This window comes from Folsomia candida, unplaced genomic scaffold, assembly GCF_002217175.1.
Source record: "Folsomia candida strain VU population unplaced genomic scaffold, ASM221717v1 Fcan01_Sc002, whole genome shotgun sequence".
Taxonomy (NCBI): Eukaryota; Metazoa; Arthropoda; class Collembola; order Entomobryomorpha; family Isotomidae; genus Folsomia; species Folsomia candida.
In genome coordinates, this window is record NW_019091194.1 from 7,469,243 (window position 1) to 8,021,196 (window position 551,954).

Sequence of the window (551,954 nt, forward strand, 5' to 3'; positions counted from 1 at the left end):
TTTATTTATCTACGATATCGACGATATTTAGATGATGATCCAATTCCTGTGATTGTGATTTACACTGTTGATCTGATTTATACATTTCTTTTCATCTTGGCAAACATATACCATAAACGTACGTGCATACGTATACGTAGCTATGTACATATTCAGGATTTATGGTACACATACGTAAGTGCACACTTTTCAAACTTAATCTTTCTCAAGTTCAACCTTTTTTGTCCAAAAATCATTACATAAAATATCTTGACACCATCCTAAATAGTATATTTACTTAATACTAATTAGAACCAATAATTAAGATTAATTGAATGGGAATTAATTTTTAACGATTTATAACTCTAAAACGAAAATAAATCTAAAAATTCAGTTTGTCACATAAAATAACCAAATTGCATATATAATCATCACGTACCCTTTGAATTATAACAATGTCTCTATTTTATACCGTAATTAATTTTAGCCATTGTAAATATCCAGGAATTTAAGAACCATGCAAAAAGCGGATAAACCAATGGAAAAGAATATAGATAGCATGCAAAGAGAACCTTCTTGTGTTGTTTACATGCACAAATTTAGTGAATGTTCCATTTTTTATGAGAATCACAACAATGGAAAAGACAATGGATGAAAAGGGCTTTCTTCCTTTATGAAGTATATTGCACCAAATTCATCGCATGATTTTATTTCTGACCAACAATTTAGTTCATACGATATACGAGGATTATATTAATTTTTTGAGCAGGAAGTATATATATCGTCTTCTTTCCAACAGTTCCAACAGGTACAAACACAATTGACAATTGACTAATAAGCTGGCAAGATCACTTGGCTCCACATTTTATGGAACAATTCATAAAGTCAAATAAAGAATCGCCAGCAGTCAAACATCGTTCAATCAGCATTTAAAAAATCAAATTAAGTTGCATGCAACCAAAGATGCACAAAACCACATGTACATAATTCTGCAATGCAGAATCTGCATTACACATATTCGTGTCCAATAAACAACCAATAATTATAAATAGTTATTACAGAGAAAAGAGCCAACAATGGGATGAGAAGATTAACTAAAACGTGCAACTACCTTGTTCAATATCTGACATTGAATAAAATTAAAACGGCAGAATTATTACAGTATAAATACGTATACATACATAATTATTGTACATTTTGTTCAATTAGATTTATGAAGCTTTAATGAGTTACGTTCATCATTTTGAACTTTTTATTGCTTTTTCTAATTGATTGATCTTTAAACGTTGAAATTAAACATTCTTTACGATTTTATGGTTATATTTTAGCTAACTTAATACATCCTAACCAAATATTTTCCGAGAGACAATTTTGTTCTAGTTCGCTTAGGAGTTTGTGATGGATACATATTCATACATAATTGGCATAAATATGTATGTATTTATTAGTCATAACTAATACAGAACCCCTTAGAACCTAGGTTTTAAGGTGTCCATGGAGGAAGCGTTGGTGTGCCATTGATTTTTCATCCCATCTATCCGTGGGCAATGTCTTTAAATGGAAATTTCTAAAATCGATTCAAGTTCAAGAATCTTTAGATAAATGGAACCTTTTTAAAATTTAAATGTAAGGTTAATTTTTGGTACTACAAAATTATCGTTTTTTTAATCCCTAATTCATTTGGCATTTTTCTACAATAAAGTTCTTCAAAACTTTTTTTTTATTGACTAACGGGGTAGGGTGAGATGAAAAATCAGTGGAAGATCAACGAGTCACCCAAGGAGACCTTAAGATTTTATGTTCAGCATTAGGTAATTTTTATGACCTGTCTCAAATTATGATAAGCACACGATACCCGAGTGTGCGCACAAACTATGTAAGTATTATATTTAGGGTTGTCTAATTACCTGAGTCAGACAGTTAGATTTAAACATAAAATAAATATATGCATATTAATTACGTAAATATAACAACACTTGATTTGCTGAATCATGGTTGACTTGTCAAATTTAGATCGTACTAATAATTATTAATGTTCGCCTGAAATACATACATAGATAATCAACGCTGAGCATGTGCCAAAGCATGTAATGTTGAAATATTAAATACAATCGTTTCTTACAATAACGAAGCCCAGAGAAAGGTTTCATGCCTGCACTATCTGTATTACGTGATTTAATCAACAATTTGCTAGGATTTGTTTCGTTCTGCATTACATCTGTGCTTCAAGGCATGATCTCGAGCATTCATTTAATGACAACTAAAACTTTACGCATTTTCTTCGCGTATGTATGCATATGTATGCATAATAATTGTGTCTGTAACGAAGTCTCAACATCACGCAGATTGTGCACTATTAAGTTTATAATTAAGATTGAAAGTTTCCGATTGGATGTGTGTATCATCTTCTGCATAATGAACAAATCCTTAAAAAGTAGTACAATTTGCTTGTAGGGTGACGTACTATTTATGAGACTGATTTTCGTGGAAGCTCTGCGGGGTAGCTGCATGACAATATGAATGGTTAATTAAGTTCAAGGTTGTCATCTAGAGTATAATAGTTCATGGATAATAATAGAAAACCGTCTAATCAATAAATTAAAAACCGTGTTTTCAAAATCTGTATCACTATTAAATCAGGCTCATCATTGAGAACCTAGGCCCATAACCCATCAGCAAGTAGCTGACTAAAATTTCATACGTACATATTCTTACGTACATACTTACATAGTCGATTCACATCGCATAGCGTATGTATAAAACTCTAGATGAGGCTAAATTGGTAGTAAATTATTAAATTATGCAAATCATAATTCCAGTCATGGTGCTATGCATTATTTTTGTTTCTTTGTTGCCACCCACCCACCGGCAGTCACATTTTTGAGTTCATTCATCCTCATAGGTATGCAGGCAAAGTATGACTGTAATGTGCGTCGGATAGATATGGAACTGGGTCAAAATCACTCTCTAACCTAATTTTAATTTAAGATGACGCTTTGTTAGGCTGCAATCAGTCTCTAATCGAATTCATTTTTGCTTTTAGTTGGTTGGTCATTTGAGACGGTGGATGTTAACCTAAGGAAGGTTGGTATATTAGCTTAATTGACAGTGATATGTACAAGTAATTATTGATAAGTTAATGGATGACCTTAAATTAAACAAGAGGATGAATGATGGAATTATCATTAGGTAAAGTTAAAGTTACTTAAATAATTATGGATATTTTTACATGAAAGACGCGTATAAAATTAGCCACATTCAGATGAATATTTATATATTTAATTGTTTTCTTACGTTGAAAATATAAAATCTTGGAAAGAACGACATTTGCATCTTTAATCATCTTTTAAGTATCAGAAAAATCCAAATTCATAAAAGTGATGATGATCGATCGTCCTTGATTACAAATCAACCAATTAAATGAAACGATAAAGTTAATGTCAAATCAATTAGGGGACATGTCTACTTTACAAAATTGCTGGGTTGTCAGCCGCGTTTAGTTCTCAAATGGTGAGCTCAAACAGGAGGTATTCATTAAATTGACGGCCTTCCACAAATTGGCAGAGCAAAAGAAGAAGATATGCATACATAAAAGTACGTTGAAGAACAGCAGCTGCATTCTGTATGTGATGTATGCATGCACATCTTCCTTCGTTTTAATTTGGATACACTCAAAATTTATTACAAAGTTGCGTTAATAAGTACATTTATTTTATTACTTAAATCAAACCTCCCCAAAAGGGAAAGCATGTACACGTTAGGTCACCACATAGCACAACCACGCACATATTAATGTGTGAATGATGTGTAATGACAAGGATTAGAAGAAGCGAAATTATTGTCATTCTTGTTGCTTTACTTACAATACCATCGCCAAAGGTAAAGGGTTAATTGTCACCTTCACTGTTCACTCTACAACAACACATGAACCACGACCGGCGTGATCTTGTCATCTATTTCAATCACATGAATTTACCAATTTATTTTACTCAACGATTTTATTTTATGTCAGCATCATGCGATTGGGTGGAAGGATGCTATGTTTAAGGGTTGACCCTATTATTTTCAACGTGCATATGTCAGAAATAAAAAAAATCATCATAAAAGTCTCTCATTTTGTATATATAGTAGTAAAACATTCTAGAAAATACCATCTTGTTATGAGTGATATTATGCAACCGGAACATTGATGCATTGATGCACTTCGCGTGGGGCCATGTGATATGTTTTATTCTGCTTGCAACACAATATTGAACCTTGTATTTTGAGTTTATTAGTTTATTTCCTCATTCATCATCTTGATTAATTTGGTCATATAAATGTGGATGAGTGACATGCGTGGATTGGATCCTGATCTGGTTCTCATTGAAAAGAAGATCTCTCTGTAAACCAGATGCCAATTTTGTCATTAGTTGACACACCACAACGCCACTTAAAAGGGAAGATGCACGCCTAACTCAATGTTATGGCCATTTGATTACGTTCTTGATCTTATTTTTTGTGCCCGCAATCTAAATGATAGCCAATAATATGTGGAAGATGCTCTATCTCTGCGAATGTGACTTGGCATGACATGAGTGCAGGTGTATGTATGCATGATGCCATAATCAATAATGGCCCATACCAATTACAACAAGAAATACAGGACTAGGCTAATTTATATTCCAGCCTTATCATGACTTTGGCGCTGGGCTGACATATGTGTACTATCGCATTTTTGGGCGGATCTTGTAGAACAATTGAAGGGATTTCTACCCCCCAAACATTTCATAGTGAATGAATGAATGAATAAAGGCTGCAAATAGGAATGCGCCCCATTATATGGCTTTTAATTTCCAGTTATCAAAATTTAGCTCTATATAAAAGGTCCAGCCAAGCACAAGGGAATAGTATCACTAAAGTGTCCACTCCAACAAGTAACTACAAATATGTGCTCCCTTAAGGTAAATAATCCCCCTTTATGCAGTTTTGTGGTTCGTTCCGTTTTCTAAGAAGTCTTGCGCTTTTTTGGATCGTTTTTACAAATAATATTGTGACGTTTTGTGTGACTATTAACGATTTCTGAGTCTATAGTAGAAAAAAGTGCTGCATACATAGATTATTTTTAGATTAATGTATATTTGGAAATTTATAGGCCGTGACCTTTTTCCTCCTCGTGGGGACTGCTGTTGCTCAGTACAACTACCAGAAGCCAGAGCCTCCAAAGAACACTTATCTCCCTCCAAAACCAGAGTCTGAAGCCAATGTAGCTGCCGAAGGACTTGCCCCAGAGGTAAGAAATTTATGATTATAAATATAATTGTTTGAATATTTATATACTTTTAATCAATTTCCAAGATTCGTATGTATTTAAATAAATTGCTTTTTCTTACCAGGCTGCTCACGAACCAGGAATGCCCTTTGATTTTTCTTACAAGGTGGAAATCTATTGTAGAAAACATAATTAAACGAGTTTACCCTGAAAGCATAGAGTTTATCAAATCTTTTACTCTCAAGGTCCAAGAGGAAGATATTGATAACACTCATCAAGCCCAATCTGACGGAGATGTTGTGAAAGGTGAATACCGAACGCTCCTTCCCGACGGCAGGACCCAGATCGTCCGCTACACTGCCGATTGGAAAAATGGCTACAACGCTGAGGTTTGTGAATTGTGAATCCATTTACATCAACACTGGTTATAATATCGGACCTAATTAATCAACTGATCAATAGGTGATTTACGAGGGAACTGCATCATACCCAGAGCCCAAGCCAAAAGCGAGAAATCCTTATGAAAATCAAAGCAACATCGACTCTGCTGGAATTCGACCAACTCCTGGGTAAGTCTCCTAAGCTGTTACTCAATGTTATATAATTGTGTTGAAGTTGGTTTTAATAGATGTCACATGTCTTTAATATTAGATACAGCTACCAACCCCCAGCTCCAGCTCCAACCACTCGACGACCAGCCCCAACAACCAGACCACCACCCCCACCACCACCAAAGAATCTTTATGACACACCAAACCAATCTTTTGGAGTTAGAAACAACCCCAAATTCGGACATGGAAAGTGAAAGCAGTGAAAGTCGTGTATCTGCATAAATACATAATTAGTGAAATGTGATTTTTATTATCCGGACTGACCACGATTGGCATCCATCTAATTTGGTTTTAAAAATTCCTACTTTAATTTTACATTTATCGGAAATCAAAATCAAGAAGGTCAACCCAGCACTACAATAACGTCCGAGACGTACTTTATAACTAACTTACACGTACATATACTTGTACACATACACAACATATTACGAATAATTTTATATTTACATTTTTGTGTAAAAATAATAAATACGACGACTTAGAGTTACTACGACCTCTACTTTTCCCCATTATAAGCGCTTATACATATCGACACATTTCACGATTTTCCAGTCAATCATGAAATTTAGAATAAGACGTAGAAAATTTTAAGCATCTGCAACGCAAGAGTTATCTGTTTAATTCTCGTCATCCAGGATCTAGTTCTCCTTAAGAAATCTACAATAAAATTTATCACAATGTGACACATTATTGACATTGCAGACATAAGACGAAAGCAAGTCGTCAATGGTCATCTTCACCTCCTGACAATAAATATAACTAGTTATGATGGACTTTGATACATATCCTGTTATATGGATATGCAAACTATAATTATATTACATGCACCTGCAAATCGTCACTTGGCTAGGTATTGTGGGCATGCATAGACACATTATCCATGCGTACATAAGTACAGGGAAGCCAATTCCAACAATTTACCTGTGGTAAGCTTTTGGATGGCGTCGTTATCATTGCATAATATGCATTGCTATTATTCGCGAAGATGAGCAAAGGCACAGCCAAGATGTATAATACAATAATAAGAGAAGGGATTTCTGCCCCCTTCAGAATTATCATTGCACGTTCTTGTGATGTGACCACTCAAACTCTGAGTTGCAGGAGCATCTTCTTTTTTTACGACTTGGTTTTTGGCCACCTTAAGGCTCTATATAAAAGGTCCATCCGAGCACAAGAATTTATTTCAGTTTTCATCTCGTGCCTAATACGCCAACACGATGTATTCATTAAAGGTAACTTATTGATCCTATTTTTTCATTTTTTGGTGCAATCGTACAGGGCTAAATTTTGTGATTCCTGAAAAATTCAATAAAGTGGTGACATTGTACAGTGATTTTGAGAGTAGCATAAATTTCTCTGATTATGCAAGCCAAGTGTGCAGAAAGGACTGTGTTTTGAGAGGAGCTTGAAGATTTTCATTGGTAATTTTCTTAATTCTTTTTAAACTAAAATTTAATTTTTGGTTCCAGGCTCTGTCCTTGCTCCTTCTGGTGGGAGCGGTCGCTGCGCAGTACAACTACCAGAAACCTGAGGCTCCAAAAAATACCTACCTGCCACCCACCACGACCAAGCCTATCCTCTCCCAGGAACAAATCAATGCTGAAGGACTTAACCCCGATGTGAGTGCATCATTTAAATATTTTTCTTTTATTTGCATGACCATGAAAATAAATTTTAGCATTTCTCATAATTGGAGAATGGGTCAGTAGAATCCCATTTTACCAAAACTTTATCTCTTTTCAAATTTATTTAATTTAGGAATCTATTAAATTCCTCTTTACACCAAAAACAAAGTGATCGTAGATTCAGACGACTCATTCACACATTAATTCATTTGTCTAGTAAACCACTTTGTAAATATGCACATACTTCGCACGACTAGCTAACAAGCTAAGGATAAGTGGTACAAGAAACAATGGAAATTATTAAGGCTTACCTACACCACGCTCATCCCCAGTGATAGTGCCATTATTAATCGTCATCATCCCATTTATACCCATGTGACGAATTTATTCACAAAAATTAATTACAAGATTGGTCAAGATAGAAGTTGGACACCATCCGTCCTGTTACGCAATGCACAGAATTTTGCATGGTACATTTTTAAACAGGAAATTGAGAATAGATGAATGAAACCAATTATGATTCTATTAAAAGAACTCGTCTTCCTCTTCAGTAAAATTCAATTCATTCAATTGCATTTCGTTGATTTCATTACGATCAAATTTTCAACCATGTAAATTAATTTCAGTTGAAGAGGATGTAAATTGATACCCGTCGTGGTTGCTAAAAGGCACGACTTTTTGGCTGTCAGTCAGCTCTAATTGGTTATAGAAAACACTATGATAAAATCAGCTCCAATCACTTTCACTATCGTTTCTTTACTTGAGAGTCGGAGAGAACATTAGGTTCTCCGTATTCAGATGCGGATGAGGGAAATTACATTTATATACAAATTGTCAAACCATTCTTATAACTGTTACGTCCATGACACAACAAAACGAAAAACGCATTATTATAAAAAGATTACAAATAGTTAGTGGTGGTCCATCCTTTTTTACTTATCATATATACTAATGAGTGAATCCTATATTTGAGCACAAAATTCCCTTTCAACTTGGCATAGAATGCATATAACGGAGTTAGTACCAATGATAAACAGATATCTGGAAGCGTAACTACATATATAGGGCAATATAATAAAGTAGGCACTTATTTTAGCACAATATTCTACAGATTTATAAGATATGCTTCATTATCATTAAATTCAAATTAGCGTCTCAAAATGCATTACAAGAAGTAAAAAATTGTAATATGGTTTGCATAAAAATACTTCACATGGACAAGGGTATTGACAAAATGTGCTAAACAAGACTTCTGTTTTATCTTCCCACACACATATTTATAAAATAGTTTGTTTTAATCTTGAATGACAAAAATGTCGTCACTGCATGATGAGGCAGGAAGGAAAAAAGGGAGTCAAAGTGCAAGCAAGAAAATTAATTATACCAACTCTGGTGCTGTGGTGTTCTTGATATTTGTGCAAATAGTTCTTGAAACAACGATATCTTCGCGTTGCACCTCTTCCTTCCTTCCTCTTTATTTATTTTGTTTGCAATGGGCATCATCTTCAATGTATAAAAGCCATTGAGCAGAAGCAAAACACATGTCGAATTTCTAGTGACTTGTGGAAAATGCAGCAGTTTATGGTTGGGCAGATAACGAAAGGCAGTTGACCATGATACCTGATCTTCCATGCAGGCATAATATTCATATGTACATCTTTTACTTTACAATAGTTAGCGTGTCACCCAAAGTCGAATTATTAGTTTGGTTGTGCAAAGTAAAAGCACGCAAAAGAATGCGACACATGATTACCTTGACTTTTGAGAATCTTCTTCAGCATAATTGCAATAATTGTGCTCATCATTATGCATATCGTCTTGGATTGAATTTCTTGGTCTGTGCATCATTAGCATGATGCATTAATTCGACGACTATCACATTTTTAGGGCAAAATTTGCTTTAGAATAAATCCAAAACTTGCAAAATTAGAGCAGTTCAACCCAATCGATAATTGCAGGGTGGTTTATGCATCGACATGTGTTCACACTTGTAGATGAGAACAAGCTAAAAATGGCATGTGTGTGGTGATTGCCAAGTAATTAGTATCCCTTTGAAGTTTGTTGAAGGCTATGGATAGAGTTACAAAACAAATTTTGAATGAAGGTAGCTAATTCTAGTGGGTAGGTATACGTACATTCTATGATGTCATCTTCTTGTCTTTTCGTTCGTGTATTAGTCAAGCACAAAGTATATAAATTTTTGTGCGTGGACATTAATTTTCTTTCAAATTATATGAATGAGAGGATGAGCTTAAGCTGATGAAATGATAATTAGTTGGGTTGGTAAGACTTAAGCCAATGACACAAAATTAAGAAGCCTTTGAAAATATATCGACTTAACGAGGGATTATTGCCATTCTCTTCTTTATGGTTTATCCCCTCGGAGTAGGTAAATATCAGTTTGATTGCATTTCGAATGTTGACACTTTGTCATAAATAATGTACCTTAAGTCATGACTCACACTTTTCAACAAATTGTGTCTCCCAATTCTAAGCCAAGGTCTTAATATCAAAGCCAGGTTGTTCCCTTAGATGGTATTACGTATGCAAGTGAAGTAAGGCGACGGCTCATTTGCATCAGTTTTTTGAATGGGAGTAAGGGTAGTGGTCTTTCCCTAATTAGTGCATATTTTTCTCGTTGAGGTTCATTAGGCATTTGGTAACAGGCCTAAATTTAGCAAGGGGAATGATTAACCTAATGATGCACCTTGTCCATAAAAAGTGTGGAGTATAATTAGGGCGTTGAAAAAGCCAGCACAGAAGATGATGAGAACGAATCTTTGCAAATGATCGTTATCTGCCATTCATTAACTAAAGTTTAATATTCATATATTCAATAATTATGTAAGTACTGATAAATGTACAAGTGTGCTGCATTCATATTCCACCTTATCATGATGGCACCCTTTGACTCGTTGACCTTTTCCTGCATTCTCAGGAGGCGAAAATGGAAGATGACCACTCAGAGCTCTCCATACATAACGTTGCGCGTGCAGTTTTGATTTCAATAATAATAATATGTCATGCGTCGCCTGCTGCAAATATTCAAGATTAATGTTCTCTTATTACCAACCAATAGATTAATCAATAGGATAATATGATCTTATTACTGAAGAGTTTTCCATACTCTGCAATCTGCAAGTATAAATTATTTACTTATTTACCTAAATTTGGCCCTCATTTGGACCCAGCGAACCACCCACCATCATTATAACATAGTCTCTCTCAACTAATCTCATAACACAGATTAGCGAATTCTCTCACCGTACAAAAGAGATTTTTTTTTCAAGAACGGTACAAATCACGAAATGTCCTCGAACCGTCGTCGTGTTCATCTTCCTCTCAGTCGGAGGTACATAATTCTGTTCTCTGACCACTCACCCTTTTTCTTTAAGGTTGCAACATTAGTTGAGCAGATTTGTTGGTATGAATATATAACCATAAAATCAATTATTATTAGCTTATGCCCACAGACAAAACAGGCTTATGTGATCCATCCCATTGCGTCAGAGATGCGTTAAAAGAAGTTAAAATTAGACAACTTATGTACACTTTTGCGTCTTTGTGATGAAAAATCAGTTTACAATAATTTCTCGATCTTTTAGATATTTTTTATTATTTATTATTGCAAAAATTGCATTGGAATTGCATCCATCTTTATGTTAAGTAGTGACAGACTGGGCATTACTGCAAGTTGCGACATAAATGTTGTTTGTGCAGAATTTAAATTCATTCATTGAAGGCAATATGTGTAAGCAGTAATAAGTAAGGTGAGGTATTTAACACTTCATGAAGAAGACATGACGCATCTTCACCGTTTTCTTCTCCTGTTTATTCTATATACATCAGTGGCCAAATTATTTAATCGTTGCAAAGTAGTCATTCGTGTGTCGCAAGCGGCTGTGTAGCTGACGATTAATAGTCAAGAAGAGGTAAATTAAGTATTTTTTTTTCAATTGATGACTAACTTATGTATGTCTACAACAATTGCAATTCAAATAGTAGAAAAAAAGTTGCATTACTGCTACAATGAATAACTGCTAAGGATTCACTTTATAAAAAATTCACGTTTTTTGGCACAATGCCGTTTGTTATTTTCAACTGGTGTACCATTTATGGCCAATTTGTAAGATTTTTAATTGACTCGTTTACAAATTCAGATTCTGTATAAAGGGCAAGTTTACAAATTGAATTGAACAATAAATTTGGTGTCGAGTTATTCAAGTGCAGTAGAACGTCCCACCATTAAACGATTACGTGCAACATAAATATGCAAAAATGTGAAATTTAGCAAGTAAGACAAGATCCATATTATTTTTCAGCTTATGTAAGACATGCAAAGGTCTTTGTCTCAACTGGGCTCAGGTTTCTTCTTTGTCTCTCGATTGGAGTCCACTCTAAAATTAACAATTCACCAAGTCGAAATCCATGAATATTCAGTAGAAGAGGAGTGATAACATCATAAAGGCACGAATTTGGGAGAAGGAGAGGAAACAGAAATTTTCCCATTAATTTGGTCAGTGTCAGACGACAGAGCTAGAAGTAGCAATGACCAGCCCAAACATGAACAATTGCATAATCATCATGTATGTATATAGATTTTGTTTGGTAAAATAGGACTTTAACTTTGTTTCATCTTGTGTAAATTATATAATAAAGAAATTCATCCGATTACAACAAACGTAGACAGATTGGCACGAATTCTATGCCCAATTATAGAAACTGCATCATCCATCGTGATTCCACATAATTGACACATTATTTATTTGCGAATTCGACATGATACCAACACAAGCATGAAATTACAATTATTATTTAATTCTTGCAAGGTCAAAGTCAGTGACTTGTGCATACTCTAATTCACGAATTAATGGTACATACATACATAACTTTACATATATGCCATGCAGAACGTATGCAATTTTTACTAATAAGTTAAAATGTTTTCTTGTTACAGGGAGAACATGAGCCTGGAATGCCATTTGACTTCACGTTCGTAAAATAATACAATATAATGCTCAAACAGTGTCTAATTAATTTTGACCTACATATAACAGCTATGCGGTTAAGGAAGATGACGGCAACGACTTTTCCCATCAGGCTCAATCTGATGGAGACGTCGTGAAAGGTGAATATCGAATCCTTTTGCCTGACGGCAGAACGCAGGTCGTCAAGTACACTGCGGATTGGAAAAACGGATACAACGCTGAGGTCACATTCGAAGGCGAAGCTGGTAAAGGGGATACCTTGAAATTCTTTAATAATCTTGCAAAGTATACGCACAAACAGATATTGACCTTAATTCTTCTGATTTACAGTCTACCCAGAACCTGCCCCAACTCGTCCTCCTGCCCCACGCCCTCCACCAACGACTAGACCACCCCCACCACGACCAGTCCCCACGACCCGTCCACCACCTCCCCCAAGGCCACAGCCAACTACCAGACCACCTCCACCACCAAGGCCAACCCAGACGACTCGAAATCCTTATGAAAACCAGGTTAAACACTCAACCAGTCTTTATGTAAATAAGCATGACCAAAAAATTGACAATATTTATTTTCTCTGTAAATCAGGAGGATAACGATTCCCAAGGCCTTCGACCAACTCCTACAACTGGGTATGCAATTATGCATACATAAATCTTATTACGTGATTTGCCAATGCAAATTAATTCTTACATGATACACGTGTACATACATAAATTGGTTTATAACACATTTTCTTATCACTAAATAGATACAACTACCAACCTCCAACCACGAGACGTCCACCACCTCCCCCACCAACTACTAGACGTCCACCACCCCCACCACCAACTACCAGACGAGCACCACCCCCACCTCCACCAACCACGACCAGACGGCCTGCTCCACCCACGACCAGACCACCCCCTCCACCCCCTCCAGTCGGCTTGTACGGCACCCCCGATCAACCATTCGGCGTCAGGAACAACCCTAAATTCGGATACAGCAAGTAAAAAACTTGCCTAAACACTCTGCTGCAGAGCAGTGAAATGTGATTTAACTTGGACCCACCATTAAACAATTGGATTTCAACGACATGTTTCGAGCTTCACAATAACACAAAATTCGAATCAACACACAAGGTCCACATTACTCCTACTCTAACTACTGTACACTCAACACTACATTACTTACACATGCACATAACACATAGAAACATGCCATCATCGGATTAAATAAGCTATTGTCAAATAGGCTCTTCTATTTTGTACCCTACATTGTAAGAATAAGACTTATTTACTTGTTGTTTTTATACAACCATGTCCAGAGATCTTCTTCTTCCTTTGCTCGCTTATTATTCATCTATTGTCATTTCTCATCTAATAGATCCTACTCTACTAAATATAATATTCCGCATAATCACCTACACAACTACTAAATTCTAGTCTGCTATATATTCCTTTTCAATCTTCGCTCATGAATCCGGTTACTAACATTCCCTTCTCCAATCCCTCAGATTTTCATGTCATTTCAATACCTCCCTTTCCAAACGCTTATCAATTGTCCAACAACAACTCAATTTACACTTGCACACAATCATAATACATACATATATTAAGATGATATTATATCTTATTACATAGCAATTGAACAATAAAGATTTTATAAATTGTAATTGTATCATATTTATTCACATATTTATTAATCATTATGCGTATGTAAAGAGCAACCATATCCAACAGGATCCTCCGAATAAATCACTAACTGGTTCGCTTTTATTTTGTCAATGCCATTATATAAAGTTGTATATCTGATTACATAATAAATAATCTCAGAATATGTACCAGAGCAGGGAAGCATAAATTTGATCTGGAATTAGGCAGGGCGCATAAACTTTTTGTTGTCCGTGGTTTCTCTTAAGGGGGTGATGCAGGGATGAGCATTTTTTCTAAAAAATTAAAAAATTAAAAGTTCGGGAATTGCATGCAATTTTCCCATGAATTTGGTTGTCAACCACATATTAGAAATGAAATAAGTAAATCTTATCTTGTTCTTCATCTCTGAAGATGAGGAATAAAGTTCCGCGATTGATAAGATCCGTCAAATGGATGACCAGTGGGGGCCATATGGGTCGGGTGAAGCCCGTGGTGCAGAATATTATCCTTTGTAAAATTTGCTTGACAACCACATTCATGGGAAAATTGCATGCAATTCCCGAACTTTTAATTTTTTAATTTTTTAGAAAAAATGCTCATCCCTGCATCACCCCCTTAAGAGAAACCACGGACAACAAAAAGTTTATGCGCCCTGGGAATTAGGATTGGTACTTATTAGGTACCATATGATACGTAATTTGCCTTGCGAATTTTTCTGTATTTACAAAATAAATTGCAGATGAACATGTACCCCACTACCCCATTTTTACAAACGTTGTACATACTGACGTGTTTAACCTGCACAAGAACGTTGAACATTTACTTGTTACCATAAACCCATTAATAAAGCAATTCCTCATCCGCATATTTCACTTAATTGCTTCATCAAACAGCTCATCTTCTTTGTCTTGGTGTTGTTTGTGGTCAACTCATCCTCAACTTTTTGCCACCTTATTTGTCTCGTCGTCTGCAATAACTCGTTCGTCCATCCATCTAAATGACCAAAAGTTGCAAAACTAAATTTATTTAACCATTGTAACCATTGTCTCTTTCCTATATATTCTCATAGGAATAAATAAATAAAGTAGAATGAAGGCGCACTTGACTTCACTTAGGTTTGCAAGGTGAAGTTTGCCCAGCAGCAGGCCAAACTACATTCGCCATATCGCCACAAGAATCTCAATCAAATTAAAGACAATTGTTGTAGTTGTATTTATAAAGGATAATAATATTATGCTAATTCGGACTACTCGTAATGCGAATATGATAATGGAGCAATAAAAGAAGGGACATTATGTGAGATAGATAATTGAAACCTGAAGACGACACCACTACATTGTAGTAACTACAATGCATAAATTCTGCACTTGATCATCACTACCAAAGCCACATCTCTTGATTCGAGGTTCCCTTTGTTATTTTATTTTGATTTCCTCTTTGTTGTTCTTCAACTTGACTTTGCAAACACTTTACTTTTAATTGATGCCAAATTACAATGAACGTAACACTAATCCAACTCATTATTGATCGTAGTCCAGCTAGCCACAAAAAGTCAAAAGTACATAAATACATATGCACATGCACATGACGTAATGCTTATATGTAGAATTACAGATAAATATTGTATTTATTTCTGATTTAAATTGAGTCAAAATTATCAAGTGAACAAATTCATGATACAATTTCATACAAAACATAACTAAAACTAAAATATTTTGACATTTTTAGAACTAGCGTATTAGTTTAAAATCAATACGAGATATCCAGCAAAATTTTGACGTGAAAGGATTGATTTGTGCTACACTATTTTTGAAATCGTACTCCGTATAAACCAACGCTTGATCTTCAGTATTTCCTCCAAAGGAGCAGACACACATGGGATGGATTGCTTTTCGAATCTGAATCATATTTGGAAAACCTCGTTTAGATTTTACATATCAAGCCATGTGTCACACACTGGAAGTCAAAACCTCGCTAGAAATTGATATCGCCAAAAAGTGACAGGTTTTTGATTTACTTAATTTCTTTAACTCAATTTTTTTGTAGATGGAAACCTTTTTTATAAATTCACAAGTACGTCATATTTTTAGTGACAATTAATAATAATTGTTATACATGTGACTTCCAGTGTTGCAACATGGAAAATGTTATTTCGGCTTAAAATTGTTTTTACATTCGGTGCACAGTCAAATCCTTTCTTAATAAGCTGCATTTCTACAAATAATTTTTCAGTCTCCAACTGATCTGGTTTCTCGTCTCCTTTCATAGGCATCGCAATAATATTGGAATAGATAATATTATCCCTGATACTAATTTGTTCCAGAAATATTTGGTCATCATACTTCCAAAATGCTAAAGGAATGTCACCGTCTGCAAAATTAATTTGAATTAATTCCAAAAACTAGGACTCGTTGTATCCCGTTATTTTTTTTTACCAAACTGAAGGGATTCCTCGTGAGAGCAGTACTGTCCTGAGTTATATTCAGAAATACCATGACCGTTCCTGAGATGGATTTCAATATCTTGAAAAGAGTGCGATTTTGTGCTTTCATATAAACTGCACTGGCAAATGTCATTCATGAATTTGCACATCACCTGTCTAATAAATAGATTCAACTATGTATTTATGATTTCGGTACATGTGTACACAAAACGTGAGACTGTAATTGTTAGATATAAATATGTGAATTTCACCGGATGTTTTGTTACCTATGCGGACACAATTCCAAGTGAGTTTCGAACTGGTCCCCTCTCACCAGCGTTTGACAACCATAATCTTTGTTGCAACAAAAGAACAAGGCGTGGTTATAGACGACTTCCAAGCCACGATTTCTCAATCCCGGTGGCATCCTTCCCCTACAAACGGGACACTTGTTTTTCAGTTTTGGACGACACGTTTGGCACACGTTGTGACCTTCCACACATTGAAAAATCGGAGGCTTTCGCAACTCCAGGCACACAGGACATTGTAGCAGTTCTACCAGATCTAGACTTATGTCAAGGGAAGCTACCTCAATGGGTGTGGTTGATACGGGAATTGTTTGCAATCCCATTTTTCCATTTGTGACTAAGGCGAGTCAATAAAATAAAATCAAAAGTGGCACGATTTCATTTAACGTTATATATAACTCAATTTCACTGTACAATTTTCCACGTACAACGCAATGTAAAAAGAGTCACCAAATACTAGCTAGTGAGTAAGTAAATTGCGATCTGATCCGTCTTACGTCAGCCAATTTATAGTCTATGAATGCTCATGAATGCCCATTGCGTTCCAAACTACAACTTTCCGGACTTTAAGACCAATATTTTTTGTATCAACCAATATGGGTTTGTACATATTAAGTACTATTCAGTCTTTAGGTGACAATTTTGACTAACGGACGTGATGAGTTGTCTAATCTATATTTTTTAATTATCTGATAAGGACGTGTTTCTATTATTCGTCGCTTTTGTCACTAGTATTTATGTAAATATTTTAACTAACCCGAAAACGGATTAGCTAGCCTATAAATTATAGTCTTCCTGCTTGCTAATTGGTATATACTATTGAAAAATGTATTCATCTTCCTGATCTCAATTAATGAATAATTTATTTAAATATAAACCTGACGGAATACGAACATGTTTATTTCTCTATTACACTTAAATACTCAATAAGGCAATGTTCCCGTATGTCGATTAGGTAAGGTTAATCTCCTCAGTTAGATAGCTTTCATGACGGAAGACGCACAACAAAACGTCACAACTGACAAATTTTTATGAACGGCACGGCACATACATTATCTAGACATTAATATATTATTTTCAGAGTTGATAAGCAGTGGTATTTTTGCATGCGGTCCACTAACACTATCAGTATGATATTGACCCCAAAAACACAGATTACAGCATGAAAAATTGGAAAGCCTGGAAAATTGAAGTGAGATGACGAATAATGTAATTCGTAATTAGTGAAGCAAACCAAAATTAACATGCGTACGATATTCACGATATTCATTCTCTGATCATTATTGCAAGAACAATTAAACTTATATGCTAATCGTATAAAAAGTCTCGCTGCTTTTGAATTTGTATGGTAGCTTCACTTCACTTTATAGCTTCATCCACAATCTCTGTCTCCATTTACTGCAATCATAGTTAGTAATGTAGTTAGTTAGTTGTCCAATTATCTCCGTAGATGGTGGTCCATGTTCACGAAGTAAAAATAAATAAATAAAATCTCATCTCGTCTGACTATATGGTGCTCATGTCTCCCACTGCACGTTAGTTAAAATTTTTGAGTGACTCTGGCTCGTCATCATCAATATATCCTCCAGAGAAGAAAATTATTAAAACTATCATTATTAATATTTGTTAAAACTTGAACACTTAACTATATAGTTCTTCATCTTTTCGCTTCAATCAAATCAAGGGTGGATTTAGTTTTTGGGTCTTTTGTTAAAAATCAAAAAGTTCGACAGGATCCTGTCAAAACGGAACTGACAACTGGGACAAGTCATCTCTATAATTTTCTCCTGGACAAAAACAACATTAAAAATTTAACTGAGGATTAAACAATTTATTCTTTGGTGAAAATGCATTATTTACTAAATTATTCAGTCATAAGTAAACAAGTTACCACACATCAATATTGATTTATGTTAAATAACTAAACATAATTGTACAAATTATAGAAAACGTGTTCATACTTTTTGGAAATACTAAAATACAAAATATAAAAAAGGTTTAAAAAAAATTAATATTTAAAAACTTTACTGTATAGTACAAAGTCTACCTACTAATGCATAATAATTCCAAAGGCAGCAAATTTGAAACTGGCAAGCAAAGTGCAACTTCAAAAATTTAACAAATCAATAAATCAATAAATTATAAATTATCTGGTATTTCAACTAGATTTTCCAATTCAGTCAGTGCCAAACTAAGAATTTGTGTGCCTTTTACAAATACTGCAGGACAAACGCTTGACGGACTTTATTTTATGGATTATGAAATGGATTATTATTGGTGTACTTAATAATGATGTTTACAACATAGCTAATTGAATTACTAATTCATGCGGTATCTATTGCTTAAAATTTAAAAGTACGGCAGCTTGTTGATGGTTAAGAATACGCCTAATAAATCCGATGCCGTCCAAAAATGTGCCAATCTGTTACTTAATGCAAAATACAAAAGATAAATCTAAATCTTATTTTATAATTTGTGAGTTTTGAAATGTGAGCCATTAGTAGCATTCATTTAGTTTAAATGGTGCCAGATTGAATTTGCGGAGATCTTTTCGCTTTGTTTGGAAGCAGTGTCAGCTGTGCGTTGACATTGGGGGACAAACAGGTGGGTGCGATTTAATTTTTCTTAAAATGTGTAATGTATCAATATTTGCTGTAAACTTTTGTTACAAAGTATCACGTCACACAATTGTGCAGCCACTAAAATATAACTTTTTTTGTTAGTTGACAAGTATTCTTTCATTCTGAAATAGATGGACTCCTCGGCAATTTGGCGTCAGCGGGCTGTGATTATCCACCGGGACGAAAATTTTAGCTACGGTCTTACCGTCTTTGGCGATAATCCAGTGTCCGTTCAAACCATCAAAAAAGGTTAATTTTATAATTTTAACAAACGTATGGTATTTTTCTTTCATCATCTACATGTACATACACATATTAAGTCATTGCATTGATATCTAAATCGTGTAATTTTACTCAAGATTATCAATTTATTAGATTGCCAGCTATGTTAAACAACTTCACTTTCTTATTTGACATATTCTTGAATGTGCAAGACAGTTTTTAAATTAGTTCTAAAAGTATCAAGCGTATTTCTAAGTTGAACCCCGGTTTTGTAAGAATGAGCTTGGTAATTCTTATTTCTTAATGTACTCCCATTGCATGTACTTCTTTAACGAATTAAGTATCCCCATAAATCCTCATCAAATGACATCGTAGACAGATTAGTAGTTTATAGTTGGTTAGGTCATTCAAGAATAATAGTGTTTGTTTACAATCAAACAAGTTGTTTTAAGTAGATCCACACTTATAAATGAGGGAAAATGTTATGAAAGTGCAGAAATGATCACTCCCAAAATATGTATGCTGTAATTCATCCACTCCACACGGTGGCGTAAAAAATCGGTCACCAAAAGCAAACTGCTAAGAAAATATTATATTGGCTTGGTTTGTGACACGAATTTGTCTAAACGTAAATGACATCATCGCAAAATCATGAATCTCACTCGTAACTTGTAGGCATGCAAGAAGAAGTACAAAGTACAATGCATACAAACCATGATTAGGTAGAAGACCTTATTTGCAAAATACTCTTATGGATAGGGCGATGATACAATGGTACGAACGCATAATACATAGTTTATTTAAAAAAGAGAAGTAATTGAAGTTCCTGCTTAATTGCTACCGTGTGCCGTTTAGCTACAGGTACTGATATTTACCACCAGTTCCCTTGTATTGACCCACTGCGACAGTGCTGAAATTTTTTAAATGCCATGAAAATAGAAACCAGCACGTGTTTTTAGCGTGGCATATGAATTCTAATTGCACAAGAAGGGAGAGAGATCAATAGGAAGGGCTGGATCCACCTGTTGCGCTTTTGAGAGTAGAACTAGTATTGGATTATTCTCATCCCCAAACAACACCCGGTTGCTGGCTCAACCACTGCACGAAACTTGCAAGAGGAAGTTGATGCATGGCGTCGGAATCTACCGAGAAAAAATGTCCCGGTACTGGTGTTTTGTTCGTTCGTAGCAGGTTTAACAACATTCGTTTAATAACTTTGTGTTTGCCTTGATTACGAAATTTATTCAGTAAGTAGCACCGAGTACTGAATTAGTAAGTTGTTTGTAAAAAGGTGTGTTAATGGTAAAGTTTGTTTCACAGTGAAGTGAATTAATTGTGCAGCTAATGGTTTATATTTATTTCCATGCACAAAAGGCATCAACTCGAAACCAAGGTTTAGTAATTGAATACATGGCTCAATTCTCGATTAATATGAGAGCTATCCATCCTTCCAACAATATTTAAGCTGGTAGGATTAACGTTAGTTTGGTTAACTTTTACTTTTGATTGTGACGATGGTGGAATTTTAGTCGAGGAGGTGGTTATATATGTCCATGAATATTTATGCTTCGCTGGTTAGCACTTATCCCACGCTGACAATCGTGTCGTAGTATAAGTAAGTATGTATGTAGTACGTATGTATAGCTGAGTTAAGCATTCTTTACATAATAAAGATGTTGAAAGTGCAGAATATATTTGTAGTCGAAAGTACATGCAAAGTGCAAATTTTATGTTGCCATTTTTGCTCTCATACACACACCTTGCTCTATACCATAAAATTCTTGCTTGCTGAAAATGGTGGTTGAGAAGTGTGCAAAATTTTATTTATGGTGGATTATTCTGCATAGGTTTCGCCTTCCTTGGGTCCATCTAAAGAAGTTTTAGGAAACTCACTCACTTCATTTAGTCGTGTGACTGATCCATGATGTGCGTTCACAAGAATGCATTTGGTTATACAATTCAGCGTCATAAACTTGTTTTAATTGTAATTTAAACATAATATTATGTTTTAGAAGTAAAATATGAAATAGGTAGCAAAATTGTAGACATTCATTGATTTGATAAGAGAACAAATGTTTTTTTTTGGGAGGTATGCATTTGTAATTACAATTTTATGAATCCAGTCAGTGTTTTCCAACTACTATTTTATTTCTTGAAATGTGTCAAACTATTTTTAATGATTAATCTTGTAGATCGACTTGTGCAGCAACATAGCATATGTATGTATGTATATGTATGTATTTATTTGGGCAGCATCAGCATCAAAACGATTACTTATTTATTTATCCTACCATCGAAAGATAAGATACGAATGGATTTTATTAATCTGCTTTTGCTAAATTACACTGGAATTCTTTCACGTATGGAAATTGTATGGAATGCAGTTGTTTATTTATTGCGAAAATAAGAGTATAAAGTCAGTAGGAGTATCTACCCTGGAAATAATGGGGGCATTATAACTCAATTTATTTGTGATTTTTGTCTATATGCTACTCAACTTATTATGTATTGAAAACAGTAAAGTTGGTATAAAAGTTGCATAACCTACATAAATTTAAGATTGGCTAAGCGAATATGCATACGCAGGCAGGCAGAGGTGATTCATAGAGTGGCGGTGGCATAACAGAAGCATTGAATAGTTTTATGTGTTATGCTCTGTGCAATTTTATTACTTTTACTGCGTTATGAATGCGACATTTCTCATGTCGAGAGTTCTTCACGCCACCCTGCTCGAGTTAGAGATGTGCATAGGGCAGGGTATACCCGAAAAAACCCTACCCTGCCCTACCCTATAGGGCTTTGGGCGGGCGGGCTTTTATTACCCTGAATTTTTAAGGGTAGGGTAGGGTAGGGCTTTTTTAAGTAGGGTATAGGGCCGGGCGGGCTTTTTTGTATGTACACCAATATGCTGTAGGGCAGGGTAGGGCTTTTCTGCTTTACTATAACGCAGTCAACCATCGAGCAGGCCATTAGAAATGAGACGCGGGACTATTTTCGTCATCTTTCTGCTGTATTAATTCACGTGTGTTACAAGTACTTAAAATTGATTATACTATGGAGATTGACTACTCCATGTTGACATTTGTTACTGGTGTGGCGACACAAAATTTGGAAAGTTGCAAAAAGTTTCTTGCGCCACATCCCATAGATATAAGAATTGTTCAACCACAGGAGTACAAGAGCCAAGAACTTCATTTTTATCAGGTGGAAACGTAACGAAATTAACTTTGATTTACAAAATTACTAGACTATTTTTAAAGTTTTAATGTCATTATAATTTTTTTGATCGTCATAATTGCGAACTAATAATATATTAATATTATTAGTTGCTTTAAATGATTTGCATGAACAATTATGAATAGGGCCTGGGCCCAAAGCCCTATAGGGTAGGGTAGGGTTTTTATTGATAAAGAAAATCTAGGGTAGGGCTAGGGCGGGCTTTATTTTTCCAGGGTAGGGCAGGGCCGGGTTTCAATTTTACCCTACCCTATAGGGTAGGGTAGGGCAGGGCTGGGCTAAGTAGGGTATAGGGTAGGGCGGGCAATGAAAAATGCCTGCCCTGCACATCTCTAGCTCGAGTTCAAAATTATTCTATCCACATGGCCGGATTGCGTTATACATATTCTTTCAATGCTACCAAAAACATTCTGAGGATGGATGTCGGGTTAAATATTCTTAGGGAAATATTAACCCAGAAGTTGAACGTTTGGAAATGCAAACCATCGATTTAAAATAAAATTTCTTGGACTTTTAAAATCGCAACATCGTATTAGTGCCATGCACGAATCTGGTTCCGAACTTCCGACATTTGCGAATTCGAATATTCATATTAGATTAGACATGAATATGGTTTATGGGATTATGGTACATGCTCTGCTCACGTCTTTCGGATATCGTTCGAAAATTTTGATTCGTACGAAACACTAATCGTGCGTAATGAAATGAGATCAAAAATATTTTAGTATGTAAACAACTTTAATTGGTGCAATTGCTGTTTAGTCACATTAAAATTGCAGTTGATTGTTCATGTTTTTACCAGCACATCAATTAAAAAGCAAACACTTACCTACCCCAGTAATTTTCTCGATTTCACTACTGCCGTTAAGCCTAAATAACCCACTTGGTGGTAATTCACAATTCAATGTTACTTCCTCCAAAACGAGATGGATAGAACAGAACAGAGACACAAATGTGGTAATTATCTGTACTTGTGATTGTGAGCAATTCGTACAAGACACATATTTGTTCTGACTATTAGCTGTGAGATGCAAATTGTTCTTTATCTCTGCGAAGGCAAGGGTTACGCAGCAAAATTAAAGTGAAGTTTATGTAAAAGGAAATTGCAAATTTTAAATTGGAATTTTCAAAATGTGTTTGTAAGTGCGGTTGGTGGTGGATTTTTTCAAGGATATTTGCAAAAACCTTGAAAAGATGAGATGTTAATAATTGAGAAATCTTACACTTACTTGGTCAGTTGGTCACCAAGAAAAACCATGTCTAGTTTTTGCGACTTCAAATTATAATAAAACTAGTGATGATACTCATGATATCTGAATAAAATGCATTTACAATTAGTCAAATTGGAGGACATTCAAGATTTCATACATTGAGCGTACTCTTCACTAACTTACAGCACATGATAATTTTTTGAAAACAATACAAATCAATTTTGTTCAATTAGCAGTATGATTGTGTTGTTCATTTATTTATACAAATTTGTATAAATATATGCATAATGCAGAGCGCTTGTTAATTTTATTTGTAATTGGTATACCTGACTTGCTGCGTGGAAAACTAAACGAAATTTGTCAAGTGGTTTATAGTGATCTGTAAATACTTGGAAATACTTCCTGAAACTATGTTCTAAATATGGTTCCTCAGCCGATAAGTCAATAATAAATATAATATACTTATCGGAAATTTAGGTAATATTTGCATCTTATCATCAATTCAGGAGAATGTCACTGTCAACCATACTAAGCTAGCTGACGTACTTCTTGTAAAACCTTACTTCATATTTCAATTTGTTTGCTTTATGATTAATCGTTGTGTATGCGAGTGAGCTATACAGAAAGTAATAACACTGGTAATAAGTAATCTTTAATAATTACTTACAGACACACATAGTATAGTTTCATATCCTAATTGATAGAAATATCTAACACGATGTTGCAAGCATCGAAACTGTGCCAGGTGAAAAAAGTGAGGCTGCCTATTACTGTCGTATCGGCCATATATTCTTCGTGAGAAAGTTTACTTTACTCGTTTCTCATTAATTTAACTCTTTCAAACGGAGATTTCAAGTTCATTAGTGCAATGACTGATTAGGACACACCAAAAGAAAAGGCCTTTCGATAATGTTCGCATATCATAATTTCAACCCTTGTTAATAATGGGAGACGGTGCTGTCGTCTATGTACTCACAAGAAGTACTATACAAATTTAGCATTCTCTGAACGGCATGAATTTTACTTATCAAATCATGTTCACATTTTGTATTTTTTTTTAGCAATAGAATTAAAATTGTTGAATTATATTAATACTTTCGATATTTCATTTACAGGTGGAGCTGCTGAACTTGCAGGGATTCGAGAAGGCGATCTAATCTTAAAAGTAAGTTTAATACCTATGTTTACAATTTATAACAACTATAAACTTACTTGCACTATCTATTGGAATACGTTACAATTAAATGTAATGCCATAATATATTCATACATTTACTTCGTTCTATTCTACAATATAAAAGACGCCGTTTATAAATACACATTTTTCATGATTTCCTGCAAAATATATGTACGTTGTATACGTGTAACTGTTTACTTTCTCTCCACAGGTCAACGGAACCGTGGTGGAGCACATGACGCATGTTGAAGTAGTAAATCTTATCAAATGTAAGCTATGTAACCACTACTTTATCATAAGCATATTGTACAGCACCACCCATCCTCCTCATCAGAGGATACGGCATCCCTAAGTAAACAGCCAGACTCACACCACGGAAGGCGACTTGAATGACATGATCAATGATAACATTCTCAGTTCCGTGATTTTGTCACAATTATTTATTAGCACCATTTTGCCAGCTATGGATAATATGGTGCTGATGCTGGTGATATTTTCCGAAAAATCTTACGCTCTTAAGTTCGCTTGAGGCCATCTACATTGTAATGCTAAATATGCACATGCATCAAAATTAAAATTCTATCAAGTAAACCTAGATATACCATAAAATATCTAACCAGAACCGAGGAGTTAATTCATTTATGTATTAGAGAAAAAAAGAAAATACGTACACTATGCATGCGCACATATATATATATTATTTTCACAAAGAATCTGTTAACCAATTATGCATTTCACTATTTATACCTATTTTTTGAGTGAAAGTGACTTTTCACTATGCTCTTTACTAGGCTTCATTTTGTTTTTCATTTGCGAGTAAATCACAAGATGTAGCATCTAGTGCGATATGATATAAAATCGTATTCATTATTGACAACAAACAAACCATTTCCAAAGTATTGTTATATTAGGTTCACACAGTAAGAAAGCTGCAAGTTCGACATGAAACTTCACATTTTTAGTGGAACCATACCAAACATATATTCACTCGATTATTTCCAGTGTTATCATAAATTTTACTTGAGAGTGTCATTCGCTTCTCAAACCCATTGTTGCGAATGTATGTACGGCATACGTATTTAGTAATAAAATTGTTCAACTTCCTAATTGATTTGATGCACGAGTAATTACAAATCAATCGAAAAAGAACACGATCAGTCGAAAAGGGTTACTTTTCAATGTTAGCTTGATATGTATGCAAGTTTGTAAGCCTGAGATGAGATATGGGGTACAGGGATGTTCCATCGGTAGTACTCTAGAGCATTGTTGGTTATTATTACAGTTGTGAGTAAGAAGCAATAACAATCGCCACAATTGAATATATCGTTAAATTCAATAAGCCTGGAATGCATACGGATTTATATGATCCATTATGTACGTGTGTGCGTAAATACTCGCTTCAAAGGGGTCGAATTTTCCGAAGGTTGCATAAGCTTGGATTTATGTGCAATTATAATTGAAGGAATATCAAGGATGAAAATAAATAAATTCTTCTAATATGTAGAAAGTAAAAATGAAGTCTGGCTATTGTTAGTGTTAACTCTCCTCACCTAATTAAATTAGCAGTTTAGCATGACAAAACTTATTAGCAAGCTAGGAAGACTGATGTTTCCGACAAAGAACAAAATCACTTCAAAATCGAAAAGTACGAATTAAAATGTTTATTAAATCTGTCTAGTCTTTCTTATGCTCAAATTTGAAGAACCCCTGCACTGTGCTGAAGAGACGACGATACAATAAATATGCATTAACTCAATATTATGGTATCATCTTTTATTTGCAATGGTGGGTGACAGAAGTTAAATTAAATTATGGTTTAATAACCAAGCGGTCTTTCATTTTGAAATCATTTAAATCATCATTTGATTATGAAATGTTTGATAATGAGAGAGAGAGAGAGGATGATCATGACTGTTATTAGAATTCGGGCTGAATAAATGGGCGATGTCGGTGCGCACTCAATAAAAGTATTTTTTATCAAGTGTGCCATCCCGGAAAATGTACATTTTGCAATTCATAAAAAATCCGGTATGCAACTTAATACATATAACGGGTTGCAAGGGGTTTATCTGTTCTATACTGTTAACTTTTGGTGCGTAAAAGTGGGTATAATTAGTACGGTAGTAATGTTGCAACTTCGCTCGGGAGGACAGAAGGGTGTCCCTTATTTCTTTCAGGCAGTTTCAGGAATACTTGAACTTTATGCACTCTCGCACTCTGCATCTTTCCATATGCACACGTACTCTAGTTAATCTTCCCAGGCAAGCAACCCTCATTATATTGTTAGGCCTTTTTATTATTATGCTAGCTAAATATCTAGTATGTTCGATTGGCCCTAGTGTCTCTATATATGTACTTGTACCTTGGTGATATTGTGAGTTGTGGAGATATTGTGAAATCCGGATATGAAGGGAGGAAACCTGGGGGGATGCAGTGAATAAGGGATCCGCAGTTCCTCGTCTGCTAAACGGATACTGTAATTTTAAAGGGTCGAATAGAATGAAAGGCTGTGAACGAGATACAACAGTTTTCTTGTTGTAACCTGTGGCATGAACTTGAATCTTGTGGGTTATATGAACATAATGTCCACATATTTATAAGACCGCCTAGCAGACACAGTTTTTGATTCCACCTTTATTTTTTTCCTTTTCGAAATTACGACCATCTATGCTTAGAACCTAGACTGTAAACCTTTGTCCACCCATCGTCATCTATGGACGTCTTCTTCCAGGATTGAAAGTCGCCCTACAGATTCGAATGCTAACCATTCACCAACCACCAGAAGACCATCCGAGACCCTCACATTCATTTAAAATCTGTGAATCGGCTGTTTCATGTGCATGTATACCCGAGTCTAACCAAAAACCAAATGGCTCATCTCTTTCATTTTTGGTGGCCCTACGAATGCTGGATGTACAGCAGATATTAAAGGGAGCATTATGGAATGGAACTACGTACTGATATCGTGGTACAGATATAAATATATGGGAGCCATAATATATACAATGCAATGCCTAAGTATCAGCCTGTTTCTTTCTGAATGAACTGAATTTTCAAATTTCTACTCCACACACAGATGTCCAAGTTTATTTTCAATCACCGCCTTCATCATCCAGAGCAGTAGTAGTTGCTTCGGTTTGGTTGGACTTGGAAGTTTAAGTACTGTCTAAATCGGAAACTAAACTAACATCCACATCCTGTCGTCTCCATCACATACATAATAATCTGCCTTGTTATTTCTTCTCCTACCGTTCATTTTGTTGGTTTGCTATTAACTCTGCGCGAGAAGGCTTGATATTGACAATGCCTTCAAGAACACTGCTACTGACCATTTAAATCTTGACATGAACGAGTTTCACCCATGCATGCACGCCTGGGAAGAAGAAGAGGTGGGTGAACTTGTATACATTTAGACAAATGTACACAGATATTCCTCCTCGTCTCTACTCTGGAACTTGTTGTAGATAGTTTGAGCATCGTCACCTTCGCTCTTTGTTTAGAAAATACGTGGTTTTTAGCTTTAAAGGAAACTGCAATCCTATCAGCCGAGATTAGCAAGTTATAAATAAATAATAAACACATAGACACAGTTAACAGTGAGAATTATATGTGTAGGCGAAACCTCGGTTATAAATCTAATATATGTCTAAAGTTTTGTGAAAGTTCATGTTTATGAAATTAATATCGTCGCAATTTGAAATTGTTGCTGGATCCCGGATCAAGACAACTTAAAGATTATTGTAAGTCGTTCACAAGTTTTTCTTAAAATGAGGATGAGATTTACAATTCATTAGAAAAATTGTTAACAAAGTACCCCATCTTTCATTGCTTTGGGAAAATAGCTGGGTCATGGTCAAATATTTATGATACCCTCCAACAGTGAAGGAGTTATTTAGTGAGATTCATCATTCGGTCTTTCTTTTCCTTCTTCATCCCAAGCCAAAGATTTCCCATGCCCGTCATCAGGCAATCATTGTAAATGATTATGCAACTCCATGTACACTTAATACAAATCAGATAAATTACTCAGCACATTTGCCTCGCCATGCTACCACAGAGAATCTTGTGTATAAAATTCGTGGTAGATTATTTCAAAATAATGTTAATTACCATACTCCGGGCTGGATCAGATTATGATTATTTGACGAATTTGTATGTACAGGGTGGTTAAAATGTCACGCTACAATGGAAAATTTTTCGATGGGAAAAATCCATAAATTTCCATTAGTTACCGAAATTTTGTCTCTAAAATGCAACATTTTAAGAATTTTGTCATCAGTTTTGATAATAATTTATAAAAATCTCAATCCAAAATCTTGTAACTAATGGAGATTTAGGGACTTTTCCCATTGAAAAATTTTCCATTGTGGCGTGACATTTTAACCACCCTGTATTTCAATGGTAAAACTCAGGAAATTATAAATGGAGTGGATGGTAGTTCTTCTTTGCTAGTTTTTGTGACTGTCATAAAAACAGATTTGCCTTTTCATGAAGATGCGAAGACCGAATTGGAAAAAAGATTTTGTAGGTTGGTTGTGTTTCTTTCTATTCATTATGCATAGCTAGCTGCTCTAGTGCTCTTCTACTGCCTAAAGGAATAAGACGAGCAAACTGATGGTATTGGTTGGTTGTGGTCGTAATACGACCGTCGTATCCAGCAAACTATTAAGCGTTAAAATGTCCAAAGTTGAAAAAGTGATGAGATGTTGGAGTGTAGACAGGAAACCTACATGCAGTCGGCTCTTGTGTATGTATGTACTTTCTTACTTTTTTTTGCTATTCTTCGCAGAAAATGAAAAGTTATTATGCAACGCAGCATAAAAGCGACTCGTGTGTTTTATCTCTTAATTTCTTATCTTTTGCGTATCACTGTGATGATTAACAGATGAAATTGTGTTTGTGCTTTGTTTAATCTTTTATTAAATTAGCCAAGTATGTAGATAAAATAAAGTCTTTGGGTGTCGAACGAATATAACGGCATGCAATTTAGGTTTGATGAAATCTTGCGTCGTTTCATCGTTGAAGAACAAAATCAAAACTAGTGTTTTTATTATCATGTACAGATTTGTACAAAAATTCGAATGAATGAGCTAGCAGGGACTAGGGACAAGATAATCTTGACTTTTTTGTACAGATTTTTGCTACGCTCACGATGGTGGGATGAAGATGAGGTTGAGAGGAAGAGTTGAGAGCTGAAAGAAAGGATTCACTAGTTGTAGGAGGTATTACCCCTGGTGCTTGTGTGGGGCTTAGGCTTGGTCGCTGCTGGTCAGGTTACTTTTATTTTATTGCTGAGTGTGAACGTAGTATCGTTGAAAATGTGGGCAATAAAATGCAAACAGGAAAGGTATTCAGCAGAAAAGACAAGAAAGACGCACATACGAGAACGTGTGAGGTGGTTCATTGAATCCTTAGCCTGGAGGTATCATACATTATCACCACGTACGTACTACCTTGCTGCACTAACTAACTGCATCCAAGAATCGTATGCATATTATACTTGAAGAAATGGATGAAGTAAAACGAAAGGAAGGTGTTTCTTCTTGCTGGTTTAGCCTGACTGGCTTCGATGAGGAATTCGAATCGAACTGCAAAGGTTGTAATGCAATGCAATAATACCCCTGCACATGCTTGTTGGTGCGACAAGATATTTCGTTTATGTCGACGGATTTTCAATTTGTCGTCAAAACATGAACTCCAGGTTTTGTATGTAGTTGTGTGTATGCATTTGTGTGAGAACTTTTGCACATGTAATAGTTTGATCAATTCAAATCCTAATGCGGGGTGCGCACATCACCTCTTTTGCAATTAGTGTACTTATAGAACCCTGAATTTGCAACAAGCAGTATTCTTTTCAATCATGGCACAGCTTAATGTTCGCCCCTAAGTTATGACAATGACTACGTGAATAGTTACATACAGGCAAAGCCAGTTGAGTCCATCCTAGTAGTTTCAAAGGGTTGTTCTTGTTATTTGTTGTTAGATGTGGGATATATTCAAAGCCAGTTTTATTATTTCACTCTCTTCTCTGCGGTTCAGTTCACTTGATTTTACTCTCAAGTGCGGAAGTATCTTGTTGTGGGCTGCATAAATAAAACTAGTATTTCCTTTCGTGCTTAATACTGGTGGAAATATATTTGTACAACAAACTCTGATCAATTCGGTTTCTTACCTTCAAATTTTAACTGAAAATACTGTACTACTCGCCGGGAATTGAATAGTTTAATAAGGACGCAACGCTACAATATTACAAGCCGGTCCAACATTGCATATGGAGAAGTGCGAGGATATCTGTGGTTTGCCCTCTCTCGTACCAACTTTTTGGAGCAAGTGATTCATTAGGAGCCTTAATTGTGCAGATCTTCTCCACTCTTGTACATTTTTCCAACCAAGAGTCAAATGAGTGCATAATGGGAATGTTTTAGATGATTCAAAAGATTGTCGTCAGAAAGTGAAAAGTGGATTTAACCGTAAAGGAAGTGAGGTTGTTGGAACACGTATGTGCATTAGAGATCCTTTTTCGCGATGAAACGATAAGTGTTGCTGCTCATCAGTGCTGCGTTGTCAGAATAAGAGTGATATAATGCTTAATATCTTCCTCCTGTCATTCTTCGTCCTATGTGTCGTTTAATTTTGGCTGGTGGAGGAGGATTGTTGGCTAACCGTCGCCTGACTGCATTATGTTATTTACTTAATAGACCATCATGAGCTTGAGTTTGTGAGAGTAGAAGTGCATATGCAAATGTTGATTCGAATTCTGCTAAATAAGAACTTGTTAATGTGAAAATACAACAAACTTCGTATACATACACGTATAGACAAGAGTGAATTGGTGAGATTAAGTCAGTTGTATTGAATATACATGCATATGTTGCTCATCGTAATCTTAAAGGGCTTTATGTAATTCGGAGTGAAATTAGCTAATCTAAGTCAAAGTATTAAATTATTACCATACAAAACTCGGAAATTGCTCAGTAACTACCTTCCCAAGGCTGCAAGAAAGGATTTACGCTTCTTATTAGTACTGCTGAACGAGGACATAAATACATACATACTTCTGAATGTGCATTGCATTTGCTGTTGCACCAAGAATTGAAAGATTTTCACAGATTTTGGCCAAGTTCCCATTTGTTTGCAACTATCATTTGCATTTGTGCCGATGTTATGTATTTTGCTGTTAGCTATATAAGTTGTCTCTGACAGAGAGTGGGTTCTTCCGAGTGTCATATTTATTTTTAAGCTGTTTCTCACTAAATGGGGAGAGAAGAAGAGAGACGACGGAAGACGAGTTCTCGGGAAATTTTGTGTCGTTGTTTTAGTTGAAACAAGCAAGCTTATGTATCTACCAGTTGAAGTTATATATCGCCATCACGAAGAATATCGGTCTCGACAAAGTTTATTCATCAAATTATGTTTATGGACATGAAATCTGCATCTTCAGATGATTGTAAAAATTCTTCAAGCAATATATAAGCACTCAAGACAAGATTTCAACTGGAATCTTAAAGGTGCAATAAGTGGTGGAAGAAATAAAGTTAGCGAAGTGCACCCAAAACTAGATTGAAAAGAGAAATTTTGTAGTAATCTCGGTTCTCCAACAAAGAAAAGGTTGAATTCGACTAATATTCCCCAAAAATTATCTGAAAAAATGTGCATACAGTGAACAGGTTATCAAATTAAATTTTTCGTGTTAAGTGTTGTCCATATTGTTTGTCCATCTAACGTTTGCATTTTTAAAAAATTTGTACGCGTGGGAGATAAATTTGGTGATGGCCCAGTTCAACTCTCTCCATGAAAAGATTTTAAACGTTTCGGCTTGATAGAGACTTTTTTGAAGACTACGAGTATGTTATGCAAGATTAGCATAGCACAAGTAACAGGACAATATATTGCAAGAAGGGATTTGAGTCCATATAAATATACATATATGCAAACAAAATATTCCTCCGAGTTCATGCAATATTAATAATAATACTAGTGACTAGTATTATACTACACACAGTACGGATGTGTGGGCAAACATAAAACAAAGTCCATTGTAATTTTGTGAAGAATCGATAAAATACATAAAACAAACAAACATTGTTGTTTTTGTTGGGTACCTTGAATAATGTATAATCTTCTGGTGAGGTGAAGGTGTCAGTGTAGCGAAACAACGAAACCGTACAGAGAAAACAATGCAACTCATAAGAAAGAGGCAAGACAATGATATCAATTGAATGATGACATGAGTTGACTCGCAGAATCGATGGGGAGTCGCAAAGAAGATAAGTCAAAGTCGAAAAGTAAAGGGGGTAGCAAGAAAAAAGGTACATATGCACACTGATTGTTTGATACTTGTAGTAGTAATCGATTCCAATTATCCACAGTTTTGGACAATAATTCTAGACCGTTCCACTACGCTTTAATTTTAGAAAAATATGTGACAACTTTATGATTATGACTCAATCTAAATCAGTTTTACCTATGTATCTTAAGATGGACATGGTTTCATGTTATAAATATGAAATCCAAACTCCTAATAATGATATAAATGAAATCAAACCAAATTACTGCCAGATTATAAATGAAGCGGACCATTGTGGCTCAAGTTCTACATGCTAAAAAATATTTTTTTTCGAAATAGAATATCATTTTACTAATATCAGATTGTAGGAATACGTCATTATCGTCGTATCATTCTCCATGCTCTTCACATCATATTACTTATTTTTTGTCTGGATGTTGCCCTAACACAGACATTGGCGTTGGTCTTATTTAGCTAATCAAGATTTATGAGTATTTGACGTTCAGTGAACAGTCTACATGAAACCTCAAAAATGAGGCAATTATTTTAGGAAGTAGCAAGGAATAAATATAAAACTGACACGATACGTAGTTGACAGACAATACATAATGAGCTCCTTGGTGTTGAGAGAGTTTCGTACTGGTGTTGATTTATTAGCTGTTATTGGGTTAATACAAATTGTGTTGATTAAGTTGAGCTCATATTAATATGGTTGCGTCATATATTGTGGGATACGAGTTGAGCTGAAAGAGAAAGTCAAATCACAGGACGGTTAAATGTATTGCTATCTTTTCATACCTAGGTGTTATGAAATGAAATGTTGACTTGACCTGGTATAGTTGGAAAATCTTGGAGGATTCATGATGCTGATTAAAAATGTGTGTGGTAAATTATTATTGGAACGCAATAAAAATGCAATTTCTAAGAAAATGAGTATGTGGTGCTCATAACACATACACAAAGAGACGCGTATTTATGTATGTACAGTTTACGGACACTATGCATACGAGTTGGTCGATATTTTAAAAGTTGAGATTTGTTATTTAGACTTGAGTTGTGAACAGATATGTAAATGTATCATTGAAAAGTACTAAATTAGTTTAGAAAGATTTCCAGTATAATGTTTACATTTTGAAATTGGAGCAGAGTTACTAAATGGGAAAAGGCTTGTCCATCAACGTATTATGATTAATATTTTCAGCGTACTTATGTTTAGCCTGGTGGCATATGCACATTTTTCCTTGCAGATGCCTGTTTTTCTGTAGTTTGGCTCAATCACTCATTGATTCCATACCATCACAAAATACAAGATAAATATGTGTGGAGGTAGATTTAGGAGCCAAAGGAATGCGATCAATCGACTCTGGCTTGAGAAAAATAGCTGGATTGATATCTTAATTGCAATTTTATACCAATATTATATAGATCTGATTATAGTGCAAAATTGATTTGGGAGGATTTTGTTGTAGCATTTGACAGTTTTGCTAATACGGATAGATGCATTCTGGGATTTAACAGTTAATAAAGTCTTCTACATTCTTGTTCTTTGATCACTATATGACAAGGGAGAAACTTGTTTGAAATTCAGATTTTAAGTCCTGAGTAGACGTGTAATTGCAAACCGCAGGCCCAAACACTGCCGAAGACTAGACTACATACTGTACTCAATACTCATTCAGAAGAATAAATTATTTGTTATGTTACTAAAGAATTACAGAGGATTAGATGATGACCAGTTGGTGGATGGTTGGTTAATTGAATTATACATATGCCAATGTTCAGTTGTCCATTACTTTTAGTAGAAGAGGAAATGTCGTAAATCCAACATTCATACGAATTTCATCTGCGTCCTTACATATTTACATATGACACATTTTGTTCAATTAGACTATTAGACTACTGACTTTCTTTCTAGGATAGGATTAAAAATTTAGTTTAATCAGAAACTATCAAACTAAAGGATACATTGCATACCCGATACCTTATAAACGCTATATAGCATTTGTTCGGTATTCTTACGCATGTGAAATATGTGTAAGTTGCTCGTCAAATATAACAGAGTAAGTGAAATTAATGGGCAATTAACCCAATATTTTAGAGTGTTTTGGGCTGACATGTATGTATTGTTTAACTGAAGGAGAGACGTGACCTGTGTGGTTTGACTTCTCTTAATTACTGATAGTTAATGGACTAATAATTAAAAACTTTTTACGATTAAAAACGGGAAACTTTTCTATTCTTCAATTTGTCCGATTAATAACGGTAGGATCTTGTATGTTATGAATTATTTAAGAATATCCAGCTTAAGGACTAACTACAATTAAATATTAAAAACTCGTAACATATTTTCAATTAAATTGTTCGATGGAACAAGCTGCACTTTTGCATCAAAATGATGGGATCGTTTACCCCAGCTTCGTCACCAACCTCTCACTGTCATCATTTATGACAGCGTTGTACATGAAAAATCTGTTGAACCTCGTCTGATTTATGGAGAATTTTGTGGAAACTCTGTATGCATATATTGATCTATATACATAAAAACATGCATATGTATGAATTCTGGTCTAGCAGTAGGATAGATGGTTCCGTTTTGTATCCATGTAATAATTGCTCCTCCTTGCATAATAATGTTGATACTTGATCTCACCATGTTTGATGTCGACCTCACGTCTCCTAGTCTGGTTTTGCATGGAATGTGGATGCAGGATGAGTGAAGAATTGGCAGTTGATGGCAAAATCGGTTCTCCACTTTTTTGCACAACAGCTTAGTTTGTTTGCCTAAAAAATTGGTCTAATAAACGAGGATGAAGCCAAGAAGCAATAGATAAATAAAGTGTGTGTCCATTTATACCGTACCATGTCAGTCAACGACGCCATATGGTTTTGCTTTTAATAGTTCTGGTTGCTGCTTTTGTGCTCTGCCATTTTACTTATTCAAATAGAGTCAAGTTACTTCACTTGCCTTTGGTTCCGAGCCTAATTAGGTAGAAGAGTACGAGAATATGCACGTGAAAAGCTTGGAAGTTAGTCTAAACATTTGGCTCACTTCCTTACTCATCCTCAGCTCATCCTCAGCAGTTGTTTAACACTCGAGTGCAAAAAAGTAATTAACTTCAAAATGTAACTAGGTGAAGTTGAAGTCTGAACCATATTTTACAAGGTGAAGGTCGCAAAATGTGAAGAGATAGAGAGAAATATTCAGGTAGCTAGTGGTACCTTTCTTACCGAAGTATCTGCGACCTGTATGCGAAATTGAATACCACAACAAATTATGCGTAACAATGATTCGATGTACAATTTATTGTAATTAGATTAAGACTTTAAGCCCAAACGAGCTGGGTGAAAGTTACTTTTATAAAGTTTCTCATCTTTCTTTTGATTTGGACGGAAATATCCATAGGTTGTATAGAACTTTGTAAAAATGAATAAAAAGTACTTCGTATTTTCAAAGTCTTAGGTATATTCCAAATTAATCTTAAAGTTTTACTATGCATACTATGTGAGTTATTATTATAAGAGGTGCATTAAAGAATTATTTATACACACGAGATAAATATGTATGTATAATGGATGGTTAAATTGTGCCACAATATGTTGTAGGATGATTATCATGCATTGACGAATATGCCATATCCGACTTGGGGTTTTTATTTATTTATGGCTTTGATGATGCGCAGACGGAGATAAGTCCATAATTAAGCCAAAATAAAAATAAATATAAACATCTTTTGTTTTGTCTCGTTCGTGTCTGCGAAAAAAGGGTTGTCCATTTGCTTGCAATATTCCTTTTGACTAGTTACTGATTGATCAGAGATCGATGATCGATTACTTGGATAGAAAGAAACGTACCATAATGTTTTCGTGACGTGATTGACAAGGAGAAGAAGATGAGAAAATGATTGAGGTTGCATATTTGTTGGTGGTGGCTGTATTATACGTAAGTACCTACACTTTTGTAATCCCGTGCATCGTTGGGCTGTTCATATTGGGAGTGGCATTCCGTTAACCCCTGAGACGGGAAGAATGAGTAACTGTGACTCTGCACGACATTATCAAAAATAGTCAACATCTTTGGCGATATGAATATCGATTAGATCACGTCAAAGAGTTAGTCCGTCTTTTCTCACAGACACGACGAAAACGATGAGATGATCTGAGTGAAAGAAAGAATTGACAACTAAAAAATCAGAATAAACCAAGTCGGTAACTGTTTTCATGTTAGGAGAGTTGTGCACAATTTCTTTCGTTACCCGAAGGTGGCACAGGTACTCGTGATTTAATGATAACGTCATCAAATGTTTTATGGGTTTGGAATTATTGGATATGTGGGCCTGCATCGTCTATCGTTTTCTGTCATTATTTCTTGTCAAGTGGTGTATGATTGGCTGCAAGATTTATAAGGTGATTTGCACTTAACGAATTTGATTTTATTGAGAAGTCGATATAAATATGTGAATGTATGTATGACGTTGAAAATCTACAAGGTTGCAACCAGTGCACAGTGCACAGCCTTTTGAAGTATTTTATAATAATACTTCATTTTACACTTTGAATGAAGTTTATAATTTTGAGTAATAATAAAGCTGAGTTCCACTAGTTGCCAGTATCTCAGAATTTTAAAAAGAATGTCTAAGAACAATGGGCCAAGTGCGAAAAGAACCGTGATCGTGACCACCATTCAAATGCGCCAATTAATACATTAATAATAATAATGAATACACATTGTTTAATAATCCCGTTTGATGGAATCTAACAACATTTTTGTTTTGACCCTTGCAGCTGCTGGGGCATATGTGACGCTCACGTTGAGATCGGACTCAGATCCAGCGACATCATCAGGTTACATTTTAAAAAGAGCAAAAATAGTCATGCAGTACTTATTTTTTGTAACGTTTTACAGTACGCAACAGTCTCACAGGGAAACCTCCTGGGGGAGACTTGTACCCTCCGTCCCCAAACATGCCAAGTGTGGGGTTCTTAGGGGGGAATGGTGGTCGGCCACATCATCACCTCTCCACCGATTATGTCACCGCGCCGCTCCCAGTCAACGTAAGTGCATCATGTACAAATGAAGCATTGTTTTTGGGCCAGCATTTATTCTACAGAAGATTGGTATCGTCCCTACATACTTATTTACACAATTAATTAGTCAAATGAATGCACACAAAAAGTTCGTAACTCACCAACATAGTTGTAGAACTGAGAATGTGCACAAAGTGAATTTGTCTTTGTGGAGGGCCTTCTCTTTTAAAAAATGGAGAGTGGGTATCAGAATTATAACGGGAAACTTACTAAAGACACATTAATCAAAATGGTTCAAAATATAATGGTTCGTGTAAATAAGGTTGCAAAACTTATCGATTGCAGCAAGATGTCCAATTGCAAATGCAAGGATGCAAACTCCGCACTCTTCAAGCAATGCGAGACAAGGTAAAATTATGGTTCATGAATTAAAGACTAAATCTTTTTGTATTCCTCTCCAACTTTACAAGATTTGTATTTCTATTTTTCATATGAAAATTTATTGGATAACATACACGATGTCAATACTACGTGATTATACTTATGCATTATTTGTAGGCGTCTACAGACGTGGAGAAACTGTGGAAAAAGTACGAAGCCAGTGGTCATCCTCAAGATCAGGCAGAGTTTGAGAAAGCTCAGCAAGGTCTCAAAAAGATTGAAAGTCAGATGAAAACATTTCGACAAAGTTCACCAAATTTGCAGGTAATTCTTAGTAATTTTATTTCCGTGTACATATATGTACGTGGCATGTTGTTGATGAAATGCACCACTTTAATATTTTGGCCGAATGTAGCTTTTTCTGAATCAATTCTATAGTACGTAGCGATTCTTCCTATTATTGAATCTATTTGTCTCTTGTTTAAATGGAAAGCCTACATGCTTTAACATTTCCTTAGTCTTGTTTTTTTCTTTCATGAAGGGTTACAATGAAATTGACAATGACATATATGACTAATTATTGCTTTGGAATGGCTGGAAATGTGATTGATGAATTAGTTTTTGTGCCTTTGTGCTACTATGTGTGATCTACTATCGTGCACGACATTAAAGCCATATAACCAGAGATGCTGGGAAGGAAGGGGGTTGGTTGTAAATGCTGATCAAACCAGTAAAAACTAATCCACAGCACTTCATTAAATTACTTACACCATGACACGTGTATACTTGTCGCACATTCTAGCAAAACACAAGGATTTTATGTATGCTACGTTATTTATGCTGGTTGTTTTATTATATCCAGCTATGCACCATTTTTTAGATGGTAGTTTTGTATTAAAACAAAACTGGATTTCAAATCGGATAGCAATGAAAGTCAATGAAACGACGATATTACAGTGCCATGACTTTCAGGGCGGAATAAAGAGACAGGGCATCAATCCAGATATTTTCCGTCAATTCAAGAGGGGGACCTCGCATATATAAATGTACCAGTGTTAAACTCCGTAAATGATAGATAGTAGAGTTGGATTGTGAAATTCAATTGTGGTATTGAAATCGACTTGCATATTCCTTTCCATAATTTCTTAAATTGAAGGTTACGTAGAGATAACAAGTTATAAATGCATGACGTCACTCATTAAAAAATCGTATGCACATTATATTTCCTTTGTTATTTGCATTTGTACAGTTTGGTGTATAGTAAGCAACTATATGAATTTTATTTTAATTTAATTTGATGGAATAGAAATTTGTTTTATCATGGAATTATGTTGGAATATCCAACATATATAAATATGTAGGTAAGTACATATGCCGTACGCACATACATACATACATATGAAGTTCATATTATGAACTGCCCTTAGCTGTTGAATTCTAAGAATTTCCTTGGGCAGTAGTCGGAAGTGTGGTGACACTTTTGCTATACACATATCCTGTTAATATGAATTTGACAAGATATTCCATTACTCAAATTATTATATGACTCACATATATCACTAAAGATTTAGCAGTCAGTTTAGCTGGTTAATTAAACTGGAGAGTAATAATAATTAGTACTGTCTCAGAGTGAAAGACAGTTTTGTTTGGTTATATGCATGCAGTTTGTTTCTCATCTTAACTTGTGTCAAATTAACGGTTTCCTATAAATATTCTGTAATGCAAATTTATCTAATCCTAATTAACGTAGGATTTTAATTGTAGAAATTTTTCCTGGCTTGTCTTTTAACGGTCGTGACGGTGTTGGTTGACTTACAAAGTTTTCAATGGTTTTGGGTTTGATTTAATTCAATAGCTACAAGCTCCAGTACCATTTGGCCAATTTTCTGGAGGTCACCAATCTGTGCCTTTTCAACCGCCGCCACGCCACAGGAACCCACTCGCTGGTCCTGCAATGTCGACAGCGCCCACCTACCAAAACTTAAATTGGATCTGTTCTGATAACGATATGGACCAACCACCCCCTCCGCTCCCACCAAGGACCCATCATTATCCTAATTTGGACACTTCTAACCACCATCTAAATAACCACAATCAAGGGCACAAGCATTTCAACAATACTAACCAGGATGTAAGTTTGGTCCACCACGAATAACTAAGATTGTAAAATAGTTATTAAGTATATTATACGCGATCACTTAATTCCGAGCTACATGCGTGCATTTGACAATTTCTTCATTTCTCTGTTTTCACTAAGGTTAAATTTAGATTATATTTTAATTTGGTTTTGTGAGAAATTCATATGGCACTTGTCATACTGGGTGTGATGACTTAAATTTGAGTTGATTTATTTGACGTGAATGTGCATTGGACTGATGACACAAAATAATGGAATCTATCCATGGAACAGATAGAACTCCGCAATATGATGTAAAACTAAACGTTTTCCATTCTAATTTTATTTACTGTATGACATTACTCTTTTCAGCTACTAACCAAGCAAAACTCTTTCGGATCAAGTCCCAACAATAATGGCCAAAGTAATGCACAACAGCAGCAGACGCATCATCGTGCAAAGTCAAGCCCAGATCCGGTGTCGATGCAAAAGGCTTTGAATTCGGAAGGTATGCAATATTTACGAGACGAAAAGCGTCACTAGAAACGTCACTACTTTAAGCTGTTTGGAATTTATGAAGCAATTTGACAATATTTTGCAGTATAAGTATCCTGACACAAAGAATGGGATATAATGTTGCCACACTGTTTGTTACAATTAATAGCATTGAATAAGTATACTTATAATAGCAACACTATTTTAATCACTGTTTCAATTTCTCAGCAATCTGATACCTACATTCATGCACAAAATATATTTGTACACATGTACATATACTAACAACGATCGAACAAGAAGCGTGTTATATCACCTCCCAATCGTATTAGATCAATTCATGACTTGCTAATATTTCCATTTCTACAAACACTTATTACATTGGTGGTATTAACGCTTGTTTAACTATCGGTATCCCTCGATGTTGACAAGGATATTAAAATGAAATCAGCAATTGTATTCCAAATACATAATATCTCCGCCCCTTTACTATTAAGCGAACTATTCGATTATTCTCGTCTTAGAGTATTATTACTATACGGCTGGTGGAAAGATTGAGTCTGAATTGCTTAATTTTTGTCGCAACAGCATATATAACTTGGGCATATTACTAATTGTAAAGTAGAGTATAATTCCTATTTACTGTATATTTTCAATAGTTTCAAGTATGGTTGTACTTCTAGGTTCAAAGCGATCTGACTCTTTTAACGACTTGAGTAATAATTCTTCCTCATCATCCAAGAAAAATTCAAGATCGCGAAGTGCTTGGGATTCTGTTGATTCGAACCACCTGAGCCCCCCTGGCAGTCCTCCTCCGCCATATCTCAACAAGTTCAACAACTCCTCGTCCGCTGACCATGAAAGCAGTTCCAACAATGAATATCAAAATAATAGCAATGTAAGCAAATAATGTCCTTACTCGCTGTGTGTTTTTACGATAACCCGTGAACTAACTGGCGTATTGGCAGATTCTTCTGGCGCTTTTGATAGTTTTGTTAAATCGAAATTAAATTTAAAGAAATTTGTGCCCTACCTCTCTACACAAATTGGTGCGGTACATGCATATGTACATTCTTCTAGGAAAACCTTGTAAACATTAAACAAAACAGTCTATCTTGGGTTACGTGTTTGTTTTCATTCTGGTGTTCTTTGTTTTCTGTTCCTGCAGGTGAGCTTATCATCACTAGAACGTGGGCTATCTGGTGCTCTGCCAAATAGATCCAGTCAGTTTTCAGCGGTCGATATAATCGGTAAGAAAAAGGCAAAATTGCCACATTTTATTACAAATATTTAGGATCATCTCCATCTTCCTCCTCATTGTCATCATCCAAATCGAATCCAAACGAGTCTACCGTTGTTGAGGGTGAAGAAGTTGGTCCAGATGGGGAGAAAGGAACAGTTGGTTGAAGGAGGTGTGGTGGGATTAGTTTCTGGATAAAGATATGGTGCATGAAAAGCATGCGAACAACATGAATTATTTACTTTCACTCACATGAGCAACAAGTTCTGACACAAATTCTCTGGTCAAATCGTCCACATTGTTCCCACTCCGATGTAGGTGGATTTCATGAGATGTGGGTGGCTCGTAATCCCAATCAATTGGATGTATCACTGCATAAGTAGTGAAAGTGAGATTTAATAAAGTTGATCATGAAATGTGCAAATTTTACCATTTTTCATTCCATCCGTTTCACGAACACATTCTACCCTTGACCTGTCCACAAACACCTCAACAAATCTCAATCCATCGTTCTCGTGTGACTTGCGAGCTTCTTGTCGATCCTGCATAATGAGACATTAATTGCATTTATGTACATGCACACCATTCATAATGATGAGTATTAGTTTACTTTCTCCAGAGGGGCAACGATGCTAATAATAGTAATGAATCCCTCAGAAGTGAATAATTTCGCTGCCTCACTCGCTAAATGGACAAATGTCGACCGGGCGTCGTCGTCATAAAAGTCGAGTTTACTGCAGAGTCCTGCTCTGAGCAACTTTCCATCCAATTCTTTCACTTGAATCCTTTCCTGTTTCAAAATGGTGGAGAGTTTGCTTGAAAGTTTCGTCTTTCCTGCTTTAGCTAATCCTATACATTCAAATAATAATAAACATTTCCAGTAATACTAATAATTGGTAAACATTATGTACCTGTCAAAAGTAGTGTGCATCCTTTGTTGGTCTCTCCTCCGCTTTCCAATCGTCTCCTCTTCATGGGTGGAGAAACAAAGCTTTCACTGGTTGGGGAAAGTGCAATTTTGCTTGATGAGGGAGTGGGTGTGGCCATTATGTATTAAACAACAGTGAGTAGAATAATGCAAGTCACTTTGACACAGAAAAGCCGATGAGATTATCTTCCCACCTGCATATCATTAATTTATGAATGGAGTTGCAATATACCTCAATAAACGTTTGACTACAATACAAGGAACAATGTCTAATTTTTAATTAACATATTTTTTGTTTCCAAGCGATGGAGGAGGACGACGCGGTCCTATGGCCTAATGAGCCGATCGTCCCTGTACGTGTTGTCTGACTTGCAGTATTCTAAAATGTCATTTATTTTCATGGTTGTTAGATATTTTGTTGTTGTTTTTCAGACAATTACGGGTTTTCATGGGCCTTACTCCAGTCTTTCAAGGCTTTTGGAACATAACGCACATTTAGCTGGTAAGGTTTGAATTATTAACTTAATTAATAATTATTATTAATTCGTTTACAATGGTTTATTATTAACTGTTTTATTTTGTTGGTTCACAGTATTTATTAATTATGTGATAGACAATAGAAAAGATCCAAGTAGTTTAGTAAGTTACAAATTCTTTAAATGATAAATTTCTATTTGGATGACATTTAAACATTTTTGTGTTCTTTTTATAGCTTTTTTACTTAATAACCGCATTAGACATTGAAGAAGGAGGTACGAAAGAAATGAAGAGGTGGGGATATGAAATTCATTCCACATTTAGTGCTCCCGGCGCTGTAAGAACTCAGTCAAATGATTATGATATCTGAATAAGACCTTTGTATTACAAAAATTTTAAATGCGTAAATTTATTTTCAGCCCTTACTAGTTCCAAATGTGGATGAGAACATTGCAGCTGAAATTGATGACAGCTTACTACACGGTAAGTAGACAATGGTATTATTTCCATGCAAAATGCGAATGATGCGCTTTCAACCGATTCTGCATATACTTTTACACCGTTTGATAAAACTTTTATTTTTACTTTATTTTTCAGAAGTCGACAAAGAGGAAATGATGAGAAGGGTACGATATCGTAATGCTATAACATTCGAGGATTAATTGCAGAACTGAGATAAAATTAATGTGCAAATTTTCAGGTCTTCCGGAAAGCTCGAAATAAGGCAAAGGAAGAAATAAATAAGCAGCTGGAAGAATTTTGCAATAAACGAACAGCTGGACTTGGAAGGTTAGATTCGATTACGTTATCATGTTAGAACATGTCTGACCATGCTGCTTTTAAACCTTTTTCCAGTATGTATGGACCTCCTGACAACCAACTGGACGAAAGTCTTCATGACAAGAACAAGGAACTACGGATTGTAGAAACTTATCTTGTCCCTAGAGTCGAACAGTTCAGGTCTGTACAATGGACTGAATATTTCATAGTTTCATTAATTACTAATTTTAGGAAATAAATTTCATGATTATTTGTCGTTTACTAATTCTGTTTGTTTTGTTTTTATTTTATACTACAGCTCTGAAGTTGATAAAAACAATGAGGGTCGTACATTTGCCATAATGATTGCAGGTAATTGCAATAAACCAATTGAACAATCCACTTAATTTATACTATTATACAAATTATGACGACCGTCTTTTTTGTTATACTATATTTTTAATTTCCTTTTTATGTTCTTCTGAAATCAACTTTATTCGGTGGATGCAGTCGCAACAGTTATAGTCAAGTTATTTGGGTTGAGAAATCATCCAAATTTAAACCTCATTTTGGAACGACATGGTAGTTTTATGTCCAAAGACAAGTCAATGAAGTCTAGGTTCATTAGCAAGCCAAAGAAGGTTAGTGGGATTTAAATCATACGATGCGAATTTTATCGTATTCACTTCTTTGGTAGCTCCCATCGCCTTTGATTCATATATAAAATGTTTTATTTATGTATTTTCTAGGTTGCCCACAATGGTCATCACTTTGTGTTGCAATGTTACTCTTCCTACACAGAATGCAACATTTGTTCAAAATTACTGTGGGGCATTGGGCCTCAAGGACAGCAATGTGTTGGTACGACTAGGAATCTGAGAAAAAAATATAAGAATTGATTTAAGTTGGCTTAGCCTATGATTTCGTATTATAATTTCAGATTGTAATCTCAACATTCATAAAAGTGTTGATACGTACAGAACGCACAACTGCATAAACGATATTCATGACGTTTGTCTTGGAACAAACAATCAAAAAAATAAAGCCAACGATAAGTTTAGACGGTTTCGGGATAGAATTCGCCCGGAGAAAGACCCAAAGAAACGAATCAGTAAGCAGTTTTCTTAGCTTTATGGAATGAATATATGCATGTAGAAATATATTTGTTATTCACTAAATTCTAAAAATGACAGTAGAAATAGCGAAAGTTATTTTTTTTACAAAAATGCGTTTGCTCAATTACAACTTAATTTTCCCTCGGTAATGACGTTTATACTTTTCAGGTAAGAAGCTCCCGGATGAAACTAGTTTGTGGGGATCATTCGGAGAATCTGACACAGGTAAGCAACATTCTTTCACTCTTTTTGTTCCAGATCATGTTTTGGCAAGTTGCATCACAGCTAATTTATTAGTGATTATTAAAATTCCATTTCAGTAATTACTATTTTTAATCTACTAAAAGTTTAATAATTCATTGATCTATGGATGGATATTTACATAACTATATATACCCGGAAATGTCCAAATGTGCACAAGTTATTGTCTTGGAATAATAATAACTGGCTGACAGAATGTACGTAATATATACTATCCTATCCAAGCTGGAATTCTATTAAGTATTAAAATTTTATGCTGGCCTGGCGTGGTTTGGCATTTATTCACCGTGATTTATTTCTTAGATCTAGTCTACATAGCTGACCTATTTAGTTCACCGTATATCTGGCGATCACATTACACCAATTTAGGTACATGTTTGAACTCCAAGAGAAGAGAGAAGTGACGCAAGCAGCATAAAACATTTTCCCAACCTAGTATGCAGGGCCTGATTACACCAAAGATTCAGGTGTAATTTTATATGCAGGAGCCACGCAATTCTTGTTTTGTCTGATTGTCTATAAAAATATGACACGGCTGTTGCATGATTATCGACTATGTTTAATACTCGATGCCTCAAGGAGTATCATTTTTGCAGTTCTATAAGGTAGAGATGTATGATGTATTTTTAATTAAATCAGTTTAAGCCATGCATTTTAAAATAAAATTACTTATTTTGGGACACTTGAGTGTCACGTATTTTTCTATGTGCTAAGCAAAAAACTGGGGATAGACGGAAATATGTATCCATACATATATCAAGTTATACTGATGTACCACTTTCGCTGTGGCTTGTGGATTATCGTGGATCTGCTTATCCAATCCACTAACAAGCAGATAAAGGAAAAGTTTACCTCTCAGCTTAACCAGGGTATGTTTGCTCTGTGTTACCCTAAATATACAAGGAAGGTACGTGACAGCATCAACCGACAGCAATCTATTACGTAAATAAATGCCCCTAAACTAAAATTTCAATACTTTTATCTTGTATTACTCCTTCTTTGGTGGACTGATATGAGTATATGCATGTATTTTATTGGACGTAAACAAAATGAGACATGGCATATGTTATTTGTTAGGCAAATCCATCTATCCTTAAGGATGAAGATATAAACTGAACTGATGAAATATTACTAAGATATCGTAGCGCACGGTGACATTTAGAAATAATTGATCCTATCCTGCGAAACCAATTTAGTCTGATTTCAATTTGATTTGGCTGAATTCAATCCAATAAGTTCCGATTTTACTCAACTCTCAGCCCGTATTCCCTCGAGTGAAAGCCTGGTTTGCTCTGAAATGTTTTGGATGAGTTGAGAAAGGAAGAGGTAGAATTAGCTTGTCCGTTTTTCTGCTCAATTTTGATTTGGATTGAAATGATAGTAATCTTATTATTTTTATGAATTCATTATTTTTCGTCATACGCGTGTCTCATTATGAATGTAATGTTATGTTATGTAGTAATACGTATATGCTTAACTATTATTGTTTGTTCCTTGCTTAATTTGGAATATGGAGAAGCATGCAGTAGAATTACGCCAACAAGGAAAAAAATATCTTTTCCCAATATCCCAAATCACACTTTTATTATTGTGTGTCTGCAGAGTTATACAGCGTCTGGTTTAGTTGTGATTGTGATTTGTCGTTTTATCTGGCTGACCTGTTATTGAACGAATATATGTAATGCCTCAATTTGTGGCCAAAAGGTAACGAAGACGTCATTCATTATACATAGTAGAGTTCAGGCTAATTAAGCTAAATATGTATATATTCATGCGTATTGGTTCATAAGACAGCTAATTGAGAAAATGATATGCTTTGCATTTTAGTTGCATAAAGGTGTAACCATTCGTTTGGTAAAAGTGTTGAGTGTTCATTTTGGTCTCTGTTCCCTTTCCTCGGGTAGTTTTCTTTTGTTGGAATTGTAGTAAAAGTTTCCGACTCTTTCTCCCCTGCTTGGGACATCAAGAGGGAGATTTCTTAACTTACCTTTCCCAAGGCAGCATATACTTGTGTACGTTGGTACGAGGAAAACAACCCGACCGTCTTTGGTGCTTTTCTGGCACTGATGTATCTTGCCGGCTGGATCGAAGTTGAAACTACTACTGGCGCTTGTGCACCCAACTTTGTGTTTTCCTTCCCTCACCCTCTCTATTTCTCTCTGCTGCTGATGGGGAAAGTTTTCGTCAGGAGGAAGAGTGAAACTTGTCGGTAGAAGGAAAGCAGAGGATCATCACGGAAGTATGGAGAAAAGTTGTGGCAAACTGCAGTCAGTTACCTCCCGGCGTACGAAATCTGTTCACGAGCTTTATTTTATTAAACAGTCTGATTCATCATCTCGACTCGTTTGGAATTTAAAGTTTGCAAGGTGTTAACAAGATCCCAGTTTTTTGTTCAATATTCAAAACATTCTGCTATCAAGTGTACGTACACGGCAAGTTTATACATTGCGTTGCGTGATGAATAAACTCGATACTTTACATATGGAATCGTCTTAAATTACAATCTAATTTACTAACCACGAACAAACAGTAAATCCATCAAAATCATTCAATCGCTTATTTAGTGCATTATTTTAATAATTAAAACATCACAGTGAACACACACATACATATGTTCTTCTCGTATTGAACACACGATATGCATTCATAGTTCATACATAGACTGAATCTCATCACTTTGAATGAGTGGTGCTGAGCTGAGCCGATGAATATATTTCATTGAAATATTCTGTATCCATCTTCATCACGTTCTCAGTTTAATATATTCCACCAACTGAACCAAATATCAATCCAAGGTTGACTTTTGTACAAATATATATGGATTTTGTGAAAATCTTGCAATTTTTAAACCATGAAACATCAACCATCCTATCCAAGGTTGAATTTATACTTCTGACCATCCGTCCGCTAGCTACAGTAGCATGTCTACAGTTTCATCTGTACATTTACGGCGTGTTGTGGAAATAAATCGGCGGTGTTAGGATTTTATTGTTTTACAATCTGCCGAGAAAACAGAAGTGCAAATGTGGATGTAGAGGAGATATAGAATTTGTTTGTTCATTGTGGTGAGTTTCTGCCATACAAGACACCAGAACATAAAACCAGAAAACTATGGTATTGACGGAAAACAGGAAATAAAGAAAAACACACAGCCCCGTTTATATGTAAGTAATGCATTAAATGTGTGCCGGAAAAGAAGGGAAGACAAGGCAATAAGACCCGGGTATTGGTTTACATTACTCGATACGTACACACGTAGCGTTACTTTCCGAGGAGACAAAGGCGAGGAGCAAGGATTCAAATAAACATAGCAAACGCTGTTCTTCTGACTGCTTCAAAGTCTGTTGTTCGTACACACTGTTTAAACTTCACCTTGAAAATTAGCCAACTTTTGGCCTCTGATGAACCTCCGACCTAAATGACGCGTACTTTACTGTGTACTACTGTCTGCTGGGTTTCTTCATATACTTAACAGACAAAAAATATATATATAGATATATATATACCAAAAATGTTGTATAAATACGAGGACAACTCATCTGGGAAAACATTCTTTTGAAGCGAATTAATAAGTATTTGTTGTATCAATACAAAGTACAGTCGAGTAGCACATTGAGATGTGACTACGAAAACAGATCAGAGTGCGAAACTCATACTCGTATGTTTGTGTTGGCAATTGCATTGTTAATTGTGTAATAAACTTTGCTTGATTATTTAAATTGTTGTCTGAATTTGTACAAGACAATTGAAGAAAGCGGAGAAAGTTTGACATTGAACATCAAATAATCACAATTGCATACAAGTATAGTGATAAATGTGACATAATAGTTGACAGTGGTGGATTTAAAGAGTGACCTAGCAAAATAAATAACTAGTCGTGTATGGAATCGGATGGGCGTGTGGATGGAGGGGCAGTCGACAACTGATGGCCGGGGGTCGTTGAAGCGCAGCTCTTCTTTTAAAAAACTTCTCAAACTCCCGTTGTGGGGAAATAACAATACGTCCACGGGTAAGGAAATTAAAATATTAGGTGTTTACTATAATTCATACATAAGTATGCATATTCATGTTCAAGTCAGTGTAGGCTTGACTTTCTCTGAGACAAATTGAGAGTCTCAATTTGAGACCCATTTGCTACCAAACAAATGAGTTTTTGGGTTCAACCTGCAAAGAAATTAATTAATTCCATCTAGACGTTTTTGTTGTCGTCATTTATTTGAACAACAATAATAAAAGAACAGTTACATACTGAGATTGTTGTTGTTCGTTCCACCTACAGGAAAATGAAGGAACAATTGAGAATTACGGGGCACACGATGACACACTGAAATTGCTGAGCAATTGTGATTATCACTGTTCTGCATCTTGCGTTAGATCGGCGATTTCCGGTGAATAAATTTGCCCAACCTGCTTATGTCCTCTGCATTTATTATTTACTTATTATTATACAAATCTTGATTGAATACTGCTGTCTTTTTTATTATCCTGGTGACTTTTAAGTTTCACAAGACTTTTATAAATTACGTATGCACACCTCAAGTAAATTGAGATTGAAGAGTGCGTGATTTGGCGATGACAAATTTGTTCAGTTGACTGAATTTTGCTTACAATGACAACAAACGGTGTACTCGTGATCACCGTCTTAATAACAAGGAATGTGCATATAAAGGGAGGGTTTGACGAGAGAGAGGGAAACCTATTATTTACATATTTTCATATTTCTTGCTGTGCATTAAAGGTTAATCTTCTTGAGGCTTCTTATTCTTGACAACAATTCTCAGCGTTTTAAAGTTGTACACAGTTTTATAAAGATAAATACTTTATCTTGTTTTGTATCAATGCAAGAAAATAAAAACCAAAAAAGTCTCATACTCTAAAGTATATATGTGTACATAAAAGTTGTGCATTTACTTCACACGTGTGCATCTTGTAACCTGCTGCCACATTTCGAAATCCTTACGAGAATCTCTCTATTCGCTTCATTTGACTTTTTGTAGTAAATCTTGCATAAATAATGAGACGGATAGAAAACCAGGAGGTGATGTGACGATGAACTAGCAGACCGAGTACCATTATTGCTTCCAGTAAATAACGCTGTGTGTATCAGTGAGTGCAGCAGTCATGCTATGTCATGTGAAATAACCGATTTCGAAAAGCTTTCTAACTCCTTTTCCTTCAGACTGTCAGTTATGCAAGGTGGATTTTGTATATTTTGATTGTAGCACGATGCATATGTACGTAGATGTATGTTGAGACGGTTGTCTCTCTCTAGGTTAGGTCTCTCTGCTTGTTTTGCTGGATGTAATAGGGTACTTCTTCAATGCAACACTGAAATGATTAGGTACGTGGTTGGAACATTACCTACAAGGCAGAAGGTTTCGTTGGTTGAGATACATGCAACTAGTTTTTAGATGTGTTTTTTTTGCGAGGAGGAGTAACAAGGAACGGATATCGTATATGCATATTGTACGAAAAACGAAGGTAGGGTGAAGGTTTGAAAGTATATATTATATGTTCATCTTTCAAAGTGAGGCAGTTGCCTCAAGACTGCATGGAGAACCCTTCTTTTTTTCCTGAGCTTACAGCTCCCACGGAGTTATTTTGTGACTTGTCTCGCATTATTCTCACGAAGAAACGAATGTAATCCTTTTACTCATCCACAAAACCACTCTCACTTCCACTTGTTACTCCATCAGCTCGGCTAAGAGATGTTATTTACTGTAGTTCCTCCTACACATATGCCAGAGGGTCATGATCAAGTGAAAGATGGATGGAATAAGAGCCAACAACTTTATAATTTTGAAAATGTTATTACTCCATATGTGGCTTTCGCTTGGCTGGACATTCAAGACGCTAGGATACACAGTCTCATGTATATCATGTTCAATTGAATAGTTAGTTGGAGAAGTTAGTCAGCACTTTCCGGTAAAAATAAACCTTTGATATCCGTCGTGAGGAAGAAGGAAGGTTACGTGTTGTCCAGCAGGTGCTGCTTCAGATATCTGATATAAACTAATGGTTGGCTAGGAGTGCTCCTGATGACTGCTATTAAGAATAAAAACAAGTTTTAAAATGCTAAGGCCATAAAAAAATGGTAAGTTGCAGGTGTAACCACTCCTGGGCTTTTACATACTGATATTTTGAAAACAGGGCGACAATTTAGCTGAGGTAGATGGATAAGTAGACCAGAGAATATTGCAACATTACAATATTTTCTTTACGAAAGTAAATCTGTATAACGTTTCTCACCAGATGAAACGTTTACAAATTTCATGATTTAAAAATTAGGGATCACATCACCAGCAATGCACGGGCAGCAAGACCGAATGATAAATCATGGACAGACATCTCGAGAAAAAGGACATGCTTTTGAATCACGGTCTGCCAGTGATGCCTTCAGCCAGTCATAAGCGTATCATGAATTCAGTGTGCATGTATCTATAAGCTGGATTGAGCTTTATATAAACGTTCAACTTCTTCCTAAAGAGATACCGAGATACATACATAAGAACATCCGAGTCCAGTCCAGTAGAATATTAACTTGACTTCATTTAACTCTCTGGACTCGACAATTCTGTTTCCCAAACCGTCTCTTACTTATACATAATATGTATAAGTATGCTGCGCACTCTTATTGTGTAACTCGTTGTAATAATGCTGCAAGCCCTGGAGGTTTTCCCTTACGTTTCTTATAAATCCGATTTATCACCTATCACAAGTAGTAACATTTGTTGTTGCACCAAGTGCTATTGAGAGAGATGAGAAACGAGTGGAAGAAAATAATGATAAACTAAAAGAGGTTGTTACATATATGCACATATTATAATACCAGAAATCTCGTCTTGTATTTTATTCAGTAAAGATTAATACACAAGGCAGTGGTTGGTTAGTTGCATGCATGCGGTCCTGTACGTTTCAAGTACCCGAGGACATTGCGTATACTTAATATAACGTCCGCAACAACACAGTTTTAAAGGGAACAGCTGCCCTTTCTTTTTCATAGCCGGCCTTAATAGGTTCCCTTGCCTTGTTACTGCCAGACTAACCTCTCCTTCTATAATAATACCTCCAAAACCGACCAAAAAACCTTGATGGAAGAATAGGAATATTATTTGGTTAGATGTTCTTCTACCATAATGCGTCCACCAACAACACATACTGCATGCAGGATGAGAGATGAGATGATACTTGTTCAGCCCTCAGTTTAGTTTAGTTTTGGTCCAGGGAGAGCATTTCCGCTCTTGGACCGGCCTGTCCATTTTAGTGTTGGTTTGTATAATAGGCCAAACGTCGATTTGATTATTGTGGGATTCAATATATGCACTATAAGATTTACAGTAAATTTAAATTCCTCAATTGACTTTGATGGTTTACTAAAGTGTTTAGACTTGAAGGAAATCATAATATTTATCCAGCAGCAGATTCCAAAACTCGTTGTTATTATTCAGTGTGTACACAGACATACGTTTTAAATCAAAGTGGTGCAAAGTTGGTGAATACAATTTTTACATGGCTTATCTCTAGCCTCACGACTGCACGCATTTTGCCTCTTTCTTGGTATTGTAAAATGTACATGTATATACTATGTGCATATATCCTTCCTGGTCGTATGGGTTGCGTGGATAAGGTCGTCCCTAATCTTAATCGTGAAACTTTAAAAAGTAGTAGTGCATGGTGAATGCCATTAGAATGAGTCAGTCATAAAATAAAGGTAAATAGAATTTTTAACTCGAGATGCATTTGGTGACTGATGTGAAGTGAGTGATGCAATGCATAAAAGACGAGAGACGCATTCCTCTCGTCAAGTTCATTTTGGAAGGAAGTGTGTGGTTGAGATACATGTTACTTGACGATGCTATCAAACTAAACTTGTGTTTTGTTGCTAAAGAATCCAATTTATCTCGAGTCCCTGACGACGACTCTGGTGAGGACTATGGCTGGTGGCTGAAATTGAATTGTTGGAAATGTGGTTGGGATAAGGAAAACGGAATTTTTCGTTGTGTGCTGTGGTCAGTGTATAATGGAGTGAAAAATGTGAAGCAGTTTTCGTGTCGTCGTCAGAAACATGCAGCAAGAGAGAAACATTTGGATTTTCTTCGACTATAATTCAGGAGACTTGTGTGTAAATTAATATTTCTCTTGAATAAAACTCATTTCACGTCTGTGTCGAGCAACCTGTTGAATAAATTGTAACTTTGCTCGCATAGAATTCGCAACCCATTAAAATTCCGCTCCCAGCAGTTGGACAAATAAAAGTAAACGTGACTTTCCCGTTGTGGGTGGTTGTAGAATATTAAACCTTAGAAAGAAAATTATGTTGTGGTAGAATTTTTTATGGAAGTAAAAGCAACCTGATATGAAATGTGGAGGGCAGAGATGCATAATATTCGCACAATCCTTACAAAAGTGTGGAAAGAACGATAGAAATTTTTTTTGTGGTTTACCTTGGTTCCTCATCTTCTCCAAGTGAATATCACGTTGGGTGCACTGTGCTGTGAATCTAAATAAATTTGATATTTAATATTTATATAAATCCATCCATCCAAAAGTTTAAGATATCCAATGTCCTACATATGATAAACGTCTACAATCTATATAAGGAAATATTTTCTTTAAAGTCAGTAATTCAATAGTGCTCCTTATAATTTTAATAACTAAGATGCTAAAAGATTAATTTCAAATAAGACTTGTTCCCTGTATAATACTTTATTAAACTTTATTTGAAATAATAGTAAAATTTGGCTATGAATTTATGGGCAAAGACACTCATTCTTCTCATGAACTGGATATGATAGAAACAAACAGCAATGCATCTACGTATTTATGACTCTACTCATGTAACTATATTTAGTTATAGAATATTTTGCATTGTGTTTTTTAGCAAATCATGATTGAACAGCAAAAAGAATTACTCCGTGAATAAGAAGACATAAAACTTTGTCTGCCTGGCTAGAAATTAATGACTGGCCTCTTTATATTTATGGGCGTAAAGTAAACAAAAGTAGAAATATCAAGTATCATCACTGAATCCCATGTCGCACAGTAAATATTGTGCTTACTACTATGGGACAGACTAATGTTTGCCATTTAATGTGATAATGTCTTGTGTATTGAATGTGTCATTTATCCGGCCAACTATGGATGTGGTGTCTGTTAAATTGGAAGAAGAGTTTTAACAGTTGGGGTGTTATATTGCATGGAGTTATTTAAACGAGTGTCATATTATCACCAAGTTTTTTATATACACGAATGAATGGGAGGAAGTGTGAAAACTTCTGAGAATTTTTGATATGCTGGTCGATGGTTATTAGTGGTTTGTGCTATAGAGCCGTCTTGTTAGCCACTCTCTCATTACTTACTAGTGCCATTCCATGAATTGAAGCAGTGAGACTCTAAGCAAAAATGTCATTTCAACTTCACTCAAGGTTTAATACGGATTGGTGTTTTAAATGTGCAAAATTATAATAGGAAAAGTTCAATTTAGACAGCAGTTTTGTGATGTTAAAATTAACTACAGTACAAATTATTAGTTTGAAAATATTTAAAACAAAAATGTGACAAACAGTGAGTGATGCGGTTCCTCCTTGACACTGGAGCCTCGTCATCATTATCATCATCTGAAATGCATAATCTAAAAACGAGAATAAAAAGGGGTAAAAACTCACCCAAAAAGGGTTCAACTGAAGAATGTGTCGACGATTGGCAGTTTGTGAATTTTAACCCCTTCATCTTTAATGCCAATCCTGGAGCTGCTGGAAACCGAAGATCCCTTGCGTTTGGGGAAATTCCATGCTCATCATCAAACTCTGTTGAGCATCAGAATTTATCTGGTGCCCCATTTATATCAGGAGGTCGGGAAGATTTTTACGAGTTTCCGACTAGCACAAAGTTTAACTTAAAGCGTAATAGTCACGATGAAGCGTTACATCAACAGCAAAAGCCAAAGGAGAAAGATGACTTGCTCAAAAATTTACAAAGGAGAAGTTTGCAAAACGTTCCTGCCGATCTTTTTCCCCCGACTCCCCCCTCTCCCCCACACCAATCTCAAAATCTTCTCTCTTTTGAAGACGTGGGACCGTCTTCTTCTTCTCCGCCGAAACCACCTCGCCCTCCACTCCCACTCCCGATAATGGTTTCAGCCCCACTTCCACTGCCACCCTCACTGAAAAAATCCAACTCTGTATTGTCCACGTCTTCTTCCTCTGGATCCTCATCGCTCTCTTCTCCCTCCAATTCAAACCCTGTGTCACGGTCATCCAGTCGAGGAAAGGATGAGTCCTTGTCCCGATCAACCTTCTACGTTCCACCTGCACTACCTCCGAAGGGTGGCAGGTTACGAACTTCTGCCCTGAGCTTAGCTCTCAGTCCTCCAGAAACGCAGCTAAGGGCACAGAAAAAGGGTCCACCGCCCCCTCCACCTCAATCTCACGATGATTTTATGGACTTTGATGAACTAGATCTGATATCTGCGCTGAATACGTCCATCGTTCCGGCACCACCTCCACCACCGCCCTATCCAAAAGAAGGACTAGGTCGGTTAATTCAAAGCAATAACTTGTCCAAAGCTGGGGCTCGTCCCCTGTCATGGGACTTAAACTTGAAAGCTGGAACAATGACATTGTTGGATGGAGGGACAGAATGTGATCTTAGTGCTGAACTTGATAATAATCATGGTGCCAAAAAGAGCAAGCGGCCACCTTTTTACCATGTCCATCTTCACGGGCGAAAGAAGGATAAGGGAGTAATTGGTGCAGTTGTGGCATCGTCACCTCCCAAACCCGGCCTGTCCTCGTCGTCAAACCCAAACAGTGGTCCACCACTCCCACTCAAACCGAGACAAAGCCAGGGCCATACACATCACCACCCTAACCACCTGTACTCTACTCATTACACGAATAAGGCTGGAAATGGTGGAGGAGTGGCAAATCTTTGTCTAAATCTCACAACAATAAGTATGTTACAGTAAATATGTATACATGTATAATTTGAGATTGTCACCGTGCTAGAGTTTGGTATTGCTTGTGGAGCTATTGCATCAGACAGTAGCTCACTTTAATTAAAATTTAATTATATTTAGATTGATGAACTTTGTTAGAGGGCATAATCCAAGAGCTTGAATGGATGATTAGAAATGAAAATCTCTTGTTGTAGCTGCTAGAGTCAACGTCTAGGGTTTGCCCGTCTCCACATAATTTACTTTGTGGACCAAGTTTTTGGCTGGATGATGTAGATTTAGTAGAGTTAAATGAATTTGAAAGTGGTTAAGCTGGATGGAAGCACGTTGGCTCTCTAAATATACAGTATTCTCGTGCAAAAAGTGGTTTCCTAGAGTATGTATAATGATGACCGTATATATGTAGTGGTGAAGTGATGGACGATATTTAGTGCAGCCGGAGACAACTGAGGAGACAAGGCTTAATTATTCACATCAGCGTTTACCAATAAAGTTGCATTGTTCTCACTCAAGAATCAACCCTACTCGATCCCGTCCACTTTCACCAGAATTCTCGTGTCAGCAAAACAGTAGCTCTATTTATCCTTAGTTGGATTCAGATACCCAGAAATATTCTAGCACTTATTAACGTATGTGCATACCCTACAGCCGAAATGTACGTTATATAGGTTTGTATGCATTAAAGATTCTTTCTCTCTTGTTTACGTACTTATGCCAGTTAGTTGCTCAGTCTCAAAGGTTAGTTCAATTAGTTTTATTTATTTTTCACTTTTATAATTCATCCGTGTGACGCGTATGTACTTCTGCATGTATGTAGTTTGTTTCCGTCTAAATGGAAGAGTGAACAGGACACTTTCATTAATTCACCTGAACATTCACAACAAAGTGTACGTCCTTACTGGAACTGGAAACTAAAATAGTTTTGCTAAATACCAAAGGTCAATGAATATGTAACTTGAATATGTGTATATGTATAGGAAGTTTAAGAATTTAAGAGTTTAAGAGAGAGTTTAAGAGTTTAAGAAGAATAAGCAGATGTTGAATCAGACCAAAATCACATAAAATCAGGAATGAATCACGTGGAAATCATGTGTATTTGTCTTGCAATTCTTTCGCAAATAAAAGCTAGGAAGTGTGTGCTCATGTATTGTTTGCTCTTTTCTCGTGTCTTGTCTTAAACATTGTATTGGAGTAGGTTTTACATTGTTGAGTTGTGACTCACACGTTGCCCTTAAGAATATTGCCGGCTTCTGAAGAAATAGACATCCAAGTTGTGCAGGCTGCTTTCTTTTCTCATCAGTATCTGCATACATACGTACATAGTGCATCCTCTGACTTTATGTACTTTGTTTTACGTCCTCTGAGCTGAGGATCGAGTTTAGCTCTACCAGTTTAGACTCAAAAAATAGAGTTAAGCTGAGAGAAGTAGGATGAATTGTCTTCATTGTGTTTGCTATTGTTACATTTTTCTTTGCATAGTAGAATGTTCCTTGCACACAGCCATAGTAAGTTTATTATTACTTGCAGCACGGTTAAATATCTAAGATACTTGTTGTATAGTTATACCCATTGTTTTTAATTGTATCAAAATATCAATGTTTGTCGCATTATAATTGCCCCATTTAAAAATCAGATACATCTTTTTGATAATCATGGTCGTATTTATGTCATGTAAAACACACTGTTTTGTCTACGCACGTATAAACCCCGGGGTTTATACATGTGGGGTTTTACTTATATGCAGCAACGTCTTCACTTGTATTTAAGGGATCAACATACCTGGAATTCTTTGACTCCAAGAGAGACATCATTTTTCGCGTACATATGAGTGAATACCTCACGATGACAAGAAGAGACTGATTTGATGGATGGTTGGTAAAGTCTCTCCAATGATTCCAACATATTTATTTCTTGCGGTCTTCGTAGGAACGTTCATGTTCATAAGATCAGATTTCTGTCCCTGGAATAGAAAAATGGATGGAGAAACATAAAGGAGTTGTCTTTGCCTCAAATTCCTGCTGGGTGGCCTCCTTTGGCTCCTTTTGCGGCGTTACTTTCAAGTGAGCAGCTCGACAGGGGGATCTTTTTCAAGTCTTCTTATCATTTATTTTATGACTCTTAGTTTTTAGTCGTTCCATTTTCCCCTCCAATTTCAATCCATTAGTCGTATATCAGGATATTCTACATGCGTTGTTATAATTGCTTGGCATAAGGTATATGTACGTACATAGCACCCATCTTGATGTTGCAAGTTACTTGAGGTAACGTCTTTGCGCTCATTACCTGAACCGAATTTCTGATGTTGATCTAAAGAAATGCATACTATTCATACGTACTTATAACACTTTTGCATTTCGAGTTTGTTTTTTTGTAGAAATGTTTAATATATTTACAGTCTTATTTACTTAAATCCGTATTTATAAACTGTATAAACCCTCGACGTAAGTATTCTTCGGCCGGGAAAGAATGTGTTAACAAGTGATAATTCTTTAGCGGTTGTTTTTGTGAGAGGCATCAGGTATCTCGGTAAATAACTATCTATGATTAAACAATTAAGTCATAAAAATACTGTAATAGTATTGTGTATACTATTACGGATGCAACTTGTCAAAATGAAAAATAACATATGATGTGATGATATGTGACACGTTTGAAATTGTGTATAATTTTCAGCAGAGAAACCGTTAGGAGGAAGCGGAAGTAGTTTGAAAGGAGATAGACGACCAGATACCCTCTCAGAAGAAAGGATAGCTCCAGACGGATTCACCTTTGAAGATGGCGACAGCGAACGGTGAGTAAAATTTCTGATAATTGAAATTAATATGCGTCCTAAAATACTTTTTAATTACACAAGTTTCTGGTGTATTATTACGAGGGGAATTTTCCAGAAGCACATGATCTTGTTGAATTCTCAGTAATTTTGGCATGCGTAAGATTAGTCGCACGAACTAATAATTCTTCGCATTGTATGTAATTAGAAATTATTATGAACGTAATCATTGAATACATACATGCATATGTAAATATGTATGTATGTAGGTAGAAAAGATATTCATACAAAAAATTGTAAATGCTACCCAAGCTTCCTTCCCCTCCCGTTTCCTGCCACATTTAGTCACTTTTCCTCCAAAAACTTTGGCAATTGAGGCGGACTAAAGTTTCTTTATAACCACACTCATCTGATGAAATTGGTCACCCTCGTCGTCTTATTTACATACTTAATAGTAGGGTTTCATACATAAAGAGTGGCACTAGCCTTTTGGTTTCATTTATCGTCAAATTGTGGTAATCAAACTTTGTGACGGAATTGGCATATTAGGGTAATATTGGCCAAATTGTGTAGTGATACAGAAGTGTAATACTTTTTTGGTGAATTTAGTTATTCATAAGCTTTCAGGGTTTGTTTAATTCAGAAACACTAATGTGGAGGGCATACGTTGGTCCGAGAGGGCAACTTGTTAGATCCGAAAGTATTTTATGCAATCATCACGCTTTATGTTTAAAGTATGGCCTAATTTGCCAAGATTCTTTTAGGTAATTTAGTTAAAAAAAATTCCTCAATGAAAGTAGTTACGAATGTGAACGTGTTCAATATAATAATAATCTTTTCGACTTGTAGTGTTCATGACGAGCCGAAAAAACCGTCTACAGCTGTTGGCAGATCCGAAAGCTGCAAAGAACGTGTACAGCGGGTAAGACATCTTGCTACGTAATGTAGATCTGAGATCAAAAATAATTATTTATGTGGGTAATCTCATTACTGTTCTGTCTTAATGAAAGACAATTTGTTGAACCCTATGTGCATACGTGTATTTATATGGAATCCAATTACTTCATTTACTAAACTCCTATGTGCTTTCGTTATTGTAGAAGCAGACAAGAGAGCGCAGGAAACACAGTGATCCCAATTTATCTAAGTCAAAGTAAGTTGCACTTTTCTTGTTTTCTGTCGTTAATTGGCCACGTCGTCTCTGTCGTCCGTTCGTATGTATTTAATACTCCATTTACAGACAAAAAAATCTGTAAATTTACAGTCAAAAAAGATTATTGTCCTTATCGTATAAACCAGGAACGAAAAAAATCTTTGTTTATTTTGCTATTGACGCTACATTACCGCTGAAAATTCCTATGCCGGAATACGTAAGACAGTCGTTAGTAGTACTTTTTCATAGGTTTCAACCTTCAGGATTTTAATTCCATTCGGGGAATTAATGTTGATTAGCCCCAGATGTGTGCCCTTGGGATGAATCTTGTTTATTGATAAGCTGTTAATTGACTAACGGGGAAAGCTGACAAACTCAACATGCTTTTGATCCATGAAACACGACAGAATCCTTGAACATTTTGAATCAGTTGAACATGCAGCATCACAAGACAATTGCACTTCGCCGCATTAAGACAATGAAACGTAATAAAATAGCTTAATAAACTAAACGAGCTGCAGTCAGGATAAAGGTGCGATTCACTTCACGATTATGGCTCTATATTGCCAGCCACGAACATCTTGTTACGCCAATTAAGGTCATTATAAGTTAGATGCTAAAGTGGAGTGAGCTTTTTCCCGTGCTGAGGAGGCAGGCTTTACAATTTAAAAATCATCTTCCCAGTTTCCACCCTATCCCCCCCACTTGGTTAAGAGTGCATATACGTTGAAAAAGTCTCATAACTAAAAGACAGAGACGACTGTTGCGTCTCCTTGTGTGCTGAGAGACTTTTTTTTAATGAGGGGGGGCGGGGCGAAGAGAGCAGCTGATTTTCATGTAAACAATGCAGGCAGTTGCATGTAAAAAGTTGCTTTGGGTTTTGACAGTGACCGTTCCCACACTGAAAACGGGGCATCGCGAACCAGAAAAGGAGAAAAATTTCGACTAAAACTTCTAATTTGCAGCTAATACAAAATGGATTGATTTCGTTTTGGTGGCAATAAATTCCCAAGTTTGTGCTTTACAATTGCCATGTTGCATAAATTCTATAATAAATCTCAGAGAAAAGTATTGAACTGAAACATGGACTCATATCATGTTTCAGTCCAATACTTTTCACCGAGATTTATTATGGACTTTATGCAACATAGCAATTGTAAATCACAAACTTGGGAATTTATTGCCACCAAAACGAAATCAATCCATTTTGTATTAGCTGCAAATTAGAAGTTTTAATGACAAAAATCATTTACATTACTGGTAAGTGGCGAGGAGAAAAAGTCAACTCGCTCACTAGGATGCACAGAGTGTACCCGAACTTAAACTTTAATTTAAGGCGAAGGTACAGTTTTTTTTAGATAACTATGGGCCTGCCTCCTCAACACGGGAAAACACTAACTTCACTATACCTGTAACGAGAGGATATGTATAAAGAAACGACTGACGTCCTTTTAAAACGGATCACCTGTCCCAAATGATTTGATTCAGGTTGACATTTCATAATAGTATGAATGACGCCAACGAGTCGGGGATAGCAAAAATATGCCGTCATTGTGCATTCTATTTTATGATTATGATAATTTTATTGCTCTTATTACTTTCTTTTTGACAAATATAATACAAAAGTATATTGTAACTATAATGTCCTCAATATTTAATAGTAGATTTACTCTCTGATAATTTTCTTGTTATCAGTTTGTTTAGTGTCAAGTTGTAGCTTCATTGTTTCAGGCCATGTTTTTGTATCAATGTGAACCAACCGATAAAAGTTTGTACATAAAAGTGTGAAGAGGAAGGAAGAAATTGCTGCTGCTCAAATTCCCTGAAGCAACGACGACGCAAGGAAAGTAGATCTCTGCTGTTTCAAGGGTTTATTTGTTTTATAAATTGAGAAGCAGACAGGCTGCTAATTGAGTGGCGAGTTACTTTTTTAGGGAAACGCGAGTAATGTATAGCAGTAGTTGGCACTGGGACAAAGGTCATTCATGTAATTAGTTTATTTTGTAAAGATGAACAGCGCAAAATAAAATGGTCTTCTCTACGTCGTCCATGTGTGGATAGTAAGCAAAGATGTGTGTGTTTTATGGGCTACTCATCATACATACATGGTGTCGATAACTGACAGATAGCCAAAAGTGCGTTGTCTGGAGTTGTGGTGGACGTGGTGGAACCAAAACAATGAAAAAATGGGGAATATTTTGGCAGAAAGTAGAGAGTTAGCTAATGGATAACCTACATTTTCTTCCTGGTACGCAGTAACTGGTTGTAAGTCGTTGCTGCACAAAATGTGTGCCCTAGTTTAGCTTGCTCGGATTGATGATTACGACCATGATGATGTGGAAAGGTTGCTTGGTTTGAGTAGGGTTACCTCTGGCGTTATCCTGCTTCTGTGACATCGGCGCCAACTCTTACTCGTCGTCCGTCTCTTTTCCCTTTGACCTTACCAACCAACCAAGAAATATCCTGTCGACAGAGTGAGGGAAATATTACGAAAGGGAAGCATGTACGGCTGATGTTACTTTTCACTCACTTGTTCGCTCGCATGCTATTACTTGAGCAAGATAAGCATTACTGCACCATGTAAGTAGTTCATACAATGATAGAATCAGTCATATAGTCAGGTCTTTTAAATCGCAGTCTGCATTTTGATCAATGCAAAAATGTATAACTCGTCTTGAGAGAAGTTATTCCATGACAAGGTTTCCTAAGGCGGGTTCGACATGTGCAGACGAAAAGAAAGAACGGAAATGTCAATTTTTTTCAAAAAGGACACCGAAGGACCAGTTTATTAGCTTGACTGATCTGGTAGCATTCGGTACATATATGCAGAAAGGTGTTGGGCTTTTCACATTGCATGCTGTACTACAACCATTTGTCATTTTGGCCGACTGAATACTGAAGCCAGAATTTCCATATCCCTTTCTCAGATTTTGAGCAATCCAAGCAAGGAGAAGGAAATTGCAACCGGTTGTAGCTGTCCTGGCAGTTCCATTAGAAAGGGAAAATGTCATTCCTTCACGCGTATTATTGTTACCCGGTCTATATTTTAAGGTGTTATAGCCTTTCGCAGGAGACGAGTGTAAGCCAACAAGAATGAATGTCCAAACATTTCACTTCACTGCTTACCTCTAATTCTAAGAAAGAAAGGGATGAAGACGCCAAAACCGAATTGCTGAGCCTTGTGACATTTGAACGGAAATGAAAATATGTATGTACTATGCGTAGGCTTGGCTTATGGCTCAACGTGATGGTGGTGATACATAGTGCTAGTGGGATCAGGTGTCTCAGCTTTCTTGGGAAGTTTGCCTAAGAAAATTGTATACTTTATCTAAACCATGCAATACAGTGTAGGCGATGAGTAACACAACGTGTCCTCTTTGCGAGTAAAATATGTATATATGCCATCATTTCCTTCGAGTTTCATCCAAAGTGCAACGAAAGGGGTTGACAGATGTGCAACTTGGGAACGAGGACCTTGATATTCATTTTGATAATTCAATAGAATGATCGAGGACAGGGCCAGGGACACGTGTGCGGAGCAGTAAAGAATGTTAGATATTTTTCTAACGCAATATCATTACACATAATACTCTCTTTTCGTACACTTGGAGTTGCTCACCTTGGTGGCCATTCATATTCATTCCTTTCACCAAGAGGGATTTACTTGACTAATAATGCATGAGTAAAAGTTAGAAAAGAGCTATCGATGATTCCTCCAAGATGAATTTCTCGTGTTTGTTCATGAACCTCGTCTTTATGAAGTGCATACATAATTTATGCACACAGACACAACTGATTGTCTCTTTATTACCTCTTTATTTATGTCTCTCTTCCTTATTTATGATGTGATGCCTGTTATTTACTGTTAAGTGTACCAGAGGTAGAGAAAACAATTGGTTTTTCTATATACCTTCTGGTTCACTTATTGTTTCAGAGTGAAAGCAGAGAGTGACAGTATGACTAGTGTGACTTAACGATAGGATGGATAAATAAATTCAATACCCAATCCATGCATACATCTCTTTGTGTTATCTACGTTATTCCAGATTTGTGGACATTTCATTATATATGTACTATAGTCTCCTTATAGGGTTCCTATTTGTAGTCGGGTGGCGTACAGACCCAGGGTTAATCATGAGACCTTGTACAAAGTTGTTAGCGGTTGATGGTCATAAATTAATACTAGCACACTTGACTACGTACATTTTCAACGTTATGGCATTTGTTCCTCAGGTTTGAGAAGAGGGGGAGATTTATGGTTAAAATGAAATTGGAAGAGTAGTGCAAATATCGCGTGTGGCGTCTCTTGTACGTTTGTGCCCCAATGCATAATCCCCGCAATATAAATATGAGATTGTTGTGGTACATGAATGATCTCTTATTCCTTGTCCCATTATAACAATTCTTCCAACTTGGTTTTGGAAAATTAGTTGTCTGCTCTCGTGTCGGGTCTATTTGTCACACGGCATGTTAATGTTAATCGGATCTACTAACTCACTTAGTCTACTAGCTGGTGAAAAACTTATCCACGGAACTAGAGTCAGGCTGAAATTAACTTGTTCAAATATTTCTCTCATTTACTTGCTTAACTCAGCGCAGCGACGCCAAGAGTGAACGAAATTAATTGGTTTATTACGCCACACACTAATCCTAAATACGTACATATGTACATGCGAACACTCATACATACATACACCAGATTCCATGTGATTCTGATTCCGGATTTAATGTAACTTTAACACTGCCTAGCTGTTAATAATTCCACGGCTTAATTTGAACGACAACATAATAATGCATATATACTTACATTTAATGGAGAAAGTATACTGCTAATAATAAGATTGAGGTGAGCGTGATAAATCCTTCTGAAATCAGCAACTGGTTAAGACATTTAACTCATTTAATTTGATAGGCATGCAAAAAAGTGACTGAATATGCAGAATGCTATTACTGTTTGATTTATGATGAGATATTTAGATTATTGCCATTGCGTTGTTCGAAATCCTGTGACGTATATGTACGTGTATTGATTTCCTGAACCCATTCAGTTCTTTTGGTTCATTCATAACTTGGAAGTATATGCGGAAGGTGACCTAATCTAGATTATCGTAACAATTACCGTCGTTGGATGGTGGTTTATTATAGGTGATTTTGTGTCTCCAGCAAGTCGGGTGATAATAATACCTGACGACGAGGCCGTTGATGATAAGTCAGTGTAACATGCATAGCTCTTGGTTGACATTACTCACGACCACCAAAAGAACCACACCAGAGATTATGATGTAATTGGGTAATCCTATCCGAGTGAAGAAGGAACGGAAGGAAGAAGGATTTGTGCTAATAGGAACCGAATCCGCTTATCCATGTGCAGAAACACCAACCCAGGTTGGTTGGCTTGTGGTCTGTATATATGGTCCAATGTTCTTGTCTCTGGCCTGGCGCCGGGATTCCCACCCAGCCAACAAAACAACGATATGATATCCTGCGAAAAGAATTTGGCACACTTTTCTATCCACCCGTTTTGTCGTGCATATGTGTGAAGCATATTTCATTACATTACGTCCTTTATAGTGAAGATAAGTCAATGTTATGCTATGTTAGCTGGTCCATTATCTCTTATTATGTGATGCGCGCATGGTTTCTTCTTCATAAAGTGTAAAAGGTCGGTTGTCTTTCTTTCTGCATGCATTAGGAGATGAAATTGGCGAGGTTCTTTGTGGCGCCTGCATTTCATTCTCAATGAAGACTTTTTACTCGCCTCGGAACATTTAGCTTTGCAGGAATATTTTGCTATTCAGGATTTTCCAATACTCTGTCCCTTTGTTAGTCTTGGTCTATGCATGCAGCAGTAGGAAATGTCATCTGGCTTTACCTTTTTCCCAAGATGACATTATTTTATGTGTAGCTGTGCCCATGTAAAAATATGCATAAATCTTGTAGTTTGAAAAACACGCTGACTCATTTGCGTGATTTCTCGGACAACTACAATACGAGGTTTCAGCGAGGAAACTCTTCAAAAAATATTTGAAAACTGGTTGAATCATTGTTGCAGTTTGAAATTTCTAGTTCTAAGCATTTTTGCAAAAAGGTTCAGAGGATTTTCTAAAATTTCAGGTTCTGGGGGAATTTGGCTCTGGTATTGATTAGGTTAAGTTAAGCATGGTAGTATACCGTAGTACTTTACGGCAACGACATAGTCATCATCGTCATGCATCCTTTCTCGTAATATGGTGCAGAGAGTAATAGAGAGTAGGCGAGATCCGCTTTCTTTCCCACCGAGGCAAAGCAAGTATCAAAGACACACTCACTCTGCGACTAACTATCTCTACTCCCCGTTTTTGTCTTGCCTGCCAGCAGTCAAGTTTCGCTTACTTGGGTTCACACGTTCTCGAGGGAAACACTTGATTCGGAGAAATTCTCTCCCTCATTGGAGCTAGACTTTCTCGAAACGTGCACTTGATTTGATTCCAGTGGTGATGGTGGTTTTCTCAAGTTTGATGGTGATAATCCCCATCTCGTCGTTTTTCTCCATATCTTGTACTCCTTTTGTGATAAGCATAGTTCCAGTTAAGAAAAGTGCTAAATAACTTAACAAACTTGAAGATAGACCTTTCTTGTTACCAGTTCTCCTGCTGCTGGATATTCAAGCAGTCTTCTAGTTGTTGAAAATGTTTGCTCCATGAACTGAGTTCGCTTTGGAGAAAGCCAACTTTCCTTTTGAAATTAAATTACACGATGAGATTGCGTGATTGTGAGATTGAGTGATTGCACCTGTAACGCAGCTCTTGAGAATAAATCTTGTCCGTGTGCTGCAGTTTGAGGATTTGCTGTGATTCATTTCATTGTCCGACTTCCGAGGCAATGAAAGAAAATTAATGTTGTTTATTTGAAATTGTAGGATATATTGTGATAATAACTAGACGATAACATTTTGAGATTTTGGTAGGGAAATTGAACTATCGCTAATTGTGAATGCATATGGGTCGGCGTGTCAAGATGGAAAGTTTGGCTGCCACTGCCCAGGTGGATGATGATTTGTGTGATGCCCGTCGTTCATACTCTGAAGGGTACGTCACAAAAATGTGAGATTCCTTATAAAATTATAAATTGATTAGTTTTCACAGTTTTGAAAGTTTCTGGCAAATGTCAAATATGAGAATATTGCTCCCATTGCGCTTTCCAAGGACGTATTTCCTATTATGTACTTTGAGTGTTTTGTGCATATGGACGAAATTTTCTCTGCTTCAGTGAGAAAGTATTGAGAGCCCTTTTGTTATCATCCCTCCTTGGCAAACATCGTCATGTTCATGCATGCAAACACCAACACATGCCAAATATGCGTCGTAGCTGAAACAAGACTTAATTTTATCCGTTGCATCAAATAGGTACTCACTCATAATGGTATCGTTGATGGCGTCATATTAATGCCACATGTGTGACTGAAAAACTTTTATTGACATTTCTCTTGTTGGTTTACCTTCTTCACTTTGTAAAAGATAAAAATATATGAATGAGCAGGGAAAAACGTGGTGGGTAGCGAAAAGTTGACATGAAATGGGCTTTGACAGATGCACGATTTTTTGTTCAAACGATCGTGTAACATCTGAAGAATAAAATTGAAATGCCCTGAAATAAAGTAAAATTTTGAACCTTGAAATGAATGAACGCTCTCTTTCTTTATTTCTTGTGGGTGCAGTACATCAACAGTCATTCCATTTACTTCAGTTTTACTTCAGTTCAGTTTTACTTCAGTTTCAGTTTTACTTCAGTTTACTCTAGTGCCAATAATTTCCCCATTTATGAAAATTTAGATGTGCTGTCAATTAGTTCAAGAAAGTAAAGTAAACTCGTTCTTCTGACGATCAAGATGGGTTTGGTTGGTGCCTATGCACATGTGTATGTTAGTAGACTATAGTTTTCGCTTCAGGTCTCGGTCACCTGATCCATTTATTTCTTTGTTTCAGCAGCAAACGGAACACTACTGAAACCCAATCTCTATTGAATTTGGTAAAATAAATAAATAAAGTTGGGCACATACGTACGTATGTCTATCCGCCCATTATTTCCAGCTGCTCCCCGCAGTCAAGAAAATTCGTTTTCTCACTTTATTCGATTTTATCTCGTGTTCTTTCTTGGGTCTATATGTATGTAGAGCTCAAGTTTTATACCCACGTATGTGAGTTCAATGCTTGAAGGTAATGGAAATAAAGTCAAAAACTTTGTGTTAGTAAATGTGTGGGATTTGAAAATAAGTTTTGGTTTGAATTGAATGAAATTGGAAATTTCATTGTCTGTAAGAATAATGCCAGGAGCGACATGCATTGATATCTGCAAATATCAAGTGAAAATAGGTAGGCACATACATGTATACAGGATCTGTAGGTGTTTTGGTAGGAGAATTTATATCAATGAAAAAGTTTCCTTTTGGTAACACATGAAATTGAAATAGATTCACGGCTGTGTTGAAAACAAGTGAAAAAATAAACTGTGGCGTCATTCGTTCCAATTTCATTCATAACAATTTCATGTGAAGCTAAATTGGCGACAACAACTTTCTGTCGCTGTACATACTTGTTGTGCCGTGCTGGTGAGTCAAATCGAGTAACAAGAAGTAATGATGACGTAGAAATTCAAAACTCCTCTCTCTGTATTGCCCACTATTATTGTACGTATGCCGCACTTGGACTGCTCAAGGCAATGATGATGACACTAGTTTAATCGTGCGGAATCTCGGAAATTTGCGTGGGTTTTTTCGAATACAAATATGGCATCCAACTCACAACAACATGCCCTTGTTTTGATTGCATAATGTGTTATGCGAGATGTTGAAAAATAAACTGGAATCAAATTGAAAATTTATTCAAAGAGCTGGAATAAATCCGATTTTTACCTGTCATTATTCGTATTCCACGTGTGTGTATATCGGTTGCAAACAACGTATTTCATTTTTGGTGTCGTTGCGGGGCATATCTTGATCTTGTTTTTTTCGGTTTATAGATGAGAAGGGCATATCCGAACATGTTTTGTTTGACAAAAGACGAAGAGAAACTGAGCTATTTTTGTACCCGATTTGTTTTTCTTCAAAGCATTGCATTGAATTTGATGTAGGATATCTGTGGTCTAGTGGTTGGAGCTCACAAACTGTGCATGTATATTCTAGCTGGAAGTTTATTATATATCAGATTATCTTCTTAAAAGCTGGACATGTGTTTGCGTGGGTGGGAAGGAGTATGTTTGCTGGCCAATGGGCATTCTTAATGTCCATATGATATCTTCTTTAAATATGCACCCGTGCCTCTATTCAATTCAGCAGTATGTTCATTCAGTGTAAAGCATGATTGCGTGGGCTTGTGGAGGAGGAGGAGAGGTAAATAAATAGCTTGGCTGCTTTCTCCGAAGTCGAGTAATATGCTTTTCCTCCGAGATCTCACCCCCTCGCCTTTTCTTTATTTTCTTTACCCGGTAAAAATCATACGAATGCGGGCTTAACTAAATTATTAAGACGAATCTTTGTATGCTTAATAAATTTATTTTACACAAGATAACTATTTCACTTATCATGTCATATCTGAACGTGTTATCACAAATGAACTAACCAAAGAAATACGTACATATAACATTCCACGAGGGCAAAGAAACGAAACGCTGCATATGTGAAATTAGAATATTAGAATGTTAGATTTCTTACTCCTATTTGTATGTATGCATAAGAAACTTATGCACTGCTGTGCACAAATTATATAGGCGATGTGTGCCGTCCTTGGAGAGAATGGAGAATGGGGAAAGTGTTAGCGTAAAACTGGGAAGGAGAGGATTTTTAGGTGAAGCAGGAACCACTTTGTTTTATCGCCTCACTTTCCCCTTGGAAAATGATCTGGTTGGTTGGAGGGTTGGAAAGAGCTTCAACAAAGCAATCTGGGAATGTAAATGAAGAATGTGATGAGTGTGCATGTTGAAAATATTTTATTTTGTATAATAAGATAATAGGTAACACTATTATCGGTGGCCTTGTGGTTGTATGTAGTTGCAGTTCATTGTTGGTTTCAGTACTCTGAAGAAAGTGCACATTTTAAGAAAATATTGGCCTGCAATTTCAAACTTGCAATATTTCGCATTCGTCATCACTATAACTTTGAGAAAGTATCATTGGAAATAATAGGTGCACTTGATGTGAGGCCTTTCTCGTGAAGAAAGACATTATTTCCTGGCTTTTTCTGCAAAACCCTAGTCCTTGGTTGGCCGAAATGAAGAAGGAAAGTGAGAAATGCATACTCTGCAGGAAATTTCATGTTTGCCCTTTCATCCGATCCTCAAAGGTTGAAAGTATGGTAGATTGGATTGCATAGAGCAACACACAAGTTAAAATGATATTGCTTTCCAAGGAAGTGATGGAGAATTTGTTGCGTCGTAATTTTTGCTAACTAGCATTTTTTTTATCTTTCCATATCCAAACGATTTAAATTAACGCTGGGTATTTGTTCATTTTCGCAATGCCCTTAAGTACGAAGTATTCTAAACATGAACTGTCGACGTCACTCAGGTTAATAATACGAACGTTAGCATTTCAGGATGTGTTTACCTGGTACAAAGCAGGTTTAATCATATTGTACAAACAATTACTGAGACATGGTGTTGTTAGTTGTTGTCTTGTTGACTTTTAATCTAATTTAAACCAAGCTGTAATTAAAGCTTCAAATCTTCTAAGTATTTCGAGAGAACTAGAAGAATGAAGATACTGCTGGATAGTTTGACTACTTTAGTATTTATGCCGTTCTGTGTTAATAGTTGTTTTATTTTTCTGCTAATGTCATGTGAAAGAACCTTTCTCCGTTTCAATTTTCGTGTGGATTCCAATGCTCCGCTTTCGTCACAATCTTAATAATGACTCACAACTCCACCCAAAAAGCTATTGTTGTACACACAGAGATTGTCCTCCTAAATATATACGCATATCATGTGGTGAAATAAATCTCCTTCCGCGTCCAAAAAATATCCTAAATATCTGTGTCTGGTTTTGGAGATGAATCACATCAGAGTGAGACATGACTTCTACATTTGCGAAATTAAATTGCAATGCTGAGAATTTGTCTGCTTTGTCTCGTTTGCAGTGGTAATTCTGAAAGGACCGAATTTGTATTTGCCCACTTTGCCCCACATTTCTGTGAAATCATTAGTTGTTATTATTGTATCTATTGAAGTACATACGTACTATCCTCATCATCCTGCAGGGTCATGGTGCAATGCTCACTCCATCGCCTCTAGTATGCATCTGAGGCACAGAAGCAGCGTGTATACATAATGACCTGATGGATTAAACGTAAATAGATTGCATCTGGTTTGTCCTTCTGCCAATAAAATTCAGTAAACTGGTTAATGTATGCGGGTGAAAGTAAAGTGAGGGCAACGGACATATGACCATCCCATAATCTCAAAACATAAGGATTCATGATGAGTAACAGAGAACGAAAAAGAATGAACAACAAACGTCCAAGTCCAGTGTCAGTCCTAGTTCACTAGGAACTCCTGCCATAAAAACTATCTTCATGTTCATGTTGTATTGGTCCTGTTTGATAAGTCCTGCTTAAGTCGCTTCTACTTCAGCATCACGTTGCTCACTCCTCCACTTGTTATTGTTCTTTTGCAGGGTGAAACTCCCCAATTCTGTTTTATTCGACGGATAGGCTATTGTCTGAGGCGTATATATAGTTGTAGTACGGACAGCAAATTCAGGACCTCCTCACCGAAAACGTCTGAGTTTGACAGGCTTTCTCCGCGTGAAACTGAAATGAAACGGCTTTCCCAAATTCCCTTCATTTTACTGGTTTACTGCCTGATTTCTCTTCAAATGTCAGCAGCGTGCTGGTTGCGGATAGCAGTTTGAGGTTCTACTCAATTCTCTTGTTCAACCCCATGTTTATACTGCATGTAATTTGGTGTTCCTTGTTTTCGACGTAGACCTCTTATTAAATTTTTGTTGGGGTTTGTTGGTGAAAATTGAAAAAGTTAGATATCCAAATAGATTGGATTTAGCAAGGATGTATATACGTATTATATCTGTTCATGTGTACGTATAGTGTACACTACAGCAGGGACGATGCCGTAGAGTAGAAGTTAGTTTTTCTCCTTTTTCTGATGGCATCAAGAATCAAGTACAACTATTTGATAGAAATTTGGAAGATAGTAGCAGCCCGTCGTGATGGTCATAAAATTGCATGAATTATTCATGCGAATAAATGATCCGGAACCACAAACGAATCTCTCTCTTCTTCTTCTTCTTTCTTCCTACCACACCAAGGATGTAGGTGAAAGGAGGAAGAGGAAGCATGGCGCGATGTGATCTGATGATCATCGTCATCATTGTATATTTAGCAGCATCATGTCACAATACAACGTACGTACGAACAATATTAAAGTCAGGAACGAAATAAACATGATAATGACGACGACAACAACAACGACGACGACCCTGTTACGTGATACAATATGACGAAAGAGTACAGTCAAGTAATTCAGTTTGTTTCTCCTTTCAGTGATGTAGATCTCGATAATCAGCGTCAGCTTTCCGACGCCAACAATTCTGGGTCTTCCTCCAATTCCAGTTTATCTTTATTAAGGTACTTTAAAATTTCTCCACGTTGCGTAATCTTTCCAACAAAATAGGCCTTAATTTATTATGTATGCTTACAATAATATTGAGCGAAATACTGTAGTAATTTGGTCAATGTTGTGAATTCATGTAGAAGTCTTGAGAGTCCCAGCACCTCCCTCGAGCTGGTAGCTCCATCAAACAACTCTTCATCTTCACTTCGGGAAAGAAGTTCTGGTGAGTTTTGTCAAGAAATAAGTAGTAGCCTTATGATTAAACTGGATTGTTATTTAGCACCTGCTGACCACAGACCAATTTAAATTAATCGATCTTATCTCATTGCAGAAACCCCAGAGACTACCGTTGGGAATTCCTCTGAACCATTTAAACCGTCGCCTGGGTGGGATGGAGATTCGGACATTGAAATTGACCAGGACCCTCCAGATTGGACAAAAAATGTACCCGAAGAAACACTTTCCTCGTGCGTATAAAACAATTTTATTACAATTAAATATCTTGTTAAATGTGCTATCTAACCAAGTCCATGAAACTCATTGCCATTGTGTGTTTGGTGTACTATTATCATTCATTATTTGTCTTTCGATAGATTGGATCGGTTGGAGAAAAATCGACAAGAAGTTCTCAATGGTAAAATGATAATATGTTAATATTGAAATGTTTTGCTCTTAATATTTATACTTATTTATTTATCTCTGTTTAGAACTATTCCACACTGAAAGATCCCACGTACGCAATCTGAAAGTAGTCGACCGACTTTTCCACCGTCCCATCAGACAACAACAACTTCTCCCGGAGAACTTAATTCAAATGTTATTTGGTTAGTAAATAGTAACTTCTTTATCTCATGACTAAATATATTAAACTGTATAATCTATTTGGAAGACGAGTATAATGAATATCAGCAAAGAATCATTTTCTGTATTCAGATAATTGTACTGCACCCGGAGTATTTTATTTACAGAATTCTCATACATTTTTCATAAAAATGTTTATATACTTTCAGCTAATTTGGATGAAATGCTTGAAATTCATGGCCGCTTCAACTCTGCTCTTAAAAAGTTGAGAATGGAAGCTCCCTTAATCGGTGATATTGGTCCTGTGCTCCTTGAGATGGTAAGGTTTCCTAAGGTTTCTTTAACATGACAAGTATAGTGCACGCAGGGAATCACGCCAGAAAAATAGGCATCCATGCCTAAAAATGAGTTTGTTTTGCGGTATGTATGACCTTTTCAGTGTGATTTCCTGTGGGTACAAGTAATGTACTACTTAGCTTATGTATATTAACTTATTTCTTCATTATTGTATATTTTATAAACATTTATGTTTATTTACAGTTTGACGGTGAAAGTGGGGATAACTTTAAACGGGCTGCTGCCACTTTTTGTGCCAAGCAACAAATTGGTTTAGAGAACCTGAGAGATAAGCGAAGAAAAGATGCAAGATTCAATTCATTTCTCACCGAGTCCGAGTTAGATTCGGTGTGCCGGCGTTTGGGAATTAAAGACATGATTCCAATGGCAATGCAGCGACTCACAAAGTATGACAATTGTTAACCTTTTTATATAAATAATAATTACAACTACGTACATATTTATATATGTTCTTAAGGTGTAGTCTTACTAATAACATAAATTTTCAGATATCCCCTTCTATTCGAAAACTTGTGCAATTGCACAGCATCAGATTCTGAAGAGTACAAACACATTCAACGAGCTGTGGAACTAAGTAAAGATATTCTTACGCACGTCAACAGCGCCAAGAAGGAAGCGGAAGATCAAGAAAGACTGATTGAAATTCAGGTACATGATCACATAATCCTATTAAAGCCATCATAGTACATACATAATAATAACAATATTATTCATAAAAGTACATATTGACAACTTAACAAATAATTATATTTACCTTACTTACAGAGAAAGTTGGACAAACCTTCTTTTGAAAAGGGTATTGACAAAACAGATCCTTCCATCAGTGAAATTCGGGTAAGACGATTTTGAACTATTATTTAAACAGACTTGACTTATTATTTAACCTAACTCTAGAATCTGGATTTCACCAAACATCGGCTAATCTACGAAGGTAAGGGTGTTCCACGTTAACTCAAAGCAATATTTCCTTTAAAGCTTTCAATTCATTTAAAATAATTCTTTCAAATTTTGTTTTATAATCTTATTATTATCAAAACTAAGTTATGTCTTTTAATACCTATCAACCAATATTCTCCACAGGACCTTTGATGTGGCGAATGACCAAGTCTACCAGACAAAAGTCAGATTTACAAGAGGTGCAAGCTGTCCTTTTAGGTACGTGTTATGCGAGTTATATACTTCGTATTCATAAAGATTTCCATATGAATATGCGCTGATGTACTTGTATGTATCGCCTTTCTCAGATTCCTTGATTGTGATCCTGTTAAAGCAAGACGATCGATATGTTCTCAAAATACATAATATATTTCCTGGCAAATCGGACAGGATGATGGCGAAGCCTATTATCAAGCTAAATAATTTGCATCATCGCCCTGTCGCCACAGGTAAATATTCAACACTTAATATGTTCTTATAACTACTACTACGTAGATGTGTGCGTTTGATTTTAATTTGATAATTATTCATTTTCAGATAAACGGGCTTTTTTCCTCATTTCCACTACATCTTCAAATATGTATGAACTGGTATGTTCTACAGCTGAAGAACGCAACGTGTAAGTTTTCCGTCTTTAGTCTTATTTGTTATTTTTCTGGAAATTATTGAGACGATAGCTATGCTGATCTCACCAAATAATGCATAGATTCATCTGGTTACTCGTCATAAGAAAATTAAGTAGACTTTGATTGACGTCAATAGGTCTTTGTCTCTTCAATTTTTACTTGACACGTTTTGGAGACAAGTTGGCTCTATGTACATATTTCTCACCTACACTTCTGTATACATATATTCATGCTCCCAACAGTTCTCAACTCAATATTTTACATATAGCCATTCTCATGCATGCGCTTTGATTCGAACCTATGTTTAATACCTATGTGGTTCATCCCATGCAAAATATAAGAAAATATATTTGAAGCCAAACTGTAATTCATAATATGCTTGATCACGCTGCCAATAAAAGTACGAGTTTCAGTCAACCCTGTCTGAGCTATTATTATTTTGTGGCAGTGTGTGGTCTATAATAAGTACACCGTTTGACTAATTACAACTTTGAGAACTCTCCTTCTTGTCCAAAAAATGATGATGAGCTCTTCTCTTTTAAAGGCCACCGAAATCGAGAGAGAGGAGAAAATGACTCATCCTCTGTTTACGTTTCTCCAATGGTTTTTAACCAGTGATCAGGCTTACCTTGCGTGATTAGCGAATGATGTATGATGATGAGGCAAGCAAGTTTCAATATTTTTAAATATTTCTGGAAATGCCAAACAGTGTTTAAATGCATCATTTCAAGTGCCGAGACAAAACTCGAAATTGTTCTTAATTGTTGTAAGTGTACATAATTCTTTAAGATCTATAGTTTTTACCCTTTTGGTTTGATGATGATGAATATTGAAATAAGTATTGAAGTTATCATATATAACGTCTGGCTGTTGGTTGGGAATTCCCGTTGACATATAATCCTTCCTTATTAGCGTATTCATGCTTTACTTGTGCTGAAAAAACGGATTGCACATTGATGCATGAACTCACTGTTCGTACGCTAAGAAACTACAGTAAAACTCTTACAGTTGGGGAACCAGAAGCATTCTAATTATATCTCCCAAATGCACAGTTGTTGTTACTTTAAGGTTTGTAGTGTAAAATGCATAGCTAATGTGGCTTGCCTGGTCCTGTCAAAAGACTGGTTTCCGTTTCGACCCAAGAAAAGCCCAAGCAGACGCTGAGTAAATCAAATAAATTGATTTTGGCATTTAAATGAGAAAGAGATCTGAAATATTGTGTGACAAAATATGTAACGTTCAGGATTTTTTTGCAAGTTTGGTCGCCTCCTGAATCTCGCAAAGGTTGGGAAATACTGACCTCACTACAACAACAACCCATGTATAAGCTATAGGCAAAGTGCATACAAACTTGGTGGATGACACCATCAACGTGTATTTTGGCAAAGTAACATATTGAAATCCTCTCCCGTCTCGGATTTTTAGTTGAGTTTAGTTTTACCTCCCGAGTATAAATGTTTAAAAAGTCAGTGTGTGGAGAAAAATGAAGTCTACTTGCTTCTTGGCTTATCATGTTCTGTTCTTTTTTTGACTCGTCATCGTCCTTTTTCTTTAGTATTTTCTAGTGTAGCGTGCGCTGTAAACTTCTGACAAATCTTGTTGGCAAATTCTGCATATGTAGCTCTTCCGCCACTCTCAGAGAATGAAATTCCTCAAGAGTTTCAACTCCACATTTTTCAGACAAAGAGAATAGGTAGACACCCAGGAGCAGGATAACTACTGCTACTGACGTGAGATATTTATAAGTAGTGTGAGACATGCCTAATTGCACGCTATTAAATTATTGCAACAAGTAAAGTTTGACAGTTATTCGTCATCAGATCAGATTGGTGGTGTGGAGAAAGTGGTCTAGTTTTTTTTCAAATTTTGAACCTTACAAGAATTGGATTCCTAATGAGAATGGCAGGGAATAATAATCACAACCCTTTAAAAAATGTCTTTAACGGTGTTCAGAACCAAGCATCCAGGTATTATCTATCATCCTCTGTCCTCGTAGAAGTTCTACGGTAAAACCGTGAAACATTTTAATGTGATTTAGAACTCGTACATATGCGATGAATCAATTTATATACAATTGTAGTATAATTACTTTAGGTTTAATTTATACTGGTTTTATTTGTATGTTATGCTTAACATTTGATTTTTTGGAATATTTCCAGATGGTTTCACCATATTACGAAGGCAGCGGACGATTATAAGAACCGACAGGAGACAAGGCGGTCGGAGAATTTGCAGAATTCAAATTCAAACAGTATCAGCAGTACCACAGCCGCTACCAACATTCCATCCTCTTTAGCATCATCTGACGTACAAGGAAAAGAGTAAGCATTATTTCAAAAGTTATTGTTCTTCTTTATCCCTGCTGGCGTGGGAGTCTGGTTCAAGATGTTTGCATAAGGTCTCATGATGTTACACATCATGAGACCTTACGTCGTCGTCGTTCGTTAATACAACACAAATCTTGCATGCTCTTCGTAAAAATAGTAAAATACTTTTAATTTTCATCAGGGTGAATGTTTGCAAATAAATCTAAACTAATCCCCAAAGTAGATAGTATTAGGTGAAGCAAAAGATAGTGTAATTAAGAAGATATAAGTATTTTGTCCCTGTGAATTATATTGCGTCTTTATCGATGCGCCATATGGTTCACGACCTAAAATTGAACTTCAGGATACTGATTCTGACGCGAAATGACCGGATCATGTCGATTTGTTGTATCATCATAACTTCACCTAAGAATAAACGTTGTAGAGAGTTTTAGAGCTGTGATTCAGAACTTTCATAAATATCTGTAAAGCTTAATCTATTCGTACATTTATGCAAAACATGTGTGGGTGGGCGTTAAAAGTTGATCCAATCTCTGGTGGGTAAACATTTCTTTGTGCAGATTTGGTTTCTTTGAGAGCTCAAAATTTGCCGAAATCCGAAATTCATTCCCAGATTCCCTTGTACTTTTACCTCCCTTCGGTATTGCACGTAGCTTGGGCATACTTATATAACAGATTGGACTATTTATTAGGGTTGCCGCGGGTAACGGGTCGGGTACCCGTTACCCGCATACCCGCACGATTCTTGCGGGTACCCGTTATCTGCGGGTAGCGAGGACTACCCGCACGGGTAACGGGTAGTTTAGTTTTTTATTTAATTTTCAACGTAAATCAGTTCACAAAGAAAGTTAGCAGCAAGTTAGTCCATTTACGCACAAAAGCGTCAATTTATTATTTTTCCATTTCAAAATTTGTCATTTGCCAGCAACAAGCGTTTATAACCAGCGTATCTTTAAGGAAACCACAGAAGCCTATGCCGGCCTCAAATACTTTTCACGTTCAGAAAATGCGGAATAATTACATATTGTTTCTCAAGCATAGTTTGCCTGCTCTAAGATATCAGTAATAATGTGACCTGTATTTGTGTGTATTTGTTTATGTAAGACTGCCGAGGTTTTAATTTGTTCTTTGAGGATGAAAAACTTGAATCCGATTGAAAGCAAAAAATGTATTTGTAGACAATTTTTTGAATGAAAACTTCAGTTAAATCAAAATTTGAAAAAATCCAACAAAAAATTGAACCTTTTTCAAGCTAAACCAAAATTGCACAGCGAGTATATTTTTATCAAAAACTCAAGCCAAAAATTAGGAATCACGTGATACTTATCTTTCCTTTAAATGGCCTCTTCGAAGAATAACATTGGCTGTAAAGTTTAATTTTTAAGGAAATGTTCTGTATCGTTTTCCTGCAATGGACAAAAACCATGGTGGACTTTGAACTCTGCCCCCGCAATAGTTTCCTTTAAACTGTTCATTCAATGGACAAATTAGTGCAATGTAATTCCTATTTGTTGGTTTAATTTTTTGATATGCATAAATCGCTAAGAAATACCAACATAACTTGAAAAACGATCCAATTGTAAGCCAAAAGGCATGCGTTACTTGCATAGCACTATCTCAAAGTACATATCAACTCAAATGAACAAATAATTGATCAAATCCAACTTATTCTCAAGCGTGGCTAGTTTTTAACCTAATTCTCATAACGGGTAGCGGGTAACGGGTACCCGTGCGGGTACGGGTAGTTGTGCTGCGGGTAACGGGTAGCATTTTCGCTACCCGCGGCAACCCTACTATTTATTCCTCATTTTTTGAAGGAAGTACATTCATAAACCTCCTCTTATTTAGAGTAGAGTCAAGGTGGGATGAGTGTAAATGGAAATGTAGTAAAAAAATCCTTGTATTTTTTAAATTTTAGTGTGGGAGCAGATGGGGACGGTGAAAAAGATTCATCCGGGCAATTGTTTCCTCCGATGGCGACACCAAGCGTTTCTAAAGAACCAAGCCCTGCACCAGAGTCTACATGTTCTGATCCTATTCAGAGTCCAGGTTCTCCCGAAAAATCAGGTACGATTTAACTAAAATTTATTTAAATAGTTTTGTGGGCAAGGTTCTTTGAATTCTTGAATCCCCTTTGGTTGGTATGTGGTGCTATCTAATATTGCTACACACTTCTGCCAATCAAATACGCTTGGGGCTTACCAAACGATTTGGAATTTACCCCGAAATTTCCAGCCTTAACGTGTACAAAAATAGCATTTGACTGATTGCGATGGGATTGCTTGTACAGGTGATGGGAGTGGTCGTCTACAAGTTCAAGGGACAAAAGTGAGCCGTTCCGCAAGTATGGGTGGTCGGCCAAAAGAAGGCGAATTCTTACAAATAACGCAGAGTTCGCCACTTGTTGATCCCTCCGAAGTTGTCGTAACATCTCGTGACATTCAATTCGCACAAGCCGTTCTTTCGCCTCATGGTACTTTTGCATCACTTATTCAACACTCTCTAATATATAAATATTTTTTATCCATATTTTGTGGGGTTTCAGTTTTTCACTTTGCTTTTCTTCTTTTCTTTGATTCGAGGGGGGTGGTTATGCAGTTAGATTTTTTATCCAGCTTAAACATTTTCTTCAATTTCTTATGGATATCCCTTCCGGTTTAATTTTTTCAAATTGTCCAGGTTAAGTTATTATTAAATTGTGAAAATGAAAATTTATTGTAGAGGAACTAAGACGCGCAGATTTGCAAGTGCAGAAGGCTTTAGAAGAAAAGCTGCGAATTGCCAGTAAACTATTTCACATTCCTCCCACGCCCACCCTCGACGACTCGTCGGTAAATATTCTGTGCGACTCGAAAGATGCCAAGGAAGTTATAGTCAAATGTATAAATAATGGTGAGTTTAGTTGAGGTTCAATATTTTTTTAAATATAATAATATTAATAATGGATACCTATTTTAAAACCTAAAAAATCTAAATATTTTTTTTTCTATGCCTTCACAGTTGACAGGCTAATAGGAATAGTTAGTAATCAAAAGTCCACAAAAGAGTATTCAGAATCAAATCGGGAGCAGCAGATTATTCATGCAAATCTCAACAAAATGTTGACGCACATATTAGTAAGTGACGATGTACATATATATCGTATTGATTTTTTTCTGGTTAAATGATTACTATATTTATGAATAACTTTTATCTATTTTATAGAGCGAATTTGAAAGGAAAGAAGAAGAATTAGAACTACGAAGACAGGTAAACTAGAATCTACATATGTAATTAATAAATTGCAATAATATTACAGTCATGTTGTAACCAATGTTGTATTGTGTGAATAGGAATTGCACAGAGTCCGTGAGCAGAACCATGGGTATCAAGATCGTCTCCAAAATTTGAGTGTTTCATCCGTCGCTAGTCCGTCACATTCCCGTCCGTCCAGTTTAATTACTGACCATCATTCGCATGACGAAGGTAAATTTAATTATTTTAAATGCAATTTTTCAAAGTTTGGAGAGTGCCCGAGGAGTTTTCACTGCTATTGATTTTTTATTGTATATGTAATGTGTGACATGTTTTTACTCGTTTTACCCTTTGACTTTTAATGCATTTACAAACTATTGTGATGTGATTCTCTATATGGATTGTATAATGAGTACAGAAGAGTAAGTAAATATGTTTGCAGTGTGAGTTTTTTTGTGTTATTGATTTGATAGGTTGATTTTTAAGTTACAGATTTATAGACTAGATTAAAACATTCCATAGTTAGTAAACCATGCATGCGCATCCATATATAAATATAGATTTTCCTTTGTTCCCTTGCTTTCTGCATGATGATTTAATGATAGTTCACTGTTTTTGTAAATGCATTAGCTTAGCAAGTGATGGAATCCAATTTATTACATTGATTCCAATAAGTGTTTAATCGTTTGTGTTTTGTGCTATGTTATCAGAGGATGCGAAGACAGTTCCCTTTCCCTCGAAGCCGCTATCTTCAGATCTTGTAGCTACCTCCAATTCTGAAGAGGAAAGTGGTGCAACATTAATATGTAACCCTACTCTGCAGTCTTGTGACTCGGCACAAAATGTGAGTTTGGTTTAATGCATGATGTGTTTAACATAAGTAACAATTTTTATAGAGTTGATGTAATTAATTACGTCAATTGTCAAATATATATGTAGATACATACTTCAACTTGTATTGATTTTCAATGATTCATGGTTTATCTATCCCTGCAGTTTGCTGACGCTACAAGCAGCGAGTCGAGGTTGTTAAAACGAGACTCGGACGCTGAAGGAGGTGAAGTCGAAAAGAATCGAGATTGTCCAGAGACAGAAGTTTTAATTGTGACTACCGCTGCTGAACCACAGCTTGAAGCTTATCAGGACGATTCGTCCTCCAGTAGTAGCAAACCTGCAGTTACCGTACCTGACGATAAACCTCTACAGCAACAGCAAGAAAATGAAGATGAAAAATCGAATGGCGATCTACTACTAGTGACGACAAATGGGCACAATGGCGAAAGCACAAGCGATAGTGATCAAGCCGAGGTTAAATCTGCTATTTCATCAAAAAAATCTGACTGCAACGTGCTTCCCGAAAATGATTCTTCTACAGATTTGCAAGGAGAAGCAAAAGAAACCGCCTGAAAACTTTTGCTGAGGTTTTAGTAGCTTATGCCCATTACTCACTGAACCCAATTATAAAACTGATCCATTTTCTCAGTGGTAAAAATAGATCAGTATCAGTATTGAATTTATTAGTATACAAACAAACAAAATAGTAGCCAACAAACAGTCAGGTGTAAATTTTGTCACTCACCTGCTGTGTTTCTCCACTTGCGAGCTTTTAGTGAAAAAATCTTACGACTATGTAGATACATAAATATGTACGACTTATGAACTTGGGACTCTCTTCTGGGTCTTATTTGCTGTATAACAATCCAACCAATATCAGATCGCACTAATTATTGACCATGATCTTAGAAAATTAACACACGTGTACACGTACGTTGTACAACTTGTACTTGTACAATTAATTGACTGTTCGTCCGTTCCAAACTAGAAGAGATTTTTGGCGACTTTCTACGCTCCCTATCAAAATGTGTTGTTTTTGTCCGTGACATCCCTACGTACATATATACTCTGTGTGTACAACCTTGTGAAGAGGCAACCGCTTTAACGCATATATAAACTAGTATATTTAAATATGTAAGTATTCTAATAAAATATACCGAAATATACCTCTATTACTTCCTTTTCCCTAATCGTAATATTTGTACTTATATTTAAGTTAACTATTTACTTTAGTGCTGAAATTAAAGTGATGAATTTTTGCATGAAATATGAGATTATATTGTACTCGAGGTGAATACCGTACACATTAGACACACACCCACAAGATATAATTTTGTTTGTTGAACTCGCAGAATCAAGTGTAATAATTTAATATAAATAAATAAATGTGTAACGCTATTCATGGATGATGTAGAATTTATTTACGAAATGAATAAAGCAAAGTATTGAAATTACATGTAATATGTTACAGTCTTTCTTGCATACATTTATCTAAACTTAAAAATTTATTTCCTGCACCTTAAATATTATTGTTCACTGGATGGATTCTGGTTCTTCCACATAGAAAGGTCCACGCGTGGTATCACAACCTGGTCGAAACAATCCACGAGTTGGTTGAAACTCGAAGGTTTTTGAAATGCCAAAGGTTGAATTTCATGGATATCTTTACTATTGTCACAGTAAACTCGAGCTGCACTAGCCCTCCTTACTTGTTGAAGTTGGTCTGGAACGTTATATAAAATTTGACAGTTATATGTATTATTAGGTATACTTATGTACATATGAATTGTTAGCAAATTAAAAAATACATATAAACATGTAAATATTTAACCTGTTGATAATGAGTTGGACAATTGTCCATGTGTATAATGGAACCTGTCCCCAAACTTTGCTCTAGAAAACTGGTCTCCAATAATGCATGCGAATGTTGGGCCAACGATTCCACCCGGCGTAGCCTCCTCCATTAGCCCTCCGATGAATAAATCCACATCGTCAAAGTGGTCGTACACTTCCTGAAGCTGCCTCACCTTCTCAAGGCTAATGGACAGGGCTTGAAAGTCCTTGAAACTAAAGATGGGTGGGAGGTCACAATATGATGAGAGTGCGTTTACGACCTGGGCATAGCTTGGAAGCCCATGGTCTCTCCCTCGCTGAATGTCCATGGAAAATAAGTCCATCCCAAAAAGCGATGAGGGTGGTTTATACAATTTACTGGAAACCTGTAGAGCAACATTTTGTAGGGAACACAACTACTTGAAATAAACGGATTTAGTTAGCGTGTATGTATGTATTTACCTCTTGGATAACCGTTTGATCTACGTTGTTCATTGACATTCTACTCATTCCTCGAATGACACTGTCGGGGATTTCGTCACCCATTATTTTCAGTGGGTGTTCTATCGAATCTTTCATCCCAATCGTGGATATAGTTTTCTTGTCTGAAATTATTTTCAGAAAATCTGGAATGGTGGAGTGCCCCATGCGAAATGCTGCCGTTGTATGTTCATTCGACACAGAAGCGTCAACCTCCGAGTTGTATTCTGTGTAGCCCTCGAATTTTGGGAGAAGATTGAATCGTTTGGAATATTTTGAGCCTAGACCATAAAAGAGAATGCGTTTAGGTAAAATACCAATTGTAATTCTTTTCAGTATGAATTTGTGTACCAAGAACAAAAGGAAGGAATTCATTGTATGTGATGTGTTGATACTCGGCAATTACGATACGCCTGGCTTCATGGAATAAGATCTCATCACTCCATGTAGGGTTGAAAGTGGTTAAAATATTGGCAACTCGATTGTGTTCTCTTCGCCAAAGAGTGTGCAACATGGTCAAATATAAATTGTTGTTAGCTCGTGAGTCACCTGTGATGATGACATGAGAAATTTTTAGATTAATCTAGTCCATGAAATATGAGTACGTAATATAAACAATTTTGCAAGTCCATAACACATGTAAAATGCAAGGTTAATTGATATTCTTTGCAAACCTGTTCGAAATCCACATTTCCCAGAGTGTAGAGCTAAATTGCATGACGGATCAATTGTTAGGTAGTCATTCCCTTGATACTCGAATGTTCTCAAGCGTCCGGCTTTGAATTCTCTCAAGTAGTTAGAAACACGATCCAAGGAACCATAAATTTGAGATAAATCCAACCAGTGAGTTACCTACGGAATAGGATTTAAAGCATCTTACAATTGGAACATAAACTTTTAGTCCAGCATTTCACTCTTTTACTGTTATAATTTATACTTGATTGATTTGTTGGGCAGCCCCTATGGCGCACTGCTTTGAGGACACCATGGACCTTACAAATTTTATGCAATATAAAATTATGGGATTCGACATAAACAACTAAATATAAAACGTTTTGCAGCATATCCACATACTCATTAAATCATAAACTACGAGGCAAGGTTGACCCCCACCAGTGAGATTTACATAAAATAAACTGGGGCAGTATGTATTAACAGACGCATGAACATATTACCTTACAAATGGTAAACACTGTACTCCAAAGGTGGAATAAAATGGATCATCCGCTTGGACGTCAATATTCAAACAAAGTGGGTGTTGCTCTGCAGGTTTGTCAAGATACTTTCCTTCTTTGGTACAGCATTTAATCTTTGTATCTTGACCTAAATCATAGCTCACTATTTGGGACAGGTCGTTCCCAACAAATTGACCATGCTCTGCAAACCCAAACGTGAATTGAGAAGAAGGACGTTTGACACCCAAGGAGATGACTGACACAATTTTTCGTGGTGACGGAAGATCTGTGCAGAATGAAAATATATGTAGTTCTATGTACATACTAATTAATTAACATATGTATTTTCAATTTAATCATGGTATGTTAAAATAAATAACTCATCTAGCCCTATTTCCACCGCTCCCGATATACGAGGAAGACTTTCTAGGAGAGAAAATGCCATCCTCGTATGCAGACGATGTGATTCTGACCAAGGGTTCGAAAATTTGTCCTACAGTAATGGCATTCATGTTATTGCAGGATCCGTCAAAAGTACGGTAACGAAGAGTCGTTTGAGGACAAGAAGTTTTTAGTGTATCTTCGAGTAATGGACAGAATATGCGACTTGTAAAAGTTCCCACCACTGAGGCTGCGGGTACTTGTTTGATAAGGCTGGAACTACCAGTCAACCTAATAAAATAAAGTTAAAAATAGTTAGATTTGACCTATGTAAATATGTACGTAGTATTATGTAAATATGGTTACTTTTCAGCTATGGCTTTCGTAACTTCCACAAGGCCGAGTCCTCCATCACCAACATCTCTCGATTCTAGTAGAACATCATCCAAAATTGTCGACATATGTTGAGAATTTCCAGCCAGCTTCATTTCCTCCTGAGAAAGATACAGTTTCTTGATTGTCTCCATTGCTACCTGGGTCCCGTTGGACAAAACTCGATGAAAACGTGGGTTGACGGGTTTAATGGTTCGAGATGAAATATTTAGTAGGAAATTCAGAGGAGTAATGTTCCCGAGGTTCGGAAATATTGATTCTATAGAGCAAACGTAGAATAATTCAGAATAATAAATCAGAATAAATCAAGGATTTGAGATTAGGATTATAAATATTAAGTAGCAATACCCATAGGACAGCAAACGCCCATCGATGATTTTTTTCCTACTGAAGTAGCAGTAGTATCACCTCTTTCGCAAATGTCGACATCCTGACCCCTTCCCGTGTTAAATATATGACTTCCACAAACAACGAGAGGGACGCATAGTCTAGCGTTTTGCTGATTTAGACTGACTTCATTTTTAAAATCGAATATCTGCCAGGGGTATAAAATTGAAGATATATCCCTTCCAGCAGTACAAGTCGCCAATGGCTTTATTGTCGTAATATATTTGGCTGGGTCGGCATCAAAATCGACAGCTTCAGACGATGATTGAGCTTCTTCAACAGTACTTTTTGAATCTTTAATATTTCCACCGTCACCGTCTGCAGTGTTGGGGCCCAACTTTTTAAATATATTCAAAGGACTGTTAAATAAGGCAGATTTTCCAAAATCTTTCAACATCGAAGTTCCCCGATCCATCAAATGTCCTCGAACAAGTTCCTGAATCAGGTCGTTGATATCAGGAGATGCATGAGACTCGGTTTTTGGCATGAGGATTAGATTAATAGTTAAGAGTATAAACGAGCTAAAATTGACTAGTTTCATTATTTAAATTATTGAGCTAAATTTTGATTTAGTAAAAAATAAAAACTACAACTTGATGGATTTGCTCCATAAAATTAAAATGCACTGGTGACTGGGACGACGTAAAATAAGATGTAAGATGAAGCCTGGAATATGTACATACATACTTATACATACACAAGTAAATAAAATAATTTCGCAAGCCAAGACTTATTTTCATATCTCTGTTTGCCTCTAGCATGCAAATTATTAGGTCTTTAGGCAAACTATTTAGTTCTTGCCATGCAAATTAACCCAACAATGCATTGCTGCGTATATCGACGTATTGTGGATCTGAATCAATTCTAGCAACTGAGAATAATAAGAACAGTAACAATAACTTTATTTATTTAGAATTGAATTGCTAAATATTCTTGGTTGAACTGTACAAAACCTGACAAAAATTAAATTTTATGGTATGTCGACTCTCGCCTTCTTAGGGGCTGATTCGTCGTCCGAGTCATCGCTACTTGTGCAACTGCTATCCAGGTCTTCATCCATCCTATTTATTACAAAACATTGATATGTAAAAAGCATACTCTATATTGTAAAAAAAATATTGTTTGAATTATAAGGTTCTTACATTGTTTTCTTAAACACTTTTTTCTTTGCTGGGGGTTGTGCATCGACGGAAGATGAAGTAATTGGTACCGATGTTGATGCCGATGGCGTTGAAACGTCCGTTGGATCTTTCTCTTTCGTTCCATCACTTGAAGACTCATCTGAGGAAGAAGATGTGGCGACAGCAGTTACTGTTGAGCTTGTGCCCGGTTTATTGATATGATCGAATCCTAAAATATCACAGCATTGCATATATTAAAACTGACCTCAGAGTAAACGGCATACATGCATTTGACCAAACCTTTATCGACCGCTTCATACACGGAATCCGCCATCTCTGCCCGTTGCTTATTATACTCTGGATCTTCAATCTTTGGCAAGGGTGGACCTTCGGTAAAAGTCTTTAACTTTTCCAATTTTCGTTTCTTGGCTTCAATTTTTTCCTCTTCTCGCTCCTTCTGTTTGGAAAACCATCTTTTCAACCGTTGCTCTTCATTTATGTCGCGTAATCTACGTCCAGATAAATCACGACAAGCGTCACGATTTGTTGTCTTTTCAATTTGTGCCCCAATCGCTCGTAGCATAGATCCGAAACCTGAACACCACACAAATATTTACATACATACAAATATACAATATCAAATGACAAATTAATCTCGCCAGTTATTGAACGTACCTCCTTTTCCTCCAAGCACTCTGAGATGTACAAGGATACTTTCACATTGCAAAACATGTTGGTCGCAATTGACCAATTTCTCATTGTTTTGTTGTGTTAAATACAATTCATGTGTGGTCACTCCCTACAATACAAATTATTACAAAAATCTTAATACGGAAACTTATAATATGGTTAATTGCATAGAACAAACTTCAAACTTACCAATCGTTTTGCAATCGAATCCTTTAGTTGCGCAAAATTTCTAAATTCTTCATCATTTTCGTCCCGTTGGATCGAAATTGTTCCATTTCTCAGCAGCGATACTTTCATTTTTAACAACTTTTATTACCTGACACTAATTAAAAAGTACACTCACCCAACTCCAGGTGTAACTATTTAAAAAATAATATTTGTCGTTTCTGGCTGGAGTGACGTAAGTCGTGAAATGCGAACAGAAGAGAGATTTTGCGAATTTTGGTGGGGGTGATGTGAACCAAAAACTTGTGGTTACCTTGAATTGAAGGAAAGATAGAAAATTGCCGAGTCAAGTCATGTATGTTGTACCGCCCGCCATCTACCATCTACCCTATGCTACCGTACAGCATCTACTTTTTTATCATCTACCTTTTTTTTCATCATCTACCTTTCTAAAAATCTCAAATTCCCCAAAAATGTTAAAGTGCCCCAAATCTCTGGCATTTATAAATCCACCCCCACAATTTTTATGGGGCAACGTGAGATACATTGGGGCAACGTGAGATTTTATTTCATATTGGGGTATCGTTCGTTTTTTAGCGAGCGAAGCGAGCAGGTTAGGTTAGATCTACTAGGTACGGGAAAAGTGTGAAATGTTTAGTTAGCCAACCTAACTAGCTAGGCTAGTTACAACCTAGCTAGCTAGGATAGATACAACCTAGGTAGCTGTGCTAGCTAGCTAGCTAGGCTAGGTAGCTGTGCTAGCTAGGCTAGGTAGCTGTGCTAGCTAGATAGGCTAGGTAGCTCTGCTAGCTAGCTAGCTAGATTAGCTAGCTAAGCATTTCACACTTTTCCCGTAACTAGTAAATCTAACCTAACCTAATAATTAAGGAATAATGAGTGAAAAAGTCCATTCCAAATGAATCTAACCTAACCTAACCTGCTCGCTTCGCTCGCTAAAAAACGAACGATACCCCAATATGAAATAAAATCTCACGTTGCCCCAATGTATCTCACGTTGCCCCATAAAAATTGTGGGGGTGGATTTATAAATACCGAAGATTTGGGGCACTTTAACATTTTTGGGGAATTTGAGATTTTTAGAAAGGTAGATGATAAAAAAGTAGATGCCGTACGGTAGCATAGGGTAGATGGTAGATGGTGGGCGGTACAACATAAGTCATGTTGGTTGGTCGGCTTCTATTTCAGAAAAGTTGCACCATTGTTGCTAAAGGTAATGAAACCAGTCCAATTTAAACTTCAGCAATTGGAAAAAACAATATTATTATTATTATTAAATACTCTAAGGAAAAAACTACTAATTAATTATTTGCTTAAATTATTTTGCCTGTTTTTAGAAGCGAGTATAAACTTTGGACACCTACAAGTTTTGAACAAGTTCAAGCCTATCAGCAAAAATTCAGTTACATTCTCAAACTTGAGAAATTATTCATTTTCAAAGATGGACGGTGATAAGCACAGCAAGAAGAAAACGTTGGAGAATGCTAACTGGAAAATTCTAGTTTTGCCAGCCGCCCAAGATAACTTGATGTACTTGGTAATAAAGAATTAATAAACCATTAGTTTCTAATTAATGCCGTTGTGATTCACAACTTGTGAATTAATTTTCATTATATATAATTATGATATATAGTAATATGAGTTTTTATATTTTTTGAAGATTGTGGACAAGGGAAGCAAGGAAGCATTTGCGGTGAGTTAATTTTGACATTTTCGTTTTGTATAAAATTATATTAATTCATTTCATTATAGGTCGATCCTTTGGATCCCGAGTATATGCTGAAAGAAGCCAAGGATCAGAAGGCAACGTTGACTGGGATTCTTACGACTCATCATCATGCGTATACCCAATTATTATTTCACGATTTTTGCATCGGCAAAAATAACTCATAACTAATTAATAACTTTTAGTGATCACGCTGGAGGAAACAAGAAACTGGTGGAACTTGTTGCAAGTGAAGGAGGAAAGCTTGCCGTTTATGGTGGTGACGATAGAATTGATGCACTGACAAATAAGGTAATCTAGTATATTGTATATACATGGTGTACAACGTTTTCCCCTATTTCTTTTCATCATTAGCATTTTGTAGCTGTAGCATGGGAGCCTAATATTTCTCCTCTTAACTCCTAATTCTTTAATAATAAATAATGTTTATTTGGCAATTTGGTATTGATGGGTTTTTGTATGTTTTAAAGGTGGGACAAGACGATAAAATTACTTTGGGATCATTGGAGTTCGACTGCCTTTTCACACCTTGTCATACATCCGGTCATATCTGCTATTATCTGAAAACTGCAAATCCTGTAGTTCAGAAGCCTGCTGTTTTCACTGGCGACACATTGTTCATCGCTGGATGTGGACGCTTCTTTGAGGGAACCGCGGAACAAATGCATGACGCCTTGATTGAGAAGCTGGGAAATTTGCCGAACGAGACCAACGTTCTATGCGGGCACGAGTACACTATAGGCAACTTGAAGTTTGCCCTAAGCGTGGAGCCGGACAATGAGTACATGCAGGATAAAATATCCTGGGCTCGGGACCAAAGGACAGAGCTAAATGTCACCGTTCCATCCACGATTGGCGAAGAGAAGAGGATCAATCCATTTATGCGATGCATTGCTCCAGAAGTTCAAAAGAAACTTGGAATTTCTGATCCTGTTACTTTGTTGGGAAAACTTCGTGAAATGAAGGACAACTATAAACCTTAATGTGTGACGAAGAAGCAAACAATCCAACCCAAATCATAAATTCCAAAACATGCATTCTATAAATTATAAGAACAACAGTACTATATAATTACTTTGTTGTCTAAGATGTTTCGCTTCTAAAAATTTCTGTTAGCTTTAATTTCTTGTAATCAGAACTTAGGTATAATTGTCCTATCCATTTGGTGCTTGGTAAATCACTAATCCTTTATTTTCTGTTAATCGGTAATAAAGTATGATATTTTTGTTGGATTGAAGTGCATATGGAATAGCTTGTTGAGAGAGTACCTGGTTTATTTATTATGCATTCACCAAACTATATCCCGTTTCTTTAAGAGGGAGTGGACATTTTAAGCATAACCATTGGTTGAGAACTGGTCAGGAATATGGTTCAGGTAATATGATAACCAGTGCGAAGAGCTTCAATTTCAAGGCAAACCTCTTTAAACCCGATGACAAACATGATCCAGCAACCTCACCAGCCAGACTTTTCATGGTGCGCAGTGTCACACTGATTTATGAAGATGAACCAGTGGGACCACTTTTTGTATTAAATCTCATTGACATGGCTTCGTAGGACCAGGACCATAAAGTCAGTCAGTAAGTACTTGGTTATTGGGTTAACAGCATCAACCACTTTTCTCCCTGAGTGAATGTGTCACTGATTCAACAAATAACGCGATGTACGTGCAAGAAGGAGATCTCAAGGTTACAAGATACTCACGATATTATGCATACATGACCATTCGAATTTTTCACAATTTCCAAATAATTTGCTCAGTATTTATCTGGATTCGGATCTGAATTCTCGAGCGAGGACCCACGTTGCCCAAATTCACTTCCAAAAGGTCAAAATAATCCACAAAAATGTCCCTATAACTTGTACTCCGAGCAACTCTCGGGGACGGCTTTTACAGGTGATACATATGTATATATAACCAACTAATCCTAAGTTAATTAATGAAAATCACTTTTGAGGATTTCCCAACCAATTAATATCTCCACTAATAAACCGGAATTCATCTGTGTGTAGCACCACGGGAGTCAAACCGACGGAGTTGGTTGTACCGGATTAGACCATCAGTTCTCCACGTTCCGTTCAAGCCTCTGACCAGTGTTAATTCTGACAAAATCTTGGCAAATTTTGCCACCCTTCCGGCCGAACCGAATCAGGTTGTACAAAAACTCATCAATATAATTAATTCAAAAAAGTATAAATGGTTACGTAAATGTTTGAAGGCAACAACAAAATTCATTTCAGATGCGATGGTTTCCATTCGAAGCTCCAAAACCAGACGATGGCTTAGATTTTGTGTCTGGTCTCAAGGTAAAATTTATTTTACCTTGAAAAAAGAAACGCAGTAATTATATCCTTAGAATACGTAGACTGTTTGTGGCGCTGGAGACGTCATAACGAGAAATGGCGTCGGAATTTATGTGTATGGATGCAATTTGTCGATGGAAAATTCTGCGTTCTACTCTGCTGATGGAGATTTCCTTATTGGTATGTGTAGAATATAAATATTGCATCTATTGGAGTATATGTGTATGTACTTATGAATGTACGTACATATAATTGTGATGAGTAAATGAGCTACTGTGTTTTTATAGTTCCTGAACTCGGAACTTTGAAAATTACGACAGAGTTCGGAAAGATGGTGGTATCGCCAGGAGAAATATGCGTTATCCAGGTTAGCATAATATTTTTAAAAGATACATTGGTACAACTACCCTCCAGGACATATATAGACATATAACACATACGGATAACGCAAACGATGGCCTGTAAATTTGTGTTTTCCTGGCAAAATAATTATGATAATGAAGAACATGTCGATAAAATTATGTCATGAAAGGTAGATACATATTTCTGTAGAATAACGGTAATTGCTTGCAGTTAATGGATAGAGAGTTTCAGAAAGTCATGAATGAAGCTTTATGAGACGTGTGATAACAGGAGACAATAATAACTTTTACGACAAGAATACATAATCGAGTGCAGATTTTTCGGTATAATTAACGGTTGTGAAAGAAAAGTGGTGCGTCTATTCACTATTGAGCGAAGGTTTAATATTTTGAGATGCACATACATACACGTATATTAAAATTCCTTAAATAACTAGAATAATTAAGTTGAATGTACATTTCCGTGTCTCCAAATTGTGATATTTATGTATGTACGTACATCTATTAATTTAAACAACCTTTACAATGTCTTTAACGGGAATAAATTACTTGTTATTTTTATGTTAGCAAGGAATGCGTTTTGCTGTTTGTGTCGATGGACCAACACGTGGATATGCTCTCGAGGTTTTTGGAACTCACTTCGTTTTGCCAGTTTTAGGACCTATCGGTAAACAGCTTTACACAATTGTAATTATAATGGATTAGCATCAATAAGTAATATGCAAGAAAAAATCACCATGAGGAAGGGAACTGCAATTTGAGGCACATTGAGACACAGTAACATACTTAGGGGCCGTCCATAAATTACGTAACGCAAAAATCGTCATTTTTTAGACCCCCCCTCCCCCCTCGTAACGGCATCGTAACGCTTCTCGACTACCCCCCTCCCCTCCCCCTTCGTAACGTAACATAAATTTGATTTCACCGCAGGTGATTTACTTAGCACTCGCAATGCATTGTGGGGAATTTTGGGGCGGCACCGATGAAAGGAAAGGGGGGTATCGCTCATTCTGTTACCACAAAATAGAGCCAAAAATCCAGTTTATTTTTACTTATACAACCAGATCATTTCGGTTACTCCATTTTGAGATATTTAAGGTCAAAGTTTGACCGCAAACTTTTTTGCATTGAGTTAGAAAATTTGTAACAACTTTGCACTTAAATATTTCAAAATGAAGCAAATGAATTGATCTGGATGTACATATCTATGTAAAAATAAACTAGATTTTTTGGTATATTTCTTGGTAACAGAATGAACGATGGACTCGTTACCCCCCCTTCCTTGACCGGTTCCGCCCTAAAATTCCCCACTGTAATGCAACCTTTTCTCAATTTACACCTGGAAAACTAATGAAAAATGTATATTTACATGCGTACACTGAAACCTTTTGGATGACATGAATTCAATATGCTCGGCGTATCATATTTGGCGAATTTTAGTCGAGTTTATAAAATGTGTTACGTAACAAACTTTTTATACCCCCCACCCCCTTCATAACAATTCGTAACGCACTTCCCATGACCCCCCCTCCCCCCTCTTGCGTTACGTAATTTATGGAAGGCCCCTTATGAGTATGTATGTATATCATGATCAAGTGTAGATTAGCACACCTAAAACAATATATGCATCGGATCAGCATATATTTAAAATGTTTTGCCCCTTTTCAGGCCTTTTCCAGGCACTTAAATGGTGCATATGTGTGTGTCATATGTACGATATCAGTACCACACAACTCCGACACCTTTAAATTCAATATGTAGCTATGACCCATGGCAAGTCGAATTGTTTCCTATTCGGTATTTCATGTATGTATGCACAGGACCTGTCTCGGCCCTGTACCGGTGACAATAAATATATACCGTTTGCCCGAAAATGGGCAAAACGGAACAAAACCGGTACCGGCATTTGGTTATCCGGGACACGAATAATTATGTTTGTACATATGTCTATATGCCTTTGTTGCTTGTGTGCATATGTATGTACATAAAACGGCTCTTCCTCCACTGACTTTTTATGACTAATGATATTTATTGATTCTTAATTTGCATTTGATATCCTGTATGAAATGTAATGCAATGGGAACTAATGCAGGTAGAAATAAATCTAATTTTGCATAAACTTGTATTTATTTGCAGGAGCAAATGGACTCGCAAATCCTCGGTATGAACAATTTCATTAATGTGTAACAACTTAATAGAAAGCCCAATTCGTGTCATACAGGGATTTCCTGCACCCTACAGCATGCTATGACGATAAGGTCGGGGAATACAAAATTGTTGCAAAATTCCAGGGAAAATTGTTCTCCGCCGTGCAAAACCATTGCCCATTTGATGTGGTATTATGTCAAAATGATTGACAAAATCATACAATTGGCGTATGTATATGACGCCAATTGTTCTATTTACTTGTTTGCCTATTCCCAATAGTTCTATTTTAATAAATATACTTTGTGAAGGTCGCCTGGCACGGAAATTATACTCCCTACAAATATAACTTGACCTCCTTCATGACCATCAACACTGTTTCATTTGATCATTGCGTATGATTAGAAATAAATTATAATAAAATTATAAAACTATTTGAAAAACATATTTACATAACTGAGTTACTTCCCAGGATCCTTCAATCTTCACCGTGCTGACAGCCCCATCCGTAAAACCTGGGGTTGCTATTGCAGATTTTGTCATATTTCCTCCACGGTATGCACAAAGAGTGAAGTTGTAAGAGAAGTTCTCTTAGAGAACTCATTAATTAATATCATTTCGTATGTATTTTCCAGATGGTCCGTTGCAGAACATACCTTTCGTCCCCCGTACTATCATCGTAATCGCACTCAATTTCTAGAGTTTCTTGATGGGTTAATTTATAAAATAATTTCGTATTTTCTTGTAGGAAACTGCATGTCAGAGTTCATGGGACTTATCAAAGGGTCGTATGAAGCCAAAGAGGAAGGATTTCGTCCTGGTGGTGCCACGCTTCATCAGGTGAGTGAGAGGTTTCGTTAAATTGTTTATAGGGGAAAATTGATACAAATAAGTACAATTAAATAAAAATAATAACAAACAGATCATGACCCCACATGGCCCAGACGCCCAGTGTTTCGAGGGTGCGAGCAATGCAAACCTGAGCCCTGTTCGAGTTGCAGACGGAACCATGGTATGCATGCATAGACCAATTTTTCACGACACAGCTTTATTTATATTCGTGTTCGTAACTCTTTATCAATTACATGATTTCTACTTAGGCTTTCATGTTTGAATCGTCTTTCAACCTAGCAGTTCTTCCATGGGCACTTGAAACTGCGAATCGCGACCTGAAATATCACGAGTGCTGGGCTGGACTCAAGTCGCATTTTAATGAACAAGAACAATGAATCAATGAATGTACATTTTGAATATACTTTAAATGAATAAAGTTGAATTGACATATCTTCACGGGTGAACTGGTTTGAACCAGCTCTGGCTAACAAGATTCAGATAATTCAGTTAATCTTGTTGACACGATACGTAATTTTAAACAAAATTTTAGTTTAACATTATAATTTTCAATGATTTGATGTTTTGATTGCCTATAATGATACATTTTTGAGGTGACTCGCAGGAATTATTGTGCAATGCAATAAACACAATCAATGCCTTTATAATTATAATTCCACATCTGCAGAAAATTTATTATACATAATACACTCTAAGAGTTCATTTAAACGATGCATAGGCCTAAAATCATATCAGAGGCAAAAGAATAGTCATCGCATTGTCGGTCATTGCTACGTACGATGTTTTCTATTGTTTTGAGCAGTTATTACGTAGCGGTCACCCTCTTGACATTGAGGAAGGGCTCTGTTCCATACCAGCAAACGAACGTAAGAAAAAGTGCTTGAAACCTAAAAATAATCAGCTACATAGAAGGTAAATACATATAATCTAATTTACGACTTGTATATTTATTAAAGGATCACGTCGAATCAATTGTCCAACTTTTAAACCAACAAGGCCCTCATCACAAAGAAGCTGAACTGTTGTGGAAGGGGATACAATTCCCGACAAAAAATACAACACAGCCCTCCAATCTTTTTTTGAATCACTGGTTTCAAGAAATCCTCCACAAGTCCAGCCTAATAATAAGCAATGAAATCAAAGATCCTACTGAGAGTCGACGAGTAAGTTCCAGTTTCTCAAAAGAATTGTCAAAATTCGTACATTCGTCTGTAGAACTAGAGAACAAAGCTGAATGCTACTCTAGCATTTTGAGGAATCTAAAATCTAGAAATAATTATAATGATGATGTAGTTTTCTCTGTGGCGAAATTTGTAATGTTTGACAGCGGACAATTCGATAAACCTGAAGATAAAGCTGAATTGAATGAATTGTTTGGCCCAGTTGTGTGGCCAATCATGGAAGGTAGGAATATTACCTTGAAAAATTCTAGATTTGGATATTATCTGTATATTGGCGAAATTCCAACGCGAGCTAACAAACAAAAGGAGGTTTGTAATATAATACATATATGTACAAGAAGAGTATATGGTATCAGGTCACTAATTTATTTTTAACTTAATTAATATGCGCAGGTCCTTTTGTGGAAAAGCTCCCAATTTGTAAATCAAGCTCAAGCTATTTTTAATTTTCAACTGAGTGGACTACTGAAGGAAGAAGCATCTCAATCAAAGTTCAGATTGCTGCACAAAGTCCCAGCGACAATTGGAAACAAGAACGAGTTGGCATTTACACTTGGACCAACTAAAAATTCCTCCAATATATCAGGAACAACAATGTCATCGGTGACATTGGCAGCAAAACCTCCTTCTCCAGATTCCAGACAGTTGTGGGAAGTTGAGTTAGCCAAAGATGGACAATCAGTGTTAATAATAATTCAAAGTGACAAAGCATCCTCTGGAATTAGCAAATATGTCGTGTGTGCACCACCAGGACCAGAGTTTGAAGTTGATGAGTTGCGACGTAGAGCTGGAATACTGGAATTTCCAGCTAATGTCGAACCAAATCTTGAATGCGAGTGGAGTGTTATTTTAGCATAATTAAAGCACTCACATATGCAATTTTGTAGTTATAATTTGTTGCACTTTTTCTTAAAATCCAAATTCAGCAGTACAAAATTTATTCTGTGTTTTTACCAATAAATTAATTAATTAATATATAAAATTGTTATTCGTCAAAAGTATTTAGCATCACGATATTTCTTTATGATCATCAGTATGTTTCGTCTATATCAACTTCATCATCCTCACTGGATATTACCTCGTTCGCAAAATCTAGAATTTCGGAGGAGTGGATTTTCCGTTTTGAATCGACATCGCTTTTCTCGACAAACAATACTTTTTTGCCCTTGGTAACTTTTTCCTTTTTTGGTACCAATTCTTCTTCCGAAGTGGTGGATCTGGTTATAGCTCTACGTTTGTCTACTGGAGGGGGAGCAGTTGTTGTTAAAGTGTCCAACGGAACAGTTTCAGTCGTGGACTTTGAATGGTGAACTCTCATAGAGCGTCCTTGCACAGCATGGCGACGAACTGATGACAAAATTCCATAATCAGGTTCTTCCGTCGTTGCCTTCCTTCTTTTTCTTCTCATAGATCTTCCCGAAGCCACACCGGGCGCAGGTGTCGTAGAATCAGCATTGACGGTGGTATTAGAGCCGCTTGGTGGGGGAGCGGGGGTGGTAGCAGTTTCGTTACCAGCGGCGGGTGCGACTGTGGTGGACGTTTCATTGCTAGCAGGCGCAGCGGAAGTAGCATTGGACGGAGGTGCAACTGTCGAATTTGCGGCAGGAATTGTCTCGTTCCCGGCAGGAATTGTTGCATTTCCGGCGGGAACTGTTGTGTTTCTGGCAGGAATTGTTTCGTTGCCGGCGGGAATTGTGGCGTCGCCGGCAGGAACTGTTGCGTTTCCGGCAGGAATTGTGGCGTTGCCGGCAGGAACTGTTGCGTTTCCGGCAGGAATTGTTGCGTTGCCGGACGCTGGTGGGGTTGTGGTCGCAGAAGGATCTGTCGCTGGCATAGGTGAACTCGCGGTTGAAGTGCATGAGGGGTCAGAGGCTGCGTCCGCATCGCCAGTATTTTTGCAAATAAAATACATTTTCATATCACAGGGATAATCGTTGAAATAATGACTTTCTTGTCTGCCCGTAGCATTCCCTGCTTTCTGCTCGTCTTCTAAAAGGCATTCAAGGTGTAAGTGAGAGTTTCTTAAATAAATCTACATGATTGCATATACATATGTATAAATGTTTCTATGATATGGTTGTACTATTTATCGTGGTCTGGAGTGATAAATTGGACTACTATGATAATAATAATAAATAAACATTACTGTGATAAACTGGGAACCCAGCACAGTGCTCTGCCGATTTCGTTGTGATGTGATCTGGCTGTAGGATAATTAGCATTTGCACAATAAGTATTATACTTTTTGTAGAAAATTGATTTCCAAATAGAGTCTGATAGTAAACGGAATAACCTGTTTAGGATACCACCTGTATGATGCCACGTTGGACACTGGTGTACCTTCGACTTTGGGTTTTTTCATCCACACCCACTCCCCCTCCTTCTTTTCGTCTGTGAGTCCAAACCAGTATCTGCATGAATTGTTTTTAAAATTTCCCTAATTTTAATATTCCTGTCATTTTTTACGATAAACCATGTAAATTCCCATCTTGCTTAATCAGTACAATAAAAAATTATGAAAACAATCATGGACACAAAGCCAGCCTACATTTGAAGGATTAAACTAATAGTGATTCACCTTCGATCCAGTCCAAATTCATGAGGCTCCTTCCCAGTATCATAGGCTTCACTGAATACGGAAATTTTGTAAATGAGGTCCTTTACTTTATTTGCTTCGGCTGCGGTTTCGAAAGTGGCCATGCTACCCAAACATTTTGAACAAAACTCTAGCGACTCTGCATAAGTAAGCTGGAATTTAAAAAAATGAGGCATACACACAATTTAAACAATTCAATGCCACGTTCTAAACTTACTTTCTTCTGGTAAATCCGATAGTCTTTATCGAGATCAACATATTTTAGCGATCCACTTGTGTCGTCTGTCATTGTAATGATAGTTCAGATTTTTGTCGGGCATGAAATTATTTGATTTATGCTTTATTATGTCTCTCACCCTTCAATCCACTACTATCCGTAGTTATGATATGCTCGGATAATGATATTAAAGTTAACACAGAAATATAGCACAACCTCATTTTTCCTCGTTGAATATATTACGAGTAATATTTAGGGACATATTTGAACATGTAGTTTAAAGAGCTTTAGGCTACTCCACACTGTTTAGAGGAATTATAGTTATTAAATATAAGCTACTTTCTCCTTATTCAATAACTTGAATTGTGCTTGCACGATAAAACATAAGTAACTCGTTAATCTAATTTAGTAAAAGCATTTCCATTTCATTCCGCACATTTGTTGACATATTTGTATCGCACTCTCCAATTCATTCTCAGTGGGCAAATACAAAAGGCGTTAGGACATGGTTTTGACGAATTCATGCCTTAATTGCGGGATGGATTTTAGTCATAGAGATTTCTAACTTTTTTTATCTGAAAGCCCATGTCTCAAACTATAGGTAAGCTTATCTGGCTTCCGACTTTGTGTACTCTGCGAAATGAGGCAAGGTCAAATTTGGAGAGGTGTCCTTTTTTAGTTTTCCAAACCAGTGTTGTTATAAAATGGCGTTGAACAAAATATTTTTTTCTGAGGTCCTGATGCAAAAATAGTTTTTGCGACTATTTTTAAGGGACTTAGCATGCTTTTCACTATATAAAACCACTTTTGCCTCATGCTTATCTTTTAAGTCCGTTTTACAGTCTAATTTCATACTTGTCCTAATGAAATGCGCTCTTTAACGCAACTCTTCCACTTTTAAGGCCCCCACATTTTACGACTTTGATGCTAAAAATCCCTTACGTGGTTTTTATTCAAGGTACATATAGTATATTGCACTGTAAGTACTTTTGACAAAATTTTGATAAGTGGTTACACCCCACGGACTAAGTTTTCATCAGACCTTATAAACTTTTTGGAAAAGTTCCCGTCGTTTTCGATGTCGAACTTCAGAAATAATTTAACTAACCAAAACGCAATAATTTTATTATTTTGTCACTTGTACCTTGTAGATAAAATAGTTCTGCAGCAGGGGACACCAAAAGATTATTAAAATTTATTTTCGAAAAAATTTGACCATTAATTTTCCAAATAAGTTCACGAGTTTTTTAGGATTCTGCGACAGCTGATTAGCTCGGGTCCTTCTATAAAACTGTTTACACAAAATCTTGACTGTTTGTTTTAATATTACTTAGGACACTTCCAGCTTTACCCTCAAGCTGCATTTGACCCGGTGGGTCAACTTTCAAGGTCAGCAGGTTAATTTTTCCGCGCACGGTCTGATTTATCATTTTTTGGGCAAACTATCCGCGATGATGGAAGGCCCACGTTGTGTGATTCATTACGGATTCTTTTATTATTACATGCAATGATTATCTAGGGTTATTATATTAACAATCATTCACCTCTGACCTCTTTGGTTATCATGCTATATAAGCAATTAAGTTTGGAAAGTGTTTTTTTGGCTTCTACCAACTCCGGGGGCACTGTAGGGTGCATTTGTGAAGCTATCACCCTAAAATTTTAAAGATATCTTTTTGAGAGTATTATCTTGCAACCTACCAAAAATCAGTTCAAAATTCAACTCCCCGCAAAAGATATTCACCCGAGAATTCGTCAAAACCATCACCTAACGCCTTTTGTAATGCTTGGAGCAATTTAGTGAAGAACAATTGATATGCACAATTAACAAGTAACAACAAGTTAAGAATGCTTAATTAAATTTAATCATTACTGGCATTTGCAACTGGCAAGTCAATAGATTGATTAATTAATCTAACATAACCGACAATTTCTAAAATCATTGGCCAAATTTATTTCCTGTTCAGGAAATGAACTTCGTACTTCACAGTACGAAAGTAGTTCATCGCAATGGATGGTTCGTTAAGTTTATTTTCGTTCTTAGCAACGCTGGCTGGAGAAAAAGTCAAATTTTGGTTTTTCTCGTTTACTTATTTCGTGAGCTACCAATATTATTTGACACTTTATCATTCTATGGGGCACCGCCCATAGAAACGATGTCAGTTAATCGTGGTGAGCTACCTCTTCTTGTCCAATATTATTTGACACTTTATCATTCTATGGGGCACCGCCCATAGAAACGATGTCAGTTAATCGTGGTGAGCTACCTCTTCTTGTCCAAAATTATTTGACACTTTATCAGTCTATAAGGTTACGACAAATGGCCGAGTTATAAAATAAATTTTCATTTTTATTAGCCCGAATCAGGGCTTATGGAACCGTCATGTTCGTCCTTCCGTCCGTAAACACGATAGTAAAAACGACTGAACCGATTGACTTAAAATTTTTACCATGTACATATTGGACAAGTTATGTAGGAAACGAGTTCGAAGGCGGACGAAATCGGTCAAGTGGCCGACCGGTGGGGGTCATGTGAGTAGGATAAAATTTCGAAATTTCAAAATTGTCGTAGAAAACCGAAATTTTGTACAGAGGTAGCTAATGACTTCTACTAGAAAAAAAATGAAATTAAGTTGGAAAAATTTTCATCTTGAGGGACCCTATGGATTGACCCATACCGGTTTTTCAAAATGGTCATATCGGACTGAAATTTGGTAGACAGGTTGCTTATTGGTCCTAACGGAAGAATATGAAATGACATTGGTAGAATTTTTATCTTGAGGGACCTTGGGATGACTCACGCCGATTAGAAATTGCTTTAAAAACATGAAATCCGGCACCGTGATGCTTTATGGCTTCTCATTAAAGAATATGGAGTTAGAATGCCAAATAATAGAAAATACTTAATAAACATTTAACCATCCACACCACGGAGGTTGGTAATATTATTTTGTCGGTGAGTTCGATAAAAATAGAAGTGAGCTCGGAGTCAGGGACAGAATCCCTGACTCGGACCAAATGGAGTCTGCACTGTAGATTTCAAAAAATAAAAGTTGATAAAAATATATGTAATACATGAGTTATATTACAATGGGAATCTAATTTTTAGGCCTTTTCACATGTGCTTATAGATTTTTCAAGATGCCTGTCTGTGCGCACGATAACTCTCTTTAAACACAAGCTAGCGCCCTGAAATTTTGCGAAGTTCAAAAGTAAGGATGGGTTCAAAGATGTCTTTTAAGTGGTTAGGGGTTGACTAAAAAAATATTAAATGCCATAGAAAAGTCCCAAATTTGTCGTAGGAAGTTGAAATTTTGACAACGGGTGAGACCGTAAGGCCTAATCCATGCAGATTTTTCAAAAATATGCCACTCCACCAGTCAATGGTCGTTTTGACCGACAACCGCAACGCCTGACTCGGGCTAAATAAAGGCAGCATATAGGAAATTTCAAGTTTACTATTAGACATAATACCCTCGAGATTTTTAGCTTAAAAAATCAATCTAAAAATTACGATGATTTCATCTTTCAGAATTAAATCTCTATGTTTGCCCATTCAAAAGTTATTAAAGGTCAAAGTAGTTGGTGTCTGTGCGATGGACTTCAGACACCAATGATTTTAAAAATAATTATTTTATTTGCAACTCGACCATTTGTCGCAACCGTTAACCTTATAAAAACTAATTAATTTTGACCTGGATACCATTTAAAAACGGAATTTAAAATGGTTTCTATTGCTCTTTACTTTCTGGGGTGCAAAATACCATTGAGACCGAGTAGTGGGGCGGTGATAAAATCAGTTGGGGACTGAATTAATGCAAACCGATTTTGAATATTCTGCTTATGCAGTTTTGATTTATTACGAACCAAGAACTGATTCGCGAACAATAATTAGAACATTATACACTTTTTGAACATGAAATTTCAATTATAAATCAACAATATAACTGAGCCAAATGGCACACACTATAAATTTTTGACATGACAGTGGGATTTGATTTTCATAGTAGTACAACAATTAACTAAACGAACAGTAAATCATCATCATTGATGACATTACTATCATGATTTTGGGATGCATTATATATTTCAAACAAGTTATTGTAATCGTAACGTGGTGAATTTTGTCCAGTGTTCTGTGACTCGTTGCGATCCGCTAGTGGCACTACTTGCTGCGATACCTGCTGCTGCGATAACTGCAACTATTTGTGAATACACTACATAAATTCTCAGCAAAGATAAATAGCATGTTCTCGACTTACCATTTCGTCATGATAAAATTTGAAACAGTTGAAGACGCTGCTACCAATGCACAAACGTTTCTCGCAAGCAAGGCACTTGAACTGCATAATCGTCCTCTTCCCCAATTTTGTTTTGCAGTGGAAACAATCGGATTTGCTTGGGTAACCGTTTTCTTTCATAACTCGTTCTAATTATTTTCTTATTCGCTAAGGGTACTGAGACACGGCTTTGGGAAGGTCTTCCTCTTGGCTTCCGTGCTACGGGGAACTTCGTGAGAATGTTGTGGATTATTGATTTGACGAACGCTTCGTAATTAAGACGGCGGAATCCAACTTGATCGTTTTGGGTCGTATTGTACATAATCATTGAATTATATACCGAGAGCTCGACCAAATAAAATGCGACCTTTTTATACCACTTGTATGACTTGCGGAGACTTTGGTTGGGTTTTATCGTTTTGTCGACATTGTCCACCCCACCCATAGTCTTGTTGTAGAGTAAAACTGTATCTGGCTTCATTCGTTGGTTGTTGGGGTTGGTGGAGGGCCATTCCGTCATTCCATGGGGCATGAAAGTGTTGAGGATAAGCACTTCCCGCCTGTCCTGCCATCTTGTATGTACAAAGAGGTTCTAAATTTTTGAAAAAAAACAATAAATAGAAATATTTCACCAACCTTTCTATCAAAACGTCTCCATCACTAAAGGTTTCAACCTCTCCTTTTCTGAGTTTTCGAGTCATCCTTGCACCTCTTGGAATTCCTTTCCGTCTTTTTTGTACAGTCCCCAAAACATACGTGAGACGATCTTTCAACATCCTTGCTAATTTGAGGCTGTGGAACCAGTTATCGATTATGATGCGACGACCAGCATCTAAGTATGGCTGCAAAAGAGTCAGAACGGCGGCTCCCCCGAATCCAACAAGAGAAATCCACGAGCGGTCAGTTATCTGCGTGCTCTTGCCTTGATATGGAAGAACATCGAGAACAAATTGCATTGCGCTATTCACGACGAGGAACAACTTCACTCCAAATCTTGACCTTTTTTTCGGGTTATATTGTTTAAAGGATAACCTGCCTTTAAATGGAATTAAACTTTCGTCTATACATAGAACTTTTCCGGCATGAATTGCGCGTTGAAAATTCATCAGCAGGTCGGTCATAAAACTTCCGAGTTTAATGAAGCGATCTTGGTTGGTTTGTGGCACGGTTTCATTATTTACGAAGTGGAGAGCTCTCAAAATGGATATAAATCTAGTACAGAATGAAAAATGTGTGATAAATGCATATATTGATATGTACATATTTATAGAAGATTACCTATCTCGACTCATGACAGAAGGAAAAAATGTGGTCGAAACTAAGGGGTCTGTGGACCAGTATTCTTTATAAGATGATTTTTTAACAAGCGTCATGGCCAAAATAAGAGATAGAAAGCGCCAGATATCAGCAGCAGTGACTGGGGTCCAACCAATAAATGCACGGGGAGAGGTTCGCTTCACTTGCTCAGCGTATCTGTTCGACTCCACAGCTATCTTTTCGACCATGGAGTCATCAATGAGTTTTCTGAGAATGTCTAGAGATGTTCCAAAGTGGTGGCGAAAATCATCCTTTATTTGATCATCTGGACCTTGGAAATTATGCACGGGTGGACGAAATTCTTCATCCCAGTTTATGGTTTCATCCTAATAAGTAGAGCAAGGTCATAATCCGAGGAATGGTCACAAACGAAAAGAATATTAAACCTCGTCAATATCGCTGTCAGACTCGTCCTCAGCTTCAAAATCATCTTCTGAAGCAGCGTCGTAGTAGAGGTCGTCGTCATCACCTTCCGATATTTGCATAGCCATGATTTCCAAAAGTTGAGAGTACCTGTTGAAACGTGAAATAAATTTGAGTCGATATTCGAGGAATATTTAACATTTATGCACATACATATTACAACAAAATATACAACACTTACTGGATATTTTCCTATCTTTTCTGGAATTTTGGCTGGCTGTATGTTCAGCAATTACTCCCCCAATTACAGCTCTCCCCTCAAAAATTGCAGTTCAAGCGTGAAGAAAGTCCAACGATAAATAAGGAGGAAAGAATGGAGCAGCTGAGAAAATTTTCTCCGTCACTTTATTTTTATTTTTTTCCTACACCTTATTGATGTAGCCCGGTCTCAACGGAATTTTGTAACCATACACCTTATTGGTGGAATCCGTCGTCAACGAGAAAAAGTTGGCCTACACCTTATTGGTGTAGTCCGTCACCAAGAGATCGAAATCGCCCTCCACCTTATTGGTGGAATCCGTTTTTAAAAGGTTAAGGGAGACGCGTTACCTAGATACTTAAAGTCAAGCAATCGTGCTTCTTGTCGCTACATCTTTTCTTAAGTGGTGTTTATGCTTCACGTCACCGTCACGATCTCCTCCAAATCCGATTTTTTGATTGGTTAAAATTTTTAATTGTCATAGTGATAATTTCGCTCAGCCAATCAAAAAATCGGATTTGGAGGAGATCGTGACGATAGCGTGAAGCATAAACGCACCTTTAGAAATTTTATTACCGTCTACCAACCATGTCGGAATTAAAAAGCTCAGTTTTCACCGTAAAACAACCCTTGGCGAAGGTTCGGAAACTAAAGTACAAGTTGAACTCATTGGATGACTTTATGTTTTCGCATTATCATTTCCTATTGGAAATTTGTAAGTACTTATTTAGATACTTGTGTATATAATGCATTTATGTATGTATGTCTATACTGTAAATTGTGCAATATTTTGTAAATGTTGGTCAGCTTTTACTAAATAATTTACGTACATATGGAGAATTTAGATTTTGATCACATCGAATTATTGATCCCTCACTGGCAGGACAAGATCCGGTCCATGTTCCAGAAATTTGAGGAGGTGGGGAAGTCAAAAGATCATCTACAAAAGATCGAGCTCCCATCGGACACGGATATCGCGAAAGCTGAGCGACTTAGCATTAATCAAAAAAGTGGTGAATATACATAAATATGCACCTTCATTGTCACATTTCTTACTATATAGCTTAGTTTATACTAATAGATAAGTGCATATGTAATACTATAGGTTGGTCGGGTGGGAAACGTCCCCTACAAAAGAAAAAAATGAAGGTAGCCGCTGTTCTTCGGGAGAAGGCTTACTATGAAAAAATTGTGTGCAGCACAGAAGACTGGATTTTGAAAGCTTCCAAGCAGAAAGCCATGATTGAAAAGCTGAAAGTGTAAGTCAAAATAATAAACCAATACTAAAATACGTATATTTGAAATTGTCTTGTCTAACACAAATCTACATAAATAAATTTGTTTGCAGAAAAATAAGATTAATAAAGCGGATAATGTGCACGCTACACCATAAAAACGGTGTTCGCTTCGACGAAGAGCCGCTCAAGGGAGTTTTTCCAGACGGCATTCCCGAAGAGAGCAACGCCGAAGCTTCTGATGTTACCAGCAGCAAAGATGATGACACCGAATACGATGGATCCTCTTCAAGCGAGGATTTTGAAGACGAGAGTGAATTTGACAGCAGCACGGACCATGAGTCCGAGCCAGGTAAAAATGGGTCGTCATCCGTTGACCAAAGTATAGTTCCACCCAAAGCGTTGGTTTCCAGTAAAACAAGTCAACAACAAGGAAGTGGCTCAAATGCTAAAATGTGTGTAGGACTTATTTGATATTCAAACCCGAATGCTAAATGTTACCTTTTTGATTGATTTGTATATTTTACATGTACGATATAGGACGCCCCATCATCAGAACGTTCCCCATGAAATCCACACAATCAGTGTTGCAAATAAAGATAGATCACCAGGGGAAAGTTTAGATTCTGGGTACAATATTGCAAGTACCGTTGCAGAATTTGTTAAAGATCGAGCATGCCAGACAGAATTTGTAGATGTTGATAATGATCTTGAATTTTACGACGGTAAGCTAACATTGTTTTCTGGAAAACTGTAATGAGTTTTTGTATTTATTAGTAGATGAAGACGTGGAATTGTGTCAAGTCATTGATTTCCAGTAGCAAAACTTTTCTGACAAAAGAAAAGTTAAATACTTAGTAGGATTATAAGTATTTTATTGTATTATCGTCACTTATTGTGCGCATAATTTATACTAATTATTGGGCATATTCTGCCTTAAATTTTGAGTATATAAAATGAAACATTAAAAACATGAATGTTGTCTAGATTTTTACCCAAGTAATTTGCAGTTTTATTTTTACAAGTATAAGCCTTGCATATGTATATATGTAAGTATATATACATAAGTATATAAATACTTCAATATTTTCAAACCTTTACAAAACTTTTGAAAATAGACCGTGATATTTTTCTGCATCATGTCGTATGTAGGACAGCGGTGGTGGCGGCAAGTCGTTGGTTTCTGGTCGTTTCTGGCTTGTGTGTCAACCATTATTGTAAGAAATTAGTAAAGTGGCTGTGACAGGTGACATAGAGAAAGAAGAGCTTGGCTTGGAAAGCTTGGTTTCTGTCCCCAGAGACGACCTGCGTCACATCACTTTCCCCAGTCCACAGTTTCAGCCGTGGTGCTGGAAGTAATGGACCAGAAGACGCAGATAATCCAGACCGTACTACTGCAACTCATGTTTTAATAATACATCGGGTTGATGGATACATCTCAATTATCACTAGATCGCATTTTATATTTATTACACATGCATTTTTCCTGTTTCTCTAATTTTAAAGCACTTGAAGCCTCATTTGATAAGAACTTTGAAGTTCTTTGACCATGGCCATACTACTGAACAGTAGTATGGCCATGGTCTGACCAGAGAAACTCTGTCATCATTTTCATCTCTACCAATAATGCCACACGAGAGCGCGAGAAAAGGTTTCATCTGCATAAACTCTGCTGAACAAAAAACTGGATGAGGCTACTACTGTTAAGAACCTTTAAATTTATTTTTCACGTACTTTAAAATATAATTATATGTATTTATCACTAATTCATGATGAATTAATACGATTCTAGAAATATAAATACATTCATACAAGTGGAAAAACTTATTTACTACGCAATATATTTGCTACGCAATAAACATGAGAACCTTTTTAAATACCTGTGCTGCGTTTATTATAGTTTATTGGTGCTCGTTTTGTCCTTCGACATTAGAAAATTCGATGCAAATTTGAGATGACAGTCCATTAGCCCTCCTTGATTCTGTTGCTTTCTGCGGTTATCTATGTAGCTATCACCCACCTTTAGCAGGAGGATGGTTGAAAAAGAAGCTTTATATAAAGAGCAAGCAGGGAGAGCAGGCAGGTAAGAAACTGGACTGACATTCATTTGTCCCTGTCCTTCCTGATTATCTCAAATTCACCAACTTCTTGTTTTCTGACATTTTCGAAATGGCTCTCCCGTGCAAGATGATAATGTGAAAGACACCCAAATTGTTTCTTGTTGTTTCGTGGCGTTAGTTTAGCGTTACAAGTTACATACATTTACACTGTCAGACTTGGGAAGGAGTGAAAGTGCTAAATTACTCGAGTAGTAAATATATAAAATATTGAGTAGTTTCAAAGTATGTACACCATACAAAAGAGTGCTGCACTGTTGCTCGAGTTTGTTTGTCATACGGGACAAGTAAAACTAAATATGCGTAGTAGTACCAGGTAAAACAATAGAATCGTTCTATACGTTTTCCAGTACATAGGACTTAATTTGATCTACAAGTATGTATTTATTAAGCAATGATTATCAATGCTAACGATACAAACATTTATTCAATTTTAATTTCTAGTTTTTAGCCCGAGTCAGGGCTTATGGAACCGTCATGTCCGTCCGTCTGTCTGTCTGTCTGTCTGTCTGTCTGTCCGGCACGATAGAGCCAAAACGGCTGAACCGATTGACTTGAAATTTTTACCATATGCATATTGGACAAAGTTAGGAAACGAGTTCGAAGATGGGCGAAATCGGTCCAGTGGTTGACCGGTGGGGGTCATCGGAGTGGGTGGGGTCTTATGCACCAAAATTTCAAAATTGTTGTAGAGAGCTGAAATTTGGTACAGAGGTTGCTAATGGCTCCTAATAGAAAAAAATAACTTCAGGTTGGAAAAATTTTCATCATGAGTGACCCTATGGGGTGACCCATACCGATTTTTCAAAACCATCATATCGAACTGAAATTTGGTGGAGAGGTTGCTTATGGGTCTTAATAAAAGAATATGATATGATATTGGTAAAATTTTTATCTGGAACGCCCCTATGGGGTGACCCATACCGATTTTTAGAAATTGTTTTAAAAAGATGAAATCCGGCACAATGATACTTAATGACTGCTAATTAAAGAATATGAAGTTAAAAGTGAACAAAGTGCAACCAGACCAAAGTGACCAGAGTGCAATCAGTATGGGGTGACCCATACTGATTTTTAAAAATCGTTATATCGAGCTGAAATTTGATTTGGAGGCTGAATAGCACATACATACAGCTTAGAACTTCAGGTTGTTAAAGAAGCCACTGGTCATGGTGGTCAAGGCACATGATTTGTAACTAATTCAAAAATTTGGTACCAAATAATAGAAACTATCTAACAAACTTTTAACCATCCACAACACGGAAGTTGGTGATATTATGTCGGTCAGTTCGGAAAAGAATTTAGAAGCGGGCTCTGACTTATTAAGTCAGGGACTATGTCCCTGACTCGGGCTATATGGAGTCTGCACTGTAGGTTTTTGTATTTGAATTTCTAAATAAGTAAATAATTTCTAAATAAATAAATATATATCACTTAATTCCTCCAAACAAACCTTGAGACTGTCATTTCTAATAAAATACTGCTCCAAGAATTTTATCATTTGCATAGTCAACACCACTCCATGAAAAAGTGCTCCTTCATTTACCTTCTCCTTTTCATTCTTTCCTTGAATGTTTCCATGATGGCTGCACGCAGCGAGACCAGCGGAAGACCAGCCAATCCAACCAAAATGCTGTAAGAGTCAAAGAGTAGGAGAAAGAGAGAGAAAGTTGTGTAATAAACCAGGAAGGATTTCAAGATGGAAATTGAATTTGATTTAATTAGATGACTCCAACTGGGTATAGAATAAGTGTTCGTCGTTTATCATTAAATTAAGCCTATTAACCCTTTGCTACCACCCCACCTCTCACCCCAACGCTCCTCCTCAACTCCAAACTGTATGTGGACATGCATACGAGTACCACCTGGTCTGCCCACCAGGCCCAGAGATGGATGTGACCTCTTCCTCTCTCTCTCTCTCTACGTATGACGACGTCCACGCCACGCTGTTATTTTATTTGACGCCACAGGAGAGATGGGAAAGCATGGCAAGGAGACAAGGTAAATGAAATCAGGGAGACTTTCTTTCTTCATTACTGCGAATGAACAACAACACATCACGTTATTTATTTTTATTGGTTTTTTAATAGACAAAATCTGATGGCAGAATATCTACAGAGAGCGAATATCCGCTAAAGGAGGAGATATTCCGATGTCAGAAATTTATTGATTAGCTGCAAGATATGTATATGCAACAATATTGGTAGAAAGATGCGTGACTTCTTCCCTCTGGGACTGTGATGATGGCGAAGAAAAGTCAGCAAAATTTAATGAAGAAAACCAAAAACCTGGAATAACTTAAAACTCTGGAGACGTGGTTCAGTGTCGGATGTAAATTTATGATTAATGTATTCACCCAGTAATGAGCTTCCCATGTTTAGTCACTCACTCACATATATCCATGCATAATAATAACGGTGGCATCTATAGCAGCATGGGTAGTAGCAATGTGAGGAGAAAGCGTCTTCATCATCTTGGGCTCGCTGCTCCCTTGTCTCCTTGCCTTTAATCTTGACAACTTTAATGGAATGTGATACAGTAAATAAGGTGAGACGAGGAAGAGTTTGCTCCCCAAAGGTCTAAGATCATCTGCCCGCTTCCAACTTCATCAAACCAAACCAATGCTACGAAACGTGTTGATTAATAAATTCACCCTGAGCCTGAAATGAGCTTAATTAATCCCAAGCTAAAATAAACTAGAGATTAACAGCGTAAGCTGGTTTCCTTTTCAATCGCCTTAACTTAATAAATAAGGATTATGCTTGTGTACGCACATACACGAATGCCAAAAAGAGGCCCAACAGACGAGCGATTGTATGATTACATAAACAGTTCGGACACAATTATAGTATGGAGATAAACAGTTGTCAAAAGTTAAAAGTAATCAAGCCTATATTTTTGTCCTGGGCTATGTCTATCCATATTGAGTAAGTAATCATACAAAGAGGTCTAAAGGCAGGTAGAAGAATACATACCTACATAATCGGAAAGATATATTATTATTAGGTTTGGAAAATAGTCGTGGTACTTTAATGCTTACTATTTGGTACTTAATGTCAATCCAAGACATTTAGAAGTTGTCAAGAGTCTTCTAAATGTCAAGATTATGCTCCTTTTATGACATCCTTCTCTTTGTCTCAACTTTATGACCATGTCATTCACTTCCTGGGCCCATTAACTCTTCCCCCATCCACAAGAAGACAAAACCCATGGCAAGGAATCCATCTCCTCTTGCAAACCTCTCCCATGAACAAAACACTTTCTTCTCCACCTTGGAATTTATTTACCTGCCTCACATCCTACACTTTGAGCTTGTGTATCACTACGAATTTGAGTTTTACTATAAGCTTACATACATACATCCATTAAGAATATATGTCTCCATTAATATACTACCACTAATTTTAGGGAATCGTTTCCCTAACTTTCACCCCAGATACATGCACATGCAGGTATGTACGTACATACGTGCATACATTTACTTACATGCATGAATCCTACTCCTTGAACAAGAAAACTTTATGGAGAACGACTTTGGTAGTAAAAGGTTATAAACTCCGTTTTGTTACTCATGGTGTCATTCTGATTGCAAAGTTCTCTACCAATTTCAGTGCACTAGAAAAGTAAAACTTGAAAATTTAGAGAAATTTTTTGACAAATATAAATGTCTGCTTTCTATTTTACCTCGTATACATACTTACTTACATATATACCTACGGAAAGAGATATGCCGCTTATTATTTATTCCTCTATTTTCATTTAAAGTGATAAATGTCTGCTTTGAAGTGAACAATGTTCGTATAGTATGCAAACAATACGGTGCACAGAGTTGTACAATGGGATGCTCTGGTGGTGTGGTCGTGGCGTATAATGTATACCAGCTGCCTGCAATGTGTATTTGTTTGCGGTGGTGACGAGGGGGATTAAATGGGGCCATTCATTACATTACTTGTGTGTATCTAATGCCTCCAACCCTGCCGCGTATCTCCGACTGTCGCAGAAACCAGTCACGCCACGAATTACTCCCAATTTTTCATTGGACAAGTAACAAATAACTCGAGGTCCAAATCTCGGGCGTTTGTTTGTGGAGAGAGAACGATATGTCATCCTTCACATCAATACATCCTCCAAGCACAATGGAGACCGCGGAGCAGGAGTCGATACATGCACAACAATGCGAGGAAAGAAAGGAGGCGGCGGCGGCGGAGGTGGAAGACAAGTAAGTGTTCAATAAAGTGGAGAGAGAGAGGAGTAAAGTGCAAAAGAGGGGACAAAGAGAGGAGAAAGAGTGCGAGAGGGGGTGATAAATAGCGCAGAAAGAGAACCAGAAATTTCACAATGGGATCACACCAAGATTGGAAAATTACTCTTACTCTTGGCCTTGCATGTTCCAACGCGAGGAGATCTTAAGAGGTTTGCTCAATAGGGTTCCCGCGATGGGGTCGGAAGGAGAGTGGGGTAAAATAATGCGAGATGGATTAAAAAGTTTGAAATTTTTGAGTATGATGAAAATTATTCTTTAAATGCATTTATCACTCGAGTGAATTTTGCTTCGGGAGGATTGATCCATATGCTTATTTTGGTGTGCTTACATTTTGAGGGATGTTCGTACTGGAATTTTCAGACAGAATGTTTAAGTGGACTCGCTTGTAGTTGTCATTACTTTGCATGCATGATAGAGGAAAAAATAATAAATTGAAGTTTCAACAATATTGAACTTGAGTGATTCAATGGCATCACCTTAATCCATTTATCAATGGTTGAACCTATTTTTAGCTAAAAGTGAGGAAATAATCGCACCACTAAAATTTTATAATTAATATTTTCGACCTTTATAATAGCAAAGTAAATCATTCTCAGAATTTCTTTAGTTCGTAACGTGGAGCGCAAAGTTGAATTGTGTTGACTGCAGAAGAGGAATTCCGGAAATTGGTTGCTTTTTGAATGCACACCAAGTGATTAATGATTCTTTCACTGCCAGGGCCAGCTCTAATCTGACTTGGAAACAGTCACTCTCATAATTGCATTACAACATCGGCCACCACAGTTACGGCTTATGAAACACTAACCACACACACACTGACCTAACCTCACTCTGCTTTCTGTCGTCTGCGGTGCGTGTGCCTGAAGAGGAATGAAGTTGACTGGACAAAATTTAATCAATTTAATTCTTTTGGGCCCAACACACGACAAATTCGTAAAATATGTACTGTCATTCTGATTTTAGAACACTTGGAGCAATATGAAAACGAGACGAGTAAAAAAAAACATAAAAAATATTAATGAAGACTTTGTTTAAAAGTTCATTCTATTTTTGGAATTGCTGACTTTTTCTAAAGCGAAACCAAGAAGACCCAAGGAGCGAATATGTGCATGGAGGTTTACAATTGTTGATTTAAATTGGCTCCAAACACTGCATCACATGGAAGGTCGGGCCAAGTTAACTTATTGTGGAAAGTAGTACAGATATATTGAGAGTGCGATAGGAATGAGTAATGGAAGTGAAAGAAATGAGTAAGTGTTAGGGAAAAAATGGAGAAAATCATTCATCATGATGAAACATTGTTCTTTCACGCGTGATTTGGGTGCCAACTATCCAACATGTTCTTTTTTCAGCACTTACTACAGTTATGATACAACCGAGAAGTATGATGTAGTGGGAGAAAGCTAAAATCTTTTATACTTATTCGTAGTACTATTTACTTTTATATAAGATAGGCTACGTACCTACGTAGTATGTGTGCATACTGTGTAATCCTGTACTCAATATGTGTGTGTATGTATGTACAGAGTCGCTTAATACAAACTCTGTAGCTCTTTATTTTCTTCATTTCTTCCGATAAAAATAACAACTTATGGCAAGTAGACTGGCTTCTCGACCCAGCAATTTGATTTCACTTTGGATAACATACGACATGCTATTAAATGGGGGAATATTACTCAATTACGTAACATTTCATTTAACAACTCAATTGTTTTTTCCCTTAATCGTCACTCAAGATTTGAAGTAAAAACTAAAAGGTAAGATAACAAGAGGAGTTAATTGGCGGTTTGTTAAGAACCAGAAGTAATCTTGAAGGGTGTTGTGGGAGTGTGATATAGCATTTGTTTCCGTAAATGTGGTTTTCAGAAAATATAGATATCCAATGTTTTACAGTATTCTGCAAAAACCAACATAAAGTAGCATATTCCTGATGGATATTTAGAGTACGTTTGGAGCTAAGGAAATAGTGGATATTATGCATTGATTCTTGTTCGGTGGAGTGCGCAAGGACTAAATTTATTGCTAATTAATACGGAATAATAGTAGTCGCAGTAGCATATATGTGGGGGACACCGATGAGCCAAGTAAGCAAAATTGACCCCCAAATAAGTCTGCTTCCATTGTCGCTAATAAACATACATCACATTCATAATATGTATCTACTGTAATATTTAGCCTCTCGGCCGAGTCTCGACCTTTTCACCGAATAAACTGAATTTTCTTTTATGCATTGCATAGTAAATATATCCATCCACACAACAACATGCATGCATTCTTTCTATCGTTGCTTTCAAATTATCAGGGTGCAGTCAATCAATCAATAATTAATGGAGATTGTGATGCAGCTGTCAATCAGAAGCAGAAAAATTTCATGGCACCCTTGCTTCACGACGTTCTTTCTCTGTCTTCCATAAAAACCCGTATGTTTGGCTTAAACCTCACCCACTTATCCATCTCGTCATTATTTATGTAGTTGAAGAAAGTACTGTAACTGTACATCTGATTGATTTAACTGGTAGGACGTTATCAGCCTGCTGTTACATAAATGTATTTATATACTATACATGGTTTACAAAGAATGCATAGTACTCTGTGTTGCATGATTAGTAGAAGTAATCAGAACGGTGTAAGTATCGATATTTCTTCCCAATTTGGATAGGAAAGTGAGTAATATTTTACCTTAACCATGAGACTGGATAACAATGCGAGTCCACACCTTCCTCGAAATATGAAAGAATATATGAATGCATGCGTGTGTTATGGGCACTACAGTTCTTAGATCAATAAGCGACATCAAAGTGAGTAGCTTTCTTTATTCTTCTTGTTCTGGGGAGAAATCCGGCTTTCAACTCTGGCCTGTGTGTCGTCGTCGACGTCGTCGTCGTCGTCGTCCTCATACGTACTGTGATGTGACCTTAGCCCATTCTTTTGTATTGCCAATATCAATGGAAAGTGTGGATGTAGAGGAGCTGCTGAAAAGCGACAACACCTTCATTTCATTGGACACCATCACCCCATCAGCTAAACCAAATGGATTCCCTTATACTCCGTATATAGGCGGACATTGTGGCAGTTCCTTATTCATACATACATATCTGTGGTATAATGCCTTTGATGTTTATTTTTTGCAAAGAGGTTCTCTCAGAGGTGCAATATTATGTGGGATCTCTCGGATTTGCTTTCTACATCGCATTTTATCCCCAAATATCTCTTCATTGAATATATATTTTTAGTATCGGAGTACTCCGACTGTTTAACACACTGGATTTCTGTTCTTGAAAAAATTTAGAATTAATAAAATTAATACTTCGATAATTGGGTGAAGATGTATATGCAGCATTTTATTCTTTAGCTTATGCTACAAATATCAAAATTTGATTGTATTTACATGTATAGTGTGATAATACATAATTATTAAAGCATAATGGAAGCTGTGACTTTTATTGATGAGTAAGTATTGACTACATTGAGTCATTATTTAACCTACGGCAAGTATGTAGCACGACCTTCTGTACGACTAAATAAGCAGACCATTACAACTCGACACAATAAATGCAAGTCAAAGAATGGAAAGCAGTGACGAATAATAAGACGAGCACAAAGTGAAAGTGAGGCGAATTGAGCCCCGTTTTAGTAATGCAATGAACTATCATCCCTTTAAATAATAGTATACGCAGTATATTATTACCGACCAGCACATGTGCAATTTTACCAAAAATGTACGTCTATGCCCTGCTGACGTTACATTCACACGAACCCACCCACACAAATAAGAATGTATGTGCATTCATATACGGAAAGAGGGAGACGACAAGCTCGAGCCCTTATCATAAACATCACGTTTCATCTCTCTCGTACATAGGACGAGTGTGTCGTAATGCATGTGGAAGTGGATGGTGCTTATGGATTTAGGAGAAATCTTTGTTCTTTCAGTTTTTTGTCACACTCTGGTTGAGTGAGTGAGTTAGTTGTGAAATTGTGAATGGAACACAAGTGGAATTATTATTGTCTCTTTTTTCGATTGTCCATGTCCTGCTCGGTTCTCTGTCGATGTGTGCTGCATTCGTTATTTTCCTTCTTCAAAGTGAGAGCAAAGTCTGTAACTGCATTGAATGTACAGCTTTGACAGGATGGAACACTTTTCAGTTGACTTTCACCAAAAACCAATTCAATTCTTTGTTCTTTACTGGAACGAGCTGGCTGGCCGGGTAGTTTCGTGGTCCTCTTGAAACAATGCCACTCTTCCATGGAGTTTGTGGTCTCCCACTACTCGAGCCAACGAGGCTACCGAGGGAAGCAATATAGTCCCTGCGCCACTAAGGCCAGAATAATAATGAATTGTTTTAACATGCCTCGTTTATGAAGTTTGAGTTAAAGTTATGACAATGATGTGTACAGACACCGATTATTCTGTATATTTTCCAATAAATCCCCATTTTTTCGGTGGTTAAGCTTGGCATATTCTTTGTAATAAGCAAGTTCTTCTATGTATGTGTTAAACTAAAAGTGTATGCATGCATGCGTATACACCTTTCCTTTGTCGAATTAAGTATCTTTAAGAGTTATTTGATTTATTGCATAATCAAACTTTATTCATATTTATTCTTAATTTGTGTCCCAACGACGAAAAGATAGAATACATATGTATGTATGTACGTATTACACCTCCAGAGTGAATACTAAATTCATATAGACATAAGGCAATGCATTGAATACCTATTAGCCATTATGCATTAGTATCTCTCTTTCTTATGGTCCATAATGTACTAAATACATATATGTGCACACGTCTTTGTAGACCTGACCTAGGGAATTGAGATTAATATGTCATTATTCCCAACTTACAGAAGCAATAAATTGAAATGGCACTTCAAGCAAGCAAGTTTATGCCACATCTCAAAATTATTTGTTTCAAGTCACGTTCTAGTCAGTCAGTCAATCACTCTAACTTGAACCTTTTCTCTGAAGAATGTGCATAGAGTTAGTATATATATCCAACAGAAAAGTGTATGGTTTTAGAGGCAGAACAATTACAAAATCTTGATACTGTTATTAAACAAGCACCTACTTTTTTATGCCTTGGTTCATATTACTCCAGAGTTGTTTTAAAGATTTGAATAATAACTTTCGCATAATTATAATTGACCGGTTAAAATTTGGCTTACAATTAGATAATGAAAGATGTGTAAGTTGGAAAAAATTCTAGGCTTTTGAACCCTGTCCATCCATATCCAACATGGGATGGCTAACGTATGTAATGAGTAAGCGTTTATCATAATCTTATCAGTTAACTGGAGAGAAATTAAATCCAACAAATCCCTCTTGAAGTGAAATTATGGCTTTTGTGTAATAATCGCTTGTGTTATTCCACTGTTCATAATTTGCTTAAACAAATCACAAACGACCACCATTTAGGTATTATTAACATCATATGTATAATGGCCATGCGTGTTGTGATGTATTTGTAATGAGTTTAGCAGTTCCAATAATTCCATTGTTATGTTCGGATGAATTAACGAGGTCTACAAAAGCTCGCTGAACGTAGCATGTCAAGCTGTAAGTAGAAGCATTTAAAAATTTGCAAATTCAGAAGAATTGATTCGTGAGCTACAATTTTTATGGAACCAATAAATACATTATCTGTGCCATTCCAGGGTTGTTGGTTATTATTTTGATCACGTACATACATATTACACTTGAAAACTAGTTCATAACAAATAATTGCATAATTCTTAAACTCACTCGACTCCGACTCGATATTTTAGCTTGCAAATTAAAAAAATGTTTGATATCTTTTAAAAATATGGTTCATTTTGAGTTCAAAATATAATGAAGGATACCAACTGCGTAAAAAATCTTTCGAATTGTTCGTGAATTCAATTATACAACCAACGTGATTTGCAATTGAAATCAAGTGGTATGTTCATCATTTGTCTGAAGTTGTAAAGTTATAAGCTACATTGTACCCGCTTCTGTCATTCAGTACTCAGGAATATAATAATAATAATATACAATCAGTGATTTGGTGATTACACGATATAGCGGCATTACATTTACTGAATAATTAACTATTTTTCTGCCAGAAGAATAAATCATACTATAAATCCGGTCATATCTTAATCCAATTACCACAGAATATCAAATGCATACGTGCATACGGAATATATAAACATATAGAGATTGTACATATGTACAAATGCGAGTGTATTTATCTAACCTGCTGCTACATATACATTTTACTACCACCATTAATGCTTATAAACACATAATTATCATTCACTTTAGTTGGTGAGGGGATGTTGGAGGTGAAGGACATTTTGGAAGTGATTTAATGGCTAATCTGAAGTCTGAATTTGATGCATCGATTTGCTCAAACAAGTCTAGTCCCGATTAGGCTCGTGGTTGTGGGGGTGAGAACTTTTATGCATTAATATCACCTACATATTATTCTATCAGTGGGATTCTGGATTCTTGTATCCGGTCCGGTCAGACTCGATATTTTTAATATTAACTATATGAATTAATCAATTAATTAATGTTGCAGGTGGTACTTGCAATCGTTGTAGTCGTGATCTACTGGATATACAGAAAACAAAGAGACGAGTTAGAACCTGCTCGTAGAAATTCTGTGAAAGGTACGTGTGCTCCTGTTACATAATTCATATCCTTGTATATCTACATATTTTCAGAATTGATTATTTCCCCTACATATGTATTTCTTCCCTTCATTTTGTACAGGTTTGAAATTTGATTTTTATTTTATCTTTGTGTATAGTTCCGAGGAGACCATCAATTTACGTGTTGCCAATCGTCAAACCACAACCCTGGGATATTTACAGGAGCTCTCGAACATGCAAACCAACGCCTGGTAAAGCTGTGCCAATTGGATTCATTGCAATCGATCAAGATCAAACCCTGAAACAATATCACTGGAAGTACGAACCTAGTGGGAAGGAAGAATTTTAAAATGTTTTCCACAAATTATATTTAGTTTCATAAAAATTATTAACTAGACTTAAATGCATACTGAACTACAAAAATTCACAACTATACGCGAAAAATTTCTTGTTATGGGTCTGTAAACCTTTCTAAAAAATTAGTATCAATACTGTGCAAAAAATCAATGGCGCGTTTAATATGTATTCGTTGTGTGGCGTCAACCAACCGTCCCTTCTTACCGTCCTTATACTCCTTTCCCCAAGAAACCCAACGTTGCGCACCGGATATAAAATGAAATAAAATGCGACACAATTTTCCAGTTCATCAACTCCATTACCTGGTTTCCTTCCTTTCTCTGGATTGATCGCCCTTCGTCAATTCAGAGCAAACAAACTTTGGTTTCCTTTCTTTAGGGTTGATTGAGCTTCTAGGTCACTTTTTCAATTTATCACCTAAATTAGGAAATAAATAAATAAAGAGGTAAATAAGTGGTGGGCTGTGATTTATGGGGTCCATCAAGTTGACGCAGCATACATACGTACATATATAGCGACTGGATAATACATATTTTTGCGCACATATGTACGTAGAGCTACATTGCCGTCACTTTAAAAGTTAAACAACGTCATCCAGTCTCAATTTTCTACATCCCCTTCCTCGTGCTTGTCTTCTCCGAAAATCAAAATCGGGTTTATCTCTGTAAAAGGAAAAAGAAAGTAGGCTAAGCTCGAAGCTAAATATGGGAGAAAATAAATAAGCTACTTTACGTATCATGAATATGCACAGGAACCAGCAAAACAATATGAGGTTTGAACAAAGTATGAAAGAGATACTTTCCATTAAACATAGGTTGACATCAAAGGAGAAAAGGTGTTCCTTTAATGCAAACAAATTACACTGAGATTTCCCACTTTATATTGTACTACAATTTAACGGGAAAGCAGTTAATCCATGTCAAAAATACTAATCAGCCTTGATCTGCTGAGGAAAGTATGTACAAGGTGAAGTCGAAACAATGTATGTACATTCAGAGAACGGTGTGCACATAAGTGGATTGTACATGGTGGTTTGTCCTTCACTTTATTATAGACTTCCGTCCGATAAGAAATAACCACCTTATCTGCAGTGTCATCCCCTTCTGTTTTCCTTTGTGTCGAGCGGATGTCGAAGTTTCCAAGATGAATCAAAGACCTACCTGGAGACAAAAGAAGCCCGTCGCGATATTTCACGCTGTGGCACAAACAGAAGAAAGGCACATTTCCTACATCATGAGACACATCCGAGAGAGTGCACTTAGAGAGGTTGGCAAGAAACAGCAGTTGACAGTGAAAATTAATAATGTTACACTTAATGAGGGTAGGACAAAAGATGCATTCCTTCCGTGGGATGATCAATCTCATATCTTTCACTGTAGTCATAAATGAATGAATAATACCCGCAGTAAGTAAGTACATAAGTAGATGGATTGCTGACACTATCAAAGACATCAAAGTTTTCAAAGCTAAATTAGAAAATGTAAAATGGTTTCCGTTCCTTCTTATCTTAATAAGTGCACGCGTGGTCGGCACCACCATCGTGAAATTACACACCAAGTTGCACATGCGAAAGCAATTTACGTCAGTTACATAGGTACATGACGTCATTTTTTATTCTTTGTCCTGTTTAGAGTTTATCGCGTCCCAATGTCCTTCATTCACATACATACATATGCATTTTATATAACGTGTTTACAAAAGCCAAACTACGCAGTTATGTAATTTTACAAGGTATTCAGTCATGCCGTGAAAATCATCACAGGATCAAAATTCAAAGCTCAGCATTGGTGAAACAAGAAAGAAACGGTGATAAAATACAGAAATGATTAGGTAGGGGTTGATTTTGAGATTTGCATGAATCTGGTTCATGTGTATTCTCAGCGTAGCAAAGAATCTCAAGTTTCTACATAATCATGCCCGTTTTTTAAAATTTAATTATTTTCACATGTATCTTTTCAAATTAGTAAAATATACTTTTATTTATGCATTTTTTGGTTGATTGTTTTCTGAAAATATATGCATGTCGTGCATAGCATATAAATATATAAGATTTAACAAATTGTTAATGCTTCCAACACCATTCCCAATTGGTTTACCTTCATTTCGTGTGTGCATCAGAGACTTTACAAAAATGCATTGCATTCCATCTTCATGTATTTCTCTCCCCTTGTTTAATGTTTGATCATTCCGAGTTAAAGTTCCGTTCCGTTTATTCTCTTCCAGTGCTTGGACTGACTTTCTTTTTTTTCTGACTTTTTGGACCAAGAATTTTTTGCTGGGGGAACGATTTGGTTTGCCATCACATATCATTGCATCGCATCGTTGTATCTTTAAGACGACTTATTATTGTGCTGGTGCATTGGAAAGGGAGAAAGTGAAATTCGTGGTGGTGGTGGTGCAGTGTTGGCGGAGGGAGTGTAACAAGTGTGCAATTCTCAAGAGATTCTTCACGCTCCGTCAATCATTCCTCTCCTTTCATTTTTCTCATTAATTATTCAGAAAGGATCCCTTCACTTCTCAGCAAGCCGACAAAACCAACTACAAAATTCAAAACAAGTTCAAATTCTAAAGAACCGTGCGACCATGGTCTGCATTTCGCACAAGATTTTATGGCTCAACGCGTTTCTGGGGTGTAGGACAAGACAGCAAAAAATATCGTGCATGCATGAATTTTATGCATACACGGAACCTTAAACATTTCATTCAATTTTCACCATCTTAATTTTAATTTGCGATGCGAAGCTGCCTATTTGAACAATGTTTTCCCAACCTTTCAGCTTCTTAAAATCTTTCCAACCAAATTGCTAAAGATGATGAGAAATGAGGCTTCTTCCCCAATAAAACTCGCACTTGATCACTTTATCTATTAAGCCATCTGCTGACGGAAGGAGGTGAGGTGCAGGATCAGCAAGATGATGTGGAAGAGGAAGCAAAATCCAAAAATACGAGACGGAGCAATTATTAGTTTATCTCGTTATTGCATCACTTTGTACTCGCAACGTAACTGGCTCACACACCCGAAACGCTACCTTTCTCCACCAGCCATCCCATTCATATTAAGCATCGTACATATAATTTTTACGCCAAGCTTATATGCACATATCCTCCTTCGCTACAAGGAAAATCTGCTGCAGCAGAAAAAGTTGCTGCTTACACGTAAGCACGCGGTATCACTCACTTGGAACTTTCCTCACCGTGGAAAGGTTGGAGTTTGAGGGAAATATGCCAATGAAGCAAAAACCGTTATACAATATTATTTACTTTGACTTCTGAAGTAGGAAAAATGTCTGAATTGGAAATGCAGCTCCGGATGAGTGAGATAAGTAATAAGATGGAAAGTGAAAGTAAGACAAATGAGGGTAAAGTTTTTAGGGTTCGTTACGTAGGTCCCCATTGAGCTTGGGATTGTAATATGTACAGCAAAGATATACGTAGGATACACTTACTTGTGTATGGATGGATGTATGTACATGCAGCAGAAGTTTTGCTGTGCAGGGATTCCGGAAGAGAGAGGGGCAGATAATAATTTGAATAAAAATGTCCCGGCGCACTCTTCACTCCCAAGTGCATTCAATTTCGAATTTGGGAGGAAACTTTGAAGGAAATTGAGAACAGCGTGTTATTTGTCCAACTAGTAAGCCGATTATCCCCATCTCTTATGCCCGTAACTCATTTGTTATCATCAACCTGGATGAAATTTGAGGAGAGTGTGATAGGGTAAAAACTTTAGAGCTAAAGAGCAAAACGACCAAAGACGATGGACCCCATGTACATATTCGCTGCTGAAACTTTTAAAGTTGGAAAAACAACAGGAATTTTCTGCGACAAAATGTTATGCAAAATATGGAAGCAATTTATATGTGCTATCCAAACACAGCTTTCGGGAGTCCTGAGAATGGAGATTGGCTAATGCTTTTCCTTCAATCAGTCCATGTGCATATAGTTAAATATGTACCATCATGGTATCATGTTTATATTGCTTGTATTGTGCTGAGAAATGCGGTTGTGATGCTATTTAGGAGAGCTTGTTGATGAGGTCGGTGATTATTTGAGTTCCAATCTCATCAGGGTGGTTCTCAATTATTCAAATGACTTCACCCTATAGCCACTACACGCACCCGTTTCAATTGATGGCGGTTAGAAGTTATAGCAGTTTGAATATTATCTCTGGAATCGAAACATTCCATCCGCATCATAGTTGTATGAACGTACGTATTTATATCTAATCCGGTGTGACCCGAGCATGAATTCATCCACATCCTTCTATTTGCTGATGGATGTTAGAAATATGTAAACTAAATTCAGATCAGTAGAGTAGAATATATTGCTTCTTGTGACAAAATGGTATTAAACTGATGAAGAAGGTGAAGGAGACAAGTCTGATCTTGGATCTTGAGATAATGAAAGTCTAGACTGTTAAATGGAACTTGTCTTATTATTCATGTTGAATAATTGCATGGATAAAAGGACAAATCCTGGCTAATCAATTTTGTTTCTACGTGTTATAGATATGTATGTACGTATGTACGTACATGCGCCGGTCTACAGATACACATACCAGTATCTAATAGTAAATAAGTATACACACAATTACATAAGCGTGGGTATTTAATGTAGCTTAAACATCCATTTCCACAATTAATTCCCTGAATGCAAATTGATATGTATGTATGATGTAACTGTATGTGAAAAAATAATTTTTTTGAGGCTGAACATTTTCGCAAGGAAAATAAATAATTCTCACGACATTCTACGTGGTATTTGTGATTCACATTTTTCTTACCCTCTTATTATAGTGTCGGAGCTCAATAAAAATTAATTCCTAGTAGACTACTCCAATTTAAACTACATAAGTAGTACAAATTTGCATGAAATTCATACATTAAATTATTTGTGTTCACTGGAATTCAAAATAAGTACCTTTCAGCTTTGCTTTGGTTTCTTGGTTCAGCAATATTTAGCAGTAAGCAGTTTGTACGAAAGTATGTACCTATGCACTATCGACAACTGACATGCAAATACAACATTATAATACTAATGAATAATAATGAAGAGTTGTTTACTAATTTTATGATATCTCAAAATGCAATGACCACGAATGATTTATTATTTGAATAAATATTAACTGCATTCAAACCCAAGTCCAGAGCGAAATTTTGCAACTTTGAAATTACAAAACATCATGTTTCCAAAAATTGTAAAGGTGAATAAAATTCGATTTAAATAAACAATTCGGCATTTATGTAGTTTGCGCAGTAATGCAAAATGGCATTCACGCGTAGGTTGGCAGTTTAGTTGGGTTGAGGCCGCCATTACTACATTAGTTAAATACATTCCAACTTTCATCAATATCTCACCTCAGGCAGTTATTAATGTGTCCTTGTGTTAATGAGTTGCTCTGCTTCTGTAATAATAAGCACGAACTCTCTCGGATGAATTCATATTCATAAATTGTCCACTAGGCTAAATCAACACGGCAAACACTTCCTTTTGTTGGGCTGCCTCGTCCGCATACGTTCCTCTCGTTCCTGCTTTCTCCCTGCAAAATCCACTCACGGATTATTATTGTTAATGGTGGTGGTGGTGGTGCGGTAACGGGCCAGCGGCATTATTCCTCTGAGGGAAAGCTAAACCTGACTAACTTGTTGGACCTGTTTTGTAATTGTAATAATATGCTTTGTGTGACTGCTTGCCTTCAAATGGTTGTTCGGATGGATGGATGAGTTTGTGTGTCAGACAGAGCCCTCAGCAAATGCGTACTAATTGTAATCCCTGCATAGTCGATGATTATTTCTCAAACAATAATATAAATCAGGTGTGTAAATTAATTATTTCGCATTGCATTTATAAAAAAATATAGAAATTTTTCAAATCCGTTAAGAATTCATAAAATTATTGTACATATTTAGAACCTGTTTGAATACACTCTATTCCAATATTGCATATTTATAGGAAAGACTGCCAATCATTAAGCGTATAATTAAATAATCGGTGGGTAGTCACAACCTGTAATTTTATTTCTCTCTCTCTCTTCAGCCTTCTTCAGTAAATGCATTAAGTTTTGGATTACAAAAGCTATTTCCGGGAAAGGAAACAGCAAGTCGGTCTTTTCGCGTTTTCAGTTTCATATCTTTTCATCACACATGTTAAGCTTAAGGAGAAAAAAGAAGTCGTTAATTACTCAATTCTGGTTTAAGGTAAAATAATAAAATTTAATGTAATGTGTATACTTTACGATATACAGCAACTAATAATTGTAATTTCTTGACCGACACAGCAAAACTGGGAGGTATGCAGGACGGGTGAATTTACGATTGTTGATTATTGTTTAAGCCGTTTTGCAATACATTTTCAAAATTATAATATCTGGAAGATACCAAACTGCCCTGATTATAATCTCAGGTATTTACCTATTTATAACCAGAGTTGATTATCGTACAAGAAAAACTATTTGTGTTTTTAGAAGACAAAAACATGATCAAAATTGAAAGGCGTACTATTTATATTTTATTTGTGCATATTGAAAGAGAAAGTACTTTCTCTCACTTTTTCTCTGATTTTAACTCATTTCTACATACGACCAAAATGCAGGGAGAAGTCAGAGTTTGCAACTCTCACTCACAGAGTGGTTTCTGCTGGACTTTTGGAACGAGGCAGAAGAAGGGCGACCAGGCACCTGCCAACACCAACGGGAAAAAAGAAGGGAAGGGAAAGTTGAGGGAGAAAAGTGCTCAGTTTCTCCTCGACTTTGGTCTGACGTCCACGCATTACAACACAACCACAAGTCTAACGTAGGCGTCTCCAATTGCCCCCGCATAAAGCAACTGCTTCTGTGCATAGGTTATTCCATTAATTAGAAACGCTATAAAACTTAATAATAAAATACATGTAGAACAAGTCCTAAAAAGCAAGCTGACGTATAAAAGTATTTAGAATAGTATTATTAAAGTGACAAAGTTTTTTTTATATTTTCTGAAAATTGCCGTCCATGACTGGATAAAAACTGAATCAGAAGCATAGAAATTCAATTAATAGGCACGCTTTTGTCCACTGATATGCATACATCCTCTGACACTGATCATCTGTAGTCGAGCCACCTTGAACTCTGCTCTCACATACGCGACAACTAAATATATTGTGAAATCATTTCCTCTCTTCATTAGCGTGGCATTTTTTTCAAAGTCAAGCTCACTACATATTGCAGTAGGAGTTACTCACTGATAACCCTTGGTTGACTCGACAATCTCTCTACTGAATGGTACATAAACTAAAACTAAAACTCCACGAATTTGTAAGTGTCTCACGATCCGTTTATTGCTAAAAATTGCAAAACAAATTAAGCACTTTGACTCAATAAGAGTTAACAACTCTATAAATCCGAAATAAAGAAAGTGAACAAATTAATTGTGCATTCGCTGCTTGTTGTTTGCAGTAAAGTGCAGTGATTCAACTTGTTGGGTTCTGTGATCCGGATTGTGTGAAAGGAAACATACCGTTGTCGGTGGTGCCTAGGGCGTGTTTTCCTTGTTGAATGTTAGCAGATGATGAAATGAATTGAATGATGAAGTCAATTAAGGAGTTGGGGATTATCCTCTTCATTATTGGATCAGGTAAGGCCAAGAAATCAAAGAAACGCTAAAGTGAAAAGGCTAACAAAGAGGAGAAAAGAACAGACCATGCTCCTCACAAGTCTCTGTCAGCATATATACGCTTTCGTTAATCAAAAGGCTCTAGGGAAATCCCGTAGATGTTCATTTTCTCCTTTGTTTCTGAAAAAAGTGGGCGGAAGGGGGGGATATGGAAACCTTGATTTTTTTGTAAAATATCCACAACGATTTTTACAGGAAAGTTACCGTAATGTAGGCAAGGTTGTATCGCTCACCTATGTAGGAATCTGTATTTGGTTGTGGTTGCTGGGCGAGTGAATGAAATAAAAATTGGCCACTTGGACAGAGTAGCAAAAGTGGTGGTTACAGGGCTTTGGAAGAAGAGGGAGTGGATTTTTGACTGAGGAGATCCAAGTCCCGATAGAATTCCAACAAGTGAAGGGAGTGAGCCAAGAGATTCCTGATAAAATATGAATTTGATGGATCTCTCCTTTTACGGCCGTCCTTATAATAGACCTGTTCTCGGCCTTTTCGACCACTTATCTCCTCTAACACGCCAAGCAAGGAGCGGGTAGCAGCCCATCAAATTCATATCCTCAACCACTGCACATACTGATATTAGTCCTTCTACGACTAACTGTGCCTACTTACCTCTCTCTCTCCCACCTGAATACTTAATGCATAACTAATGGAATCAAATCCCCGAGAAAATTCACAGAATTCGTCTCACCCACTTACTCTCCTTACCTACAATCCTTATTCAAAAAGGGCTTAATTGCATTGCGGAATTGGATAAGATCAGATGATTTTTAAATTGCTTCCTTCATCTTGAAAGAGCAAAAGATTACTTCAAGTGAAAAAGAACGTGCGTAAAAAAGGGCTCCGTCCATCAAAGTTCTGTTGTCAGCCCTATTTACGTACATACGTTCTAGAATTTCTCTACCATATAGATTCAAAAAACTACAATATGCTAACAACTCATGCTGCATTGCATAGTAAAACATATTAAGACTGTGATTTTTTCTTACTTAGTATAACAAACTATTTGCATAGGAGAGGATATTTATGTAAATATATAAGCAGAGTGAATAAAGTCCTGGTCCATGCTTAGATATTATACATACGTGCGTATATACGTAATTCTTAGACGTTGAGAATATTTAACAAGTCTAGTTTAAAGTTTGAGGACTTTATCCCGCAAAACCTTTACTGGGCTGGCTGCATTTGCAAATAGAAAATATTTACATACAAACTGCCAGCCCAGCTTTTGGTGTAAACTCCTTTCTTCCTTTATTCAGTTTGGTTGATAATAATAACCCAGCAAAGCACACGCACTCTGTACTTTGCACCACCGTGTTAAATCCGTTTTGTGGTTTGTTTGTGGAATTCTCGCTGCCTCCGCCTTTGTTTTGTGAGTATCGAAAGTGGTGAAAGTGTTTGGACTAATTAAACAGCGGGAGGAGGAGAAGGGGTGTCAAGAATGCATGCGAGTTTTAAAGAAGGATTGCAATAATTCAGTCAGGAATTTAAACTTTGCCACGCACATAATGTGCTCCACCAAACCAAAAATGTTATTAGCATGTCATCAATATCAATCATTTGGAGAAAGTGGGCTGAATTTACATACACACATTTTAAAAGGAAACGTGCTATATGGATTCTTCTGGCTGTTCATTCCCATGCTATAGAATTTAATTGCATTATTTTGTTTTGCGAGGATATATTATAAACTGCAAAGTTTCATATACACACAGTTTCAACATTTATTTGACCGGTTAAAAAAACTGAATCGTTCGCTGTTGGGACTGTGCTTTTTACCAGAGTCAAAATTGGGCTGAGACGAATGAAGAAGAAAATGTGTCGGGTGCCAGGGGCATTTTAATCCCTTGCCTCGCCCTGTCGTCTTCTTTTACTCGTTTGGCTTGTTGTGTCAGCCCTTTGAAACCTCGTTTTGTATTTTCTTTGTTGTCTAACTGCGAAAATTTGCAAAGTTCACAAAGTTGAAGCCAGTTGAGTTGACACTTCAGAGGGAAAGAGGACGAGAAGAAAGCAAAGTTTATTTCCGGAGAATGCACTAAAGTCTTTGGTCAGATCAAAGAGTGTACAATTTAAAGGATTTAAATTATTTATGAGCGGATAAATGAAGGCTATAATCAAACAGCCAGTTGCAGTAGTAGAAAAGCGGGTGTATCACATTCCTTCCAAAAATTCAGGGAAATTTAATTAGATATTTGTAACTGTATAACCAACACTGAAATAATTGTTTTATTATCAATTTTATGATTATGATCAGTTTATCGCTTGATAATTTTGGAACATTTTGCGTACGGCCAATAAACCACACACAATTTTAGTATTTATTGCACCATATAAACACAAATTCATGCAGATATATACACACACAAGAAATACCATGTACATAATACGTGTTCTAGATATGTATACATTTGTGCATGCAATGGTTCTTCATGCATCATCTTTTTATTGCATCATAACAATTCCTCGTAAAATTTATTATCAGTGACAACAAATATTACACACATATTTATTCTTCCCTTCCAATACGCATGCAACGCTGGAACAACCATTTGAAGCGAGAAGAGAAATATTATGTATGATCAAGGTTTACGAATATACATACATCTACAGTGTCGCAAGTGCCTTTCACTGAAGCCTATTTAATATGTCAATGAATTTCAATGAAATACGAAAAGGGAGAAACGTAATTTAATTAAAACTTGTATCTTCTTTTTGTATTTTGCAGTCGTGGGGAAGCTTCGTCTATCAAGGTATGTTTTTCTTATTGAACGTATATAATGAGTGTTCTGTTGTGTATTTTATTTTGTATATAATAGTTATTCAGGTAAGTAAATGTCCTGTAAAGTTTACAATTATGTAGTTTCACAATAATGGTTAGTTAATAAGTATGCAAACTATAGATATATACAGAAAACTGTAGAAATGTCCACTTGACGCGCATTAATAGAAACAATTTTCCAACAGAGTGATGGTCCCCCCGTTTAAGATGAAGAATGAAAATGCTACCCTCGAGTGGTAAGTTGGTAAAGTTTTCTTATCATATTGCACAAAACTAATAATAATGACATGACACACGGGACCTTCTCTAATCCAATAATAAGAATGAAACAAACGACCATATGTAGTTGCAGATATGTTCTCCTTCCTGCTATTATTATTATTGAACTGTGTACGCCTTGCTGACTTATGAAATGGCATGAATGGACATAAAGAGGGGAGTTGACCTGGTAGGTGAATACTGGCCTTTCACATGATATCTTATTGACTAACGAAATCAAACATGTGGCCAAGATCCGAAACACGTACACTTTTCTGTACTTCGAAAATAACGCTTTATCATGTCCATTCATTAGCGACTAAAATTAGCTCCCTGTCGATGTCCTCAAATTATACTACGAGATAGGATGAGATGTCTAATTATTTTTGTCATATGCATTTATATGAGCGCTACTAGTGGATCAAAAAGTTCCTAAAATACAGACTTATCCAATTCGCAATATTACAAGTCATTGATCAAGTACTAACAAGTATAATTAATTTGTGCAATCTATAACACACTTTCGTTTGCTTTATTTCAGTCCATTCGAGCTAGGAACGGACAGACTTTATGCTATCAAGTGGTACAAAGATAACGAAGAATTTTTCAGATATGTTCCTCGCTATAGGCCTCCCATACACACTCATCACCTGGCAGGCGTCTCAGTTTCCGTAAGTCACACAATTATTAAAGTCTTGAAATTCACGCAATTACGCATGTCTACAATACATTAAGACGTTTCAAAGAGTCGTGTGTAAAAAATCCTAGGTCCAATATGAATATGCAAAGCTTTGTTGATGTGCTTTTGCTCAAAATGATTTCCAACATGATTTATGGTCTTATACTCTGGTTGAACTTGGTGAAAGTACAAAGGGTGAAAGTGCAAACTTTTTAAGGCGAGTGATAAAGAATTTCTAACCTGCTGCATCCAACACTATGTACTTTCGGGTGCATTGAATTCTGGTTGTCACACTGTTTACGTGGTAGATATTTTTTAAATTATGTAAAGTAGTTGCAAATAGGAGTGGCATGGATATTATTGAGATCTACTAGAGTACATGCATATCTATCTAAACATGTATGTCTGCATCCACGAAGGGGATAAAATTTGATGAAAGCGAGGAAGGGAATCCAGCCCAAATTATAAATTAAACCCCGCACCGTTGACAAGTTGGTTATCGATTGTCACAAATCATTAGATGAAGTGTGGGAAGCCGGGATGGTGAGCTGGGTATTTTCGCCGTCTTCGTTCTTTCATTAAGTGCGTCCTCCCTCTCTCTTCCTCGCACCCGTCAAACACGAGGCTGGATCCCACACCAGAGTCAATGAGAAAAGGGCACGGATTCCACGACGAGGACGATATTCATGTACAAGAGCTAAAAGAAAGAAACTGATTGGGGAGGAGAAGGCGTCGACGTGAAAGTGGTGAATTCCTGGAGAGGAATCTCCATAGGAGTCAAAGCATAGTTTTGGACACGAAGGGTTTCGCCACTTTCACTTTCAAAGTTTTTGGAAGAAACGGAGCACGTGCGACTGTCACCCAAACCGAACTGGGAGGAAGCAAGGGCAAGTAAAGCCCAGCTTGATTCTTGCGCTTTAATAAAAATTAATAAGATTTACCCTCCAGTTACATTACAAGTAGGTACACGCTGGCAGAGTTTACTTACTTTGCTAAGTTGTGAGTGCAACTAAACTTGTCTCCATCTCTTTGACAGGGAATTAGCCTCAAAGTTTTCTAGTCTGACTGGATCGTGCTCACTCACTCAGGGAGAGAGCGAGAGTCGGGCGGTCGGTTGGTTGGTTGTTAGTTAACTAATACAATTTCAAGTCTTTAAACACTTGGAATTAAATATTGAGCAAAATAAACAGAAAAAGTAAACACAGCGCTGAAACTTGTGATCGAGTCACATACAAATATGCTCAAAAATGTTTGGTTGTAATGTGCGTTGCAGAATTGTGGATGGTTTACTTAAAATATTTGAGACTCCGAAGGGAAAAAGTGGGCAGCAGCAGTTGTTAAATCTTACCTGAACTTCTCACGTCCTTCATTTTTACAAGTTTTGGGATATTTTCTTATTTATTCAGTCTAATTTTTATATGGAATAGGCTTTGCTCATTTGGTTGTCATTGCATATATGTACACATTACAAGTTACATATGAAACGCTATTTACGTACATACTTGTTACATCAGGTGTGGTTTAGTATCATGAAGGCTCTTCTAGTTTAAATTAACCCTTTGCTTGGTGTCCAACTTATTTGGTCAAATATCTCAGGTTTTATTTCGTCGTTGTACAGATTTAGCATTTGTGAATAAGCTTGAGCAGTTCAATAATAATATTTCATTGTTCTCTCATTTCCACCCACTCGCACACTCGCACTCTGCATTTTTCGAAGGAAATTATTCCATAGAAAAAAAAATTCAGATTACAACTGGTGCGAAACCGACTGTTGGATATATTTTAATCTGTAATATCTGCATACATGAGCCATATCAAAATGAATGAACCACTTGAGGACCACCATACTCGGTACACAAACTTAGCCTTTAATCATAATAATTGTATGCGAGACTTTTATGAAATAGGAAAATCCTCTACAAACGACTAGAATCACTACACACACACAATATCTAACGATACGACGAAAATTCTCATTACCCGAAACCGAGAAATTCTGATGAGAATATGCGAAATGGAGAATAAAAAGTCTCAACTTTTTTTCCACCACACTTGAGTTTACTTCATGCGTGGTTGTCTTTATATAATTTTTAGTCGTGCTTGCTGGTTATATTTCAATGAACGTAATGCGACGAAGTTGTAATTGAGATGATATTTTGTGGATGCAATTTGGCATAAATTAATTTGAAATCTGTGTATGTATCTATTTAACTGTTAATAATGTAATATTTGGTTTTATTAACATACATTAGATTCGAAGTTATGAAAGTTTTGTAAAATTATTTAAATGCATCAGTTGGTTTATTAAATGTAATGTGTGAAGTCATTTTAAAAACCTGGCTCTATTTTCTCATGACCTCGTCAACCTTACCTTCTGAAGTATAGATGCAATGATTTAAGAAAAATACGTCATAATTATTGAATTTTCTCCCAATTTGGAAGAAATAAGTTGTTTCATGGAGCATAAATGCCACCCGGTTCAACCACTTGTGTCAACTTATGTATGCCCGTCAGTTGGAAAACATGATGCACTCGGGCTTGTGATCCATTCATCCCATTTAATCTCACATGGCTTAAATTGCATTCCATTTTCTCCTTGGTGGCTGTGGTCATCCTCGTAAAACCTTTATTTACCTCCCTTCTAATGCAGCTATAAACCCCTAGAATTACGTGGCTAAGTTTCATTTAATGGATTATGTAAATCATGCATTTTGAGATTAAAATGTGCAATAAAATGATTTCGATATTACTTGTTTCATATTTAATGAGATTTTGTACAAGTGAACTGATTCGTCCTTTTAGTGAATTATGGTGAAAGTGCGGTATTGACATTTTCACGTATACAATACTTTGCCAGGCTACCTCAATTTTTTCTTACAAATACAACAAAGCGGATTTTATTCGTCCGCATATACCTACCCGCCCGCATTTCTGTACTCTGTCTGTCTGTATCCTTATTCCTTCCGTATGGATGAAAATAAGGGTTTTTACATTTTTTGGTAAATTTCTCCATTCAAGTGAGCTGGATTCTATTTCCATAAGCACACAAGCGCTACTACCACCACCACATTTCGACCACCACCACCACCAGACCGACTCCCACAGGGTTTACCGAATTCAATGGAGAATCATGAGATTTTCGATGAGCTTCAACAGATTTCAGATTGAACATTGAACCTGCTCGTTTATTTTTTTCCCTTTTACTACTTAGCTCTGGTCCATCTATAAATGCCCATACACACAGACACACTTGTACATGTGGCGTATATGTATAGAGCACAATGAGCACTGGTGAATAGTTGAGCTTGTGTTAAAGTTAATGGAGTGAATAATAATAATACCAACATTGGATGCATTTACATTTTGCCACATGATTTTATATTTTACGTATTAAAATTTTGTGAAATCATAACCTGAAAAGATTGAGTCTGAATGAAACTCAATCTTTGGGTCGTTGGAGGGATTTTCTACTTTCTTTTCCTTCTCCAATCGAGGGCGAGAAAAAGTGAAAGCAGTTTATGCTCCAAGCTAATGGTTTGTTTGGTTGAGTTTAGTTTGTACCTCTCTTGCACACACACGAGGCACCTACATCGCAGGCACAGGAATCCGAGAAAGGAAGAAGAAGATGCACAATAAATGGTCGCAATCCACAGACACACACAATCATGCGAGTGGGATGACTACCACTAACTCAGGCTGGAGAAAGCGGTAGGGAGAGGAAGGAATGTTTCCAGCCAGTCACCCAGTTGACTGGCACATACATCTTTGTCAGAAAAGATTAAAATTGTGATTTGAACTTGTAAAGCAAAGCGAAGCAAAGTACTTATGCATGCATACACGGCTAAAAAAAGTAGAGTGTTACGTAATTTTTGAAGCTCCTCGTTTGGTCTGTAAACATGAGCTTCTATGCCCAATAATGCAGACAAAGGACTTATTTATATTACACACAAGTGCATATTGCTCGCTTGAACTAATATTGCAAAACAGTGTGCATTTTGCACATTTGCAAATATACAAAAATAGATTACTGATGTATTCAAAAGACTCCTTGTCTGTGTTACAACAAACACATTACAAAATCACCCTTTTGATAGGGGTAGACGGAGCAAGGAAGCATGCATACATTAACCCACGCAAAATATTTCCGTCGCTTTAAATTTTACGCAACAGATTTAGGCCACTTCCAGACAGAAAACACGTTCTAGCTCTGTTGAGGAATGGCTTGTTGCAAAATGTTGGACACGAGAAAGTGTAAGCATGTGAGGATGAACATTGCAACAAATCTGGATAACCAAGCCAACGAAAGAAGACAATGTTCACAATCTAGCTTCGCCGTTCTGAACCTGGTAGAAAGGAATGTGAATCACATGGTTGTATTATTTTGGAAAGTGGATGGAAAGCAGGAAGGGAAAAGCTTTAACCACAAACTGGAAGAAGAAGCACATGCAGCAGACATTGGAAAGCAAGCGATATATTCATCCACCACGAAACCAAACCACCACCAGGAGTACTACATACTTTCTCTCTCTGCAAGTTGGCATCACAAGAAGTACATCACATAAGTACCTATACTCGAATGAACCTCCAAACCAAACCAAACCAGGTGTACTTCACTTTCACTCGTTAAATTGCACTTGGGCCAGTAACAGGGTGTCCATGTTCGATCAAAACGTGGTTAAAATATTTCTTTCTCAAAGTTATTGGGCGGTCGGTGGGATGATTCAATTGCATCCCAGAAATTTCCGCACTTGGCGGAAGGAGGAACCAACGTGCATACGTGTGAACACAATTTTGTACATCTCTGCATATGTGCGTACGAATACGTCTCTTAAAAATCACAATGTTCCTGTTTGAGAACCCTAACCTCTGCTTGTTCCAGAGAAATTTTTGCCTTGTTAGACATCCCCCCAGAAACGAGACCATTATCACGATTGAGTTGGGCGGGCTGTTAGGGTCATGAAAAAAATGGTGAAATGGAATTGAACTGACCCGTCAAAAGCACGACAATATTCCGCCTTATCTCCTTGCGCTGGCTTTTTGTCTCTCTCTTTCTCTCTCTCCTCTAACCACTGTAATGACTCGTGCGTCTTCGTTCCCCCCTTTGTGGCCCTGTTGCTTTCTTTTCTCGCATGCAATTGGAACTCTCGCAGGAATTGGGCTCCATTTTGAATGACCTGATTAAGGTTAAATTCTGATGTCGTGGTGCTTGGGAAATTAACCTCGTTAGAAGTTCAGAGTTGGTTTCACCCACACAAACACGTATGCATATGTACGATCGAGTAGACATACCGTTGTCTTGCCTCACCTGAATGAATCCATTCCAAGTTCACATCATTTATCTGTTCGTATAGTTGTCACCTAAAGTGGAAGAATAGGTGAAAGCTGGTGTACTAAACTTTTGAGTGGAGGGTATGCATGTAGTAATATGAGTTGATTCCGCAGGAAAGTTAACCATTTTTACAACTCTGCAATGCCTTCTGAGATTGGTTTGCATTTTATATTGGATTCGGAATCTGATGCGGAAGGAAGAGGAATCATTTATTGGAATGAATTTGAACTGAAAAAAAACCTTAACAGCGAACGATACGAAATCTTATTTAGACTATATTATGGGGTTGAAAAGTTTAAGGTGAATGTGGCAAAGTCATTTTGTCAAACGAATAATATATCAAAGATGTACATGCATACTTAGATATGTACGGATAATAAATATTCGTACATAAGTGTGTATCTAGATCTTGCAAATTCGACATGTAGTATTATATTATTTAGAGTTTTGAAACATGTTTCTTGTCCAGGTATTAATCAGTAGTATCGTGTGCCATTTGTCCAAACGCGCTAGGGATCCAAAAAAGAATTAGCCAAATCTGCCCTTCGCCGTTTTCTTTTGCCCGATAGATTACATAAATATAGCAGAACTCTGCCGGATTGTTAGTTATGCAAATTTGAAAACCCAATCCGACTCTGTCTTCAAAAGTTGTTGACATGAATTGAGGTAAGTGGATCAGTGCGGATTCTTGATTCTTATGTTCCTTTGGTTTATCCAATCCATTTTACCAAGACTGCTGTACTTTCCACTTTTACAGCTCTACTGTACTGGCAAATTCTATCAACTCTGAACTCCTATAAATCGTACTGGTAGTTACTGTATATAATGCTGATAAGAGCTTTCGTATATCACACAAAAGTAGGCATCCAGTCAATAATTGAGGCTTTTCAGTTCAAAATTTTAAAATATAAATAAACTTGAAATACATATATTTACTTACCTCAAGTTATTTTCCATTATTCGAAAGAAGTTTGTAAAAATGCTTTACAATTTTGTATTCTAAAATAAGAAACCTGAAATGTGAAGGAAATGAAATTCTTGCCGTAGTGTATAAAAAGAGGAGAATATCACACAGAAATTCGGGTTTTCACATGGGTTTCTGCTCATTTTTCTCTCATCTACCGTAATCCATAATGCATACGAAGCCATCAAATAAATATCAAGAAGGGTCATAAACTCATCTTTAAATGGAGTGCTAGCTACCACACTGGACGGCGCCTACATATGTATGTACATACATAAATATATATACACACACCGCTGCAATCCAACAGTTTATGCTCAATAGTCGACCTAAACTCACTCACTAACAAACTAAATGTTTTCACTCTTAAATTTTAAATGGATAACTAGCCCAGTTTGTGTATAGCTACTTACACGCATTGATATTTATGTGTCCGGTGCAGTGATGCTGCTTAATGTATAATAAATATAACAAATATCGATTTGGGAATTTGTAATCTTACTCTTCACAAGTGCAGTGGTTAATAATTTAACATGGATTTAGGAATGATTGTGAACCTTGAACTATGTAATTACTGTACAATTTTTTAAGTAAAATATCTACCACATGCATATATCGGGTTAAGGAGAAATCTGACACTACAGCATGTGCATACCTACATATGCACATACGAGACATAGGTGTCTGAGGAGACGATACATATAGGAAGAACTGTCTTGATAAGTGACCAACTGGGCGTCCCATTGGCCACTTATTCACGAAATCCTCGGCGGAGAAAGGTAATGGGCGTCGGGGGACGTGGTCGCAGTAGTGATCGTGGGATGTGTCATGTAGTAACGGGGTGAGTGAGTGGAAAGTAACCCAAGACAAGATGCTACCTTGTAGCTGCAGATTACATTCCATTTCATGATGGGGAATGTTCACGGAAAATGTGTTAAAAATTAAATATACAACTCCTTTCACATTTCACCTCTCAGCTCGGAACAGAAAAAGTGCATTAACAATTTTTATCCATGTGCCACTGTACACGTAATCAATGTGCAGGACTCGAGCAGTTCAACTCGTTCAAATGTCGTTACCAACATTGCGATCTCAATCCACATCAATCTTTTAAATTGGTCCAGAGCATCATAAAATGAAGTTTTTTTGTCTCCTTGTGTAACCACGCACAAAAAACTTGTTGTGTGCAGAGTATATCGACCAAGCTATTCAAACCTTAAATTGAATTTGTTTTATGCAGCAGGTGAAGAAACAATATAAAACCGTTTTTTTGCATGTGTACAGATGGAGGGCTCTGACCAGAAATTCGTTACCTTGCGTCACCTAGATTTACGATCGACAGGAACATATCGATGTGAGGTGTCTGCAGAAGGTGAGAAAATCTTACATCGGACGGTTGACATAAGTTTTTGGCCAATAATTCATTCAAAAATTGATTCAATTTTTATAAATATGTAGGACCCTCATTTGCGTCAGTTTCGGGAGAAGGAAAAATGACGGTTATCCGTAAGTTTTTAAACCTACTGAAACTAGTTTTAAGTTAACAAGACAACACAAATGCATGTACAAAGAAGAGGTATGTTGAGCTCGGAACGTGTGTGGTGTCGCTCCTTAATTTGCAATGTTTCTAACCAACCAGTAAGTTAAACCAGAGATTTGAATGCATGTAGAGCATGCACGGTCTGTGCAGAAGACCATAACAATTTAGAATAGGAAAGTGTTCATTATTCCGAGGTGGGGTGGAGATGATGAGACAATTAACGTGAGGTGAGGTTTAAGGCTAATGTTTTTCCTCCTACTTTTGCTAGATTTACCGGAGCATGGACCTCAGATAACGGGAAAGATTCAGGAAGAGTATGAAAACGGAGATAATCTAGTTTTAAACTGCTCCTCCGCAAAATCCTTCCCACCCGCTAGATTGTCCTGGTTCATCAACGACCAAATGGTAATTAAACCCATACTTACTTATTTTTCCATCTCACGTCTTCTTTGTCTTCTTCAACGTACTCTCGGAATGCGGAAATGTTTTTTTTTGCAACTTTATACAAAAAATGACTGAAACATTTATCTTGACAAATCTTAAAGACAAAAATAATCTTGCAATAACTTTTAAGGTGGAGAAAGGTGTAGAACAACTGAAGCCGAAGAGGGCAAATGTTCCCCTAACCCAATTGGGAATGCAATCCACCATGTCCACCCTAAATGGTAAAATATGCGTATGATCATTGTCCAAAATATGATACAAATTTACATACAACAAAAATAATCTGTATTCCATGACAAAAGTGTCGTTAGAGCCTTCACACTTTTCCGAGGATGGGGAAGCCAAGGTCCGCTGTCTTGCTACAATTTCAACACTTTTCTGGCAGGATGGGGATGAACGAATTGTGGGTAGTTCAAGAAAATTACCTGATTTGCGATCCATCAATCTTTCGCCTGTTTTCCAAGGTATGTTTTTACGTTATTCCTTATGAAAAATTATTCGTTGCATGCCTAGTTGTTATATATTTATCTACATGCATCGTTTCATTATTGTACACGCCCTCAGATGATCGGGAAGCTTCTTTACTTGGTAAGTAGTTCTTATTTGCCTGAAATATATACATAGTTATTTAAATCACCATCCCAAATAAATATGTAGTTATCCTGTAAATTATGACTAATTAATTTGTTTCAGTTCGTGGAGGTGTCTCAAAATTGACGATATGTCCACTCCTCCAACTTTTGACTATCATCTGCATCTGCACAACTTACCTGCTCTCATAGCACCCATATCCATGTTTGTATGCCACAGAAATAGCAAACTCTATAAGTCATCATGATAAATCCTCATACATAAATACCTACATATTCAGGTTAAATCAATATAGAAAGCCATAGGGTATTATCAAGTAAGTAAATATTAATACTTTTATGTAGTTCTTATCTAACTGGTACTACATATACATATACATACATAATGTGTCGATAGAGTTAATATAGTTGTTGTAGATTATACTGTAGAATTTAAAAATAGTAGCAAGGTTGTTGGGCTGTATACAAGAAATGTGCATGCATGTATGATGTATAAAGCACACAAAGTCACTGTTTAAACCCAACCTTGTTACATAAAATTAGAGCGTCGTGAAACAGAAGACGAGGGAAAGAACTACTTAGTCCTTAGTCCAACTTTTAGAGGTTAACTTATTTGAACGAGAAGAGAAAGAAATCCCAAAAATTGAAATGTTTTCATTTTTCTCCATCATCAACTCACTTCCACCGATTTTCTACCTATCTACTTATGTACTTCTCGGCTGCACTCACTTTATACTTTACTCACTCAACTACCACCAACCATTCCATTATGAATTCAGCCTTTAAACTCTTATGAATTATTGATGAGCGGAGCAGAGCCAGAGAGAGAGGAGGGGAGTGGACGGTTAGATGGATAAACTGGTGAAAGCAAAAAAAAAGAGAGAAAGAGAAATGAAATAAAGACATGGTTTTATTGTTAGTTTCAAAATGCCCCACTGGATTTTTTTTTCATTTCGCGATAAAATATCAATTAAACCTAAAAACCTACTTTTGAAATTCTTTAAATTGAAATTGAAATAAGTGTGTTATCAGAAAATGTGTCACTGTAATTTGTGTTATTTGAATGCGTATATTATGTATAATGTTTTAAGAAAATTTAGTTATTTACAACCTCACATTTTTCACACAAATATGTATGTAACTTTGCACATTCATATTGTTGGATAGCAAAATAATGTATGTGAACGTTATAAGGTCAGATAATATTGCGTTAAATGTTTAGAATTCGCAATTACGTGATAAACAATATACTTATGAAATTGAGCTGAACGGATTACATAAAATAAATGAATTTTCTGTTAATTTACGAGTGCTCATGTAACACACTTACGCGACTGAGAAAATCTGCATCCATTTATTTAATCCTGCATCCAATTCATCAATGCAATCATGTGTAAAATTGAAATGTGCATGTTCCATCACAATCCCTTTCCCTACATTTCAGCTTCTGTGGTTTCACTATCTTCCACTACTCATTCATTCCAGGTTTATTAGTTGTCTCTCAAAAAGCTGGTAAATCCGTAAAGATTAAACATCCACAAAATACCTTCATTATATCATCTTCACAGATATTTATAATTTTTCGAGTGGATAATAATAGAAAATAAGGTATTTTCCGCCGAGTTACCTCTTCTTAGAAAATATCAATGACGCAAACGGGGCTCATGGTACATACACCATTCCCAAAATAATATGGCATGTCAAGAGTGAGAACAAGCAAGCTTCACAACGACTCAGCACCATCCATGCCTGTTAAATACCGTAGGTTACGCAGTGTCCAGTCCAGTGGGTGTGCATGCGTTAATACTTCATCTAAGCTGTAGTTGATGTGGGCGGATTACTCGGATATTTTCAATTCAATTGACTTGGTGAAAACAAACCCACTTGGAATACATTTCTGCCTTTATTACGTACTGACATGTGCTTGTGCTGGAGAGTTGATGTGATGATAAGGTGATGAAAGGGTGCTTCCCACCATTTCCCCATACCTACTTGACATTTGTTTGCCCAAGCGTCCAGAGAATAGCTTCACTGCAAATGACACACAGCAAATAATGCTTTGACAATGTGTGACATGGTGGATCGGAACTTCCGTCCAACTTGAGTTGACATCCATTCTATTCAAAACAGGTAAATAAATGGGCCAAAGCATAAATCAACAAGATTGAACCACTTTATAAATCGTTGCATATCTACTTTTATTCATATACGAACGAACTTTAGGAGCCCGTGCCGTGTCTAGATTAGGACTTTGTAATCGACTTCATGATTAGCAGCAGTTTACTTATGTACAAGTGTCCAATGTGTTCAATGCAGACATATCAATAAATTTTGAAACAGAAACTTTTAAATATAATTAATGGACTGACAATTTGCAACTTGTACTCATAATCTCATCGATCTAGAACAGAACATGTGTATTCACATATTTCCATGTGTATGTATGGTGTAAATACAAGATGCTTGGTATAATTTCATTTTTTACAAGTACCAATAGTCTGATGTCTATGTCTTTGCTCAAGGACTCGGTCTGTTCGTTTTATATAATATGCAAACTGTCATCATTTCAACATTTACATAATATGTAGTTTTGACTCGTCTGGTGTAAAGCAGAACGAATAATTCTTCAACTGAAAGTCAAGGGCGCAAATCAAAGTAATTTATTCAATCAACGCAGTGACCTCCTCCTGCCTGCCTCATTTTACGGATCCTATTATTATGCCACAACACAAGTCTGCATTACAAAAACTGACAAATGCTGACATTCAGCATAAAATATTGTCATGAAGTCTTTTGAAATTTTACTAAGTTCATTTCTAACTTTTAACTTATTTAGCTTTTACTCTGTGCGTAAGTTAAAAAGTGAAATACATTAGTTTTCAATAAGAACGTAGACAGACTAAATTCAAACCGATTGCACTTTTTCGTAGATGGAAGTAAAGCTGAAAAGCAGCTTATTCAACATTTGCTCAACGATTTGGAACCTCAAGAACGACCTGTTGAAAATCACAATGATACCGTCACGGTCACAATTGGTCTCTATATTTTGAGGATAGACGAAGTGGTACACATGTAATTTAACTTACATGCGTCATACACAGAATTATTTTACCTAACATTTAATATTTACTAAGGTTGCCGATATGCACCATGTCGATTTAACAGCATGGCTAAATCTGGTATATATCAGTAATAATTAGAATTTAAAATACCAATTTGAGAACTTATTTAATAGGCGAGTACTAATTTCAGGGATGGCAGGCACATAACTTACGCTGGGAACCTTCAGAATTCGAAAACATTGATAGCCTAAGACTTGACCCTTATAAAATTTGGATTCCTGACATTTACAGCTATACTCAGTATGCAAGGCTCAATTCTTTTCTAAAAAATCATTAACTTTATTTAAATTGTATCCCTTGCAGTATAGGTATTGACAAAGATCCGTTTCACAAAACTAATGTCGTCGTAAAAAATACCGGAAAGGTGCGATACATTCCACCCGCCCAGATAACAAATCCTTGTCATTTAAACGGAAGCAGTTATCCGTTTGAGAAATTAAGATGCGCAATCAAGTTTGGCTCTTGGACTTGGGACGGAAGCCATGTAAGTAAATTAGTGAATACAAATTAGTCCAAAGTGACAAAAGTGTAATGGGTATTTAAAGTCTGATTGATAAAGGTTGATCTCCAGTTGGAGTATAATGCAAGTAGTGCGGACATAAACTCCATTGTCCAATCGCCAGAGTGGAACGTTCTTGGTTGTTCAATATATAAATCTTAATGCATCATTTGTTTGAATATTGTTTGTCACGATAATAATCGTCATATTATCTCAGAATGTCCTGCAATCCGAACGGAACAATATTATTCCTGTTGCACTGCGCCTTATCTGGATGTCCAGTTTGTATTGCTACTACAACGGCGTGGCCAAGCAATTTTGGACGAGGCAAAATCTTTCAGTTATTTCGCCTTAGGATTGCTCTTTATGAGCTGTTTATTGGCCCCCTCAAGTGCTTTCACAATTATTCTGGGTACTCAATTCTGCATTTTTTCATTAATGTTATTCAACGTATATTTTAACTGAACCTAAAATACTTGCATATTATTACATATTTGAGCAGTATTGCTCTCAATGTTACTCAGCATTCATTGTTCGATGAGATTCGACCCAAAGTTGGGAAGCACAGAACCCACAGATCTTGGTAAAATAAATTCATATTGCAATGAAAGCCGTCCGGAGTGAAACGTTATCTGATATTTATCTGTAAATATCATAAAATTTTATGATTTTGTAGCAAAATATTTTGTGAGACTGTCGTATCTGGGATTTCTAATTCTATTCACAAACATTATTTCATATCATATTTATTATAAAACAGGATCTCTCCCTTTAAAGGTGATTATATGAAATGTGGCATATTTTTTTTATTGCAATTAATATTAATATCAATTTGTTTTTAATTTAAGGTGAAACAGATGTTAGATAAACGTCCTCAAGTCGGATCACTTCGAATCCGATTATCACCTGAAAATCTGTCTCAATCGGACATCCAGCACAATTACAACGACTTACAAGAACTCACGTTGGCCGACAATCGACCAAAAATATACCAGCAACCCAGAGATTTTGGCGAATGGCAACAATTTGCTTTGTTAGCACACAAATTTTTATTTGTTATTTGGACTCTAGTTCTAATTATTTTTGATTTCTCTGCCTTTCCAACATACGAAACTTGAAATAAAAAGTAACATTTATTCAAGGTGAACCCCACAATTAATTTTGCAAGTGATTGAGAGGTATGGCATCTGACTTTAAGTATAAAAATTTTTATGTATGACATAAACCTTCAGACAGAGTAAACTTTCAACTCGTCAGATAGTACATATTCCAACAAATGTCAATAATTTTTGACATAATTGTACATTAACAAAGGAGCTGTGACAATTCGTTGGTCGTCCATCAATACATATACGCATATTAAGCCTGCAAACTACCCAAACTACTCTGTCCGTTCCATACCATCAGGAGAAAGCATGGCAAATCAATTTTCTCCTCGTTTCTTCGTTGACATTACAACTTATCCGTTTAAATTGCAGTTAAACTGTTTATTTCCAAGTCCATCCATCCGTCCACTCAAGCAACCAATAACCAACCATGACATACGCCAGTGTACAAACAAGCCTGACGGTATTAGACGACATATACGTAGGTATATATCGACCTCTGGATAAACAAAGGATTTTCACTCGCCTTTATCTCTCGCTTTCTCCCTGCTTACCTACATATTTGGCTCTGCTAAAACCTCTACGAGTACAAGTGAAGGCTATCCAGTGTCCACCCGGTTACTTTCCTGCTCACTGGGTGTTGTGTGCAGTGTAAACAAATGGAAATAAAAAATTCATGATCGCCAAACTGAGCACAAAGGAAGGGAGGAAAAGTTGACTCGATGGGTGGACATCAGAATTCACAGGGATGTATAGTCAATGTCTCTTTCGTCATACCGGACCCTGTTTGATCTACACTTAACGGGAACGAAAGTGGAAATAGTGAAATAGTGGGGGCAAATAATGTGACGACATTATCCCGTTTCGAAAACTCTGTAAAAGAAAAATTGTTCATCTAAGTATTTATGGAATACATTAAATGCATTAAATATGGCTGGCATCCTTAGTTTATACTTTCATACGATACATATTTCTCTCCTCAAACAATGCATTATTATTTTTTAGTTTCATTGTATGTAAGCTTCCACATGAATACGAGTTTCGAAGAAAACGGGAACATACATGCAGTAGCGAAGAGACCAAGAAGTTATTCTTTCCCTTGCGAAAAATAAAAACAAGAACATGAAGACTTCATAGTTCATACGGAGTGGAAGGAGGGCGTTTTATTCTTCCCATGTTTTTCCGTATTCTTCTTATAGTTTTTCGTTATAATTATAACTACCTGTTGGTAAAAGAAAGTTACTCATGTTCCTTATCTTTTAAATAATTAATCGTCACACGAAAGTCAATTTTAACTACTGTTCTTGTGCGAGTACAGTTAAGATGAGTTTTCCAAAATCTCACTATTGCCTTATTATAAGTACACTTGTATCCATTTGACTGAATTCAATTTATTTGCACTGGCAATTTTAAAATAGCCATGCGCATAATGATGAACATTCCATTCTAACGACTGTGCATTCTACGCATTTATTTGCTCCGTTGATTGCAAGAAGTGCAAACGGAAATGTACCGATAATGACAGATCACATTGTGATCATCACAATAAGAGATTGGACAAAGAGGAGAATCACTACAGGAATATGTGCATACACATAACGTGACTCGTAACGGGTGAGGAAAAAGTGAAAGAAGGTGTGGCTGCTGGGAAAAGGTGAGACAGAATAGATTTCTGAGATGGACGGATATTAAGCAAATCCTCTTATGCTTTTGTTGTATTGTGTAGTCAAGTCAAGTCTCAAGAGGAAAGATTGGGTGTGATATGCTCTTCCCTCTCTCGAAATGAAACTGAAAGCACCACTTCTAAATACCTGATAACAGATAATGGTCTCGATAATCCTTTCTTTCTTAAAATCACCAACTCAAATGATAATGCGAGTCGCGCACGATGGCAAAAATGGTTTCTTTCTTTTACTTATTTGGGACAGCATAAAACTTTTCCATCATTCTACTACACAGCACGACATTTCTAATTCCAAGAGTAGGAAAAGTAGGGTAAAAAAGCAGAGAAAATATTACAATAAGTAAGTCAAGCTGGGAAGAATTCTATAATTTTAAACTTTTTCCTGTAATTTTCTATTTGGCTGTATTGATTAAAGTGGGTTACCCAAACATATCTAATCCTAAGATAATTATGTATACGCTTATAAGTTTGTGTACATCTACGCTACGTCATTTGAACAACATGAACGCAATAGTACATACATACATAAGCATTCATCTATGCGGTTACGGTCAACCGAGGAAAGGAGATCGCAAAAAAATCCTATTATTTTTTTACCTAAAATTTCACTACTGAATTGCAACCACTAAATATATCAAGTCGAGAACAAGTGCTCCATACCACTACACACATCTTGTAAATAAATCCAGTTGTTAATCTAGATCCGTCAGGACAAAGTAACAAACGTTTGCTGTGCCTTCTTCACTTCACTTACTGACTTTTTACTTTCACCATGTCGCAGGCATATGCAGCATCGTGGTAGGAGAAGAGCGAGCTCAATGGCAGAGAAATAAGTTGTCCGTCGCTTTCCTCGCAGACAGTTTGTGCTCCACGACGACGAAGGCGAAGGCCAGAGGAGGAAAAGAGAGAGAGTTGTGAGCCCACCGAGACATTGTCCCCGAAGGAGAGGAGGAAACCTGTTACTAAAATGAGATCCTGAGAATCCTGACATCTTGACGGACGCGAGAGAGAGAAACTGTTGAGCTTTGGAGAGGACTTGCTCCATTTCTTCATCTCATCTCCCCACCAGGAAACCCCATCAAATCAACCGGATAACCCCCACTTCTCACCTCACTTACTTATTTATTTACTTAGCCACCCACCACTTCAAACTCTTGTCAGATTACAACCAACACAAAATTATCCCAAAATGCTAGAATAACGACACGAGTCGCCCTTACTTTCGTAAAGGTACAGGAATCATCAAGAGCGTTAATTTGTGGCTATTTGTTGTGCATGAAACTTTCACTTTCCTTATGAAAATGACTATAAATACATATGCATATTCATTCATTTAAAGTGATTTTCAAAGTAAAAGAAATAAAAGCATATGGTAAATGTGAATGATTTTTCCATTTATTTCCGCATTTGCATATTGCATCTCAGGAAAGGTTAAAAAAAACTCAACTTTGCACTGTGACGTGAGATTGATGGTGAAGGTGAGTTCTTGAAATAGTACATTAATCAAAACCAAACTCCAACCAAGCAAAGTTTTTCCTCTTTGAGTGAAAATGAAAACAAAAAACTGAACCGGAAAACTGAAAGGATGCATTTATTTATTCAAGCAGAGAAAAGGAGAGAATAATGTCACCTTCACCTTTACACTGCTCTTTCAGCGTCAACCGAAGCACACTATAGAAAGTGGGAATAAGAGCCGTTATCTGGAGTGCGAAGGCTGTGCATATCCTGGAGTTTTTTAAGTACTGTGCACGGCATGATGAGTAAGCCTTTTATTTTATTTTCGGCCCCGTGTTTACTGCTGCATCTGCGTGGGTGCTTTCTATTTCAACTTTTTTTTACTCATTCCAAATAATAATGCGTAAATCAGCATTATGAGTAATTAAGAAGAATAGATGAGGGTTCCAGATGAAAATGCGCCCTCTTAAAGGTTAGATGCATCAGATGATACAAAACTACCAAGTTAATGCATTTTCTCATGCATACATATATATGTAATTATGTAGCAAGCCTAACAATATAAATGGTACGTTTTTCAGCCAAGTTTATTTATGTAGTTGGATAAACTAGTAATTTTTCATTCATCCTAAATTTCAATCAATAAATGCAGGGGTTTTAGTCCCTATATTTTCCAAATGTCAGCCTGTCTATAATTCTGACCCTATTGTCGTGAAGTTCATCGTGTGAAAGATTGTTGTCGATGTGACCCCCTCCAGTTCATCCATCCATCCCTTGTACTGCTTTCAGTACTTTCTAAACACATCTCTCCACCACCACCCACCCACCCTAATCCTGATCCCGTTTCACTCACTCACTTCTAATTAGTTTCGTCCCAAAATCATCCAGCAGCAATATTTTTTCCTTCTCGCTACGACTTCTGCTTGCTCCAAACATAGAAACAATGCACAACAGGAATATACACTCTAAACGTATACATTTTCATTTTCACTTCATTGGGCGTAGTGGCAAATGTTCATCAATGTTCTATGTCACGTCATTGGAAAGTGAGTCATCATCAAATGTGCAATCAAAAATAATTTATTTAAGTACTAACGTATCTCGTAAAACAATGTATCTTTCTATGAAGCTTTTAAGTGTAAGTGTAGATTTATTGTATAATTTAAAAATTGATTCTTTGCACTCGAAATGACCAAGTTATTATGGAGGAATTATTCCTGTGAGCCGCTCACTTAAATTCCACAGCTCCACAGAATCCTCTTCCTTCAACCGAATTCTGTCTTTGGGGTCCCAGGCGGCGCAATGTTGGTACATTAAACCACTTTCATTGATGAGATCCCGGCTAAGAGCACAATACATTGTTGTCCAACAGCCCTGTTTGGATTTCAAAACCGTGCACATTGTATATCCCCCAAGAATAAATTTGGAGTGTCAATAATTTATGATCGTAACAATTTACTTATTATTATTTCACAATCGCTGCTTTACCTGCTCTGGAGTTTTGAGGAGGTACCTTAGAATAACTTTTATTGGGATGTACAAAAACTTTGGAATATCCAACGAGTCTGCCAACCCTGTGTTGACAATTCCTGGACATAATGCGTATGTTCTGAAAAATCAGAAGCGAAATTGAGACTTATTTCCTTTAAAATTAAATACTTGAATATAAGGAAATTTCAAGTTTAGTTAAAACCTCACCTCACCCCACTACCTTCCAGGCGTCTTGCTAATTCTAATGAAAACAGTGCATTTGCCAGCTTAGAATCAGAATACGGTTTATTTCCTGGGCCAATTTTCTTTAAAAATAGTCTATCCACAAAACTGTAAGTGTATTTCGGCTGCTCTCCGGACGCAGTTGTTTTTCCCATTCCAAGAATTCTGTTCACTGAACCAACATTGTGGGCAAGTGCGCTCACAGTTACAATTCTAACATAATAAGACAATGAGACTAACATATTTATATGCAAAAATAATCGAAAGTTTTAATTGTCCTGAAACCTGCTAGGAGCTGCAGCTTTAAGTTTCTCCAGTAGCAACTTCGTGAGAAGAAAATGGCCCAAATGATTCACCCCAAAATGAATCTCATAGCCGTCTGTGGTTTTCAAATGTGAATCAGGATTTAACATTACTGCACCGTTGTTCACCAAAATGTCAAGTTTTTCGTATTTCCTGTTAAACTCTGTCGCAAATTTTCGCACAGATTCAAAGCAACCCAAATCCAGTTGCATTACCACCTAAGTACACATTCATACATACATTTACGCTTATTTTTTAAGGCCCCTCAATCGTAAATTATGACAAATTTTTACCAGTTGGCCATTTGTGGTCTGCTCCCGAATATATTTGATTGCTTCATTTGCTCTGGATATGTCTCTGCAGGCTAAAATAACATGAGCATCTCTTTTTGCAAACTCCAATGTCGTGGATCTTCCTACCCCTCTGAAAAATATTACAATTATTACTTGCAAATTATTTATGTAGTATGGAGAAAATTACAATGACGATTCTTACGCATTTGCCCCAGTAACAATGACAATTTTTCCTTTTGCGCTAATCTCATTGTTTGGGTCAACGGTTCCGTATAGCTTGTTGAGAAAAAGTCGAAGGAGGACGAGGCCACCACCCACCAGAATTAAAATTGTTCCCAACATTTCACCAGCTCATTAAAGTAACTCGATTCTCGAGTAATTAAATTAAATATAAACTTTTTCTAGTGCGATGACAAAGCTAAACTTGGGAATAAGTATGAAGTTTGGTATCTCAGCATCGGTTTTATGGAGGACTCATGAGAATGATGTTGCATATGTCTGACCAAGGTCAACAATAAATGAGATTCATTTCTACATAGGTACATGTTTTGCATTACATGTTTATCTCTAAATAATCAATTTATATATAATATACATAAATTGATTATTTTACATATACGACTACATTGTATATGTAAAGTTCCAAAAATAGCATTGAACTTATTAAATCGTTGCATTCCATCAGAATAATAATTACATTGTCGTTTGCCCACTCATTGCACAATAAACCGTCGATATAAATTAAGGTGGAGCAGAATTTGTAGTTCTATCATGATAAGTCAACTTTTGCTAATTTGTCTATTTTTTTTCTATTACACTAGCATACAGCAATCTATGTATGTCATATTGATCCATTGGATGATAAGAATAATTAAGTATGTCTTTATAATAGGAGCTATTTCCGATTGAATTATGTATGTGTCTGTATGTTTGTTACATGCACGGGTAAATATTTACAGGCGAATCTTTGGTCTTATTTCAAATCTGCCCTTTTCTCTCTATAAATGTTATGCAGATAATAATCAATCGTAACAAACTTCTCACTTTGGTTATATGTACATATTAGCCTATTGATCCTGAAATCAAATGTTAATCAGATATGACGATTTCCCCTGGAATCCAAAATATGTAGATGTAAGTAGTTGTCCAATGCAGAACTTGGCATGGCAGATAGATTCTTTATAGGTGCATGCTTTTGCAATATCATTGTAAAAAATCAAGAGCTTCAACGTCTTAATAGATCGTACCCGATCGAATAAAACAAGATTGTTGTACGTCGTGCTCTTCCCGATTCCGTCTCCTCAGATGGACAATGCATATATTTACGGAAAGGGGTTGAGTTCATAAAGAATAAGCCTGTCTCGCACTCAAAACTTTTTGTTTTTGATATACGAGTAAACGTGCAGGAAATACGGAATAAATCCAACTTTTTTGAAGTGCACTAAAGCAAAACAAGAAGGAGGAGAAGAGATCATCTCGAATTCATCATGGAACACACACACGCTCATCCTCCCACTTGGCCGTTGTTGGGCTGTCAATGGCTTCAGTTACGTTCGCGTACCCCTGCCGCCCATGTTCTCGCTCTCGTACTCGGTCTCATGTATGTCTGCCTGTTGTTTGTCATCTCAACAGCCTCTCTAATGCATTGTCTCAAATTTCTTACCAAATGCTGAAAAACGAAATGTGCCAAACATTTTTAGGATGGAATATCACAAGCAGATACATACATACTACGTATACATATACATACATAGCAGCCATTTTATAGCGTGCACAATTTTTAGACGCAGTTTAAAAATTCTCTAAAAAGTATTCAAAGTTTGCATGTAATTTGCAATAATGGAAGTTTTTAGTGTAAACTTGACCACCTTTGTAATCAGAATTATTATTTTTCTGACTTATTGTCTCCACAATGGAGCCGGTAGTGAGAGTTTGGCTGGAGCTGACAAGTTTCGTGGGGTTCGGAGCTGGAGAAAGAACACAAACTTTGAGAATGCAGATAATTGGGAGGGTTTGGTGGATGCGAATTGTTCCTCAAATATTTTTTCATTTCCGGGATGGATGGACACGACCGTGGTGTCTTGGCCAACGTTCTTTATTGGGAAACAAATCATTTTGCCGTTGACCGGGCATTTTGTATTCCAACCAGGAGTCACCACTTTATCTGATAAGGGGAAAAGTGATGGGAGTTGTCAACGAGCTCGAGGTAAGGACGACGGAAAGAAAGTATGGAAAGATAAGATCAACCACCACACTTCATTCTTAATTTGTTTCAACGGCAAACTCGTCATCATTTCCAATAAGTTTTGAGAAAATGGGAACGGAATTCTGGAAATTTACAAAAAAATCGATACCACGTTGTAAACATCTGTACGTATATATTGGAAATGCTGTCTTAGCATATAGCTTTCGAACCAAATACCGTCAATTGAATTTTAATTGCAAGACGAAAGCTACACATTCGATAAAGTGGGTTGTTCCATGTAATTGGAAACCACTTTCACAGTAGAAATTGAAAGTCCTTGGTGACTCCTGTTTCTGAAGGATTTTTGACGACTGCAAAACCACACAATTTGTCAATTTTCTCAAATCGTACGTTAACCACAAACCTGTGAATGAACGAAATAGAGGTAGGATTATTTCCGCCCACTCGTGTGTGTAAGTACTTGAATATGTACATACGTATGTACATGCATACACAAGCTCGTCTTCAGCACTTACAATATGTCATTTTGACACACATAGTGCACCAAATAGATAATGCTACACATACTGCATGTATATTTCCGTTTTTGACATCGAGTTTCAACAATTTCAATTGAATGTTTCAATCTTTGACAGAGGTAAAATTTCGCCGGACATCAAAATCAGATTGGTTCGATCCCCGCAATTGGGATGTGACCAGTACTGAACTCGCATGGGGTCAAAATGCAATTCCACACGTGGAGAGAGTGCCGTGCCAATTCGATGTTGCTAAATTCTCCCCAAATTCGACATTTAGCATTACCATACCTCAAAATGTCTCTGTTGGGAAGTTTTTATTAGGGGAAAAGGTGCAGTTGAATACTTCTTTTTTCATTTAACAACGTAATCATATGTACACAACTTATCCTTTAATGCGATATTGATATATACATGTTTCTTAGGTCATTTCATACACGGATATCGCAATTATGATGACATCACAAATGGGAAAACTTCAATGGAAAAAAGAGACCGAGGTTGATTTCAACCTGACCAATTTAGATTGCAAAGATGATGATGATTCCTGCATTTGCAATAATTACCAGTCTACAGTAAAGCAAAGGGTAGCATAGACAGTAGATACAAATTCAAGAAAGGGGGAATTCTTTACAACTTCCCCGTTAATGCCAAAATTGCTGTTAATGAAAATAAGTAAATCAATTTATTTTCCAGATTTGTTCCCTTGCTCAAGCAGAATGTTTAAATCTTGACGAGGAGCACGAAGGAGGATGTACAAACCCACTCACCCCTCACGGATTCTGCTGCCCAATTTGCGGTAAGTTGTGGTCTATATACAAAAATTGAATTAAGGTTCCGTTCTACAAATTTTAGGCCCCGTTTGAACTTTTGAATAAACATCCAAGGCCTGTACACATATAATCATCCTTTCATCAAAAATATGCATATACATCTGTACAGGTGGACTTTGTGAGATGGAGGTGAAAGCATAGGGTGAAAGTGTGCAATATCTGCCTTGCTCTTGCTCGCTTTTGGTTGAGGAAGAGTTCGTGTGTTGTTTTTGGAGAGAAATGCATTAGAGAAATTAGATTGTCCTCTTGACAAGCCGCAGAACAGAAGCTCACCTTCATATTCAGCAGAAGCAGCAGCAACCTGTTTTGTACCATATTTCTTTCCTCATCTTGGGAATACACACATAAATACATAGACGATCTCCAGACCAGTTTTGCTCTTCCTCATCTACCGTATCACCACCACCACCAAACCAACGAACCACTAATAATAATGGATTTGGGGTTTGGTACACGTTTACTTATCATCCCGGATGATGATCAAGATGATGATAAGGGATTATTCAATCCACTTTACCAAATAGTTATGTTGGATTTGAATGAGGGGTGAGAATTGTGGTCACTTACCTTTCTCAATAGTTAAATAGCTGTATAAAAGCAAGCACTGGAGAAAGTTGTGATTGTTTGAGTAATTTCTTGGTTAAATACTGTGACAGAGTGTACACATAAATCTATCGATGATAACACATGGACAACAGAGTAATCAAATCTATACTAATCTTAAGCCAGAATAAAGATTGTGGTTCTACTACAAGTACGAAAGATGGAGAAAGTCCAGCGAGAGTGGTAGGAATACGTACAGATTCTCATATTCAGAGGAAAATCCGCATTAACCTTTCCAGCACTCTTGTTATATATATTTGGGTAAATATTTATTTATTGGTTTTTTTGAAACGACATGTAGGATTTCATATTAAAATCAAACATACTGGATCACTGCAACTTGGAGCAATTGACTCTCAATTGAAATCCATCAGGCCGACCCCCTCATCTCAAGTGGACTATTTTGTGTCAAGGTTCAGTCGGAGAAATGCCCACGTTATTCTTGTGCCCGCTACAAAAGATGCGACCGAATCTGCACTTAACATGTTGGGCCGAATCGTAATATTTCTAAAGTCTCGTAAGTTAAAGATACACAATTTTTTGTAACAAATAAATTTTCAAGATGAAATGAAAGTATTTATGTAAGTTGCTAAATTTTGAGCTAGGAGACTAATAGGCAACAGTGCATATTCATTTATGATTTTCTCACATTTTCTTTGTTATTACAATTGTTCGGGAAAACAAAGGGCCCCAAATAGTGAGTAAATACTTCAATTGTTTCTAATGACGGAGACAAATGAGCTGGATCCCCATGAAGCACGTAGAAGAGAACGTGAGATTCTATACTCGACTAGAGAGAAAGAGAAAGCCTACAGAGGGCCGTGAATAATTAGCCCATAAACAGTTGATGTCGATTGATATCTATTCCGTTGTACTGTATTACAGAATATTCTATTGTCTCCCCATTATTTACCTTGCACTTTCATTGTTATACTTTTTGACGCAGAGCCACAGGTCGAAGAAGTGACTTGGATAGGGTCTTGGAATCACGGACCTTCTGATGTAGACAAATGGACTTCAGAAGGGCTCGGTGGGGGAACAATTACTTTCTTGGTCCTCCTGGCGATCACTGCCCTTCTTGCCGTCTTTTGTTTCATCTACTACAGGCAAAACGGAAGGTACCAGATTTCCCCAATTTTTGTAAACGTTATGAATACATGCATACAATTTTAGTGTCCATTTTTAAGTTGCAAAAGGAAATATGTAAGATGCACAAGTAAATAATTCTAAAGATAAGTATTCAGCCAGCTTATACATACAGTACATACGCACAAGTGCCTCAATGTACATATTTAGTATTAAGAGAGTCAAAGTTAAAGCCAGAAAAGTGAAAGTGAGTCGAAACTTTCAATCTCCTCTCGTTTTGTGAGATTTCAAAGTGAAGTTGTATCATCAGTTGGACATAAACGAAAGCAAAGTGGTTGTGCTTTGACCGTCCATTTATTTACGATTCGCGAATCCTTGTATCTTCTCTTTCCTCGAACAAGTTTAATCAATTCTAGCTAATCCAATTTGGAAATCGAAGGATCCGCTTAATGGAACTCCGAAATCCCGATTGGAGTACATTACTTATTGCATTATGCCGCCCACTTGAATATGATCCTTTGAGTGAAAGAAGAAGAAAGCAGTGAAAGCATTAAATTTGCAGATGTGAGCTCAATTGTCTCTTTGCTAACCGATCTAACATTATTACAAGAAAGAGAAAGTGCAACTCTATGCTATTACTCACTCTGTTGCAGACGAATGTATGAAAAACATATATGTACGTATAAACGTAGGAAAAGATTAATATTGTCCCAAATTTAGCTAAACCTCATGCGCTGCACTCAATTATTTCTGGAATTTCCTTTCAAGAAAGATATATGTATATGAACACATAAGTACATAAAGGTTCATTGCCTTTACTTGTTCCGCTGTTTTATAAATAAAACAATCTTTCGTCCCAACAGCTATCCACGCCTGACACTCCCAACAATCTCCAACCTTATCCCATCAAATCTCTCCATGCCCACGATTCGCGTTCCCAGTATGCAGATGCCCAACATCAACATTAGTTTTCCAGGAAGGAGGGGCAGCACGCAGGCGGGTGGGAGGACGTTTGGCTTTGCGAGATTTAGCAATGAGCGCGTCTCGACCGTAAATATTGAGAGGAGCGCCGCAGAAACACCTGCGGATGCCACCGTTGAAAGGGGAGAACTTGTTGACGACGCGATTCAACGAATCGATTCTGCTTCATTTCTTGAAGAAAAGGTCACTCAAGTTTCCCCAGACTCTGGATTCACGAATGTCACGTACGACCTGGTGGGTGTCCACGAGGGTACCAATGAACCAGTGCAATCTGGAATGATGGAATTGGTTGGTGCCAGTGGGAGTGGGTCGCTGGGCGCCTTTGACGTTGAAGCCTCGCCACCCCCACCAAAACCAATCAGGATTGGCACTGGAATCTTGGAATTGAGGGAGCTGAGTGGGGTTTCAGCACTGGTTGAGCCTGTGTACAGTGAAGTGGTGGATGTGAGACTGAATTAAATGACAAATTGTGTACACCATTATTATTTCATTCTGTACTTTTATTGAATTTTGTAATATGCAGGCACTCCATGTTGATGTCCCACAGAAATCTGGCAAAACCGAAGAGTAGGAGCAAATTTTTACAGTTTCTACTTTTCGCTAAAATGTAAGTATGTAAGTGTGAAAAATAAATAATGTTATTAAATCAATTGATTTGGAGTAATTTAATTAACGTCATGTAAATTCATTTGTATGTTAGGGTGAAAATGTAACAATATAAACCACTATTGCTATTTATTTATGAGAACTTTCTTTTAAATTTCGGATTGGTTTTTTCCATTCTGTTTGACTACGGAAAAAATTGGTGAGTAAGATTGCACCATTATTTGCATTAGTACATGACAGGCGAAAGACATGAAAATACATAGATATTAAAGCCGAGGTTTTTTGTAGCCTAAGAATCTACGGCCTTTTTTCCAGATTCATTTAGTTCATCTGCAGGTATGGACCGTTTGTAATCGTCTTTACTCCATCCCGAGCAATAGTTGATGATGGCAGGTTGGTAGTAGGCATTCACATCGCAGGATGGGTAATAGATGACCGGAACTTGACCGTTAATTGCACCTGGAAGATTTGCAAAGAAGCTGGGAGTTTTTCTGTCTTCTTCTTTCGGCGTTTTGTGATCATTTCGAGCGAAAGGCCAGTTGGGATGGGGGACTGAGTAGGAATTCCACGTTCCAGATGCCCAGTGGTTCATTGGTGGTGTGGGATTGTTGTTGCCAAATCCTGAACTAGCAAGTTTTTCAACAAATTTTGAAATGGGACATTTATCGCAGCAATTGCATTCTCCAGGACAGTCAGGACCTGCATTATCAGATTTGTTTTGTTTAGTTTCACTCTTTGCGTGAGAGACGGAAGGGATACTTTAAAACATCATTTTCTTACCAGGAGTTGTCGTTGTAGAAGATGACGATGACCAGCCTCCTGTTGTCGTTGTTGGTGGCTCGGTGGTTGGCGGTTCTGTGGGTGGTTCAGTGGTAGGTTCTTCTGTTGTGGTGTTGCATGGAGGAGCGGATGTAGTAGTCGTCGTAGTTGGTGTCGTCGTAGATGACCATCCCCAGCCAGTCGAAGTAGTTGGTGTCGTCGTAGTTGACCATCCCCAGCCAGTAGTGGTCGAAGGGACTGTGGTTGACCAACCCCATCCAGGCGTGGGGGATGGAACAGTCGTGGTCGTCGTCGTTGTAGGTGGTGGCTTCCATCCCCAAGTCGTCGTGGTCGGTGTAGTGGAAGACCAACCCCATCCACCACTTGCAGCAGCAGAAGCTTCTGCTTCGGCGGAAGCAGAAGCAACGCCACCCAAGGAAATTTCTGCCTCTGCTTCTGCCTCCGCGCTTGCCGACACAGTACCACCGCTCCCGACGGACACTTGGGCTGCAGATTCTGCTTCGCTCGAAACGGATGCCCACCCACTTGATGAAGGTTGAGCTGTTGATGAGCTAGTCCACCCACTGGTCCACCCACTTGTGGTCGACGGAGGTTGAGTAGTTGTACTGGTCCACCCAGGAGTAACTGGGTCTTTCTTATGACCACCAATATTTGTTGACATTCCGAAAGCTAAGTTGGCCGAATTAGAGGTCAATGCCGCTTCTGCAGATCCATGCGAAGTGAGATTGAAGGAATAAACACTTTGTTTCCCACCATTGCCCCAAGGAAGCCAAGGAACTGCAACAAAGATGAGCAAGAAATTGTTACACATCGTGCCTGCACTACACAAGGGGACAAAATGAGACTCATTATCGTCATCAACTTACATTTTGGTAAACTCCATCCTGTTGGCCCAATTGTGCTTCCTGGAGAACAGACGCCCTGAACATTGCACGGGGTTGGAAAACACATCTCAGACATGTGGACCTTTTGACTTCTCGTTAGTCCAGGAAGTCCAGCGGGGGATGGGAAAACGACCTCGACGGCTTTATGAGGAAAGATGAACTTCTTCTTTCCCGTCGCGTCCACAAAGTAGTAAACCCGTTTCACGTCCCCGTTCGCATACTTGGTCCCAGAACATCCAGTGAGGATTTTTTGTGGGGAGAGAAACTCGTAGCTAAATGTGTGACCGGGATCGTCTTGGTTGTCGTTTGCTTGATCACTACTTGACCCGAAGGAGAAAAGTCCTTTGGTATCCGCTTGTTCTGATGATTGCTCTGGCTGAGCGGATGTCCACCGGAAGTTTGTGGCGACTGCAAGAAGCAGACACACAAAGACCTGTTTTTCTCCCATTTCTGGAGCAAACAAAGAACGAAGGTAATTTGAACTTAATTTAATTTAATACATAATGTGTAATATGATGCTGATAAATTAGTATGTGCGATTTACCTTTTGTATAATCAGCTCTTCTACGTTCTGTTATAAATGCAGATCAAAACTGAGGTAAATTTGATCTCAGAGCCCTTTTATAAGGGCAATGTTATAGAAATATCCCCTTTGCAGCACAAAAATAGGACAAATCCAGTTACGAAAGAAGTTCATAAAAGTTAACGGTGCTCATGAATTTCATTGTCAAAGCACGTAAGCAGCAGATACAAACATGTACATACATATTTACAGTAAAGGTGTCTTGATTCCTCAACACTTTTGACTGGACAGGTGCACCTTTTCCCTCATTCACTTGCACTTTCTGTACATAATTCCGTAGGGATTGTGTCCAAATTTTTCGGGCTGTTTCCTAAACGGGTAAAATCCCGTTTCATGTAACTGTTCTGCCATATTTCGTCATTTGCATACCCTTGAAATGAACTGCACAATTCAAATAATTATCCAATGACGGGCTTGAAATTCTCAAGTTCAAGGGTTTCGAGATGCGTACAAAACTTCCTTTTAGAACCAATGCGAGGATGGAAAAGGTTTCATGTAACGGTCATAAATCACAGGCGCATTTAAGTATACGCACATATGTATATATATTCATTTGTAAGAATGCGTTTACAAAGTATTGCTCATGTCAGATAATAAAATGATTTGGTGGATTATAAGACAAGTTCAAAAAGTTACGTGTAATTTTTTGCAAACCATTTATTTATTACGCTACGTAAGATGTGACTACAATTTTAATATTTCTCTGGTTGAGTAATGAAGTTAACTTATGATCCATTGTTATATATACATAATAAGTAATTGTAGTTGGAGATAGGACTCCGCTGTATTTAAGCATTAGATTCAGCACAATCTTTGAAATCACCGTCATTTGGGAGGTCTTAATAAAATATACAATTAGATATATTAGGTATTATTTAGTTGGCACTAGTCAGAAAACATTTTTTAAATTTTAAACTCACCATTATCAGAAGCATCCATTTCCACTGTTACCTCATTGACAGTAATCTCATCTTGATGGTCATCTTTCTCAAGCTCGACATTCTCCACGATTTTGGGAAGATTTTCAGGCTTTTCTTCGAAATTTGTATTGTTGATCACCGTCTTCTAGACAAAGCATTTTTTTAAATTTATGACTAATAATAGAGGATCGAGTTGACGATCAAATTGAGTTGACATTTAGTTCTTCAACTTATACCTCGATTTTTATTGCGACAGTATTTTCTTTTTCAATCCCTCCTCCTGGTGAAACATCATGATTGATTGGAATGTCGACTTCCTTGTTCTGATCCTGTTTCTCCTTGGTATTCTCATTGTCCTCAATGAAAACAGAAAAAACATCGACCTAAATATTTGAAATTATTATATTACTCGAGATTTTTTCGCTCAGATCAGGTTTATCTAATACCGAGTACTGTCTCATTTTTCTCTCATTCTCGGTCTCCTCTTCTAGTTCTCCGTAGCACACAAGAAATATGCCCTGTATTATACATCGGATCACAAGAACCAAAATTGTAAATACATAGCATGCAAAAATCCCCAACACCATGTCTACGATATCCATTTTAAAAATCTAGAAGAACAATTTCGGAGAGCAATTTTACAGTTATACTTCCTGATACACCTACAATACGATACTGACTCCGTATTGTGTATGCCGTTTTCTGACGCCATTGCAAAAATGACTCAATAGTAATAAAGATCTACGCATGTATTTTGATCAAATCGAAATCTATATTTGTCGAAAACGAGGCATGTATGTATGTGTACCTGCTAATTGTAACGTGCAGGTTGATTGACAACTATTGCGTATGTACATATGCATAAGCTTTTTCCAGCACGAGTGTCTTGTGTGACTAAGAATGCGCCATGCATAACTAATTAATATTCCAAAATGAACCGTTTCAATTGAAGCACAACATGCACAATTTGTGTATTTAGTCGTTCAAATTATCAATCCAAACATTTTCTTCACAATACTTGTTTATTGATTGCGATTCTATTCTTAAGACAAATACATCCCTCCGCGACAATATCCAAACACACTGCCAAACAAGTGCTTGGTCAACGTGGCAGTTCGTTTGGCAGCTTCGTCACTCCCAAGTGCTGGGTTTACTTCGACGAGGTCCATCGAGACAATGTTCGCCTTTTCACGGACCTCTTCCAACAGCGTCATCCCCTCCCGGAGAGTAAGCCCTCCTTCCACTGTGAATGTATATATGTGCATGAGTAAAGACTAGTTTGAGTGTAGGTACAATGCACATTGGGGCATTTACACGATATGTATCTGTGTGCAATCTATAGGAAATCTATTATTCCTGGCACGACATCATACCTGCAGTTCCAGTCACACTTGAAGCACCCCCAAGCTCTAGGTCGTCCAACACATCAATATCAAAACTAATATGCAACGGTCGTTTAGAACCGGATGGTGCTATCTTCTCAAGAGCACATCGCGTTACTTCAACAATTCCCAAGCGATCAACATCTCTCATACTGTACGCCGTGATTCCTAAGTTGTCCAATAATTTTCTGCAATTAAAAAGACAATTTGAGATATCTAAGAATTGCTTATGTCGATGCTACATATCGTATATCCTGTATTTTATCATTGCTACGAAGTAAACGCTTATACCTTTCTCCAGCGTCAACAGAACGCAATCCAATGTATGCTAAATTCCTGGCTGAAATCCTGCATATGTACATTTATGTAATATAGATAGTTGCTTGGGCTTTCATTTTCGATGCATATAATAATTGTGTATATATAGTTAACGAACCTGGGAATTGCCCAAGAAAATTCTGGTATTCCATGACCCTTCAACTCCTTGAGTAGAAATGAGAGAGACATTCCGTGCATATTTCCAGTGGGGGTTGATCCTGGCGTGTTAATGTCACAATGAGCGTCAACCCACAAAACGGCGAGATCTTGCACCACCTCGGACACCCCATGAATCGTTCCAATAGCAATAGAATGGTCACCACCTTTAGACAACAGAGTTACAATTTTAACCAATAAGTGAGCTATGTATGTAGTTAAAAGAAAAGTTTATGATACCTAGAGTAAGCGGAATGCGTTTCTCTTGCCCAATTATTTTTGCTGTAGATTTTGATATCTGAATTTGTGAAAATTCATGTTTCAAATTTCGTAAATCGAAGACTAATTTATACTGTTTTTATAACATTTAATATATTTATATACAATACGGATGTACCAGTAAATTAGCCTTTCCAACTTCAACAACATTCCTTAGTGCCACAGTGGACGATGACGATGTGTCCAAGGATTTTCTCTCCTCAACTTCAAACTTTAAATCGCCATAGTCCACAACATCATGACCAACTGAGACATGTAATACCACTTAATTTTATCTCTTTCTTCATTTATGATCAACGTTGTTTCACAGATTATTTGGCATGGAGTACATATTTTTACCTTCATCCCGAAGAAAGTCGATAAATCCAGAACTTCTTATCGTTGTAGGTCCACGTTCCACCCCAGGTTTCCTCTTTCATGGTAAAATACGATGTATGCCAATTTGCACATCAAACGTTAGGCTTCGTTCTATTTCACTTACTTGTCCTTTGTCGAATCCAGCTCCTTGTACTCCGATCTTTAAAACTTTACGATTACCAGTTTGAGCTGACGAAAACTGCCTCAAAGTCTTATAGACAGACTGCTTATCATTTTTAATATTTCCTGAAACTTTACATTGGTGTAGCCGAAGAATGTTTCTAAAATGTGTCAACATTTTGACATTTATTGCAACCCTGTCTGCTGGCAAGCAATAATTTCACGCAAATCAATTATGCGAGCTGAAGTCACGGTTAAAGGTTACAGTGAAGATAATATTATGGTGAATGAATGCAGACCACGGTGCCATGATATGATAACCCTATTGAGAAGTATACAGCCTAAATAAATATGTATGTACATATTTGTCAACTTATTATAAACTTTCCATGAAACAGAAATTTGAGACGTGAAACTGGAGTAAGCACTCCAGTTTCATGTTTCATTCAATCATCTTACTTATTACAGACATGTACATATAACTGCCGTCGTATAATCCATAATCATTAAGTTTAATGCTTTTGTTCGTAGTATTTATTTATATGATTCAGATTCCTTATTTGATTAGGATGAACTTTTTTTAAACGAATGAAACTAAATTTCTTCAAGTAATGTATCCACTAATGGTTATGCAAACATTAAATATTTCGTGTGGATAGAACCGTAGATTTGTATCAACAAATCCGAAAATAACCTAATCGGAAATTATTTTCAGCCTCCTGCAAAACGCAGCATTTAAAAACAATCATGAATTTTGATTACATTGACTTTTTTTGAGCGAGGAAGGAGAGGAAGCTGACATTGTGCGGGAGACTCGAATTCTGCCGTTTCTATTGCGCCATATTGCCTTCCTATTAAAAAAGACTTTCGTTTCTCAACGCCAGGTTATTAAATAACTCCCCAATTACGAATTAAAAGTTTACACTGTTGGAAATTTCATCAGTTTGCAACCAAGTATAAAATCGTACATTTGTTTCTGTTCTACCAATCCGCAAGATAAAGTTGTCGCTGTAAAAGATAAAGGAATGTCGTCGCTAACTAGGTAAGCTCGAGTTAAAATAACTGAACAGTGAAGTGCTGTGAACATATTAATTAATTAAATTTTAAATTAGAAATCTAATTATTCTATAAAGTATTAGGTAATAATACAGCTTATTTATGTTTGTTTTCTAGTATTTTGCCCATCCCGACAAATATCGTAAGGGATCGAGAGGATGAGCGGTTATTGGTACGAAAGCAACAACAGCAGTCGACGATGACCCTTGTGGCCATCGGCGAATCGAAAGCACCTCCTTACGGAGCTCGAAGGGGTTTTATACCAAGGACTCCTGAGGTAAGACAAGACTTTTTATTTTTACTTGTACACATTTAGTAGCGATAACATATGAACGATTTGTTTCATGTTGTAGGATTTTGGTGATGGAGGTGCATTTCCAGAAATCCATGTCGCCCAGTTTCCATTAGGAATGGGGAAGAAGGGTCCCGACTCTGGGGCTAAGGCATCCAACGCCGTGGCTGTTCAGTTAGATGCAGAAGGAAAAATAAAATACGATGTGCTTGCTCGACAAGGCCATTCTAAGGATAAGATTGTTTTCTCCAAGTATACTGATCTCCTTCCTAAAGAAATTACAAATGAGGATGACCCGGTAACAACACATCAAAATCTGGTCATGATTTTGGCCAAAGTTGTTATTCTTGTTTTCCTTTTGTGTTTTCAGGAGCTCCAGAAACCGGACGAAGACAACATTAAGGAGATCACAGAAAAGACTAGGCAAGCTTTAGAAAAGTTGACACAGAGTAAAATTGCCGCAGCAATGCCCGTTAGATGCGCTGAGAAAAGGGTACGAAATATCTTTTCTATAAGATAAATTATTTCTAAATTATCCATTCAGGGTTTATTATTTCTTATTAACATATTTGAAAAATTATAAAATTACATTTCATAATAAATACGCAGGGAGAAACACAGTTCATCCGTTACACTCCTTCCGAGCAAGGTCAAGCCTTCAACTCTGGTGCGCAACAAAGAGTGATAAGGATGGTGGAAGTACAGAGGGATCCAATGTCACCTCCTAGATTTAAAATCAATACAAAGATTCCTCGTGGTCCCCCTTCCCCACCGGCGCCTGTACTGCATTCCCCAACGAGGAAAGTTACAGCCAAGGAGCAGAAAGAGTGGAAAATACCTCCTTGTATTTCAAACTGGAAAAACGCAAAGGGTTACACTATCCCTTTGGACAAGCGATTGGCTGCTGATGGGCGTGGACTGCAGCAAGTTCATATCAACGAAAATTTTGCTAAACTTGCGGAAGCTTTGTATATTGCAGATAGAAAAGGTAAGTGTTTTGTACTTCGATTAAGGGTAAATTTGTTAATCAAATAATTTGATTCAAATTACAAATCTTTGGGTATTTACTGGTTATTTTAGCAAGAGAAGCTGTAGAAATGAGAGCACAGTTAGAAAAGAAAGTTGCTCAAAAAGAAAAGGAGAAAAAGGAAGAACATTTGAGAACATTGGCTCAAAAGGCGAGAGAAGAGCGTGCTGGAATTCGTACGGGAATGGCAGGCGGTATGTGCAATAGTTTTATATTATGTTGCCGAATTATCATCAATTTTAAAATTACAATTACCAATTTTGATTTGTATCTTCCAGAGAAAGATGATGATGCCAAAGAACGAGACCAGCTTAGGCATGAACGCCATAAGGATCGACAAAGGGAAAGAAATATTCAACGCGCTGCACCCGACAAGAGGTATTTACATTATTTTGTTTGTCAACAAGTCTAAATTTGTGACAAGATTAATCAGTTTGTTTTTAATATGGATATTCGATTCTTAATGATGTTTATTTCTGGATTTTAAAGAAACCGATTGGAGAGAGAGAGGGAGCGTGATATTAGTGAACAGATAGCTCTAGGACTGCCTGCGAAAACTATAACCGGTGGCGAAACCCAATTCGATTCCCGGTTGTTTAATCAGAGCAAAGGAATGGATTCTGGTTTTGCAGATGAAGACTCATACAACGTCTACGACAAGTAAATCTTCAACCCCATAATATAAACCTTTGCGATTTAAGCTGAAAATTCATGTTTGATTGCATTACAGAGCTTGGCGTGGAGGTGGAGACGTTTCACAGGGCCTGTATCGACCAAAGAAAGGGGGCGATAACGACGCTTATGGCGAAGACCTAGACACACTAATTAAAACCAATAAGTTCGTGCCAGATAAGGAGTTTAGTGGTACGGATAGAGCGGCAGGTTCTTCTCGGTCTGGCCCTGTTCAATTTGAGAAGGATGAGGAGGATCCCTTTGGCTTGGATCAGTTCTTGCAACAGGCCAAAAGGGCAAGCAAAAGGGGTGGGGATGAAAGTAGCAGTAGTAGCAAAGATAAGCCTTCCTCATCTTCAAGTGACAAGCGAAGAAGGAGGGACTAATAGTAGCGTCACATAAGAAATTTAATGATGGCAACCATGCTAGAAGTTTAGATTGTTTTATATAGATTACACACATATAATGATTTTGTAAATTCAAAATATTTTTTGTGTTGCTTTTATTTTATTCTACTCGAATAAATTAATTCAGTTATTCGTGATACATCATTGTAAATTGTGACTCATCATTTGTTTCGATGTTTGACTATTATGATTCGGTGTTCATAAAATAATGTAATTCTGAAGTTGTACGGTTTATCGTAAAAAGTACGATACAAACATTTTGCATTTGTCGATTATGGCAATTAAATTATAGTCAAGGGTAAAATGGCATGACCAGAGTAAAAGTGACAATTAAATGAAATACGATATAAAAACAAGTAAAAGCTGCAAAAAGGAACAATGTGAAACGACAATGAGATGAATAGGATTATGGGGTGACCAAATCTGAGCATGTCTTAAAATAATGATTTTTAAACAATGGAACACTGATCTCCACCAGGTCCTCCTACTCCTGCACCAGACATTCCCATGCTTGCAAATGCTGCTGCAGGGTCCATATTTGGAAAGGCTCCATCATCTCCGATCAAATCTTTGGGTGGCGATCCACAACACTGAATCTGAAAAAATAATGCATTGCTTAATAATGAAATTGGTAGAAGAAAATTCATGGCTGGTCCCCATATCTTGCTAAAATCTTACATACTATTATTGATATTTCGAATTATCACTAAAAAATGTTACAAGATAAGTTTGAGTATACATACTTTGATCATAAGCTCAGAGATTCGATCAAATCGTTTCCGTTTAGTTTCATCGTTATCGGTAGGAGTTTCCGAAGCGTATTCTTCACATATTAGTTTCATGTATCCATATTGGTTGTTGTATTTGTCAAAGTCTTCGCCCGAAATTTTAGATCTGTTGTCTGCTAGCCATTCAGGATACTAACACAGACATCAAAGGTTATACAAGTTATTATTACAAAATATTAAACAAAAAATTAACTTACTCGGTCGACAATGTCAGTTAACACAGGGTACAACAAGTCCTTTGATAAAAGCTTTTGCATAAAGTTGGTCATAAAGGGAAGAAATTCGTCTAATTCAGAATCATCGCCTTCACCTCCTCCTCCCATCCCAAAACTGCTCATCAATTTAGCCAGTTCATCTTCATTGAAATCACCATCGTTCTGTAGAAATAATTATTTTTAACCGAGTCATATACGATTTCTATCACTCAAGTCATTAATTTGTCAGCCTTACCACTGGCGGATTTAGATTAACATTTTTCATGGCTTCATTAATTTGCGACATCACTGCCGAAGGTTCGACCACGTTACCCACAGCGGCTTTTGTGGCTGCTTCAACAACTCTATTCAAATCTTGAGCAACTGTCTCTAGTGATGTTGTACCCGACGACGAGGCCCCTCCTACAAGTTAATTCATCAAGTTAGAATCGGTCTAATCTTGACCAAGAACTACTAACATATTAGCATATTTATTTGCATGATATTTAAAAGCGATAGACCTTGCTGTTGGGCCACAAGACACTCTCTCATCTTCTTTTCAAATTGAGCAGTTGCTTCCTTAATAAATTCTTCCGTCCAAACCTGATTCATGTCTTCATTGTTGCCTTTAGCTCCAAAACTGTGCGCCACGCTATTATTGCTAAAATTATTTGCAGGAGGTTGAACTTGGGGCACTTTTCCGAAATCTTGGAGGGCATCTTTTTAAAAATAAGCAAGAAAGTATTAACTAATTTCAAACTTGCAAGGTTCATAAGTGATACTCTATTAAACTTACCGTTGAGAAGGGCGTCTAATTCTTCATCAACGATGGTGGATGGTGGCACTGATGGTGTGGACGATGTGGGTGCATTTTCATTTTCTGTGACTTGCTTCGCTTTGACTTCATCTGCGATCGAAGCGTCCTTTTCGTCAGATAAAGTAGACTCCATTATTACTCACGCAGAGTGTGCTTCAATTTGTACAGTTTGTTGTCCAGTGGCCTGACTAGAATTTGTCACTTTTTAAATTCAACAGGACGTAAATACAGCAGGTTGATGTCCAATTCTGCACTACCTAATTGCACGTCAGATCTTTCGGCGTGATTAATCAAAGATTAATTTACGCGATGATTTTTTTTCTACAAACAACTGAACTTTTGGACTGGACGAGCTGGAAATTGGGCCGAATGAGATTTTTATGAACGAAGAGCGAAGAGAGTTTGCTCGGTCTCATTTGGAATTTGGACAACGACCGAAGCACACGTGAATTGATTGATGGTTAAATTTAAAGATAACTTAAACTGTTTATTGTGGTGTTACTTGGTTAGGCACAACTTTGATGATAGGGTAGTTTCCCAATGACTTCCACATTGTACCGGTCCTTCCTCCGAGTTTTGGAAAAGTGGCCGGTGGAGCCAACCAAAAAAGGCCGGTGGGTTGATTGTGTCGAGTTTAAAAAATACAAATCTTTCACTCTAATTTTAACTAACTATAGTTTCATGTAATTGCATACTTATTTCAGGGATTTGGGTCAACACATTCGTCTCTGCGTTGCAGAAGCTTTCCGAGGATCTGACCCACACGAGTCAAGCAAGTGCCAAGAAATTCAGGAATCGCTCAACCGAATTGCTAGCAATAAATATAATGACGCCTTTTACGTGTCGGGGGCTGTTTCATCCTCGGGTAAGTTCAGTAGTGCTTTATAAATTACCACTGATGTTAATTATTGAATGAATCTCCACTTTTAGGACTCTCTCAATCAGAATGCCAGCAAATTCTTTCGAACGAATTTTTGAAGTTGTTGGCAGAGAAGGATAAAGGAAACATCAAAACGTTGAAGGAGAAATTTTTAAAAAGTGAAAATAAGGATAATTAGCAAGATAGTTTTCGTATGTTTTTTAAGCCCCACCATTGTGGCATATATCGTTGAACTAATCTAATCCATAAGTCTTTAAAGAGTGTGTGTTCCGAATTTTGTAATATGTCAAAGATGTTGTCAAATATTGCTCTAAGGAATTTGCTTCAGAAAACTAGCCAAATTGTTGCCTCTTCATGCAACAAATTCTCGTCAAATATAACTGCTGAAGCATATTTGTCACCACAATCTTTTAATGATGGTCTACATGGCGTACCCGGTCACAATATTGATACACCTCATGTTCCAGTAATGGTAAATGAAGTGTTGTCCATGTTGGATATTCATCCAGGTATCGTCAGTTTTATTTACTATTATACTTTCCTTACAATTGATGATTGATTGAGTTCTATGAATTCAGGCAAAACAATTCTGGATTTGACGTTCGGTGCAGGTGGTCATTCTCGGAGGATTTTGGAATCTTGTGGTGATGTTAATGTCATAGGCTTAGATCGCGACCCGGTTGCATTTTCATATGCCCAAAAAATGCAAGAAAACTTTGGACAGCGGTTCACTCCACTTCTTGGGCGATTTAGTGAAGTGCCTAGATTATTTCAGCAGCATGGAATTTCGTCAGGTTAACATCATAATATTCTCTCAATTTGTTTTACTTATTCTCGCATTGTACTCTACTTTAAAAAAATAATTGCTATTTCGAATAATACCAGTCGACGGAATTCTGCTGGACTTGGGTTGTTCATCAATGCAGTTTGATGACGCGTCCAGAGGATTTTCTATAAGCCGTGACGGTCCTTTAGATATGAGGATGGATGGTACCAGATTCCCAGATCAGCCCACTGCTGCTGATGTTTTACAACACATCGAAGAGCATCATTTAGCAAAAATTCTTAAGGTAGTACAAATCTTACAGTTAGCATTAATTGAATATGTACTCTGATAATATTGTAAACTAATATGCGAATGGGTCTGATTTCAGTATTATGGTGAAGAAAAACAGGCCAAGAAACTTGCACGAGCTATTATAGGTAAATCTACTTCCGTATTCATTCATTATTTAGTATACGTATTTAGTAGACGTACACAGTTTACTCTCAAAATTGTCTTAAACAATGCTTTTTAATTGATCTTCTTGTTATTGTAGAGGCTCGCTACATGTTTAAACGGTTAAAAACCACGTCGGAATTAGCGTATTTAGTAGAATCTGTTTTGGACACTGAGAAACGTCTTGACAAACTGGCCCGTCCAACCCACGTAGCCACAAAAACGTTTCAAGCCATAAGAATTTTCGTTAATAATGAAATTAATGAGCTGAATCAAATAATGGAAATTGCACATAAAGTCTTGAATCCTGGAGGGAAACTAGTCGTTTTATCTTTTCACTCCTTAGAGGTACAATACGTATTAAATATTTTACCTCCCTAATTTGTGCTTTGCCATATTGTTTTGCATTTTCTTCTAGGATCGTGTGGTCAAACGACACTTGGTAGGAATTGATATGGACGAACCTGCCAGCAAAAGTATGAGTCAAAAGTATCGTAACGCCTTTAACTGGCATAATCCAGATAACGTTGGTGAAATTTTTAATAAAAACTGGTCAGTTGTTAATAAGCATGTATTAACACCAGAGTTTAATGAGGTAGAGAGCAACCCAAGGAGTAGATCTGCGAAACTTAGATGTGCAATCAAGAATCAAAATAATATATAAATACTTAATAGAAATAAAGTCTTTTAAAGGAAGAAACTGTTTCTTTAAAAACATTTATTTTACAATTATATTTATATTTAAAATACGTAAAAAAACACTTCAATGGATAATTTCCATAATATATACATATATATATATATAGAATTAATATTGAGGGATAAAAAACAATAACTTAAATGACGCTGATATGAAGGTAAATTAGATAAAATTTGTTAAAATATATCACAGTGAATTTTTAGAATTCCTAAATGTGTGCGGTATGGTAAAAGTATTCTTTGGTAACATTTCATGCTAAAAAAACTGATACAGTTCATGAATGATTCACAAAATATAATTGTGCATAATATTCAACGATTAAATATGAGACGCTTCGATATTGCTTTAGAAAATGGGACCCAAGTTCGAACAGTTACTCCAACGTGTGTGAAGCAATATAGGAAGAAGCAGATCCCGATGTGGTAGTTATATCTAGCAGTCCCTGTAAGCAGATTATACTAATTTAACCACTTTAAATTAATTTATAGTTTACATAATGTAATGTGTGATGTACATACAGGTCGATGAAAGTTTGTTGTAAAATGCTTCTGCTGCGTCATACGTTCCACAAAATATTGAACTGTTGAGTATGGACATCCCAGCCAAAGGCACACAGATTAGTGGTTCAATGAGGAAATCCCACGAAATTGGTCTTAATTTCTGTAGGAATAGGCATTTTTATTTTATTTATATTCATAATTAGAATAGAATAATCATAAATTATTAGTTCAACCTGAGCATGATCCATCTTCCTCTTGATCAGACTTCCAAATCTCTCAAATGTAATCCCAAGAAAGTTAAAAGCTGTCCAAACAAGCACATCAAAGCTTGTGCTATGCCATATGAAAACATAGCAAAATGTGATAAAAGATGCTGCAAGTTTCTTAAGATCGCTGGGAACAATATTACTGGGATCCAATGAGTTAAATTTTTGTATAGATGGGCAGTAAATGTATCTGTAACGTGATCAATAAAACATCTATGTATAGAAATGTGTATCCTTCAAAATTTGTTGATCTGTTGATCGTCACTAACTTGACCATAAAGGTGTATAATCCTCGATCAAAGTCTTTCCATAGGACGGAATACCGATGAATATAAGCTGGACAACTAATTAAAGGATACATTGTCAGTCCATCGAATTCAGCCAGGCTACTCGGAAGTCCGTAAAGCACTTTATATTTTAGAGTGAATATTTGGCCTACGTAAAAAATTCATAAAAATTATATTATGACATATTCACAATATACTTTTTCTTTGCTAAAGTATATTTGTATTCTATTAAGCATACCTAGCCAATAAACTGTACCACAAATTGCCCAGATGTTTAGTTTGGAGATTAATGAAATAGTAAGCGCAACTGCTCGGAAGTATAGGTAGTGGTATATTAATTCAATCAGAACGGTTGTGAGTAATAATTTAAATATCTTTTTCCCAATCTCAAAGAAATTGTGTGTGAATTTTGACCTGAATTTTTTAAATATTATCTGCAATATTAACATATAATAATTTAATTTAATTATTAGTGATTTTTTTCAACTGCAACTAAAGACATGCATGCACATATGTATTATTCACCTCGTTCTCAAAATGCTCATACGTTATCAGCGGTCCACAATGTGACAATGGCAGGTAAAACACGTATTGTTCAAAATAGAAAAGAGATTGGACGCTAAGCTTGTTGTTGTCAGGTCTGTCCCAAACGTCCATGCAAAAACTAACTCCTCTAGAGAGACTCCATGCGGATGCAACGATGAAAATATAAAGACAATTTTCACTCTGTCCGTTATCTAGCGTGAACAGCACCTTTAACATAAAAGTTTACTTGTTTGAGAAAATTAAATTTTGTTTAGTCCATAGAGCTGTATAATAAATCATTAGGTTTAGTTATTTCATTTATTCATTATACTTACATGGACCAATGGGCTAGAAATATGCACAATTAAAACAACTGTAATTATCCAAATCCAAGCTTTATGACGAAATCGCAACGCATGCCAATAAATGACAGGGACTGTCATCATATGAATGGTTGGCATAAAACCAACCGTGTTCCAGAAAAGTAGAATACTACAGCAAGGCGAAATCCATGGTATAATCTAATTAATAAAAGAAAACAAACAAAAATTTATTAATTTAAGGATTGTGATTTACTTGGTCTAAATTTATAGTACACATTTAAAAATGCATGCAAAGGTACCTGCTGGTAATTTGAAAAAAGCAATTTCAGTAGTTGATACGTCAAATTAGCAATAATCAGCTTTGTCCATAACAATGGAGAAAAGGTGACCCATTCATAGTCCGAACTGCAAAATGTGTCATGCATATATTAATTGGTAGAAATTGAGATATGTGAAATAAATAAGACTAACCTGTCCCGACCTCGGCCCAATTGCTCGGAAAATATTCCAGGATTTATATCGGGTTCACGTTGAAACGGGAGATGCCCTATTATCAAATGCAATAAATTTATAAGTCACGTTGATTATCATGTTATATAAAAATATATGCATATTGGAATTACTTTCCGCAGCCATGTACACATGATATGTCGCGTATAAGATTCCCCACCCCCATCCCACGCAGGCAAGCAGACGAACGACCGCAATGACGACGAGATACCACGTTGACACATTTGCAAATTCTTCGTCTTCGCATGTAGTTGTTCTCTGATTTCCTTTTGTCCCCTTTTTGCGAACAGTACCATCATCACCTTGTCCCAATTCTTCAGATCCATTATTGTTCCTATATTTCTCCTGTAGCAAATTGTCCCTTCTGTGCCTTCGTGAATACACTTCAGATCCGTTTCTCATGGAGGACGTCATGCCAAACTGAAATCCTTAGCATGGATTGCCTGTAATTTTGTATATATTTATCTATTCACTGTTAAGGACATAATCAGCATTACTCAGTAGAGACATTGAGATAAGACTTTAATCAATTCATTCATTTTTTTACTCACACACGTTGTTCGGTTCAAGTGAAGTATCATCAAATCCCAGCAATGAAATCACACATAATCTTCCACCAGATGAAACCATCCAGCAATTAGTGTACTGGCGTGCCAAATAAATAAACTATGTAAAACTAAAACAAAAACAATAAGTATGCCCGTTACTTGCAAGTTTTGCAGCTGGTCCAATGCAACGGGACAGCAACTTTTTGTATTCGTCTAATCTACGGGTTTTTGTTCCCACACAACATTTTGCATCTCTTGTTGGCGGCCAACGAGATCAAATTGTCATTTGCATTGTACTAGAGCATTTTACAAGAGAACTCGAACTAAACTATAAGACAAAGACACCCATAAGTCACCGCACACAGAGTGCAGTGCTTTACTCGCTTTACTCATTTGTCTAAAAGAGCCGACATTCTGTTGCTGGAATATCTTAAATTAAGATTAAGTTATTAATTCGAAGAAATCTTGTGGAAATATATTCAATCAATATCTATTTATTCTATCAATTATTGTCCACTGTCCTGTAAAGTCCTTAAATTTCGCCCATTGAAGTGAAGATCGAAAAATGAAAATAATGAAGGATAGCAATATGCCGTCAACATTACTTATTGATATTGAGGGGACCACGACGTCAATTTCATTCGTGAAGGTAGTTAATCATGTGAATGTAGAAAAAATATTAACTGCGATTGAATCTAATTCAAATTTAAACCTACATTTTGTTTTAATTACTAGGACGTCCTTTTCCCCTACGCCAGAAGTGAAATGGAACCATTTCTGAGGGAAAATTGGACAAATTCCGATGTCCAAGAACTTATTGGCTTGGTGAGAGATCAGGTTAGTTTACCTACTTTTTAACAAAAATAACAACATGATATAATTATGTATAATTTGCGTTGGATAATACCAAATATCCAACAACCAACCATATCCAATGGCTATACTTTCTATTATCAATTATCATTTTAGTCTCACTACGATGCAAAGAAGGGTCTTCTTCCGGAACCATTGCCAGATCCAGAATCTGAGCCTGACCAAGAAAAACTCATTCGTGGCGTTCTGGACAATCTAATTTGGCAAATGGATAACGATAGGAAGACAACGGGGTTGAAAACTATACAAGGGAAAATCTGGTGGCAAGGATATGTCGACGGAATTTTGAAAAGCCAGTGAGTCAACATGTTCAAATTTGAATTTTAAATTCACGACGAGATAATCCGAATCATAGTTAATTTTTCAATTTCAAATTTCAGAGTGTATCCAGATGTTCCGAAAGCTTTTGAGCGATGGTCAAAATCTGGCAGGAAACTTTTCATTTATTCCAGTGGCAGCGTGGAAGCACAAATTCTTTTGTTTCAACATACTGAGAACGGTGATTTATCAAATGTAAAAAAAACAATTGCATACTTTGAAAATAGTATTCTATACACAAACTTGGTCAGCCATAAAATTATTACTGATGTGTTGTAATTATCCGCAGTTACTTTCTGGATATTTCGATACCACATCGGGTTCGAAAGTTGAGTCCAAGAGTTATATTAACATTGCGTCGAAAATTGGAGTGAAGCCTCAAGATATTTTATTTTTTACGGATATTACCAAAGGTTTGCTTATCTCAAAATTCATATTGTGGTTATTACTACTTTAAGCTTTCTTATTTTAACGGGTATTATCTCAATTATAGAGGCATACGCTGCAAAAGAAGCTGGTTTGGAAGTTGCTGTTCTAGTTCGACCTGGAAATGCTGCCTTGACTTTTGATGGATCAGATGAACTTCCCACTTTGCAAAGTTTTGATGAATGTATTTCTGAGTGAAAGGTACTGATATACTGTAGTCAATCCAACTACAAATGGTTTTGATGTCCAACGTTAATTGAATCTACACGTCTACAAATATTCAATCTTTCTACCAACTTTTGTATGTATTTCTCTAATTTATTATTTGAATAAAAAAAATTAAGCAAAGCAATGCTGAAACTGGTTTACGAGTACGATGGTATTGTAAATGCATACAATTTGGTCAACAATGGTTTTTATGCAAATAAAACTACGCCGTCCGCATACACGTGTAACCTTTGGATCAGTCATATGTATTGTGATGACGGTATTGATTTGACTAGATTCTCTCGTAAACTTTCCAGCTGAGGTTTCTATACAAAAATGCGAAAAGAAAAATTAATTAATTCTTTAATCAATGAGGCGAAATCTAGCGAAATTAATTAAAACGTGAACACTTAAATAAAACCGTTGTATTGGTATTGGCACATATGTCAAGTGACGCTACTCATTATTATGAAGGTCTCCAGCAGGATTCAGATTTATCAGATCGACCTGTGCCACCTGCTGAACCACAAACATCTACCACACAAGAGCTTGGTTATCTTAACCAAGTTTCCGAAATTTCGATAAGGCAATTGCCTGACGTTCGAGAAATGACTCGTGGCACGGAAGAACCAAATCAGTAAGCAATCCAAATTTTAATTAAATGGGTTTATAGTCTTTATACATACAGACATGGGAATAATTAATCAATAATTCGAGTAACTGAAATTAATGAATTTTGTAGGTATGTCATAGTTGAAAAATCCACTGGAGAATTGCTATATAAAGTTATTGAAGATCATGCCGTGTGTATGCAGCAAATTTGTTGCAGCAATAGGACTTTCACCCTCCGTCTCGTGGACAAATTCAACAGAGAAATTATCAAAATTATTCGACCGCACATAAGTTGTAATTGGTGTTGTGGTCTTACAGACTTTTACGATAAAGTCGAAGTTTGGGTCAGAAACTTTAAAAGCATGAGATTTGATTGGAGGAAATTTGGCTACGTTAAGAAATTCTGGTGCCCATTACTTCCATTATTTCGTGTTTACGAAGGAGAAGGTAGCAATCATTTCTTACCTTTGGAAATATTAAGTATGTATTTTTACTGTATCAAATAAAAGTATGCATTTCTTTCTCTCATAGCAGGAGACTCTCAATTTGCCATCACGGGTCCTGTGGTCACCGCTGGAGCTTCTACTTTCACAATAAAGAAATCCTGGACATCTACTGAACCTCTGGGGATAATTAGAAAAGAATGGGCTGGCCTTTGTCGAGAGTTTACCTCAGAATATGACGTTTTTTCTCTCAAGTTCCCTCCCGATATCGATGAGAAAATGAAAGTGATTTTAATTGGTGCCTTATTTTTAATTGATTACAAATTTTACGAAGGTGCAGCATGTCTGTAGCTTATTTAGCCCTGAACAAATTGTTAACATGGATCAATTTATTAAATTAATAACGTGTAATATTAATCTCATATTTCCTTCCAGTATAAAATTTGCAAAAACCAAAGAATTATGCCTAGTAAAAACTCTTTATGTAATATAGTGTAATAAGCCCTGGTTCGGGCTAAAAATTAACAATTGTACATGTTTCATTAATAATAATAAATATTACTTATGTATCTTCAAATTCTACAAGCAGTTCTCATCAATCAAATTCAATAATTTAATTATCAAGTTTTTGCATGCATATAGTTCTGCGATATTTTTTGCACACATGGCCCCTAACCACACCGAGTGGGAAGAGTAGTGAAGTGAGTTGAGGTTGAGAAGAACTCCGTCAGTTTTAGCAAAATTCAAGCAAATTGCGGTTCTTCAGATTCTATTTATTCTTCCGTAAGTATTTCAATTTTCGATATTATGGTATCTATATTGGTCATCTTATCATCAACAAACTTGGCGAAATGTTATCGTAGTAATAAACAGAGCGAATTACCCAGTTTGCACTTGACAAAAAGTAAACAAACAATGAAGCCGGTTTTTCGTAGGCTGACCTGTGGCTTGTTTGAAAAATGTCATTCATTCGTTTAAGTGGACATTAATTTTTCTCATTTATTATTATGTTTATTAGCCAATTCATTTATAATTTTTATTGTGTAAATTATCAATCACGCAATTTTGCTCGGGCATTCCCCTGTTGCGTAGAATATATGGTCTAAATAAGATAATTGACTTGCAACGATGCGGTTTGGTTTGTTTTCTTATTTAAGTTAACCTGTATCAGAGACAAGGTTATTGATTAGTTAGGCAAATGACAAATTTTGATGATGTTTGAAGTTTACACTTGAAAAATTAGGAATTAGCTGTCCTCTGTACCATATTTGAAGCTCCCATATCTCCTATTTACAACATTAGATCATCAAGCCCCTTTGGAAGCTTCAACGACGAATATGTAAATTGAAAGCGTGACGCTATAATTTCTTGATTCATCAACCACAATCCTGATAAAAGAAAGGAAATGCCAAATTGGTGTGTAATTTGTGGCTGGAAACTTTTTTTGCATTTGAATTTAGTATTAGCTAAGTAGTTATATTACATATATACTATACTATAAACGTTGATTGACTTGCTTTTTGGCAAGATTATATATAGGACTCGAAGCAGTGAAGTCATCGTTTAATTTGGTTTAGAAAAAACAATTTGTTGTTGGTGATGCATGCTGTTTATTTGGCTGTTGTCAATCACATCACATGCATAACATGTTCTTATGTATGCAGATCGCATACCAATCCAGTAAAGTAAAAACCAAAAACAAGCAGTATAATTAATGCATGCCTTCCCCGTTTCGCATACTGAACGCATTTGTATTTGCAAAATTATAACCTGACACAGAAACCACTAAAAGAAGTGCGTACGATTTGAGAATGCGGTTCAAGTCTTGAAGTAACTTTGCTTTACTATTATGAATCTCTTTCGCTGAAGAAAGATGCTTGAGATTTTACTAAACGTGTAAAGCTTTAGTCAGTCATGGACCTCTGAGATGCGTCCAAATACAATGTTCATCAGTTGATCATGACTATTTAGCTATGATACTGCACATATCTATCTGCCTGTCAGGTGTAGAATGGTCGTCTAGAAGTATGTGGGTCTAAAATTAAGTAATCTAACCGAAATTCACCAACTTTCGCCTTCTTACATAACAGATATTAATTTGATTTTTTAAAATCCGTTCATTGATGAGTGTCCCCCCATAGCTTTCTTTAAACTCGTGAAGAAGATGATGCACCTTTTACTTGTTGCTTTCCTTCCTCTCCATACAATTCTACTGTACAATTCTACTACTGATTCCATCGTCCATATTATTATTCGTCACAGTTTATGATGGTGCGAGCATTATACGTAGTGCTTTGTAAAAATCATTGGTCAACGACAGCTTAATTGGCAAAGTTCAACATCTAACGCATCTATGCAATTTTGCACCTGTCATCTGTATTAAATATAGTTGAGTATAGTGTATAGTATAATTATTACTTATAAGTATTGCATTGGTCGGCTGGAGTAATGTGATATTTATGTTCGTTCTTAATGTACTTGCTGTGATTCATTGCAGATAAATATATAAATAAGAATGTCTTCGGAAGAAACGCAAATACCGGTGCCGGATGATTCGTCTGGTCTTTGCCCCGAGGAGGCCAAAGTTGATGAGCGCCTCGAAGTTGTCAAGTTTTTGGATACTTTTAAACCTACAGATTTGGAGAAGGTATTCAGAGTAAAATTGACCTCAGGCACATGTAAAGTATGAATTAAGGTTTTAATAATGATAAATAACAAAAGGATCCCTTACCCATCAAAGTTCACCGAAGTAGAATCACACTAGATGAGATGGAAGGCCAAGCCGTTCAGTGGGCTTTTGAATATTTATATTTCCAGTGAGTTTTATACGAAAGCAGATTTGCTGATATCCGAAATCGCGTTTCATTCAGTAGGCCAAATTTAATGGTTAAATAATATGTGCTTGCAGCGCTTGTCCTATGGGCTTATTGCAAGCAACGCTAGGACAAGTGTATAAACACGTACGAAAGTATTTGGGGCCCAAGAATGACAGCCAACCGGACAAAATAAGCTCACAAGGTAAGTATTTTAATTGTAATTAAGAGATTGAGGAAGGTAGCATTTATTTTTTTTATTTTATTTTGTTTTAGAAATGGAACCTTTGCAATTAATGCGGGAAGTGGTGGGTGTGGTCGATAATTATTTGGGGAAAGTGAGTCAGCAGTCGACCAGTCTTGATATATCGGACATGGATGCGATCAGGGACCTCGAGGCTGGAAACACTAAAGTCACATACAGTCCTGAAGTCTTTGAGGTATCGTACTTCAGTATGAAAAATGCTAGACGTACAATGGAAGATAAGATGGCTGTCTTTCCTGCACTCCCTCACGTTTTTGAGCATGTAAGTTCAGTTTATATATAAATACCTGCTTGATTGTTTCATGCAATTAAGTTGGGAGATTCTCCTGCTGTGATCATTAATAATATATATAAATATATTTGATATCATGCAGTTGAGACCAGTTTGGGATTTGAGTTACTTTGGCGTATTTGATGGTCATGGCGGTATAGAAGCTGCCTCTTATGGCGCAGCACAACTACACCAATACTTCATTCGTGGACTTGACGAGGGTATGGAATTAGTAGACGCATTAACAGCTGCCTTCACAAGGACGGATGCTGCATTTATTTCAAAATGTGCGGAGGAGAAAATTAGAAGCGGATCGGCCATTGTTTCCGTTGTGGTACATGGACATAAATTATACTTTGCCTGGGCAGGAGACTGTCAGGCGACTCTGCACATGTCAAATGGAAAAGTAAAACAATTAGTGACGCGTCATCATCCGGGAAGAGAGGTTAGAAATACATATTTTGTAGAATTGTCCATTTTGTAAAACTGATTATTCGAACGGATTAACTTGTTAGGACGAAAAACAAAGAATACGAGAAATGGGTGGAGAGGTTATCGAAATGGGTGGGGTTACCAGAGTAAACGGAACATTGGCTGTCGCTAGAGCAATCGGTATATACATACATTTCTTTGTTGACAGAATTTGGTTTAATTGTTACCAATAATATAAATACTGAATAATTTAATGATTTTTTTAGGCGATCCCGATTTTAAAGAATATGTTATCAGCAATCCAGAAGTCGTAGAAGTCGATAGGTCAGAAGACCTTAACGAAGCATACATTGTCATAGGCTCTGATGGATTATGGGATAAGATTAGTCCCTTGGAAGTGGGGGATTTTGTAGGGGATTTCATTGCCAAAAACGGTAAAAAAATTACTTGTTTATATTCTATTCGTGCGCTTGTTTTATTTAATTCGTTACCTTCATCACTTCTTAGAGGGAGCAAAGGCAGCTCAGTTACTTGCAAATCAGGCCAAGTCGAATGGCTCACAAGATAATATTTGTATTATTGTCGTGTACTTGAAGCCATTAAGTGACTTGATGAAGAGATGCATGCAACCCTCTTCAATGTTTGACGGTGAAATTGGTAGGCATCATTAAATATAAGAATGACAAACTCATCATTAACCAGCTAGTCCAATAACTATTCAATCATTTTATTATCACGTAGGCAAACATTACGACACATATGTCCATACTAAACATAATAGAAACTGTGAAAATGGAGCTGAAAGCAACGCTGAAGATGTGGCCATGTTTACTTTAGACCCTTCATCACAATTAGGTAAACAAAAACTCGTACCATTTTATCCCACTTGACCTACTAATTAATACATAACTGAAATTTTCTCACTATTTTAGATCTACAAGATGAGGACGACGATGATGAGTCAAGTGACGATGACGACGACGAATGGAGTTTTCACGGAAACGTCGTTCCCTCCAAGAATGACGAGGAGGATCTTATAAAGATTTCGCCTTCAGAACACCAAAATCTAGGCAAACCAGAAGATATGAAGGTTGACAACCAGAATTTTGTAGATATTTCATCGCTAGAAGACAACTTCTTCTTGGAAACTCACCAGCTTCCCAGCACCACGGGTCCATTGAGACAATCGGAGAATGAGACAAAGAACGATAATGATTTAGTTCAAATTGGGGACCATTTCGTTGTGGATAAAATCGTCAAGACAAATAATAATGACGTTGAGGCCGTCGTGAATGTTTTGGAGGGCGACCTGATTCTTATTAATGAAAATGAGGCTGGCGGAGGAGTCGGCGAAACTGTTGGACAAAACTTAGCTGCCCTTCAAAACGGTTCGTATGTAGGTATTCACAACTTTATGTCTAATGGACACTCACACGAGATAAATGACTTGACTGCGACGCAAAATCAAGAAAGCAATGTTACGATTAACGGGAATTCTCAGACGAGCAAAGATATCGCCGAGCAGTGTGTTGACGATTCAATTGTTATCAAAACTGAAAGCCTAAGGACTAAGAATGAAGTTAATAAGGAACACAAATCTATTGGAAATAGTACGAAACCGCAAACTCCTTCAGCCCCTAGTAAGAAAATTTTATCTAATGTCGTTCAGAAAAAGACCTTGGCGACGGCACCGCCCAAACGACCGTTGTTGGTACCACAATCTTCAAAACAACCACTGAGCAAGATGAATTTACCGAAACCGGCTGCTGCTCAGAAGCCGAACGTGGTGGACGTTCTTCCTTCTTCGACATTACCCAAGATACCAAAGCCTGAGAGCAAAATTAGAGAGCAAGGAGTAAGGAACCCCACACAAAAAATTCCTCCAACAATGCACCCAGCCCCAAAACCAAAAGCTGTTGGCGCAACCCCTGCTAATAAGACAGGAGGAGGTTTGAAGCCAAGGCCTACAACGAATTATTTGCCAGCCACAAAACCTGTGGTTAATTGTACACAGACAAAATTAAACCCGTCCGTAAGTACAGTGTCAACAATGCCAAGGAAATTGGCCACTGTAACTTCCTCATCTAGTGCACGACCAATTTCAAATACTCGAACTACTACAACAACCGTGACGTCCACAATATCTAAAACAGGACTGGTCTCAAAAGCAAGTACAGCTCGACCACTTCAAAATACAGAAAAAACTACAACAACTGTCTCAAGTAGACTGCGACCCTCGCCTGCAGTAGCAGGAATTGCTAAAGTACCACCACCTTCAAAACCTTCTTCTCGTCCACCCACGTCAACCTTACCCAAAGCATCAACACGACCAGCCGTCCCAGCCACTAATGCTGTCGGAAATAGTACCAAGATTACCAAGACCACTTCCATTACTGGTCGTCCAGTACCTGTTTCCACTACTTCTTCAAAGGTTGCTCCAGGCGTTAAAAAATTGGCAACCACAACTAGCACTGTTACAAAATCTACCATCCAGGGTCGAACAAAACCTGAAACCAAGAAACCTACAAATCCACAACCTCCAAAAGCAATAACCCTTCCCTCAAAGGGACAGGAACCATTATCGCCAAAAATTTTGAACGATGGGGTATCTTCTAAGGAAACAGACGAGGTGGGTAAACCAGAAATATTAAACAACGCCGAACTTTTGTCCAAAGAACTTGACCTTGAACCAATAACCAGAACCACCAATAACGATCCACCCGGTCATTCCTAGTCATCATTCTATCCCTTTAAATAGTGCTGAATGAGTTGGGACCTATGTACGTCACTCCCAGTTAAAATACACATTTCGAGAAACCTTGTCCCATCAAGACGGATGGATGAAAGAACGTGGACTGGAATCAAACATGATACCATTCTCCCTCTCAACAGAGGAGTTTAAAAACAACAGGATCACCTATTTACCAAGAAAATGTCTATATGAAACTACTAAACTTAATAGGCATTAATACCATTTGATTGTCCATACATACGTATGTGGCGATTTGTTTTGCAAATGTGAAATGTTTCACGCGTTTCACTTGTCTTCCAAAGTAATAGACGCAATTTAACTGTAATTATAAGTACTTATCTTGCCTTAATCTCGGTTTAAAAACAAAATTAGTTTATAGTCATGGCATAAAAGCCAAAGTTACCAATGATTACTGATGTACGATTTTAAACTAATAGTGTATGGATTTCTAATGACCTATTATTTGCATTTGTACTTTTTTGTACTTGAAACTGAAACTTACAAAATTATTCAAGTGCTAATATTTGAAATCATTAGTGTTAAATTTAAATATATGAAATCATACAAAAAAAATTATGGATAATTAAAGAAACATATTGTTTGTCTAAAATCATATATTATTTAACTTTTAACACATTACATTTATTTTCAAAACACTTAAAAAATGAAACACGCCCAGTCCGCAGCCTTATTTAGCCCGAGTCAGGAACAGTCCGCCGTTTCTAAATTTAGTCCAATTGACCCGATTATTACTAAAAATTACCACTCCCTGTGGTAGGGAGGGTCGGATGTTTGTTAAATATTTTCTATTATTTTGCACCAAATTTTTCCAAAGTTGTGTTTCACTGAAATTATTTTTGCCCTACATATATACCAAATTTTAGCTGAAAATAAAAACTTTTAAGCAACGGTATGAGACACCCTCTAAACTCCGTTCAATTTAAACTCATTTTCATCCATTAGGAGCCCTTAACACCTTAAGTACCAAATTTCAGCTCACAATTTTGAAATTTGGGTGCATACCACTGAATATCCCCCACCGGTCAACCACTTGACCGCTCTTCGAAATAGTTTCCTAGCTTTGTTCAATTTGCGTAAGGTAAAAATATCGTATTTACGGACCCATAAGCTCTAACTAGAGCTAAAAAGCTGCAATATTTTAAAATATATTTGTTATTCACTCGCGAATTTATTTAATTCATTCAACTTTGCTCAGTGTATTTTTATCTTACTCATATTTATGCACTCGTTCTGAAAACTTTATATCAATAAATAATTAAAAATGCCCTCCGATACCGGTCAAACAACAAGCCATCATGTATCACATATTTGCAGTGGATGTTGATTCTAACGTTAAAATCATCCTCATCCTCTCCTTGTCATAAATATAAATTACCTGGATTATAGGAATGGATGAATATGCATGTGTAAACTTGCAAAATAACGTAATTAAACATATGCAACATTGCCTGATTTTGATACATATCCGAATTCACTCTACATCAGGATTAACGTTTGGCTAATCATGTTATTTGTACAAATATATTATGACTTTGAGCCAGACAGAGACACGCAGAATGAACAAAGGTCTGTCTTGTTCTCTAATGGAGAAAAAAGACAAGGAGAATTGCATTTTCCTCATTCGTTGTTCAACACTTTAAACCCGAGTCTGCAAACTTTTAGCAAAGTACCCGACTCGGACATCGACAGATTCGGGTTTTTCCAGTGTATGAACTGAATTTTTAAATGCCCAACTCTTACTTGACTTTCCTCACATTGAGCGATTCCTACGCCTACATATTTATTAGCGCTTTATTTATTACACAATTACATTTCGGATGGAGAATATTTATGCTCTTTCTCTCTCTGATTCCTGCTCCATCAGTTCCATGAAATCGAATCATGCATAAAATGAGTAAATAAAACTAATGACTAATCCTACATATGTACGTAATCCATATGCACATATTGTACTTATCTGCAATGTTGCAACAGTATTTAAATACACCTAATGCGTATCCCACAGTAATGCCACCCTGCTGGTGATAATAATGTGATGATGATAATACCAGTGTGGTTGATGACATGGCCGGCGACCATTAAGACTTATCTACATAATATGATGCGACTTTAACCAACACAACAACAATAATAATACCACATCATACCAAATTCCCCCTGGAGGATTGCAACTTTGCTGGCATAAAGACTAAAAAAAGTAAGTTTGCAAGAAACATAAGCTTGTACACATTGCTGATTGTGCTTTATGTATGTGTAATGTGTACAATGTATGTACAAATGTTCATACTTATGCCGTGTGTATGTACATACAGACCAAAAAGTGCATTGCCTCCTCTCAAACTCCCGAGAATTGAATGGAATTTTGAGTTCGGTTCTCTCCCATAACAAAATCCAAACCTGCTTAAAGCAGACGTATGGTATATGTACGTATGTAAGTATGTGGCATACGATTAGCAGTTTTATTCAACCAAATGTGCGTGTGTACTGTGTCTGAAAAATTTAATAAAAAAAGCATATGCGTTAAGACTATTCGTCAATGAACTAAAAACAAACTCAAGTGGAGGATGAACTTATCTGCCCGTTGTACAGTTGGTCTTAGTGACAGTATATACGGCTTATTACCCCTTAATTGTGTTGTGAATAGTGTGGAAATAATAATAATATTGAGCACAACACAGTTTGCATCGGAAGAGCATAAATTTGTTAGAGCTACATATTCTGTTTAAACAAGAACCAAAATCCTTAAACTTGGGCGATTGTTTGCGATTTAATTTGCAAGTGAAACTCTTAACACAAAAGCGGTGTCTGTCTACTATCCCACAATTATCATTACCACCGTCATTCATGATCATCCTATGGACAAGAATGTGTATTAGTCGTTAGTAAATTGTGCTAGTGAAGAAGGGAGGAAGACATTGGCAGACAACCTGGTACTTATCATCTTCCTTGCTTCTATACCCCTGCTACTTTAAATTTCAATCCAAATACTAGAAGACGGAGACTCCTACTACAGCATCTTTAGACTATTAACAAGATCTCTACATCTTACTACCTTCTTAGAGAGTTGCAATCTTGTGGTTTAGTTTGCAGATTTAACTTCATTGTTGGGCATACATATGCACATGCACATATACCTATCGAATAAGGCTCTGCACATACTTATTTAGTGGAAGGCAGCAACAAACCCCCGACCGAAAGCAGTATTAAGATTATCGACTAAACAACTGTTGTTGGTTTGGTTGGCGTTTGCAAATCCTAGCTGTTCTGTAGTCGTAAGCGGAAGTTAGCGCAAATAAGTATATCAGCTCTTAAACCACAGGACAGGTAGTAGCAGTGAATGTCGGGGTCAGTTACTTGTTATTAGTTAGTACTGCCCTCCCAGCCCTCAAGCAATTTAGCTTGGCTATAGTGCGGTTCGTAATGTTGTTGCAAATACCGTATCGTACTTATTACATATTACCTACCTTTAGGTTAGAATTTTAAATTAAAAAAAGCTGTATGCATCGTCCACCCACTCTTTCTTTTAAGGCAACTAACTCTCCTTCTTCTTATACCTGCAGCAATCTTTTTGTGCATCAGGCTGAAAACTATCCTTGATGTGCTAATCGCAATCCCAGTTACTTTTTAGCTCAACAGTTTATTCCAACTTGTAATTTCGCATTGTATTATTGTTGCAGGTGAGGAAAAGTGAACCAGCTTTTATGGCCGACAACGATATGTACATACAATAATGGAACTCTCTGTTCTGCTAAATAACTAAGACAGGACGACGAACGGAAAGGAACTGTACTTGTGGTGTTAATAATAAGGATTTTTTGATTTTTAACTTTAACTGTACAGTTGCATATGTAAAATAGTGCAGTGAAATAATAACAATATACATAAACATATGTGACCAAGAGTTATAATTTGTACAATTGCAAATTGTTTCACCAAAATTCAAGTTCGAGTCAAGTCTGCAACGCTACTACATAACAAATTCATTCGGCACAAGTGATAATAAAAATCTTAAGTAATAAACTGCAAGTGAAGATCATCATCTCAATAATAAATCAAGGAGAAATCATCCCTCACTAATTAATTTCTGAAACAATAATTGTAATTTTGCAGTCAAAATTTATAAATTAGTCATTCCAAGAGTTTCAATATTAAGAAAGAACATATAAAACTAAAATAAAAAATAAAAACATACAAAACTACAATAAATTGAATTGTTTTGTTTTACACGTTCGAGGCCAAGTTTGGCTACACACAGATTTGTCTTTTCCATTGTTTAGGATTGTGCAATAGTCATCAGAGAATCTTGTGAATATAATTAGGAAGGAATTTGTCGTGAGGGAAGTCGCCCTCAGTGAATTCATCCCCTCCTCACTCGAATCCAAGCCCTTGGATTCTTCTTTTACGCAAAACAAGGAAGTTCTTCAAGTTAAAATTTCCAAGCAAGGATACCAAAAGCTATTCTTGGGCGGATTGATTCGATCATCAATAAATATCTACAAGCATTACATGCAACTTTCTGACTGATGTGACGATGATTGAAAATTGAGAAAAAGTGAACTTGTTGACTCGAGTTGTAAATTGTTAATTGCGTGCACTCCATATTGCATGGGTTCTCAAGTGGTGTCTTGCTGCAAATCTTTGAGAGTTACAAATTGCAAAGGAGTTCCATTCTCGTATGATAAAAAAAGTGCAATGCAGATGTGCAGTTACGAATTAATTTAAATAAGTGACTCGAGATTTTAAGATTGAAGATTACTGACAGGACTACATAGAGGCTTTATGAACTTCCATAACAAGTCAAAAGGTTGGACAACACACATACTGTATTTGGGTTTATGCACTGATTATTGCTTAACATTTGCAAAATAATTTATCGATTGTGTATTTGGTCTCATTTATAAATTTACGATAAGTTGGATTGGTTTCCCTTTGACTGCTTTCAATTTCAATGTACAATTAAATACTTTTTAGCTTTCTATTTCATTTTCTATAAACTATAAACTAAACGAGGTGGTAATCAAGCGTATGCATTTCTGCTATAAATAAATACCCAAAATCGAGTTCAACTTTGTTTGTTCCCATCTGTCCCCATAAAAGTTTAACGTCAACTACACACATCCCCTCTGGAATGAGATCGGTTCGTTGTTCCCATAATAATTTCTCTCTGTTATCCAAATAAATTAAACAAAGCAATTTAACTCGAATGTGTCACGTGATTGATACGTTTGTTTCATCAAACAATGAGTTTCCCTTTCAACTGTTGATACAGTTTTGATGGCATAGTCAGCAACACATACATCTGTTTGCATAGAGTGAGAGGTGATTACAAGTCCCTGAAACCATTTCTGGTTTCCGGTAAGAGGTGGAGAAAAGCAGTAGCACTATTTATTTATTTACCATTGCAATGTACGTTTTTCTGGTGGCAATGAATGATATATAGGCTTTTTAAATAATCGTTTAATCACCTTGAACTCATTTTATTTTAAAAATTAAAAAAAATAAAGTTACTCTCATCCTCAGCGTTTGTAAATATTTAACACTGAAATATATACACCGGCCGGGTAAAAAAGCTCTCGTCGTGTAATAAATATTCTCTACTATCGAGGTCGTTGTTAAAAAAATAAGCTAAAATATCTGTAAAAAACTTGCGGTTTATGTTAAAATACGCCACATTTTTGTGTCAATTGGTGTGCAAATGAAAAATTCGACAAAATAAAACATTCGAATAAGATTTAAAGTGGCAAAATGATGACATTACGTGTAGTAAAAGTGCATATGAAAGGTACTACTGCACCAATGAGCCTATTCATCCTGTCATCTCTGTGGTATTAAACTAAAGATAGCAATGACACGCTCAAAGACCAAAATCATATGCATAAGGTACTTTTATACTCCCTGCATACAAACATTAAAAAACATAAAAGTGAACTCAACTAACTTTTTTCCTTCAACTTTACGACATTAGCAATGTGCTGACTTGTGTACATATTACTCTGGTTTAGTTTAATTTAACATGTACACATTATGTGTACACTTTTTATACAGGCAGCGAACACTAGATTCGCCTGAATTTAGGTGAGTGAGCAAATTCTCGAAATGCTTAATTCTTGAATGTATGTCATCAAATTCAAACAATGAGTGTGACAATTTAATCCACTTTGCATGCACTTGCCCAAATATTTATGAAATTTTAAAAACCTCAAACTCTATCAAACTCTGCTACTACTCAACCACTATGTACGTACGTATATGCATACTAACTTCTACCCTTTCTATTTTATATGAATGAAATGGAATTATTGATGGGATGATCAGAGACTAGCTTTTCTGTAGAAGATGACGATGTGATGAGCTAACTTTGTTCAGCTTCATTCATTTGTCATCGTCTTGGTTCATCTGCAAAGAAATTTGGGTGAGGTTTGGAGTGAATCATACGAAAAACTGCTTGCTTGGTTGTAGTTTTAGGTATTATAATGAATTATGCATAATAATAAGATCGAAAGTAAGTCTGCGGTTTGGAGGATGAATTGTAGGAAGCTACAATTAATGTTGAGATTCCTTTCTGGATAAACATTTTAGACTAAAAAAATGTTTGTTCTTGTTGAACTTCTGCGCAGAGAATCGCAGAGCTGGATTTGGAAAACGGGAGAAGGCTGGTTCTGCTGTCCTCCCTCAAAAGAATGGTTCTGGGGGATTTGGGGGACAGTAGCTCAGCGCCATGCAGCATCCCGCTCCACAACAACAACAACAACAACACCTTGATACTGGGAATGGATAAAAAGCCACCGGCCCCCTTATCCAAAGAAGAAATGGACATGTTACGTCAAATTGAGGAGGCAAATAGGTAGGTCACGTACTCATTGAAATGATTTTTTTAATTGTGGCGTCCTCATACGCAACCTGTGTTTAAATAGCGTCAGACGTGACCTGGGTGTGTGTGGTGGTGTGTGTTCATAGTCATTGAATTGCCAATTGAATGGGTGAATTGTTGAAGGCAACGAGTTGTACATAATGAACGAGCGTAGATCACATGGGCAATTTTATTCATAGCTAAAATTATTCAGCAGTTTGAAGACTGTAATACTGGAATTGGACTGAATAAACTGACATGGAATCTAAAACCTAATTTCATAAAACAGTCCACCAGTGCTGTTAAACCTGTAGAAAAAATGGGATTTGGGCAAGCAACGTAAAGGGTTTCGTCCTGAAAAAATCTGAAATTTCGAGCCCTGTGCTTTTACGTCTGACTTTGCATTGAACGGTTTAGTATGTAAATAGTAGGACATATTTCGATTTTTAGTGCAAACTTTATATGTATCAACTCTACTGCGTTGTTGATATTATTCGTATATACTTGAATATGCATATACATATGTTATTAAATATTATGACTTTGTATCCTCCTGCATAATTGGCTTTATTCAAACTGCTGTTGAGGGTTATATGCATGATATTGGAATATTTAGCTTCATATTTGGACTAACGATAAATGCATTATCACGACTAGTCGAATCAGTTGGATTATTGATTAAAAGTAAATACACTGTAGAGCACACAATGATCAACCATGATTAAAATGACAAACGTGAACTAGATCGAATTTTGATGATTTTGATTTTGAATCGAATTTAAATTGACATTGACGTCATAAAAATCATAGTAGTGGTACAAGGCGATTTCAGTGTGTGTTGTTTGGATGTTTTCTACCTCTGATTTTCATTGTCAAATTACATATTTTGTTACTTTTGCAGATTTCTACACATGTATACACCCATATGCAGGTTATTGTAGTATGCTACATACATAATTGAATTATCCAGATTAGTGAGGGGTTGGTTGCAGTATTAAATATATGCACTATATTTATATATGAAATTTCTCATTACCTAATTGATGGAAAATGTAGCGCAATTGGTTGGATTTAAATATCCCGAACGAAACCTTGAATTATTGCTTAGATCAACAAATCAGGCAGGTTAAACGATTTGTTTTCGTAACTTATTTATTGGCGTAGTCAAGTCGTTAAAGGTTAATTAGGTAAGAGTATACACATTTCAAAATTCACATGACGCAGTGGAGGCGTCAGCGTCTTTTGAATACAATTACATTTACAACTACAATTGTTAGTGACTCCTGGAAATTAAAAGTGATCACACTAATTGGATACATAGTCAAAATGACCTCCGTCCAATTTAGAAATTTCCAAAATACCTGCAGTTAATTTATAAAATATTCCCGCATGCATATGCACATTTTGCTTATTTTTCACTTGCCCACAATAATGTGGCTAGAGAAATCAGCCTACGTGTACTTTAAATTAGTGGATAACTACAGAACATTATGTTCCATAATTTGCGTTTTGAAAGATCATGGAACCAAGACTCGTTACTATATGCTATGTAACCGTCTCATTTCCATATGCATTATTTACTTACAAACGTGCATGCAATAATTTCTGTCATATTACTAGCCATTAAAGTTATTAAGTAAAGTATGATATTTATTTCATGTCATGTCAAAAGCAATAAAATCAGCTCTGTATATACATATTCCTCGTAATATACTTAAAATTATTAGCTAAAATCAAACCTATTCACTTATCCTACATACGTAGATACGTGATAAAGTATTGACATAAAACTAAAAATATTTGCATGCTCAATGTTTCAAAATAATTTTAATGGAGCATTATCATAATGGTAATACTTTAACCAGTGGATTATTATTGTTTGTATGTATGTCGCCTCCGTGTGTGATGCGATATGTGTGGAGGAGGCGTAGCATACTCTCCACGACTGCCTCACATGATAATGCTCCTGCTGCTGGGTAGGTAATTGTTCAAAATGCGAATAATTGTGCGCTTCCACAATTGTTACCGTGCATTACTTATTTCATATATTCTACTACGGTCCACATAATAATGCCTCAAATGATTACTGATCACCACTCAAGTACGCACAGAGAGAAATTGGATTCCAATTTATTGTCAGTTGGGGTTGAGTCTGATTCTTGAAAGCACGTATTTATAAGTGGTTCAATTGTTCCATAACTCTTCGAAATCATGAAAAGTTATTAGACTTTGCTACATACAGCAGACAAGTTTCCAGCATTAAAACAACGTTAACCAGTAAAATCTGGAACGCCCTTCGTTCACTCGGTCGTACCATAACTTTCACACGGTGGCTTTATTAAATCATGATTATCTTCAGCGAGCCTCTGGAATAATTGAAATTTATTACCTAATATATATACGGTCCAGATCCTTGCTAGTAAAACCTAGAGCTAAATAATAGAGCTGTCACTTTGGCTGATACGGTTATTTCTCTTCAGGTGTATGGATTACTGAGTTATGGTTATGTCTCCACCGAATGAGATCCAACCCATATTTTATTCATAGGCGTCGTTCTGACGGTCTGGAACAAAATGTGTGGTAACTTGTTGTAACCTGAGCGAAAGTGAGCCGAGAAAGTGGGTTATGCGACATGAGTGAAAGCAAAAGTGGGGAAGCGTGTTATCTTCATCTTTATTACGTATATACACTCCGAGAAAAGTAACTCAAGTAATGGTCACTGCCCTTGGCCTGTATACATACCTGCATTTATAGTGAGGTTGGTCCTGCTATACCGAATGACTGACGGAGTGTGGGGTGAAATATTGAAATTGTCTTTTGCCAATAAAACACTAACCTATTAAGTGCCACTCTTCTGCTGCTGTCATTCTCAGCAACCCACCCACTCGACCAAGTAACGAAATAAATTGGGACGTATATAACGATAATTGGACAGGATTTGAGGTGAAAGCACTGAGCATGGAGAGTTTTATAGAAAGCGTAACGAGGAAAATGAGCGTTTCAGACGACTCAGGTGTATCCTCTGGAGGCACCTCGCCCGGAGAAAGTGAATCTAGATCTGGGTCATTTTCTTATTCGCAATTAAATATGCGGGGTAAGGACACTCCGCTGCCATCCTCAATCAACAACAACTTATCCAATAGTAATGCCGCCAGTACTAAAACTATTCCTACGACCATGAAACCAAGACAGTCGGCTTTTCAACGTCCACTCATTCGAATCACTGTGGAACCCGTTTCATCAGACGATTCAGGTGGTGAAGAAGACGATCAAGATTCTTCAATTTTTTTGGAGTTGAGTGAAAGTGGTACCGGTTATTCGGATAAAACTCTGATTGAAATTGACGGGCTTATTGAAGACGAAGGCATAATGGTTTCCTGTGAACCGGTAGACGACGACGGGCATCATCATCATCATCACGATGATTTATTGGTTTCCGAGTATTTGGATCACAGTGGAAACAGAGTCCATTCCTCTCCAAGTCATACGAATCTTTCGGATGGATCAGAGGAAAATAGTGGCAGTGGTGAAAGGGATCAGAACAATAAAGAGGTTGACAATATCGCTGGGGACAATGGTGGTGGTGGGCTCAAAGTCGTAGATAAACCCATTGCAAGACGAAGGAATACGATTGCAGATATATTTCGATGGTAATATAAAAATCTCATGTTTGTAACATATGTATGTATGTCCCGAAGGAGAAATTATTACTGAGAACGAAAACAGGATAAAATACATGTACATGTAATGTGGCGAGTATGTTTCCAACAAAAATACATTACCGTAATTGACACATTGGACGCCCTCCTGTTATCATTAGCATTAGGAACAAGTCTGCAATTTGGTCAAATTGCTTGTTATGTAGGTGGTAGACACGGTGGAAAGGATCAATAATTTCTACAGACAAAAATGCATATTATTACCATCCCACTAATAACCGTCACATCATCTCAACATTCGTATATGTAGTGATCGAAGGTTTTAGACCTCTGTACAATCTGTACATACAATGAATTTCCTTGGCGAAATTGAGTAAAACCATTGTTTCTTTAACTGATGTGCTATATGTATCTGTACTTCATATTTCATACTTGATTTACTTATCGTTAAAAAAACTATTCCAGGTTAATCGAGTCCGACTCCAAATCATTCAACTCACTTCAAGGTGCAAACAGCAACCACTCCCGAAAAAGTTCGGACACCAGCGAGCTCTCCTTAGAGCAAGGATCGGACAAAGGATCATCGGAAGACACGGAGGAAGATTTGTGGATTACGTGGGGTAGGATTGTCAATGAGTGGGATACGTTTTGGAAAAAGAAAAATCCATTTGTTCGGGTTAGTACAAGAAATTATGCAAACAAATTTATTTTTATTAAACAATTCCTTTAAATACATAATGAAATAGTTGCAAAAAAGCTGTAATTATTGAAATAATTTTACTCTGAAATAAATTCTCATGTTTGCATTTATAAATGGCAGGAATTGGTCAGAAGAGGGATCCCTCATCACTTTAGGTTCGTATTCTTTAATTTACAACAACAATTAAATCTTCTATATATCTATATGTAACTACTGCAAGACCGTTTTATCATCAAACGTGTAAATACTAATTTGTGTGGAATTTTCATCATTTTAGAGGAATCGTATGGCAGTTACTTTGTGGTGCTCACGACTCTTCAGACAAGGCAAAATATGCAGATTACATTAAAGCTACCTCAGCATGTGAAAAGGTATTCTACATAAATAATTATTTGTGTAAAATTATTGGTCACGAAAAACACGCCATTTTTTATATCGAGAGGAAGTGGCGCATGTTGATGTATTTATTATATTTTCATAGGTGATTAGGAGAGATATTGCCCGCACGTATCCTGAACATGAGTTTTTTAAAGAGAAAGACGGTCTAGGTCAAGAGTCACTGTTCAACGTGATGAAAGCATATTCACTCCACGATCGTGAGGTTGGTCTATTTTGTTAGAAATCAAACAATTTTTTAGTTTGATATTAAAAATACTCGGTCTATTTACTATTTTAGGTTGGCTACTGTCAAGGATCCGCCTTCATAGTTGGTAAGTATCGATCAAAACTCAAAAGTTGTATTTGTAAATACATTTGTTGAAAAAATGCGTTCTTCAAAAATATGTATACACAAATATGTAATACAGGTGCAATAACATAAGGAAATTATAATTATAACAAACACAATAATAGTTACTGATTTTGAATGTAAAATGAGTTGACGTTCATAGCCTCCTAATAATCCTCCTGTTAAAATTGTGCTTTATAGGTCTCTTGCTTATGCAAATGCCAGAAGAAGAAGCATTTGCCGTGGTAGTGAAACTTATGCAGGTATTGATACCGCAAAAGATGGCTAATTATCATCACAATTACTTACATGATGTATTGGATACAATAATGCAATGCCACACTTAATTCACAGGACTATAGACTTCGAGAGATGTTTAAGCCTAGCATGGCCGAGTTGGGTCTGTGCATGTACCAACTGGAAATGAATGTTCAGGTGAGGATTAAAGAGAAAGAAATGATAAACTTGGTTGTTGATTAAACTTGACCTATTTTAAAATATTTACATAGGAGCAACTGCCCGACCTTCATGTCCATTTCCAATCTCAAGGAGTCCACACCAGTATGTATGCGTCATCCTGGTTCCTCACAATCTTCGTAATTATAATAATATTATCTTATTACAATCTTATTGTTATCATTATTATATTATGTGTTATATTATTTTATATTTTAAAAGACGACAAGTCTTCCACTGGCAATATCATCACGAATTATGGATCAATTTCTCATGGATGGAATCGAGGTCGTTTTTCGTATTGGGCTTGCTCTACTAACTATTGCGAAGAATGAACTCCTATTTCTGGATATGGAAGGCGTTCTTAGAGTATGCAAAAAATTCAAATGATAATAATAATCGAAAAGGATTATGTATTTATAATTTGTATCTTTATTTTTAGAATTTATCAAAAGAACTTCCATTGAGGTGAGTTGTCAATTTTCGTTTCACCCCAAAAAAATTATTCGTGCTTTTCCGTCGATAACACTTGACAGTATCAAACAAATACTTGTTTGTAATTCTGTGGTAGCAGGTTAATATTGAGATCCATCACGATTGCTTTGCTCTAGTTTATTACTATCACGCAGTATGCATGTATAATCATAATACATATGTACATCATGACATAATGGATATATTTACCCAGAATTCCTGACAGGTTGTTATGTGTAGCATTTATTAAAATAATATTTAAACGTTTTGGAGATAAACAAGGAATATTCTCAACATTCTTCATTACGTTGTGTTACGTGAACGATTATTAATTATACTCTTTGGTTTGTCCACAAATAGAATAGAGGCTGATCCCGAACTCCTTTTTAATGCCACATCCCAAATAAAGTATAATGCGAAGAGGATGAAAAAGCTTGAGAAAGACTATGCAGCGATGAAGACGAAAGAACAGGAAGAAATGGTGGAATTGAGGGTAAGCTATTTCTAAATATCTATGTGTCACGTATTGTGACAGACACGATGTAGTTTTGTTGCTAACCCTATTAATCAAATTCTGTAATAACCAATTTAGCGTCTGAGAACTGAAAACAAATTATTGAAACAACGAATTGAGATACTGGAAACGGAATCATCAGAACTGGCAAATAAGTTAATACAGGGTCAAGTTGGCAGGGCGGAAGAGGTGGAGGTAAACTATAACACATTTTTACTTACGTTATGCAAAACTTGATAAATTTACACACCTAAAATAACTGAAATCGCTAAATGCATTTTTAATTTTTAGACGACATTCACACTGAAGCGAGAGTTGGCTTCAGTTCGTCAACAATACATGGAGACAATGAAGCAGTTGGAGAATGTAGCTCAACAATATCAGCATCTACTGCTCGTGTTGGATGAAACAAACTCTACAAAGCAGACCTCAATGGATGAAATCTCGTTAAAATCTGAACTCTTAAAGCAAAAGGAGGATCTTATCCATTGTTTGCAGAATGAATTGGTCGAAGTGCGCTTGCAAGAGGCCGAAAATTCTGTCATATTGTCCGATTTACGCTGTAGAATTCAAGAGCAGGAGGAGGACAAAAAGAAACTTCGGGAGTCTGTGGTTGATAATTCTGTAGCTCACTTACAAGAAGAACTCATTGCAGTAAAGTTAAGAGAAGCTGAAGGTAATTTTTTCTGTCAAAGCTAAAAATCGGTCATAATAATAACGTAATAATAATCTCTCAACTCATAATTTTTCATGTACAGCCTCATTATCGTTGAAAGACTTGAGAGGGAAAGTGGCTGATCTTACTTCACAATGGCAGCGTCACTTACAGGATCATGATGAAAGCTCGACTGAGAAGAAGTCAAATGCCACACCCCTCGGAAACCTTTTCAATTCGTCCAAAGTTGAGGTTCAACGATTAGAAGAGGAAGTAATGACTCTAAAATTAAGGGAAATGCAATCCATCATAGAACTTAAGGAACAGAGACTGAAAATTATGGAACTAGAAACTCAAGTATGTATTAATATTTCAGCTTAAAAGCTGAGCATGCTTATTGCTCTTCTAAATGGGACGAATAAAGATAGCATAACTTGAATTAAATCTGATTTAGGTGCAAGTGACATCAAATCAACTGAAACGACAAGAAGATGATAGTAAACGTATCAGAGAGGTTTGCAAAATTTAATATTTTGATTCAACATATTTTATACATTAAATACACAATTTAATATTTTGCAGGATTTGGACTCGTCATGGGCGCAAGATAAAGATATGCAATCTAAACTCAAAGATGAAAGACGAAGATATTCTGATTTGGAATCCAAGTTGAAAGAAGAATCAGTTCATGCCAGAATTAAGGATGCCGAAAAGAGTCAGGTATTTTCGCCAGCAATAACTTCCTATCTAAATATGTATATACGTAAATATGCGTTGTGCTTAATTATAATTAATCTTATTATTTCTACTAGCGAATATTTGATCTCTCGCAAATTATCTCGGCCTTGAAGTTAAAAAACCAAGAACTCCTTGCGGAGAAGGAGCTGATGCGTGACCGAACGAGAGTCTCTTCACGAACCAGTGAAAGCAAGTCGGATGGGGATAAGTCTGACTCGGAATCAGATACTCATGAACAACGCCAGCACCACCACCGCCGAGGTGATAAGGACCGATTGAAGGAGTTGCAAAGCTGTATTTCCACTCTGAATACACAAATGAACAATTTCAACGATCCACCCTCAACGCCACTGGAGGACCTCACCTTTAAACCTCCTCTTACAAAGACGGAATCAGTGGATGGTCTTAAATTAAATTTAACCAATGGTCATTCCCAATTGGCGTCTTCCTTATCAAACGGGGCGGAATAAAATAACGGGTATTTTAAAGTTACCGAATGAGTCAAAGTCAGACATAACATGAAGAACGGTGAAGAATTTTACATCTGTGATCCTAATGAGTGCTGCAAGACTAAACTACATAATAATAAAAATAGTAATAATGAATTTACAAGTACGCATAATATTTAGTATATAAATGATAATTCGTATACACGGCATGTACACGGATAAAATTGATCACTCGCACAATTTACAAGGTAAAAGTTTTATATGCTGCTTTTCTCTTTAAGCGTGAATGACCGTACCAAAAAATAACCAAACCTCCAAGTATTCAAATTATTACAACGCTCAAACCTCACTGTTTTAGTAATTTTTCTGATTGAACGTCAAATCTAATTGTCTAATCAAGAGGTAATAAGTAATAGGTACTACATGTTATAGGTCTGTTGATGGTTGCTAAATACGTTGTGTGCTTTTTATACCAACAAAAAATATAAAGTTATAACATACCAAAAATACTAAGGATGTTGAGGGTAGAAAATGTGTACATGCATGCAATGCACGTTCATTAGTTTTATGATGTCGGGCTTTAATTAAATCTAAACTGTGTCATTCTAGTTGTTCTGCAGTAAAACATAATAATTAGTTTGTTATAAAATAGTGCAGCGAAGCGACCCAATTTATCTGTACCAATTTAGCAATACACTTATAATCTCATATATTTAATTCTTCATGAAACGATAATATTTACATATTAATTGACCTGTCTCGCAGAAAAAGTTTATCAAGCCTACATTATTGTTACATTATCCTCATACACTAAGACCTATGTGCAATTCATTGTCGCAGCTAAATATCAATATGTCCAAATATTATTAATTTGTCTATGCATTGGTAGAGTTATATATGCTCGCTGCAATAAAAAGTCTGGGTGCTTTAGATTTGCTGTGGTCTGATAAGTCAAAACGAAACACCACAACAAAGTTAGAGCCTCTTTAACCAGCCTAATTAGAGTGATATTCTCATGAACCAGATTTTTTAGACCAATGTAAACGATCGTTAGTTGCAATTTCAGTATTTCAATTTCGAAACTCAAAATTTAAGACGTGGCAACTTGATTTCGACAATGAAAATGGTTGTGTACCAGGAACCAAGATTGATAAAATAGTTAGAAAAGGTTTCCATTGAAATGCGGAACCTATACAAAAATTTAGTACTTACATGAGCAATGTTAATTATTGAAGAAGCATTTAGTCAGTAATCATTTTTGTACTTATTCGCTACTATTTGCTACACAATAATTTTGTTAAGCTTCTCACAGTATATAAATACTCTACTCCCACATAAATACGTATTTAATATTCGATTCGTTTATTATATATAATAATAATTAAACTAATAATTTATGATATCAAGAAGTAACAAAAAATTATATATTATCTCAAATTAAACAAATAAAAAAACTGAAAATGTGACGCGAAATGACGGAACTTTCATGTGCTTACTATATAAAATAACGGCAATACATTCATGAAATTTATCAGGATAAAATGGCCCACAATATTTCTAGTCGTACATTTTGAGTCACGTTCGAGCCGTATTTATGATATCAGAAATCTGTATAAAATCATGTTCGTAGCTAAATATCTATGTATCTTCTTCATCGATCCTTTACATTAGTTGAGTGGGACGACTGGGCTGGAATGTTGTTAAGGATGATAATGAGAGCGAAAGTGGTAGTGAATTGACCTGCTTGCCGATAATAATGAGCCCATGTAACATAATAATAAATGTGGATTTCGTTTGGGATATGAAAGCCAGCCGTGGTGGGAGGAGGATGAGGAAAAGTTCTCTTCTGAATGGAGCGAAAGCCTTTTACTCTCCTTTTCTCATTCCTCTGAATCCAAATGGGACGCTGGCTATTACTCAAGTGCGGTTGTGGAGATGGAGAATGAAATCATGCATAATGCGTCTGAATGAATTATGTGATATTGATATTTGATACTGAATCATCTTTGGTGCAAAGGAATTTTGCCAGGAGCAAAAGCAGCAGTCTCATTTTGGAATGGCAAAAGCGTCTCACTTTCCTCTCACTTTCTCTTTTACCAACTTGCGTCTTTTTAGGATAAGTTTGCTTGAAAACTAAAAATGTAAACTGCTATTGACGAAAGGAAATGGCAAAGGGATTTGCACAAGTTATCGTGGTAATTAAGGCAATTTTAACCCGTGTAATATTCGCGACACATGGGCTCGTTGCGATATGGAGGTAAGATATTATATTTATATTTTAAATATTTTATGCCTGGTTAATTGTTCATATTATGTTGAGTAATAATAAATGCATTTAAAAGTCTATTCGATAATTAAAATGTCCTCAATATTAAAATATGTTTCAAAAAACTCTGTTTCTCGTCATAGTCGCTTGAAATGTGGATAGTGCCCATCGGCTTATGGTTTATCACAAAAGTTGTTAACATGATTTTTATGGATTAGGGTCACCCAGATCAAAAATGACCCATACTACTGGTACCTTTGCGCTTCAATCCTCGCACTCATGTTTGAAGGTGTCTTCACCCTCACCATCAAGAAGAATCAAGAGTGGAAATGGTAAGAAATTCTCAACAAAAACTTTCAATTACACTTAATCATTGGCATACATATTGAAAATAGCAGACAACAAATTATGTAAGGATATGATAGGACTGCTTAGGGTGAAAATTTCGCTAGACAATTTGCTTCCACAATTGAGAAAAGTTTGAACCTGACTTTGGGAAATTCAATGCAAAAACCTTTGAATTAGTGAATTTGTCTCTAAATGTTCATATGCAGATTCAAAACTGCACTTCGACTCGATAAAAGTATGTTCCGAACGCAACACATTATGTAGCGTTATGCATAGATACATATGCACGCAATTAACACATTTTTCTACATCACATAATAAGTGCAATTGTGACATTTTCATCTTATTATCTACTTGGGTAGAGTATATGTAGTGCATACATCCTGTACTGCGGCTTGTCGTCATGAATTGTCGTATCCGTCTGTGTAATACGCTTACAGATAAACAATTTTGATCAGCTTGGTTCCGACGAGTATGGGGCAAATGAAGAATTAAATTCGAAAATGGGCATCTCATTAGTCAGGGGGTCAGGTTGTTCTAGGTTTTCAAGAGCGTGGCTCAAACGGTTTATACATAAGAAGGAAACAAAGAAAATTACTAATCAGGGTTATGTAATATCTACACTGCAGTTTTTTTTTACTTCAACGCCAAAATCTAATTGTTAGCCTGCAAATCTGAACATTTTTGTTCCAGAAATCTGAAGTTGACATTCAGTGTGGAAATTGCATATGTACCTACAGTTTACAGTATCGCAATGATCGCATACACACTGTATATGAAGTTATATGGTCATAGTTAATATATTGCTAATATATGTCATATAAAGTATAGCTTGTAACTACTGATTTTATTAAATTTCAGGTTCTGTCCCAGCGTCTTTTTCTATCTTTGTAGCGTTGTACCAGCGATTTGGCTGCTAGAAGTGGATAAGTTCGACAAGAAATTGCTCTTAAAATTGGCAGAAAAACATAATCAAACAGCCATCAATAAAGATAAGCTTCCACCTGAAGTTTTTACAGCCATTGAAAACTTGAACCTCGGGGTATGCAAATGAATTTTGGCTAAAAATAATCATATTTAGAATAAGCATATTAATTAACAATTTGAAGGGACATATGTACGCACTCCTCAGTCGTTAGTGCTTTTACATACGTATACACAAACATGTGGGTACATATATGAGTTATATAATTAGCAGCACAAAACTTAATAAAACATGCTGAATTTTGCATTTACCTACAACTAACCAGCTCAATTTAGCATATACAGAAAATAAATATTTTTGTTTATTTCAATTCATCGTGGTCATAAAGTATGACCAAATTTGTTTTTGTTTTGGATTTATCCAATAATTCCACTGTCCGTATATTTTTGTTTTTTTGAATTTCTTTATGGTTTCCATCCTGGCGGAGGTGCACTTACGGCATTCGACAGTACATTCCCACCTTCAAAATTGATTAAGACTTTACATGTCTGAATATTTTCAAAAGGTTTTTCATGCATATGTACCAATTGCTGAATAGCCATTTGCAGATGTACTGCCACCTTCGCCCTTCGCGTTTGCAATAACGTTCCCAATTGGTCCTTTCTTCTCCAAAGGGTTTGAAAATTGTGCCATTCCTGACCCTGGCATTGGGGGTGCAAATGGGCTGGCAAAACTGGTAATTTGAGGTTTCGAATAGTCTGGAAGGGATGCACATGTAAATTTACGCTTTACTATTAAATACTGATGATAAATTAGCCGGATTGTATACAAACCTCTTTGCGGAGATTGATGACTTACAACTACTAATGCACTGACGAAAACAGTAACGTGTAGGAAAAGTCGAGCCATTTTTGTATGTAATTTTCTTACGCCAGAAGCTTTCAAACTTACAACTTTCTGTATTATCTCTAATGATTGGCAAGTTTATTAGTCTACATGTTGATAAACAATAATACTAAATTTGAATTATGCTTATTGAATATTTCGCATGCTGCATTTCATTGATACAATTGCATTCATTGCATTGTTGTGTACATACATAAGTACATTCATTGCATAAGTATGTACTTGTGTAAACATATTTACGTTATAGGTGATTGTTGTATAGAAGACATTTAATCGTGAAATAAATTCATATCGAGCGTTGTGTGCTAACTCCAATAAAAGCGGTTCAATCGATGATGGGAAATGGCGCAGTAGGTGGAAGTGTGGTCATCATACCGGATTGGATCGATGGATGGATGAACAAATAGGTGTTACGACTGAATCCCATTATTAACACATTATCGGGAAGGAGGAAGAGGCTAATGAGGTGGAAATTCCGTATCCGCAGATAGAAAAGTCGAACTACAATCCACTTTCACTGATTTTACCTTTGTCTGCCTCGTGAAAGTGGAATCAGTTATATTTCTCATCTTTTGTAGGCAGGGTTTTAGAAATGATGCATTCTCTCGACTTTATGGGGCGCCAGTATTCTGATATTCCTCACTAAAGTAAAATCAGTGCTGTAAGTCCTTTATGGATGATGCCTTATTTGATATTTCAGGTTCAGCAACCTTGGTTGAGTCAAAAGAAACTTTGTTGAAATTGAGATAAAATGACAGAATTATAGATTTTGTATTGATATGTGGATCGCATGATTTTATCGATGTACTATTAACTGCTATATTGAAACTTAAATTATTATTTCGCATACAGAGAAGTAAAGAATTACACTATAATCTTATAAATTCGCATGCACGCAGGTGCAACTTGACATTCTTAAAGATCTGGACGAAGAAACGTGGGCCACCGTAATCGAGCAGCTACTCATGCTAATTTTGATCATTGGAAGATGGATGTTACCGAAGGTATTTAAGTATTGGCACAAAAGTTTAAACCAACTAATGTAATATACATTTGCATCAAGGGCGGACTAACCCGAGATCAACTTTCACAATTGCTTCTGGTTTATATTGGCACTGCTGCAGATATCATTGAATTCTTTGACTCGTTCAAGGTACGATACTTAATAAATATGCACATAACTCAGTTTACATAACCAATGTCATTTTCCAGAGCACATATAAACATGCAGCTATTGCATAAAACATGTACAGTTAGTGTGGCTAATGACTCGCTTATAATTTATGTCGCCTCTTTTGTCATTCAGGATGACAAGATCGCGTCACGTCGAATATTGTGTCTTCTCATTTTATCCATTTGGTCTTGGAGTTTACTTCAGTTTACGTTCGTCCTCACCGCTACCAAATCTAGGAGAACTCGAATCACTGCTGACATTGATCCCCCCAAACCAAAATTTGTGAATGGGATTTATAAAGTGAAAGAGGTTTGTTGTTCCATTGACGTGTGGGGAATCTTGATCAACATTATTTTGCAGGTACAGTTATCGCAATATTTTGAAGGATTTTAAATTGAAATTGACAGGTCAATTTAAGTTTCATTATATTTTCATACTCGCGCAGGATGCGCCCTTTCTTATTTTCAGGATGTTGCTGATAACTTATGTTAGTTTATAAATTACAATAATTCATTGATATCGTGACTCCTGATGAACATTCGTTGCTCTATAAACAATATTTTTTATATCCGTTTGTTCTAGTATAAAATCATCAGTTATATGAACATATTTTTCACTTGCAAAAACACCCTGGTCATCATACTTCAGTTTTACAGACTCTATGTCGTGCAGCAAGAAAAGAACAAGGAGATATCCAAAATGGCGAAGGCTACCGTGTCAGGAAATTTAGCTAAAGCGGTTGAAAGAGCAGCGTTCATGGGTCCTACGGCAGATCCTAAGATCAAAGCTGGTCGAAATGTGGCTTCGGCGGCAGCGGCGTCAGGAAAAAAAGCAGGTTGCTGGAGAAATTATATCTCCAAATTTTAACCCAGCTAAAAAAAATCATTTTGCATGAGAAACTTTTTTTCATAGGTGCGTCGAACACTAAGAAAGGACAGCAATCATCTTCCGGAGGCCAACCAAAGAAGCACCGATCACAGGACTCGATTACTTCCCAAGCTCAAACGAATAATCGAGTCCTTGAGGCCGCCCGAAGAGAAAGGGCAAAAGTACATGTTAAAAATAATTGCTTTTATCTACATGTTTTACAGAGAAGTGTTTATTTTATATTTATATTTTCACGAATAATCAGACTGGTCGACGAAAATCACTTTCTACCAGCAACCTCCCGACCGGAATCGAAGAAGCGTTCATTCCTCCCCAGACTGACCGTGTTGAGGAAGATGATCTGGAAATGGCAATGTCGGGATCTGTACTTTCTGGAACTAACGATTCTCAGGAAGAAGAAGAGTCGGACGTCCCGCTGGACGAGATTTCATTCACTAGCGAAAGACCCACACGCAAAAATAGAAAAATACGGTACACCATTTTCTTGGAAAGGTTTCTGTTAAAAAATAATTCATTGCGGGTATGGTTTGAATAGGATGAGCGAAAATCCAGGCATTTACAAGATTTCTGGAAGCCGTAGTTCCGAAACGAGTAGTCACCAGGGTCATGGACGATGCCGCCAAGACACCGGCTATTCTTCAAGCTCAAGGGACTCGGCAAATAGCAGTCGCAGAGTACAATAAATATTAAATCATGATTTTGTCTCATACATATCATACATACACATCTATATTACCTCACATATCATCTATATTATCGCAAAAATGTAGATCTTTATCCGATGTCTGCTTAAATCTTTTTCTTGATACAGGGTCGCATAGTTAATGGTGGGAGCAGGACGGGCCGAGCAGCCCCCAGCAATGCAAACCGATCCCGCACGCGAAACGCTGTCCAAAGGTAGGTAAGTGCATGATAACAGTTAACCTTACATGTGACACATTATATGCACATACTTGTACATGTGCAACGTACTTGTTACCCCATATTTGACACATTTTTTGCCTATTCCCCAAGACGGCGACAAATCATCGCAAAAGAACTAAATTCTATCGAATTTGGAGGAATGTTGGAAAAGATTTCTTCTACGAGCACAAGCGAAGAGTTTGAGAATGAACGAATTTTCCAGAGAAGAGCAGCCATTTGTGCAGTGTTTTCTCTTTTTGTTACAATTTTCATCCTATGCATGGTAGCAATTTATGGGGGAATCAACCCAAGGGGTCTCATATTAAGGGAAACTTTTAGGGTAGCGAACTCCACCAAGCCGAAAACCACGACCACACCCACTCCACCCAACACAACAGACGACTTGCCGGAAGGATCACCCACTGTTTCCTTGCACGTTATCACATTACCACCATCACAAGCCCAGCCTGAGCACAACCTTAACGACACAAATGATAATAACAATAAGGGTTTAGCAGTTGGAGTACTAGATTTTAGCAATAATAATACATCAAACACCACTGAAGATGGTGACGATTTTTTTCCGACTGCTACCTTCTCCTCAACTGCTACTTCAATGAATGTTACTTTAGACAATTTGATGTATGAGCATAATACTACCACCGATCCTCAAAATACTGATACTGATAATGATCTCAATGTTACCTCAATTGTCAAACCCGACCATGGCGAGGAATTCCATCCGTTTCCGTCGCCGAATGCGATAGGTGGGGGAGGTGAGATTTCTGCATTTACTCCGTCCAGGCTCCAGCAGAAGAATGCAGTAAAAGAAACAAGCGTTCTCCCCGATTTCGTGAGACATTCGAGACGAAAGGTCAAACGACTCTATGGGTTTCTACTACAAGAGTTTTCATCTCTTCGTAGACAGTAATTCAATAATCTTAGAAAGGTATAAAATTATTTGTTATTGATCTTCAATCAATGTGGCATAAGATTTTTGTCACGTTGCATACGTTGTATGTATAATGAGCAAAATAAAATGGGATATTTACACGCTTCTCCATGTAGGAAACTATATACATAAATCTATATACCAATAATAAATATGGTTATGCAGATTCCTGTTGCTTGAATTAATTATCTAGTCACCTTTTCCGGTGGTAATTTTTAGGTAGAAAAAACTCGCTCGTGTCTCATATTAATCATGCTGGTTCATGACTTTTTGAAATAACTGTAACACTGTTGTAATATTCGTAAAGTTAAATTTATTAGTACTTGTTTACAAAATATGAAAATAAAAATGAGCATGCATTATTATAAATATGTATACATGTATTATGTAATAAAAATTAAGGTATTGAGGAAGGTATTGCGTACAACCTAGTCATTTGTGTAAACCTATGTAACATTTTTCGTTTACGGGCCATGACGAAATGTTGTTTGAAATCTGAGTCGGATGAGATCCCGAGGTTGTCCAACGAATTCTAATAATTTGTTGGTTTATTGTTGTCAAAGTAAATGTCTGCATCCAACAAATCCTTTCTGTGTATTTGCAATACAAATAAGTATAAAATGATTTTTTCTTAATTATTTGAGGTATAAATAGTTTTCTTTTAAAACGAACCTTGAAATTGAATTCAAATTGAATGACAAAGGTTCCTCCTTCCAAGCATTAAAGTCCATTATTGGAATCACACTATAATTTGAGCAGTCGACTCTGGGGTTTTTTATGTCGTCGGGAACAAGAAATACGATGGGCTGCATCGTTCTAATTCCGTCGCTTGTGTCACAAATAACTCGAGATAGGGAAATGTTCCGAATATTTTGTAATTGAACGGGGCTAAATTGTCCTGGGTTCTCGTACCAGAAACGATCCCCTCTCCGAAGGTTGAGGAATGTTTGTCCGAGAATGCATGAAAATGTGGGACTCAATAATCCACCTTTCACAGGATATTCAACCATTGCTCCGGGGAATAAATCTTTTCAAGTAAATGTTAATATTAGTTGTGCATATCTCTTGGACACATATGTACATATTTCACATATTGTTCAACTCACCCACATCCCAAGGACTTTCATACAATTTGGAAAACCATTCAACTTTCTCTGGAAATTCACATGCAAAAATGTTAAATTTTTAGTTAGTAGCCATAAATTATCAATATAATTAACCTCTTGGAATTTCTGTTGCTTCTGAAAAATCATCCCAATTGGATACAGTTGAGTTTTGTTTCCCATTCAATGGTTTTAGCAACCCACAAGCTTCTCTCCACTACAAAATTTTGAAAAATGTGTATCAGTTACATATTGAACGAACATATGTATCATGTTATCAAAGCATTACCCTTAAATATGGAGGAAGTCCATGGTCCCTGCCACGTTGGATGTTTATTGCAGCCAGGTCTAGACCTTTGTGTCCTTGAGTTTGAAATAAATGGTTTGTAAGTTGTGTAGTTATGAATTCATCTCGACGCTGAGATCTTTGTGACGTTAGCCCCAACGATATGCGATCCACTTCTCCCAAGTTGTGTATGTTCGTGGGACTCATCATTTCATGACTGAGTTCGATTTCTGAAAATAAGAGTTATCATTCTCAGCGTCCATAACCTCATTTTAAGAGAGAACATCAAGGTTAATAAATACGTATGTGATCTCACTATACGGCATTTCTCGGTGATTTTCATCACATCGATGGAGCTGAGGCTGCACCAAGGAGTGACCAAATCGGAAGGCCGCAGCTCCAAAAACCTTAAATTCATCGTGAAGTTATTTTTTACGAAGTTTTGAAATAACTACAAAAAATTACATTTGGAACTGTTGCATCTGTCGTGTTGTTGTATCCCTCATAATATCCGGATTTCAACAGTCTCATTCCGAAAACTCTCAGAACGTCAGGACCCAACACGAATGGTAGAAATTCTCTGTAGGTTATGTGCTGGAGTTGAGCAATTATAATTTTTCGAGTTTCTTGAAATAATTTTTCCTGTGCAAATAATACAAATATTTACAATTATTTACATCAACACTATGCATACTATATTTAATAGAATGTTCAATTAAATGGAGAAATCTGCTGGTCCATACTTCGTCCCAGTGAGGGTTAATTTCTGCTAATTTATCTGCCATCAGATTATGTTGTCTCAACCTATGAAATAATTACGATGTACTTCGCTATGATTTATATAACTTCGGAGTACTTGTTATGCAGTTGTGTAAGTGGTCTACTTTACCAAATTGTGTGCATGGCTGTAAGTCCTGGCTGTTCATTCACCCTTCCATCCCCAGCAGCGAAGCAGAACAGGCGTGGGGACGAGATAATGCACTCGTTCTCGACGGGATGGACCAACTGCGGCAACAAGGCTTTCCGATTTCGCATATTGGAATATTTGAGGTAACCCTTCTCGAATAAGCGAAGGGTTTGCAGATCTCCTGCTGTCGACCCGTAAATTACAGAGCCGTCGAGCCATGATGTTAACTAAACAAATATGGGCAAAAATAAGGGATTTGGTAATTTAACTCAAATATTTATTTGCGAATTTATTAGTGTCAATCAAACTTGATTAAGTTGCTCTCTTGGTCCAAGCGTGCAGTCTGGTCGCTGCAAAAAGGATCGATTTAAATAATCTAAGTTAGATTATGAAATTTCATTCCCAAGTTCAAATGGGAACAGGTATACAAAATAGCAGTGGCTAACCAACTTACGGGAGCAGGAGAACTACGGATGAATTCCATGCAAGTTGAAAATGTGGTATTAAAATACGCGTCATCCGGCATAATCTGGAGTACATAGAAATATACAAAAATTTAGCATGAATTAAATTTGGGATAATAGTTATCTAGCTTCACAAAATTATAACCTTGATTGGGAGACAATCTGGATGAACATCACTAACATTACAGCATTTAGGAACTGAATGGTTAAAAGCTGAAAGTTTTTGTGTAATATATGAACTTTAGTGAGCGAATATAAATCAACTAGTACATATTTTTGTAAATATTAATTCCTTGTGTACCTCGAGTTTGTGAGGTGGCAGTTAGGTCATGGTCAACTAGTTGTCCCCATCTGTAAAACAGGTCAAAAATAATAAAATTACATTAATTACAATTAATAATAACATTTTAGAGATTGAAATGATGAGACTAATGTTTTAAGTTGAATACTTTTGTCTGGGATTTATTATGCACTAATCTATGAAAATATGTCCACCAAAACCAATTAAATTGGTAGATTTTAGTGAACAAATCGGAATTTTTCACCCTTTCGGGTTTATGATGCCCCGAGTGCCCGAATGCCCATGAGAATTGGCTATGATTTTTATAGCAAGATTGAACATTAGAGAGAAGAAAAACATAAACCATTATATAAACCATGCATTTCTTGGACATCAATTGTCACCACAACTGGATTTTACTGGTTTTAAGAGTGGCATTAAATTATTGTGTCTTACTGCATAAGCATCAATGTAAACGTAGATGATGGCCTTGATACATCTTTGTGAATTGAAGATGACACCAGTCTGGCGGATGGAAGTTCGTTTCCAGAAATGGATTTACGAAGAGTAGAAACGCCTTCAATATAACATTATAAAGGAAATTTAGGAACATAACTTCATTATTTAATTGAAGCTTGTCTACTAATGGTAATTATTTAAATTATGAAATTACCATCATCATATTCTGGTGGAAGGAATCTTGCAAATGGTTGGAAGGATGAACCGACATATGGATTTTTTAAATTGTTGCATGTGCCATCAAGTGTTCTATATTGGTGGGTGGAAACCGAACATTCATCCGACTGACGTCTAATAAAATGTGAAATAATTTAATAAGTACAGCACATTGACAAGCTTGCTTAAAGTTGGTTAAAGTACTTTGTGGGACAACTAGATCTCTGAAAAACAGTTCTTCGAAGAATGTCGTTCTCATGAATCTCGTCTCTAAATTGAGCCAACCTGTAAATTTTAGATAAAAATAACCAAGAGGTTCAAATGAGAGAATTCTAAATGCTGAATTTTCCAGCCCTCCATACATATAGTCAAGAGTACTCACTGTTCTTTTAAAACCGTCGTAGCCCTCAGGGTCGCGTATGCCACTCGAGCAAGTTCTTTTGATTTTGGGGCCTGTCTATTGATCGCTGCCAGATAAGAGGCTGGGTGACCGTTTTCAATTATAATATCTGAAAATATTGAAATATCCCGAATATAAATCACGACCTGATTATTTATTACATGCTACGCGTCACTTATTACGCTGATCATCAATATGTACCGTATTAAGATTATTATTAATACTGGACACTGAATGTCTCAATTTTCCCATATCCTGAAGTACTCATACAGAAACACCATACATTAATATTGGTACTCACTTTTATTGTACAGTTCTGGCTCAATTTTTTCATACAACTCCGTTGCATCTTTAACGCCAGTTTCTATTGCATTTTGTACATATGCAGCATAATGGATGGGAAAGTCGTATTGGAGAATGTCCTCATCAAAGACGTCTGCCTCCACTCGAACTTTGGAGTCAAATTGAGGCAGCGTCTCAGACGAATGGAGGGACACGTTAGGAAACTTGGTGAATACGGTTGAATAATGTGGGGTCGAACTGCTACTGAATTTAAGGAGCAGCACGGCGACGAGTACGACGGGACGTGGTGGACATGTTGTTGACTTTGGAAGGGGCGACCACAACAGCCCCCACTTCATCTCCTCCGCTTCCTTTCAGCTTGCAGAGTTGATATGGCATTGACAGAGCCGAACAGGACTCGAGCTGTGACCTGAAAGTCACACACAAAATGCACCATAACATGTAAAAGTTGTGTATATTTAAACATGAAACCCATAATTTGGACACATGAGCAAAACACAAGGACTGGATGTGCGACCACTGTCCATGCAAAATCTTCGACACTCGACAAAGTCACCATAATACATAATCGTTTCATCACAAGCGTTATTACACGATCACACAACAGACGATATGGATACCATGAGATGCAGTAGCAAAATGTATATGTAGACTGGTGTACAAACAAATTTTCATTCATAACGCTTCCAAATAATGATTTGATTGTGCACCTGAACACTGGGCTTGTTTCCGGAGGGGGCAGATCCTGGATTGACGCCGGAAGAGGTGGCCGTCGAGGAGGAGGAGGAAGCGTTTCCCGAGCACGGACGTGAGGACATTGTCTCGCTAGCTCCTCGAAGCCAACTAACCGATTGACCCACAAATTTCTTGCATCTCCCACTTACACACATACACTTGCATACACACACACAACAATCAGCAATCAAGTTGAGAATCAAAAGTCGAAGCCGAATCCAATTGTTGGTTCTGTGTCTTCTTCGCTTCTGCTTTTTCCTGTGTATGCAAGTAAGCCAGCCAGGCAGCTAAATATGAAGACTAGGATAATATATAGGAATGGTGGTAATGTGGTGCTGATGCTGGTTCGAAGACGACTACTGCACTCAAATCCACTCGACTTTTCAAGGTGGACTATGGCACTCCACTAGACAATTTAGTGACAATGTCTTTGATCACAGGCTCTATATATATTGTGCCAATTTTATTGCAAATTCTATTTCCCTCCCTCGTGGTGTCGTATACTTTGTTGTGCACCACTCCAATTTGCAAATTTCTCCCAAGAGTTGGTCTGGTTGAGAGATACATAGAAGCTGAGTGAACCCATTGACTTACTACAATGGGCTTTGTTTTGCGGTATCATGTTTTAGCACCTTTTGTATATAACTGCATGTATGCATATGTACATATGCATATCTACAAATCACCCACCATTGGACTATTGCCAATAGGTTATATATCTTTATGTGATGATGACCGCCACATTGTCTGTGATCGTGTGGTGTACTTTGGTCAAAGGATGCATGTATGCGACGATGTGATCTCGATCTGAATATGTCGATGAGATGAGAGCGAGTCTTTCTGAAGACATCCCGTTAAAAAAGCTGCTGCATATTGTTATAAAAATGGTTATACATAAACACTTGTTAGAGGAGGAGGTATCATGTTGTGCTGTACCGGATACATCGGATCAGTAGTAGGCCACGACACATATTTTTATATTATGCTAGGAATTAGTCTTTGAAGGTCTTTCCATTACTGCCTACGAGCACAAAATTACTTACGACTTCAATAACCGATGCCATATATTTGTATGTACAAGCATATGTTGTATGTACATATGTACATGTCATCACTATAATCACCTAAATCTCATATTGCAGCAATAATGTCAAGTACTCAAAGTCAACGGCTGAGCAATATAAAAGATTTATCGTGCATACAAAATAACAAAAAAACCAAACCAAAGAAAGAACGAATTTCATCATGGTCCAGTCCAGTCTTATGTACATATTGCATGTAACATATTTAATAACATAACGTCTATGTAATTTCATTTCTTGCTTACCATGTACATATTTTCTGTACTTGCACCGTATACAATCCATATAAATAAATACTTACAAATAAAGTATTGCTATGTTATGATAGGTTATTTCCAGCGGTACTTGTGTATTTCTATGTACAAATGCCTAGACATATCCGTGTGTGTATATAACGCTGGTCAACTGACACTAATTTCTGAGCCTGGAGATTTTAAAAGTTGATTGCTTTTAGCGTCCTTCATGCACTACTTTAAAAGTATGTGATTCAATTTTTAATTTCCCATCTGCACTTAAAATTAGGTAAAAAATATTTAAGAATCTAGCAAATTGTAATGTTAAAAAAACTGTTCGTGAATGAACTTCATGACCTGGACAAATAAATCCTGTACCTTTCTCTGGATGGGTGGATTTGTTTGCGTCCCTTTAAAAACCTTTTGTGGAAAATGCCCTATATATGAGAACATGCATATATAGCTTGATATCTATGTAAAGGCAGTCCCATCATCCACCCTCCGTCATCATTCTTCATGTAATAATAATGGATTCATTTCCATCTCTCTCACAAAAAGTCCTCTCATCTCAAGTGCTTGGGCTTCAGTCCAGTCCAAAATTTCATATTCTCAAGCCTAGTGCAACGGAGCTTAAAGGGCAGTCTTGAAGACGCTGTGCTTTCTTTGGTTCGGTAATAAAAAAGGGAGTAAAAAATAAGTAGGGCTGTTTTCCGTTCTCCTAAATATGTAATATTGAAAAGTGGTGGAAAGGTGGATACGTAAGAAGGAGACAGAGAAAGAAGGAAAACTAGCTGGTTGGCTGCGCCACTACAACTTCACTGCTTTACTTTTCTTATCGTCATTGTTGTTGATAGTTTACCTCACTCACTACTTCAGTTCGGGGCCAGTTCGTCAGTTACCAAGCTAAACTTGGTCGAGTTGACCTGAATTCAAAAAGTGGTGCAATGTCGGCCAAAGGATCCACAGCGGAGAAGCAAACGAGTCTAAACTAAACCGAATTAAATTAAATGCATGCACTTTATGCTGTTACGGATAGCAGTTTGTGGTTGGATTTGACTCGAGGTAGGATTTTTTCTCAAAGAAATGTGCAATCTGTAATGCGGTGCAATAATGACATGCAGATCGTGATGTGATTTGGCAAAGGGATGGAGGATGCGTTCTCCTACATACATACTCTAATAAATTGGCATGCAAACATAGGTTCAAGTAGACCACAGACATATTATTAAACGGAATATATACAAGATTTAGCTGCAGTTTTGTTGCAACTGTAATTTTAAGGTGGCAGAAATACAAGTCAGTCTCGCTCAGTTTGCATACACGTACGTGATACGCGTTTATATTAAAGATATGAGAAAAGGAAAGGCAGTCTGATATTCGTGATTATATGGAATGGGGGACGAGTCCCATTGACTATTTTTTTAAAAGAACACATTAATGCATTGTTGAAAAGGAAACGAGATGTCCGTCAATTGAGGATGGACGTCGAAATAAAATCAGGTTAGATCATAAATCTCATGACATATGACTTGGACTAGTATTCAAGCAATATTAGGTCATACCCTACTGACTGATTTGCAATCCGTCCAGAAAATGTTACTGCCTAATTTGTGCATGTGACTTGTGAGTCATAGTTCTGCCAACATGGATGAATATGCTCACAAGTATAATACGTCATATGTTTGTGTATTATGAAATTGGAGTGTAATAAATAATTTCAAAAACCATTTAATTGTTCGAATTAAAAATTGAACAGCATGACTCACTAACTCGCTTGGTAGTACATCACTTATTTGGAAAAGGCTAAACGTTATCAATAAATGCTTGCATATGTAGTGTTGAAATTAGCATTAGTAGGTTAAATTAAGTTTCAAGTGAAATCAGCGGCATATTTTACCTTTAATACGCGCAAAGGTTGAGAATGAACAATAAAATACAGAACAGAATGGGACGACGAACCATTAAGAAAGCCGTTAAATAAAGAAATTATGTGTGACTATTTCCCGTGGACCATTTGTGATTCATAAATAAGTACATTCATATTTACATGTATATGTATGCACTTTCTTTCACCCATTATGTATAAATATTTTAAGGTTCAATGTCACTGTCAGTTATTTATTAATGTCAGATATACTTACATACATACTTACACGCATATATATACTGTATGTCCAATGTCCATGTCATATTAGTGCTTAGGGACATTTAAAATTGAGAAAATTGACAAAAGCTCATCTTAATAGTAGGAAGATCTTGAATTTTTGCCATGATTCACATATTCTGCCCACATATGGAAATATATGTTAGTATGACGCATTTTACAGACACATTGTATAAATTAGAGGACAACTTTCCAATTCTGCAAATAAAATTCAATGGTGAAATTTGTCCCTAAATTATTGCTGATGACTAAGTAAATATGATGGTTTGCAAATATTGAAAAAAGAAACATAAAGCAATTAAGTACGTATTCATAATTTTATGACAGCATCCACTCCCCTCAAACTCACAACTTTGAACATTCTTTGAATAGTAAATATTAACGTAACAGATAAGATGGACCTGACCATCGTCATGTACCCAAACTAATCCTAAATGAAGCACTTTATTGCAATGACGCTGGTATTAACTATTAACTCTGGTGACAGCAATAGAATTATGCATTTTATAAATATGTATGTAGCACCCTCCATGCCTCAAACACACTGTAAAAAGATGATCATTTTAATTGATTGGATAATTGTTCGAGCGAGCACTGTATAATCTTATCAACGGATGAACAATGGTAAAACATATCAACAATCAATCAATGCCACACACCACACGATACAACCGGCCAAGATAACGTACAATAAATATAGACAATTATAAGTAAGGTCGCTTTATTAACTTTCTACACTTTTCCTGGACTGGACAACACACCCGCTGTGCAAGTCATCGCATTAAGTTCAAGCAGCTTGAAAATATTTGTTTTGAATATGGCAAGGCTGTCGTTACAAGTGGTCGGGGTGTTTCTGTGCATGGTTGTCGCCTGCTCGGCGTCTTCAGTCGCAATTTCCCGGAAGACGAATAATCCCATGACCGCATGGCTGGGGGTTAGTCAAACGCGGGGGGTGGTCGCCCCAATTACTCGCTGCGGGGGAGTTGCAACGCCACTCCAATTGCGCATTTCAGGCTGTGAAGGATACTGTCGTTTCCAACCTGGAACGGTGTACGATTGCGAAAAAGATTTTATGCCAAGTTAGTAGTTTTTTCAGAATTTCTTTAAATCATGTTCAAAAATATGCAAAAAACTCTGAGAGGTCATCTCGCGTTAGCGTAACCGCCCTAAATGAAACATATCTTTTAATATTAATTTCGATCAAATGATAAGAAAAATTTCTATTTGTTTTCTAGGCTCGCCGGCTACGTCTCTCTCCCTCAGGGTTGAGGTATGCGCCCGGCCACTGTGTTTTACTATTTTGACCGCAGAGATCCCCAACTCATCGGTGCAGCCAGGTTTCGTCTATACGGCCAAGTAAAATATCAATACTAATAATATTTACTACTTACAACTTAATAAGGTCGTATTATATAAGTAAGTTTGCATAAACAGATACTCTATCGTTCCAAATGACGTCTTCTCCGGACAGACGATCCAATTTTACGCGTACATTTACCACACCGACAGCTCTTTGTTAGAAGTGTGTGTATCCGCAGATGTGGATATTAATTGAATTGAATTAAATAATTGAATTAAATTGAATTGAATTAAATAATTGAATTGAATTGAATTGAATTAAATAATTGAATTAAATTGAATTGAATTAAATAATTGAATTGAATTGAATTGAATTAAATAATTGAATTAAATTGAATTGAATTAAATAATTGAATTAAATTGAATTGAATTAAATAATTGAATTAAATTGAATTGAATTAAATAATTGAATTAAATTGAATTGAATTAAATAATTGAATTAAATTGAATTGAATTAAATAATTGAATTAAATTGAATTGAATAATTGAATTAAATTGAATTGAATTAAATAATTGAATTAAATTGAATTGAATTAAATAATTGAATTAAATAAATTTGAATAATTTGAATTTGTGGGTAATTATAAATCCGTGAACGAGCTTAATTTTTTTTTACAAATTATACTATATGCAGGTTTTGTGTTCAACAAATTCATTAACAAAATTACTATTTATACAAACACCTTTATGACTTTCTCTGCCAGGACCTGGGCTTTGACATCAACAGGGTATCCTTGGTGTTGGAATTTCATGACGGGGAGCAATGGAAATTCTGAAACTTCGGTTCCCATCATCCCCTCCATCGCCTCCTGCAACGCCTCCTCCAACATCGCTTCGTCCATCTCGACATCGTCCAGCTCTATTCCATTCCATTGCATATTCATCCCCTCCCCCATCCCCACCACCCCCAAATAAACGGGCGGAACCCCGAGCCAGGCGAGATGGATGCAGAAACGGATTTCCTGTTCCGAGCAAAGCGACAGGGATACCCACTCCATCCGTTGATTTAAAATATCGAACTTAATCCCTGGTGTCCCAGTCTCAACACCTGGGGTTGCGAATCTCATAGAGAGTGAGGCATGCAGCTGTAAAAAAAAATATGACATGGATTAAATGAACTGTTAAGAGCATCTTAATTTAAAGAATGGAGTTATCTTACAATTCGCAGAGCTTCATCTCTTCTAGCCAGGTCCCTGGTGGCAAAGGATGATGTCGAAATCTGGATGGCAGTTTTCCCACCTTGTTTGAGTAACTTCCCTAGGCTGGTAAGTCCTTCTTCATGGTGGGCGCTTGCTTCATCGGTGCTCTTGACCCCAAAATAAACTGGGATTTGGAGGTCTTCTTCCTCTTTCCGCTCCAGAATCTGGCGACAGATCTCCTCAGCAGTTTGACTTGGATCAAATTGGTCATTGTCGGTTACAATAACTGTGTATGTGTAGTAGGTCGAGGATCTAATTCGTTGTTTGAACTCCTGTACTCGAACCTCCACTTCTTCATGAACAGCTGCTTGACTTATTGGTCGGGTGAGTTTCTCTCGAGAAGAGTGGCCACGTCCTGGGAGTTCAACTTGTTCCATCTTCTCTTTAAGATGCATGGCCTTCGACATGTCAATCACCAGGTCTTCATCCCACCTTGGGTGACGAATCGCGTCACAATCATCACAGGTCTCTTCAAGACAGATCCATTTTACGCCTGTTACTCCTTTTTCGATGATCTCGGCAATAGTTTCGTCATCCAAATTGGCCAGGTTGGACGTCTCTCTGCGAGAGTTCAGGATGTTATATTGTGGCAGACCAGGAACTGGCTCAAATTCCTTGTCAGTCAGTGCCACCTCCTGTTAATAGACAGTTTAATTAAAATCATATTATGGTTGGTCGCAAGAAAAATGAACATACAATCATTCTGGCTTCGAGTCTCCTTATCTTTTCCGTCTTCCGCCGCCAGTCTCCGTGAAAATTAGTGCTATTTAGGAGAATAATAGTTTGTCCTCGACAGGCTGCTTCAGACAGGGGAGTCAGAATTTCGAAGTGGTGGTAGTTAACCAGGGACTGGCAAACTGTTCGTCCAATATACAGCGACAATTGGTTAGGGTTCTTTTTAATAAAGGATCTGATATCCTGTCCCACTTTATACTTGAGACCTAGAACCCCAACTAGGTAGACCGAGTATGGATTTCGATCGAGTAATTCGATCTTAAAGTTCATGTAACCCGTGACCCATTTGAACATCCAGTTCTCCTCTTCTGCAGCTTTAGCCAGGTTACTGGGAGGAAGGGCACGAGGAGTAAAGCCATGGGCTGGTAAAAGAGGATTCTTGTGTTTCAGGAAGCGATCTCTGTAAAACGAGAAATTATCCATAAACGATAAAACTAATGGATAAGGATGAGTTATACCGGAAAATAACTTACGTCAATTGGCGCATCATCTCCACTGGCCGGTGAAATATATATTCATGGTCTGTCAAATCCACTAGATGATTAAATGTCAGCGGACAAAATCGGCAGAGAAGATTTAATCCGCCATCACTGTTCTGACCATAACTAAATGAACATAAACATAAATCATGATAAATCCCAGGACCTGGTTAAAATTTTATATAACGCTGAACGCATACGTTCCACGATTGCTTGACATTAACGGCCGTATTCTTAATGCAAAATTTCCAACCTGAGTGTGAGTGGCCACTCACATTTTGTATTCTTTAACATGGTGAGTGGGAGTGGCCACTCACACTCAGGTTGGAAATTTTGCATTAAGAATACGGCCGTAAGTATCTAGGTAACGCTTCTCCCTTAACGGTTGCGACAAATGGTCGAGTTACAAATGAAATAATTATTTTTAAAGTGATAAAGGTAGTGATAAAGTGTCAAATAATCTTGCATACGTTCTTTTGGATTTTCCATAAAAGTCTGGGTTTCGATGGGAATTCATGTGTCTTCTCAATGACTCCTCATTCCCCAAATAGGCACCGCAAATGTGACAGTTAAAAGTATGCATGCTAGTTGCTACTTCGCTACAAATACAAATAGCACCATAAATTATTAGTTTAGCATAAGCATATATTCATTAATAGCCAGGACCTGGATGAGTAAAATTAAAAACATACTTGTCATTTGTTGCACGATGATATTTTCTCTCATGCTTGTTCCTCTTGTCAGCAGTGTCAAAGTCCTGTCCACATGCCTCGATCGCGCAAGAGTATCTCCCGTTTTCATTAGCTCCCCTGTATATATTTTGGGAGAGGGATTAGTGCATGTTAGGGGTCAACATAAATGACCCAAAACATTTATTACCTGCGAGGAGTGGGGCATATTCCTCCTCTCGAAACACGGCTTCGCTCGTGATCTCTCAAATTACGGGTCGAAATGAATGTCACCCCACACTTATCACACGACAAGTCACTGGAAGAAATAAACACAGTTTAGACAGAAAACCAACCTCAATGAGTAAAGATGATATCTTCAATAATTATATTACTTGTAGCCAGGTCCTGGGAATTGTCAGTCTAAATTAAGTCTTACCTCATAGTGGAAACTAAAGAAAGAAGCCTTTTTTCACACCTGATCCAACCAAAAGAGTCCGTAGAATGTAATTTATGAAAATAAACTTTGAATAATGTAGTAATTTTTTATTTCTTGAATTGTCTTCCAGAGCACAGTTTTTCGTGAAGTTAGTTGAGGGATGGAAATTATGAGCAAACTCTAACTCTTGATCTGTGATTTCATGCTTGTTTGCTTCACTGCATGCAAACGAAAATCGGACGAAACAAAGTGAGTGGTAAAGTGAGAGAGAGAGAAAGGAAAGGAGTTACATTATGAGGCGAGATGAGGCAAAGATACGATTTTCAATCACCACCATCGCCCCGCGAAATTCGGGTCCATGTGAGCAGAACAAAACCAACACAACATTCTCTTTTAAAAATAACAAATTTTAATACATAAATAAAGACACATCAACAAAGTCATCACTGAGTGATCATATGCAAGCCTCTGTAGGTTATTATTATTATTTACTTACCGCTAATTCACTTATGCGGTTTAAAAAAAATATTATATTTTTGTTGATTGTTTGATTTGATTCAGCATGTAAACAAGAAGTAAACGTTTACAACAATTTTATTGTGCCTCTATTTTAGTATGCATAACGAAAATATACATACCTCTTTAGTTTACGCTTTTTAGTGTGTATACAAAAAAACTACCTGCGACAGGACTGGAATGGTGTACAGGAAGTAAAACAAACAACGGATATTCACATCGATAAAGTTAGTCGTAATATACTAAAAGCTAGATAGATAGATAAATATAGGTGCAAACATTAAGGTTTTTATACATATTTCCCGATTGAGTAACTTGGAATATTTGATCACATCACAATAGAATGGCAGGCTTATAGTCAGTTAGTTGTCAAATGTCAACACGTACAAAAACTGAATTGCAATACAGCGAGGCTAACAGTTTACATAGTTCAAGGCAGAAATATGACACAGTTTTCAGGTGGTTCAACAACGACAGATATATGCCTTACAGAATACGACTTACACACGGTGCATCAGTTTTCTTTTGGTCAAAGTACAAATGCACGGCAATACAAGTACATGACGACACAGTCGCAATTCATATGGGTACATTTTAAGTTCACTTATCGTTTATCACGATTATTAGTATGCACGTATTACAAAAGAAATTAAACATCCTAATTAAGCAATTTTCACAAACTTCCAAATTGATAGTCGTTCCCTCCCAGCAGTACGTTTTATCAGCAGAGTTCCTTGGAGTCCATTTGATTTGGCAATTTCATCATTAAGCCAATCTGGGTTATTCCAACTGCTCAAAAGTAAGTAGAGAACGCCGTCCAACCTTAACATTTGTCCAACATTTGATAAAAATGGGGTAATGAATTCATTCCCATCAGGGCCTCCGCTCCAAGATTTTTCCAACAAACCAGACTTGCTATCTTCAGAATTCTCCCCAGGCTGAATTGGAACATATGGTGGATTGCAAACTATGAGGTCAAACGGCTCTCGGAAACACTTTGGAGCAGAGTTTGGTCCATCTTAAAAAAATAAATATTTTCGAAGGATTGATATGATATTACTCCTAATATGAAGCTAAGGAAAATAAATATAGCGTGTTTAAACCAATCATTTAAAAAAGCTTACCCAATAAGATCGGCTGAATTATGAAGTCATCTAATCCGTTTAGTAATGCGTTTGTCTTTGTCAGAAGAGTCGCTTCGGGATTGATCTAATGAATAATATAATTTCAAATTGAAATTTTCAATTATATTTGTGCCCACATTGCACTATAAATTGCATGCAATTAAATAGAACGCTGACGACATTAAGCGTTCAATTACTTAAATACTTCAGTTATTTAAGTCTTCTAAATCACACTATTCACATTATGTATGTACATGTTGAACTTGTCACAACGAATGCCACAGCTATACTACACTGCTTTTAGCTAACGAATTTTGAAGCTACAATGAGAGAAAACTAAACTTACGTCAATTGAGAAGACGCAAGGGGCATAGGAATTCTTATCTTTGAGAACTTTTGCGATAGAAGTCGATAGTATTCCGGATCCACAACCCACTTCCAGAACCAAAATAGGATCCTGGGATCTTGAAGTAAGAAACGTATCTAGGTCCAATTCTAGAGCATCCAACAAGAGAAAGGAGTCTTCGGCGGGTTCATATACCGAAGAGTTCATGTCCATTGGGGTCAATATCGGTGTTTCCATTTCGTAACGGTATTATCGGCTATCAACTCAAAGAAATAAAACGAACACACGCTTGCCTAAACTATACTGACTGGTACTGATTAAATTAAACAAATGAATTGTACTACGATCACGCTACAACCACATTGTTACAATTACGACGATAATAATTATTATGTATCTGTACGCAGCGCTAAATTCTCTACTCTAACTTCAAGTTTTCTAGTTTACGAATCAGTCGTATTTTCTTCTGGTTCTGGTTCTTTTCCAGTTTCAGGAAAATTGTGCTGTTTTTGACTAGAATCAATTACACTTGACAGTGCAGATGCTGACGACGAAGCAACTGGGGATGGCTCAAGGAGAGGTTTCCTTCTTGACGCTTCTTTAACAGCTTGTTCGTGTACCTTGTTTAGTCGTTCCTAATAAAACAAATACAATTAATTTACTGATACATACATATATCTTGCTAAATCATTATTGAGAAAGAGAAAGTACTTGTGCTGCATGAAGAACAGAAGAAATGACATTGATTTTGCCCTTTATAGTTCCCAACCGTGTCACGTATCCGTCCAAGTCAATTGGACAAACTTGTTCTGCGGAGATCACTTTGAGTTGGTCCGTCAGTAGGGCAATTTGTTCAGAAAGTTCTTCTTGACTTCGTCTAACGGGGGATTTAAATATATCGGTAGAATAACATACATACACAGTAATTTAGTAGTAATCAAGATAAGATGAATGCTTTAGACATATTTTCAAACCCACTTTGTGGCGAGAACACCCTGATCAAGCGTTTTTAAAGTTGGTGAAAGCAGTGAGACGATTCCTTCAGCCAATGCGTCTCTGGTTGGATTTGGGGAAGTCAGGTCGTCCTCGTCCAGTGAGGGCTGACTTTTTTCACTGGGCGACCTCCTATTCAGTTGCTGTTCGTCATCAGATGTCGACGTCGCCGTCGCCATTGCCAGAAGGGCACAGCGAATTCCAGACCTTATTCACCTCTATTCGCGAAAAACTTTCACCAAATAACCGGCCACCTACAAAAGTACATGTATTTACATAAAAATATGTAACAATGCAAGATTTAAATTTTTGATTTACTTTATCTTCATAAGAAGAAGTTCTTCTAAAGGACCGACAACTTTGGTGTTGGAAGAGAGAACGGAGAGTGTGCTGAAAAAAGACCCTGACACAAGACACCAATCCTCAAATATAAATAGGACTGGAGTAGTGGTTTCCAATTTATTATTTGTTATTGAATTACGTATGCATTCAATTTCAGAGGAGCGTAAGAGATTGGAAATCTATAATGTTTCTCCCGTCTCTAATAATCTCTCTCGACATCTTCCATCCAAAAACCAGCAAAAGCAATTTGCAATTCCGCAGACGATCTCAATTCTCAGTGAGTCAGTCAGCCCAGTAGTCTCATCTGGGAGAGAGAAAGGTGGATGGATCAGGATTTTGTGAACGCTTTCTCTGGGGCCGTACATAAATATATCTTTCGGATAATTTTTACCCCTTGACTTGTAGCATTAGGATGTCTTGGCCCCTACCTCCCCTCAATTCGATGACATGCCTTTTGCGCAGTCCCTATCGACCACCACCAAACCAAATGCAATTACTATATTGCATGGAAATCAATTTGTCGTCCAAACTTTCTTTCCCCGAGTTTAGTTTTGTTCGTTTGTGACGACGATGACATGACATTTCGAGGTTGGTTTGGCTTGGACATGGGCTTTCAAAAGAAGTTTCAGCTTACTTTACAAACATGTGCATTCCGTATAGCGATGTCTCTCATTCTCATTCACGCAAATTACAGGTGGGGTTGATTGATTGAAATTGGAAATCTAATCATTGAATTCAAGCTTGTCACATTCAAATGGAATAAATGGAAACCATGTACAAACGTCAATCAACCCTCTATTGTATCGTAGTCAAATTATTGTAGGGTTGAAACATTTTATATTTTATATTTTATATATTTTACGACCAATGCGAGCATATCGAATTGCAGATATAAATATGAATGTAAGATTCAAAATAAATAAATATGAATTAAGTTAGATTAAAATGATAACATCTAATCAGAAATCTTCATCACTTGTCCCAGAAATGAATCGTTCCACCATCTCTCTGCACCATCGAGGTTCGTCGCTAGGGGCGTGGTGACCTGCATTTCTCACAACCATGTAGAACAGACCCCCATGTGCCTTCACATAGCCGGAAACCTCTCCTCGTTTCAACTCTCGAACAATTCTCCTCTCCGAGGTTTCAAATTCCGCTTTTCCTTCGAAATTCATTGATCTGATAAAGTTTGCCACTCCCACATGAGGCGTTACCATGTCCATTTGACCCACATAGATTAGTACTCGGTACTTTAGATTCAACAAGGATTCAAGCTCCGACTTGCTAGAACGCTCAAAGTCATCCAAAAGGTCGGCAACGACTCTGGCACTGACATTGTTAAATGGCTGGTCTCCTACGTGGATAAGTTTTCTAGTAGAGGATTGATTTAAAAAGCGAGTGTAATAGTCTCGTTTTTTGTGTATCCTTGTGTCCAAAATTGAGGCAAAGCTTTCATAGCCCGTGACATTTGAGAGGTATGAATTTGGGGAGAAGAGAAGGTCATTTTTAATTCTTTGAGCTTCAGAAAGTTTCCCTTCCGCGTGTAGATTGATGGCGAGCTGTTCCTGTTTTGACATGTAGGCTCTGGCCTGCTCATCAATAATCCCCAGCTGATAATAGTAGTCGGAATAGGAGCTGGTCAGCGTGAGAGGGTCTGTCATGGGCCCACCCATAATGACACCTTTCAAGTTCATGCGAGTGGCGTTGTCCTTCAAGTTTTCTCCGTGAATATGAATGCCAAGACGGGGAATAGTGTTAGCTACAAAGAAGTAAATTTAAAATGTAACAGTAACACACTACAAAAAGACTCAAAAAGTAGCATGTTTCATTGCATGAATACCAGCGTATGATTCTCCAGCAAGGTAAAGTTCCTGCTTAGCAAATTCTGGGAAAAGTGCATAAAACTGTTGCAGAGAAGTGTAGAGATCTCTTACAACGTCTGTCTGACTTTTTGCATAGCCTTCTTCCGAATCCGTGAAACTGAATCCTGTAAGCATCCCAATGTTATGAGCAAAAGAAACACTTAAAACCACGTCTGAATTATACCTGCGCCCACAGGGGAATCAATGTACAACATGTTGTGTCTCCTAGCCCAAGTGTCTTTTCTTACACGAAGGACCAGTTTTGGGATGCGACCACGCTTTTTCACTTTGAAGGGACCATTCTCGACAAAAAAGCCAAACATGGAAGATGTTCCTGGACCTCCATTAAGCCAAACCATGACAGGGGCATCTTCGGGGTCCTCCACCTTAGTACATGCACAAATTTAATGAGGAATATGCCAAGTAACCAGATAAGAACCTACTATTCACGGTCAACTAAAATTTTAATTCGGCGCAATAAATATAATCACATACCATTGCAGGAACGAACCAGAAGAACAAATTGGTGTTGGTCGTTTCATTCACGGTGAAAAAACCTGTGTAGCTTGGAATTCCCTCGAGGCTGTCACGACCCCACTTGACCAGCGCTTCCATTTTTGCCTCCTCCAGTCGCCCCGATTTTATGTACGGGGTCAAAAGCAATCTTGAATTCGAGGTGATATTCTTTTGACCCTTAGTGACACTAGTGACCCCCGCAGATGCAACGCCATTTTGAATTGAGAACAAGACAAAGACAAGACCCCCAAAAAAGGGGACGCATTTCAATGTATTCATATTGAATTAGGAGAAACAATATGCCAATCGGACTGCTACAGCGTCTTGGAAAAACTGATTAAACTTTGAGTTGAAATGTCCCTTTTATTCTGATCTGCAAGTGTGTATTATAGTTTGTGTCAGTATAATGCAGTATTTTTAAAGGTTATTGTCGTCATTCTGTGTACTCATGAAATAATAAATAATCTGTTATTGTGTGCCGTGGTGGTTTACTGATGAATCAGGAACTTGAAATTCCGGAATTGATGCAGAACCATGAAATGTGATTTTACTGGCAAAACGAGTTATAATCAGAGATGATATTGCAATTATATCCATTTTTCAGGCTGGCTAATACATGATGATGCTAAACCAAAGATGAGTCACAAAATTATAAAGGTCACTCACTAGGTTTTGTTGACTCCACAACAAATAAAATTTGGCAAGCGTTTTAAATTTACTAGATCAAGTGACAAAGGTCACATAATACGCTTTGCTAAGCTAAAGTAATCGCAATCTAAATAAACTACCTGATTTTGTCAGAGAATTATACACCCTACCGAGTAAAATGTAAAGTGAGATATTAACAAATCCATATTAATATTCATTTCAACATAAAAGAGTCGACGTTTTATTATCAGAAGTTTAATTAACAATTCAATTTATTCCTTCTGGGCAGCAGCGAGAATTTCAGCTTGTTTAACTGCCTTACGTTCATCACGTCGCTTCCTGGCTTCCTTAACTTTACTTCTACGAGCTTCGGCTTGGTCACTAAAGAACAACGCAATCAATTAATAACAAACCAACACATCACAAAGATCAGACCAAAAATGAAATATTTCTAAACGTACTTCAACATCTTAGATCTGGCATTTTCTGCCTTCTTCTTGTGAATGAATTCCATCAAAACTCGTTTGTTTTTGAATACGTTACCCTTGACTTTGAGGTAAAGGTTCTGATACAGATGGCGATCGATCTTTTTTGCTTCTCTGCAATTGCAAAGCAAAATATAGATACAATAAATATAGATCACAACTAATTAACAATGGTGTGTGTAGCGTTACCTGTATTTCTTAAGGAGGCGACGGAGGACTCTCATTCTCTTGATCCAGAGGAGTTTTTCAGGCATGCGGGCGTTGGCGGTACCTTTCCTCTTTCCGGGGCCACAATGTCTCCCTTTTCGCCTCGCCTCCGTGTTGGCGCGGACGCGTGCTCTCGAGTGAACGGCCACCGGCTTTCTGATGATAAGACCATCCTTGGCCAATTTCCGGATGTACTGTCCTGCACAAAACAAGCATTCAGTATTAATTTAAATTCGACCAACAACACAATTTGCAATTTGTTATCCCAAAACAATAACTCGTCCACTTGTAAACTAAATATTCATCATTACAAAACTCCAAACCAGTAAAACACTAACTCTATATTATTCTTCAAAATTTGCAAAGTTCGTAGTTGATGAAACTCCAAACTGTACTTTTCTCAATACACAATAAAATATTATCGACCCACTTTACTTTCACCACTTAACCAGTCGCAAAAAACGACAAGTAATCATCTCCTACATCTATCCTAAAACATCCCCCTCGATAAAATATGAACATAATTGAAACTTATGACTTACTGGAATTAGCAGCAGAGATCTCGGCCGTTTCATTGGGATCCAACCAGACCTTCTTCTTTCCGCAGCGAAGGACCGAGGCGGCCAACCGCTTCTGCAACTTTAGCGAGCTACTGCTCAAGGGAAGAGCAGAAATAAATATTAATTAGTGGGTGTGGTTTGACCAACGTTTCCAAAAAAACTTACCTCATTGTCGGTCTTTCTCCAACACGTTTTCTTGTCTAAATATCGAGAATTCCGGGAGAATGGGACAAGTAGGCAACAGCCGAGCAGCATGCACGTTCTGCTGATGGTGGTGGAAAAAATCTCCTTTCCTTCGCACAGATGGCACACACGCATGAGCCGGGAAGAAAAATTAAATGTGCCGATGTCAACAAATTCCTCGCACTTTTCTGATTGACAAAAATTTTATATTTTAATTTTTTTTTCAATATCATACTCGAAAAAATAGTAGTAAACTTAAAAATTACAATGAGTGGAGTTAACGTTTCAGTCGAAGTTCCACTGGAAAATCAAGTGTTTGAGATTACCTATGATGGGCAAGAAATACAGCAACCGTAAGTAGATACTAAAAGTTAAAAGTTTGTTAATAATAATAATAATAATAATGTTGATTGTATTTAATTGTGCATCTTGCTTATTCATAATTAGACCTTTGTCCATGTCGGAAAACTTGAGCCGACTCGCTCAACGGATTGATTTTGTTGGGAAGGATGACGAGGTGGGGGGTAGAAATAATTCTGGTGTGGCTGCATCTGCGGCTGGAGAGCCGATGGACGAATCATCTACTTCCGGTGGAGGGACGACACAGGGGAATTCGGAGGAGCAAACATTTAAAACCGCGCCGGCATGGCCTTGGGAGTCGGCTCGTAATAAATTACAGTAAGTTCAAAGTCGGTTGAAACTAGCTTAAGTTAATTGATTTAAGAGTCTCACTATATAATTTAGGACGGCGTTAACAGAACTAAGCGTTCTGGGAGATATTATTTCTATCGCCCAGCAGAAAAAGTACTTGGTGTTGGACCCTGTGTCGGCCGAACCATCAGATCCTAAAGCTGGAGCTGTATTGATATACAAAAAAAGGGTATGTCCATTTATTTTCGGGATTCTGAGCTATGTGCTATGCCTGTGTACTTTGCACAAATTTACTATCTATTGCATATAGACTAATGATTAACATATAGTAGTTCATGTTGATTGTTTGTTTTATAGGGCTTGGCAGCAGCCGCACAAGTGCTAATTAGTGGATCCGAAAGGTTAAGAACATCAATGAATGAAGCTAAATCTAAAACTTCAATTTCTTCTCTGCCCGATTTTCATATTCAATTATTGAGGTTGAGACAGAATTGGAGACTCAGAAAAGTGGGCAATTCCATATTGGGAGACTTGTCGTATCGTACAGCAGGAAGTAGGTTTCCTCAAACAGGAATATTTGAAGTGAAGAAAGCTGAAGATGCGCCAGATGAAACAGATTCCGTAGCAGATGAACCTCCAGCTCCATCATCCTCGGGTGCAGCATCATCATCACAACACCAACAACCTCCATCTACAAAACCTAGCTCTGCCCTAAAAGTTATTGTTCCAAATGAGCTACAGGGAATAGCTTACATTGAAGTTGTCATTCAAAAGGATCAGGAAACTCTGAGCTTTGCAAATATTGGACTACCTTCTCCCTCACCCGCACCTTTGGATGCGTATTGGCAGCAAAGACTAGAGGCTGCACAAAATGTCTTGTTTTGCAAAGAGTTGTTCTCCGTCTTGGCAAGAGAAGCTGTTGCCTTACACTCCCTTCCAATTCCTCCTCTGGTAGTTGGTAGTCAAATAACGGTGACATTATTTCCTGGTATTCTGCTTATCATCAGCCTTTGTCACTCTATAAATGGGAAAACAAGTACTCCTCCCGTTACTCCAAAGTTGGATCACAATCACGTCTTGGAGCACTCTCTTCACCAACTCCTTAGAGAAGTTCATCGTTCAAATTCATGTATACCTCTTCCACATCCTGCAAGTGCGCCCATTGGTGTCTCAAGAAAAAGGCGACTGGCTGGCCCATGTGCATACGATAGACAGACGCTTTTAACAATGACGAAGAAGGATGGAATACTAGAGGAAATTATAAAACAGAGCCAGCATGTTGTACTCAGGCTTCGGACAATGGTGGTTATAGATGCGTTATCGAGGGATATTAAGGATCCATTGATTGTTGCTCATTGGGCTTCTTTGAATGCAGTGACACATACTTGTGTCAGATTAACTCTTGTTTCCTCAGGGTGAGCATACTTTTAATGATTAAAAGCCTACTACTAATTACTTTAGTAGCAGTTTTAGATTCTCATTCATATTATATATTTACATGCACAGGTATGATATGGGAGCAAGAACCCCACTAATGATCCATGTCAAGGAGAAGTCTCTCAAGGCAATTTTAAGGGATGGCAAAGCAATTCACCTGAGCTACGAACCTCAAGAAATTAGAGATCTCATATTAGCACAGGTAGATACACTTTTCTATACAAAATTATTAGTTGTCGTTGAAGGGATTTTATGAAATACTTTATTATAATAAATGTAATATATGTTATAGATTGCTATACACCAAGTTATGGCACTTCAAACCCTCTCGAAGTGCATGGGATGGACTGTCCTTTCGAGCAAGTAAGAGCGTAGTTAGGAAACTAAATATGATACGTAAATTTTTAGTAGTGCATTGTACTTAAGTGTTATAATACAAATTAAATAATTCTGTAGCACCCATCTTGGTGTTGGTACTTGTGAAACGATTGGTAATGCGGCTGGATGTCTATTGAGTTCCCCCAATGGCAAAAGGTACATACTATTGCTTGCATAATATTGGTATGTACATAATGAACTATGGTAAATGGTAATAATTTACTTTCATCATGTTTCAGACAACTAGCTATTCGTTCAAGTCCTCAACTCTACCACTGTGGTATTCAAGTATTCATTGGCTACCCACCAAACTCTGTAGTTGAAGGTATTGGAGAAATATTTGACGACCAGACATCTGACTTGAATCAACCCTCCCTAGACGACGGGACAACCGATTTCGGATCTGGAATTGTTTACAAATCCGTAAAATTAGACAGACTTGAAGGGAAGCACTTTTTAAATAAGATCGAAATGTTAATGGCTGTTTTAGGCGATTTGGAATAATGCATTGAAGCTAAAGTTCAATAAAAAGTTTCATTTTTAAATCAAAATTGTGAAAAATTGTGAAAAATATCAAGTGATCACGCATTGTATTAAAATGGATAAATAATAATCTTCCAGTAATATGCTATGAAATATTATAAATATTACAATAATGTGTTGCATTTTTTAGTACCAATATTTTTAAATCTCAAGATCTCACAATAATATGTTGATCTCATGAAATTCTTATTTTCTGACATCTTGAACTCGTCATCTTTGTTCTTGGCACTGGAGGATTCGTCCACCATTCCTGTCGAATATCGCCAACTCAAGTTTGAGATGCAATGAGAGAACATGCTGGCTGGATGCGTCTGAGAAGAAGGCGATTGGTGGAGAGGGTGGGAGAGTCCACTTTCCTCTCGAAAGTGGCGTCCACAGGAAGGAGGGCGCCGCGTTTGTCCACCAGAAGCAGCAGCATCAGCAAAGACCGGAGAGAAGCTCTCTCAGACAGGCAGCAGCAGAGGAGGCGAGAGCATCACGTCGTAATCTACGTCTTCGTTTTTCTTCGATTTTTCGCGTAATTTTTTGGGCTCCCAGTCCCATCCCTTACAAGCCCACTACTACCCTTCGTCGTCGTCAAAACAGGTCATCCAGGTACGTTCAAGGGCTCGTCCCCCTCTTTTTATACACAAAATACCAGCATTTTTAGGAAATTTGTTTGTGACGGCGAGGTGGAGGGAAGGCATGGTGAGAGCGAGCAATGGCCGCCGACACCAGTCATCTTTCTTATTCATTCATTCATAAATAGTAAAAACAAATAAGAATGCTTTGAAATGAGTAGGAATACAAATAATTGGTTATTGAGGGGGGTATTTCTTGTAAGGGAGCAGGAGGGGGTTATCTTATTTTGATGGAATTTTTAGATGCATTTTTGAGAAGTAGTGAAGATGATGAATGATGCAATGAAACGTATTTCATGTTTGGAATTAATTTTGTTTGCAGAACCACCCCCTCTCTTCGTGAAATAAGATGGCTACCCGTATCTACGTTGGTGGAATAAATGACACGGTTACCCGTGAACATTTGGAGGACTTGTTCAACAAGTATGGCAAGGTGAGCTAATCTTTAGTTGATTTTTTTGTAGATTTTTAAGCCTTGTATGACATTTGAATTTAATTTTATGATATTGTAACATTTTCAGACCGAGCACGTTTGGGTTGCATTCAAGTAAGCATTGATAACTTGTTACATTTTTTATCATTTTGGGAAGAAAAATTAAACTAATAAATTTTACTTGTTCTCAGCCCCCCAGGTTTCGCCTTCGTCAACTTTGAAACCGAACAATCTGCGACTGATGCCGTGGACGCTCTGAATGGAGAAGAATTCATGGGATGCAAGCTCCGTGTTGAAGTTTCTCGCCCAAGGGCCCCAGGCGGTCGAGGTGGACGTGGTAGGGATCGTGGGGGTCGTAAGTGACCATTAAACTCACGCAGAAATACCTTTAACGATAGTATTTGATTTAGAACCTTTGCATTTGAAGGTTAATTTGAACATGAAACTAACTAGTTTTCTTTGGTGTTCTATAGGCGGATATGGGGGCGGCCGAGGTGGAGGTGGTCGAGGAGGCTATGATGGTGGTGGCGGTGGAGGTTATCGAGGTGGACGTGGCGGTGGCGGTAAGCTTATATTTTCTTCACCATTATCATTGTTCTTTTTCTGTCATGTTTCTGTATTACTGTAGTGTGGGTATATACTTAATACTATTACTAGTGAACACTAGTCAAGGTGTGGTGAAGGGATATTATATATATATTTTTGTAAGGGGTTCATTGTTGGACTGATGTGTTGCATGATAAATTGTGAAAAGGTTCACTTAATTTGTGTGTAAACTATTGTCACAAAAAGCAACCTTCTTTTCATGCATGTTATTTGTTCAAAGCAAAGTATCATCCTAAACTTGCTTGAAAAAGAGTCCATATGTAGAGAAAGTCACGTACATACACACACACACCAGTATATACACCAGTGATAGGAAGTATGAAAGATGGATAAGAAGAAGATTAGGCTCATATACGATCATAAAAGTAATGATGAATGTTTCAGACACGAGGATTAGGATTCACTCAGTTCAATATTAATGCAACGCTATTCAATATAGATAGATTCAGTTTTGATTTTAAAAAGCGACGAGCTTAGAAGCTCAAACCATATATTACTAGTATCATTGTTATGATTATATTCACTTTCACTCCTAGTTTCACTTAATACTTCACTCCTCTCATTGACTCGCTCATATTAAATCGCCTCATCTTTATTTTGGTTTGAGAAGTTTGGCTGATGTGGTTTGGTTGTACTGAATGGTTTAGGATACCGTGATGGCGGAGGAAGAGGAGGGCGTCGAGGAGGGGGTGGGGGTATGTACCCATATCGTCAAAACATGCAAGATGGTGGTGGCTGGAATTAATTACATGAGAGCTTTCCTGCTTAAACTTATACTTGGCCCACCCGATTCTCTTACGTGCTGCTTTATTTTTTAGTGTCATTTGTTATGTCTCCAACCAATAATATTATATACATGTATATATTATATTTCGTTGACTATGATTGTCGATGTTGATGTTCCAAGTTTTGAATCTGCTCTGCTCCGTCTGACTACGATATTATGTATGAAAATTGTGGTGCTTCCAACGACCAGCTAGTTTTTTTAAAATTTCAAACAAGTTGGGCTTTTTAACTTTATAAAATATCTAGCAGCACCACATTTTAATTTCAAAGTTCAACCAAACATTTTTTATTGAAGAAATCTCAATTTAATATTATGATTTGACAGTCTAATTTTGACTGGTGAATTTTTTGAATGATTGTTATTTATTGCTTTTGTTTTTGTCTTCTCATTATCTAACGAAATAAGCTTCCTATATAGCTTTCCTCCGAAAACAAGAAGAATAATATGACAAAAAGCCTCGTAGTAGATTTAGAAGCATGGATGTGATATCGACAGTGGGCTGAGTTAAACAAGCAAGCGAAAGTTTTTATTACATTTTTCTTTGTTCTTCTTTTTCATTTTTAAGATGATTGGTAAATCGAAAATCTCCATACACACACTTCTCTCTTCGTCAAATCAAAATCGCTGGACTTGTTTGATTTTCTCTCCGTTGATGTTTTGTTTCTTCACCCCCCCCCAACCCACCCCCCTACCACAACAACAATCACTACCCAACCTACCTACCTACCCTGCAGAAATTCGCTATACTAAACCGTTTCCATTTTGTGACTAAAACGTTTCATATGGTACGGTGCAAAAAAGTACAACAACCAACCGCAAAATTTAACCTGTTAAAGTTGCATTTTGCTTCGATTTCCTCGTCGTTGCAAAATGTTTCTACTCCACCGATTGATGAATGTTCTATTGTATTGTTATCTACAACTAAAAAATCTAATTTTGTTATAAACCTTTTCTAAAAGCGTCTTCATAGATTAAAAACTCAATTCAATATGTTCTCACTTATCCTACTTTCTGGAGAAAAAAACCTTGTTTATTATTGTTATTATTATTATTGATAATTTTATATGCAATGCCGCCTCGTCCGCACATTTTACACCACTCGACTGTTGTCACCTCCACCATTTCCTCACACCTCACCCAGTTTGTATTGTTTTTGCATTGCACTTCTAAAAAAATCACCATACGCGATATCATGTGATACTTATCAGTGTACAATACTACCAGTACTTTTGTATGCGTGATGATGATTGATGATGTGATTCGTGGCTGCTGCTGCTGATAGTGCTGATTACTTGAAAACAAAACTGCATATTAGATATATTTTTTTGCACCATCCATCTATAACAATACCTCGTTTCATGAGATCTCATCCTAATGTTTATATATACTACTTTGTTGCATTTTTTGGTACTAAACTGGCAAATCCCGACAGGACTCGAAGGGTTTAGATAATTAACTACTGCTGACCGAGATATTAGTGTAATTAATTACTAGTGAAAAAAACTGGCTGTTTTGTGTGTGACAAACTACTGAATGGGGGAGAGAGGGAGGGAAAGGGATGGACTTTTTATATAGTTTTTTAAAATCTTCATATAATAATAACAATAATCTATCTACTCCTGTGTACACGTTTAAACTAAGCAATTCATTCTTCGCTCATTGATTCAAGTCAAAATTAACATTGGATGGAATATATATATGCCTCGAACAGGAGGAGGAGGATTCCGAGGAGGACGTCGAGACGATGATCGTGGAAGCCGTTACGACAACTACCGCTCTTCTGGTGGTGGAGGAGGAGGCTCTCGTGGGGGTTCCCGTGGTGGAGGTTCTCGCGGAGGTGGTGATCGCTATCGTAGTCGCTCGCCCCAAAGCCGCGGAAGGTACGATTCCGATTAAGCTGGGGGTACTTCAATAATACAATTCGAATTGCAATTAATAATAATACGCACAAGCATCGCCATCCATCATGATAATACCCTTCCCGTCTTGAGTCGTAACGTATCCTGAATCTTATCGAAAACAAACGAGAGACTTTTTAACAAGAATTTTTACAAGAGATACAAGACAGTGAATTGTGATTAACGATATATACACAGATATTCGAATGAATTTTACGGAAGGGGAATGAATGAACAATTGGAATCACCGGAAAGAGTGCACTCTGCGAAATAATAGTCAAAAAGCTCGTCAGAAATTACGCTACGGACCGTTTTCGTTAGGCGAAGAATGATAACCAAGGAATTTCGATGATTATATAATGGTTAATGATGGTTAGATTTTAGGTCGTTAAGTTGAGTACCGATTTACCATCACGGTATTGGAACAAAAGAAAAATATTATTTAGATCTCAGGAGTAAACCAAAGATTATATTTACATGTACCTGCAAAAGTTGAACACTTTCTACTCAACTGATCTCATATTCAAGACAGCAGATTATACGTATACATACATAGAGAGAGAGAGAGAGAACTGCGATATATCCACATGATTTTAATGGCAATGAATAACTAATTATGCAATCCTAAATCTTCGACCTCTACAGCGGCGGCTACGGTGACTCCAGCGGATATGGCGGGTATTCTCGGAGTTCCGGTGGTGGTGATGGCTATGGAAGCTATTAATTACCCCCCACCCCCAGTACCAACTACCACTACTACTTAGTTCTACTACAGAGACACTTACATTAAGCAAAAACCAAGGTATCAAAAACCCTCTCTTCCGTATATTCGCACGCAGTCAGCTAGTTCTTCGTACAATAATATTTCTTCTGTTTATTTGCCATTTGCCATCGTCTTATTCTTTAATTGGTTTGTCTCCGCTCCGATATTAAGCCAGAACTTCGTATTATTATAATCAATTTCTCACTCTCTCTCTTTTTTGAAACAATGCAGTCACAGGCAAAAAAATCCAATCGAGTTCTTCGCTATATTACGGTGCTCTCAATTTCAGATTATTCATGAAATTTCTCGAAATTAACTTCGCGTCGAATTTTCTTCGATTGGAAAAGACTGCATAAAAATGTAACAACGAAAGAAATCTCGGCTTACTACTGGACTGTGATAAATCTTGTGTTCGTTCGCTGTGATAAACAGTTACAAACTTCACAAAAGATATTACCCCTTTTCACCGCAAAATGCAAAATGCCCTCTCAACTAATGTCTCCTTATCCACTCGATTACCCTACCCCACCCCCCATTCACTATCAAACCTGCATTAAAATTCCTTGTCAGGTGCTAGTCACATCACAAAATTTTGTCCCGATAAGTTTATCCAGTTCTATAATAAACCTCACTTGACATTGTGGTGAAAGAACTAATCAATTGTTCAAATCGATCTCAATTTTGACAACCCTTTTCACTCCCGTCCCCACAATTAACATTTCTCCTTCGACCCCTTATATTATTGTCCCAACAGCAATTATTACCAAGAATAGGACCCATGCGCTACTTTACTTTTTGACTTTCTGTGATCTCTCAATGCCATTTAATATTATGAAATATGAAAGTATTGTGAAATGCAAAAATATGGACAGTGTTTGATTGATTTACACAGTTGTATCATCGCTGCGCTCCCTTCGAACGTTAAAAAGCACAGACTGACTGATTCCTTCGATTCGTGACTTCGATGTACTTCATCTTATACCTCGTCATCATCGCTCCGACTTGAAGAAAATCAAGCCACGTAATACTAATTTATTTGTTTCTTCATTTCTACATGATTTATTATAATTACTGATAATCAGTCCTCATCATAACTTTTCAATGTTTCCCCCATTCGAAATCTTCGCAAATTTTCAGTTTGTCGTCTGCTGAACAAAGTGTTTAATGTTGATCTCGTTTCAATCGTGTTACAATAGGTGCAAGCAGCGTATATAAAATATTCTACGTTTTTTTATAAATATTGTTGTGCTTCAAGGATTATCTGCTACTACTAACTAAACTGCTATCCCAACTAAATAGACAAATGTGTTTGTTAATTGTATTTCTAAAATCCTGCGTTATATTTGTGTGCCACACGTTTTTTGACAACTTTCAATCGTGACTTATCTTATTTACTGTCGTGAATTATTATTATGTGAAGAACGACGAGCGACGCGAAGGTCGATTATATATACTACTAATTGCAGCCATAAAATAATATTCCATCCAATTATAGGGATGATTCAACTTGTCTATTTGTGTTAACTGTAGGATGTTTCCTTCAATTTTGTATAATGATATAATTAATTATTGTTCTCGTGTTTGTTTTCTAGCTCTACAGAAATAAAATTATTAAAATCATCATTTACTATATTATTTTCAGCAGGTTATATATTCATAGACAGTAGTGTTTTTGTTATTCTACATACATGCATGTTCTTAGAAATGCGTGAAATTGTTTGAGTTAATACATATTACATACATACATATGCTGTCGTCTCTGTGTAGTTACTTAACTGATTATTTTAATCTCAACAATAATATTATCATTGTTGGTTAAATACTCTTGATCCGGCAGCTTTAATTATAATATTCTATTCCTACAATTATTTGAAAATTATTTAAAAATTTGGAGATATTTTATCTTATTTTGAGTACTCAATAAATTGTTACTATTTAAATTAACTAAGAAAGTTTTATTTGTACTGATAAATATTTGAAGAAACTGTTTGACATTCATTCGCATCCACAATCATTAAACCTCGCACCTTGCATCGTAATGAAAAATAATTATTCATGAAAAAGACGTACCTTCCATTACAATCAATATGATTCCTTCCTTCCATGATAAAGATGTTTTAGAGAGAGACTAGGATTTTATCTTAAGACTTTTTCATAAATAAGCTTCTTCCATCGTTGCTATTTTCAGCGTAAACAATAAGTTTAAGTTTTAGAAGATATTTTAACCTTACGACGTATAGGTTTCAGAAATAAATGGTCAATATCGTTCACTCGTCCATATTGCTTATTTAGTCATTGATGCTCATGCTTAGCCATTCATAAAATTATTTGGAAGTCAAGATACGTATTATGTACAAGTTACATATACATGGACCAAGTGTGAACAATCCATTCTGTTACAAATGATACTTACAACAATTGTGACCATTGTGCAAATATTAAACACAGGTCAGTATAATAATGGCGATATTTTATTATGTCCATAGTTGGCGACTGATTGACCCACTAATAGCGATAATATAATAATGAGAGGGCGAAATGTTGCAGTTGACGTTGGTAGCGTTTTGTGTGACATTAGTGGTGAGTAATGTTACCACAACTTTGTCCACCTTTACAAATAATGTCTTCAAGGAGCCAAATAATGGAGCGGAAGAGTCATCAGGTTAATACACACATTAAATTAGTTGAAAATTCACATTCTTCGCCTATATTTTTAATAAATATAAATTTCAAGGTTAACAAGCATGCAATCCAAATTTCAAGACCATAAATATTTCACATAATTAACCGTCGTAAAAATTACAGGGAGCAGCTTGCTCGAGCTTATTAGGCAGGAACGAGTATACGAATTACAGCGATACTGGAAAATCCTGGAAACTATGAAGGTCATTCCTCCAAAAAGACGACAGAAACGAGACAGCACTGACTCATCACAACCTTTTTCATGTCGTCCAGTCAAGTGCACTTATCCACCGGATGATGCCAACTGCACCATAGCCGATAAGCACGATGAGAGCATTAATCGGCCAAAAGGCCCAAAAAGTTTGTGTTGTCCGTTGTACAAGTGTAGGGACAAGGATGGAATCTTCCCGTATCACGGTAAATTAAGAAGGGAATTGGTGAAACAGCATAGTACTTAATGCGCCTTATTTAGGAGCGTTCGGACGAGGACCATCAAAAAATCCTCACAAAAATAAGAATGATGAAAATAGTAATTTATCGAAATCATCGGCTACCGGAAGCGACACTTTCTCCTGTTCTTCAGTATCCTGTCAATTTCCACCAAATGATGCCTCTTGTGTCATACCTGACAAGTCTGACATGAGCATCCCACACCCTAAAGGTCCTTGTGCACTTTTTCACCCCGCAACTTCCACTCCACAATTCTCATTCCCCAATTCTCACTTTCTACTAATTTTCACGAAATCACAAAATAGTAATACAACCTCAAGGTGGTTGCGTTTATACCCTATTTACTCTTAAGTTGGACTGTGATCCATGACCTCTGGAGTTCGACCTGGCTAGAAGTTTTTTTATATAACCTTTGGGGTAGTGTCCATACCCTTCAGTTTTTGTACTGGAGGATTTATCTTTCTCCATTCTTGTCCACCAATCCGACTTTCCAACCCTCCAAATACCCCTTTTCCCACCTGCTTGCGTAAGATTCGGTGTCAATTTTTATGAAATTTGTCTATGAATATATAGGTCAGAAGGCTGGATGTTGCCCTCTGTATAAATGCACCTCCTCGGACGGCTCTATGTTTCCATTTCATGGTTCGTAAATTTTGTGTACTATTCTGTAAATTCATATAGCCAAGGCAAAAGGAGGTATTTAGTTAACTAAGGCTTATAGGCAGTACAAAATTATTAGATAAATGAATTTATGGTTCCAACCTTTTATTAATTTAATTTAATCTACTAATCAGGGGCATTTGGACGGGGACCTCCTTTGTCGAAGGGAAGACAAAGGGAATCGGAAGAACAACAATCGTCCTTGGCTCCCAAATCGGATTCTGTTAGGAAAGAGGAAAGCAGCTCGTGTGGAAAGGTTAATTGTGAACAAGCCCCTGTTATGGAATCCAAGTGTCGCATGCTTGACCCTGATGATAATACTTTTCCAAGACCGCAAGGGAGACACTCGACGTGCTGTCCAATGTTTAGGTGTGAGAATTCGGATGGTTCATCCTTTTCATTTCACGGTAAATTTATTCAATTCCAATCATCTGGATATATGCTTTAATTATCCAAGTAGCTAGTAACTATTAAATTCTTGTGCATGCTGGACAAAGTGTGTGGGACCACAAGATCATTTATGTTATGCAAAATTTGTTACAGGAGCATTTGGGAGAGGACCGACTACTCTGTCACAAAAATCTATGTTTGAATTTAAAACAACAACGCCATCACCTAATGACGTCTGCTCTGAAGTGCACTGCCAATTTCCACCCTTTGATTCTCAATGCTCAATTGTAGACGTTTTAGACACAAATGTGAAGCGCCCCAAAGGAAAGACAGCAAAGTGCTGTAATTTGTTCAATTGTAAAAATAAGGATGGTTCTTCCTTCCCATTTCATGGTAGAAGACTAAATACGATTTTAGACAAATATTTACTTACGGTGCAATTGTAAATATGTTATGTAGCTTCTTTGCTATGTAGGAGTATACGGCAAAGGTCCAATTAAACCTCCACCCACATTGGAAAAACAAGAAGAAAACTTTTCATGCAAAGAAGTGCATTGCCAATTTCCACCAAATGATGCTAAATGTACTCTACATGATAAGTCTGATGATAGCATCCAACAACCAAAGGGAAATAAAAAATCGTGTTGTGGAGGTGCACTATACAAATGTGTTAATGATGATGGCTCGTATTTTCCATTTCATGGTAAATTGTGCAAAATGTGTCCTTAGTCTTTACATATGTACGCTCAATTGTGTGAAAAGTTCGAAACAGAAACTTTACTTTGCGCTGTACAGGTGCGTTTGGGCGAGGGCCTGTGAAAGGAAGTGAGAAAATTAAGAAAACTACCACACCCACACCACCTCCAAGTTCCTCAACCGCATTTCCTCCACGAACTACAACTCCATTTTCTTCAATGGCCATGCCCTTCACGTTTCCAACCATTGACTTTGGCATGAACATGTTTAAGGAAAATTCTAAATCATCTACATTGCCGCAATCAATCAAATCAACCACTGTTGCTCCGATTACCACAACTACTCCAGCGAGCTTGTTTAAGGAACCCAAAATGGACTTTAATTTTCCAATGATGGCTATGGATATGAATATGGGGATGAGTAACTTTGGGGCTTCCTCAAAGACAACCACGCCGATACCCTCATCAACCTTTGGACGTCTTTCGACAACTACTCCATCAAGTTTATCTAAAGAACCCGAGTTCCCAAAAATGGATTTCAGTTTTCCAATGATGTCCATGGATATGGGCATGGGGATGAGTAATTTTGGGGCTTCCTCAAAGACAACCACGCCGATACCCCCATCAAAATTTGGAGTTCTTTCGACTCCAGCTTCTGTACTCATTGCCACACCAGCTACGAAAACTACTACAAGCAGACCTGCTACAACAACACAATTTTCTTCAATGATCAAAGAAATGGAATTTCCTAAGATGGATTTCCCATCGATGGACTTTGGTATGTCCGGATTCGGAGATTCGTCATCAAAATCTAAAACGACTACACCTTCCCCTTTTAGTACCAGTATTAAGAAACCAGATTTGACTAGTACGGCATCGCCTTTTCCGACGATGGAGATGCCCTCCATGGATTTTAACATGATGGACATGAAAATGCCATCCATGGATTTCCCATCTATGACTAGCATGACCCCATCCACCAATAAAACTGGTAGGTTTCCCTCTATATTCCAAGTAATTGATTAATGTACTAATTCGCAACTTGTCTTAATTTAAGGAGAAAATGGGAATGTCAACGTGATGAAAGTAGTCGATAAGACCAACGGTAATGTGGAAACAAATGTCGTCGCGACTGGTGGCGAGGACGCCGTGGCATTTGCAACCGACGGTGGTGGCGATACTTCGGATGCAGATATTGCCGCAATGCAAAAAGAAATGGATGCAATGTCCGCATCGATGAATATGAACATGATGATGAAAAAGAAGCGAGAGACAGAGTAAAATATCTCAACATAATTGACCAACAAATTAACCACTATTTAACTTTTTAAACCATGTAACGGAGGTATTTATGTACATGTGCCATCTGAATATTTGATAATTTTGATTGCATACAAATATGCCAAATTATCTATATAACGACTAACGTTAATCTATGAAAATAATAAATTTGATTGCACAAGCACAACCATGTATCACAACTGTTTTTAGATTTGTTCATTCATAATTTGATAAACAGTAAATATATTGAATTGTTCAAAATAATTCAAATATAGTTTTGTTCATCCAGCCATGTATATGATAATTAACCAGAGATTTCACATCTTGCACATATCTAGATAGACACATACATACATCGAGTCATATGTCATATATGTATGCAACTTGAACAAATGTGATCTCCCTTTTCATAAGAAAATATCATATTTGTATATTATTAATACACTATCTATGGTATATAGCAATATGAATAAGTATATGAATGATCTAATAAGATAACATTCAACCACAATCCCACAGATCCGTGCAGTTCAATGTTGATACATAAGTACGTATAAATACCCTTTCTCATTGACGTCACAAGAAAATCTCCGACACGATACGAATAGTGAGCACTATAATCTCATAGTATTTGCGAATCCTTGCTGAACTGGAGTAAACTTTGCTAAAATACCAAAACATTGGTATAAACACACAGTTGTCCATTTTTCAAAATTCAGCGAATGATACGACGTACGAGTACTTTTTACAATTTATTATTTATCTAAATGCAGAAATGTGATACAAGTTGCACTTTTTTGAAGCAGTGCAGTGTTACACATTTTAGACTTACAAAAAATAATCTTGGAATATAGAAAATGACACATTATCAGCTTTCAGTTTTCGTCGTAGCGAGTGTCTTTGCAATTACATCTGTAGCTGAAGAAAATATATATTGCAACAGGTACATAGGCAATTTTTTCAAATTAATTGCCGTAATATCCATAATTGTTTACTATTTTGAATAACAAGTATTTCCACTGATAGTCAATATTAGCGAGTATGTGTATGGATAATCATTTTGAATTCTCCATCCGCGATTAGATTAGTTTGGACAAAACCAGAAACTATAAATTTTAATCGCTAACTGCACTATTCTTTGTCAGGAGTTGTGTCGAAGAATTTCACAACCGTACAAATCCAGAGTTTCAAGAATGTTTAGATGCGCAAGCCGATTGTGGGTATGCACTTTTACGCATAAAAATATGTACATATGTATGTAATCCAGTGTTATGGACATGAAACGATAAAAACGATCATTTTATGAATTTTGCCAGAATGTCCGCATTTGCAATAGCAATTAATGTCTTCATAGGACTTCTCACCTTGGTCGGCATTGTAGCAATTGGAATTCGATGCTGCTTGCTCGCAAAACTGATAGGTACTGATTTCTTAATACACTGTGCTTTTTTTATTTATGTCATGCTAGATGGTAGTGGTAATTTTTCCATGATAAGCACTGGTTAATCGTTTATGACTTGATTATTTTTGATTCTTAAACAGGAAACAGTAAAAAAGAAAAACCAGGTTATGAAGTTGGCGACGAGGTGCAGCAACAACTTCAACCACAAATCTGAGTTTCGTGTGCTTTCTTTATATTACAATACAATGCTATAACGAATGATTTTAATAAAGTATTTTACGCAGAATATTTTAATACATATAAATAGGCATGCATTTATATTGCATTCTATTGTCAAGTCTATTTTTAATGGCTGAAAGGATCATAGGACTTCTACAAATACTTCTGCATCTTCACTTTGCCTCAGGTTGCAAGATATATAAACCATGATCTTATTGACTCATATTCATACATGAACGGAAGACATCTGAAAATTTTCATGTCGATGATTAAAATCAATATGTATTTATGTATGCAAGCGAGTTAATCTAATAAAGCGTAATATGCTTTCATGTCCCTATATATTAAATAAATTTATAATTTTAATAAATCTAATATGTATCGTAATTTTAATATGTATCGTTCAAAATAATAATCTACTGCCCTCCTACATATGCTATCCAATGTTCAAATGCTGAAAAATGCAACAAATTTGTGTAAATATGTACATATGTATGTGTGTACATTTCTTCTTCACAAATTCTAGTGTTTATGAAACGAGAATGATAATAATGTAGAATAAATGCATTGTACATTAAATGATTAGGCTAAGTGTAATAAATGAATATGTGCTAATTTTTAGTAGCTGCATATGGAAGAATATTGATGGAAATTTCTAGGGAATGTTTTTTATTAAGATTTAACGAGTATCTCTGTGTCCCATCAACAATTAATATTTCCCCGAATGCATACTTACATGCGTATTTAGAACGAATTTTGTTACATTTGGATTATGTGTTTTTATAACTTTACTCACCAATTTATACGCTTTTCAAATTAGCAATTAATCTTAGCTAAGCGGTTTCCGAATAATAAATCAAAGTTACATCCATACGTTATTTGATCAGACAAGATTTACTTGTTACCCGAACTTAGGATAATTTCCTAAAGAAAAACAGCACTCTTATTTGAGCTAAATGCTCGAGTTGATTTCGAATGAAACACAAAATGTAAATCATCTCCAGCAATATAATGCGTCTCGGTTTCACGTCGCAATTCTCTTTTATTACAAAAGCTAAGCTTCTATTAAAAATTACATGTTAGGTAAACCACAAACAGCATGTGGCATTTTAACTAAATTAAATAGTTAGAAGATTAGCATTCTACATATGTTTATGATCCGCACTCAATCGTCAGGCAAATCAAAAGTTACAAACAAATACTCAATAGGATGGTTTTGGAGCAGATACATATTTTTACAAGGATATTTTTATTTACATATTATTTATATACAGATACACATATCTGCTACAGAAACAATGACCACTCCATTCAACCATTCATCACAATTTGTAGAACTTCATACATTCGCCCTTTCAAAACTTTTTTCATAACTTGCATGACCACTCACTTATTTATTTTTTGAAAGCATGCATTATTTAATCATCAATAATTGAGTAATTATACATAAATAGACAGATTAGCTTCACCCCTTAAAGATAGCGTTGGAATGAAATTTAAAACCCTTCACAATTACACCGATATACGTAGTATGCGTACATATACCTGTCTAAATATGCTACTGATCATATCGTTTACTGAAAGCTTTAGTGACATTTCCATACACTTCACATTTTCAAACCTCTTACAGATATTTCAAGTTATTTCTAAATTATAATAATACATTTATAATTTGGGCTGTTTCGAATTTTTTAATACAATTTGAGATTGAGATTGCAAATCAGATCAATTATTTGAGTTTTGATTCAGTTTTTTTAAAGATTTGAATGTACTTGAATACATTAATAATTTTTCTTCGCCTTAATATTATATAGTACAACCGAAAAATGTATTTATACGCCGAGCATGTATGTATCAATTAAGTGAAGCTATTATGATTTGGCAACGGCGACTGTACGTATTATTGTAGCTGTAAAGTATATTTTTGCAAGTTTATAATATTTTGGAATAATGTAGGTATTACACTTTTAGTTTGAATTTGGATTTACATGCGCAACATTATTATCAAGCCATCATAACATTATTTCGGCCATTTTACACGCTCGCTCGTCGTGGGTGTAGAGGTACTTCCATATAGGTACGTGTTCACACTTGGGAATCATTCCGTGGTCTGCTTTTACACTTTTTGTTAAATAAATAACCAACAATAATTAACAAGTAATTAGCAGAAAAGATTCACTCACACACCGTACGCAGATTTTCAAATTTATTAATAGTGGTTAATTGAAAATAATTAATAGGATTATTTATCTAATTTACTTAAAGTTATAACTATAAATATTTAAATAGTGATCCGCTGGAGGCTAATCAATTACTGAGTCAGCTTCTTATTATGTCTACTTTCTTATCAAATAATTTACTTACGCTAAATATGTATGTATGAGTTATGCTATGAGTATGCTATTCTACATTCGTCTTACATTTTGTAATGAACACTGGCGTATAATCTTAGCAGTACATCGTAGACATAAGAATTATCGGTTTGGTTTGTGGAGTAATTCATAACTAGTTTGTTTTGTAGTTCATCGTGTATTTTGTATTGTACACCTCACTTTTTATTCATCCAGGAATAACAACAATGATCACGTACGTTACATATCTATGGAATATTTAACTGATTGATGGAGTTGTCACACAGTATTTACGTACTACCGTGTGTATACATATATAGGCTGAGATTTGACTAGATACTGTGCTAAATATGTTCATAACATTACATAGTATGGCAATCATTTATCGTATGACACATCTAACTGATTTACCAAAACTAGCTGAAATAAAGCTGAAATGATAAACACCCCATGATTTCAACTGCAAGTTTCGAAGAAATTCCCAACCCCAAGAAATCATAATCCTCTACAAATGGATGCATATTTACGATGGCTAACGCTATTCCATGCTGGCACTATATTTATGTATGCATCTGTGTATGTACATACATATGTACAATGCTTTTGGTGTTTGGTACGGACTCAATATTCCTCTGCATAATATACGATCGATTGATAGGTAATAATATACTATATGTAAATAGTACACAGTTAATTATTATTGGATTGAATAATTAATTCTGCGAGTGAAATTCGATTATGTATTAGATGGACTACTTATGACACAACAATACGGAGGGGGTATAATAAATACAATCACTTTTAACATGCCCTATGTACCTACCATTGGCCTGAATTAATTGAATTTGTTTGTCATTTGTGACATTTTCGCTTGTTTAATAAAGGTCTATGGAGATGGGCTATAAAATAAATCGAGAGATTGAGTATGGGGTCGAGAACTACATAAGTAATTGTACCCAGCGATGTTGCACTGTATACACGTCGTATGGCATATAATTACAACTAAGAATAATAATAATAATATACATAAATATATACATTGTTTATAGGGTTTAAATTATTAATGCGAGCGTGGAAAGGGTTATTAGGTTGAGAATTGTCCAGATGACGGAGTTCATGTAAATGCTGGTCGACAGGGAAATGCTCCACGACGTTGTTTTTGACGTGAGGACCGTGATGGGATGGCTGTTTTAAAAAAAAAATTAAAAAGTTCATAAAGTTCCTAAAAAACTACAATTATATATGTTGAATTGGTAATTTAATTTATGATGTAGTAGACGTGACATCTCTGCAAAACTGGTCTTATTTTACATAGGTCGGGTAAACAACGCCCAAGTAGCGTTATCTCTTTATCTATAGTTTACTTTTTACCAAAACACAATTTACGTAAAACCAACTTCTTTCGTCAGAAGCATCTGAAGCGTGGCTTGGGATTTTATCTTTTCGCGTGGCCTCTTACCTGTGGCTTGGCAATTCTTGCAAACCAAAAAGTTGGGCAAAATTCGTTTTCGTTTGTGTGCTCGTTGGCCAGTCACCATCAACTTTCCCAGTGTTGTTTCTTGGACACGTTTTCCTAAAATTAGTAGTAAGGCTCTTGACATAATGTACGGCAACAAACAGGAAAATCCTGGACCATTAAAACGAAAGGAGGAACCGTCTGAGGAGGAGGAGGAGACTGACGAAAGCGGATCCGAAGAGGAAGATGAACACGAGTACAACAATCAAGAGGTAAAACAACATCATTTATGCATTATATCTCGTTAACCACAAAATTTTAATGTGAAATCTAAACTTCGTGTTCTTTAACTAAGTTTTTTATTATATGATTCTAGTTCAAAACAAAGGGTGAGTTTCTCCTCTCGCTACGAAATATTACAAAGGACCAGTTCCGGGACAAAAAATGGTTCGCCCAAATCATCGAGGATGGTCAAAGTCGAATCAGGAGCAAAGCCAAACGAACGCATTTGACGACTGAAATGTTTAGATGGGAAGATAACACCTTGAAATACAAAAACGTCGATAAATGGAGTAAATTGGACTTTGTTAATACTACAAAAATACATATCAAAAATTGGGCGACAAGAAAAAACAAACGAGAAGCAGAAGGTGCTCGTAAACACCAAACTTATATCTGCATCACTTTGAAGAAGGATAAGATTGAAGGTAACGATATATTTTTAATTAACTTTTAAATTAATTTCAAAATGGTTTACTCGCCGTTATTTTATGAATAAAATATATAGTTTTTGCTTAATATTACTGTATTCAACAGGAATGTCGTCACGAGAAATCTGGAACTGGATAAGAGCAGAAAACCCTCCGAGAGGAACCTACGTTGGCGAAACATTCTCAGATGTCATCGGAGCTAGATATGGTCATTTTAAGAAATGTCAAAAAAGGCCATCCTCTTTAACATTGCATTTGCGTGAAACTGGGGATAGATGTTTCCAAGTGGGTGTCGTCATCACGGATTCAGAGGATGAACGGAAGGATTTGGAGGAGTTTATTATCGTAAGTCTTAAGTTGCATCTAAGTACTATATATTTTACTACATTTTCTCATTTCCAATTTAGCACTATCTCGCACAACAAGAAGAAGAAAAGTGTTCCATGAAAATGATCAACAAGAAGACCGACTTCCGTATCGACCCCGATTTGCGGGCAACAGCTCGAAACCTAGTCCATGCTGGGATTGCGCTGATCCGATTCGAAGAGACAGGAGCTATAGATGTTGCCAACCGATATGACTTGAATTACGTATGTACCCCTGAAGATTTTGTTGAGAAGATTATGACTGGACAAAACTAATATTTGTTTGAATATTTTATGAATTGAATTTTATGAATTTTACGTTTTACTCAATTTTTAGAGTTTGCTATGATACGTGGTTTTGTTTTTAACTGTCTAGATTGATGAATTAGTTAATAAATAGTTTTTCATTATCCTTCATTTCGGTGCTTCTTGTTTCCATCATTTGCGAAGAGAGGCACACATATTCACGTAATTCATATCTGCATGTATATTTATAATAACCTGTACTCTCCGACCGATGCCTGATTCCTAGACGCTGCACGAACCTGGGAATAAGTGGAGAAATTTATTATTAAACTGCAATCACTGTCATGACTAATTCACTGCTTGCTACTAAATGCACTAAAGTTATGAATTTTCGCAGTATGCTCGTGCATGAAATCTAAAAAGAATTCTGGACGTAGAAGACATTTGGACAAGACTTGTAATTTTACCTGATAAGTGATACCCGGTTGGAGATCTCTTATGACGAAACCTGAAGAACAATGACACATTTTTAAAATGAGACATCCTAGAAAGGTACCCAAGTAGAAGAGACATGTTATAACAATGTGATTTCAACACTCCGATTGTTGGATTGAAGTGAGTGTCGTTAGAAAGTGAAAAAATCTATAGTTGTAACGTTAGGGACATGTGAATTTACTCAACGATAATCACATGTGAGCTGCTTAGTTAAAATCATGTTGAACTGACATCAAAGAGAATTTTTCATTTCCATTCAACGTTAGTGCAACGTACTTGGCGTCCAGTTCGGTTACACAAATATAATGTGTGTAGAAAGTTGTCACGATGTGCAATGCACATTGTGTCAACGCACTATGGCGGAAAGTTTTACCGCCTTCCTGGCTCTTTCATAATCAATCTTGTTCATTTAGTGAACTCTGACGTTGCAATTTTCCTCTTGTCCACAATGAATTTTCTAGTTGTGGAATTTCCTGACGATAAACCAAAAACGGTGGATGTCATTCCCCAAAACTGGCTTATCTCTACTTCGCAATGTTACTGGCCGAGTCGCTGTCAATCATCAAATTTGACTAAATTGCGACGAGCACAAGGACAACCTGATCCGAGCTTGGGAAAGTGCAAGTGCAGAATTTTGGGATCGCTCGGTAAGTTTACATTTTTCTAATTTGGAGATCAATTTTACATACTCCTTTAAATTAAATTTAAAAAAATATATTTTAGACACATTTGAAGCTGCTCAACAAGCAGCCGCACTAGCCGAAAATACATCGGACTTGGAGATAAACTCGTCAACCAAACGAACAATATCAAGGAGACGAGAATCCAGCCCTGATTCATCAGATAACGATCAGCCGCCGGTTAAAGGAAAGAGGATTAGTTCTTCGTCTGCCGTCACCTCAGTTCCTAGCAGCTTATTTCGATTAGGTAAGTAAACATTATTTGTTTTTAAAATAAATTAATATGAAGTATTGTTAATATGTAACCATAATTTGATACTTATTATGCTAGGTACAAGCTTATCTGTGGGTGCGCAGCCTGGTCAAGACACTGTCGTCCCAACTGGGAGTAATGAAAGTAACTTCCTAATATGCAATTAGTGATGGCATTCTGTGTATAATTCACCAAGTATAATTCTTATTAATTTGATTTAGGTCAATCAACCTTGGCAAATACCACAACAAATCATGACACGCCTCATCTTATTTACTTAAATGCCCTCTCCTCAGACGACGGGCAGCTGAATTTAAGTGTTGCTGAACCCAGCGTAAATTTCTACGTCGACGGTGACCCTCTCACAAATTTTACTAATTTGCAGAGCAGTTCACAGCCGACTCAAACGGCACCGACGCATTCCACTTCTCATCCGCAAGGTGATATATTTGTAGAATACAATTAGATATCTCATAAATAAATACAAATTCTTAGGTGTAATAATTTTAATCAGGTTTCCAACGAGTGGTGCTTAAGGAGTTGTCAGCTATCAAAACTTCCCAAAAATCGATTTTGAACAAATTAGAAGTTATTCTCCAAACTCTTAGCAGGGCCGGCCAAGGAGTTGAATTGAGAACGGATGAAGAAGCAGCCGATGATTTCTCCACATTACCGTCGTTTCCGCTGGAAAGTGAGAATTCTCTTGAGCAACTGGACATTCAATTGGCGGCAGAGGACGAGCGAAAACTATTTGTAAAGCTACACCACCATTCATTCAAAACATTCTATTAAGTTCGCTTAATAATTTTATTTGAATTCAATTAAAGGTGCGTTATCTCGTCGGTATAAGGGGCAAATCGCTGGATGAAACTGTGAAGACGATTTTGAAGAGAATTATCAGTGAGGATCTTGCTATAAAATTGAGCTATATATACTGGTCACGGAAAGAACAAAAAGCCATTCAATATATATACACAAATTGTTAAATGCATCACAGGTTCGTAAATTGCTTGTAAAATTCTACTCGTTAAACTATCTAACGGAAAATATAATCCATTTCTTATGTATGAAGGTGCAACCAAAAAGAATAAGCGGATCCCTGTCGAAGCTGAAAAGACTGATGTGGCGATACGGGAAATAATTACGAACTTCTTCCGTTACTCCAGGCCAAAGAAAGTGTCTCAGGAATCAACTATTTAAGTTACCATTTGTACTATTCAACACATGCAAAATGTCCTCAAATAGAAACATACGTAGAATTAGTCAAGGAAATTTTGAAACTCTGTTGTGCGAGGTAGAAGCGTTAGACGAAAAAATTGTTAGTGAGGTAGAGGAATCGGGCAATTTATTAGGCGATAGTTCTACTAATGCGAGAACTGATAATGAGTATGAAAATAGTCCACAGGGGGACACTCGTCAGGTTCGAAATTTGTCCCATAACTCGAAACGGGTTGCTAAATCTGAGCTATATCATAAAGCCGTATTATTGCCATTGCCCGATTCCTCTGATGAGTACTTATGTTTACCATTTTGTTGTCTTAAACGTATTTAAACCAATTGTTATTTGTATGAATTTACGATTTAGACAGACAAATTAGCGGCATAATTTTATATAATTTCATTATGTTCTTGTAATTATCTGTTTACTAATGAATAATTAGTTTATGTATATGCTATTGTAATATGTTTCACACTTAACTGATCAAATTAATAAATTTGTGCATAAACTAAATGAAATCTATTTCACATTATTGGCATGTGCAAGACGTGTGATATTTGGCAATACAAACGTTACATAAACGTGATATGCACGCCAAAATCACATTTGAGCAACGTCATGTTTTTAACATTATGTCAACTTGCAAAAAGCGGCCGTCATTCACTGTGATCCAACATGTGATATATCACATTGTCACAATGTGTTTCTTCTACTTGGGTATATGCTCATTAATTATTAAAACGGTTTGCTCTGTACCTTCTTCATATTTTGAGGAATTTGCAGGCTTCCAGTCACTACGTGTCATCATTTTATACTGAACAACGTAGCCCGTAATTGGAAGTGCTTTCCCTTTGCGGCCTTCTTCTTGTGCGGGGTCTCGGGTTGATGGGTTGCGAAATTCTCTGACACGGATCCTTGCGCCATCGTGAGCCACCAAATCAATCTCCAGAACGAAAAAAATATTGATGTTAAATCATAAAGGTACATAGTTAACCCCACAAAAGGGTAATAATAATCATAACTTTGTTGCTTTCACTATATATTCGTAATTTTACATACAATATTGCAATAAAACCACACGACTTATAATCTGTTTATGCATACCTCCAAAACCGGAGTGGCTGGTTTTTGACCCTTGTGAAGAATCATCCCTTTTTCCATGTAACCCTGGTCGTTACGAGCACGACAAATGTACTGGCCGAATTTCACTTCGTTCCTAACGAGTACCTATATTCGGACCCAGGAAGAAGGTTTAGAATTTGGAAATTGCGATTTAGAGTTATGATTATTTTCATACCTGAAGAATCGAAGTATTCTCTTGTGGATAGAGAATAAAGTTTTCATCATTTGGAGTGATTGTCCGATCTTTGAAAACCCACTCGAATCTTGCTGGCGGCTCAGCATTAACAGCACATGTCAAATTTGCTAAGTAAATAATTAAACGAGGAACAAATTAATGATTTTTATACTAAAAGTTGAGAGATTATTTGTGTAGGTGTAGATATTTTATAAAACTTTTCTCTCTAAAAAGTGACTCGTATCGTATATTTATACATATATGTACATAATTTCGAGTTATGTATCGTATGAACTTATGTATGTATGGCCAGACTATTAATTATGTAATAGAGACAGTCCGGCCAGCGGCGGTAGGAAATTAAAGACTAATTTCGAGTTAAATATAATTGAGCTGAATTTTTAGCCCGAACCAGGGCTTATGTAATTGTCATGTCCGTCTGTCTGTCCGTCTGTCTTTCGATAACTCTCGAACGAGTTGACCGATTGACTTGAAATTTTTACCATATGCATATTGGACAAAGTTAGGAAACGAGTTCGAAGATGGGTGACATTGGTCCAGTGGTTGACCGGTGGGGGTCATCGGAGTGGGTGGGATATTATGCACCAAAATTTCAAAATCGTCATAGAAAGCTCAAATTTGGTACAAAGGTTGCTAATGGCTCCTAATGAAAGAATATGAAGTGAAATTGGAAAATTTGTCAACCGGAGGTACCCGAGGGAGTGACCCATACCGATTTTTCAAAATCATCTAATCGAGCAGAAATTTGGTATAGAGACTGCTAATGGCCCGTAATGGAAGAATATGAAGTGAAATTGGTAAAATTTTCATCCAGAGGGACCCTATGGGGTGACCCCCACCGATTTTTAGAAATTAATTGAAATAGAAAGCTGAAATTTGGACCAGAGATCCATACTGCTTTTTCACGAAATAACATGAAGTTAAATATGAACAAAAATTAACCAGGGGGTTATAGAGACGACCTCCACTAGGAAGTAGTCAAGGGAAGGGATAGTAAATATTTTTAGAATTTGGAGCCTAGTAATACGAAGGATTGATGGAAGAATTAGTGCAAAATAGTAGCATATAATTTCACAGAAAACTACTGACAAACATGGGTTTACTAATCATTCCTGGTTCGGGCTAAGCAAAGCTGTACTGATAGGTTTTTATAATTGACAATAATGGGTCAAGTCACTCCCTTTCCTAGTAAAAGTTTGCTTTCTCCACTATCAAAAAAGGGAAAGGACTTACCCCACTCGCCCAAAACTCCCCAATGCTCAAGTCGAGCTCCATGAACCATTCTTGGCTTCGCTGCAAGTGGAAAAAAGTGCATCGTTTATTATCACATTTTCATTAACATTTGAAGAAAATTCTTGTAATTAATATGATTATTATTATTACTTTTAACTTTCAAAGTTATGTTCATGGTTTTGGCATCTGGTACTGGAGATTCCATATCCATTGCTCTACAAACATATTGCCTTTTCCCGTCTTCCCTGGTCACATTTTGAATAATCAAGTGATTTTCTTTGGTGATCCTGAATTTGGGTGCTGCAAACAAAGAAAAGCGCATAATGCATATAAATACGTGTCTACTGTACTCGTTTCGTGCATACACATGTACATGTATATATGTACATACGTATGCATAATGCATAATATGTAATCGCAGATTCGCAGTTGCATTTTATTTTTATTGTGGATTTTTCATACCCATTGGGTTTTTGTTGTCCACTTTCCAATAAATCTTTGGAGCATTTTGACCCATTGCGACACACTTCATGGTGTACATTTTTCCTTCGGAGGCTGATTGTTCCGCATAACTTAGGTCAAATGTTATCGGACCTTGGGAAAAATTCAAAATTTAAATAATTCAGTGACTTGGACTAAAGTAACATTTAAATAACTCACGAAGGACATTGAGATTGAAAGATGCTCTTCCACCACGATTGGTGACGCATGTGTACGTCCCAGAGTCTGAAAAGAGAAAGTAGCACTGAAATATGTTCGTTTTGTCCAAATTATTATTCTAAATACAATAGGATAAAAATCTAATCTGAGTGAGTTCAAGAATTTGGTTGAAATTTCATTATTAAAGTGAATTCTAATCATTATTGCTCATTAATCATTTCATCGGTTAATGCATAATTTCTTTTTCTCACCCTGGGATGTAATTCTGGTCAAGAACAAATCTACAGCAAAACTGGTTTCGACACGGATTCGACTAAAAAAGAGAAAAAGGTCATATTATTTATAAATCGAATAAATTGCACAGCTATTATTTATATATCGTGTCAATCGACTCACTTTTGTGGATTTCCATCTATTTTTTGTTGTCTTGAGTTGTACCAGTCCGCCCTCAAACCGTCTGGAGTTTGACACGATACGAAGTAGGATTCATTTATAAATTTCTTTACGTTTTTCTCTCCTGGAATTAATGTGACTTGCTGACCGCTGGTTAACGCAACGAGACCTGCAAGTTAGTAATAAGTAAAACGTATATTAAGCATATTAACGATATTAATTCTTTAATTCGTGGCTATCAATTCCAAGAGACAAAACTCAGCACATTTCTAGCTGACTTAAACTTCAAGCTTTGAAGTATGTTCATAGAATCTGTACATACAAATCGCTCAGATCAAGTATATGTGGGTGCCTCAATAGAGGTCATCAGTTCATAAATTCATAGTAAACTCTTAAGGTTGGTATGTATATTTAATTTCTGATAATGTTCTTTGACATTTCTCGCAAAAAATAATATTCACTGATTAATGCTGAATCGTAGAGGAAGATCTAAAATGTACCCCGATACAAGGAGACCTTACTAATTACATAAGCTCAAAGATGTTGGAGGTAAACATGGCATGCAATTGGCAAGTCACAGAATAGCCAGGAAACTAAACTGTACAAAGCATTTCATACAATTGCTTTCTATGTAAGTACGATTAAAGTTCAAATTTAGGGCACAGTTTAATTTGAATCATTATATATCCTGCTGCATGAAAGAGGTTTATATAACTGAAATTACTGCGACTTTATGTATACATGCGTAGATGTGCATACATATTTACACACACACGACGAAATTTATGGCAGTCTCATATTAACGCATGAAAGCCATTTAAATCTGTATTGTCTTGACTTCATCTCATCATTCTTCTGGATTCACAATTCAAATGAGCATGAGAAAGAGCACTTGATTAAAATCAATTAGTCTTAATATTGCAGCCTACATAGTCCACTTTGGCTTGACAAACAGAGGAGGAGAATGAATGATCGAGTCAACTGACTGATTTCTCGGCTTCTGAGATTCGTGCATGCGTATTCGTGTATTCAATGTTTCACTTTCTTACATTTTGGACATTTCTGTAAAAATGCACATTTTGCCTTCAGTGCAGTGATCGTAGTAGAAACCATATAAAAACCAACTTACGTACTATTTCTAAGTATGAATGGAAGCTTCAGAAACTTGGCCAATTATAATAAATATGCATTTAATTGTCATTCATTCGTTGAAAGAATTGTTTACAAATCTTTGATCGAATGAAAAACAGTTGGCGTGAACTTATCTAAAACGGAAACATATAGTTAATAAAATAGTTAATAAAAGGTTCGTGAGGCTATTTTTATCCTCATTTTTATTCTTTGTCGAACAGCGTGTGATACGTATACATACATTTTGTTCAACATTTGTATGTATGTACATTGCTTCTGCTTCTCATCCTTTTCCAGCCTTTTGTGTTACTTGTACATTACACGAGCTGTATCGAACAAACCAAATCACCGTGTGCAGAATTAGAAGAGGATAAACATAAAATGAAATAAAAGTGACTGCCCATACATAGTTTTACGTGAAGCGGCCTTTATTGTGCTCATAATACAACTCGGTGTACTAAAGTGGTAATAAAATCCTATATGCTTTCCCCACTTGCCAACACGTCACACTGCCAGAAAGATTTAACTTGGGCTGTTCGGCTGAAACCCTTTTTGTTGGAAAGAAAACAATCCTTCACTCCTCATTAACAATGCAATAGAATCTGTGGCACCCAGGATGCTGCTTCACATGAACCTATGCGATATGATATGAACCTTTAAAACAACAACAATTTTGAACATTGAGATTTAATAAAATAAAATTGCATCTACTTAAATAATTAAATGATGCCAATAAGAAGGGGACATTTGTGTTTATGTAAAACGTCAGTTTATTTTTTTAACCCGTTTATTAAAACGAAACGTGCATGTTGCTCAGCCGTCCTAGTGTCATCCATTAAGCAACCTAATTGCCAAAATCAATTACCTTTCCCCTCGTTTTACATGAATTTGCTCGCTATGCAGGCGTTTCCGTTTAGGCCAAATGACTTTTACTTATTCACTCTACATGTGTTACTCTTACCGTGCTGGGTTTTCATGCACTGGTCAAATGATTATTCACTCGCACAAATGGAAACGACATGAACGACGGGATAAGAAGGAATTAGGAAACAAGAATTGGCCATTTGATTATTGGCACTGGCTGGTGCGGCCAAACTGACGCTCGGGCATTAATTTTGAATACGCAGAATTCTAGTTTACTTGCAGCGTGTGGTTGTTCGGAAAGGATGATTAGTTTCGGTACAGATAAAACTCTATACATGAATTATATGCCTAATTTTAATTTTCAGATCTTTACCCACCTTTTTGATTGTTCCTCGTAAAATAAATAAAAATATTCTAGCCATCATTCGTGCTATATTTGTTTGCTGGTGACTACAATACTATAAAAATGTACTGTATTATGTAATCTATTCACGAATGTACATATGTATGAGGACACGAACCGAATGGACAATGCACGCAGAGATAGATAAGTCTTCAACTAAAAGCATACGTTACTTTAGAAAGAACCAGAAAAGCACAATCGTCAATACAATATTTTCCCTTCAAGTCGTAAAAATTTTGTGGCTGACACAATGGGCATGTATCTACTCAAATGATGGTGAAATGGCCAAAGTGAAAGTGAAAATGTTCTGCCAGATAATGACAACAAAATATGAATGGGAATGACACTATTTATTTATTAATACGATAGGCCATGAAGCCTCAAACTCCTTTATGACGGGTACAATATCGAAAGGGTGGAATGACACATGAATAAATATTGGATGAAACGACTGGGTTGGCATCCAGAGTGATACGCAGGCACACACGTAATTCACAAAACGACAAATTCCTATTTTAATTCCGCACCCTTATTTGTCGTCGTTTTCAGACTTTTTATGGAGCAATTTAGAATGTTGCTTATTAGAATAGTCGCACGAGTTCGTACGCTTCTTATTTGCATTGGTTCTTGTTGTAAGCACTGCAATAACATTGAGGAACATGTTGATAAATTATTACATATGGCACTAAAAATGTGGAGCTTTCCCTTTCCTGGATATCAGTACAAATAAAACTTTACGAATTGCCAATTTGAAAGGGTAGGAATAAATATCTATATACATATTTGATAGGGGAGGAACTGTGCAAGCTGATGAGAAATACTGATTTCCACAATTGTTGTTTATTAAGTATATGTATATTCATGCCTGTGTATGTATGTAGCAAATGCATAATTAAGTTTTAGTGTCCCAAATTAGGCATACTTATTGGGGCAATTAATTTGTAGTAGAACCACTGTGACATAATATATACTTTTGCGTAATTACAACATTTCCAGTTGGGTGACTACCTCCCAAACAGAGAATTATTAAATACATAGGACAGAATTGAGAGCATTTATTAACTTGTTTGATGATACACACTGCAAGGCAACATCATATCTCTCTTAGAACTACTACCAACTGTCAATCAATCCTCTTCTAAAATTGACAAATACTCAAACTCCACATGTACATATGCATCCTATCTTTGTCAGCGGTTGAGTAGTAGCAGTAGGCACTCGAAAATTGGGGATTTGGATTATCTACCAGCCATTGCTACATACAACCCACTACGGTTTAGCAGTATTGCATACATGACATTTGTCGACCCGATTGTGGCAAAATGTATGGAAACATTCAACGGTGAAAGAAACCTTGTCGCCTTAATTAATCTCCTCCCTCGCTTGGTTGTTATCACACAACCTCCTCTCCCTCGCCCCTTCCATCGTTGGTTAACCAAATAAATAAATAGCGTTGCATGCACTTTTCTATGCTGCCACTTTCCTTAAGGCTATAGACGAATCCAATTTTGAGTTTGGTTTATCTATTTGGATAGATAGTGGCAACGACGGAGAAAGTTTGCACTAGTTGTTAGACGGAATTGATAATAGGTTTATTTTGGGTGACAATTTTTGTTGTGAAAGCAAATTAAAGCGGTACAAATAAAACAATACAAAAACAAAAACATATAAATGTAGAATGATGAAGTCTATATTTTGCATCCAGGCTAAGAAAAAATTCCGATCAAATATTAGTTTTTTGGTGACATAAAAAACAGTCTTTAAAAGGGAATGTCTCAATTGTAATTACTTAATTACCGAAAGAACGTAGCTAGAAATAGTGTTTTCTGCATATTTACTTTAATACTGAAACTATGCTTTACATATTTATGACCTCATTCAATCTCGAATTTGTTTCTCATGTATTATGGATCTCTGAACTTTGTAATCACGTGATGAGTTACGTCATCCATTCCATCGCTCTATGTACGTATATAAATATGTCCTCTGGTTCTCCTTATATGTAGCAATTAACTAAATCAGAGATTAGCATGTTTTGTTGACGAGAAGCGCAGCCAAAGATCAAAGCTCAGTCCATCGAAGAAATAATGCATTTCTTCATTTGGACTTAATCCTACTCGTCACTCGTACAGCCATTCACAACCAAATGCAGAACCCAACCCGTGAAAATGTGGCAGAGTGCCAAACTTTTCTGAGAAGAACGAGAAAGAAAATAAGACCTCGAGACGTCAAGGCTGTTTTCCACAGCCGAGAAAAACAACGACAACGAACCACTTATGACAACCGCAGGACGTACATATGTGTACATACATATGGCTGGTTATAATAAACTACGTACGTAACAATCAAGCGGAGAAATCATACAAAACAGAAAGTCTCAGGCACGAGTAAATGAAAACACTCTTACTAAATAAAGATTTGTAAAATGTCCTTGAGCCACTTATTTAAACCACAAAATTCACAACGTGTACCTTTTCAAAATGCAGAGTGTAAATAAATATGTATGAAATAGTGATCCATGATCCACACCAAAATATTTATGTATGCATTCTGCAGTTGGAAACAAAACTCTTGTTATTTTTCCTCAATTTCCGAGTCAAGTCGCATTGCGTGACAAGGGAGAGTAGACTATGTTTCCTTCGTGAGCTTAATGCACGTGTGGACTGACGTTTATGGCTGGATGAATGCATATTTAGGAACCAAGATATTGCTGCATGAACATATTTACGGAAGGTCAAATAAGTTGAGGTAAGGAAATCACGGGTCCTATTTCTTTGACCAATTCTTACTTTTCAATTACAATTAGTGTGTGTCGCACTGCATGTCTGGGTAATGTACCATCGGGTGATATGTGAATTTCTAATAAGTGAAAGCTCGGGACACTTAATTGTGCAATAATTTAGGATTTTAATTAATTTGTCAATTCTCCATGTGTATCCCTTTGATAAGCTGCGCTTAAATGTGTACATTTTGTGAATAAAACAAACCCATGAAAATAGAATCTTGGAGAATGTTTATGTCTGTTGAGGAATACCGCAGGGATTAGATCCTTTGTCTCATGGTCACGCCTGATCCCTTCTGACTTTCTACCAAACTTTTCTCAACTTGTTAATTTGATGTTAATCTAATTTGCTGGATGGGCAAATGCCTTTGATCTATACTAACCAAGATTCAAGCGTGCTCAAACCTCGTACCAATTCAACTGCATTCCCATAGCATGGTATCAAGCTATATATTTAAGTATTTATTCTGGAATGACATTCAATGTGTGACTGCAACTTGAAATAATGCTTTCTAATTCCCTCTTAAACGTTGGTTAGCATGTGTACCTACAGTCGTTAAGTTGATTACATTGTGTTGATCCCAAGTTGCTAAACATTGCATGCAGTCAACTGGAGTGCCCATAAACTAAACGGGTACAAGAACGTGTAGGAAAATGCAAAGAAAACCAGTTTCATTGAGATTCACGTTTCGTGTTCGGTTGCTACATTACTCTGCGCATACAACAAACCTAGTAAATTCTGAACAAATTGAGATCTGAGACTAACATCAAACGTGGTTCCATTTTTGTGGAGAAAGTGATTGAAGAAAGTGTGGTCAAATGAAGCGTGACTAATTTTACCAAAAGCAAAGGCAAAGCTAAACAAACTCTCCTTTCTAAAAATATTAAGCGGAAAGAGTGGTCGCCTGACGTGAATGTAAGCTAAACTTATTTTTACCTGAATTCTTGAATCAAATTCTTGCTTCGATTTTGTCGTTATTAAAGATTTCTTTTTAAGGATCTCCATAAAGGGATCAGTTCAAAAAGATTTATGCATTTCAATATAATTTCAATGATTAGAAAGCATTATTTACATTTCACTTTACATGTAGAGAATTTCATCAGTCTATGGGACACATAGTTATAATTGGATTTAGAACATGCTAAAGGTATGCCACATGTCAAAATGACAGCAGATTCGTTCATGGAAAAGTCTAGACTTTCTGTTGCATACTGTAGAATAAAGACCAATATTGTACTTGTCATTGTCAAGTATCGTAATCGAATTGGCATCTGTGACTGTGCGCTCGATGGAAATCTACTCTCGAGGCTTTAGTCCCTTCCTCCTTCTCATCCCCTCGACTTGCTTGGTGGGCAACAATATTGAATTATTTTATCCATCCTCAAGGACCTTTCCTTCCTTTAGGATTCAAGTGATAAAGCTTTATTCGTGGTAAATGAGGATACAGTTCTCACTGCTACGCTGGTGGGGTGTGGAAAAGCCTGATATTGATAAAGTTGACTTGGTCTCATACAATTATTCCCGTTTCTTCCCTCTAACTTCCCTAGCTTTCTTTCTCAATCACACGCATACCACAACTACCACCATTTATCTATCCTGCTACGGATACACTCAACATTTGGAAAGACATATTTTAGCCTTTTCTTTCGACAAACAAGAAAACAAGACGGAACTGTGCAGCCCCAAGCTCCTCTACTTAATAATTCTTTCCAGCACGAACAAAGGCACACCTACACACAAACTTCCATTACATGTATTTGTATTTCAGAAATGCAGAAGTAAGAATCATGACCGAAAATAATATCCTAAATTCTATCAATCAATTGGATGAAACAATAGGAAACTGGTGTGCAACTGTGAAATGGGGATAACTGAGAAACTCGGTATTTCCTTGTTTTCACCCTGTCATACTTTATTTTCTATGAAAAACTATTCCATTATAAATACAAAATTTAAATCAGAATTTTTTTAAACGATAACAAGTTGAGCAAACCCCGTTGAAATTTCCCTAAATGTATCCATCTTGTAAAATGTACATACACAATAGAAGTATCACAATAAAAGTGTACATATGTATACTTACCTAAGCAGGCTACAGCCAGTAATCCCAACTTGACCATAAAATCCATTTTTATTCTTCCTCCTGAGTAACCGAGAGGTTTGCTGCAATTTATATATTTACACTCGACCACTTTCAGACCAAGAACTTTCCCCAGAGAAATCACGTGTACAAGGTGGAATTAGCAGTAAGTCCACAAATCAATTATCACCTCACACCCAACAACTTGAGACACGTTGCTTCCTATTATAAGTACAAAGAAGATGGATATCTGCAGAGTCGAGAACGTCGACTTTAGTTCACAATATACAACAGTTTGCAAAAACCACTCTTCTGCACAGCCAATTCACCAATTGAGCCAAACTCGTTGATGGTCTCCTTTTGCGTTTGGTCTGGCAAAATGAAATGTGTCAGTTAGTTTAATGGAACAACTCGAAAGATAATTATTCAATTTAGATTTGGACCGAATATTTATAGCGTAACTTCAGATTGAGAAGCCTCTCACTGGTCACAGAGCAGCTAGCTCAGTACCGCAGATGCTTCACAGAATGGTTCACAACTTGCTCGCAACAACTAATTGAGGAAATCCGCTCTACTCCCTCGCTCGACCCACACTAGTATCCAAACCACAAAAATACGCGAATGCAATGAAGCTCAAGCCTCAGTTTGATTCTGAATCACGATAGAATCCGAAACAAATGGAGAGTGTGAGTGAGAGGGGTCACTTTATGGGTGAAAAATATATGTTTATATGTATACGAGAGTCAAGGTCAGCTATTTAGTCCTTTTATTAACGCACTAGTTTTTTCTGCCGTGTGGTCTTTAATAGAGATGATGTAATGCACGCTTTGTTTATTAAATTTATTGCTATTACGAGGGCTTGTTTAGAATTTTTCCACGCTGGAATGGACACTTGCCTCAATTGCTTTTACTTATAATGGCCTCAGATATCGGAGTGGATTGGTATGAGTATGGCCCATATATGATTGAAGATAATCCTCGAAATCGGCAGTAATTGAGTACACAGGTTTAAATGCGATGAGTGTATGTATGAGTTGGACAGGTTATGCGTATTGGTTTCAAGATTTTGTTGTTGTTATCTTGCTGGTGGTTGCGTACTATGTTTTATTTTTGGAATGGTAGCTGTGAAGCGTTGGGTTGACACAAAGAGAAAGTAAGGTTGGGAGACGGAGCAGCCTCATTTGTTGCAGAACTGGAGGAAAAGGTGAAGAGTCAGTTGGTTGGTTGGTTTGGGATGGGGCTTTGGTTGGTTGGGGAAAGTAAAGACGTAATTTCTCCTCTGGCCCACTTTTCCTCTTCGATTTTCCCCACTGCGAATGCGCACCCTGAGAGAGAAGCAGAAGAAAAGTTTGCAGTTTCTCTGGTACTGGATCCATCCTGATGTGCCAAAATTGCTCTCCCACCATTAGTACCCCCTTCCACCATGGGGAAAGTGGAGTACTAGGTTGGTAACAACACGGACATACCGTACCTACTTGCTTATATGCATACATACACAGATGGGTAGAGATGTATGTAGGCAAAGGGTTTCACTTCACAGACAACCCTGGATTCTATTATTGCTCCGAAATTCTTTGAAGCCAGCAGCACAATCACATAACATACTCATGTTAAGATCGAGATAAGTTTATATATGGACCGTACTTCGGATTCCACATTCGTATGTATTCATACGTGTGTGTATGTATCTGCTGGAAAGGGACATTGGGTTGAAGGGTGAGTCAAGGTGAAGGGTAGAAAGGTAGCAGATTTGATATTCAGTGCCGTTTGCTCGCGAAAATAAAGTTCAGATTCCTTTTCGGGATCCATAAAATAAAATTCCTACTAGTCTTTAAATCCTGATTTCCCAATCCAATTTACAAGTTGAAACATTTTGGATGGAAATAATGTTTTTGGTTAAATTATACGTGCACATTTTAAAATAATTGACATTTAAATGCATAATTTGATTTTTTGCCCATATACTTTCATTTTACGGTCACATATAAAACGTTCATGAGGAGTTCATGAAATCGTCCAGTTTGAAGTGATGTTCATACCAATTTGATGCATTTATGTATGTTAATAACGTAAATGCATCAAATTCAACTGGTTAAACGTTTTTGGTAAACATATCGACCAATGTTTTGTTTTGCTTTTAAGAATTCATCTGTCCTTCTACATCATGAGACCTTGTGAAAGTAGGAACGTATGCATGAAAACTAAACCACCGTCAGTTTATATAGAACACCAACAACTCTACAGAAGTTTCTTGTTTACTTATGTATGTATGTATCCTTAAACTGTATATAAATAGCAGGGGGAAAGTTAAAACTTATTGCTTTCCTCTGAGAATGTATTTCTCATGAGATGAGTTTGCGTTGTACGTTGGTTGTTGTCGTCGTAGCGGTGGTGGTCTGGTGGGTGGATGCATGCATAGGAAATGATGGTGGGTGGCTGAATGCACGAAAACATTAAAGTTTGTCATATATCCCTCCTTCTTGCTTCCAATGGAACAGATGGAAGATGAGGAGAATTAGGAGGACGCCGAGATACACATAATACGTGTATATTCCTGAAGGGATTCTCGTTCCTTTTGAGCAAAACACGTATTTATGGATGGGTTGCAAGAAATAATTCTATTTCGGTTGTGAAGAAACTCTTTGGTGAAAGTTGGAGTTGATTTACTTACATGGATTCACATGAGCATACGTATAAAGTGAAAAGAGAAAGCAGGGGAAAGCATTGCTGGGTGGTAGTGGCGAAGGGGAGAGAGTAGGGTCCACTAATAATCCAGAACGGATGATGGAGAAAAGTCCCCTGCGAAGAGCGTACAAAATTGATCCGACCCAGCAGGCGGCACTGGACGAGAGGATGAAGAGTATAGGACGTGCGCTTCTGTGTTCAGCAGTGACGACGGTGATTGTGGCGTGCTTTCAACTGCTTTCACAAAAGAGAGAGAAAGCCAAGGAATGTAAACAAGTCGTTGGAATTCTTAATGATATCATGCCAAGATTGCCCAACACCTTATTTACCTTTTATCAACCATCAGGTCTTTTTAAAATATATTAACTGCATACTTCCAAGTTTTACTTTGGATGTTCTGAAGCAAACTGACGCAATTATTGTGTACAAAAAATATGAACGTGAAATCGTTGGCTAACAAATATATGTAAAGCCTTCATAATATTGGATTTTCCTGTAAGCCAACAATTTGTAATGCAATGCTCTTGTTAGAAATTTAGAAGCAGCAGTTATGTATATTACAAAGAAATCATATGTATGCATGTAGTCCGTTTTAATATTTCAAGAGTACAAAAGGACTACACACAGTAAAATTGACTTATAATTGAACGAAAGAGACATGTTAATCCAGTTTTCACCAGATTGTAAAGCAATTTGAAAGTATTACACTTTCACCAGTAGTTAACTTATTAAGCTTTGCGGAGATGTTTGGCAACATGTGTCAGACTGTGGTACTCAAACATGGTATATCTACATATGTAGCAATAAACAAGTGACTTTGTTAGTCCAAAGTATGGAATTAATTATTCAGATTGCAAACAAGTGCATTAGAAAGCACTTATTGTTCAAATATGTACATCTCACAAGGGAACATACTGAGGTGTCAAACAAGTTGAGGGGAGGCCTATTGTTCGTTCAAAATTAATATGAATAGATATATCAATACATGACTTATTGAGCAAACTAAAGGAATACCTGTGTCAAATTCAATTTTCGTCAACTTGTGACGATATTTCTGACCAGCCTATGATAGAGGAAAGTCACAATTTCCTCTTCAAGTGATAAAACGTTACACATGAAGATGGCCGAGCTTTATTACTTTTTGGATCATTTTCATGAACTCTTTGAACTCACAATTGGACTGGATGACAATGCTCAATGCTTTTAGATATTTTGCAATTGTTCGTCCCAAAATTCTATTTTGAACTTTCGAATTGCTAATATTATTCACTGCCATCGAATATTTAATTTTCATTTATTCAAACTGATTTACTATTAATATTTGTAACATACATATTATGTATCTCACTCCAATCTCAAGAACCATCAAATGCAATGACATGTGCTTAAATTCCGTCACGGAATTAAGAATTTATTTTGCAAGCATGGCTGGATTTTCTAATGTATACAAAATGTTCAAGTTATAATACTTTTGTCCCATGCTCTTTGAACTCACATGGTGTGTGTTCTTGTCATGGTCCCGGTCATGTTTCACGTTTTGTCACTTGAAAAACAAATTATGAATTCATAATTCCGTGACGGAATTCTGAACAATAAGTGCATTGCAATCGTGAACATATATTATGCATATTAATCTCTACGGCATTAGTTGACCCTTCTCTCCTTTGACACCTCAGTATGTTCCCTTGTCCGTCCAGTGGAACTTGTATCTGCGAGGAGAATAATCATCGAAATATATAAAGCCAGAACATACATGGGGCGAAGCCCATTATTTTCTATTATGGAGAAGGAGAGAGTGCATGTAGAGTGAAAGCTACATGCATTCGATGACTGGGTAGGATACACAAACGAGTAACCCATAAGCTTAAATTTATATAACGAAACGAAAGCCTTTTGTACATAGAATTAGTTAGAGCCAACTCACGTGTGATAAATTGATTGGGTGGTAGTCAAATGAAATCTAAGCCAAAAGCAAACTATACAAGTGTCGTATATGTACATTCATACATAGTCAATTTAAAATGCTGGGTACAATCATAACCTTTGAAACGTAGATATAAGAACTTTTAACTTCAGCCAATTTGTATTTTGTCTCATGCTCGTCGTTTAAATAAAGAGATGCATAAAGCGAAATCCTGTACTCCTATAAAGGGAAAGGTGAGAGTGAAAGCATGCAGACCTTTCCACCACCCACACTCTATCGAATGTCATCACAAGTAGTCGCAGAATTTGGATGGAGGGGCATTGCAGAAAGTGAAAGTTTGGGTGCTGGAGAAAGACACGGAGAAAAACAACGTCGTAAGTACGATTGAATTTTCTGAGTCTATAGGTTGGTTCTGCTCCTCGTCGAGGTGGAGGAGGCTGGTCCATTCCACGGGATGGCAAAAGATGTGGGATGTTAGACTATGGAACTTTCTCCACGAGCTCGAGCAACTCTAAACCAGGTCAAGACTTTGCGGATTTTAGCCCCGAAACCCACTTCTCTCCAAGCGTCCAACTTTCACACCACCAACGCCGCCTGTTCGCGATCCATCACTTTCTCTTTCCACCACCACTTGGAACTCAACTCATAATCTTCTTCTTTTTGAGAGATTTCGTTCATCGAAATATACTCTTCAATTTTGGAAAGAAAAGTCATATGTACTATTTGGATTTGACAAGTTTTCGCATTCAAATTGTGGAAATTTTTACCAACAGTCACACAATCATATATTGTATAGGTTTTCTTATTACTCAACTTTCCCCATTACTTCCAGCCTCTTTTCACTTGCACATCGCACTTGGTTGAGATAGCATTGACTCGAGGAAAAATATCCTCCTCAAAAGAACTCTATATACATATGTACGGACGTAGATATGCACACCCGTCATCGCTTAAAATGAAATATTTTTTCCTCGCCACGTCGCAACTTTCTGTATTTCCTTGAAGCACAAAATGGACCGGATAAAATAGAGAACAAAATTTTTTCGTATAAACTTGTGCACAAGTGTGTGTAAGTATGGATCATCCTATGATCAATGACTTTTAGTTATTTAGTTATAATTTCCAAGAATTTTCGAGAATCATAGACTTATAAGCATACTTTTTCCCCTTTTAAAAACATACGCACATACATTGCAAATCCTGTACATATTTAAATTCAACTCCATTTTACAAAAGGATAGCACTAGTCATACCTGTGGTCAAAGTTGGTATCGAGTTTAATTTGTCAAAATAATGCATACAACTTTGTGCCTATTTCATAAAGGACTCAGATTGTTGTTTGCTTCCAGGGGTGAATAGATGGCAATCGTCATGCCAGTATTGATGGCTTTGTCCAATTTTATTTTATTAAAACAAATGATATCTTCACATTATCAATAGGAGCCAGTCTTTAAATTTCTTATTAAAGCTTGATCAACCAGTCTTTCATTCGTTTTGCTAGTTTCTCATAGACCGTCTCAACGTGCCTCGATGCTGCGTTCTTATTTCACGCTTTCACCCGTTTTATCCTCGGGAATCGTATCACTTTATTTAACACGAGGTAATTCGAATTTCACTTTTTCTACCAACAGAAAGTAGTAAGTAGTTATATTGAACATGGAAAACGTTAGGTTGGTTACGTTAGTTAGCTATTTATTAAGATAACACCAGCTTTGTGAGATTTTGTAATAATCTACGTAAAGGAAGATTTGCTTGAACTCTTTTTAGTTGCATACGAACTGTTTGAATCACAATGCAGCATAATGAAAGTAAAATCCAAATAATACATCAGTCGAGCAGTTTAAAATTCCGTTTTGGGAAAAGAAGCAAGGCCGAAATATTCTCTTTGGATATGAGTAAATTTACTTATAACTTTAAAAAATCGTGATGATGCATATACTAGATTGAAATGTAATCCTTTTACATATGCGACGTAATTTCTATAAATATTCACGGGAAATCCTTTGCACGCTTTATCAATATGTCTGATCTATCGCGGAATTTGAATTTGTACAAGATTTAAGAAATTGAGATTTTTATTTCTTTTATTAATTTGGAACGAATCGCCATTAATATTAGTCTTACATAAAATGAGAAAATTATTTGATCTATAATAAGCTGAGACATCAAACAACTCGGTGTTGGTCAATAAAACGAGGGACCTTTGACCAATGTCGAATTCTCCCCAGGGGAAGGCTGGAATGGATAGATAGTAGATGGGCGAGCATGCTAAACCGCTCCTAATTGACCAATTCAATCCCAATTGAAGTGAAAGTAAGGTTGAATTTGTGTCACGCGATCCCTCCCATTCCGGCTCAAGTTGCGGGTTATCACAGAAACACAGGCTGGAAAGCTGATATTTGTCGATTCGTCATTCGTCCCGTTTAAAGGACAGTTAGGAAGGAAGAATATACGCATAACAATCTGCAATTAGAAAATGAAACCTGACGTTTATCTCGCACAACTGACAATCCTCCCTTCTATTTAATTTCCTTTATGGATTAAAGAACAACGGCCTACAATATATGTATTGAACTATCTATGATGACTATGGTATCCTGCGTGCATATGTACATAGGCATAGTTTATGACATCTTGCATAAAAGTGGAAATATCGTAGGCATATTGTCGTTGAAGCTTCCAAAAGAGCTAATCCAATGTTGTAGGAAACTTAAATATATGTTATATTTCCATCTGAAATATACATATTATAGAATTATAAAAAATATAGATCGAAATAAAATGGCTTGCACGCTCCTGAGCATATTCTTCGTAAAAATTTCTTACTTTTAACAGCGCACATTAGAACATTTTCAAGTATTTTCGTAAAATTCAGTCTTCCAAAATGATATGGTCGATATCGATGTTAAAAAAATCAACAATTATACCTTAAATGAAACTAAGTGGAGGAGTTGAGGCGACTCTAAGTTATCACAACTGCTCTCGTTTACCAGAGAATGATAATCAATGATGACATGACAAGGGGCTGTTTTCCCATGGTGTTGCAAGTGTCCAACACAAATCAATCGATTATCGATACCGGCTGTTACCCGAAAATATTCCTCACCTCAATAACAGTAAATAAAGGAGAACAAATTTTATACCTCGAAGTAGCTACTTGCATTCAGATGCCTCCTTCTGACGCGCAGTTCTGACGTCCGTGATACAAATAAATATTTTGTTTTCTTATAAATTCTCTGCATCGTTATACCAAATAAACAATCGTTTCGTGTTTCTCCCACACTTTACTTACCTGAAATGTGCAGAGAAAAGTACGATTTTAGCTTGAAGCTAATTGTTAACCTAGTTTTCCTTTTAATCATATGTCTCACGCTACACAATCCGTGGGAAGACGACTATCTGTCCTCATTCGTAAACTCCACTTTTCTCGTCTTTGGAACTGGCTTGGTAGGTTCTTTTGTGTGGGTTGTAGGAGAAATTCTGAGACGCCTCCGAATTTGGAGTAGGACCGTTGAAATACGACGAGCAGGGGGACCTTTGCCCTTTGGAAGGCTAAGAAGAACAGAAAGAATGTGGGGTGGACCTGGGTGAGGTGAGACGGTCAAACAAACTACAAAAATACAATCCATATGTATGCTGTACGTAAGACTTTTTCTCAATAAAGTACAATCATCACAATTCCACAATAAGCAGAATTGGCATTTTCACTCTGTTTCAGATTTTAATTTTACCATCATTGCGCCTAATGATTCATACTCCATTATAACTAAGGAGCAATAATCAAGACTCAGGAATACTAATGAGAGCGTTAAACCAAGTTAACAAATCAGGACTGACAAGAACAAGAATGTAAATACCTTCTCACTTAGAATTGAGTATTTTCACTCAATTCTTACGTTTCACCGCATCCAAGATCATTCACTTCATTACTAAAATGTCTAGCGATTAATTAATTGGATGGTGAAAGGACCTAATCTAACCTAGAGGAACACATGAAAAGGACAAGCGGAAATCACAGCCACATCATATCGCATATCTCCAATGGAGTTGTTACGAACAAAGCAAAAGAAGACGGCACTATCTCCTTGTCCCTTCCTCCACAACTGAATGGCTGACTGGCATACATACATATGAATGTACACAACATAGCAAAAAGGGTGGGGGAAAGATGGTGTATAGAACTGAATGATTTCACACAGTTGCGAAATCGGACCAAGATTCTGCAACCAACCCACTCGCAGTCAGGCTCCTTCCTTCGCTCCGAGTATAGATAATCGATCCGTCCAACCCGACAGGCCTGCAAATGTTAAAAATAAGAGACTCAGAACAATAATGATACTGGAGATTGGGGACAAAACAGGTCTCCTCTTTCCTTATTTTGTCTGGTCAAACCATGCTAATGATGACTACGTACACTGCGTGGGTGAAACCTGGGATATGGATATTTGACGTAAATTGACCATAGACGTATTTACGTTCTGTGCTGTAAACAAATTCCGTGTAGAGAAATTAAGCCGACAGCTTATGTGTTTTGTGGTTTAAATAATTTTCTCATTTATGTTGTAATAAAAGAAATAAAAACCTCGGATTTTCGAATTTTGTATAAATTCAAATTCTGGGATAGATTAGGTATAGCATGTAAAGGATTTCCCGTGAATATTTATAGAAAATTAGGTTGCAAAATACGTAAAAGGATTATATTTCAATCTAGTAAATACGTCATCAAGATTTTTTAAAGTAAACTTGCTCATATGCAAAGAGAATATTTCGGCCCTTTCTCTTTTACCTAAACGGAATTTTAAATTACTGCTCGGATGATGTATTATTTGGAATTTACTTTTATCATACTGAATCGCGATTCAAACAATATGCAACTGAAACAGACTATGAGCAAATGTTCATTTACGTACATAGATGATTACAAAATCTCACATGAACTTACTATATAACATAATTTGCATTTGCAATCATTACTGTCGCTAAAAAATAAAAAGTATTTGCTGCTAGTTCAAAAAGTGAAATTTGAACTTGAGCAAAAAGGCAAAGGGCCACCTAGCCCTGCCGTTTATTGGAAGCACCTCATGTTAAATAAAGTGATACGAATTCTAATCCCGAGGATAAAACGGGTGAAAGCGTGAAACAAGGACTCAGCATCGAGGCACGTTGAGACGGCCTACGAGAATCCAGCCAAACGAATGAAAGATTGGTTGATCAGCTTTTAATAAGAAATTAAAGGCGACCAAACCTGCTACTCACTCAAAGCTTCCAAAAGTCCAAAAAGCCATTGCTCAATATAAATACACACTTTTTCTCTCCGACTTCCACAAAACCAAGCCAAATTTGCATCCAGAATTCTAACCTATTCACATGTTACGATTTAATTTTGGCACGTAACTTAATCGTATAAATCGTGATCTTATTGATAATGCATTAAAAAATTGTTATTATATATTTGAATTTGTAGCATAATGGCATGAATTTGGAATAAAGAGAACAAAGCATCAGATGAGATGGAGCCGACTGCCCCGAGGAGAAGCAGGAAGCTTGGTTTGAAAACCGGGTAGAGTTCAAGTCGGGCGAAGCAACAACAGATTCCGTCCACCCGTTGTTCGATCTCGGCGAAAAAAAAATATTTTTTTTGTATAAAAACTTTAGTATTATCAAAATTAGTTAGTTGTGGTAGAGAAATATAACCCAAAAGTAAAGTATTTTGATAAAGACTTCGCAGTGCAAATTTCTAATTTTGAGCTTCCACAATAGTAAACGGTGGTGAGTGAGGTTTTTTTGTTGTATAATATTTAACAAAAAATCAAATTGAGGCACATTTATCGTGATACAAATTGTATCATACAATTGTGGAAGATGGAATACACAATTTCTAACAAAAAGTGTTTATTTCAGTCTATGGGGCATATGGCAACGTATCAAGCTTCCCAATGACCAGTGGCATTGATTGATTGACTCATCATCTGAGACCTTCAACCTTGAAGTTTAATTGTGATGTTGACCCCGAAACGATGCTAATATTTAACTGCTAAACCTTATAGTGCTAAACCTGATAAATAGTACGTACACTTTTCTATAGACAAATAATACCACTCTCATATTTCAATAAAATTTTGAGTTTCTGCTAAAGTTTATTTGTTGATTAGATCTGCAAGCCTAACCATAAAGTGATATTTATACACATACAAGACTTTCGAAATGAATGTCCATCAGACACCTACAAAACCTCGGCATGGTGATAGATTCATCCCCAATAGAGCCGGAAACACATGGGAATCCTTCCCGATATCGTCTCCTTCAAGCAGCCTCAAATTGTCAACTCCAAAAGTAAGATCGTATATATATATAATCTGCTACATTGTTCTAGTTACATGGATAACAGACTGTACTTAAGGATTTTTGATCCCGTCACACTTGATACAGGACGCAGGTAGACCTCTTGGATCATCGAATAGAAAACCAGCAGCAAAGGCCACGAAAGATAATGACAGACTAGGAGTTTATGCAAGTCTGCTGAAAAATGAAGTTCTTGGCTATCAAATTGAAGACTGCAAAGATGTGACCCCTGAAAAGAAATTAACGCCGAATAGAAAATTATTTAATGTAAGTTATAATCCAAATAGAGGGCAGGGCATAGCTTCTTCTAAAAGTAAAATCAGTGTGATAAGTAAAATTTCAAATGGTCTTTGATAGTTTGATAGCTCAGAAAGGACTAATTTCATTAATTCGCCGTGGTCGCCTTACTCTTTATCCCCAATCAGTAAAAATTCTGAGAAGCTTTTACAACGTTCCTCGAGGAAGCCTACGAGGAGAATCTCAAAAGTCCCTTTTAAGGTAAGTGCCGGTTGGGCGAAGCAACAATTACTCGATCAATGTATATGCATAGAAATGTAGAATTCTTCATTCATGGGACTTTTATTGTTGTAGATTCTCGATGCACCCGAATTAAAGGACGACTTTTACCTGAATCTGGTTGATTGGTCTTCTCAAAATAGCATTGCCGTTGGTTTAGGAACTTGTGTTTACCTGTGGTCAGCCTCAACTGCTAATGTAGTCAGGCTATGTGATATAAGTCCAAGTAGGAATGCAGTGACCTCGGTTGCGTGGAATGAAAAGGTGATCACTGTTCAGAATCAGAATAGTTAAAAATAATGCTGCAAAAATGAGTAAGAAATTATGTGTTAGCTTATTTTCAAGCATGTGGTGTCTGTTTATCTTAGGGAAACCATGTAGCTGTTGGAACACACAGTGGAATCGTGGAAGTATGGGATGCCACCGTAGAAAAGTTGGTGACGACAATTTGTGGTCACACTGCGCGCGTGGGAACTGTAGCCTGGTCCGGTGATGTTATCTCTAGTGGTTCCAAGGACCAATTCATAAATCAAAAGGACATCCGCACAGCTCCATTTGTTCTTGAAAAACAACTCTGTGGACACACACAAGAGATTTGTGGTCTTAAGTGGTCTCCGGATAACCAGCTTTTGGCTTCTGGAGGAAACGACAATCGCCTTTACGTTTGGAGTAAACATTCGACCACACCTATGCAAACGTACAAGGAACACTCTGCTGCCGTCAAAGCTATTGCGTGGTCACCCCACCATCACGGTGTTTTGGCCAGTGGAGGAGGAACGGCTGATAAAACCATTCGATTTTGGAACACCGTCACCGGTCAGCCAATGCAGTGCATTCACACAGGATCCCAAGTGTGCAATCTTGCTTGGTCAAAGCATTCTTCAGAATTTGTAACGACCCATGGATATTCTCAGAACCAGATTGGGATATGGAAATACCCATCGCTCGAGCAAGTTGCAGAGTTAACGGGACATTCAAACCGGGTTTTGTACTTGGCAATGTCTCCGGATGGCGAAAATATAGTCACTGGAGCTGGAGACGAAACTCTCCGTTTTTGGAATGTCTTCAAGAAACGCAGGTCACAGAAAGAAAATTGTAAATCACAACTCAATCTTTACGACAACATCAGATAAGACTGGTTATAATAACTATATATACTACTACTATGTGTGCTCAAGACACTGTACTATCTTACACAAATTAACTAATAGCGGTAATAACGGACAATTACATCATTATTATATTACGATGAAAACAAAATTAAATAATGATAACGATCTGTATCAACTTAAGATAATAAGAATGACGAATAATACAATTTGAAACTCGTCATCGGTCACATAAAAATAGCCATAAACTACTGTTGTACCCTATCGATTTACACTTCTATTACTGTCATTTATTGTTACATATTTTTGTATTAATTATCCTTCGTAATCTAATCCTAAGTAATCAGAATAGTTTTGGACATGTGTCTTAAACCAATTTAGTGTAATTCAGAAAGTTTTTCCTGTTAATAATGATATATTAGCTCTATGCCTTCCTGACATTCCTTTAGAAATAATTATTAATAATCAAAAGTTGTTATATTATTATGCAATTATCACATTGATCAATTTAGTTCTTCCGTCCACTTAGTATAAACTTCGACCTAAACTATCAAATAAATTTTTGTTTATTCTCAAGTATACTATTTTTTGTGCACTCAACGAAATTTGTTGACACTAATAATTATAAAATTAGTGATACAAAATATTTTAAATACACACATTGTATGTACATCTATGCACATGTACAGAGAAGATGCATACATAAAATTCGCCCAATGCAGATCTACATATAATTTATCAATTGTTTAGTTGCAAGACAATTGCAGTCATGATTCAGCCTTGAGATAAATAGTAATAATATTTTAACCACGTTACCATGATACACAAATGGTATCGAGAAAGCGTCCCTTGACATGAATTCAAGTCAGCCAGACAGACAAACCTTCAGTAACTTTATTCATGCCATCCAACTATTTAAATATTATACTTGAAGAAATTGGCTGATTAATATCTTTGAAACGTTAGTAAAAATGAAACTCATAAATTGATCAACTTTATCCAAATGGACTCTGAGGAGGAAGAGAGGGGTTCTCCCTCCAGGTCACGGTCAGACTCGTCCTCACCTCGTCCTATTCTAAAATCCCAGCCACGCCATTTATTCAAATCTCTCATCATTGCTGATGATACCTCCGACTCGGATTCAGAAGCTAATCTCCAAAATATCAATGCCTCTCAAATCGAAAGGGGTGGAGCTGGCGATAAAAGTCTGGCCAACGTTTTAACAACATCCCGCTTTTCTAGTAGTAAACCTGGCTCACTTCAAAATTATCTTCGAAATCGTCATCATGTAAAGGATGGTGTCACAGAGGGAATTACTGAACCACCTCAACATCGCCAAAAACCAGAAGATTCCTCCAACAGAAGTATTGAAATATTCTTCGGCAATCTCACTAACTTTGGGACGTTTTGTAACTCTCTGTCCGGAAAGCCACAGGGTTCGGACAATAACGTGGTGGATGATGAAGGAAATGGAAATACGGATAAGAGTCCCCTAATGTCTCACGATGGGGTTCAACAGCACCTCCAAGCTAATAATGCGTCTGATGTTCCACAAAAATCATTGGACTCGGATGACGTAGTCAACCTCAGGAAAATGTCAATATTTGAACTCTCTCGTCCTGTCTCGGTCCCACCGATTGACGATTGTTTGGAAACTTTTCCATGCTATCATATCAAAAAGTACAGCAAGGCCGCACGACTCCAGCAATATAAAAATTTCGCTGTGAAGAATAATGAAGAGTTGGCAGAGGATGTCGAGAAAGAAATTGACAGCGATAAAGAGTACGAAACAACTGATGACGATGAAGTCGAAGGCCTAGTTAACGAGGAAGGAGAAGAACTAATGAACTGCACAAAAGTCGTAGAAGATAATAATGATATCCTGCTAAAAAACGTGGAACCAACAAAACTGGACGACGACAGAGAAGAATTTGAAGCTATTCCAAATCCTCTCTCTTCAACGGTGGATCCCTGTGCAGTCAAGAAATTATGTTTGGTTGGTCATCCATTGACAAGTTTTAAAGGGCTGAATAATTTTAAAAAGCTGCATGAAGCTTGGATAACGAATTGCAATATAAGTGTGAGCACATAAACCTAATAGTGACCATTGCTGGAAATATGAAGGTTCGTAATTATGTATGTACTGATATATAGTACTTTTTCGTTTTAGGATTTAAGATGGCAAGATTTCAGGAACTTGAAACTTCTTCAGCGTCTGTACCTGTTTGGTGGAGAAATTTCTACTATTGAAGCCCTTCACTTTGAAAACCTTCGTGTTTTATGGCTCTCAAATAATAAGTTGACCTCTCTCAATGTATAAAATACATTGTTAAATTCTGTTTTTATGAAAACTTTCAATAAATAATTTCAGTAATTTATTTCCAGTTTTTAACCTTCGGAATGCTGCAATTGGCAGAGCTGAATGTTGCAAACAATCAAATTACATGCTTAGAGGCTGAGGATCTCTATAAATGCAGTTGCCTTCAAAACCTTAACGTTTCTGGAAATCCATTGTGCACAGTCCAGGATGTGGAAAATCTAAATGTGGTTCCAACCGTCAAAGAATTTTATTTGATAGACCCAAGTTATGGGAAATGTCCAGTAGCTTCAATATGCGAGAGTAGGTCCTTCCTCGTGAATCGACTGCGATATGTGCAAATGCTTAATGGAAAACCCGTAACGGATGCAGAACGTAAAGAACTCCAGGTCAGTAAAAAGTGTGCATATGGGTGATAAATTTCCAACTAAAACATTTCTTGAATAACCAGCTTACTATCAGCCATAAGTGTCTCTACTACTATGCGGATTCGGTGACTTGTGGAAGCTCTTATACAGCAAGGCGAAAAGCGGTTGTCCAAGTTGCATTTAAGCAGTTGGAAAGTTTAGGCGACCGTATTGCTGATTTAGCCACATTTTCTGCCAAGGTACAGCAACATGAATTATAGTATTTCTGTAAAAAAATATATTTGTCTGCTAATTTTAGTGCCTGCAAGCCGATTATCAAATGAATGGACTCCCAATGTTTTCAAAGATGCAGGACCAACTTATGCTTGATGTGTCAAAGGTGATTTTATGCTTGCCAAAATTTATTCACCTATGAAATTCAGTATTTTGTACATTTTAAAGATTCACACAAGATTAAGCCACCTGAAACAATGGACAAGGGTAGTTCTTAGACGAATCGAGTCTCTCCTCAGAATCAGCCGATGGGAACAACAGGTAATACGTGTACATATTTTATTTTCATGGAACATGGGTATAACTTTACGCATGGAATTGTAGTACAGTAATTTGAAATTATTTTCTCAGATGGATGAGTGGACAAAATGGTTGGAATTCAAGTCATTTGGAACAATTCGAGCTTACATTTCTCAATCAGTGACTGATCTTGACTCTTCCAAAGATGAGGACGATTTTCGTGACACTATGCACCAATTAATTAGTGCACTATCCTGTAAAAAGCAGTGAGTAATGGTACAATTTAATCCCAGCTTATAAATTATATTGTATGTAAAGTACAGAGAAATTTAATTCCCGTACGAACTTGTGTGATATGAATTTTTGCTGTCCTCTGCAGATGGCCACGCAACACATTGCTCAAATTAGAGACCATTATAGTAATTCAAGATAGAGGTGCTGAGGCTGGAATGGAGAAAATTTTTGAAGACAATTATGCCCGAAAAAATGAACCTAAATTTATACCACCACCACCCCTGGAAGAAGACCCCGTGGCTTTAGCCACCTCACTTGATATCCAGCATTTACTAAGTGGTCAGCCATTTTATGGGCCCCCTTCGATACAACCGATTCGAGTCGTTCCGACCTACGTGGATCCAAATTATAAACCACCACCCCCATTGTTTTCCTATCCTGAATCTGTTCCTGGTCTTCCCGAGCGATCCCAACCTCTCCTTTTATTTCTTGTCACGGGAAGTGGTGCATGTGGCACTGTGAAACATAATAAGGATCCACTCCAGTACTTTCATAACTTGTTGTTTGAAAAGTCTAGGTACTTTAAGGTACCACAATTAGTATTTAATTTATACAAGTCTGCGTCATGTATAAATTTTATTTATCTATTATTTATTATATGTGTATTCATTATTATGTATTCTTTTTCTTTCACGTAGGAAGTACGACTCACAAACTGTATTTGGACTGCAACTCAATTAAATTACTCACAGACAAACCAGGCAAAATCACCGAAAGACGCTTCTCACTCGATACTCTTTGTGGTGAAAGTTTTGGAAGAGTGTCTTATTTCTGTTGGAAAATCGAACGATTGTTTAATGACCAGTGTAAATAGAAATGTTTATTACATATTATTCACCATTTGCAGTCTTATATTAGATATTTTACATTTTTATGTATAACAGCACAATGAAGATTGCATGATATTTGCACTCCGAAGACCTCTCTGCTATTCTCCAGCATACATTGTGTACATTTCTCATATTCCCAACGACAAGAAAGGCAATTGGTATGAGAGTGTTGCAGATGATAGTGACGTCACTTTAGGCGTCTCTAAAATGTTGGAAGTCATTTCCAATCGCATCGTGGATTTGGGGGCTGCCCAAAGCAGAAGAAATGTGCCGTATTATTTACATCGAACCCATGATGGTGTCAAGGCGGATTTGACTGCCGTCACAAAATTATTGCTTCTCTCCACTAAACATACGTTAGATATTTAATTTTTACCACTAAATATTTATGTGCATGCTTACACGTTAACTTAAATCAATCACGCAATGCATGAAATGATTACTTGAATTGTATGATGCACAGAGATCCTTTGATCAAACCAACAAGAAATGGTGCAGAGCTTTTGAGCGTTACCAAGTTCTTGGGGCCAAACATACTGGATACCGTTACCTCGCTTGACCTGTCGGCTAATCGGCTTGGTCTAGCCGTTGGACTTGAAGGAATGATTAGCCTGAAAAAGTTAAATCTTTCCTATAACAATTTAACAACTTTATCAGGCCTTCATAAACTGCCCCAGGTATGCATCCATAACATGCTAAGAAAATAAGAAAGACATTGCACATTTAGGTACTCAATTCAGAGTCAGACTACATGTCATGCTTAATTTACTTCTAGCTAAAGGAATTAAAAACCGGATGGAATTCTTTGCGATTTTTTCACTCAAATCTCAATACTTTAGCTTGGGCTTGTAGCAAATTACAAGTGCTGGAAATCTTGCCTAATCCTTTTCAGGTATTTAAATAACGACGCATGTATGTAATACATATTTGCACACATACAAATAATATCTAGATAATACTTGTTAGTATTGTCCAAATACGTACCATCTGATGCTCTTTAATTTATATTTTCTGCATTATTTATGAATAGGATGTTCGGGATTATGGTCACATTCCAGTGCTGGCGAATGGTTACCTTCCATACCTTCAACGCGTGGATGCTTGGGTCGCACCGTTTCATCCACCCTCAAAATGTCCCATTTCCACCTCCCTTGAACTATCATGCATAAATGCAAACTTTAGTAAAGAAGTCTTGAAATTTACATGGGGTACATTGCCAGTTAAAAACTTTACTTGATAAGGCGTGCATTTATCTAAATATGACAATGACATGCACTATGGTTCATCTTCACAGTGGGAGACAATGTAACAAGCATGGACTATAGTGGACAATGTGCTTCAAACCTCGACTTCCTTCCACCCTTCCCCCACCAGAAGGAAACCATTTCCTCAAATCGGATCGGGGTGCTGTTGAACCTTTCGAATAACTACATTACATCCTCCTCCCTATTCACAAGCTCCATTGTGCAAAACGCCGAATGGAGATCATTTCTGGTGCAACTTGACCTGCAAGGTACGAAGGTCAGGATAATGACCACCACAATTACATTGTGCCACAGGTTTTTCATGTGGAAAGATTCCATCATTCCGTGGATTCCATCTTTGGAATATGTAGTTGAAAGTCAAAAATTAACAAGTTACTTTGATTCTTTCACAAAGAAAATGCAGTCACAAATCTGGGATGGATGGGAAATGGGTTGTTTCCAAACTTAAGAATCATAAATATGTCTAATAATCAGCTCAGTGACTTGGATGCGCTGGGATTTTCATGTCCGAATTTGGAACATCTCCAAATTAGTGGAAACCCAATTCCTTGCAACTTTGATGTTTTACAACCACTAAAGTATTTGAAAGAATTAATGTCACTGGATGCATCTAGAACACCCATTGCTACCCATCCAGAATATTCAATATATGTCCGATCAAATTTGACCGTTCAGGTAACAAAGAAAACATGCACACACATTAAAATACATAAGTACGATATTTTCAAAAATAAAACCAAAGTTCGAAATTCTATTCGTAGATCCTGGATGGCGTTGGATTATATTTGTGGAATACAATGAAAGCAGTTGGGAATAAAGGTGATGATAATCAACATTTGATGTTTTGTATGCGTATACTGTATGATGGTTAATTAATTAATTAATTAATTAACAATATAGGAGGAATTATGTCGCATGACTGGTTGGAAACGAGCTTGGGACCACAAAACTGGAATAGTTTGACTGAACTTTCTCTTCCACATTGTGACCTGCACAAAGTCGAATTTCCATCTCACAGCCTTCCAAATTTATTGAGTCTCGATCTAACGGGAAACTGTTTGCATACTTTGGCCGGATTATCAGTTCTCTTAAAGTATCACGTTCAATTTATTGTATAAATACTGATGTTATAAATATATGCATTAAGTATGTAGTTATTAGCATATTGTATGTATATATATGTTCTTGTGCAGATTGCGTGTACTATGCGTTAGTAATAATCGGATAAAATCCTTGGGAGATCCTTGCCCTTGCTGTTTTGAGAAAATGTTGGAGGCTCAAGGGGGTGCGATCAAGAATTCGGCTAGTGTGGAGTCCTCTAAAACTTCATTGCCCAGGTCTATGTCGCAGAAACATCACCAGTCGCTTATCAGAGGAGATGGTGGGAATGGAACTATCGCAACGCAGTTAGGAGGTGTCATGGTCAGACAAGATATTCAAAAGACGCTATTCCCCAACTTGGAAGTTCTTGTGTTATCACATAATGGTAAAGATCGATAATGCATCCAACACCAGTAGAATTGGTAGAATCGTGCTTTATTTAAAATTGTGGTTTTATCAATGCTTCTACTATATAGCAATATCGTCAATAGAAAACCTACATCTTCATGCACTCCCAACTCTACGGACAGTGATATTAAACTGCAATAAAATCAAAGGTTTTGAAGGATTGGACAGCTTGTCCACGTTGAAGGCACTTGTACTAGACAACAATCACATCACTCACATCCCCTTCTCATCCATGAAGGGTTGCAACTCGCTAAAAAATTTGCACCTGGAACATAATCGAATATCAGTATTGCCTAGACTTTCAAATTTGCATAACCTATCAGCCTTGCACATTGGATACAACAGAATTCAGGTGAGAGAATCGATCAATAACATAGAAAATGTGTTCATCATTATCCTTCTTGTGTATGTATGACAATTTTTAATTATAAGCACTGTTATGTACATTTTGTGAATACAAGAGGTTAACTTGTTTATTTACAGAGTTTAACAGACATAAGTCGACTAGGAAAATTGAAATTACAAGAGTTAACGCTTTTAGGAAATCCCAGTTGCAAGTCAGACTATTGGAAAGGGGTCATTGCAGAACTCCCTCGGCTGCAAAAACTTGATGGAGTTAATATTCTGAAATTAAAAATGTTACAAGAGTGCAGCAAGTGTATAAAAATTGAAACGGACGAAGCTTCGGACGATTGGGACGACATAGACGAACTTCCTCCAGGCTATATACCGGACGGGGGATTAAAAATAAAAACTCTACCAATCGCATACCACAATAGACTTACAAATAGCGAGTAAAAAGTATATCTGTTTGTCTACACGATATGAATGAAATAAAGGGATACGCCTTTGCATAATTGCATATACTAAAAATAAGTCGTTGAGAAATATTTAGTTATATTATTATAAAATGCGCGAATAGACTTTGGGTAAGGTAAAGTTTCAAAGCAAACAAACAATTGCTAAGGATGTTTATATTTAAAACTGTAACTACTTTTTGGATAATTTACTAACTGCATTATAGGGTTTGTCATTAATGAGATGGAAGGAGAAATTGGAGAACAGATCCTCCTGAAATTGATAATCAATAAGTTACAACACACATAAACAAATAAAACCTAGAATAATTGACAATTACGAGTAGTGCTCTTGTTATATTAATACCTTCAACTTTGTTAATTTTTTCGTCTCACTTGTGCACACTTTCTCAGAAATTTTAACATCTAATTGTACGCAAGGAGTTATGGTACAATTTTTATCAACGATTACTTTCTCTTTGCCAAAGTCTTCCAAATCTTTTCTGATGGGCATAGTCCTATTTTCTATTTCTGCAATTCAATAATCACCATATTAATTTAACCAGAACGAATCCTTTCAATAAAATACCTAGTAATAATTGGCAAATGAGACAATAACGTATATATATATATATATATGAACCTACCATTATATTTATTTGTAAACTTTTCACTACTCGTTATCAGTTCTTCAGTCCACGTTTTACTGTTTCTGCTTTCCACTAAACCCTGGGACCTTTCAAACTTTCGTCCTATAATAACATACAAAATAAGCCTTAAAACAACCCATTATTAATACATATGCCATAATAATATGCAACTTACTCAAAGTGGAAAATTTTTCTATTCGAGCTGTATTTTGAATCCTACCAGGATCGTCAAGTTCATCCAAATCTAAACTGATATCAGAGTCGGAACTTGCCAGCTATAGAAAGCATAAATTATTATGAGTTATAAATAATATTTAACTATTAATTTGAATCTACAAAGTTGTATATAGAATGCAGTTTGAATCCCATATACACCTACCTGATTCACAAACTGGATATCATCCGCTAATTTATTTAACCTTCTCTGTCGAATTGATCCACTAGGGCACAAGTCAATATCTCCTCCAAGAGGAACATTTTGCATTACTGCTGCCAAATTGTGTAATTCTTTGGTGATATTTAATGCACAGTCGTCTGACCCACTCATCGTCATATTATCTTCCGACGTGATATCGACATATTCGTCGTCCCAATTGTGTTTCGCATTCTTGTAAATTCTCGTCCTTGAGTATCTTGACCGCCTCTTGGTCGTCCTCTTGTTGCCTTTGTCCATCGCCCCAAATTACTTTACTCTGCTGAGATTCACAAATAAGTCGTCTTATTCTTTTAAATTATAGTAAAACTAGTGGAAATTATAAGCACAAATTTAATTAAGTCTTCACACGAATCAAAACAAAGACTTTTGTTTTCCTCCATATATCAGCTCTCCGTCTTCCCGGACACGAATACGAATTTCCTGTGTTTCTTTCGGCAAAAGTGATATTCGTTGGTGCACAATAATAGTGAGAAAATTTTGTGCGAGTGAATGAGTCAGAGATTTGTTTGGGTACTAGTCGTAGACTTTGTCAGTCTGTGTTTCGAAGTGTGGCTGCCAGGTGAGACTTTTTACGAGAGTCTCTCCTCCGGCTTGTGTAATTCATTCAACTCTTCTCCTAAACAAAATTGTCAATCAACTCAACTTTCCTCTACTATCTAACCATTCAATACTAAAAAGGGTAATAATATAAACTGTTTGTGCTTTATTAGAGTTGTGGTAAATTGTTGTCCGACCGACCAGATTACACTTTCCTATACAACGAAGCTTCCTCAATGATACCACGAATTACAAAGGATTTAGTTTTATTTAATACTCATGCATTATCATCATGCCGTTGAGGCGGTGTTAACTTTAAGTGAAGCTATACTTGGTCACTCATTCATTCGTTGTTATGCTAATTACCGGTGAAAATACTAGGTTGTCGGTCGTTGCACGTGGAGTGTTATGTAATTACCGACACATTCAGTTTTTGTTGTTGTGCGGTGATTTGCTTTAATCACAATTTTGTGCTGTGAATGTTTCATGGCTGCGTTGATGTAATTTTCATTATTTTACTTAGTTTGTGTATTAATTTGCCTGATTTATAATTAAATTTTGCTTGTTTTGCTTGCTTTTGAAATAAACTTGATTTAACCACACACTTGAATTGGATTTGTCTAGCACCTTATGTATGATTTGATTTGATGCATGATCTGTAATTTTAGCATGGTCAAATAAATAATAATTACTATTAATTGATTTGACCAAACAAAGAACATGTGATAGCAGATTTATTCTAAAGGCTCACTACAACATACAATATTATACACTGCACAAAATCAACTTTGACTAATTAATTCTGTTTGATCATCTGTTATCTTGCCAGCGTAAAATTAATCTACTATTATATTTACTCTATTTCTTTAATTTGAGACTAATGCAAAATTGGTCTAATTAAGAAAGTTGGAGTATATAATTCGTAAAACGGAAATAAGTTACTCATTGCATCTCTTCGTCAGAATTATAAGAAAGGAAACATTTTAAACCGACTTTGGCTGTCTGACTCATCTCTTGTTACATTATTATCTTGTAAATGAAATGAACTCATTGATGATTTGTTTATTGTTTTATGTAGTTTAAAGTCTGTCGGACGTGTGTGGAACAAGTTCTTTCCACTTTCTTCGGGCAACTCTTGCCGTCAGTCATTTCGACGCTTGAACAACCTCATCGAATTTACTCAGACTCGTCGTCGTCATCTCGTCATTTTCTAAAAAGTTTCCTGAAAAATTTCTGTAAAAAATAATTAAGTTTTCCGCGAAGTTTTACATATTAATTAAAATCAGTGTCAGTGTGTTTCAGTGTCGTGATTTGTCGTGTGCTATCTAGTTCGCAAAATCCGTTTAAAAATATTAATATTCTGCGTAATTAAAAATAGTGTTAAAAAATCGACTTCCAGGACGGAAAATCATCATCTCATAATTCCCAATTTCAAAATTCTTTTTTGAATTGTGACGTTCCTGGAATGAAGAGTTATTAATCATCATATAGCATCAGTCAGTGGTGCATATTGTTAACGTCTGCTCATTAATTTGAGTCAATCTTCGTAATCGTAATCAATCATGGGACATTTAAAGTTGGAGATCCTGTGTCTTGTTGTGGGCAGTGTCGTTGCCCTCCTAGCATTGAATATCGATTCGGGTAAGTGAAACACTATAAGGAAGTTGTTCCTACATATGCACGCACCGAGGCAAAATAGTTTTTAGAAAATAGGGAACCGGGGCATGTACCCGGAGCGGGTTGGAAATTCTTGCCAGATTTCCTGGCATTTTCATCCGGGAGATCATACTGGTCTATACGCACCAAACCAAGTGCAATAACCCATACCGGGCAATGAAAATGCATGCAATAAGAGCGTAATATTGCAATCTTGCTTGATGTATCCGCACAAAGGTCTCGGAGTTTGCAAAATATTTGTTCTGCGTGGATTAGAGGACTCGACGTACATACATATAGCGAAATTAGAGGAAACAAATCGGCTGCATGAAGTGCATGGCAGTTTTCCAATCACGGCACATGGCACATGTTGTTAAACTTATCGTTTGTGGTGCGTCGAAAGGTTAGTAAACACGAAACAATGCCAAATAACTGTGACACCGGCACAGTTTGAGACATTTTTCACGTGAATGTCAAAATATAGCGTCTCTTTCTCCATTTATTTTATTGTACAGATTTGAGACACAGATTATGCGTATGTATTGCATTGGAATTCGATAGTCTGCTGAAACTTGGAATATGTATGAAACCTTCATTATATCTGAGCACGTTTATGAATGAGTCAATGACATCCATGAAACACAGGAAATTAGTAGATTGCGGAGATGGAGAAATATTTTTCTCAAAATAATTCAATTTGCAGAGTAGTAAAAACTCCTAAATAGACCAACTCGCAAAATGTAATATTTTTAAATGCAAAATTTATGGAATTTTGAAGTTGAATCCCTTTCCTTCTCATAGCATTGGCTTAAAGCAAAACAACAGAAACTAGATTATGGATGCATAAACGGATGAATGGGATGCGCTACTATAAAAAAAGACAGGATATGAACTTAATCAATTCAAAATTGAGTTTATGTCCCATTTTTCGTAAACATATTTGTGAGTTGGATTTAAGCATTCAGACTTCAGTTTAAACTATGTATATTTGCCATATCATGTTAGAAACGCTTTTTTTCTCCCCTCCCTCAATCGCGTCGGTACATATGTACAGTGTGAGTACGACAAAAATAACAGATGGTTGGATCGTTTCTTTGTTTCCAATTTCGAATTTTTATAACCTCCAGCGAGATCCAGATTTGGCCAGTCAACTTGTGCATACATACAAGAGGGTAGACGACTCCAAGCCTTCAATAAAAGGAAAGTGGGCAGCCAGAAAAGCAGGACCTGCCTAATTTCCAGAGTAAATACATGCAGAAGAGTATATACACATTATGCATGTGTATAGTTTCCCATGTCATTCATGCTGAACACCCCTTTCTGTAATGACATGGGTGTGGGAAAGGAAGTATAATTTTATGGTAGTCAGTCAGCACAGCTTTCTCATCCTCGGTCAGTGAAACAGTTTTCGATTTCTGGAATATGCAAAGCACAAGCATAAACACAAAGGGAGCATGTTTTACTTAATACATTGCAAAAATTATAAGTAAGAAATCACACATCATTTGGCTAGATTCAGTAATGCTTTCATGATGATTCACTAACATTTGAATCAGTTTATAATATGCTTAATTATTCAATTCAAGGAGTCACGATCACTTGTATTCATAGGCATTTAGTTACATAGGACAAGGTTTCATTCTGCTGCACGTGCTACAAGCCATGCATCATTATTCTGCTCTGCGTTTATCTATCTATTTCTGAACTGAACTCCCTCCTTTTTGAGTATAAGAAAGGTTTTAAGACTGAAATGGTAAAGCGTTGGGAAATATCGCTTGGTTTGCCAGCACTCTACTTTGCTACGTTTAAAATTCTTCAAAAGTATCCCTCATTTGTGTTACTTGGTTTGGCCCATCACTAATCCTAAGTAAGTATATGCATACATGGTGAATGTCAGTCACATCATTGATATTTATGCAAACTCTGCTTTTGGAGTGTTTTAGTTTTTTACGGAACAAGCTTGACGACTTAAATGGGTGCAGTTTTTACATTAATAGAATCAACCATAGAATCAACCCATTAAATTGGAATGGATTTACATAAATGTAAAAAATTGAATCATTTGACATTTATGCACATAAATATATGCATGTATTTACATATGACGAATTAAGCATATGTACACAATTATTTTCAATATTCATTCTCTTATTTGATTTTTAGCACTGGCAAACACTGGAAGTAACGCGGATGAGGAGGGTGGCCCTGTTTTTGTGAAGGAGCCCCCATCCAAAGTAAGGAAGCCCAAATTGCGAATAAGTTAATGTTTTCTTCATGTTATCTCTTGGTTGGACCCAGGTGGACTTTTCTAACTCGACGGGAGCCGAAATACCGTGCCAATCACGCGGCACGCCCCAGCCAGAAATTATTTGGCTTCGTGGAGATGGAACGGCCGTGGGAGATGTTCCCGGACTACGACAGGTAATTACATTACGGTTGCATTAATATCATGAAAAATGCAGTTGCATGGAAAACTAACATGGATTCTACGCTGGGGTAATTTAGCATGAAAGAGAATCTCGAGAGAATGTATACATATGCACATCCAATGCATTTATAGAGAAAATCTGGAATTAAGTAGTGGTTGTATTTTTATTTAACTTATACTACACGATATTTGTGTCGTCTTAAATTATGAAACGTTGTTTCGCTTTTACCCTTTGCTCTAATAATAAACCATGCAAAATGAAACGTGCTGGGTAACAAGCTTATAAGTAAGTACATACAGATGCACATAATTTCACGGGCGATGGACACTTGTCACAGATTTATTATTCAGCAAACTTGAATGCGTATCATGTCCATGGAAAACTGGAAGAGCCCTGAATGAATTTAAAACCCACGCCCAAAAGTTGACCGGATGAACCGTCTAATGAGTCATTTTGTTATCCAGAGACAAAAAAATAAGGGTAGTATTATATTATAAGTGAGAGTCTGGAAGTGTCCAATGGCACAGGAAGAAGGGTAAGAAGGAGACCTTCAGGCAAAAAAATAGCTTCACTTGGCCTCATAGGGAACACATCTGCCCTCCGAGTAAGGCTTACTCCACCAACTAATCCTAAGAAATGCAGCACACCTGGCACTGGTTGAGTTCCACAGACGATCACGACTACGACCCTTTTGCTTCTTCAATGAACAACTTGTTGATCTCCTCGTCTCAAGTCTCTGATGCAGTGAGGCACATGGCATGATATTGCAGCTGTCGAGCCGTCGTCGTTACTCACAATTTCTCAAGATTTCTCGTTTAACGAAAGGAAGGATGCATTTTTTGCTGTTTGGGTCGCTCCCTTTAAATGATTGGATTTTCTTTCATCCCGAGAAACATAGTATGTTGAACTATATTGTTGCTGATACGATACACTATGTATAATATACATACGTCGTGTATGCAAGTTATTCAACTACGTATTCCATAATTTTCATGGCTGCTTAAAATTGCATGAAAATTAAATACCGCACGATTTACAGCATAATATAATTAATATAGACATAATCCGTATGTATGCGCTTACGTATGTATACGATTATAAAATTTATGAATTGATGAACACGCAATGATCCTTTTGCTAAATAAACATTGGATGTGTTTTACGCACTACGGGTTCGAAAGTAATGTGCCATGTAATTTTAACTTCCCATCAATATATCGTTTCCGATTTAACTTCAATTAGCACTATGAAATTATTTAACAATGCCTACATACTTGTCCGGTTTATTATAGGTGTTGGCTTCTGGAGCACTGGTGTTTCCACCTTTCCGTGCTGAAGTAAGTGAACGCTATATGTAAAAATATGTCACAACATATAAAATCTTACAATTTTTTGTCTGTGCTCGCAGGACTATCGACAAGAAGTTCACAGTGCAACTTATATCTGTCTCGCCCGCAATTCCATCGGCACTATCCACTCTCGCGATGTCCACGTTCGTGCAGGTATTATGATCCCTATTATTTTCCATTCGGGAACACATTGTTCAAGAAATGGTAAATCTAACTAATCCTAAGCAAACATCTTACGTACTTATGACGAACAAAAAAAATCATAAACTAGATTAAGAATTGAAAGTATTGTACAGGGTGGAAATTAACAACATACAGTACTTAAGGAGGAGGTACATATAGATAGAAGATATACATAATATGTATATAGATATTTATGTCCTATCATCTTTAACTTCATAATTTTGCAATTAAACAATACATGCTGGGATACCCATTAATGACATTAAATATGAATCTTGATCTTGTGTCCCAAAGTTGTCAGTCAGCCGTACATTGCAAACGTCTGGGAAGAGCATGTGATACGTGCTAATCCTGCGACCATGAAATGCAACCTTCCCCCATTTGTGTCAGACTTTGTCACAGTGAATGCATGGTTCCAGGATGATGTTCCCATCGAAAAGAGTGACGTTTATGGTAATAAGCAATGTCAGGGGGAATAATCGGAATGAAAGGGTGTGTAGAAAAGGAAACAGTCATTAAATACTAGTAGGCAGAACTCTTAAAATAATGTCATACAATAATATCTAAGATCACCATATTTATTATTTATATAATTCTTTGTTGCTTTCTCCATATCATAGTGGTGAATCAGCCATATTCAGCTAAAGTATACGATGAAGATGTGATTCGACAAAATTCTGCAATATTTAAATGTTTGACGCCGACCTATGTTGGAGATTTCTTGGATATAGACTCCTGGTTTGAGGACGATTTTCCAATTCATAAAAATGATAAATACGGTAAAAAATATATAGATTGTGCAAAAGATGAAGGAATAATCGGACCAGGGTTACATCAATAAAAGCCCAAAGTTATTTAGTATATTTTCGGTAGTAAATGTATATATACAAACATTCTTTAGTTTAATTGCGAATCACGCTCCGTAATTTCATTATGATTTCAGTAACCTCACACGACATGTATTGGGTTTAATTTATAGTTGTTTCGCAATTTTACGAAGTGGACCCAATCAAGGAACATTCTATTCGTGGAAATAACGTGATTCTCAAGTGTCAGTTGCCTTCGTACGTTGCAGATTTCTTATCTGTGACAGAATGGCACACTACAACAGGAGAAACTTTTATGTACAATCCAAAAAATTTCGGTTAGATACCATTTGCATACATAATTGTATAGATCATCGGATATGGTGGGTTTACCGGGTTACAAATCAGCATAAATGATAATTCTTAATTCATTATTACACAACCATCGATACTGATACATATGTACATAGATATATTCTTTTATTCAACATTTATATCATGTATTTACGTATTTATGTAGTGGTGTCCCAACACTTTATTGTGGAAGTGAACAATGAACATGTAATCCGAAACAATTGTGTTACGTTCCGGTGCAACATTCCCGCATTTACCAGTGATTTTGTGAGTGTTTCATCTTGGCTTGATTCTGATGGAACTTCATTCACAATGGCCGACAATAAATTTGGTTAGACAAATGTTCAGCATTACCATAATAAAATAGAAAGAAATGTCGGTTCATCATGGTGGGTGTTCGTCGAGTCACTACTCAAATATTTTTTCATCGTTTTTAAACACGATTGTTTTCTTTACAATATAGATATTTACTTCAACTTGATTTTTATACAAATTACTAAATACATTTAATGACCATTAATTACTTATAGCCGTCGCCCAATTTTATGCCACTGAAGTGCACAACCTTTACGTGATAAGAGGGAATTTTGCGATCCTCCGTTGTGAATTGCCATCTTTTGTAGCTGATTTTCTTCATATAGTTGCATGGGTTGATGGGGATGGGAATTCATATTCTTATTCTGCGAAAAGCCCAGATGGTTAGTCGGTTGACGTTATTATTTAAATGACAAATAATAAATGTGAAACGATACTAAAATGTAATTGACGACAATGGCGGGCGGGCGGGTGGGTGTGGTGATGATTCCTCATCTTATTAGGCATACCTCTGTATGCAACGTACGCATGTAGGTGTCAGGAACTGGTTGGTCACCTTTTACTTTTGCAATTGAAAATGATAAAATGCTGATAACATGTCCTTTAGCATTCCATTTGACGTATTTGGGCATCTTGGGTAAAAGTTGCAGAAGATGTTAAATTCTAAGTGAGCCATGCACAGATGATGAACCATTTGTATAATTTTACGACAAATACACGTGGCAAAATATGCATGTATTGCACAAATGGCAAGATTTGAGGTCAATGTAATGGAAATTGTATCAGTGTAAGAAACTGTAAGTTATTCATGATGATTAATTTCAGTGGTGGCCCAATCCTACGCAACGGAAATAATATCGGAATATGTCATACGTGGAAATAACGCAGCACTCAAGTGATACAAGATTATTTGATTTAAAGTAAAGTTTAGAATGTAAACATAAAATTGATGAAATATTCAGGTGCAGTATTCCTGCTTTTGTTAGTGATTACGTTTCTGTAATCAGTTGGATTGATTCTACAGACCAAGTCTATGAAATGGGTGCAAGGGGTATACATACATTTACACATGATTGTTTTCAAACAAAATAAATGTGTCAGGATAATACATCAGATATGGCGGGTCACTACTAAGTACATATAAATACATAAATATGTATATTGCAGTCAAACTTCCAAAGATGCATAACTGTCATTATTACTTGCATAACCGTTTTTAACTTTTGTCCAGTTGTTAAGCAAAACTACAACACTTATGGAGACCAAGAAGACATCATACGCGGAAATGCAGGCATATTACGTTGCAAAATCCCATCATTCATGGCCGACTTTTTAGAAGTTGTTGCATGGATGGATAACGACGGAAACACTTATTCTGCAGAATCTAAAAGATTTGATGGTATATTTAATTCTTCAAATATGGAACTATGTACATGGCGAGTGTTCGAGTCTAAAGGGTCATACACACGTACATATATTGCATATGAGGAAATGATGACTTTAAAATTAGAGTATATATTTTTTGCGGTATTTATTTTTATCTGTAGTTGTGACCCAAGTCTATGACACTCACGGTGACCAAGAGTACATAATTAAAGGAAACTCGGCGACGATTAGGTGAAAATACATATTAGGTGCAAAATTTATAAAGATATCAAACTATGAAATTTATATTAGGTGCAAAATTCCATCATTCATTGCTGATTATTTGGATGTGGTTTCTTGGCATGATTCTGATGGAAATGTTTACAAATTAGACAATCGTGGAGTTTTTGAGGGTTGGTCATTTAATTTTGCCATTCAAACTAAGCAATTTAGAAGGAACACTTGGTCATGGCATGTGTATGGAAAATAGTATATTCTGTCAGGACAGATTTATTAGCGGTCATAAATAAGTAATAATATAGTAACGATCACTTCTTTTCCGTTTCTGGATAGTTTCTGCTACAATATTTCTGACCCAGTTTTTTTTGTTTCCTTGTGTATTTCAGTTGTCGCTCAACCTTATGAAAGTGAAGCGGAGAACGAATACGTTATTCGAGCGAATAATGTGATCATTGGCTGCAAATTACCTTCTTTTGTCGCAGACTTCGTACATGTTGTCTCTTGGTTTAATTCCGGCACTGAATTTACTCCACAGAATAGCTTTGGTTGGTACTGCAAACTTTTTACACAATTCAAATGTTAAACTGACCCTTTGTGACCTTTGAGTACACCCGCCATGCCGATTGTTCTTTCACATTTATTATTTTACTCTTAACACAGATTGAGTTGAACACTAATATTTACCTGTAATTTATTAAGATGGAAAATTTGTCGTGTTGCCCTCTGGGGAGTTGCATATTAAAGGTAACATTTTAATCTATTTTATAACTTATAATTATTAAATCAAAACAAAATTTTACAATTCCTTGTTCAAACTCAAATGGAGCCAAAGTAATCAATGAGTGAGATAAAATTGTGTTGTATATTAAAGATGTTCGGCCTGAGGATGGTTTTAAGGAATACAGGTAACAGTAAATATGCATGTTTATGTAAATGCACAGTTATACATAAGTCAACGATAAAAATTAAGAAAAAGTTATTAGTTGATATTTAATGATTTCTACTTATTTATCATGGCTATATGTAGATGCCAAACCAAGCACCGACTTACTGGAGAAACTCGCCTTAGCGCGTCTGCTGGTAAACTGGTCATCACAGGTTCGATATTTAAATTATTAATTCTATATTGAAACCGAGAAATGGCTTTGGTAATGTAGAAAGGTCTTAATTGTAATAAAAATAAAAATTTCTAAATATTTCAAACAAATAAAATGAAGTGAAAGCCATTTCTCGGTTGCCGTTTGGGCTGTGACGATTGATCCAATGAATCTGGTCTGGCAAAATATCTTGGCACTATTAAATCGAAAATCTTTGATTATTAAATTAAAATGATTGAGACCAGCTTCATTTGAGAGGGGCGGCCCGAAGCCTGAGAATGTTGGGAGACGGGAAGTGATTTGAGTGACTTTTCATTCGTAAATTTAAAAAAAACAAGAAACAGACAAGTTTCATTAAGTACATTACAAACTTATTAAACTTAACATATTTAATACTTTAATTCAAGTCAATACGCATTTGTGTAAATATCGGAATCATAGTCTCCCTTATAATACTGATGGCTGTGAAGAGTAATTACATAAATGCAAACGAACCTCGAATAATAGAGCCGGTGTTTCCCCAAGATTCCCGTAAATTCAGAGATTGCATGTGACCTACGTCTTAGTAACACAACAAATGCTTTTCGATTTGAATATTTAATGCATATTTTTGGGTATCATTGTTAGTCAAACACATCAAGTCTATATACATTACATAAAGCGGTGGACACTGCGTATTTTTATCTTCATTTGCAATTCGACAATAAAACTATCAGTATTTCATGCGTTCATAAATATGTTACCGTTACTTATTGTTAACCCCATTTTGCACCTCATTCAGGAGATTAAAAAAATTTCACATTCACAGCTCGGGCTCCTCCAAATATTAATTCTGTCACTTTTCAAATCATGTCATATTTGATCTTGTCCAAATGCATTGCAATATTTCATCTCATTCAAAGAACCGGTCGGGAGTATTCGACCACGATTTTCCGTAGGGTCAGAAACATTTGCCTACACATGGGGTCAAGGGACAAGTTTTGCAGTCATGTGCTCTGCTCAAAGCAATCCCGTACCAACATTTCGGTAAACAACTAACAATTTAAGATCATGTTTTTTTACTGTGAAATAATTGTACGTGATTTTTTCCCATTCCAAACTTGTAGTTTTTTAAAAGCATTATTGTGCAGTTGGAAACTGAAGTACGTTTTTCCAGACAAGACATTTCAAAGAATTTCAGCTGCACATACATCCAATATGTATAGCATTTTGCCTGACTCGTAGTTTTAGGTTCGACAAAAATGCATCCACAACGTAGTGATTTATGCATTACTTATTATCCCAGATCTTGTCCACAAACTGACATAATCCTTTCCGCCTCCCAGATTTCGGTATGAGGGAAATTAGTTTTGCACCTCTCACATCATAATAGTTATAAAGTCTGCAAATCTCATATCGATATACACATGCCGATCATAATTTTACTGCATTCATTTGGATTTAGACCCACAAGGTTCGACTGCTCCAAGATTATCTGGGGACACACAAATTTCTGGTTTTGCGAGGATGGGAATGAAAGGCTCAACATTCGGATTAATTTGCCCCTCACAATCTTTTCCTCCTGGAATATTTAAGTAAGCATTATGTATTCCGGCATCGGGTCGTTCCTTGGTGGTCAAGCGTTAGACTTACAGTCACAGTATCTAATTATTACGAATCCGTAATAGAGGCGGATTAATCACTATGTAAAATTCCATACATTTAAATGTGCATTATCAAATATGTAGAACCACTTGGGTTGACCAAGCCGAGATTTTCTGGTAATACACATAGTCTCACTGGATTTTCTCATTATGGAGGCGGTGCTGTGGCCATGTTTTGTGCTTCACAAGGTTTCCCTCCACCAAAGTTTAAGTAAGAAATATGTAATTGGAAATTAAGACATATTTTATCGTACACGTACATGTATCTTGCATAGTTCATTCGGGCCGCCTTCTCGTCTATCATAAATACGTTACAAATCATTCATTCAGTCGAGTTTTTCGTGTCGATTAATCTAAATCATCTTGTGCCAGAACCGCTTGGTTTTACGAAACCGAGATTTTCTGGAAGTACTCAGGTGATGTCAGGATTTCTGCATACTGGAGGAGGTGCACTCACGTTGGGATGTCCAGCACAATCTTTTCCACCTTCAGTGTTTAAGTATGCATTTCAAATGAAATCGCTAATTAGTCTATTGTAGCAAATTAATTCGACGCATGCCAAAAAACATTCAGCTTCGGGGTGTCCCTCTCATACACATTAAACTTTCGTATAATGGGTGTCCGTTTAATGAGGTAACCATAACGTGGTGGACAATTTTGTCCTGTAGACCCGATGGGGAGCATTGGTCCTACCTTTGCATCAGAACAGAGGCAAACCACCCTAGTTCGCCAGATAGGGGCATCATTCGTACTTTCCTGTTCTTCGCAAGCCTTCCCTGTCCCAAGATTCAAGTAAGAACACAAATGTTCACCAACCAACTTTGTCACTTTCTGTCACCTAATAGCCACATGCAAGAATTCTTAGATGCACAATCGTCACATTCCAATATACGTAAAAAATTTGAGGCCCATGCAAAATAGTATTCAATCACCCAAGTATGAATTCTCTATAGAACCCGTGGGTGCAGCTGGACCTCGCTTTTCCACAGAGTCACATCTCCAGGCGTTTGTAAAAGAAGCAGGGACTTCATTTTCTCTCTTGTGTCCAGCACAATCTTTTCCCCCGGCAAATTTTATGTAAGAGGTAGCTCTAATTCTTTAGTGCGACAAAGTTAGAATCAATATGGTTAATTGGTACTACCAACTATGTCGATTTAGTAGTGACACATAGTTATTCGTGCCGCTCCTCTCAATCTTTTGTCAAATATTCATATTGCAAGTATGGATATCTGTGAATTGTTACCCAATGATTCAAATGCAATTAAAATTACAGAACCAGTAGGAACCACTGGTCCCAGATTTTCTACTGCATCCAGATCCCACACTTTTTTTCAAGTAGAGGGTTCTTCATTTGCTCTAATTTCAACTGCACAAGCTCATCCTCCTCCAAAATTTAGGTAATCGAAATGTATATGTAATACACATATATACAATATGCATATGCTGTTACTACTATGGGCACAAATAACTTTTCGGTTCGGCGATGCCAGTATCATCACTTATCGTTTGTGCATGCATACATTCACAACCATTTTTATTAGACCCTTCAGGGTCTAATAAAAAGGTCTTAAGGTATCTGGAGACAAATTTGTCTCCAGAGTCCAATATTATGTGTATTTAGCACCAAATCACTTCCGCATACCTACATGTTTACATACATAGTCAGTCGTATCGTATAATTTGTACTAATTCATGGATTCAATAAATTTGTGGATAATACAGAGCCTTTAGGGAGTACAGGCCCTCGATTTTCCACTCAGGCACATTCTCACTCATTCGTTAAAATTGATGGGGCTTCATTCGCACTTCTTTGTCCGGCCCAATCATTTCCTCCATCAAATTTTGCGTAAGTTTGCATAACTCACTTCACGAAACCGTAACCATTCCCAACATTCAGGTTTCTGTTCAGCCATTGAAGATATTTGTTCTGATTGAAAAAAGTATATGACAACTGTTTATTTTTTCAAATTAAAAAGAACCAATAGGCAGTACTGCGCCAAGTGTCCCCGCACACTTTCGACTTCAAATGGCCGAATCTGCTAGTGGACAAGCATTAAGCATGTCATGCATGGCACAATCAAATCCAATTCCAAAATATAGGTTGGTGGTTATAAGTTTCTTACAGTATACAAAATCACCGTATTTTCCCGTCTCGCAACATTTGAAGCAATGCAGAAATGCCAAATTATGTATAGGTCATGGGGTTAAAAATATTGTTTGATTAGACCCCTTCGTTGGAGTGGCTCCAAGAGCACCTCAAATGTTGCGACCGCCTTCCAATTATAAATTAGGAGATGTTGCCGTTCTTGTCGCAGAGGCTCAAGGCCAACCTAAGCCGAAATTTAAGTATGTAAACCAGAAGGCAGGATTCGTTGTTACTGTTCTCATAAGAACTTCATCTTACTGTCCATATCAATACGTATCAGTATATTTTCAAACATACTGACATGCTGTGCATACTATGCGTTATTAATCAACATTAATTGACTGACTTAACAAAATTAAAGAACTAGACTATCTAACCCTTATTTTTTCATGTGCTTGTTTACGAAAATTGCTCAAGCAAAACTTCGACATTAAGATATGTAGAAATAAGTAGGTCAGAGGTGGAATATGCTTTCACTTTCATGTTTTCTATTGGAGCCATAAGTAGCTAAACTTGAAATTTTCAAGAGCTAAGTACCTTACGGGGATATGTATGTACTTACTGCAAGAGACATTCCTTAGGCTATCCAGACTCGTTGTCGTTGTTGAGAAATCCTGTATCTAATACAAAGATGCAATTAAAATTGCACTAGAAACAATCATTCAAAGTCATTTATTCTCAACTCAATTTCCTTCTCCCAACTGAAAGTATAAGAAATACGTATATGGTATTTTCTAATAGATTTGTCAAGTCACGATTTTTGTATTATAAAGATCCACAAACAAGTGTTCCTCCAAGAGTTCGTGATGGTGAAAGCATTGGGTCAAAGAAGATTGTGCAGGCCAAGGGAATAATTGCACTTTTGTGTGATGCTCAAGGAAATAAAGCTCCCAAATTTGTGTACGAACTATGTTTTTTTTAAATATGGAACATGATATAGCATATCTAGATGTATAGGGTAACATGGAAAAATGGTGTTCCATAATTGCTAATATCACTCTCCGTCTCCCACCATTCATTTCTTTTAATTCACATTTTTGAACTCACAAGAAAAAGTTTAACCAGTTCTGTCTGGGAAATATAAAAATAGATCCGCAAACTAGCGTTGTTCCGAAACTACGAGATGGGGAGGTTGGAAGAAGAAAGAAATTCATTAATAGTGGGAGTGCAGGATCCCTTGTCTGTAATGGTCAGGGTAATCCGCCACCATTAACAAGGTAAAGTTAAGATGACCCTCCCATTCGATACATACTTTGCATATATATTTTCATCCGTGACTTACATTATCTAGTAGTAGATAATGTATAATTAGGATTGGATAAAGCGCACTCCTTAACAATAAATAATGTACGCACCCATTTTTATTTAGTGCATGTATCTGAATATCAGTAGAAACTCACACTTCCTGTCTCTCATCATCAGTTTACTTGTCGTCCCGAGTTAAATAAATACCACATGCATTTGCAAATTTTTAAATAGAACCACAAAACAGCATAATGCCTCGGGTCAGGGATGGTGAAAGCACTGCATTGAAAAGAAAAATAATTGAGGTGCAACTCACGGCTGCACTTTTGTGCGACGCACAGTCAAGTCCTCCAGCAAAGTTTAGGTAATTTAAATTTGTAGAAATGAAAACAAGGGGACAAAATTATTAGCACAACGTTAGTAAGAATTACTTCCCGTCTCTCATGTTTATTTAGCTTACATCGTATATGTAAATATTTAAATGCATAAATACGTAATCCATGTGATCTGGTTAACCATGTACAGAACCTTTGGGGAATCGATTTAGTCCAAAATTTTCATCGCAATCTCTTTCTCATACGTTTATGAAGAGTGAAAGTACCGCATTTTCTCTATTATGCTCGGCTCAAGCTTCGCCTCCGCCACATTTTAAGTAATTTAAACATATAATGCAAAATGTCATTATTATTGGCCTTATGCTTTAAAATACTTCTCTCTCCCAAACATTTTTAATGGCGCTCATGTACATGCAATGCGAAATAGCAGGATATTATTTTATTCTTATTAAATATAATCAAATGTCTTAGAACCACTTGGAAGCTCTGTTCCAAAATTTCCAACCGAATCAAGAATGGCAACCTCACAGAAAGTTGTAGGATCTGGGGTCGCTCTTACGTGCAACGCCCAATCGCATCCTCCTCCTCGATTTAGGTCATCAATTCAAGTTCTACAATTAACTAGAAATATTTATGCATTTTGTTTTCATATTAGCTTGTACTGTCATACATAAATATATAGTTTATCACTTAAACCATAAATTATTCATATGGCGTATAATACATATGTACAGAAACCGTGACCTTTCATTGAAGTTTTAGTCTTTTCTATTCCGAATTTTAAGTTATGTTAGTCTCGTACATGGTCCACTTGTCTTGTTTTATTCCCGTCTCCCAACATGGATGGTACATATTGCGTCTGCATAATATTTTGAAACCAATTAACACTAAATTCATACAATGTTAGAACCGCTTCCTGGAGTAGCTCCCAAGTTTCCAGAACTAACCAGAAATCATCGTTTCACAAGAATAGGAGAATCAACTGTTTTGACTGGCGAGGCACAAGGCAATCCTCCGCCAAATTTTAGGTTGTCAAATTTATAGTACGTTTTATAATAATTTCGATGCCTTGAAAATATCTTCCCGTTCTCCCAATATTCCAAATAGCACTCACTCGTAATTTATTACGACGAACATATTTACCATACATAATAAATTCATTATTGTAATAAGTCAAATCTATCATCACAGAACCATTATCTGGGGTCGCTCCAAAAACACCTAAACTTACCCAAGCTCATCAAATCGGGAAAATGGGAGATGCAGCAGTTTTAAGTTGTGAGGGCCAAGGCGTTCCCCCACCAAAATACAAGTACTTTAATTCCTTCTGATCAGAAGACAAAAATTATTCGTTGTATGTCAGCACGAGAAAAAAGTCATGGCACATAATAATGCTTAATATTTCTTCAATTAGCATTTAAGATTTGCACTTAATTTTAGGAAAGGTCAAGGTTGTTAGACATCATGGCGTGCATATAGTGTTATACATATACATACATAAATACGCATAACTAGCTATATCTACCTGTCTTTTCTTATTAAGATATGACATTATTTTCACCATTCTTCCTTTATCCTTTACAATTAAGTATTTTTTTTGGATACCGAGCAATGAAATCTGTCTGTAGGAAGCGATTTGGTCGAAAGAAACTATCAAATTTTCCCGTCTCGAAACATTCACAGCCAATAATAATGTTACACGTGCATATATACATGCTTAAATATGTATCAATCATTTACAAATTAAGAGCCATCGGGTCACACTGGACCTAGAATTAGCGGTGATGGATGGCAACGCGTGGTTGATGCTACAGGAAATATTTTAACTTTACCATGTCAAGCGCAATCCTATCCACCACCAACTTCCAGGTTTTATTCATTCCATTGATCAAAAAACTAAAAGGCTTCAACAGACAGATTCTTTTGCATTCCTATTAATCGTGAAACGTCAAAAATAACTTCCCGTTTTCCAGCATACTCTATATCGTACTAATCGCACATATTTACGCAAATATGTATGTGCAATCTCACAAGGCAACCTTAAGTACTGTCACATCTCGATATCCTTTCGGATGGTCTTAATTGATAGATAATTAAGTGTAGCTAAAACTTTTTCATATGACATACGGTGCAAAATCACGTTTTTGCGAAATATTGGCGAAAGCTGCACCATAACGTGCAATTTTTCCAACGGTGTTAACATATGTGTATATAACAGCCTTCGGAATAATTAAATGAAGTTTATAAATTATATACCTGTCCACAATTTCATGCTGATCACCAATATGGAAAAAAACTATGCAAACATTGGCCAATTTTATTTCAAATAGCGAAAATCTGCAAAATTTTCTAAATTTGAATTTCGTAGTTTTTTGAAATTTTAACAAAACTTAAATGCTAATTAAAACTTCTTTTATTCAAGCATTGCAAAAAAAGTTTTCGAAAAATATTTTTTTTTCTGATCACAGCAAAATGGATGAAAATTTTCGCAAATTGAAACTCGCAATTTTTCACGAAAACAGATGTAATGACCAATGCTAGTTTATAATACGTATTTTTCAAAATTGCTGGTTATATTTATTTTTGAAAGTTGCAAACAATTTTTGGAAATTTGTATCGTCAGCTTTTAACATAATTCAACAAAATAACTTTTCCATACCTCGTTCGAGATTTTAAGGCTTTTGGAAAACTTGAAAAAATCTCATCTATGAGGGACCCAATGGGGTCCCTCTATTATGACATATTTATGTGTAGGACGGCATAAATATAGGGCGCCCTATATTTATGCCGTCTATTATTATCGTATGCAATTTTGAAAAATACGTATTATAAACTAGCATTGGTCATTACATCTGTTTTCGTGAAAAATTGCGAGTTTCAATTTGCGAAAATTTTCATCCATTTTGCTGTGATCAGAAAAAAAAATATTTTTCGAAAACTTTTTTTGCAATGCTTGAATAAAAGAAGTTTTAATTAGCATTTAAGTTTTGTTAAAATTTCAAAAAACTACGAAATTCAAATTTAGAAAATTTTGCAGATTTTCGCTATTTGAAATAAAATTGGCCAATGTTTGCATAGTTTTTTTCCATATTGGTGATCAGCATGAAATTGTGGACAGGTATATAATTTATAAACTTCATTTAATTATTCCGAAGGCTGTTATATACACATATGTTAACACCGTTGGAAAAATTGCACGTTATGGTGCAGCTTTCGCCAATATTTCGCAAAAACGTGATTTTGCACCGTATGTCATATGAAAAAGTTTTAGCTACACTTAATTATCTATCAATTAAGACCATCCGAAAGGATATCGAGATGTGACAGTACTTAATCCCTTGTTAGTCTGAAGTCCAACAATAACTTGTAGCAATAAGTAATACACTATGAGAGACAACTTAATTTTCTTCAGAACCAAGTGGAGCTAGTCGACCAAGAGGTGCTACGAAAACGGTAGAAACTCGTGAAGCAAGCGCTGGACAGGCGTTAGCAGCAATCTGTTCTCTTCAAGCTTTTCCCAAACCGCATTATAGGTTATTTTTGACGTTTTGCGTTCCTTCCCTATTGATTTTGTATTCTTTTTCGCATCGGACGCGTATTAATTTTTCTGACACATTTTTCGTAGGTGGTACAAGTTCACAGATGGGTCTTCTAGACAACCGGTACAATTAGACGATCGACTGAAACAACTTGGTGGAACTTTGATTATCCGTGAGGCTAAGGTTGAAGACTCTGGAAAGTAATAACCAATATTCTTATGAAATCTTATATACATGAGTTTGTGCTTATGATGATGATGATAAATTTAAGGTATCTGTGCGTGGTGAGCAATTCAGTTGGAGAAGAAAGCGTGGAGACAGTTTTAACTGTAACCGGTAGGAAATTATATAATAATCACTTAAAATATTAAAAACATTTAGCAAATACAACTGTCCATATAATAACAATGTATAGCACCTTTGGCCGCAACTGTTGAACCTGCCGTTCAGACGGTCGATTTTGGTAGACCAGCTACATTTACATGCCATTACCAGGTATGGATATCCAGAACAGGAAATTTATCAGGAAATTTTAAAGGGCAATATCTTGAAGCATTTAATATACTTGATGCAGGGATCACCAGTCAAGAATATTACTTGGATGAAGAATGGAAAACGACTCCCCCAAACGGAAGCAGTAATTCGGATTGACGCTGTTCGAAGGGAAGATCGAGGAATGTTCCAATGGTAATTGATTAATCATATGATTGAGAAATGCTTGCTAACAATTGTTAAAAATTCTTAAATTAATAAATTTGCAGCTTTGTTCGCAATGATCAAGATTCTGCACAATCCACGGCTGAGTTGAAATTGGGAGGACGATGTATGTAAAATATGCACCCTTAATCCATGAAAATGTAAAGTACTAGAATTTTTAATTTTACAACAGTTGACCCACCAAGATTAACATTCAAGTTCCGAGAGGAGGTTCTTCAACCAGGACCTAAAGTTTCCCTTAAATGTAAAGCTACAGGAAACCCCTCACCGGAAATAGTTTGGGAGTTGGACTCAAAGAAAGTCACTAACGCAGACAGGTTCATTTGTCCACGCATAATTATTCTTTCAGACTAAATAAATCATTTTTTTCTTGTTATGGGATTTTCAGGGTTCAAGTTGGACAATTTGTTGGTGAAAATGGAGAGGTTGTCTCTCATGTAAATATCACCAATGTTCACAGCAATGATGGAGGAGTATACAGGTGCATACATACATGCATACATATGCATTGATTTAATTCATATTCTGAAAAATACATGTATATCCTGATAAATTAGTATTATGGCTGATTAGTGATCAATTAATTATTTTTTCCCAGATGTACAGCCATTTCAAAGGTGGGCAGTGCAACTCATACTGGAAGGCTAAATATTCACGGCTTGCCACATGGTATGATTATTAATATTTTAACAATATTTGTGAGATGAACACTGCCTACAAATGGGTTAACTATGTTTATTATTTATTTAGTAAAAAGCATGGATAAAGCTCAAGTTGTTGCTGGAAGTGGAATGGTAAAAACATGTCCAGGTACAAATGAATACGAATACAATATACGAATCAAATTCATCATATCATTAATTCAACAAATCAACAAGTAAATATGTACTGATGATACAATATACTGATGTAGTTGCTGGTTATCCAATCGATGCCGTCATCTGGGAAAAAGATAATCGAGTTCTTCCGGTAATGACATGTTTATCAACGATGCAAAAAATCTTTTTTTAAAAATTAATTATGATCTAGTTATAAATCAATGTCTTTTAATTGTGTAGATTAATCGTCGTCAATCTGTCTTCCCTAATGGAACTTTGGTATAATTGATTTTATTATTTTTCATTTGGGGCGAGCTTTTCAATTTCCAAGTCAGTTATATTATTATATTATGCGTACAGGTGATCGACAATGTACAACGAAATATGGACCAGGGGACATATACGTGTGTCGCTAGAAATGCTCAAGGATATACATCCCGGGGAAATCTGGAAGTAAGTTTTGTTCGAAAGCATATACAACGAAACGATCAATTACCAGCAAAACACTTAATTGATCTTTCTCTTTCAGGTCCAAGTCATGGGTAAGAGTATGGTTTTACTTTCAATTTTATTTTCCATATTTCAGGAAGGATCATCTACGTATACATAGAAATCATAAGTAATGGTGACATATACCATCGTATAATATTAATGACTATTTACATAAAAAACTTTCCGTCAGTTTTGCCTTCCGTTGTACCCTTCACATTTGGCGAGACGGCTGTCGATGCTGGAGCAAATGTTCAAATAAGTTGTGTCGTTAGTTTTGGCGACTTGCCGCTCACAATAAGTTGGAGTTTTCATAATGTAATGGATTCCTCCAAAAGAAGCCAATCAGAAATTACTACAATGAAAATAGGCACACGAAGCAGTTTGTTAATGATTGACAGTGTAAACTTTGAGCACAATGGATTTTACACATGTTCTGCAAAGAATGCTGTCGGGGTGGCAAATTATACTGCAGAGCTAATTGTTAATGGCAAGGCTCATCATTTTTATGATCTAATTAAGTGCAAATTCTGCCAGCAGCAAGGATACTTTATTTGCTTTTCATAGATATTTTTTTTGCTCTGAAAAGTTCCCCCTAAAATTCAAAATTTCAACTTCGGAGAGGAGCCATTATTGTGGGGCTCGCAGGCCCAGACGACCTGCATAGTTTCTGAAGGGGATATTCCAATTCAAATAACGTGGACCTTCCATGCGTCTGACGTTGCCACCGACAGCCAAAAAGGAATCTCTACAACAAAATTTGGACACCGCAGTAGCATCCTTCTAATCGATCCTGTCACTCAAAGTGGGAATTTTACATGCAGTGCAAAGAATGCAGGAGGCTCTATGAATTACACAGCAGAGCTTATCGTCCAAAGTGTGTTCATAATAAGACTTGCTCAATATTGCTCCGAAATTCCGCACAGCATACATAGCTTTACATATTTAATGTAATATTTGTTTAAGTTTTTTAGTATCTGAAATCCTATATCCATTTCTGTCCTAATTTCGCTTATTTTTTCTAAAAAAAGTTGCACCAAGAATTTCCGAATTCTCCTTCGGAAATGTGGCTTTGCATGCGGGAGAGTATCAATCGTTGGAATGCAGCGTTGCAGAAGGAGACCTTCCAGTTCAAATAACTTGGTCATTCCATGGAATTGAATTAGCTTCTCAAATGGGCATTAGTACTGTGAGGATTGGAAAACGAACAAATTTACTAACGATTGACGCTGTGGCTGCATCTCACATGGGAAATTATACATGTCAAGCAACAAATGCCGTCGGTTCTGCAAATTATACAGCGGAACTTACAGTTCATGGTTATTATTTTTACATATACAGTGGCACCGCGGCGCTTACTTATTTGTATATGCTTTAATCCATTGCATATAATGACTATATTGATACATTTATATCCTCATTTGTTTATGCCACCCTTTAATAACTGCAAAAAAATCTATTCTATTCTGCCAAAAGTTTTACCAAAAATAACGCCCTTCAACTTCGGACATGAGCCATTGCCTGCAGGAGAGTACCAAACGCTAGAATGCAGCGTTGCAGAAGGAGACCTTCCAGTTCAAATAACTTGGTCATTTCATGGAATCGAATTAGCTTCTCAAATGGGGATTAGTACTGTGAGGATTGGAAAACGAACAAATTTACTAACGATTGACGCTGTGGCTGCATCTCACATGGGAAATTATACATGTCAAGCAACAAATGCCGTCGGTTCTGCAAATTATACAGCGGAACTTACAGTTCATGGTTATTAGTTTTAAGCATCATATAACCTACATGGTGTGGCACCGCAACGCTTCTTTCTTTATATGTTTGTAAATGCTTTAATCAATTATATTTATAGGTTACGTTGATATCTTTACCAAAAATAACCCCGATCGACTTTGAGAATCCATTACATTTTGAGGATACTGCACAAGTCGCCTGTCTAATGTTTTCCTCTGCTACCCTGCCAGCACACTTCATATGATCATTTGTTGGTGATGATGCCATTAAAAAGACTCAGGAGGGGTGGTCAATAATGAAACTTAGTTCAAAGGACAGGAACCAGTTACTCGGTTACTCACGCGATGTAAGGCATCTAACATTGGTGGGAGTGACGGGTTTACCAGTACTTTGGTTTATCTAGAACGGTTACTGAGAGCTCGTCTTCATGATATCGGCTATACACGCTTCAATATATTTCTGGTTGATTAATTAACGGGGGGCTTCTGTATATCTAATTCTTGTCTTTACTCTTAACAAACAAAATTGCAGTTCCTCCAAAAATCCTGCCCTTGTTAGGCTTTGAAGATTCAGTGAACGAAGGGCACAATGTTCAGTTAAACTGTATAATTAGCGTGGGCCAGCCACCTATTCAGATAACTTGGTCATTCCATCAAAATAATGGAGCTCAGAATTCCGGAAAAAATCAAGAGGGCGTGAACATTGTGAAACTTGGTCCAAAATCCAGTGTACTAATGATTGATTCAGTGAAAGCACATCACGCTGGTAACTACGTTTGTCGGGCATCAAACGATGCTGGAACTGATGAGTATTCAACGACTTTGGTAGTAAATGGTTAGCTACGTGTATATAAATTGTGCCTCAGCAATTAATGCAATGGCTCACCAATCCAATTTAAATAGTTTTATTTGCTCCATTTTTTTTAAGAAATACAAGTTATGTACGTTAATAATGATTATGTTTAATCTAGCTTGTGTCTTCTTTTTGTGTACATTCCGCTTATACCCTTATACTTAAATTTCAGTCTTTCCACGCGTGGTTTCTTTTACCTTCGGTCAGGAGCCACTTGAGGCAGGAACACATGCATCTTTACAGTGTTCTGTTGATCAGGGTGACTTACCAATGAGCATCACTTGGTCGTTTCATGGCGTCGAGTTATCTTCTCAAATGGGCATTAGTACTGTCAAGATTGGAAAGCGAACTAATTTACTAACGATTGACTCTGTGGCTGCATCTCACATGGGAAACTATACATGCCAAGCGACAAATGCTGTTGGCTCTGCAAATTATACGGCGGAACTTACTGTCCATGGTTATTATTACTTTTATAGATCGACATATATAAGCTGGAACCGCAGCGCTTGTTTGAAAATGCTTTGAGCAATTGTTTGTGTCATCCCAATTGTATTTGAAATAACTGCCAAAAATTCCAGTATATTCTACTTATTTTATTAAATCATTCTATTGTATTCCATGTACCAAAAAAAGTCCCGCCCAGAATCGTGCCGTTTTTCTTCGGAAATGGGGACGAGCCGTTGATGGCGGGATCTCATGTAACCATAACGTGCACCGTTGACGAGGGTGATTTACCTTTCGAAAACATTCGATGGGCTTTTCACGGAAAAGAATTGTCGTCGCAGATGGGAATTGAAACTGTGAAAATTGGAAAAAGAACAAATATTCTTACAATTGAAAGTATTGCTCCGTTTCACAAAGGAGAATATTCATGTATAGCGACAAATGCAGTGGGTTCAACTAATTATACAGCCGTGTTAAATATTAGAGGTTGGAATTTGCTTTAAATTTTGCAGTAATACACGAGGCTATATTATGTATATAAGCGCTGCCTGCGTATTTATTTATGTAAATTCAAGATATTACAATCATGTTTCATATTGACCACATGACATGTATGTACATGTACATATATGTCCCTTATTTGCTCCTGGAAAACCTTTCCTGTTGCTGAAATTCTCTCCTTTATTATGCTTTCTCTTCCAGTTCCCCCAAAAATTCGTCTATTTTCCCCTCCTGATGACATAGTTGCGGGCGAATCGGCCGAAATTCAATGCACCGTTACTGGTGATACTCCAATCAAAATTGTCTGGTCCTTCCAAGGATTCAGCACAACGCTGAACTCGATGAAAGGCGTTCAAATTTCTAAACTCGGAGATAAGAAGAGTTTACTCAATATTGATTCCTTATCTGCGGAAAATTCGGGGAATTACACGGTATACTAAATAACATTAAGTGTCCAAGAAAGCTCATAGTACTGCACATGTACATATTGAAAATAATCATTTATGTATACTTTCTTTGAGTAGTGTTCTGCCAAAAATTCTGCTGGAATTGCAAATTATACAACCTCATTAATTGTCCAGGGTTAGATAATTTTGTGGTTAGGTGTACGCTTTCAGCAGGTTAACCGATCGCATTGCATTCTATTTTTTGTATAAATTTTCATGCATGTTATATGACTGACACTGCAACTCAATGTATTGTTTCTATTCCTATAATTTCCCAATCCAAAATCCAGAATCTCCCAGGATCGTGCCGTTCTCATTCGGGCCAGGAGAAGAAGCTCTAAATGCTGGTACTCATGCAACGCTACAGTGTTCTGTGGATCAGGGGGATATGCCGTTAAGTCTTCAATGGATTTTTCACGGCAAAGAATTGTCGTCTCAAATGGGGATTGAAACTGCTAAGTTTGGAAAGAGAACAAATATGTTGACCATTGAGAGTTTAGCCCCATTTCATGCAGGAAATTATACGGTATGGGTTTTACATAAAGACTGACCACGTACAATTGAGATTTGAAACTTTTACCGTAATGGGTTTATTCAGTGTACTGCAACAAACGCTGCAGGTGTTGCTAACTATACGACCACATTGAAAGTGAATGGTTAGATGAGAGCAATAATTGATTCCTGTGCACATGCTCGCTTGCTTCTTTGTTTTTTTTGTTGAATTATGAACCTACATCACAGTATAAAATTTAGATTTTTTAATAACTTGTGTAATGAAACTATATGGAAATATATTTTCATGTTAGTGGAGCTAATTGTAAGCTAAAAACTTTAACTATATTACAGTTCCACCCAAAATTAGGCCCGTCTCGCTGGGTGATGGGTTATTCGGCTATGGCGAATCGGCTGAAATTCAATGCACGGTTAATGGCGATACTCCAATGAAAATTGGCTGGTCTTTCCAGGGCTTCGGCACTGCATTAAATTCAATGAAAGGAGTGAAAATTACAAAAACTAGTGAAAAGAGTAGTCTGCTCAATATTGAATCATTGTCTGCTGAAAATTCGGGAAATTACACGGTACACATAATCATGAGTATTTATATTGTCCACAGGCGATCGAGTTAAAAAATAATCCTAAATGAAATATATTTATTAGTGTTCTGCAAAAAATTCTGCCGGAACAGCAAATTACACAACCACATTAACTGTTCAGGGTTTGAAACACAATGACATTATGGTTATTGTAGTTTGAGCTTCTAAACTGACAAGCGCATCTGATTGACCGTATTACTAGTTTCTTCTGTATGTTTTTCTCGAAAAATTATAACTTTTATCCTCCATCCTAACTGTTCCTGCAAGAAATATACACAAGCTCATTATCCTGCTTTCACTCAAAGTTCCTTCTCCTCGAATCATGTCCTTGCTTTAACGTAGAATTTAAGGCTTACCCTCAAGCTCGGAGGAGTGAATCGGGTTTGGAGCAATATCCCAGTTTCAACCTTCTCTCTCGCTTTGCGTAATGCATTGTAGTGCCTATCTCGAAACTTCGCATCGACCCTGTGGGGGGGGAGGAGTCGACCTCAGGGTTCATAATAGTGGAATATGTTGCACTCGTCTTTCTGCGTCTGATGGTATTTTTTCAAATTTTTTGGACTCGCGCGAAGGGCTGCAAATGGTTTACCAGTCTACATAAGGTTACATTACTTGATGGTAAACCATTTGCAGCCCCTCGCGCGAGTCCAAAAAATTTGAAAAAATACCATCAGACGCAGAAAGACGAGTGCAACATATTCCACTATTATGAACCCTGAGGTCGACTCCTCCCCCCCCACAGGGTCGATGCGAAGTTTCGAGATAGGCACTACAATGCATTACGCAAAGCGAGAGAGAAGGTTGAAACTGGGATATTGCTCCAAACCCGATTCACTCCTCCGAGCTTGAGGGTAAGCCTTAATGAGATATTTGTGCACACATGTCTATATATATTTCTTGCATCATGATCTTATAATGCAATGAACGGTTATAAATTGTGTCTAAACAATACAATGGCTAGCCAAGTGGATTTACATAGTTTCTTAGTGGTTCTTTAATGAGTGAGACACAGTATGTATGCATACATACATATAATAAATAAATAATGGTTTTAGGGTTTTCTTCTTATCAATCAGCTTTATCTCATATTAAAATTTGCAGTTCCCCCTCGTCTGGTTCAATTTAGCTTCGGCGACCAACCACTCGAGGCAGGCACACATGTATCGCTACAGTGTTCTGTTGATCAGGGTGACTTACCAATGAGTATAAGTTGGTCATTCCATGGCGTCGAGCTGTCCTCTCAAATGGGAATTGAAACCACGAGGTTAGGCAAGAGGGCAAATATTCTTACAATTGAAAGCATCGCCCCGTTCCATGTTGGAAACTATTCGTGCCTGGCTTCCAATTTAGCCGGTTCTGCAAATCACACGGCAGAGCTTATTGTCAAAGGTTAAATCATTTTAATTAACTGTGTATGTAGGCGTTAATTGCCTAGCGTGCAAGCAATGTGCCAAAGCTCCATAACAAATTTTTATTTTTTATCTATTTAAGATACTATCTTACTTACTTTTATTGAAATTTCCTCCTTTATTATGCTTTCTCTTCCAGTTCCCCCAAAAATTCGTCTATTTTCCCCTCCTGAGGACATAATTGCAGGCGAATCTGCCGAAATGCAATGCACAGTTAATGGCGATACCCCAATGAAAATTGGCTGGTCGTTCCAAGGCTTCAGCACTGCATTAAATTCGATGAAAGGAGTGAAAATTACTAAAACTAGTGAAAAGAGTAGTTTACTCAATATTGAATCCCTATCTGCAGAAAATTCGGGAAATTACACGGTAAAAATAGTCATGCACATAACAAATTTAGCCGGTCGGGTTAAAAACAATACTAAATGAAATTATTTGACAGTGTTCCGCAAAAAATTCTGCCGGAACAGCAAATTACACAACCGCGTTAACTGTCCAGGGTTTGAAACACAATAACATTAACGTTATTGCAGTTTAAGCTTCTAAACTGAAAAGCGCATCTGGTTGACCGTTTTACTATTTAAAAAAATCTAAGCTGATTTTTTATTTATTTTCCGTCTCAAAAATATTCCACACTTTAATATGTGCCTATTTTTCATCATCTCCAAAAGTTTGGAAATGATTATGCAAACTTATTCATCGTATAAATTATATGAATACATACATATATTGCAATGTGCTTATTGCTGTCAAGGAGTAAGAACAAACAATGTGCTCTGCAAATGACAACACTTACAAATGATATGCATATATTTATTCTCGATTTCGGGATCAAATCTTCATGGTTAATTTTGACACATATTTCTGCTATAATTTTGTTGAACTAGGAAAGACTTAGGAATGTGAGTGTTTTGCAGAAATAGATTTCTTTAGCCAGCAGGTGTGACATTAAATAAGTGTTGAGGGGGAGTATTTATTTTTTTTACTGAAAAAGTAGTTCATTTTGGTATGGGTGTCTTAACTCATTTGACACCTTGGAATGTTCCTTGTTAGATGAGGTTTGTCAGCACAAATTGGAAAATGAATTTTTTGTCAAAAAGCGTTGCTTGCTCCACTTCTCAACCTATTAGGATAATTTTAAAGCATATCGCATAGGATAGATGTATAAATTGTTATGATAAATGCGAGTATGTATATACTCTCCATTCGCACACAATTGAACTTTTACAGAAATTGAGAATTCTGAGAAACTACGCCACTGCCAGTCTCAAAGTCCCCCCTCAGGATAATTTGAGGGAATTTGAGACTGGCAGTGGCGTAGTTTCTCAGAATTCTCAATTTCTGTAAAAGTTCAATTGTGTGCGAATGGAGAGTATGTATGCATTTAGGACATGCATAGGCAAGATTGACAACAAAATGTCAAGCTTCCTGTAACTATTTATTTAGAAGCTACAAGTGTCTTCTAAATTTTATGTATTTTGTATCTATTAAACCCGGAACTACTAATTACACATCTATTTCCAATTAAGTACATGTTTTTTGCTAACAAAGTTATTAACATATTTACCTAGATACAAACGGAGTAAGACTAAAGGTCCCTTGCCAAACTTGACACTTTTTTCAGCATATTTTGCATTTTTATATTTTATAGCCCCCCCTTACGTACGTCCGTTCTCGTTTGGAGACCAGAATTTCTTTGGAGATTCTGCAGAAATACAATGCTCGGCAAATGGTGACACTCCAATCAAAATTTCATGGACTTTCCAGTCTATTGGTTTTGGTGCAGCCCTGAACAAATTGAATGGAGTCGAAATTACTAAAACAGGCCAGAAAAGTAGTGTCCTAAGCATTGATTCCTTGACTGCTGAAAATTCAGGAAATTATACGGTTTGTCAAAATAGTTACAATGACATACCACACTTTGAGTAATAATACGTTTGATCATTTTATCAGTGTACTGCAAAAAATGCAGCTGGCAGTTCAAACTATACTGCATCTCTGACAGTGAATGGTTATAATTTTCAACATAACGTTTCCAAGCTGCTAAATGCATAGCTGCTACACTTATCTACTTAGTGAATTTACTTGATACTAAAATTAAAGTTTTGGCTCTAAGTAAGTAGATGATTTTTCTGCTTTGTGTTTCCAGTCCCTCCAAGCATCTCTTTTATGTCGTTTGGCGAAACGGCATTTGCAGGTTCTGCCACTCAGGCTACATGTCTCGTGGCGAATGGTAGGATCTTATTAGTTCAACACTCGACTACGTTTACCATTTCTAATTCTATGTTAAACTGCACAGGGGATACTCCTCTTCAAATTACATGGAGTTTCGAAGGAGGAAATCTTAGCTCTCATCTTGGTCTTAAAACCGCTTTGATAGGGTCACGAACCAGTATGCTTTTGGTAGAACCAGTGTCCCTCGGAAATCAGGTCAATTAATCATTCATTTGAGTAAAATGACAAGCCATTAATTTAAAAAAAACGCATCCATGACAGGGTATCTATACTTGTACTGCGAGAAACGCGGCAGGAGTCGCAAATGCAAGTGCCGCATTGGAAGTTTTCGGTGAATATTCTTCGTTTTATTGTCCTGAATTCACAGACACGTGACTTTCTTTTGCAAGGCAATTAATGCGTTAACCATCTAAAAATCCTAGATATTATTATGTTGCGAGTAACGAGTACTTTTTCAAACATGGTTTACAAAATAGGCACACTATGATAAATACATCTAATAAATGAAGAACTATGGAATGACATAATCCAATGTAGGGTTCCCCACCATTCCTCCTTTCTCCACCCACTTTTACCTACTTTATCCTAGTTTTTTATATTTTTATTTTGTTCCCGTTTGTTTTTTTGCATGCATGTAAAGAAGTATATGTAGCTATACCTATTTTATGTATTTTAAACTCAATCCCTTACAAGTTTTCGTTGCCGCAGCATGGCTTTCAGCTTCTAGCAATTATGATCAACTCAGGATGAGCACAAATTAAAATTCTGTTTACAAATTTTAGTACCTCCAAGGTGGATTGTAGAGGTGAGTAAAATTAAGAATAGTTTTTAGTAAAAAATATTTAATTTAATATAGTTTGCATACAAATACATATTATAAATCGAAATGTCTAAATGTTTTTTCTAGCCTACTGATCGGGCATTTGCGCAAGGTATGCCAAATCGTTGTAAATAACTATGCATCCAGTATGTATATTTGGAGAATTAGACATTCATTTTTAATTCATACTTATTAATCCTTCACAGGTAGTGACGCTAAAATTGAGTGCAAAAGTGACGGATTTCCAAAGCCCAGTGTCGCCTGGAAGAAAGCAGCAGGTAAAGAATATGATTGCCTAATTATTTAGTGATACGTAATGTACTTATAATTGGAATTGTTTTAAAGGCGATGGTCCAATGGACTACAGAGATCTGAAAGGATCTGCTCCAGGGATGCGCGTGGAGGATGGAAATTTGGTAATATTTTTTTTTATTAATCCCTCGTATTGTGACTCGATATGGGTCATGGGTAGTATTTATTCATGTATCGCATTCATGTACATTTCCAATTCAGGTAATCTCGGCAATCCCCAAGCAAGCCGAAGGATATTACTTATGCGAAGCCAACAATGGAATTGGAGCCGTGAGTCATTTTATTTTATTCCAGAATTACAAATTATTGAAAAATGCTCAAAGAATAATAAAATATCAAATGGCATAAAAACAGGGGTTATCTGCCGTTATCTACATCTCTGTTCAAGGTATGGGCACATGCTAATAAATTGTGATTAATTTTAGACGATTTTCGATTTCTATCTCTTGTGTTTAATAGCGCCTCCACAATTTGAAATTAAATTCCGAAATCAAACTGCTCGAAAGGGAGAACCTGCCGTATTGCAATGTGAAGCCAAAGGAGAAAAACCGGTAATTTAAATAAATATATTTTGATACTTTGTTTCCACAATGATAGGTCTTCGGAATTAAGGTTAAATGAATATTGCGATTTAAAATTACATGCATGTGCAATCTTTTTAAGATTGGAATTTTGTGGAGCCGAGATGGAAAACGACTCGACCCAAAACCAGACCCTCGATACACTATTCGTGAAGAAATTCTGTCAAATGGCGTCTTGAGTGACTTGAGTGTCAAAAGATCTGAACGAACGGATTCTGCTTTGTTTACATGCGTCGCAACCAATGCTTTTGGATCTGATGAAACGAGCTTGAACCTCATTGTACAAGGTGAGTTAAGCGTATTAATGCTGATTTTAAAATGTATACATCAAGAAATTTTAATTTATAGAACCCCCTGAGGTACCCTTCGGGTTGAAAGTCTTGGATAAATCTGGACGATCTGTGCAACTTCAATGGAGCGAGAGTTTTGTATGTCATATTCATACATTTCTTATACATATGTACACTTTCATGTAATGTCTAAATCATTATGAAATGGGACTAAAATAAGTCAGCAAAAACATTTCGTTAACGAGACTGTCCTTGTTTACCTGGTTAAATATAATAAGCAATCAGCAATAGTTTTTAAAGGTTACGATGAAGGGCAGAGGAACTGACAGATTGACACTACGAATCTATTGTATACTCCCAAATCGTAATGCTTCAGACGCGTTGTGCCCTTACTTTGTAATAATTTTTTTGTGTGTTTTGATATCAGTCAGGAAATTCACCAATTACAAGATTTTACATTGAATACAAAATGTCCAAGAGTGACTGGAATTCAGGAAAAGATCGCGTGCTTGTCCCAGGTTAGAATTTTTTTCCTAACTCTTCTTCGATGATGATGCTCAAAAAATTATGATGGACACCTGTCCCCTATCTAAATTAATTAAGTCTAATGATAAGTTACTCTTGTTTATGGCTACGTCCAGGAAGTCAAACTATGGCTAGCGTATACAATCTTCGCCCCGCAACCACCTACCATTTGAGACTGGTAGCTGAAAACGAAGTTGGAACAAGTGAGGCATCTCAGTCGGTAAGTTTTTAATAATTATTCGTATTAAGAATAAGTACCTCCTACCTGTGTATGTAGCTTATTATGCACAATTAATGACACCTGCTTTTTGATATTTCTAGGTGACCATCATTACTGCCGAAGAAGCTCCCTCTGGACCTCCCACTGGAATTGCGGTATGATTCCTTATTATTTTTAAATTTAAATTTTATAACTGCAATGATTACATAATATTCACCAGGTTGAACCAGTTGACCAACATACTCTCAAAGTTACATGGAAGCCCCCACTGAGAGAAGAATGGAATGGAGACATAATGGGATATTATGTTGGCTACAAACTAGCCTCGTCTGACAAGCCATATTTATTCGAAACTGTCGAGTTCTCTCGGGAAGTTGGAAAGGAGGTTTGGCAATTATTTCATATTTTAATTTTTCCAACTGCCGATATATAACAATAATACTATACGACAACTACCTATAGTTCTAACAATGAGGAGGTGTGAGGTGGTTATCGCCGATAACCACCGGACTAATTTTAAATTGTTCACGCTCAAAAATAAGCCCACCCATATTTTTTCGTTTTCCTGAATGGGCATGTTTACACCCTTAGCGGAATTTTCAAAAAAAATTTCAGCCAAAATTCGGATTTTTAAAAACGCTGTAACTTTTCGAATTTTAACCCGATTTCAAAAATTGAATACAATTTTTGTTCAGAATTACTTCCCTGAAAATATAAAATTTCATTTTCAAAAATTTTTTAATTTTCAAAAAATTATCGTTTTTTTCATTTCTAAAAACTCAGAAATGGCATGAAAATATTAAATTTAAAAAATTTTTGAAAATGAAATTTTATATTTTCAGGGAAGTAATTCTGAACACAAATTGTATTCAATTTTTGAAATCGGGCTAAAATTCGAAAAGTTACAGCGTTTTTAAAAATCAGGATTTTGGCTGAATTTTTTTTTGAAAATTCCGCCACGGGCGTAAATATGCCCATTCAAGAAAACGAAAAAATACGGGTGGGCTTATTTCTGGGCCTGAACAATTTAAAATTAGTCCGGTCCACATTGGCGATAACCACCTGACACCTCTCCATTGTAAGTACTTGTTTCTTTGAACAAAAGTATTAATAACGTTTATTCTTTCTTACAGCATCATCTCATGATTTCAAACTTAAAGTAATTCACTCACATCATACCTCTCTCAATACGCAAACTTGTCCTAATTTTATTGCTTGTTCATTAATCATAGGACGTACACGGAATACTCTGTCGTTGTGCAAGCATTTAATAGGATTGGACCAGGACCAATGTCAAAGGAAGTTGCTCAACATACTGCTGAAGGGAAACCGGATCATGCTCCTCAGGTAATTTAAATGCACTTGATCGATTAATAGGAGAGGATTTACATAAACAACAAAATAGACACGTGCTAAATATTTTATTCCGTTTCTAGGATATCAGTTGTACCACGCTCACATCACAATCAATCCGAGTTTCATGGACATCGCCTCCACTTGGTATTACATTAATTGTTACATGGTGCAAATTCGAATTCCGAATAAAATATCATTGTTGTGCTACTTTTTTCTATTAGCTTCTGCCAATGGTGTGATTAAGGGATACAAAGTAATTTTTGGACCAGCATCTTCGTGGTATGGTAAGTAGATAGTGTAAATCATATTCCATGTATTTATATTCCTACTTTTAAACACTTTCTAATGTAAATTATCACAATTTCTAATAACAAGACGAAAAAACAAAAGAGATCAAAGCCACGCCATCCAGTGAAATCATTCTCCATGGACTGAAAAAATACACAAACTATAACATGACCATTGTAAGTATTTTACATATTCATTTCTACCTCCATAAACAGTTTTGAGAATTTATATGCACATCAGATAATTTTTGAAACCAACATGGGATATTTGTAGTTTAATTTTCAATTTATTTTTTTAGCTCGCATACACCAATGGAGGTGACGGTATTCCGAGCACGGCTGTAAGCTGCCACACTGAACAAGATGTCCCTGGTATGACACTACTCTATATGGTTTAAAGTGTTTATGAATATTTATATGAATCTAAATAAACAAAATTACATATAGGACCTCCAACGGCTGTAAAGGCTAGCGTTATGTCTGGAGATGCAATCCTTTTGAGTTGGCAACCACCTTCTCAGCCCAACGGTAATAAAAAACTAATTATTTTTTAGCCCGAGTCAGGGCTTATGGAACCGTCATGTCCGTCCGTCCGTCTGTCTGTCTGTCTGTCCGGCACGATAGAGTCAAAACGGCTGAACCGATTGACTTGAAATTTTTACCATATGCGTATTGGACAAAGTTAGGAAACGAGTTCGAAGATGGGCGAAATCGGTCCAGTGGTTGACCAGTGGGGGTCATCGGAGTGGGTGGGGTATTATGCACCAAAATTTAAAAATCGTCGTAGAAAGCTGAAATTTGGTACAGAGGTTGCTAATGGCTCCTAATAGAAAAAAATAACTTCAGGTTGGAAACATTTTCATCTTGAGTGACCCTATGGGGTGACCCATACCGATTTTTAAAAACCATCCTATCGAACTGAAATTTGGTGGAGAGGTTGCTTATGGGTCTTAATGAAAGAATATGAAATGATATTGGTAAAATTTTCATCTTGAGTGACCCTATGGGTGGGGTGACCCATACCGATTTTTAGAAATTACTTTAAAAAGATGAAATCCGGCACAATGATACTTAATGGCTTTTAATTAAAGAATATGAAGTTAAAAGTGAGCAAAGTGCAACCAGAGTGACCCTATGGGGTGACCCATACTGATTTGTGATTTATTGAGTCAGGGACATGTACCTGACTCGGGCTATATGGAGTCTGCACTGTAGGTTTTAATTTTTAGTATCATCAACCATGATTAAATTTTTTGTTATTATGTTCTTAGGCGTTGTCACCCAATACACTGTTTATCAACGGACGGTCGAACCCAAAGAGTCAGAAGCCACATCCCAGAAGATTCCCTCATTCCAGACAACTTATGAAATTTCCGGACTGAAAAGAAAAGAACGGTACGAATTTTGGGTTACGGCACACACTGCTATTGGAGAAGGTCAACCCTCAAAATCTGCTACTACCTCACCATCCAACAAAGTTCCTGCTAAAATTGCATCATTCGGTAAGCATGCATGAGTGAAACAATATAAATATGTTCCTTATAATCAAGCAATTATTAATAAAATGATTGTTCTGCAGCGGAAAAAATTGTTGCTACTCATCGAGATGAAGTGAAACTTCCCTGCCAGGCTGTCGGTAAGGACCTGGTGACCAACATCATATGGAAACAAATAGTAAACTAATATGATAAATTCCTTCCAGGTGTCCCTGCTCCTGAAATTAAATGGAAGGTGTGCAAAACTACTTATCAGTTAAAACTGATAATACCCATGTAGTAAGTTTGTAACTACTAATTAACTCATGAATGTAAATTGCTTTAGGTGAAGGGACAAATGCTAACCCAAAGTAACAGACTTCGAGTGCTGCCGGATGGAAGTCTACTGATAAAAGAAGTTACTCGTAAAGATGCAGGAGACTATGCATGCAAGGCAGAAAATTCGAACGGACATGACACGATTATGCACACCCTAGTCGTACAAGCGCCTCCACAACCCCCAAGCATTTCTTTGGCTGGAGCTACGGGAACGGTATGAGCTTCAAATATAAGCGGCACTGTCTGCGTACAAGTTGAAATTTTTTAAAACAAATTACAGGCAATCACTGTTCGGCTCAAATCCCCATCGGACTCGGCCCCACTTCACGGTCTCACCATTCATTACAAACAAGACTTTGGAGAATGGGAAGGTATGCATGTAGTGATTTATACGCATAATTAATACAACTCAATTACCCGAATAATAAATAGTTGATAGAAGTAGCTTCAAGACTGTGTTGATAATTTAAAATCAATTTCTTGTCGTGTTTTCAGCCACTCAAATTCCACCAAACATGTCTGAATATACGTTGGAAGGACTTAATTGTGGAACTCGATATCAAATCTACGCAACTTCTTATAACAGTATTGGAACTGGAGAGGCATCCGACATACTAAATACAAGGACAAAAGTTTGTCTTATTACTATCTATTTATTTGTTAATATAATACTTAATAAGGATTAGTATATTTATTCATTCATCTTTTCTCAATCAATAAAGGGTCAAAAACCTGGTGTACCCTCAGCCCACAAGTTTATAGAAGTTTCACAAAATAGTGTAACTTTACACTTGAGCTCTTGGGATGATGGTAACAAAGAATAATCACGTTTTACCATCATAAAAACTACACATTAATCTAATCAACATGTTCAAATGAATAATTTATTAGGTGGTTGTCCAATGTTGTACTTTGTTGTCGAGTACAAGGCTAGGTAGACATTTTTTTCTCATTTTCGTCTGCTGTTATTGTACATAATTACGAAAATATATTTGTACCTTGTTAATACATATGCATAGACACCAAAGCGATGGATGGACAATGGTTTCCAACAGCGTAAAACCCAGTGGAAATTATGTTGTTTTGGATCTTAGTCCTGCAACCTGGTACCAACTTCGAGGTAAAACAGAGAACTGCAAATCACTGAGAGAGATTATTAATCGTATGGTTTTGATTGTACATGTCGATGATTTTTTATGACCGATTTATAATTGTTTTTAGTCACCGCTCACAACAATGTCGGCTTCACCCAAGCAGAATTTGAATTTGCAACCCTAACGCTGAACGGAAGTAAGACACGTTTATTTAATACCCACCAACCATCATTAATTATCTTTTTGAATTTGCATTATGTATTTAGTTTAAATCTTTACATTGCTTTTACCTGAACCTACACAAAATATATGACATGATGCTGAAGGATTCATCTCAGATTTGTCTTAAGCAATCTACCTACAACCTATACTTACTATATTTAGTACATAGCATTTAGAATAGATAACAATGCAATGCATTTCTCTCTCTGCCATGCAATTCCATCCTTGATTTTCATTTTGAGTTTTCAGATTTTGATGTTTGATTTTTTTCAACCCGATTTTCTTTAGTGTTTTTGTTTACTGTTATAATTTCAAATGTCATTGAGGTATTTTTTTTGTTTAATTTTCGTTAATGTCCAAAAAAGACGTGGGGTTAAGTCGTTCATGATACATTCCTTATGATCTTGGTAGATATATTGGCTCCACCAACGATAGATAACGGAGATTTTGCGGCAGAATGGATAGCATTTCTCAGTGGAAACCTCAATCTAGTAGTACCCGTTGCTACCGGTGGCATCGTAATTTTTACTGTCTTGATTACAATCTGCGCTCTCCGACGCGGAAAGACAGATACGATGCATAAAGGTAATTGGTAAAATCTCTTACTCTCTGTTTCTTTATCTCCACAATTTAGATCAAGTGGGCCCGGCCAGAACCAATGATAATGGACGCGGACTTTTACTCGAGGTTTTCCCTTGGTTGCCAGAGTGGGTGGATTACAATATGATAGTGGCCGGATGTGCCATGATTGTTATCATAGTTGTAGGACTTGCGGTAATTTGTATCGCAGTATCCAGACGAAATAGAGGACCAGAAAGTTTTCGACTGCGAGGTTGATTTTTTTTAAGTTTCTGTCAAAAGGCTACAAAAAAGAGAATTTTTTCCAAAGCCCCAAACCGTACATAAATTTACATATGTATGTACATATTCTTTATATAAATATTCATGTTGCTGACAAGTTGCGCTGTGGGAACTCTCTATTTGAAGTCTTTGAAGAAACCAAAAAATATACTTACAAAAAATTGTATCATTTCTCGAGAAAGTCTTGTCCTGTCCTGTGGTTGTTTTTAGTGCTAAAACCTTACAAAATAATGAGTAATACATTTCTCGTGATTATTATTTCACAGATGAAGGATTGTATGCTCAGCCGGATATGCGTGGAATGACTTTGAAACGAGGTATTTAAAAAAAATGTTACAACATGTTATAGCAGCACAAATACAAATTTGTATTGCCAGCCAAATTTAATCGTTTTCATGTAATGTTTTTCTAAGAATTCCGAGATGAGTTGGGATACATTGCTCCTCCCAATAGGAAACTTCCACCAGTTCCAGGATCAAATTATAGTACGTGCGACCGTCACAAGAAAGGGATGAGTACGTACAATTTAATTTTTAAAATTATCTAGGTATAGTTTATAGTAATTAGTGTAAAAGTCAAGTCAGACTCACTCCTCTATGAAATTTGCACTGTCATTTCTACTTATCTGCTATATTTGTTTAACACAAAAGGTAAGCATTTTCTACTCATTGTTCGATCTTTGGATGTTACAAAAATACTTTTATTTTGAATGCATTCTCACTATCGCATCGGTACAAATCACTTGAGTTAAAAAATAGAATCATGGACGACTAATTGAAATATTATCAAGGTATTTATTATTTTGCTTGGAATGTTAAATCAATGTAAATGTCGATGGAATAGATCACCCCACTTGGAACGGTAGAAGACCTGCTGCCGCCACAGGAGTGCCTCATACATACGAAGAGTTGGCGAATGGGGGTGGTGGGATATATTATGATGACCACCCTCCTGTTCCACCCCATGCCCACTCTGACGATAGTTCGCTTTATAGTAAACCCCCCAACGGTGGTAATTGAACAACTACATATGTTGAACCTCGTGTCGCTAGCTAGTTACAGTCTATTGTGGCCATCATGTTCTATTTAAAAACCTCGTTTTCTTTCTTCTGTAACACGGTATTCTTATATCATGGTGACAGTAAATTAGCCGTACGTGGCGTTGCTATTTATATTATTAGCTTATTTCATGGTCAGTCTTGATCCAACAACTATAATTGTGGTGAAGCAGCGAGCTATATGGTCAACAGTTTTGTCAACTAAATATTTCACTTCTTCATAATCCTATGCTATGCAAATTGTAATGCTTATGACGGCTTATTGCATCTGTACTTCTCCTCTATCTGCGAACTTTCTTTATGAGCTATGATATTTAGTTTGCTGGTATTTTAACACAAAGTATATTTTCTTAGTGCCTGGTCAGGATGAAGAAATTTGTCCATATGCAACCTTCCATTTACTTGGCTTTCGCGAAGAAATGGATCCTTCAAAGGGCTCAAATGGTCTAACTCTTCCTCATGGTAAATAAGTGTATTTGAAATTAATAATTTGATTGTAGGAAGTTGTATGTACTTCTTTGTATCTTTTTTTGCGTAATTTAGGGTCCACAACTCTTCCTCCACCTGGACATGGCCATCATCGTGGCGGGTCGCAATCTGCGGTAAGTATTTACTAATACATAATATTAGCTCGTCAATTTGCATTCATATTTTCGAATATGTTGACCAAAATAATATGTTTTCTGTTGTAGCCTCGTGGCTCAAATACCACTCGGTATGGACGAGGACCTGTGGGATCAGGCGTTGTGTCGTCAGTTGCTGGAGGGGTAAGGTTCAGTTTTTCATATAAGAAAACGATAAATTTACAATCTATATATTCTGGAAATTTTAAACAGGGAACCGTCGGCCCTAATGGAATTATTAACCCGCCTAACCATGTATTCTCCCCTGAATATGATGATCCTGCAAATATTGAGGACGAATATGGTTACAACAGCCCTAATCGCCGAGGTTCTCTTGGACGTCGTTCTATGGGTATCGAAAGATAAAACAAGAAATGGATTTAAAGTTTCTAAAAAGTTAACGATATTGTGGTTGTCTCTTAGGATCAATGAGAACTGTTCCAATTCCGGAGAGCCCATCTCCTCCTCCTCCACCACCACGGTAAGATATTATTGATCATTGATTAAGAGGTGATTGGGGTCCTCAGATTATGTATCAATCACCAATCAATTGAGTAATACTTGTATGATTTTGCATTCGAATTTAGAATAAAGTATTATTTGTCAACTGATTTTATGAAATTTAGCCCCTCGGATTCACCAAACTCTACCCCTTCTCACTCTCAAATGAACCAAAGTAATGACTCAAAGGAATCCAACGAACTTTCTGAGGCTGAATGTGGTAATTAAACATATATATTTCATTACAAATTGAAATATATTCACATCTTACATGTCCTGTTTTGTTGTCCAGACCGTGATCCGCTGATCCGGAATCGTAACTCTGTCAGTGGTGGAGCTCCTGGAAACATGTCCACTGAAGAGATGCGACGACTTATTGAAAAGTATGTACTTTAATTGATACCATATTGAATTCTTTGTTAAAACTCACGACAATTGGAAAAATAACTTTGAATGCTTCTTACTACATACTTTCGAATTTTTAAGTATTCAAATTTATGACCAAGCTTTGTGATTTCATTGAATTTGTCCTAATACTACTTTTCTTGTTTCCTTCCGCTGCGATTCGGACAATAGTAGGAATCAGTAAGTATTTTATAACCCCCTTTTGTGTCTGTGTGCTGCCGTTTACATTTACATATGTACATAACATTGCATGCAGAATTATTTATTTATTTACTTGCATACCATTGTATCTATTATGATTACTTTTGGACATAAGCATATCTTTTAAATCTTACAGAAACGAGGCTCATTCCATTCCTAACGGACTGACTCCATATGACACAGTCAATGTGTAATTCTGTACTCGTCAACTAAAGAAGCGAAGAATCAAGTCACTTAAGGATTTATTTAGATCTAAAAATGTCTCTAGAAACCAAAGCAAGAAAACTTTAGGGGTATTTCCAAACTAAATACATACAGCGTAAGAAAGTGAGTAAGTTAATATACATTACATCGATTTTCAAAGTCTCGTCTCGATAATTATAGGACAACACCAACCAAATCGCTTGTGCACTAAAAATAGTCTTCTAGTAATCTAGATACATGTAAATGTTTGATCGAATCAGTGCGTATAAGCTTCATGTGATTTTAGTTTTAAGCTTATTAGTAGGTTTATTTATAAGTTGATTCAATATTGTCAAAGATTTTCAAGTCTAATCATCGCATATTCTTATTACATATACGTTTCGATTTTAAATGACTTTTACGGAATAGTTTTTATCGCGAATTAAATGACTCGAACGTAGCAAGAAATAAGGGGATTGGATTTTCTCACATTGCGAGTGAGATTCCAATTTTATGTTAGTAATCAAAAGAATCATTCATTAGCCATCACTTGCCATTTTAATATTATTTCCCGTCGGGTTCTTTCTTAAGTTGACTGATGAGTTGATTCACTTTATAAACTTGCACTACGCTAATATTTGGGAAAAGCACAATAGGATTTTAGAACGTTAGAACTTAGTTGTTAACACAGTAACATACATCAGTGACATCGCAAATAATGATAAGCTATTCAATTTCTGTCTTTACTGTCGTCTCGTGTAGTGTTGTCTCGTGAGTAAACCATCTTCTTTAGAAATCTAATCAATTAGTCAAATGATGACGTGCATCTAATGATATTATCGTGTTGTGGTAAGTAGATCGCTGTAAAGGAACATAGTAATACAGAAAAGTGTTGTTGAAGGCATTTGTGTGTAGGTGATGTATCGCTTGGGTGTACTCCCTATTTACCAATTTTTTAAATTATACTAAAAATATTCATTAAAAGTTATTTATTATGATGTTGTCCACTTATTTTATTCTTAATCAAAATTGTTATTGTTTGTGTAATTTTATGAGCGTTTCTGTATTCTTACATATTAGTATATGTATTGTACATATTTGGTTAATAATAATGTTGCATAATCAGGAGTTTTTTAAATTCAAATCCAAGTTATCAAGGGGGTACACCGGTGGACTGTCTTCTGCTTGAAACTAATTATGTGTATGTGTGGTTGATTGCTCACAAATGAGATTGCCAAACTAGAGTGAAAGTAATTGCGGATGCGCATTTGAGTTGATACATAGTTGATAAAACTTTGAGAATCCATAAGCTATTGACTTTTTCCACATTCTCATTTACTTAACTGCAATAGCTTCTGATTGCATAATGATTCCTAATATTCCATAATTAATCAACGAAACCAAACTGAACTGTTTAAATACAATATTAAATTGTGCTCACTCACTCACTCACTTTTGACTTGACTAAATACATAGATTTATTAGTCATACTATGCAACTCTAGAACTGATTTTAATGAAAACACTCAAAAACTGCTCTTATTATTGTTAGCTTGTCTGCTGCTGCTTGTAATTGATGTATTCAATGAATCGTCATTTCCGATAAATAACTGTTTGTGTGTACTGAATAATAATTAATCGCTCTATAGAAGTTATAGATTCCTAATCTTAACATATGTGTGTATTGGAATGAAAGTGATTAAGTTTATCATGCTTTTTATTACTGCATGAAATTAACAACGACTAAACCGTGAAATAGCTGACGACCTTGTCAAAAAAATATACCATGCACGATTCGATGCACAAAACACCATTTTTAAACGTAATAACATGAATACATTTGGTGTTTATTACTTGTATTTCCAACCGCATGTTGTATGTATAAGTGTCGTTGTATAATTTACTTAATTATCGAAATTCCAATGTAATTTGTAATTCATACCATGTTGTAATCTCATATTGTAGTAGCATTGTTGGATAATAAAATACCATAAAATCTCCACAAAATGTATGTTCAGATTTTTTAATTTTTTTGGTATGGTGGTGAAAAAATGCACTTTTAATACTGAAAATAGAATCACATACGTACTTGAGTATTATTTTTATTCACATAATATTACTTTTACATATTATTCAGTGGATTTTACTTTATTGCCATAAAATGATATGTATGCGTTTCTATATTTGTATTGAGTGGTTGATTAGCACAACAATTTTTGTTTGTGGCATGAGATCAGGGGTGTTTTCAATTTATCTCACCTATTAAATATTGCTGCAAGTCATTCTTGAACCGGGAATTTTCTACTCGTTACATACTTATGTACGTACATATGCAACTGGCTGGAATATATATATCCAGTCCAATTAATAATCCAATAATATGTATCTGGATCTACCACATGGAACACTTGAAATCAGGGTTCATCCTACTTCCGGCCCCACAACGGAAGACGTTGGAAAATTCAGGGATGTTCATTAGCATCCCATTAATTCGCTCAGGATGTGGAGTGTGTTCGTCCATCTCCAACAAGAAAATGTATCCCATTGCTACAAAATTAATTAGTTAATAATTTTGTTGCGTTTTTACCTTTTCCATGCATAAATTCGAGGATATTGGTTACGAACTTACGAGAAATATTGGCACAATAAGCCTTTAAAATTAAAACATTAATTTCAGACGATAAGTACATTCGAGTTATTTATTACAATTAAATATGTACAAATTTACACACCTGAGCTACTGACAGATAGTACATTTGGTCACGGGAAAAGCGCAATCCAGGCAACTTCATTTTCTCCATCCATTCCCCACCAGACTTTGCAAAGTGTTTTTGATACGCTACATTACATATGTATTTATAATACATATATATGGTCTACTTATATATTTCACGCACCATAAATTCTATCGAGTCATACCTGAAAAAGCCACTTGCAGTCCTGCAATGTCTGCCAAGTTCTCATTTTGTGTCAGATTCCCGTCCACCTGCGGAAATTCATTTTTTTCAACATCGCTTAAAGGCAAGCCATTTCCAAACCAAATGGATTATGTAAAAAGCACCTGAAAATACATGTTGACTTTTGAATGATGAAAAGGAATAATTTTCCTAAACATGTCGAAATATTGTTTTGCCACACACGAACTTTTCTCTTTTAGAAATCCACGCTGCTCAGTGTGTATGCCATTATGATTCAACTTTCCATCTGCATCAAAATCGCTCCCTAATGACAATTACCAATTATCAAATTCCCAATTTGAATACAATTTACTACAAATAATACTTTGAATAATTCTACTCTGTTAATAAAATAAAATACCAGAGCTGTCCAAAGAATGCAACGCTTCATGGGCTATAGTGAGAGCGATTGTTGCATAATTAACATATTTTGGAGCACCATACGAGTAATTTGGAGGATTTAGGAAGGCAAGAGGCTAAAAATAGATAAATGAGTTGTGTGTAAATATTAAAAACCGAACTTTTGATTTGTTCATATTTATGAAATCATGATAAAAATAAACAAAACAGAACTTACCACAACCAAGCTGTTAAATTGTTGAATGTAGAATGCGTTGACGGTTGTGGGGAAAGTCTAGCAGCAAATGCATGTAAGTATCTCAACCAAACACATCAAACTGATAGCTTGGGTTTAATATCTTACCACGAAAGACCAACTGAAATTAATACAAAATTGGCATGAAATATTTTTTTACGACAAAGTATAACTTAAACCAAGTGTAGAACTCACGTTGCACGCTCGACATCAACTCTTTTAAAGTACAATGCATACAGTTGCTTCCGAAAAACTTGAAAAAATATTTTTAAATTAGCAATTAATTAATTAAAAAATAGGTTGAGATTGTGCATATCACATCTAATTGGTTACCTTTATAAACTAGTTGAATGTTTGCAATAAAATTTTTCGGATCGATCTGGACCTTGATCTAGTAAAAAATATGTATGTACATACATATATGTATGGTTATTAATTTAAATGCACTCTTTTGTAAATATATATGTCTGTATTTAATACCTCATTCTTTATCCCGTCTTCCAAATAATCAGACTTTAAGTAAAAATCTGGACCAATAAAGCTTCCCTTTATAGATTTTATTTTCTTAATTGATTCTTCTCTGCTCCGTGTGTCTTGCCAATGAGATTGATTTAAAAATTCCAATAATGTCTCTCTCACTCCCTCAAAAATGTTCTCCACCTTGTATCACACAACCAACGAGAATTAGTTGCGTGAATATAACGATAAAATTGTAAAGGGTAAATCTGTTTTCATACATCGTCCTTCATTCCCGAGAGCAGAGCAGGGTCAAAAGAACGCATGTCTAAAAACAGACACCAAAACTCATTTTTATGTGAACATCAGAAATATGTAAAAATGCGTTATGTCTTAATTTTATCTTGAATTCTAGTTCCATTCGGGCACGGTGAATAACTGAAAGCATAAGTATAAGGTGTTTAGTAGACTTTTCCAATTTAAAACAGAATCGCGTATGTGCGATTGTGGTGTCGAGGGGATGTCATTCACTAAAGGAAAACCTCGATAGAATATTCTTATATATACTATACATACCTTACATAAGCTCGAAATCTCCATTGCAAAAACTAAGAATGGAATTAATACAAGAGATTAATTTTCTCATGCTTAAGGTGGTATTAGGATGACGCTTTGATCACTCTATCCCTATTAAATTTCTTTAAATACAAATTTCTAAAATGGCATCGATTTCAAGAGTGAGACATTGACGAAATAATCTTTGACGCATCAACGCATCATCCTATTGCACCTTAATTTGTATTTTTGTACATGCCCTTCTGAAGCAAAATGTTTATTACCAGATATTGTAGAATGAACACAAAATTTCCAACGAGGATTCCCAATTTCTGTGTCCTTCTTTTTAGGGTTGATGTCATTTAACATGTCTTTTACGTACATTACAAGCATTCCATTTAATAACGTTCTGGAAAAGCACAAGACGTTTTACAAGTTTTTCTTCTGTTGAAATTTTTTCAATAGCCAATTTGTCATTTAAGTACAACATACCTTTTATCTGTGAATTGAATTGCTTGAGAAAGTCGACGCTGAAAACAAATAAAGCTTTATAAATAAGACATGCTATTGCTCGTTCTCATGAATTACTCTATTTTAGTCTTAGAATTGATTTTTAGAGTAACTTTCCTGTCTATTAATAACCTGCAATTAAACTGTATACTAACCAAGTAGTCTGGATATGGCACATACAGTGTAATATTTTCCCAAGAAAAATTTTCAATGTCTACTTTTTTTCTGATTCCGTCCTTCTTTTGATTCAGCAGTCTTTCCAATAATTGCTTCCAATCCACATTGTTAAAAAGTCTTTGAAGACTTTCCAGGGAGAACGCATTGTAAACTTTATTTTGCTGTTTCCAAAATTTCCGACTTCGGTGGCTTGGTTTAATCTGCACCGTCAAATCACCGTTAATTAAGTTAATCATATAAATTATTATATAATAATTCTAACCTTCTCAATTGTCGCAGCAAGAACAGACATGCTTTTTATATCGTCCTGAATTTCTTCATTTGGCATATTTATCATATTTCCAATTTGTTCTGTCAAAATTTGCAATCGTTCAACTCTCTTTATTTCGACATTCTCCTGAAAAATGAAATATGCTTTTAAAAGAAAGTAAGTGCATAGTTGGCGTATTACATTTCTTCAATACTTAAAAACCAACTACAGTATTATTCTTTACTGATTGTCTCACCGTAATCATTTTGTATAAGATTTGCCGATCCATGGTAGTCGGGTAGAGATCATTACCATTGTCCTCACCATTTAACACTTCGACACCACTACCATTGAACGGAAACGCGTTATTATTATTGGAAGCTTCTGTAAGTTCACTATTCAGCTTATCACTCTGCAATTATAATTTTTTCGTATCATTCAAACTTATCATAAATCATCCCGATGGTTTTCTGGATATATATATGTATAAATTTTTTTCTCACCATAAGAATGTCCTCTTGTCGACTTTGTGGCTGAAACAAATTTGGCACAAGACTCGTGGGTCTGGAGGTAAATAAGGATAAATCAGAATATTCATGGTATGCACCTTTTCATCATTATAACATTTGCTTACCTAGGAAGCTCAACAATCAATGCATATTTTGATTTGTCCTTAGGGTTTATATCAAGTGTGAGATCAAACAGTGGAGCTGGAAAGAAAAATTGAAGCATGAATACTTGACTTTCACTTCTATAGTAAAGTGTGACGAGTTTACGTATGGAAAATCCTTATTTACCTGCATTCATGCGAAGAAACGCAAGCACCGTTGAAGTTAAATCAAAGTCTTTTTCTGACCAATTGGCTAAGGTTTTATATCCTCCAAAAGGTTTAATGAGGTCACTTACTGTAATTTTGATGTAACCAATGCAGTACATATGTGAGGCAAACTGAGAAATTGAAATAACAAAACTTACTAATGCGTGATTCTGCTGGAGGAGAAAAATGCAAACAACTCTCATAAAAGGCTTTGGGCGACGAATATACGTGCAATCCCGTGGTTGCATTAACTCTCATTTCTTCTGGCTTTTCTAACAACCCTGTATTAAAATTGGCAATAGTACATATGTATTTTTTCATAATTAATTTTTTCTTTAAAGCAAGCTTTATTACTTTTAATATAAAAATCCACCCCATCCTTGATCTGATGAATATTGGCAGCAGAAAGGAACAATTCTTGAGAAGTAGGATTGTTGTTCTGCCATTTTGAGCAGGCAAACGAATAAAAATCATCACAAGGATCTTTGTCGAAATCACCACTTTCAATGGCTCGATGAGAAATTTCGACGCATTCTGTGGAATCACAAATCCCAACGTATCCTCCAGAGTCCTATGAAAACGAAGCTCTAGATTAATTTCCCCATACCAAAATCACCTATTATAATTTATAAAGATATGCATGCATGCATATTGTGCATATACATATAATTTCACATTAAAACCATTTTTAACCTTTTGTAACAATCCAGCCAAAGGCCCCGTCACCAAAACGTACGCGACCAGCCCAAAGCACAAAATGGACATTAAAATGACCAGCACCGTCAATTTTTTCTCGTTGTTCGTTACTTTCCCACCGCCTGCAGCGGTCCGATTATGATTTTGACCACTGTTATTCGGAGAAGCACCATACTTGGCCACAACTTGAGAATTGGTTGTGCGAGTGTGATCATGAAACCCCACCTCCATATCGTGCCCATCCATTACGAAATTTTGTTTGGGTTACTTATTACCAGAGAAGGGAATCAAATCAAAGTGGAACACTCTTACATTTACGCGCACAAAATGAACTTAACATTCTCCTGGAATGCATTTTTCGAAATTGGCAAAAGTGAGCATGACCCAGTTGAATGGAGTGTGTGCGATGGGGAATAAAATCTAATTATCGTTAAGACACATATTAATTTCTCGCGGAGAGGAGGTAGCACAAGGAGCGAGAGAGAAAGTTGTTTTTCCCAGGCTGAAGAAAGAAAGTGGTCGGTCGATACTTTCACCGTTCGGCAAACAGGGAACGGGGCTTGCTTTTTTCGCCTCTTCCGTCGGCACCAGCTCATGGTACTCTAACTTTGTGCTCGTGCTACTAGTGGCATAAGCAAGAAGTAGCAAATATATGTACGTTAGTATGTATGTATGTAGATGTAATCTCATTTTCAGTGTGGAAATGTGGATAATGCCCACACTACAAGAATAAGTTGTTTTCTACCCATAACCAGAAATATTACAATAGAAATTCTGTTCCCTTTGTTCTTCCAATTATAGATAACTAACTACTGGAAATTAAAAAAGTAGCAATGCTCGAGTAACTTGCTTTCACCATGTAAAGAACTTCTATTTTCTACTTATTAACACTAATTTCAAGGATCTGTACTTTTTCATCAAGCATGTACCGAAAATATCTAAGCTATCATTCACTCATAATGCAATATGAAATTAATTCTTCTATCAATATTTATTCTTGCCAGTTGAGAATTTTCGTCTCATCTCATCGTTCGTCAGACAGAAAGTGAGAGGCAAGTTGAGACCGACTGGATTTGCTGTACGATAGTGAGAGCCATCTGAATCGGAGGAAGTGAAACCGTTAACAGATTCAGCCTCAGCCCACAAAATAAAAGTCAACCAAATATTAAAAACTGGTTGATCATCATCTACTACCTGCGGAATAAACTTATTCAATTGAGCAATTTAATTAAAGAGTCAAAATTTGGTCAGATTTCTTACGTGACCGAGTGACTATAAATATTAATACGTGTTGGAGAGTTTAAATTCTTGTCGTTATATTGAAAAGTCTAGTAAAACCGGAGGATTCATTAAATGGCCGCCACTGACACTTGTGGGGATGAATCCCTTTATCCCATCGCCGTCCTGATTGACGAACTGAGAAATGAGGATGTTCAGGTAAACATCTTATTCGACTGGTTAGGAAAAATGTTTGTATGTGCTGCATTGATATCTCGTAGCATCACAACAAGCCAGGGATGATTAGGCAAAATAATTGAATTTTTAGTAATGATTTTCTGGGTTTATTATCTGACTTGCTGCTTAAAACAAGGACCAAACTATATTTCTGTGAAATATGTAATAAGTATGAGTTTAATCATTCATTATTTTTATCCATTATACTAGTTGCGCCTAAACTCGATAAAAAAACTGTCAACGATCGCCTTGGCCCTTGGAGTGGAGAGGACAAGATCCGAACTCATCCCGTTTCTGGCGGACACCATTTATGACGAGGACGAGGTGTTGTTAGCCCTTGCAGAACAGTTGGGAAACTTTACTCCTTTGGTGGGTGGACCAGAACATGTCCATTGCCTCTTGGTAAGCAAAACAAATTGCATTATGTGGTGAAAATTGTTAAATGACTAATGATAATGGGTAAAATTTAAAAAAAATTGTGATAGATAATATAAATCTCTGTATGGTCGTAGGCACCACTTGAGTCTTTGGCCACCGTGGAGGAAACCGTTGTTCGGGACAAAGCCGTTGATTCTCTACGAATTATTTCCCAACAACATTCAGTTGCCGATTTAGAAGGACATTTTGTTCCCCTGGTCAAGCGATTGGCGTCTGGCGATTGGTTTACTTCAAGAACATCGGCTTGTGGGCTGTTTTCAGTGTGTTACGCCAGAGTTTCGCCAACAATTCGAAGTATGATATTTAGATTATTATAGGCACACATTTCGACATTTTGCATTTATTATTGTATTGATTATTTAGGTGACTTGAGAAGCCACTTTAGAAGTCTGTGCCAGGATGACACCCCAATGGTTCGGTTATAATAGTTTTGCCTAGTAAATTTTAAATACTCATAATTAAACAATTATTTCGATTGTTTTAGGTTCGTCGTGCTGCGGCAAGTAAATTGGGAGAGTTGGCAAAAGTGGTGGAGGCAGAATATCTAAAATCAGATATTATTCCCATGTTTATCAACCTTGCGCAGGATGAACAAGTAAGTTTTTTATGATAGAAAACATATACTTACATAGTTTACAATGAAATAATCAATGATTCAATGTATTTTTTTAATTTCAGGATTCTGTTAGACTTTTAGCCGTGGAAGCGTGCGTTAGTATAGCTTCTCTTCTCCCTCAAGAAGATACGGAACAACTCCTCATGCCTACTTTGAGGCAATCAGCTGAAGATAAAAGCTGGCGAGTGAGATATATGGTCGCAGATAAATTTGTCGATCTCCAAAAAGTATATAAATATTTTTTAAATTAAAAATTGATAGTCCACCTAACTGAATTTAAATTACTCAACAGTTGGGCTGCATTTAATTATGTTTTTATTTAGGCTGTTGGCCCAGAAATTACCAAAACGGATTTGGTTCCTGCGTTTCAGTCCCTGTTGAAAGATTGCGAGGCAGAAGTTAGGGCCGCAGCGTCCAACAAAGTGAAGGAATTCTGTCAACTTTTAGACCCCAGCGTCCAAGAAGTGGTCATCATGAATTCCATTCTCCCCTGCGTGAAAGAATTGGTAAACGACCCGAATCAACACGTCAAGTCTGCTCTGGCGTCAGTTATTATGGGATTGAGCCCCATTTTGGGAAAGAACAAGTATGACTAAATTAATTACTATCAGATTTATGAAGTTTCGAACCCGGTATTATTTATGTATTACATGGACTTGGTTTAAAATTATTTTTGATTTTTTAGCACTGTAGAACATCTTTTACCACTTTTCCTATCCCAACTTAAAGATGAGTGTCCAGAAGTACGTTTGAATATCATTTCAAATTTGGATTGCGTTAACGAGGTCATTGGAATACAACAGGTTAGATGAATTTATATAATTATTCATTAAACTTCAACACAATAAATTGGATTGTCTTTATAGCTGTCCCAATCCCTACTCCCCGCTATTGTCGAGTTGGCTGAAGATACGAAATGGCGAGTTCGATTAGCCATCATTGAATACATGCCACTTTTGGCTGGTCAATTGGGTGTGGAATTCTTTGATGAAAAATTAAATACCTTGTGCATGACGTGGTTAGTCGACCATGTTTTTGCTATCCGAGAAGCTGCTACCGTCAATCTTAAGAAACTCGTCCAAAAATTTGGAGCTGACTGGGCTGAAAATACCGTTATCCCAAAAGTATTGGGTAAGAAATCGAAAAATTATTATAAACTCGAACGTATCCACACTTTATTTTCAATTCATCATATAAGCATATTATTATTTTCAGCTATGGCTCGGGATCCCAACTATCTTCACAGAATGACTTGTTTGTTTTGTATTAACGTAAGTACTCGTAAAAGTATTTATGTCACTGTAGTACTTTATATTCTATGTATTATGCAGTATAGTCTACCGTTGTATAATAATTTTGACCTTGCTCATGTATCGCTGCAGGTTCTTGCTGAAGCTTGCGGTCCAGATATCACTGCGAAACAAATGCTACCTGTTGTGACGCAAATGGGAATCGACGGGGTGGCCAATGTTAGATTCAACGTTGCAAAGACTCTGCAAAAAATTGGGCCAATTTTTGATAAAACGTGAGAGTTATGAATAATTTTTTCGACATTGGAGTCATGAGTCCTCATTACTAATGATACTTTCAGGATCGTTTCCACCAATATTAAGCCAGTGTTAGATAAATTAAAGGAAGATCAGGACATTGATGTCAAGTACTTTGCAAACGAGGCTGCTACAGGTTTACAAATTGAAAAGAAAATACAGTTTTGTACCAAACTTTCCTCTAATAATCTTTCTATTTTGTGTAGCTCTTGGGGCCTAAGTTGGACACCAGATATTTGTCAAAGGAATAGGTACACTTATAATACCGTAAACTAAAATCGTGAAATAATCAACTATTTACCTAACCAACACAAACACCAACAACATCCTCTTTGTTAGATCTTTAACTATTAAGCGAGGTAATAATAATAATCTACTCCAAGAAAAGTTGTTAAATGCAGGCAGGGATAAATATGCATAAACAAATGAAACTAATTTGCAAGTGACAAATTCCAATTCTGTTATTATAAATTATTAAACAATAGCCATTATGCTGTCAACTGATATATAACTGTAATTCACATTTCAATTTATTTACAAATACATTAATTATTGAAGTACCAAATGTAATTCGAAATGTTTTATTTGTTGATTTTACACAAGTATCAAAATTGTTTTTATTTGGATTAGTTTGCATGCATTAATCCAACAAAGTTGTTTTTAATTTGAAGAAGTTTAAATCCTCTTCTCAAACCACTAAATATATGCTCTAAAGCATTTTTTGTTGGCATTTTTACTACGTGGGCCCCTCTTAAAGTCATAATAGCAATTGTTTTTTTTACTCTCCCCACAATTTCGTCCACTGTTACTTGTTTACTTGAATTCCAATGCATTTATACATAGACAAGTTAAGCAGCAATGTTATTGTACTAATACTGTTGTCTATGTTGTAGTAATATAACTGGGTGTCTGTATCATTACGAACGATGACTGATCTTATATATGCATCGCATGGCAGTATGTCAGGATTTGTGAAATAATAAATAATCTGCTGAACGAATAAATCAATACATATTTAAACATTAAATCGTTCCATTTTATTATCACTTTGCCAGCCATGTCTCACTATATGTGTCTCTAATATTAACCACCATCATTAATGATGAAATGAGATACTGGCTTCCATCCTGCTGGCTGCCCACTTGTCCTTTGTCCAGAAATGTATCATCCCGAATAGAACACAACCCATATAGTTGCATTTAGTACCACAAATAAGTTCACCCTTGCCGTCCGAGTGACGCATGAGTGTTTGTCGTCCAACCAACCAAAGGCTGAGCTGCTGGTGCTTTCCCTCCGAGTTTCTCTTCTTAGAATACCCGATTCGGATAGGAAAATTGTAGGAATAGGTCGGACCACACGCTATGCACAAGCACGGATGGAGGAAGTGAGTGAAAGTGAAGTGAACTCTGGAGAACTGTTACGGGATTTGCCCCTGGTACCAACACCTAGCCATGCATACGCCGATACATGTACCTACCCCGTGCTATAGGTACACACACCAAGTGCAGCATCAACGACGATGGAATATGCTTTCTTCTCAGTTGGAGAAAAGTGGGAGTGAGAGGCAGAGAGCAGTGAGAGGGTAGAAAGAAAAGGGTTGCTTGCTTTTGCTTATGACTCCGATTACGGTTTCCGCAGATCAATACGTGGTAAGGGTTCATATTAGTCACTCTCTCATCTCATTGTGGTTCGTTCGGATGAGATTGGCACACACACAATCGCACACACACTCGTTCGCCCTTAACTGACTTGTCCTGATTTCGCCTCTCACATCACGACACGACACTGCGAAATAGCAAAGTGCAAAGATAGACATGTAGTCTGAGAGTTGCGTGTCCAAGCGAGTAAAAAAAATGTGACTTGTGGGAACGCTTGCATAAACCGAATTGAAACAATTGTTCTCACATTTTCCGTACCCTTTCTGCTGTGGCGAATATTTGATCACTACTAACTCGTCATCCGCGACAAGTATGTGCTAGTAGTAGAGTGCGTAGAATAAAATATGGGAGGACTACGATATGGTAACTAGCATATAGCGAAGCAAAATCATGTGGATAAAGGGTGAAGAAAATCGCAATACTAAGAAATAAAGCTCAACGGGTAGTTAATCCGCATTTAACGCGAACACAACGAAAGTTACAAGGGGATAATGATGGAAGAACAGTTGGTGGTACTGATGGATCCTTGGCGCAATAAGTATGACAGGTACTTAATGTTGCAAGAACATTTTGCTAAAAAACTTCCTGTGGCATTTGTAAGTACGATGTTTTCATTGCATTGTTGCAGATTACTAGAAGCTCATGAAAAGCTTCAAAATTTGAATCAGGCACGTAATTTATATTTAATACTTGAACATCTTGAATAATTGATTATTGGTTTGGATAATAACTAAAACATTTTTGCGTGAACGAATAGAGAATGTTGACCTAATACCATTGACTTTTTACCTTTTAGAATTTGGAGGAAAAGTTACTCAAGTTGGCTGAAAATAATCATTCAGAGACACAAAGATTGTCCTACCAAATTCATGAGTTAACCCAGCGTCTAGTTGAAGCAAGACTATATATTCACCAACTTGAGGATGAAAATGTACATAAATACGATACGTATTTATTAAATAAACTATTAATTAGTATGGTTCTTCTATTTTTAATCCATCTCATCTTTTTTTCATGAGCAGGACAGGTATCGAAGTGATATCAACGTGGTTGTCCAATTACTCCACTGCAAGCCTTCCAATTTTGTGTCTCCGAAACTGGATATTGTAAGTGCCGAATAAAGTACATTGCGACTGTATGCTCAAGCTAAAGCTTATTTCAAGATTCACATATCATTAGCAGCGCAGTAGTAATATGCGCAGATTCAAGAACGCTACTTTCTCCCATAGCTAATCTTTCGTGAAACGTAAAATGACAATGGAGAAGGTTCCCTTTTTTGAACCAAGGGTAAACTATTTGGAGACCATCGGTATTTAGTTTTGGGATAATGTTTTTGTCAATACAGACTGTATTAGAGTCTTCTGTAGATCAACTTTACAATCAAATTAAGAAGACCGTAGGTTACGATTCTAATTTACATAACTGTTTACAGCTTCCAGACGATCTACAGAAAAAAGTGGCGAGTTTACGAAACGGTTCTAATTGCAAGAAAGAGAAGAAAATAATTAAGGTTCAAGTGCCAACGTTTCCGCCAACGGATATTATGTACTCTGTCGATAAAGGAAAAGGTAATATAACCCTATGTACTTATACATACATATGTAGAAGTAGTAAATACAAAAGTGTACCCATAAAATCTGCGGAAATTTCCTTCGAATATTCACCAATTTGTTCTCCATTTCGTGCCCAAAACTGCTTTATATTCATAATAATACATTACATTCTATCTGCAGTGCGGTACTTTGGTCTTTGCATCATTATGCAAAAATTCCAATACTCCATAGCAAAACTATTTCAGGAAAGTAAAGGAATTTCCCTTTAAAATCCAAGATTTCACTAGTGCCACTGCTGCCACTTCTACCTTTTACCAACCAACTTGCGGTAAAATAACCATAATGCATAGACAAAGAAAGATCCTTAGGGCAAGTTCCCAAGTTCCATAATCCTTTAATTTGCATAAAATATTATGACTTCCTTTTACACAAGCGTGTTGCTACTTTCGTTTGCGACGGACAGCTACATATGTAATAAATGTGGATATTTTATTAATAAATTCAGTACTGGCCACAGTTATCTTTAATGGTGTAGTAAAAGTGCCAAATTAGATGAAATCTTTTTGTATTTCAGGGAAAAAAGGAGTTGAAAAGGATATCGTCTCTGCAGGTATTGAAAATCTCATGACTGAATACCAGTTTAAGTTATGCATAATAAATTACCAGAGTACAATAATTTATTTTGCAGCAATAATGGCAAAAATTTTAGAAGAACGTGAAAATGAGAGGAAAGAAAATCAGAAAAATCGATGTAAATGCGCCTCTAAAATTGTACTTCCTTTAGTGGATTCAGAAACGCAAACTAACCCAGTGTGCACCATTTCTTACTCGGACTTTAACTTTTCCGACTTTGAAGATGATGACGAAGACGATGATGTGCTGGACGAAGAAGATGACGATGACGTTATTTATGGTACTACATACATATTTACAAAGATTATATACTACGTTTATTCACTCTGTTTTAAGTCTTTACTAATAAACGCATTCATGTGTGCAATATTTTTTTTAGAGAAAAAGCTGCTTGATCTTCAGAAATCTCCATCCATTAGCATCTGTTCCAAGTCTACCAGTTCTCAGACACCAGCTGTAATTACTGTTGACGATATAATGAAGACGACCCAGAAGGAAGAAGAATTACTCCCTACGCCCTTGTTTCTTTGGAGAAATAAGGAAAGCTTGATGAAACACGAGTCGCAAGATTCTACCTACTCCACGGGTAGTTCTAACTGCAACACAACCACCAACAGCAGCAACAGCAATATTAGCCACAGCTCACGTATTTCTTGCGGAGGTTTTGAGGAAGATCAAGGACTGTCCTCCGGACGATCGCATCCCTCACCAACGTCGACCCCCCTCTCTCATTCCGTATCATCAGCCTCACCTGACATTCAGATTGGAGAAAATCAGTCACACTTTTTTGATGACTTTGACGCAGACTCGATAATCCTTCAAGGGTTAAATTCTGCTTACCACAATATGAATGCAGGAAGTGTTCGTACAACAATAAGTCAACAAGCTTTGACCTCTTGCCCCATAATTACACCTTCCACAATTACTACCACGTCTCTTCAAAGAATTTCCGGTAATAGTCACAGCCATCAGCAAACAACTTTCAACGTGGAGAATCCTGGGAGGAAGGCAGTCCCTATTCGTCCACAAAGTATGAATATGAACTTCTCCCGTGGTCAGGGATCATCATGGGAGAGTCACTGGAGATCCACAGTTTTGGTCCATCCGAGCCACAGTTATGAGCCACTCGCTCTCACGTCTACGCACAGAAATACCACGACTTTCTCTTCTGTCAGCGATGCCAATAACGAACTTTTAGATTCCCCTTTGCACGAAGAAAATCCTTTAATGCAAACAATTGCTGCTAGTGGTGGTAGGGACAGGGATCACACGCACCAAACCGCTCAATATTACAGAGAAAGAAAAAATACAGAGAAAAAGAAAACTTTTTGGAGCCGTTCCGGATCCACGACTAGTACAGAAACAGAAATTTGAGACGAATCAACGATCGCTGTTAGACTTGATCAGACAGCGAATCCTTGTGGATATTTTAACATGCCATTACGAACGACTCGAATTTAAAGACATCCTTCAAAATATTTCTTTCATCTTCCACTGTGACAGTACCACTGCGGCATGGAAAGAACCGCACACTAACTAGATGAGGGAAAATAAATAATCTAAAATGCACATTTTATACATCAAACGAAGCTGCAGCAATAGAAAAAATATATAACGGAATATGCAATTCTTTTTAGATGAAAAACAAATGTCTCAATTTTGAAGTGTAGGTTAAATATTATCAAGACATTATTTATTAGCTCCCATGACAGTCGAGTGAAACGCATGTATGTGCATACGTATGATGGTATGCACGTAAATACTTGTTCACACTTGAGAAACTTTCATATGCTCCCATCTTAAAATATGCAACAAAAGTCCATTTTAATCAAACGTACTTAGATTTACATACATTCATAATAGTTTCGAGTTAAAAATAGAGCCGAATTTATATAAATATATGTAGTTATAAACCAAGAAAGTTAGTTGACTGATTCAGTGATTCAGAAAATATTATTTTTGGTCTCAATTATACAACAAATGACACTGACTCTCATATAACGATGATGGTATTGACTAGGACAGTATGAAGTAGTCGTTTCAAAATTCTAAACTATTTTCTCATAAAATGTAAAAAATACAACAGTATGCTCAAGACTGATGGAAATAACAATTTTATAAATACAATTCTTTCAATAGACACAAATATTTAATTTAAATAATTATTGTTTTGTGCCAGGTATTATCATTTACGTTGCATAAATTGTAAGAGTAATCGCTAATTTACTATGAGTGCTATATGATACATATTGATGCAGGTAATACCTTGAATAAGGAGATGATAAAATGTTATTAACGTAAGTTCTTGAGCACGCGTAAGTAAAAATTATCAATTTGTCTGCAATTATAGCAAATATCGTTAAAATACTATTGTGTGCCCTATTTGGTACCTTGCACTTGCCCGTACCTACATTTTATATATGTGTGTACGTTTATGCTTCACACGTTAATTTGCTGAATTTGAAAAACTGAAACAGCGTCCATTGGACACTGCCGTTTACAACCGTGCATCTGCTTTGTTTGTTAGCCGTTAGATACCGTAAAAACTCAAATAGTAGCCGTTGCTCTAATAGTAGCCGTGCTCAAATAGTAGCCCTGCCCAAATAGTAGCCCTGCCCAAATACTAGCCATATTCGAATATACGCGTCTATATTTCCATACAACCACACTTCTTGACAGTTCATTAAGACAATTAAATAATAGTTCAATACAATCGCAGTTACACGCTATCGAAGCGATGAGTCGATGACAAAACACGAATTTAGCTCACCGAAGGAATCATTGAATAGCAGGTCGAGCAGAATAATATTCAGTGGACTACGACTCTAAGGGCAAAATCGGTGTTGTTACTAAAATTTAATTTGGGCTTGATTCAGGAAATAAAAATCATAGTGGTATGCAAATAGTAGCCGTGTCCATCTTCATAATTTTAGAAATAGTGACCTTGCCCAAATAGTAGCCTTGCTCAAATAGTAGCCGGGTCCCAGCCACCGATTTTATAAATAGTAGCCCCGGCTACTATTTGAGTTTTTACGGTATGTAACTTGTGGAGAGTGGAAACGACAAAACAGATACCCGGTTGTAATTGTACGCCGACGGTATATGTACGACTATACATGTATTATGCACATTTTTATTTATACCGCAATCAACAATACCTCAGAAAAAATCAGAAGAAAAGCAATTAACCTATTGTAACTAAATACGAGTAGTCTCCAATATTTGTGTTGCCTAGTATATGACGTACATATGTGTGTACTTTCTGTACAACCAAATTGTTAGTACTTAATTGAGTGCAATAAGTGTGCAGTAGAAGTACACCATTACAATTTTGAAAATGCGAATACCGAGCTAAAAAATCTTGATAAAATGACATTTTGGTTGTGTTAAACTAGTGGGAAAAAACATATGCATTGTTAAGAATTATGTAAGGATCTAAGATATTATAAAATTATTAACTCAACTCAAGAAATCCATGACATGACAAATAGTGAGGAAAGGTTGTTGTCAATTCTTATTATTCTCAGATAAGGAATTCAACATTATGTGATAATCTAGGGCATTGTCAATCAATTAGAAAATTTCAACCAAAATCAGTGCGGATTAAAAAATGTGAACGATTGCGATCTTTAAAGTCTTTAATCATTCCCGAACGGTTATGGGGGACGACTTGAGTTAGTTGCCGGAACGGGAAGAACGAAAAAATCGTGGACTAATTTTAGAAGATCGGCTGTGGAAATTGTTTAAAAGGAAACACGGCAAATATTCGACGCAAACCCATTTTCTTTACAATTGGCAAAAAATAATTTATTGTCAGTTGGTCAACCTCAAAATGTGTCTTTGCAAAGTAATCGGGTAAATCTCATGTCATCAATGCAAATAAATGTCACAATTTCATAAAAAGTAAAGATACTACAGAGTACTATATCGACTTTCGTATCGAAACCATTTATTTGTCCAAGATATTAATATTGGAGAAAGTGCAAGAGTACGATGACCCGATATACTCAAGTACTACAAACTTGATCAAAGATTAAGATTCACAATGACAGCGTAAATCATGTTCAACCCAGATACTTTTGCTATCAATGAGTTTGATGACCAACTCTTCATAAACAATGTTGCGTGGAATTCAACGACTTATTGGCACAGCAAGTTAGCGAAAAGTCTCGAATTTTCAGGTATAAACTGTGTTACTTATGGGACATCAGGTCAGAGCTTCTCACCTCAATTCTTACACTACTATCAGTACACAAGGACGCTGACTTTCGTTCAAAGATGAACAATGTCAATAACTCTGATTTTGGTGGGACCAATTTTTTGTTGTTGTAATTATTGCATTGTTTCTAATGCGCGAATTTGAGATTGTGGCGAAATAGTTAAACAAAAATATTAGTCGTAACCTTATTTCTTTGAATCCTTTAATTTCTCGAATATTGACCAGAGCTAAAAATTATCGAGAACATGTATTAGAATTATTTACTAATAATGCTCGATTTTACTAAATTCACGTGTGGGTTTTTTAATTTTTGTCAAAAAAATATAGGAATCATTTGTATACCGACTGACGCAAATAAGTCATTGAATTATGTGCAACATTTTTTACGAAAATTGAGTGTAACACACGCCGTGGATAAAAAAATATTACCTAAAATATGGTTTATAAAATATTAAACTCAAGCAGAGAAGTCCTACGTTACGTTTGCATAGTGTAACCCCACATGTCCAATTGGTTACAGTTTCAGAAATGGGCTTTCACAAAAATATCCAAAGTCTACACTGTAAACCGTTTCGGAATGAAATTAAAGGTCACAATCTGTTCATACTTTTGGAGTCCACTCTCAGTAATACGGGAGTAATTATATGACACGTTTGCATGAAAGTACTCCAATAAATGTTTTACTATATATGTATTTAGTCTAATAAATGACAGATTTAATAGCCAAATTGTTAGCTTATATCGGTAGAATTTAGTTTAAAATATTTTTTGGAAAATAATTATTATGATGCAAAGCTCGAATTTTAGGGAACGAAATAAAGTATAAAAACTTGGTCCGTCTATATCCGTATGTGATTTAAAATTTATTGCATTGAAGGTGAGAAAAGATTGCCAATTAATTTTCATACATATAAATGACATTTTATTTTTCCCAGTGTATTAACTCTTTAACATAATAGTAACAACATTGAATTTTCAAAGTCAAAACTTTATCTAAACTATCACTATAAACCATTCCAGACAATTTTAACATTTCTTTAGAGCACAGAAATCACTCTCTGCTCAACAACGATTGATTCTTCTGCTTGCTTAGAAAGAATCAAGTTTTAATACATGAATCAGATTATCATGGATGAATTATATTGGTTTGGCTTTCGACTTGGCACTCATTTTACATTTCATTTTTTCAATTGTTAAAGTACTTGAGTAGTTATAAATTAACGAGGATGTTGATATTTAGTATTCAGTGTAAGTTTACCCAAGTTTACGCACATATTGTATTGTTATTGTTGTAGTGTAAATATTTACATATGTATGGAAAGATTAAATACAGGGAATAATTACGTACGCCATAGGCATAAATACATACAGACGTGCAAAGATTTAATTATTCAGAGATTTGAATTATGAAAGGGATGAATACCCAATAAAATGCGCATCATCAGTCCACTTTGTAACTTTTTTATCCTGCCCAAAAGCCTGAAAATGCAGGAGAACTCGTAATACAGTACATACGTGCGTGGGACAGTACTTATGGTTGATTGATCATGTTTCAATATAAAGGACATATCACAACTATAGGAATTCCGTAATCTACTTACTACACTTCGTCTCTTATAAAATCATAACATTTAACCTTCTTAAAATTCAACAAATATCACGGATCACACATAATATAATAGCAGTAATTCATTTTGCAAATTTTACTAAACAGGAATAAGAAGAAGTTCTAAACATAAAGTTCAAGTTCCAACCATGGTGAAAATACAGTTAAGTTGGAGATCAACGTACATACATATTCATACATGTACATAGTATAATAAAAAAGTACTATGCGAATAGACTGATGTATGCACATGCAATTAATTACCAGTCTGTATGATAAGTGATAATTCATCTTCAACTAGATAAGTAAAGTCATAAATAACAAAAGAAGACTTTTGGAGATCATCGTATCGTACATATAATCGTGCATATAATCGTTCTCCAATTCTCTGTTATTGCCTGACTATACATTTACATACATACTACTTATCAGTGGAATATGTGATTATGTATGTCTAGCACAATTAATAAATGGTGAAAATTTTAATTCTAAAAGTAATTTTATGTAAGTTGGTCAAATTCCAACACATATGTATACAACGTTGGCAAACCTCAAGATTTTTCATTTTTTACACAGAAATTTACATTATTTTGGCAAGTCGACAAATACTGCTCGGCAAAAGGTATATAAAGACGATTGACAGACAAGTGAAATACTCTAATTCGTTCAAAATTGGCAATATTCAATGCTCAAGAAGTATTTACAAGCATAATTATTGGGGTCAACAACACACATCCATTCATCATTCAACACGGGAGCTAGGACATCATAAGATTAAATCGACAATCCGTAGATGGTAATTTCAGAGACTTTGTAAACAAACACTACTACTTTGTCGTAGACAATAAATCATAAAAGTTCCAGCACTTTTTGATATGTTTGAGTTGCAGATCAAGGAGTAAAAACTCCAGACAATACATACTATTAATCACTGTATTCTATGTACATACATCTTAATAGCAGAGCTTGGTTAATTAATTAGTTCTAAGCAGCTTGTTCTAATAAAGTAAAACAATACATATGTTTTATATTACATTAAATGCATTATCAAGAAACTCAAACGGAAGCATTTTACTAATCCAACTAAAAACAAACGTTTTACATATTGTCAGATTGAACAGAAGGAAATAAAGTAGACCAGTTTTGACTAAAATCGTATCCTCAAAAAAAGGTATATCATAAATGATGAAATATTAGTATTAGTCTTATGCATTAGTAAATATGTATGTATCTTCAGCTATACCATGTATGTATTTATCTATGTATATCGTCGACTTGTCTTATTACATATTACGAGTGGGTAGTATTATATTTACCATTTTAGTAATTTCAATTTAATCCTAATTATTAATAATATCATACTTACGAATATTTATCTATTACAATTTTCCTGATGACAATTAAATTTCACAGTTGTTGGATATTACATTGAATCTCGTGAGTGATTATGCATTACATGATTGTGTATATTTTTTATTAGAAATTAAAATGTCTCAATCATAAAATAACAATGAAACTTTATGTTCGTTTGCACAAACTTGTGTGGTGATACTTTGTAAAACTGTATTAACAAAATATGAAATTTCACATGCACATAATAATACGTTTACATCTAATAACTATTGAGATAAGACGCTGCTGAGAAATGGTCATAAAACATTGTTGTTTCATTCCTCCTGTGTTCTCTGTTTAATCCGATCCACGATCATCCATCCGATTCTGAGGATTTCTGGATGATGAGAAACATAACTTGAGTATAAAAGGGAACTTGCCGCCTGTAAGAAAGAAAAGAACGAGAGCCATTAAAGTCTGGAGCAAGGACACATACCATAATTCTTCCACTCTTAATAATTCAACCCGTCTGTCAAAGCAAACACTAGAGCAGTGCTTTTACCTGGGCACTTGATGGGGTAATGGTTCATTATAGCCAGCCCTTCCACTGAATCTGTCAATGACTCGAACTCAATCAGTCCGGAAGAACTTCTCTCGCCTAAGTACAAAAAGTTTCAATGTTGTAAGTACATCAAGGATTGTAGATGAGATGTTGGTGAAGATTTAAAAAATGCTCGATTAAAGCAATTTGATTTGGTCCTTACTCTTACTTTTCGACTGGAAAAATTTCACAGACTTTGGCGAAGGTGCTTCTGCTTCTAAGAACACTTCTCGCATCTCGTTTTCTCCTACGTTAAGAGATGGTAAAAACATAGGGAAATACTAATTTTGACTACAAATACTTACCAAATGACATGGGGGGAGTATTGAAAAAGTGGAGAGTCTGTCAATCAATAATAAAATCATAAATCAGTTAAATTCCTCTGGCCAGCAGCATCAGTATCAGTTGAGAATAATGGAAGGAAAGTGAACGCGTCGGATTTACATATAATATAAATACTAACGTCTGAGCATTAAAGCGAGAGCCAATTTTGAATAGGTTTCTTATAGTGAGCTTGCTCTTCTTTGAATGCACAGACCATAGTAGTCACCACTTTTAATGTAATCGAGTGTAGAGAGATAGCGAGATAGAGAAACTGAGAAATTTATTTGCTGATTTGTATGCTAAAGTAAGTAACTGATATATAATATATATTGATTAGGTAACATGTAGATTATCTATGAGTTTTGTTGGTGACTCAAGTTTAGGTAAATGATATGAGATTATTGAGGTGTTACCTTTGTAGGTGGTTGTATTCTATTTTTGCTAGTGAGAGTTGAAAAGAACGTATTAAATTATAGTTATGTTTATATATAATGGCTTTGACAATGTGCAACACACGGGAATGACTAAATTTTTCGAGGATTTGTACGGAGGTGAGACAATTGGTTAAATGTGTTCGTTTTTAACAAATTTTACTCCTCCTATTACTTTCAGACCAGTGTGATGCATATTGTCCATAAATGAAGGAAATACTAACCTAGCCATTTCAGGGTTGAGGAACCGATTGTTTTTGTTGCCCATAAAGTCTGAATGGATTTTGGTTAAATGATGTGAGAGTTAACAACAAGTTGTACAGAGATCAATTGTTCTTGGTTAGAACCGAGATATAGCCAAGCAACATACCTTTGAAGGAAGGTGAAGCATCCGGAAGTGTGTGAGGTGTTTGTACGTCACTGAGAAATGCTTGTTTTGAGTATCTGTGGAAAGTGTCAGATTGTTACTCAATAGTATTATTATGTTACTTAATAGATAATATTCATGTGTGATCCTAAACATGATGTGAAAATGTCATCTTGATTTAAGCCTCATCTGCACACCATTTCCAATTACTAGTAAAGAAACGTACTTAATGACGAATGACGATAATGACGTCTCATTTTAGAACTACTGTTCCACAAAGACTCAAAAAGGTATAAATACATAAGATGCAACATTCATCAACTTTCACTTCCAAGAAGGACAACGCAGTGCATAATGCACAAAACGTTTTGCTGTATCTATGTATATACACTATCCCAAAATTTATTTTGGACACAAAAATGGCTCAGACTTTTAGCATGTATATCTTAAAATATCTTAAAAACTGATGATGTTTTTATACCAGACGAAACCAATTTTTGTAAAATCTTGTACATTTGAACAAAAACATGTAGTGAATTACTTGCAAGAAAATCAATTATCACCAGATATTATAAGTGCTAAGTCTGAGTCATTTTGCTGTCTGAAATTTTTGGAATGGCGTATGCACATACTATTACATCACGAGAATATTAATCTTATAAATCTTAATTCACTCACCCTAGTTGAACTTTTGACCCTGGAAATGTAGAGGCAACATATACATTTAAAAATGTGTCAATGTATTATCTTAACAATACGAATCAATAAGTAGCAGTTAAATATATGTTACCCATACCAAACATGAATGTGTTGTTGAAATTTGACATGGCTCGATCAACCTACAACCAATTTAAAGCCAACTTCAGACAAGAAATGTAAACATGTATGAATTAGTAGGTGCAACCCACTTTGTTAATTCACATGCAGAAAATACTAATAATAAAACATGTAACTCAACCGAGAGAGCATCGCCCATCTGAATCATGGCACACCCCTCCTTCGACTTGAGGAACTTCACCTGAGAGAAAATCAAGGTAGTGGATAATAACACAGTTACAGACAATTGTTACTTATGTATGTATTTAAGTGGCGTTTGATTAAACGTTCAAAACTCACTCTGACAACATTGCCATACAAACAAAAGAGATTAAAGAGCCGTTCCGCATTTATTCTGTCCTTGCACAATCCGTACACCATCATCACCGCCCCTTGCTGCATAGGTCGAGGTCCACCTACGCCACCGCTGGGAACATCTGCCAAGGCGGGCGGCGAGGAACGCATCGGTCCGTTTCTGTACGAGTAGTCGTCCTTCGGCCCACCACTCACGTAGCCCCTGCAGAACACGGACAAAATAATAAGTGTATGACTGAACGAGCTAAATAATTCATAGCGGAAGCAGAACAGCCAAAATACATCTCTTTTGTTCCCTATCCCAGGATATGACCAGATAAATCATAAATTATCACATTAGTGTCGCGGTGGATGAGCAAATAAAATGAAAAAATAATGGGAAATCTTGCTATACAGATAAATAGCTCCTCATCGTGGAAGAAAACAACAGCTTACCTCTCGGCAGGATATCGTTCATAAGGTGGGGTGTCGTGGTAAGCCGCAGGTCCTCCAGCCCCACCACTTGTACCGCCACCACCTCCCCCCGGACCGTTCAATGACCGTGAGCCGTAGCCATTCTCGTACCTGTCGTAATTCCCAGAACTTCCTCCACCTCCTCCATTGGCAAAGGGAACTTGGCCACGAAGGGGCTCCATCGATCCTGCTGTTCCTGTGTGCGGTTGTTCAAAGAATTATAAGATTCAGGAGTGGAATGGAAAGTTCACCTTCCTTTATTTCAAAAGACAACTTTAATTTCCTCCCCAGAGAATTAGAGAAATGTGGCTGCCGACAACATTTACATCCTCCTTCGAGGCTCACGGGAATGACGTACAAACGCAGCCCAATATATTTTCAGCGTTTCAGAAATAAAACTCATCCCATTCTACTTTCACTATCTTGAGCATTTTGGATACTTTTCACTAGCCACGAAATGTGACTTGGCCCAATAAGTTACAATACAAACAACATCTTCTCCTTTCCACCACCAACAACCACATAACACCTACAAGACAAATCAATTTAGCCTCCGTTCATAAATAATGCACACCATCGTCCAGCGTTTCTACTTTAGTGTCGTCTGGCATTAGTCCCTCAGCGATGGCAAGAGAGTAAAAATGGTCGTGGGTAAGTGGAAAGACAACGCCTGAGGAGAATAGACAGTGCCATCAATTGCAGGGAAAATTGTGCCACCGCATACGTCCATTTTAATCCAAATACAATTTAAAATTCTGACTCATACATTCGAGAACAATTTCAAGCGAAGAGACAGATGAAATCGGGATAAAATGCACCTTAGAGAATGGTGAACCAACTAAACCGTTGTTGTTGTGGCGTGTTGTATTTTGTTTTGCAAAAACTTCGCATTAAAATATCTTACTGTTGTGCAGTGTGTGACAAAAAACCTAAGTACATATGTAGTTCCGGCTCGATTCTGCTAAATTGACGTATCCTCCATAAATCTTTCACAACATTAATTGGCTAAGAAATGCATATAAGCCGTAAAATATAATTGATTTTTAACCTCAAGCAAAAACTAGCCGAGAGATAACTGATGTTGCAGTTAAGTCATCTCGTTAACATTATATATGTCGCTAAGAAATCTTCTTATTAGACTTTCTGCTCATCCATTTAATTCTAACCATCTCTCATCAATAGGATCTCTCTCTTCATGACTATCATGCAAAACTGACGGATGATCATCATAGCCCAAGAGTGGATGAACATGAAAGTTGTTCCAAAGATGAATAGGGTGCCAAGTGAGTTGCATTGAAATTGGCAAACCATGCATTAAAATAGACGTACTCTCTTTCTTACAAAAAAACATGGGAGACACGAGATATTCGACAAAATAAAATGAAACGTGCCACACATTTACACATACGTAGTCTTATTAAGTATGCATGTAGACGAGTTAGGCAAAAAAGCAACCTTTCCCGTTTTTACTAACGTCTTTTTACTACAAAATCTGCATGGGACGATCAAACAGGAGCTCAGTAAACTTTACGTAAAGTGGGGTTACTGAAATTCAACCACGTAACACAACTTAATCCACTGATTCTTCTCAAAGTCCTAGACAAAAATAACACTCAACCAACTACAAATACATGTAGACACAAATATTGCTGCTGTTACAACCCAAAAGACAGAATTAAGTAACAGTTGTAAAGAAAAGCTTAACCACTTCACCCCTATAACGACTATGTGGCGTATTTGACCTTTACGCCGAGTACGACCATGTGGCGTAAGTTCCCTTGGCACCGGAATACGACGATGTGTCGTATTGACCCTTGACAACGGATACGACTATGTGGCGTATTTTCCGTTCACACCGGCCTACGACTATGTGTCGTATCCGGAAAAAATTAGGTCATTGCCTCTCCAAGCAAAGTAAAGCAAGAGTTATGAGTCAACAACCCGCCCTTTAGGTGGGAAGATAAATTGTCTCTTAGGAAATAATATTAGAAATGGATGCAAAATAAATTTATAGCCAAGTGGCTATATCTAGCCAACACGCCGAGTTGTGAAAACTGTTTTTTGCAAGGAAATTTCGACACCGATTTATTTCAACAACGGTTTACGATAAGATTAGAGAAATTGTTTTGCTCGCATGTAGCACAAACGGGCGTTTTGGGCGAGAAAACTAAAAGTTTGATGAATTGCATCATTGCATGGATTTAATTATATACCACAAATAATCTTGCCGGTAGGGTAAACTACGTCAAAATTAATCATTACGTATCGGGTGCCGCTGAAATATCTTTTGGGCGGGAAAATTAAAAATTGAGAGATTGCCAGGAATTAGTAGAATTTAATTTTCCCGCTTAAAATTGATTTCTATTCACCAGATGCGCCATAGTCTATGTTCGAGCAATTTCCTCTCACGGGATAATTATTCATTGTCATTGCTGTCTATTTAAAGTCATTGTAAGGATTTTTGGTTTTCCCGCCCAAAATCGGCTCCTAAGGCACTTTATGCGCTATAATCAATATTTGCGAGTTTACGTACTATTATGCAAGTATTACTCCATGCTTGTCTAACTTTTCATGCAATTACAATCATTTTTAAAATTCGGCGTGTTGGCTATTTTCGGCTATAAACATTGGTGGTTCGCCACAACTCAAAAATGCAAATTACAACTCAAAATACCTTCTTGAAAGGTTATTCACATCAATTTTCATAAAAAAGTGTCCAGAATAATTCCGGTGGGAACACCATTTTTTAATTCATGGCCCAGGAATTAACGTCATGCAGTAGATAAAAATTTCGGGGTCAAGGGAGGTAAAAATTCGCGGTTACTAGGGGTGAAAGGTATGAAAAAACTCGTCTCCTAGGGTTGAAGTGGTTAATTACATATGCAACATCATACAGCAGCAGATAGCCATGATTTCCATCCATCCTTTCTCTCCTAATTTAATTCTTGTACAAAATACAAAAAATCATTTTAACTACGAGAAACAACAAGCTGTGAATAATGCAAAAAATTAAGCAGAGAGACAAACTCAAAACATTTTACAACGTAATCGAAACATTTAATGGCCAAATCACCTACATAATTCACACACGGATGAGTGCAAATAAATACTTCAATTAATCAACACTCTCATTCATTTTTATTTCCTTCCTCATTTTTTCCATGTCCATTCGACATCACCAGAATATTCATTGATACAAATGCTGTAAGATGTGTGTAACGAAAGTATCATCTCCAAAATCAATGACGTTCACTCATTTGCGAATAAACAGAGGTCAAATACTGTAGTAAACTGGGTAGCTGACATCCACGAGATGAGGATTGCATAGAGCTGTCAGTCTGTCTTCTTGGGCAATCGAGTTTACACTTCCTTGCATACCTCGGATGCAAAATGACGGAACGACGACACAAAAATAGCAAAAATCCTTAGCTCCGTTCATTCCTCATGAAACGGTGTATGTATGTTGTAGACGGCCTACAGTATCAGGAAGATGATAGTTTTTGATTCGGATCAGAACGTGAGAAAAACAAAGCTCAACTTAAATAGAATACAATCATCCGATACTTGAACAAAATGCATGATAACAACAGTGCTACTCTGAGAAGGAGAAAGAGACAGGAAAACCAAGTGAGGTGACATCGCATGCTGCAAACAAAGCATATGATGATGATAATACAACGTTCCACGTAATAGGTGAACCTGTTTCCCCTGCCAAAACTTTTGTCTCTTTCTTTTAGCAGTACCACCGTGTGTCGCGGTCTGACTCATTTCTCCAACTCAACTCAAATTCCTTCGGTGCATGCATAATAGCGCAGATCTTGAAACAACAAGAAGGAAACAAAAGGTATGGATAAATTCGAGATGCAACAACATTTCTAGACAAAAAAACCTATTTTTATCCCTTGAGGATTGTGAACCAGAGTGAATTTCGTCTCGGTTCCATCACGTTACATTTACTACACTGTTTCACCGTGTATACAGAAACCGTGCAAGAAAATTCAAGATGAGATGAAATTGGGATGCATTATTCTTCCCATAATTTATTGTTAACGTTATCTGCTTGTAACTGATGACTTTGGCAAGTCGTCGTATTTCCAGAGTCAAAAGTGAAAAACCGCAAGGTTCTCTTGAAATGACACAAGAACAGACAAGTTTAGAAAGTGTTTCGTTTCAACATTAGAGAAGTGTGTAAACTTTCAAAAGTTTTTACTTCGTAAAAAAAAGAATCAAATAAAAAGTAGAAGAAAAACAAGTTGAAGCAGGCAGAACACACAATCTCTACTCTTGATTATAGATTATGACCTGTCCTACACATAATAAACAAGGACATTAATTTTATTTCAGCCAAAAAAGTGAAACTGCTCATGCGAAACAAAACTCTATAACCGTGAGAGACGATATATAGCGATGCGTCGATTACTATTAATACATGTCAGTTGCATTTTGGTATTGTTCTCGTCAACTTAATCAATATTTTTCTTAATTCAAAGCGACATTTGCCAATTTAATTTATACGTATTAATTTTTCCAAATATTAGCTTCGACAAACATTGCTGATTCATAAACCCATTTCACTGCAGTATTTTGTCAAAACTTCCAAGGATAATTTCTCACAAAATGTAAGTGTATCTACGTAGTGCATGGCTTTGTGCCATAGTTAATGAAAGACAATATCTCGTGGATGTTTTCTGGAAGGTACACAGTTCATAGATAAGTATATTTACATATAGGATGCAAGTGCGCACAATTCTTGGTCTTGGGATATGAAGACATTACAACTTTCCTTAAAAAACAAGAGCAGGAAAAAAGTCGAGAAATATGTGACAGAAGAGAGACGAAACAATTAACTTACGGTGGTAGATTGTGCACAGTGTTTCTCATGGGGCGACATGAGAAAGCGAGAAACACCGCGACAATAATGGTCGCCCTCCCTATCGTATATTTCTTGACTTATTTAAACCGTACAAATCCGACCTGCCAACGTTCTGAGTCGACAAAAAATATTACTTCTGAAATTTCCTTTGCTGTTCGGTTGTGTTTTTTTTTTCGAATAATTTACGATTTCTACTTCTAATAAATTTTATTATTATTTTATAATCAAATTTATTTTCCAACCACCGTATAACAATGGCAGGGTAAGGCACTTATCATTGTTTCCCTCTGGCTGGTAACCTCATAATTTGTTTCCAAAAGTACTTACCTCTTCCATTTATGAAATTTAGCAGTGATTTTTTTTGTGAAGACTGTGGGACTGAATTTACCTTAAAGAAAAGTCTCAAAAAACACATTAAAAGAAGAAAAGGCAGCAAGTGTCCAACAAAATTCAGGTATGAAGCGAGATTTTGTTCATATTTTTGTCATGTTTAAATCCATTTTATTAGGAAAGCTGTACAGGATCCGGTGACAGGCAAGGGTGTTTATCCATGTGCAAAAGAAGATTGCGACATGGTATTTAACAATCATACACAAAGGACAATCCACCAAGCCACTCATTACGCGAGATCAGCAAGGTAGTTTTGTCTATTTACTTTATCGACCAGTACGTGGGAATGACATTTGACTTACCGTATTTATTAGTGATGAAGCAACCGCGCTATTCTGCTGGAAGTGTGAAATTTGTCATGAATATTTTTGTGAAAAGAAATCGATGGTTAAGCACATTGATAAGCATCGTGATCCTTTGTTTCACGCGAATAAAAAACCGCAGGACAGGTACAATACCATTTCTTTGAGTAATTTTATATAGGCATTACCTGAGAATTATTGGTTTTATATGCAGACCATTCACTCTTCGAGAGGGGAAAAAGATCTACGTCTGTCAAGTGGCAAACTGTGGCGCAGAGTACATACACCCTGAACATGTGAGCAGGCACGAATTCACTATTCATGTGGACGTGCCTTTGTGCACAAAACTCACGTAAGTTTCTATACTTCATTGATATCGAATCTAAGTTATAATAAACGATATATTTTATATTTAATTATAGGAGGCGACTTTTGACTAATAAAAATCCTTTGCTTCCACGGCATGGATTCATTCCTAGATCGCTTCCTCCCAGAACTCTGGTTGATACTAATCTCGAAGAAGAACTGGATTGGATATTTAACTGGATAAAGGGGCACATGGAATATAACATTGATCAACATGATCTTCGATGTTTCTGGGTCTATTTCGGGGGAGCACTTGGCCCGAAATATCAGATGGGTGACGACCTGGCTACATTTATACAACACAACCCCGACCAATTCTATCCATATATTGGACGTGACGCCTGTAATTCCCTCGACATCCATCGCCACCATTTAGTTGGTGCATCCCCCCTCGGAGATGCTGCGGATCAGGACCTTGTTGTTGTTTGCCTACACAGAGAACCATTTGAGGGGAAGTGGGAACAGAAGACAAAGCAGATGAGAATGTTCGAAGCGTGTGCAATTGTAAGTATCCATTTCTATTGTCTTAGAATTAGTCATTCTACAAGGTGTCCGATTAAAACTAATAGTAAAATAAGCATGTCTGTTTAAATAAGGTGTTAAAACTAAGAACTACTGACAGTTTACATTGTCAACCTAGTATTTACACAATGAAGCATTTTACAAATATTATTACTTTTAGGAAATCGCATTGACGGATGCTGAATTCGAACCATCACCTGGCATCCCTCAATACCAGTTTTTGAATAAACATCGGGAGTATTTGGAGATTGCACACAGGAGCGACACAAAACTGGCCGAACTTTTTGAAAAGGGAATCGCAGGCTTCCGCTGGCTTTGTTTCGATAAGGAGTGCAAGGGTGAAGACTGCGACGCATTCATCCACCCAGATTGGAGCCAGGACCTAGTGGTTGATATGTCCAGAAGACAAAACACTTGTGAGAATGTCAAGATGGAATTTCCAGGACCAGTCGCATCTAGGAACATACCTCGTCCAATAAGCAAAGATACTTTCGACACTGAAGTCAGAAAACGAGTTCAGGAATTCCGTGAGATAGTTGAGAAACACGACTACAGTCACACTGTCTACACCATTCTCACCACGGATGATGTATTGTTCTCTCCTACTCTAAGTGCTGAAACTATTTGCAGAGGTATCATCGAGAGGAAGGATGACCAGGATGATCAGGGAGCAATTCCGGTGTATACTGGTGTTAACGATGAAGAATGTGCGGCTAGAAATCACTCCTATGAAACAAGCAGCAGCGTATATGAATCAGTCCAAACCGGACGAACTGCACTTCAAATTGCGACTCAGACATTCTCTTCCAGGAACCAGGCTCGGAAGGAGGAAGCTCTACGACTGGTAACAAATAATTTAATTGCGTATACTTTTAGCTTGTTTATGAAACATTGAAAAACAACTATTTTCTGCAGCTCCATTCCTTTCTCCACATGCGATTCTCGACGTCTGGAGTGAACTTTGATATACTAAACAAACATATGGAATGGCGATACCTGTCATTATGCTCGGACGAGGAGATCAAGCTGGTAATCAGATTGGCTTGGATCGGAATCCCGCCGGTCACCTTTGGTCCGTTACCCCTTCAACACAAATTCCTGCACGGACATTACCCTATTGACCTCAGTCGCCAAGTCATTGATGGAGAAGTCAAGAAGATATGATTTTTTAAATCAATATTTTTATTATAGATTTAAATCGGATTGCATTAATTGTTAGTTGTTGTTTCTGTGAAGCTTACCAACGCATTGTCTCAATTCATCAGTTTGAATTGAATTTAAGCATTTATTATACTCAATTACTAAAACTAGCGATTACAAGATTCAGGATTTACAAGCATACGCTCCGCACCTGTATGAATCAAATAAAACAACTAGTAATATTTTCTCGAGTTTACAAAGTACATTAATAAGACTAATCAATGACTTATACCAATGTCAATGTATATGCGCAAAGGCAATGGCGACTTAACGATTCCAAAAATTGAACAGTGGTCATACGACGGTATTAGCTGTAAAAATGTTTTGTGCATTTCTAAAAATCAATCATTAATATCAAATTTGCTTGTTGATATTGACAGACAATCGGTTCATAACATATTTGATTTTCCACTTAAAGTGAACGTTACATATTTCGTTAGAGGAATGCATCATTTGATTCGAGCAGGGTCTGAAAACTTTATTGCTATATTCACCAATGACTCTATAAGCCCATACGGACACCTTAACACAATGAATGGGTCGATTTACATACAATTAGAAGACGGTTTTATGGCAAGCCATAAGATCCACATTCACTTAGATGAGCATGGCTCGTTAAGATATATTGATCCAACGACACAAAGGTGGCAATTTTTCAATATGGCTGGTGGTACAAAATATACGAAATGTAACATTTCACGTTGCATCGATTTCTTCGAATTAGATGTAAAAATTTGTTTGTATAATTCCGGGTACAATCGTTAATGTGGCACAGCTTTTTTTGAATTATGTGCGACCACTCCCCCTTCAAAAATTTGTGAAATATTTTGGGAAAAATGAGAAAGTTAATGTACACTCGGTAACATACGTATTAGACCTATACTTGCATTTGCCATTCGAACTCCCCCATAAATACGAATATTCCTATGCATCAAAAGTTTCAAAATTTGAAAATTGGCGGTTTTTGTACATACACATAAATCGTTAAAAAACTCATGGTTACGGTGATTTTGAGTCTGACAACCTGATGCCAGAATTTTCTCCATGAGAAGAGCTACTTTCTCAGCCTTTGTTGCCCGATTCAAAATCACCGTAACCATGAGTTTTTTTGGGTCAAAGTTGCTTTGGGGGCCATCTTATATCGTAAGTGCCGTAAAAAACTTATGGCCCATTATGAAAATAATAATATTACTAATTGTAATTACTGAAGTTATTAAACCCGCCCCAAATTAAAAATTTATGTTCATTTGAATTTGGTGGGAGAAAAGTTTGTACATAAGGTGAGACGAACAGCATACGGCCCTTAGTCTGAGATGGTGGTGGATACCCCCCGCCATCCAATTTTCTCACCCTGTCTCACCTTCTTCTGCGAAAATGGAAAATGGGTTTGTGGAACTATTGGGCTGGCTTGGCTCTGGTAGAGTAAAATCATTTATCGGAAGACAAAATCACAGCGACATAGTTCATGGCTCGTGCAATACCAATTATATTAATCTAGGGGGGAATTCTTCTGTAGAAGACGAGGTGTGGTATAGCTCTGATCTGTGCTGTATAGGATCTGATTTTAATTTGCTTCTTTCTGAAAATGTTGTAATTAGTAATCAGGCAGTATGTGGATCGTTTGTATATGAAATACTTCATACGGACAATAGCGGGATGATAAGCATATCGTCAATAAATTCATCTGCATCTCATAAAATTATTTTTCATTACAATATTACTAATGTCGTTGATTTTATAATTATGGATCCCCAACAAATTGTACTTGTTTTGCTATCTCATGATGTTTCCTATGAACGCAGACCACGTGAGCTTAACGAGGTTGACAAATTGACTGTGGTTATTAAATTTGACGAAGCAATTAATTTACACTTTCAGAATGGTGGTGTTATATTTAAAGACAGTATTTCTCAAGCCTGGGAAGCTATCCTTAATATTAGGGAAAAATCACTAAGTAGAATGTCACCCATTTTTCAAAAATTGTCGGATCGACTAGGATCTGTACATTTGAACATAATTAACATGCATAACGAGTCGATAAGATTCGTAAAATCATTTAATGAGGTGGTGCAGTACCCACAAAATGCTCAGCATGTGAGTATTGTCAATCAACAAGTCTTGCTAAGCATATCATTGCACCCGATCAATCAATCTGCATTAAAACAAATGGACGTTTATCAACAACACGGTAATAAAATGCATATAGACATTGATATTTCCAGGGTTGTTGCACATTCAGGTCTTCCTAACGTTTCGTTCATTGAAGAGATGCATTGCATGAGATTATCGTGGAATGGGCTCAGCGTTAATTTACATGGTAATGAATCTAACTTTCACGTAATCGAGTTCATCCAAAAACCATCTGTACGTATTTCGAACAATTTAACGAAAAGTATTGCACCTTTAAGGTTTTACGGTCATGCAACGTTCGATATTGTAATGGAAAGTAATCTTAATGGTCATTCTGTCATTATGTATGAAAATGAAATAGGAGAATACACATCTAATACCGAAGGCAACGATGTTATCATTATAAATAAGAAACAAACATTTTGGATTCAGTTAAAAGATTATCATGCAAGCAAAATCATGCAGAAAATACAATTATGGTTTGGGTCGCAGTTAATTAAAATATAACTATTCCGAACCTTGAAGTAAGATCTTACTCCATAATCAATGTACCCTTATTTAGTTTAATATGATGTAATTAATATGATGTGGTAGAAAGTGAGAAATAAAATTCATGAACAAGTTGCATTACTTCTGGGGCACGTATTCACTCATAGACTTACTTTGATTAAATCTTATTGGATTTTGGCCAAATCTTGGCTCCTGAAGCAGAGGCCCTGGTCTCCCTTCTTTTGAAACACCTGAAACAGACAACAGACAGACTTTTTTAAAACTTGCGTGTTAAATAAAAATAAAGATACTATAACTGCTACGTACAATGTTGCACTACTGGAATAATGTCCTAGTTAATGACACGTATCGAAGGAATGCCAACGAAGCGAGTGTTTTTGGACCTCCCTCTCGAGCTTGCTTTCGTCGCTCCTACTCACTCATCATTCCGACCCCCTCTCCACTCCCAATGATCCAAATATCTCAAAACTCATCAATTTAAATTCCTCAAGTCTAAAATTAGCAGGAGGACCAGATGAGAATTCCTCTGGCATAATGACGAATCCAGAAGATTTTATAACTCTTTGTACGCAGTACCCACCACACCGCAGAAAGACAAAAGAACACAAGGAAAAAGTAATGAGAAATTGATACGTGCATAAAAACTTCAACAGATGTTGAAATATTTACTTGGCTACAATAGCTTTTATTTGTCGCTCTTGGATAAGCATGAGAAAATCTCATCCGCACCTCAACTTCAAATTAAGCAATCAATCTCACTACATAATACGCAAACAAAGATGATGATCCCATTACCCAGATTATCATATTTCTTCTTGTGCATTGTCAAGGAAAGATGGACGACGGGGAAATGAAAAGGGATGAAATAAATTCATCACTGAATCCCAAATCCCTGCCAGCTCTTTCAAGCCAGCAGCATATCGTGGCATGTAATATTATCACTGCATCATTATTAAAATGTAAAAGGAATACGGAATTGAGAGAGTGATGTGGACTGGAGAAGAGGAAGGGGTGGGTGAAAGGCAAGCTACTTGACGTCAAAATGAGAAGCATGTAACGGCGAGCGAGTGAAATATTGAAGGAAACAAAATGATGAATCGATGTTCTTCCACTGGATGTGCGGAGAAAATTCTTAGAGCGGAAGAAGAATGACTATTAGTGAGTGTAATATATGTGTGTATCGTCGTCGTCGTAATCATCATGTTGCCTGTTGTGTGTATGTACTTGATATTGCTTTTCTTCTTGCCTTTCCACTTTCCTGCCTCACTTCTTGGGCATCGGATTAGGATAGATGGATGATGCAACTTTCTTTCTTTCATCTTTACTACAAATAATAACGAGTAAAAAGGTTTGGAGAATAATAATATGCATATTTCATGATGAAAAAGTAAGGGATCTGCATTTCGACACAAAAAAATCTTAATCACAGAAATCCACTACATGGTTGTTGCTGAAAGTGAATACGGTTTTTGTCTGCTAGTTTTTTTTATTAAATTTTCCAAATTAAGTATTATTCCTCGTGGGTGAAAATCAGTATTGAAAAATCTGTTACAAGCCTGGAGCACTTCCGGATATAAAAACTACACGCTCATAAATAATTCAGATGACGAGCGGCGAGGGACATGTTTCTTTATCTTAATCATATCGTGATAATTTTATCACGCCCTTGTCCAACAACTGTATATAAACATGAGGCCATTTTATGCGGCTCTGCAGCATAAAACTAGATAGATATTTGTATTCTGTGTGTAAAATTGATAATAAACCTCATTTCAAATGCAAGGATTGCTCACTTCAGTGAAAACACCAAAGTCAAATAAAATTGAAAGAGAGACAATACACGCATATAAATAGAATGACGGCAAGACTTTAGAGCTTTGTTTAAACCCTGCTGTACTCGATTGGTAAATGGTAAATTGAAATGATTAATGTGATATATAATAGAACAAAAGTGACAACCGCAAGAAAAACTGATGTGGGAGGCTGAAACTCAAAAATCTCTTTCAAATTTGACATCTGCAATTACCTTTGTAAGATTTGTACTGTTAAATATCTGCCAAAGACGAAAGAGACATACGCCTCTCAAACTTATGTATACCGTTGGTAACGCCTAAGGAATGGGAAGAACTTTTTTTCTTCTAAATTTCAAAGGAATTGTATACGTCAACCCTTGAAAGACTTCCACTCGTACTCGAGACGTATTTTCTTACAAAGAGATACTTTGTCCAGATACGACACTATGAACAACGAGTAGCCAAACAAGTAAATTCTAACATTATTTCAAATGTTGGAATCTTTTTCAAGTAAAAACGAATTCATATTCGTGCCTGGTAATGCTACCTAAATTGGGAGAAAAAGTTTAAAGAAACAAAATATGAGAAAAGAATAGCACAACATTCTACTGGAAACCCTTTTAGCAAACTTATTCAAAACTCTTGTAAGTAGAACGATGCAGGCACCTTCATAAACTTTTATTTATGTATTCATCACTATGTGCTCATAAGATAGAATGCTACACCAAAAATGTGAGGATCTAACAAAAGCTGCAAGAAAAATATTAAGGGTGTAATTAAAAAAGATGAAGCAAAGGGAAAGCGGCTGACTAATTGCTCGCAATAAATAAGTGGGTAAGGAGAATGAGGGAAGGTGGTACATACATAAGGTTATATGGGAAAGGACATGAAGTATGCACGTAGAGATGGGACAACTTGCAGAGAGACTATCAACTATTCCCATTTAAGATTTCAAGTATTTTAAGAGGACTCTAATTACTAATTTCGCGATAAACCTCGGAAAGAGCACAATTTAGTTTAGACATTCACGGATCCAGCAGCATGGCCTCGATTGCCACCCCTTATTCTTCCTCCAGATTCGCAGGGAATCGTTCGCTCTACCAGCAATTCTCGCAGCATCTAATGAAAGGGTAAATGAATGAATGGAAAACAGTAGAGTCCTTTTCTGACATGAATCTCTCCTAAATCACTTTAATGGGTTGGGAGCATTCTGTGAAAAGAAACAGTCGAGCTTCCCTGCACCGCCCATTACACCCACCCATTATACCCCACGTGTGTATCTGGCTACCTTAAGAAGCAGAGTCTGCAGAATTATGTACAGGGGATGCTGTATGATGATAATACACGAGTCTATGATGATGATGTTACAAATATAACCTGCATACGAGAACCGTTGTAAATATATTTCAATACGCAATTAAAGGTAAAATAGAAGTCCATATTATTAATTAGGTGGAAGTTTTTCGGAAACTGTTATTTCCTGAAATGAGAATGGGAAACCTACCACTTATTGAACAGTAATACAAGTACGCATGAAAGTATATATGTGAATCGATGGGTTTGTTTGTTTCAATTTAATTTCGGTTCAATAAGAACCTGATTACACGATGCCACGACTTTATAAACAGCGGAAATAATGAAGTCACAAGTATCAATAAACCCAACCAGAACGGGAAATGCCCTTTTCCATTGGTGTGCGTATAATGTTTACTCCTTTCTCCTATAACACAAGGCTTAATATATGTATTTATCAAATTTTTTAGCTACCAAACTCTAGACAATCTCTGCAATATATCAACAAATTAGCCGGACACTTTTCACGAACTGATATCTCGTGCATTTGTTGAGATAATACCAAGTACCAACCTTTGGCATGATGGCATTTTTTAAAAGTAGGATCGGCACCTTACTACAAATGTTTCTGACCATCACGCTGGAAAATTTAAAATTATTATCCCAATAAATGTATGAGATTAGTACGTGAAAAAGTATCACGCTAATTTTTTAACATAGTGTATATAAATATATACGTATATTCGAGTACAAACAAATGATTACGAATGGCTACGCAATGGCGAATTTCTATTTCTAGCAGGCAGTACATAAAATACAGTTGCTTCAGAAGCAACTTGTGCATAATACCGCAATGATACGCCGACTAGCTGGTGGGCCAATTAGCAATTTACATTAAATTTAAATGAGTCTCCATAAAATAAAAAGAGATAGTCCTAAAGTTTTTTGGCACTGCTTTAATTTTTTCATTTTACTTTTCTACATCTTTGGCGATAAAACTTTGGCGGAGTGCACACGTGTACGCCATCGTGGGCGACGATCTCGGCTTCTGTTTCATTATCTTAAAATCTGAGGCTTAATTGAAAAATGAAAATTTTTTAAATTAACCAGTTCCAAACTATCACAACACCCGTTGTTGCTTTTAATTACAATGAGAAATATTACTCCGACATTAGGAAGATGAGGGTAGGACCTCTAATTCGTTTGGGATGGTGGGGAGCCATGAGTTGGTGGGATTAACATTGGATGAATGGATTTTCAAGCACTGAAACGAGGTGACATATTGTGACATTCAGGAATTACAGCGCCCACAAGTCTTCCCTCACCTCATAATTTATATGTACCGTGCGACAGAGTGTTGGTTGGTGAGAGAATTTAGTTTTAGCTTATCCTTAGTTGACTTTGCTTACAGAACACTCCAATCTGTGCCTGCTGCTGATAGCAAGCACTATCTTGACAAATAGCCACACAACACAGCCGTCAGAATTCACACCTACTTATAAGCTATATTTTAGCATCGTGGGGGAAACATAGTATGCAAATCCAATCAAAACCAAACACACCAAATATTATTCACGCATATTGATTAAAGGAAAAGGGTTGGAGAAATGTTGACAGAATAGCAAGAATGAAAACCTAAAGTTTTCACAAGATAATTTTTGAATATTCCCACATAGCTTATTAATGTGTTGGTAACCATACAAAGCATGATCCATTAACCGCATCATTTTGTATGTACATTTCTACCGATTCGGCTTAACTAAACACTGTCTCATCATCCCTGGGAAAGTGAAGTGTTGTGTAGCAAAATAATCAAACTTTCAGACGTATTTATTTATGCATTTCATTCTGCCCATTTCATGCAAAGCTTATACCAAAGGGAGGGCGGCCTGTTGGATACGAATTTGACCTTGAATAACCCCGGAACGGTTTGTCGTAGCGGGTCAAAATTTTGAACAGACGAGCATGTTATCCTCGGATAGTTGTGTGCAAAATTTCAGCCTTCTACTTTGAAAAATGCCTGCCCCACATCCCCCAGAAGCTGAGACAGTCATTTCGAATAGTTCCAGAAAAAATCTCGCCCGTGTTTGCAAAAAATTTTATTTGAATATTCTGTTGAGGAATAGAAGTGAGCTATTGGTGACAATTGACGAAGAACTATTTTCCCTACAAGTTACTAATTGGGTTTGAAAAGCTTACTACACGACAAATGCCGAAAAAAATTCAACAAATTTGGTGATTTTCAGTGAGGAGAACTTTTTTAAACAGTTGATGGTCGTGGGTGCAATGTCCTGTCGTGGTGTCCTCCCACTTATCAAAGTCCCCCAAAAAGTGAAGGAATCTTCGAAGTATTATGTGGACCTTGTACTGAAACCACTTTTAGAATACAATTTTCCTAATTTGCACGGTAAAATAATAATTAAGGTGATTTTTCATCATGACGGAGCGTCCTCCCAGACGGCAAAGTTGACCCAAGATTATGCAAATGACCTTGCACCTAGATTGGGGATAAAAATCATTTCGAATAGTGAAATACCTATACAATCCCCTGATATAAGTCAAATCGACTTGTTTGAGTTCGGATAGATGAAAAGAAAATCTTTCTGTGGGGACCGAATTTTGTAGACGGAGTTTGGAAAAAGTTGAAATGAGTGTCTAAACTTCTGGGGGCTGTGGGGGAGGCATTTTTGAAAGTAGAGAGTTGAATTTTTGCACACAACTATCTGAGGATAACATGCTCTTCTGTTCAAAATTTTGACCCGCTACGACAAACCGTTCCGGGGTTATTCAAGGCCAAATTCGTATCCACCAGGCTGCCCTCCCTTTGGTAGTCTGAATTATGCATTAGCCAGGGAATGAAAATACTAAACCCATCACTTCCACAAATCCATATACTTTCACAGATAAATACCTCGAAAGAATTTATGTATAACGTAACTCAATGCAGTTTATGGACGATTAAACTCGAGCACACCGCAGCGAATTCAAAACCAAAATCTCGGTTGCAGAGCATCTCCACAGCAAGAGCGTAGACCAATTAGCTTTCCCATTATTGCTGAAATCTGAATAAATTTGCTGATGTAAACTACTGTTACTAATGCATCAATTAAAACTATGCTGAATATTTCTCCATGATTTTTACTTTTCCGAGTAACAACAGCACCCATTTACAAATGTGTACAAATGAACCCTTAGCCGTAGTGCATCACCTAGCATTAAAAGTGAGAAGAAAAGTTGACGGGTGATCTCAAGTGAAATATGACGGAGGACATGAGTGTACATTATCCCTGCGACATAAAGCACCTTCTCCATCAAATAAATCCCTTCTGTATAGACTGAGACTAGAAATTCAAGCATGTTGTGGAGAAAGGAGCTGTGGGGGATATGAACCCCTTGTGAGGAGCCGTAGTCGTCAGATCGAATGGATTTTATTTTACAGAAGGTTTTCCCTACCTACTGCTTCATTCACATAAGGATTTGCATATCTGTCGCAGCCAGCAGAAAGGGAGGATAAGTGAAAGAGACGTACGGACGTCTCACTCACAAGCAAACCAATCCAACCACAAATACTTTTTACACGGCATACACCCAAGCACGGCATCTTCTTGGCTTTCTTCTGTGCAGGGTGGAGAGCTAAAATTCAGCCAAATTTGATATCTCGTATTCCAATATTATTCCCCTCTGTGTCTGCCTCAATTCTTACAGTTATGAGACGACTACAGGCACGCATAAGCATATCAACAAATTTCAAGGATTTTTACTTTCCCTGACTTGGCATCAATTTCAAGAGAGAAAATAATAGGAAATGAGAACCTTTACCATATCGCATTATTAATCAATCCAAGCAATATCAGTCCGTAATAATATGAATTCATTATTCTTACTCCCCTCAATCTAGAACGGAAGTGAGTGAAGCGTAGACCAATGTCAAAGTATACGGAATAATAATAATAATGCGCTTTTCTTCGTGTTCCTTGCTCATTACAAGTTTCCTTCTTGTTCCATTATTCCTCCCATCACCCACTTCATTATATTTTGCTTCCTGTTCCTTTACTGGAATGTTGAGCATCGTCGTGACGACTTTTAGAACAATTTACTCGCTCATAGAATGAAAGAAAAACTTGAACAATAATGGCTTCAATTTCTTCATTAAAAGGTTTTCGTGCTTATATGCGACAGTAACAAAAAACTGAACAAATTCCCAAATTAAACGTATTTCCTTGCCTGCTCATCGTAGCTATTATATCTCCTTATATAGTCCGTACTTAAAACTCTGAAATGGTTTCGTTGCAGCCAGCCGTACTTTCCAACTAATTTCAACGATAATACATACATAAGTGCCATATACAAAATTAAAATTTCGAATGCTCCCGAATTTTTGAGATTTTTAAATTGTTAAAGTTTCTGGAGCAACGGCACAAAGAATATTTATGACTCAAAATATTCTGGTAAACCGGTATGGACGCGCTAAAGAAGATGAAAGTACGAATGTACTCAATGTGCGAATTCATGAACCCCTCTCCGTCCCTTGAACAGAATGCGATTTCAGATTAAGGTTGCGCCTAAGACGGTCAACCAAGCACTCAGAGAGAACATGTGTATGGCAAAAGGCCCCAAGACGATGCTAATGTCGTGCAAACATATGCTAATAATTATTTAAATCGAATAAAAGTAGCGTCTTAAGAACCGAAAGACGTGGCTCGTGGTGAAAGTTGTAAAAAAACATTTGCATCATGTCTGATTAGATTCTTACTGTCCAGGACTAAAAAAACATACCAAATGACCGGGTTTATGCCAAGCAGAAATCTGAGATTATACAATGTGTAGCATCAAGGAAGTTGCAAAAAAGTATCGTCCAGGATTTGTCATACCGTAGATTGTGGTGAGTTGGTTGGAGAAAGCGGATTTCGTCTTTGTTAAAACAGTCATAGAAATAGTACGTAATGTATATTGCGAACACAATAATACCAAGATTTATAAGAAATTGTATTCTGGTTTGTGTTTTATAGATGCACGTGAAGTTAAGATGGGGTAATTTACACACAACATACATGCAGGATTTTTCCAACGTCTTTATACACATATTTTTGTACTCTAAAGAACTTTTTCGTGCCATTGAACATAGGAGTAACATGCATATACACAGTTATTGGATAGTGGAATTGGATTGAAATGTTCGGTGACTTACCAAGGTTAGGATTTGTGTAATCAAAACTTTCATTATCATTCTTGTACACGTTCAGTTTCGACGGCTGCAAATCAAAAGAATAAAATCATTTAGAAATACAAATATTACATGTGCGTTCGTGCATGAACAAAACCGAGTCTGACAGACAGAAGGGGCTTAATTTTTCATCATTTCCTTCCCAAATCCCGCTCAATTCTCGCTTTCACTCTGAGCTTGTTGCTGCCGCATTCGTATGTATTTAGAGTAAACCCAAGCGTCTGCAAGTATTGATAAGGAGCAGCAATACGAAACATGGCATTGAGAGATCACGGGATCAATTATGTATCCGAACTATAAATATAATGCACAGTCTATGTATACATATCTCTGTATTTCCGCAATCCAGACAAACTCGAATACTGCATTAGGAAAATTCTCGGTGAAATATAAATATGTCGCATCTGTAGTTACATACACTGGTAACAGTTTAATTGCAGCAACTGCTAGCCGTTCTTATTAATGGCAATAATATCGCAAGTCAAGACAGAGTTTATGTATAATTTCTCCAATCTTGTGCACACTGTAATAATTACAAATTGCCCCAAATTACCCTCTGGAAATATGATAACTGTGCGTCAGAAAACGTGCAGGACTTTGTCTATTTCGGGCAATCAATAAACAATTAATTTTATCCACGAGTATGTATGGGGTTGGGAAAAATACGGGACGGAGTAACCTCAAGAGTGAAATATAAAGCTATTACCCAACAATAATTCTTCTTCTTGCAAAACCACGGCAGCCGAGTTGAGCAACCTAGAAGTCTGATCTTTTTGAGAGCATATGGAACGGAACAGATAAATGTCTGTGTATTTGGTGCTGAACGAGAAAATAAGTGGTGATACACCATTGTAGGTAATTTCCTTGTCTAAGAAGCGGAAGAGAAAGACACACATGGAACATGGCCATTTAGCCCAACATTTATGTATCTCCGTTTGGTCAGCTAATGCATTTTCTTTCTCATCCTCCCTCCACATACTCGGGCAAGAAAAACGCAACGCCATTAAATAATGATAACTATTTTTACTTTCACACGTATCACGCATTGATAAATATTCAAAATTATTACAAGTTTATGACTTCCTTTCTGAATAAATACATCGATTGTCCAGCCACAAGAAGAAAGCAACATGAGTTCTCAACATGTTAGCCGTTGCAAGCTATAGCAAATAGAAATGTAAGTGAAACTAAATCAAACGAAAAAGAATCCTTTGAATCCAATCAAGCACAATTCCTCCTGCTGAGAGAACTACAAAGTATATCAAACGTTCGGGATTTATGTATACGTATGTTACGAACCACGGGGTGTTTCCATTAAGCCCAACACGAAGAACTGCATGCAAGACGAGGAGTTGTATGTGGTGGAGTCAGCAAGTAAAATAAAGAAGACGTGACAAACGAACTGCAGCAGAGAATTGAAAGCTTTTTCTTTGGGGTTGCTGAAGAAGGCTGACAATAAAGCTTTCTCCCTTATTGCCTATCAGACCGTACATGCATCACTTCATTATTATGAAACAATGGAAAACAAAAAATCCTGCATTTTTAACGAGAGAGTGCAATCCCAGAGATGCAATGACCTACACAACCGCTACGTACCAACGTCACATGTATATAAAATAAAACAAATTTTTAGATTTTGAATTTTAAACCCAACTGTGTGAACACATTGATTTAAAGGAAACACACTAGTCAGTGGGAGTGTTAAGCAGCAAGAAAGTTCCAACAGAATGGTGTTCACGACCAGGATTACTTTTAATGGTTTCAGTTGGCTTTACACTAGCATTGACTAAGAAAGTATAAACCTTGTAGTTATATCAGAGTTAGCGCTGGTGTTGTCTCCGGTGAGTGGGTGGGCGCCAGTGGTGGTGGTATTGCGAGGAGTACATTAGTTATAGTCGCATCTCCCCACTTTCATGTCGTCGTCCGTATAAACTTATTTGAGCAAGACTAACAAAGTGACTCAAAGGAGAAAAGTTCACTCAAGTGTGGCATCAACCAACCGACACCACCAACATCCCCATCTTCTCAACCAAGTTACAAACTAAAATAAAACCTGGGAGGAGAAAGTAGTTAAAGGACAGGATAAGAAGAGAGACTGGGGATTTGTGTTGAGATTGACTTTAAAAACACTTGATTCCGCGACTTCTTGAAGGAAAATAAGTCATTCTTAAATTAGTGTAGCACATTTTTGCTAAAAATAAACTTGCAATATTTGAAAGCATTATTTTTCTGTACGTTTTTCAGTCTTTCTAAGAAAAAATTCCTATGTTCATCTAGTACCACTTTAATTTACGGATTGACATGTACCGCCATGAAAGCCCAGAGGCTTTACAAAAAAAAAGTTAATCAATAAACAGAGTGGTTTCTCCCTTAATCTCCAAACTTTGTCAAAACATTAATTTCCTGAATCTAACGTCAACTAGAAGCAATCTCTTCAGCACGCTATCTCACAACATAACAACACCTTGGGCGGCATACTGCATCGGAGAAACACAAATACAAAAGGAATAAAAAGAGACAAGATTGAACACTCAACATTTCTGGAAATTCCTGCAAAACACTAGAAATCCATCCTGGCTTAGCTATGTTTCTGTTCGTAAATCCACTACACCCAAATCAAACCCTACATTTTATTGTAGTTTTGTACATACGATGCTACCTGAACTTTCTCCTTCATCCCTTACAACCTATCAATCCATATTATCGTATCATGGAACAAGTTTTTCTTTACGGGGAAATATCCAAACCCAATTTACTTTCTTGCGAAACTTTCTCTTCTCACCATAAATAAAATTAGTAATGAGTTCGCTTTGACTCTAACATTCATCAGCGAGTGATAAAAAATGCAATGTCTTCATTTATTTTCCAAACAGGCTTACACACACTGGTAGCTTTGTGTATACATTGGTTTCTTATCTAATAAATGTTATTATTTTTGGCTGTGGTTTATGTGATACAGCCCGAAATCTCCTTTTCCATATTGTATTCTTACACTGTACTGCCAGATGTAGTGTAGTTATTATATTAATAGTTCGAAATTAAAATTTCGCCCAGCCACTCGTTCTCGCCTGGTCAAAGTGATCACGTAAATATAAAAACCCCACCTTTAGTGTTGAAGCAAATTATTGACTGGCGTGTAGTTTCCATTATTCTATTAATTAACGCCGGGCAGGCAGGCCGAGTCATTGACAAGTGAGTGCCTGCCTTACACAACGAAACTAACAAATCAGACAGGATTCCATCTATTTTCTTTTTGTGTGTGTATGTACAACTGTGGGAACCCTTTCGTTTTATCTCATTGATAATTCCATCAGGCACAATTTACATTAGTCAGTCGTGTTCACAAAGAGACTTTGCTTTGTCTGTTCTTGTACATTTCCTTTCCTAACTCAAGTACAAATACGTACGTATGTATGGCTGCAAAGCTGAAGCATTATTGGAGGCAGGTCATCAGGTCGTCGCCATCAGCAATATGGATGAAGTCAGTTCGACCCAAAATAAATATAAAATACAATAAGGCAACCACCAGCTGGTGTTCTTTCTCACTATTTCTCTCAGTCAGGGCTACAATGTATGTGCCCAAGAGTGTGCAAAGCGGAGTGAAAGAACAATTCCGTCAATTCAACTAGTGGACGATTCTTTCCTGCTGGAGGGAGTGAAGGCTAAAAAATAACGTCGGAAGAAACTTGTCTTTCTTCCGTCTCAACAGTGGTGTGAGAAAACAAGTCGTCCAGTACATGCAGGGTTTTGTTTTAATCCTCACACCAAAACTTATTGCTTTTTATATTGGTTCTTATGTCTACAGTTCTTTTCCATCTGGTACACATGTAAACCAATTCCGTCAGTCCGTAGTACTGTTTGATGAACAATTTACGGTGCTTCTGATTAATCTACCATAATTCGAGGGAAAATTGCTGGGGTAAAAAAAACTAGAGAAAGCGAAGGATATTTGTATAGTACATTTTTAGGGCAAGTACACATTAATGAATGATAATAAAGGGGTGGACGAGCCTATATTTTTCATTAGGTTTGTATAGATAAAGTAAATGGTGGATTTAGATAGCATGCAAATAAATGAGACAAAATGAAAGAGGAATAATATCTTCATTTGCAGTCAGATTTCAACGACGAAGCAAAAATAACGTGCCGTGCTTCATACATATCATCTTTTTCGTAAGAATCTCAGACGATGCATTTTTTACAATGGTCAGTAACAAGGGGTAAAAGGAGGAAGTAGAAGAATGGCTCATCATAAGCTCATCTTTAGAGAAAGGCCAACCTTTTACCAAGTATCCCACCAACTTGGCTAGGCACCGACAACCCGACAACCAACTCTGCCAAAATGGATTAAATTAATAATCAAGTTTCCTCCTCTTCCATCTTCTAACTAACCAAGTCTCACTAACTAACCAACTTTTACTGCAATTTTGGCTCCTCAACGCCCAAATTAGTGTTGGTGAGCTTCTCTTCTTTGATAAGGAGTAAAAGTTCCCCCATCCATGCACCAGTTCAAGCCTGAATTTTACATGGAATCAGAAATCCTGGCATTCAAATGTTACAAGAGTGAGGGAGCGAAGGAGTGAAGCGGTGGGCAGAATAGGTGGGCATACGACCGTCGAGTGGTGGAGGGGATTAGATCCGAATTGGATTGGAATTGCGAGATAGTGGTCGTAGTTGCGAAAGATGAGGAGAAAGAAGAGTCACACATACAAGAGAGAGAGAGAGGAGTGAGAGTGAATGGAGTTCGTTAGCGGTGGTGGTGGGGAAAGCTCATGCGTCGTGGTTTACTTGCTGTCTTTTCAAGCCACTTCTTCACCACCATCAACCATCATCATATCATATTCATCTCTTCCTCTCTCTCTCTCACACTCTCCTCTCTCATAACAGCACCACCATTCCCAACATATTTCACAATAAGTGCAAACTCAAAGTTGACAAACTCCTCTCGGATCAATTGTACATAATATGCCCAATTGCAACTTTGCTTCTATGAAACCAAAGAGATTTTGAATCTGCCTAGGAATGCTAGTAATACATATTTCTACTTAACTCGAAGCCCCACTTTCTTGGAGACTTTCACCCACCAACAACTCGTGGTTGCGAAACATACGCCAACTTATTCTTATTCAATTTAAAACCTTTGCTGCTTTCTTGCTACTCAGTCCTACAGATAAATACTTTCAGATATGCATTACATATGTATGTCCACCTACGTCAACAAAAACGAGGAGAAAAGAAGAAAATATGCTGGCTGAACAAGATTCTACATTTCGTTTCCTCAGATGTTTACATAAGAAGTCGAGCCAGAAGAGTTTTTTTAATATTGGTAGAACTTTCTCTCTCTCACAGCGGATATTAAAGAAACACATTAAATCAAGAAGAGCGTGGATATGATAACCGCTCCCAAAAATTCAATAAATGCGACTCAAATGTCAATAGTTACAAATTACAGGATTCCTGGCATTTTCTAGGTAATGATGCTCCGCGTTTTTAGGCAAATTCCACAGGGTAATTTTATCCTCTAGTGATCAACCAATTACTTTCACCATAGAATTATGCTTACATACTTATGATCAAAAGAAACGAATTAAGGTAAATATCTACTGTGCACGATATGCATATATGTACAGTAGTGGCATTACGAAAATGAGAGTTTGATGAGACAAGAAGTAGGAACAAGACTCCAAAGTCTGTCATCCAAATTAGTAATTAGTGTCGCCAACTAGAATTTTTAGAGAGTTCAGGAGCTTACAAAGCGACGAGGACAACAACAAACAATGCTGCCCCGAGTCTAATAAAACTGGAGGGAAGCAAGTTTCCCAACCAAGCAAGAGTAGCAGGGATGGAGTGACAGACAGGCAGGAGTGGAAGGAGAAAGAGGGAGAAAGGAAAGGGAGACTGAGCGACAGAGGGGAAGAAGAAGATTCTAAATTCCATTCAGCTACCTCCATCTTCATGTTCATGTTTTCAAAAATTGTTCTTAATACTTGGAAGACCTACACAATAATATCGTCACGTTCCTCTTCCCATGTTACGACACAGCCAACGCAACAACCGCCATTACAACTTTCCTTACGATTGGATTCACTCCAAACATTTCCAAACATCTCCTGCAAAGTTCCATGTCCACAAACTCCTAATAATACACAATATACCTTGGTGCAAGAACATAATATCAACCTAATGACGACATGGTGACACGGTACATTAAAATTACTTTCAAAATGCTGCTCTCTTCTTAAATCAAAATCCGTAGTGCGTACTTCACATAATTCCTCCAAAGAACAAAACGGGGCGAAAAGGGTAAGTTTGAAAACATGGAAGGTTGGTTATATACGAACATAAACTACAACAAACTAACCAGCCATACATACATCAGCAAACCATAACCTACTAACTTTCTCTAGCCAAAGTACATTGCACTTAGTCATCTTCTCTCTCTCTCCTCCCTTCTTGAATTGAAACACATTCAACGACTCAACATCCCACCGCCAAACTAAACTTAAACTGCTTCTCGGATGAGGAAAGTGCAAGAAGAGGACGAGTAGGATACATGGTAGCTGAGTATTTAGGTAGCAAGCAGAAGGCAGGCAGGCAGGCAGGCATCCGCAGGTATCGATTTTTCGGGGCGGAAGGGCACACAGATATCTCCCTCCTGGTTCAGTGAGATTTCCATCCAGGCCATGTTCCAGCAGTACAGAGGATGGCAGACGGATGTATAATCTAATGCTTCACAGATGTGCCCCTGTCCCTGTCCAAATATCATCTCTGATGCTGAAATCCAGCACTGCTGCCCATGCAGTGCGCTATCTACAACGACGAGTCAAACTGTTACTTCCTTTCTTTCTGATATGGATTCAACCCGACACGAATGACTCGACTCCTACAACCTCAGATTTATGCCGCCTCTCTCTCTTTTTCGCCTTATATTGCATTGCTAGCACGCTCCAAGGAGGAAGCCATTCATTCATATCCGCAGATGATGATGGCAGGCAGGCAAGAACGAGAGAGAGAAAGCTGCAGCGTAAGAAAGCATTTCAACTCTAAATCCAAATTCGAATATTGGATTCTCATTCAAGCCAAGATTCAAATCTTTCTGCTTTTGGTGATTCTACGTATAAGCTGGAAGTCATACCTTACAAATCCTAAATCTAGACAAACACAAAAAATACAGAATACCCAGCAAAGTACGTAAAGTAAAAGTGGCGGTGAAAATTCTAAAGAAAGGAAAGAAAATCTCATTTCATATCAGTTTAGTCCAAATCCAATCTCAGCAGCTAACCCAAAGGATACGTAGCAAAATCTTTACAGGGCAAAGAGAGAGAGAAAAAAAGGGGAATGTCACGTTAGAACAGAAACAAGTCAGACTGCGTGAGTTGTGACCCTTTCATTACAATGGGTGAGACCCGATCAAAATCTCCAGAACAGCGAATCTCATATCCTCTCTAGAATAACAAATGGACAGCGTGGTAATGTGACGTGTTATCAAGTTTGGAGAACACGGCAGAAAAGAGTGGATGGATGGAGTCTTCGTGAATGAATATTATTTCCCCTTCTTGAACTCCTGATTCCTGATATTGATGTTAAACCGCTTTTGATAATGTTGGATGCTTCCCATATTTCATTCGCTTTTTTGCACCAACCCGGCTCCACTCACGTCTACGTACAGTCTTTCGCATAAGAACTTTCACCAAATGATTTTTAGATTTTAAACGTGTCATACTGCAACCCACGAAAGCACGAACATGCAAATGAACACGTCTCATATGTTGTTCTTGATTTTGAAATGTACAAATTCTTGCTATAGAATATATTGTAATTTCAATACCAAAATTTTAGTCGTATAAAATATATGTAATGATAGATAATATGGAAATCCTCCACTCATGGTGGTAATAAATCATGCGTCTTTTGAACAAGAAAACCAATGCAAGTGACATGAACTGGAACTGAGACCATGGGATTCGATCCTCGTTTAACTACATCGGACAGTTCATGCCAATTTCACCCTCGTGACACACAACGAATACTATTCCATTTAAGTATTCTTTGCCAGAATTCCGTGATCATGACGGTCTCGTAATTTTGCTCTACCAACATCGCATGCCAATTATATGTTCCCGTATCATTATGCAAAATCTAAAAAAATGTCTATAAATAAATCTGTGGGATATACATAGATAATCCAGATTGCTCTTCCAACAATCGATCCCCAATTTTATAGACGAATGATACTACTTAGAACCCGGACACATTCCATCACGAACGAATATGCTTAGCAATATTGAGGGTACTACTTCAAAAAATCTTACGCCTCAAACATTTCCACTCTAAGCAGCACATGCCTATATATTTTAATTAAAAATTTTATGTATGCAAGTCTGCATGCCCCATCCAAAAGAAAATTCTGTGTTTGCGACACGCACACCTAATTTTATCGCAGATAAAGCACATTAAAATAATTTATTGTCTCTCCATCACATTATCCCACCCATCATCATAATATTATTAATAGTAGCAGATGAAATGGGGATTTATTTACCGTTATGACCAGCAGTATCATAAACCCATGCAGAGCTAGTAAGTGTATGGTATCCGTCCACACTGTATTCATTCATTCATCCAACCCACTGAACCCCCAAATCATAAATCATACTCGCACGCTGAATCCTATATCCAGCACTAAAAACTTGCCATTATTTTAGTGGCATTATGAGTTATGAATTAGAAATCACGTAACAATAACATTATTATTACTCCTACGAGTTTCACTGGGAAACTGATATTCCAAGAGCATGTGGGAGAAGCAGCAGCAGAGTGTGCCAAGCAGAAGAAAATAAATCCGGTTGTCACAAAAATTAGACGTGGTGCACAAAGGGGCTTTACCAAAGCGCTTCCTCTCTCTCTCTCTAAATCGAGATCCAATCCTAGCAAAATGCAGTTTAGACCTCTTTAGCTCGCTATTGCTAAAAGTAAATTGAGCATCAAGATTCCCCATTGAATGTGGATTTGTGGAGAGAAAGACGAGAACATAATATAATTCCATCCATCCAACAACAGTTTCTCATTCAACTCTGTCCAAATTCAAACCCGGACCAAGAGCACAATGCGAGTTTGAAGAAACTCCAACAACAGGAAGGACGGAAGCGCCCACGAAATTTCTTCCTGCTTCTTCGAATTTCTTCAGAGTGCACTTGAGCTTGAGAAAGTTGCTACATTGTAAGCACGCCAAGTGAAAATACTTTCTAACCGGACCACCACTCTAGGTTGCACGATACCAGAAAAATAGAGAAAAGTGTCAACTGATTGACGCTATAAAAGTTTAGGTATCATATGTACGACGATTATTTCCAGTACTACATACATTTACGTGCCTATTGCAATGTGTTTGGAAATAATTTTATAAATAAATGTGGACGTATATTTCACTACAAAGGGTCCCAAATGAAAAATATTTGTAAGACATGCTCAAAATGTGGCGTTAATTTTATTCGTTTATGATGTCCTAGTAATATTTAACAACCTTTCTCTCTAGATGTGTAAAGTGAAAGCGATTGAACAATAAAAAAAGTGTATGTTAATCTCAGTGGCTGCATCTAAAAGTACTTTAAATGTTTCTCAACGTTTCAACCAAGAAAAAGAAATTCGTATTTTAGGTGGCATTTTTGAGTATCTCGCTTTCACTGACTTTAACTCGCATCCCCAAAAGAAGTTGTCTTAGCAAACATTAGCAATTAGATATGATAGTCTGAACTGAAACGTGTTCAACAAAACAAGCAATAAATTCCCCTACTGACTATCCTTGTTTATTAAGGACAAGCGAAGCATGGTCAAAATTTTATTTCTTCATCATTCTCATTGGACAATTTGAAATGACGGAGATAACGGATCTTGTTAAGTAATAATTAACTCAGGGACTAACACTAACGACAATCAAGTTCGTTTAACAGAAATCGTTAAGAAATTTTTTAAACTAGGATGCTTTTATGTAAGGGTGACGCCTTTTGGGGATTTACCGGATGAAATTGTTAAACGTTGCAAATGCTGACGACACAAGTCGTTAACTAGAAATAAGCCTGAGGAGGGTAGAAAATTTTCTTATGTTATAATGTTCTTATTTCTGATCGACCACACGAAGGCTCATCCTTAGTTTTAATATTCGTATAAAATTTCAAGTCTAAATATTATCCTAGTCGTCTTCTAAAATCCAATCTATCCGGTCATCAAAAATTTCCCTGACTAATCGTAAAAAGTTGATGATTCTTGAAATAACTCATACATGGTACTATGTAAATTTATGACATTATATTCATTAAAACTAAAGTATTCATTTATTGTAAATTATATAATAAGATATAAGATTACAAGTACGTATGCAAATTTCGCAATTGCGCAATATGTCAGATTTTTAATTATTTGCACAACTTTCTCCACACCTCCGTAACATGGTTTCCGAGTAAGTAACGAGAGTGAGGTTGTTTTTGTACAGTTACCTTGTTCTATTCAACGAATACCATGACATCTCCATTGTATTTAACTCTCGACTTGGAAATATAAAGACGCATTGTATAATATGTACTCATAGTCAGTAGTATCATCAAAATGTAACTTCGGTTATGAAAAAACAAGTATTAACCACAGGTCAGGCGCCTCAACATTCAACAAACAAGAGCGAGTTCGAGACCCAGGATATTGGCAATAGTTATCTGGCCTACCCAGTAGTGGACGTGATCTTTGCTCATGATACCAAGCTCATCAAGAACAAAGCAAGAAGATAACCGACAAAAGCAACCCAAAGAAGGGCAAGGATCGAAAGGAAAGCGGTAATAAATGAAAATAAAAAGTCCCTTCTGCTCTCAAGCGAAGGGAAAAAGTTGGTTGGTTGGCATGGTACATACTTTTACCTCTGGCCTTTTATAGCCTTGGCTTTCACTCCAACTCTCAGACCAACTACAAGTGAACCACATTAAGCACTATAATTTAATATTGCCCTTCAACTTTCTCTTCCACCAACAACCATACCCCGAAAAGGACACATACACACATACATACATAGAGAGTCACCAAGCAGCTTTGTTGCACAAAACATTAAACTACGCGCTTGCAAGTATATGAAACAGCTCAGGAGAAAGTGGCAAGCTTCCGTTGCTCACCTGAAGCACTTCAATTTTCACAGAGTAATAAACGACCGGATTACTTTTGATAGGACCCGACAACAAAAACTAAAATCCCCAAAACAAAGTTGGAGTTGGATACGTAGAACGTGAATCTCCCAGAGTTGGTCTGTCCACAGATGGAATATTCTTCACTGCATGTGGACAGACCAACAAGCACACCCTGGAATTGCAACATCAAATTATCTTTAGAGCTCCGTGCTGCAAATGTTCATTTCTTCTTCTTCTGTGACAACTGCCACGAGCACCAAATCCTGAGAGAAATTAATTGTCTTGGTCCTCCTTGCTTCAAACCCGTTAGAGTGGGACACATTATCGCAAGGGAGAGAAATTATCTGATAGGGTGGAGATTGAGATGATGTGAAGTGTCTGAAGAGAATGAAAAGCATTTCTAGTTTTATGTCAACTCTCATTATTAGAGTTTTAGCAGTAAGTAGTTAATGGACCAGTCTTTGTTTATTTTGCTGTCTCTCTCACTCAAGTTTCACAACTACATCAAGTAAAATGAAGGAAATGAGGGTGGTGGCCACCTGAGAAACTCCAGTCACTCCGAAAAAGCGACTCCATTAAAACATTAAAACTATACAAGTGAGAGAAAGTGCGACACTAGAAGACAATCAAAATGGGATCAAACATGGTAAACCACCAGATGGTGTCTCGTCTTCAAAGTCTCACTTAAATATGCATGTATTTATGAGACTCTAGATTTTAATACTTTAGCATAGGCACATACTAGTCGCTTGACTATTACTAATTTAAACGCCAGCTTCAATTTATCAGTTCCTAGAAAACAACATTGGACATCCCATCGGCTTTTTGAGAAGTTTCTGGCTTTCAAACACAATCAAATCACAATGCTTAAATTAATTATCTTACCAAGTCCTTTTAGCGATAATGAGATCACATGACACACAAACAGAGGAAGCGAATGCATTTATATTATTATATTTATTACTTGACTTTACAATGCGATATAGAGAACATAAAAAAGTCCAAAAAAATTCGCCACTAAAGAAAAATAAAGACCCATCATTCAATCATCAACTCGTTTTGCAGTATTTTTTCTCCTCTCATTCTATATCTGCATAATGTAAGTAAATCCATTTATTTTGTTCCAGTCTGCACAATTGTTGTAATGTTAATGTCCCAAGTGAAATCCGAAGCCAAAGAAAAGCTAAAACCACAAGGAGAGCACCGGGTGGTGTAGCATGACATTGCCATTACACTTCCTGGCATGACTTTTGAGCCGTGTGTTAATCGTTCCATATACGATATAGCTATGCAGCAGCTTCTGTTCCATTCCCAGTTTTAGTCGAGATTTACTTTTTTTAAGTTGTCTCTGTCACGTCAAATGTCAACTTGTGAGACTGGCTTCTGAGGCCTTCCTGGTGACTGACACACAACTTGAGGAAGTTTAAGTTGCAAATAAGAACTCCTCAGTCTTTGCGGTTCAACTATGTACACATGTACGAGTGGCGAATGAATATCATGGTAAAATTAAATATCATCTCTCATTTCATATACTGACATCATATCATAGAAAAGTGACGTTCAAAGACGAAAAACAGAACGGCAAAAGGAAGAGTCAAGTTAAAACTGAGCACGTCATATTAAGGAATTTCTCGTATGTAATGCTTTCTTAATTTTTTGGAAGAAGGGGCAACTCCGAGACTTTAATCTAATCGAAGCGAAACGCAGACTTTACTCTAATTAAATTCTGAAACTATTTCGGAAACATGACTTTAATATTTAGAGTGAAGAAGTCACAGTAGGAATTGGATTGTAAAATATGAATTCCATGCCTACCTTTTAGAAGCATGTTTGTTTTCGCTCTAATTCTCTTAGCGCGTCCGTCGACACATCAAACATTTATTAATACCGCAACTTGCATTCCAGTTAGAAATCTGAATGCCAAACCAGCAAAGCAAACAAAGAGCGGAGGAACTTGCTGAACAATAAACCATACACTAACCAGCAAAACCCAACACAAGTCGTCGTACGTATATGTATGCAAAGAAAAGTCATGAGAGGAAAGTAATGAGCAACTCTCTACTCATCGTCTTTGGAAACTCGTACCAAAGTAAAATAACTCCACTTATTTGGCTGCAGAGCCGCAACCCAGAGATGAAAATACAAAATCTTGAGCCGCCTAGAGTCAGCCCTGGCTGCCGTAGTGTTGAAAACTCTAGAGACATTTACATTGCATTACTACATGGCACCAACGCACACTAACCAACAAACTAAAACAGCACATGCACGGACGGATAAACATGAGATAAGGAAGAAACCTCAGTGAGGTAAAGTTGCAGAGGAGAGACGTCAACCTTATACGTACAGATGCTCCAGGAGATACGATACTAGAATGAAATTAGGAGAAAAACGAGACGTTCTAAATTTTCGTTTGCCTTACGTACATAAGTATTTACCAAGTACAGAGGGAGAGAGAGAGAGCTAAAAGCTACAATCTACGTATGTACGTATTTCAGGCAACCGTCCGTTTTCGGTGTCGAAACTAATTAAATTTCAAGTATTTCTTAAGCGACCAAACCAACCCGAGACAACAGCTCACCAAATGACACTCGATACAAAGGGAAGACCGAGCGACTGAGGAAAACTTCAGATAGATTCAGGGTGATGCAATATAAATGTCAGCTCCAGACTTTGCCTGCTATTGCCTCAGAATGCTCAAAGACGGAATAAGCAGCAATCAAAATAGCTGGCTACAATGCTATGTAGTAAATGCATAAGTGGAAACCAAGCATCACCACGACCACTAAGAAAGGAATTTGCTCATTTATGGGATTCCATCTACCAAAAGACCTTTTGTTAATCAACACCAAAAATGAGAGCGAGCTTCGGATGGTGCTGGGTTCGGCTACAAAACACAATTACGTTACAAAGATGCACGTTTGCAAAACAACGAAAATTATTTTGGCTTTGAAAAGGCGAAATAAAGTAGAGTTTGGGTAGTGTATTTAAAACGTATATACGTATGCGTATATGTATTTCGTAGTATGAATATATATGCGACAAACTCTTCTATTTAAATTCATATCACACTTAATCTAGTTAACACTTTCTGGAAGGGAAAACATCCCTATCTCTTGAAGCAATGCTTTATCTGGAATTAATTCATGCGTTATTTATCTTCGAGATTGGGTGTTCCTTTTCACAGGCTGGATGTGCATATAGATGCATACCAACTAATTTTGCAGTAGATAACATACGAAACTCGTACAATTCTAGTCTCAATACTGTCACGCTCTTTTCCCTTTCGTAATCATCTATTGATTTATGACCCAACCTGGATGGAATATTTATTTCGTTTCGCAACTCGGAATTGGATCTCGATTGTTACCCCAAATCTTTACTCCCGATCGGATTTGTCACACAATTTAACAACGAATTTAGAGAACATAGTCTTTTGTTTTTCTATCCCCAAGAAATATGTATGTACACATACATTACGTCTTTGCAATACGTACATAATATTACAGAACTAAAACTATAGCGCACAATTCATCTTGAGCAGAATGAGTTTTTGCGCAAAGTTATGCATTAAATGGCCAAAGTGAGGAAAGACCTGAAGCCACGGAGAAAGCAGTGGAGAAAGTAGCAGGAGAGAAATAGTGGAAGGAGATTACAACGCGGTACCACCACGTCGAATTAATTAAGGTGCATTGCATTGAGCCCGTGTGAGCACAAAACCCACGACACCGCAAGAGAACAAGTTACACTTTCTCCAAGTCCAAAACTCATACGCCGCGGTGCTACGGAAAGCAAGAGAGGTTTAACCTCAAGCTGAAAATCCCATATTACAAGCATAAAACTTAAATCACTCCAAGCGGTGGTCGACACTTTATTAAATACCAGAATACCACCATAACAGTCTTATTAGATGAATGCAAATTATTTTCACTTTTCACGAAAATCCAGATTACGAAGGAACAAAAGACACGAATTAAAATTAATGCATATATGTATGTTTACGGAAGGGTTAAAGGTTTTGCAAGGAATGGATCTCAAAAACTCAGTTTTCATATTCCAAGCCCGCATATTGCATATTTTACTTAAACCCTTTGTAAAAATAAACCAAAAACTTACTAGTACAGATATTTATGTAGTTTTTTATCAATAATTTTACGAGACGTTTTATTGAATGCACCACCTTAAAAATGAGTCTAGAGATGTGCATACAACTGACTGAATCGCTCAACAATTCACAAGGAAGTATGTATATACATACGTACAACTTTTACTTTTTAATCTAAACGTGAGTCTCAAAGTTCGTCATGATCTATGATGAAAAATGAACGAGCCGAATTTCCTAAGAGTAAAGATAAATCGTACCACAGGATCCTGCATGGAAATTAAATAGCTCTGTGGCCAGATTTATCTCAATTCTCTACAATTTTATGATTAAATCTCTCCTCAGATCTACCAACCAAGTTTGGTTGAAACTCTGCATCTCGAAAGAAGAAGGGGAAGAGAATTTTTGGGAATTTGGGAAGTATTCTGATTCGTTACTTTCTTCTACATGCATATAAAAATGGTCCACGAATGAATGATTTAAAATCCACTTACCTTGGCAAAATCGATTTTAAGAGTGCAGCACCCGCTGTAGATGTCTGCCCCATGTAGACTGTCCTTAGCTCTCTTCGCGCAATCAATGCTGTCAAACGTGTGGATTAGGTTAAGGAAATTACACATAAGAATGCCTGAGTTTTTTTAAAAAATACAAACATTTTTCATTCAAAATATAATTAGGTAAAGCAAGATCATTCTAGTATTTCAAATAACTAAATCCATGCTCGTGGAATATGAAACTTTTCAAATAACATTTCTCCTCGCATTATATTCCGAAACCAATACATCCATCCGTCTATTTTCTTGTTATATCTCCAGATATATTATTTTTCGATCGTAATATCAAAAAAATATTGCAGAGTCCGCTGTCGTTCACTGATGCGAACTCCAATCATAGAAAATTTTATAGCAATTCGATATCTAATATCAAATAGAATACTCGTTTCCTCAGCTCTGCACGGTTCTCAGTTTCTCTAAAATTCCCAATTTCTCTCTGTAAATGTTGAATGTAAAGCCTTGACTCAGATTTCATTACATTTCTTGTAGTGATTCAACATTCTATTAAACGGAGGATAAACATTACTCAATTCAATTTTATCAATCTCCTCCATCAAGCCGTCTTCAAGTTTAGCTCTACTAGAGAGCAAAAGTGGGAGACAAAGAAGCATGGAGCACGGGGAGTGTGTATGTACGAAGTGGAGGAGAAAGAAGAAACTCATAACGTCATTTGAACTGTGGAACATCTGTTTCACGAAGGAGAGAAAGTAGTAGAAAGTAGTCGTGATCGCGAGATTTTTATTTCCACCAGGACATTCTGCCAGATTCCACTACCAGATCTCAACATAACTATTTGGATTTAGATTTCTCTGCTGTGCCAACAAATGACATGACGAGAGGATGGAAAGAAATGCCTTCGTGTGCTACGCCAGAGTACCAACGAACTAACCAAAGTAATAATGACAGGAAGTAAAGTAGTGTGATGCTACGGAGAAATGGATCGTGACTACTGGTGCTGCAGCAAGCATAACACAACATGGGCCACCATCAAACTAAAGTTTTGTGATAAACATGAACTGATTAGAAAATTAGTGCCATCTGTGCCAATGGAGAAAGCAGCAGACAGATTCCACCACACGGTATCTATACTTACAACAATATCCGTCTATACTTTCTTTCTCCTAATAGAAAGCAGATAACGGAAAATAATTTTGAGATTCTTCCCAACCAACCAGTATCGCAATTCACATTCCGATATTCGACATCTGCTTCCATCCTGCTCCTCTACAAAGTGTGGTGTAGTTAGAATACCCTCATCCTACACAGCCGACAACTAAAACCCAATGAGCCGTCCAACTATTCAACTATGGTATTTGTTTTATACATTTCCTTATGGTTGGAGAAAGTAAGGGCTAATCGCTCTTTTCAGCTTCTTTCCTTTTCCTTCATCCGCTTTCAGTGCCGAAAAGATAAACGGATTAAGTCTGAATCCAATACTACAAACTCTCGCTCTCCTATTCCTACACGGACAGCATTATACATTGTAAGGGTGGCAATGGTGATGGTGGGCGGAAGGAGTTACCAGCATGACTAAATAGAATGCAAGTATTGAATTAATGCTAACCTAACGAGGAAAGTTTGCAGTTATTTCCTCCAAATTCAAGGTATTCAAGGACACACTGCGTATGCATTAAATGTGTCTGACTGAGCCGGTAAACCATTTTAAAAGTTTCGAAATTGGTTTCATTCAGAATTCACCCTCCCATAACTTTGGTGCTGCATGAGCTGAGTTGCTCTGACAGGTTTCGTACATAGGTATGGACATAATGCAAGCCAGCCAACTTGTACGAGTGAGGAAAACTTTCGGACCAAAGCTATTTACATAGTAAAATACTACCAACTTTCCTGTGTAGTAGCACAAAAACTTTTACAGTTTACCCCAGGACTTACCCTGAGCTTTATCATTATTAGTGTAGAGGAGTTTAAATCGTGATCGTCGTCGCCGTAAGCAGAGAATCACACATTCTCGCATGCAGGATATTTGGAAAAGTGATGCGATAAAATTTGATTTCCAATCTTATTTTGAGAACCTTTGCACACAAATGGGTTCTGAACTGTAACCAAGATATTTTATGTCTCAAGGGTTGCAAATTTCCATCTACGATTTACCAGAAACAATTTCCCGTCACCTACATATACAGCACCATCACTACTTACAGTGCATATCTCAGATAAATTTGGCAAGACTACGACTAATACATAATCTAATAAATAAATAAGCTATTGAACGGTGCTTTGAAAAATAACCACACATCCGCCACCACATTGTTGAGAACCATTAAAGATAAAACAAAATCGGGTTGCTTGCTTAAAATTCTGATTTGTTTGTTTAGTTTGGTTGTATGAAAAAGGATATTCGACCATGGCTTGGATTCCATGCTTTTTGAAGACGACTATCCTCTCAACCTTTCCATGGGGAGAAGAAATGGTGTGGAGCACGTCCTGAAATAAGAAAAGGAAGCGAGAATGTAGTACACATAGTCCAATTGCTTAAGAGAAAATTCAATTTCAGATTTTTTTCAGATAATAACATCGAATCTACGGCGCGCGGCGCGTGTACATAAAATAAACAAGAGATCAATCATTTCTGCCTGACATCCGTTTCGCTGTCACATGATGATAGACTTTTAACGGTAACAACTTCACTCGGGGGAATCAATCCATTACGCATCCCTTGTTGCACGTGAGCTTTTGTCGACAGGATTTATGTAAACAGGAAAATTGTTTGTAAAGTCTTCAATTTAGACGAAGCACGCAAAAGGAAAATGAAATGACTGATCCTGGGCAAAATTGGATAAGGAATATATTTCTGCACTTTGCTTTAGGGATTTCATGGTTTCATGGTGGGAAATATTGGTAGATAGATGGCTGGGTTCTTACCGTGGTAATTGGGTACATCGGATTCAGGATGGTGAACAGCAAGATGTGGTTAACACGTTCCGATTCTTCCCTGAAATATTAAAGATTTGTAATTAAGCAGAACATAGTAATTCCACGCCAGTTAAATATAAAATAGCCCTCAAGAACAGAACTGTAGATAATTATTTCAAATTTAATAACGTTTCGAGTGGATACAAAATTTCTATGCACGTAGACTGATGATAACCGAGTCATATCAATCTTGAAGCTCTGGAAAAGTTCATATTAAATCAAATTAAAGTTATTATTGAACTATTTAAGTAGTTTCAAGTGTTGAATGGAGGATCTTTCAAATTCAGTATTCACCATCATCACCACACAAAGTGAGAAAATATTTGCTTTTGTTTGACTACGAAATTGGGGACTTGTTCGTCCCCAATTCAAACACTGACTCATCGTATTTTCACTCCAATGTTCATTATGCAAATTGTTTGCAAAGTCGGGCCTTCTCACTCTGGTGCAAGCACAGCTACTCACATTATATAAGGTCAAGAGAATTCTAGAACAGAGTTAAAACGCTTGGTGAATTTACACTAAAAACAAAGCCCAGCCACTCTTCTCATTTTATACAAACGGTATATTTACATACATACTGAAAGTGCGCCGCTATTATTTTATTATCAAATGTCTAAACACATAATTTTTAAAAGTTCTAAAAAAACTCGAAACAAAAGGGACGTATGAGAAAGGACCAAGAAATCCCCCATCGGCGGATGAAGGTTAGGGATGGATGATGATGATGATGATCCCCCTCATCAAAAGAAATGGGAAAATCCCCAGAGACAAAAATCATTTCTGGGATGAAGCCGGCTTAACTCTGAATGCGGACAATTTTGGACTCAAAGTACTAAACGAGCCGGATTGTAGGATGAATGTGGATGTTGCAAGTAGTCTCGGTGGGATTATATAGCTAAAAGACGAGCAAAATTCGGTCCGATTGGATTCCTCTCTTTCCCCACAATTTTATAAATGTATCTGTCAAGTCCCTCACTCAAGAGCTGACTTGACTGTGGGAGAACCAGTTGGATGGCATGAAGGACTCTTGTGCGAATAAGAGGGGAGAAAGAGAGAAGACCAACGCATCACATCACATGATGCACGTCACTTGTCCAAACATTCTAAGAGAGAACCTTATATTGGTACACAGATACTTGCTGAGAGCTGTCCGGTCCAGGCACGAAACAAAAAACATCCAGACCTTTTTAATCTCAAAATAATCTCATATTCCAAAGTGATATCATAAATATATATGCTTTCACTGCTTCCCAGACAAAATGTTTTTAAGCACAAATGCACTGCCATTTAAAGTTTTCGATTTGTTATTGTTTGATTTGCATAAAATATGACACCAACATCCTTCATTGAAATATTATATTTAGCCTGATATATTTTTTGTGAGTTCATGTTGCATGACAGACTTCTATAGTTCTAAATAGGCTGGCATCGCTTAGAGTCCGAATTGGATGTCCAATTTCACCAATCCACTTTCTCCCTCTCCATCACATCCAATACACAAATCCAACTCGAAATTTCAATCTAATTCAGTTTATTCATGTGGAAAGAGAGTCACTCTTCCATCTCAATCCGTATTCTTCATCACTGAACTGTCCAGCTTTGTCCTGATCTCATATGTCCATTCTAGTAAATATCAACTCGACCATCCCACGGACAATCCCATCACTACCTTGACGTTTCACTCGACTATGTATGTATGTCTCTCCAGGGTTAAACATGTTCTGCATTTGAATGTTTTCTTTCCACGTTCAACGAAGCCACTCGTTTTCAGAATCACATCAACTCATACATCCACAGCACAGTAGTAAAGCAGACAGAGTGCGAGAAAGAACAAAGACCGTGAGGATCAATAGTTTGAAATGGGATTCAGTTAAATCTGCCCACTCCTCATTCGCACGTTTGGTATTGATGACATCGAATTACAAGGAGGAAGAGAAATTGAACTACCAGCCGTAAAAGGAGTATAGACAAACTGTACATGTATACCAAAACGTAGCGAAATATGACCTGGACAAGATGACGTGAACAAAGTTCCAAAGACCAAAAGAAAAACATCAAAAGGGACTCCCAACCAATGCGCAGTGAAACATTGAACACTTTCGGTTCTTACATTGTTCGACATACGATAATTGTGATTTCAAATATAACAAGGTTGCTAATGGTGGAGGCCACACATGTGAATAGGTTGTTTTTTCTTAGGTGACGCTATGGTGGTACAACGGTTAAAAAACAGCTAAGTGTGCATCCCTCCAATTTTTCTAGAGTACCTTACGCTACACCGTGCGACGGATTGAACTTTTTGTGGCCACGCGCATTTTCAACTTTCCCGTAAGGATATCATGTGTTCTCTATATCTCTGTTATTCCCCATAATATCCATTCCTGGTAAGTACTAAAAAAAGTTCAAAAAATTAGAATTATTTTGATAAAAAAAAATTCTGCTATAAGTTTATACTTTTGGCATGAGCGGGGTTCAAAGTTGGGATTTACAAGGGTAGTGTCACAAGTGATAATCGCGGATTTCACATACAACACATCAAAATGAACACAATATTTGTTATAATGAACTGAAATTAACTGAAATGTGATTACTAGTCATAATACATGATATTATAGCACGATAATGCAATGTTCGCCCGATTTTGGTAAAAAAATAAATATTGGAAAAATAAATAATATTTGTGTCATATATGATTAATTTAACTAAAATATTTATTTATTTCGCAGAACCGAGGAATCGAAATATGAAGAGAAGCTTCCTTCGTGGACATGATGAAAATTACTTGGTTAAATGATCTAGGATGAATGTTTGGCAATTATCGTTGGGATGTTCGGTGTTATTGGTAAATGAGTTAAAATAATATTCTTGTTTCAGATTACAATTGATTACGGTAGCGACACGGACATTGACATGGATTGGACACCAATTTCGGAAACACCAAACACCGTGGGGGGCCCATCGGTGGGAAGTCAGGAAGCTGAACCCGGAGTGTATGATGATCTTTCCCATACGGACTCCACACAGCAACCTGACGGACCTAAATCGGGCTATTCGTTAAAAAATGAGCACAATTAAAGATAATGCCGGTGGATCTACGAATGACGACTCGGAACAGCCTTCTTCAGACCGACCTGACTTGATGGTGTCGCTGGCCTCAAGTGATAAGTCTCCAGAAACAAGGACACACGACATGGAAGATGACGACACGGAAGGAGTACCAACAATTATAGAAAAGAAGTTTTTGGCCGAAAAGGTAATATAAGGGTTATTTTATTCTCAAAATTAATAAAAAAAATTTACTGTTTTTTTTACTTAAATAATTAAAATCATATGGGTTTCAGATAGTAAATTTAAAAACACCGTCTGAACGAGTTAATTTTATCAAGACAACTGTATCAGAATCTTTACCTGCAAGTTTGAACGATCTGCAACAGGATCACTTGGACAGATTAGCAAGAGCTTGGGCCTTCAAAACAGTCGCCAAATATCAGAAGTGCGCAAGAAGAATGAGTTTTTTCTTGGACAAGGAAAAACAATACTTGGACGGTTATTTTGTCTTGCCTAAAAACTTCTTCCCTTCAGAAAGGACCAAGCGACGAAGGGTTGAAGAACTTGAGAAATCCTTGTCCCCTGAGGATCCTGGCGACCTTGTCCATGCAGTTTCTAGGACGTTAAATAAGCACGGACATCCTGAGGCAGCCAGAATTATCAAAAAATCCCTGTCACCATCGAAACAGCAAGTAATACTGGATTCCCTCAGCAAACCTTCAACAACTCCAACCCCTTATACTGCTGAAGAAGCATTGTCCCTAATTTTGGATTTGGGATTGACACAAACACAGTACCAGAGGCTTCGAGAAGGAGCTAACCAGCATGGATGTCCTTTATATCCATCCTACCATGAAGTTCAAAAGTGCAAGATTTCCTCAAGACCACCAGCGGATGAATTGTGCGTGACAGAGTCCTCAGCATCAATTCCATTGAATTCCCTGTTACAGCATACTGCATCTCGTATTGTCAATATGCAGAATTCGGTCTTGCTTCAAATATTTGCCTCTCAACATATATGTGAGATCAAAGCAACACTAATTTGCTCATGGGGATTTGATGGATCATCTGGACAATCTAGATACAAGCAGAAGTCTTCAACATCTTTTGACGACTCCTCAATATTTGCAACAACTTTGACTCCAATCAGATTGACTGCCGCTAATGGAACTGTAATTTGGAACAATTCTTCGCCTCAATCCATTCGATTTTGCAGACCCCTACACCTGCAATACATCAAGGAGTCCCAGGAAAAAATATTGAACGAGCAAAAATATGTTGAAGATCAGATTGCAGTTCTCGACCCAATTGAAGTATTTGTGGACCTGGGGAAAACCATCACCATCAACTTCGACTTGAGATTTACTGTAATTGACGGAAAAGTATTATCAGCAATTTGTGGGGTCAAATCTTCAATGTGTTGCCCGATTTGTGAAGCAAAACCTTCAACATTTAATTCCATCGAAAATATTGGAAAAGGGTTGTTTACCCCGAAGCCCGGGCGTCTTAACCATGGTATCAGCCCTCTCCACGCTTGGATTCGACTTTTGGAACTTTGTTTACACATTGCATACCGCTTGGATATCCAGAAATGGCAGGCACGTGGACCTGTGCTTCAGGCAAGTGTAAAGAAGAGGAAGGAAGAGATCCAACAGTTACTGCTGAAAGAAATGGGACTGCGGGTGGATTTTCCAAATAATACTGGCAGTGGAACATCCAATGATGGCAACACCGCTCGTCGAGCATTCCGAAATTACGAAGAGTTCGCAAAGTTGACTGGATTAGATGTGGAGTTTGTTCGAAGGCTCTGGGTCATCTTGGTGGCCTTAACTTGTCAACTCCCCCTCAACGCTGACAAATTTGGAGAGTATTGCTTCAACGTAGTACAATATTACCTAACTTTGTATCAATGGTTCCCGATGCCTGCATCAATGCACAAGATCCTGATCCACGGAAAGGACATCATAAATTCTAGTATTATCCCCCTTGGATGCCTTGGAGAAGAAGGAGGTGAGTCTCGAAACAAGATGTACAAGTCGGATAGACTGCGTCATTCTCGAAAAATTAGTCGAACAGCCACTATGACAGACATATTCAATCGAGCCATGGATACCTCAGATCCCCTATTATCATCTCTTCATCTGGACAAAAGAGCCCGTTATCGAAAACAGTTGGCTCTACCTCAAGAAGTCCTACATATGCTAGAATGCCCATCTGTACCAACTACACAAGAATTTGGTGACGATGATCAACAAGTCGAACCCGATGAAAACAGTTTGGACTACGAAAATGAAATTGAACTTGAAAACGAGGTAAGTATTTTTTTCCCCATTATTTTATTCTAACTATACTAAGTATTAGCCCAACGATAAAAACCAACGACAACAAATGTTTTTAGTTTTATGAATCTAGTCATTTTTGATCATGTTATAAGGTATAAAGTTAAATTGAGTGATTATAAATTATGTTTGTTATTATGCCCATGTAGTTCTACTCAGCGGCCCCAAGCCATGTACCTTAATACTCTAATCCCAGGTAGTATTGCGGTTTTAACCGACAAGGGGCCCTACCTGGCTTAAATTTTCTATTTTCAGATCTTTGAATCGAGTTGGCATTTGCACATGTGAACAACTTCAAAATAATTACAACAAGGCGTACGTTACATTTAAGGTAATGTTTTTTTTATATATTTCCTGTATTTATTTTTTTTACCAAAATCGGGGGAACATTGCCCTATCGTGCTATAATATCATGTATTATGACTAGTAATCATATTTCAGCTAATTGTAGTTCATTATAACAAATATTGTGTTCATTTTGATGTGTTGTATGTGAAATCCGCGATTATCACTTGTGACACTACCCTTGTAAATCCCAACTTTGAACCCCGCTCATGCCAAAAGTATAAACTTATAGCAGAATTTTTTTTTATCAAAATAATTCTAATTTTTTGAACTTTTTTTTAGTACTTACCAGGAATGGATATTATGGGGAATAACAGAGATATAGAGAACACATGATATCCTTACGGGAAAGTTGAAAATGCGCGTGGCCACAAAAAGTTCAATCCGTCGCACGGTGCGCTAGCCCGATGACACAATATCGGACCCACGGGAAGAGTTATTTTTTTATACTTGTAACCGCACGTTCGCTTCGCCTAAGCAATCCTTTTTTCGATTTAGTGTACATACATCTACATGTTTTGAAATGATTTTATCATCAGAGGAGGATGGCTAAAAATCATTAAGTCGTTTGATTAGCACAAAAGTGGACTTGTGAATTGAAACTGCCGAAAATCTACTGCAAATTACGAATTGCCGAATTTTATATCAAAGCCACTTCTAATTGGTAACTTGTGAGATGAAAACTCCGTCGCTGTATGTAACCAAACCAACTATAATATCCCAAAAACCAGCATCGGCATCAATCAACTCGCCGTCAGTATATATATGTAATAGGTGACCTATTATAGGTCCAATTCCAATAAATCCAATAAAGCCTCCCGAGTCCCACTCCCATGCCCTGCCACCGGAATTCCTAAAGTGCAATATATTCCACTTGAGAATCAGTTGGTTTCGCTCAACCTCGACCGACCACCGTAAAATAATAGTATCACCAAATACCTCGTATTTCATTCGTTAGACATGACAAGCACGTCATTTCAAATCAAATAAATCCAAATACAGTTACAAAATTTTCACTCCCGGGTCTGTCCGAACTTTCCACCATAAATGAGATAACTGTCTGGATGGAATCATAAAATTGCATTAATACCAGAATGAGTAGGGGGAATGGGGTGGAATGCAGTTATCCATCCAACAAATTAATGATTAATCAAAATTCCAGATTTGCTGCGTAGTTGCAAGCTACCAAAAAGTTAGCAAATTAGACAATCCATAATAATTTATTTTCTTAAAATTAGATAAATACATTTGTATCGTCAAGCAGCGGATCCATGTTATACTGAAAAATGAAACTACAAACTACCATGATTTTTGTTTCTCAGTTGACAATCAGCAAACGCATGAATCCATTTATCTTTAAAAATATATACACTTTGGTTTGGTTACAGTTGGCCTAAATCGACAATTTCCTTCTAGCATGTATAAAATACGACAGCACTTGAATCCTAACGGCTACTCGCATAATATGCCGTTTTTGCTCATTGAACATTTCCTAAAATCTCGACTGGTTGCACATTTATAGCGAGAGGGAGGAGGACAGGACAAAGCAAAAGGAAGAGGGTGGCTTATGCTATATTATGACCATGACAAAACCGACAGAGACATTGTGGTTGGAAATGCTGAATAAAAATTCAAAGCGAGACTTTCATCCCCCCATTTGCTCATGGAACTCACTCCTCAGAGCTGAATAAATAAACTCAGAGAAATACGTACGAGTACAAACACTCTGTTGTATTTGGAGTAGCACGTGCCAGCATTACTGACCAATCCACCGCTTGTGTTTTTTATTATTATTTGGAGATACATATTTAGCACTAGAGACTGAGCAAATGACGAAGGAGTATTAATTTCAATATCTGTAGCTCTATCTAAAAAAATGAAGTATTTACGCTCACTGGCCACGCAAATTGCACTTGAGTGGACATCATCCATAAATATGAATCATGCTGAGCCTTCATATTATGGATACAATATTTTCTACCAGGTATCAGCAATTAGTTTGCTGCATGTACGATACGATGATATCTTTGAGCTAAACTGCATACTTCGGTACCAGAGACTTTGTTCATTTTCACATCTATTTATTTCAGCTATGATAATCAACGACAACCATCACTCGGACTAGTAGAGGACCCATTGCTTCATATATATAAATACACTGCGTCTTATCTTTTATCTCTGAACCCGTACTTCATCTCTAGACATTTCCCAACTACAGCAAAGCATTTGAGGAAAAGTATAACTTTTTCATGAAATACTCTCGCTAGTCTCAGTCCCATTTTCCACACGGACGATCGCCAGAATGAATGATTCCCTGGTGGTTCCAACCACGCAACGGCAAAATACTCTAGATCTCAGGACACAATTTTATTTTCTATACCGTACCGTGAGTCACCCAAGATGAAGAATTGATGCCAGAACTAAATAAAAAAGAAGAACGTCGTTCTACGGAAAAGACGATGACTTTCTACGCCAGACAAGAATTGCAGGAAAGTTGCCAGGAATTGGTTGGTCAGTCCAAATCCCTGTGAGGGTGATGGAGAAAGCATTCCAAACATTCAACGAGGTAGTCTCCTGTCAGATTTATAAAGCCACAAAGTGCCACATACGATACCTACCTACTTATACATACAACCAGTTGGCAACTTCAATTACACGAGGAGAGGATCGAGGATTGGGAAGAAGAAGACAAGGAGACGACGAGAAAGGTGAAGATTGAATAAAATGAATTCCCCTGGAGCAACGAGGTGAGCCTTGCATCACATTACTCACTCACGATCACATTGAATTGAATTACACACCAATTGCTATATATGTCTGCATGTATGTAACATATAGACATTTCGTCGTCCCTGTTCTGGTGTGACCTGACAATAGAAAATAACAAGTCGTGTGAGGAGCTAGCTGCCGTCTGCCCTACAGATTTCGTCCAACATCCGATGTAATCAGTCCACAGAAAATTTAATTTGCGACCTCACAGCTTTACAAATTGCCTGTCGGGAAATTTCGTGTCACAATAAAGAAGTCTCTCTGGAAGAAGCCTCAAGAAAGTCGATCCTGTATGTACACATACTTTCTCCACAAATACGGGGTTGCGACGAATATTGGATTCATTCACGCTGCTACATATATTGACATTTATTTACATTTACATTCATTCGACGCTAGTGTGTCCCTCACTTGGTTTGGCTGACACTGGTTTCTCACACCCTCCTTCTTTCTAGTCAATAATATAAAAAAAAGACTTCATGACATGAGCGAATGTGACTCGTACTAACGGAATGTCACGTCAAATCAACAACGAACCAACAAATACACGAAAAAGTGGCAATATCACAAAAGTATATACTCTACAACAGCAAGTATGTTATAGTAAAAAGATTTAAACCTTTTGATGACTAAGACTAAATATATACAGCTACATACATACATTGAGTTACAATTTTACCGTCCTATGCGTTGTGCCAAAAGACACGTAGGGAGAAAAAAAGGTATGCAGTGTAAGCAGCAGGAGACACCGAGTTCACAATACTGAACAAAAATTGTCACCTCCAATTGCAAGCACGATATGGTATTACTTTGTCTGCTATTTAGTATAGTTAGAGTTGTATTACTGTGTTTTCTCTTTCCTGACACACAAAGTCGCAAATCAACGCTGACAAGGCAAGAAATTATTGTCTTTCGGATTTCATTCCATCTTCACTTAGAGTTCATTCGGAGTAATAAGAAGTGGAGCCTAGTTAGGATTCCGTGCCATAAATATGCTCCTAGTAACAGGAAGAGAGAACATGTGCGAGTAAATAAAGTAGTCTCTTGTGATATATTCGTGATGACTGCGTATTTATGTAGATATTTACTTGGAGACAAAGAACAAGGGCCAAGCAAAGAAGGAAAATAACGGTCGATGTAACACTCTCCAATACAGCACAGTCCTCCCACATTTTATTTTATGACTATTGCCGACTTTACAACTATCGTTAAAATTTTAGAGGCTTCGTTAATGACAAAGTTTCCAGAGACGGTGAGGGGAATAGTGTGCAATTGCTACATTTCGGAAGCCATTCAAATACATTGTGACTATCGCACCCTACGACGACGAAGGTATTAGAGCAAAAAGTTCTGCCACCACTTTCTCTTCAACTTTATCATACTTCAAAGGCACGCAACACTGCGTTCTTGCCAACCTCACTCAAGTGTCTCTCTATGTCTTTGGGTTAAATAATTAAAAGTGTATTCTGGAGTGAACTGCAAGTGGAGGGGCAAAAAATAAAGAAATTATGAGAGGATATGAGCTCACCTTTTACGACGCCCACCACCACCTCCACCACCACCATCTTCATTGTCCATATTGTTCCAAGACGGCTGGTTCTGATGGTGGGAAGAATGATTCTGTAACAAAACAAAACTCGTTGTCAAAACTTATTCGATCACAAATCCACTTGAAGCTATAAAAGCATGACAATTTACTTGGTCTGCAATGCCACTAGAGCTCATAGAAAAGTAAGCTACACACATACATACACTGGTGAATATTGAAAGCGAGAGTTAAATTGAGTAATGAATGTTGGCAGGCTGAAAACGAGGATCGAGTTTGGTTCATCATCTTTTATACCTGCATCTACATATAATTACACGTGAAATATAAAGCCAACCCTCACAGAACAATACAAATCATGACCAGTTTAAAGAGAAATATGTATGGCTTTGATGACAAAACTTGAGATAAAATCAATAAGCACGGCAAAATTTGCATGCAAATTGAATTTACTTAAATCTTGTGAAAAAGGAGAGGACAAACAAAAGCAATTAAAATTTTCGGTTCAATGCCAAACTTCCATAAACGTAATTGGGTGCTTGTTTGGGAAAAATTTCAACGGTTGCTGTAGACCTTAAAAGATGAGAGTACTCGGAAATTAGTTTACGATAGTAACTAATAAACAGAAATAAGTCTTGATAATTGCAATTAAACTGACAGTTAACAGTCCAAGGAATAAAATAATAAATCATGCTGTAAAAGATAAGAGATGAATATATAGCAGAAGAACATCGACACAGTTGACATTAAAAAAACAATACTAGAAAAAGAAAAGCAGCCTTCTAGGAAATACCCAAGCTGGCAGCTATAACAGCTTTACAAATTTCACAGGTAATTATGTAAGCAGAAGTGTGGGTGTAGTACACATGTAAAAAAATCTATACGCGTGCGCGTAATTTTAAGTCATGTACAGCTTTTCAATATCGCGAAAAAATACATCCCATTACCGTATTATGCTAATTTGAACCTCATCACTACAACAAGTAAACATTTTAAACATCATCATGTCTTTCTTATCTAACTTTGTGCTTATAATTGTTTAAAAAAACAACTACGTATTTAGAAACCAAAATGAGTTTGACTCAATTTGCTTCACATCGCCTGATCGCCACCACCAACCATCTCACGTAATTGTGAATTTAAATTGCAGCAGAACCAAAACAATTCTCTTTTAATAGACTAATGGTTTCCCTTTCCCTTTATGTGTTTTGTTCTTTACACAGATGGCTTTTTGTATTAACTTCTCAATTAGCACTGTCGCATTCGATATAAAATCAAAAGTAGAATGTGAAGTGAAAAGAAAGAATTCTCATTCTGTAGTCTCATCTTGTCACTTAACCTCATACCGAGCATTGCATTAATAAGTCAAGTAGCCAAGAAAAAGAAGAAACTTCAGGGAACGGGAGGACGACGTTTCCTCTTTTATTTATTCATGCATCAAACCAATTTAATTTGCCAAAAATTATAGATTACACCAACAGCAGCAAGGTTGTGTTGTGTAAGTGAGAAGAAAGACGCTCATAAATCATGTTAGAGGGAAGGAACAAGTCGTTTCTTTCAAAGGTGTAGTATATGCAGGCATAATAATACAATACCGTGCACACAATACCGTGGTGCACACACTTTTTCGATGTGGTCTGCTAACTTTAGTGACATCGCTAATGCGCTCTCCATTATATTAGATCTGCATTTTTATGACAAATTACAAAAGCCACAGCCTCGTCTATTTCAAAAGGGAAAACGGGCTTGCCTTAAAAGGTAATAACAGCTTTTGATCTCATCTCTCTGAGTGAATAAACCCAACCGGATTCGAATTTGACGTTTTGCAAGGCAATCACTCAACTGACTCAACTTCTTCTGAAGCATAATGCATAATAAGCAATGAGGCAAAAAGAATACTTTTTATATAGATTGAGATTTCTGCAGATTGATTGTGTATCACAATGTGATGGCTGATTGTATCTCTAGATATAAATATAAACCACAAGTTTGATTTGATACGTACAGAACTCTAATTTTACAGTTCTACAAACCAAAGACAGACTTTTAGGAATATGTACATATACGCTGATAATTATTATTTTGTTAGGTAGGCATTAATAGTTCTAACGCCCCAAAACATTTGGCGACATATGCAGACATAACATATTTTTGAGCTACTTTCGAATTACTGTAACTCGCATAGTTTTTGTGCCGTCGTGTAGATAAGTATGTACACTACAAAATGTAACTTTGCCTTGCCCTACGAGTTATTTAAAAGTATGTATATCGAAAGATGATTGACAGTTCATAATTGCATTTCTTGTGCAGAGCTGCAATTGGACACTATCTGGGATCTAAATAGCTTACATTGAATTAACATCACCGTATAGAATGGACAAAAAAGTTTGCAAACGATTGAAATTTGAATAGAATTTATTACGGATCATTATTGACTATATGTATATGAAGCATCAGAAAATTTCTTGACTTTTTTGTCTGGAAGACTTGAACTAGTTCAAGTATAATTTAAAATGCAGTGTCTGCATTTAGCGCATTTATCAATTTTCAACAGCTCAAGGGAGAAAAAAACCTCGTTCGTAGAAAAAAAATCAAGAAGAGAAACGTTGTGGTGTACAAACTCATTATTTTCTCTACAATCAGAAACTAATCCAACTAACATAAGCGCTACCCGAGTAATTATACTCTAATGAGTTGAGTGAATACCGTGTTACATAATTTCAGTTTCAATTCATACCCATTAGTCCTTATAAGCACATTGTAATAATTTTAAAACAATATTTTGAGATCAAACAGTATTTATTCAGGTTTTCCTAGTAGAAAGCCTCCTGCAGCATACATACCTACATGCTTATGTACACGTCTTGAATTAGATTCTCCTTACTATCCACCGTCCTGCGAGTCATTAATACAGACAAGCACTAATGAATCTAGATTCTCAATCTACCTCAATGCATATCAACGTCAACGTGAACGCCAAGTCAAGTGAACCATCAAATAAACGAGAGCAGGCAGAATAACAGAAGAAGAGACAAGAAGAGTCAATTCAACGACGAAACAAACAAAGACGACGACGAATTTCCCTTCTTCTGCTGAATAAAGTCAAGTGACTAACTAACCACGAGAGCAGCGTTATTTTTAGTCGGTAAATTATTGTACGTCTTTTCTAAATACGTGTTTTACGAGGATGATGTAAATGGATCATACACGGCAGATCAGGTCTTCAAAGCAGAAAGTTAATATGAAACGTATAATTTTGGGAGCAGCCGAGATTGACATTTCATTGATGAGTCGTAAAGCAAGACCAAACAGTGGAAGAAGATTTCACTTCTTGTGACAGCTTGTTTTGCGTGTACGTAAGAGCTTTCGAGTAAAAACGCAAGTGTTGTGGTTTGTCGGTTAGAGAAAAAAGTTGGCTCTAGCTCAACATCATCAAAGTTAGGATATGGGGTATTACTTATAATACTTATTATTACACGATCACAGCCACATTGCATATTCGCTTAAGTAGTTGACAATATGGCCAATTTAGAGACCTTAAATATAATTGAAGCTATGTATTTATATGCCGGACATAAATTCATTCGACATTCTTTAAAATTGATAAATGTATTATTTCATGGCTAAAATATCTATGAGTCAGATATCTCCATGTGTTTTAAGGAGGTCGGCTCTCTGGGTTTTGGATTGCAGATGTGACACAAACGTAGCATATACGTATTTAGTATTTTTCATCAATTAGAATACGGACCCCACCCTTCCATGACCAAATAAAGACAATGTTTAATGTCTTCTCCTCCATGAGAAGTTGGTTCAATGGTCTCAGACAGAGATTTTAAAGAAAGTCCAAAATCTAAAACTTGAACGTGCTAGCATAACAAGTTAACCTTGCGTGCTTTGTACTTTGTCGAATTGAATTGCTCATCACACCACATAATAATCGACCCAAGAATGAAAATAAATATGGAGTATGTATGAGTATATATGTACATACATAGACTCGAGTACCAAGTAATTCTCAACTCGACTCACTCATCCCTTTTGGGATCTTTTAGGATAAACGATTTACCTCTGTTTTTTCTCCCCCATTAAGATGCACGCTTTAGTTTAGTCATATTTTGAATACACTCACATGAAGGGACGATGACTGATTGGCATTCTCATCCCAATGAATAGCCTTGCATATCAGATAGTTTAGTTGCACAATTGCACTTGCAAGTCGCTCGAATTTTCATTTTCGAAACACTGAAAGTAAGTCAGTTTCTTGCTAACACTTGTAAAAATAAACTACCGACTTCATTTGGACTTTAATGCAACTAAATAATAGTGGATAACAATTGAACCAATTGAATACGTCTCGATTCATTGAGTCTAGGGTGACAGATGTTGTCAAATTTCATTCTCAATCGTAACTTAAAACACTTTACACAGTGGAATCTAAATCTCGTTCTAAAATTAATCAATAACCATAAAGAAATTGCACAAAGTTTAATTTATAATGCTTTTAAACCATTGTTGCAAAACTTTCAAGATTTATGCATGCGTTCATGTCAGTGGTCAGACACGGGCATTAATCTCATATGTCCAAATATGACCAAGAGGGCAGCGCGAGTGATGAGGGTCCTGACCTCTAATTTTTATCCTTTGTCCTTTTAAAGATTCGTCGGACAAAGTGAATGAATTGACAAGTTCTTTACGTGCTGATGTTGTGAATTTAAATTTCAAAGTGCAAATTTCTTGTGAAATGGTCAATATATATGATCGGCTATACATAGAATTCCTAGCAACTGATAAACCTTAACCAATACGTACATACATTGATACAGTTTGAAAAATAATAAAGAGAAAGTTTTGCAAAAATAATAAGCTTACACAACCTTTGTGAAAAGCTGAAAAGTAAATATTGAGTTTAATTCTTATTATTATTTTATAAGTCTTTGTATTTAAAGCAAGGGAAGTAAAGACTATACAAAATACGAACGTGGGCGACTACTTCACCTCCAGCACTGTGTAACGTGCCCAAATTACTTGTGCAATCTTCAACCTCGATGATTCTGTGTGAAGTCGGTCTGGGCTCAATTTGAGGCGCTCAAATAGAGTCATGTAGACAAGTGTTGACTTTAAACACTGCTGCTTTCTTTTGTGACGAGGCTGATAAATGTCGGAGAATAAAAGTCCTTTAGTTTTTTTTAGACTGTATTTAGTCGTGAGATGACAAAATCACATCACAAAATTGAATGACGATGCCGTAGATTTGTGCCATTAAAAGAGACGCGACAGAGCTGAAGTTGGTGGTTGGACTTTGTGTTCTCAAATTAAACAATTTCCGAGACAGAAGTAAGATTTAAAAATACTTCAAAGACTTGTACAAAATAAGTACAAACGTGTATTAACATAAGTATATCCATGTAACATTTAAATTAATACTTATAATGATATGTACCAAATCATATACAAAACCATATAAAACATGTCTATAATTCAAAATGTTTAAAGTCTATCAGGAGAAATATGCAAGAATTCCAGTTTCTCCAGCTTAAATTGACTTGAGGAGTTGTGTCCGTGCAACATTGTACCTTCACTTTCCATGTAAATAGCATCCACAGTAGCATTTTATTTCACTTTTAGAGCCCATTTCACTTCAAGACTAAAGCTAATAGAAATGCAAAGTCCTTTAGGGGACAGGAGGCCAGTGTGCTTTTGCCTGCATTCTCATTTCAATTTGTTAAGTAGTTTGGAAAACGTACACAACAGATCACAAACAAATGACAGATCATTTTCCTCATTGTTCCTACTATTGTTTACCGTCTTACCTTCTCACTCTAAATCTGACTCATCTTAACCTTCAAGATGATTAAATGTAGTAAATAATATACTATGAACTTTTGTACTATCTCACACATTGACGTACGTATGCTACACGGTATGTACATATGCGTCGTCTACTTTCAAACATTTGCCCCCAGTAGCCTCAATTCGAATTTGAATCAGCTCTCATTTCTTTCTCACCAAATCTAATCTCACCTCAATATCAGGAAACAGCGTATGTACACGTATCATCATGACTAAGCCCCAATATATCCATTGCATTTAATGAAAGTATAAGGAATACGCTGCGTACATATATTTATTGCTTTGCTGCATGCAGGGCATGAAGGTGTTCATTCACACGCATCTCATTATGACGATATGGGCTGACGGAAGACAACAGGGGCAAGGAATTTTTATTGGAGCTGATTTGACGAGGCCAGATTGACTGATTTCAAATCGTGACAAAGGGTTTTGTCGATGTAAAAGTAGCAAATAAATGTGCACACACCTTTTAACCCCGAGCAATTATTTTCTCTGCTCTGCAAGAAACTTTAATAACCAACAATCCGATAAATATCAACTTTAAAGGTTTAAAATAACATATTTTCATGCTACACATGTCCATAATGTATGCATGTATATGAGCTCAAGCTCACTTCGATTAGCAGTGTAAAAAAACCCGTATGAAAATTTTCCGACATTTTCTTCATAAATTATATGGCGAATCATGTACAAATTGTGTGCCTAAAATTGGCCGATTTTTAGGAAGAATTGTTTCTGCATAAAAGAGTATGACGAACATTTCCTGCATAAAAGAGTATGACGAACATTTCCTGCATAAAAGAGTATGACTAACATTTTCTTCATAAACATTTGGGTACAATATTTTCGTAGCACAAATTGGCCGTATTTCGTGAAGAATTATTTATGCAGAATAAATTATGCATGCGAATTCGTAGGGTATTTTTCTCTAGTGATTTTATTTTTCTCAAGTAAATAAATTTTCAAATATTTGATTACATCAAATTGAAATTAATTACGGGCCTTTTTCTGCTCCTCCCTCAAAAAATCTGATAATGATTTAATAATCTCCTTCCTTGCTACCTTCTTATTCTTGTTGAAAATTTTGTCTTCGGCAGCATGACCAGAATTTGGTAGTCCATCAAGCCCTTGCTCTTTCAGAACAAATTCTGTGGAGCAGAATAGTTCAATATAGACTTTACAAATCTTTCTAGCAATTTATAAATCCAATATACTCAATAATTTATGTAATGTCTTACTGATCACAGCGTCCCGTTTGGGTATGTCGATGATTGGAAGAGGAGGCGCGGCATTGCTGTTGGCGTTGCATTTCTTCCCTAAAGGAGAATGCGTCGAAAGTTCTTCTGTCGTAAAGAGCCGTCTAAATAAATTGCGTGCTAGCACAGTAGGTTTGGACGAAACCATTTTGATGGAAGTCAAATCGGCCATGGGCAATGTTACACCGCTGTTAGCGTAAATTTCGACCTGTTAAAAACACAATTTTTATTAACCTGTTAAAATAATAACCGTAGAAATGTATAAAAGTTTTAAAGTCTAAAGTATAAAGTCTACACTGATAAAGACGAAAATAATGGACACAATGTCTACCTCGGATGGTTCTCTGACTGAGGATTTCAAATCCTTATATTTAATTCTCAATGCCTTGTACTTCTGCTTCATTTTCAAATATTTTTCTGCATAATAAGTGTAATTAATTGCCATCATTTTTACATTATTGTCTTCGCATGTGTGCAAGTTTAATTAGAAAATAAATACCAGAATAATCCACTGATTCATTTCCTCCTTCGGGGATCTGTTCCTGACCAGAAGAGTGACTTTCCTCTTGTGACTGGACATCTTGCAGATCAGCTGAAGGAACAAGATTGGCTACAACCTCTTCTATGTCGCGAATCCGTTTTGTCGTCGTGGATTTGTTGCCTGAATTTATAAAAAAATATATGATAAAACTCTCCAACATAATTCTAATTGCAATTGCGCTGGTGCCAAAATTTGTTGCCTTACCCTTCTTTGATTTGGTTTCTGTATTTTTCCTCTTTATGCCAGAATGCTCACCGGTTTCCACGGCTTGAGCGGCAGAACAAGCCATAGCCAATAAATCAGCTTCATCAGATAAGGCTTCCTCATCATTGGCTAAAAAAATATTAGTTAACATAAACATATGCACAATCAATTATTAATAAGTTTAATGAGAGAAAATTAGAAAATTAGAAAGAACCAATTATTACACGAACCGATTTTTAAAACCAAACCAGGGTAGATTTTCCCACGACTCCAAATAACTTGCACAACCTGTCCCAGTAAATTTTGAGGATTAGCACGCAACGTTCCATCTTCAAACTTCTCGGAGGATACGACTGAATACTTTTTGGGACGTTCGTTGGACCACTCAATTAAAATAAATGTCATTTTGATTGGAATCGTAGATATTTAGTAAATGAGAATGAAATTCCGAGCGAGCAGTTGGTTAAGTTGCCATCCACACTGATTGCTTCCAAAGATTCCCACTATTTGTAGAGCAGAGTTTAGTATGTCCAAAGTAACCCCCGAATCGTCACAAGTAGCACATTTGAAACTTATTAAATTAAGTACTTCAACAATTGAATACTAAATGTCAACCCGTAGAAATTATAAGAGCTATTTTGGCTCTCGTGGAGGATGCGCGAAAGTGACAAGTATACCAATAAGGACCCGGCATAGGATAAAACGCCGCTGGGTAAATTCCAATCTAGTTATGAAAAATTCGAAAAATAAATTATTATTTTTAAATTAGTCGGCGGTTGATGGTGTTGGCTTAAATAATAATACTCAACCCAACCAGCAATGCGACAACACGGTGGGAAAAAGTAATGAGGCCTTGGATGACAATCTTTACCCATCGTTACCTCAATTGGTAATATGACAATACCAATTGTGATACAGTATATCAACTATTTTAGCTTTATGTATACTTTACAACTACACTGTTAGGATATGAACGACGATGCGGAAGTTTCCGAATCTGGCCTCAGTACAAGTTCAGACGACGACGATGATGAGGACGATTACGATCAAAATGAAGTAGCCAATGAGTTCATTTATCAAAATAATCAATATTTCGCTCAATTCTATAACTAAGAATATTTTAATTATCCTAGCACCACAACAAACAATACAAAATATTTCCTGGGGCAAAACTTACAACAACGGAAAGTTGTATGTTAGTAATAGGATTCGCCATCCGTCACAAACTCAGTAAATCTGCAATGACCGATTTGCTAACGTTAATTAATTTTCACTTACCGACTGGAGCATCAATCCCGACGTCAATGTTTTTGTTGAACAAGATGCTGGGACCTGACTACACTTTAGCAAAGAAGATCCCCTTTTGTGAAAAATGTCAGTGCATTATTGAAAACTCGGATAATTGTATCAAATGTGGACAAGTTAATATGCATAAGGCAATCAAAGATGGGAATTATTTTGTCTCCTTCGATATTGGATCTGTATTGAAATCACTTTTAGAAAAAGAAGCAATCTCGAAGTCAATTATCAAGAACTTTGTGAAACGTGCCAACAATCTTAATGCTAGCAACGTAATAAGTGACATCATCGACGGATCTGACTACAAAAAATTAAAATTAAAAAAGTATGACTTGACTTGCTGCTTAAATACTGATGGTGTCTCAATTTTTAACTCATCAGGGTTTAGTGTGTGGCCACTTCTTCTATCCATTAACGAACTTGACTATCCACTCCGTAGAAAACACACGATTCTAGGAGGTCTTTGGCTAGGTCAAGGAAAGCCAAATTTTACTCTATTTCTAAATCCATTCATGAAACAGGCAGCCCAATTATCTACAGAAGGAATTGTCTGGACGGCTAACAACAAAATGATGACCAGTAAAATATTTTTCCCTTTGTTCGCTGCGGATTCTGTTGCTCGATGTCAAATTCAAGGAATTAACCAGTTCAATGGCGAATATAGCTGCCCATGGTGCCTTGCTAAGGGAAAAAATTTTAAAATATCTGACTCGAGGCATAAATGGATATTTGATCCTACTGAAACTTCGATAAAACGAGATAAAGAAATATTTGTGCAACATCTACTGCAGTTAAGAGACAAACTTCAACACGGGTCTATAGTTGCGTCTCATTTTGGGATCAAATTAGCATCTCCTCTTATTAATCTGAAAAATTTTGATATTGTTGGAGGGTTTGTTTTTGACTATATGCATAACGTTTTGCTTGGAGTTGTTCGCACTTTCGCTTTTGCATGGACAGAGTCAAAAAACCACTCTGAACCATTTTATATTGGCACAAAAGCGCAAGAAATTAATCAACGAATTGCGAAATGTAAAATTCCACATGAATGTAGTCGAAGTATGAGGGAAATTAAAGAAATGAAGTATTGGAAAGCCAGCGAGTGGAAAACTTGGATGGTCATTGCAATACCATTATTGCGAGGTATTTTGCCAAATTGTTACTTGAAACACTTCGCCAAGTTAATTGTTTCTATTTCAACCTTATCCCAGGATACTGTAACATTAGATAAGATTAACGAAGCTGAGAAATTGGTTAAAGAATTTTGTTTGTTAACTCCTAATTTATATGATAAGAGCTACTGTAGTTTTAACATCCACTTACTAACTCACGCTGCTGATTGCGTGCGACGCTGGGGACCCTTGTGGAGCTATTCGTTGTTCCAATTCGAAAACTATAATGGGGTGCTGACAAATAGCTATTGCGGTACCAGAGAAGTAGGGTCACAAATAATTAGTAGAATTATATGTGCTCAAAAAGTTTGTTCTCTGGGGGAAGTCCATTTCCAAAACGGCATAGCTAAAGATTTTCATATTTCAATGATAGAAAATAAGAAATACTCCAGGAAGTCCTGTCCCCTTGATAATTGCACACTTTTGGGAGCAAAAAAGATATACATTTTTAGTACAACTGAGAGAAAGAAACTAGAGAAATTAGGGTACATGCACAGTGAAGGTTTTAGTTACAAATCATGTATTATATCTGGTAAATTTTTTAATTCCAGTAATAGTGATACAATCAAACGGGTGAACTCTATTGTTAAAATTAACGGTAAATTGTATGTGATTTTTAAACTACTTAATTTGTTTGGTATCCCAAATGCGATTTTGCTCGTGAAAAAGTGTGTTGTAGCTGAGTGTAAAGATTCACCAAAGTCGAATAAAATTATATCAGTTAGCGATGATGTTAGGTTCGAATTGTCAACTAATGTAGAGCGTATGAAATTTGTTTGTCAATATGATGAAAATGGGAATTTATATATAGTTACCGAACTTATGAATACAATTGAACTGGAATAAATAAATGTGTCAACGTACTTTGTTATACACAATAAGCAGATAATTTTTAGTCACAATTTGCCAAATAATTTTATGCATATAAGATATGGCACGGATATTATGCATGATTAGGTTGAATTTTTCAGACAGAAAATGTTCGGCATAAATATTATGGGGATTGTGCATAATTATGCTAGGTTTTTTATGCAGAATATGTTCGACATAAATCTCATGCCAGTTATTCATAATTCGGCATATAGTTACCTGCACAATCAACTGTGTAGGGAAGTTGTGCCGGTTTCTGCAGGATTCGCCATACCATTTTCATACGGGAATATAATTATTATTTGAATGTTTGTAAAATGTTCAACCGAAGGGACTAGCTTTATTTATCATATTTTACATAATTAAAATAATGGTTATGAGTAAATATCGCCTCAACCACTGTCAACCGTAATTAATTTTTTGTGACTTTCCTATTGTGTGGAACAATATATTTTCTTATGTATTTGTTAATTTTCCTTGGACCGTCTGAATTTGGGGTCATCATGAAACATATTGGACTTATTAAAACCTGAAGTTCAACCTTCCTTATTTAGCAAAATTGGAGCCCATAAACCTATCATTTATCTCACAGGATTAGGTATCCACAACAACACCATGTGGCAAAACAGATTAAATGTTTCTTGTATTCAACCCAACGCTTATTTTTATGCGACCATCACACATGCATTTACGTGTTTTTTACTACTAGGATAGGACACTTGTGATATAGATATCATGAAGCCAAATGGAATTTGGTAAATGCTGTGGAATTTAGGCTTGTGCACGATATCAGGTTAAACTGTAAACTTTTTATAATATTCTGTTTCAACAATAAACTTCACCAGCGTTTTGTTAAATAAAGTAATGTTAAAAACACGCGTGTATTTGATGTGTTGGGTGTAATGGAGTGATTATTTTTAAAATGTGATCTAGTTTCACGGACCATGTGCACTCAAGTCGCATGAAACTGCGAGATCAAGTAAAGCATGGAGATGCGTAATCCATTTCACTTAAACTTTACACACTCAGGATCAATTTAGTCATCGTGTTTACTCAAATATCATTGAGATGAATTGCAATTTTTTTAGAGTCTAAAACTATCCAATTTTGTCATTTGGGGAAGCTCTCTGCTAACTACGACTTGCGTCCCGTCTGAAAAGTAGAGTTAACCAGCTAGGAGCACGACAACGCTCATCCAGTTTAGTTCTGGTTTGGACTGGGTAACGTCAGAATAATACGGATGCACGATAAGGAGAAAAAGGTTGTGATTAACCTCGTCTAGTTTGTTTCTTGGTTATTTAGTAGTAAATAACTTGAACACATCTTTTTGGCATCCTCATCCAGCAATTTGATAACCACATATGAAGTCTGTCTACTCCTTTCCGCCTCCTAATAGTCAAGTTGTTCAATTCAATTGAACACATATGTAATTCGTGTGCGGGTGGTGTGTCCATGTAAAGATCTGCTGGTTTTGTGGGCATGAATAGCGAAACAACTTGGTGCTGAGAAAAAAGACGATGGGCATGTATATGATCTGCTCTGTGCATCTTGTCAATTCGGATTCATTCATCTCTTAGCTCTCAACTGACTTCCAGGCAAAGAGTATTATCTATCTGCTCATTTTTTAAGTTGAAGTGAGCCAAGTCAAGTTAAGTAGAGGCTTTGGCTTTTTACTACTCTATTTTATGTACTATAGTTCCAGCTAAAGTTGGCTTAAGCTGCAATCCAACAAAAAAGTCTTGTTTTCGATTTTGATTTATTTATTTGCTCAAGTTTACTCTACTCAACTTTCCTCATTCATCTTATTTCTGATTATACATGTATACGCTTGGATGATATACATGTTGGCAGTATATACAGAGGTGTACATGAAAGAAAGAGTATTACCCGTCACATCATTCCACCATTTATTTCCACTACCCGCCTACATAAACAATATTAAAATGGTGCCACTACATTTTTTTCTAACTTGTTTACATTCTTGCATACACACATATGCGCTAGTTATTGTAGGTGCAATTTATTATGAAATCGCTCGACTGACTCTTAATATTCTCATAGAGGTAACATCATTATAGATATTTAGATATTATGCTAAATTTGTATTATCATGACATGTAAATAAATAGAAATGTTCAGTGTACGTCTCCCAGAGAGGTTTAAAAGAGCTATACTAGAGTTAGAATTATATAGTTAGACATGGCATTTCTCGTCCAAATCATGGGCATTTATTTGATTTATCCTTTACTTTAAAGCTACAAATATATATGCAATACCTGTCGTGATCTCATAATTTTGCTGGTTCGACTCTTCTTACTGCTTCGTTACTTGCATGCCATTCTAATGGAATTGATTTCACTACTCTTCCCCATGTACTTGTGATTTCGCTGAGTAATGAGAATCCAGCAAAATGAAAGGATCGAAAATCGATATGATATTCCTTCCTCGCTGCAATAATTGACACTATGTCATGAAACCTCTGTATATTCATGATAGCTTTGCACGTACATATACACGTTGGAATTGTAGCTCTGGCTTCTTCGATTTCATAACGTCCGTTTTCAACTTTACAATAGCATCAGGTGTCCTGTCAGCAAGACGACTATCTACATATTCGAGTTATTAATTTTTTGTATCCCAATGTCGTCACAGCAGCATATCGCCTGTAACCTCCGAATAAAGTCAACTTTTTTGGAACGTCCATTTCTCGTTTCGTACATATACCTTCGTTTAACCGTAGCATTTAGCAGAGTATCATTTAGAATCATAGTATCGCAAATCACTAAAATGGCATGAGCACGACACCAACACAACTACATATCCGTCGCTGGAACCTTGTAATAAATATCGTATGAAGCAGAGAAAGCTCTCAAAAAATATGGACGTTGTTCCACTCTGATTATCACCACTTGGCCAATTTTGCCTTTGTTTCGATCGAAGCGTTGCATATTTACAAGTTTAATCATATAATGCAGAATATGGTGTCGAATATAAAAGGACAACTGAACGAGCAGGAACAATATGAACCAATTTTGTCACATACGAGGTAGAGGGAGAAAATAAATCCGTAATAATTCATGGACTCTAGGCACAGTTCACTCTCACGAAAATGTTAATGTCCGCCCAATCCATCCATAATGTCAAAACATTAAATTAAGCACAATTACCAACGCCATTTGCCATATATAACTTTAGTACGCAATAGTGACGCTAAATATCTGGAGTGAGTAATAACCCTTAATGCGAAACTGACAAATGCAGGAACTACATATACGTACTCACTGAATTAAATGAACTAAGGATAAATGTGTTTACGATTTATGCATGTATTTATGCATGCGCATACCTCAGTCATATTTTTTACAATTGTCTCATACCAAAAACAGTATCTACCGTAAAGAACGATAACACAGAACCTCGTCGAACATATAATTCAATATAAAAATTATCCTCCTACAGCCGACAACCGATGATGATAATAGTCGTGAAACGAGGTGCACTTTCACCGTCAGTCAGTTCCTATAATCTGTCCTGTCCAAGTTTATTTCTGTGGCTTATTTACGTACATACTTACTTTCCCTGATGATATTGCACAAACCGGCTAAGCTAGCTCTGTACTTGTACTCCGTCATTCACAAAGTATGGATGCAGCAGCTTTACATAGTTTGGCAAAAGTAACTAAAAACCTAAACAAGAGTAGCCCTCGCATTACATATTATCATTATTATACAAAGCTAAAGTTGCTCAATATTCACTTTCATACTTGCGGTAACTTTAGCTCCGTTGTCGCCAGTCGTATCCTCTGCGCTTTCAATCACTTTTGACTTTTGTTAGTCACATTAACGAAATTACTTTTTGTTATTGTTCTTTCATCCTATTGTTATGGATTGGCTTGCATGGATGAAAGCCTTACGGCTTGCTTAGATTTTGCCATTGGCAGATTTGGTCACTGTATGCATCCAAATTATTCCAAATTTTTGATGTACACAATAGAGCTTCCGTTTTGGGAGTAATGCCTTAAAATCATAGTATTTTACCAGCCATGAATGTATGCATGTATGTCGTATATACATACAGTATGTATAATGCGTAATTTGTGTAATACCGTTAACAGTCTGAAGATTTGATTGAAATGATCATGGTTTCACATTTACTGACCGTGTGATATCATTAGTTTATTTTTAAAAAATAAGTAAATAAAATCAAATTTAAAAACAGTCGAAACTAGAGGAGCCAACCATTAACGGAAGGAAATAATCAAGCCAAATTTGGTGTACCCAAGAAAATAATACTATTTTAAGTATCAGGTAATAAAACTGAGTTGTAAAACTAATTTTAATCCTGCATGCTATCACGCTATCATCTCCTATTCCGTCACGACAAAAATGCATGTACACACCTCATTTTCTTCACGGTTTAGAGTTGAACTTAATTAAACAAAGCATAAATATACCGGCTAAACAAAGTTGTGCAAATTCAATTTCCTCACAGCACAGACAACAGCACAACAAAAAACAACCATAAACAATGAAATAGGGCTTGCGATATAATTAAAATGGCTTGTCAAATCAAAAGAATTAGTTCATATTTACCAACCAAACGGATAATGTTTCTTACTTGCATCGTTTGAAATTGGATCATTCAACGAGAAAATGCCACACCCAACACTTTGTATCCAACAATAATTCGAACTCAACTTTACTAAAATGACAAGACGAGAAAATGCAAACGAAAACGCATTTTTCATAATCACCAAAAGAACGAACTGCATTTTAATTTTATTTTAGATGTATGAAGGTTCATTGCTAATTTGCAGTGCACATGCAATATTACAAGCATTATCACTCCATGGTAAATCAGCAATTCTGAAATATAATCAGAACGAGGCACGAATCTTTGCATTATATGTTTCCCACACCCATACGAAGAAACGAACCAAAGATCCTGCCTCCAATTTCATTGTGGTGGTCGTCAGCATCGCGTAATGAATGAGATTATGCTTTTCAGCACTAAATGGTGCAACGCAACGAACATTACTTTTCATTGTGCAAAATTAAAGTCTACTTGATTCGGATAAAGATTATAATTTGCATAGGTATGAGGTGATGAATTAAAGTTTAAAGCATCCAAACATGCAACATTTATGTATTTATGCTAGGTGATACGTCAACCATGTGCATATTTATATTGGCATCATATTTTGACAAACCATTATCGGACTTGTTTACAACAGCCTGCATAATTTGCCGTACGCAAACAAACATGTAATTAAAACTTTATCAAACAATAATTAATTAGATGGAGAGTCGAGAAAACCTGACATACTAATTGAGAAGTTGCAAATTGCATAATATTTCGATGAGAATGTTTGAGCCACAACGACTAAAAGGACTGTGCTCCCACAATTCCTTGGATTTCTAAATACTCCTGCTGCTGACATGATTGATAAACTACTGCTCGTAGTGGAACTCGTACTGAACGTATTATTAAGGGCCAAAAATCAAACCGACGGAAAATGTGGTTCAGGTGGAGAGAGGAGAAAGGAAGTCTGGTGAAATGAGGCGTTATTTGAGTTCCGTCAGTTCTTCATCGTCGCCAACATGCAGTCTCGTACCATCATCAACAAACAGTCTATTAATTAACCGACCGAGACCTAACAAAATTAAATTGCTTCGGTGGTTGTGGTATTGATTGTGAACCTCCCAGCAGTGGTGGGATCATATAATGGTAACAAAATGCTACATTTTGGTCGAATGGCGTGTGATCCAATTAAGATTTAAGCTATATGAAATGAACCTAAAGTTTAAAAGCATAGGTTTATTAGGGGAAAAAGAGAAAGCCAAGAAGAAAGCATGTTGTCACTAATATGCTACGAACGAATGATGTGCAAAAGAATTTTGGATTTACCCTTGTTTCGTCGTCCAATTTTGAGCGTTTGGCCCCGTTAGTTTCGGCCATGTATGCCATCCTTCATAAAGTCCTTTCTTCAACTTGAAAGATTATAGAATTCGCCTACTTTTGTGCAGACTTTCCTTCACAATTAATATGGGAATTTGCAAGTGATTATTCCTACGTACGGGTATACGAGTTGTGTGACCACGCACTATATGCTGAACAAAGATCGAATAATAGTAATAATAATATGGAGTTGACGTATTGTTCACAAACTATTTACTTGTAGTGAGAGCTGAGCACCGTGTTTTTTTTTTAATTTTTGTTAATGATTTTTTTACGTTGTTTTGGCAAATATATTCGCTATTATTGAAGGTAAAATGTTTCAGAAATAAATGTTCACTTGGCTCGTGGCGATATGTGAAGTGTTCAAAAATGTCAATGTTTCTGATTATCTGATGTTAGAATTAGTTTATAAGAAATTTGATGTGCCGGTGATGGTACATATGTCTGATTCTGGTGGTGATTTTTTGTCTGTCAGTGGTTTGGTTGTCAGTGTGGTGATGATGGTCGATTGAAATCTACAATAAAATTTAATGATTGATTAGCATAATATCACAGTAGAGTAATAATTTGTAATAAAATTTGAAGACTTGTAGAATATTTTATATGTAAGGTTTCTTGTATTTCATCAAGGTACAAATGAATAGGAAATTGATACGAAGCCTGTATTATTTACATTTCTGGTGTTTTCATTTTCTTTTAAGTAAAGTTCGATTAAAATCAAAAGTATGACTGCTTAAAAAGTGAATGTTTTATTGTATGGTAGTAATAACGATTTAATCAAATTGAGTAAAACCTAAAAGCTCTTTCTCTCTTTAATAATTGATTTTCTCTGCTTCATAAGCACATATTTATTCCATCCCACGGAAGAATAATTGCAAGTTTTGCGTGTAATTATTATTTTTAGTAATTATTTTACTAATTATGTGTAGTAATTTTTCTTGGTCGAGGAACAAATTCTTGTAAACTTTTTAATAAAATACGATTGACTCTAAAGCACCGAAAGTAGGGGATATTATAACACCAATTATCAAATTAATGACATTTCTTTAACTACAATTCACGGCATGATGATCAGATGATATTCATACATTCTTCAGAAATAACCACTCGCAACTGGAGGAATTGTCTCCGGTAAGTTGAGGATATAGATATTGCAGATTTTTTTGGTGGTCCAAGCTTCGTAGAAACTTTGAAAACCCGAATTGGGAAAATTTGTATGTTCCAAACTTCGAAAAACTGCTCTGTTTTGAAACTTTTGATGCCTTTTCTCAGGAGTTGATGACTTGGTTTTTACCGTGTTTTTCGCATGAGAGGCAAAGAGTGACTGAGCCTCTGCCTCACAATTCCATGCTCAAAACACCAAAATATAAAAGTGCTCACTCCCGGCCGCCCTTGATGGGATCGGGGCAAACTAAGGCATGGCGACGATTGCGACGACGTACGTTGTTTACAAAGTCTGCAACGTGCGTCGCTCTCGGGCTGGGCGAATGGGACATCTTTCGGACATCTTTCGAAGCATGAGGACCTTGTCGTCGGAAAATTATACAATTTTTCCACATCTGCTGGCAAACCAAACTTTCAAATTTTGACATGATTTTATATGATTTTAGTGGGAATTGTTGTAAGTTTTATGCATGAATACAAATGCCAAGGTCGCATTGCAAGCGAATATTAAGTATGCTGCTATGATAAGATAACTATTGGAAGAGTTAGTCTAAATTTTGTTGTTTGGATTGAATAATACTTAATGTATTAACTTGCTGAGGTTAAATAACATCCACATATGATAATTCACTATTACCTCGTCACATGACTAGTTCAAAATAAAGCGTGGTTAAAATATCATTTGACAGATGATCCGGCACAATCTACGGAAAATAAAATATTTGGTGATACGAATATTTAGAAAGTATCTGGTAGATTTTATTTGATGGCGAGGACTATCTCCGGTATCGTTGGTAAGTACTCTTATCGTATTAACTAAAAGCTAGTAGATTTAATTTCATGTTTTTATACCGTGAACAAACTGAGAGGAGGGAGCTAATCTTGCCATATGTCCGGAAGTCGGAGAAAGTAGGGTCTCATTTTCCCCACTCCTCTTCAACTACTTGCGTCACATATTCTGCTACTACGCATCGTGACGACCAGCATACAGAATACATACTCTCTTCTCTTGCAATTTTCCTTAGATTTTTATGCGACTGGTATGTATGAATAATTGTCCTTTTGAGTTAACGACATGGCGCTATTACAACTATTTAGTAGGATATTGAGTTAGAGAATGTTACGCCACTATTACTGCGTTTTTATTATTACTATTAATAGCCAATTAATAGCCAAAATAGTATTACTATTTGGCGAGTCCGCCAAATGCCAAGTGACTTATTCCACAATATTAAAAATACCATTGTATGATAGAGCACGAAATCACTTTTATTTTGCCCCTTAATCTAATTCAAGGGTTGTCATTTTTGCTCTCGATCTGAACCTGCTAAACAAAATTTTAACGCATTCACTAAATGAAAGTTACTTCTAAATATACACTCTATATGCCGCTTGACTGAACATGTATACTAATAACATGAGTATTTCATGTCTTCATATTTTAAATTTTGAAAACGCTCATGCACTTAATATGCAGAGTAACCAAGTTAGATTCGGTGAACTAGACTGTGTTAAATAATACTGACAATCAAAGGAATATATGTATGTATATGTAAATTTGATCATTTTCCTATAGTTTATGGGATATCGATGTTGGAAAAACCATAAAGTATATATGTGCATGATCGTGGAGAAAGTTGTTCTGTGACTGTACATGTAAATTATCCTTATTTATTATGTTGTTCATTTTCAGTGCATTCATGATCAAGTCTAGATTCATGAAACACAAAAGTGACGTTGACTTGATTAAAAGGAAATTGGTTGGGGAAGAAAGGCGTGGATTCTTCAGACACAAGGGAATAAGAGAAGAAAGAATGAGCGATCAAAATGACAATGCAACCCTTCAGGTAAGGAATAAGCTAAGAATTCCCACTTTTTACACAAGCACATCTCCTTGTGTATTTTTTATTGAGTACCAAAGGGGTAAAGCACAAAATTGTCAGCTCAAGGCAGCCAGTTAATCAAGACGTATTTTTAACGCAAGGATTGCCGTTTCGTAATTATTTTGCACCACGTCTCTTATTTTTAACGTCCGATTATCAATTTTTTTAGAGAGAGGAGCTTGAAGCATTGAGTTCCATTTATGGGGACGACTTTACCCTGGAAGATGACCATCCTCCTACATTCTCGGTGGTCATTCGCCAACAATCTTCTACGGCATCTTTGGGCGAAAAAGAGGCGTCCCTCATGGTTACCTTCGAAACCGATTACCCCTGCAAAGCCCCGCCCATTTTCCAACTATCAATTCCTTGGATTAGAGGGGATGACAAGATGGCTATCATTGCTGAACTGGAGCAGATATATTTGTGCGTTGGCTAACTTTTTTTACATTGTTTTTATATGTGTACGATTTTCTGATGAGCAAAAATGAGATGGGCAAAAAGATGAGAAAAAACCTACAGTGCAGACTCCATATAGCCCGAGTCAGGGACAGAGTCCGTGACTCGATAAGTCCCAGTCCTCTTCTAAATTCTTGTCCAAATTGACCTACATACTAAAGCTGCATATAGTCCAGAAGTGGTTTTTAGTCTTCATACCAAATTTTAGACGAAAATAACAACTTTTTAAAACGGTATGGGTCCCCCAGGGTCACTCTGGTTGCATTTTGCAAACTTTTAACTTCATATTATTTCATGAGAAGCCATTAAGTATCACCGTGTTGGATTTCATCTTTTTAAACCACTTTCTAAAAATCGGTATGGGCAGAGCTGGGATAATCCTGATTAAGGATTATGGATTTTAATCCCGGATTATGGATTATTAATCCATAATCCCTAATCCGGCAATGTGAGTTTTTTGTAGATTAATCCCAATCCATAATCCCGATTTTTCTGGAATTAGAATTAATCCGGGAATAATCCCATTTGATTTAATTAATCCATAATCGTGATTACGGATTACTAATCCTGATTAATCCCAATCATGATTACTAATCATGATTACGTATTCATGATTAATTCTCAATCTGGATTACTCAGTTCAATTCCCATAGTTCCATTCATCCCACAGTGTAGCTTGAAGTAGGAATGGGTAATCCGATCCGAAGAAATCCGATCCGATCCTAATCCGTCGGATTATGTCGGATCGGATTAAGGTTTCTTCCGATCCGAAGCCGATCCGGTCGGATCGGATTGGTTCAAAAATCCGATCGGATCAATCCGAGGCTTTCCATCGGATTTCGGATCGGATTTCGGATTGCATTGTTTGGGGGAATCCAGCTTGCATCCTGTATTCATCTCACAGTTTTTCACTCATATATTTGACAAATTACGACAGATTTCAAAAAACAATCTCTCTTGCTCTCTCTCTCCTACCTGTAACATAATTTGTCCACGCTAAATTTATTGGGCAAAGTCAAAAATTCTTGTTCAGTTAATATTAATAGTCGCAATTCGTTGATGAATTTTCTAAGAGGTTATTTGGTTGTTCGAAAACACTACGAAATAATCTGTCACGAAGCTTTGAGACTTTTTCAAGCTAATAATATTCGGTGAATGGTAATTAATTATTAATTACAGTGAAGAAAATTAAAGTGTATGGATAAGCTGTTTTATCTCAAACGATGGCCACGATCATAGCTTGGAAATTTGCAGGGTGCAATCCCAGAAACAGTGTTTCGGGTGCAAGTAACCACCTGCAAGAAATAACCGCAAGAAATTGGTTTCTTGCAGCTATTTTTACCCGCAAGAAATGCAAAGTGCAAGAAACTCCTTCCCGCCGCCATAGTTCTCCAGGCGCGTCGCTAGATGGCGCTGTGTTTCTTGCACTTTCTTGCATTTCTTGCACCTTGCATTTCTTGCATTTCTTGCTTTGCAGTGCAAAAAATGAGAAAAACCCGCAAGAAACGAAACACTGCCCAGAAATATTGTGATTGGATCACGTCCCTATTTTTGAAAAATTTCAAAAAGCTTAAGGGTCACTATTTTTGACTAAGAAGCGCACTTCTCAACTCTCGCGGTGACTTGCTTTCCTATGGGGCTTTATTTCTTGGCAAATATATAGCTCAACTGGATGTGAACATATTGATATCTTGTACATATGTACACATTTGAAGTAGTGAATTTTTTAGTAAGGCGAATTTTAGCAATTTGTCAAAACTCGCCTTATTAAAAAATTCGCTACTTTGTTCAAAAAATCGCACGGAAGTGTATAAGATATCAAAAGTGTTCACATTTCGCTGCGCCATCGATAAAAATAAAGCCGCCAAAGAAACATATCGTCATGAAACTTGAAAAGTTTTGGCCAAAAATTGTGACTTTTGACCTGGATGATATTTTTAAAATTCAGGAACGGCATCCAACCTCAATATTTCTGGGCTACCCCCCTGAAAATTTTCAAGCTGTTATCTTGGTCATTATGTGAGATAGAAAAGTTTACCCATCATGCAATTTAATTTGCCCCCACTATTAACTATTGCCTATTCAATAAGTATGATGAAATTTAGATTGCTTTGTCTGTTTTTAGTAACCATATACGAATAATTAATTATTGAACCTTGTGTATATGTAATGCATATTGGGTAGTATTATTATCATCTCTTGAGTAGGCATACATAATATGTATTACCGAAGCACATATGTAATTATTGTCAGTATTGGATTTTATATCGATATAACCGGTTTAGTAATCCGATCCGATCCGAAATCCGTCGGATTGATCCGAATCGGATCGGATTGGTCGGTCAATCCGCCTCGGATCAATCCGATGTAGGGCATAATCCGAGTCGGATTGATCCGAAGACCCCAAAATCTGATCCGATCCGAACCCATTCCTAGCTTGAAGTCTCAAGTTCTCACAATGTTGTTCTGTCAGCTACCATTTGAAGATTCAACATGTTCTCGCTGCCCTGTGCTACATACATATCATTTTTATGTGAAACCACGTAGTTGAAATTTTTTGCGCTAGATATAGTGAAAAATCATTAATCACCAAATTAATCCGGATTATTAATCCATAATCCATAATCCCGAAATTTTCAGAATTTATGGATTAATCCGGATTAATCCTGACATGAATTAATCTCACGAAAATAATTTAATCACAATCCACATTGTTTTGTGGTTAATCCTTAATCCACCCTCAAAAACCAATAATCACCCAGCTCTGGGTATGGGTCACCCCATAGGGTCGCTCCAGATAAAAATTTTACCAATTTCATTTCATATTCTTCCATTAAGACCTACACACAACCCGTGTACCAAATTTCAGCTTTCTACGACAATTTTGAAATTTTGGTGCATAATACCCCACCCACTCCGATGACCCCCACCGGTCAACCACTTGACCGATTTCGCCCATCTTCGAACTCGTTTCCTAACTTTGTCCAATACGGATATGGTAAAAATTTCAAGTTAATCGGTTCAGCCGTTTTGGCTCTATCGTGCCGGACAGACAGACAGACAGACGGACGGACGGACATGACGGTTCCATAAGCCCTGACTCGGGCTAAAAAGTACTTTCTTGCTTATTTTAATGTCTTGCAAGTATTCAGACATATTTATTTGTTTTTGCTTTCATTTCAATATCTTGAGGACAATTTTTCTTTGTAAAGTGAATTAAGCTTTGTATATTCATTGTATATTGTATATTAATTCTAAGCTTTGTATATATGACTTGAGTACAAAGCGAAAACGCTTTCTCTATTTGTCCGCAATTAAAAACGAAACTTTCTGTGATCTTACAAGCATAGGAGTTTCTAATTCTTTGCTGAATCTACCAGTGATACCATACATTGTGATTACGCACTACTGTCTGGATTGATACTGCAAATGATGCTGTGAATAATTTATTGTTTAATTTCCTCTTTCGTTGTCATGTCGTCGTCACTTTATGTTCTTTGAACAGTGGGATGAGTTGCAGTGTTTGCTGTCTTCTCTTATTTTGCCTATTATAGGACATTTCTTTTTGCGTATTGTTTCGTGGTTGTGGAATTGATTGGATTTGAGTTTGAGGGTTTATTTCATCAAGTGGTGGGCTCAATCTTTCACCCATTTCCATCTTATCATAACCTAACCTAAACCCTTATTTGCAATTGCAAATCTTTGCAAAGTTTAACATACAACTGTTTAACTATTATGCATTCATGTAAATGAAGTTTGAGCTCATTGAATTGTGAAACACCCTCTCTCGTTTCAAAACTCGTTTGTTGTTGCTCTAAACTGTCTTCATCCATAGCCTTTATTTTTTAACATTATATTTCAGGGACAACATGGGAGAAAGTATAGTTTACTTGTGGGTTGAAAGACTGCGAGAACTTGTTGACAAAGATGTAAACACAGCTTCTGTCAAACCCGCTACCTCATCAACATCACTTTCTACACTGCCACTTTCAGGGGAGTTTGTACAGACAAGTTCATCACAACCCGAGCTCAGTGAAGGTGCAAATGCCGATAATACCGAAGAAAAAGCAATTCAACTCCCAGGAGGGACGGTGATGACGGATGTGAACATATTGCGAAAGTTTGAAGCTCAATGTCAAAGTTCGAGTGTGAGAAAGTTAACTATTTCGACTGGAGAGCCTTTCACCGATAGGAAGAGCACATTCCAAGCTCATCTTGCCCCAATACATGACCAGGCTCAAGTTAGGTGAGAAATAATAAGGGTAACTTGTAACTTATGCCTACATATCACTACTTAGGTATTTATTTTGAACGTTAAACTTTGCTATTTGCACATCTTTTAACATCATGAAAGGTGGAGTGAAAAGACGCATATACATAGTTTCAATGTATGCAAAACTTGGTAAAACTCTCTGCAGGCACGCAGTGCAAACATTCATTAATTAGAAATTTTGCATATTTACCCATCGTATTCTGCTTGCTCTGCTGTCAAATTTTCGTGTTCATTTTACCTTGGCTTATAAACACATGCTTCCTCATACATTCGCATATCTATGGGTATGTACTTATTTAGCTGGATGGGAAAGCAAACATGCAAGTACATAGGGGAAAACATAAGGCGTATGAAAAGATTCAATGTTCGTCATAAAGCGGAAAACAAGTTATACAACACAACCTCATTCTAATTCCTGAGAATCAAGTTGGCATGAATATTTACTAAAATTTATCTACTGTACATGGGTACGTATAAAGTATTGCTCCGTTAATGCTGGGAATATAGTTATTAATATTAATTAAAAAGGTCGGTGTTCCTTAATTTTATACACATAGTCTAATCAACATTAACTATTTAGTTAATTAATTCTAAATACTCCTCTACTTATTCTTGGAAACTATATATATTTATTTTTGGACCTTTCACTCTCGACTTTCCCCACCATTAAATAGGACTGACTTTGACTTGCCAAATAATTCTTATCTAATTGATCGGACGGATTTGCCGAAGCGAACATAGAATCCTCTACAGAATGAAAAGTTTTGGACACAGCCAGCTATGACACAACAAAACAACCACGGCAAAACATGCAGAGGAGTAAACCTGAAGGAAAATTGCGTAGGAAGGGATTGAATTGCTGGAAAACATCAAAGCTGACAGAGCTGAATGTTCTTCGTCTTCTAAATTGACGAACAGTTCATCTGTTCTTCGACGTCGTTTCACCACCAAACACAAGATGATGATGATGATGCATCCATTCAATCCTGAGTGTAATGAATTCTGTTTGATTTTGCTGGATATTATTTTTTCTCGATCTAGTCTCATCATCATCAGAAGGAGATATCAAACCATTTTTTTGTGTGTACACGTGTGTTTACAGTATTTGGATAATGCATGTCCATTTGGATTGGCTAATTTAGCAGACTTGGTGAATGTTAACAATTCAGATGGTTCAAAATGGCAGATCAAACAATCGTAATATGAGTTGAAAGGAAGACGACTTCGAAACTAAATGTACACATGTATATTGCATGCATGTTTAGTATGGTGTATTGCATATCATCATTAAAGAATGAAAAGAGGCAACCGTACACGGAAATACATATGTATGCAAGCTTTTGGTCATTTTTATTCTTCAGCGAAGATATGGCGTGGGCAATAGTTTATTGATGCAAACAGTTCATGAATGATTGCTGGCCCAATATAAATCCAAATACGTGTAACAAAACGAGCATTCACAATATTTTGGTTTTATTTTCTTAAATAGGATAGTTATGGACGAGCTGTACGAGAACAAAAAGATCGCCGCTGCAACTCATAACATGTACGCCTACCGACTTTGGAATGAAGGGAGAAACTCTTTTCTTCAAGACTGTGATGATGATGGCGAAACCCACGCTGGCTCAAGATTACTTCATCTACTTCAAGTACGTTAAGTATTTATATCAGTATTCGTATGTTAGTTACGCTGCAAAATGTTTGAGGTATGCAATGGAATGACATGCAAAACTAGTTGATTCTTGTGTACATCTTTGCTACACAATTTAAATAAGGGGTTATCAATATATATTAACCATCTGTACATGTGCAAATTATAATGTGTTGATTTCGTTTTTATAAATCATTTCTTTCGTAGATTTTGGACTGTCGCAATGTGATTGTAGTAGTTAGTCGGTGGTTTGGAGGAATCCAGCTGCATGGCGACCGCTTTAAGCACATTAACAACGTGGCCCGACAACTATTGGAGCAACAGGGATTCATTCATATCAAAACGTCAAAAAAATAAACATCTGTCCACTTTCACGTCGTACTAAAGTTCTGATAAAGCCGATTTTCACAAGAAATTTCTTGTACTAGTGCTTAAGCTCTTGGTAACTGAATGGTGAGATTTTGCAAATAGGAATCGTATATTATTGTCAATTGTAATTAATTTTGAGCGAAATGTTTTCATAAAATTCTTGGTAATAAATCCCATCTACATTTATATTCAGTAGAAGTATGTATTTTTGGAAATTGGCCAACCAAACTGTATTGAATTTAATGGTATAATTATTCATCATTGCATTAGTGCCATGCACCCCCAATATTTCATGTTCGACCTCAGCAATAAAATGTCTTTACAGCGTTTTAATATCTCCTTTCATAGAACAGGATTATGTGTAACGAAAGAAAGCTATTGCAACTGGTAAACTTTTGTGCTGTTAACTACGTAAATTGAAGAGAGAGAAAAATAAGAAGGGTGAAAGCAGACCACACACGAGCATGTTACATACTTACTGCACAACTAGATAGGTACACACATACACTACTATAGTAATCATGGCAGATGCATGTTGTGTGTATGTACTCTTATTTTATTTGCTGTAAAATCTCGCGGTAAAAAGGTTTCCACCTGCCCCATACAGTTCGCACCCAATTCCATTCAAAGCTTATGGCAACTTAAAACTTTAGACATAGGGTTTTGAATGGAAGTGGGTGCGAACTGTGTGGGCCAGGTGGAAACCTTTTTACCGCGAGATTTTATAGCCAAAAAAAGAGGAGTACCGAGTTTCATGGTATTTGATTGCAGAACATTGGATTTATGACAGTTTGGTTCGGTTTTATATGTTTGCCATGGTCTAAATGGAGTATCTAGAGATCAATAAAATAAAAGCGGTGTCGGCTTTGGTAGGAATCAGATCTACCCACGCCTTCCTCCATTCCACGTCATGTCAGCCACGTTAAAAAGGAAACACTATAACATGAACAGGCAGATTCGTATTATGACAATGATGGATAACGGATAATATTGAAATTGATCATCATGTGGTAAATTGTACCAGTTGACGAAAATTATAGCTTTGACAAAAGTGGACACCTGTACTGTGAAATGCACAAATAAATAAATACAAGTTGCGTATGTGTGTACATTAAAATTAATACTCTAACACGATGTACAAACACTGGGTGTGTTAATCAGGAATACGTTATGCCGCACAACTTATGTTTATACATGTGTACGCCCCCGGTTGATTCCCAAAGATATTCGAATTACTTATTCAAATAAAAAAAAAACAACAGCAACAAGTGACTGTTGCAAAGTGACAAGCAAGCTTTCACCTTGTTATTTAATGTATACCATCCTTCTGAAATCTTGAAATTGCTTAATTCTCACCAGAAATAAATGGCATCCAAGGTATTACAAAGTCAGTAAAGCGGTATTTCATGCTACGCGTTCAAATTTTGTTTTACGACAGCATGTAATGGCTATGTTGTACAATACAGCATCATGCTGTACACGGCCAAGCACCGAGATAAAGTGAGCAATAAACATGAGACCTAATTGAATAAAAAGGACGTAACACGGGAATGACAATCATCATCTCCTGGGAAAATGGAAGCTTGTGTCAATGCCGACTGAGATTAATGACAGGATTTCCTTCGCATGTGCATCTCCGGCTGTGACGCTTTATTAATAGTCAAATTTTGCACATTTCGAAATTTACTTTTTTCTGGCAATAATAACACAAAGGGCATGTGAAAAAGCAATATGTGTATCTGCGTAGTAGTACATACATATATGTACACGCTACTAAACTTGCGAAAAGTTATTAAAAAGTATCATATAAACGTTATCGTGCTTTTTGCGAAAATAAATTACGAGATATGTAGACATTCTGAGACCTGGTTTACAATGACATGCGATATCAGAAAACCTAGAAATGAAGAACAGTTCTCTCGAGGATTCCTATTCAGACTACTTTTGAATCCAAGCCCAGCCAAAAACGCAGAAATGAGTCTGGAGAATAATGGAGCAAGTACGAATGTAAAAGTTTGAGTTGTGTTTCTGCAATGAAAGTTCAGAACCATATGGAGAAAAATTGCAGACGACATGAGATGACGCTTCTATTTTTCCGATTCCACTATATATTAACATTTAGTATCATGAAATAATATTTAGTATATAGGGAGAAAGCGTATCTCAAAATATTCCTTATTGGTTCATGACAAGAAACACATAATGTTTTTCCAAAAGTAAGATATGTACGTGAAATGCACACCTTGTAATATATGGAAAATCTTGCCTAATAAATTCTAAACTGTGAGTGAAACCTGCTTACAGATGTATGCACATGAGAGGACATGCGGAACATTCCCTCCACGAGCATGCATAACTTTTGCCCGTCAAAATCTCTCCCTTGGAAGGTTAAATGATTCCAGACCATATGAAGTGAAAGGTGTGAATGAGGAGGGGACCGCCAAGCCCGGAGAAAGTCGCATGTTGGTTGGCTGGCTGGCTGGATAGTTTGTTTTGTGGGGAGGACGACGACGATGGGGGGAAGGGGGTTCTCCTTTTCCCTTCGTATGGTACCCAACTAAATAATACAATAATACAGAATCCAGCCAGATGGAGAGGAAGCCATCCTTGCATATCCCTATCTATAGGCGTATATCCTGCTCTTCTTCTTCTGCACCTGAGACACCGCTTTTCTCCACCACCCTTCACCCATGCTATGCACTAAATTGATGGGAATATTGCACAGAGCAAGTAAATAATTTGTCTGCAACAAAAAATATTTTCAGCAGGCATCTTAAACGAATTATCTTCCACCATAGTAATTTTGACTTTGTGAAAGTTTGTTGGGGAGAAAGCATCGTCTCAGTTTGCCTCACCGACTCCTTCTCCACTAGTCCCCCGGTGCGAATCGGCTATACTCAATCCCTGGTTTATACGGGAGTCCATGCGCCCCAGAAAATCAATGTGTGACGTTCCAAAGCCTGCTGACGTTCATCTCTTCATCAATGGGTAGCAGCAGTACGGTAAAGTCTGGTTGGTGGAGTACTTAATTATTGTCCAGGCCTCTCCAATTCCTGCTGACAACTCCACAGCCATCCATCCACTTACTTTTGTCACCCTTCGGTTAGTTAGATTAGATCATCACTCTATCCATTGCTACCAGAGATGGTCACTCTCAATTAAGTTACAGAGTTGAATACTTACTTATTTCCCCACTTTCTTTTCTTGCCTGGGGATACGTTCGCTTGTTGTTTGCACAGAGATTCAAGGCCAACACAAGAGCCCAACATTTTTAAGAAACGGTGAAAGCTAACACTCGATTTTAGGGCAACAATATAAACACTTTCATTTCCGCAACCGTCACCGCACAACTTGTAACTGATTTCATTTCCTTGCTCTCATCCACAAAAGCTTCTGGACATTGAGAGATAACTAACGAACACGGATTAAAAATTACATACGCAGTCAACATTGCTACACACGGTGCAAGGAACAAAAAACAATCATATTCAAAGATATACATAAAAAAGATATATATGTACATATATAATAAACATATTTAAACTAGTGGCGACACAATATATTTTCACCAACACGAGTGATTAAGCGAAAATATAAACAAATCTTGCAAGACAGCGTCATTTTATTAAAAGGTATTATCAAGGTGAGTATATACATTTTGCTTGTTTTATTCTGTGACATATAAATATTCGCTTGCAATATATCATGCATATTTACTCGTTCTTGGATAATGCAATTCTAGATTTATTTAGTTGAAAAGACCTGAAATGTTATGAGACAATCCGTTGGTTCAATTGTCAGTAAAAGAGCAATCTTAAGTAGCTATTTATTTCAGTTGGTTTGAAGGAAACTCGGAAAGTAGTATGCAATTTTGTGCTTAATAACTACAATTAAGGTGAAGTGAAAGTAGTCACCAGCTGTGTAATGTTTTTAAATTGCTATATTAATAAGTGAAATCCTTCAAGCATAATTTTCCTCTTTGCACATATTTACACAATTATGGATTCATTTAAGCTCTGGTGAAAGTGAAAAATCTGTAGCACTTTATTGATGCTTTTTTGAATTACTTTATTTTAGTTGGGGCAACACTGCGACAACTTTAATCATCTCAGGAACATTTGTGGGCAATGAGGGATGTATGGTCATCATGGAGCAGGGGCATTAGGTGGGATACGGTGGCTGTGACCGCGTCATTGTTATATTTTTTCCTCGCCCCCGGACTTTCTGCGCCAGAAGTTTTCACTAACTCGTTCTACGTCCAGCTCCAAGACGGACATCATGGGCGGGTAACTGCAGACGGCATTGCCAAGAGAAACGGTTTCCAGAATCTGGGCCCGGTAATTTATCCTTTCATTTCAATGTCGACCGCTTTATGTACGTATCCAACCCCTTTACACATAAATTCCCTATTTTTAATATGTAGATATATATATGTCTTTTACAACGCGTGGGATTCATTCTCTGATTCTTTTTAATTACGTGACGGCATCCCTACGTAAATCCTATGCAGAGTTTGTTATTTGGATTAATTAATCCGTGCTACGGCTGCCTCCGTGATTTAGATAACAATAGTTAATTATCCTTTTTGTTTTGAAGGTGCTGGGCTCCGAAAATGAGTTTCACTTTGTTCACGATGGACTTCCACATGCACGGACGAAGAGGAGCATCCCCCACACGCGACTCCTTAAATCTGATCCACATGTAAGCCTAACAAATCCTGTTTTCTTTCAAATGTAGAACCAAAAATATATATAAATTAGATATCAAATCAAATGATTAAATTCCACATCAAGTTTATTTTTGATCTTGTGACGCTAACAGAGCTTAAAAAATAATGAAAATACTACGTGAGTCCAACGTTTTCGCCATTTTGTGAGAGAAAGTTTGCAAGGTTTCAGCAAAAATGATAGAAAGAAGCCTTTATTACAGATCATGATGGTAGATGAATTTGATGTTGTTTTTCGTAGCAAAAGATACTGCCCAATAAAGTTTCTATTTTATAGCATGTTCGATTTGGTATTTGATGAGATTACGGCACTCCTCGAATCTCGACCACTATTAGCGTTTGTACTTAAGGATCACTGAGTTCCCGTACTAGACTCAGTTTTATACACAGCAAATTATCTAAAAACCTTGTATTTATTACATTATACTTTATGAGTTTTCCAGCGGCGTTCGTAAAGCAATGTGCATAATGGTTATGAGTAAAATAAAGTGATAGATAATTAAATATACCAGAATGACCGTACTCTAGATTTTATATTTGCAACGCTATCTCGAAAGCAATGTTCACTCTAAACTTATCAAATGCAGATGGAATTCTAAAATCTCATGTGCTTTCATGCCATATTATTGTATCCAAATCCTGATTACAATTTTGCGTAAATTTAACAAGTGGATTAGATTGCATTAACTTGATTTTAGTTATAATTCTCACTGGGGTACATTGGGACAATAAATTCATTGTGCTGTTGAATTCATGACGCACTTGTAAATAATAATCAAAGGACTATTATATTCTCGTTCTCTTAGGTGTATTGGGGAAATTATTTGTATAGCTAAGGGTAGGGGTAACATACATATGTGTGCATACAGTTAGGATTAATTGCAACAATCTGCAGTTTTTAGTTGATGGCCTAACCGCCCGGTGCCAAAATTTATGGGACAGTTTCATCATAAAACAAATTCTATTTGACATGCATCCCCAGTTTTGCGTTTGCGATCTTGTGACAGTTACTACTAGAATGTTGTGGTCGTGAAATAATGCAACACAACTCACGTAAAACCAACTGCACATTAATTATCGCTCTGCTGATATTAGAATGATTACTGATGCAAATACTTCTTAGCATATATGTAGCTACATATATATATACAAAACCTTACTGGAAAGTATATAACTTAATTATTTAGCATCTAGCAGAAATTCGAAGAAAGCGAACAGGTGCTGTTGCTACAGTATTTCAGTGCATAAATATGTACATATGTAGTGAAGAAACAGTTGGATCCTGGATATATGTGTGCAGTTGAGCTAATCCAATGGAAACGAATGACGTAAATGTTGAGCAGCTCTTTCAGAACTCGTTGTTGTGTCTCTTCTTTTCATGACGATGAGAACGTCCCAGCTCTCTTTTCTATAGAGTTAAGTGGCTCCAAGTAGTGAGCGGAAAAGCGGATGTATGGATGGATGTAGGCTGTACATGAAGGGCCAAAATTCGACTTGCTGTTGGTAATAAATGTGGCGAAAGGATACCGATAATACATATGTACGTAGAACATGACAAAGAAACACTCGCTCCTCACGTCGTCTCCTCTTGTTAAAAGTTGTTCGCTCCTAAAAGAACGGACTTGGGAGACAAGTAAAAGAGAAAGTGGTGAGTCGAGGACTTGGATGTGTCACTGCCATTAAGTTGGTACTTTTGTTGTGTGAAGTGGAGCTGGAGAAAGAAGGCAAGACATGACAGGTTTTATTAGGATTACTGTATCGATGTGACCATGGAGCACAAACACATCCCGAAAAGACACAAGCTAACGATTGCTTTTAAGCATGAACAAGGAGAAAGTACACATATATGTTCATACGTAAAGTAGGGCACATTAAGAAATTGAAATAGCTTAGCACATAATAATCTCTTCAATGCACCAAATAATAACCAAATGACTATAATATCTAAAGGCAAATTGATCTTATGCATTTAATGCGCAGTTCGTATGCAATGAAAAGAATATTTCCAATTTTAAAATCACTTATTGCTTTGCAAAAAGAGAAACTGATTTCAAGTCGACTTGTAACAAAATCGGATAAGGCGACAGAAAATAAAGTGATTTATTTAGTTCAATCTCGTTCAATCTGTTTGGATAGCATAAGCAATTTACTACCAATTCGAATTGGCTACAGGTGGTAGATTGCAGGCAAGTTTACCACAGGAGCTGAGTTCTTTGTGAACACCCAACCAATAACTTATTCCTTCAACAATAACAATCTTTCCTGCGGTTTTGAAGGTTTCTAGCACAAACTAGTTTTGGAAATAATCCGCTCAGCATATTTTGTATCTCAGTGAAATATCCAATGCTGTGGAAAGCCTAATACAATGAATAGCATGATCTCCGCAACGTAACTTTCTTCGGACGGGGGAAAGATGATCCTTTGTTAAATTACAATTTTACTTGCAACTTCTCAATCTCAATCCATGGAATATATAAATTCAAAGCAGTCTAAATTGGATTTACTTTCTCTCGAGTTGTTGTCTTTGTTCACGTCATTCTAGCCGTTGTTCTCATTGGCTTTATTGAATATATAAGAACAATATTATATATTATAAAAATATTATATTATATATTACAGATTAAAATAGCTGTACAACAAACTGGGTTTCGCCGAGAAAAACGGGGGTACAACCCTCTTCGCGTGGAAAATCTGGTGGACCTCCCCCCAGTGTTGGAAGACCCCTCTGATCCTTATTTCATTCACCAATGGTACCTGGTAAGGCGTAAAAACATTTTTTGTAAAATTTTAGCCCATTTAAAAAATATGAAATAGAAATCAAGCAATCATATCATATTTACTTATATGTATAACCTGTTAAATAAATATGTAACATGAAACCGATAAGGTTGACCTTGGTTTGAGCAATGAAGATAACACTGTAAGGGCTCGTTTGTCTTGAGAAACGATTGGAAATTTGCGAAATTACGGACATGAAAGGTGGCTGAAAAATACAAGAAAATCTCAAATTTAAAAAGAGAAAGTCCACTCCGCATGAAACAAAAAGAACATATATGTGAGAGTATTTACATACTGTGATGTACGATTTTACTGCAAAACAGTAAAGAATTTTCTTCATAGAATGATGAATTTTGTTATGATGAGACGCAATTCATTTCCAAGAAACAGAGTAAAATAAAACTGGGTAAAGATAAGAGAGAAACATAATATTTGAGATCTTGTTTTATGTTTGACAAAATCGGAAATGAATGCGAACCACTCAACTTTTTCTATTTCACAGAGAGTATAGAATAACAAAATACGTGGATACGTAAGGTCTAGGATTTGAAATAAGTAATGTTAAATGCTATGGCTGAAACAACTTTCTTCCAAGGATGGTAGCAATAATCCCTCCCGGGATGAGACTATAGAGGCTCAGCAGTTTGATCAAGCGAACAAACCTACCTTTGACCTTTGGTAAATGTGTATCCTCCAAGTTGAAACTCTTTGTTCTTCCAGAAAAACACTGGGCAGAACGGGGGAAAGAAGAAGTTGGATTTAAACGTAGAAGCGGCTTGGTAAGTGTATACCTATTAAGTATTGACTCGTCCACTTCAAACAGAAACTACATCCATCTGTTTGATTATATTTTTACAGGGCGCAGGGAATTACTGGGAAGAATGTCACTACTGCCATTATGGATGATGGTGTCGACTATATGCACCCCGATCTTAAGTTCAATTATGTAAGCAGGCATTCATTTACAGCACAATTTTATTATTCGTTTTGCAAAAACTTGCATAAAATTCATTAGCACAGTCAGAAATATTGACTTTTACATATCGTATGAGCAGTGATAAGAGATGGTTTCACTTTCAGAATGCAAAAGCTAGCTACGACTTCAGCAGTAATGACCCGTACCCCTACCCTCGCTACACAGACGACTGGTTTAACAGCCACGGAACAAGATGTGCAGGTGAAGTATCGGCAGCGAGAGACAATGGGATTTGTGGAGTGGGAGTGGCTTACGACTCTAAAGTTGCGGGTAAGCACACCATCAAAATATTGTCAAATTTAAGCACAAATTTGCATCCGCATCATAAATATACATAATGCACTCTCACAGTTATGATGACTACTACATAACTACATATGTATTTATATTAACCCGTGAGCTTTTTCTAGGAGTACTTTGGTACATTTGTCCACATTTTTAGTTATTTTGTTTTCACGTACAAAAAGTATTTACTAGCTTTCTCTGGGTTGTGAACAAAACAAATGAGTAGGTAAAACTGGAGCTTACGATGATTAATGAGAATTTTAATGATGCACTTAATTCCAAGAAATCTACAGACAGATGAGACCAACAGACCCATTAAATATTTTGGCTTGTTGTTGTTGCTCAAACCTCAGATATAAGCAACATTATATGTCATTACGCATGTACGACTTATAAATGTGTGCACAACTCGGCTTGTTCAGTAATATAAAAACGAAAATCCATATAATTGTGATCTTGAGAGTATACATACATATATATAAATACGTATACAAGTAGGATTTAAAAGAAAAATTGAATCTCCGTCTCTTCTTGTAAACTGATGCTATGACCATAACACACAAAACATGAATTCCAACCAAGCGTTAAAACGGCTAATGTGTGTTATGTTACAAATAATAATTAGCGAGTAACCCATTTCTTTAATTGCTTGTACTTACATAAGCGTTTGTAATTATTTATTTATACACATTGCTTTCATAGATATGTATATGCCATACATGTATATTCTGTATATGCCTTATTGTCCCTACTGTAATATGCAGGAAATCTAAAGAAAATGCCATATATGTACCTTCTGTTGTTTTGAAAATCGATGTTTGCAAATTGACGGAAGAAATGTCATACATACATAAGTAATTAAAGCAATCAAACTTTGTGTGCATATGTATGTAGGTAAATATTTAGGATGCACAACTTTCAGCTTTCTCTCAAATCATCAATTTCAGCAACCTGATTTATATTGTAAATCTAATTCTACTTTTGCTTTCTTTCGCAATGTCAGTATCTGTGAGAATTTATAAAACTTGGTGTTACAAATCAAAACCACGTAGATACTAGAACTGGTTGCAATATGGTATATTCATACATTTATATGTGCGTATTATGCAAATGATCTCCAATAGTTAACAGCTTCATCGATCATTCCCATGTTTGATTCACAATTTGACTTACATTAAGTGTATGCAAAATTTCAAGACGCGATAGGCCTTTCGACTTTCAGTTTTTATGCTACCATCTTTCACTGGGAGATGGTGATAAGTTTTGACTCGGGCTACAATCAAAACTATGTCGTACATGATGTGTTGGTATAATATTTATGATAATCAGGTAAGGACTGCAAAGTGATTAAGACCAGTATTCCCTTGTGCTAATCCTAAGAGTGAAATCTCGGGTCGCGATGCAAAAGCTATACATATGTACATACATTTGTAGGTACTTTCTCTCCCAGCAACAGTGACTGTTGGCTACAGGAAATGGAAAATATAGATCATCATAAAAGTCGAAGGCATTTATATAAGTGCGTCATATGTATGTAAATAGGTACGAGGTGGAAACCTAGAAATACTAAATTGATGGGAAGTAGACTGTACAATAGGTAGCCAGACAAACCACATTTTATCAAAGGGTCATATTCTACGTGGGACCTTCTCTTCGTAATTTTAACGATTTTGAATAATACAATAATGGAAATGGAGGACACATGCAAAGCAAAATCCTCGAACAGCCGAGATTAAATTTCATTCCTCGAAAACACTGAATAAACGAAAGATGGCTTCAAAGGATGGAGTTGGATATTATATTTCCCTGTCTCCGCTGTTCCTTTTCTTACTTGATGAAAACAACTTTCAACAATAAATATTTGTAGTATGGTACGAGTTTCCTTCTACCAAAGCTACATATTCAAATTTGTGTAAGAGATATAGTTCTTTATCCAGACGCAAATTAATTTCCGGAGAATTCATAAGAATAAAAAACCTTGAGATGTTTACTTACTCGCGACTAACCGTTAGAGTTACAAGTCACACCCACTCTCAAAATTTGTGACCGCCCGTTTCTATTGTTCCGTGGCTGACATCATGTTTGGCCTTCTTAGCATGAATCCTTTATTAATTTGTAGTTATTTAATTAGTTATAATTTTCAATTTGCGAAAGGTAATAAGGTCCTTGTGTATTCGTGTTGAAGATTAATTACTCTGAGAGTATTCTAAACGGAGGAAGCCATGGAACTGCACACATATATTCAAGAAATCGGTTTGCACGTGAAATTATGTATGTTTGCTAATCTGTCAGAGAATAATTAAAATACATAAAGCCCCCAAACCAAAAGTACTCGCAAATTAAATGTCACTCGAGTGAAATCTAACCTTCATTCTCCTCGTCGCGTTACACTGCCATTATATATTTAGGTTCTTAGAAAGTAGAAGTCCGTATTCTAGGCTTACGTAAAATTCTATGAACCCATGTATTACACGGAAAAAGGCCCGTGCAAGCACTAGATTTGTAATAAAATTATATAATTAGCAAGAACAGTGTGTCCCAGATTGCTGCATAAATTAATGTTCGCAATAAAATTACACAATGTACAATTTATAACCCAGCTTTTGCGTTTGTCTTATTTGGGGACACTATTTGAGGAAATAAGGCATGTCATTAATTCCTAAATTACTAGCCATGAATATATCTAATGGATTCCGTATTAGTCATTTATTTTGCAGAATATTATCAAATGTTAATGAATCATCAGTGGATGTGATGAACGTAATGAGAATTTTATACATAAGAGTGCTGAATTAATTTCACAAGTCTTATGATTTGTTACTTATTTAGTGCCAATGTTTTAAATGCTAATTTCAAAACCTTGTCCAATAACTTACTTTAATCACGAGTTCTGAGAAATCTGCTACGAGCCGCATACTTGTGGTCAAATATATACATTGGCACACGAGCACACAATTTGCAAGATTAATGCGGTTAACTGTTCAGATTTGATCTGAATCAATGAAATAACATTGGAGTATTTACATACATTGGAGTGAAACTTGAGCTAGCAATTTTTGGAAGTAAGGAGTGGGTCGAAGAATAGTTGAAGTGGAATTTCTCCCTGGTTTGCTCCTAAATTGTGAAGGATGCTATTAGGAGAGATTATGTAGGCAGGGGAGGACAAGTACATATACGTAGTTGAGCGACTTGGTCCTGGAGCGAGGACGGAGAAAGTGTGCACTTGACGCCCACGGACTTTCCTTCCTCTCGAGAACGCTTTCCCAGCATTTCCATCCATACTGCTCCCAACTCCTCCTCGCAGCCGGGATGAAAGAGTCGCGTCTCTTGGTTTCCACTCCCTGCCTTCCACATTTCTTCCCCTTCTTATTACTCTCTTCTAATTGCATTGCATTGGAGTGTGTGCATTGCCGTTTGAAATGTGTACAAAGATGCTCATTAAGCAAAAATTACGTAGCCAGCCACCTAAAAATAAATATATCTACACTTTGGCCGTGACTACAATTATTCATCTGCACAAGAAGATACACAAACTTTCTAAATACTTTTTTATAAAGATTATTCCTGATTTTTTTAAGCCGTCAGTTATTAGATATATTTTGTTATGTAGTGCAGAGAAATTATGGTAACATGTTAGTGCGATGCATATCATTTTTCAGTCAATGTTTTCAAAATTTTAGTCTTTGGATCTATTTCTTTAAATAGGTTATTGAATTCTACAATAGATTCAATTTAGTATATTTTTGCGGCTGTGGTTACAAAACGCTATTGGAAATATAACTCATAGCAGCGTATATGCATGTATATACATATATACACGTCAGCAACAGAATAATTGACTTTTGTATATAAACTTACACCTAGTTTAGTATGGTTCACGCCTTTTTCAATGTAAGTATAACTGATAAGTACATGTGCACGCATGTAAGTACATATGTCCTGAAATAAAAATTGTTTTCATAGCATATACAGGGTGGTTTAAATGTCAGGTTACAATGGAAAATTTTGCAATGGGAAAAATTCGCAAATATCCATTAGTTACCTAAATTTTGCCTCTGAAATTCAATATTTTAAGAATTTTGTCATAAGTTTTAATAAAAATTAATAAAAATCTCAATCCCAAATCCGTAACTAATGGAAATGTAAAAATTTTTCCCATTAAAAAATTTTCCATTGTAACCTGACATTTAAACCACCCTGTATAAATAAATAAGCAACATTTTATTTCCAATATATTAAGGGCCTGGGGGAAGTTGCTTAGAAATCACGTCAACTTTGACGATAAACTTCAGCAATGCACAAGAGGACAGATTTTTCAAATTATGTTTAATGTGTTAATCATATCTTTAGGTTTTATTTAAAAAAAATTTGACGATCTGTCCTCTTGCGCAGTGGAGATATTTGGGTATAAAGTCAGCACAAATTGGTTTAGAATTACAAAATTGATGGCATGAATTGTATTGAGTAGCCATGGAACCCAAGAAAACAACTTTGTTTATAAAACTTGAGGGCAAAGTGACCAAAACCAAAGCTTCTGAACGTGAACGTGCTATAGAAACGGTGTCAATTAATCGCGGTCGTAACCTTATGGAGTGATAAATAATCTTGGATCCCTAGAAATTATTGTTGCTAACATAAAATCAATTTTCTAAAAGCAAATCTTCCCCCGGGCCCTTAACCATAAATTTGTACATATTGCTATGTGCATAAGCAAAAACAAGCCGAAGAATGTGATTGTGGGTCTCATCTGTCTGTATATTTCCAGTAGGAATTACTTATTGTTAGTTGCATTATTAAAATTTTCAATTATATATTCTTACAAACTTTAATCATATCCGTCTGTAAAACTGAAAGCAAGCATGAATGTTTTTTGTGTTTACATAGACCCAGTATCTTGTAACACTGGTGCTACAAAAGTGACGTGAAAATAAAATAGATGACAGCTAGTTTCATCATGATCGAAAGGTTTGCGGTAGTGTCTAACAACCAATTGTAATACCTAAACGACTGTGTTTTCCTGCTTTTCCCCAGTAAACTTATACTCTCGCCTTAATGCATTCTTATGAGATTTTCATCTGTAAGGGAGCAGTTCCTCAGAGAAAGTCCAAACTGAACTCAAGGGACTCGATTTAAATCGTTAATGTAACATTACATGGTTATTGCGGTTTTTCATGTAACCCTGTCTATCACGTAGTTGGTATTCAAGGGGTTAAATCGCACGTTCGTCTAGAGTAGCAAATAGTAGACCTATATTGATTAGCTTCTTCAAAGTATATTTAAAAACATACGGTGACTTGTTCTGTTTGCTTAGGAATTCGGATGCTTGATCAGCCATATATGACGGATCTCATCGAAGCAAATTCCATGGGGCATGAACCCAACTTAATTGACATCTATAGCGCATCCTGGGGTCCAACTGACGATGGCAAGACGGTGGACGGGCCTCGAAATGCCACCATGAGGGCGATCGTTAAAGGAGTTAATGAGGTTGGTAATTGGATTCTCTGATCCAACCACCATATATTCATACGTACATACTTTCCCTCTCTCTTTCCCTCTCGTTTTGTACGTTTATCAGCATCGGAAATTGGCTTTCTCCATTTGCCGTTTGCCTGTCCGTATCTGCAGTACCTTTCACCAGACGAGAGCAAAAGTCTGCTAGATATTAAGTAGCCAATCTTATAGAATATTTGTAGAAGTACTGGGCAGCTACATACTTTTACTTTTTACGCATAATTTTGTACATCCTGTGAGACGAATTAAATTGAATTACATATAATAGCAATCGCCGAAATATCTATGAAATTAAACAATTAAAAAAAAATAAAATCCTAAAATCTTGCCTAAAAATTCATGTTATTTTTAGATACCGAAATAATTTCCGTTACCTGTATCTTGAGCTGAGATGATTTTATTTATGTACATTAAAGATAACTCCAAAACTGTTTATTTATCTACATTCGACCAAATTTGTTGTAATATGCGACAAATTATTATATTACTTGTATCTTATTGTCCATCTTACCCAAGTCAAATAATCTTGTTTCTGGGGCTGGCAATGCTTAATATATATTTCTTAAACAGGGTCGGAATGGTCTTGGGAACATCTATGTTTGGGCGAGTGGAGATGGGGGTGAAGACGACGATTGCAATTGCGACGGATATGCAGCTTCCATGTGGACCGTTTCCATCAACTCGGCAATCAATGACGGACAAAACGCTCATTACGGTGAATTTTCATTCATTTATTACTATGTATCAGTATGTATACATATATGAACGGAGGCACTTATCCTAAGTTTCTATGCTTTTTGCAGATGAGTCCTGTTCTTCAACTTTAGCCTCCACGTTTAGCAATGGTGCCAAGGATCCCAACACTGGAGTGGTAAGCACTAATCCTAAGTTGATTGATTTGGTGGCATGCACACACAATTTGCTAATTTATCTGGAAGCCTTGCAGTACATAGTTTTATGACTTTCCTTCTAGTCTTCACAGTAAGACTTCGACGAGCGCATTTATTAAAAAACTCTACATCTATGTATAACGTGGCAAATACATCAAGTTCACCCACGTACACGCGTATGACGTTCGACATTTGATATATTCTTTTTTGAGGAGACGAGAGCACTTCAAATTTATGCATATGCAATGTACAGTGAACTATAGCAAATCTATGTGATATGACACTGAGTTTTTTTACATGATTGACGTATTGACTATTTTTTCAGGCCACCACAGATTTGTATGGGAAGTGCACTAAATCACATTCCGGCACATCCGCAGGTGTGTACATACCTTTGATACCATTTTAATTATTCCAGCCTAAATAAATTATTCAGGCCACTATGCAACAAATTTTGAAAATTATTCGAAAGTTTCAAAGTCTTATGATTTATTTTCAGCTGCACCCGAGGCTGCAGGTGTCTTTGCTTTAGCGTTGGAGGCAAAGTGAGTAAATCAACTGGCAGTTTTTACTATCATGAATAATACGTACATATGTAATACAAATTGAACATTTATTCTTAACTAAAGCAACAAACTGACTTGGAGGGACATTCAGCACTTGACTGTGCTTACTTCAAAAAGAAATTCCCTATTTGACGCGAAAGGTCGTTTCCACTGGACAATGAACGGGGTGGGGTTGGAGTTTAACCATCTCTTTGGGTTTGGCGTGCTGGATGCGGGGGCGATGGTTGCACTTTCCAAAGAATGGAAAACTGTTCCAGCACGATACCACTGCGAAGGAGCATCCATGAGCAAGCCTCGGTAAACAATCTTATATAACTTTTTCAGCCAAACTTTTTGGATCTACGGCATTTTTTGCGTGACAAGAATAAAGTGCTAATACGTTTTGCAATTTTGTGTACACTAGCAAAATCCCATCCAGGGGATCTCTGATTCTCAAGCTGGAAACAAATTCTTGCCAAGGAACGGAGACAGAGGTGGATTATTTGGAACATGTCCAGGCCGTTATTACTCTCAATTCAACGAGACGTGGTGACATCGTCATGTTCATGACTTCTCCTATGGGAACAAGGTACGAAAATTAGCAATGTCAGGATATCCACAAAATATCACATATCATTTACTTCCAGATCCATGGTTCTAAGTCGAAGACCTAATGATGATGACCGACACGATGGATTTGTCAAGTGGCCGTTCATGACGACACACACATGGGGTGAAAATCCGAGGGGAACATGGACCTTGGAGGTATTTCCCATTTCCCATTTTTGCCATGAACATGCGAAAAAGGACCAAAGCAAGTTTGTATAATGCTTTCATCAATTTCAGATCCAATTTAACGGAGAGAAGCCGCAGACTGGATGGATTAAAGAATGGGCATTGATGCTTCACGGTAAGACGAAACATATTTACGAGTTTTAGCAACATTTTTAATTGAAGTCTTTCTTTTCTTAATATATCGTCGGATAAAAATGCAAGCAAACAAATTAAGTAATGCTTATAATACTTTACAGGAACAAAGGATCCACCTTACGTTGGACTACCTGTAACAGATCCTCACTCCAAACTGGCAATTGTAAAAAAGGCTCATGAAGACAGGAAGAAAGCATAAACATTTCAAATTTGTTAAATGTCAAACAAGTTTTTTCATTCGAAAGATTAATATGCGTTGCAAAAGCAGAATTGATATTAATTTCTACATTTTTACAAAATTGGTGTACATTTGTACGAGAAAACGGTTTTGCCAAATATTAATTAGTTAATATATATTTGGAAAACAACTTTTTAACCTATTAGCGATTTCGTATTTAATTCAAAAAATATTTAACGTAAAGTTTGTTTGATTCTGTGTCAAGTCTAAATAAGCGTTTACTTAAATTGTATTTTTTTCGGAAATCTTGTAACATGATTTAAAATGGTTTAACAACAGTATTATTTTGCTTAAATGAATGTGGAAACCATCAAATGTACTCTTGTACACTCTTTTATTACATTCCTTGAATTATTGAATTCCAATCATTTTTAGTCTAAGCATCAGGGAATTTATTGCCCACTTGCTTAACTTGATTTGAATGAAACTATGCATTTTCTTAACCTGTGTAATGCACGTATGCAGATGAGATTTTCCTATTTATGATTTTAAAAAATTCCTTACTCCAATCAAACCAAAGAAATGAATTACATTTTAGTTAAGTACTGAGGATGTGATATCGATTTTGAGAGGTGTACATGGATAATAATTAGAATAGACTTTAAGAATACAAAAGATTAAAATTCATTTTAGGGACATGACTAAAAATTATAGAATTTCAACTTATATTTAAATCATAAATGAGTATAATGTGCTGAGTATTTTCAAATCCAATCATCCTTAAATTTTGCGTTGATAGCTCAATCCCGTAAGTATTGGTTCATAGTTATTAATCATAGGCATGAAAGTAAATGGTGCAGGTATGGATTTGTTTAACAATACGTACTAAGTATATTTAAGAAAACACAGATTTAACATGAAATATAATTATGCTATGGTTCAGTTTGATTTTGAAAAAAAAAGTATGAAATGAATTTTATGGTAATAATTTGACGATTTATATTTGCTGTTACAATACTACCATAATCCATCATTTTATGATCCCATCTCTACTTACACATGTAAAATAAATTTAAAGCAAAACCATCTTCCTATTCTGTTAAGATGTATAAATTGTCATTAACATCAGTCAAAAATATCACTCATCCTATTAATCCTTACTACTCTCCACCAGTAGCATATTTAATTATATGATCACTCTAACATGCATTTATATATTTTTGATTCGAATATTGGGTTTCCGAAACCCCCAACATATTTGTGCAAAATTGATTATATGATAGCGTGTAAATATGTATGTAATTCTCATTTTATAAGTAAACGAAATCGGGTAATTTTATTATTTTCTTTAGTTGTAACTTTACTAAATAATGTAATCTCTACCAATATACGGATTGACTACATTTTATCATACATACATATTTATAGTTTTATTATATAGAATTTGACACTCGAAATTGTTATTTATTGGTAATTAATTTAATTTATTATATCAATTACAAATTAGGCAATTGACTGACAATTGGAAATAAATGGAACAAAATTTAATTGTACTTTCTCTTGCAAGCAGATTTGTTCATATTTGCTCTACTTTAATTACACAGCATCTGCATGAAAAAATCTTGTCTTATTCGCATTTAGCAAAGATAACTATTTCATATTTGCGTTGTCGGAGTCCAGCCTACAGAGTTATTTACAGAGTTATTTACGCAGTAAATCGTTCAGCAGAAGATACGTGGGTGGGAATTTACACATACATATTTAGTGGAATTATATACATTGAAATCTGGTGAAAACGAAGAAGAAAATGCTAATAACAGGGTCTAAAACCTGGACATTAATACCAAAGCAATAGTATTCCATACTCGTAATAAAAATAATAAATTATCAAAAGGTATATTATACTGCAGATATGCGGTGAATATTTACACGTTACTTCAAATTAGGAATATTTAACCTCGAACTAGTAAATATATTTATATACGGGAAAATTTATTCTATGGGATTTGAACAATTACTATAAATGTACATAACACATAAATACGGTCCTTGGATATGTTGTCTCGCATATCTGCGTATGTGTATAAGCAAAACAATAAAAAGCAATTATTTATCATTCAGAACATGTTAGAGAGAGTAGCCGATTCTTCACTGATAAATTGTTGTATGGCAGGAATAAAGTTGGCAAATTGTGAAGTATTTCAATGAGTTCACCATTATCAGACTTTTACTATTTCAACTGGCATAAGAATCAAAAAAGTATAAGCATTTTTGGTTTGTTATTAATAGGCACACATTTTCACTTTGTATTACATAAACACATTTGTCGGCATTTTAATACAATATTTTAAATACTCGAATACCCCAACGGTTTTGATTTCTCAGACAATCACAAGTTTAAATATATATTTACTGTAGAACATACGAAAAGGATGATATTATGCGAACAACAGTCGGCAATCAAGTAAAAACATTGCATACACCCTGTAAATCAGACAATAGTAATTACAAATGCACTGGTTACTATTAATGATAATTACATATATTTGTACAGATATAAATATGTATATGTAAATGTAATTGTTTATAAAGCTCTGAAAATATTTTTGGAAGGGTTTACATATGTAGTTTAGTGAAAGTATTTGGAAGTAAAATTTACGTCTCACTGATGTCAACATGGAACGAAGGGATCATACATATTTTAAGACTTAGGATGAGAGAAATACTACGTAGAGGGTGAGCAACAAAGAATGCCAATGCCAATGCTGTTCAAATTTACATAAGTATATATGAGAAAACGAAACCATTAAAGGTGACATGGTCTTGGGACAAATGTAATAGACCACCAAGATCGGAAAACCAGAAGTCTGGACTTTAAACAATTCAAAAATGAGAGAAAAATACGTGGGACAACTCGGAGAGCGCACTGGCTGACCGAGCTGCACTTTACTTATGGGATGCCCTTTATTCTACTTTCAGGATCCTCAATTCAGTAAGTTTTGTGAAAATGAATCAATTTTATGAATTTTGGTCGAGCACTTTTTCAAAGTGGATAGTTGGCTACAGCTATATATTTTTGTCGTTTATGCTTAGTACGCTTTGAAACCCCTGCATGCATTTGGCTTTAATTTTCTTGGTGTCTATCTGTCTATACCCCCACCGTACTTTGAACAGTTTTATATGGTGAGGTTGTTGAGGAACGCTTACTCCACGCTTTTCACCGGTTTCTGCTAACGAGTGCTTCCCCAGTAGAGCAGGCAGACAAATTAAATTTCAGAAATCTACATTTCCTAATTCATAGGATGTGTGTGGTATATACATTTAATTCATTTTAGATGCATTCCTTGAAAAGACAAAACAGAAAGTTACACGTTTTTTTAAACCAGAAAAATCGCATTTTCGTAATATTTTTAGTGGCTTTTAGAGGTTCTCCAAATCGTTTACTCTCATTTTCGGACAATGTGAAGTACCGACAGACTTGTGGTTTTCCGATCCTAGTGGTTTATTAAGTTTGCCACAAGACCACGTCACACCTGGTGAGATTCTACGTTTTCTCATATATGTACATATGTATGTACGTTTGAAAAGCTCTCGCATTCTTTCACCCTCTAACTAACTATATAAATACAAAAGTATGGACATACATATAAGAGTCGCTTGCAAAATAATAAAATTTTAAATGCCCATAGGGTATCATCTTGCTAATATGTATGCAAATTCTATCAGTTGCGCATATATGTATGTATATATATACCAAGTTAGAGCAATAGAAGTGATATGTCTTGAGCAATTTAAAATTTCAATGTAATCAAGCAATCTGAATTAAGATACCTAAACATTAGTTGGAGCTGAAACGCAAGCATCAATTGAGTCGTTATCGGAGAATCGCGCGTGGGTTGCCTTCTGGTTTTCCTCTTCGGGAGAGCCGACGTAGGGGGGTTTTGGGGCTCCAGGGTTTGTGTTCATGTATAACTCGGGCATAGTATGCTGTCTATTCATCCTGCCTTTCTGACGTCCGGGTCCACTGTAAAGTGCAGAATAAATACTTTTATATCACTTCGTCTAAATACGTGTGGGCACTATGTATGAGTAGGGAAAAAATGAAGAGGAGAGGAGCTCATATCTGCATTGCACTTCTCACATGAATTAAAATAATGAGGGTATTCATTATTTCTTCGTATCCTTAGTATTCTTCGTATCGTAAAATAACTTACGACGCTTACGAGATTTTGTAAGCGTCGTAAGATTTTGTCATCGAAAAACGTGTTACTACGCTTACGATTTTTACGAAACCTGACCCCTTGTTTTATCTTCGTAAACTATTTTACGATACTAAGGATACGAAGAAATAATGAATACCCTCAATATTACATAATTCACTAGACAACGATGCACTGCTTTCACCTTTATCACCACTAATGAAACCATTCTTTAATATATATCTGACTTATCCTCAAGCAAGTAATCATGCAATGCAGGTTTATTAGGAGGTACATATTTAAACACTCACGTTCCACCCGTATGGCGATTATTTTGCCTCTGCCTGCTCCTTTTGGACCAGTTCCACCAACAAAGAAATACAACCATGACGCAAACGAGAATAAGGGCAGCTAAAATCTCAGCAAAATATGTTTTCCAAGTGGCATCTTTTCTACGATGTTTCTCCAAATCTCGCTGAGTAATGAAATCTTGAATATTAAGTTTGTTCAGTTTGTGAACCTTGTGTCCATCATGATCGTGATGATGATGATCACTGGGGTCATAAGCGTGCTCATGAGAATTTTGGAGAGAAGTTTCTACTGGTCCAAGTCCTCGAAATATTTGTACACGCTGGTTTGTAGAGTTGCTTGTTAATCCAGTAAGCCGACCTATCCAATTAAATATCAATATAAAATCAATAATTTAATGCGGCTATTATGAGACTAGAGTTATCTAAGAAAATACAGTGCAGAAGAAAATTACAATTTGTCATGCATAATAAATAACTTTTACATAATTGTTATGCAATGTACAATACAAACTGTCTTACTACGATCAACAGGGGGTTGGTGTGGTGAGACATGAGATGACGTAGAAAATATCCACAAAAATACCAGTGTCAAAAGCATGTTATCTAATGAATATATGTGTCTAATATATATGTAATAATAATTTCCAAGAATTGATTTTTGATATTTCTTCCCCAAATATTCTATCTGACTGGGAACTACCCAACTAGGTCACGTCACATATAGGCACCCGGATCGTTCTGGATATATATTCGGGAGTGAAGATGTAGCTGTAGTCAACAGAGTGATTCTGGACCATGCTTTCTCTGGCAGGACTTTCTCCAAAATGCTCGACGGGGATGGTGGTTCGTTGGCTCTCGCGAGATTTTTTTCGCGAATAACGCCTCATTTGGGTAAAATTGAAGAGATTTCATTTTAAAACTTTTCCTCCTCTGATTTAACCCATCATGGGTGCTTCTAACTCGTTTATGTATTTTTTAAAGAATGATGAAGATAAGCCATTCTATAATTAATTTACTCAAAAAGTTAGTTCTTCCTCATTAACTACGATCAAGTCGAATCAAAATTTTATTCTAATCGATGTGTGGTTTTAGTACAAGTTTTAGCACGTCCTCACCCATGCGATAATTTTAAAGTAATGTATATGCATAAATCTGTATGGCATGCACTGAATGCATTTGGGGATTTTAAATACTTATACAAATTGTATAGAGGGATTCTATACAATTTGTATAAGTATTTAAAATCCCTATGAAACTATGGATTTGACATTGTGGTTTGTTCCCGGTTCATGATTTTGCCACATTTTGCAAAAGCTTTTTTGTCACAATAAAAACCAAATTATAGGACTATTCAATTCACACGATCTTGTGTCACTTCGAAATATTATATTAAGAAATTATCCATTACGCCCACATGCATGGTGCAAACAAGTTTCTTACAATGAATTTACCCTTGCTTACATATGTATAATAAATAATATTTAAATGCATGCAAGTATATTTATTAACTATACGCACATGCAAATGCATGAAAGCAACACGTGGCATTAAGAAAGTAATGTACTGATTTGTTATGGTATCACAGTACATATGTACTGTGGTACATATGCATGCATGTAAATATGTATATACATACCCAATAAGAATCATACCCTGTAAATCGAGCATATTTTGTTGAAGACCCTGTAAATCGCTGGGAAATGTAAATGACATGTACTTTGATTCACTAAAACATGGATTATATAGTCTGGGATTTATTATGTAATCAACACGAGCTTAGAATTGGCATTTTATGGATTTGTATAGTGGAAGTATTATGTTCCAGTGTACCACCGTAAAACACACGTAGAAAGTCCGTAAAACTTAATCAATTATAAAAGCATATTTCACTGTATATAATGAACGTAATACTCCAATATGCGCGGCCACGCTTTCCTCTCCTCACCTGGCAGCAGTGAGATCTTGGACGGTGTCTCGAGAAATCTCTATTAACTTAACCAACTTTTCAATTTCGAAATTTTAAATATTCGAACCATTGGATTATCCGAATCGGTTTGGTACAATCCAGTTTGGTAAGTTTTCTTGGTAAGTTTTTCAACCCAGTTTGCCGTATCGCGTTTTATTTTGTATTTAGGGACTGCAATGTTTGCTGTTGTCCACTTCACGTCATCAGACGACGATTCAGTGCAACTCGTTCCGTCATCATGGTTGGATAAGACCAGAACTCAGTGTCGGTGGCCATCGGGACCGAAAGCAAATCAAATTGCTGCATCCCTTATCAAATCCTGCTCACTACCACAAGACAATTGGCCTTATCTGCCTTGTTCGTTCAAGAAATCTTTTTGTAAGCACAAAATGTTTAGTTAAAATTTATACGAAATTTGTTAAGACATAATTTGAATCTAAATCGTATTTTTTGAACTGCAATCTAGTTGATTATCAAACTGGGAGACGGACTGAAAAGAAAATAGCAGAAGATTCAAATCTCTCTTCTTCCGATCCTGACGTTGGGGCTGGCAGGTTAAGGAAAAGATCCAGAATTGGACTTGACAACGTTAGCGCCTTTCCCTTTGAAGACTACTTACAATTCCTAAAGTCGCTAGTTAGAAGTAAAACGTTAATGCTGGAACAAGTAGTGAAGCGTGTTACAGAGCATGACAATTACAATTTTATAAGAGACAGGAAAATAATAAAGGGTGGAGCAGTTGGAATTAAAAACGGGTTCGCTAGAAAGTATAACTTATCAAAATTTTCTGTAGATTTAAGAAAGGGAGACAATTGTTTTGTGTTAAGTAATGATCGAATTGTACTTGTTGACAAAATTAAAGTTTGTAGTGATCATCGTGTTACTGTCGTTGTAAAAGTTTTATGTCGCACGGATATTAGCCGGTATCCAACACGAAGTAGCAAGTTGAATATCTTTAAATGTGGGGCAAGCGTGTCTGATAGGATTGAGTTCAATATTTTAGATTTGAGACAAAAATGTGTAATGTTACTGTTTAGAAATGATATTAATTCTTTCTTGTGCATTCCTATGTTAGAAAATTATGAAAATTAATTATACTTAATATTTAGTAATGTGTTTTAAGTAATTTAATTAATTGTAATCATCAATTTGGATTTTTCTTAATAAATTATAATTTTAGCAATGCAATATAATTTCAAATGGTTTTACACTCATTTTAGTTCATTATAATACATCAGTCTAACGCCCATCCCATTACACAATATTACGATGGAATTACACTCGTTTTACATAATTGATGTATCACTGTAAATGCAATGTTTTACGGACGTAAAATTAATGAGTATTAACGCCGTCACTTTCTTCCAAATACAGTGCAGTTTACTGGGCCTTTTTACCTAACGTAAAACGCCTGATTCACAGGGAAAATTCTTATTGGGTAGTCTCAACTTAAAAAGTGATAGTAGAGTAGACGACCATATTAGGTTAGTTTTAAGGAATTTCAAAATTATTTTTATTCCATTGAAAAGCCAGTTAAATTTCACGTAGAAAACATGTATTAAACTTGAAAATATATTCCTCCTGTAACCATGAAGAATTGGTCACGAAAGAGAAAGCTCCATCAAAAATACGCACGGAATTAATGGACAAAGTGTATCATTCCCGGGTCAGAAATTTTTTTGTGACCCTGACGCATATATGGGGCTCAGAACAGACCTTCTCCTCAATTTTAATCAATATTTGGTGGTAAAGTTGTCTGCGGTTCGAAAATGCCAGGGTCAAACCTAAAGTGCAAATGAAATCAGAAATATGGATTTTAATCCAGTTTTTCACGAATTTCGATGTAAATGTTACTGTGGACCCCTTAACAAAGGTCGGTGGCTTTTCACCCAATATGGACTAGTTGAGGGGGTGTTCCATCTTCAACAGGACGTTTATCAAATATTTTTTAAACTATCTCCTATCCTTAATCAAGGAAATTGGGCTGTTTTTGCTCAATTCCGCCGATTCCCACTAAAACCATGAATGGAGTTTGATAAGACGACATTTTGACCTCTATTTTGTTATAAGCTAACCCTTAGAATATTTGGCATAAAACGTATTAGTTTTTTTTGCTGAAATATGTTTCGGTCGTAAAGAAATTATCATCGGTAAACGGGTTAGTTTTTTTGGTTTTTTTACCGTACCGTTTGGGGAGGGAGGTCGATTTTTGTACCCTTGCTTTGGCCTAGGAAATTTGTAGTATGTGACGCTTTCTAATCCAAAAGACCTTCATCTTAGGGTCACTTTTCAGTGCTAATCTGATCTCTAAAGTTGAAAGGTCATTTGTTTGGCCAAAGTCTCCGGCGTCGGACAGAGATTTTATGCTATTCTGGTGTTTAAAGCTTCGGACATCACTGAAGTCCTCCATGACCTTGGACAACCGGAACTTTTATGTCATAGATAGACACTGTCTCTGGGATTACTTTAATAGTTTGGGAAACCAGATCGTAGTTGTACTTGGGTTGCTACACTTCATCAAACATTGTGCATTTTTTTCTCGTGCAAAAAGTGAAAAATTATTGCCGCGCGCGTGTAGCTAAGCTTCTCCTACTTTTGACCTAGTGATGTCAAGTAAAAGCGGTCAACACCAGTGATAGGCACTGAATGTATGTACAAACCGCAATTGACCTTTTAATTTTATGTTGACCGGTTAAAAAACTACGCTCTACTATCACTTCTTATGGTAAGACTATGTACATACATGCATGCATTTGCGTTAAATATAAGTAATCGTCTTATAAACAATGTTACATAATTGGAAACAATTGTCTCGGACAGTTACTTTTTCGGGAATTCATCATTTCTTAGATTAAGGTTTCGAGCTTTTTAAGGTTACGGTTTTTAATGGTCGACTCCTGTATAGTCAGTTTTTCCATGTTTCTTGTACATATGTATGTAACTGATACTGATGCAAACCCATACAAAATCTTTGATATGCATACATAAAAGTGATTAAATAAAAATACATGCAGGTAACATCCTTTTATCCATCAACCGGTAATAAATTGAATTAATTGTTTCGGATGTCATTTCGTCAACTACATATTTTCTTTCTCTGTAAAGTGCATAAAGAAAAAGCCAAAACAACGTTAAATGACCTGCTTATGTGATTTGCATGCAAATATTCATTATCACGCAATGTACTGCACTTATATAACTTGCCAAATGTGTGCAAAATCCCTCAACAAATCGCAATTTGCAAAATGTTATTACCGGTTAGTTAGAGTCAGTATGGTGGTTTATTTTTGCAGGTTTAATTTTGCCTAGCAACACCATTCAGCTCCATTAAAAGTACGGGGCTTGCAACCTTCACCATCCGTATTAAAGGAGATTGAATACAAGCCAATGAAAACTACGCATCGATCTTTTTCAACAAAACTTGCAGGGAGAGTCTCATTTGCCTGCGTATTCTTACGGAAGCTTGGCTATCTGTTCAATGTTTTTATTTACATCCAAACTGAGCCAATGCTAAAACGCTGTATGCACCACCATTATTCGAGAGAGCATCAGTAAAACAGAGACATTAAAGGAAATTTCTGGAAAACAATCTCAACTGAAACTCTGATCTTCTACAGTTGTACATACCGGTGACTTGTGATACATAGCAGCCCTCCTTATCTTCAAAAGGTAAGTTATCATTCGTAATATCGGGCCTTATTGTTGACGTGTATTACATATAACACGTAATACAGCGGTATGAGCAACTATGTACATAAGCAGTGGTTATTAATATTAAGCACGAGTAAGTACTGGTACTCCATGTAATGCAATTTCATTGCTCTACAAAGCAGTAAGAGAAGAGTTTAATACCCGTGTTAAGAAAATTGTGAATGTTTCAGGTAAAAAAAAAAGTAAGTTTTTCAAGTAATTTCAGGCACATGAAAATTTGTTCTCCATGCACAAAAACTTGCAAACGGTTGCAAAGGCTGTTTAGATAATAATACTGGTTTTTATTTGGATTCGAACTTATAAACAAGACAAAGCAAAACATAAATGTCATTGTTTGGAACCACGCATGACTTGATACACAATTTTTATGGGGTATAATTGTTATATTTTATTATCCATAATAATGCCATCTCATCAATAAATTAGGAGTTGATCGATGTAGGGCCATAGGGCCACAGGCAGTTTTTAGCTATAAATTAAATTCAAATCTTTATCATGGGATTCGCCTTTATTTTACAATACCTGTATCACATCGTTTGGTATTTTCAGAAATTCATCTCCAAAATTATGAGTGGTGGTCAAGAAGGTGCTTCTACAAATTTTGAAACTCTGCCAACATTTTACCCACCCAATGATACAAATGCCAAGGAAGATTTTGAACTGACCCAACGTGAGTTTGAACAAATCAAAGATGCATTAAAACAGGAGGAATTTCGAAAGTTGTTGGTAGAATATGTTGAGGAAGTCCAGGTAATTCTTTTGCAGTTGATGACTTATCACTTGGTTATTTCTTGGTACATATAAATCTATAAGATCTGAATTAAATAGGACCCAGAAAATCAAAAGACTTATCAAAGTGAGGTACGCCAACTTGAACGCCAGAATGGGAATGAGATTCATTTCCTGAATCCTGTCCCTGCCTATGTCCTTAAAACTTCCGTGGATGGAAATAAAAAAGGATTCATTAATATCTGCGCCAACCCTTTGATACGAAAAGCAACGAGTCAAAAGGGGACTAATCCGTTGGAAGGAGGGGATGGATTCGTATGGTCCATACCATACGCACAAAGCCCACCACGTGAAGACATTGACAAGGCTGGAGCATTCTGCTTTGTCTACGATGTCATTTTCCACCCCTTTTCTTTGCGGATGGCTGAACAAAATTTACAGTTTCGAAAAAAAATTGAGCAGATATCGATGGATGGAGTTGAGTCCAGTTTTAAAGTGACATTGGACAGAAACAATGTAAAAAAACCGAAACTTCAGTAAGTGAACAATATTGTAACGCGCCTTTGTATGCGCATAGGAAAAAGGTTTGCATTTTGGATTAAATGTTGGATTTAATTTAACAGATACAAAGGAATTCCTCGTGCCACTGTTATCAAGTACAAAATTGGGGAAGCTCCGCCTTCCGTTGTAGACCCTGCGGCAATTCAGGATGAAATACCCCCTCAACCTCTCGGCACAAACGTGACACAGACTGGAACATCATGCAAAAAATTTACATGTGCAAAAAATTACAAAAAAGGGGACACAGAAATGAGGAAAAAATTTGATTCGACTTTCAAACCCATGAGCAAAATTGATGTACGTATTTAAATAAATTATGAATTATCTAAGCACAAAGATAAAAATATAAATAATGCTATTCGAATGCAATTTAATAGAAAATGCTGAACTTGGATCCAGTGGTTGGTAGTGGCTTGCCAGAAGAATGGACTGTTCCCAGATATTCATACAAATATCGTTCGCACGTTGACCTTCAAGACTGCGCACAGGACAATCAGCGTTCTGGAAAAAGCAGTAAACCCATTCCGGACGAAATAATCATTACAATTGATCTCCCTCTTCTCTCCGATTCCTCTACATTGGATGCCGATGTTCTCGATGATGGGTGGAATTTTGAGCTGAAATCCACCCGAAAAGCAAACTATGAGTTAAAATTACGACTACCATTCCAAGTCTTTCCTGAATCGGCCAAAGCCAAGTTTGAAAAGGATAAGCGAAAGTTGCACGTTACAATGAAAACTGTACAAATACAAAAACCACTGGAGGCTATTATGCGTCAATTGTCTGATGACATTGACGTTTTTGAAAGTGATGGAGCAAGTGAAGATTTTCATGAGGGGCACACGAGACGGCTGGTGGAAGAAATTAAAGCAAAAGTTTCTGAGGCTGATGTTGGCTATGAAAGTACGGAAAGCAATGAGGTACGAGTGAGTTGAAAGACTTGAAAATTATTACTATGTACTATCGTTTCCAGTTTTTCCTGAAACTTTAAAATTTCACTCTATCGATTGACCCGACCCACTATGTATTTTTAACTACCGTAATAATCCAATCATTTGTAAATGTGTGGTCATACAAATGTCATTTTCTTCTTTGCTTAATTTATTAAGTGCGATTTATGCTTACATTCATGCATGATTCAGCACCAGATTTATGTGCCATGTATAATCAAACAAACGTATGAATAAATAATATTATTTTAGAACATCCCGACGGTTATTAATGGGAATATCGTTGTCAAAAGCATTTTGAAGGGATCAAGTAACAATATCCGTTGTCGCAGCAAATCGGAAAGTTGGATAGACCACATGGACCATCTTCAAAAGGTGTACAATCGATTTTTTCATAATTACTTATACTGTAATGATCAAACAAATTCTCAAGTCACAGTCATTCATTTATTAATCCCCGTAAAGTACGACCCTGTACCATACAAATATGTATATGTGTGCTTAATATAGCAAGTTTTATTTGATTTTTATATTTCCAGGAAGATTTTGCTTTATCCTTGGAAAGTCTTTCCGAGTCGAATGAACTCTTAACCCTGAGCGAATCATCCGGAAGTCCCAATGAAAATAAGAGCGTGCGATTTAGTGACCGAATTCAGCAGAAAATTTATCGTAGTAATTCTTCGATTTTGGGACAACGGAAGAAAAATCAACGCAAGAACAAGAATAAACGGAAAAATCGAGAACGGCACAATTCTGAAGGTTCTGCTTCATCATTTGATGAAGATCATGAACCTTTTCACCATCAACAATCATCATCCTCCCGTTCTGCCGACGCTGGTGGTGAATTATCCTGTGGGTTCAAAAAGAATAAAAAGCCCTGCAAGTCCATGTCTTTAGAATAGCATGCGAAAATTTTTACCTGTGATTAACTAATTTACCAAATATGACTGTGTATGGATTATCCTGACTCTGTCAATTCGCCGCCGGATCTTTCAATTCGTTATCATATGTATTTATAGTCAATAGTCAAGATATCCGGTGATCTTATAGTAATCTTAATACATATTCGATTCGGCGCAGAACATGTATGTACCTTTAGAAAATTTGTCATGAATTACAATAATTTTGGTATTATTATTATGCATTTGTCAACAAACCAAGCAATTTTGAACGTTTGTACAAACAAGCCGCCCCCCCCCATCCATGCAAACTGTAGTATTGCCCTGATATTAGAACCTAGCTATTTATGTAGTGTGCTATGCAAACAAACAAAATGCTACGAAATAGCTTATAAATTGAGTGTTACATACATAATTTCTATAATGAATATTTACAAAAAAACAATTCCTGCGTTATAAAAACCCACAAACAATGGTGAGTAATAATGTTGCTAATAAGTAAGCCTATATGAAATAATTAAACACATATTTAGTCGTAGAACGATGTGTATGCTACAATTATACTGGAAAGCAAATGTATTTTACAAAATTTATCTTAATCAATTAAAAAAGTCCTATCTGGTCAAATTGTCGGATTTTCGCAATCTCGAATTATATGAAACTGTCGGTCAACTGCTCGCAAAAAAGTTGATACGATTTATCAACAATTTTAAAAAATGTACAATTTGTGGCCGAACGAAAACACGGTATACAACAGGTATCTAAAATTTAGATTCTAAATACTAATAAATAAATGAGAGTGAGAAGCTCTATTTAACCTATTTAAATCAGGTGAAATACTTTCCTGTGAAATGTAAGCTAATATTGGGTACACGGTCTCAAAAAGTACAATTGATTCTATGCATAATTATTATAATTAACGTATTTATTACAGGTACATATTTGTCTTACATTCAAAAACTAAATAAATCGGTTCAATCAAAGAAAGGAATTAAGTTATGATAAATCGGTTCAATCAAAGAAAGGAATTAAGTTATGATAAATCGGTTCAATCAAAGAAAGGAATTAAGTTATGAATTAATTGTGAATTTTTGAGCATACAAAGAACAGCATGGATTGGATGGGTAGAAAGTCGTGTCGACTTTCTCCGTAGTTGTGCGTGTGTGATATTGAGCGAGTACTAATAAAGTGTGCTGCTGACTGACATGAAGAAGATTCATGATTTTATATTTATTAATAGTTCTATGATTTGGTTGTAAGGAATAAAATAAAACAAAACGTTTTTGTTAATACACAACATTATCTTATTGTGTTCTAAAAGGCTCAAAAAATTCTACGAATTGGAACGTTGTTATAAAAAGGTGTGATAATAATTCCTGGCTGTCAGAAAAGCCAATACGAAAAATATAAGTTTACTCTTCTATAATTAATTTAGGTGTCTGAGTTTTGGAAGTATGCAATGTTTAAGTGAGATTTGAGATTGCAACAGACAAATTTGTATGTACATAGGAATATCTGCGTACATGTTTAAATTTGTAACGTGTTATCAGAGATTATCACAAGCGAAATACGAGATCAGGTTTTGGAGATTTGTTTGCGAAATTATTTAGCTTTTCGAGTAGTACAATTAAATAATTCCAATGAAATCAACGTTATATTAGGAGGATTAATAATGTGGCAATAAGTAATTGCGGATTGTTAGTGAAAGGAGGAGTAGGAGAGGATGCGGTTATCGAAATTCACGTGCTTACTGCTCATTTTGATTATCGGGTTGTCCGTCTTCTTGGCTAAAGTCTCGAATTTGATACGGGTCAGCTATGACGATTTTGAAGCGTTCGACGAGGCTCACGGTGGTCCCAACCAGAAGGTTACACCTCATCCTGACCCCTCCACTTTTGTTATTGGAGATTCTGCAGAACCCCTCCTCTGGTTTTTACAAGTAATTCTTGAATTATTTAAAATCTCTACGTACTCTTATCTCTGATAAGTATTGTTTCTTGCAGATTTCGGATATTCATATCAGCGTCTTCCATGATCCAGATAGAATCAACGAATTCAGGCAGTTTTGTAATGTTACTGTCGACGTTATCAAGCCGTCTGTTGTTGTTGCATCAGGTACATATGTATATAAGTTATATTTAATGGATTTATTATACCGGCTCCGGTTGAAATATTTTATCATTTTTAAGGACATTTTTCTTGTGTAATTTTTCAGGAGATCTCGCAGACGCCAAACAAATTGACAACATGGTTTGAAACGTTATTTTATAATATTTATTTTGTTATAATAAAGGTCAATAACAACCATCAAATTACTTTCATTCAGGGGTCCAGGCAGTTCAGAGAAGAATGGATATATTACAGTGAAATTTTACGTGAAACAAAAGTAGGCGATAGAACTTTATGGCTCGATATACGTGGAAATCACGATAGCTTCAACGTCCCCAGCATTCATCAACATACGAGCTTTTACCACCAGTACTCAATCCAAGGGAAACAGCATAGACGTTCATACATGTACACCATTGCTGACGGGACGGAAAAATATTCATTCATCGGCGTTGACGCTACTTTAAACCCCGGTCCAAGACGTCCTCTGAATTTTATTGGGAGAATAACTCCAGAAGAGTACGAAGATTTGGAGAAGTTTGAGGCTGAAAGTCGTGACAGTAATGCAACAATCTGGTTTGGACATTATCCAACGTCATGCATAATATCGCCAAATCCGGGATTCCGAACTTTAATGAAAAATGCCGTGGCGTATTTGTGTGGACATTTGCACACTTTAGGTACACTAATTAAACTGCAATGGTTAAAAACTGCATTTTATTAAGTAGGTCATTTTATTGAAGTCGCTATATAGCTTTGTTCTCTTTCCCAAGGAGGTACAGTGCCAAACATGTATACTAGGCAGCATAATGGATTTCTTGAATTGGAATTGGTAAAGTCATTGTATATACTTTTTACATCAAACACGTTGATCATATTTATACTTTCATGCAGGGGGACTGGAAAGAAAATCGATTGTAAGTGGATAAATATTATAATTAATTATCCACACATATATTTTGGCCATCGAATTGCCTTACTTGACGCATATAAAGTTATTGAAGTTGTAATCCATTGCGTAATATTTATATTTTAGGTATCGCTTAGCTGCTTTTGATCATGGACTTTTTTCCTTTGTTGATGTTCCTTATGGGACATGGCCCGTAATTCTAATCACAAATCCAAAACATGCATTATTTAATTTACCAAGGAAGGACAATTTGAATTTTATGAGCAATTCTACACATATCAGGTAGGTGACATGTGTTAAATTGGAATAAGTTTAAAAAGTTATCATTCCAGTTTGTAAGAAATATTGTTTCATTAATTGATTTTGATTTCTTTATATGTATTTATGAGATAAGATATAATAACCGTATATGAATTTATGTGCTAGATTATTGGTTTTTTCTCCAAGCCCATTGGAAACTGTTCGTATCAAACTTGATAACGACGATTGGGTTGAATGCCACGGTATTGAGGGTCCCTTGTATGTCGCTGGCTGGAATTCTCAAAAGTATGCACTTGGGGTTCATCAGATTTATGTACGTTAACAATATTTAGTTAGCATTTTAAGTTATATAATATATGTTATATTAATGGTTTAATGAATATGTACATAAAATATTTTTTAGGCATACGCAAGAAACAGAGATGGCCAAGCCGCAGAAATTAATCAGCCATTCGCATTAGATGATAGCAGATTACATTTTCGACTGCTTCCAAGAGTAGCACTAATGACAGACGCTACGACGGTGGTAATTGAATATTTACATTAATTGTTGCATACATACAAATATTTACAATCATAACTGTACTCAATTAATCTCTCTCTTATTAAATTCCAGTTTTACAGCGTCTTTATGACACTAGTTGTATTATCGGTGTCGCCATTATTATCAATTCGTATTCTTCAGATGCTAGTCAAAAGTTAGCACACACCTTTATACCAGTTTGTTTGAATCTAGATTTACAATAATGTATAAACTTTTTTGAAATTATAGAAAAATGGGTGGCGGGACCAGAATTGAGAAAATCTCACAAATGCAGTGGTCTCTTTAGAAAATTATGGATTCTTTGCACAATCAATAAGCTATTTTATCCCCTAGTTCTGTATCCTATATATTTAACAATAGGTATGTTACATTACATTATAGTTTCACTGTCATCGGGTTTCTGTACTTACAATGGAGGTCTCCCAACGTATGCTCACAGATTTGGACGAAATTAGTGTCAATCGATCACAAATATAATTAGCATGAAATTTGCAAATGGAACTTTCTGCCAATGCGCATGTTTGGCGGAGATATTTGCATAAAAAGAGGAGAAAACGCACCAAAAGGCTGGCATATTTTTCATTTTCCAAATTTCCTGCGCATTTTTCTGCTTTGGATGCAAATATCTCCGCCAAACCTGCGTATTGGCAGATAGTTCCATTTACAAATTTCATACTAATTAAATTTGTGATCGATTGACACTAATTTCGTCCAAATCTGTGAGCATGCGTTGGGAGACCTCCATTGTTAGACTGATATTGTCAAATACATATTTTTCTGTAGGACCTTGGTTTGTTGGCGAAGTTATAGACGGTCAGTTGGGGGCAGCCTTTGCCTGGGGTACCTTTGTTGATGGCACCCTATTACCAGGTATATATATTATGTGTTCCAGCAAACAGTTGCATACTTTATTTAGACCTTTTATTCTTATTCATTTTGATTTGAACGGTACTTAAGATATTTATTCTTCGCAAACTTTCGTATGCCTTTATTCTTGCTTCTTGAACAATGTACATTATTATACGTATTATGTGCATGTACGGCATTATGTATGCATTACGCATTATGTGCATGTACGGCATGCATTTTTCTGAAACTATATTTTTATTTTTACAGGTGCATTTTCATACTTTTACGGTGTTATTCAGGTAAAGTCATCACTTCTTAATTATCTCTTCAGCAATACAGATCTGTAATCAATTTAACCATTGTTTTTTTTAAATACAAACAGCTCTTTTGGTTTCACATGCCATTCATCGTCGTGTTGAGTCATTGCGTGGACCTTAGGTATTGATGTAGTACTTTTACGGTTATTTAGTTAGTTAGTCTACACTTTATAAACACTACTTTTTTAAAGATTCAAGATGGTATGTCTGGAAGGAAGATTCTGTTCATACTCGTCACAAGTCTGGAACAATTTGCCATGCGCTATTCTATTATTTTTCCAAGCAATATTTGCATATTTCTTCTACTTGGCGTACGGAACTATGGCGCTTTTTCTTGGACCTCTAAGAACTTGGTCAGTCATCATGGGAGCTTATTTGTGGTATGTCAACAAATTACCAAATTGCGGGTCATTCTTTGACGTAATATAGTTTCCCGAAAGTAACACATGTATAGTGACAAGTCAAATATCACGTGCCAATTACGATACGCTAAATCGTTATCCTTCAATAAGTTTTGAATGGGCATATAAAGGCTTAATTTTGTATTTACCAAAATCATCTTAATTTTTGGGTGAGGTAACACATCTCGAGGGTATTAAATATATAGTAAACATAAGCACATGTTAAGGCCTTGTCTACCTTTTGAGCAACATTCTTCCCAAATACTTATTCCAATAATGATTTTTTTTCGTTACAGGTACACTTCTGCAACTTTAAGTCAGCAAGATTTCACGGAATCCAAAAAAACTTGGGGACACCGTGAGTGTTACAATGCTGTCAACAACGGGGGAGTCATCGGTTCTCACGAAATGTGAAGTAAACTTTCAAGAAAATTCAAATGAACAATAATAAGTAGATATAATAACCAAGAAAGATTGCTATCTAAATTGATCTTTCAACCAATTCGTAACTTTTATGATGACAAAAATGGACAACTTTTGATGCTATTCAAAGTTTCAAGAATTTAGACTTGGTTGTTCAGAGAAGACCAATTTTACGTTAGAAATTTATCTACAATAAGTTGTGAAAGAAGAGTAGTCTGTGATGTTCCATAGTTTCAATTATATCCTTATGGGGGCAATATTTCAATTTTCCTATATAGATAACAGGTAAATTGAAACATTGCAAATGTGGCATATTTTGTAGTTTGACATTTGTTTACCCATTTGTATTATTATTTTTAAATACTATTATTACTATAGATATATTTATTCTGCTGCATTTATTTGTGACAAATTGTTGGTACGTTTTCATAATTGTGTTTTGTAATTTATTAATACTGCCCCATATCCATGTTTTAAAAGTGACCACGCATTCTAATTTCTAATCCAGGAATTGAGGAATGTTTTAATATGTACGAATTGACAATGTAATTCCAAACATTGGTGCTCAGCTAGTTAGCAGTGAATGAATTTAATGTAAAAGATACCCGTATCATCATTTTTCAGTGGTGCCAATCTTGAATCAAAGAAATCATTTATGTAGATAAAACATAACAGATTATAAAATGAGATCAGTATGTTAAAACTACTATAATCATGTATACATATTCAAATAGGTATGATTAATTTATTATGACGGAACGTACCAAATTAAAACAATAACAACGTCAAGTCTATACTTACATATGTTTGTACATATACACATATCATAAATACTTCGTGAATCCCTTTATTCATCATCATCTTCATCGTCGTCATTGCCAGTAATTGGCTTATGCATACCATATCTAGCATTCAGAAGGCGTTTAATGTTTGCATCAACTTTTGACAGCGACACATCTTGACGAACACTTCTCTGAAATTATATAGAACGATACAGAAAATGATTATACTACGTTACAATTTTTATTAGAGTTCAACAATTATGTTTGTTCAGAATTGATGTTTACCTCTATTTCTTGAACAACTTGAAATTCAAATCTTCTAGCAATAAAGTTGGTCACCTTACATTTACCCGTAGAACCAACTCTTCCCGTTCGCCCACATCGATGTATATAGTCAGCGGTAAACATTGGAAAGTCGTAGTTAAGGACATGTCGTGTCTGGTCAAGTTTCATAATTTAAGAATCACGACAATAAGAAATAGAAATATACATAGTAAAGAACAAATGAATAAAACTGACCCGAATTGTATTAATACCACGTGAGCCCAAGTCAGTACAGATCATTATATTAACGTTGCCATTTTGATATTTATCCATTAATCCTTTCCTATGCATGGGGCGTGTCTCGCCATGTACAGCAATACATGGAATATTATTGTCAGTCAACATGATACGCAGCCAGTCGCATGTTTTGGTAGTATTGCTATTTTTGCAAGTGTAAGACCGGTAAGTCACTTAATAAATATTTTAAATATACATAAATTAATACATATTTGAAGATGATCAAGATTTACCAGAATATTATGAGGGGATTCTCAGTTTCTAAATCAATCTTCACAATTTCGAGAAGCTTTTCAGGTTTCTGACTCTTTCTTAGGCGAAGAAAATTTTGTGGAACGTGTGACATGACACAATGTATATTTGGAGTAGAAATTCGGTTCATACTTTCCTCCTATACAGAAAATATAACCCTTTGCAAATTTCAAGACAGGAGAGATTAAGAGAGATTCTATAAAAGTAAATATAGCTACATATCTTACGGGCACAAGCTCAGCAACGGTTGATTCCACAGTTTTAGGCAACGTTGCACTGACCAAGCTTAACTGTGTTACGTGGTGTTGTCCAGGGTAAAACTATGTACAACAATCAAAATTATATGACATTTTATACCAAATTAATAAAAATACATATGCAGCAAGAAGTAGTTTAGTCAGATGGCTTACATTAAAACTCCGTAAAAAATTGATCACATCGGGTGAAAAACTGTCATCCAATAATGTGTCGGCCTCATCCAAAACAACATGATGTACTTTGTTAATTCCATACACTCCAGCCGATTTTAGCGTGGATACCACATGGATCGTAGATATTAATAAATCAATAACGTCGGAAGCTGGAGTGGCTATTTTTGATCCTAAATTCCCATGTTGGAGTAATTTTACGTTGACTCCCAACCCGTATGAGAGTTTTGTAGCAACATACTAAATATGCAATAAGGTACACCCGAATAGATATATAGTAATTATTGGTAAACAAATATGCAGGGCTATGTCACATAACTGGAATACATACATATATAATATTTATGCTTATAATAACTTACAAATATTTGACTAGCAAGCTCATGACTCGGCACTAAAATGATGGCCAAAGGTTGATTAGCTCCACGTCTTAATCGCCTCTTCTTTTCAACCAATATTTGCTGAATCAGAGGAATCATGTACGCCAAAGTTTTACCACATCCCGTCTCCGCAGTTATAAGATTGTGAGACCCCTTCATAATTTGAGGAATTGCAAGTTCCTGTAAAGTGTGGTCAATATCGGGATTAAAATATTTTCAAAGATAAAAATCATTCATTATTGTATATACCTGAACTAATGTAGGTTTCAACGCCTTGTTATCATGTAGCCTGGTCACAATTTCTGCTTTTATACCTAAATCCTCGAACGTTGTGTCTTTTACTGTTGTAGAAAACCCGAATGCGGCCTGTAACAAAATAGCTCGTTTTTCATACATGGGTGTGACCAGATAGTGTTTTAATCATTTTATTTGATTACCGGTTTCACTACAGGCTTAATTCTGAACCAATCCCCTGCTGCTTTTCGATGATGCCAATTTTTTGAAGCCAGTGGAATTTCTTCTCCTCTAGCATAAGACTGACCCAGATAATAATTAAAAATTGGTAGTTTACAGTTGATAATCGCTTTCTAAAATGACAAGGTGAAGGGGGAACATATCATTAAATTAAAGCATACGTGCATGCGCTAAGAATTATTAATAAGCATTACCGACGAATTTCCTGCCCTAGATTTCTCCACAATCTTCATCCTCTGATGACCTCTCGTACTCTCCTTTATCATTTTTCGTTCTAACCGATTCTTCAAATGGACTGGAACAGTGATGACGTGGTCGTCAGCACGTGGCGTCGGATCTTCGGCTACGTTTTCTTCCGGACCCTTGTAGACGAGTTGGGGTACAGAATGAAGTCCTCGTCGGGATAAGTCAACAAGAATCGACCCACAAAACGATGATGATAATGCTGACGCCGCATCTCGACGATTGCAAAGACTGTTGTATGAAGTTGATGATCTATTTATTGAATCCCAGATGGATGAACAGTGAAAAGTGCACACTGGGAAGTGAGAGTTATGTAATGTGAGATACTTTGTAAAAACAATTTTTGAGACCATTTTTAATGAATTAATCAATTAAACAAAGACGGTGTAGACAATGCACACTGTACATTGCATGTATAACTAAATGCAGAAATTGCACTGCTGAACATGTGAAACTGCATCGCGGTGCTATAAGAGTATCTCAATTTTCCCAAATTCCAAGTTTAAAGTAACGAAGGCTTCCATTTATTTTTACATCATTGTTATTGTTAGCCTCAGTCTTCCAAAACGTAACAAGAACCGTTTTATTAACGTTTAAACACTAAATGACGAACAAGTACTTGTTTTGGAGGATAATTTATGGGGTAGGTTGTCGAATTAAGCGAATATTTTTTCTTCGCGTCTTTTCTTTGTGACCACGGTTCCAGGCTTGTGTTGTGCGTCGGGATGATTTGCCAAATCCGGTGGACAAGTAGATACTGGACTGTTTACCAGTAATTGTTTCAAATCGTAGAAGAGTGCAGAGTCGTCCTTTGTGAGGAAAGTGATGGCAATACCGTTCTTTCCAGCTCGGCCAGTACGTCCGATACGATGTGTATAATCTACAAATTAAAGGATATTATTGAGTGTCAATGATAGAGCTGAAAAATTTTAACATGGTAAAATCCGAAACTCGTACCTTCAATTGACTTGCCCATATCGTAGTTAATAACAAGTGACACATCCTTGATATCAATACCTCGACCAGCGACATCAGTTGCGACCAAAATGTCCTTGGATCCACTCTTGAGACTTTGAAGAGCATAATCACGCTGTTCTTGTCCCTTGCCTCCGTGAAGGGTGCATGAACTGTACTGTAATTTAAACGCAACATTTTAATTATTCACATTTTCTATTTCCACTTTCACTTTAATATAAAATACATACCCCCATTTTCTCCAGGCCTTTGGCTGTAATAGTAAATAGTACAAGATAAACAGTAAAACAATTTAGTTCGAGTTAGCAAGGATTTTTTAAGAGATGACATAACAAAAGGGTAGGAAGAAATTGTGATTACAAGCAGAAATTAATAGATTGCAGGTAAGACATCACATATTGATTGTACCCTGTCGATCGATCACAGACGCACCGTAACTGGTGCTCCAGTGATTTCAATTTTAACTATGCGATTGCAAGTGGTGCATACTTAAAATGGAACTTACCCAAAACATCTGCTCCTTTTTTCTGGTTGACAAAAATAATGATTGGAGGTTCCACGCCTCGTTCTAAATAAAAAAGGAAACAAATGGATCAAGAGATTAAAAACGTACCCAAAAATATAGTTTGAATAATTAGACAGTACTCAATTTAAACATAAAGCGTAACCTTACCTAAAACTTCCACTAATTTTTTTCTCTTCTCGCCTTCTGAAAGAATATAACAGATTTGTTCCACACGCTCCGTAGGCTTGCCAATGGAACCGATGTAGACCACAGCAGGTCTTCTCAGGTATGTTCGTGCTAATCTTTCAACAGCTAATTGGGTAATGAAATAAAAATGAATTAGTTAGTGGGACCGTACAAAGGTTGAACCAAGGAAGAAATATTGAAAAGTACCTGGTGGCATCGTAGCAGTGAACATCACAGTCTGTGATAAATAGAAAAAAACAAATATATCCCACAATAAATATAAATAGAACTTTAATTCAGATAAATATTTGGAATCCTGCTTTTGGGTCTTACTTGTCGGAATTTATTTTTAGAGTAAAAATTACTCATCAATATTTTCTCATCTTCAGCATCATCTGTATCCGGTTTCTGATTGGTCACTGGCATAAAATCTAAAATTTTCTTGACATCCTCCTCAAAACCCATGTCTGCAAAACGAAAATATTATTTGCTACTGCAGTATTAAAATGTAAATATGTAAATACATAGGCTGATGCGTACCAATCATCCGATCAGCTTCATCAAGGACAATATATGTGCACTGATTGAGAACAAGGTATCTATTTTCAAGAACATCTATTAGACGTCCAGGAGTTGCAATAACAATCTAAAATTTGAAAAGCACAACCACATATTTAAGAAGCAGTTTTCAAGAAAATCATACAACTTTTGCATACCTCGCATCCCATTCGCAGTTTAAAACCTTGATCCTCCCGGGATAGACCACCAATGACAGCAACGGTGCGGATTCCCAAAGGTTGTCCAAACTTGACAGATTCCTCTTCAATTTGTTGAGCTGAAATTTCCGAAATTGGAACATTCAAAATTACATTGTTTTGTAGAGTCGGCCAATATACTGAATGAACACTGAACGGTACACAAAATGCCCATTCTTCAACAAAATTTTATACAGTTATTTAACCTACCCAACTCTCTTGTGGGAGCAAGAATAATGGCATATGGCCCCTGATCTTGATCCGCAGCCTGAGATGTGTCCACTTTCGGCAACGATTCGATCCACACCAAGAGAGGAATCAAAAACGCTGCGGTTTTACCAGACCCAGTTTCAGCAACACCGATTATATCTCGATTCTAGAAATTGTAAAGAAATGTCACTTATCAAATATCCTCATCATAACCAAAATTATAAACACAATATATTTGCGCACGTACAAGGAGACCAATAGGAATAGCCTGTCTCTGAATAGGAGTTGGTTCCGTATATCCAACTTTGTCAATGATATCTAAAATGTTTTTAGGTATGACGGATTCCTTCCATGATCTGAATGGGTTTGGAATTCTTCCTCCCTTGATAGAAATGTTGTAATCTTCTCTAAAAATACGCCAATCACGCTCATTCATATCGTCAGACGACTTTTCATTCCAGTGTCGGTCATCCCATTTTTGTTTCTCTTCACGCTTCTTTTCTTTCTTAATTCTGGACCTGAAAACAAAATACACAAATAAATAGATATAAGGCATTAGAAAAAGTTAACAAAAAATCAAACTTTACTTTTCTTGTTCCTTTTCTTCTTCCGTTCTCCGTTTTTCTAACAAATCGCCATAAAATCTTGACTGATTTTTTTTCTGTGCTAGAAGCAAAATAAAGAATTATAAATGGTCGATCGTATTTGTGCCCTGGCACAAGTTATTCCGTACTACTGTATGGTCCGTACAGTAGGATAAACAGCGCAAGTGGGGCATAAATGATCTAATTAATATTCAGGTGGCAAGAACACTCGGCAAAACTCATATCAAAACTCATATCATATTAGAGAATTACTCGGCGATCCCTCACTATTAATGTTGGTGATAACAATGATTTGAATTTTGATGATGAGTATTATTAGTTAACTTATTTCATTGATAATGTTTTTCCGATAATACAACCATTTGATATTATCATAGAAAAACATTATACGTCGGAATTTAAATATTTGTTCAACCTTTGATGTCAATTCCTCCAATGTGTCCTCTTCCATAGAATTGTACATGATGCCTCTCCTTATACAAAGGGTTATAATCTGTAGAAGTATCTTCTGTAGCATCCCAGTCGAATACGAATTTCCGTTCATTCAGTCTTCTCATTCTCCGCTTTCGTTTTACCATCCCAAGATATCTGTCTTTAATAGCTAAAGGCAGGTAAGGACAAAAAATGAGAAATAATTTAGTAAGATACTGGATTCCGGTACTAATTTCACCACCCTCTTTAGTAAAGATCTGAAAATTTATTTAAAATTTTGAACCCCTCCCATAAAATAATTGTCAAATAAAATAAAAACAAAAAATACGAGGCTACTCTCAACAATTCCGAAAACAGGGATCGGCATTTTGTAGAAGAATTGTACAAGTATTTAGCTGGAAATACCCTCACTGTTAATGTTATTCCCATGAATATTATTGCTTTTAAAGATGTATTTTTTAAGTATCAGGACGATTTCAACTATCTATAAAAGAAGATATATATATTCGTACCTCCTAATTCTTTTTCCTTGTCCTTTTCAGAAAGTTCCACTTCTCCAATCTAGTAAGAACAAAACAATAAAGGTCGTAAAACTTAGTGGGGATCAGAACAATATTCAAACGTATGTGATGTGAATGTGATCTAATTTAAGGATAACAAATATCTACCTTGTCATCTTTATCGTCCTTGTCCTTGTTCCTTTCTCTCATTTCTCGTTCTCGTTCACGCCGACGAGCCTCTCGATCTCGCTCTCTGTCAGATTTTTTTGAATCTTCGGCTTCTTTCTGGAAATTCATCCGCTTTGATCTCTCCTCGGCCTGCTTTTTCCTAACATTCTCCACCTCTTCTTGTCGTTTCCGCAATGCTTCCGCTTGGCGTTCCTCCTTGGTTAGAAACTTCGGCTGCAATTATCAAATCACATTAATTTATTTTCTGTAAAATGCAGAGATATGAAAAGTTTCAAAGTTCAAAGTTTTCGAAGATCATGAAAATTTTCTCGTTCCACAAGATAAATCTTCCAAACTAAAGATAAAAGATTAAGATAGAAGATGATACAGCGCAAGATCAAGATCAAAAGATGAAGCAAAGATATTATCTGAAGTACCAGAACAAGATGTTATCTTGATCTGGTATCTTCTGAGATAATAATGTTGCCTATCTCTGTTAAAAGTAAAATTATGCATTACGTCAAATAATAAATTATAGTGAAACCCACCTTGCTTCGTTCCTCCTCCTCTGCCTTCTTCTTGGATAACAGCTCCTCCAAAGAGAGTGGTTCTTTCTTCACCTTGGGTTTCACCTCCTCATCCTCTAACAACTCCCCGTCCTCCTTTTTGAACAATTTGTTTCCGGGGGCTGGCGGTGGTCGCATCCAGTCAACGCCATCCACCTTGGCCTTTTCATCCTTAACCCCCTTCCGATCCCCAGGGGGAGAACGACCTCCTCGCCGATTGCTATTATTGCCATCTCGCTCTCGTTCTCTTGACCTCGATCTCCTGCTCCCTGATCGTGAATCCTTTGTTGATGAGGGAGGAGACCGGCCTCGTTTCTGCGGACTTCGATTCGTCCTGGATTTGTCGTCCCCATTACTGCGACGCTTGCTGGATGGCGATCTCGATCTTGATCTCGACCTTTTCCGTCTTTGTTGTTCTGATTTTGCAATATCTTCATTGTTTGGAGATTTCTTGACCTGAGAAGTTCCGTTTTCAGAGGTAGGGGTGATCTTGTCCTTGTCGTCTAACATTATAGCTGCTGTTGTTTTCTTTACTATGTTAAACTTTTTTAGTTAATAATTTTCTACAATAAAAAATCAAAATCTTGTAGGAATTATTTTTAAAGACTGAAGATAGAATATGACGTTAAGCAACAATAAGTAGTTCCTCGAGTTTGCAGCCACTTTTGGAAAAGATCCACTTGCCCCGTTCATTTTTCATTTCCGTAGTGTTTCGTATGTTGTCACCCCCGCCGCCTACCGCCTACCCATAGGTACTCCCCAGCGCCTACTTTTTATCGCCTACTTTTAGGCACCCCCCAGCGCCTACTTTTCATCGCCTACCCATAGGCACTCCCCACCGCCTACTTTTACCGCCTACCAAAAAATTTCAAATTTCCCCAAATTTTCAAAAATCTCAAATTTCCCCAAAATTTTCAAAAATCTAAAATTTCCCCAAAAATCTCAAATTTCCCCAAAAATCTCAAATTTCCCCCAAAAATCTCAAATTTCCCCAAAAATCTCAAATTTCCCAAAAATTTCAAATTTCCCAAAAATCTCAAATTTCTCGAAGGGAAACTATTCCAGAATAACTGGCTGAATAGGATAAAAAATCTTCCGCTTTACTCAACCTGCTGATCACGTGACAGAGCCGAGAAATCAGCGCCGTAATGAGCTGAATTATCCTATTATTTTACGCTGGTTTATTTTATTTTGGCGTTTAAATTATTCAATTCTGGTCAAGAATTTGGGTAATTGAATGATTTTTACGCCAAAATAAAACAAACCGGCTTACACGGCTAACATATTTATTTCGATTACATTAGCCGGTAAACCGAATTATCCTATGAAAGTCATTCAATTACCCAAATGCTTGGCACGAATTGAATAATTTAAACGCCAAAATAAAATAAACTAGTGTAAAATAATAGGATAGTTCGGCTCACTCGGCTAATGTAACGGCGATGAGGTCCATGCCTGGTTTTCACCGTGCGACACATAAATTTTGTTTGTGATAACGTGGGCTACGGCGCTGCTCTGAAAATCTCATATTCACCCGTAATAAACTTGAAAGCGGCCAGATTTTGAATTTAAGTCTATCCTATCCAGCTAGTTACTTTACAATAAAAACTAGTCTCTTAAGCCCGCAATGCGGGCTCTAAGCAAAACGATTTTATTTAGTCAGCGCCACAAATGCCTGCCGAATAATTGTTACACATTTACATTTATAGAACAAAGGAGCGTGGATTTGATTGTCACGTTGTATAGCACGACGTTTAATAATAGAGTTCGTCACGTCACGATTCTAACCTGTGTAACTGCGAAAAACGTTCACGACTCTAAAGGGTGTGAGCACGAAAAACGTTCAGTCACGACTCTAAAGGGTGTGACCACGAAAAACGTTCAGTCACGACTCTAAAGGGTGTGACCACGAAAAATGTTGGGTCACGACTCTAAAGTGTGTGACCACGAAAAACGTTCGGTGACGACTCTAAAGTTTGTGACCACGAAAAACATTCCGTCACGACTCTAAAGGGTGTGACCACGAAAAACGTTCGGTCACGACTCTAAAGGGTGTGACCACGAAAAACGTTCGGTCACGACTCTAAAGGGTGTGACCACGAAAAACGTTCTCTAAAGGGTGTGACCACGAAAAACGTTCTGTCACGACTCTAAAGGGTGTGAATACGAAAAACGTTCGGTCACGACTCTAAAGTGTGTGACCACGAAAAACGTTCGGTGACGACTCTAAAGTGTGTAACCACGAAAAACGTTCGATCGCGACTCTAAAGGGTGTGACCACGAAAGACGTTCGGTCACGACTCTAAAGGGTGTGACCACGAAAAACGTTCTCTAAAGGGTGTGACCACGAAAAACGTTCGGTCACGACTCTAAAGGGTGTGACCACGAAAAACGTTCTCTAAAGGGTGTGACCACGAAAAACGTTCAGTCACGACTCTAAAGGGTGTAACCACGAAAAACTCTCTTTCACGACTCTCAAGGGTGTGACCTCGAAATACGTTCAGTCACGACTCTATAGGGTGTGACCACGAATAGCGTTCGGTCACGACTCTAAAGTGTGCCATTGTTCTAACGTTTTAAAAACGTTGAGGCACTAAAAGCGAAAGCCCGCCCTCTAGCGCTGAAAAACAACCAAAGTCCGATAGGTGGCGCTGGTAGGTAATTAAAATTAGTAAGGCACAGGTCAAGTGTCAACTATACCGTGGGGCACACAGGCCCAGGTCACAGGTCGTGTGTCAAGTATGATGGGTGTGCCCACGTCACAGGTCAAGTGTTAAGTGTGCCCACGTCACAGGTGAAGTGTGAAGTTTAGTGGGTGTACCCAGCTCAGAGGTCAAATGTCAAGTTTAGTGGGTGTGCCCAGGTCACAGGTCAAGTGTCAAGTACAGTGGGTGTGCCCAGGTCACAGGTCAAGTGTCAAGTACAGTGGGTGTGCCCAGGTCAGAGGTCAAGTGTCAAGTATAGTGGGTGTGCCCAGGTCAAGTGTCAAGTATATAGAGTGTGCCCACGTCACAGGTGAAGTGTCAACTTTAGGGGGTGTACGCATGTCACAGCAAATGTCAAATCTAAGGGGTAAGCTCGTTCATTTGATCAAGTCTCGGCAGATCCAAAGGGTGTGTTTCGTCAACGTTTTGGAAACGTTTTGACACTTTAGCGAAAAAGCCCTCTAGAAACGAAAAATGAAACATAGTGCCAAAACTGCCGCTAGGTGACATTAGCTTGGACAATGTGAGACACGTGTGTAATCAAGCGCCAAGCTCAACTGGTAACACACACACACACACACACACACACACACCACTGCACAATTCTTGGTTCTGATATCTAGCTAACTTATAATAACAGGGCATCAGTGATGAATTAATCTAATTAATTAATCCGAAGTGTAAAGTAAAATGCGTACCAATAACTAGAAAAAAACTGAAGTAAAATATATAGAAGTATTTATTTACATTGATGAGGAATTTATTTAGTATTTTATCATATTTTTGTCAACCAAATGGTGCTTATTCTGTGCTTCTGGCCTGCAGGGGTGAACTTATGAAGTTTATCAGGTTGAAGGCCGTTGTATATATATTTGACTCCTTTCCATGCCACCACAGTTTTGTAGTGATCATTAGAGAAGACAGTGTATGCAAAGAGTTTGTATTTAGTTTTCAAAATTGTTTGCACACCAGGCACATCACGCTCTTGGGGATCTTCGCCGCCCGTATGTGCCAGAAGATGGTGGTGGGCCGGTCGTGGGCCACTGATAGGAAATTATGCACTTAGCATTATTACATCCTTCGCATGGATCTTCAATGCGTGAGCTGCACATGAGTGGTAACAAATCTGGCCTCCGGACGACCAGTCCACTTGTCGGGTTTACAAGCTGTTCACCATTTTGAGGACATTCATCATTGTCACAAGTTCTTAATTGCACCATCTGCAGGAGACCGGCTAATTTCAAAAGAAGCGAATCTTCGGAATCAAAAGTATCCAATTTGTTGCCCTTTGGCTTAATTTTCATTAAGTCAATAGATAGATAGATAGATAGATAGTTTATTCAGATTGATTTGGCGGCGGCCTTTACAATCATAATATTATTAGAATTAAAGTAAATTAAATGGTTGGTCTTGGTCTTACATATGTATATATTAATTAGGATTGAGATTTATAGTTCATAACAGTTTTTAAAAATACATAAATATTTTGCATGGTTTCTTTACTTGGTCGAGAAAAACGTGATACAGCATTATTTGGATCATTAAAATTACTAATTAAGTTATTTCTACATTCGTTATATTTAGTGCATACAAAAAGTACATGATAGGTGTCTTCAACATTTCCACACTCACAATGTGTACATATCGGATCTACAAGGTTATCATAGAAATTATTTAGTGCTGCTAATTTAACAGTGGTTTTACTACAGGTAAATTGTGATATATTTGCTCTACATTGTACGGTGGAGCTTGTGATTGGCCATGGTTGGTCAGTATTGAGAAATTCATTGGATTTAATTTTTGTATATAGGAGTTTGTAGTTTGGCATAGATGTGCCATTTTGCATTTTTAAAATGTCATTTTCAAGGGATTGATTATATATTTTACGGATGCATGTCATTGAATGGATTTAAGTTTTCAAAGATCGATTTTAGGGGAGTTGAACAGGATGGTGATAAATATGTAAATATTAGACCAATCTTAATGTGATCTACATACTGAATATGTATTGCTTCAACAGTTTGTTTCATAATCTTAATTTTTGAAATGATACTATTATGTATTGCAAGTATGTGCCCGTTTGAACATCTACCATAATTTGAAGTTCTTGTACCAAATGATTCATAAATATTATACTGCTCTATAATTGGTTTATAATTAAATGTATAGGTATGCCAAGTTTCAGAAAGAAAAAATACCAAAGGTTGATTCTGAAGAATTTCATTATAAAACGTTTTGTCTTTTCTAGCAAGTCCCTCGATGTTCCATGCAATAATTTTGAAGTTGTTGGGAAGATTTGGGTGGTCTGGTCGTCGTGATGAGGTCGTTAGTAGAGGCGGGCCATATCGTCAGGTGTGAGTCGTTTGTGAGTACATTCGATCTGGGTTGTGTTGGGTCGCGGCTTGAATTATGTCCTTTGCATAGATGACTTTGACTGCACCTCCCCCTTCGTCTATGACCATTTTTCCTAATTGGATACGGCAAGTAGCTTTATTGTTTGCTTTAAGGATCTCGGCCCGTTGTTTTCTCAGCAATGCCTGTTCGTCTCGTTGGAGTTTGGTGAGATCATGATTGATGTAAATTTGTGTTCCTTTTAAATTTTTGCTGGCTCCCAGTATTTCTCATGATTACGGATGAGTCGGATCAATATAGGTCTTGGCTTTGCATGATTTTTTCTTCCAATTCGGTTGGCATAATCGTAGTCAATTTTTGCAATTTTTAATTGGGTGGACAGATTTTCAATCACCTTGTCTCGATCTTGGTGTGTTTCGTTGCTGCTTTCTGGGATTCCAATAACAATTATATTGTTGCGCTTCTCATTTCTAAATAAAGTTTCAGTATCATTTCGTATTTGGTCGACGTCATTTTGTAGTTGGTTGTGGGCAGACTTAAGTTCTTCACGAATTGTGCTTTTAATTTGAGATTCAAAACTTTTGCACATTTCTTGGAGATCGCTTTTTGTAACGGGGTCAGTCATTTTTATCAAAGAGTCGTTGCTCGCACTATCCAAATTTAAATAGCTTGTTTCACTCTTATAGTCTCGGGTGTTTCTCTTCTTTAAATCCTGCTGCTCTGGCGACGTTTCCGTAGAACTCGAAACAGTGTTTCTGGGTCTTTTTGGGGTCGCACTTTTCGAGGTTTTATCGTTTTTTGAGAAGTATGAGTTATACCACGTAGACATTGTTCCCAAATGATTTACCGGATGTTGGAATTGGTAAATTCATTATTATATATGGCTCAGTGTATTAAATGTATGTATTAGATACGGCTCAATGTATTGAGAGAAAAGAGGCTTGTACTATGGATTTGTAAATGAATGAGAGCTACAAAGACAGTGATGTTGACAGTTTGAGCTCAAAACCAAGACTTCATTAAGTCAATAAGGGCAGTCTCTCGAGCTTTTTCTTGGCTCCCCTATCCAACTGCCGAAGTACTCGCTGCAAAGTAGCAACTTCTTCCACACCGTTTGATGCCATGGTTGATAAGAAATCCTTGGTCCTGTTGTCTAGGCAGTGAAGATAATACAAGATTTGCAGCTGGTTGTCCATACTGCATGTATTTGACACATTAACTGCTTTCCCTTTGTGGGTAATTGTTCCTCCCCATCGCAAACGGGGACACCCTCCAGTGGCGTTGAATTTGGTTTTGGTGGAATTTTTTGGCTTTTCTTCCTCCATATGTCGATTCCTCCATATTCCCATTTTTAAGTGTCTTGAATTTAAAGATATCGTAGGTCAGAAAGGTGAGCCTGGTGCTTTCATTGTTGGAGAGAAGGGAAATAAGGGAGATCTAGGTATTCGTGGCGAGAAAGGGGAACCAGGACTACCAGGTACTAAATATTTCAAAATTTGACAATGCTATAATGTTAATTAATTTCACTTTGAAACAGGTCATTGTGATTCAGATCAAATTAGAGCATTATGTTCAACTATTATATCAGGTTATAAAATTTTAAATTCTCATACGTTGCAATAATTTTCATGCACATGTACGTCATTGTTATGCAGAAACTTTGGCGGCTTTAACATCGACAACCCCACTACCTGCACAATCCTCTACTTCCCGCCCTGGTAAACTATCTCATAAATATTATTTAAATAAGTCCTTTATTTCTAACCGATATTTCTTAAATTTACAGCAATTAAGGGTTACTCCAGAGATGAGTATTACGACACGTCAGTGGAACTCCCACATTTCTAATAATATGTTTCCATAGTCGTTGGGAAGTCAGTAATACTTTTAAAATACAAAATTACTACTTTAACAATTTGGCAATTACTTGATTTGTTCAACTTATAGCAATTGCAATAAGGATGTAATAATAAAACAATTCCAAAATGCATATTATGTAATCACAAAAATTGTTATTTCAGCGGTTAGATTTCATTTGATGTTTGAGATTTTTTGGAAATTTGAGATTTTTGGAAAATTTGAAATTTTTGGGAAATTTGAGATTTTTGGGAAATTTGAGATTTTTTGGGAAATTTGAGATTTTTGAAATTTTTTGGGGAAATTTGAGATTTTTGAAAGTTTGGGGAAATTTGAAATTTTTTGGTAGGCGGTAAAAGTAGGCGGTGGGGGTGCCTATGGGTAGGCGATGAAAAATAGGCGCTGGGGGGTGCTTAAAAGTAGGCGATGAAAAGTAGGCGATGGGGAGTACCTATGGGTAGGCGGTAGGCGGCGGGGGCGACAACATGTGTTTGGTGGTGTCCTTTCTTTCGGCCATTCGTGATTTTTGGGATGATATAAATTACTTTGTAATTGCAAATTGAAAACATTTATAGGATCATGGCAGGTTTCGGAATTAAAAAGTATGGTATTTGACTAATCCGTGTCCAGTTGACATGTTCTCTACAACCCAGTAAGACGAAGAGTGCCATTTTGTATCTGTCACATGTGTCATCATGTGTTGTAAATATGTTGTAAATACATACATGCACAATATTTTAGTAAATCTATTTTTCACAACAAAGTAAAATTTTACTTTAATTGGAACTATTTTGCTGTTGTTTTCTGTAATGCTATAAAGCGACAAATAGTTAATTGCCTACTACGATGGGGTCACAACTCAATAATGCCCCTATCTCGTCATCTGAAGGGATCCACTATGAAGACGTTTCGTCGTTTTCTTGTCGAACCACTTACATGGCTTGTTTCGGTTTGGCATTGTTATATGTTGGAAGTTTGTATGTATGGAAGACAGAGCATCCTAGGTGAGCACAGATAATCAAATTTAAGTTGGACGTATAAGCTTCCTTTGGTTTGATGATATTCATCCTTTTACTTAGCACTCATCCAGCAACGATGAAGAGAAGGTTTATTAGCGTTACTATTATCACCATGCTGTCCCCAAAATTCGTCGAGTACTTTATAGATCCTGATCTCTTACTGGTGAGAAAGTTATGAGCAAGTACATACTACATACATGATATATATACAGTTGACATGCAATTTTGGCTCTTTCCATAGAATTGTGCATTATTGAGGCTAATTGGTATCAGATTGGATGGCATAATTCCGGCATGCCTTTTACCCATGATATTAACGGCGATCCTTTTTCTTGGCCCTCTGAGCATGGAAGCTTTCATTGGTCTCTGGAATATTTACACTGGTGCTACACCATATTTTGAAGGGGATGGATTTGTAACTTTAAACTAACCTAATAATAATAATGTTTTTTCATTCATATGTAGAACCTCGGTACTGGCTGACGAACATGAAAGAACTGATCTGGATTAGAAATTATGTAGTGGCCCCACTTTCTGAAGAATTAGTATTTCGTGCGTGTATGTTGGTGTTAATTATTCATTGTACGAGACCAATGACTGCTGTTTTTGTGTGCCCAATTTTCTTTGGTGCTGCTCATTTGCACCACATGGTAGAGCAGGTAAAAAATTGATTAATTTGAAAATGATTTTATGAGATAACATGGGATTTAAAATGCTTTACATATACATCTAATGGGTCATCTAATTTTTCACGTATCCAGATACGGTTTGGCGTGCCATGGAAAGTGGCATTTCTGACATCGTGTAAGTTTTACGTTTTTCCTTAAAAGTGGAGGTACTAATATTGAGTTTATACTTATATACATGTATATATTCTCCTGTAGGTTTTCAATTTATGTATACTTCAATATTTGGTGCATACTCAGCCTACCTTTTCCTTCGAACTGGTAATACATTCATGTATTTAATTAATCACTGCTGCACATGTACATACATATGAATGTAATTCTCTAACAAATTCTAGGCCACCTCATTGCACCTGTTTTAGTTCACTCATTTTGCAATCATATGGGCTTTCCGGACATTGTGTCATTGAAAGAAATGCCACTAAATCAACGCCGAATCAGTATTGGATGTTTTGTTGGAGGGGTGATATTGTGGTCTCTCATGGTGGAACGTATGACTGATCCTAGATTATATTCAAACGATTTGCCTTGGAGCAATGCAGTTTAACAAGAATAATAAGAATAAATAGATTTTGATTTCATCAATCCCTATCCGTTTCATCTGTTTGGTATTGTGCGCACTAATTATGATTAAGTTTAGATGTAAGTTTACATTAATTTTAATCCTTTCGTAGTTAATGTGTAATTATGAGGCTTGTTATTATTACTAGTCAAATAAAACCATAACTTTCCGAGGAATATGTATTATGGATACCGCACGGATCGTGGTTTATTACAATATTACTATGAAATTGCGTGATTAAGCTTATTGTGAAAAAAGATGATATCTTATTAACAAACAACAAATGACTTTTGATATATCTTAATAGGAACTCAAGGTATGTATAAACAACAGCCTCACCCAATATTTCACAACAAAAGTAATTGTCATGCATATATCTTAAAATAATTTTAAACCTTAGTTCCTTGCGTCGAGTCAATAGTGGACTGCCCACTGTTGTTATCAGCATTATGCTGTTGCGACAAAAATGCCATGTTCGCTGCTTTCAACCTATGCGGTGAAATGCCCGTTGGTAACATTGAGGGTGAAGGGGATGGAGTGCACGCGTACGAAGTACTCAAGTCGCACTGATCCAAAACTAGCAACAATTCTTCTGGGGTGGGGCCACCACTACGTTGAGTTACTGAGACAAAACATAATGTCGTTCTTAATTTCATGGATAGTGATTTAATTTACTTAAAATGCAGATAACAACAAGAATAAATAGTCCTTAATCCTTACCTGGCTCTCCTTTAGAAGCTAGGTCCAAGGCTGTTGTTAAATCCCACATTTGAATAGAACCCATATGAGTAGCTGTGGAGGCGAAAATAATTCTTAAAATCAATTATATAAATTATACAAAAGACAGTGTATTTTACTCACCGCCTTGTTGTCGCTCATCCTCCCGGACGTCATGTCCAGTGAAAATAAATCTCCTTGGACGAGATCCCATACGACTTGAACCTTCGCATTCGTGAACGCAGAAGGACGTGATGGTCGTCGAATCAATTGATTTTATAGTGCAAATTCTAAATAATGGTGTTTAAATTTGTAATTATTAAAAAATACAATGCTTGTAAGTAATGATTCAGGGCGAAAACCGATATCGGTATCTATTTACAAGTGTGTGATCACAAATACCTTTTCCCATTCGAAGCCAGCCTAACATATAATTGGTCCGTTTCAGGAACAACCTTCTGGATGAAAACTTGCTCATCGTCCTGTTCACCATATGGACCTGTATCATTGAAATAAAGATCACATATTAATTTAATTTTATGTACATGTCATCTACATACTTAGAATCAACTAAAAACCGATTTGCGACAAATTTAAAGAAATGGGTTACTCGTAAAATACCACTGCATGGCGAATTGCAAACGTCCTATGACAATTTTCAAAAACCCGTGGAGGTTGCCCTAAGAATCCTAAGTTTGCCAAGAATAATTTGGTCTTTATGTGTCATACTCATATTTTCAGTTTAGGTTAGGTAAGTATCGAGCTTCTACGACCCTACCCCCATCACCCATATCTACTTGGTAGATTTTGCTTATCGTATATATATAAGAAGCAAGTATTAAATATAGATAAGTAGGACGACCAAATCAATAAGTACGGATGTTTAATTTTAAGCCAGAGAGTTATCGTGTTGACAGACCGACATTCATGATAAGCCTAGTGCAAAAAAAAATATAATTGTGTTGACTTGACGTACCACAATCATTACCAGCTCCATATGACGTGCAGGAGTCTACCTCTTCTAATGCAACAATTTTAAAAGAGGACAGAGGAGTTGATCCTGGGTCAGTAATTATCATTCCTCTAAATCTCGTCATGGTCCAGCTGAAATAAGTACCAAGTTGATTTATTTAGGTTACCTAATTTTCAATTACAGGATGAGTGACTTATTAAATTTTGAGGAAGATGACGGGTGTGATAATCAGCATAAAACTGCTAGTTATGGTTTTTGATTACGAAAATCTCCACTTACATACCTTCGAACATGATTGTACTCGCTACAAACGGAGACCAAGTACTTTTCGCTTAATTTTACTTTGGTCACTGGACCTATAAATTTACCAACGGTTACATAAGTCTTTTATTAAATATAATGTGTTGAATTAATGATTACTTCGATGAACAGTAAACGTCTGGAAAAGCTGGGGTCCATGTCCGACTGTTTCAGGGTGTTGAACAATCACACGTACCATACCAGATTGTGTGCCGTATGCAATTTCAATCCAGCTGCCATAATATCCATAAAAAACGTGTTATAGTGATTCTTGTTTATTATGTGCATCATGGTACTCACTTTCCAGAAATGCTAGTCTTTGGTGTCAAATATACCGATATTGATGTTATAGGCTCACTTGAAGGATCACGGTACAATTCTGTCACCAACAAATCGTTATCTTTCATCCGGAGAGGGAACTTTTGCATATCTAGAAATAATAAAGGATATCAATACAATAGAAAATGTAATAATATTCTTCATGTAGTGTAGCACATACATACCAATATAAGAAATCGCCCCACTACTGCACCCCAACAACAGGAATGATCCTGCTGTGTCGAATCTAAAAATAATGTAGATGCAGTGAGTGCATCCTGTTGAACAATTTGATGATAATATGAGTAATAGACAAAGATAGATGCTACCAAAGACTTACGACATTATTGGGACAATATCTTGCACTAGCACATGCTGCGTCATAGAATGCCAAACTCCAATCTTTCCCATTTGAGATAAGGCAACTAGTTGAGTACCGATGAAAAATAGAAATTCAACAGGGACGGGCAGTGTAAATCGTCCAATATCGGTCCGAGCACCCTCATCACCAACGCCCCACATAAATACCACAGATCCTGCAGCGATAGCAATCATCTTTGTGTACCCTTCTCCGGAGTTAGAGCTCTAAAATAAATAATAAATAAATAAATAATTGTGTTTCCTCAAAAATTGAATGAAGGAGTTCTCATGAAAAGTACATACAAGAGATGAAATGAGCGATATGAACCCTTTTTCCAGTACCACGATCAGAATAATATCACCCAGTTTGAGCTAATTTCAGCCCCTTTGTTACATTTAGTAAGGGATTCCACGTGTAGGGATTCTGCATCCCCCACCCGACCATCAAACCACTCGCCATCCTCGGTCAACCGGACTCTACCGTGTTGCCCGAGGACGACATTTAAGCAAGAGCACTCTCCGTCTCTCGAGGAGTCCGTCCGGAGAGATCAACATCTCCCCAACTCCTCTCTCCACATTTTTCCCAGCACCACGCCTTCCGCGTGGTCGCCATCTTCTAATATTTATTCTCTTATAAAATATCATCATAAATTCATTTAACCAAGTAATTGATTTCGAATTGTGAGTAATAAAAACCCAATAACTATTGTCAAGTGAAAATATTGAGTGTACCTATATCGAACAGTGTGTTTTGGTCATAATCAATGAAATTCGTACATTGAATCGTACCAGTTGCAGTTTAGTACAGTTTGGTGCATAATAAAAGTCGGAGTGGAAATAAAGACGGTATTTCGATAGCGTACATTTGCCAAGCGAGAGACAAATTACATCCTCCCCGTGCCCGTCGTGCTCTCTTCTGGCTACCCCCCCCCGTAGGCTTGGTTAGTTCGTGAGTGGTACGACCCATTTGGCCCTGAGGACCGTGACGCCCATTCGGCCCCACCAGACCTGATGAGACAACCAGGACGCCCACGACCAAACAAAAGCCCACACACGATCCTAATCCAAATATTTCCTCCTCCTCCTCCTGAGGAGGATTGATCACTTCCTCTGGGATGGGCTCAATACGGGCCTCGTCGGCCATCACTGGGGGTGGAGAAACTACCTCCGCGAGAGCCTCACCCTCACCTAGTAATCAAATAAAATGTCACACAATAAAAGACGAGTATGTATTATTATGTAATACATACTTTCTTCAGAGTATTGCTGGTCAGCGACCAGAATTGGTGCAACCGGCAGACCTGCTTCCATGCCGCGTTCTCTCATCATGCCCAAATGAACCAATTGACCGTCACCGGGTCCAACGTGTTGTTGTTGGAGGTCAGCAACCTGAGCGAAAAAATGTATGAAAATTAATAAAACTTGACTTAAAAAATGAATGACAAATGAGAAAATAAACTAACAATTTGGTCAACAAATGGGATGTTTACCCCGCGAGCGAGCTGACCTGACTCAATGTCCATGAGGATCTTCACAGGGACAACTTCCTTCTTCATGGTCCGACGTGAGTCCGTTCCCCACCGGAAGGCCGGATCAACTTTCGCCCGTTGGCTTTGAATCCGGTGGAGGACCTCTCGGTGTTCAACAGAATTGAGGGATAAATTTCTCAACAAGTATGTCACGAAATCCACAATCCCTTGTCGAAAGCCCTCCACGGGGATAAGTGCGTTAGCCCACGTGACCACCGCATCCTGCACATAAAAAAATAAAGAAACAAGTGCATAATTTTGCCCAAAAAAATAAATAAATTTTTCCCTACATTAGGCCCTCGCGGGAAGAGCGCCATTGGAAGAGGTCCGAGAAATGTCCTCTCCCCCAACCGATTACGAAACATTATCCCAGCTATGGCCTCGAATTCCGATGGGGTCGCGTGGGTGGCCTGAAGGAACCAAGTAAGCCATCCCTGGATGTTGCTGCTCCTCCCCCTCGACGCTGGACGTCTTAGATACGACCGAATCTGTGCCTATAATTTATATAAGTAATTATTTAAAAAATTATGTACAATTTATGAATCAATGGTCAAATAAAAAAGTTTATTGACTTGTACTTACAAATTCCTCTCTGAGAAGACCAAATCGACTCATGTTTCTTCGAGTAATTAATTGGTTGGAATAGTGTAAAAAAAACAAAGTGGAGAATATTTTTGTACTCAACTCAGGTTTACATGTATTTATTCTCCCTTCCCGCGAGTGCCACTTTCTCACCACTCGATGGGCATTCTCATGGAGTGTGACGCTTTGTCAACGAAACTGCAAACAAACACACACTCCACTTCTGCGCACAACTCTGAGCTCTCTCGAGGAATTTATTTGTTTGAAAAATTAAATTAGTAGGCCTTCACAGGATTTATTTACACTCAAATCTCGATTGCAATTATTATTTTTGTCTCATCATGGGGAAACGGAAGATAAAGGCTCCTCCCGGAAAGGTTAAGGGATATTTCATTGACGAAAACGGTGAGAAGTGGCCCAAGTGGATACCTCCTTCTCCTACCCCTTCTTCGTCGATCCCACTTATCGAGTAAGTTGTAAATAATTGTGTAATTAATTTTCCCTGTACTTAAGGCCATCTAACTGGGAAATAATTATTCTTAGTTTTATTGTTTTTAGGATCTCAAGCGATGACGAGACGGAAGAAATGTCGGCCAGTTTTGACGAGGCGGAAGCTGTCACCAGGTTTGTTTCGAATAATAATTTGCTTTCCAATATTGGTCATCGCCGGGATTAATTATAATATTATTGTTTTCAGGATTTCGAGCGAAGATGACGGAAACGATGACATGTTGGCGACTTTTGACGAAGCGGAGGCTATTGCTAGGTTTGTTTCTAATAATAATTTACTTTCCTTCAACATGGGTCATCGCTGAGATTAATTATAATACTATTGTTATTGTGTATTAGGGCGGAAGAAATTTCAACATTTCGACAGTACGAGGAAGATTGGGAGCTGTCTCGTGGACTCCCTGAAAAGGTCGATGTCGAGCTGAGTTCGTCGAATTCTTCAGAACAAGAAATGGGATCCCCAGTTCAGGTTGGTTTTAGTGCAATTATATTAATTTAAGGCTCTGCTAAGACCTCAATTTGTTTAAATAGGGCTCATCATCGGGGGTCGAAGTCGTTCCTGACCTCAAGAAATTGGCGAAACTCCAACACGAGGACAATCTGAGGAACTTCCTGGAGAGACAGCCCTTTGAATGATCGTGCCGAACTAATCCGTTTAGGACGGGCTGCGGGCCTTCGCAGGAATTTTCAGAACATAGTATTTTCAAATGAGCTTGGATTCCATTTCGAACGCCCCAATGGAAGGAATGAGTCCTTGGCGTCAGATGTTCGGAAAAAATGGAAGAGCAACGGCTCGACCATTTGTATGGAATCCAACCGCATCCGTAACGCTGCCCCAGAACATCATGAGATGGCCAGGGAGTTAATGGCCCAGAAACGCGCGGAGACGCCCCATCACTACATCTTCTACCTAGCTGATATTTTCACAACGTCTTTGGACGTCAAACCGTGTCGAAATGGAGATGTGCCATGGTCCGAAATCTATGACAAACCTGGAAACAGCCCACACTTGTACCCCGGGTACTGGACTTCCCACGACGGGCTAATTTGCATGCGTTGTGGTCACTTCAAAAAATGGGCTATCAGCAAAGTGTGGGATAAAATCAAGTCCCTGTTGAAGGTCAAATCAGACGGAAATCTGGAGAATTCTGTCGTCTGTTTGGAACTTAGAGCCATAGTTTGTGACGATAAGGCTACCGCCCAGCAGGCCGAGGCATTTGTGATGGTAAGGAAGTATATGTGTTGAATTTTTGCTCTGTACAAACAAATTATTTTTTTTCTCGCAGTATTACCTCGTCACCTGGAATGCAGCCTACCCAAATGATCAACAGAACGGAACATCAACGGAATAGCCCTTTGGCTTGGGGGATCGGGGGTGGAACTGTCACCACGCAGTCACACGTTCGATTCCTCTCTGTCCGGGAAGCTATTTGCTAATCCTACTCGGCTCGGTGTTAGTACGGGGTGGGTGCTCCTCTCATGGTTGGGTGAACCCGGCCAGACGGTCTGGCAATGCCAGAAAGGGGAGCCCTCACAGAGTCCGTTCTCTGTGAGAAGATCTAACTCATCGCCAGAGATATATGGTGAGAAGGAATCGTCACGGATTGAAAACCAGATGAGTTAATCTGATATCTAATGACGTTAAAGGATTATTTTCATTTTTTTTTTCATTTTCAACAGCCGTGGATCATCTCTGACCCGGATGCCGCTCTCGTCCATGGATTGGGTCTCCACCAAAAAGCAGAGCAGTATGTGAGGGATGGTGTGAAGCTTTTCGAAATAGTTCCTGACGACAGCCCAGGAATAATTCCTCCCTTCCCGCATATGGCATCCTTGGACGAGGTCACAAACCTCCCGATCCTCATCCCGGAGTCGGCCCTGAAGGAACGCTGGATTGATGGCACTCGCGTGGATGCAAGGGGCAATGCTGTGCACAACAATTGGGAGGCGTAGATAACTCTGATGAAGACCGATAAACCACGCATTTTACAAATATGAATTGACTTTTATAAAATGAATAACGCAATGAACAATGTTAAGCTGGATTTCCACTGCCGTGAGTCGTGAGCGACCTACGACGGAAAGCGTCCGACAGCGTCCACCTACATTTTCCGCTCCAAGTCCATTTTCACCAATGCGCTACCTTGGGCAGATCATCCGCTAACGGAAGCGGACGATTTGCTGTCAAACAATCCGCAGCGTAGAGCGGACGGGTGGAAATGCTCGTTCTTTTATAAAATTAATCACAAACCAAAACATAGATTTTAGGGAAAAATGCAGACACATATTTAAAAACTTAACCAAACAAGTGAATTCAACTGTGTAATGAATGAAATAATTTAATTCGAGCACGTAATCAAATATTTACTATGTGTGATCAAATTTTAATATATTTATAATACTTGTAAATATAAAAATCAATTCAAGGTGATTCAATAAATAATTAGAGAATATGTATTAAATTTTATTATTTTAGTTGGGGCGCCCTGGTTTCTGGTACAGAAATTTACTTTCAAGCTTCTTCTTTCGAGCTTCGTCGGTCAGGGGATGATTTATTTCGTGCATCCGTTTAGCTATATCATGAAGGGCCTTGTTCAAATTTTTACCACAATCTGGGCGGTGATGAAAGGGATGTGCACAATTCCAGCAACCTTCATCAAAGAAGTAGAAAGCAAAGGCAAGTTGGACTTCTTTTCGACTCAGCTTGACCTTTAACAATTCTTCATAAAAAGAAACCACCTCTCCTGCCGGGCGCCCGGGTAGTCGCATTTGAAAGGAATATCTCCCTGCAGGTTCAAATTTCTCGTAGGTTGTTTGGTCTTGGTTTCTATAAAAAGACAATTCCTGATTATCTTCACATTTATCAAAAAGAGAGGTAAGAATACCTTACCTAATAAAACATTGAAGTTTGCATTCATTTGTAAAATGTAAAGCACTTTGACAATTAAAGCAGGTGGATTCGTCAAACTTCTTGTTTCTGGAAATTCTACTGCCACCTCGGCCAACTGCCAGGGCGTCCAATTTTTTATTCAGTTCCTTAATTTGTTCTTCAAGACCTCGATTCGTTTCCATCAAATCGACGGCGCCGTTTGGAAATCCTGGGAGAATCTGTCGTTTGAGCTCTGCAAGTCGCTCACCTCTAGCTTCTGGCTCCAGGTCCACGATTTTGAAACGTTGGGACCGACTCCAGTTGAGATCCAGCTCAACAGACCGTTCCAGAGGCCAAATGAGTTGTGTTGGTGGTGTTTTCAACCCATTGGGCATTCGGAGTTGCATTTCTTTGAGCAGATCCGGAAATATAAATCCCCGTTCCAGCACCTCGGTCCGCTTCTGAGAAATATGTGTAAAGAATCCTAAACGCTGGCGAGCTTCCACTCCCATCGCATCACTTTCCTCCCACAAGACTGGTTCAATGTCGGGCTTGGCAAGTTCTTTGGCATGGGCCGAGTAATCCCGTTTAAGAATTTCTAATGCTTTCTCTAGTGTTTTGTACATCCATTTTTTGCATTGTTTCAAAGAGCAGTGCACGATACTATCCGATGTATTTTCCTAGGCAAGGAAATTCACATTATTATATCACTATTAGTTGAAGTGGTGCAAATTAGGAGAGGAATAATAATTTTGTGGTAAATTTTATGAGAGTACATACGCGCTGGTGCCAGAGACATCCTAGCCGAAGGCGTTTGTTAAGTGATGAGCTGATATCAAAACTGTGAAGGGTAGCGGTTGCGTACTTGATGGACGCGACGTACGCCAAGTTTGAACTTTCTGCTGGAAGAGGACCATCTTTGGTAGTGGTACTTTTCGCTTTACCACCACCCACTCCGGTACCTACACCACCCACTCCGGTACCTACAGGATCACTCGCTTTGACCACGGACTCAGTTGACTTCTTGGTAGGTCCCTGCACTTCCTGAACTACTTTTGCTTGTAGGTCTATGGCGCACTGTCTAATATGACAGGTTCGAAATAACTCTAAGACGAAGCGTTCCATTGAGAGAACGCGAATCCGAGGGTTGCTTCCTAAATAAATATAAAGAGGAACATTTGGCAAACTCGTATATGATTATTTCTGGAACGGAAATTTGCTCACCATGCTGTGCCATCAGCCAGGCCAAGCATCCAACAGCTATCGGGATATTATCTTCAGCAGCGAATACATAGTGGTAGGGACGCCGTGGGGTCTCGTCCGACAGCTACAAAGCAAGAAGAGTGATATTTACATTACAATACATATCCTTCATTTATGTTCTTGCAATGGAATGCTACACAATTGCTAATGGTTAGTAATACCTCAAACGTTCGTGATTGCTCCCAGATTGACTTGACGACCTCGTCGTATCGGTCTTCCCCCACAGAATAGGCAAGCCCTCGACTGTAGGTGTAGGGAGGAATTGGCAGCGAAAGTTTCCTGCTCTGTTCCTGCACCATCTTCCAATCTCCAAGCTTGTCAAAACCTGCACAACATAATTAAAGTGAGTTAAACCAGTTAAATGTGACAGATATATACAACATATAACAATACAATATAATGCTTTCCAGGCATACCAAAGCATTGTAAAAGATGGAAAATTTACCAGGATCAATTGGTGACCCCCCATACCACACCATCCCATCCTTAAGGTTCCAGGTGAGGCAGCAAAACTCTGCAGGAGCAGTAGTCTGTCCTGGTGCAGGACAATAGTTGTTAAATCAAAATCCAGCACGGCTGCAAAATAGTCCCGAATTTTTGAAAATGCTTCATCCTGGTCGTGAATATTAATTTGAACAGTCTTAATCGACCAATCGGGAAGTGTTTTTCGTCTAGGACAACATTAAAACCATCACTCACAATAATTCAAAGTCATTAATAGATTTGAAAGAGAGGTGAATGTAGAATGTATAACCGTTTACTTGCTATTATGGGGACCAGAATTTTTGAAAACTGCCGTTTCCGGTGGTTGAAATAAAACAGAAGTTGGCCCTGGCTCCTTTTGAGTTTCTTGTGCATGTTCAGGTGCTTTCTTTTTGGATTCTGGTTTAGAACATTCCTTTACTTCCACCTTGACTTTCCCTGCGGTTTGTTTGAAGAGAGGGTTAGGAAGAACGAATGGAGATTGATTCGATTTGGGTCGACCAGGTAAAGACGACGGCACAGGCAACTGTGAATCCATCGGTTCTGAACCTGGTTGAGGGAGATGACCATGTTGACGCATGTGTTTATCAATCGTATTTCCAGTTTGCAAGAGTATATCACGAAATGATCCAAATTCTTTCTATAATAAATAATAATAAAACAAAAAATAAGAATGACTCATAAAATAAAAATTTTTAATGAATTTCTATTACTCGTATTACCGGATCAATGTTAAGTTGCACTTCCGGTTTCACCATGTCTCGTTTCTGCCCTCGTCCATTGGCTAATCTTTTACCTGCTCGACCACGGAGGAACATATTCTCTTCCCCCTTCGGAACAACGCACGGTACTTCTTGTCCATGCACAACTAGGCCTGGTGGAGATAAGGCAGATTTCGCTTTTGGTCGCGTCTGTGGCGGCGTTGATTTCTCCTCCTCCTCTTGGTACACGGCGTACTTGCCCTGTTCAGTCTTATCCATTCTCTGGAAAAAATAAGGAAAACAATTATTTCCATATTTCTATTTATGAAATTGTAAAATATAAAGTAACACGGACTACTTACAAGCCATTCTCTATCCAAAACAAATGCGACCTCTTCCCATCCACCAGAAAAGTTCATCCCTTGTGCCTCTAACTGACGACGACGAATGGTCATAAATGACATGAATGGTGTCATTTTCAATTTTTTCGTAGTTGAAGACATGGCGAGAATAATTTTGGTGTTTCAGCTGTGTGTTGGGCTGTAGGAAAAATGGAGTGAGTATTGCAACCAATCCAACCGCTCAACCCAATTCCTAGTTTGCTCCAAATTTACAAGTATTAACAAAAAATTCAACCTTGTTTAAAATTTAATTAACGATGGATCCAGTTATTATTTTGGCTTTAATCCGGCGCCGGAAAAAAAGAGTGCATCGCTACTGGGTGCATCCTCTTAATTTACTTCGAGGTGTGTGGGGGGAACATCTAAAGATAATTGAAATGTATAATAAGTTCCCTCTGAAATTTCGCCAGTACACAAGAATGACTCCAGCACAGTTTGATACCGTACTGAGCATTGTTAAAGAAGACCTCCAAAAACAGGACACAAATTATAGGACATCAATTCCCCCAGATTTCCGGCTATTTGTCACCCTCAGGTACGACGAAGACTCGGCGCCGAGAAAGAAATATTTATATATTTATTAATGCAATAACTGATACATATAATTCATAACTGGCAGATATTTAGCGACCGGAGATGCTTAGCAAGTATATCTACAAGTTATAGCATGGGGCATACAACTGTTTGGCGAATCGTTCGAGAGACGACTCAGATCTTGTGGAACAGATTAAGTCCAATATTTGTGAAGGTAAAGATAACTTATGTAATAATAATTTGCCTCATGTCCCGCTAATTATTTTTAAGCTGGAATATTTTTTAGGCCCCAACAAATGAAGACTACAACTTAATCGAAAAAGGATTCAGGGAGCGTTGGAATTTTCCTAATTGTATCGGCGCAGTGGACGGAAAACATATAGATATAGAAGCTCCATACAAATCTGGGTCACAATATTATAATTACAAAGGAAGATTTAGTATCGGGTTGATGGCAACTTGCGATGCTGACTACCGATTCACAACGGTTGACGTAGGCGCCTACGGGAGACAAAGCGATGCAGGAATTTTTTCAATTTCTGCTTTAGGAACCAGATTAGAATCAGGTAATTTTACGCTAATTTAATATCGCAGCGCTGTCATAACACATTTTTGCATTATGTAAATGGGAATTTATATTGTAATACTAGGAAATCTTGGAATTCCTGGACCTAAATTGCTACCTGAATCAACAAAACAACTACCATTTACTTTCGTTGGAGATGAAGCTTTTCCATTAAAATGTTACATGATGAGGCCATATCCAGGGCGAGGACTAACTGAAGTGAGAAGAATATTTAACTACCGGCTTTCTAGGGCTCGTCGAATTATTGAGAATTTGTTCGGTGTAATGTCGAAGCGCTTCAGGATATTTCGACGACCCATTGTTGCTCAGCCACAGCACGTCGAAAGTATCGTGAAAGGTATAAATCCACAAAACTTGTACACAATATTAGTCATTACACAATATTACGTATAATAATTATATGCTGTTAAAATTACACAGCCTGCATCGCACTCCACAATTTTTTGCGTTCTCAAGATCTCTCGGCGCCGAGTGCAGATACTTACTGCCCTGCTGGATTTGTAGACACCGGTGATGAAGACAACGGCGCATGGAGGCAAGAAGAAGACTCGTTAGCGCTGCGAAACCTTACAGGTCGGTATTGTATTCTGAGGAAATTCAATTTCGTACATAATTTGTTGAATTTTAATTTTTGCATACGATGACTGAGCTGCTGTCATTTTTCGCAAATCATCCGCCAGAGCCATACAGAAATGGTGGTTCGAGTCTTTGATATTTTGGTTTTCTAAGTATCCCAATAATGCTGCATCAACTTTTTCTGACATCTTTATCTTTTTCGATATGGTCTCAGGCTTGATGGGGTAATCCTCATCTAAATCCGGGACCCGGGAATGATGTCGATCACGTCTATAAGTCGTCTCATCCGGCGCCGGAGTTTTTTCCAAATTTCCGGAAGACCTACGAAGCCCACGCAATAAAAATTAGTTAATAAACTTAATGAATATGCATTTAGTCAATAATAAACATACTCAGTATTGGCAATTACGAACGGCTTTAAAAAGTTCAACATTTCGAAGTACTCCCATTGTTTTTCTTTCTTTCCGGACTTGCCTGACTTGCCTTTCTTCTTTTTAATGACTTTATTGAAATTATCTCGCAGATATTTCCACTTCTTCTTGCATTCAGGAACTACAAAAACAAGCAATTAAAGAGATTAACATTAATTATTACGTGGCGCCACAGAGTCATACTAAACATTAATTATACACCTTACCATCCTTCCCTACCGTACTGGAAATATTTAACCACACCAGTTCCTTTTTTCCACTGTTCTTATTATCCTTTGATTTGACATCGAACAAAATTGGATTTGATCGCACTGTATCTATAAGTAATTCGATATCTTCGTTCCTCCAAGTGTTCTCTTCCTGGGCGCCCGGTATTTCCTCACCCATTACATGATATTGATCCCCATCCTCGTTGATGTTCAAACTTCCTCCATCCTCCTCACTGTCACTCGACATTTTATATTTATTTAGAATATTTTAATTTCATGAAATAATTGATGTTAGCGGAATGTAAATAATAAGAAGTGAATTTATGTGATTTTATATATTCCGCTCAAGGAAATGAGAATTTGTCATAGATTTTGGCGAGCGGACGAAAAAAAGTTGAACCAAGTTCAACTCATCGACTCACAGTTTTTTCGTCCGCGCGGATCGTATCCGCTGAAATGAGTCGGTTGGTGGAAATGAGAGGCAAAAATCCGCTCAACTCAGCTCACTCTCCGCCGCGTCGAGCGGATTTTGTCTGCTTTGGTAGAAATGCCATCGTCGGACACTTTCCGTCGTAGGTCGCGCACGACTCACGGCAGTGGAAATCCAGCTTTACTCATTATGAGTAAATTATAGTAAAATAGACCAGATTTTATTCATTCTTTCCCTTTGTGATTCTATGTACTTGTGGCATTCCATTTTATATCGTCAACCGTAATGTGTTGCCCTCCATGTCATTTCAACATGTTTGCTTTTCTTCCTCTCCCAGTTGGCACTCAAGTTTACTAAATGTTGCAATTTGAGATTGCTTCAAAATTATTATGTACTTTTCCCTGCACAGCAGACCAGAGATTGGTACTTGTTTCACGGTCTACAAGGAACTTTGCTCTCAGCAAAACATTTTAATTGAAACTGACTCGGGTACATTTCATACAAAACAAAATGTCAAGACGCTCTAAATTTTCATAATTAATGTCAAGCATGAATATGCGTAAAGGAAGGTTGTTGGTTTGAAATTGTCAATGTGGTAAATTTTCTCAAATTCTCGTGGTGTTTGGTAGAGAGATATTTATTATCGTGTGGTAAACTTCCTAAATTATATATCTAAACTATATAAAGCAGGCGAGTGTATCGCTGCTGGCTGGCTGGGTCGGTGGCTTAGTTGAGAAGTTAGCCTCTCTTTTTCTCTCTCCACTCTGCAGAGAGAACAGGAGAGGCTAACTTCACTAATGTTGGGGTAACGGGCTTATCGACGGGCCAATTTTGCACGTCGATTGACGGGCTTCTACACTAGTATACCTTATAAAACCTATAAAACAGGTGTGGTTCACTTTTCTCATTTTCAACCCTGGTTACTTATCAACATGCATATGTTACGTGTTGTAGAGGGCTATAAATAAATAGTTGAAACGTGAGGTAATCGTAACAGCGTTTGCTCATTCACCTCCAATATTTATTATTTATCACAAACGACCAACCAGAAAAGGGTTTCACTTCATTTTTCCATTCTTGCAAAGTGCAGAGAGATGTAGATTGAGGAACGCCTATACCCTTCCCACCACCCGATTGTATAACGAAGCCAGTCAGTCAGTAGTGTCGTGTAGCAAATGAGCATCCTTATCATTAAGCTTTGCACACATATCCACCAAGTAGCTTGAGATACTGGCTGTCTCAGATAAGTGATTCTTCTTGGAGCACATCATCGACAGCAGAAGTATTACTATCTCCATACCCACTTTTGTATAATGGCACTCGTCGACTCTCGAAATCTCGGAGGCATCATTTTGTTTGGCGTTTGTCTCATTGCTTTGCTTTTCTTTCACCCTTCTTGTTTTCAGCAGAATCTGCATGTGGTGTGGCTTGGTTTGCATAAAAATTCGCATTAGTTTTTTACCTGTTGACCAGACGTCATTTTTGCATTGATTGCTAATCGGTCAATCATGCTGTCGACTCTTGGACTAGTAAAAATTAATTGCCATCCAGAAGAATCCTTTAATCTGTAAATATGTATAGAAAATAAAGTCTGCAATTTAAAGTATAAATATGTAAATCAAAATCATATTCACCTATAACAGCAAACAAAATGGGCATACGCCACAGCTATCCAGTTTTGATGAGCTCTAATAATGGTCACTCTTAAAGGGTCGATCCAATTACCCTGAGACAAAACGGACAACTCGGTTTTAAAATATTTGTTTAAATCTGCAGAAGAATTTCGGGAATGCCGAGCACCAAATGACGAGTTTCTTGAATGTCTGTATATAATTTAAAAAGGACGAATTATTTAAGAAGAATGTAAGACAATAATAAGTTAACTTACTGCACTGGCCTAACATCCACAGAGGAAGCTCTAGAATGTCCGTTCCTTGCTGATGTCCAATTTCCATTATTATTACTCCCCGTGATTGTGGTACTGCCACTCGCACTTCGAGAATGGTGTCCACTCTTGCTCCCAGAAGAAGACGAACCAGCAGAGTGCGTTTCCGGAACACGAATCCCGGATCCTGGCGTTGGTCTCATGTCCAAACCACGACTAGAATTTCCCATTGTTGATGCTGGTCCACTGCTTGTACAACCACTGGTAATTAGAGATGGCTCATCATTCTTTGTGCCAGGCAAAGTGCAATTTCCGCCCTTTGATGGGTTAGGGGGATCGCAAACAGGAATTGCTAAAGAAAAAAGATACAGCACTCTGAAAAAATCTGAGTTACTGATCCTACTATGTTCGTTTCAAACAAACTCACGAGCTGGGGGCAGAAATCCATAAAAGAGTACGTCCCCACAGGACGAATAATTTAAATCTTCACAGAGTGCCAATCTTTTTACGAGTGGAAGTATACCATAAAACTCGGCCTCATTTCGAAGCTGTGGAGACACATTTCAAAATCATGAAAGAGACCAACTTGAATTTACAAACAGCTACATACAATGAATAGAACATCAAATGAAAGCAAGATGAGCAGGATACTAGCTCTCAAAACCGTCTCAAATACTTTATTATTATTACTTACTGCCCTCATGTCCACGGACCTCATATCCACATCTCGAGTGCGCAAGTAGTTAAGAATGATGGAGAAGAGGGCTGGGTCCCTGTCCTGCAACCATTTTATAATAATAAATTATAAATAATCATTATTAATAAAACCCATTAAATAATTTCAAGTCACCACGAAAAAGGCTCCGGAATCATCCTGTTAATTAAATAAATAAATAACAATTAGATGGATTTTTTATCTCCTGTGTTGCTTTATCAACCTTGAGAGATGAGATGCGACCACTGAGCAAGGCTGTGAAAAAGGAGTCTGGTACCCAAGTGAGGGTGGTGTACGAAGTACTGAACCTTTAATAAATTCGAATATATAGTATCATTAATATAATCAATTGGCAATTAATACGCCCAATTGAGTTAATTGCGATACAAATATACAATATACACTACTGAATACCTCGTTCCGCCCACATTTAGATTGATAATTTCACTCCCACCCAGCATCTTTCTTTTTAGTAACTTAATATAAGCTAGTCCTTCAGGTTATAGGGTGCTGAGATTGGACCGAACTTATCTTTCTTTAATTCAATCCTGTCAAACCTTTATTTTCTTGCCAATAATTATTTTCGTCATAATCGTCATTGTCATGTTATAAAACACAGGAAACGCGAATACAAATTAAGGTCTATATCGTAGTCTTCACATAATAATATGTAGAATAATATGTTGTTAATTTCCAGGAGGTCGTGAAAAACCAATGCTTAAATATTGTTTACTTCTTTATTGAAATGAGAAGCAACAATTTAGGATACCAGATTCGAGTTTTTTTGTACAATGTACATAATAATATTTATGCACCGTATCAGCTGCCGTGACGATGTACGTTACACTACACTGTGTGAACTTACGCACAGTCTCTCAAGTAGTCTCATCTCAAGTAGTTTTACATAGCTATAAAAAAACGTGTATCTTTAGTTGTCAAAAATCGTCCGGTTTCAAAAATTTGTCTGAGGGAAGTGGTCCTAATATCGAATAAGTCATATGAATGAAAGTAAGCACTGAATTTGTCAAACAAGTAACTAAATACAACACATAAAACGAAATTTTATACGCTTGCGTGCATGCGTATTATGTATATTACAATGTGATGTGGATTATAGTTTGTTAGTGCGTGTTGTAAAAGACACATACATGCGAAGTTAATGTATGTCATAAATCAAATTGAAACATTTTATAACCTTTACAATTGACACATGTCATTAATATTATTATAATCACTGCAAAACAACAAGCCAGATAGTTTTCAAAAATGTTATGCAAAATGCAAGAGATTTATCATCAATTTCTCTTAGACCAAAAATGACAGAAAGTATGAGCCGTTTATAAATTACTTGTTCTAGGGGTAAGAAAAAACACCCCGACTACCTTTTTATTAATATGCATGTGTTCGGTACCCATCTGGAAACTTTCCAGTGGAAAATTCGTCATTATAAGGACGCATATGATGTGCATATCACTGCATGTGAGAAACAGAAAAAATTATCCACCTTGTATATCAGAGTTTGGGGGTTGACAAATGCAAATAATGTCCTACTTTGATTTAAAAATTTCAAAGCACAAAAATATTCTTGCAGATCCCATTGCATTGCAGATGCATGATGCATTAGATGTTTATTATGAAATCTATTGACGACTATTTATATCTGCAGATATGTACTTATATAATATACAAGTTTCACTTTTAACACGTGGGTCGTGGATATTATGTCATTCATATGATTCATATCCATGTACATATTTATGAAAAGTGAAACTGAACCGAAACCGAAACTGAAAACTAGTAGAATATGGGAAACGTGTCCATATATTTGCGCGGATTGGGGTTGAAAACAAAGCACAACAAACCAAAAGTACGTTCCGGTGATGGTCCGTTGAATTCATTACTATTTTGACATTTTAGTATCTAGGGAACGTAAGTAGTGTCCCTTTTCGTTAGAGAGATAAAGTGTCATCAATCTTGGTTGGCAAATCCAATATTATTTTTCAATGCAGGTACTAAAGTTATTTATCTTCAAATTATAGTGGAATTTTTGTTCGGATCCATTTCTGTACTAGTTTCAACATAAGTTATACTCTGCTCGGATTCTGAATAGTGCAGGTAAGCCAACCAATGCTCATGATTTGAAAATGTATATACATATAATATAACTTATTGTGTAACGATTGTCGATGATATCAGTCGGTGCATCGCATCTCATGAATCATAAATACGGGCTTTATTTATTACTGCATTTAATCAAAATCATGTCTGATGATGTCCGCACGATGCCTAAATACGGTGATTTTGCACTGAACAATTAGTTAATGAATTGTTTTCATCAGTTTTATAGTGGATAAGTAGATAATTTATTTCCATGAGATTTCAGCTCTAATGCAGTCAATTAATTTGGGCACATACCTTACTACAAATGATACAATATTATTAGCAAAAAAATTAACGATGAAATACAACTAATAACTAAGTAGACTCCTCCGTACTTCATTATGTACTGACTAATTTCACAAATTGCATAACTTAACTACCTACCGACATAAGATACGTTTGCGTTTGATCGATATTGAGTTGAGGTAATTGATTGCTTTCGAGCGCATACTCATAAATAAATACTAATACATAGAAAGTATGCATAGAAAGTATAGTAATGATGCAATTAATTTTTTTTGAAAGTATTTAAATTGATCAGTGATAAACTGGGAACAGTCGTTTAAATGGTAACTTGATACTGATTTGTTGAATGAAATACATTGAACAAAACAAATTGTGTAAGGAAGAATATGAACAAATAATATATGCATACTGGAATTATGCTTAACTATAATATTCTTGCATTGTTGCAGCGTGCACTATGTGGTGGTTATTTCGAATCCATAGCTTCCTTAGAATTTTCTTGTATGGTCATCGCCGACATCGGAGTGCAGACGACAAGGCTTTCTGCACAATGGGCCAGCATTTCGAGTACCTTTTGTTCATTCTTCAGCAGTTGGAGTAGAATCATTGTGACTCTGGGCAAGTCTGTCGAGTTGTCGCCATACAAAGTCTTAAGGGTCGAGGCCAAAGAATTTTCTGTAGCTTTTCTCAATAGGGTAAAACGCATGGCCAAGTATTTCCAGCAGGCCTTGGTTGGTTGTCCAAGAGACGACAAATTATCGATTCCCTCTTCAATTTCTGTTAAAGCACCTGGAGACATACACACAGATAGTATTTAGTACACTAGTAAGATAAAATATTGAATATACACATGACTTTGCTCATTTATATTGCTACCTTCATCAGCTTGGAAGACTCGTATGAAAGCGAACAATTTTGTCGCCGTTGCTAACTGATCTGGTTTGACAGCAAAAGTATTTTGACACTCCAATCCAAGCTTGGCAAGAATGGTCTTTTTTCTACTGTAGTTGGGATCATTAACTCCCACGCCTAGCTCGAGAGAGTAGCTGTCGTGTCGATAATTAGGTGGAACAAATCCATTATGAACTAAAAAGTCTACCGAAGATCGTTTTCCGTAAAATATATTAAAGTCCGAATTAGTTTTATACTCATGCCCAGCATAACATATGAGGGTTTGTTTATCTTCATTGTAATCCGTGCATATCTGTTCACTTTCTTCGTGGTTGCACAAGTCCCACAAGGGAATTAGGCTAAGTATTGGTTCTCCGGTGGGGCTTGGCAGATGGTTAATCCTAGTTGTTACGGCTGATACTCCCCAACTATTCAGCGAAATATGCATGTAAAAATATCTATAAAATAAAATTGCACTATTTAGATAAGTTGACATACATGTAACGATTGTACGTAAAGACAGGTTTCAAAGCTCTGCTAGCAGAATCCGTTGATTTCTACCATTCATAAAATGGAGTAAGGTACCTTTAATCTGATTTATTTACTGGTTAAAAGTTTACTTACTCGAAATTTGATGTGAAAGTAAGCCTGTAATACAAAATGTATTATTATAAGAATATATATATAATAAGAACGTAATATTTGTATGTAAATGTAAGGGTTCTATATTGTATTATGGCGACTTAAATATCACTTTTTAATTATCTTTACATTGTTGAAAGAGAAATATTATGAGGGGCAGTCGATGTTATTTCTTTAAAACATGTTGCACAAAATCTGGAGTGTCGACTTGTGGAAGGAGAGTTTTAGGTAACGGAAAGAATGTCCTGTTCTTTTGAGACGCAAATCTGATCGCTTTTTTGTAGTTTTTCTTAGAAATCACGCCTTTCCATCCAACTTTTCGACGAAGTCCGTCATTGAGAATCTCCACTTCAACAGTGTTGCGGTCCTTCTTGAATCTCTTTCGCATTTGAGCGATGATCTGTAAAACAAAATAGGGTTATTAGCAGATATACATATCGGTACATACAAGTGAATGCACTCTCACCTTCCAGTAGTGCTGCCAGGAGAAAGCAGCATTTCTGTTTTTCCCCGTAGTCCCACCTGAGAATAAATAATCCTGAAAAAGAGAAAGTCAAAATGATACTTTAACTATTGCGGTTAACCGAGAAAGTTTGAACATGCATTGTATACCTGACGCCAAAAATTAACTCCTTTCTTCATCAACTTTACTAAACGACTTTTTTCTTCTTTATTATCTTGCCCAGAAAGGTGGATGCACGTGTCTTTTTGTGTTGAATTCGCAAAATATAAGAAGGCTTTGAAATTATCAGGCCTTTTCTTCATTGCATAAGTGGCCATTGGACCCTTGTCAACTTTCCCTGGTGGAAAGTACCCCACAAACAAGCTAGCGTGGTATGGCTCATACTTTTCTTTGTATTGAGATTTCAATGCACCATACATCGGCATAAACTCTTTAAATGCCGGACTTGTTTTCTCTTCATCTTTCATTTCTGGCTCTTCCTCATCCTCTTCTTCCCCATCATCCATTTCTTCTTTCCAATCTTCCTTATATTCATCCTCCTCATCATCAGTCCAAAATTCTTCTAATTCCAACAATGGTGCGCTAGTTTCCGCTTTGAAATTGGAATTGGTCGTAAGATTTGTCTCTGCACGGTGTTACTTCTTATTCGTTGTATTCCGAGTTCTTTTGTTTTGCTTCCTAAATAAATATTATAGGAGACACTACATGAAAATACTATGGACCCGGTTCATAAGGTGATTATAATAGTTGCAATTAATATGCACAAACTTACTGTTTTTCTGATATGTTGTGGACCCTATATCGGTGGAATCGTAACGATGCTTTGTCGTCTGAACTAAACAGAGTTCTGCAGAGGCCAGCTCCATTACCTTCGTCATCAAAGCAGACGAATTTTCCAAGCTTCTTTCCCTTCTTAGCTGCACTCTCTCTATAAATTTTCAAAATCCCTTCGTTCTCTTTCTCCATTTTTTAAAATTCAATAGAACTGATTTGTTTTATTATTTTGCACAGATGGACAGTAGCACAGAGTGAGGTAGGACTGGAGTAGGGAAGTAAACACGGTTGTGAGCTGGGATTACGTCGTACATTACGATTATGGTTTATGTATATGGATTATGTATTACATACATAATATAATATATATAATATATACCTACTTACTGTACTGTAATATACTTACTGTAATATACTTACATATTGTCGAGCCACGTTCCTAAGCATTCTGTTAAACAATTTTGTTATGTATTATTCTCATACATAGAAAGTCAATAAAATTGTCTGGTACCGAAATATCTGCGTAATACCTCAAAGCTTCGCGAAAAGCGCACGGAGAATGTTTTAATACAGTCATTTCCTCCTTTGTAAAGTATACTACAGTGTCAAACATTCTGGGCAGGATATCAATATAAGCTTTCCAGTGCGAGTTTGGATTTGAAAAACGTTCATACACTAGATACACCGCCAACAACACGTTTTGCATTACACTAAGCAGTGGATCTTTGTCGATTAGAATTTCTGAAATGGCACGCGAATTATTTATTAGATCCCTTTAATTCAAAGGATTTTGAACGTTTGAACGTGAAAGTGGCCCATATTTTTTTTACTCACTCAGTTTAGATTCTCTCGCCACTGCAGATGTAATAATAGCCTTTCGTGGGATGTCGAAAACCACATCATTAGTGTCGAGTGGAACCTTTGTTTTCAGTCCGAAACCTTGAGCATCATTGTAGGAAATTTCCACCTTGTCCGGATTGATGTCATTTAAGTGAAGCCATTCGAAGAAAGTTGGAAACCTTTCCTTTCTCCGCTCATTGTCTGCAATCATGAGCTGTTTGACATCGTCGATGCTGGAAGAGTTGTTTAAATTGCCATCTCGATATGCCTCGCGTTCCTTGATTTTAGCAATGAGCCCTTCCAACTTGCAATAATGTTCCCATTCTAAATTCAATCCGACAGGCATTTGTTGTGACGCCTCTATATGTGGTTACGAAAAAATGAAATCGGCAAATTACTTAAAAATCATAATACTAAAAAAAACTCCAAAGAAGGCGTTTAGTTTCTCACCATTTAACAAGGCTTCGACGTGAACATGTAAAGGGACTTTTTTATTACTCATGTTAGTCTTCGTTATTTTCAAATTAGTAACGTGAGAAAGTACGTAAAAGTACACCTCGTGAATACACAATATTATGCAATCACTGGCAGTGATGGTTTATTTATTATTCTGAAATTTAAGTTTACCTAGTTTACTGAGGCCGTAAATAATTTACGGTGTAAATCTCATACCGACGAGGAGACGGCATGTGAGAATTGTATCAAATCATAACAATACCCTCGTGTTTCGGGGATTCGGAGACAGGATTATTGAAAAAAGGGTTGTACAGCAGTCTACGCTCACAAGATGGACATCCTTGTCCTGTTTCATTTTCATCATTCAATTTGTCCAGGAGACGCTACATACATTGAGTAAACGAAAATGGACAAGTCTCATCTCATACATAGATATGTTCAACGCTATGTGAAATTAACGTAGCGATTTTACTGTTTTATCACTTTATTAAACAGTTGCATGTAATAATTACATACTTATACAATTAATGCATGGAAAAAGCATACATAAGAAATTCTCCAGCGTTTCCTTCCGGAAGAAAGGAAACGACGTTTACTCCTTGTAAAATAATGTTTGATTGAATTTTTAAAAAACCATGCGTAACTTCCAGATTGTTTGTGGTAGATGTCTATAAGATATCTGTTGACGAGTTTTAATCTTTTTGCCTCCATGCAAAAGAATATTTGAGAGATTTTATACACAAGTCGTTGACGCTGAAACGGTACGTGGTTGTCTTCAGGTACGTGTGTGTGTCTTGTATGGCTTTTTTTGTCGTTGGACGAATTCGGTCGTTAAACGTTAGGCACGTTTCCAGCGGGTATTATTTCATTTGGCCCAAGTTTCAGAACATGGGACTGCTGTTGTGGTGTGCGGATATTTATATTTTTAGCAAAATGATCTAAAAATAGCGTCGCTCTCAAAGTGAATGGAAACAATCCATTCAAGTGTGCCAAGAATTGCATAATGTTTTCCCATATCATATGTGTGCACTCTTCGACCTCTAGAGATATAGAAACTTGTCGTAACGTTATATAGATAACGTTATATAGATTTACTTACCGCTACGTAAGATTGTTGGTTGTATATACTTCGTTGGTCTTCATACGAAAAAAGTCCATGATTTAATGACTCAACTACTCTTGGCATCGAACGAAATTGGAATACACACAACAAAAAATGCATGGTAAAATTCCTAAAGAATGTTTTGCAAGGTCTTAGTAGACCATGAAGTGGTTATTGCATATTGAGCATTGATGCATCCATTATCGGGTACATATATGAAGGGTTACATACATATATACAGTTTCAAAGACATCATAAAAAACCAGGCGTAGAGGAACATTGCTTGCACATTTACCATATTCACAAGCTCATTGTAAAGCGACGGTGAAAGTTGATTTCACTTTCTCCTCCAGCCCCGACTGCTGCTGAGCTGGTTGGTTGGTAACTGGTGTGGATTTTTTTGATTCTCTAACAGACTGACTACTGCGAGATGAAAGTCGGGTTGCCTGGTTGGTTTGGCTGGTGGTCATGATATTTTACATCGATCTGTCTTTTCGGAGGAAGGAACCAACGGGTCGATGAAGTTGGGGTTGGACTGCGGCGGCTGCTGCTGCTTGGCGTGACATTGCCTTTGGTTTTGTTCTCTTCTAGTCTTCTTCTTCCTCTGATGCTGGCGTGTTTTTCGAGTGGCGTACATTGGCGTGGCGTGGGACATGATCATTTGATTTTCGTGTTGCCTCAACCAAGAACATTGCCGCTACTATTTCATACCATTACGTGGGTTCCATATGGGGTATGGTATATCCACCAAGCCGACTTTCCCTCCCTCCTTCTACTTTTTACTCTCTGAAAATATCGGAAATCAATGGTGAACGAGTGTACGGTCAACGGTGCACGAAGTACACAGCACATGGCCGAGTATGCATTACTGTGGAGAATCAAATTCGCTTAAGCAGTACAATATAAATACTAGACGATTTTAACTATATTTACATTAATACGATAGGTAGAGACGAAAGTGAAAGAACGGTAAACTTGTTATGCAATGCATGTATGTATAATTTGGTCTGGTAACACTCATATTTACTCGTATGCCAAATTCTAATAAGACTTGAAAACCCCAAGAAAAATGGTAGTCAACCCAATTTATTTCACAATGTCAATGTTCACCTATCTATGCATAACTGGCTGAATCAAACAAATATTGGCTAGTGCAAATTTCAAAATTTTTGATTTGTGTTGTGCTCTTCTACCTTAATGGCTAATTATGCAAAAGGTGTACACACGTAGCAAAGCTCCTCCCTCCCATTACCTTTTATTTATCGAATGTTTATTAATAGTCAATATCATATCATCTTATCCTTTTGCTTACGAAATAACGTAAGAAGTGGATTTCAAGTGACCATGAAACACGTTTCACCACTCCGATCCCACTCAACAGTCTATTACGACACAATACAAATATATGCATTACATAGTGATCTCACCCAGTGGTCGCGGAAGATAATTTGGACCATGGGGACGTATTATATAAGCCGTTCACGCCTATGGCGTTTAAAAGACTTAAAAAACATAAGGGTATGATAAAGAGTAATCTGAACACAAAAACATCCGAAATTTTCATGAAAATTTAAGAAAATTTAGGAATATCAAAATCTACTTAGCTGATTGCTGCAGAACAAATTGCAGCAAAACAATGTTCGAATGGCACTATTTAGTTATAAATTCAATTAACTACATTGATATTGGTTTGGAAAGGCAATATTATTGCCGTATTCGGTATTACCATATAATTTTGAAATTATGGTTTGAGTTGGTCGTATAGTGTCGATTTTTTTCTTACTTAAGTCATACGAGGGACCGTGGGGAAAAACGTATTACATTCACCATAGCAAAGTTTCCGGGGATATTGTCCTCACGGTTCCGCGGTCACTGATCTCACCAACGAACAAAAGATCCGTTAATTTTCATGATTATTAATTCCAGGGTTCTCAGAAATATCGAGATTATATGATTCTTGGGAGATGAAATTAAGTCTTTCTTAACAATGTCCTCATAATGTACGAAATATGTACATAGTCCGGCTCGTCTTGTATTGGTTGTGGGTGTGGGGGCACAAATGTGGCCGTGACATGCTTTATTAACCCTATACAACAATATACATCTACAATTTCACAACGTTTATTTTGTATATGATTCGTTCGATTGATTGATACGTTAGCTGACCAATTATATGAGTTCTTTTGCTACCCATCCTTATACATAGTACTGGAACTGAAAACAATTTTGTATTCCGGTTCCGTAGGACATCCGTAGAAGAACATATTTCCATTTCCCCTCTTCACCTCCGCCGTCGCCTAACTACTAGCAATATTTCTTAGGATAGATTCCTTAGGATTTGTTGGAAGCATGGTTTTTTGTACGTGACTAGAACTTCAAATTAGTACCATGATGATCATCAGCCTTCACCTGCTAACTAATATCCAGAACGCAGAGCCAAGCCAATTGCATTACTGCAGTGGTCTAGCCCCCCTCCATTTTATTACGCCACATTGGTATTGTAAAATTCTTGTCACACAATCCCACATCACATGACTGCGCTTCCTCCTCCCCACGCCAACTAACCAGCACAGCTCGATCTTTCTCCAAAAACGCCAAACCTCCTTCCTTTATTTCTTCATTGTCGTATAAAACTATGCCTCACTTATACTTCAAAAACCGTACGTTGCATTAGAGTGAGGAAAAAGATGAAACGAGGGAAACGTGATGTGAATCAATGCAATGATATAGTGCTTTTTAACAACGTTCATTCCTTCGTTTTCGAGTATCCCATGCCTATCAACTGTATTGCATACGAGCGTTGTTTTTTACTCCAAGAAAATAAATTGAAGTAGCAGAAGAAGAAGAAGAATGAGAATCTACCAGTTTGACTTGTTCCTCTTGATAGTGAAGTTGATGATCATGATCACATCTGCATGTTGTATTTGTATGTATATAGTGGTACATATGTAAGTCTGTCTGCTAAAGTTTGCATTTTTTTCCCTGCATCTCCCAGCTGTAATTTAAAATACCTCGTCAAGAGTATATTTGCGTTTTACGGCTACGCCAGGACCTTTATCTTTGTGGATGGTCCACAATAATGAAAAATGTGTGCAGACTAAATAGCTCAAAAGCGGTTCTTCTGGTAAGAAGGATGAGACAAAGGTAAACTAATCCCAAGTCATGTATGGGAAGGGAAACCTGATTCTTATGAACAAATAGACATGCTGGAACTCATGCATTTATGTAGATCCCTAAAACAAGTTCAATACTGAGAATGCGGAATTGTGTGCATATACTTATATTTGTAGATGCAAATATGTATATGCTTCTGACTGAATACATTCAACTCGCACTTACTCCACCGTAAATTGTGCTTATCCTTAGTTAATTAGACAATCTAATAAACTTTCCCAACGGCATAACTGACAGTAGGTTAGGATGACTTTTGATACATAATATGCAAATGGAAAAATAGTATCAATCCAGGTATTTTAAACATGAAGATGACGAAAAAAATATATCATATTTATATATTATATAATGGTTTAGCTAATTTTCCTACTTTGAAATTATTTATATTATTTGCATTTATACTTCACCACACTTGGATTAAAGGCTGTAATGTTACAGATATTGGTATTTATTTAGCATCACAAATGAATTGAGACTCGCTGGTTAGAAGAGGCGTGTATTTTGCTAGCTGTATTTATTTTGTACTTTTTTTTAAAGAACAAAGCCAGTAAGTAATATGTACATTCATGCGCCCTGCTCGCTCAACAGAGGAAAGTGTATGGTGTGAACAAGACTTTTTATCGATCGTTTTTTAACTCGAGTATCAGCAGGATGATGATGATGATGATCCGTGTCTGCCAGCAATTCCACTCCACTCCCTACAAGGTGGGAGGAAGGCTGTGACTTGACGCAGCAGTGGACGCGGATCCAACGTCTTGTGCAGTCACTGGGTTGAAGGCGTTAGTTTCCAAACCCAGAGTTGGACTACACCAATTGCCATTGCGACCCTGCACCCGGTTGTTGGAGAAATAGATTAGGCTTATTTATCATGATATGATGATGGCACGCTTTTGGATGAAGGGAAAGTACATGCATATGTATGCAATGCACATGCACGTTATATGCATTGTGCTTTCCAATTATGGTGTGAACTGAACATGTTGACTGTTTGGAAAATCGTTCAGAAATCAGCTCTTTTGACCTTTATTTAGGCGGTAAAAATATCAAGATAGTACATTATTGGAAGCGGAAATGCATGAATATTATTAGGGAAAGTGAGGTTTGCTGTTTCCAAGTTGCGCTACCATATGTACATAGTTTCAAAACTGTCTCAAGTGAAAATTCATAACTACATGACTTGATCCAGTAGTTACATTTTTACGCTTAATATGTGAATTTGCTAGTTGATTACAATTTTTCGCGTTAGTTATCATGGTTAAGAATTCTACTAACCTCAAGAAAATTACAAATTTATATCGTTTCCTTATCTTGTCCCTTCATGTACTTTAGGTCACACATAAAGAATTACATATGTAGATTAGAGATTAGAATGACAATTTTTGTTATCGGTGCTTACATTGCTGGCTAATTAAGGAGCAAATGGATAGTGAATTACGTCACACATACTATGTAAATGTCTTCATGTAATTATCTGTTCAGAATCCACGGAAATGTTTCAATTCTTTTTCACTTTTGAACTGTCGCTTTGCCCAGCGGAATCCAACTCGTGGCACTCGAACCCACTTAGAATAATTACTAGAAGAGAGACCATAAATATATTGATATTGATTTTTATGATCATATCGTTATGTTTTATTGTATACCTTAACTTGAAATTAAGTTTACTGTTTACTATTTGAGTAAAATTAAAGTACCATTCAAAATCAAATGTCGTGATGTCGCATAAATAGGTGCATAAGAATTATCATGAGTCAATATTTAGTCAATTCGAAATGGAAAACTATTAGTACAGAATAAAATTATCTAGAGTATTTAGTTTTTGTATGTAAATTCTATAACTGACGAACCAATCACTTCTTTCAATACACAATTTTCTGCATACATATTATAGACATTTATGTAGGTGTGTTGTACACATGAACATCTCTCTGATGATACATAGACATAGACTCACTTTATTTCTAAAACTCTAGGTTCTGAAATCATGCTTCTTTATAATAATGTCCACTTTAGTCGCATACTGATAACCTCATCTCACCACAACCAAGAACAAATTATGGTTTGTCACGTCTCACTTTGCTTATGGAATTTTGAGCCAAGCCATTATCTATACGTTAAGCGCATGGTTGAAGCACCTACATATATGTATGCACACCAGTGTATATACCAGCATACACAATATAAAGGTTATTGTTTATTAACACTGTAAGATTTTGCATTTCTACGTGTAAATACGTACCTAGGACGTGATATTTATATAAATATATGTATGAATGTTACCAATATATCTAAGATTACAACCTGTACGCATTTCATTTCACCCGACTACGTCTATATTCAGTCCATATTTTGATCACTTCACTTCCGCTATACTTTATTGTGTGTTTATTTTAAATTAGATATTTATAAGTGTGCACATATTTTTTTGTAGTAGAATGATCAAAACTTGTGAGCAAGAAATTATGGCTTATTTGAATAATTTTCGTTCTCTTTGCAATTCGAGATGTCTAATTTGTATTCTTGTTTTTCTGGATATGAGATTGACCCTAAATCTTGTTTGGGTTATGTATGTACAAATATGTAAGTACATACATATTTATTATTTACAACTTCTCAGAGTTATGAGTTAGTTATATTACTTACATTGTTTTACATTAACGATGAACTTGGCACTCGTTTTGTATTTTTACTGCATTTTTACTTGAGGTGAAGGTGCTCCAATCAACTGTACAGATAGTTGCGAACATGTATATTTACCATACACATGAAGCCATTATAGATTTCTGAATCCCTTCCCATGCGTTTTTTTGCAACACAATAGAACGTGAACTATGCAAACGTAGAAACGTAAATTATTCTTTGGTGCGTGCGTGTATGTGTTTTGAATGAATGTCAATTTTGGACACGGAAGAATTATTGCATTAATGCTTGCAATATAAAAATTTACCATGCGGAAAATGGACCTGAATTGGCTTGCGTTCCACATGAATATCCATATGCTCATTATTACAATTGATAGAAAAATAACTACGTTCACGTACTTTTTGCAGCTGCAGTAGATTAGAATTGAGAAAAATAGTTTTAGACAATGGAATAACGATGACATGTGTAACACTCACGTTATGATAACTATTATATATCGATAATAACCTGCCGTAGCTGGAGTATATGTATAAATACCCAATACCTGAGCCAAATTGCTTGGTCCATGAACATTTCGTCCAACTCCAATGGTTCTTTGGGCTTGAACCCGAAACAAATTTAAACATAATTTTAGAAGCAGTTAATATTTTCTTTGAAATTTATTCGTGACTGGAGCGAAGATAAGTGCTAAAATCATGAGCATCATAACATTCAGATAGGTACAGATCTTGGAAAAGGAGGAATTCCAAGGGAAAGAAATTGCACCAAAATTCGGAATAAACTGCATGGCAATTAATGGATGGTTAAAAATTGGGCCCCTCCAAACAATATCAAGTACTTTTTACAATTCATTAATAACTATTAACCAGGATCAATTAGCCTTAAATATGTGCTAAAAATGCTGCTATTTAGAGACAGCTAGACCGACATGTATTTGAGTTAAGCGTCAGGTCAGTTATGTAATTAAGGTATTAAAAAGAATATACAATTTGTTCTTCCTTTCCCCGTCATGTTAACTACATTGCACTGGTCGAGGTTCAATGAAATTATTGTATGACATATTTAGTTTTATGTGTTTACATTGTATATATGTATGTAGATGTAGGTATCCAATATAAAAGGTTTCATTTAACCATGGAATACGATATACGACACTATACTATGGTTTTAACCTGTATGTATGTATATCCAGTCTAGCCAAAAAGCGTGTAGTGCATAGTAGTGAAATATTGACTAATTTACGTCAGCTCTTAAGATACCCATTGCATAATAATGTAAATGTATGAATTGAATGGATGGAGTAGCAGACGAGTCTATTACACACAATTATTCTCCTTGATTTTCTTGGAAGATTTGATCAAGTTACGTCCTGCATCGAGCTACATCACCAAATGCACTATACATATTAACATCTGCTCTTGGCTTTAACATAATATCGTCACTTGGGAGCAATGCATACGGAACGATGGTCACTTTTAGGGCGCTAAGGTGAAGTTCTTGTCCACCAATTTGGCGTCTTAGCAGTCTCCGTGTCACTTTTACCCTGTTGCAACCCAGGCTGTGACAGTTGTCCTTCATCTTTCTCGAGGAGAAAGCACTTTGCCCGTGAAAGCTCTCCGCCTGTAACAATGAATTTATTGTGAAAGACGTGCCCCCAGCGTCCACTGCTGCGTTGGGTAGACGAATCCCATTAGCCAAGCCCCGTCGTCGTCCACAAATGTGTGTATATAGATAGATGGAAGCATCATCATCAAGAACCCTTTTTTTCCTACCTAACTTTACACAACGACGCTATGACTATGACGATGATGATGGAATCGTCAAATCGCGTGTGTTGGTTCTCCCTTTTTCAATAAGCAAGCAAGCAAGTTCCAAAAACTAAAAGTAATTCTGCTGAACGGGTGATGGAGGGCTTGTGGATGGATGGATGGAACATACGAGGATTATTCCTGGCATAATGGAACACACGGCTTATAAAAATAAACGTGTTGTATATATATGGCGAACGGTATCTTGGCATTTTGGTTGGACTGAGGAGTTAGCTTGGTTGGTGGCTTTTAGTTTGCTCCACGCTTTTCTCTGCGCTGGTCTGTTCGCCTGGTCGTCGTCGTCGCCGTCGTCGTATTGCTGCAGTATCTCAGCCTCCACCGCACAAAACCCCACACACACAGAGAGACGAGAATACGGCAAACAACAGTACATGTCATCATGTCTTGTACACTTCGTGTGGTGTTCGCCTCGCTCAGAAAAATTTAGACCCAAACCAAAACCAGCTTGCACGCATACCTTTGATAAATAAACTCAGGGTCGCCGTCGGTTTGATCTGAAACAGCTCTGTCCAATGCAATAAGCATCTTCTTCCTGCTGCATTTGGATCAATATAATAGACTCCAAGGTCTATTATATTATATTCAGGAACAACTGATTAATTAATTAAAGAAAAGTTCTTGGAAATAAGATAACAATATTTATGTTCCTCAATTAACAATACTAAAAATGTTCATCCGATATTCGCAAAGTGCATAATAAGAAAAAGTGTACAGGACTGTCTTGCATATTAAATACTTCACGTGGTCAAAATGTCTATGGCCAAGCGTCAACAGTGTTACTTGTGCGACCTGCCCCGGATGCCATGGGCCATGATACATGACTTTAGTGAGCCGGTGTGTCGTGGATGTGGTGAGTGCTAAATAGTTGCTGAATAAGCTAACCAAATGCCTAAATTATATTTATATTTATTTTTCGTAGTCAATTATGAGGGGGCAGATCGGATTGACATTGTGCTGGACACGGCTCGCCAGATGAAACGTGCTCATGCCAATGCATACCCAGACTCCGGAAGTCCAAGTCCGCGATCGGTGGCCCCACAGAAGAATGGTGGCGTCTTCCACCTCCCTCCCCCCCATGGCCCTGTCCATCCTCTCAGCCACTCCCACCATGGACATCGCATCAACTCGTCCTCAATGGGGGGTGGTTCTCAGTCCAATCTCAGCATTCCACCACCTCCCACGTCAGTCACCTCATCTCACAACACATCCTCCTCAAGTAAGACTCATAACTCTATCAGTCTTATTAACTAATAGCATACTAATTTGTAAAGACAATAGTTTGTGTTTCCGAAAATCAATTCAATACACTAATAATAATATGCATCTTTTACATGCATAGTTTAGTAGTTTTTGAGAAATGCTGAGTATATGTAGAGCAGATATTGTAGATCACCTTGCATAATATAGTCTAATCGGGTACATATAGTGATTGATTATTTACATTCATATGTGGTTGGATTGAAACTCAAAGATTAGCAAGCTTCCTAAAATTCTTGCATGTTCAACTGCATGGCCCTTTTCACGCGTCCCTCAAATTGACGAGATCAATGGCATAGAGTACTTAAATCTAATATCCACATAATCAGTTAAAATATAATAATTTGACAAAAAAACTCGTCATTTACCGGAGTAAATCACATCCGATGTAATAAATTGAATTTTCCATTGATTCATCGTGTTTGTGTGTGAAAGTTGATATGATAACTCTTATCGGCATTTACTTTTGTTATCGTATTTATTATCTCTTGTAACCATTACCTTTGGGGTCACATGTTCACATATAATCGTTCTCTACAGTTCCCAAAAGATAGAAACTTAAACATGTATCTCGTGTACATACACACTGGTTTAGTGTGCCATAACAATGTAAATAAGTTGGAGGGAGATTTGTCTCGATTTATCTTTTCCGTAACCAAATTACATATGTTATCTATTACCCATGATATTCTGCATTTACTTATCTCCTGAAATTTTTGTATGTTTATGACGCCAAGTTCCACTAGTAGAACTGCAAAATTCTAAGAACAAACCAACCAAATCCAGTCCAAGAGTATATACTCGTATGTTAAACTGAAATATTACTTCCAGGAAATCAAATCACGAAGAAATGTGCATGTATTGTTTCATTATTAAGAAACCATTCATTGAATGAATATTATATATGCACATATTGTTTGTTTCGTAATAGATATGCCGTCCAAATAGTGGTTCAATCAAATTCATTTTTAAAGTAAATAATACAATTATGTATGGCAATTTATGTCCGCAATATATATGAATGCTAGATTTTTGATTTGCTGTAAACATGTAGAAATTGTCACAACAGCAGGGCCATCCAAAGTTTGGCGTTGAGCATAAATAAATGCATTTAATTAATTGATGAAGACTTGTATTTGGCTACCCGGGAATTGTGTGTGTTAAGGGAGGGTAATACGTGTATGTACATAATAGTTGTAATACGTTGAATGCCATCGTTAATCAAGTATTCATACATGCGTGTATATGTAGAAGCCAGAGCAATGTCCTATCTGATTGGACAAGTGCATTGATCCTCTTTTTTGACCTAGAGTCGTTGCTCATGGGATATTATAAAGATTTTGTTTACCAGCAGCAGTTGTATCTAATTAATACACTTACTTACATAGGAGGGTTGATTGATAAGGAAGTAAAGTGAGCGTTTGTTGAACGTACTTACTTGCTGGTTGAATTTCTTGTTGGACATGTACAATAATTGGATAATATCCATATTTTATAGTCGTTAATACCAATACGATGATAAGCAAGCAAAATTGATGGCGGTGAACTTTCTACTTTACAGATAATGTTCTGTAATTATCGAAAGTTAAAATCAAGACAGATATGGATTTATTAACTAACTTGATTCTCATTTTTCAGAAGACGGAAACAATCCTCAACTCCTTTTCCCGTCTTCTTTGCGCCCAGGCCCTGCCGGTCTCATGGCAGTAATACCTCAACAACAGGTGCATCAGAACCAGAATCAGTCGCAACAACAAGGACAATCTCAGCAGTCGCAGCAACAGCAGCAAGCGTCACATGTTCGCCCTAATTCCCTCCCACCGACCCCCATCACGCTCAAGCGACTCTCGGATGAAGATGCGGAGCAGAATGGAAACGAGAGCAAACGGTAATACATATAAATTTACGTTATACCAAACAAATCATCTATTTATTCATCAACAGTTGCTTATTATCTGATTGCGTTCTTGACTATTACAGACTTGTGATTGAAGAACAACCAGGGATTGCTCGTCCAATGTTGTCACGAGGGGAAAGTCTTCCCGTGGGCTCAGATGGGGGAAAAGACAAGCCCATTAGGACGACCTCATTTGATACTGCAACATTGTATCAAAAACAAGGAAGCATCACAATGACAAATGGTATGAACATAGAATGGTTTAGCATTTACCATTACAGAAAAATAAAACTTTTCTCATTACTTGAAATCTAATAACAAATAACCCATTGCAGTAAGTCGAAGGCCGTCTGGGTCCTCGTCAAGACATGGAAATACACCACCTTCAACCGATGGAGCGGACTCGACCACAAATGCTTTAAAATGCACTCTGTGTCAAGGTACCAATTTTATTGTGCTCACCCGACTGCAGTGCGCAACTGGGCGCTGCAGATCCAAGTCCTTATGTATTAGATCTGTGCTTTTTTAATGAAGAAGATAAAGATAAATATGAATTTGATACAGTTGAAAAATTAATAATATTTGTATGTATTTATTTTTTTAACTCTAGAGAGATTAGAGGACACTCATTTTGTTCAGTGTCCTTCCGTTCCAAATCACAAATTTTGCTTCCCCTGTTCCAGACAGTCAATCAAACGACAAGGAGCTGGTTCCGAGGTAGGTTTCAAGTTGCATATCATAATTCGACGTGACAAATTTTATTATTCGTATGACCTCTCTGTGACGTTGGGAGATAAGAAGTCAAATATTGAACTTGTTTCGCAAATTTTTGTACCTGAATTATAAACATGTGCTGAACGTTTGTTGGACTACATACTGTTTGTTTACCAGTTTATTCGAGCTATATATCATGTTCCTTTTTATAGGTTTACTGTCCCAGTGGCGAGAAATGTCCGGTATGGATTGAAGCTACTTATCATTATTACTATGAATGATTAACATGGAAAATTTAACTGGAATATATTTATTTATTGATTGACAGCTCGCGGGATCCAACGTACCATGGGCTTTTATGTCATCGGAAATTTCTACAATTTGTCTGGGCGAAGACAGTTCAAAAGTGAAGAAAGAGCGTGAAACATAAATAATGTAATAAGCAAAATCTTCAATCTGAAATAAGACTTATGTACAAAACAGTAAAGAAGCAGCAAGAAGAAATTTTGAAGAGGAAATGAAATTTCGAAGAGGATACTTCAATGCTAAATATTAAAATTATTGTGACGTGTATCTCACTACCATAACCAGCCAATGTCAATTTTTCTCTTCATTTAGCTGTATGTAACATAAATATAACGTGTTAATCAACCTTACCCCTTATTTTAGCTGGATGTCCTATTTTTGCAATACTACAATTTCTTTTATTTATTACTTGTAAAATATTTTACTTATTAATGTCAATTTCCATCTGAAGAAGAGGCAATTAATATGCTGCATATTATACAAGTTTTCTGACACTATAACATAGTACGCATGCATTATAAAGGACCCTCAGGAATTAAGAATTTTAAAACCTAGTTGTGTATTATGTAGGTGGTGATGTCCGTCTATACAAACGATAAGTGAGCCACTTTAGGAATCATTGAAAGTTGTATTTAATCTGATTGGTACTATCAGTAATCGGGGCTGCTATTATTAATCATCACCGATGATGTTATTGTTAACAGTAAAAAATTCTAAACTCGTAGTTATTCAACATGCATTTTCGTTTTGTTTACATTTTGGCAATAATGTGTAAAATTGAACTTAATTATTGAATTTCGATCACTAATATCTAGTGCTATCGACTAGAAAATTCCCTGTAAAAAGTAACTATACGTAGATTCACATTGTCTACATACATCAGTTGTCAGTGTTCGTGTATGTTCCCTTTTTTCATGTCTTTGTCAGAATTTGAACAGTTTTGACATATGAAAGACTAATCTTCTAGTCATTGTTTAAATTAGACTAATTGGTGAAGTTTACAAGTTGGAAGAACATTTAGGATTGGTTTATTTTCACCTCAACATAAAACTCTTGTTACATATTAAAAAGAAATATTTGTTTTTTGCGTTTTTTACGTCTTAATACATGTTTGTGGTACAACAAGAATGCTGAGATTCTTTATATAGACAATTTCGTAATACTATAATACATACTAATAATATTTCAATTTGCATAACAAAGTATAGGTAATGTCGTCCTTTATAAACCTGTTGCATTATACCGGTTTGACTTTTTGTTAATCTTTACCGACTCCTAATTTGTTTTCATATCATTACAAATTTGTGTATGCCTTTAATAAATTTCAAATTCTGAAACGTTATCTTTAAAAAATAAACTCAAACAAAAGGTTTGACGATTTTAAAAATATGTGTGAAAATTCATTTATTTATTTGATACATGTCGGCATTAAATCGAGACATGCCGGCATTAAAATCGTTTGACGCTACTTGAAATTGTAATTTATATACCTTTTGTACATATCATAACTTCTAACTTGCGCCAATGCTGTAATTTAACTATGGCGCAAGTTACTAAGGAGTGAAGTGACAATTAAAACATAATAATGTAGATATTCATAATTTATTGTTCTTTCAGTTGGAAGAAAGGTGATGGATTTCTCTTATCAACGGACATTTCTTCGGTATGGTTAATAAACAATAAGAATTTCTTAATAAGTATTTATTATTAACAATAATTAAATAAAAATTAATTATGTTAATTAATGATGTGGTCAAATGAATTTTTTTTGTAAACTCATCGGCTGCTCAAGGTCTGCTTTGGCGAATGATCCATTTGCCTTGGGAGATCTCGGACCGCAAGACGTTCTGAGGATCGAGTCGGAATTTCCTGATCTGTTTAATTCAACAGCTTCTCCTAAAAAAACCAGAAATGTGACGAGAACATTAATTCCTCCAAATGCTGTCCAACAACAAAGGCCAAATGTGACCATACGACAAAGCTGCGCCGCCCCAACACCACCTTCCATTGTTACCCAACCGGTACGCTCAACTATTACAAGTAATGTGGTACGAGGAGGAGTAACAGCATTACATCAGATCAATAAGCAACCAAATATTAATCCGGCAAAAGCTACACCCCAAACAATGCGTCTTCCCATGTCATGTCCCCGTAAACCTTCTTTACAACATTTTTCGGCATCGCCAGCACGAATGCAGTATGTCTCAATTGACGAATTACGAAAAGTCTTGAAAGAATTTCTACAGGACAAAAAATCAGATCTCAAACCTGGGACATTGCCATGTTCTAGGGATGAGAAGCGTGGAAAGTCGCCTTTCGTACATCAATCTGAACAAATGAAACGACTCATTCAAGGTGACGCTATCCGGAAGCGTAGTAAAGACACGATATGTTTGAATCAAGGAGCTGGGGATGTTCGTGGTACTCTGGTTGAAAATACTTTCCCTATGAACCAAGTTTCATGTCCGACTACTTCATCTAAACATAACAGAAATGAATTTCGCCAAATGAGTCCGAAAATACGATCTTCTCCGGCACCCGGGTTTATAAAGTCTGTACCTTTACACCATGGCCACAGTAAGGAAAAAAATAAAAATGTTTCTACTGCCAAAAGCAATACTGAAAAAAACCGAGTAATTGTGAAAGACAATACAAATTCCAAACCCTCATTCTCCTCTCCTCAAAGTAGAGCAATATCACACATGGTCAATGGAAAAATGAAGAATGACGATATCTCGCCTCTCAAAGCCAAGAAAGAAACAAACCAAGAAACATGTGAGATTGATGTCAAAAGCAACAAACCTGAACCTAATGTATCCGAGTCATCCACCACCGAAAGCGCTAATGACCCCACCGATCCTTTCCTTAGGTATCAAATATGTACATATATGCAATATAGTTTACAATTTTAACTGTGAGTTTTAAAGTATAATTTTAGATTTTTTATTTCTTACTAGTGTAACAATTTGAGATTAATTTGATAATGATATTTTTTGCAGTTATCAGCAGTTGAAGTTTGCTAAGAATTTGGCCACTACATATGAAAAGATGGGTCTATTGCAAAGAAAGGCATCAGTGAAAAGTCCTCCCGACGCCAAGGCAAATTCATTCGATGATAAAATGGTACAAACTACTGAGGATATAGTTTTAAAACCACTCAACAATATGGGAGAAGCAGAAAGTCAACCTGACTCTGACATTTTGGAAGTACTAGCAAAAGAGTTGATATATCTTGAAATTATGAAACACCTACAAAGTAATTACAAGGTAATGACAGAGAATAGTAATTCTGGAACTAGACAAGAAGAAAGTCACAATTTTGATTGTAAATCCTCTTACAATCATACAAATGCATTGGATAACATGAACATAGAAGAACTCATTTTAGGACGGTTAAGTGTTATTCAAGAAATAACTGAGATTGAGTTAATTACACCAACTCTTTCGGCCTCGTCATCCCATCCTCTTGATTTACAACAATTTGAATTTGATTTGGATGTCATTCCTACCCCTGAAACTCCAGAGGCTTCGTCGTCAAAAAGACGAGCTCAATGTGCGGTGAAGGAGTCACCAGGAAATCTTAACGATTATACAGATTGTAGTGACATTTCAGATTTTGCACAAAGTTTTAGCGAAAATGAAAACGTTTTTAGAACCCCTCCACCACCACGACCACCACCAGAATTAAAATCCCCCTCTAACAGTAGTGACTTTAGTACTCCTCTGTTATCAATAAGTACCACAACGAGGCGATCACATAAATCGCCTCCGGTTTTAAATTCTGCAAATATTCACTACAAGCAGGATATTGTTGATATTTCAAGTCCCAGCACCCCTTACAATTCGTCAAAAAGCACTCCTTCAAAACGTAATCCGAGAATACCACAATGGAAACAAGTAACAAGACAGATTTCTGAAGCTTTAATACAGCAATCGCATAATAAAGACTCTTCTGAGGCTGGTTTAACCTCCACTCCAAAAACGAATTATACCAAACCATCACAGTCTCTACAAGTGGAACAAGACCAATCAAACGCCCATGTCTTACAGGACCATGAAAATGAATCCCTCACTTTGTCAATGAGCGAACTTTTATCGGAAGGAGAGTTCATAGGGAAAGTGTCTAAAAGTCTAGGCGAAATTACTCCATTAAGACAAATTATACGCCCACTTCTTTATCAAAATTCCGCAAATTCTTCCTCTATAAATAATTCTGTAGGAAGCACGGTCTACTTCGTTTCACAGGAAGAGTCGTCTGCAACTCAATCTAGTCAGGTATGTTGTTCAGCTCATCAATTGTAGCACTTTCATAATACTTATGTATTATTGATTTTTAATAGAATGTGTTGTTTCTCATACATATTTCAGCAAGGTGCATCAACTGCATACGAAATATCACAGGGGGAGTTTCTTGGAACTTCACCTATATATATGAATTACAGTCGAATGGGCTATAAGGTAGCAACCCAAAAAGTCCTGTTTTGATCAGCGTGCACGCGCGCTCACCTGCTTTTGCACGGAGTCATGTACATGACTCGAGCAGGTCAGCGAGCGTGCACGCTGGCATTTTTCCATCAAAACAGGACTTTTTGGGTTGCTACCTTATAGCCCATTCGACTGTACTTGCAGATTATAGACGGACAATGTGAGGATACAAATCTGCTTAAATATTAAAATAAAATTGTTTAAACCGTAAAAACCTTCGTAGTATTAAAGAAAATGAATCATGCTCAACCTGAATTTTCAACGCATGCAGCACAACAAAGCTAAATATGTATAATGTTATGCACGTTCGGTTCGGAGCATGCGGATGCGATACTACCCGAATTTGAGAATTCTTGCCCCACCGAATCCGAGAGTGAGAGTAAATACAACACATTGGACCTGAGTTTAAAAACACCCAGTTGATGACTAGCATACCATAAGTTGGAATTTTTTGAAAAATGAACAAGATTATTGGCACTTTGGTACTTGTAAATGCACTTGGCGTCTGGGGCTCAACTCTTGAAGTCCTTCAACAAAGAGTTGTGGTAAACTCGTCTGAACTGTGCATCCTTCCAATTACTGCTGGCCTCTTAAAATGGGACAGACAGCCAGGTCAATATATTTAAATTCTTATCATGAATCATAGTTTTTATAGTGCACTGTTAATTTCGTGTTTACAATTACAGGATTCGTCAATCAAGTGGCTTACATCCCCAAGCTAGTTAACTCTCCAGGTTAGAAGAATTCCAATGATTAAATATAATATTATTATAAATATGTCGCTCAGCGATTGGTATATATATGTATGTGGGGTCGATAAAATAGGATTTACACTATGACTGACTATCAAGAATGTAGCTTCCAAGCAAGATTTTCTATATGTTTAAATTTTGAACTCTTGCTTGGGATTTTAAATGCAGATTTACCAAGCTGGCTTCGGTACACATATGATGGATATAATTCCATTGGCTACATTTATGGAGTTCCTCCAGTCCATCTTTCCTCGGTCAATTTGGACATCATTGGGTGGAATCGTGGAGACTTTTACGACGTCCGAAAGTTGATCATTTCGCTGGAAATTGTTCCAAAAGAATCAATGAAATACGTGGCCGAATTTAAGGTTGACAATCTTAATATCAAAGATATGGCCAACCCTCGAAGAATGGGAGAACTGGTCGATATACTCTCGGATCAACTATCCTGGGGAAACAATGGAGCCAAGGTGGTCCCAATTTTTATGGCTTCAGCCGTTGCACTTGGAGAAAATCGTGTCCCAGTGAAACCCAACGAAGCTGAAGGGTAAAAGCAAATTATTGAAATTATATTGAGATGATTTTAACCAAGTTTCATTGATTTCATAACATATCACACCACACCACACTATTAACAACATCATAAATTTCTAGAGTTGTGGTCCATTTTGCGTCGGATCTGGATTTTAGTCCAGAACTAAAAAAGCTGCAAGTTGAAGTTCAAAGTTTATGGAAACTTCGTCCTTGTCCACGAGATCTGAAGAGGTACTTATTATGTGACTCATATACTTTTGTACTTCACATGCATAAATATATGTATGTATTACATAAGTACTATACTTTTAGGACATCGGTAGAGAGATATTTTCGAAAACATAACATCCTGGTCGATTGGTGCACATTTCGACTAACAACTCTGACTGATTCATCTGTCGAAGATGTTGATGGTCAAGTGAAGAAGGAAGCTGGTGGCACTAGTCATCTTTATCGGGCTGCTGATGATGAATCTGTGAATTTGCCGTCGGAACCAGAGATTTTTACTTTCCGGTCCGAAATTCCTAATCGAACGTATGGATTTGAAATCCTTCTGTCTACCATCATTCCAGGTTAATTGATTAATCCAAATAGTACTATCCAATTTCAAAATAGTAATTGCATTTAATTGGTTTAGGTTCGATCGGAGGACTTGTTGGATTTCTATTGATTGTCCTGTTGCGCACTGATCGAGATGAAGATGCACCAATGTATACAAATTTACATATTTAACGCATACATTGCATATACAGTGTCGGACAGATCTCTACGTCCACATAGTCGCGTCAATTTCATTTTCAAATTGTCACTGAACTACTGAACCAATTTTCATCATTGATATATCAAATTCTCACAAATTTAACGTAATTTCATAAAACATATGAGTTATTTCTGAAAATTCTGGGAAAACTGAGAATCATAGTGCAGAGCGAGAGAGGATGAAATTTGAGCGGACAAAAGTCTACGTCCACTTCACTTTAATTGTCAACAACAAAAATCTCTCCAATTTATAAAATCAGGTAACTTAATAAATCTATCAATAACATATGCCGCATTAATTTTTAAATAATTTTCTTCCAGAAAAATATGATGGCGTCGACACGCAAGGAAATTCCTATCGCTATTCGAGATCTTGTCATTCAGGACTGGAAGGGTGGACAAAAAGGGGGGCTGTCGCAGAGACAAATAGGGACCAAGTATAAATTAGCAAGGACAACCATCCAGACAATCATTAAGAACTTTAGAGCTAATGGTTCAGTCCAAAACAAGGTCAGAAGTGGTCGAAAACCGATTTTGGCTCACCGAGAAGTACGCCACGTGCTCAACAAAGTCAACGTTACACCCTCACTTAGTGCTCCAAAGCTATCTACCGAGATCAAGGAGATGTTCGACAAACAAGTTAGTCCTAGGACCATCCAAAGAACACTGAACAAGGGAAATTTGAAATCCCACAGAGCAGTCCGGAAGCCTCTTATTGTACCGAGGAATGCAACCAAACGAGTGAAGTTTGCCAGAGACCACATTTCCAAGCCACAAACATTCTGGGACAGTATTTTATGGACTGACGAGTCAAAGTTCAATGTCTTTGGGTCAGATGGGCGTCGTAGAGTGTGGAGATATCCAAAAGAAGCATTGAATCCAAAAAATCTCAACCCCACAGTTAAGCACGGCGGCGGGTCGGTAATGGTGTGGGGATGCATGGCTTCAAGTGGGGCAGGAAAAATGGAATTTGTTGACGGAATTATGGACCAATACAAGTACCAGGGAATACTTGACCGTAATATCAAGGAATCTGTTCGAAAACTTGGACTTGGACGACGATTTGTCTTCCAACAAGACAACGATCCGAAACACTCTGCCAAGTCCACCATGGAATACTTCAAGAAAAAAAAATTTCGAAGCTAGAATGGCCTCCCCAATCTCCAGACTTGAATCCCATTGAGCATCTGTGGGACCACATTGAAAGAGAAATAAGAAAACAATCTTTTTCAGGAATTCCGGGCCTAAAATCCAGAATTCTTGAAGTTTGGGAAACCATTTCTGAAGATGTGACCAAGAATTTGGTAAACTCTATGACTCGACGCCTTGAATCCGTCCTTAAAGCGAACGGAGGCCCAACCAAATATTAAAAATTAATTGTTATAACATTCCTTATAAATTACAGTTTTTTTTGTATGTTTTCTCTGACTGGACGTTGACTTTTGTCCATCCAATTGTTTTCATTTTGAATTAAAATACATCTCTGGCCTAAAATAAATTTTTTAGCGGAAAACTAATAATGTGCTATGAAATTACGTTAAATTTGTGAGAATTTGATATATCAATGATGAAAATTGGTTCAGTAGTTCAGTGACAATTTGAAAATGAAATTGACGCGACTATGTGGACGTAGACATCTGTCCGACACTGTATAATGCCAATGCGATAATAATTATTTTACGCTGTAGCGCACCATCATTATTAATATAACCGGATATATTTTAAATTGTAGTCATTAAGTTATTTTAGTTTGCTAATTTATTACGATTAGTAATTTATTATACCTGTTTCTAGAGACCAGGATGCCTTATTCTTTGAAGCCGCATTTCGTACCCTATTTTCAATGCTGAGGTTTATTCTTAATTTACTTGGTGTTTTTATTGGATATAATGTCCAATTGTTGTTACATAAAAAAGAATTATGATTTATTTAATGCATATTTTGACTAGGGCATGCAACAACAAACTTTATTTGCTATTTTCTTTTCAGGATCAAGTACCCTCGAAATGGTAGTCAGTACATTTATCATCAGACGCCACAGCAGGACGTTGGAGTAGTTGTTATGACGCGAGACAATGGGATTGATCACTCATCAGTGGTCATGGATGAAGACTTGACACCAATTCCTCCTCAATATACAGAAACTCATCCAAAGTATGTAACAGTGATTTTTGCATAAATGCCAATTAACAGTTTTAATATTACATATAGTGGAACACCAGCATTGATTTATGCAGTTTGATCATTCTGGCTGGATAACACGAACCATTACCTCTTGACTCAAGTGTACTGCATAAGCCGCTACAGGAATATGGTAATAATAATTACCATAATAATTATTAATGACATGTTAATTTACCGTCTTTATTACTAGTAATACTTTGTGAAATTTAAAGTTTTATAAGGATTAATAATAAATAAATAGGATGCTACTGAATGATTTACATAATATTATTGGGACAATTCAAGCAACACCATCACAGTCTTTAAACTAGAAGACGCAACTATTATACATGTACGAGTAGTGTGGCCCGCATCTGCGAGCAATTTTATAAGCCCGTCGGCCAATAATAGTCCCCAATCTCAACCTGCCTCCAGTGAGAGTCATAGAGTGCATGATCCGGGAGTCAAAAAAGCACACATCAAGTGGCTATTCTTTATCTGATGTATGTACATCTATATATATCAGCCCAAAAATGCGTCATATTACTTCGAATCGAATTATTGGCCAATAATAATTTATAGCTATTCCCAAATAAAATTATTTCACATCCAGGTACATAATTAATCACCTAATCAAATTTAATTCTAGTAGCAAGTAAGCACACAATGTATTCCAGTGAAAAACACCCTGTGAAGATTAGTAGTGGTGGGCTACAAAGGTAATGCATGTTATTTATCAAGAAATGGTTGTCGATAATGTTCACTAGAGGTTCAAAAATCGCGAGAATTATGCAACGAATTCATGACTATTAATCAATTATTCATTCAACAAATCATTCTCATTCAGAGGATCTTCATGTGGACGCACTTCCTCAACTTGGTCAGAAGACTCTTCAAAATTATGCTCAGGATTGATTGGCACGGCAATTTGTTGTACCCCCACAAGTGCAACACAAGGGGGCGACGGTAACTGAGGGAGGGAAGACGCGGTTGGATGGATTCCCTGCTTTATGGCGCTACTTGGACCAGGGATAGCATCAGATTCCTTAGTAGTCCCTGATGGGTCGCAATTATTCGTTTTTACTTCTTCGTCAGTTTGAGCAGGGCATTCAAAGTGGACGCAATGAAATACCTGTTGCATACACAAAATATTGCAACATTATAAAATATTTAAATAATCAAGTTTCATGGTTGAGAAAAAAACACATACTTCGTTAGCTGTATTATCTGTTCCGACAATGCGAACATAGACCACAGGAATAGGTGGAAATCTGATGATTTGCCACGACTTGCATTTTTCCCGTGACCTATTGCATACCGTTTCCCAACTCCTTTGGTTAGTCGACACCTCAATATAGTAGCTGTCTAAAAAATAAAATACTCATTATGCATATTTGAGATGAATGATGAAATTCGGATGTTGTAGCAAACATTACAAATACTTTGCATGTAGAGTTCTCATGTCATTTACCCTGGCCAAAGTGGCTGATCAGGTATCAAAATTTACATTAGAATACTAAACAGTACAGCGAACCCAGTCATAAATTACAAAAAAAAACACTCGAATTGTACATAAATAGTACTCGTACCTAAGGTACGATAACATATTTAGAGGTACGAAAGGGACATACATACATTATAATGTATATATTTATGAGAGTCACCTGAGGTTGAACCTCGGCTAAATCTAATTTATTGAATTTAACTTACAGCTCCTGTCGTCACAATCCCAAAGTAACAACCTCATTGATGCAACGACATATGGTTGTGCTAATTGCACAACAATGGCCCCACTGCCCAATTGATGACAAGTATATCCTGAATCCCAATCGTATCCTCCAGTTTTTCCTGAAAATCGAAAATCAGTCAAACGTATAAATTTAACAACTGCTACAAATTGTAACAATAATTATGATGTTTGCAATTTTTAAAATTACCATCAATTAGAGCATTTCTACTACGTGAAACTCCCTCGATTACACATGCACTCAATTCGACTGTGGCAACATTTTCTCTTGGGCCTGTACACAAACCACAACCACTCAAATTAATATGTATGCTAAAATTCACATTTTCAGGTACAATATATAAACAAGTAATTAATATAGAATTTACACAACAGCCCAAATTTGGGATGAATTGAGAACTCCTTTTTAGTGAAGAAGGCTTGCACTTGCACTACATGAAACATTCTGTTGACCGTATTATGGGTTCCCACAATTTTAATATACCTACATAATACGGGTTAATATCAAAATAAATCATAATCTCTGTCATGAATTAATATTAATTATGATAGCTCGAATAAATAATGAAATTAACAATAATATACCTTATAACCCGCTGAGGGAAAAATATGGTTTGCCAAGAGCGACAATGGTATTTTGTATGATCGCAAACTCGTACCCAATCTTCCTGATCCATTGACACTTCAATATAATATGAATACGACCTGCACAAATTAAAAACATCAAACAATTTTGAATTTAATGCAAAATTTTGAAAAGCGCAACAAACATTAAAACGTTTTACCTGAGATCGCGATCCCAGAGTAACATTCGTATATGATTCAAAATGCATTGTTGTCGAAGGCTGTTTACAAATGAGGAATTAATTATTATGTTTACGTAATACATATGAGTACAAGTGGTTCGGCTGTCAATTTATCAAGGACACAGATTTTGTTCACGTTCGTGCCATTCGAATAGATGGGATATAACTCACCGGATAACAATTCCACCACCACCTTCGCCATTTTCGTCAATAATATGTCTGGAAATAAGTTTCAACATCCTAATCGTTGACGTTCCAATTTTAAGCATGAACATTTAAACTATTGAGTTAAAATTTACCTTGTGAACCCCCTTTCAACGTCATAATTTTGGACATCCCCATCCAAAACTGCTTGCCTCATTTCACCTTTCAGAACTGTGGCACCATGTTTCATATGGGCGACATTTTCTTCAGGCACTAAATAAGATAGAATACACATACTTTTTTTGCACACGAAATATTTTGATGCATTCTTCCTACTCTCTGCAGTGAATTTAATTTAATTATACATACTTAAATATCCACGGTATCGAAGTTCCGTATCTCGAGCTTTCTTCTGAGACTGAATAGCATCAAGTATTGAGTCAGGACTCACAAGATCAGTCGGCCTGACAGTTTCCAGCAACGTTTCAATTTTCATGAGTGGTAGACGCACATTGTTTAATACTGCTGCAGCATCAACGTGAACATCTTTGTTATGTCGCACCCAATCAGCTACACATTCAAATATTTTTTCTTCATTTGCACAAAACGAGTCTCTTGAAATCAGTTCGGTTACGCCAGCCTGTTTGAAGTGAAAGTTAACGAAATTGTCAAGATATGAGATAATAAAATACTATAGCCACCGATCATGTGTATTACCGGAGAGAGGTTAAAGAACGACGGATGTTCCAATAAAGTGACAGCATTTGTGTCACCGAACATGCAGCAAGTAATGACTAGAGAATGCAGTCCGAAAATTAAGGCTGTATCCAAAATCGCGCAAACATTTCCAACGTGTAGAGCAGCTTGAAGATATTCACAAACACTGGCTTCGAGATCTTCAAAACCCCATTGATGACACAATCTAAAAGTTATTAACCTTTTGTTCACATGTGCGTTCTACACAATGCCAAATAACACAGAGTTATACAGGTACGAAATTAATAGGCAACACAATGAAAATATTGCACATACCCCAAGACATCGAGGATGACATCTTCTTTAAGGTCACCCAGTGACAGCCTACCAGTATAGACGTATTTAAGCAACACTTTAAAAGCTGCAGTGGAGGCCCCTTTGAGCTCTACTTCTGCCTGCGTACTCTCCCTCATCCCTATAAATTAATGTATCCATTTGAAGTATTAAACTTGTCATTTTTCTCTCCATGTAGAATTTTAAAACTTTCCACGTACCACCAAAGAGAAGCGCACGGAAATATTCGGATCTTGCGGCGAGGATAATTTTATGAGCTGGGAACCGCACTCCCTCAACCACGAGATGGACGTCTGAAGTAAAAAATATTTTTATTAAGATTTTATTACATGACTTTACTACAACTCACGATTGATTAGTTTTCTCGTCAGCAGTGCACCTCTTGGACAATATAAAAGTATGAATGATAATCAATATATCCTAACCTGCATATTCGGGGTTGAGGAAGAGCGAATTTTTCAGATTGTCCGACAGGTTTACAATGTGATCCACCTCTGTTGGCCTTGCCGGAGTGACATTTCCATTACTGAGGACGATGTTGCTGTTGGGTTCACAACTTGCTGTCGAACTCATTTCCAGCGAAAGCAGACTTTAGTAGATTTTTTGCTTGCTACAATTCTACACGAATTTGTAACAAATAAGATCTAAATTGTAAGACCTAAATTGTAAATTAATCATAGAATTAAAATTACAAAAATGCAACTTAATAAGTTTACGTACAGAATAATAATTTTAGATTTACTAAAAAATGCAGGGTTAATTTGTCGATGAAGTTCTTCCGGGTTCGTCGCTTTCGTTTAATACTATTACCAAATATATAGTGATTTGGACGATATCTCTTCGATATCCCTTGTTACAAAACGTCCAAATGGTTTTCGAAAGATTTTTAATATCGCAAAGAATTTTATTTTTATTAGAACCCCAAACCCCAACGAATCAAATAAAAACAAAACTCTGGAATTTTTGGGAGAACACCGAGACAAGTTTCTTGCGGGAATGCGGGAAGTCAGACTTCACACAGACACACGATTACACATAGTAGTCAATAATATTGACTCATCGTCAATATTGCATAATATTTATTGTTGTGATTCTTATTATATATTATTTTTGAATTTTTGAAGTTATCAGTGAAGATGACGACCACTATTTCGACCGCAGATGGAGAGAAGGTTATGGAAGATAAGGCTTACATTGAAGCCGCCGCACTACTTCAAATACTGGAGATATCATTAAAGCGAGGGTGGGTATTATTCAACATTCCGCACTGCGCTGCATATAACATACTTTAATTATAATTATACTAAAGAAATTTTAAACTTTTGTCTGGTAATCTTGTGGAACGCAGAACATACTCTAGTTCTCATGAGCTGGCAACGAAAACCCTACAATTAATTGAGAAATATGTGCAGTCAACATCATGGAGGAATGCCGAGTAATATCATTTGTTAAATTACAAATTATTCTGGATTACATATAATCAGTCGGACATAAATGTTTGCAGGGAAGTTTTGAGGTGGTTAAAAAACACTTCGGAACGATTAACAAATGCTGCTATCTCGGAGTCAGCTTCCTCTAATATGATTCATCGCCTTATAAAAATTATCCAAGAAGAATTTGCTGCAAAGAAGAAGGTGTTACTATACTGTCTGTGTATTGCGAATATTATTTATTATAGTGGATTTATCACTTGACGAATGATTTGCATAATATATTTTTTGTTTAGATTGAAAATTCGGCATCGTCTAACTTGCCTGCTCATGCTCCTTCAAGGCTAGATTCAACGGAATTGGGAATTGTAGATTTTACGGAAGAAGTACCCGATCTACGATCTGATATTTTAAATGCGATTTTAGACTTGTCGGCCGAACTTGAATCAAGGTGACTAGTTGATAATACCTCGATTTCAAATTCTCCACAATTACTAAAATCTAAGTATGATGATGTTATATACGGTATTGTTATCTAATAAAATAAAAACTATTTAGCGGCGAAAACATTGCCGAAGATGCGGAAAAGCATATCCATCAACAAGATGTCATCCTCACCGTGGGAAAGTCTCGAACTGTTGAAAAATTCCTTGTAAAAGCAAAGGCTAAGAAGCGACGTTTTGAAGTCATTGTTGCAACGTGCGGTCCATTTTATACGGTACGTTATTATATTATTATCATGCAAAATGTCAGCGTGCTGTCATAGCACTGCTGTGCTAATTGTATGTGTGTTTGTATGGGCTAATGTGTGATAGTGCTGTGTTAACTTACATATTTATCCATGCAGGGAAGAGAAATGGCGGCACAGCTGAAGAATAGATATAAAATACCGGTCACCTTAATGGAAGACACCGGCGTGTTCAGTGTCATGTCCAGGGTTAGCAAAGTTATCATTGGGACTCATACAATTCTTGCTAATGGAGGCCTCAAGGCAATTGCTGGATGTCATCCAATCCTCTTGGCTGCAAAGCATTATAATGTACCCGTAAGTTGCCTGATGGTTTATACGTATTTTATAGTTGATGTAAATTGTGTAAAAATATTTTAATATGCAGGTACTCGTTCTTGCTCCAATTTACAAGTTGAGTCCAGATTACCCATCATCCAATAACGTTAAGATTGCGAATCGTTTTGTTTCTCCTGAAAACCTGGTCAAATATGAAGATTTGCAAGTAATGAACAATGCCCACGTCTATGCTACAGTTTTCGACTATGTGCCTCCAGAGTTGATCACTCTTTTCATATTCAATATGTAAGGATTTTAATTCAGCGACAGCGACGTCAAGTTTACTGATTTATAATTTATGATTTCTAGAGGCAGCCACTCTCCATCATACATATATCGTTTACTACACGATACTTACCCACAACAATGACTACCTGTTGTATTGCGATTATAACATAAATAAATGGACCAACCTGTAAATTGGTTTATCAGTGCTTTATTAGTATAACAGTACAAAAGTTCGATTTGTATTCGTTTGTTGGTTATTTCTAGTCGTACAATATGTAACAAAGCATTGCATAGCATGTTAATAATATCCATTGTACCAGTAGATACAACACTAAAACTAAGCGGAATCAGATCATGTCATATCCTTCGTAAAAGTAAAAACGCATTACAAAATCAGACATCATGGGAATGGGAAACAATAATGTTTCTTAGAAAAATATTATCTCTGATAAATATTACCTTAAAAATACAAGATTTAAATAAATTAGTAGGTCACAAAATGCAGAATTTTGTTGGCTTGAAGGCGAAGCTTCTCAACGGTTTCGTATGCGGGTGATAAATGAATTGTATTGCGCTTTGATTTTCTATCAACTGTATAGTAAATAATTCCATGTGACTCGAATGCCAGACAAGCCGTTTTCAAGATTTCCATTGTCAGTAGCTCGCCTAATACAAATATTTATGTATAGCAAATTTAATATCAAATATTAGTATGAAACTAGGTCAACAATATTACCGTAATCTTCAGTAGAGAATAATGTTTTCAGCTTCTCCAAAGTTGCTTTCATAAAGTCACAATCGTTCACAAACTTAATAGCTTGGAGCGTGGGATTTATTAAGCATTCAAGTTCAAGAACAATTGCAGCATAAAGTTCCATATAGGGAACCAACAAATTACGCAAGAAACATAGGGTTCTGTAAGCGTATTCTGATGTACAAACTTTGAAGTCGTATGGTGCAAAACCCCCTTCTTGATTGTTGTTACCGAGGGGGGCATTTTCGTCATCTGAATTGTCATCGTATAATTCAACCTCATATGCCTTTCCTCTGGAACGTCGAACAGTTTCGCCCTAACATAATCCATCAATACAATGTTGAGATACTGAATATGCCCTTTTGCATATTAATGCATGCATGTGTGTAGTAATGCTAGTAGTAAACTTACCAGTAGAGATTGAATAAGATTTCTGTCATTTAACAATTCGTAAGCCTTTTCTATAGCCGTTTCCGGTGTCAAGCATGGAGAATGCAGAAAAAATTCAGAAGTGAAGGTTTCATACACTTTTCTAACTTCGGTAGTCAAAAGCACATTACTAATTCGGAGTTGCTCTACGTCGAATGCTTTTGTGATTCGCATGTTGTTTCCAAGAATCGCCAACAAACCAACAGCTACATGTAATAACGTAAAAAAGTGATAAAGTGTGAAAATAAGTAAAGGAACAAACTTCACAAAGATCATAATTATTTTCTTATGTAACGTAAGGTGTTGCGTAAATCTTACCCACAACAGCTTCCGAGGCCATGAATTGTAAAATACCATTAGCATAATAACCAAGCCGCAACAAACTCTCGGATGATAATATTGGTCTGACAATCTGTTCATCTCCCAAAGGACAAACATAGACTGTTTCTGGTCCAAAAATATCCAACTAAACATTAAATATAACATCATTGCTTATTTTAAAGTGTTAAATGTTTAAATAAATTAAATGTTTGCCATTAATGTAATGAAAATTGTAACATACGGCGTGAAGGACAGTTTTTTCAACATCTCCAGTAAATCCCACATCTTTCCCATAGCTACTAAACCAAAGTTTCAGCTGTTGCACTTCGGAAAACAGTTTAGAAAGAAAAACTCCTTCTTTTCGAAACTTTTTCAATAGAAGAAATGCCACACAATTTGTCGACAGGGGCACTGAGCAGTGAGTACTTGCTATTAAATACATACAAGCACATACACAAGTCCATGAATAAATCAAAATATTCAGCCTACTAGTAATGCAATGCCGCACACCAAGTTTATAAATATATTTTACCATAGATAGTATGAAATGCCAATGCATCCAAATATACGAACTTGTCATCAGTTTCATCGTCCTGAAACTCCAAACCGTACAAGGAAGAGAGTGAACAAGACAAAGCCCGATCAAGAGATGAATCCCAACGCAAATCTGCACCAACAAATGTCTTTGCATAGCTAGTGATTATATCGTTGCATCGTTTGATGTCCCCCATTAACCCTGTTAATTTTGCATTAGCTTTGCTGGATGCAAGGAAGTCCTGAAAATTACAAAAACATATATAATAATAATTGTTCATTCATGTGAAATTGTAAATCAAGGAAAATGTAATATATGCAGTTCAGTTAGCAATTTGAGTATGTAAATTCAATTACTCATACCCGAAGTGTGAACGGTTGTCCAAAGCTAACTCGAATATACCCCAACTTGTATTGAAGGTAGCTGATCATTTTCTTCAAGATATTCCCATCATTATTAGTAAAAGGTGGTTTACCATAATGCTCTGGCAAATATTCATATGCCAGATTAACCGGGACTATATAGGCATCCTCAACTTGTTTGGTAACAAAGCATTTATAAACCTCGTCAAGGAACTCGACTGAAAGACGAAGTTATACATAGATTATACGATGTTTTATTATATAAAAACGGAGCATTCATATTAATACCTCCAAATAACTCAACCGATGGTTTCCCAGTTCGAGTTCTTTGCTGCTCGAAGTTCAAACATATGCTTCCTCGATTTTGAAGTATATTCCGAAAGCATGCTGCGCCAAGAATGTTTTTTGTGGATTCCGATATTTTTTCCGTTCCAGGGGATTTCAAATTATTCTGAAACCCTATACCACCGACGAACTGGGCCCAATATCTGTCAATTAATTATATGTACATTTATAGATTAATAAAATTCCATGCACCATGTTGTCACCTATGTATATAGCAAACCAAATTACCTTTGACTTCTCGTAGAGAAGAAATATGGCGGGGCCAATCCTAAAGACTGCAGCGTAAAGAATAATACGAAAGGATCCCACCCACTTTTATTCAATGGAACATATATAGTAGGAAGATCAGTTAACAGTGCTCTCTCTAAAAGCTCCACCTCCCCCTCATGAACACATATTCCGTCGCTAACTATCCCCAAGAATTTCCGTAAAATCCATCCCGTAAACCTATAAAGAAATACAATACGTTATGACACCTAAATTTAATTGTCATAATGAAGTCACTCACTTGAAAATCCAGAATATTCCCCGTCCAGTAAATGGTAGCACCAATTCCTTGACTGCTGACTTTAGTTCGACAACCTGATTTTCTCTACAGTTTATTCCCTGATTTTATAAATTTCAAAGATTACTATACACATAAATCACACAGAAATGAAATATGTTGTACACCTCTAACGCGTCTTTTACGATATTTTCCCTATTCAAACCGGGAATCCTTTTAAAGGAAATCTCAGCAGTTTCCCAAACGTAGGACAGAGCGGAAAGACGACGAACAAAAAATGACTGGTCAACATTATTCGTTCGGATATGGAAAAGGTTACGGATCCCAGAAATCTTTACTTCTTCGTCCAAATGACACTGTTACCAATCAATACCCAAACATTGACTTAAACTGAGATTACACATCATATTTGAACTACCTACACTGTGATTTGGAAAACAGGTAGAGCAAGCAGCCGATAGTTTCCGGACTTCAGAATTATCTGGAAAAAACTGCTGCTGATACTTGAATTTGCTAACATGATATGCATCAGTTTGCTGCAAAAATTAAAATTCCCAGTATATCCAAAACAAATAATGACATCGTCATTTACCCTTGCTCAAAATATACTCTACTCACCTTTGTCAATAACTCTACCATCGGCCTTCGACCCTGTGAGCTGTTATTTCGTCTTGAGAATATTCCTCGATGCATAATCAATTCACTCGTAGTCATGTTGACGATTCTGAAGCCAAGCAATACATTTCATATTTGTAAATTCGATCGTAGGGGAATAAATTCAAACTTTGGAATTAGTGTGAAGTTTATTGATGATTAGGATCTTACCTATATTTTGCCCTGAAGTTTTGCACTACGGACTTGTTAAATGGAAGTAATTTACTAATTAAATTGTTAGCTCTCAACCAAAATTATTTCAGTGTATGCATCATCCAATGGGAAATTTATTTATTTAAGTACATGTGCACATTTCTAGAATGTAGCTTGTAGATTTCATTGCCGGGATTTATTATTCGAATTCGAGTAGACTCTGATACAATAGGATCTTTTTGTCTCCTTCATGAAAATGCAGGGACTTTCATTTTGACAAAAAATGGAACACGACACGGTGACTGAACTACAAATTTTAGCATTGACATAAACCTGTCAAGTTATCAAGAACAATTTATTACCTACTTCTTTGATCCACAAATTTTAAATCATTTACAATAGAACAAATTAGCTTAATAGACATAGAAATGACATATAGAAATGACATAGAAATCTAGTTGACACTCGTGCATACCATAATTATACTGTGCAATACAATAAATGCACATATAATGAAAGGTTAGCTATCATACTCAAATAACTATATACGAGTATATATATTTAACTGATCATAATTTAATACTTTTTGCGACCATATTAATACGGCAAAAAATCTTGTCTTGTATTAAAAAAAATAATCAATCAATTCCATGTGCACATATCCACTATACTCTAATCGTAACGTAAGGTATGCATTTGCTGCAAACATGTATTAGGAATCGCAAAAAAATGAAAACTTTTTTAACCTCCGCCAGAGGCAAAGGATAAGTGTATACCCACTTATTGGAAAGAAAGCGTGGTCGGCCAGAAGAATTTGTGGTGTGTTTGACTAAAAATCGATAAAATATGTCAAGGTTAAAAAAATTAATATTTTAAGGTGGCCCTAACGTGTATCACTTTTGGAAATATCGAGTACTTATGAACAACGAAATACTTTGAGTAAAAAAGTATTTTCAAAAATACAATACAATTGTTAAGGTCGATAGTAGTGCTAAATTATGATCAGATTGCCCTATATATATTTATAAGTAGATAAATACACTATAATTAAGATGTACATACATAGAAAATATTCATTTTTTTCGTCTCGGTAAATATATTATTAACCTATTTGTTTTGCTAGTCACTAGTGGGGTATGAATTACGAGGTGATACATATTAGCTACACTGCCGAGAAAAGAAAGTTTTTGGGATTGAATTACTTAAGGCAACAATTGTATCGTCATAGACATTTTCGGTCCAGTTAGGTGATCCCTTTATAAATGATGTAGCGTTGTTTGGAAGAAATAGCAGTGTCAATAGTTTAGATTGTCTAAACAGCGTAGATGTAAACGATTGAGGTCCGTTGCCATTCTTTGTCTCGGCCTGAACTATGAATTGCTCCGAGTTGGGAACACATATCACCCTGATACTTGAGGTAGAAGCACTGAGCGTGACAAAAGTTTTTGGCGTCATGTTCCTGATACATTCAATTGGGTAAGTCATGTTAAAATTACGCACGTAAACTTCCGGGTTTGTGAGAAACCTAATCACTACTAGGGATATGTTGTTTATGTCCGATCTCATGACGGATATTTTTGTTCGCTTGTTTCTTGACACAGATATTATGATAACACGTTTATTCTGGCTACGAAGAATTTCAAATAAAATAGATTTTTTGGGCATTGGGATTAGCGATTTTACATTTTCATACTCCGTTTCGTGAGGATATGATTGATTCTGTAAATTTATTACACGGTTGAATATTTCTGTTTCTGGTGTGCGGTGGAAAGATGTTGTCGGATACATTTGTTGCACAAGACTTGTCATGAAAGATCGTGCAAGGATTTGGAATCCGTTGGTTCTAGAGTACACATTAGTTATAATCTTCGGTTGTTTCAAGTCTATATGAATATCAGATCCTTCGAGCATATTAGATGTATCATGATTATTGTATTTTATATAACTCGATATGGCTGTTTGAGTATCTTCGAGCCGAATTGAATCATAATTGTACACGTAATTGGTCGAATAAACCGTAGATGTTGTCACGTCGTTCCAATGTCTAGTTGTTTGAAAATTGTACATTCTCGTACTGAGATACAAGTGGCTGGTTATTTCAAGACTTTTAGAAGTTGATAGATCGTACGAAGTACTACTAATGATTCGTCGTGACAGTATAACATTTTTAAATATAGTTTGCCGACCTTGTAAACTTAAAGTAATTCTGTTTTCGTGGGAGTAACGTTGGGTAGTTGTTGGTACTGTCGTAATACTGTCGTAATGTCGTAATAAGTAATCTGATGTTTGGTGATAATGATTGAAAGGTTCGGCGAACTCGAGTCTACTGGGCATTGTACGTTTCGTTAATAAACTATCGAGCTGGTAAGATGTCACAAATATTTGTTTACCAAGTGATGCAGTCATGTTTCTCATGTTAAAAACTAAGTTTGAAATTATTCCAGGGTTCATGTGAATGTGGTTTGAATGTGAATACAATTTCAGCGCAAGTCTAGTTTTCGTGATAGTGTGGTAACGAGAGGCGGTCAAAAACTTTTCGAGTGAATTGTGCAATACAGATGATATCGCGGTTGCGCGGTATGTCGCGGCTGTAGTCGTCATTTTACATGGCACAAATTCCCTGCATTTGTAGTTTTGAAACATAGGAATAAAAATTTCTAATTCAGATTCTGACATATTTCTTTTTTTCGCCTCCATAAAAGCTTCCTTAAAAGATCTATCAATGCAGGTAATCGACGATTTAGAAAACAATGGAAATATCGCAGGCATTTTAAATTTAGATGAGGACGCCCTCCGATCATACTGTAGTTGAGGTATTCTACTGGTGACGTGATACATAGATATTTCTGTACTCATTTTTGAATTGAACGCTGAACTTGGAACAGAAAGCAATCCTGTATAAGGTTTGTCTGTAGCATACGCAAATAAACTAGGCTTATAAACTATCGTCTGAGCACGAATTTCAATACTTGAATACGCAATGTTTAAAGGTTGACCGATATCCATTTCTTCAAGTCCATCAAGTTCTTTTTGAGTTCGATACGGTACATTAAGATTTTGCACAAGGTTACTAGAAATAGTATACCCCAAATTTGACGTTGAAATTGAACTGTAATATTGCCAGTGTGGAGTTTCGTCTAGTAACTCCAATTCATACTCAGATTCAGAAGATCTCGACGTGTCACTGATCCCGACATCCTCAATTTCACGAGGAATGCAATTTACACCAGATGTAAAACTCAAAGCTGACGGGTGTTTACCAAATCCGCGTCCATGTTGTGCTGCCACCTTATCATCGGAAATGAGGGCTGGAGTTGCAATTCGGGTGGCCTGATCATCAACGTGGGCGATTGGTGTTGTGAAATGATGGATTGGTGTGATCAAAGTTGTTTCAATTTGTATGGCGGGATGTGTGACCGCCATGAGGGCGGACGATGAGAGACTTTGTTTCAAATATCCTGCAGATGTAGTTGGCAGGATCGACGGAGTAGAAACCAGAGTGGAAATGGTGGTTTCAGTACTTGCCTCAGTAGAGCTTGGTGTCTCTGGACCTGGGCTTGGTAAAATAGCCTGTGTTGTCATGATTGGGAGAGTCGCTTGGAGCAACGTGAAAGCCACATTTGCTGTGGGTTTTCCGCTTTCAGTAGTTGCATCCTGTTTCTGGCGTGGTGTTACCATGTCATTCTCATTGGTGGTAAAACTCAAAGCTGACGGGTGTTTACCAAACCCGCGTCCATGTTGTGCTGCCACCTTATCATCGGAAATGAGGGCTGGAGTTGCAATTCGGGTGGCCTGATCATCAACGTGGGCGATTGGTGTTGTGAAATGATGGATTGGTGTGATCAAAGTTGTTTCAATTTGTATGGCGGGATGTGTGACCGCCATGAGGGCGGACGATGAGAGACTTTGTTTCAAATATCCTGCAGATGTAGTTGGCAGGATCGACGGAGTAGAAACCAGAGTGGAAATGGTGGTTTCAGTACTTGCCTCAGTAGAGCTTGGTGTCTCTGGACCTGGGCTTGGTAAAATAGCCTGTGTTGTCATGATTGGGAGAGTCGCTTGGAGCAACGTGAAAGCCACATTTGCTGTGGGTTTTCCGCTTTCAGTAGTTGCATCCTGTTTCTGGCGTGGTGTTACCATGTCATTCTCATTGGTGGTAAAACTCAAAGCTGACGGGTGTTTACCAAACCCGCGTCCATGTTGTGCTGCCACCTTATCATCGGAAATGAGGGCTGGAGTTGCAATTCGGGTGGCCTGATCATCAACGTGGGCGATTGGTGTTGTGAAATGATGGATTGGTGTGATCAAAGTTGTTTCAATTTGTATGGCGGGATGTGTGACCGCCATGAGGGCGGACGATGAGAGACTTTGTTTCAAATATCCTGCAGATGTAGTTGGCAGGATCGACGGAGTAGAAACCAGAGTGGAAATGGTGGTTTCAGTACTTGCCTCAGTAGAGCTTGGTGTCTCTGGACCTGGGCTTGGTAAAATAGCCTGTGTTGTCATGATTGGGAGAGTCGCTTGGAGCAACGTGAAAGCCACATTTGCTGTGGGTTTTCCGCTTTCAGTAGTTGCATCCTGTTTCTGGCGTGGTGTTACCATGTCATTCTCATTGGTGGTAAAACTCAAAGCTGACGGGTGTTTACCAAACCCGCGTCCATGTTGTGCTGCCACCTTATCATCGGAAATGAGGGCTGGAGTTGCAATTCGGGTGGCCTGATCATCAACGTGGGCGATTGGTGTTGTGAAATGATGGATTGGTGTGATCAAAGTTGTTTCAATTTGTATGGCGGGATGTGTGACCGCCATGAGGGCGGACGATGAGAGACTTTGTTTCAAATATCCTGCAGATGTAGTTGGCAGGATCGACGGAGTAGAAACCAGAGTGGAAATGGTGGTTTCAGTACTTGCCTCAGTAGAGCTTGGTGTCTCTGGACCTGGGCTTGGTAAATAGCCTGTGTTGTCATGATTGGGAGAGTCGCTTGGAGCAACGTGAAAGCCACATTTGCTGTGGGTTTTCCGCTTTCAGTAGTTGCATCCTGTTTCTGGCGTGGTGTTACCATGTCATTCTCATTGGTGGTAAAACTCAAAGCTGACGGGTGTTTACCAAACCCGCGTCCATGTTGTGCTGCCACCTTATCATCGGAAATGAGGGCTGGAGTTGCAATTCGGGTGGCCTGATCATCAACGTGGGCGATTGGTGTTGTGAAATGATGGATTGGTGTGATCAAAGTTGTTTCAATTTGTATGGCGGGATGTGTGACCGCCATGAGGGCGGACGATGAGAGACTTTGTTTCAAATATCCTGCAGATGTAGTTGGCAGGATCGACGGAGTAGAAACCAGAGTGGAAATGGTGGTTTCAGTACTTGCCTCAGTAGAGCTTGGTGTCTCTGGACCTGGGCTTGGTAAAATAGCCTGTGTTGTCATGATTGGGAGAGTCGCTTGGAGCAACGTGAAAGCCACATTTGCTGTGGGTTTTCCGCTTTCAGTAGTTGCATCCTGTTTCTGGCGTGGTGTTACCATGTCATTCTCATTGGTGGTAAAACTCAAAGCTGACGGGTGTTTACCAAACCCGCGTCCATGTTGTGCTGCCACCTTATCATCGGAAATGAGGGCTGGAGTTGCAATTCGGGTGGCCTGATCATCAACGTGGGCGATTGGTGTTGTGAAATGATGGATTGGTGTGATCAAAGTTGTTTCAATTTGTATGGCGGGATGTGTGACCGCCATGAGGGCGGACGATGAGAGACTTTGTTTCAAATATCCTGCAGATGTAGTTGGCAGGATCGACGGAGTAGAAACCAGAGTGGAAATGGTGGTTTCAGTACTTGCCTCAGTAGAGCTTGGTGTCTCTGGACCTGGGCTTGGTAAAATAGCCTGTGTTGTCATGATTGGGAGAGTCGCTTGGAGCAACGTGAAAGCCACATTTGCTGTGGGTTTTCCGCTTTCAGTAGTTGCATCCTGTTTCTGGCGTGGTGTTACCATGTCATTCTCATTGGTGGTAAAACTCAAAGCTGACGGGTGTTTACCAAACCCGCGTCCATGTTGTGCTGCCACCTTATCATCGGAAATGAGGGCTGGAGTTGCAATTCGGGTGGCCTGATCATCAACGTGGGCGATTGGTGTTGTGAAATGATGGATTGGTGTGATCAAAGTTGTTTCAATTTGTATGGCGGGATGTGTGACCGCCATGAGGGCGGACGATGAGAGACTTTGTTTCAAATATCCTGCAGATGTAGTTGGCAGGATCGACGGAGTAGAAACCAGAGTGGAAATGGTGGTTTCAGTACTTGCCTCAGTAGAGCTTGGTGTCTCTGGACCTGGGCTTGGTAAAATAGCCTGTGTTGTCATGATTGGGAGAGTCGCTTGGAGCAACGTGAAAGCCACATTTGCTGTGGGTTTTCCGCTTTCAGTAGTTGCATCCTGTTTCTGGCGTGGTGTTACCATGTCATTCTCATTGGTGGTAAAACTCAAAGCTGACGGGTGTTTACCAAACCCGCGTCCATGTTGTGCTGCCACCTTATCATCGGAAATGAGGGCTGGAGTTGCAATTCGGGTGGCCTGATCATCAACGTGGGCGATTGGTGTTGTGAAATGATGGATTGGTGTGATCAAAGTTGTTTCAATTTGTATGGCGGGATGTGTGACCGCCATGAGGGCGGACGATGAGAGACTTTGTTTCAAATATCCTGCAGATGTAGTTGGCAGGATCGACGGAGTAGAAACCAGAGTGGAAATGGTGGTTTCAGTACTTGCCTCAGTAGAGCTTGGTGTCTCTGGACCTGGGCTTGGTAAAATAGCCTGTGTTGTCATGATTGGGAGAGTCGCTTGGAGCAACGTGAAAGCCACATTTGCTGTGGGTTTTCCGCTTTCAGTAGTTGCATCCTGTTTCTGGCGTGGTGTTACCATGTCATTCTCATTGGTGGTAAAACTCAAAGCTGACGGGTGTTTACCAAACCCGCGTCCATGTTGTGCTGCCACCTTATCATCGGAAATGAGGGCTGGAGTTGCAATTCGGGTGGCCTGATCATCAACGTGGGCGATTGGTGTTGTGAAATGATGGATTGGTGTGATCAAAGTTGTTTCAATTTGTATGGCGGGATGTGTGACCGCCATGAGGGCGGACGATGAGAGACTTTGTTTCAAATATCCTGCAGATGTAGTTGGCAGGATCGACGGAGTAGAAACCAGAGTGGAAATGGTGGTTTCAGTACTTGCCTCAGTAGAGCTTGGTGTCTCTGGACCTGGGCTTGGTAAAATAGCCTGTGTTGTCATGATTGGGAGAGTCGCTTGGAGCAACGTGAAAGCCACATTTGCTGTGGGTTTTCCGCTTTCAGTAGTTGCATCCTGTTTCTGGCGTGGTGTTACCATGTCATTCTCATTGGTGGTAAAACTCAAAGCTGACGGGTGTTTACCAAACCCGCGTCCATGTTGTGCTGCCACCTTATCATCGGAAATGAGGGCTGGAGTTGCAATTCGGGTGGCCTGATCATCAACGTGGGCGATTGGTGTTGTGAAATGATGGATTGGTGTGATCAAAGTTGTTTCAATTTGTATGGCGGGATGTGTGACCGCCATGAGGGCGGACGATGAGAGACTTTGTTTCAAATATCCTGCAGATGTAGTTGGCAGGATCGACGGAGTAGAACCAGAGTGGAAATGGTGGTTTCAGTACTTGCCTCAGTAGAGCTTGGTGTCTCTGGACCTGGGCTTGGTAAAATAGCCTGTGTTGTCATGATTGGGAGAGTCGCTTGGAGCAACGTGAAAGCCACATTTGCTGTGGGTTTTCCGCTTTCAGTAGTTGCATCCTGTTTCTGGCGTGGTGTTACCATGTCATTCTCATTGGTGGTAAAACTCAAAGCTGACGGGTGTTTACCAAACCCGCGTCCATGTTGTGCTGCCACCTTATCATCGGAAATGAGGGCTGGAGTTGCAATTCGGGTGGCCTGATCATCAACGTGGGCGATTGGTGTTGTGAAATGATGGATTGGTGTGATCAAAGTTGTTTCAATTTGTATGGCGGGATGTGTGACCGCCATGAGGGCGGACGATGAGAGACTTTGTTTCAAATATCCTGCAGATGTAGTTGGCAGGATCGACGGAGTAGAAACCAGAGTGGAAATGGTGGTTTCAGTACTTGCCTCAGTAGAGCTTGGTGTCTCTGGACCTGGGCTTGGTAAAATAGCCTGTGTTGTCATGATTGGGAGAGTCGCTTGGAGCAACGTGAAAGCCACATTTGCTGTGGGTTTTCCGCTTTCAGTAGTTGCATCCTGTTTCTGGCGTGGTGTTACCATGTCATTCTCATTGGTGGTAAAACTCAAAGCTGACGGGTGTTTACCAAACCCGCGTCCATGTTGTGCTGCCACCTTATCATCGGAAATGAGGGCTGGAGTTGCAATTCGGGTGGCCTGATCATCAACGTGGGCGATTGGTGTTGTGAAATGATGGATTGGTGTGATCAAAGTTGTTTCAATTTGTATGGCGGGATGTGTGACCGCCATGAGGGCGGACGATGAGAGACTTTGTTTCAAATATCCTGCAGATGTAGTTGGCAGGATCGACGGAGTAGAAACCAGAGTGGAAATGGTGGTTTCAGTACTTGCCTCAGTAGAGCTTGGTGTCTCTGGACCTGGGCTTGGTAAAATAGCCTGTGTTGTCATGATTGGGAGAGTCGCTTGGAGCAACGTGAAAGCCACATTTGCTGTGGGTTTTCCGCTTTCAGTAGTTGCATCCTGTTTCTGGCGTGGTGTTACCATGTCATTCTCATTGGTGGTAAAACTCAAAGCTGACGGGTGTTTACCAAACCCGCGTCCATGTTGTGCTGCCACCTTATCATCGGAAATGAGGGCTGGAGTTGCAATTCGGGTGGCCTGATCATCAACGTGGGCGATTGGTGTTGTGAAATGATGGATTGGTGTGATCAAAGTTGTTTCAATTTGTATGGCGGGATGTGTGACCGCCATGAGGGCGGACGATGAGAGACTTTGTTTCAAATATCCTGCAGATGTAGTTGGCAGGATCGACGGAGTAGAAACCAGAGTGGAAATGGTGGTTTCAGTACTTGCCTCAGTAGAGCTTGGTGTCTCTGGACCTGGGCTTGGTAAAATAGCCTGTGTTGTCATGATTGGGAGAGTCGCTTGGAGCAACGTGAAAGCCACATTTGCTGTGGGTTTTCCGCTTTCAGTAGTTGCATCCTGTTTCTGGCGTGGTGTTACCATGTCATTCTCATTGGTGGTAAAACTCAAAGCTGACGGGTGTTTACCAAACCCGCGTCCATGTTGTGCTGCCACCTTATCATCGGAAATGAGGGCTGGAGTTGCAATTCGGGTGGCCTGATCATCAACGTGGGCGATTGGTGTTGTGAAATGATGGATTGGTGTGATCAAAGTTGTTTCAATTTGTATGGCGGGATGTGTGACCGCCATGAGGGCGGACGATGAGAGACTTTGTTTCAAATATCCTGCAGATGTAGTTGGCAGGATCGACGGAGTAGAAACCAGAGTGGAAATGGTGGTTTCAGTACTTGCCTCAGTAGAGCTTGGTGTCTCTGGACCTGGGCTTGGTAAAATAGCCTGTGTTGTCATGATTGGGAGAGTCGCTTGGAGCAACGTGAAAGCCACATTTGCTGTGGGTTTTCCGCTTTCAGTAGTTGCATCCTGTTTCTGGCGTGGTGTTACCATGTCATTCTCATTGGTGGTAAAACTCAAAGCTGACGGGTGTTTACCAAACCCGCGTCCATGTTGTGCTGCCACCTTATCATCGGAAATGAGGGCTGGAGTTGCAATTCGGGTGGCCTGATCATCAACGTGGGCGATTGGTGTTGTGAAATGATGGATTGGTGTGATCAAAGTTGTTTCAATTTGTATGGCGGGATGTGTGACCGCCATGAGGGCGGACGATGAGAGACTTTGTTTCAAATATCCTGCAGATGTAGTTGGCAGGATCGACGGAGTAGAAACCAGAGTGGAAATGGTGGTTTCAGTACTTGCCTCAGTAGAGCTTGGTGTCTCTGGACCTGGGCTTGGTAAAATAGCCTGTGTTGTCATGATTGGGAGAGTCGCTTGGAGCAACGTGAAAGCCACATTTGCTGTGGGTTTTCCGCTTTCAGTAGTTGCATCCTGTTTCTGGCGTGGTGTTACCATGTCATTCTCATTGGTGGTAAAACTCAAAGCTGACGGGTGTTTACCAAACCCGCGTCCATGTTGTGCTGCCACCTTATCATCGGAAATGAGGGCTGGAGTTGCAATTCGGGTGGCCTGATCATCAACGTGGGCGATTGGTGTTGTGAAATGATGGATTGGTGTGATCAAAGTTGTTTCAATTTGTATGGCGGGATGTGTGACCGCCATGAGGGCGGACGATGAGAGACTTTGTTTCAAATATCCTGCAGATGTAGTTGGCAGGATCGACGGAGTAGAAACCAGAGTGGAAATGGTGGTTTCAGTACTTGCCTCAGTAGAGCTTGGTGTCTCTGGACCTGGGCTTGGTAAAATAGCCTGTGTTGTCATGATTGGGAGAGTCGCTTGGAGCAACGTGAAAGCCACATTTGCTGTGGGTTTTCCGCTTTCAGTAGTTGCATCCTGTTTCTGGCGTGGTGTTACCATGTCATTCTCATTGGTGGTAAAACTCAAAGCTGACGGGTGTTTACCAAACCCGCGTCCATGTTGTGCTGCCACCTTATCATCGGAAATGAGGGCTGGAGTTGCAATTCGGGTGGCCTGATCATCAACGTGGGCGATTGGTGTTGTGAAATGATGGATTGGTGTGATCAAAGTTGTTTCAATTTGTATGGCGGGATGTGTGACCGCCATGAGGGCGGACGATGAGAGACTTTGTTTCAAATATCCTGCAGATGTAGTTGGCAGGATCGACGGAGTAGAAGCCAGAGTGGAAATGGTGGTTTCAGTACTTGCCTCAGTAGAGCTTGGTGTCTCTGGACCTGGGCTTGGTAAAATAGCCTGTGTTGTCATGATTGGGAGAGTCGCTTGGAGCAACGTGAAAGCCACATTTGCTGTGGGTTTTCCGCTTTCAGTAGTTGCATCCTGTTTCTGGCGTGGTGTTACCATGTCATTCTCATTGGTGGTAAAAACTCAAAGCTGACGGGTGTTTACCAAACCCGCGTCCATGTTGTGCTGCCACCTTATCATCGGAAATGAGGGCTGGAGTTGCAATTCGGGTGGCCTGATCATCAACGTGGGCGATTGGTGTTGTGAAATGATGGATTGGTGTGATCAAAGTTGTTTCAATTTGTATGGCGGGATGTGTGACCGCCATGAGGGCGGACGATGAGAGACTTTGTTTCAAATATCCTGCAGATGTAGTTGGCAGGATCGACGGAGTAGAAACCAGAGTGGAAATGGTGGTTTCAGTACTTGCCTCAGTAGAGCTTGGTGTCTCTGGACCTGGGCTTGGTAAAATAGCCTGTGTTGTCATGATTGGGAGAGTCGCTTGGAGCAACGTGAAAGCCACATTTGCTGTGGGTTTTCCGCTTTCAGTAGTTGCATCCTGTTTCTGGCGTGGTGTTACCATGTCATTCTCATTGGTGGTAAAACTCAAAGCTGACGGGTGTTTACCAAACCCGCGTCCATGTTGTGCTGCCACCTTATCATCGGAAATGAGGGCTGGAGTTGCAATTCGGGTGGCCTGATCATCAACGTGGGCGATTGGTGTTGTGAAATGATGGATTGGTGTGATCAAAGTTGTTTCAATTTGTATGGCGGGATGTGTGACCGCCATGAGGGCGGACGATGAGAGACTTTGTTTCAAATATCCTGCAGATGTAGTTGGCAGGATCGACGGAGTAGAAACCAGAGTGGAAATGGTGGTTTCAGTACTTGCCTCAGTAGAGCTTGGTGTCTCTGGACCTGGGCTTGGTAAAATAGCCTGTGTTGTCATGATTGGGAGAGTCGCTTGGAGCAACGTGAAAGCCACATTTGCTGTGGGTTTTCCGCTTTCAGTAGTTGCATCCTGTTTCTGGCGTGGTGTTACCATGTCATTCTCATTGGTGGTAAAACTCAAAGCTGACGGGTGTTTACCAAACCCGCGTCCATGTTGTGCTGCCACCTTATCATCGGAAATGAGGGCTGGAGTTGCAATTCGGGTGGCCTGATCATCAACGTGGGCGATTGGTGTTGTGAAATGATGGATTGGTGTGATCAAAGTTGTTTCAATTTGTATGGCGGGATGTGTGACCGCCATGAGGGCGGACGATGAGAGACTTTGTTTCAAATATCCTGCAGATGTAGTTGGCAGGATCGACGGAGTAGAAACCAGAGTGGAAATGGTGGTTTCAGTACTTGCCTCAGTAGAGCTTGGTGTCTCTGGACCTGGGCTTGGTAAAATAGCCTGTGTTGTCATGATTGGGAGAGTCGCTTGGAGCAACGTGAAAGCCACATTTGCTGTGGGTTTTCCGCTTTCAGTAGTTGCATCCTGTTTCTGGCGTGGTGTTACCATGTCATTCTCATTGGTGGTAAAACTCAAAGCTGACGGGTGTTTACCAAACCCGCGTCCATGTTGTGCTGCCACCTTATCATCGGAAATGAGGGCTGGAGTTGCAATTCGGGTGGCCTGATCATCAACGTGGGCGATTGGTGTTGTGAAATGATGGATTGGTGTGATCAAAGTTGTTTCAATTTGTATGGCGGGATGTGTGACCGCCATGAGGGCGGACGATGAGAGACTTTGTTTCAAATATCCTGCAGATGTAGTTGGCAGGATCGACGGAGTAGAAACCAGAGTGGAAATGGTGGTTTCAGTACTTGCCTCAGTAGAGCTTGGTGTCTCTGGACCTGGGCTTGGTAAAATAGCCTGTGTTGTCATGATTGGGAGAGTCGCTTGGAGCAACGTGAAAGCCACATTTGCTGTGGGTTTTCCGCTTTCAGTAGTTGCATCCTGTTTCTGGCGTGGTGTTACCATGTCATTCTCATTGGTGGTAAAACTCAAAGCTGACGGGTGTTTACCAAACCCGCGTCCATGTTGTGCTGCCACCTTATCATCGGAAATGAGGGCTGGAGTTGCAATTCGGGTGGCCTGATCATCAACGTGGGCGATTGGTGTTGTGAAATGATGGATTGGTGTGATCAAAGTTGTTTCAATTTGTATGGCGGGATGTGTGACCGCCATGAGGGCGGACGATGAGAGACTTTGTTTCAAATATCCTGCAGATGTAGTTGGCAGGATCGACGGAGTAGAAACCAGAGTGGAAATGGTGGTTTCAGTACTTGCCTCAGTAGAGCTTGGTGTCTCTGGACCTGGGCTTGGTAAAATAGCCTGTGTTGTCATGATTGGGAGAGTCGCTTGGAGCAACGTGAAAGCCACATTTGCTGTGGGTTTTCCGCTTTCAGTAGTTGCATCCTGTTTCTGGCGTGGTGTTACCATGTCATTCTCATTGGTGGTAAAACTCAAAGCTGACGGGTGTTTACCAAACCCGCGTCCATGTTGTGCTGCCACCTTATCATCGGAAATGAGGGCTGGAGTTGCAATTCGGGTGGCCTGATCATCAACGTGGGCGATTGGTGTTGTGAAATGATGGATTGGTGTGATCAAAGTTGTTTCAATTTGTATGGCGGGATGTGTGACCGCCATGAGGGGCGGACGATGAGAGACTTTGTTTCAAATATCCTGCAGATGTAGTTGGCAGGATCGACGGAGTAGAAACCAGAGTGGAAATGGTGGTTTCAGTACTTGCCTCAGTAGAGCTTGGTGTCTCTGGACCTGGGCTTGGTAAAATAGCCTGTGTTGTCATGATTGGGAGAGTCGCTTGGAGCAACGTGAAAGCCACATTTGCTGTGGGTTTTCCGCTTTCAGTAGTTGCATCCTGTTTCTGGCGTGGTGTTACCATGTCATTCTCATTGGTGGTAAAACTCAAAGCTGACGGGTGTTTACCAAACCCGCGTCCATGTTGTGCTGCCACCTTATCATCGGAAATGAGGGCTGGAGTTGCAATTCGGGTGGCCTGATCATCAACGTGGGCGATTGGTGTTGTGAAATGATGGATTGGTGTGATCAAAGTTGTTTCAATTTGTATGGCGGGATGTGTGACCGCCATGAGGGCGGACGATGAGAGACTTTGTTTCAAATATCCTGCAGATGTAGTTGGCAGGATCGACGGAGTAGAAACCAGAGTGGAAATGGTGGTTTCAGTACTTGCCTCAGTAGAGCTTGGTGTCTCTGGACCTGGGCTTGGTAAAATAGCCTGTGTTGTCATGATTGGGAGAGTCGCTTGGAGCAACGTGAAAGCCACATTTGCTGTGGGTTTTCCGCTTTCAGTAGTTGCATCCTGTTTCTGGCGTGGTGTTACCATGTCATTCTCATTGGTGGTAAAACTCAAAGCTGACGGGTGTTTACCAAACCCGCGTCCATGTTGTGCTGCCACCTTATCATCGGAAATGAGGGCTGGAGTTGCAATTCGGGTGGCCTGATCATCAACGTGGGCGATTGGTGTTGTGAAATGATGGATTGGTGTGATCAAAGTTGTTTCAATTTGTATGGCGGGATGTGTGACCGCCATGAGGGCGGACGATGAGAGACTTTGTTTCAAATATCCTGCAGATGTAGTTGGCAGGATCGACGGAGTAGAAACCAGAGTGGAAATGGTGGTTTCAGTACTTGCCTCAGTAGAGCTTGGTGTCTCTGGACCTGGGCTTGGTAAAATAGCCTGTGTTGTCATGATTGGGAGAGTCGCTTGGAGCAACGTGAAAGCCACATTTGCTGTGGGTTTTCCGCTTTCAGTAGTTGCATCCTGTTTCTGGCGTGGTGTTACCATGTCATTCTCATTGGTGGTAAAACTCAAAGCTGACGGGTGTTTTACCAAACCCGCGTCCATGTTGTGCTGCCACCTTATCATCGGAAATGAGGGCTGGAGTTGCAATTCGGGTGGCCTGATCATCAACGTGGGCGATTGGTGTTGTGAAATGATGGATTGGTGTGATCAAAGTTGTTTCAATTTGTATGGCGGATGTGTGACCGCCATGAGGGCGGACGATGAGAGACTTTGTTTCAAATATCCTGCAGATGTAGTTGGCAGGATCGACGGAGTAGAAACCAGAGTGGAAATGGTGTTTCAGTACTTGCCTCAGTAGAGCTTGGTGTCTCTGGACCTGGGCTTGGTAAAATAGCCTGTGTTGTCATGATTGGGAGAGTCGCTTGGAGCAACGTGAAAGCCACATTTGCTGTGGGTTTCCGCTTTCAGTAGTTGCATCCTGTTTCTGGCGTGGTGTTACCATGTCATTCTCATTGGTGGTAAAACTCAAAGCTGACGGGTGTTTACCAAACCCGCGTCCATGTTGTGCTGCCACCTTATCATCGGAAATGAGGGCTGGAGTTGCAATTCGGGTGGCCTGATCATCAACGTGGGCGATTGGTGTTGTGAAATGATGGATTGGTGTGATCAAAGTTGTTTCAATTTGTATGGCGGGATGTGTGACCGCCATGAGGGCGGACGATGAGAGACTTTGTTTCAAATATCCTGCAGATGTAGTTGGCAGGATCGACGGAGTAGAAACCAGAGTGGAAATGGTGGTTTCAGTACTTGCCTCAGTAGAGCTTGGTGTCTCTGGACCTGGGCTTGGTAAAATAGCCTGTGTTGTCATGATTGGGAGAGTCGCTTGGAGCAACGTGAAAGCCACATTTGCTGTGGGTTTTCCGCTTTCAGTAGTTGCATCCTGTTTCTGGCGTGGTGTTACCATGTCATTCTCATTGGTGGTAAAACTCAAAGCTGACGGGTGTTTACCAAACCCGCGTCCATGTTGTGCTGCCACCTTATCATCGGAAATGAGGGCTGGAGTTGCAATTCGGGTGGCCTGATCATCAACGTGGGCGATTGGTGTTGTGAAATGATGGATTGGTGTGATCAAAGTTGTTTCAATTTGTATGGCGGGATGTGTGACCGCCATGAGGGCGGACGATGAGAGACTTTGTTTCAAATATCCAGCAGATGTAGTTGGCAGGATCGACGGAGTAGAACCAGAGTGGAAATGGTGGTTTCAGTACTTGCCTCAGTAGAGCTTGGTGTCTCTGGACCTGGGCTTGGTAAAATAGCCTGTGTTGTCATGATTGGGAGAGTCGCTTGGAGCAACGTGAAAGCCACATTTGCTGTGGGTTTTCCGCTTTCAGTAGTTGCATCCTGTTTCTGGCGTGGTGTTACCATGTCATTCTCATTGGTGGTAAAACTCAAAGCTGACGGGTGTTTACCAAACCCGCGTCCATGTTGTGCTGCCACCTTATCATCGGAAATGAGGGCTGGAGTTGCAATTCGGGTGGCCTGATCATCAACGTGGGCGATTGGTGTTGTGAAATGATGGATTGGTGTGATCAAAGTTGTTTCAATTTGTATGGCGGGATGTGTGACCGCCATGAGGGCGGACGATGAGAGACTTTGTTTCAAATATCCTGCAGATGTAGTTGGCAGGATCGACGGAGTAGAAACCAGAGTGGAAATGGTGGTTTCAGTACTTGCCTCAGTAGAGCTTGGTGTCTCTGGACCTGGGCTTGGTAAAATAGCCTGTGTTGT

At 37.0% G+C, this 551,954-nt stretch overlaps 74 protein-coding genes and 9 long non-coding RNA genes across 167 annotated transcripts; 45 read left to right on the forward strand and 38 right to left on the reverse strand.

Annotated features, from left to right (window-relative positions):
* The first annotated feature begins 4,795 nt into the window (after positions 1–4,795).
* On the forward strand, positions 4,796–6,340 carry LOC110844006 (cuticle protein 19). The gene is made up of 6 exons (XM_022090087.2): positions 4,796–4,922; positions 5,114–5,251; positions 5,355–5,396; positions 5,476–5,619; positions 5,693–5,799; positions 5,882–6,340. Exons 1-6 carry the CDS (start codon positions 4,908–4,910, stop codon positions 6,033–6,035), a joined length of 600 nt encoding a protein of 199 aa, XP_021945779.1. The 5' UTR covers positions 4,796–4,907; the 3' UTR covers positions 6,036–6,340.
* Positions 6,341–6,921: 581 nt separating this feature from the next.
* LOC110844960 (leucine-rich repeat extensin-like protein 3) lies at positions 6,922–14,108 on the forward strand. Its single transcript, XM_022091301.2, has 7 exons — positions 6,922–7,073; positions 7,311–7,460; positions 12,424–12,458; positions 12,524–12,699; positions 12,785–12,966; positions 13,043–13,086; positions 13,206–14,108. Exons 1-7 carry the CDS (start codon positions 7,059–7,061, stop codon positions 13,444–13,446), a joined length of 843 nt encoding a protein of 280 aa, XP_021946993.1. The 5' UTR covers positions 6,922–7,058; the 3' UTR covers positions 13,447–14,108.
* On the forward strand, positions 7,472–12,422 carry LOC118432859. Its single transcript, XR_004833930.1, has 2 exons — positions 7,472–11,398; positions 11,789–12,422. It is a non-coding gene; the product is annotated as an uncharacterized LOC118432859 (long non-coding RNA).
* A 1,617-nt stretch (positions 14,109–15,725) lies between the features above and the next one.
* On the reverse strand, positions 15,726–18,235 carry LOC118434586 (E3 ubiquitin-protein ligase SINAT3-like). The gene is made up of 4 exons (XM_035848416.1): positions 16,798–18,235; positions 16,524–16,687; positions 16,262–16,458; positions 15,726–15,986 (listed from the first exon to the last, which is right to left on the reverse strand). The coding sequence occupies exons 1-4, from the start codon at positions 17,139–17,141 to the stop codon at positions 15,819–15,821; spliced, it is 873 nt and encodes a 290-aa protein (XP_035704309.1). The 5' UTR covers positions 17,142–18,235; the 3' UTR covers positions 15,726–15,818.
* Positions 18,236–18,361: 126 nt separating this feature from the next.
* On the forward strand, positions 18,362–84,415 carry LOC110844861 (rho guanine nucleotide exchange factor 12). 9 transcript variants are annotated; one of them, XM_022091181.2, is made up of 50 exons: positions 18,362–19,422; positions 19,571–19,688; positions 25,225–25,274; positions 25,497–25,554; positions 38,355–38,414; positions 38,476–38,624; positions 38,943–39,005; positions 39,156–39,302; positions 40,834–41,109; positions 41,467–41,602; positions 42,273–42,487; positions 42,758–42,839; positions 44,061–44,110; positions 44,190–44,259; positions 44,350–44,396; positions 44,470–44,571; positions 44,654–44,717; positions 44,832–44,860; positions 44,935–45,023; positions 45,090–45,194; positions 45,313–45,365; positions 45,504–45,634; positions 45,743–45,854; positions 45,934–46,104; positions 46,277–46,333; positions 59,997–60,114; positions 60,943–61,015; positions 61,194–61,246; positions 73,777–73,860; positions 73,987–74,069; positions 74,178–74,313; positions 74,440–74,480; positions 74,554–74,670; positions 74,857–74,966; positions 75,188–75,390; positions 75,493–75,652; positions 75,770–75,838; positions 75,899–75,935; positions 76,085–76,159; positions 76,249–76,389; positions 76,478–76,559; positions 78,726–78,887; positions 80,812–80,960; positions 81,184–81,366; positions 81,615–81,785; positions 81,894–82,009; positions 82,098–82,142; positions 82,226–82,358; positions 82,838–82,971; positions 83,124–84,415. In XM_022091181.2, the coding sequence occupies exons 2-50, from the start codon at positions 19,571–19,573 to the stop codon at positions 83,532–83,534; spliced, it is 5,520 nt and encodes a 1,839-aa protein (XP_021946873.1). In that variant the 5' UTR covers positions 18,362–19,422; the 3' UTR covers positions 83,535–84,415. The 9 variants fall into 9 exon arrangements, with proteins under 9 accessions (XP_021946873.1, XP_021946875.1, XP_021946877.1 ...); XM_022091183.2 differs by having other exon boundaries at positions 60,000–60,114; XM_022091185.2 differs by lacking the exon at positions 81,184–81,366.
* On the reverse strand, positions 84,360–88,271 carry LOC110844862 (chorion peroxidase-like). The gene is made up of 10 exons (XM_022091188.2): positions 87,572–88,271; positions 87,197–87,482; positions 86,834–87,121; positions 86,450–86,737; positions 86,212–86,266; positions 85,949–86,126; positions 85,626–85,823; positions 85,257–85,555; positions 84,793–85,180; positions 84,360–84,684 (listed from the first exon to the last, which is right to left on the reverse strand). Exons 1-10 carry the CDS (start codon positions 88,149–88,151, stop codon positions 84,488–84,490), a joined length of 2,757 nt encoding a protein of 918 aa, XP_021946880.2. The 5' UTR covers positions 88,152–88,271; the 3' UTR covers positions 84,360–84,487.
* A 217-nt stretch (positions 88,272–88,488) lies between these two features.
* LOC110842676 (replication stress response regulator SDE2) lies at positions 88,489–89,857 on the reverse strand. Its single transcript, XM_022088459.2, has 5 exons — positions 89,611–89,857; positions 89,407–89,530; positions 89,032–89,325; positions 88,753–88,960; positions 88,489–88,671 (listed from the first exon to the last, which is right to left on the reverse strand). The coding sequence occupies exons 1-5, from the start codon at positions 89,716–89,718 to the stop codon at positions 88,581–88,583; spliced, it is 825 nt and encodes a 274-aa protein (XP_021944151.1). The 5' UTR covers positions 89,719–89,857; the 3' UTR covers positions 88,489–88,580.
* An 828-nt stretch (positions 89,858–90,685) lies between these two features.
* Positions 90,686–92,579, forward strand: LOC110842675 (hydroxyacylglutathione hydrolase cytoplasmic). The gene is made up of 6 exons (XM_022088458.2): positions 90,686–90,817; positions 90,942–91,141; positions 91,265–91,297; positions 91,357–91,445; positions 91,516–91,621; positions 91,801–92,579. Exons 1-6 carry the CDS (start codon positions 90,766–90,768, stop codon positions 92,311–92,313), a joined length of 993 nt encoding a protein of 330 aa, XP_021944150.1. The 5' UTR covers positions 90,686–90,765; the 3' UTR covers positions 92,314–92,579.
* A 278-nt stretch (positions 92,580–92,857) lies between these two features.
* LOC110842674 (homogentisate 1,2-dioxygenase) lies at positions 92,858–97,646 on the forward strand. Its single transcript, XM_022088457.2, has 15 exons — positions 92,858–93,018; positions 93,092–93,227; positions 93,344–93,483; positions 93,572–93,637; positions 93,697–93,814; positions 93,922–94,001; positions 94,564–94,663; positions 96,133–96,157; positions 96,218–96,332; positions 96,453–96,536; positions 96,614–96,696; positions 96,777–96,820; positions 96,890–96,981; positions 97,064–97,153; positions 97,242–97,646. The coding sequence occupies exons 1-15, from the start codon at positions 92,992–92,994 to the stop codon at positions 97,368–97,370; spliced, it is 1,329 nt and encodes a 442-aa protein (XP_021944149.1). The 5' UTR covers positions 92,858–92,991; the 3' UTR covers positions 97,371–97,646.
* A 58-nt stretch (positions 97,647–97,704) lies between these two features.
* LOC110844854 lies at positions 97,705–99,154 on the forward strand. The gene is made up of 3 exons (XM_022091178.2): positions 97,705–97,859; positions 97,950–98,483; positions 98,568–99,154. The coding sequence occupies exons 1-3, from the start codon at positions 97,773–97,775 to the stop codon at positions 99,030–99,032; spliced, it is 1,086 nt and encodes a 361-aa protein (XP_021946870.1). The 5' UTR covers positions 97,705–97,772; the 3' UTR covers positions 99,033–99,154.
* Positions 99,155–99,163: 9 nt separating this feature from the next.
* Positions 99,164–101,573, reverse strand: LOC118434611 (mucin-5AC-like). Of its 2 annotated transcripts, XM_035848507.1 has the most exons (6): positions 101,127–101,573; positions 100,988–101,052; positions 100,753–100,922; positions 100,468–100,585; positions 100,321–100,378; positions 99,164–100,163 (listed from the first exon to the last, which is right to left on the reverse strand). In XM_035848507.1, exons 1-6 carry the CDS (start codon positions 101,206–101,208, stop codon positions 99,205–99,207), a joined length of 1,452 nt encoding a protein of 483 aa, XP_035704400.1. In that variant the 5' UTR covers positions 101,209–101,573; the 3' UTR covers positions 99,164–99,204. The 2 variants fall into 2 exon arrangements, with proteins under 2 accessions (XP_035704400.1, XP_035704401.1); XM_035848508.1 differs by having other exon boundaries at positions 100,753–100,909; positions 100,988–101,203.
* A 3,240-nt stretch (positions 101,574–104,813) lies between these two features.
* LOC110845114 (piggyBac transposable element-derived protein 4-like) lies at positions 104,814–106,778 on the reverse strand. Its single transcript, XM_035848368.1, has 4 exons — positions 106,546–106,778; positions 105,904–106,479; positions 105,250–105,839; positions 104,814–105,189 (listed from the first exon to the last, which is right to left on the reverse strand). Exons 1-3 carry the CDS (start codon positions 106,770–106,772, stop codon positions 105,290–105,292), a joined length of 1,353 nt encoding a protein of 450 aa, XP_035704261.1. The 5' UTR covers positions 106,773–106,778; the 3' UTR covers positions 104,814–105,189; positions 105,250–105,289.
* Positions 106,779–107,712: 934 nt separating this feature from the next.
* On the forward strand, positions 107,713–109,394 carry LOC118434511. 2 transcript variants are annotated; one of them, XM_035848241.1, is made up of 5 exons: positions 107,713–107,921; positions 108,045–108,219; positions 108,312–108,465; positions 108,555–108,896; positions 108,982–109,394. In XM_035848241.1, the coding sequence occupies exons 1-5, from the start codon at positions 107,880–107,882 to the stop codon at positions 109,196–109,198; spliced, it is 930 nt and encodes a 309-aa protein (XP_035704134.1). In that variant the 5' UTR covers positions 107,713–107,879; the 3' UTR covers positions 109,199–109,394. The 2 variants fall into 2 exon arrangements, with proteins under 2 accessions (XP_035704134.1, XP_035704135.1); XM_035848242.1 differs by having other exon boundaries at positions 108,090–108,219.
* An 11,707-nt stretch (positions 109,395–121,101) lies between these two features.
* Positions 121,102–122,094, forward strand: LOC110844080. The gene is made up of 3 exons (XM_022090198.2): positions 121,102–121,232; positions 121,367–121,457; positions 121,598–122,094. Exons 1-3 carry the CDS (start codon positions 121,179–121,181, stop codon positions 121,786–121,788), a joined length of 336 nt encoding a protein of 111 aa, XP_021945890.1. The 5' UTR covers positions 121,102–121,178; the 3' UTR covers positions 121,789–122,094.
* A 6,385-nt stretch (positions 122,095–128,479) lies between these two features.
* Positions 128,480–143,331, forward strand: LOC110844026. The gene is made up of 11 exons (XM_022090120.2): positions 128,480–129,406; positions 132,168–132,192; positions 132,407–132,457; positions 133,021–133,150; positions 140,736–140,823; positions 140,910–140,957; positions 141,260–141,396; positions 141,566–141,656; positions 141,738–141,899; positions 142,000–142,023; positions 142,129–143,331. Exons 1-11 carry the CDS (start codon positions 129,355–129,357, stop codon positions 142,215–142,217), a joined length of 897 nt encoding a protein of 298 aa, XP_021945812.2. The 5' UTR covers positions 128,480–129,354; the 3' UTR covers positions 142,218–143,331.
* Positions 143,332–144,627: 1,296 nt separating this feature from the next.
* LOC110844736 (acetylcholine receptor subunit alpha-type acr-7) lies at positions 144,628–146,793 on the forward strand. 3 transcript variants are annotated; one of them, XM_035848717.1, is made up of 10 exons: positions 144,628–144,875; positions 144,956–145,089; positions 145,160–145,204; positions 145,278–145,387; positions 145,451–145,631; positions 145,719–145,785; positions 145,864–146,058; positions 146,149–146,229; positions 146,323–146,423; positions 146,495–146,793. In XM_035848717.1, exons 1-10 carry the CDS (start codon positions 144,809–144,811, stop codon positions 146,762–146,764), a joined length of 1,251 nt encoding a protein of 416 aa, XP_035704610.1. In that variant the 5' UTR covers positions 144,628–144,808; the 3' UTR covers positions 146,765–146,793. The 3 variants fall into 3 exon arrangements, with proteins under 3 accessions (XP_035704610.1, XP_021946704.1, XP_035704611.1); XM_022091012.2 differs by having other exon boundaries at positions 144,631–144,875; positions 145,707–145,785; XM_035848718.1 differs by having other exon boundaries at positions 144,634–144,871; positions 145,707–145,785.
* A 4,162-nt stretch (positions 146,794–150,955) lies between these two features.
* LOC110844264 (retinol dehydrogenase 12) lies at positions 150,956–152,682 on the reverse strand. The gene is made up of 6 exons (XM_022090421.2): positions 152,403–152,682; positions 152,201–152,330; positions 151,890–152,125; positions 151,590–151,817; positions 151,380–151,500; positions 150,956–151,265 (listed from the first exon to the last, which is right to left on the reverse strand). Exons 1-6 carry the CDS (start codon positions 152,540–152,542, stop codon positions 151,092–151,094), a joined length of 1,029 nt encoding a protein of 342 aa, XP_021946113.1. The 5' UTR covers positions 152,543–152,682; the 3' UTR covers positions 150,956–151,091.
* A 1,112-nt stretch (positions 152,683–153,794) lies between these two features.
* Positions 153,795–159,074, forward strand: LOC110843335. Its single transcript, XM_022089294.2, has 8 exons — positions 153,795–154,406; positions 155,042–155,253; positions 155,347–155,508; positions 155,618–155,720; positions 156,659–156,874; positions 157,304–157,475; positions 158,307–158,868; positions 158,948–159,074. Exons 1-8 carry the CDS (start codon positions 154,040–154,042, stop codon positions 158,993–158,995), a joined length of 1,842 nt encoding a protein of 613 aa, XP_021944986.2. The 5' UTR covers positions 153,795–154,039; the 3' UTR covers positions 158,996–159,074.
* On the reverse strand, positions 159,075–161,282 carry LOC110843336 (uncharacterized protein PB18E9.04c-like). Its single transcript, XM_022089296.2, has 4 exons — positions 161,239–161,282; positions 160,677–161,144; positions 159,811–160,587; positions 159,075–159,729 (listed from the first exon to the last, which is right to left on the reverse strand). The coding sequence occupies exons 2-4, from the start codon at positions 161,140–161,142 to the stop codon at positions 159,320–159,322; spliced, it is 1,653 nt and encodes a 550-aa protein (XP_021944988.1). The 5' UTR covers positions 161,143–161,144; positions 161,239–161,282; the 3' UTR covers positions 159,075–159,319.
* Positions 161,283–161,924: 642 nt separating this feature from the next.
* On the reverse strand, positions 161,925–163,014 carry LOC118434561. 2 transcript variants are annotated; one of them, XM_035848352.1, is made up of 4 exons: positions 162,644–163,014; positions 162,434–162,580; positions 162,198–162,339; positions 161,925–162,115 (listed from the first exon to the last, which is right to left on the reverse strand). In XM_035848352.1, the coding sequence occupies exons 1-4, from the start codon at positions 162,797–162,799 to the stop codon at positions 162,066–162,068; spliced, it is 495 nt and encodes a 164-aa protein (XP_035704245.1). In that variant the 5' UTR covers positions 162,800–163,014; the 3' UTR covers positions 161,925–162,065. The 2 variants fall into 2 exon arrangements, with proteins under 2 accessions (XP_035704245.1, XP_035704244.1); XM_035848351.1 differs by having other exon boundaries at positions 162,198–162,342.
* A 123-nt stretch (positions 163,015–163,137) lies between these two features.
* On the reverse strand, positions 163,138–165,082 carry LOC110844271 (arginase-1). The gene is made up of 8 exons (XM_022090437.2): positions 164,814–165,082; positions 164,672–164,744; positions 164,451–164,578; positions 164,294–164,351; positions 164,016–164,220; positions 163,871–163,927; positions 163,571–163,767; positions 163,138–163,440 (listed from the first exon to the last, which is right to left on the reverse strand). The coding sequence occupies exons 1-8, from the start codon at positions 164,985–164,987 to the stop codon at positions 163,241–163,243; spliced, it is 1,092 nt and encodes a 363-aa protein (XP_021946129.1). The 5' UTR covers positions 164,988–165,082; the 3' UTR covers positions 163,138–163,240.
* A 549-nt stretch (positions 165,083–165,631) lies between these two features.
* On the forward strand, positions 165,632–168,402 carry LOC110843811 (SNW domain-containing protein 1). Its single transcript, XM_022089853.2, has 9 exons — positions 165,632–165,851; positions 165,983–166,142; positions 166,219–166,455; positions 166,528–166,650; positions 166,767–167,145; positions 167,238–167,378; positions 167,463–167,562; positions 167,674–167,844; positions 167,915–168,402. The coding sequence occupies exons 1-9, from the start codon at positions 165,835–165,837 to the stop codon at positions 168,240–168,242; spliced, it is 1,656 nt and encodes a 551-aa protein (XP_021945545.1). The 5' UTR covers positions 165,632–165,834; the 3' UTR covers positions 168,243–168,402.
* LOC110843812 (peroxisomal biogenesis factor 19) lies at positions 168,342–170,388 on the reverse strand. The gene is made up of 6 exons (XM_022089854.2): positions 170,042–170,388; positions 169,767–169,964; positions 169,502–169,668; positions 169,249–169,428; positions 169,007–169,183; positions 168,342–168,859 (listed from the first exon to the last, which is right to left on the reverse strand). The coding sequence occupies exons 1-6, from the start codon at positions 170,193–170,195 to the stop codon at positions 168,713–168,715; spliced, it is 1,023 nt and encodes a 340-aa protein (XP_021945546.1). The 5' UTR covers positions 170,196–170,388; the 3' UTR covers positions 168,342–168,712.
* A 102-nt stretch (positions 170,389–170,490) lies between these two features.
* LOC110844071 (probable methyltransferase-like protein 15 homolog) lies at positions 170,491–172,861 on the forward strand. Its single transcript, XM_022090186.2, has 8 exons — positions 170,491–170,676; positions 170,767–170,927; positions 170,993–171,451; positions 171,521–171,736; positions 171,828–172,012; positions 172,097–172,145; positions 172,262–172,509; positions 172,580–172,861. The coding sequence occupies exons 3-8, from the start codon at positions 171,226–171,228 to the stop codon at positions 172,823–172,825; spliced, it is 1,170 nt and encodes a 389-aa protein (XP_021945878.1). The 5' UTR covers positions 170,491–170,676; positions 170,767–170,927; positions 170,993–171,225; the 3' UTR covers positions 172,826–172,861.
* On the forward strand, positions 170,603–171,120 carry LOC110843337 (ubiquinol-cytochrome-c reductase complex assembly factor 2-like). Its single transcript, XM_022089297.1, has 3 exons — positions 170,603–170,676; positions 170,767–170,927; positions 170,993–171,120. The coding sequence occupies exons 1-3, from the start codon at positions 170,603–170,605 to the stop codon at positions 171,118–171,120; spliced, it is 363 nt and encodes a 120-aa protein (XP_021944989.1).
* Positions 172,862–173,147: 286 nt separating the features above from the next.
* LOC110844630 (protein-cysteine N-palmitoyltransferase HHAT) lies at positions 173,148–176,081 on the reverse strand. Of its 2 annotated transcripts, XM_035848350.1 has the most exons (12): positions 175,980–176,081; positions 175,824–175,917; positions 175,386–175,715; positions 175,234–175,309; positions 175,062–175,167; positions 174,775–174,960; positions 174,440–174,667; positions 174,153–174,348; positions 173,897–174,062; positions 173,595–173,817; positions 173,380–173,521; positions 173,148–173,303 (listed from the first exon to the last, which is right to left on the reverse strand). In XM_035848350.1, the coding sequence occupies exons 3-12, from the start codon at positions 175,684–175,686 to the stop codon at positions 173,173–173,175; spliced, it is 1,755 nt and encodes a 584-aa protein (XP_035704243.1). In that variant the 5' UTR covers positions 175,687–175,715; positions 175,824–175,917; positions 175,980–176,081; the 3' UTR covers positions 173,148–173,172. The 2 variants fall into 2 exon arrangements, with proteins under 2 accessions (XP_035704243.1, XP_021946567.1); XM_022090875.2 differs by having other exon boundaries at positions 175,824–176,010.
* Positions 176,082–176,186: 105 nt separating this feature from the next.
* LOC110844631 (enolase-phosphatase E1) lies at positions 176,187–177,797 on the forward strand. The gene is made up of 6 exons (XM_022090876.2): positions 176,187–176,469; positions 176,556–176,657; positions 176,790–176,989; positions 177,074–177,206; positions 177,301–177,424; positions 177,505–177,797. The coding sequence occupies exons 1-6, from the start codon at positions 176,386–176,388 to the stop codon at positions 177,633–177,635; spliced, it is 774 nt and encodes a 257-aa protein (XP_021946568.1). The 5' UTR covers positions 176,187–176,385; the 3' UTR covers positions 177,636–177,797.
* Positions 177,798–177,901: 104 nt separating this feature from the next.
* Positions 177,902–179,281, forward strand: LOC110844511 (phospholipid scramblase 3). 2 transcript variants are annotated; one of them, XM_022090728.2, is made up of 3 exons: positions 177,902–178,281; positions 178,387–178,703; positions 178,791–179,281. In XM_022090728.2, exons 1-3 carry the CDS (start codon positions 178,088–178,090, stop codon positions 179,048–179,050), a joined length of 771 nt encoding a protein of 256 aa, XP_021946420.1. In that variant the 5' UTR covers positions 177,902–178,087; the 3' UTR covers positions 179,051–179,281. The 2 variants fall into 2 exon arrangements, with proteins under 2 accessions (XP_021946420.1, XP_021946419.1); XM_022090727.2 differs by having other exon boundaries at positions 177,903–178,281; positions 178,788–179,281.
* An 83-nt stretch (positions 179,282–179,364) lies between these two features.
* On the forward strand, positions 179,365–186,161 carry LOC110844076. Of its 2 annotated transcripts, none has more exons than XM_022090193.2 (11): positions 179,365–179,482; positions 181,197–181,346; positions 181,421–181,515; positions 181,608–181,717; positions 181,789–182,039; positions 182,152–182,493; positions 182,564–182,660; positions 182,747–182,914; positions 182,988–183,137; positions 183,222–183,335; positions 183,413–186,161. In XM_022090193.2, the coding sequence occupies exons 2-11, from the start codon at positions 181,215–181,217 to the stop codon at positions 185,212–185,214; spliced, it is 3,261 nt and encodes a 1,086-aa protein (XP_021945885.1). In that variant the 5' UTR covers positions 179,365–179,482; positions 181,197–181,214; the 3' UTR covers positions 185,215–186,161. The 2 variants fall into 2 exon arrangements, with proteins under 2 accessions (XP_021945885.1, XP_021945883.1); XM_022090191.2 differs by lacking the exon at positions 179,365–179,482 and adding an exon at positions 180,946–181,087.
* A 1,491-nt stretch (positions 186,162–187,652) lies between these two features.
* Positions 187,653–201,664, forward strand: LOC110842733 (ecotropic viral integration site 5 ortholog). Of its 4 annotated transcripts, none has more exons than XM_022088530.2 (20): positions 187,653–188,183; positions 188,931–190,057; positions 191,871–192,097; positions 196,228–196,438; positions 196,583–196,617; positions 196,740–196,833; positions 196,944–197,063; positions 197,139–197,172; positions 197,391–197,452; positions 197,544–197,624; positions 197,699–197,785; positions 197,868–198,014; positions 198,088–198,113; positions 198,480–198,612; positions 198,712–198,828; positions 198,925–199,309; positions 199,392–199,645; positions 199,743–199,802; positions 199,871–200,008; positions 200,101–201,664. In XM_022088530.2, the coding sequence occupies exons 3-20, from the start codon at positions 191,934–191,936 to the stop codon at positions 200,494–200,496; spliced, it is 2,544 nt and encodes an 847-aa protein (XP_021944222.1). In that variant the 5' UTR covers positions 187,653–188,183; positions 188,931–190,057; positions 191,871–191,933; the 3' UTR covers positions 200,497–201,664. The 4 variants fall into 4 exon arrangements, with proteins under 4 accessions (XP_021944222.1, XP_021944223.1, XP_035703351.1 ...); XM_022088531.2 differs by lacking the exon at positions 187,653–188,183 and adding an exon at positions 188,336–188,723; XM_035847458.1 differs by lacking the exon at positions 187,653–188,183 and adding an exon at positions 188,336–188,598.
* Positions 201,665–202,288: 624 nt separating this feature from the next.
* LOC118434415 (transmembrane protein 26-like) lies at positions 202,289–209,022 on the forward strand. 2 transcript variants are annotated; one of them, XM_035847894.1, is made up of 13 exons: positions 202,289–202,732; positions 202,960–203,073; positions 203,951–204,131; positions 205,820–205,924; positions 205,984–206,073; positions 206,227–206,454; positions 206,540–206,581; positions 206,677–206,929; positions 207,007–207,143; positions 207,227–207,453; positions 207,518–207,656; positions 207,794–207,879; positions 207,997–209,022. In XM_035847894.1, the coding sequence occupies exons 1-13, from the start codon at positions 202,641–202,643 to the stop codon at positions 208,814–208,816; spliced, it is 2,514 nt and encodes an 837-aa protein (XP_035703787.1). In that variant the 5' UTR covers positions 202,289–202,640; the 3' UTR covers positions 208,817–209,022. The 2 variants fall into 2 exon arrangements, with proteins under 2 accessions (XP_035703787.1, XP_035703788.1); XM_035847895.1 differs by having other exon boundaries at positions 207,794–207,883; positions 207,997–208,137.
* Positions 204,125–205,004, reverse strand: LOC118434416. Its single transcript, XM_035847896.1, has 3 exons — positions 204,848–205,004; positions 204,599–204,772; positions 204,125–204,534 (listed from the first exon to the last, which is right to left on the reverse strand). Exons 1-3 carry the CDS (start codon positions 204,921–204,923, stop codon positions 204,479–204,481), a joined length of 306 nt encoding a protein of 101 aa, XP_035703789.1. The 5' UTR covers positions 204,924–205,004; the 3' UTR covers positions 204,125–204,478.
* Positions 209,023–209,130: 108 nt separating the features above from the next.
* Positions 209,131–214,412, reverse strand: LOC110844399 (peroxidasin homolog). The gene is made up of 19 exons (XM_022090591.2): positions 213,966–214,412; positions 213,254–213,664; positions 212,935–213,061; positions 212,757–212,837; positions 212,551–212,687; positions 212,334–212,454; positions 211,899–211,948; positions 211,743–211,810; positions 211,588–211,662; positions 211,442–211,483; positions 211,116–211,360; positions 210,970–211,030; positions 210,692–210,868; positions 210,543–210,633; positions 210,230–210,456; positions 210,058–210,157; positions 209,944–209,991; positions 209,510–209,864; positions 209,131–209,427 (listed from the first exon to the last, which is right to left on the reverse strand). Exons 2-19 carry the CDS (start codon positions 213,591–213,593, stop codon positions 209,370–209,372), a joined length of 2,403 nt encoding a protein of 800 aa, XP_021946283.1. The 5' UTR covers positions 213,594–213,664; positions 213,966–214,412; the 3' UTR covers positions 209,131–209,369.
* Positions 214,413–218,187: 3,775 nt separating this feature from the next.
* LOC110844726 lies at positions 218,188–219,109 on the forward strand. The gene is made up of 3 exons (XM_022091000.2): positions 218,188–218,548; positions 218,705–218,825; positions 218,904–219,109. Exons 1-3 carry the CDS (start codon positions 218,287–218,289, stop codon positions 219,022–219,024), a joined length of 504 nt encoding a protein of 167 aa, XP_021946692.1. The 5' UTR covers positions 218,188–218,286; the 3' UTR covers positions 219,025–219,109.
* A 300-nt stretch (positions 219,110–219,409) lies between these two features.
* LOC118434449 lies at positions 219,410–222,481 on the reverse strand. Its single transcript, XM_035848036.1, has 8 exons — positions 222,349–222,481; positions 222,121–222,228; positions 221,934–222,050; positions 221,712–221,840; positions 221,236–221,367; positions 220,724–221,162; positions 219,988–220,662; positions 219,410–219,913 (listed from the first exon to the last, which is right to left on the reverse strand). Exons 1-8 carry the CDS (start codon positions 222,351–222,353, stop codon positions 219,500–219,502), a joined length of 2,019 nt encoding a protein of 672 aa, XP_035703929.1. The 5' UTR covers positions 222,354–222,481; the 3' UTR covers positions 219,410–219,499.
* LOC118434451 lies at positions 219,997–223,197 on the forward strand. 2 transcript variants are annotated; one of them, XR_004834037.1, is made up of 2 exons: positions 219,997–220,093; positions 222,479–223,197. It is a non-coding gene; the product is annotated as an uncharacterized LOC118434451 (long non-coding RNA). The 2 variants fall into 2 exon arrangements; XR_004834036.1 differs by lacking the exon at positions 219,997–220,093 and adding an exon at positions 222,288–222,404.
* LOC110844867 (methyltransferase N6AMT1-like) lies at positions 222,905–224,604 on the reverse strand. Its single transcript, XM_022091192.2, has 3 exons — positions 224,335–224,604; positions 223,989–224,073; positions 222,905–223,882 (listed from the first exon to the last, which is right to left on the reverse strand). The coding sequence occupies exons 1-3, from the start codon at positions 224,569–224,571 to the stop codon at positions 223,527–223,529; spliced, it is 678 nt and encodes a 225-aa protein (XP_021946884.1). The 5' UTR covers positions 224,572–224,604; the 3' UTR covers positions 222,905–223,526.
* LOC118434450 lies at positions 223,523–223,987 on the forward strand. Its single transcript, XR_004834035.1, has 2 exons — positions 223,523–223,663; positions 223,742–223,987. It is a non-coding gene; the product is annotated as an uncharacterized LOC118434450 (long non-coding RNA).
* LOC110844868 (SNAPIN protein homolog) lies at positions 224,600–226,297 on the reverse strand. Its single transcript, XM_022091193.2, has 4 exons — positions 225,646–226,297; positions 225,313–225,581; positions 225,046–225,211; positions 224,600–224,969 (listed from the first exon to the last, which is right to left on the reverse strand). Exons 2-4 carry the CDS (start codon positions 225,504–225,506, stop codon positions 224,778–224,780), a joined length of 552 nt encoding a protein of 183 aa, XP_021946885.1. The 5' UTR covers positions 225,507–225,581; positions 225,646–226,297; the 3' UTR covers positions 224,600–224,777.
* Positions 226,298–226,489: 192 nt separating this feature from the next.
* On the reverse strand, positions 226,490–228,390 carry LOC110843171 (venom serine carboxypeptidase). Its single transcript, XM_022089120.2, has 4 exons — positions 228,027–228,390; positions 227,716–227,917; positions 227,510–227,656; positions 226,490–227,428 (listed from the first exon to the last, which is right to left on the reverse strand). Exons 1-4 carry the CDS (start codon positions 228,324–228,326, stop codon positions 226,629–226,631), a joined length of 1,449 nt encoding a protein of 482 aa, XP_021944812.1. The 5' UTR covers positions 228,327–228,390; the 3' UTR covers positions 226,490–226,628.
* A 518-nt stretch (positions 228,391–228,908) lies between these two features.
* On the reverse strand, positions 228,909–230,255 carry LOC110843132 (60S ribosomal protein L19). The gene is made up of 5 exons (XM_022089065.2): positions 230,113–230,255; positions 229,930–230,039; positions 229,370–229,586; positions 229,157–229,294; positions 228,909–229,076 (listed from the first exon to the last, which is right to left on the reverse strand). Exons 1-5 carry the CDS (start codon positions 230,115–230,117, stop codon positions 228,968–228,970), a joined length of 579 nt encoding a protein of 192 aa, XP_021944757.1. The 5' UTR covers positions 230,118–230,255; the 3' UTR covers positions 228,909–228,967.
* Positions 230,255–233,241, forward strand: LOC110843181 (mediator of RNA polymerase II transcription subunit 17). The gene is made up of 8 exons (XM_022089133.2): positions 230,255–230,483; positions 230,578–230,808; positions 230,875–231,010; positions 231,139–232,196; positions 232,288–232,420; positions 232,511–232,581; positions 232,675–232,752; positions 232,836–233,241. The coding sequence occupies exons 1-8, from the start codon at positions 230,398–230,400 to the stop codon at positions 233,098–233,100; spliced, it is 2,058 nt and encodes a 685-aa protein (XP_021944825.1). The 5' UTR covers positions 230,255–230,397; the 3' UTR covers positions 233,101–233,241.
* Positions 233,242–233,567: 326 nt separating this feature from the next.
* Positions 233,568–240,190, forward strand: LOC110842653 (RNA-binding protein Rsf1). Of its 4 annotated transcripts, XR_004834034.1 has the most exons (8): positions 233,568–233,733; positions 234,082–234,192; positions 234,281–234,306; positions 234,384–234,529; positions 234,666–234,755; positions 237,297–237,465; positions 238,129–238,285; positions 239,139–240,190. XR_004834034.1 is itself a non-coding variant. In XM_022088434.2 (7 exons), the coding sequence occupies exons 2-6, from the start codon at positions 234,109–234,111 to the stop codon at positions 237,479–237,481; spliced, it is 531 nt and encodes a 176-aa protein (XP_021944126.1). In that variant the 5' UTR covers positions 233,568–233,733; positions 234,082–234,108; the 3' UTR covers positions 237,482–237,488; positions 238,129–240,190. The 4 variants fall into 4 exon arrangements, 3 of the variants coding, with proteins under 3 accessions (XP_021944126.1, XP_035703930.1, XP_021944127.1); XM_022088434.2 differs by having other exon boundaries at positions 237,297–237,488; positions 238,129–240,190; XM_035848037.1 differs by having other exon boundaries at positions 238,129–240,190.
* A 712-nt stretch (positions 240,191–240,902) lies between these two features.
* Positions 240,903–244,591, forward strand: LOC118434452. Its single transcript, XM_035848038.1, has 6 exons — positions 240,903–242,020; positions 242,173–242,445; positions 242,582–242,821; positions 242,904–243,131; positions 243,224–244,114; positions 244,181–244,591. Exons 1-6 carry the CDS (start codon positions 241,927–241,929, stop codon positions 244,402–244,404), a joined length of 1,950 nt encoding a protein of 649 aa, XP_035703931.1. The 5' UTR covers positions 240,903–241,926; the 3' UTR covers positions 244,405–244,591.
* A 396-nt stretch (positions 244,592–244,987) lies between these two features.
* On the forward strand, positions 244,988–246,104 carry LOC110843018. The gene is made up of 4 exons (XM_022088922.2): positions 244,988–245,347; positions 245,550–245,624; positions 245,721–245,824; positions 245,947–246,104. The coding sequence occupies exons 1-4, from the start codon at positions 245,262–245,264 to the stop codon at positions 246,018–246,020; spliced, it is 339 nt and encodes a 112-aa protein (XP_021944614.1). The 5' UTR covers positions 244,988–245,261; the 3' UTR covers positions 246,021–246,104.
* Positions 246,105–246,677: 573 nt separating this feature from the next.
* On the reverse strand, positions 246,678–265,914 carry LOC110843016 (neural cell adhesion molecule 1-B). 2 transcript variants are annotated; one of them, XM_035847351.1, is made up of 14 exons: positions 264,669–265,914; positions 257,408–257,573; positions 257,263–257,324; positions 257,012–257,077; positions 256,814–256,945; positions 256,502–256,651; positions 256,352–256,411; positions 255,098–255,225; positions 254,905–255,027; positions 254,557–254,743; positions 251,621–251,661; positions 251,409–251,452; positions 249,836–249,949; positions 246,678–249,561 (listed from the first exon to the last, which is right to left on the reverse strand). In XM_035847351.1, exons 1-14 carry the CDS (start codon positions 264,712–264,714, stop codon positions 249,429–249,431), a joined length of 1,452 nt encoding a protein of 483 aa, XP_035703244.1. In that variant the 5' UTR covers positions 264,715–265,914; the 3' UTR covers positions 246,678–249,428. The 2 variants fall into 2 exon arrangements, with proteins under 2 accessions (XP_035703244.1, XP_021944611.1); XM_022088919.2 differs by lacking the exon at positions 249,836–249,949 and having other exon boundaries at positions 264,669–265,912.
* Positions 265,915–271,340: 5,426 nt separating this feature from the next.
* Positions 271,341–272,683, reverse strand: LOC118434677. Its single transcript, XR_004834180.1, has 3 exons — positions 272,567–272,683; positions 272,418–272,464; positions 271,341–271,737 (listed from the first exon to the last, which is right to left on the reverse strand). It is a non-coding gene; the product is annotated as an uncharacterized LOC118434677 (long non-coding RNA).
* LOC118434676 lies at positions 272,622–273,862 on the forward strand. Its single transcript, XR_004834179.1, has 2 exons — positions 272,622–272,912; positions 272,993–273,862. It is a non-coding gene; the product is annotated as an uncharacterized LOC118434676 (long non-coding RNA).
* Positions 273,863–274,826: 964 nt separating this feature from the next.
* LOC110844545 (fizzy-related protein homolog) lies at positions 274,827–277,820 on the forward strand. The gene is made up of 7 exons (XM_022090769.2): positions 274,827–275,043; positions 275,176–275,339; positions 275,427–275,607; positions 275,704–275,883; positions 275,974–276,114; positions 276,208–276,396; positions 276,501–277,820. The coding sequence occupies exons 3-7, from the start codon at positions 275,479–275,481 to the stop codon at positions 277,263–277,265; spliced, it is 1,404 nt and encodes a 467-aa protein (XP_021946461.1). The 5' UTR covers positions 274,827–275,043; positions 275,176–275,339; positions 275,427–275,478; the 3' UTR covers positions 277,266–277,820.
* A 2,079-nt stretch (positions 277,821–279,899) lies between these two features.
* Positions 279,900–284,784, forward strand: LOC118434242 (leucine-rich repeat-containing protein 9-like). Its single transcript, XM_035847187.1, has 17 exons — positions 279,900–279,947; positions 280,010–280,165; positions 280,225–280,305; positions 280,368–280,460; positions 280,551–280,705; positions 280,819–281,260; positions 281,372–281,539; positions 281,618–281,919; positions 282,027–282,240; positions 282,339–282,455; positions 282,594–282,771; positions 282,858–283,076; positions 283,223–283,503; positions 283,590–283,647; positions 283,729–283,921; positions 284,022–284,314; positions 284,406–284,784. Exons 1-17 carry the CDS (start codon positions 279,900–279,902, stop codon positions 284,750–284,752), a joined length of 3,345 nt encoding a protein of 1,114 aa, XP_035703080.1. The 3' UTR covers positions 284,753–284,784.
* Positions 284,785–284,792: 8 nt separating this feature from the next.
* Positions 284,793–286,722, reverse strand: LOC110844702. Its single transcript, XM_022090972.2, has 5 exons — positions 286,164–286,722; positions 285,960–286,059; positions 285,782–285,886; positions 285,502–285,665; positions 284,793–285,408 (listed from the first exon to the last, which is right to left on the reverse strand). Exons 1-5 carry the CDS (start codon positions 286,455–286,457, stop codon positions 285,328–285,330), a joined length of 744 nt encoding a protein of 247 aa, XP_021946664.1. The 5' UTR covers positions 286,458–286,722; the 3' UTR covers positions 284,793–285,327.
* Positions 286,723–286,757: 35 nt separating this feature from the next.
* Positions 286,758–329,568, forward strand: LOC110843338 (Down syndrome cell adhesion molecule-like protein Dscam2). 50 transcript variants are annotated; one of them, XM_035848610.1, is made up of 71 exons: positions 286,758–286,899; positions 287,836–288,398; positions 290,577–290,647; positions 290,712–290,834; positions 292,135–292,179; positions 292,251–292,344; positions 295,397–295,466; positions 295,527–295,627; positions 296,154–296,198; positions 296,326–296,359; positions 296,482–296,552; positions 297,996–298,125; positions 305,546–305,659; positions 305,731–305,795; positions 305,875–305,954; positions 306,034–306,146; positions 306,221–306,282; positions 306,349–306,493; positions 306,565–306,657; positions 306,775–306,845; positions 306,927–306,986; positions 307,090–307,145; positions 307,235–307,273; positions 307,355–307,447; positions 307,524–307,536; positions 316,125–316,208; positions 316,275–316,405; positions 316,472–316,541; positions 316,993–317,015; positions 317,118–317,142; positions 317,237–317,308; positions 317,376–317,446; positions 317,544–317,612; positions 317,697–317,730; positions 317,802–317,893; positions 318,006–318,210; positions 318,272–318,351; positions 318,641–318,731; positions 318,855–318,958; positions 319,060–319,113; positions 319,179–319,343; positions 320,092–320,117; positions 320,191–320,305; positions 320,395–320,458; positions 320,536–320,598; positions 320,690–320,778; positions 320,901–320,973; positions 321,049–321,129; positions 321,873–322,103; positions 322,181–322,237; positions 322,304–322,332; positions 322,423–322,629; positions 322,696–322,786; positions 322,911–323,047; positions 323,138–323,225; positions 323,307–323,349; positions 323,435–323,535; positions 323,637–323,705; positions 324,366–324,563; positions 324,859–324,909; positions 325,006–325,107; positions 325,436–325,603; positions 326,004–326,111; positions 326,193–326,251; positions 326,342–326,416; positions 326,486–326,624; positions 326,696–326,753; positions 326,899–326,993; positions 327,066–327,156; positions 327,350–327,358; positions 327,516–329,568. In XM_035848610.1, the coding sequence occupies exons 2-71, from the start codon at positions 288,320–288,322 to the stop codon at positions 327,571–327,573; spliced, it is 6,012 nt and encodes a 2,003-aa protein (XP_035704503.1). In that variant the 5' UTR covers positions 286,758–286,899; positions 287,836–288,319; the 3' UTR covers positions 327,574–329,568. The 50 variants fall into 50 exon arrangements, with proteins under 50 accessions (XP_035704503.1, XP_035704490.1, XP_035704501.1 ...); XM_035848597.1 differs by lacking the exons at positions 295,397–295,466; positions 295,527–295,627 and adding exons at positions 294,675–294,744; positions 294,812–294,900 and having other exon boundaries at positions 316,125–316,405; XM_035848608.1 differs by lacking the exons at positions 316,125–316,208; positions 316,275–316,405; positions 316,472–316,541 and adding exons at positions 311,228–311,457; positions 311,551–311,608.
* On the reverse strand, positions 295,616–296,309 carry LOC110844704. Its single transcript, XR_002547452.2, has 3 exons — positions 296,139–296,309; positions 295,922–296,013; positions 295,616–295,852 (listed from the first exon to the last, which is right to left on the reverse strand). It is a non-coding gene; the product is annotated as an uncharacterized LOC110844704 (long non-coding RNA).
* Positions 329,569–329,633: 65 nt separating the features above from the next.
* On the reverse strand, positions 329,634–335,159 carry LOC110843339 (neprilysin-2). Its single transcript, XM_022089299.2, has 24 exons — positions 334,572–335,159; positions 334,233–334,449; positions 334,037–334,159; positions 333,859–333,966; positions 333,696–333,771; positions 333,565–333,625; positions 333,318–333,473; positions 333,074–333,208; positions 332,790–333,011; positions 332,617–332,654; positions 332,409–332,533; positions 332,151–332,177; positions 331,851–331,897; positions 331,594–331,773; positions 331,447–331,504; positions 331,309–331,366; positions 331,222–331,234; positions 331,096–331,152; positions 330,880–330,994; positions 330,623–330,783; positions 330,481–330,547; positions 330,294–330,400; positions 330,191–330,212; positions 329,634–330,108 (listed from the first exon to the last, which is right to left on the reverse strand). Exons 1-24 carry the CDS (start codon positions 334,818–334,820, stop codon positions 329,954–329,956), a joined length of 2,577 nt encoding a protein of 858 aa, XP_021944991.2. The 5' UTR covers positions 334,821–335,159; the 3' UTR covers positions 329,634–329,953.
* A 549-nt stretch (positions 335,160–335,708) lies between these two features.
* On the forward strand, positions 335,709–339,657 carry LOC110842906 (serine/threonine-protein phosphatase 2A 65 kDa regulatory subunit A alpha isoform). Its single transcript, XM_022088777.2, has 13 exons — positions 335,709–336,011; positions 336,240–336,431; positions 336,542–336,761; positions 336,831–336,880; positions 336,952–337,062; positions 337,146–337,310; positions 337,407–337,669; positions 337,769–337,886; positions 337,950–338,214; positions 338,299–338,354; positions 338,466–338,608; positions 338,675–338,766; positions 338,837–339,657. The coding sequence occupies exons 1-13, from the start codon at positions 335,928–335,930 to the stop codon at positions 338,848–338,850; spliced, it is 1,773 nt and encodes a 590-aa protein (XP_021944469.1). The 5' UTR covers positions 335,709–335,927; the 3' UTR covers positions 338,851–339,657.
* A 244-nt stretch (positions 339,658–339,901) lies between these two features.
* On the forward strand, positions 339,902–347,535 carry LOC110843341. Its single transcript, XM_035848666.1, has 8 exons — positions 339,902–340,835; positions 340,917–340,956; positions 341,085–341,219; positions 341,311–341,394; positions 341,721–341,856; positions 342,416–342,451; positions 342,530–342,754; positions 342,854–347,535. Exons 1-8 carry the CDS (start codon positions 340,780–340,782, stop codon positions 343,846–343,848), a joined length of 1,707 nt encoding a protein of 568 aa, XP_035704559.1. The 5' UTR covers positions 339,902–340,779; the 3' UTR covers positions 343,849–347,535.
* A 57-nt stretch (positions 347,536–347,592) lies between these two features.
* Positions 347,593–418,835, reverse strand: LOC110842705 (heterogeneous nuclear ribonucleoprotein L). Of its 3 annotated transcripts, none has more exons than XM_022088494.2 (20): positions 418,582–418,835; positions 417,443–418,008; positions 400,323–400,414; positions 390,240–390,309; positions 389,716–389,801; positions 387,300–387,396; positions 371,506–371,569; positions 363,384–363,461; positions 352,921–353,134; positions 352,471–352,687; positions 352,313–352,372; positions 352,151–352,193; positions 352,033–352,051; positions 351,358–351,431; positions 351,212–351,260; positions 350,970–350,997; positions 350,538–350,574; positions 350,402–350,479; positions 350,194–350,289; positions 347,593–350,074 (listed from the first exon to the last, which is right to left on the reverse strand). In XM_022088494.2, exons 2-20 carry the CDS (start codon positions 417,500–417,502, stop codon positions 349,989–349,991), a joined length of 1,548 nt encoding a protein of 515 aa, XP_021944186.1. In that variant the 5' UTR covers positions 417,503–418,008; positions 418,582–418,835; the 3' UTR covers positions 347,593–349,988. The 3 variants fall into 3 exon arrangements, with proteins under 3 accessions (XP_021944186.1, XP_021944183.1, XP_021944185.1); XM_022088491.2 differs by having other exon boundaries at positions 350,396–350,479; XM_022088493.2 differs by having other exon boundaries at positions 350,396–350,479; positions 417,443–418,835.
* Positions 359,250–359,746, forward strand: LOC118434652. Its single transcript, XR_004834171.1, has 2 exons — positions 359,250–359,373; positions 359,552–359,746. It is a non-coding gene; the product is annotated as an uncharacterized LOC118434652 (long non-coding RNA).
* LOC110842706 lies at positions 407,113–415,492 on the reverse strand. Its single transcript, XM_022088495.2, has 6 exons — positions 408,425–415,492; positions 408,195–408,323; positions 407,949–408,110; positions 407,781–407,866; positions 407,432–407,657; positions 407,113–407,341 (listed from the first exon to the last, which is right to left on the reverse strand). The coding sequence occupies exons 1-6, from the start codon at positions 408,597–408,599 to the stop codon at positions 407,184–407,186; spliced, it is 936 nt and encodes a 311-aa protein (XP_021944187.2). The 5' UTR covers positions 408,600–415,492; the 3' UTR covers positions 407,113–407,183.
* A 418-nt stretch (positions 418,836–419,253) lies between the features above and the next one.
* LOC110844364 (protein IMPACT) lies at positions 419,254–427,481 on the forward strand. The gene is made up of 6 exons (XM_022090549.2): positions 419,254–419,451; positions 420,351–420,504; positions 420,710–420,963; positions 424,859–425,242; positions 426,759–426,918; positions 427,128–427,481. Exons 2-6 carry the CDS (start codon positions 420,358–420,360, stop codon positions 427,275–427,277), a joined length of 1,095 nt encoding a protein of 364 aa, XP_021946241.1. The 5' UTR covers positions 419,254–419,451; positions 420,351–420,357; the 3' UTR covers positions 427,278–427,481.
* Positions 427,482–430,262: 2,781 nt separating this feature from the next.
* LOC110843872 (neuroendocrine convertase 2) lies at positions 430,263–445,659 on the forward strand. The gene is made up of 17 exons (XM_022089922.2): positions 430,263–430,932; positions 431,367–431,626; positions 431,886–431,990; positions 434,635–434,772; positions 435,514–435,572; positions 435,652–435,739; positions 435,874–436,039; positions 441,366–441,541; positions 442,139–442,283; positions 442,372–442,439; positions 442,784–442,838; positions 442,958–443,003; positions 443,088–443,321; positions 443,428–443,592; positions 443,651–443,768; positions 443,850–443,913; positions 444,035–445,659. Exons 2-17 carry the CDS (start codon positions 431,417–431,419, stop codon positions 444,130–444,132), a joined length of 1,935 nt encoding a protein of 644 aa, XP_021945614.1. The 5' UTR covers positions 430,263–430,932; positions 431,367–431,416; the 3' UTR covers positions 444,133–445,659.
* LOC118434344 lies at positions 434,644–435,652 on the reverse strand. The gene is made up of 3 exons (XR_004833951.1): positions 435,460–435,652; positions 434,869–434,998; positions 434,644–434,769 (listed from the first exon to the last, which is right to left on the reverse strand). It is a non-coding gene; the product is annotated as an uncharacterized LOC118434344 (long non-coding RNA).
* A 196-nt stretch (positions 445,660–445,855) lies between the features above and the next one.
* Positions 445,856–449,393, reverse strand: LOC118434343. Of its 2 annotated transcripts, XM_035847629.1 has the most exons (4): positions 449,141–449,393; positions 448,622–448,979; positions 447,943–448,135; positions 445,856–446,595 (listed from the first exon to the last, which is right to left on the reverse strand). In XM_035847629.1, the coding sequence occupies exons 1-3, from the start codon at positions 449,217–449,219 to the stop codon at positions 447,943–447,945; spliced, it is 630 nt and encodes a 209-aa protein (XP_035703522.1). In that variant the 5' UTR covers positions 449,220–449,393; the 3' UTR covers positions 445,856–446,595. The 2 variants fall into 2 exon arrangements, with proteins under 2 accessions (XP_035703522.1, XP_035703521.1); XM_035847628.1 differs by having other exon boundaries at positions 445,856–448,135.
* Positions 449,394–450,474: 1,081 nt separating this feature from the next.
* LOC118434243 lies at positions 450,475–451,679 on the forward strand. The gene is made up of 2 exons (XM_035847188.1): positions 450,475–450,965; positions 451,054–451,679. The coding sequence occupies exons 1-2, from the start codon at positions 450,764–450,766 to the stop codon at positions 451,677–451,679; spliced, it is 828 nt and encodes a 275-aa protein (XP_035703081.1). The 5' UTR covers positions 450,475–450,763.
* Positions 451,680–453,976: 2,297 nt separating this feature from the next.
* LOC110843931 (protein kintoun) lies at positions 453,977–458,420 on the forward strand. Of its 3 annotated transcripts, none has more exons than XM_022089993.2 (7): positions 453,977–454,256; positions 454,848–455,048; positions 455,127–455,563; positions 455,651–455,885; positions 455,966–456,508; positions 456,791–456,913; positions 457,078–458,420. In XM_022089993.2, exons 2-7 carry the CDS (start codon positions 454,866–454,868, stop codon positions 457,438–457,440), a joined length of 1,884 nt encoding a protein of 627 aa, XP_021945685.1. In that variant the 5' UTR covers positions 453,977–454,256; positions 454,848–454,865; the 3' UTR covers positions 457,441–458,420. The 3 variants fall into 3 exon arrangements, with proteins under 3 accessions (XP_021945685.1, XP_021945684.1, XP_021945683.1); XM_022089992.2 differs by lacking the exon at positions 453,977–454,256 and adding an exon at positions 454,326–454,468; XM_022089991.2 differs by lacking the exon at positions 453,977–454,256 and adding an exon at positions 454,335–454,480.
* Positions 458,421–458,879: 459 nt separating this feature from the next.
* LOC110843930 (transmembrane protein 62) lies at positions 458,880–464,045 on the forward strand. The gene is made up of 16 exons (XM_022089989.2): positions 458,880–459,376; positions 459,441–459,552; positions 459,653–459,687; positions 459,764–460,226; positions 460,320–460,378; positions 460,441–460,463; positions 460,583–460,738; positions 460,883–461,030; positions 461,121–461,243; positions 461,334–461,415; positions 461,490–461,621; positions 462,045–462,131; positions 462,378–462,409; positions 462,493–462,548; positions 462,619–462,807; positions 463,125–464,045. The coding sequence occupies exons 1-16, from the start codon at positions 459,161–459,163 to the stop codon at positions 463,240–463,242; spliced, it is 2,031 nt and encodes a 676-aa protein (XP_021945681.1). The 5' UTR covers positions 458,880–459,160; the 3' UTR covers positions 463,243–464,045.
* On the reverse strand, positions 463,977–466,854 carry LOC110843932 (probable ATP-dependent RNA helicase DDX28). Its single transcript, XM_022089994.2, has 10 exons — positions 466,323–466,854; positions 466,092–466,241; positions 465,904–466,020; positions 465,637–465,834; positions 465,257–465,514; positions 465,074–465,166; positions 464,828–464,985; positions 464,553–464,736; positions 464,319–464,471; positions 463,977–464,224 (listed from the first exon to the last, which is right to left on the reverse strand). The coding sequence occupies exons 1-10, from the start codon at positions 466,722–466,724 to the stop codon at positions 464,099–464,101; spliced, it is 1,839 nt and encodes a 612-aa protein (XP_021945686.1). The 5' UTR covers positions 466,725–466,854; the 3' UTR covers positions 463,977–464,098.
* Positions 466,855–466,872: 18 nt separating this feature from the next.
* LOC110843929 (probable ATP-dependent RNA helicase DDX23) lies at positions 466,873–471,937 on the reverse strand. Its single transcript, XM_022089988.2, has 16 exons — positions 471,256–471,937; positions 470,708–470,941; positions 470,552–470,600; positions 470,023–470,208; positions 469,590–469,668; positions 469,250–469,520; positions 469,003–469,168; positions 468,754–468,872; positions 468,578–468,683; positions 468,371–468,504; positions 468,245–468,275; positions 468,020–468,163; positions 467,852–467,914; positions 467,577–467,599; positions 467,329–467,503; positions 466,873–467,251 (listed from the first exon to the last, which is right to left on the reverse strand). The coding sequence occupies exons 1-16, from the start codon at positions 471,781–471,783 to the stop codon at positions 467,028–467,030; spliced, it is 2,532 nt and encodes an 843-aa protein (XP_021945680.1). The 5' UTR covers positions 471,784–471,937; the 3' UTR covers positions 466,873–467,027.
* A 5,814-nt stretch (positions 471,938–477,751) lies between these two features.
* LOC118434249 lies at positions 477,752–478,332 on the forward strand. The gene is made up of 3 exons (XR_004833862.1): positions 477,752–477,918; positions 477,986–478,048; positions 478,117–478,332. It is a non-coding gene; the product is annotated as an uncharacterized LOC118434249 (long non-coding RNA).
* A 326-nt stretch (positions 478,333–478,658) lies between these two features.
* On the forward strand, positions 478,659–480,630 carry LOC110844992 (CAAX prenyl protease 2). The gene is made up of 7 exons (XM_022091348.2): positions 478,659–479,191; positions 479,267–479,369; positions 479,448–479,589; positions 479,672–479,865; positions 479,968–480,010; positions 480,091–480,153; positions 480,231–480,630. The coding sequence occupies exons 1-7, from the start codon at positions 479,034–479,036 to the stop codon at positions 480,437–480,439; spliced, it is 912 nt and encodes a 303-aa protein (XP_021947040.1). The 5' UTR covers positions 478,659–479,033; the 3' UTR covers positions 480,440–480,630.
* Positions 480,631–480,634: 4 nt separating this feature from the next.
* LOC110844989 (BTB/POZ domain-containing protein KCTD3) lies at positions 480,635–497,677 on the reverse strand. The gene is made up of 18 exons (XM_022091344.2): positions 497,241–497,677; positions 497,050–497,134; positions 496,962–496,985; positions 496,806–496,889; positions 496,539–496,659; positions 496,115–496,463; positions 495,861–496,049; positions 495,689–495,791; positions 483,103–483,347; positions 482,948–483,009; positions 482,745–482,874; positions 482,565–482,677; positions 482,428–482,500; positions 482,148–482,275; positions 481,574–481,670; positions 481,316–481,461; positions 481,175–481,246; positions 480,635–481,076 (listed from the first exon to the last, which is right to left on the reverse strand). The coding sequence occupies exons 1-18, from the start codon at positions 497,285–497,287 to the stop codon at positions 480,844–480,846; spliced, it is 2,301 nt and encodes a 766-aa protein (XP_021947036.1). The 5' UTR covers positions 497,288–497,677; the 3' UTR covers positions 480,635–480,843.
* Positions 483,741–487,984, reverse strand: LOC110844991. Its single transcript, XM_022091347.2, has 5 exons — positions 485,234–487,984; positions 484,942–485,145; positions 484,586–484,873; positions 484,373–484,511; positions 483,741–484,310 (listed from the first exon to the last, which is right to left on the reverse strand). Exons 1-5 carry the CDS (start codon positions 485,264–485,266, stop codon positions 483,922–483,924), a joined length of 1,053 nt encoding a protein of 350 aa, XP_021947039.1. The 5' UTR covers positions 485,267–487,984; the 3' UTR covers positions 483,741–483,921.
* LOC110844990 lies at positions 486,806–490,494 on the reverse strand. The gene is made up of 6 exons (XM_022091345.2): positions 490,321–490,494; positions 490,037–490,200; positions 489,837–489,939; positions 489,393–489,766; positions 488,634–489,292; positions 486,806–488,570 (listed from the first exon to the last, which is right to left on the reverse strand). Exons 1-6 carry the CDS (start codon positions 490,352–490,354, stop codon positions 488,216–488,218), a joined length of 1,689 nt encoding a protein of 562 aa, XP_021947037.1. The 5' UTR covers positions 490,355–490,494; the 3' UTR covers positions 486,806–488,215.
* Positions 491,705–495,228, reverse strand: LOC118434713. Of its 2 annotated transcripts, XM_035848848.1 has the most exons (4): positions 493,794–495,228; positions 493,549–493,708; positions 493,220–493,477; positions 491,705–493,146 (listed from the first exon to the last, which is right to left on the reverse strand). In XM_035848848.1, exons 1-4 carry the CDS (start codon positions 494,041–494,043, stop codon positions 493,062–493,064), a joined length of 753 nt encoding a protein of 250 aa, XP_035704741.1. In that variant the 5' UTR covers positions 494,044–495,228; the 3' UTR covers positions 491,705–493,061. The 2 variants fall into 2 exon arrangements, with proteins under 2 accessions (XP_035704741.1, XP_035704740.1); XM_035848847.1 differs by having other exon boundaries at positions 491,705–493,477.
* Positions 497,678–497,697: 20 nt separating the features above from the next.
* LOC118434244 lies at positions 497,698–520,705 on the forward strand. Its single transcript, XM_035847193.1, has 6 exons — positions 497,698–497,834; positions 498,866–498,941; positions 517,838–517,883; positions 518,013–519,089; positions 519,220–520,495; positions 520,589–520,705. Exons 3-6 carry the CDS (start codon positions 517,852–517,854, stop codon positions 520,703–520,705), a joined length of 2,502 nt encoding a protein of 833 aa, XP_035703086.1. The 5' UTR covers positions 497,698–497,834; positions 498,866–498,941; positions 517,838–517,851.
* Positions 499,166–503,550, reverse strand: LOC110844463 (actin-histidine N-methyltransferase). Of its 2 annotated transcripts, XM_022090672.2 has the most exons (8): positions 503,293–503,549; positions 502,837–503,202; positions 502,533–502,743; positions 502,423–502,450; positions 500,748–500,771; positions 500,622–500,680; positions 500,109–500,551; positions 499,166–500,021 (listed from the first exon to the last, which is right to left on the reverse strand). In XM_022090672.2, exons 1-8 carry the CDS (start codon positions 503,342–503,344, stop codon positions 499,699–499,701), a joined length of 1,506 nt encoding a protein of 501 aa, XP_021946364.1. In that variant the 5' UTR covers positions 503,345–503,549; the 3' UTR covers positions 499,166–499,698. The 2 variants fall into 2 exon arrangements, with proteins under 2 accessions (XP_021946364.1, XP_035704738.1); XM_035848845.1 differs by lacking the exon at positions 500,622–500,680 and having other exon boundaries at positions 500,109–500,581; positions 502,409–502,450; positions 503,293–503,550.
* Positions 512,171–517,607, forward strand: LOC110844576 (probable E3 ubiquitin-protein ligase IRF2BPL). The gene is made up of 8 exons (XM_022090810.2): positions 512,171–512,896; positions 512,966–513,262; positions 514,942–515,191; positions 515,284–515,444; positions 515,536–515,640; positions 515,811–515,917; positions 516,127–516,156; positions 516,243–517,607. Exons 1-8 carry the CDS (start codon positions 512,797–512,799, stop codon positions 516,342–516,344), a joined length of 1,152 nt encoding a protein of 383 aa, XP_021946502.1. The 5' UTR covers positions 512,171–512,796; the 3' UTR covers positions 516,345–517,607.
* Positions 519,982–525,183, forward strand: LOC110845240 (alpha-sarcoglycan). 2 transcript variants are annotated; one of them, XM_022091622.2, is made up of 11 exons: positions 519,982–520,495; positions 520,589–520,678; positions 520,850–521,317; positions 521,392–521,439; positions 521,626–522,004; positions 522,112–522,222; positions 522,304–522,563; positions 522,629–522,701; positions 524,545–524,601; positions 524,740–524,904; positions 524,962–525,183. In XM_022091622.2, exons 3-11 carry the CDS (start codon positions 521,164–521,166, stop codon positions 524,990–524,992), a joined length of 1,278 nt encoding a protein of 425 aa, XP_021947314.1. In that variant the 5' UTR covers positions 519,982–520,495; positions 520,589–520,678; positions 520,850–521,163; the 3' UTR covers positions 524,993–525,183. The 2 variants fall into 2 exon arrangements, with proteins under 2 accessions (XP_021947314.1, XP_021947315.1); XM_022091623.2 differs by lacking the exon at positions 524,545–524,601.
* LOC110845237 (BTB/POZ domain-containing protein 9) lies at positions 525,101–529,627 on the reverse strand. 3 transcript variants are annotated; one of them, XM_022091619.2, is made up of 15 exons: positions 529,403–529,627; positions 529,086–529,318; positions 528,861–528,953; positions 528,643–528,781; positions 528,328–528,532; positions 527,980–528,250; positions 527,766–527,883; positions 527,638–527,685; positions 527,446–527,505; positions 527,246–527,365; positions 527,029–527,144; positions 526,851–526,934; positions 526,624–526,761; positions 526,124–526,278; positions 525,101–526,045 (listed from the first exon to the last, which is right to left on the reverse strand). In XM_022091619.2, exons 2-15 carry the CDS (start codon positions 529,231–529,233, stop codon positions 525,731–525,733), a joined length of 2,010 nt encoding a protein of 669 aa, XP_021947311.1. In that variant the 5' UTR covers positions 529,234–529,318; positions 529,403–529,627; the 3' UTR covers positions 525,101–525,730. The 3 variants fall into 3 exon arrangements, with proteins under 3 accessions (XP_021947311.1, XP_035704737.1, XP_035704736.1); XM_035848844.1 differs by having other exon boundaries at positions 529,086–529,304; positions 529,381–529,627; XM_035848843.1 differs by having other exon boundaries at positions 529,381–529,627.
* A 33-nt stretch (positions 529,628–529,660) lies between these two features.
* Positions 529,661–531,595, forward strand: LOC110845241 (translation initiation factor eIF-2B subunit beta). The gene is made up of 8 exons (XM_022091625.2): positions 529,661–529,903; positions 530,009–530,095; positions 530,165–530,294; positions 530,387–530,541; positions 530,649–530,808; positions 530,938–531,135; positions 531,206–531,402; positions 531,466–531,595. The coding sequence occupies exons 1-8, from the start codon at positions 529,797–529,799 to the stop codon at positions 531,524–531,526; spliced, it is 1,095 nt and encodes a 364-aa protein (XP_021947317.1). The 5' UTR covers positions 529,661–529,796; the 3' UTR covers positions 531,527–531,595.
* LOC110845239 (glycerol-3-phosphate acyltransferase 1, mitochondrial) lies at positions 531,577–535,633 on the reverse strand. Its single transcript, XM_022091621.2, has 14 exons — positions 535,461–535,633; positions 535,254–535,359; positions 535,058–535,171; positions 534,803–534,991; positions 534,639–534,736; positions 534,359–534,577; positions 534,074–534,273; positions 533,786–534,003; positions 533,421–533,664; positions 533,130–533,317; positions 532,886–533,033; positions 532,550–532,773; positions 532,121–532,454; positions 531,577–532,050 (listed from the first exon to the last, which is right to left on the reverse strand). Exons 2-14 carry the CDS (start codon positions 535,347–535,349, stop codon positions 531,869–531,871), a joined length of 2,454 nt encoding a protein of 817 aa, XP_021947313.2. The 5' UTR covers positions 535,350–535,359; positions 535,461–535,633; the 3' UTR covers positions 531,577–531,868.
* Positions 535,634–540,277: 4,644 nt separating this feature from the next.
* On the reverse strand, positions 540,278–546,510 carry LOC110843344 (mucin-5B). The gene is made up of 2 exons (XM_022089305.1): positions 543,120–546,510; positions 540,278–543,057 (listed from the first exon to the last, which is right to left on the reverse strand). Exons 1-2 carry the CDS (start codon positions 546,508–546,510, stop codon positions 540,278–540,280), a joined length of 6,171 nt encoding a protein of 2,056 aa, XP_021944997.1.
* A 7-nt stretch (positions 546,511–546,517) lies between these two features.
* On the reverse strand, positions 546,518–550,268 carry LOC110843345 (mucin-5B-like). Its single transcript, XM_022089307.1, has 2 exons — positions 549,132–550,268; positions 546,518–548,935 (listed from the first exon to the last, which is right to left on the reverse strand). The coding sequence occupies exons 1-2, from the start codon at positions 550,266–550,268 to the stop codon at positions 546,518–546,520; spliced, it is 3,555 nt and encodes a 1,184-aa protein (XP_021944999.1).
* Between the last annotated feature and the right edge of the window lie 1,686 nt (positions 550,269–551,954).

Excerpts from the sequence above, each read along its gene's own strand:
- LOC110843930 (XM_022089989.2), top strand. The coding sequence starts at position 459,161 with ATGCGGTTATCGAAATTCACGTGCTTACTGCTCATTTTGATTATCGGG. Across the intron at positions 461,244-461,333 it reads TGACAGACGCTACGACGGTG|TTTTACAGCGTCTTTATGAC; the intron begins GTAATTGAATAT and ends ATTAAATTCCAG. Across the intron at positions 462,549-462,618 it reads AGTCATTGCGTGGACCTTAG|ATTCAAGATGGTATGTCTGG; the intron begins GTATTGATGTAG and ends ACTTTTTTAAAG.
- LOC110844867 (XM_022091192.2), bottom strand. The coding sequence starts at position 224,571 with ATGGAAACACCGATATTGACCCCAATGGACATGAACTCTTCGGTATAT. Across the intron at positions 224,074-224,334 it reads CTTGCGTCTTCTCAATTGAC|ATCAATCCCGAAGCGACTCT; the intron begins GTAAGTTTAGTT and ends ATTATTCATTAG. Across the intron at positions 223,883-223,988 it reads AATTCAGCCGATCTTATTGG|ATGGACCAAACTCTGCTCCA; the intron begins GTAAGCTTTTTT and ends TATTTTTTTAAG.
- LOC110842906 (XM_022088777.2), top strand. The coding sequence starts at position 335,928 with ATGGCCGCCACTGACACTTGTGGGGATGAATCCCTTTATCCCATCGCC. Across the intron at positions 337,670-337,768 it reads CCCATTTTGGGAAAGAACAA|CACTGTAGAACATCTTTTAC; the intron begins GTATGACTAAAT and ends TTGATTTTTTAG. Across the intron at positions 338,215-338,298 it reads CGTTATCCCAAAAGTATTGG|CTATGGCTCGGGATCCCAAC; the intron begins GTAAGAAATCGA and ends TATTATTTTCAG.
- LOC110845237 (XM_022091619.2), bottom strand. The coding sequence starts at position 529,233 with ATGAGTTCGACAGCAAGTTGTGAACCCAACAGCAACATCGTCCTCAGT. Across the intron at positions 527,366-527,445 it reads CTCTGGGATCGCGATCTCAG|GTCGTATTCATATTATATTG; the intron begins GTAAAACGTTTT and ends TAATTTGTGCAG. Across the intron at positions 526,046-526,123 it reads CAGATAATACAGCTAACGAA|GTATTTCATTGCGTCCACTT; the intron begins GTATGTGTTTTT and ends TGTATGCAACAG.
- LOC110842733 (XM_022088532.2), top strand. The coding sequence starts at position 195,062 with ATGGAGAGTTTTATAGAAAGCGTAACGAGGAAAATGAGCGTTTCAGAC. Across the intron at positions 197,173-197,390 it reads AGGATCCGCCTTCATAGTTG|GTCTCTTGCTTATGCAAATG; the intron begins GTAAGTATCGAT and ends TGTGCTTTATAG. Across the intron at positions 198,613-198,711 it reads AAGAAATGGTGGAATTGAGG|CGTCTGAGAACTGAAAACAA; the intron begins GTAAGCTATTTC and ends TAACCAATTTAG.
- LOC110843932 (XM_022089994.2), bottom strand. The coding sequence starts at position 466,724 with ATGGTCTCAAAAATTGTTTTTACAAAGTATCTCACATTACATAACTCT. Across the intron at positions 465,835-465,903 it reads TGAAACCTACATTAGTTCAG|GAACTTGCAATTCCTCAAAT; the intron begins GTATATACAATA and ends CACACTTTACAG. Across the intron at positions 464,225-464,318 it reads AAGTTGTTCAAGAAATAGAG|AGAAGTGTTCGTCAAGATGT; the intron begins GTAAACATCAAT and ends ATATAATTTCAG.
- LOC110843929 (XM_022089988.2), bottom strand. The coding sequence starts at position 471,783 with ATGTTAGACGACAAGGACAAGATCACCCCTACCTCTGAAAACGGAACT. Across the intron at positions 469,521-469,589 it reads GAAGAAAAGGAACAAGAAAA|GTCCAGAATTAAGAAAGAAA; the intron begins GTAAAGTTTGAT and ends TTTTGTTTTCAG. Across the intron at positions 467,915-468,019 it reads AAAATTAGTGGAAGTTTTAG|AACGAGGCGTGGAACCTCCA; the intron begins GTAAGGTTACGC and ends TTTTTTATTTAG.
- LOC110844545 (XM_022090769.2), top strand. The coding sequence starts at position 275,479 with ATGAATGTCCATCAGACACCTACAAAACCTCGGCATGGTGATAGATTC. Across the intron at positions 275,608-275,703 it reads TCAAATTGTCAACTCCAAAA|GACGCAGGTAGACCTCTTGG; the intron begins GTAAGATCGTAT and ends CACTTGATACAG. Across the intron at positions 275,884-275,973 it reads CGAATAGAAAATTATTTAAT|TTTGATAGCTCAGAAAGGAC; the intron begins GTAAGTTATAAT and ends GGTCTTTGATAG.
- LOC110844991 (XM_022091347.2), bottom strand. The coding sequence starts at position 485,266 with ATGAGTCGATTTGGTCTTCTCAGAGAGGAATTT. Across the intron at positions 485,146-485,233 it reads GTCTTCTCAGAGAGGAATTT|GCACAGATTCGGTCGTATCT; the intron begins GTAAGTACAAGT and ends TATAAATTATAG. Across the intron at positions 484,311-484,372 it reads CCAGCAATACTCTGAAGAAA|GTGAGGGTGAGGCTCTCGCG; the intron begins GTATGTATTACA and ends TTTGATTACTAG.
- LOC110844006 (XM_022090087.2), top strand. Across the intron at positions 5,252-5,354 it reads CCGAAGGACTTGCCCCAGAG|GCTGCTCACGAACCAGGAAT; the intron begins GTAAGAAATTTA and ends TTTTCTTACCAG. Across the intron at positions 5,800-5,881 it reads GGAATTCGACCAACTCCTGG|ATACAGCTACCAACCCCCAG; the intron begins GTAAGTCTCCTA and ends CTTTAATATTAG.
- LOC118434415 (XM_035847894.1), top strand. The coding sequence starts at position 202,641 with ATGGCAAAGGGATTTGCACAAGTTATCGTGGTAATTAAGGCAATTTTA. Across the intron at positions 203,074-203,950 it reads AAGAATCAAGAGTGGAAATG|GTTCTGTCCCAGCGTCTTTT; the intron begins GTAAGAAATTCT and ends ATTAAATTTCAG. Across the intron at positions 206,930-207,006 it reads GGCGTCAGGAAAAAAAGCAG|GTGCGTCGAACACTAAGAAA; the intron begins GTTGCTGGAGAA and ends TTTTTTTCATAG.
- LOC110844076 (XM_022090193.2), top strand. The coding sequence starts at position 181,215 with ATGTCTTCGGAAGAAACGCAAATACCGGTGCCGGATGATTCGTCTGGT. Across the intron at positions 181,516-181,607 it reads TTTGAATATTTATATTTCCA|CGCTTGTCCTATGGGCTTAT; the intron begins GTGAGTTTTATA and ends ATGTGCTTGCAG. Across the intron at positions 182,661-182,746 it reads GGCTGTCGCTAGAGCAATCG|GCGATCCCGATTTTAAAGAA; the intron begins GTATATACATAC and ends TGATTTTTTTAG.
- LOC110843811 (XM_022089853.2), top strand. Across the intron at positions 167,146-167,237 it reads GTATATTGCAGATAGAAAAG|CAAGAGAAGCTGTAGAAATG; the intron begins GTAAGTGTTTTG and ends TGGTTATTTTAG. Across the intron at positions 167,563-167,673 it reads CGCGCTGCACCCGACAAGAG|AAACCGATTGGAGAGAGAGA; the intron begins GTATTTACATTA and ends TGGATTTTAAAG.
- LOC110843345 (XM_022089307.1), bottom strand. The coding sequence starts at position 550,268 with ATGGACGCGGGTTTGGTAAAACACCCGTCAGCTTTGAGTTTTACCACC. Across the intron at positions 548,936-549,131 it reads AGACACCAAGCTCTACTGAG|GCCACCCGAATTGCAACTCC; the intron begins GCAAGTACTGAA and ends GTTGATGATCAG.
- LOC110845239 (XM_022091621.2), bottom strand. The coding sequence starts at position 535,349 with ATGACTACGAGTGAATTGATTATGCATCGAGGAATATTCTCAAGACGA. Across the intron at positions 534,578-534,638 it reads GGAATATTCTGGATTTTCAA|GTTTACGGGATGGATTTTAC; the intron begins GTGAGTGACTTC and ends ATTTCTTTATAG. Across the intron at positions 534,004-534,073 it reads ATCGGTTGAGTTATTTGGAG|TCGAGTTCCTTGACGAGGTT; the intron begins GTATTAATATGA and ends TTCGTCTTTCAG.
- LOC110844868 (XM_022091193.2), bottom strand. The coding sequence starts at position 225,506 with ATGGCGACGGCGACGTCGACATCTGATGACGAACAGCAACTGAATAGG. Across the intron at positions 225,212-225,312 it reads CAGGGTGTTCTCGCCACAAA|ACGAAGTCAAGAAGAACTTT; the intron begins GTGGGTTTGAAA and ends ATCCCCCGTTAG. Across the intron at positions 224,970-225,045 it reads CTGTTCTTCATGCAGCACAA|GAACGACTAAACAAGGTACA; the intron begins GTACTTTCTCTT and ends TTGTTTTATTAG.
- LOC110842653 (XM_035848037.1), top strand. The coding sequence starts at position 234,109 with ATGGCTACCCGTATCTACGTTGGTGGAATAAATGACACGGTTACCCGT. Across the intron at positions 234,193-234,280 it reads TGTTCAACAAGTATGGCAAG|ACCGAGCACGTTTGGGTTGC; the intron begins GTGAGCTAATCT and ends TAACATTTTCAG. Across the intron at positions 234,307-234,383 it reads CACGTTTGGGTTGCATTCAA|CCCCCCAGGTTTCGCCTTCG; the intron begins GTAAGCATTGAT and ends ACTTGTTCTCAG.
- LOC110844463 (XM_022090672.2), bottom strand. The coding sequence starts at position 503,344 with ATGAGTAATAAAAAAGTCCCTTTACATGTTCACGTCGAAGCCTTGTTA. Across the intron at positions 502,451-502,532 it reads GCTTTTCGCGAAGCTTTGAG|AATGCTTAGGAACGTGGCTC; the intron begins GTATTACGCAGA and ends ATTGTTTAACAG. Across the intron at positions 500,552-500,621 it reads TTTACGTACAATCGTTACAT|TTGGGGAGTATCAGCCGTAA; the intron begins GTATGTCAACTT and ends TTCGCTGAATAG.
- LOC118434561 (XM_035848351.1), bottom strand. The coding sequence starts at position 162,799 with ATGGATATCGTAGACATGGTGTTGGGGATTTTTGCATGCTATGTATTT. Across the intron at positions 162,581-162,643 it reads GAAAAATGAGACAGTACTCG|GTCGATGTTTTTTCTGTTTT; the intron begins GTATTAGATAAA and ends TCAAATATTTAG. Across the intron at positions 162,343-162,433 it reads CTGTCGCAATAAAAATCGAG|AAGACGGTGATCAACAATAC; the intron begins GTATAAGTTGAA and ends TGCTTTGTCTAG.
- LOC110844989 (XM_022091344.2), bottom strand. The coding sequence starts at position 497,287 with ATGCTGGGTGGGAGTGAAATTATCAATCTAAATGTGGGCGGAACGAG. Across the intron at positions 483,010-483,102 it reads GATATTGTCCCAATAATGTC|ATTCGACACAGCAGGATCAT; the intron begins GTAAGTCTTTGG and ends CATTATTTTTAG. Across the intron at positions 481,247-481,315 it reads GGATGAGCGACAACAAGGCG|CTACTCATATGGGTTCTATT; the intron begins GTGAGTAAAATA and ends TCGCCTCCACAG.
- LOC110843132 (XM_022089065.2), bottom strand. Across the intron at positions 229,587-229,929 it reads GATCTCTGCTGCTAATTCCA|GACAGTACATCCGGAAATTG; the intron begins GTAAGTCATAAG and ends TGTTTTGTGCAG. Across the intron at positions 229,077-229,156 it reads GCCAGATCTAAGATGTTGAA|TGACCAAGCCGAAGCTCGTA; the intron begins GTACGTTTAGAA and ends GTTGTTCTTTAG.
- LOC110844736 (XM_022091012.2), top strand. The coding sequence starts at position 144,809 with ATGAAGTCTTTTGAAATTTTACTAAGTTCATTTCTAACTTTTAACTTA. Across the intron at positions 145,205-145,277 it reads TAACAGCATGGCTAAATCTG|GGATGGCAGGCACATAACTT; the intron begins GTATATATCAGT and ends TACTAATTTCAG. Across the intron at positions 146,059-146,148 it reads TGCTTTCACAATTATTCTGG|TATTGCTCTCAATGTTACTC; the intron begins GTACTCAATTCT and ends ATATTTGAGCAG.
- LOC110844071 (XM_022090186.2), top strand. The coding sequence starts at position 171,226 with ATGTCAAAGATGTTGTCAAATATTGCTCTAAGGAATTTGCTTCAGAAA. Across the intron at positions 171,452-171,520 it reads CATGTTGGATATTCATCCAG|GCAAAACAATTCTGGATTTG; the intron begins GTATCGTCAGTT and ends CTATGAATTCAG. Across the intron at positions 172,013-172,096 it reads ATTTAGCAAAAATTCTTAAG|TATTATGGTGAAGAAAAACA; the intron begins GTAGTACAAATC and ends GTCTGATTTCAG.
- LOC110844854 (XM_022091178.2), top strand. The coding sequence starts at position 97,773 with ATGTTTTCTATTGTTTTGAGCAGTTATTACGTAGCGGTCACCCTCTTG. Across the intron at positions 97,860-97,949 it reads TTCCATACCAGCAAACGAAC|GATCACGTCGAATCAATTGT; the intron begins GTAAGAAAAAGT and ends TATTTATTAAAG. Across the intron at positions 98,484-98,567 it reads GAGCTAACAAACAAAAGGAG|GTCCTTTTGTGGAAAAGCTC; the intron begins GTTTGTAATATA and ends TAATATGCGCAG.
- LOC110843339 (XM_022089299.2), bottom strand. The coding sequence starts at position 334,820 with ATGGATGGGCACGATATGGAGGTGGGGTTTCATGATCACACTCGCACA. Across the intron at positions 333,012-333,073 it reads TTGCTGCGACAATTGAGAAG|ATTAAACCAAGCCACCGAAG; the intron begins GTTAGAATTATT and ends TTGACGGTGCAG. Across the intron at positions 330,213-330,293 it reads ACTATCTGTCAGTAGCTCAG|GCTTATTGTGCCAATATTTC; the intron begins GTGTGTAAATTT and ends TTAATTTTAAAG.
- LOC118434244 (XM_035847193.1), top strand. The coding sequence starts at position 517,852 with ATGGATTTCTCTTATCAACGGACATTTCTTCG. Across the intron at positions 517,884-518,012 it reads TATCAACGGACATTTCTTCG|GTCTGCTTTGGCGAATGATC; the intron begins GTATGGTTAATA and ends CGGCTGCTCAAG. Across the intron at positions 520,496-520,588 it reads CTGCAACTCAATCTAGTCAG|CAAGGTGCATCAACTGCATA; the intron begins GTATGTTGTTCA and ends TACATATTTCAG.
- LOC118434586 (XM_035848416.1), bottom strand. The coding sequence starts at position 17,141 with ATGGGATTGCAAACAATTCCCGTATCAACCACACCCATTGAGGTAGCT. Across the intron at positions 16,459-16,523 it reads CGAGGAATCCCTTCAGTTTG|ACGGTGACATTCCTTTAGCA; the intron begins GTAAAAAAAAAT and ends TTAATTTTGCAG. Across the intron at positions 15,987-16,261 it reads GATTTGACTGTGCACCGAAT|ATTCGAAAAGCAATCCATCC; the intron begins GTAAAAACAATT and ends AATATGATTCAG.
- LOC110844990 (XM_022091345.2), bottom strand. The coding sequence starts at position 490,354 with ATGGTGTGGTATGGGGGGTCACCAATTGATCCTG. Across the intron at positions 489,293-489,392 it reads GATGTCTCTGGCACCAGCGC|GAAAATACATCGGATAGTAT; the intron begins GTATGTACTCTC and ends TTCCTTGCCTAG. Across the intron at positions 488,571-488,633 it reads AAACTTCAATGTTTTATTAG|AAACCAAGACCAAACAACCT; the intron begins GTAAGGTATTCT and ends GTCTTTTTATAG.
- LOC110845114 (XM_035848368.1), bottom strand. The coding sequence starts at position 106,772 with ATGGTCGAAAAGATAGCTGTGGAGTCGAACAGATACGCTGAGCAAGTG. Across the intron at positions 106,480-106,545 it reads TCTGTCATGAGTCGAGATAG|ATTTATATCCATTTTGAGAG; the intron begins GTAATCTTCTAT and ends ATTCTGTACTAG. Across the intron at positions 105,840-105,903 it reads GGAGACGTTTTGATAGAAAG|ATGGCAGGACAGGCGGGAAG; the intron begins GTTGGTGAAATA and ends TGTACATACAAG.
- LOC110844511 (XM_022090727.2), top strand. The coding sequence starts at position 178,088 with ATGTCAAGTGACGCTACTCATTATTATGAAGGTCTCCAGCAGGATTCA. Across the intron at positions 178,282-178,386 it reads GGCACGGAAGAACCAAATCA|GTATGTCATAGTTGAAAAAT; the intron begins GTAAGCAATCCA and ends TGAATTTTGTAG. Across the intron at positions 178,704-178,787 it reads TCGTGTTTACGAAGGAGAAG|CAGGAGACTCTCAATTTGCC; the intron begins GTAGCAATCATT and ends TTTCTCTCATAG.
- LOC110843335 (XM_022089294.2), top strand. The coding sequence starts at position 154,040 with ATGGAAGTTTTTAGTGTAAACTTGACCACCTTTGTAATCAGAATTATT. Across the intron at positions 155,721-156,658 it reads ATTCTGCTGCCCAATTTGCG|GATTTCATATTAAAATCAAA; the intron begins GTAAGTTGTGGT and ends AACGACATGTAG. Across the intron at positions 156,875-157,303 it reads CGTAATATTTCTAAAGTCTC|AGCCACAGGTCGAAGAAGTG; the intron begins GTAAGTTAAAGA and ends TTTTTGACGCAG.
- LOC110843171 (XM_022089120.2), bottom strand. The coding sequence starts at position 228,326 with ATGAATACATTGAAATGCGTCCCCTTTTTTGGGGGTCTTGTCTTTGTC. Across the intron at positions 227,657-227,715 it reads TGATTCCCCTGTGGGCGCAG|GATTCAGTTTCACGGATTCG; the intron begins GTATAATTCAGA and ends GGATGCTTACAG. Across the intron at positions 227,429-227,509 it reads TGCTGGAGAATCATACGCTG|CTAACACTATTCCCCGTCTT; the intron begins GTATTCATGCAA and ends ACTTCTTTGTAG.
- LOC110843337 (XM_022089297.1), top strand. The coding sequence starts at position 170,603 with ATGACTTCCACATTGTACCGGTCCTTCCTCCGAGTTTTGGAAAAGTGG. Across the intron at positions 170,677-170,766 it reads GAGCCAACCAAAAAAGGCCG|GGATTTGGGTCAACACATTC; the intron begins GTGGGTTGATTG and ends TACTTATTTCAG. Across the intron at positions 170,928-170,992 it reads GGGGGCTGTTTCATCCTCGG|GACTCTCTCAATCAGAATGC; the intron begins GTAAGTTCAGTA and ends CTCCACTTTTAG.
- LOC110843931 (XM_022089991.2), top strand. The coding sequence starts at position 454,460 with ATGTTTCAGGTAAAAAAAAAA. Across the intron at positions 454,481-454,847 it reads TGTTTCAGGTAAAAAAAAAA|AAATTCATCTCCAAAATTAT; the intron begins GTAAGTTTTTCA and ends TGGTATTTTCAG. Across the intron at positions 455,886-455,965 it reads AACCCATGAGCAAAATTGAT|AAAATGCTGAACTTGGATCC; the intron begins GTACGTATTTAA and ends GCAATTTAATAG.
- LOC110844576 (XM_022090810.2), top strand. The coding sequence starts at position 512,797 with ATGTCTATGGCCAAGCGTCAACAGTGTTACTTGTGCGACCTGCCCCGG. Across the intron at positions 515,192-515,283 it reads AATGGAAACGAGAGCAAACG|ACTTGTGATTGAAGAACAAC; the intron begins GTAATACATATA and ends TGACTATTACAG. Across the intron at positions 515,445-515,535 it reads AAGCATCACAATGACAAATG|TAAGTCGAAGGCCGTCTGGG; the intron begins GTATGAACATAG and ends AACCCATTGCAG.
- LOC110844080 (XM_022090198.2), top strand. The coding sequence starts at position 121,179 with ATGCATCGATTTGCTCAAACAAGTCTAGTCCCGATTAGGCTCGTGGTT. Across the intron at positions 121,233-121,366 it reads TTAGGCTCGTGGTTGTGGGG|GTGGTACTTGCAATCGTTGT; the intron begins GTGAGAACTTTT and ends TTAATGTTGCAG. Across the intron at positions 121,458-121,597 it reads TCGTAGAAATTCTGTGAAAG|TTCCGAGGAGACCATCAATT; the intron begins GTACGTGTGCTC and ends CTTTGTGTATAG.
- LOC118434243 (XM_035847188.1), top strand. The coding sequence starts at position 450,764 with ATGTTTGCTGTTGTCCACTTCACGTCATCAGACGACGATTCAGTGCAA. Across the intron at positions 450,966-451,053 it reads TTCGTTCAAGAAATCTTTTT|TTGATTATCAAACTGGGAGA; the intron begins GTAAGCACAAAA and ends ACTGCAATCTAG.
- LOC118434713 (XM_035848847.1), bottom strand. The coding sequence starts at position 494,043 with ATGTCGAGTGACAGTGAGGAGGATGGAGGAAGTTTGAACATCAACGAG. Across the intron at positions 493,709-493,793 it reads CAGTACGGTAGGGAAGGATG|TTCCTGAATGCAAGAAGAAG; the intron begins GTAAGGTGTATA and ends TTGTTTTTGTAG. Across the intron at positions 493,478-493,548 it reads TTCGTAATTGCCAATACTGA|GTCTTCCGGAAATTTGGAAA; the intron begins GTATGTTTATTA and ends TGGGCTTCGTAG.
- LOC110844861 (XM_022091181.2), top strand. The coding sequence starts at position 19,571 with ATGGACTCCTCGGCAATTTGGCGTCAGCGGGCTGTGATTATCCACCGG. Across the intron at positions 46,334-59,996 it reads ATTCGGAGAATCTGACACAG|CAGAGAAACCGTTAGGAGGA; the intron begins GTAAGCAACATT and ends TATAATTTTCAG. Across the intron at positions 82,143-82,225 it reads AATTAGAACTACGAAGACAG|GAATTGCACAGAGTCCGTGA; the intron begins GTAAACTAGAAT and ends TTGTGTGAATAG.
- LOC118434242 (XM_035847187.1), top strand. The coding sequence starts at position 279,900 with ATGCTTAATGGAAAACCCGTAACGGATGCAGAACGTAAAGAACTCCAG. Across the intron at positions 280,706-280,818 it reads GCACTATCCTGTAAAAAGCA|ATGGCCACGCAACACATTGC; the intron begins GTGAGTAATGGT and ends TGTCCTCTGCAG. Across the intron at positions 281,920-282,026 it reads CTTCTCTCCACTAAACATAC|AGATCCTTTGATCAAACCAA; the intron begins GTTAGATATTTA and ends TATGATGCACAG.
- LOC110843344 (XM_022089305.1), bottom strand. The coding sequence starts at position 546,510 with ATGGTAACACCACGCCAGAAACAGGATGCAACTACTGAAAGCGGAAAA. Across the intron at positions 543,058-543,119 it reads ACCAAGCTCTACTGAGGCAA|GATATTTGAAACAAAGTCTC; the intron begins GTACTGAAACCA and ends CTACATCTGCAG.
- LOC110845241 (XM_022091625.2), top strand. The coding sequence starts at position 529,797 with ATGACGACCACTATTTCGACCGCAGATGGAGAGAAGGTTATGGAAGAT. Across the intron at positions 530,295-530,386 it reads AATTTGCTGCAAAGAAGAAG|ATTGAAAATTCGGCATCGTC; the intron begins GTGTTACTATAC and ends TTTTTTGTTTAG. Across the intron at positions 531,136-531,205 it reads CAAAGCATTATAATGTACCC|GTACTCGTTCTTGCTCCAAT; the intron begins GTAAGTTGCCTG and ends TTTAATATGCAG.
- LOC110842705 (XM_022088491.2), bottom strand. The coding sequence starts at position 417,502 with ATGGCATACATGGCCGAAACTAACGGGGCCAAACGCTCAAAATTGGAC. Across the intron at positions 389,802-390,239 it reads CGATGTACCCAATTACCACG|GACGTGCTCCACACCATTTC; the intron begins GTAAGAACCCAG and ends TTCTTATTTCAG. Across the intron at positions 387,397-389,715 it reads GGAATCCAAGCCATGGTCGA|GTTTGACAGCATTGATTGCG; the intron begins ATATCCTTTTTC and ends CCTAATCCACAC.
- LOC118434343 (XM_035847629.1), bottom strand. The coding sequence starts at position 449,219 with ATGCTTTTGACACTGGTATTTTTGTGGATATTTTCTACGTCATCTCAT. Across the intron at positions 448,980-449,140 it reads CCAACCCCCTGTTGATCGTA|GTCGGCTTACTGGATTAACA; the intron begins GTAAGACAGTTT and ends TTAATTGGATAG. Across the intron at positions 448,136-448,621 it reads AATCGCCATACGGGTGGAAC|TGGACCCGGACGTCAGAAAG; the intron begins GTGAGTGTTTAA and ends TGCACTTTACAG.
- LOC110842706 (XM_022088495.2), bottom strand. The coding sequence starts at position 408,599 with ATGACATTTATTTTAATTGAGTGGTCCAACGAACGTCCCAAAAAGTAT. Across the intron at positions 407,658-407,780 it reads CAGTCAGAGAACCATCCGAG|GTCGAAATTTACGCTAACAG; the intron begins GTAGACATTGTG and ends TGTTTTTAACAG. Across the intron at positions 407,342-407,431 it reads CAAACGGGACGCTGTGATCA|AATTTGTTCTGAAAGAGCAA; the intron begins GTAAGACATTAC and ends TCTGCTCCACAG.
- LOC110843336 (XM_022089296.2), bottom strand. The coding sequence starts at position 161,142 with ATGGGAGAAAAACAGGTCTTTGTGTGTCTGCTTCTTGCAGTCGCCACA. Across the intron at positions 160,588-160,676 it reads AGGATGGAGTTTACCAAAAT|TTCCTTGGCTTCCTTGGGGC; the intron begins GTAAGTTGATGA and ends TCTTTGTTGCAG. Across the intron at positions 159,730-159,810 it reads TTCTACAACGACAACTCCTG|GTCCTGACTGTCCTGGAGAA; the intron begins GTAAGAAAATGA and ends CTGATAATGCAG.
- LOC110844702 (XM_022090972.2), bottom strand. The coding sequence starts at position 286,457 with ATGGACAAAGGCAACAAGAGGACGACCAAGAGGCGGTCAAGATACTCA. Across the intron at positions 285,887-285,959 it reads AGAAAAATTTTCCACTTTGA|GACGAAAGTTTGAAAGGTCC; the intron begins GTAAGTTGCATA and ends ATGTTATTATAG. Across the intron at positions 285,409-285,501 it reads AAAAATTAACAAAGTTGAAG|GAGGATCTGTTCTCCAATTT; the intron begins GTATTAATATAA and ends TATCAATTTCAG.
- LOC110844271 (XM_022090437.2), bottom strand. The coding sequence starts at position 164,987 with ATGTTGACACATTTTAGAAACATTCTTCGGCTACACCAATGTAAAGTT. Across the intron at positions 164,221-164,293 it reads ACGCATTCCGCTTACTCTAG|GTGGTGACCATTCTATTGCT; the intron begins GTATCATAAACT and ends TGTTGTCTAAAG. Across the intron at positions 163,441-163,570 it reads AAGTGTGACTGGAACTGCAG|TGGAAGGAGGGCTTACTCTC; the intron begins GTATGATGTCGT and ends ATACATTCACAG.
- LOC118434449 (XM_035848036.1), bottom strand. Across the intron at positions 221,841-221,933 it reads CATCGTGCAACAAATGACAA|CGAAGTAGCAACTAGCATGC; the intron begins GTATGTTTTTAA and ends TTGTATTTGTAG. Across the intron at positions 221,163-221,235 it reads GAGATGATGCGCCAATTGAC|AGATCGCTTCCTGAAACACA; the intron begins GTAAGTTATTTT and ends CTCGTTTTACAG.
- LOC110842675 (XM_022088458.2), top strand. The coding sequence starts at position 90,766 with ATGTTGGTTGGTCGGCTTCTATTTCAGAAAAGTTGCACCATTGTTGCT. Across the intron at positions 90,818-90,941 it reads TTGCACCATTGTTGCTAAAG|AAGCGAGTATAAACTTTGGA; the intron begins GTAATGAAACCA and ends GCCTGTTTTTAG. Across the intron at positions 91,298-91,356 it reads GAAGCAAGGAAGCATTTGCG|GTCGATCCTTTGGATCCCGA; the intron begins GTGAGTTAATTT and ends ATTTCATTATAG.
- LOC110844399 (XM_022090591.2), bottom strand. The coding sequence starts at position 213,593 with ATGAAGTGGGGGCTGTTGTGGTCGCCCCTTCCAAAGTCAACAACATGT. Across the intron at positions 212,838-212,934 it reads ACGACGGTTTTAAAAGAACA|GTTGGCTCAATTTAGAGACG; the intron begins GTGAGTACTCTT and ends TAAAATTTACAG. Across the intron at positions 211,031-211,115 it reads ACAGCCATGCACACAATTTG|GTTGAGACAACATAATCTGA; the intron begins GTAAAGTAGACC and ends ATTATTTCATAG.
- LOC110844264 (XM_022090421.2), bottom strand. The coding sequence starts at position 152,542 with ATGTTGGGAACAATTTTAATTCTGGTGGGTGGTGGCCTCGTCCTCCTT. Across the intron at positions 151,501-151,589 it reads CTGGAAGGTAGTGGGGTGAG|AACATACGCATTATGTCCAG; the intron begins GTGAGGTTTTAA and ends CTGATTTTTCAG. Across the intron at positions 151,266-151,379 it reads TCCTCAAAACTCCAGAGCAG|GGCTGTTGGACAACAATGTA; the intron begins GTAAAGCAGCGA and ends AAATCCAAACAG.
- LOC110845240 (XM_022091622.2), top strand. The coding sequence starts at position 521,164 with ATGAACAAGATTATTGGCACTTTGGTACTTGTAAATGCACTTGGCGTC. Across the intron at positions 522,564-522,628 it reads TCTGTCTACCATCATTCCAG|GTTCGATCGGAGGACTTGTT; the intron begins GTTAATTGATTA and ends TAATTGGTTTAG. Across the intron at positions 522,702-524,544 it reads CGAGATGAAGATGCACCAAT|AGACCAGGATGCCTTATTCT; the intron begins GTATACAAATTT and ends ACCTGTTTCTAG.
- LOC110843181 (XM_022089133.2), top strand. The coding sequence starts at position 230,398 with ATGAGTGGAGTTAACGTTTCAGTCGAAGTTCCACTGGAAAATCAAGTG. Across the intron at positions 231,011-231,138 it reads TATTGATATACAAAAAAAGG|GGCTTGGCAGCAGCCGCACA; the intron begins GTATGTCCATTT and ends TTTGTTTTATAG. Across the intron at positions 232,753-232,835 it reads AGTTCCCCCAATGGCAAAAG|ACAACTAGCTATTCGTTCAA; the intron begins GTACATACTATT and ends ATCATGTTTCAG.
- LOC110843812 (XM_022089854.2), bottom strand. The coding sequence starts at position 170,195 with ATGGAGTCTACTTTATCTGACGAAAAGGACGCTTCGATCGCAGATGAA. Across the intron at positions 169,184-169,248 it reads TAACTGACATTGTCGACCGA|TATCCTGAATGGCTAGCAGA; the intron begins GTAAGTTAATTT and ends TGTCTGTGTTAG. Across the intron at positions 168,860-169,006 it reads TCTCTGAGCTTATGATCAAA|ATTCAGTGTTGTGGATCGCC; the intron begins GTATGTATACTC and ends TTATTTTTTCAG.
- LOC110844026 (XM_022090120.2), top strand. The coding sequence starts at position 129,355 with ATGATGAAGTCAATTAAGGAGTTGGGGATTATCCTCTTCATTATTGGA. Across the intron at positions 141,657-141,737 it reads CACCATGTCCACCCTAAATG|TGTCGTTAGAGCCTTCACAC; the intron begins GTAAAATATGCG and ends CCATGACAAAAG. Across the intron at positions 141,900-141,999 it reads TCTTTCGCCTGTTTTCCAAG|ATGATCGGGAAGCTTCTTTA; the intron begins GTATGTTTTTAC and ends ACACGCCCTCAG.
- LOC118434416 (XM_035847896.1), bottom strand. The coding sequence starts at position 204,923 with ATGGCTCGACTTTTCCTACACGTTACTGTTTTCGTCAGTGCATTAGTA. Across the intron at positions 204,773-204,847 it reads TCATCAATCTCCGCAAAGAG|ACTATTCGAAACCTCAAATT; the intron begins GTTTGTATACAA and ends CATCCCTTCCAG. Across the intron at positions 204,535-204,598 it reads AAATGGCTATTCAGCAATTG|GTGGGAATGTACTGTCGAAT; the intron begins GTACATATGCAT and ends TCAATTTTGAAG.
- LOC110844630 (XM_035848350.1), bottom strand. The coding sequence starts at position 175,686 with ATGACGTCCTCCATGAGAAACGGATCTGAAGTGTATTCACGAAGGCAC. Across the intron at positions 174,961-175,061 it reads TTTTTTCAAATTACCAGCAG|ATTATACCATGGATTTCGCC; the intron begins GTACCTTTGCAT and ends TTTATTAATTAG. Across the intron at positions 173,522-173,594 it reads GGAAGATGGATCATGCTCAG|AAATTAAGACCAATTTCGTG; the intron begins GTTGAACTAATA and ends CTATTCCTACAG.
- LOC110844726 (XM_022091000.2), top strand. The coding sequence starts at position 218,287 with ATGGCAAGGCTGTCGTTACAAGTGGTCGGGGTGTTTCTGTGCATGGTT. Across the intron at positions 218,549-218,704 it reads CGAAAAAGATTTTATGCCAA|GCTCGCCGGCTACGTCTCTC; the intron begins GTTAGTAGTTTT and ends TTTGTTTTCTAG. Across the intron at positions 218,826-218,903 it reads GGTTTCGTCTATACGGCCAA|ATACTCTATCGTTCCAAATG; the intron begins GTAAAATATCAA and ends TTGCATAAACAG.
- LOC110844960 (XM_022091301.2), top strand. Across the intron at positions 12,700-12,784 it reads CACATTCGAAGGCGAAGCTG|TCTACCCAGAACCTGCCCCA; the intron begins GTAAAGGGGATA and ends TCTGATTTACAG. Across the intron at positions 12,967-13,042 it reads GAAATCCTTATGAAAACCAG|GAGGATAACGATTCCCAAGG; the intron begins GTTAAACACTCA and ends TCTGTAAATCAG.
- LOC110844862 (XM_022091188.2), bottom strand. The coding sequence starts at position 88,151 with ATGAAACTAGTCAATTTTAGCTCGTTTATACTCTTAACTATTAATCTA. Across the intron at positions 85,824-85,948 it reads GAAATGTGGATTTCGAACAG|GTGACTCACGAGCTAACAAC; the intron begins GTTTGCAAAGAA and ends TCATCATCACAG. Across the intron at positions 84,685-84,792 it reads GTCCAACTCATTATCAACAG|ACCAACTTCAACAAGTAAGG; the intron begins GTTAAATATTTA and ends ATAACGTTCCAG.
- LOC118434452 (XM_035848038.1), top strand. The coding sequence starts at position 241,927 with ATGAAATTTGTCTATGAATATATAGGTCAGAAGGCTGGATGTTGCCCT. Across the intron at positions 242,021-242,172 it reads CTCTATGTTTCCATTTCATG|GGGCATTTGGACGGGGACCT; the intron begins GTTCGTAAATTT and ends TCTACTAATCAG. Across the intron at positions 243,132-243,223 it reads CTCGTATTTTCCATTTCATG|GTGCGTTTGGGCGAGGGCCT; the intron begins GTAAATTGTGCA and ends TGCGCTGTACAG.
- LOC118434511 (XM_035848241.1), top strand. The coding sequence starts at position 107,880 with ATGACTTTATGTTTTCGCATTATCATTTCCTATTGGAAATTT. Across the intron at positions 108,220-108,311 it reads TAGCATTAATCAAAAAAGTG|GTTGGTCGGGTGGGAAACGT; the intron begins GTGAATATACAT and ends GTAATACTATAG. Across the intron at positions 108,897-108,981 it reads AGTGGCTCAAATGCTAAAAT|GACGCCCCATCATCAGAACG; the intron begins GTGTGTAGGACT and ends TGTACGATATAG.
- LOC110844631 (XM_022090876.2), top strand. The coding sequence starts at position 176,386 with ATGAAAATAATGAAGGATAGCAATATGCCGTCAACATTACTTATTGAT. Across the intron at positions 177,207-177,300 it reads AGAACGGTGATTTATCAAAT|TTACTTTCTGGATATTTCGA; the intron begins GTAAAAAAAACA and ends AATTATCCGCAG. Across the intron at positions 177,425-177,504 it reads TTTTACGGATATTACCAAAG|AGGCATACGCTGCAAAAGAA; the intron begins GTTTGCTTATCT and ends TCTCAATTATAG.
- LOC110843872 (XM_022089922.2), top strand. The coding sequence starts at position 431,417 with ATGAGGGATGTATGGTCATCATGGAGCAGGGGCATTAGGTGGGATACG. Across the intron at positions 434,773-435,513 it reads TCATTCACCAATGGTACCTG|AAAAACACTGGGCAGAACGG; the intron begins GTAAGGCGTAAA and ends TTGTTCTTCCAG. Across the intron at positions 443,322-443,427 it reads GCATCCATGAGCAAGCCTCG|CAAAATCCCATCCAGGGGAT; the intron begins GTAAACAATCTT and ends TGTGTACACTAG.
- LOC110842676 (XM_022088459.2), bottom strand. The coding sequence starts at position 89,718 with ATGAAAGTATCGCTGCTGAGAAATGGAACAATTTCGATCCAACGGGAC. Across the intron at positions 89,326-89,406 it reads AGTGCTTGGAGGAAAAGGAG|GTTTCGGATCTATGCTACGA; the intron begins GTACGTTCAATA and ends TGTGGTGTTCAG. Across the intron at positions 88,672-88,752 it reads AAAGTGTTTAAGAAAACAAT|GATGGATGAAGACCTGGATA; the intron begins GTAAGAACCTTA and ends TGTAATAAATAG.
- LOC118434611 (XM_035848507.1), bottom strand. The coding sequence starts at position 101,208 with ATGAGGTTGTGCTATATTTCTGTGTTAACTTTAATATCATTATCCGAG. Across the intron at positions 101,053-101,126 it reads GGATAGTAGTGGATTGAAGG|ACGACACAAGTGGATCGCTA; the intron begins GTGAGAGACATA and ends TTACAATGACAG. Across the intron at positions 100,923-100,987 it reads ATCGGATTTACCAGAAGAAA|CTTACTTATGCAGAGTCGCT; the intron begins GTAAGTTTAGAA and ends TTTAAATTCCAG.
- LOC110844992 (XM_022091348.2), top strand. The coding sequence starts at position 479,034 with ATGGGGTCACAACTCAATAATGCCCCTATCTCGTCATCTGAAGGGATC. Across the intron at positions 479,192-479,266 it reads TGGAAGACAGAGCATCCTAG|CACTCATCCAGCAACGATGA; the intron begins GTGAGCACAGAT and ends CCTTTTACTTAG. Across the intron at positions 479,370-479,447 it reads TAGATCCTGATCTCTTACTG|AATTGTGCATTATTGAGGCT; the intron begins GTGAGAAAGTTA and ends CTCTTTCCATAG.
- LOC110844364 (XM_022090549.2), top strand. The coding sequence starts at position 420,358 with ATGATCAAGTCTAGATTCATGAAACACAAAAGTGACGTTGACTTGATT. Across the intron at positions 420,964-424,858 it reads GAACTGGAGCAGATATATTT|GGACAACATGGGAGAAAGTA; the intron begins GTGCGTTGGCTA and ends ATTATATTTCAG. Across the intron at positions 426,919-427,127 it reads GATTACTTCATCTACTTCAA|ATTTTGGACTGTCGCAATGT; the intron begins GTACGTTAAGTA and ends TTTCTTTCGTAG.
- LOC110843016 (XM_035847351.1), bottom strand. The coding sequence starts at position 264,714 with ATGGATTTTATGGTCAAGTTGGGATTACTGGCTGTAGCCTGCTTAG. Across the intron at positions 257,574-264,668 it reads ACTGGCTGTAGCCTGCTTAG|GTCTCGTTGCGTTAACCAGC; the intron begins GTAAGTATACAT and ends ACTAACTTGCAG. Across the intron at positions 249,950-251,408 it reads GCATCGGTCGGAGAGTACAG|GAAAACGTGTCCAAGAAACA; the intron begins GTTATTATAAAT and ends TACTAATTTTAG.
- LOC110842674 (XM_022088457.2), top strand. The coding sequence starts at position 92,992 with ATGTACGTGCAAGAAGGAGATCTCAAG. Across the intron at positions 96,158-96,217 it reads AATGGACTCGCAAATCCTCG|GGATTTCCTGCACCCTACAG; the intron begins GTATGAACAATT and ends CGTGTCATACAG. Across the intron at positions 96,537-96,613 it reads CTGTTTCATTTGATCATTGC|GATCCTTCAATCTTCACCGT; the intron begins GTATGATTAGAA and ends GTTACTTCCCAG.
- LOC110843018 (XM_022088922.2), top strand. The coding sequence starts at position 245,262 with ATGACACATTATCAGCTTTCAGTTTTCGTCGTAGCGAGTGTCTTTGCA. Across the intron at positions 245,348-245,549 it reads GAAAATATATATTGCAACAG|GAGTTGTGTCGAAGAATTTC; the intron begins GTACATAGGCAA and ends ATTCTTTGTCAG. Across the intron at positions 245,825-245,946 it reads CTTGCTCGCAAAACTGATAG|GAAACAGTAAAAAAGAAAAA; the intron begins GTACTGATTTCT and ends ATTCTTAAACAG.
- LOC110843338 (XM_035848573.1), top strand. The coding sequence starts at position 288,320 with ATGGGACATTTAAAGTTGGAGATCCTGTGTCTTGTTGTGGGCAGTGTC. Across the intron at positions 305,796-305,874 it reads GACAGTTTTAACTGTAACCG|CACCTTTGGCCGCAACTGTT; the intron begins GTAGGAAATTAT and ends AACAATGTATAG. Across the intron at positions 316,406-316,471 it reads CAGTGTCCCTCGGAAATCAG|GGTATCTATACTTGTACTGC; the intron begins GTCAATTAATCA and ends CATCCATGACAG.
- LOC110843341 (XM_035848666.1), top strand. The coding sequence starts at position 340,780 with ATGATGGAAGAACAGTTGGTGGTACTGATGGATCCTTGGCGCAATAAG. Across the intron at positions 341,857-342,415 it reads CTCTGTCGATAAAGGAAAAG|GGAAAAAAGGAGTTGAAAAG; the intron begins GTAATATAACCC and ends TTTGTATTTCAG. Across the intron at positions 342,452-342,529 it reads AAAGGATATCGTCTCTGCAG|CAATAATGGCAAAAATTTTA; the intron begins GTATTGAAAATC and ends TTTATTTTGCAG.